General features: G+C 43.7%; 3 protein-coding genes, 1 non-coding gene and 2 pseudogenes across 9 annotated transcripts; 4 read left to right on the plus strand and 2 right to left on the minus strand.

The window, feature by feature from the left end:
• The first annotated feature begins 3,259 nt into the window (after positions 1-3,259).
• On the plus strand, positions 3,260-27,829 carry PPP1R2 (protein phosphatase 1 regulatory inhibitor subunit 2). The gene is made up of 6 exons (XM_027061153.2): positions 3,260-3,706; positions 16,125-16,232; positions 18,356-18,433; positions 19,080-19,174; positions 23,893-24,060; positions 26,263-27,829. Exons 1-6 carry the CDS (start codon positions 3,585-3,587, stop codon positions 26,307-26,309), a joined length of 618 nt encoding a protein of 205 aa, XP_026916954.1. The 5' UTR covers positions 3,260-3,584; the 3' UTR covers positions 26,310-27,829.
• Positions 14,602-15,686, minus strand: LOC106989848 (POU domain, class 5, transcription factor 1-like; annotated as a pseudogene).
• A 6,482-nt stretch (positions 27,830-34,311) lies between the features above and the next one.
• On the minus strand, positions 34,312-34,731 carry LOC106976348 (40S ribosomal protein S20-like; annotated as a pseudogene).
• A 30,850-nt stretch (positions 34,732-65,581) lies between these two features.
• On the plus strand, positions 65,582-214,277 carry ACAP2 (ArfGAP with coiled-coil, ankyrin repeat and PH domains 2). 6 transcript variants are annotated; one of them, XM_027061155.2, is made up of 25 exons: positions 65,582-65,719; positions 121,163-121,220; positions 133,115-133,234; positions 134,032-134,085; positions 155,395-155,453; positions 156,605-156,788; positions 161,049-161,093; positions 164,768-164,863; positions 171,703-171,777; positions 177,164-177,276; positions 181,931-181,951; positions 185,408-185,459; positions 186,761-186,861; positions 187,447-187,552; positions 195,833-196,041; positions 196,377-196,446; positions 198,865-198,956; positions 200,532-200,716; positions 201,107-201,211; positions 201,594-201,686; positions 203,022-203,209; positions 203,824-203,933; positions 205,281-205,391; positions 207,691-207,752; positions 213,609-214,277. In XM_027061155.2, exons 1-25 carry the CDS (start codon positions 65,667-65,669, stop codon positions 213,707-213,709), a joined length of 2,463 nt encoding a protein of 820 aa, XP_026916956.1. In that variant the 5' UTR covers positions 65,582-65,666; the 3' UTR covers positions 213,710-214,277. The 6 variants fall into 6 exon arrangements, with proteins under 6 accessions (XP_026916956.1, XP_053077009.1, XP_026916958.1 ...); XM_053221035.1 differs by lacking the exon at positions 65,582-65,719 and adding an exon at positions 66,258-66,395; XM_053221034.1 differs by lacking the exon at positions 201,107-201,211.
• On the plus strand, positions 172,079-172,240 carry LOC113600044 (U1 spliceosomal RNA). Its single transcript, XR_003421023.1, has one exon. It is a non-coding gene; the product is annotated as a U1 spliceosomal RNA (small nuclear RNA).
• A 9,178-nt stretch (positions 214,278-223,455) lies between the features above and the next one.
• XXYLT1 (xyloside xylosyltransferase 1) lies at positions 223,456-392,766 on the plus strand. Its single transcript, XM_027061162.2, has 4 exons — positions 223,456-224,082; positions 254,401-254,548; positions 318,646-318,778; positions 389,559-392,766. The coding sequence occupies exons 1-4, from the start codon at positions 223,582-223,584 to the stop codon at positions 389,953-389,955; spliced, it is 1,179 nt and encodes a 392-aa protein (XP_026916963.1). The 5' UTR covers positions 223,456-223,581; the 3' UTR covers positions 389,956-392,766.
• The last annotated feature ends 183,950 nt before the right edge of the window (positions 392,767-576,716 follow it).

A 576,716-nucleotide genomic window follows, 5' to 3' on the forward strand; every position in this document is an offset into this window, starting at 1 on the left:
CTCCATAGCTACCTCCAGAAACTGGATCCACGATGGAAGATTCCATACACAATCCATCTCTTGGAAGCCAAACCGTCAACACTCAGGAAATAATACAAATACAGCCAAATTTAGTGTTTGATCTATTTTGTCCAGATGACTTCCTACAAGAGTGGATCTCAGCAAAGCATAGAAGGAGAGTTCTATTTAGGGGCATTTGGAAATCTTCTTTGGGCCACACTGAGGAATCAAGTGGTTCAATTGCTCTAAACTATAAGGAAAAACTGTACTGGTACTCACAATCTTGCAAACTAACATTTGATTCTTTTTTTTAAATATTAAGAAAGTCCTATTCATTTGCATTCACTTTTAGTGGGGTTGGGAGTGGAAGAAATAATACAAAAGGCAAAGTTTTAATTTTGATGAGGGAAACATTTTTTTTCAAGGTTCTTCAGAGAACTCGTCATTATTTCCTGTTCCAAAGTATTTTATTTTATTACCTGTAATAAAACACATTATGTCATACTGTGGTACACGTTTTCATTAGAGGGTCTCAAAGCAAGACAGTGTTTAATTAAGGGCCCAGTCACAGGTTCAGGGAGGTGACTGTGGGCCCAAGCAGGAACAAAGCAAATCTGCCCAATAACTTAGAATATGATGGAAGTTGTGTGTGATGGGAAAGGACTCAGGAAGGAAAGCGGCCATCCTGCTTCCCCCTTAATGAGAACCTTCTCTCTACCCCAGGGGCTGGGCAGGGCTGTTAGCAAGTGAGGTCAGATCCAATCCAAGGTGGAGAGGGAGGAGGGCAGCTGGGGACCTGTGGCTTGGAACAGAGGTAGGGCAAGGAGAGGGAGGTGCCGAGAATGGCTGTGGAGGCCCTGCCTGGGGAAATCCTTGGGGAACACAGGGGACCCTGACTGGCAAAGCTGTTGCCTTTCTGCCCTTCCTGCTCACTTCCCTTCTGTTATCACCATTCAACAGCCATTTTTTTAAATTTTTTAAAATTTTTATTTTTTTTTTTTAACTGAAGCCCTGTTTCATGCCAAGATCTCAGCTAGATGCTGGATTCCAGACAATAAAAGCAGAATAGTTTTCAGGAACCCTGAAGTCATTTCTGAGGAGCAGAGTTCTAGCGACATGAACTGTGTTGCTCCTTAAGGCACAGAGCCTGTATCAAGGAAGGTGAGACTTAGGGCCCAGAGATATGAGGTGAGTGAGATGGCTGCCACTGGGGTAAGATAGACTGCAGCCCTTCCCCCCATCCACAGTCTCTTACCCCACCCCCAACCCCAGTGGACCCACTGGGTAGGGCTGGGAACCAGGTATCCACTCAACCTGAGGAAGAACTTTCTGAGTCAGAAGTGTCCAAAGATAAAATGAGCTGTGTTGGGGGTGGCAAACTGCTGGCCACTGGAGTTATTGGAGAGAAGGCTGGATAGTTACTGGTGGGATTGACAAGATCTCTTCCATACTCACGATCTATTAATCCCCAATGGGCTGGTCTCCTGGAGATGGCAGTTCCGGGTGAACTAGACTGCTCTGCTCTAGTGGGTCATAAGGATGATGAGGTCTGATCAGGAAAGGGTGGTAGGAGAAAGCCTGGTGACGAAGGAGTTGGGAACTGAGGGTAGGAGTGGGAGGGAAGGGAGTATATAGGGCTACCATAACAAAGTACCACAAACTGGGTAGCTCTAAACAACAGAAATTTAGAATTTCACAGTTCTGAAGCTAGAAGTCCAAAACCAAGATGTCAGCAGGGCTGGTTCCTTCTGAGCACTCTAAAGGAGAATCTGTTCCGTGCTTCTCCCAGCTTTGGATACCTTGGCTTATAGATGCATCACTCCAGTCCTCTGCCATCACATGGCATTCTCTGTCTTTATATGGTCATCTTCTTACAGAGATACCAATCATATTAGACTAAAAGCCCATCCAACTCCAGTATGACCTCATATTAATTTAACTAATTAGATCTGCAATTACCCTATTTCCACCTAAGTTTACACTCTGAGGTACTTCAACATATCTTATTTTTAGGGGGACACAATTCAATCCATAACAGGAAGCAACTTGGTTAATCTGAGACTTCTACCTTTGCAATCTGTACAACTCCTGATGCTGACATTGCATGGTGAGAGGCTGGGTAGCGCTGGAGTGGACACCACTCCCACTGTTAGCCCTAGCTTGACTATATACAACACGGTTCTGAGATTGTTACCAGAGCTTCAAAAAATTCTGCCCTTTCATTCCACAGAATCTTCATCTCCTTACAACATCCACAACCTGGACACCCGCATATCCTGTGCATATCCTGACACCTTAGAGTCTCAAGCTGTCTCCTTTTATCAAAGTCCTCTCTGAGATCTTTCCTTCACACTCAGGCATAGAATAACTTGGGGAGGATGTGTGTGTGTGTGTGTGTGTGTGTGTGTGTGTGTGTGTGTGTGTGTGTGAGGGTTTTGTTTGTTTCTCCTTTGGGATTCTTCTTAGAACCACCTAGACAGCACCCAAGATTTCTGGCCAATTTTATGCAGTGTTGGACAACTGGGTATCTTAAATGAATTTCCTAAAATTTGTAGGGAGACACATTATAAACTGCAATTCTAGAAAAATTTCCCTGCAATATTTTTCCATGGGATTACAAACACATAGGGAGAATGTGGTAAAATGGGGGAAGACCAGACCCAGAAACACCAGAGGTCAGAAGTCTCAAGTTCTATGACCGCACACTACAATTGCCATTAGTGGTTGGGTCACTCTTCTCTGTCCTTTAGCTATGCCAATGGTAAAACTAGGTTAGACTATTTCAATGCTGGTATTCTATGATTTCATAGAAGTCAATATTCTGTGATTTCAAAGCAGGTCTCTAAGGAGCATTCTAATGCAAATATTCCATGAATTTATAATAGCTAAAACATTTTATGCGGTTAAATGGAAATAAAGAGGGGACATATATATCATTTTTCTGAAAATCAGATAGTATCTTTGGGGAATGATGTCACCTTGAGCGTCAGTTTTCCTATCTATAAAACAGAAATAACAATATGGACCCTATAAAGTGGTGGAAGTGAGAGAGCTGTAACTCGCTCTCCCTCTCGCTCTCTCTTCCTCCCGAGAGGCAAACCAGAAACCTCTGAACCTTCTCTAAAACAGCTCCTGGGCTCTCTGCGACCGAGCCCGGGTAGGATCGAGAGGACCAAAAGACCAGGAGGGGGCGGGGCGAGAACAAGAGGAGGTAGGCTTTGTTCTCGCCCCGCCCCCGCCCCTCCCTAGATATCGCGAGAGGGCGGGTCCGCTTGGCTTCGGCTTCGGCGTCGGCGTCGCTCCCGCGCTGGGGCAGTAGGCCGGCTTCTCTCCGCTGGCCGCGGTTAGGTGTCGGTGGCGAAGGGCGCGCGAAGGGCCGCCAGCCGCGCGGCGTCGGCCCTGGCGTCTGGGTCGTTGTGTCGTCACAACGACTCCGGTAGTCGTCTCCGCGACAGCAGGTGCGGCCGCTTTAGCCCCAGGCGGGCTCCGCGGCTGCCTGGCGAGTCTGTGCACACGCCCAGCCCTTTCCTTCCTGGACCCAGCGCCAAGCAGCGACGCTGAGCCGACCGCCGGAGCGGCGGGCAATGGCGGCCTCGACGGCCTCGCATCGGCCCATCAAGGGGATCCTGAAGAACAAGAGTTCTACGACTTCCTCTGTGGTGGCCTCGGCCGAACAGCCCGGCCGGAGTGTCGACGAAGAGCTGAGGTGAGAGCCGGGAGCGACGGCCGCGGGTGGGCCTGGGAAGCTCCTCCCCGCTTGGGCGGCCTCGCCTTCCTCCCCGCCGCCGTTACCGGCCCCGACCCCGAGCCTGAGCGCTGACCGGCGACCGGGGCAGCTCTGTGGATGCGGCTCCGGCACCGCTCGGGTGTCCGTCCTCCGGCCAGGGTGCCGGCTAGAGTGATTTAAAGAAGACAGGAGCTATGACGTTTATCATTTTTGTTTTTTGTTTGTTTCTTTTTTAAAAGTATATGCTCAGATGTAATATTTTGTAAAACAAACATCTGATCTTTGAACTTTGGGAAATTAGGAACATTAAAGAATCAAATAGTTTCAGAGCTTCACCTGTTAAGCTTTTATAATTTCTTTAACTTCGTATCTGAGGTATCTAAAATTTTTCAATGATAAGTCTTTTCTTGTTATGTGAACCCTTTAACATCTGGTCTCAAGCCAATAGGAGACCTCTCCATAAAAGAGACCCTTTTCCCCATTTTTCTAATTGAGCTTCCACAGTCATTCCTTTTTAGGTGAAGATCATGCCTCACCCAGTCTGGTATGGTAGATCCTGGTTTGTCATTTTCTCTCCACTAAGGGGAACAAAAATTTTCCAAGTCTTTGGTCTATATTTAATGAAAATATACTTACTGCTAATTGTTTTTGTATCTGCAGCAAGAATTAGGAGTACTTTCTAGTCTTTGTTCCTCTTGGAAGGCATAACTAAACTCAGAACAGTTTAGAGAGTAGCAACTTAAAATGATCTAGTGATGTTTTGGTCTTTCATACTCACACATACACTTGTAAAAAGATGTTGCCCAATAGCATTTTGTTATAGTAAATAATTGGAAACAACCCAAGGTCTGTTAATAAGGACTGGTGAAATATTAATTATGCATTTATATAATGAAACAATACACCAGCCTTTTAAAAAGAATGAGATAGATGTATTTGCACAGAGGAAGATATCCAAGGTGCCATGCTCAATGAAAAAATAAGTAGTACAGTACAGTAGAGTGTAAAACATACCACTGGATTAGAAGTGCTAGGGGGCTTCGGTGTTATTAAGATAACTAAAAGTATAAAGACTCCTCATTCTGGAGAGAAGTTACTGAAATCTGTAAAGTCATAAAGGTAAAATGAGGATGTTTGTAAAAATTTAAAATATTGCAACTAGAGCAAACCTGTTCAAGTATCAATTTAGGTCTATAAAGTGAACTGCTATCAAATTTCCCACCACATAGATTTATGGAAATTTGTGTTACCTTAAAGAAAACACTAAGTAGGATGACAGCATAGAATCATGGCCTTTGGATGCTTGACTTACATTCTCTAACAGGAAATTTTCAAACCTGTCTTTTGGGTAAGCTGCTTCAAGTGGGAATTGGTGGGGAATTGGTTGTAGGTTACTAAATTAAGAAAACAAATCTCACGGGCACATAGCTATAGCAGGAAGACCAAGATAGTTTACAAAACAAACTGCAGAAAGCTCTTATGCAGTTTCAGAGTATTCAACCACAAGAGTATGGTTCTCACTGGCAAGCTTAATTTGAGTTTCTTTTTGTTTGGCTACTTACTGTTTTTCTCTTTCTCTGCTTCCTTATCTTCTACTTATTCTCAACTTTGATCTGCCATAATTTCCTGTGGCCTACTCAGTGGGTTAGCCTCTCTCTGTTATTGGCTGGGGTTTACTTCCAGGTCTTCCTGCCTTGAAAACCACTATCCTAGACTGCTAGCAGGACAGATTCACTTAGAAGGGACCTTTTACAAGGTTCCAGGGTAGATGATTTTGACTGACCTGTCCAGTTGAGAGGGTTAGCACTGAAGTCTTCAGAGCTCTAATTCATTGAGGTTCATGTTTGGTTCCAAGTAGTAAAAGGGGATGGGCTTTTTCATGATCAGTGTTAATGATTACAGTCATGTAGCAAAGAAAATTCTATTGGTAATACACTCCACATTGTTTATGTCATAGCTTATGCAAACAGTATTATTATGAGAGCCTCTTTGAACAGAAATGATAAAAAACAAAAAACAGTTGAACACTCTTTGTAATGTTTTGATTTTAATTTAAATACAACCAGTATTCCCCCTTTCCTGTAAAGAGGACTGAAAATAAATAGCTATCTTAGTTACAATACACTGAAAATTCAGAAACTAATAAGTGTAGTGTAATAGTTTACCTTTTATAAGGCAAAAGAATCTCAGATTACTGTGAAAATGACCAGGGATCTAAGTCAATTCTTGTTACTCTTAGTAGTTCTGTTCTGTATAATAACCACAGACACTGAATTAGTGAGTACTGAACCATTGCTCCAAGGGGAAATACAGAGTTAGGTTCCTGCAAGGTTCCTTCTTGTGCCTAGAGCACTAGACAGCACTTTAGCACTACACTTGGACACACATTCAACAAAAAAGCAAAAAACGTGGTACTAAATGGACTGCAAAAGAGACACTTACTTACAACATGAGTGCTAAAGCAAGAAGATAAAGTATCCCCTTGTTTAACAGCTGGAAAGATGTGCATGGAGCAACTCAAATTTTTCCCTGTTCTGTGCATGTCTGTGAGAGATGGAGAAAACGCCTCAGGTATTGATTTTGGAGTTACAAATTTTATCAAGTAGGCATATTTGCAAATTCAGAATCTGCAAGTAACCATACCTTTTATTGGTGCCTTTATCAAGTTGTAGTTTTCCTTTTTCTGCACATACCACTGCTTCACCCTGGTTTCATTAGTTATGAGGATATTATTTAACATTTTATTTAACACAGAGACATGTTACCAAGGGATTTTTTTTTTCCTAAGGCCAGAAGTTGAGTTGTCTTATTCCAGTGGTCTCTAAACGTTTTGTTGTGTATCTTTTTAGTAGGAAAAAAATATGCTTCAAATATGTTTGTTTATAATTTATCTCATATATTACTATCATTAGATAATATTTCAAGGCTCATTATACACTTAAAGTGAGATTCATATAATGCCATATTTCAAATAGTCCTGGAATATTTTTTATACAGTTCTTGTCAAACTTTTTTTGATGTCTCAGTGCTATTATTTTCTTATTCTTGTTACGGTACTGTTATCGTCAATGAATGGTTTCTTCAGTTACCACTTGTCAGATACCATTTTTTGAGGGTTAGTTCCACTGGACAGAATCTGTAAATCCACATAACCAGTTATAGGTAAATCTCAATTTTATCACATTGTTCAACTAATTAGAACACCACTGTCATCTCCTATGATTTTGGAATTCCCATTCTATCAGGATACCTTGAATATAGTGTACAACTTGTGAAGGTCTAACATAACAGATCTGGTGAGTAGCCATGTGCATTTCATCAGAAATAAGAAATCATGTATTCTAAGATGTACCATGGTTTTATGTACCACCAAGAAAGAAAAAAATACTGTCAATTATAAGATGCCATCCATTTTAAGATACACTGTTTTCAGAGAGGTTGAAATGAGAAACGTGTGCATTTTGAATTGGTGAAAATAATGAAGTTAAATGTTACTAAAGACAGGGCGCCTGGGTGGCTCAGTTGGCTAAGCATTGGACTTGAGCTCAGGTTATGATCTCATGGTCCATGAGTTCCATTAGGCTCTGTGCTGACAGCTCAGAGCCTGGAGCCTGCTTAGGATTGTGTCTCCCTTGCTCTCTGCCCCTCTGCCACTCGCACCTGCGCGCTCGCTCGCTCGCTCGCTCCCTCCCTCCCTCCCTCTCTCTCAAAAATAAACATTAAGAAAAAACTTAGAAATGTTACTAAAGCCTATTTTATGAGAGGTGTTATAGGTTAGTGATTAATCTGGGGCTAGATTGCCTGGGTTTGGATTCTACTAGTTACTAGCTCTGTGACTTCCAGTGAGTTATTCATTATATCCATGCCTAGTTTAATTGTTAAATGAGTTAATAAATGTAAAGCTTTTAACTCAGTACCTCACCCTCAAATGTAAGTCTTCAAGTAGAAATAAATACAGAAGTCTAATTTTTCCCACATCTCAGTAGGTTGTTTTACACAGTATGCTTTGAAGTCTTGAAGTCACTATGTTCCATTCAAATTCTATGGTACTCTCAGGTGATACAGGCAAATTCTGCTTCAAAACATTGTGCTTGAATTAATTGCCTTTAATAAAATTTCATATAAGCATGCTTCAACTTCATCTTTTTCTGCCTGTAAAGGGATATGGACTATAGTCAAAGCCTCACTGAGCAGAGTTTTCCAAAAGTGACTTCTTGATTACTGATTGCTTTTATTGTTAACTCTTACTTTAAAAAGTTCAGTAATCGTGTCAAGCTTCAAAGTATTGTACTTTGTCAACTTATGTAAGTTGAATCTTTATTTAAAGAAAGAACCACTTCTTGAAATGTGCAATTAAGAAGTGTAACACCTTGAAGCAAAATCTTGCTTCCCACTCTAAGCGTGGCTAAAACTTATCAAATGAGCAGGTCACAAGCAACAAGAAGTACGAGTAGGTTTTGAGGTGGCATCATATGAGCTATCAAAGTGAAAGTGAGAAGGGGTGACTTTCTGGACCAGATTTAGGCTGCAGGAAAACCAATCTCCCAAGTGGGAGGAGGAAAATGAAACCAGCAGGTGCTTTCGTGCTCCTAGCAGATCTGCAGTGTAAGTGGTGGTGTCCCTCTTTTTTTCTAGGTAGAGAGAATGAACCGCAGGTCATACAAACAGTTTGGAATTAACCTCAAATCCTGCTTTTTGGATTTTGTTACTCCAAACTAATGTTACTTCTGCCAAAACTTTAGAGATGCTTATTTCCATATTTGGTGTCCTCTGCTGAGAGTTTCTTCTACTTCACTACCTTCTCCCTAAGAATTCCGGTGTGCTTTGTAGCCTGTTGTTTTATGCCCTTATTTAGATTGATGATTTTTCAAGATATTGTTATCTTCTTTGGAGCTGATTAATTCTAAGAATTTCTTTTGTTCTTAGTATTATGTTGAGAAAGTGGAGTAAAGCTTTGAATATATAAAACTTTAGTTCTATTTATAGTGGAGAGTAAATGGCAAACAAAAATTTTGGGCTATATATAATGTAGTGATACATAATGTGGTTTATTATCTTATATATATATTTCTTGGGTTTATATATACACAACATGGTTTAAATCTTTAAATTTGAATGCTTTATATAATTCATCATTGTAAATCTATATAGATGTGAAGAAGTTACTCAGATGTAAAGAACTTAGTCAAACTCAGAAGGTTTCCAGTAGAAAGGCAAAGTATATAAACATAATTCATAAAAGGAAAGTAAGGGGTGCCTGCATGACTCAGTCGGTTAAATGTCCAACTTTTGATTTCCACTCAGGTCGTGATCTCACGATTTGTGAGGTCCAGCCCAGTATCACGCTCTGTGTTGTGCTGACAGCACAGATCCTGCTTGGGATTCTCTCCCTCTCTCCCTCTGTCTCTGCCCCTTCCCACTTGCACTTGCACACTCTCTCAAATAAATAAACTTTTAAAAATAAAAGGAAAGTAAAGTAACAAGCATTTTCCCATATTTATAAGGTAATGAACAAAGAAACCGGCTTTTTTAAATTATTTTTTTAATTTTTAGAGAGAGTGCACATGTGTGAGGGAGAGGGACAGAGAGAGAAAATCTTAAGCAGGCTCCACTGAGCATGGAGCCTGATGAGGGGCTCAATCCCACCACCCTGGGATCATGACCTGAGTCAAAATCAAGAGTTGGTCACTCAACTGACTGAGCCACCCTTTTAAATACTGATTTATACCTGCTCAGGTGGAGAAAACACATGCACAAATACCCAATCTTGGCAAAGTTTGGTGATGATTGGGGACATTACGTATTGTTCTCTCTATTAAAACTTTATGATGGGTACGCCTGGGTGGCTCAGTCGGTTAAGCGTCTGACTTTGGCTCAGGGCATGATCTTGCACTTCACGGGTTCAGGCCGTGCATGGGACCCCTGTGCTGACAGCTCAGAGCCTGGAGCCTGCTTCAGATTCTGTCTCCGTCTCTCTCTGCTGCTCTTCCACTCGTGCTCTGTCTCTCTCTCTCAAAAATGAATAAACATTTAAAAAATAAATAAAAGGTAAAACTTTTACAACATGACACTCCATGTTGTCAATATCAAGAAGTATAAAGCCCTTAATACATTTTAACTTAGATATACCTATCCTAGCAAATTATCCTAAAAATATCATTGAATAGAATGTGCCCAAATATGGTCATTTCTCCTTTATTCTAAAAATTTTTTTTTAAGGTTTATTTATTTTTTTTGGGACAGAGACAGAGCACGAACGGGGGAGGGGCAGAGAGAGAGGGAGACACAGAATCGGAAACAGGCTCCAGGCTCTGAGCCATCCGCCCAGAGCCTGAGGCGGGGCTCGAACTCAGGGACCGCGAGATCCTGACCTGGCTGAAGTCGGACGCTTAACCGACTGCGCCACCCAGGCGCCCCTCTCCTTTATTCTAAATAGGAAAATCTTGGATTTAATATAAATATCTAACATTAGGTGAACAGTTTATTATTGAGTCTTGTGCATTTGTTAAAAAAGACTAGGGGCGCCTGGGTGGCGCAGTCGGTTAAGCGTCCGACTTCAGCTCAGGTCATGATCTCGCGGTCCGTGAGTTCGAGCACCACGTTGGGCTCTGTGCTGACAGCTCAGAGCCTGGGGCCTGCTTCGGATTCTGTGTCTCCCTCTCTCTCTGATCCTCCCTTGTTCATGCTCTGTCTCTCTCTCTCTCAAAAATAAATAAACATTAAAAAAAAAACCTAAAAAAAAAGAGTAGAGGGAAGCCTGGCTGAGTTGGTTGGTGGAGCATGCGACTCTTGATCTCCGGTTGTAAGGTTCAAGCCCCAAGTTGGGTGTAGAGATTACTTAAAATATAAAACCTTAAAAAAAAAAAAGAAAATTAAAGACTAGAAAATGCAATTTTTCTATTTGCTATTTTCAACTTGGCTTATTATGCTAAAATATATATAGTAATAGCTTCCATATTAGTATATTTATTTTATATATTGTATTTATTGTTTTGTATGTGTATGTAGGCTGTGTATGTGTTTTTACATATATACTGATAGCTTATATATTTTTATATAATATATATTATTTCCTATAGTGAAAGAATATGCAGAAATCAAAATTGTTAATGGGTTCAGGTGCTGGTATTGTGATTATTAAATATTATCCTTAATTTTAAGGAAACATTTCTTTAAAAAAAATTTCTTTTTAATGTTTATTTTTGACAGAGAGAGCATGAGTGGGGGAGGGGCAGAGAGAGAGGGAGACACAGAATCTGAAGCAGGCTCCAGGCTCTGAGCTGTCAGCACAGAGCCCAATGCCAGGCTGGAACTCACAGACCATGAGATCCTGACCTTAGCCAAAGCCAGGCACTTAACTGACTGAGCCACCCGGGTGCTCCAAGGAAACATTATTTCTGCTTGTATCCTACAGTTCTTTTTCTCGTATTATCTCACAAAATAGATGTATAGGGTGTTTGGTTTCCCACCCATTAGAAGAACCTCTTAAACTCCAAAGGTCTATCATTCCCCTGTCCTAAGAAGTAATGATGATAAATTGTCATTTTTAATCCAATATTGTTAACATCGTTTAGGAAATAACTTGTTTTCTTTGAAGTTAGGAAGTACCTAACAAGGTCATTAATATGTGTTTATATTTAAGTATTTTGTTGTAACATAATACACGTACGGAAAGGTGTGTTAAATGTAATTTTAAAGTTTAAGAAATTATAAAATTATAGATTATTTATGTTATAAAATTATTATATATTATAAAAACCCCTGTAACCACCATCCTGTTTAAGAAAAAAAAATGTTTCTATTACTTCAGAAATGTCCCCTGCCCTTTCCGGTCACACTCTTTCCTCCCCCCACCCCCAACATAATCACTCTCGTGACTTTTATAGTAATCATATAAGCATACATCCTTACACACTTTAGTTTTGCCAGCTTTCAAACTTTATATATGGATGTGTTAGTTTTCTTTCACAGTATCTTTAATAGGAAGTCTTAATAGAATAGGACTGTCTATTAATACAGGTTTTATGAAACTTTTACCTGTGCTTTTGTTTCTGACTCACGCTTAACTCCAGCTGTCATTTCAGAGACATTTGTTTCTCAGGAGGGAACATTAGCGACGGTATCATAAGTCTTCCTTTTGTTTATTAATTGAATTGCTTTCTTCACAGACTTTAATTCTCTTAAAGCTTGTGTATGTTTGTTTCTTTTGTGACTCTTCTAATCAGAGCTCCTTTATCATGTCTGTTACCTAAATCTTTAGAAATGTATCTCTTCACTGTGAGTTTCCTTATATAGACTATGACCAAGAGCGGACCTAGTCATTTGCTTTCTAAATTCACAGAAACATATAGATAAGAAGTGTTTAGCAAAATGTCTGAAACAGTAGACTTAGTCAAATACAGAACAGGCTGTTTTTTTAGAAAAATTCATTCTGTGGCAGATCTTAAATATTTCAAAATCATTTAAATGTTGAGTCTTACAGGGCAAGATGGACGGTATCCAGTTCAAAAGCAACTTTAAACATCTTTTCAGAATGCCCTTTTCAGCCCATTCTCTTTAGTGCTAAGTGAGATATGATTTCAGGATTTTTAACCCAAAGCTTTAGATTTTAAAATCATAAGGGGCACCTGGGTGGCTCAGTTGGTTGAGCGACTGACTTTGGCTCACGTCATGATTTCACGGTTTGTGAGTTCGAGCCCTGTGCCGGGCTCTGTGCTGACAGCTCAGAGCCTGGAGCCTGCTTTGGATTCTGTCTCCCTCTCTCTCTGCCCCTCCCCCACTCATGCTCTGTCTCCCTGTCTCAGAAATAAACATTAAAAAAAATTTTTTTTTAAATCAAAAAACTCCTTATGTTTTCATGGTACTTGTATAATTTTGTTTTCACAGACAGTATTTCAGTTGATTATCTCAACAACCCTGTATTGTAAGGAAGACTTACTAAAACTCCATTTTATTATAATTTACATGTAGAATAAATATAGCCCAAAGCAGGGTGTTTGTTGGACTTGCCTATAGTCCTAGAACTAGTGAAGAGTAACTAACTGAGACTTGAACCTTAAATATCTGTCTCCCAGTTAAACTGTGTTTTGTTTTTTCTGCCCCAAGACCAGTTATGTATTACTCGATAGATAGCAACTAGACCTCTAAAGAAATCAGTATTATAAAGCAGGGTCTATTTTTCCAGTTTAGTTCAATCAAGTTTTTTTTGTTTTTGTTTTTAAATACTAGTGAGATTTAAATTTGATTAGTTGAAAGTTCAGGTGCATTCCATCCTGAATTTTAAAAAGGAAAAAAGCAACTCTTCAAAGAAGAAATCTTGTTTCTGTTCTTCCAGTGATGGACCCATATGTCTTAATTTTTAACTTTGTAAACAGGCTTTTAAGATTTTACCTGTTTCATGGCAAAGAGACATTAGGTAATTTCTGACTGCTTTTGGGGGAAAAGTGAGAATTGTAGTCTTAGTCACTTGTGGAGTATGTCTGGGCTAACCTTTGCCTCTTGATAAAACAAAGGGTAAGGAACTTGTAGTCAAAAGTACTTAGTCTGTCGTGGAATATTCAGCCTTAAAAAGGAAGGAAATTTTGATACATGCCACAACATAGATAAACCTTGAAGACATTAAGTGAAATAAGCCAGTCACAAAAGAACAAATACTTTATGAGTCTACTTACATGAGGTACCTAGAGTAGTTAAATTCATAGAGACAGAAAATGGAATTGTGGGAGCCTGGGGCTGGGAGAGGGGAGAATGGGGAGTTAGGGTTCAATGGGTAGAGTTTCAGTTTGGGAAGATGAAAAAGTTCTGGAGATTGGGTGGTGGTGGTGGTGGTTTCACAGCAGTGTGAATGTACTTAATGCCACAGAACGACTGTACATTTAAAAATGGTTTAAAATGGTGAATTTTATGTTATGCATATTTTACAATAATAGGAAGAAGAAAAAAGTGTTTAGTCTGAGATAGGGATGCAAGGGGTGCTTTGGAGGAGAAAGCAAGAGAACATAAAAGGCTCACCTGCCATGAGTAGGCACATAAAATTTTGAGGTAACTCAAGGCATGAAGGGCATACGGTGTTAAAGTTTAAATAATGTAATTTTTCAAGAGCATTTCAATCTGGATGTTGGTGGATTTAGGAAAATTAAAAATACCTCACCAATATCTCACTACAAAAACCTCACCAGTGTGGACAAATGCAGAAAAGATTTGAATCTGTGTAAAATCTACATTGATTTTTTTACAGTTTTATTTTCAAGTATATAACCAACGCACAAACTGTGTATGAAAAAAATATTTTTGGGTGGCAGAGAGGTCTTTGATGTCTCTTTTAATGAGATCAGAAGAATTTATAATTAAGTCATCTAATTAGCACGTTAAAAGATGTGTAAATATTTTGTTGAATGGATGTTAACTAATGTTTATAAAACACTTGTTCGTATTTCTCTTTAGTAAATTTATCTCAGGTGCTCTGAATATACCATTTCTTAGCAAACTCTTATTTTTCTAGATTAAAGAAAAACTGAACTGTAATTTTATTTGCAACCTAAATCTTTATTAATGGTATTTAAATTTAGTGAGGTATTCTCTACAGTTTTATGTTCTAATTCTTTTTATTGTTTTGAAAATCTTTGAAAAAATTAGGCCAAGGAAAGTTTTGGTGTTTTTTGTTTTTATTTATTTGTGTGTGTCCAGGCTTCTTTATTTAAGAAAGTTATGAGTGATGTGGGGATTAAAAACAAGAGCATCCTTGAACTTTACCTTCCCTCCATCCAGTTTCCCCCAAACTCCCTGCCCCCACACCCTTTGTGTTCCCAAATCCTTTCTTAGTGAAGAACTTAATCCTAAAGTCCTGGTTTGAACAAACCCCAGGTTTTGTTTCTCTAGCTCTCCCCCTTCCTCTGGCCCCCATTCCTGGGAGGGGCTGGCACCTCACTTTGCATGGGAGAGACCTGAGTGGTGACAGATGGAAGGAAAGGTTTCACTCTTAAGGAGAGGGACTGAAGAGTACAGTGTAGTGAAGTGAGGGCCCCCACTGCCTGGGGTACCAAAATGGAGCCCTGGTGCCAGAGGAAAGGATACTGGTGCCCTTGAGAAAGGGGATGCAGAGCCTCAGAATCCTCTTGTTGCGAACAGTCACTGCTTGTTTGCCCTTCTGCCAACGATTGCAGAACCACACTCATACTACATCCTTCTCAAGCCTGAGCTGCTGGGCATTGTGGCTGATCTGTTGCAGGGTAGGTTTTGGAGCATGTCCTCCAGGTTGCCTCTCATTCAGTTCTTGACACTTGTTTGCTTTCTCTTTTGGGCTTGCCCAAGGGTCTCTGCTTTGCATAGCTCCTGTGGATTTTTGTTGTTGTCACCTTCCTCCACCCACTTCTGCAGGGGCCACACCTTACACATGTTCTTGAAACTGAGCTTCAGAGCCTCAAAACAGCACATGGTCATTTGGCTGAGCAAGAGAACCTCCAGGGTGAGCCCCACATTGGCCTGAGCATATCCCAGGGTGATCCGCTTCTGCTTCAGGAGCTTGGCAAATTGTTCCAGGTCTGCAGAGCTTTGATGTCCTGGGACTCCTTAGGGTTTTGCTCAAGCTTCACAGCCCCAGGTGGGGCACTGCAGAGATTGGGGGAGGCCCCCTCAGAGTTGTTCTCCACCCTGGCTCCCCACTCACCCTCCAGCTGAGAGGTCTCCAGGCTGCCAGGACCTCCAACCTGAGGTCCACAGTATGCCATCTCCCCTCAGAATTCGTACAGCATGCGGGCGTGGGGGAATCCCCCACATCTCAGGGCCTGGCCCAAACCCCCTGTCCCATTCCTGACCCACTGGGAGGGCCTTGGAAGCTCAGCCAGGTCTGAGGGTCAACCCAGCTGGGCTCTGGCCTTCCCTGCCCATCATCTCCATTGCCTATCGCCTCCACTGCCTGGAGGGACAAGAAGGCCAAAGCAGAAACCAGGTATCCCACCATGAGGAACAGAGGCACCCCAAGCTCAGGGCCTGGAAACATCTTGTTGTTTTTTATTGAATGGTTACTAGTAGATGAAAAATCCTCAACTAATATCATGCAGTGTGTAAATTTCAGGTTTTTTGCTGTTGTTAATTCCATAGGTCAGATAAGACTAAGCATGTCATAATGTAATAGTGTCTTGAATGCCTGGTGAAGATTCTAAATAGTGTTTTTAATATGTGGGCACTAAATATTCTATAAAATATTTACTGACATTTATTGTAATTACTTAGGCTTTTACCCTAAGTCACTTTCTATTCCAAGAAAGTATTTGTAAAAATACAAGCTAGCAGTCAAATAGAAGTTGAAATGTGGGATTTGGATGTTTGTGAACTTTAGATGTGCACATTTTTTATCTTTTACTTCACTAAGGAAATTTGTTTTTCTTTTTAATTTTAGTAAAAAATCCCAGAAGTGGGATGAAATGAACATCCTGGCGACATATCATCCAGCAGACAAAGACTATGGTTTAATGAAAATAGATGAACCTAGCACTCCTTACCATAGGTAATGTTTCCCAGACATTCCTTTTTTACTTCCATTTTGCATTCGATTTGAGCTTCTGGATAACAGCTGATTTAAGTTTCTGTATGATTTTATACTTGCTACTGGAGCACTAATCAGTAACTTAACTGAATATTTTTGTATAATAGTATAAGTAATATGTAACTTTAAAATTTGGGGGATCCATTTGTACATCATAATTGTAGTAGTAAATGTTTGTTGTAACTCAGTGGTCCCTAGTAAAAACACTAAAAACAAGAATAAACATGAAGATTGTGACAAAGGTAGAAAGAGATAATGAAATAGGTACAGGTACTGAAACTCAATACTAATAAAGCTTGAGGGAAGAAATAGACATATTATTTATGAAAAGTTAATGCCCTTGTTTTTCTAATTACAAGTATATAATATAAAACATGTCTTAAAGCTTTTATTGTACCAGAAACAAAAATCAGAGCTTTCTTCCTTTTCAATAATTGTAATAGATAGATATCCTTTATTATCTGTGTTGGTTAGAAATAACTATCCAAAAAGAATTAAAATTGTATGTGACTGAAAAAAACAGTCATAGGCATTATTTTTAGACTGTTTATATTTAAAATATAATAAATCTGAATGGTATTTTATTAGGTACTGCTCCCCCCCCCCCCCACCCTTACCTTACCTATATCCTTCCTCTGGGAGTTGTCAAAGTTATTTGGTCCTTAAGTAATTGAGGCTACACACACACACACACACACACACGTGTGCTTTGCTTTTATTGACTTAGTGCTCTTTTAAAAAAAAAATTTCTTTTTTAATGTTTATTATTTTTGAGAGAGACAGAGTGCAAGCAGGGGAGGGGCAAAGAGAGAGGGAGACAAAGAATCCCAAGCAGGCTCCCATGCTCTGTGCTGTCAGCCCAGAGCCCAACATGGGGCTTGAACTCACACTGCGAGATCATGACCTGAGCTGAAGTCGGCTGCTTAACCAGCTGAGCCACCAGGCGCCCCGACTTAGTGCTCAGTTTTACCAATTTCTTTAATGGCCCTTTTTAAAAAGAATTTTATTTAATAGAAGATGCTTTTAATAGATCTAATCATGTTATACTAAAGAATTTCACACTGTTGGAGTGCCTGGGTGGCTCAGTTGGTTAAGTGTCCAACTCTTGATTTCAGGTCATGATCTCACAGCTCATGAATTCGAGCCCCGTTTTGGGCTCAGTGCTGCTCGTGTGTAGCCTGCTTGGGATTCTCTCTCTCTACCCCTCCCCTGTTCTCTCTCTCTCTCAAATAACTAAACTTAAAAAAAAAAATTCACAGTGTACAAAAGTTATGCTTCTATATATATGTACGTATGTGTATATATACACACACAAACACATGATTCGTCTGTAAATTTTATAGCATAACCTAGAGTTGTCTGTAGAAGTTTTGCAAATTGATAGATTATTTTATCCTCCTCCGTTTAATTATATCCAATAATATAAATGAGTTTATTTCAACTTCCCATGGAAAAAAGAGCATTATCTAAACTATAGCACTTATTTCACTTGTCTCCTCAACCAGAAAAGGTATAAATCAGCATTTTTTAAAAATATAGGTGACTTCTGCTTTTTTCCAGCAACTTGAGAATTAAAGATGCCCATGTTTGTAATTAAGTGGGGAGAAAATGTTTTATTAGAGTTAGATTGGGAAAGCTAAATATAAAACTTTCTGAATTAGGTCTTTTAGGATCTAATTCTGGTATTTTACCTAACCTTATGTCTATATAGATCATTTGTTTCTGTCTTCAGGTTGATGTACAAATACATATTCTGAAACCAGACAGTGGTTTTTTTATTGTTTTCCTACATATTTGTTTCCTCCCGCTGGATGGAATAATTGGAGTATTTTTATTTTTTACAAATGATTCGAGTTGTTAATATTTATTTTCATGGCTACAGTAGATCATTTTGAGGATTTTCTTGATTAGTGCTGAATTTTTAAATATCTGCATGAAATAGAAACAAAATTAAGGCTTGAAGATGACAACAGAGCTATAAATATGTTGATACAACTAAATCAATAGAATTACCGTTCTCTACCTTGCTTTTCTGCTTGAAAAATTATAGTTCAGGTATTAATTATAATGTGCTGTCATTCTAGTATGGTAGGTGATGATGAAGATGCATTGAGTGATTCAGAAACCACTGAAGCCTTGACCCCAGATATCTTAGCTAAGAAGTAAGTACTGAAGACTACTATGAAGCATTTTTACTTGTGTTTAATTGTGCAAAGTTAAATGCATTCCACTTGTACAAGTGTGAAAAAGCATGTGCTAAATTTATCTGGATTTTTCATAGCAACTTGTTTCTAGATTAAAATCAAAGTATGCAGGTAGCAGAAAGATTAGAGTACTAGAGGCTGGTACTCAGGTTCCTTTTGTCAATACCCTATGCTTTTTTTTTTTTTTTTTTTAATATCCTGTGTTTTAAAGATCTAAGTAAGATGGAGTATCTGGTTGGCTCAGTCAAAAGCATGGGACTCTTGATCTTGGGGTCATGATTTCGAGCCCCATATTGGGTCTGCATCTAGAGATTTCTTAAAAATAAATAAACTTTAAAAAGGATTGAAGTAAGAAAGGCAAAAATAAGTGGGTTCATAAACAAAAAGCTCTATTCCTTTGCTGTTCATTGATTTCTGTCACCCTCCACTGTTCTTGTTGCTTACTGGTTTCTATACTCATTCCCACTTTATTTTATTTTCCTCATCAGGTTATAGCTAGCATATTAATGATCTTTAAATGTTTTTATGAGACTGAGAAGTTGAATGAGACACTCAGTAAAAGAATATCACAGTGTTGATGTCTTTGTAAATGATTGTTGTGTAGATTAGCTGCTGCTGAAGGCTCAGAGCCAAAGTATCGGGTTCATGAACAAGAAAGCAGTGAAGATGAGGATAGTGACCTCTCACCTGAAGAACAAGGTAGTTGATTTCCTTTACTGCTTTTAGCAGTGTGCTAATAATTTTTGCTAAAATGAATTCATTATTTAATAATAAATGTATTTAATAATCATTATTTGAAGGTTGTCAAGTGGTTTTCCTTTTGAGGAAGTGGATGGTGGAGGGATTAGGGAGCAACATTTTTATAATTCAGATTCTGCTTGTGTGGGTTTATTGGATAACAACTCTCCTCCCCCCCCCCCCAATTGCAGGAATTTGGGAAAATATTACCATCTTTTTGTAAGTGTTATTTTCTTTGTACCTTTTTTTTACTATTTGGTATAGAGTAGATGCTCAGTAAGTATTTAGTAAATTAATGCTTTAGAGTCTTTGAATATTTGGGTGATCCTAAAATGTATAGCAGTGAGAGCTAATTTCCCAATTGCTTGTGCTTTTTCTTTTTTTAAGACAGCAGTGAAACTTACCAAATGAACCAAGATGATTAGATGTAGAGTGAAGATCTTTATTAGGTCCCATTGAACAAAAAGAACAGTAATATCATAGACAAGGAGATAAAGAGCTCTCTCAACAGGGTTGGAAGAGGCTCTTGTAGCCCACAAGTAGATAGACAGTTAAGGCAGTGCTACCTATTCATGGTTTCTGTTTTTACAAATAACACTGGTTATCTGTGGAGGTAAGAAGACAAGATATTTCACTTTGTTACTTTTTAAACTTTTTGACCATGTCAATGTATAGTTTTTTCAAGAATTAAGATTGTTTATATAGTTTGTTTTTAACTATTTTTAAAAGGAAAATCCAAGCCTACCTATATAGGGAAAACGATGCAAGTAAAACACACGTACCCTCACAAAAAGAAAAAGAGAGTAGTAGTGTACTTGAAGCCACAGATGTTAACCTGTACTGTAAAAGAGTTCTGAAATTGTACGGCTAAGATTTTGAATATTTTGCTACTTAATCCTCAAGATCTTTGTCATGTGTAGCTCCTAAGATATAATTTGTTATTCCTGTCTGTCATCTTCAGAATATAGCATATTCAACAAACTATGAGGGTCTGAGCCTAATTGTTATACAAAAGAGCCATATACAGATAGCCTAATCTCAAGTTGTATTATAGGTCTTCTACCCTCAGTGACTTCCTAATTACTTTACAAAAATATACTCCAAAAGACCCTTGAAAACAGTTTCAAATAGAAGTTGTTTCTAGACCTAGATTCCTCATTATTCTCTTGAAAACATGATCTGTTGAGAAAAGGAATTTATCATTAATCTATACTGTCAGTTTTCATTAAGGGATTTTTCCTCAAATTGTAGTTTCATGGATTAGCCAGCAGGGGGAGCAATTTGATTACAATTTCAAAAGTTCAGTTCCTACTGGTAGAGTTACTGACTCATGTAGGTGTTTATTGCTTTTAAACAAATTACATATTTGAAAATCTTTGTTTATTGGTAGAAATTCTTAGAAAAAATTATCTTGTAACTGATAGTATAACAATTAAGACACAGGCTATGGAGTCAGACAAATCTAAATTTGTACTCCAGGTATCTCTTGTCTAATTTGTAATTTCTCTGAAGTTCAGCTTCTTCATTTCAAATTGGGATCTATAAAAATATTTAGAGGTAATGCGAGCATTAAATAAGATAAAGGATTTAAAGCACTTAACATTGATTCATATTGTAAGTGTTCAGTGAATAATAACTTTTAATAATTTAAATAATTGGTATGTTCTGCATTATATTATTTTATAGAATAGTTTTAAATTATATTATTTTATAGAATATTATTATTTTATAGAATTTTATAGAATATTTATATTATATTATTATTATATTACTTTATAGAATAGTTTTTTAAAAGTGTACAAAAGAGACTCACTTGTGAAGTTCACATGGAGAGTTGACTATTGTTAGAGCCAGGGCTGAAATCTTAATGTCCTTGTACTCTTTGCAATGTGTTTCTCTACCATACAAGGATTGTAGATAAAATGGGCATAAATATTCAAAGAAGATTGAGACCAGTAGTATTAGCATTTTTCTATGAAATGAATAGATTGCATATTTTAAATTTATGTCATACATTTTAAATATTGTAAAATTAGGATATATCTGTAACAAGCAAAACCAAATTCAACATCTCTTAGAATTTAAATAATTTTCTTAGACTATCAATAGTGTTCACAAGAAACACGGTAACATCAACTCCTTGGAAGAAGAAACTACAAATTAAAACAGCATCTTAGTACCTTTCTTTCCTTTCAGATCAACAAAGACTAGAATGAATGACAATTTTTCTTTGGCTGTGAATGTGGAGAAATAAGTTACTGATACACTGTTGGTGGGCATGAAAAATGGTTTGGCTTTTCTGGAGGGCAGTATAGCAATATATGAGCCCCAAGCTTTAGAAGAAAATGACACCCTTTGATCTAGCAATTCAGTTTTCCAGAGTCTGTTCCAATGTTTTGTAAACATTTTTTACAAAGTCCTACTCAGTATACATGTATGCATAAATTACAAAAAGAAAAATTTCACAAAACAGTACTCACCTTTACTATATGTAGTGCAATCCAGTTTATTCTGTTTTCATTTTCTAAAAAATGCTGGTTGTGACTCACTAAAGAGTCCTGATGCATGATTTGCAAAAAACACTAGTTCATGTTGAGAAAATAATAGAACCAAAACACAAAAAATGTATGTGTATTACACTATAAAAACTGAAAATACAAAGGTGGGGAATCAGAAGTCTTTCACCCAAGAATAGAGGATTAAATGGTAACTCAGTACTTTACAACCATTTAAAACATATAAATCTGCTATGTACGTGGCAGAATTTTACTATATCTTCATATACCTTATTGTCTAAACTCGGGATCATTTTAGAATGAAAGAAAGGGTCATACTATATTTCATCAGATGGTGCACATAAACTAAACTTGCCTGGACAAACAGGGACATACGGTAATCCTAACTATAGAGTAAGTGAAAAAACAGCATATATAAAAATATATGAGTTATTTTTAGAAAAAAATTTTTAGAAAATGCTCTAAAGTTAATGGTAATTTGAGTGAGGAAATTGTTTTGTTTTGTTTTTAAGTTTCTGCCATAAATGTATGTTGCTTTGTAATGATAAATATTACCTTTTTAGTAAATATATCTGGTATTGGAGGCAATCAGAACCATTTTTAAGAATTTATTATTAAGGTATAATTGATGTTACATTAGTTTCAGACACACAGCATACTGATTCAACAACTCTATACACTACTCAGTGCTCATCATGATAAATATAGTCACAGTCTGTCACTGTAGACAATGATATTATGGTATTACTGACTGTATTCCTTATGCTGTATTTTACATCTCCATGACTTATTTTGTTACTGGAAGTTTGTAAAACCATTTTTTGTATGTTTTTTTATCATTGGTTTTTACATCATCTGAATACTTGAAAGGCATCACTAAAAATTTAGTCATGAGGATTTGGTCTTTTTATTGGCCTCTTTTTTAAATTTTGCTTCCTTCTATCATATCATATTCTCAAACAATAAATCAAATCACAAAAGTAATTTTTAAATAGAGAAGAAGAAAGATGCCTGGCAAGATCTTGGTAGTTTGAAACAAATGTTTATGGAATACTGAGATGGCTGTTAGTCTCAGAACTTGCCTTCTTCCAACCCAAATAGAAGCTGAAAAGTGATTGATCAATACTAACAAGAGCTATAAATGCCTACTTTTGAAACATAAATAAGTGTAAGGCATCTGTAAGTGCAAATGATGGTGAAAACTTAGAGGGAATTAGAGGAGATTGAGAAAGTACTTTGAATAGTCTTATTCTGAGCTTTCTCTGTGCTTTTTGGGCATTGAAATGGTTTAATGAATACTGTAATAAAACTGTTACAAATGAATTTTAATGCTCTTGTTTGACAGAATAAACAGTTGGCAATTTTATGTCACCCCCCCTTTTTTTTATTTACTGGTCTAAGAAGTTTTAAAATCTCAGAACTATTTCTTCGTAAACAGTTAATGTTTAAATGCTATTTACAAAATATCAGTTATATTTATTTGCCACTAACTTTGTATATCTGTGCTGAAGACCATTAATGAAAGAATAGTCTAGGGTCACTTCACTGTGCCTTATAATAGCCTTTTCTTAAAATTACTCTGGGAATGAGGTTATGTGTTTAGCTAGCAGTGTCTTAAGTCACGGCAGTTTTTTAGTGGATAATAGGAATTTTAAAAGGAATTTGTAATTATAAAAATGGAAGACTAAAATTACCCCATAGTTCTTTGACCCAGAATTATAACCACTGTTATTTGTTGAGTTATATTTTCTGTGTGTATGCATACAAATGCGTGCAGGCTTTGTACCTGACATATGTATGGTATTATATACCTTGCTTTTTTTCTCATTCTACTCTTGAGATTTTTCTTGCATCTTTACGTTTTCTTCACAAATGTAACTATTAAGGGCTTTTATTCCTATTCTACCTTTAAGATGTACTTGAACCATCTAAACGAGATCGGGCCAGGTAGTAAATAGTTTAAGTTTTGTGGGCTATATAGTTGCTATTGTACCTAGTCAACCCTGCCATTCTGCCACTGAGTTCAAAAGCAGCCTTAAGCATTACAAAGACAAGCTAGCATGATTGTGTTCCAATAATAGTTTATTGACCAGACAGATGCAGGCTGTAGTTTCCTAGTCCTTGAGCTAAAGACTTCCTAAGCCTACTTTTTGTATATTGTAGAAAAAAAGCGACAATTTGAAATGAAAAGAAAGCTTCACTACAATGAAGGACTGAATATTAAATTAGCTAGACAATTAATTTCAAAAGACCTGCATGATGATGAGGAAGATGAAGAAATGTCAGAGACAGCAGCTGAAGAATGCATGAACGTGGAACAATCAAATCAAGGTTAGAGGTTTCTGAAATCATCACTGATACTCTCATGATTCTTTGTGCCTAAATAATATACTTTGTTTTGCTTTACACATAAGTTTGAAGAACCTCAGAAAAATTTTTTGAAATTCACTTATGCCAAACTTTCTAAAACTAAAATTTCAAGCCCTATGGCTAATTTCAAAATAAAGTTTTTGTGCCCAGGGTTGATTTAAGACCACGCATTAAGTATATGGCTGGGGTTTTTTTGTTTGTTTACTTAGTTTAAGCAGTGATGTTTATCTTTAAATTAAGCTGTGTTTTCTTTTTGATGTTTCAGAGTGTATTTTATCTGTCATACCAATCTAAGGTTTAAACTTTTTAAAAGAAACCTGTTTTTAATATGGAAGACTTATTTAACATCCTTTCAAGTACAAAGTATGTCAGATCTTTCCAGTGTTGATTCTTTTGAGTGTTGGATTGATAAAATATCTGGCTGATTTTTCTATTTGTTTTTAAGTCTCAGACAGTTAGCCCTTGCAACTTACCAGCTCTTGATCCATCATAGTGAATAGATTTTATTTATTTTTAATAAACTGTTATTCTGGTATTTAATGTAGGTGAATCTTCTGTACCGCTAATGCAGATTTTGTGCCCATTTACCTTCTCTTTGTACTTGAAAACTGATGCTTTGTACTTGAAAACTGGAGATCGGGGGCGCCTGGGTGGCGCAGTCGGTTAAGCGGTCCGACTTCAGCCAGGTCACGATCTCGCGGTCCGTGAGTTCGAGCCCCGCGTCAGGCTCTGGGCGGATGGCTCAGAGCCTGGAGCCTGTTTCCAATTCTGTGTCTCCCTCTCTCCCTGCCCCTCCCCCGTTCATGCTCTGTCTCTCTCTCTGTCCCAAAAATAAATAAACGTTGAAAAAAAAATTAAAAAAAAAAAAAAAAGAAAACTGGAGATGTAAGTTACTTTATTTGTTGTGCCTCATAGTTAAATCTCCGGAAAGTAAATAATTATTAGTGTTTTAGTGAGCATATATGAAATATGAGTCTGTGGTGTAGGACCTGATGATTGTGTCTCATTTCATGTCCTAATTGTAATGTTTTTGTTATTCTATATTATGCTTTAGCCTTTCATTTTGTTTCATATAGCGTTTCATTTCCATTTTATTCACCATAGGTTTTTTTTTTTTTTAGTTTATATGTAACTGAACAAACTACATTTTAAGTAATTACTGTTACATGTCTCTCTCTTCCTCTTTTAAAATGTATTATCCATTTTTAATAGGGACATACCCTAATCAGTCTTTGTTTCCCATTTACCTATATATCTCAGTGATGTATTTTTTTATGTATTCAAAGTGAACATTTTTTTGGTTATAACTTTTCATCAATTTCTGCTCAGACTTTCAATATCAATTCTTAGTGACAATGGCAAAGCACTAGGAATACCCCTCATTTGCTGGAAATTTGCACCAGTACCACTGTGCAAATATTAACAGGATTTTTTTTAAGTCATGGCTTTTGACAAATAACTCTGGCCTTTTGTCTGTCATTGCTTTTAAGACTTAGATTTCACACCTTTAGTAATGTAAACACTTTTTTTTTCATTTAAATACAATAGATGATTAAAATTGGTGTTAGCTCAGTGCCTGATTTTTCTTCAGTAGGGATGAAGTACTCCTTACACAGGAATTTATTTTACTTAGCATTATAAAGTCCACAAGGATAGAAAAGACTGTAATAAGGCATAAGGAAGTAAATTCCTTATTTGTCCTCTAATCTTTTTGAGACTTTAAAAAAAAAATCTTAATTGGCTTTTAAAATCTCCAGGTCCTGGGGAGCCTGGGTGGTTCAGTCAGTTGAGCGTCTGACTTCGGCTTAGGTCATGATCGCATAGTCTGTAAGTTTGAGCCCTGCATCAGGCTCTGTGCTGACAGCTCAGAGCCTGGAGCCTGCTTCCTCTTCTGTGTCTCCCTCTCTCTCTGCCCCTCCCCCACTCATGCTCTGTCTCTTTCTCTGTCAAAAATAAATGAACATTAAAAAATTTTTTAAGAATATTTAGGAAATATACACACGATTTTATGTCACACTGATTAGGCTACATCAAATATAACTTGTTTTTTAGGTTTTTATATTTGTTTATCATCCATAACAGTGGAAGGGGACTTTAGCTCAGGTAGTTAAGGTTGGCAGTACACAACAAATTATATTGACTTTTTTTCTTTTTTCTTTGCAGGATCTACTACAAGTGACCAACTGCAAAACAAATCACAGAGTTCATAGAAAAGACTTTTTCAACACTGTAATTGTCAGATATAAACCCTGTTACTATAATACACTGCTTCTTGTTCTCAACAATTCATGACTTAAGTACCAAAATGCATACCAATTATTATATATTGCCAAGAATTAAATAGAGACTAATTAGACTGAAATGCCTACTTGATACATATATTCTTGTGCCTAGTACTTCACCACAAATACAGCATAATGTCATCAGTCCAAAACTGAGGTTTTATAAGAACACTGGTTAATTTGTATAAGATATTATATAGCTTTTTATGCTTTAGAAGTTAAATAATATCTCTTGGGGGGGGTTCTAATTTATTCACTTCTAGATGTGATAGCTCTTATAAAAAGTTTTTTTTTGTTTTTTTTTGTTTTTTTTTTTTTTTTAACTCAAATCCAGTTGGAGCAACCAACCAATTATATAGGCTGATAAAATACTGAGTCTAAGAAGTATTTTAACATGTGTCTTCAACTTGATTTGTCTGTTTAATTGAAAAGGATTATAAGAGTAATTGTTGCATTTTCTGGCCTATTATCTTTAAAATTACCCTTGACTTTCTTTATGTTTACAAGGACAAGATTGAATTTTTTCTCATCAAAACTAGCTTTTTTCACAAATAAATTATCAGGTTAAACTTGCACTAACATCTGCTCTGTTTTTTGTACACTTGATGGGCAGACTTTCAGATCAGTTTTTTAAATAAATGTAATTCTAATACGGTCTCAACATTCCCTTTATATGCCTATTTTGACCTCCTGCTTTTGTTTCTTACTCCTTTCCACATACACATACACAGTCCTTTACCTTAAAAGGTCATAAAGACTGGCATGAAATTAGGAACTCCTCCTTCTCTCACATATTCTATCATTTGCTGCTACAATGAAATTTTTATTTTGAGTATCAATGCCTATTAGCTCTAATACATGGAGAAAATTGAATAGCACTGTACTATAGACAGGAAATACAGTTGAACTGCGGAATTTCTACACCTCTATGATTTACAGCTTGCTAATTAAATTGCTATAATTAGTTTATTGTTTGACTCGATTAGACCTTAGAAAACGACTAACAGGTTTTTTGCATGAGAGAGAATTGTGTGTAACCAGTGATATGATGATAATTGCTGAATGTGCAGACAGAAGTAATCCTGAACAGTTTTTAATTTAAAATTTTTAAATAGTCCCTGCTTTAAAGGGAGTATGATAATGTATACTATGACAAATGTACTTTATTCTTCTAACACAGTAAGATCTGGATTTTTTTCCTGAGCTGAAGTGCAGTTCCTGTGTATCTTAGTTTAGTGGTAGTTTCATTTCTAGTCAATTATTTGTATCTTAATTTTTTGTCAGTACCAAAAGAATTCATTATATGAACAGACTTTTAAAATAGTTTCTGTATATTGTATATATGAAATGGCTTTTATTGAACAGCTTATCTTCCACTTGCAAGTTTATGGAAATACCAATATGTCAGAATAAATAAAAAGTGGGAGAATTCTTTGCTGTTAGAAGAATGTGCTTATTATTTTGAATGGCGTTTTTTTAAATGGGATCCAATCAGAGACTTTTGTTTTTTTTTAATTTTAGAGAGAGCATAAGCAGGGGAAAGGGGCAGAGGGATAGAGACAGAGAAAGAGAATCTTAAGCAGGCTCCATGCTCAGCGTGGGGCCCGACGTGAGGCTCGATCTCATGGCTGCGAGATCATGACCTGAGCCAAAGTTAAGTCTTGGATCCTTAACTGACTGAGCCACCCACACGCCCCCAATCAGAGTGCCTCTAAGCTGTGTAGTATTCTAACAAACTTATTAGCTCATAATACCACTGATTTATAAACAAGATTGTTTTTATCTTTGCTTTCTGAATTTAGAAAGTTGAGGTATTCTTACCAGTTTATATCCGCTTTGGGGGATTTAAGCTTATATACATATGTGTGTACATATGTTCATGTACAAAGACTTCTTGGTTTTCTCATTTTGAGTTCTTAGAAAGTATCCACATGCTCTTTATTTGTGGAAATAACTGTTATATGGTGAGGAAAAGGTAAGACTTTCAACGACCGATTTGCCTTACTCTTTTCTACAGACTGTCTCAAAATGTAAATCACAGGCAAACTCTCATTTCTGTTTTCAGGAAGTAGCTAATTATCTCCGAGGAGTAAGACATGGAAATTGGTATGCTCATTAGGATTTTAGGTAGTTGAATGTAACTGAGTAAAACTGTTTTCATCATGTTATGAGTTCCTCATTGACTTGATATTGGACTATGTAAAAAATGAATCTTTATATAAGTTCAAGTTAGATTTTCCATGGAGAAAGTTATCTGTCAGTATTTAGTTCTAGCCAAGGTAGATTTTATTTTCAACTTTGTAGTCCGTATCATTTCTGCTTAACTCTTTGGGTATCATCTTTTTTATTCACTTTTCAGTCTGACATTCAGCAGTGATGCTCTTTAAAGTCTGAGACATATAATGGTATGAAAGATTGTTAAAATAAGAATAAATTGAATATGGAAGGAAAGTGCGATTTTCCCTTAGACATTCATTTCATTTACATTTTTCCTCTTTTAAGTTAGTATAGTAAACATCGTAATAAACTATAGTAGTATGACCATTTTCTGCCTGTGGATTTTATTTTCTTGCTACCCGGCTATTTTAGGACTATTCTGTTGGTCAAGTGTTCTGGATACCAGGAGGGGATCTTGGACTATATTGTAGCAAATCAGTTGTTTTGTGATGGAAATGGTAACAAGAGCTACCATTTCTTGAGAACATATTGTTTGTTCTTGCCCAGCATTGTGCTAGGTCTTCAATATCCAATCCTTAAAAACAACCACACAAAGCAAGTGTTCTTATTAATACTTTGTAGTGAGGAAAAAGCTGTTGGCCAAGTTATTCAATCTCAGTTTCTCATAAATGATAATGACAGGATCAAATCCAGACCAACTAAATATCATCCTCTTTATCCATGCTTTTTCAGATGTAGAAAATTATCTTAGAAATTGCATCTTACAAATAAACTTTATTTGGATTACTGATACACATTGTGTGCTATAGAAGTAATATTTTTCTAGAGTGTTTAGTTTGGGATTTTATTTCTTGTTTTAATCTTAAAACTTGGGAATAATTTTATTTTGTTTGAGGTTAATATGCCACTTAGAAAAAAAATCTCAAGCACAAATAATCAGTGGCTGTAGATATCTAAATACATGTGATTTGGTTGTGTTTGGCAAGTTTATTCCTAAGCAAGTTGTTCCAAAACTCAGAACATAATTTTTTCATAGAACCAATATTATGAAGTAAGAACTAAACTAGCCTATAAAAACATAACATGTACCTAAACCAGTATTTTCCAGTGTGTTCCGTGAAACCCGCATCTTACAATATGTGAGATATGGAAAGCATTCCGTGAGCAAATAAGCTTTGCACATAGTATGTACTTTATTCCCCTACTCTCCTGGAGATTTAAAATAATGTTGATCATCATATTAAAGAGTCGGAGACATCCTTCATAAACAATCTGTTTAAAACGGTTTACCATTTTCAAATATATTTCACTATAACTTCCTTTCCCTCAAGTAACATACCAAATAGAAGTAGGGGAACATGATGGTTGAACTTCCTCCTAAAAGAGGAAGAGAATGGTTCACCATTGAAAGAGGGAAGGCAAGGTAGCAATAACTAACTGCACAGTAGTTATAGGTTGTATGTAATTTATTAAACATAAGACTTTAATATTTGGTAATTTATAACTGGAAGTTTGTACCTCTTAATCCCCTTCATCTGTTTTTCCCATCCCCTTGCTCCCCTTCTTGCTGGCAGCTACTAGTTCTCCTTATTTATGGGTCAGTTTCTGTTTTGTTTATTCATTTGTTTTGATTTTTAGATTCTACATGTGAAATCATACCATATTTGTCTTTGTCTGACTTATTTCGTTTACTAGCCTAGTACTCTCTAGGCCCATCCTTGTCACGAATGGCAAGATTTGCTTCTTATTGCTGAATACTACTCTCTTGTGTATATATACCACATCTTTATTCATCTATTGATGGACACATGTTGCTTCCATATGTTGGCTATTGTAAATAATGCTGCAGTAAACATAGGAATACGTATATACTTTTGAATTAGTGTTTTCATTTTCTTCAGATAAGTACCCAGAAATGGATTTACTGGGTCATATGGTGTTTAAAATTTTTAAAAATATTGAGGAATCTCCATTGTGTTTTTTAGTCACTGTACCAATATACATTCCCACCAACAGTGCATGAGTGTTCCATTTGTCCACATTACCAACACTCATTGTGGTTTTGATTTATATTTTTCTGATGACTAGTGATGTTGAGAATCTTGTGAGAGTTCTTTATATATTCTGGATATTAACCCCTTATCAGATACACAGTTTGCAAATACTTCTTTTACTCAGTAGATGGCCTTTTCATTTTGTGGATGGTTTCTTTACTGTGTAAAAAAGCCTTTTAGTTTGATGTAGTCCCAGTTGTTTATCTTTGCTTTTGTTGCCCTTGCCAGAGGAGACTATATCTGTATCTGTATTTGTATCTGTATCTATACACATACATACAGCTAAGACCAGGATCTAAGAGTTTACTGCCTATATTTTCTTTCAAGAGTTTTATAGTTTCAGGTCTTAATATTTAGGTCTTGAATCCATTTTGAGTTTATTTTTTTACATGGTGTGAGTCGTGGTCAGTTTCATTGTATAGTCCCCATTGTATATTTTTGCCTCCTTTGACATAGATTAATTAACTGTGTAAGTGTGGATTTCTTTCTGGGCTCTCTGTTCTGTTAGTCTTTTGGATTTTTCTTTTTTGTGTATGTGCCACTATTTTTGTGTGTGTGCCAGTTCCATACTGCTTTGATTACTATAGTAGTAAGAAATCTGAAGTGTGATGCCTCTAGCTTTGTCTTCTTTCTCAAGATTACTTTGGCTATTTGGGGTCTTTTGTGGTTTCATACAAATTTTAGGATTCTTTGTTCTAGTTCTGTGAAAATTGCTACTGATATTTTGATAGGGATTGCATTGAATTTGTAGATTGCTTTGGGTAATATGGACATTTTAATGATACTGATTATTCCAGTCCATGAGCGTGGTATATCTTTCTATTCATTGGTATATCTTCTGTTACAAATAATAGAGCCTTCAGTTTCTTTTATCAGCATCTTACAGTTTTCAGAGTACAGGTCTTTCACCTCCTTGGTTAAATTTATTTCTGTGTATTCTTCTTGATGGAATTGTAAATGGAATTGTTTTCTTAGTTTCTCTTACTGTTGGTTTGTTAATAGTGTATTAAAACACAGCATTTCTGTGTATATTTTGTATTTTGAAACTACTGAATTAATTTATTCTGATATTTTTGTTGTGTGGAGTCTTTAGGGTTTTCTGTGTGTAGTGTCATGTCCTCTACAGTTGTGAGTTTTACTTCTTACTTGCCAACTTGGATACTTTTTATCTTTTTTTTTTTTTGTCTGATTGCTGTGGCTAGGGCTGCTAGTACTGTGTTGAATAAAAGTGGTAGGAGTAGGCATCCTTGTCTTGCTCTTTTAGAGGAAAGGTTTTCAGCTTTTTCTGTTGAGTGTGATGTTAACTGTGGGTTTGTCATATATGGCCTTTATTGAGGTTTGTTCCTTCTCTGTGTATTTTTTTGAGTTTTTATCATAAGTGGATGTTGAATTTTGTCAAATGCTTTTTCTGTATCTGTTGAGATGATCACATGATATATACATTCTTCATTTTGTTAATGTGTTGTATCACATTGATTTGCAGATGTTAAACCATCCTTGCATCCCAGAAATAAATCCCATTTGGTCATGGTGTATGAACCTTCTAATGTATTGTTGAATTTCATTGGGTTGCCTTTTTCATTTTAGTAGTATCTATCTAGTTTTGGTATCAGGGCAATGCTCATGTCATAGAACAAGTTTGAAAGTGTTCCTTCCTCTTCAGTTTTTTAGAATAGTGGGAGAAGGATAGATATTACTAATTCTTTAAATGTTTGTTAGAATTCACCTGTGAAGCCATCTTAGGAGTTCTTTTTTTATTACTGACTAAATTTCATTGCTAATAATCAGTTCATATTTTCTATTCCTTCATGATTCATTCTTGGAAAATTGTATGTTTCTAGAAATTTATCTGTTTCTTCTAGGTTCAATTTATTGATAATGTAATTGTAGTATCAAAAAAAATTTTTTTATGTTTATTTTTGGGAGAGCATGAGAGGGGGAGGGGCAGAGACAGAAGGAGACACAGAATCTGAAGCAGGCTCCAGGCTCTGAGCAGTCGGCACAGAGCCTGATGCAGGGCTTGAACCCACAAACCATGAGATTGTGACCTGAGCTGAAGTCAGATGCTTAACCCAACAAGCCACCCAGCCACTCCTGTAGAAGTCTCTTATAATCTTTTGTATTTCTGTGGTGTTGATTGTAACTTTCATTTTTGACTTTGAGCTCTTTTTCTTGATGAGTCTGGCTAAAGGTTTATCGATTTTATTTGTTGTTTCAGAGAACCAGCTCTTTATTTTCACTGATCTTTTCTATTGCCTTTTAAGTCTCTCTTTCATTTATTTCTTCCCTGTTCTTTATTATTTACTTCCTTCTACTAACTTTGGGCTTTGTTATTTTTCTGGTTCCTTTAGGTATTAGCTTACATTGATTATTTTTCTTATTTCCTGAGGTAGGTCTGTATAGCTATGAACTTCCCTCTTAGAACTGCTTTTGCTACATCCCACAGATTTTGGAATGCTGTGTTTCTATTCTTATTTGTCTCAAGTTATTTTTTTATTTCCTCTTTGATTTCTTCATTGACCCATTGGTTGTTTAATAGCATGTTGTGGGGTGCCTGTGTGGCTCAGTCAGTTAAACGTCCATCTTCATCTCAGGTCATGATCTTGCAGTCTGTGAGTTTGAGCCCCGCATCAGGCTCTGCGCTGGCAGCTTTGAGCCTGGAGCCTGCTTCGGATTCGGTGTCTCCCTGTCTATCTGCCCCTCCCCCACTCATACTCTGTCTCTCTCTCTCAAAAATAAATAAACATTAAAAAAATATATATTTTTAAATAACATGTTGTTTAGTCTCCATGAGTTTTATTTTTCCATTTTTTGTTCCTGCAGTTGATTTCTAGTTTCATACTGTTGTGGTTAGAAGAGATGCTTTATATGATTTACATCTTAAATTTATTGATATTTGTTTTGTGGCCTCATGCGATCTATTCTGGAGAATGTTCCATCTGTACTTGAATGTATATTCTGGGATGGAATGTTCTGTATATTATCTGTTAAGTTCATCTGGTCTAATGTGTCATTCAAGACTACTGTTTCTTTATTGATTTTCTGTCTGTATAATCTATCCACTAATGTAGGTGGGGTGTTAAAGTCCCCCATTATTGTTTACTGTCAGTTTCTTCCTGTAGGTCTGTTAATATTTGCTTTATATATTTAGGTGCTCCTGTGTTGGGTGCACCAATACTTATAATTGTTATATTGTCTCATTGGGTTGATCATTATGTAATGCCCTTCTTTGTCTCTTGTGATGGTCTTTGTTTTAAAGTCTATTTTGTCTGATAAGAGTATTGCTATCCCAGCTTTATTTTTATTTCCATTTGTGTGTAATGTACATCTTTTTCTGTCCCTTCATTTTAAGTCTGTATGTTTCTTTAGGTCTGAAGTGAATCTCTTGTAGACAACATACAGATAGGTCTGTTTTTTTTTTCTTTTTTTTTTTAATGTTTATTTATTTTTGAGAGAGACAGAGCATGGGGAGGGGCAGAGAGAGAGGGAGACACAGAAACCGAAGCAGGCTCCAGGCTCTGAACCTGGAGCAGGGCTCGAACCCACAAACTGTAAGATCATGACCTGAGCCAAAGTTTGGCGCTTAACCCACTAAGCCACCCAGGTGCCCATGGTTTTTTTATTCATTCAGTCACCCTATGTTTTTTATTTTTTATGTTTGTTTATTTATTTAACTGATAATTTATTAAAAGGCTGATTTAAGCATCTGCAGTGGTGACTTCCACCTCAACCCCTGGCTCAGTACTGATGGAAGTAATCTGTTTAATAATCTCAGAAGGACTGTGCAAATCAATGAGTCGTGTGTGGATCTTCGTCTGAAAACGATATTAGAAGTCAACGATCAAGTCTTAGAACGTTCACCACAAGGAGTTTTTCTTGTAGTGATTCTCAGAGTCTTGGTGGGCATCTGAACTGGTCCTTTCACTTTGAGATTCTTTTTCTTGGCGCCTCTGATCAAGTCAGCACATACCTTCTCTAAAGATTTTACTTTGTGGCTGGTTAGAGTAATTCTAGTTTGGTGAATCGCCACCTCCGGTTCCATGGGTGTCTTTCCGGTGTCTTTAAAAGCCATGGCTGTGGCGCGCCTTCCTGACCGACTTGTTCTTGGCGAGAGCAAACCGCGGTGAGTCGGGCAGGAGCGGGGCCTCCAAAGCTCTGCTGTGGCTGCATATCTTCCTCAAAGAGAGCTGTTTTTTATTTTTTTTAATTGATTTTATAGCTACCATTATTCATGAGCTGGCTGGAATTGGGTTCTCTTACTTTCTACCAAAAATGCTAACATCCACTGAGTGTTGGGAAATGGGCCAGCGAGTAGAGAGGCCATTTTCTAGGCGTAGTGCACCACATCACTGACAAAATCACTTGTTGATTTTGTTCCAAGTTGCTGACGTGTTGCACAGAGTTGTTGAACATCAGGTTAAACACCAGAGAAATACATCAGATTGGATGTGTTTTGCCAGTGGAGGAAATGGAGAATAGACTTGAGCTGGCATCTCATGTCCACTTATGTTTAAAGTAATTATCGGGTACCTGGGTGGCTCAGTCTGTTGAGCGTCTGGCTTCGGCTCAGGTAATGATCTCGCGGTTTGTGAGTTCAAGCCCCACATCAGGCTCTGTGCTGACAGCTCAGAGCCTGGAGCCTGTTTCGGATTCTGTGTCTCCCTCTCTCTCTGCTCCTCCCCCACTCGTGCTCTGTCTCTCTCAAAAATAAATAAACATTAAAAACTTAAAGTAATTATCGATAGGTATATACTCTTATTGCCGTTTTTTAAACTGTGCTTTGGTAGCTTTTGTAGTTCTTCCCTCTTCCTCTCTCCTTGCTGTCTTCCCTTATGGCTTGATAACATTCAGTATTATTTTTGGATTCCTTTCTCTTTATTTTGTGTGTATATATTACAGGTTTTTGGTTTGTGGTTACCATGAGGTTCATCTAGAACACCCTGTGTGTGTCGCAGTCTATTTTAGGTTGGTGGTCACTCAAGTTTGAACAGATTCTAAAACACTACATTTTTACTCCTCCCCACTCAGGTCGTATGTATTTGATGTCATATTTTACACGTTTTATCTTGTGTGTTCCTTACCTAATTATTGTGGATATAGTCGATCTTAACTACTTTTGTCTTTTAATATTTATACTAGCTTTATAAGTGGTTGCTCCACTACCTTTTGTTTGCTTTAATGAGTGAAATTTTTTTTTTCTTTCATAATTTCCTTCTAGTTATGACCTTTTCTGTTTAAGTCCCTTCAACATTTCTTGTGAGAGCAATTTGGAGGTGATGAACTTCTTTAACTTTTGTTTGTTGGGGCAACTCCATCTTTTCTTCAATTCTCAATGATAACCTTGCCAAGTATTGTATTCTTGGTTGCAGTGCATATCATGCCATCTCCTCCTGGCCTGCAAAGTTCCTGATGAAAAATCAGATGATGGTCTTACAGGTTTCCCTCATACGTAACTAGTCACTTTTCTCTTGCTGTTTTTAATATTCTTTCTTTAATTTTTGACATTGTAATGAGTTTGTGCCTTTGTGTGGACCTCTAGGTTTATCTTGTTTGGGGCTGTCTGTGTATCCTGGACCAGGATGTCTTTCCTTCCCCCAGGTTATGGGAGTTTTTAGCTATTAATTCTTCAAATAAGTTTTCTGCCCCTTTCTCTTCTTCTGGGACTCCTATAATGGGAATGTTAGTATGATTGATGTTAGCCCAGAGGTCTATACTCATGTTAAAAAAAAATTTTTTTTTTTTATTGTTCAGTTTGGGTGATTTCCAGTATCCTGCCTTCCAGATCACTGATCTTTTCTTCTGCACCTCTAAGCTGCTGTTGATTCCCTCTGGTATATTTTTCATTTCAGTTTTTATATTATTCAGCTCTGATTGGTTCCTTTTTTTTTTTTTTTTAAGTTTATTTATTTTGAGAGAGAGTATGAGTGGAGGAGGGGCAGAGAGAGAGAATCCTAGGCAGGCTCTGTGCTGACAGTGGGGCTCGATTTCCTGAACTGTGAGATCATGACCTGAGCCAAAATCAAGAGTCAGAAGAGTCAGATGCTTAGCTGATCCACCCAGGTGCACCTGATTGGTTCTTTTTTATATTTTCTATCTCTTCTTTGAAGTTCTCACTGTGCTCATCTATTCTTCTCCCCAGTTCGGTGAGCATCTTTGTGAACTTTACTTTTAACTCTTTATCAGATAGATTGCTTATCTCCACTGTAGTTCTTTTTCTGAAGTTTGTCTTATTCTTTTATTTAGGAACATATTCCTCTGTGTTCCTATTTTGCCCACCTTTCTGCATTTGTTTATATGTATTAGGTAAATCAGTGATAGCTCCTGGTTTTCAAGGAGTTGCCTTATGTAGAAGGAGTCCTGTGGGGCCCAGAAGCACAATCACCTGGTAACTAGAATCAAGAGCTCCTAGAATATTCCCTTTGTGAGCTGCATGTGCCCTCCCGTTGTGGCTGGGCCATGACTACTGTGGGTGCACTGTTGGTCAATGCTGGTCCCAACCAAGGCTGCCTACCAGATGTGGCCACAGGGCAGGAGCTGTTTTGTGCTCTGGTTTAGTATTGATGGGACTACTGCTCAAAGACTTGCTGCTCTAAGCAATTTTCTAAAATGCCATTTCTCCCCATCAGCTCTTGTATAACTGGTTGACAAGAACACATCTGCTACACATTAGGAAAATAAAAGAACAGATAGCAATTGTCTCTGGTCTGTGGCTCACACCCCCAAGCCTTGGTTAGCTACCCCAGCAGAAGGTTTTGGGGGGTTTTGGTTGGGGGGGGGGTTGACTCATCTAGTTTTTTATTTGAGGAATTATTTGGGGGAGGTAATGCTGAAAGTAGGTAAGTGAGGGTGGATTTGGCAAGTGTTTAGTCATGATTTTATCTCAACTGCCCAACCTGAAGTGTTTTCCAGTAAGTATGCCAAGTGAGTGTTCAGCATTTCAGTTCTATTACCAATAGGATCATTGGAATGGAAGAGAACTTCTATAAATTTTTGTTCCATTCTTTTTGGATTGTTAATAGAGTGTTTGACTAGAAATAGAAGAGGGTTTTGCAGGCTGATCTTTTTTAATATCATTTGAGTTCACTTTTTAAAAGCAAAAAGGGATTATAAGCAGCTTTGCAGTATGACTTGTTCTAAGAAAATGTCTTACCAGTAATAGAACTAACAAACATAGGAAGAAGAAATATTCTTGTTTAGTTATACTCCCTAGTATCTGAAAGTATCTCTTACATAAGCAATTACTTAAAAGACAGTATACAGTTGACCCTTGAATAACGCAATGGTTAGGGGTATTGACTCACCACACAGTTGAAAATTCATGTATAACTTCTGATTGCCCCCAAACTTAACTACTGGTAGTCTACTGTTGACCTGAAGCCTACCAATAATATAAACAATTGATTAACACATATTTTGTATGTTATGTGCATAATACACTATTTTTACAATAAAGCAGAGAAAAGAAAATGTTTTTAAGAAAATCCTAAGAAAGAGAAAGTACATTTATAATACTATAATGGATTTGTCCAAAAAAATTTGCATGTAAGTGGACCCATGCAGTTCAAACTGTTGTTTAAGGGTCAACTGTATTTTCTTTTTACTTTCTATGTAAAAGAGATACCCAATTGAAAAATAAACAGGCACTTTATTGTATGGCACCATGCCAAGCTAATTGGGAGCTATGGCCATAAGAGTTTCCCTGCCTTTAAAGCTTTTTAAATTTATGTGTACATGCAGAGCAGAAACTACTGCTTTGTGGGGAGATGGAAGGAGTAAGCAATGCACTCACCCTCTCTAGCCATACTGAGGAGGCTTTTCTGGTAGGGAAGGCTGGGCTGATTATAATTAGCAAGACTTTGCTATTTAACAGATTTTTTATTCAGTTTTCCTGAAAACCAAAGTACAGTCTCTTTAGTCACCTACCACAAAATTGTTACTAAGCAAGAGAGATCCCACAGAAACCAGAAATGTCAAGTGATTTTTTTTTTTTTAACAAAGTCTGTTCCAAAATGTTGGATTTCAGAATTTGAACTTGAAGCAGATTATGGGTTGTTGGTAATTAAGCCATTTTAGTAATCCCTAAATCAGTTTATTGGGGGTAGGGGAATGTGGTGAGAAGGTCTGGGTCAAGACCACGGTTATGAGAATCCTACTCTAGCTTGAAACTATCAACAAGTGTGCTCTGATCCTGTGCTAACTTTGAGAAGCAGATTATTCTCCACTAACCTATTGGGAATGTCTTGAATTTTTCATGGTAAATCACAAAGTATAGAATCTAATCTAGGGATTTTACAAATAGCCCTAGGGTCCAAATTGGCCAGATTGCAAAGTGAATTGGGCCCAGAATAGTATACTCTGTTATTCTAAGCTTCAAGCATTGTCTGTAGACCTAGACTAGAGTTATCCAGAATTTTATGGTTTGGATGAGAACACACTGATGAATATAAAGTTGAGGGAGAAAGATGTTTATTTTTGAGAACATTATTAAACATTTATTAAGCACTAATTATATGCCTAGGAATTTGCTGAACAATGTGTATAAAAATAAATAAATAAAAGATGATTCTTAGAAAAAATATATGCAATTGCTGTGACCAAAATCAAAACATAAGCTACAAGAACTAGAACAGAGTTCAGAATGTCTATTGTTTACATAAGATGTTTCCCACATTAAACATTATGTCCAAAATTGAGTTCTTTATGTGTCCTCCAACTATTGTTAATTACACTATTCCCCACTCTAAGCATTCTTATACTATGTCATTTCTCAGTGTTGATTTTGTTAATTCTCTCAAATATATAAAACCAGTCCCTTAAGTAAACATTTTTGACGACTCCATGATGTATCTTAAATCTCTTTCCTTCTCCAATCCCTACTGTGGTATCCTAGTCAAGCTGCATCATCATTTGCCTATACTCAGTGTCAACTTCCTGTTTTCCCCACTTTCATTCTATCCCTTTCCAATCCATTTCCTATAAGAGCAAGCATTGCTGCCCTACTTAAAAAAGCCCTTCAGTGAGTTCTCTACCACTTTCTTTGCATATACTGGTCCCCACTTACCTCTTCAAATCTTCCTGTGCCAGTCTCCTGCACAGTGTTCAGAAACCAAGGACCCCAGAATTAATCTTTACTTATTGACTCCAGTTTGTTTTTATAAGCATTGACTATTTGTATTGTCTGAAAGTCTTGCCCTCAAGGGCCCATTAAAGGGAATTTTCCCAAGTCTGACATGCTGGTCTTTTTCAAAAGTAAAATAATGTGAATTTACCAGCTTCTGGATGTGTGGGCTTTATGACTGTTCTCCCTGATGCCAAGAGGCTTTTCATTTCTAGCTTATTGTCTTTGTTTCTGGCTGTAATTGCCAAAAATTAAACACTAGGGTAAATGGGTTATTACTGTAATATGATACTCCTTGAACTGTGCCCAGCCCTACCTGTTTTAGAAGGTCTTTTCACTTTTGAAAAAATACCAGTTGCTGAGTTCTGTGGTCCAACTAGAACATGAGTTTTAAAAGTTCTATGAATTTTGAGAACCAGACTTTAAATACTTTGGGCACTTAACCTTCTCTTCTGCCCAAACATATATTGATGAGATTCTTCTGAAGACTTAAAGTGGAAGAGCACACTTTACCTTATTCTTTTATTTTTCTTGGTTTCATTCTTTAAATACGAGTAAAAGCGTGATGGCTTTTCAATTATTTTAAATAATGAAAAGATCCATTTGTTCTATTTATATAAGGTGTGGCTACAGCAATAAAAGATACATTTGGAAGAGGTCTTGAACATTTCAGACACTACTGAGTATAGAATTAACTCAGTCCCCAGAGCAAGAGGGCTAACATGACAAAATCGTCATTAGATTAAGAGTCGCCTAGATCCTGGTGATCTTGGTAAGAATTGACTTAATTGGGCTTGTGAAGGTGGCAGGGGGCTGAGGAGTGAGTGGAAGGTGTGGACGCAGAGACTGCATGTGTGGGTAGCTTGTTCCAAGAAGTTTAGTTGTGAAAGGGAAGTTGGAGATAGAACAGTAGACAAGGTAGAATAGAGATTTGTATGTTTATAATTGCATCTTAGAAATTAGTGTAGACTTAAAAGATGGGAAGAGAAGGTATATAGGTGTAAATGTACAAGTTACTAGATAAAGTTTAAAAATTAATCACCAGCAATAACAGTTTGAACAGAGACCTATGAAAATTCCTAATCAGTAACTGCCTTACAGTTCTTTGAAGTAGCTACCTTCTTATCTGTGCATGTTGTAATGCACACATCTCATTGTGGCATCTTCTCAGCCTTTTCTTTTAAAGCAATGCCTGAAGCACACCATTGTTTTCTGTAGTGTAGGTTTATGAAAGTTACATTAATATTTCCTATTATTTTCATATCATTTGTCTTCAAAAGATCATCTATTTGTAGACCATTAATTAGTCTCTAAACAGATGGCACAACAACTAAAAAATATGTTTTCAAAATCAGAGACTTTAGTATAAAGTTAGAACCCCAAACTTTTTGGTTCTTTGTTCACCCATCTTATTAAAATGTATTGCAGCCAGAATTTAGTTATAATAAAAAAATTAAAATATCTACTGAAGGCAGTGGGGGGAATAGGTTATTGAGAAAAACATTTAAAATTGCCACCTATTTTTTTTTAATGGAATTTGGACAGTAAAAGTGGCAGGTCTTAGAGAAAGGGGATATTCTGACTCCCCAAAACAAAGCACTTGAGCACAGAGCCAGACAGCTCAGAGATAATTTTGGAATTCTGCAGTTAATGCAAAATTTTTCAAAAGGGGTATCTGAAAAAAAAAAAAATTTAAGTTTGTATTCTTTCGTTTAAACTCAGTTCATAAAATTTCCCTACTAAACATCATCATAATTGTGGAGCAGTGTTTTCCTGTCACTCATGCTATGCAAAGTCATCTTTGATGCCCTTTGTTGCCCTCATCCTTACATCTTCTAAGTTACTAGGTTCTGTCAATATTCTCTTCAAAGTATTGAAGTATCTCTCCTTTTCTAGCTTCTCTGTAACTTTTCTGTAACTGTTCTCATCCTTTCTTACCCACCTTCCAGCTGATCTCCTGCCTTCAGTCCTCTTCTGTCACTCTTGCTCATCTACATTCTATTCCTGGATGTTAATTTGCTTTTAAAAACGGATGTAATCATACATTAAAACATTCCCAGTTTAGAGACCCTGGGCTCCCTACAGCCTGCAGGGTAAAATTGAAACTCAGTGTCCGTAGGTCCTTTATGCTCTGATCCTGGCCTACCTTCCCAGGTGTGTTTCCCTCTACTCTCTGCATATCTCCTGGATTTGGGTGAGGCTGACAGCTCTTTTTTCTCTAACATAGCTTTCTTTCTTACCTCCTTTTACTTTTCTCTGTCCACCCTATATCATTCTGATCTTTTCTGTCTTTTGGGTCATTTCACCTCTTTCATTAACTTTTTACCATGTGATTCCCCCCCCCTCCTTTGAACTCCTATTACATTATGCTTATTTCTCCCATGATGTTCTTATCTGTGTTACAATTATTTGTGTACCTGTCTTCTGTTTTCTTGAACTAATCACGTCTGTCTTATATCTCCTAACACATAGCAAGGTGCATGACAGATGTTTTATTCTTGAGTCTTGACGTGTATTGACTAGTGAAGCATTAGTATGTGATTGTAATCGCTAATGATAGAGCCTGTGATATAATGACATATAATAAATATATATGTGGTCATTTGACCAAAATATATTTCTCAGACATACTTGGTCTTCATTCACTGTTCTGAAAATGCTTCAGAGACGTAAAGGTGAAATGAGTGTCTTAATAAAGGTGATTTTGGGGCCACACCTGAGTGTGAGCCTAGTTGCCAGGAGGACCAACCATGTAATTAGAGGGTTGGGGCTTTCAGCCATGCCCCCCACACACACCCCCCACAATAGGGGAAGGCAGAGCTGGAAGCTGAATCAGCCAATGGCTAATGACTTCATCAGTCATGCCTATTCAAAGAAGCCTCCATAAAAACCCAAAAGGACTGGGGTTGGAGAGCTTCCATGTTGGTGAACACGTGGCGATGTGGAGGGAGTGGTGCACGTGTAGAGGGCATGGAAGTGCCATGCCTTTTCCCCATGCCTTGCCCCATGTACATTTTCATCTGGCTATTGATTCATATACTTTATCCTATCCTCTTACAAACTGGTAAAGGTAAGTGTTTCCCTGAGTTCTATGAACTGCTCTAGCAAGTTAATCTGGCCTAGGAGGAGGCTGGAACTTCTACAATCTGTAGCTGTTGGTCAGAAGCATGGGTAACTGTGTGGGGCTTGTGACTCGTGTCTGAAGTGGGGTGGGGGGGGGGGTAGGGAGCAATCTTGAAGGACTAACCCTTAACCTATGGTATCTGATACTGTCTCTGGGTAGATAGTGTCAGAATTTAGTTGAATTGTAAGACACTGAGATGATGTCAGGTGCATTGACTGGATACGTGGGGAAGCCTCCCATCTCCACGTGATGGAAGTTGGGTCCGGGAACCTAAAAGAGACCCCTAGTGTCAGTTTATAGATGGATATGGGTGAAGGGACCAAGAAGAAAGATTCCAGTGGCTTGGACCTGTTTCTTTACTGGGTATAAGGAAACATCACAGCTGTGTTGCTCTTCTTTAGATCTGGGCACCAAACAAACTTGCTGGATGCCAAGGTATTATCTGTATGCAGATTCCAACAGATGTGATTTAGGCTACTACAGACACATCCATTCAGTTTAGTTTGATCTGAGTTTATCCACCCTGTCTAAGGCCTTACAATATTCAAAGGAGATAGGAATTAGTGATAACATAGTTCCTCTCTCAGAGGACTAGAGTAGGTTTGGCTTGAACAGCTGCTTCCAAATCCTGGTTAGCAGAAAAACACAATGATATTTTATATTTTTCAGTGACGTGTGGGTCCATGGAGATAAAAATGTTAATTTCAGCAAATGTGTCAATTTTACTTATGGAAAATGTGTCAGAACACTGTACCATTGCCAAAAATAGCTTCTTGAAGGCACTGGGTGCCTGGACTTAGGTTAAAAATAAAAACAAAAACATGTTTACTTTTAAATGGTGGTAAAATATGCTATGCTTTACAGTCAGGACTTTTTCAGTGAGCTTATTTATCAGGATAATTTCCTGCATGACCCAAATGATAAACATCTCTGCCAAGTTTTTATAAACCCCTAGGGATTTTTCACCTGCCTCTTTCTTTTCAAGCAATTCACTAATATGAGAAGACTTGTTTAACAGCATTTTGTCACGCATCTTAATCCAGTTTTGAAGAGAATTTGTTTTTGGCTGCTATCCAATTCCAAGGGAACAAAAATTAAGGTAGGTGACTGAGTAGCTGGTTGGCAGCTGGTTTTAGAACAGCTTTTGTTCTTAATTTGGTTCTTAATTTTGTTCTTAATTTGGTTTGCTTCAATTACACATTACTCTAATTTCTTCCAGTCAAACCACAAAAATAAGGTTTTTCTAAATATTGTGAGAGTAAGGGGAAAATTATAAAAATATAAAATAGGGTGAATTTGTGGGTATGGAATCACATTACACTATCGAAAACAGATGTTGCCTTTGTATTACTACACAAAAATGCAAAAATAGCATCGCCATGGTACTACATGTATTAGTTTTTACTGAGGTTGAAATCACTTTATCTGAAAAGTAACAAGTACAATGAAAGCTTGATATGACACCGCTCATTCTTAAGGTGACTCCAATACTCACATGAGGTCCTCTGTAGATCTGAAAATGTGGGTTACCAACAATACTGACAAAGTTTGTGCCTTGGTTTAATCAGCTAAGCTGACAATTGATTTCTAACTTTCATCCTTATCCATCCTATGACATCTGTATTGAATTTTCAAATTCTTGAAGCATTGTATAAGGAATGTTGTATAGATGCAAGCTATTACAGATTTTAGAAAATCAGAGTGTCTTTCATAGAAAATGTGTATATTGAGAGTTTTTGGTGCAAGTGACAGAAACTATATTCTTAAGCAGAGTGGAAATTTATGGCTCACATAACTTGAGTGCAGAGGTAGATCTGACTTTAGATATGCGTGAATTCTCAGCAGGGCTCTGGCTCCACCTTTTGACTCTGCTTCTCTCTGTGTTGGCTTCCTTCTCTCCACCTGGTGACAGATAGAGTTGGCTACTGGTACCTTGTCGACATCATCAGTAGAGACCTGATATACCAGAGAGAGAGCATCGTTCTCCTGCAGTTTGGCAAAAACCCCAAGGAGGACTCTGATTTGTCCTGGTCTGGGTCTTGTGCCGTTCATTCTTAGAACAGTCGCTAAGAGTGGGTGGGGACAGTGATGGCAGATGGGGACTCTGAGCAGACCTGGATCTTCCCTCCTCACCAGGATTACATGAGCCAAGAAAAATCATGGGAAGAGGGAGGGCTGGTCCCCTAAAGGAAAGAACAATGGGCAGTAAAGCCCTTCAGTGTACTTATTACACCCTTTACATTTAAGCACCTTATATTATTCAGTACTTTGGAGGCGGCTAATTTCATTTATTGCCTGAATTCTACAAGACTTTATATATATATATAATATGTATTTAGTTTTTCTGTTTAAAATGTTTTTTCTTTAGGGGCACTGGAGTGGCTCAGTCGGTTAAGCTTCTGACTTCTGCTCAGGTCATGATCTCACAGTTTGTCAGGAGCCTGCTTCAGGTTCTCTGTCTGTCTCCCTTTCTCTCTGTCCCTTCCCCGTTTGCACACACACACACTCTCTCAAAATAAACAGTTTTGGGGCCCCTGGGTGGCTCAGTGAGTTAACTGTCTGACTTTGGCTCAGGTCATGATCTCCTGCTTTGTGGGTTTGAGCCCCATGTCGGGCTCTGTGCTGACAGCTCAGAGCCTGAAGCCTGCTTCAGATTCTGTGTTTCCCTCTCTCTCTGCCCCTCCTCTACTCACACTCTGTCTCTCAAAAAAAAAAAAAAAAAAAAAAAAATTTTTTAAAGCCACATTTTTAAAAAATGTTTTTTCTTTATGTGTAAGTTTTTTGTTTAAAAAACAAATTATAGGGGCCTCTGGGTGGCTCAGTTGGTTAAGTGTTGTACTCTTGGTTTTGGCTCAGGTCCTGATCTCATGGTTTGTGGGATCGAGCCCCACATCGGGCTCTGTGTTGACAGTGCACGCGGAGCTTACTTGGGATTCTCTGCCTTCCCCTGTTCATTCTCTCTCTTTCAAAATAAACTAAAAAATTGTAGATTCTGAATTAACTCTGCATCAGTGAATTCAATCTGTTGCACAGCTTGATAATTAATAGTAATAATGGCTCACATTTATTGAGCACTTGTGTTCTAGAGATTGTAAGGGTTATATATGTAATATTTAATCTTCAACCCAACTCTAACATGATAGGTATTATTACCACTCCTATTTTCCAAGTGAGGAAATTGAGGCTCTGAGAAATTGTCCAATGCCACACACAGTGGGTGCATCCAAGATTCCACCTCAGGCAGTATCAGAGCTCATGCACTTAACACATGTGTCATGTTGCCGCCTAAGTCCGTGTTACAGCGTCTTTGTCTACCATTTGCATTGCTCTTCCCATATTTTTGCTTCCATTTTCTTCTTACGTGCATAATATAATCCACGCTGCCACCGCCGGCAAGGCTGCATGACAGAACCCCTGCCTACCTCTTCTGCATCATCCACCACTGTTCCTGCTCACTCATTCCTTGCTGTTCCTCAGATGTGAACCCTAAATTCATTCGGACCTCAGGAACTTAACAAATTCTGTTCCCTCTGCCTGGGCTGCCCTTTCCCCAGATTATTGTCTAGCTTGATCTCTTTTTACTCAAGTCTCTGTGCAGTGTTACCTGCTCCCTGGATCACTTTATAAGCCCTGTCTTATATTTTTCTTTTTTTTTTAAATGTTTATTTATTTAGTTATAATGTTTATTTTTGAGAGACAGAGCATGAGAGGGGGAGAGGCAGAGAGCGAGAGAGAGACATAGACTCTGAAGCAGGCTCCAGGTTCTGAGCTGTCGGCACAGAGTCCGATGCGGGGCTCGAACCCACGAACCTGAGCTGAGGTTGGACGCTTAACCAACTGAGCCACCCTAGGCACCCCCTGTTGTGTTTTTCTTGATAGCATTTACCACTCTGGGAATTATCTACTTGTTTGTTCTAGTTTTTACCAGTCTCCCTTTCCACTAGAATGCAAACCCCACGAGGGTGAGGATTTTGTCTGTTTTGTTCACGATGGCCCCCTGGTATCTAGTGTAGTGCCAGGCAAATCTGTATTTATTAAAGGAACACATTTAGTTTCTCCCAAGAATCTGTGAGATAAGGCAGAAAATACGTCCTTTTTATAGTCAAAATCTTTCAGAAAGATGAAATAAATACCGCGAAACACATTGGCTAATAAGTGGTTGGGACTGAAGTGAGATTTACTGAAATCTCTCCCTTCTTACTCTTAGGTCTGGAGCATTTTTCACTGTAGCACCATGGTCTGCCTGACGTCATCTGTTTTTCTGCTCTTTGCCTTCAGAGTAGTTACAAAACAGTTCTGAAATTATTGTCTGCCTCACTCAGCACAGTGACCAAACCACAGCTAAATTGACTTTGAGAATTTGTAAGCTGTGCTAACTTTTGCTGTTTTCTTGACATGGTTTGTCTATGGCTAAAATCAAAATATTTATAAGCCTGTGTTTTGTTTTTTTTCCTCCATCTCCCATTCTGCATGTGGTCAGAAATATTTAGCTAAACCCCAAATTTTGATTAACTTGAATTCATTTATTAATTCAATGTGGTTTTAAATCCCAGCTCCTATGTTTATTTATGTAAGTCATTTAATCTTTCTGGGCCTCAAAAAAAAGTATCTGGGCCTCAGTTTCCTCATTTAGTAAATTATGGTAGTAATAGTATCTACTTCATGAGGCTGTTCCAGTGAATGAATGAGATAATCTAAAGTGCCTGACAGGGGCGCCTGGGTGGCTCAGTCAGTTAAGTGTCCGACTTCGGCTCAGGTCATGATCTCATGGTCCGTGAGTTCGAGCCTTGCGTCGGGCTCTGTGCTGACAGCTCAGAGCCTGGAGCCTGCTTCGGATTCTGTGTCTCCCTCTCTCTGACCCTCCCCTGTTCATGCTCTGTCTCTCCCTGTCTCAAAAATAAATAAAAACGTTAAAGAAAAAATTTAAAGTGCCTGACACATGGTAGTAGCCAATAAACATTCATTATGAACTGTATTGCTATGTTCTGCACACTCACTGATGTGAGAATACGATAACGAGCAACCCAGATTTGCACCCATTTTCCTTAGAACTCAGTCTAAAAGGGACACAGTTAAATAAACACAACCTCTGTCAACTGTAAGCAAGGGAGAGCGTATCAACCTTGGAAATATCCTTCACCTCTCTCACATCCCACATCCAGTCCGTCAGCAATACATGTCAGCTCTACCTTAACATCCATAATTTGACCCCACCTCTCCACCTTTGCTGTTGGCAGTCTGGCCTAGGCCTTGATGAATCTCACCTGTATTACTCTAACAGCTTCCTACTTGGTCTCCCTGCATCCACCCCAGAGTGATCCTGTTAAAACTTAAGTCCGGTCACGTTACTTGTTGTAGGCAGAATAACGCCACCCCCTCCAAAAGATGTTCATGGCCTAATCCCTGGAACCTATCAATATGCTAACAAAGGACTTCGTAGATGTGATTAAGGCCCTCGAGATGCAGAGAATATTCTGGATTATTCAGGTGGGCCCAACCTAAATCACACAAAGCCTTAAAAGTGGCTGTGGTCAGGGGCGCCTGGGTGGCTCGGTTGGTTAAGCATCCGACTTCGGCTCAGGTCATGATCTCACAGTCCGTGAGTTTGAGCCCCGCGTCGGGCTCTGTGCTGACGGCTCAGAGCCTGGAGCCTGTTTCGGATTCTGTGTCTCCCTCTCTCTCTGCCCCTCCCCTGTTCATGCTCTGTCTCTCTCTGTCTCAAAAATAAATAAACGTTAAAAAAAAAAAGAAATCATATAAAAAAAAAAAGTGGCTGTGGTCAGAGGCAGATGTGACTACAGGAGAATGGCCACAGGAATGTATACTGCTGGCTTTGAAGACGGAAAGGGTCTCTGGAAGCTTGAAAACACAAAGAAACATTCTCCCCCGGAGCCTCCAGAAGACACGCAGCCCTGCCAGCACCTCGAATTTATCCCAGTGAGACCTGTGTCTAACTCCTGACCTCAAGAACTGTGAGGCAATCCATTTGTGTTGTTTTAAGCCACTAAATTTATGGTTTGTTACAGCAGGAATAGAAAACATATTACTCTTCTGCTCAGAACCTTCCAGTGGCTCACTCACACTGGGTAACAGACAGTGACCTGCAAGGCCCCAACCCATCTGGCCCCCTACCTCTCCGACTCACTGTCTTCTAACCTCACTCTGTTTCAGCCACACTGGCCTCCTTACTCTTCTTGAACCCTCCACACACTCAGAGCACTTGCACTGGTTGTTCTCTTTCTATGGACTATTCCTCTCCCAGAAAGCCACAGAGCTGTGTCTTACTTTGCTCTCTGCTGAGAGGTGGCCTCTTCAGTGAGCCCTTCCTATTCTCCCGATATAAAATAGGCACATGCCCCTTGCCCTGTGCACTCCCTAGCCACTCTACTCTGCTTTATTTTTCCCATTAACACTATCACCACCTGACATGTTATGCAGTCATCTCTTATCTCCTCCCCTCTCCCCCTTTTGGAAAACATGAGCTTATGAAGGCAAGGACTTGGTCACTTTTGCTACTACATCTCCTTGCATGGAGTAAGTGCTGAGTATTTATCAAATGAATGGATGAACAAGGGGGAGAGCAGGGACGGAGGGAAACCGAGTACTGTGGGAACACAGACGGGACATCTGAGGTAGTGCATAGGAATGAGGAAGGCCTAAAGGGAAGCGCAGATGCAGGAGGTGACTCATTTTAGGCATAGGGAACAGCATGTGAGAGGTCCTATCACTGGTCAGGAGGCCGAACACACAGGGGTAGCATGATGAGGCTTGGAAAGCATTTTAAGCAGTTGGATGCACTGTTATCTGCCAAGGGGAGAGAGGCCCAGTGGCCAAGAGTGCTGACTATGGAACTGGATTGCTGCGCAGGTTCAAATCCTAACCCTGCCTCTGATTAGCTGTGGGTCTTTGTGCTGGTTACTCATCATTGTTGTAAGACGAGTCTGAGAATAACCGACCTTCTAGAGCTATTGTGAAGAAGAAATGAGTGAAACGTGTAAAATGTTTAGAAGAGGGCCTGGGATGTTGTAAGCATGGTTTGAGTGTTAGCTCTTATTATTAGTGGCAACCAGGGGCCACTGAGAAGTTTTATGCAAAGGATTAACACGGTAGAACTTAACATTGTAAAAGCTTTGCTGTGGCGATGTATGCATAAATGGAGAATGATGGGCAGGGAAAATAATTGTTTTCTGAAAAGAGCTTTACATGAAATATAAGATCTTTTGGGGGCACTTGGATGGCTCAGTGTTGAGCGTCCGACACTTGATTTTGGCTCAGGTCATGATCCCAGAGTTGTGGGATCAAGCACTGTGTCAGGCTCCACACTAAGCATGGAGCCAGCTTGAGATTCTCTCTCTTTCTCCCTCTGCCCCTCTCCCCCACTTATGTGCTGTCTCTCTCTCTTAAAAAAAAAAAAATTAAAAAAATAAATCTATATATTTTAAAATTATGAGACCTTTTGAATTAAGAGTAGTGATTAATTTTCAGAAAATTTTACTATATAATTAAAAGTGAGGTAAATGGTTCAGTATGATAGCACAAGGAGTTTTTGCTTATATGTGTGGTACTTTTCAAATTACAGGTTGTGACTCTTTAGTGGGTCTCAGACCAATTTAGTGGGGCAAAAATAGCTTCAACAAAACAGCATAGTATTTGGAAAGGGTACCACTGTATCATGACATTCCTGTTTTAATTACATATGTACATATATTAACCTTCTATATGTAGATGTTACACTCACTGGTTACCAGGTAATGTACTTCTGACCATGGGTCCTGGCTTCAGAAATTTGACACACGTTGCTTTTGGAGGCCTGTTTTAATCTTGTTCTGTAAGCTACCTATGACATCCTGGGGGAGCCCTTTCCAGGATCTTCGTGGTTCTTATGGCTTTGTAAAATTATGAGTCTAGATGTAGGAAATCCTTCTCTTTTGGGTGTGTGGCCAAATATCATGCTGTGACCTAGAGTGAGTTAAAAGGCAAAACCCAACCACTCCTTGAGGACAGTCTCAAGGAAGCAGTTGGCAAAGCATAAGCCGTAGCAGAACAGCTGCGGGAGGCTGATTCCAGATCCCAAAGTACCTTGTGTTTCCAAGTTAGGGAGTGGGAGGAAGCACGGGGAGGTGTGAATTGCCTATCTCCATAGTGCCACCCACCTCTGCTGCCTTCCAGAGTCACTTCCACAAGCTGCTGACAGCTCAGTGACAGTGTCCCTGCCCACCCCTGGCCCCTTTCACTGCCAATTATGGAATCAGCTGAGGGGAACAGTGAAGGTTGGTGTGCCCATCAGGAGATTGGTGGCCCCTGCATGCTGATGGTCACCTCGGTGGAATTTTGCCAGAAGTTACCTGGCGGGTCAGCTGCTTCATGGTGGAGGGGAGGGTTGACCTAGCTAATTATAGGTATGTAGCACTTTACCCAACGCCAGTGGTGCCACACACTGTTTTGTCAGTGACGGCATGGCACTGGCCCTAACCCACCTATTAGTTTAGCTCTAACAAATCTGCTAATTGTCTGAGAGGTAAGAAAGCTGGGAATTGCAACTGTGAGGAGTCGGGTAGTGGTGGCTGGGATCAGAGGATCTGGACAATTTCTTCTCTTTGAACGTAGCTATGTTGTGGCCAATCATGTAGAAATCACAGTACATTGAACAGCATTACACTTTGAGGCACCGAGTCCCCGTGATTGGGGGTGCGGAGTGTTTAATCTCTTGTACTCCTAGACTCTGCCTCTTCTTTAACAGTTTATTCCTTGTTCTGGCGATTTTTTACTAAATTGAAACATCATTTTTCCTCTTGTATTCTCAGATCACACAAATCTGGTGTTTTGAATGTGTAGTTTGGGATTTGTAGCATTTTGGCAAGCATTTGTTTTGGTGCAAAAGGCTATTAGTAATGCCAACATTACAACATTTTAAAAATGAATACTTCAACTATATTCAAATAAAAATATAAAAATGAATACTTCTCTCTGGCGAAACTAAAACTCTTTTTAAAAAGACTTTTTTGGGGCGGCTTGGTGGCTCAGTGGATTGAGCGCTGACTCTTGATTTCTGCTCAGGTCGTGATCTCGCGGTCATGAGATTGAAACCCACAGTGGGCTCTCTACTAAAAGCGCAGATCCTGCTTGGGCTTCTCTCTCTCCTTCCTCTCTCTGCCCCTCCCCTGCTCGTGAGCTCTCACACTCTCTCTCTCAAAATAAATAAACACTTTAAAAATTAAAAAAACAAAACAAAACAAACCTTTCTTGAAGTCATAATTGTAATGTAGATCCGCACCATGATTTAGGATAGTATGTTCAAAGGAACTAACAAATGTAAAATTTGTCCTCTCCCTTTCCAACCCCTCTTTTTTTTTTTTTTTTTTTTAACGACAAGAAGCCACTTTGTCCTTAGAAGAGATTCAGGAATGAGGCATCTATAAACCATGTTTGGCAGATAGTTTGGTATAGGTAGCCTCTTAGCTTCTCTATTAAGGGACCTACTCAGCTCCATTTGTACTACTGATAAAACCTGAAGAAATGTGTTAAATTTCAGCCATGGAGGTCAAGAGCTTGGTTTATCTATCACTACCAGTTTTATCACACGAAGGAAGAAGACATTTATTTCTATTGTCTAAGACTTCCCCTAGCACCTCCACCTAGAATCTAGAGGCAGTTAAAGGGAAAAGAAAAGAAAGATATTTAGAAGAAAAGCAGTTAAAACCTGAAGGTTGTGAGTGGACTTTGGCAATTAAGGAGAGAAGCACTGAAGTCCACGACCTGAGTGTCCCTGGCTTTAGCGGCAGCAGGCGGGAGACCTACTCCTCACTGCATACCCGTATGTACCATGAGCAAGCATTTAAAAGTATTTAAATCATAATAGCAACAAAACTAAAGTCCACTAATACTAGGATTTAGCCTTCATTTTCATGTCTTCTTAAAAAATAATAAAAGCAAATAGGGTATGTGTTTTGATGCCCACCAAAAGGAAGTACCAAAATATCCTGTGATAATACCACATCCTCGTGTGTAAGCACTTCCAAAGCCATAGATTCAGCATTTGAGAGAGGTTTCAGTGGAAATGCACATTAGGTGGCTAACAGGTAATAGGAATATTATCTAATGTATAAATTCCTCTTGGAACTCAGGAAAGTGTCTTTCTTGACATACTGGTTTGAATTCTTTCTTTAGCTAACTAGAACAACATAACGGTGCCTTTCATTTTTAGTCTTGTCAAAACAAAACAAAACAAAAGCCTAGTTTTTCTGGCATAACTTTTTACTCTTTCCCTGTATCGTGTTCATTTTTCTAAACTTTCATTTTAACTGCCTTATTATTTAATATATTTTAAATTCAAGAAACATGCAGGATATCAATAATTTTTAAAAAGTAAATAGATAAAATTTGAAATTCTTCAGGATCCACCGTTCCTGGAGTAATGGGTCTGAAAAAAATTTTTTCTGATTATAAAAGTAACATAAGGGGTACCTGCCTGGCTGGCTCAGTTGGTAGAGTGTGCGACTCTTGATCTTGGGGTTGTGAGTTTGAGCCCCATGTTGAGTGTAGAGATTACTTAAAATCTTTTTTTTTAAATTAATATAAATATCTACAACAAAAGGAGAGACTACATAAAGTAATGAAGCAAAACAAATAATCATTGCTAACACTGGATTTATTTTTCTAAGAATAACTTGCATGGTATTCTACTATATGGATATATTGTGATTTATTTAACCGATATATTAGTAAAAACTTAGGATATATCTTTTTTTCTCTCTAGGGAAAAAAACTGCACTGCAGCAAAGACGCATATGTGTGTATGTCCTGTCCTTTTCAGAGAAGTTGAAAAGTACACCTACTTAGCATTTTGATACATCCTGCCGAACTGTCCAGAAAAGTTCTGTGCTCCTGCTAACAGCTTATGAGAACCTCTGACTTCACAGTCTCCCTGATATTTACTTAATTTTTCCTCCTTACACATGTTTCCTGTTTCCTTTTTGAAAGCAGTTTATCTTCCCATGAGCCAGAGCTTTCAGAACTTGTAGCATCGCTGGCCATGCTTCTTTTGAAGAATAGGCATTTCCTTCTGTGTTGTGGCGGAGGGAGAGCTGTGGGACTAGAATCTGCCTGCCTCCTCCTGCAATAAGGAAAGTGCCTATCTCATAAACGCATGTGGGTGTTAGTCACTTCTTTAATATTGAATACTAATTGAGCTCCAACTATCTGCCAGGCCCTGTGCCACATGATAGAATATAGTGGTGGGCAAAACAGCCTTGGCTCTCAGGCAGTTTACGTTCCAATGGACTGTCTCCTATGGCGTTCTTTTCTATCTTTGCCATCTGAGAGGGGAGGAAAAGTATATTTTTCAAACTTTCACGTGTTTGATTTCTGAATTCAATATTTTTTTGCCCATTTGTATTTCTTCTACTTTTTAATATGACCATTCTTGGTCTCTTCTTTTTCTTTCTGATTAGTCAGGGTTAACTGCATTAATCCTCTGCCATTGTGGCAGATATCAGTGCCCCTCTTTGTCTTTGCTGATTGGGCCCTGACTTAGTTCAGGTACTGGATGACCATGGTTGAGTGGAGCTGGACCTGGTGCCTGGGTGTTTAGGAGACACAGGAAACAGTATGCTGAGCTCCAGCTAGGGCACTGAATCCCAATGTGATCTTTTAAGTACACAGATTACTCGCTTGCTGGGCCTCTGTTTCCTCACCTGTAAAATAAAGGGGCTGGACAAGACAAAGTTTTTAGAATCCTTCTAAGTCATGCAGTCTATGATGTTATGGATTTAAGAGAATGGAAGAAAACCCAACAATATGTATTAAATGTTAATGCAATCAACTATGCTAGACAGTGAATATACATAGAATAAGATAAAGGATCCATGGGCTAGTAAGGGACGTAGATGTGTAAACATACAAAAAATAATCTATTAGCATGGACTTTTCAGTGCATAGCACTGGGAAAATGAGCTATCAATATATATTTTTAAAGGTAGCTATCTTGGGATGCCTGAGTGGCTCAGTTGGTTGAGCATCTGACTTCGGCTCAGGTCATGATCTCTCACAGTTTGAGAGTTCAAGCCCCATATTGGGCTCACTGCTCTTGGTGCAGAGCCTGCTTCGGATCCTCTGTCCCCTTCTCTCTGCCCCACTCCTGCTCATGCTCGCTCTCTCAAAATAGATTTAATAAAATAAAGGTAGCTATCTTGCACCATTCACAAATATTGAGTCCACATGGGATCAAAGATTTATATGAAAGGAACAAAATTTTTGAAGGTCATATAAAATAATGTCTTCTACAAGAAGCACAAATCATAAAAAGATTTAGCTACATTAAAAATAATAACTTCGGGGCACCTGGGTGGCTCAGTCGGGTAAGCATCCGACTTCAGCTGAGGTCACGATCTCTCGGTTTGTGAGTTCGAGCCCCGCGTCGGGCTCTGTGCTGACAGCTCAGAGCCTGGAGCCTGCTTCAGATTCTGCGTCTCCCCATCTCTCGGCCCCTCCCCTGCTCATGCTCTGTCTCTCTCTCTCAATAATAAATAAACATTAAAAGAAAAATTAAAAAAATAATAATAGTAATTTCTATTTATTCAGAGTCACCATAGAAAAAGAAAAGCACCCATAACTGAGAGAAGATAGTTGCAACACATATACTTGACAAAAGATTGATACAAAGATGTTCTGCAAGTAGGGAAAAAAATAACTAATAAGAACTGGGCAAAAGACATGAATAAACATTTTACAGAAGTGGCAACATGACTGACCAATAAGCATGTAAAAAGATGTTCAACCTCATTAATAATCAGGGAAATATATATATATGTAAATTATAAATTCAATGCGATGATTTTTATACCATCAGATGGGCAAGAATGAAAACATTTGACAGCACCAAATATTAGTGATAGGAATAATGGGAGTGTGTACTGGGTGGAGGTAATACAAGGTGGTTTCACACTTGGCAAGGAAGCTGCCTCCATCTTATAAAGTTGAAGATATGTATATTCCATGGCTCAGCAATTCCACTCCTAGGTGTATGCCCTAGAGATACTCTTGTGAGTGTGTACGTATCTGTGTGTGTATTCCTGGTATCCCTTCCTCTTGTTATAAGGACACCAGTCATATTGGACTAGGGCCCCAAACTTATGGACAAGAAGGCTCACAGCAGCATTGTTTCTGAAGACAACTGTAAACAACTTAAATGTTCACAGGAGAATGGATAAACAGTATTTTCATATAGCAGTGAAAATGAGTGACCTAGAATGATCTAGAACTACAGACATCAATATGGGTAAATTTCATAAACATGATTTTGAGCTAAAAAAAGAAAAAGTTACAGGAGAATATATGTATAATTAAAAATTATACAAAAGTAAAAAAATACGTGATTTAGGGATACAAATCAAAACAGAACAAAAAGGGAGTAACAGGTACAAAATTCAAGAAGTTGTGGTCTGGGCCCCTTTAGCCTAAATCCACCTTTTCACCTCAAACCCTTGGCTTGTTAGATGTAAGAAATGTTATGTTCTAAACGTTGAAAACATTATATATTTCAATTTCAATTCAATCTATATTTAGTGAGCCCCTACTGCATTGCTAGTCTCTGTGCCAGATCCTGGAGTTACAAAATGAACAGCAGCGAGCATTTATTGAGATTCAGTTATGAAGGCTGTGCATCAGAATCATCTGTGGGACGTGTGCCCAGCACCCCCTCTGGAAAATATGATTTAGTAAGTAAGGCCCATGGATCTATATTAAAACAAACACACAGAAACTCTCTAGGGGATTCTGTTATACAGCCAGGAGGAAAAATGCTGCGTCAAGCATCATTAGGCACTGTGATGTGTATCTTATAGAATCCTTAAATCACCCCAACAAACAAGGATCATTCTCTGGGGCTCATAATCTGTTGGAGATATACATGTACACAAGTAATCACGGGGGTTTGAAGAAGGAAAAGTCCACTTTGGGAGATAAATACATCAATTTCTTCAACCTTTATCAGATACTTAAGTGCCAGCCATGGGGGTTCTAGAGCTACAAAGAGGAAGATAATGCCGCTATGCAGAAGCTCCAGGTGTGAAGAGAATATGGGTATGAAAATCTCAAATTATACTGAACTCTATTCTAGTAGTTATATACAACAGATGATGAATAGCCAGAGCACAAAGGAGAAGTCCTGTCACTGTGAGGAGGGAGTACCTGAGGAGATTCCAGTTAGCCAAGTTTTAAATAATAGAAGCTCCCCAGGCATGCACCAAGGTGGGGCTGAGAAAGAAGCACACTGAAGTGGCTGAGAGAATTCCTTTGTGGATGGATGAACCATTTGGAGTGGACAGACTGGCAGCAAAGAAAATAGGGAAGTTTGGTAGGTGCTAGATATTGAAGGAAACTTACGTATAAAATAAAGAAATTTGGAATTTATCTTACAGATCTGTGGTTTTCAAATCATATATTTCTCAGTAGAGCTATAAGCACCCCTTGGAGTCTACCAGTGAGTCATCTGGGTGAGGAGTGAAGTCAGGCGGGCAGGGCTCTGCGTCTCCCATCCATTTCAACCACACCAGCTCCACTATTATCCATTAATGGTGAGCACGGGTGAAAGACTTTTTGTTTCTTTCTTTTTTTTAATTAATTTTTATTTTTTAATTTAGAAAGACTTTTTCTTTTAAACAAGTTTCCATGATTAAGGAAACTTTACAAACGAAAGCTTTAGGCAATGATAAACTGGTGAAGGATTACAAGCAGAAGAGTGCTGTGTGTTTCCAAGGTGAAAAGAGTTGTGAACACTGTCAAGTGCTAAAGTGATGTCAGGAAAAACAAGTACTGAAAAGTGTCCTTTGCTTTGTCAGTTGGAAAGTGACCCATTGAAAACAGTTGATGGGGGTGGGCAGGGAGTGGAAAAGAGAATGCAGTGCCTAGCAGAATGGATACGAGGAGAAAATGGGGAGACCGTGCACTTAAGAGTATTAGATAGAAGGCAATGGAGGGGTGTCTGGGTGGCTCAGTTGGTTAAGTGTCCAACTGTTCATTTTGTCTCAGGTCACGATCTCACAGTTCGTGGATTTGAAGCCCGCATCGGGGAGATGCGTGGAACCTGCTTGGGATTCTCTCTCTCCCTCTCTTTCTGCCTTTCCCCTATACTTGTTCTCTCTCTCTCAAAATAAATAAACATTAAAAAAAAAAAAAAAGCAATGGAGGGAGATTTGGCCATAGCTAAAGGGGAATTTGTCCAATTCACATGTCTCCCTTTTTTGCTAACTGATCCCCTACACATGGTCATAGGAGTGGGCTTCTGAAGCCATGTTTGTACATACTGCCCTCTTGCTGTAGTTGATTCGCCCTTGATGGGAGTGCATCATTCAAGCTAGGCCAATATTTCCCCAAGAAATTTATAATTTGGGGGGCGCCTGGGTGGCTCAGTTGGTTAGGCCTCTGACTTTGGCTCAGGTCATGATCTTGCAGTTTGTGAGCTTGAGCCCTACATCGGGCTCTCTACTGTCAGTGTGGAACTTGCTTCAGATCCTCTGTCTCCCTCTCTCTACCTCTCTCTCTCTCTCTCTCTTAAAATATAAACATAAAAAAAAGAAATCTGTAATTTGGGTAATGAGAGAAAACCCTTTCTCTTCAGTTGGTTGATCTTGAGATCTAGGCCCAGACAGTCAGATGAAATAAGCAATCGGTGTACAGAAGAGCAAGCCATGTGTGGAAAGGATGGAAGAGAAAGAGCATCCAGACTTTACAGGTTCTGGTTCCAAATCCCTCTCAAGGTCCATGGAGAGCCTATCATCTGGGCTTGGGGTAAAACCATCCTATCTTATCATGAACTCTATTTTTGCTCTACTCAGATAATCTCTCTCTCTCTCTGTCTCTGTCTCTCTCTCTCTCTCACACACACCCTTCCTGATACAGAGGGTGTATGCTTTTTTCTTCAAAGAGAAAAGAAAGGTCATTTGAGAGAGAGGTTGAGGATGCAGAGGAAAGATAATTGATAGAGCCATTCTCAGAGAAGAATGGAAGGGATAAGTTCGGGAGCACAAGGAAGAAGTGTGCTTTCCTTTGAGGTAGGTGGGTAAGAAGTAACGAAGATGAGAATGTGGGGGAGTACGTGGGTCAGGGCTAGGAAGAGTGTTCCCACCGAATGATTCCTACTTCCTGTGGGAAGAGTCAAAATTATCTACAGTTTATGAGGGGGGTGGGCCACAGCTTGGAAGGCAAGGTTAGGAGTAGCCATTGTGCCAGTGGGCCAGGGACCTGGCCACAGGTAAATAATACAAAAACAGTCGGAAAGCCCAAGTAGGTAGTGTCCAGGTCTTGCATCACTGAATGCAGTAAAGTAGTCTCAGCCCCAAAAGCCTTTCACCTCTTGCCTGCCCAGCCCCCTTTATTATTTTTAAAAATTTTAAATTTATTTATTTAAATTCAAGTTAGTTAATACAGTGTAGTATTGGTTTCATGAGTAGAACCCAGTGATTCTGCCCAACGTCCTTTAAAACACAAATCAGATCACATCACACTCCCTGGCTTACAATTTTTCCAATGGCTCCTATATACATATAATGTATATATGCATATATGTTCATTTATTTTAGAGAGAGAGAGAGAGAGAGCACAAGTGGGGGAGGGCAGAGAGAGGGAGAGAGATCTGAAGCAGGCTCCACACTGACAGCAGAGAGCCTGATGAGGGGCTCAAACTCACGAATGTGAGATCATGACCCGAGCCAAAGGCAGTAGCTTACCTGACTAAGCCACCTAGATGCCCCTGTATACATAGAAAAAGTTTATTAGTTTATTTTGAGATTGAGAGAGCGTGTGCATGAGAGTGGATGTGAGAGCAAGGGAGGGGCAGAGAGAGAGAGAAAGAGAGAGTCCCAAGCAGGCTTCTAGCTGTCAGCACAGAGCCCTATGGCGCAGGGCTTGATCCCACGAATAGTGAGTTCTTCATAACCTGGGCGGAAATCCAGAGTCAGACGCTTAAGCAACTGAATCACCCAGGCACCCTTTTAAAAATTTCCTTCTTCTTTCCTCCTCCTCCTCCTCCTCCTCTTCTTCTTCTTCTTCTTTCCTTCTCCTTCTCCTCCTTCTTCTTTCTCCTTCTTCTTTCCAGTATTGCTCAGCAACTAGGAGGGGGAAACATGAAGGAAATGTTTGGATTGATCCAGTGCTGGGTGTGTGACAGTGTCAGGGAGGACCTGGGAAGAGGTTCAGGGGCACTGTAAATGGAGTTGTTGACGTGGTAGTGGGAAGGCAATACAGGTGAATGCCAACAGCCTAGGAGATAAGAAGCGTCCTGGGGTGGGGTTGGGAGTGTGAAGTGAATGTATGGGAGTGAGACAGCAGGAGACATTTGAGGTCAAGCTTGTGTAAGAAATGTTCTGGGTGAGACAAGGTTTAAGGTGGGAACATTTAAGGACTGTCTTAAGTCACATATTTGGAGGCAAAGAGAGAAACTTTCTTCTGGGAATAGTACCACCTCCCACCAGTCACTCTAACTTGAAATTGGAATCACCCTAAGAATTTAGTATTTTTTTTTCCTCCCTCACATTTAGTTTAGCATCAGATCCTTTTGATTTTGTTTCCTAAACATCTTTTGATTGTAAAGACCTTGGTTGAAAATCTCTGAACTGCTAACAGTGTTTTGGCTCAGTCCTGATAGCCCCGCCCCCTTGACGCACTCTCCTTTAAAATTCAAATTGATTCTCATCACTCCAGGCTTAAATTCTTCCAAAGTTTCCCGTTGCCTTAAGATCAGAATTCCTTGGGGTGGCAGACAAAATCCTTTGTATCGGTCACTGTTTACCTCTGCTTTCCTCACGCAGTTTCCTGTGACTTAAAGGTCCTTGGAAAACCTTACCTTCTCTTGGATCTTACTTTTTTAAGATTCCTTATGTCTGCAAGATAGGAGAACCCTTATTTCCTTTTCTGGGATAAATGACTGTCAGAGTAGGAGTAGCTTTCTGAGCTCTAGAGGGGAAACACTGTTTATTTCACCAGTAAACTTCAGAGCCTGCCAGGGTGTCTGGCCAGCATACGTGCTTAATGGATATTATTTTTAAAGTTTATTTATTTATTGAGAGAGAAAGGGGGGGAGGGAGAAGGAGAGAGAGAGAACATGAACCAGTGGGGGAGGGGCAGAGGGAGAGAGGGACAGAAGATCTAAAGCTAGTTCTGTGTTGACAGCAGAGAGCCAACACGGGGCTTGAACTGATGAACTGTGAGGTCATGACCTGAGCCAAAGTCAGACACTTAACCAACTGAACCACCCAGGCGCCCCTATGGATGTTATTAAATGAAGAAAGAAAGAATGAATGTTGAAATCACCTTAGCTGGTTGCAGACTGAGTCAGAGGCCAAACATGAGAGCTTACTAGCTGTGTTATATGGGACCAAATCACTAATACCTTCGCTTAGGGAGATTGCCTTGTCTACTGGGCAGCTGTCCTGCAGCCACCATCCTGACCCCCATTCCTGTACAAATGATTAAATTGGGTAATCCTACCCTCCTATCTGCCAGCTGGGGACCTGTGTGACTTGTGATGAAAAGATGAGCTGGGTTGATCTGATTTTCTCCTGGGATGTGGGAATTAGGAAACAGATAAAGCGGTAAGCTCCAGGAGCATAGGTTGAAAGGATACATCAAGAATTGTCAAAAAATATGTAGGAGTTGCAGAGTGGCCCTGAAACTTATTTCTGTGACCTGTGCAATGTTTTCTAATATTTTGAAAGTGTTGCCAACATTTGAAAATTGGGGAAGTTTCACATTAAAATCTGGCTATTTGGCTTCTCTTATAAAATCTGAAGGCCTGATATGGCAAAAACAGACTGGAGCTGAGCAGTACACAATGCACTATCTTCCCTCTTCAGCATGGGTGCCATCCCCCTATACTGCTTACACTGGCAAATTTCATTCACTTATATCATGTGCTCAGCCCCTGTAACCATCTGACAACCAACTTGTTGAAGGAATCTGTAGCAATGAGGGATTATATGCAAGCCAGGCCTAGGGAACAGAACTCACGAAGAGAGAACTACTTGGTAGGAGTTGGGCAGCAGGTGAGAAAAGAGAGAGAGGATATAGCCACCAAGAGAGGGAAACCAGTTTCCAGAGATGTCTGGGTTCATGGGCTTCCCAGTTTCAGTACCTGCCCATAGTTACCCTCATCATAACTCCCTGTTCTTAAAATAATCTGCAATGCAATTAGCCAGGAGAAGGCAGGAAGTTAGTGGGAAATCGGTAGAGAACAGCAATGAGGACAGTAAGATAGTGGTGTACCTAGATGACATTAGCCCCAAACAAGAAATTCTGGTATGAATGTGGAATGTAAATTCTAAGTTGTCAAGAGTTAGATCCTTGTTGACTGTGTATCCTGGCCTGGGAGGATTGGGGAAGGTGTAGTGAACAACTTCTGCTCAAGAGGACGTTATAGTTAAAATTATCCTCAGAGGAAATCAAAAGCATTCTGGGAAGGGCTATGGGGATACAGGGTTCCAGAGACTTTGGAAGAAGGAACTGGGAAGTCTGGGGAGAAGAAATTTCTGAGAGATTTAAGGCTCGATCATTAATATTCATTACTAATTTTCACTGCATGTTGAAAAGAGAGGACTGTATTCAGCAAACTGAGAAAACTTCCTGAAAGAGGTGGCATTGGAGCTGCAAATTTTATTGTTATTATTAATTTTTATTTATTTATTTTTGAGGAGAGACAGACAGAGACCTACAGAAACTGAAGCAGGTTCCAGGTTCCCAGCTGTCAGCACAGAGCCCTATGCGAGGGTGGAGGATCCAACCCAGGAATCCTGGCACCGGACCCACTAGGCCACCCAGGCGTCCCCTCCCCTCCCTTCCCCCTTTTTTTAAATTTAAGTAGGCTTCATGCCCAGTGTGGAGCCTGACTTGGGGCTTGAAGTCATGACTCAGATCAAGACCTGAACTGAGGTCAAGAGTTGGACGCCTAACCAACTGTGCTACCCAGGCGCCCCTCCATCTTTAACATGAAATGGATGAAAAGGAAATGTTTCACAGAGCTGCACCTGTAAAGGTCAAATTCTAAAGGGGAGAGCGGGAAGTTCGCAGTTAGTCTGGTGACAGGGGGCCTGTGTTTACCTTGAGTCACCCAGCAAGTTATTTCTATACCTTGGGGCCTTGGTTTTCATTATTTTAAGTTAAGAATCATAGTATTATGTTACTTCTAAGACTTACTTCCCACCCTAACCCACTTTTAATATTTCTTAATTTAGGACATATTCTACAACTGACAACCCCAAATGCTTGCTTTGCCACAGGGCAGAAAAAATTTTTTGACAGTGTTATCACTAACTGGGTATACATAAATTTAGCTGTCTACAGAAGGAAAATGTTAATTTTTGATAATTAGCTTAGTAATTTTCATTGATGGTGCCATGCAGCTGAATTTTAATTTGAATCCCATAGTGTCACTTAGGCCTCTTCCAAAAGGTTACATTGCATTGAAGCATTGAAACAGTAAGTTATTATATATACAGATTAGTTGCCATGCATCAGGAATACAGTTAAATGTAGAAATGGCCACCTCTCTTTCTAAATTTGACACAGAAGTTACAAATCTAGAAGAGGTTGGTTTGACCAACTGAAGTGTCTGAGGACACCGAACATTTAACTGTCATTAGTTTCCAGTTATCAAAAGAAGCTGTGTAGATTCCAGGGATTTGCAATTCAATTTAAAAAAAGAGACCAAGTTACCATATAATTTCACTCATGTGGAATTTGAGAAACAAAACAAACAAGCAAAGGGAAAAAAATAAGAGAGACAAATTAAGAAACAGATTCTTAATTATACAGAACTGATCATGGGGGGGGGGGGGGATGGGTGAAATAGATGGGATTAAGGAATGCACTTGTCCTGATGACCACAGGGTGATGTATAGAAGTTTTGAATTACTGTATTGAATACCTGAAACTAATATAACACTGTATGTTAACTAACTAGAATTAACATAAAAAAATAAAGTAAAAAAGAAACCACGTTTATAAACAAAGAAGAAACATACACAGTGCTTGTATATTATTTCTAAAGGTGCCAAGGAGATCAAGATACAACCATGGGTTATGTAAAACATCATGCCATCACGCTACACTTAGCCAGATGGTCAAAATGGTTATATAAGACTTCAGGCAGTGGAAGTGAGGCTTACATTTAAACTTTGATTAAGGCACCGAAGAAGAAAGTGGTACAATTATGATAATAGCCAACATTTACTGAATGGTTACTATGTGGCACTGGATTTTGTCTTTAGAGTTCTTATTTCAGCTTCAGGGCAACTCTATCAGATCAGTGGTGTTACCTTCATTTGGCAGTATAAGAAGGACAGGAGATAAATCCAGGAAGTTTGCCTCCAGACTCTCGCTCACAGCCACTATGCTGTTACAACATTTATGTTGCATTAAAAAATTTTTTTTAAAATGTTTATTCATTTTTTTGGGGGGGTGGGCAGAGAGATAAGGGGACAGAATCCCAAGCAGGCTCTGTGCTGTCAGCACAGAGCACAAGGTGGAGCTGGAACCCAGGAACCCTGAAATCAATGACCTGAGCCGAAGCTGGACACTCAGCCCACTGAACCACCCAGGTGTCTCTTTTTGTTGCATTTTCATGGATACACTTATACTTTTTAGGTTGGGTTACATTTAAATATAATGTATCCTTTTTTTCCCCAGTCAATGGCATTTTAAAATCAGAAATACCTGCCTGGTTGGATCAGGCGATGCATATCTTGCACGGCTCCAAATCAATCGTGGATCGGTGGGCAGGTGTTGCAAGTTGGAGGAAGTGAGCCTGATTTTCAGAACCCTATCATCTTTGAACTGGTGAAAGCTACTGAGAGAAAAGTGTCAGTAAGGAGAAATGTGTCCAGCGGTTTTGAAAGCTTTTCTCCATACGAAACGACCTACTTCTACCTGTCGGAATCCTTCTGAACCTTTCGATGCTCACCCCAAATGCCAGCTCCTTCAGGAAGTAGTCTCTTAGTTATATGAGAAGATATACGTGGGAGCTATTTCCAAGTTATTACAAGGTGAATTTAGTTAGTGAAAGACGGATTTTATCATTAAAGCTACCCTCGCTCCTCTCCTGACCTCAGTTTCTCTAAACGGAAAGAAAGTGGTGGCTTAGCCTATCTCTTCCTTCGGTTATTCTACTCCCAGCCTCTACAGATTTCTGCCAAAGCTGCCTTGAAAAGCAACTCTCCTTCCTCAGACCTGCAGGCGGCGGCTCCTCCGCGTTGGCAGCTCAGCAGGGCGGGGCTGAGAAGCCGGAGAAGAGGCGGAGGCTCCGAGGGAAGCGCGGCGCGCACCCACGTGACTTCCTTCCCAAGAAGCCTCAGCTGCTGGCCTCCCAGCAACCGGTGCGTCCCGCCTAACGACTCCTGCGCCTCCCGGTTGGCCCTCGGGGACGCTTGTGGCAAGGAGGCACCCACGGTCGCGCTGTTCATTGGCTCGAGCTGCCGTCGCTCAGGTGTGTTGCCGGAGCGCCCGCAGGCGGTGCTTCCGGAAGCCCCTCCCATTGGCCGCCGGCTTCGTGGCTGGCTGGCGGAGGCTGTCACTCCCGGGCGGTTTCCCTGTGGCCGCCGCTCAGCTGGGGGCGGGAGGAAGAGGGGCCGGACTGGGGCCTGACGAGCCGCCGCTGCCGCCACCGTCTTCGCGGCTGCTATGACCAGCGGGCGAGGCGCCCTCCGCAGCTCCGCGCAGCGCTAGTCGCGGCCGTGCGCCAGCCGTAGCTGTCTGTCCCCAGCGCAGCCGCTCCCGCGGCTCCCTCGGCTCTTCTCGCGCCGCCTGCGAGGCGAGGCGGAGGCAGGATGAAGATGACGGTGGATTTCGAAGAGTGTCTGAAGGACTCGCCCCGCTTCAGGTAACTGGCGAGGCCGCCCAGAGGCCGTCACCCCGGAGCTGCCTCCCCCCGGGGTGGGGGCGTGAAAGCAGGCCCGAGGGCCCTGCAGTCCGCGCCTTCCGACGAGGCCAGCGGCCGTTGTCGCAGCTCGGACCCGGCGAGGGCACTGCAGCCCCAACCGACCCTTGCTGAGGGCTGAGGCTGGGCCGGGAGGGGGACGTCGCCCCCTCGTCCCGCTTCCTCACCCTCTGCCCTGGGGAGGAGCGCCCCAGACGCCGGGAGCACCGTCCGCTTCGAGGAACCAGGGTGCAGCCGCGTCCCCGGAGACTCGTGCCCTTTGCGGGCGCGCGCTCTCGTCCCCTTCCTCTTGCTGCTCTTTTCCCCTTCCTTCCGCTCCTTCTTCGTTTCCACTCCCACCCCACCCCCTCGTTGAGGAGCTTGCCCGGCACCCTCTTGCAGTTCACTTAGTTCCTCTTTGCGCTTTTCCGCTCCCCCTTACCCCGGGGAGGAAGGAGTGGGGCGAACTGGGACTGCTGCTGCTTGCGTGTCCCCTGCCAGGGGGGCGCTCCGGGAGGCGCTGGCGGTGGATTTGCACCGGAGTTGGGGGCGGGAGGGCTTTGACCAACCCGCATTCTACGCACCCTGAGGCGAGACGGTCTGCTTTTCTTTCCACTTGAGCTCTCCCCGCTGTCGAGAGGTACTGGGCTGAGGGCTGAGGACTAAGAGAAACAGTGCATTTCTGTTTTGAGAACGGAAGTAGGAGGGCCCTGAAGATTGCATGTGTGTTCCTCTTCCAGCAGCGTCCGTCCGGGAGGGCCCCGGATCACACTCGGATGCTCCCAGTGGATCTGTCACGTAAACCGACGTGGTGGCACTCCGATTCACATGGGCTGGCCTGCTTCCCATGTGAGAGGCGGCAGTCCCGAGGGCGTCCAAAGTACTTGTTCTTGACGTTCCGGGCATCCTAGGACACTCTTAATTGTTTTTGGAGAATAGTTTTGATAGATTGTATTTTATGGCCATTTATAAGGCTGTCCTTAGGCCTTAAAAAAAAAAATGCGGCCATAGACTTGAGTTAGACACTGACATTTCTTGAAAGCGCTCCCTGAGCATTGGTGTGTGTGTGCCCGATGATCTCTAGGCCAAGCCTCATTGTAAATTCTTGTATCCTTCTCCTGGGAACTCACTGTTCGTTCTTATCACTGATTTCCCATTCTCTTTTCAGTGAAAAGCAAAGAAAAAGAATTGTAAAACTAAGGAACTCCTACGTCTAAGAGAAAATTTAAGAACGTGTTTTTGTTTTGACTTTTGCTTTTTTTTTGGCGGGGGAGGAGTGTTAATTTTATTTGGAGCTTAGGGCTAGGGCTGTTGCTTGTAAAAAGCTGCATCTGGTTTGATTGCTATTGTTGGTATTAGTTTTTAAAAGTTTTATGCTCCGTGTGAATAAAGGTCCCGGAGGAGACACACATGGGTTGCTTAGGACAGCTCTGTAGGTTACAGTCCAGACTGTGGCGAATGAAGTAATTTTTGAAGTGTACCTCAGAATACTCTGCTTTTTGTGAATTTTATTTATATGACTCAGCCTTTTTTTTTTTTTTTAAGTTTATTTATTTTGAGAGAGAGCTAGAGAGCATGAGCACACAAGCAGGGGAGGGGAAGGGGGGGGCGGGAGAGAGAATCCCAAGCAGGCTACTTGCTGTCAGTGCAGGCCTCCAAGTGTGGCTGGATCCCTCCAACCACAAGATCATGAGCTGAGCAGAAATCAACAATTGGAAGCTTAGCAGATTGAGACACCCAGGTGCCCCAACTTTTTTTTTTTTTTTTAATGAAGTAACAGGGTTTTCCCTCTGGAGAATGTGGCTGTGTGCTCAATTTATTTCACATTTTAAGTTCGATGTTTTAAAAAAAGTTGAGAGAAGTGATATGGAAATACTTGTAGCCACTGGTTTTGTTCATAGACCATGTGATGTCTCTGTTTTTGAAATCAAAGGATATAAAATAAGAGGGAAAGATACTGATTAAGTTGTATGGAATATTATAGTGAATTTTGTTAAACTTGAATATAATGTCTGTTCAATTTTAATTAAATATTAGAGATTTTTCAAGAGTTGCTTCCAGTATTCCAGTTATTGTTGGCTGCAAATTGGGAAGAGAAATCAAGATTCAAAGAACTCCAATATCTGGTATACATTTTTGGAACTAGATTAGATTTGCAAAAGAGGGAAGTATGCTGAGAAGTAAAAGTCTCATCATTCACATTCCTAATTTTTCCAGTCTTTCTATAACCCCATTAGTATGAAGTTTGTATAGCATTTGAAAAGAATATTTTAGAGTCTTTTACTCATATGCTTTATGTATAAGAGAAACTTGACTTTTAAGAGTATTGTGCATGTTGTGGGTGATATATTGAATCTTTCATACTAGGTTTGTGAGGGCTGGGCTTCTTTTCTTTCATTTTTGTTTTCTCATAGTAAGGCAGCTACACTATTTATTCCTTGTAGTGTCCTGATCTGTTGTGTTGTTTTTTTTAAAACTGATTCTTACTTTTATTTTCCTTCACAAGTGAATCTTAAAAAAATATACATATTTTTTTAATGTTTATTTTTGAGAGAGAGAGCAAGAGCATGAGCTCGGGTGGGGGGCAGAGGATCTGAAGCAGGCTCCGCCCTGACAGCAGAGAGCCTGATGTGGAGCTTGAACCCATGAACTGGGAGATCACAACTGATTTGAAGTTGGATTCTTAACTGACTGAGCCATCCAGGCGCACCTTCACAAACGAACCTTATGGCATTTAAGTCTGGCGTGGAGACATAACTACCTGGGATGCTATAGAATTGATGCAGAAGGCAGATCTTGCTGAAGAAAAATGTCATCAGTGTTCAAGTGTAAACATTAATTTTCTTGCTAAGTTGATAAGGAAAATAGTGGGGGGATTGGTTGAAGTAGGGAGAGGATGTTACTATTGCAACGTTGTCTTTAGTAATTTGAATAGAGCCAAAGCCAATGGTTACTTTTACATTCCAAAGCGCATTTTTTTGGTTTTGTTTTTAGATTGGAGGGCACATTTCATTGTGTAATTTTGTGTAAATAAAAATTCCCTTTTTAGTTTTTTAAAAACCAGTCTAAAGGTCAAAATCTTGTTCATCTAAAACTCTACAAGAAAGTACACGTTTAAGTGTACTTTTTTTTTTAAGTGGGAATTTTCCATCTTGACCAACATATCTTGAAGAAGTTTGAATTTGTTTGGACCCTAAATTTTTGTGTAGTTGCTCTTTAAAATTTTAATAAAAATTGTGCTTTTCCTTTACTTAAACATATTATGGTTCATGCAGGAAGTGAATATTTTGTTTGAAACAAAAAGTTGAATGAATTTGCGCTTTCTGAATTCTGAAGCATTTTTGTTCTAACCAGTGTTCAAATGTAAAAATATTGGCATTAGCAAGTCTTTAAAACTTTAGTCTTTACCTGATACATTTATGTTTTATCCTAGCCGGTGTTTATTGTGCACCATTCTGAAGATTTTCCATTTGTAGTTTCTATTTCAGATGTGATCCTTGTTGGAAGAACTTAGGAAAACCATCTTAAAAAAGATGTTTTGTGGAGAAAGGTTTTAATGGGTGAAAGACATTGACATAAGATGTAATTATATATGTATTAGTTATGTTTTGCTCTTAAACTAGTGCCAATCCTGGCTGCATTGCCACTTTACCTTCCATCTTTGAAACAGATCCACTCTTAACAACTGACACTTTACACACGGCAAATATAGTGGGCGAGGGATGAGGGGAAATGTGTTTTCTTTCAGACACAATAGAATGGAATTAATTATAAAGTAGTTTTATCATGAACCAAAATACAGGAATCCTGCTGTTCCCCATTGCAGGTTGTAATTCATTTGATGTAATACCAACTTAAGTTGAACTAAGGAAGAACAAGCTTCTATAATATGCCAGATTTCATGCTTTTATAGCTATTCTCTCACTGAATGTTAAAATATATTGTGAGGTAGGAATTATCCTCATTTTTAAAATAAAAAAATCCCAAACTCAATCTTTTGAGAAGTTAAATTCACTTTTTAAAAAAATGTTTATTTATTTTGAAAGAGAGAAAGCTCATGCATGCAGGTGCGAGTGGGGGAGGGGTCTGAAGAGAGGGAGAGAGAATTGCAAGCAGGCTCCACACTCTCGTGACCTGAGCTGAGATCGAGAGTTGGACACCTAAACTCCTGAGCCACCCAGGTGCCCGTAAATTCACTTTCTTAAAGGTAGATTTTCAAATGGTGGCCCTGGAAGTGAATTCACTCTTGTGCTCTCTCTCAAGTTACAGGCATTAATTAGCTGCATTAATTAAATTTGCATTAAGTATGTTTATGATGTTTGTTATCATACAGAAATTTAAAAACTGACTTTTGTGTATTGCCTAGAAAAGTCTCCCCTATCCCATTATTATTTATAGGATATTTTCTATCATTTTATAGTAATTTTTAGTTTTATGTAATGCAACTGGATTTTAGTTTTGAGAGATCATCTACTTTTCTTTCCTTCCTAATGGAAGCCACTTGTCCTAACACCTTTTATTGAATAATTTTCTCCCTCTTGATTTAATATTACATACATACATATGTATTTTTCTGTATTCTACTCCTTTTCACTAATGTATTTATCTATTTTTCAAATGTCAATATTTACAATACTTTATAGTCTGTTATGATATCTGGTGGGACAAGTTTACCGTAATTTTTTTTTTTTTCAGAAATTTACTGACTGCTCTTGAATATTTTGTCTTTGCAGTAGTTTCTTCAATTTCAGAAGAGGGTATGCCTTTTTAATGCATTTTGGCCTAATTTCTTTAAAACTTTTTCTTATATAAAATTTCAGTGATGATCCAACTATATCTGTTTACAAGAAACATACTTTAGTTTTTTCTTTAACAACCGTTTATTTTTATTTATTTATTTTTAAGTAATCACACCCAATGTGAGGCTCAAACTCATATAAGAAGCATACTTTAGAGGTGCCTGGGTGGCTCAGTTCGGTTAAGCCCCCAACTCATGATTCGATGATCTCATTGTTCGATGGTTTGAGCCCTGCCTTGGGCTGTGTGCTGACAGCTCAGAGCCTGCAGCCTGCTTTGGATTCTGTGGCTCTGTCTCTCTCTGCCCCTCCCCTGCTCATGCTTTGTCTCTCTCTGTCTCTCAAAAATATATGTTTGAAAAAGTTAGAACAAAAGCATACTTTAGATTCAAAGCTGCAAAAAGATTGGAAGTAAAGGGACAAAAAAGATAACTCATTCAAACAATACTCAAAAGACAGCTGGAATGACTATACTAATGTCAGCTAAAATATATCTTAAGACAAAAATTACTAAAGATAAAGGACCTTTTATAATAATAAAATAGTCGATCCATCAGGAAGACATAACACCTACAAACATGCATTTAGCAGAGCACCAAAATACATAAAGCAAAAATTGACAGAATTGAAGGAACAAATAGAGAGTTGGAGACATAAATATATATTTTTTTAATGTTTATTTTATTTTTGAGAGAGAGAGAGGGAGACAGAATCGCAAGCAGGCTCTATGCTGCCAGTGCAGAGCCCGATGTGGGACTTGAATGCATGAATTGTGAAATTATGACCTAAGCCAAGATCAAGGTTGGACACTTAATGGACTGAGCCACCCAGGCAACTCTAAATACTTTCAATAATGGGTAGAACAACTAAGCAGAAGATCAACAAGGAAATAGAAGATGTGAACAACAGTATAAACAAACAAGATAATAATAGATATATAATAAATGGCTATATAATAGGTATAATTATAATAGATGTAATTAATAGATATTTATAGAACATGTCATGCAACAAAAGCAGAATTCCCATTCTTCTCAAGTACACGTGAAACATTTTCCAGCATAGGCTATATGTTAGGCTATTAAACAAGCTTCAGTAAATTTGAAAGTTTTGAAACCATACAAAATATGTTCTTTGACCACAATGAAATGAAATTGGAAATCAGTAACAGAAGAAAATCTGAAAAATTCACAAATATGTGGAAATTAAGTAACATCCTCCAAAATAACCAATGGATTTGAGAAGAGATCATAAAGGAAATTAGGAAATACTTTAGACAAATGAAAATAAAACCACATACCAAAGCTTATGGGATGCAGCTAAAGCAGTGCCTAGAGGGACATTTATACCTGTAAATACCTGTGATCAAACCATCCATCTCGAGCAAACTGATTTCAAAGCAGATGGAGGAAATAAAGAAGACTAGAGCAGAAATAAATGAAAGTTGAGACTCAAAGAACAATAGAAAAAGTCATGAAACCAAAAGTTAGTTTTTCAAAAAGATCAGTAAAATTGACAAGTCTTTAGTTAGACTGACCAAGAAAAAAGAAGACTCAAACTGCTAGATTCAGGAACGAAAGGGAGGCTATTGCTTTGTCCTACAGAAACAGAAAGGGTTATAAGAGAACACTGTAAATAATTCTAACAAGTTAACAAGTTAAGCTAGATGAAATGGATATATTCCTAGAAAGATGCAATCTACTGAAAGCAACTCAAGAAGAAATAGAAAATCTAAATAGAGTTAGAGAGAGAGAGAGAGAGAGAGAGATTGAATTATTAATCAAAAAGCTTCCCCAAAGGAAAAGCCCAGGCCAAGATGGCCTTACCAAAGATTTCTTCCAAGTGTTTAAAGGTGACTAACAATACTCTTTTACAAACTTTTTAAATGAAATAGAAGAGGAGGTGTCACTCAGACCAAGTAATTCTGTGAGGCTAGTATTACCCTGCTACCAAAGCCAAAGATACCACAAGAAAACAACAGACTGATATCCCTTATAAATAGTTATAAAAGTCCTTAATAAAATATTGGCAAACCCAATATAGCAATATATAAAAAGGATTGTATATCATGACCAAGTAAGATTTATCCAGGAATGCAAAGATCAGTGAATGTAATATACCACATTGGTAGAATAAAGAGCAAAAACTATGTATTTTTTTTTTTTTTTTATTTGAGCGAGAGAGAGTGAGAGTGTGAGTGAGGGAGAGAGGCAGAGGGGGAGAGGGAGAGAGAATCTCAAGCAGGCTCCACATTCACCATGGAGCCTGATATGGGGCTTGAACCCACGAACCTGGGATCTTGACATGAGCCGAAATGGAGTTGACTGCTCACTCAACTGAGCCACCCAGGCACCTCTGTAATCATTTTAATGGGTACAGAAAAAGTATTTGGCAATCCCACACACTTTCCTGGTGAAAATACTTTCATGGTGAAAATAATAAAGCATGAATAGAGTACTTCCTTAACTTGGTAAAGGATATCTATGAAACATTCCTGGCTAACATCATACTTAAGGGTGAAAGACTAAAAGTTTTCCCTTACGGCCATGAACAAAAGTCTGTCCACTTCTGTTCCACAATGTAGTGGGGTTTATAACCAGAGTATTTGGTGGGAAAGAAAAATAAAAGGCATCTATATAAATAAAGAAATAGTGGGACACCTGGGTGGCTCAGTCAGTTAAGCATCCAACTCTTGATTCAGCTCAGGTCGTGATCTCACAATCTTGGGATCGAGCCCTGTCTTGGGCCCTGTGCTGGGCATGGAGCCTGCTTAAAATTCTCTTTCCCTCTCCTGCTGCCCCTACCCCGCTCACACATGCTCTCTCTTAAAAAAAAAAAGGTAGTAAAATTGTCTTTACTCTTAGATTATATATCTTGTATATAGAAAATCTTAAGGAATCTACCAAAATCAGTTGAAACTAGTAAGTTCATTAAGGCTGCAGGATGTAAGGTCAGTGTACAAAAGTCATTTGTATTTCTGTGTACTAGCAAAGAAAATCATTCCATTTGACAGTGGCATCAAAAAAGGATAAAATGCATGAACATAAATTTAACCAACGAAGTATAAGACTAAACACTGAAAACCATATAATAACACTGAAAGACCTAAATAAATGGAAAGATATTCCATGTTCATGGATCAGAAGGCTTAATATTATTAAGATTACAATATCCCAAATTGATCTACAGACTAAACACAACCTCTATCAAAATTTTAGCTAATTTCTGTGAAGATTGGTAAGCTGATCCTAAAATTCATATGGAAATGCAAGTGACCCAGAATAGACAAAACAATCTTGAAAAAGAAGAACAAAATTGGAGGGTTCACTTCCCAGTTTAAAAACATTACAAAGCTAGGGCACCTGGGTGGCTCAGTCAGTTATGTGTCTGACTTTGGCTCAGGTCATGATCTGGTGGTGTGTGAATTTGAGACCCGTGTTGGACTCTGTGCTAACAGCTCGGAGCTGGAGCCTGTTTCAGATTCTGTGTCTCCCTCTCTCTCTGTCCCTCCCTGGCTCATACTCTGTCTGTCTCTCTCATAAATAAATGAATGAATGAATGAATGAATGAATGAATGAATGAAAAAGAAACACTACAAAGCTATTGTAATCAAGACAGTGTGGTATTAGCATTAAAGCAAGATATATATAAATCAATGGAATAGAATTGAGAGTCCAGAGACCCTTACATTTATGGTAAACCAGGTTTTGACACGGGCTCCAGTATAATCAGTGAAGAAAGAATAACTTTTTAAACAAATGGTGCTGGAACAACTGGATACCTACATGTAAAAGAATGAATTTAGACCCCTGTATTGCATCATATGCAAAATAAGGTCAAAATGGATCACAGACCTAAATATAAGAGCTAAAACTATAAAATTCTTAGAAAACATGGAAGTAAATGTTTGTGGCCTTGAATTAAGCAATGGTTTTTTAGATATGATGCCTAAACTACAAGCAACTAAAGAAAAAATTGACAGATTTGATTTCATCAACATTTAAAACTTTCGTGCTTCAAAGGACACATCAAGAATGTGAAAAGACAACCTTCGACCTTTAGAGTGGTAGGAAATATTTGCAAATCATGTAAGGGATTTGTATCCAAAGAATATAAAGAACTCTACAACTCAACAATAAGAGCAAATAACCTAATTAAAAATGGGCAAAAGATTTGGATAAACATAAGATATACATATGGTCGGTAAGCACATGAAAGCTGCTCATGATCATTGTTCAACATATATTCAGTAACTATTTTGGGATTCTGTATTGTGAATCTTCTGGCTTCAAATTGGCTTTACCAGTGCACTTTGAAGACTTAGACTCTGGTCTAAGTGAGTTACTGTTCTTTTTATCTGCCTTTCAGTTGCCAGAATTGTGTTGCTACTGTTGTTATTGCTTCTCTTTTTTGTCTTTGTGGATTAGTGCTTAAAAAATTTTTTTTTCCTGTCATTTTAATTGGACTTTGGAGAAAATGGAGGTAAATGGGTGTGTATCTAACCTGCAGTATTTAACTGGAAGTTTCTGTGCCGTTGATAGGGCAAAGCATAATTTGTACTGAGAACACTTATTTAGGGTAGTGAATATGGATCAAGTATATAAACTCTAAAAGCAGATGATCTGTTTGACTTCTTTTTCACTTATTGGTAGTGAGAACCTTTGGGTAGGTTTCTTAATTTTTCTCAGCCTCCATGAATAAGAATAATACTGTATTTCATAGAAGTAGATAGGGAGGAACCCACTTAATAATGGTAATTCCCTTTCCTCTTTTGTATCCTTGAAAGGAAGTTTGATGATTTAGTTAAAGATGCTGGCTTTCCTATGTGGAAATAAACTATCAGTTGGGAGTGTCTAGAATGCATGAAGAATTAGACATGTTACTTGTATGTATGAAAATCATCTGTGGGGCGCCTGGGTGGTGCAGTCGGTTGAGCGTCTGACTTCAGCCAGGTCACGATCTCGCGGTCCGTGAGTTCGAGCCCCGCGTCGGGCTCTGGGCGGATGGCTCAGAGCCTGGAGCCTGTTTCCGATTCTGTGTCTCCCTCTCTCTCTGCCCCTCCCCCGTTCATGCTCTGTCTCTCTCTGTCCCAAAAATGAATAAACGTTGAAAAAAAAAATTAAAAAAATTTAAAAAAAGAAAATCATCTGTGTTGTGGATAATGAAAGACTATAAATAGATGGGCAAACTTCACTTACCTTTTAAAAGGAGACCAGTAAAGGTGTTAAAAAAGAGCCATTTATAGATTTTATGTTTGTAGTATTTAAGAAGGTAGAGTGAGCAAAAGAAGAGGAGGGAAAAAAAACAAAATGGAAGACACAATGCCTTAAAGATTTACAACTGAAATGCTGTCAGAGCAAAGGATAAGTAAACTGAGAAGTCATGGAAGAAAACTACTGTGAGGAAATATATGTTTATTTGAGATTACCAGAAGTCTATTTCCTTTGAATTATATCTCTGGAAGGATCTGGAAGTTAGATGAGAAGCAATGTGAGTTAAATGACTATATCACTATTCCTATTCCAGAGATGAAGAATTCTCACAGAAAGAGTTGACTAGATTATAATCCTGTAGTAATTTGTATTTTGAATAAGGGGTGCCTGACTGGCTCAGTCAGTGGAGGATGCGACTCTGATCTCAGGGTTGTAAGTTCAAATCCCACATTGGGTAGAGAGATTACTTAAAAAAAAAAAAGTCAGGATTCTTTAATGAAATATAGTTAGTTTTCCCTTTACATTTTTTATATTTTCTGTGATGCCCCAGACATACTCAAATTTAAATATAAAAATTTTCACTGATAAAAAAATGCAGTGCAGTACACGGTAAAACAGTTCAATTGAAAGGCGGTAAGTAGAGAGGGTACTCAGACAATTAGTATACAGGATTTAACTTTATGTATTTTAGAGTCCCTTTTAGACAAGATGTGTGCAAAGTGTGTATACTAATGCAAAATTAAAATCAATGGAGCTAACCATTTAATTTTCGTAGTTCTAGCCAGAATTGTGTTCATTTTTAAATAAACAAAACTTCCTGTTGATCTTTTTTTTTTTTTTTTTTTTAATGGTTAACTTGTTGCTTTATGGTTTTACTTTGATTCCCAGTTTTCTGCTTGTTGGGAATCCACCTCTTTGGATTTTTGAGTCAATGTATTACACTAATAATAATAAAGAGACTAGATTTTATTGGTTATTTTCAGGTAATAGTTTTGTACGGATAAACCAACATACTTCCTAGCACATATATCATTTAATTTGAAGGCATCCTTTGGTATTTCTTTTAGGGTTTATCTGCTGGCTAAGAGTTATCTCAGTTTTTGTCTGAAAGTGACTTTGTTTTTCTTTGATGTTGGAAGGCTATTTCCCAAAGCATGGAATAGTAAGTTGGCTTTTTTTTTTTTTTTTGGAACAATGTCATTTCATTGTCTTTTGTTTGCTTTTTCTGCCTTTATTATTTATGTTACAAGTTTTATTAGTCTTTTTGTTGCTCTTTTGAGGATAATGTGTCTTTTTTTCCTCTGCTGTTTTTAAGATTCTTTTTCTTTGACTGGTTTCAGCAATTTTACTATCATGTATGTAGGTGTAGTTTCTGTTTTATTCATCCTGTTTGAGGCTTGTAGTTTCTTCATTCAGTATACGGTGGGGTTTGCAGGGTATGTCTTTCATCAGTTTGTAAAATTCCTGGCTATTACCTCTTTAAATATTTCCTGCTTCTGCTTTACTTTTTTCTCTCCTTCTGACACTCAGTTACATATATGTTAGAGTCTTTTGTTGTGTCCTTCATGTCTCATTATTTTCTGAAAGGATACACTTCACAGAAAAGTAGAATATTGTCTATTGATCTATATTCCTGTTTTTTAAGCTCATCTTCTACTGTGTATAATCTGCTGTTAAACCTATTTGTATAGTTCTTCAATTGTGTTTTCCACTTGTAGAAATTTCATTTGGTTTTATTTTTTATAGATTCTTCTTTGGTGAAAATTGCCACCTTTTCATCTGTTTCTTGAATATTTTTCTCAGGCTTCATGAATATATTATTGCTACTTTTAGTATCTTATGAAACCAATATTTAGTTCATCTGTGTGTCTATTTCTATTTGTTTTTTATTCTTTCTTTCTTCTTTACTTTTGTTTTAGTGGGCCAGCAATTTGATTTAATGCTGTACATTCTATATAAAAAATTGTAAATGCTCTGGGTGATGTTATCATTCTCTATAGAGCATTCACTCTTTCCTTTGTAGGTAGAGTAGCAGATGATCATCTTAGTTCAATGGTGGAATAAGTGTTATTAGTTTCCTATTGCTGCTCTAACAAATTATCCTAAATGTAGTGGCCTAAAACAACAGAAATTCATTATCTTAACGTTCCTTTCAATACAGGTCTCACTTGGCAAAAGTCAAGGTGTTGGCAGGATTGCATTCCTTTCTAGAAGGTCTAGAAGAGAATTTTTTTTTTTTTTTTTACCTTTCCTAGTATCAACAGGCTGTCCACATTGCTTGGCTCATGACACCCTTCTATTTTGAGAGCCAGCAATTACTGGGGCACTCTCTGTTCTGCCTCCCTCTTTCACTTTATAAAGACCCTTGTGGTAATAATGTTGGGCCTGCTTTGATAATTCCAGGATAATCTCTCCATCCCAAATTACATGATTGTCAATGCTTTTTAAAAAAATTTTTTTTAATTTAATTTATTTTTTAGATTTGCATCCAAGGTAGTTAGCATATAGTGCAACAATGATTTCAGGAGTAGATGCCTTAATGCTTCTTACTGATTTGGCCCATCCTTCTCCCATAATCCCTCCAGTAACCCTTTGTTCTCCATATTTAAGAGTCTCTTATGTTTTGTCCCCCTCCCTGTTTTTTTATTATTTTTGATTCCCTTCCCTTATGTTCATCTGTTTTGTGTCTTAAAATCCTCATATGAATGAAGTCATGTGATATTTGTCTTTCTCTGACTAATTTTCACCTAGCATAATACCCTCCCAGTTCCATCCACGTAGTTGCGAATGGCAAGATTTCATTCTTCTTTTTGATTGCCGAGTAATACTCCATTTGTGTGTGTGTGTGTGTGTGTGTGTGTGTGTGTTTATACACACACATAATATCTTCTTTATCCATAGGTGATTATCAGTGTTAATTCTATGTGCCGCTTTAATTCATCTTTACAGCTTTATTTATTTTCATCTTTATTTATAGGTTTAGGGGATTAGGATGTTGATATCCTTAGCGGACCATTATTACATCTACCATAATTCCTCCCTCTGGCTCTCAAAGATTCACCTCTCACCTACATGCAAAATATATATATATATATATATTTTAAAGTTGTTGTTTTTTTTTTTTACATTTATTTATTTTTGAGAGACAGAGTGAGACAAAGTGAGAGTGGGGGAGGGGCAGAGAGAGAGGGAGACACAGGATTGGAAGCAGGCTCCAGGCTCTGAGCTGTCAGCACAGAGCCCGATGTGGGGCTCGAACCCACAGACCGTGAGATCATGACCTGAGCCGACGTCGGATGCTCAACCAACTGAGCCACCCAGGCACCCCTACATGCAAAATATATTCACCCCATCCTAACATCCCCAAAAGTCTCAACTCTTGCAGTTTGTATTACCTTATAATCATATTGCAAATTTTTGGCAGTTTTGGTATTTTTTTTTTTATTTAGTGCTATGTTGTAAATTTTCAATATTGCTAGAAAGATTTTATGATTAAAATATGGTTGTATCATATGTTTTATCAAGATGTTATAGCGTAACACTTATTGCTTATATCTGTTTTGGATATGTTGGTCCCCCACTTTTCTGGAGTATAGATAATATGGTAGCTAATAATCTCATGTTACTTACTTTTTTGAAGAGTGTAGGCAAATTGTCTTGTAGAATATCCCACATTCTGAATTTTCTGATTGTTTACTCTGGATAGATTCAGTTTGAACATTTTTGACAAGAATATTCATAGGTGGTGATGTAGTGTTTTCATCAGGAAGCCAATGAAGTTTGGTTGTTTTCTACAATAAGAAGACATATGGGTCAATAATTTGGGTCACTGGTGCTAGGGTGGGGGCCAGAGGGCGGGAGAGGACTGTAGATCAGACGCCTTGAGGTGGGAAGGAACTTGATTTTCAAGGAGCAAAAAGAAGGCTAGTGTGGGTTGGAGCAGAGTGAGCAAGGGGAAGAGTGGTAGGAGATAAGTTCAGAGAGATAGCAGGGATCAGATCATGTTAGGCCTTATAATTCATCCATAGAAAGAAGTTTGGATTTTATGAATAGTGGGATAGGAAGCCATTAGAAATCTCTTAGCAGTGGTGAGCAATTATAAGGCTTATATTTTAAAAATATTTTGACTACTGTTTGGGAAGTGAGTTGTAAAGAGGCAGAAGTGACTATAGAGACACCAGTTAGGGAAGTCATTGCAGGAAACTAGTTATTAGGCTAGGCCAGGCAAGAGATAATTTGGTAGAGAGTGGAGATAATTTTTGTGGTAGAATCAATAAGAATTGCTGTTGAATTTTTTGTAGGAAATTAGAAGAATAAATGTGACGTTTTTGGCTTTAGCAACTGTGTGAGTAGGGGTATTGCTTACTGATAAGGGGAAGGCAAGGGAAGAACAGGTTTTGGGTAAAAAATCAAGAATTTAATTTTTGTACTTGTTGAGTTTGAGATAAACACCCAGCTGGAGCCAGTAAGCAGAATTGGCACTTCTGTGCAGCCTTTTGTAATTTTACTTTGCAAACTGATATGGTCACATCTCACACTCCTTTTTAGATTATACATAAACTCTCTGGTAATAGAGGCTTCTGGTGTCTTTGTATTCTTTAACTCAGCACACTTCCTTGAACACAAGTGTTAGGCTACAGACTTTTTGTTTAAATGTATTTATTTTGAGAGAGTGTGTGCACATGACAGGGAAGGGGCAGAGAGAGAAGGAGAGAGAGAATCCCCACTAGGCTCCACAGTCAGCACAGAGCCCATTGGGGGACCCGATCCCATGAACCGTGAGATCATGACCTGAGCCGAAATCAAGAGTCCAGCGCTTAGCCAACTGAGCCACCAAGGAGCCCCTAGGCTACAGACATTTATTGCCAAAATTACTTTCATAAAATAGTCTTATATTCTTCATTTTCACATAACATACTCTAATTTTTATTTTAGAACATTTTTGTTACTGTACTATTGATGAATTGCAAAACTGTAAGTAATATATGAATTGTTTAAATTTTCTTTTCCAATGTAGTAATTAAGTCAAACCAAACTCTTTAGGTCCTCTAAAGGACCTAAAGATTGTCAGGTTTTTAAGGGATTGTCAGAGTTTTTAAGGGACTCTGACTAGTCTCTTTCTAGGTTACCAACATATTTATATGTGGGGGTTTCTAAGGAGATACTATAATTTAGCAAACTGAACTATTTAGAGAATTAAGTCTTGTTGCACATGTATAGAAAATTTAATAAATGTGTCATATCCTGTCACCTTGATAAACTCTTAATTTTTCAGTTGAATGTCTACTTATAAAATCCAAGTCTTTTTGAAACTGTTGTCCCTGGATCACATGAATCAGAATGAGATATTTGAAAAAAAAAAAATGTAACTAAAGCTCCTTAGTAACTATAATTGTTAAGATGTTATAACAGTTGAGAAATCACTGGAATAAGTGTGTTTTTCTAAGGTAACTTTTAAAGTACATACTTATTTGGAGATATATGAGCCTTTTTTTTTCTTAAAGTTTGTTTAAGAAACAACTTAAGTTGGGGGGAGGGACAGAGAGAGAGAATCCCAAGCAGATTCCTTGTTGTCAGTGCAGAACCCGAAATGGGGCTTGATCTCATGAACCATGAGATCATGACCTGAGTGGAAATCAAGAGTCTGACGCTTAACCAACAGAACCACCCAGGTGCCCCTGGAGATATATGATTTAAAAATTTTTGTCAGTGGTTACTTTAAAATCGTGTTCTAGTTTATCTATTGCTATGTAATAAACCAACTTAAAATTTAGTTACTCAAGCCAACCATTTAGGAAAAAAAACAACCATTTTATTTTGCTCATGGTGTATAGGTCAGGTGTTTGGAATGGTTTTGGCTGGATGGTTCATCTGTGATCCATGTTCTGATAGCTGGGTGGCTGAGGCTGTAAGATCCACTTTCATATCTGCTGCCCTGGTTCTTCTTGGTCTTTCTGCTTTCTCTTCACATGGCTCCGGCTTCTCACAGCACGTTTAGTGTTAGGGTAATTGCACTTACATGGCAGCTCATTTTTGTTTGTTTGTTTATTTATTTATTTTAGTAATTTCTGCACCCAATGTGGGGCTCCAACTCATGGCCCTGAGATCAAGAGTTGCACGCTCTTCCTACTGAGCCAACTAGGCACCCTTTGGCAGCTCATTTTTAAGAGACAGGAAGTTGAAGCTACCATGCCAATGAAAGGCTAAGTTTGGAAAACACACATTATTTCTACTATATTCTTTTAGAGCAGTCACAGGGGCCACCCAGATTTAAGGGAGTAGGGAAGTAGACTCCATATCTTGCTGGAGGAATGACAAGATCATGTTGTAGATGCCCATGTGTCGCCATCTTTGGAAAATACCGTCTGCTGAACATTGTGTCCAGAAATATCTAAGAAATCATTAAGATGCAGTAAGATTGCATATTTAAAGCTACAGCAATCAGGCTTTATCTGCCACACTGGCAATTTTAAGAGTTCCCATTGCTGGGGAAAGTTTAGGGAAATAGTCCTCATACTGTTGGAAAGCGTGTAGTTTGGTAGAGCTTTTTCTTTTTGATTTTTTAAAGTTTTATTTATTTAAATAATCTCTATACCCAACATGAGGCTTGAACTAACGACCCCAAGATCAAGGGTCACACGCTTTTCTGACTGAGCCAGCTAGGTATCCCCAGGTGGAGCTTTTTCAAAGGACAAAGTAGTAAAATATCTCAGAACTTAAAAATACATACTTTGCTTCAACGTTTTTATATCAAGGAAATTCTTCTAAGGAATGAAAGAAAAATGTCAAAGTTATATGAACAAGGATATTTATTTGATTATATATAGAAAAAATTGTGCAAGTAGAAGTTCACTAAGAGCACTGTTTAAATGTAATGATAGCTAGCAAAGTACTCTTATATGTACTAGGGCCATCTGAAGTACTTTAATGTTTATTTTTTTTAATTCTTTTTTTTTTTAAGTTTTTTGAAATGTTTATTTTTGAGAGGGGGAAAGGGGCAGAGAGAGAGGGAGACACAGAATCTGAAGCAGGCTCTAGGCTCTGAGCGGTTAGTACAGAGCCTGACACGGGGCTTGAACTCACAAACTGTGAGATCATGACCTGAAGTCGGATGCTCAATCGACTGAGCCACCCAGGTGCCCCTAATGTTTATTTATTTTGAGAGAGAGAGAGACAGTGCGAGCAGGGGAGGGAGGGGCAGAGAGAGAGGGAGACATAGAATCTGAAGCAGGCTTCAGGCTCTGAGCTGACAGCACAGAGCCCAATGCGGGGCTGGAACTCACAAACCATGAAATCATGACCTGAGCTGAAGTCGGACACTTAACTGGCTGAGCCACCCAGGCACCCCTCATCTGAAGTACTTTATATGACCTGTGCAGTGATGGAGGATCCCACTCTTAGAAGGGCCCTGTGGTTTAATACTCTACTGTTACTATTTTGAAATTCTTAATTTTTATTTTTTAATTTCTACATATATATATTTTTTAGAGAGAGAAACTTTTTTTTTAAAGTTTATTTATTTATTTTGAGAGAGAGTGAGGGAGGGAGGGAGGGAGGGAGGGAGGAAGGGCAGAGAGAGAAGGAGAGAGAATCCCAAGTAGTCCCTTTGCTGTTAGCACAGTGCCCCATGTGGGACTTGAACCCACAAACTGTGAGATCATGACCTGAGCCCAAGTCAGATGCTTAATTGACTGAACCATCCAGGTGCCCTAGTTTTTGCATTTTTAAAGTTGAAAAAAAACAAAAGATAATTTCATGACACAGAAAATTAGAAATTTCAGTGTCTATAATTAATGTTTTATTGGAACACAGCCATGCTTATTTCTTTACATGTATATTTTTTAATGTTTATTTATTTTTGAGAGAGAGAGAGAGAGAGAGAGAGAGAGAGAGAGAGCGGGCACGTGCGTGAGCGAGTGAGCGGGGGAGGGGCAGGGAGGGAGGGAGACACAGAATTTGAAGCAGGCTCCAGGCTCTGAGCTGTCAGCACTGAATCCAATGTGGGGCTCGAACCCACAGACCATGAGATCATGACTGAGCCAAAGTCAGACACTTAACCACCTGAGCCACCCAGGTGCCCCTTGGCTTTTTTTTTTTTTTTTAAGTTTTATTTATAATGATCAGTGCTATTGGTAGAGAAAAAAACCCCAAACATATTAGTGAAAAATTGAGGCATTATATTCTTCCCCTTTACCCTGTGCCCCCACAGCTTTCTTTTTAATTTCCTTTCTTTGTTTGTTTTTAGCAAATATTATTTTTGTTAAGTTTTAATTCCAGTATAGTTAACATACATATTAGTTTTAGGTATACAATGTAGTGATTCAGCGATTCTATACATTACTCAGTACTCATTAATTGTTCTCTTTAAGCCCCATCACCTATTTCATCCATTCCCCCCCCCCCACCCCATACTTCCCCTCTAGTCACCATCAGTTTGTTGTCTGTGTAGTTAAGAGACTGTTTTTTGGTTTGTCTGTTTTTTCCCCCTTTTTTCATTTGTTTTGTTTCTTAAATTCCAAATATGAGTGAAATAATATGTTACTTGTCTTTGTTTGGCTAACTTATTACATTTAGCATTATACCCTCTAGGTCCATCCATGTTGTTGCAAATGGCAAGATTTCACTCTTTTTTATGCCTGAATGATATTCCATTGTATATATGCACCACATCTTCTTCAGTAGACACTTGGGCTGCTTTCATAATTTGGCTATTGTAAATAATGCTGCAATAAACATAGGGGTGCATGTATCTTTTCGAATTAGTGTTTTTATATTCTTTGGGTAGTGGAATTACTGGGTCATATGGTAGTTCTATTTTTAATTTTTTAAAACTTTATTTATTCTCAGACAGTGAGGGCATGCAAGCTGGGGAGGGGCAGAAAGAGAGAATTCCAAGCAAGCTCTGCACTGAAAGCACAGAGCCTGATGTGGGACTTGAACTCACAAAGTATGAGGTCATGACCTGAGCTAAAGTTGGACACTTAACTGACTGAGCCTACCCAGGTGCCACATTTTTAATTTTTTGTAGAATCTCCATATTATTTTCCAGAATGGTTGTACCAGTTTGCATTCCCACCAACAGTGCATAAAGGTTCCTTATTCTCTACATCCTCGCCAACACTTGTTTTTTCTTGTGTTTTTGATTTTAGCCCTTCTGACAGGTGTGAGGTGATGTCTCATTGTGGTTTTGATTTGCATTTCTCTGATGATAAGTGATGTTGAACGTCTTTTCATATGTTTGTTGGCTATCTGTATGTCTTCTTCGGAGAAATGTCTGCTCATGTCTTCTATCCATTTTTAATTGGGTTATTTCGGTTCTTTGATGTTGAGTTGTAGAAGTTCTTTATATATTTTGGATACTAACCCTTTATCAGCTTTATCAATTGCAGGTATCTTCTCCCATTCAGTAGGTTGTTTTAGTTTTGTTGGCTGTTTTCCTTTGCTACACAAGCTTTTGATGTTGATATAATCCCAATAGTTTATTTTTGGTTGTGTTTCCCTTGCTTCAGGACACATGTCTAGAAAAGTATTGCTATGGCTGATGTCAAAGAAATTACTGCCGCTGCTCTTGCTGTTCTCCTCTAGGATTTTTATGGTTTCAGGTCTCACATTTAGGTCCTTAATCCATTTTGAGTTTGTTTTTTGTGTATGGTGTAAGAAAGTGGTCTGATTTCATTCTTTTGCATGTAGTTGTCCAGTTTTCCCAACATCATTTGTTGAGGAGACTTTTTTCCCATTGTATCTTCTTGGCTTGTTTGTCAAAGATTAATTGACCATATGATTGTGGGTTACTTCTGGGCTTTCTATTGTGTTCCATTGATCTTTATGTCTGTTTTTGTGCCAGTACCATACTGTTTTCATTACTACAGCTTTGTAGTATAACTTGAAATTTGGGACTGTGAAACCTCCAGTTTTGTTTTTCTTTTTCAAGATTGCTTTGGCTGTTTGAGATCTTTCGTGGTTCCAATGAATTTTAGGATTGTTCTAGTTATGTGAAAAATGCTGTTGGTGTCTTGATAGAAATTACATGAAATCTGTATTGATTTGGGTAATATGGATAGTTTAACAATATTTCTTGTTAATATTTAGGCACATTTGCTTGCTCTGTCTTACACACACACATACATGTATATACACATAGCACATACATAAAAAAAATGATTTGAAAGCTCAGTATGCATCTCCTAAAAATAAGGACATTCTCCCTCATAACTACATTTATAACACTAATAATAGTAATTATATCTTCAGATTTTCCCAACTGTGCAAATAATGCCTTGTATAAGTAAGTTTTTCCCACAGCATCTAATCAAGGTTTATGCAGTGGGTTGCTTTTTTATTACCTGAAGCTGAATGTATATTTTTGATTCTTTTTTTTTTTTTAAGTTTGTTTATTTATTTAGAGAGAGAGAAAGAGCGTGAGCAGAGAGGGGCCAGAGAGAGAGAGGGAGAGAGAGAATCTGAAGCAGGCTCCGTGTCATCAGCGCAGAGCCCGACTCGGGGCTCGATATTACAAACTGTAAGATCGTGACTTGGGCCAAAATCAAGAGTTGGACACTTGACTGACCGAGCCACCAAGGCTGCCCCATTTTTGATTCTTTTAATCCATTATCTCTCACTGGGATGAATTAGCTGTTAAAAAAATACTGGAGCTAGTATTATGGAGCTAGGAGAGGTCTCAGTCATGTCAGAGGCCTTGATTTGGATAAGGGCCAAATTATGCAAGATTTAATGTCATGTTAAAGATTTTGGTGAATCATCATTGAAACAGTGGGTAGCTCTTAAAACAGATGTGATGTGTTCAAATTTGGATAGTTCATATAACATTAACTTTTGAGGCAAGATATTTTAGTATATCACAATTTGGTACAAAATGAGATAGCCTTGAACAAAACTGTAAAAAATAAATTTTTGAGACAATCTGGGAAAATCAAACATGAAAAAAGTATGACATATTTGATGGAATTATTCTTATATATGATAATGATAAAGAGATTCCATTAAAAATTCTTTACTTATTGAAGATCAATAAAATACAACATCTGAGATTTGCTTTAAAGTATATCAACAGGAAACAGTTAGGACTATATGAAATAAGAATGGCCATGTTTCAGTTGTTGAAACTAGATAGTTCATGGGTATGTAGGAGTGCATCATATATTTTGCTCTATTTTTATGTGTTTTGTGTCATAAGAGATTAAAAAGCCATAGCCATTGACACTCATTTTTTTACTTGAAAAATGAACTAGAAGGGTTAATTTACATATGAAAATTGTCTGGTATTCAAAACTTCTATTACTTTACAGAGGAATTCTTTACATATAGTGTCGAGATATATATCAAAAAAACTTATTTCTAAATATTTGATTAGAAAAAAATTCTTAGCGAATATGTTTCTGAATCTCTTGAGAAGAACCCAGTATTTTAGAATATTAAGAAATGGTCTTGTTCTTACAGTATTTATTTAAAAACTGCAATCTTTTAATTATGGAAGAAAGCTAGCTATGACAATAGAAAAATTCTGTACAAATTACAAAACTTTTAATTCAAACAAACCACCACTCAGAGTTGTAGAACGCTGTTGTGGAGATTTCTTGCTTATCAATCAGCTATTGTGTAAATTATGTGTAATCTTCCCTATGAATACAGCATTAATGAATTACTAGTACTGCTTTACTATGATTCCAAGAAATATAAACAATGGCATCCCTTTTGATTTGAATCCAGCAGCTGCATTCTGGCCACAGGTGCTGGTAGTGGTCATTGAAGTAAAAATATGATAATGTTAGAAGGTAGAATTTGATTCTAAGAAAGGAAGTTAACAGATGACTTAGTGTCAAGGCCTTTGTCCTCTATATTAAGAATGTTTTCTTTTTCTTTTAAATGTTTCATTGATTATTTGAAAAGCCATCCACGTGGTCAAATAAGCAATTTTTAGCAGAGGTGCACATCAGAATGATCTGGGGAGCTTTTTCCATAATACCTTTGTTTGGACTCTGATCCAGACCTACTGAATCATAACTTTTGGGGCAGAGATACTTTAAAAGCCTTTTTAGATGGTTGTGATCTGAACCTTTACTCAAGGACTATTGCTCTAGCAGTGTCAGAATTCTTTTTTTAATATATATAAATAGATAGTAATAAAGCACAGTGATTTTCAGTCTTTGTTTTAAAATTTACTTTTAGTTTTATTTTTTTAAGATTTTATTTTTAAGTAATCTCTATACCCAACATGGGGCTTGAACTTACAACTCTGAGATGAAGAGTTGCATGTCCAACTGACTAAGCCAGGCAGGCAGGTGCCCCTCTCTCTCCTTGGTTTTTTAAACCTAATGCTTTTAGGTAAGGCTGTTTTCCACTGGCTGTCTATAACTCCATTCCTTATTCTGTCTCTCTACAACAAGTAAATCATTTACATTTGTAGTGCATAACCATTAAGGTGTTTTTACCAGGCAAGTGATGTGATAACCTTTGTATCTCACTTATTAGTAACAAAATTATTGTCATACCTTAGATCCATCTCAGTAACCCCCATTGTCATTATAGGACTTTGCTAGATAACCTGTTCCTGCCCCACCAAATGCTACGTTTTATTGTTATTGTAGTGTATTGACAATAGTCTTCCTAAGATACTTATTTCATCACTTTTACTTTTATACACAAAAATTCTCTGTCTTTACATTGCCTTTGAGGTACGCTTTGCTAAGGTCTTCTGATTTACTTCCTCTTGTGTCTTCTAATATTTTTTGTGTCGCCTAAACAATGCCATAGTTACCACTTGAACCTTTTACATGCAATGCTCTTTTCTTTCTTCTGTCTTAAAGTTAGGAAGCTTTATTTTTTTTGTACGAGTTTTGGTTTTTTGTACAGTTTATATTAATTGGAAAAATAATACAATACAAACATTTAAAATAAATTCACACTGCTAACAACTTAGTGTTTATGCTTTCAGACATTTTGTTTTGTTTATGCTAACATATATGTTTTTCTTGCATGAATGAGATCAGATTATACTAAGTCTGCTACACCTTGCCTTTTGTCACTTAATGATATTCATATTTCTTTTTCAGTACACAGAGATCTGCCTTACTCTTTAAATGGCTGCATACTCCTTAAATGGCAGTGTATTAATTATTGAATAATACTCTGAATAACCAGTTGCTTGATGGTTTTTTCACTTTTAGGTTTTTTTTTTTTTAGTTTATTATTATTATTTTTTTAATGTTTATTTATTTTTGAGACAGGGAGAGACAGAGCATCATCAGGGGAGGGTCAGAGAGAGGGAGACACAGAATCTGAAGCAGGCTCCAGGCTCCGAGCTGTCAGCACAGAGCCCGACGTGGGGCTAGAACTCACGGACTACAAGATCATGACCTGAGCCGAAGTCGGCTGCTTAACCGATTGAGCCACCCAGGCGCCCCTTAGTTTGTTTTTTTTTTTTTTTAAGAGCTTCCCTTTTTAAAAAAATATTTTAATGTTTATTTATTTTTGAAAGAGAAAGAGCACAAGCAGGGGAGAGGCAGAGAGAGAGAGGGAGACCCAGAATCCAAAGCAGGCTCCAGGCTCTTAGCTGTTAACAAAGAGCCCAATGTAGGGATCCACCCCCAAGAACTGCAAGATCATGACCTGAGCTGAAGTTGGATGCTTAACCGACTGAGCAACCCAGGTGCTCCAAAGAGCTTCCCTTTGTACTTCTGGTATATTTGCTTTGTTGCATCTGTAGCATAAATAATTAAAAAGGATTATAATTGGGTCAAAAAATATACACCTAAAATTTTAGAAAATATTTGGTTCAATAAGAGAAAAATAAGGGAAGACTAGTCCAACCAAACATTAGTGCTTTCTTTTCTTTTTTCTCTTTTTTTGTTTTCTTTTGTTTTCTCTTCTTTTGTTTTCTTTTCCTTTCCTTTCCTTTCCTTTCCTTTCCTTTCCTTTCCTTTCCTTTCCTTTCCTTTCCTTTCCTGTCCTGTCCTGTCCTGTCCTGTCCTGTCCTGTGTGTGTGTATGTATATCATCTTAAAGATTTGCCTATAGTACCTGCTACCAAAGAGTGGCAAGTTAGAAAGGTACTATGTAGAACAAATTCAAGAACAAATTCAACAACTTCAAGAACAATTAAAAAAAAATTTTTTTTTAACATTTTATTTATTTTTGAGACAGGGAGAGACAGAGCATGAACAGGGGAGGGTCAGAGAGAGGGAGACACAGAATCTGAAACAGGCTCCAGGCTCTGAGCTGTCAGCACAGAGCCCGATGCGGGGCTCGAACTCACGGACCACGAGATCATGACCTGAGCTGAAGTTGGTTGCTTAACTGACTGAGCCACCCAGCTGCCCCAAGAACAATTTTTTTATTAAATTTTTTTTTAAATGTTAAGTAACTTTTTATTTCTTAAGTAAATAATTTTAGATAGGAAATGGGTGTTTAATTTTGTTTAATGCCTCTTTATCATTTGAGACTGACTTAGTCAGTTTGGGCTGCCATATCAGAATACTATAGACTGAGTGGCTTAAACAACAAATACTTATTTCTCACAGTTCTGGAGGCTGGAAGTTCAAGATCAGAGTGTCAGCATTGGGTTCTTGATGAAGGCTTTCTTCCTGATGTACAGAGAGAGAGAGAGAGAGCTCTGGTCCCTTCATCTCCTTATAAGGGAACTAATCCTGTCATGGGAGGCCACCTTAATCTAACCTAATCTAACCCTAAATACCTAATCTAACCCTAAATACCTCCCAACGGCCCCACCTCCAAATATGATGACTTTGGAGATGAGAGTTTCAACATATAAAAGTTTGGGCAAATACAACATTCAGTTTATAGCAGAGATTATCATGTTGCTTTTCTTTGGCTTATTATAGTAAATTAAATTAATGGATTTTTAAATATTTAAATATTATTATAGTCCTATAAGTAATCTTCACTTGGTTATTATTTTTTAAAAGCTGGATCTTACTTGTTAATATTTTATTTATAATTTTACATTGATATTCATAAGTTACAATGAGCAGTTGTTCTGTCTTAGGTTTTGGTAATAGTGTTATATTGACTATGTTTTTAAGTTTATTCATTTTTGAGAGAGAAAGAGACAGAATGTGAGTGGGAGAGGGGCAGAGAAACAGGGAAACACAGAATCTGAAGCAGGCTCCAGGCTCTGAGCTATCAGCACAGAGCCTGACACAGGGCTCAAACTCATGAGCTGTGAAATCATTACCTGAGCCGAAGTTGGACGCTTAACTGACTGAGTCAGCCGGGTGCTCTTGTTATATAGACCTTTTTAAAAAGATGTTTATTTTGAGAGAGAGAGCATGGGGGAGGAGCAGAGAGAGAGGGAGAGAGGGAATTTTAAGCAGGCTCTGTGCCGTCAGCGCAGAGTCTGATGTTGGGCTTGATCTCTTGAACCACAAGATCATGACCTGAGCCAAAACCAGGAGTTGGATGCTTCATTGACTAAGCCACTCAGGTGCCACTATATTGACTTTTTAAAACGAAGAAACAGATCTGAAAAACCAAATGCCCACTTCTTCATGCTCCGGTGTAATTTGATTTTGAAATTCTTTGCTCTTGAAGTTGTTATGTAATTCACCTACATAGTACCTTTCTAACTTGCCACTCTTTGGTAGCAGGTACTATAGGCAGATACTTCCAAATAAGGTACATATTTCCAAATAAGGTCATAATAGATGTAATTAAGCTAAGATGAGGTCATACTGGAGTAGGTTGAGCCATTAATCCATTATAACTAGTGTCCTTATAAGAAGACAGAAGACAATGTGAGGATAGACACACCGGGAGAAGACAGCCATGTAGTGACAGAGGCAGAGATTAGGGTGATGTAGCTGCAAGCCAAGAGTTCATGGCCACCACCAGAAGCCAGGAAGAGGCAAGGAAGGATCCTCCCTTACAGGTTTCAGAGGGAGCATGGCCCTACCAACACCTTGTTTTCCGACTCTAGAACTGTGAGAGAATAAATTTGTTGTTTTAAGCCACCTAGTTTGTGGTAATTTATTATGGAAACCCTAGGAAACTAATACATTATGTATTTCATTTGTGCTTTCAAATTTATTTTTGTCTGTTTCATTTTTTATTTTGTAATTGATGCCTTCTTTTTTTCACCTTGTTAATGTGGTATCCCATAATATTTATTTTTTACCTACCTCCCCAAATTAGTTCTTGAGTTGTTCAATTCTGTTTTTTTTTTTTTTTTTAATTTTTAATATTTATTTATTTTTAAGAGAGATAGTGTTTACCAGTAAGAAAAGAAAGCATATGTTCAGGAATGCCTGGGTGGCTCAATCAATTAAGCATCTGACTCTTGATTTCTGCTCAGGTTATGATCTCATCATTCTTGAATTCGAGCCTGACATCAGGCTCTGTGCTGACAGCATGGAGCCTGCTTGGGATTCTTTCTCTCCCTCTCTCTCTGTCCCTCCCCCTCACGTGAGCATCCATGTGCACTCTCTCTCTCTCTCTCTCTCTCTTAAAATAAATAAACTTAGAAAAAAAGAAAGCATTTGTCCACAAAAATACTTGTACATGAATATTTATAGCAGCTTTATTTGTAATAGCTGAAAACTAGAAACAGTCTAAATGTCCATCATTAAGTAAGTAGATAAATAAATTGGTATATCCTTAAAACAGGGGTGCCTGGGTGGCTCTGTGTTAAGCATCCAGCTCTTGATTTTGGCTCAAGTCATGATCTCATGGTCATGATCTCACAGTTGTGAGACTGAGCCCCACGTTGGGCTCTGCACTGAGCATGGAGCCTGCTTTGGATTCTCTCTCTCCCTCTCTCTCTCTACCCCTCCCTCGCTTGCACTCTTTCTCAAAATAAATAAACATTAAAAAAATACTATTCAGTAATGAAAAGGAATGAACTATTCATACATACTACTACATGGATGAATCAAGTATGCTAAGTAGAAGAGCCTAAATCAAAAAGAGTACATATTATATTAATCCATTTATGTAAAATTATTGGAAATTTAAATTATTGTATAGTGACAGGAACTGCTTTGGGAAGGGAGGGGCAGGAGGCAGAGATTATAAAGGGGCAGGAGGAAGTTTTAGTAGTGATGTGTTTATTGACTGTGATGATGGCTTCATGTGTGTATGCATATGTCAAAAGTGATCAAATTGTACAGCTTAAATATGTGCAGTTTATTGTATGTCAGTTATACCTCAATAAAGCTATAAAAAAAAAAAACCCACCCAACTTAGTGTGTGAGGCTCTCACTACTATTATTCCCTAATCTCCATCAGTGAGGATCTCTGACTGCTTTTCTCTTGTCATAGGCAAGTGATTCTTGTTGGTCTGGTTGTTTACAATATTTCTGTCAGTCCCTTGGCATCCAATGGTACTTGCAACCTCTTCCTTTAGAAGTTTCCTCATTCTAGGTTATAAAACAAGCTCAAGACAGCTCTCAAGTGGCTCACATTTTTTACATGGGAAACACTCACCTGGCCAGCTATCAGTGAGTGCAGCTACTTTGTAATCATAGTCTTCTACTCTGCTGTCATGGATCACTTCAGATGCTAGTCTTCAGGTTCCTCAGGTAGAGGTCAGATAACCGGTCCACAGAGTCCCTAATCTCCAAGAGACAGATATTGAGCTTTCAGAGTGGTGTCCTTGAAGTCCACCCTTACTAGGCTAGAGGTAAGGGTAAAGGGGTAAAGCACCAATCCATCCCTCTGATTTGAGAATGGTATTGACAACTCTCTCTAAAGAAATCCCTTCTTTCCAATTTCCATCTCCTCATTACATCTCTCCAAATGCTCTCCACCTCCACTCTTTTTAAAAATAATTGGAGGTGGGTGATGAGCTAAGTATTGTAAAATTGCTTCCCCCCCGCTTCTCCCTCTGTTGCAGATCTTGTCCATGTGGTCTAACGCTTCATTTTGGGTAGTGGGAGTATTAACAATAGTGCCTTGGAGCCCTCAGTTGAGATTGAGACAGAGTTTATGTGGGTATCATGTTATATGCTGTTAGTAGGACTTTCTGGAAGTCTGATTTAATTTAAAAACATGCACTTTGCTTGAGATTAGTAAAATTGTGGGAGCTTCACTTTTCATTTTGTCCTTATTTCATGGTACTGGACATACATTCTTATCTATGGTATGGGATAGTAGCTGTTCCCTAGTTTTATTATTGGTGGAATTTCCTATAATAATTGTTTCTTTTCTTTTATTCATGTTTGTAAACTTCAGGGAAGTAAGTAAACATGCCCTTACTGCTTCTCCTTCCCCTGCCTTCCTATTAAATACTGAAGTCTCCTTTTTAAAATAGTCATGTGATTATTCCAGTCCTCACAGACTTTAGTCTTCCCTAAACTTCTGTAGAATTTATTTCTTAGTAATAACTGGTGTTTATATTTATTGTTTTATTCTTTTGTATTTAATTTGTTTCAAATACTTCAGTGGAATTTGTTTTCTCTATTTTTATTTTTAATTTGTTATGTAAACAATGATTACTTTTGACAGAGAGAGAGAGAGAGAGAGAGAGAGAGAGAGAGAGAGAGAGCGCGCATGCATGTGTGAGCAGGGAGGGCACAGAGAGAGAGGGAGAGAGAATCCCAAACAGGCTTCATGCTGTCAGCACTGAACCCAGTGTAGGGCTCAATCCCGTGAACCTATGAGATCACAGCCTGAGCTGAAATCAAGAGTCAGATGCTTAACTGACTGAGCCACCCAGGCACCCCTGTTCTCTCTGCTTTTAAAATGGAAGAATTAAAATGGATTACCTTTAATATCTGGAGCTCAGATATTTTAGGAATCTCAAAACTCTTTTGGGAGAAGTAGGGTAAGTGATATTATTTGGAATTTCATAAGTAATGAATAAGTCAGATTTCAAGTGGTTGGCCAGTATGACATGGCAGTGTCATGATGGTAAAGTAATGATGGTAAAGGATTAGAACCCAGGATATATCAACTCCATTCTTTTGTCTGACTTCTTAGTTTGCTTTCCACCAAGACATGTCAGCCTCCCTTTCTTTCCCATAGTTGGTTTATTATTACTAATCGGAGTAATAGGTAATTCAGGAATAGGGTTATATTTGTTAAAAGTCTTATTTATTAAAGTTTTTTTGTTTTATATTCTTTTTATATTGCTTTTATTGTTTTATATTCTCTGTATCATGCAGTGGGTGAGTTATCAAAGTAATAAATTGATCAGAAATGAGCACAATACCAGTAAATTTACTTGAGCCCCAAGCTAATTGCCTAATTTTGTGTGTTTCTTTCTGCTCTTTGGTTTTAACTGCGTAGGCTGCAAAAATGTAATTTGAATAATGGAAAAAGGAGTTTTGGGGTAAGTTGCCTGTGTTAAGGAGCATTATCTGTCTCCACAAAAGTTCCTATGACAAAGACATGACTGGAAACTGAGTGAAACATTTAAGGCATATAAAAATGTTGTTAAAACAGGAAGGAAAGCAATGGGAAGTAATGTAGTTCGCTCTGCCTGCGCTAGTGCTAGTCGGCCGATAACACTCTGAATCACAGGGAAACCACCAGCGTGATAAGATTTAGTATGGTGAACATAATTAAGAAGTCATTGATTTTGATCATGAGTCTCTCAAAGACTCTAAAAGAGTTACTCTAAAAGAGTAACCAAATGCCTAAAAGAAGGAAAAGCAATAATCGTGACCCTCTTTGCCCCCAAATTAACAATGTGTAACCCAAAAATCATTCCAGATGGTTCACGACTGAGAAGATTTTCATGATTTTTCTATCATAATTCATTTTAGACTTAGTGAGATTCCTCTTACGGATATATTTTTGTGGCATGACTACATTTTTTTTCTTTGTTTTTCTTGTCAAACAAACATGTTAATTTGTGAGGCAAATTTAGTATTTCAAAGTTAAGTAGTAAGTCACATTTTTGGGTACTGAGTGGAACAGCATTCTTTTTTTTTTTTTTTTTTTTTTTAATATTTCTATCCACGGTCCTCAACTCTTGAGTTTATGCCTGTGTAATTCTTTCGGCTGTTTATTTGGCAATGTCTCTGGTCTTCCTTGAGAAGTTTAGCTTGTTGAATATGGTCACAGGTAAATACATTTTTAAATTGTATTCCTATATGCCATTTTCAGCTTATAATATTAAGGTCTGATTACATGTAAGGCAGATATAATGAAAATTAAATAATAAAAAAAGGGCTTTGAACATGTTTATACATCAAATAAAGCTAGTAACTTTCCTGTATGCCAGTAAGTAGACAGAAATAAAAACATTAGGGGCGCCTGGGTGCTCAGTCTGTTAAGCATCCGACTTAGGCTCAGGTCATGATTTCAAGGTTCATGAGTTCAAGCCCTGCTGTCAGCACAAAACCCACTTCGGATCCTCTGTCCCCCTCTCTCTCTGTCCCTCCCCTGCTCATTCTTTCTCTCTCTCTCTCAAAATAAATAAACTTTAAAAATTACATTAAGGGGTGGAAAATCCCATTTAAATTAGTAACAGATATAAAATAAATAGAAATGAAGTTAACAAAATATATGGGGCTTTATAAAACTTGAGCAAAATGGAAGATATAACTAAGGAATCATATCTGTTGATTGAAGACTCAACATTGTGAAAGTAGAAATTCTTCCTAAATTAATTTATAAATTTAAATGTAATATCATTGTCCTAAAGTCCAGGAAACCTAAGAACAAATGTGTGAGAGTAGCCAACAAAACTTTGAAAAATAACAGCATTGAGTAGTGTCCCTATCAGATTTTAAAATGTATTATGGAATACTGAGATCAAAAGAATGTGGTATTGAGCCCAGAACTGACTGATGAAAGGAACAGAATTTTTTAAAAATCCAAAGAGAGAGACTTCAGATATATGTAAGAGTTTAGAGTATGACAAAAGTGATCTTTCAAATCCATGGGAAACGGATGGTTCCCTGCGAAATAACGAGGGACAGCTGGCTTACTATTTGGCAAAAAACAACGTAGGTAGGATGCCATACACTTCTCCAGAGTAGATTTTTAGGTGGAGTAATGATTTGGATGTTAAAATTGAAGCTATGAATGTACTAATGGAAAACATTTATGAGATATATATAAACTTTGGGATCAGGACAATCTTTCTGAGCATGACAACAAAGACAAAACCTTAAAACAGGTTTGACTGTATAAAAAGATTACTCCCCCTCCCCCAACCAATAAAGAAAGATGGGAAAATATTTGGAATATGTAAAGGAAATTTCAAATCCTATGTATTTAGAGAACTCTTAAAAATGTCTTGCCAGGAACTCCTGGGTTGGTAAACGTGTGGAGATTTGGGGAGAGTGGCATGCGCAGCGCGTGGAAGCTCTGTGCCCTTTCCCACTTACTTGCCCTATACATCTCTTCTCCCTGGCTGTTGTGAGTTAAATACATGTCCCCTAGATAGTGGGTAGTGGGTATGCCCCTGCTAGTATGTATTCTTTTTAGATAAGACCTGAAACAATTGTGTATAACTAGATTCAAGAATGTGTTTGCTTAAAAAGTCCCCTTCTAAAAGTCAGAATCTTAACACTTAGCTCCAATATCTGAAAATGTCCATTATCAACCTCTGAGCTGTAAAAATACACTCTAATATAAAAATTCTTCCCCATCCTGTCATCAAAAGAGGGTACTCTTTGGCTATTTAAATAAATCCAAAATAAATGTACTAGAAAAAAAAAAAGTCTTGCAGTTCCATTATGAAATGTCCAGAATAGATCAATCTGCTGAGACTGAAAGTAGATTAGTGGTTGCCTAGACCTGGGAACAGGGGGAGGGGGAATGGGAAGTGACTGCTCATGGGTATGAGTGTTTTTTTGGGGGTGATGTAAATGTTCTAAAATTAGATTGTGATGATGGGTACATAACTCTGAATATACTAAAAATTATCAAATTTTGTACTTTTTTTTCAAAAAAAGTTTTTTAAATGTTTATTCTTGAGAGAGAGAGAGAGAGAGAGAGAGAGAGAGAGTCAGAGTGCAAGTGGGGGAGGGGCAGAGAGAGAGGGAATCACAATCTGAAGCAGGCTCCAGGCTCCTAGCTCGGAGCTGTCAGCACAGAGCCCCACAGGGGGCTCCAAACCCTGAACTGTGAGATCATGACCTGAGCTCAAGTCAGATGTTTAACCCACTGAGCCACCTGGGTGCCCCTCAAATTCTGCACCTTAAATGAGTATGGTATTTGAATTATATCTCAATAAAACTGGTAAATTTTTTATTGCAAACCTACCTCAATAGAAAATAGGCTAATATCATAAATAGGCATGTGAAAAAAAGAGAAACGTGGATGGCAAATCTAATTTTTTCCCATTTTGTATTAATTAAATGGGAATTTAAATCAACATTGAGATGCCATTATTTTAAATCTTCCAGTTGACAAAGACAAAAGTGCTTAATACACAGAATATAAAGAGATATACTCCTATGTAGCTGGTGCGAGTATAAATTGATTCAGCCTTTGTGGGAGGGGGCTAGGAGGATAGATAACACATACAATATATATACATACATATATATTTTGTTATATATATAATATAATGTTATATATATATATATAAAACAAAAAAAATCCCTTAAAACATTTATAGTCATGAAACATTTGTTTCAACAATTCCATTTTTAGAAATTTACCAAAAGTTTTTTTTCCCACTTAATAGTCTATTGCAAGGGGGGCATCTCACTGGCTCAGTCAGAAGAATGTGTGGCTTTTGATCTTGGGGTCGTGAGTTTGAGCCCCATGTGGGATGTAGAAATTGCTTAAATAAGACTTAAAAAAAAATCTATTGCAAGTATCTCCATCTTATATAATGTTTCAATAATTTGAATTATTCCATACATATACATGATGAAGGGGTAATATTCCCTACAAAACACTTATATAAAATTAATGTTTTTATATGGATTTTTGTTTATCCCTTGATTGCTCAGAAATTATTAAAAACAACAATTTTTAGGGTGGGTTTCAGGCAGACTGAGAAACACCATTGAAGAACAAGTTAATTGCAAATTGCAAGATACTGTAATTTCTTGCTTTTGGAAGAAAGTTCAACCTCTTAATCCTTTACGCTATGTTTTGGAGTTTAATAAAAAAATTTTTTTTAAAATTTATTTATTTTTGAAAGAGAGAGAGAGAGAGACAGAGAGACAGAGTGCAAGCAGGGGAGGGACAGAGAGAGAGGGAGACACAGAATCTGAAGCAGGCTCCATAGGACTTGAACTCACGAGCGGCAAGATCATGACCTGAGCCGAAGTTGGCTGCTTAACCCAACTGAGCCATCCTGCGCACCTCTATGGAGTTGTGGAGTTTTGATGGTAAAGAAGACTCAATCTCTGTTTGGTGGAGTAAATGGACACTTAAATTACAATGAGCTAAGTGATACAATTAAAATTAATCTTAGGAACATGTAAAAGAGTTCTCCGTCTTGCATGGGCAAGTAAGGCTTCCCAAGGTGTGGAATGTTTATGCTGACAGGTGAAGGAAAACTTGGGAATTACCAAGGTGAAGAGGAGTTTAAAAGAAGGTCTTCTGGCACAGAACTGCATGTGCAAAGGCCCAAATGTAGGTGAAAATGTAGAATGTTGAAGATGGGGGCATAAGTTAGGGCCAGATCCTGGGCCTTTTGAGTCACATTAAGGATTTTATCCTGAGGATAGTAAAGAGCCATTGAAAAATGTTAAGTAGGAGGTTAGTGTATCTTGGTCATACTTTTGCTTGTTAAAGAACATGTTGATTGCAGTGTGTTGATGCAATTAACTTTATTGGAACAAGATGGTCCTTTAGAAGGTGGTTTTTGCAATTCAGGTGAGAGGAAATGATGGTCTCTTCTAGGGTAATTAGTGGAGATAGAAATGGGATAGCATCAAGGTATCTAGGAGGTAGAATGCTAGGACATTGTGTTTGCTTGGATATGAGGGATGAGGAAGAACGAGTCCAGGATGATGTCTAGATTTATGTCTTGATCAACTGTGGGAATATTGTTGCTACTCACTGAAATAGAGCAGATTTGGTGGAGAAGATAATGCCCATTTTTTATTTAGTCATGGTCCATTCAGACAGAGATGTTCAATAGGCAGTCTGAAGCTCTGACAGATATGAGCTGGAGATAAAGGTGTGAGATCTTGATATTTATTTCCTTGAGGGAAAATTGGTTTTGTAGTTTGGGACAGTTTCCTTTTGCATTTTATGACATATATGTTAAGCTTATGCTGAGAGAGCTGCTTGCCAAATAACAGGCTTTCTCAAAGTGTTTTTGTTGAATATGTTTTTATGTTCTGCATTATAATTGTGAAATTGTGAGATTCAACCTAATTGATACTTGTTTTTTTAGTTTCTTTTCACAGTTTTCATGGCATTTGGAAATCCATTGTAAGAAAATTCTTTATTGTATTTATCCCTTCTGTGGATAGACATTTAAATTGTTTCCTTTTTTTTTTTTCCCTCAGTGCTACTGTGTTGATATTGTCACTGTGAAATTTCCTGTGCATGTCTCTGCACAAGTGTGAGAGCTAGGGAATAGAACTACCAGGTGGAAGGGGATATGTATCTTCAATTTTATCAGATATTGTCAAATTGCTTTCTATAAAGGGGTTATATTGATGTATACTCTCACCAGCTATGTATGGGGACTGTATGTGTTATATCCTGTCCTATGTTTGGTATTGTCAGACTGTAATACTCGCCCGGTCTGATGGGTGTGAAATGGTATCTTGTGATTTTAAATTTGTTTAATTAATTGCTAATGAAGTTGGGCATCTTTTCATGTTGATTGTTCATTGATGTTTCTTCTATAAGTTACCTATTCATATTTTCCCCCCTTATTTTCTATTGGTTCACTTGTCTTTTTGTGGTTGTTGTTGTTGTTGTAGAATTTTTGTATAAATGAACTAATCCTTTGTCAGTGAAAATCTCTCTGCCCAATATGTAGTTTGTCTTCACTTTATTTTTTTTCATCTTAAAATTTCACCTTATTTTGCACATATATCTTTTACACTTATTTTGCACATATATCTTTTTCTTTAAAGGTTTTTTATTTTTAAGCAACCTTTCCACCTGGTTTGGGGCTTGAACTCACAACCCCAAGATCAAGAGACTCATGCTCTACTGACTGAGTCAGCCATATATATAAAAATTTTTAAAAGTTATTTTTATCTTTCATACATAGAAAAATTTAATCAATCAATGGTACTGAATGATCATACATTTGAAAATATTTTATAGCCATAAATGATGATACACATCAGCAAATGTGTATTTTTTTTTCTGTTTTGAGAGAGCGTGAACACATGCAAGTGGGGAAGGGGCAGAGAGAGAGAGGAAGAGAGAGGGAGAAAGAGGATCCCAAGCAGGCTCTGTGCTGGTAGTGTAGAGCCTGACTCTGGGTTTGAGCTCACGAACTGCGAAATCATGACCTGAGCCGAAATCAAGAGTCTGATGCTTAACTGGCTGAGCCACCCAGGCACCCCTGTATGTATTCTTTTTAATAGACTTTATTTTTCAGAGTAGTTTTGGGTTCACAGCAAACTTGAGCAGAAAGTAGAGAATTCCCATGTTATCTCTGTCCCACATGCTTACAATCTCCTCACTTATCGACATCAGACATCACAGTATGGCACATTTGTTGCAATTGAGGAACCTGAATTGATACATCATTATCACTCAAAGTCCATGGGTTACATTAGGGTTCACTGTTGGTGTTGTTCATTCTGTGGGTTTGGACAAATATATAATGACAGCCACCCACCGTCATACTAACATGCAGAATAGTTTCACTGCCCTCAGAATCCTCTGGGCTCTGCCAATTCATCCCTCCCTTCTTAGCCCTTGATATTCTTAATGTCTGCATAGTTTTGCCAGAATGTCATATAGTTGAAATCATACAACGTATAACCTTTTCATATTGGCTTCTTTCACTTAGTATATACTTAAGTTTCTTCTACATCTTTTCATGGCTTCGTAGCTCATTCCTTTTTAGCTCTTTTGAATAATATCCCACTTTCTAGATATACCAGTTTATCCATTCACCTACTGAAGTATATCTTGGATGCTTGGATGTTTTGTCAGTTAAAAATAAAGCTGCTGTAAATATCCCTGTGTACATTTTTGTGTAGACCTAAGCTTTCAACTCATTTGGGTAAATGTCAATGAGCACAATTGCTGGATTGTATGTGAAGAGTATTTTTAGTTTTTCAGGGCACTTGGGTGGCTTAGTCATTTGAGCATCTGACTCTTGATTTTGGCTCATATTGTGATCCCAGGGTTGTGGGATCCAGCCCCGTGTCAGGCTCTGTGCTGAGCATGGAGCCTGCTTAAGATTCCCTCCCTCTCTCTCTCTCCCTCTCTCTCTCCCTCCTTCGCTTCCCACCCCCCACTCTGCCCCCTCCCTGCTCACGCTTTCTCTCTCAAAGGAAAAAAAAAAGAAACAAAAAGAAAAAGGAAAGAACAGAGTATGTTTAGTTTTATAAGAAAGCCCCAAAATGTCTTCCAGAGTGACCACTTTGCATTCCTACCAGCAATGAATGAGAGTTCCTGTTGCTCCACATTCTTACCAGCACTTGTTGGTATTTTAGATTTTGGCCATTTTAATAGGTATATAGTGATATCACATTGTTTTGATTTGCATTTCCCTAATGATTTGATGATATTCCTTAATGATGTGATGTGGAGCATCTTTTTATATGCTTGTTTGCCATCTGTATATCTTCTGTAGTGAGATATTCAGACCTTAGGTCCATTTTTCAAATCAAATTGTTTGCTTTTTCATTGTTGAGTTTTAAGAATTCTTTGTATATTTTGAATAACAACCCTTTTTTAGATATGTGCTTTGCAAATATTTCCTCCCAGTCTGTGGCTTTTCAACCTCTTAAGCAGCATTTACTTTTACATAAATATCAGGCATTTTTGTTTGTGTACTGTAATTTTCTAATTAATTGATTAGTGTTCTAACATAAGAAATCAAGATTGTGGTATGTCCCACCAAATAAGATAAGCCAGAATCAATAAAATTTTGAACTGAAAAAACATCCCAACCAAAAAATTATAAAAAGAACAAATCTTCTGTGCTTTAATGTCTAAATTTAAATATATATTTAATATATACTAAAAGCAATTTATATATTATATATAAAGCAATTTAATATATATTATATTAAAACTTATGTATAAAACTTTCTTCTATGGAATATAACAAATCACATTTATTATTTTCTTCACTTTATATTGTTCAGGCAATTTCTTTCCATTCCTCAGTATATTTCAAACATATTTTTTTGTTAACTATTAATATTTGAACCCCTTTCATCACTTTGTATCCCCATATTCCACTTTAAAAAAGTGCTTTAGGGGCGCCTGGGTGGCTCAGTCAGTTGAGCATCTGACTTTGGCTTGGGTCATGATCTCGGGGTTTGTGAGTTTGAGCCCCACATCGGGCTCATTGCTGTCAGCACAGAGCCTGTTTTGGATTCTCTGTCCGCCTCTCTCTGTCCCTGTCCCGCACGTGCGCGCGCGCGCGCGCGCGCACACACACACACACACACACACACACACACACAAAATTCTCTCTCTCTCTCTCTCTCTCAAAAATAAACATTGAAAAAAAAGTGCTTTACACCATCTAATACAATATGTATACATATTTTATATCTTTATTGTCTTAACCCCATATAGTTCCATGAAAGCAGAGACTTGTTCATTTTGTTTACTATTATATTCTAAGTCTCTTATACAATGTCTGGCATAAATGTTAAAGAAATATTTGTTGAACGAATAAGAAACATTACTTATTTATACAAACTATTTATAAAATTGTTTCTTGATGTTTATTTTTGAGAGAGAGAGAGAGAGAGAGAGAGCAGAGTGTGAGCTGGGGAGGGGGCAGAGAGAGAGGGAGACACAGAATCTGAAGCAGGTTCCAGGCTCTGAGCTGTCAGCACAGAGCCGGACACTGGGGTCGAACTCAGGGTCTGTGAGATCATGACATGAGATGAAGTCAGACGCTCAACCAACTGAGCCACCCAGGCACCCCTACAAGGTATTTTTAAAAAGCTATTGCTGATTTCAGTGGAGCAGAATAGAGAGCCCAGAAATAAACCCACGATTATATGGTCAATTAAGCTTCGACAAAGAAGGGAAGAATGTACAATGGGAAAAAAATCTCAACTGGGGAGACTGCTGAGAAAACTAGACAATTACGTGCAAAAGAATGAAACTTGGACCACTTTCTTACACCATACACAAAAATAAACAGAGTGGATCAAGGACCTAAATGTGAGAACTGAAACCATAAAAATCCTAGAAGAGAGCACAGGTAGTAATTTCTTTGACATCGACCATAGCACCATTTTTCTAGACATGTGTCCTGAAGCAAGGGAAACACAACCGAAAATAAACTATTGGGATTACGTCAACATCAAAAGCTTCTGCACAGCAAAGGAAACAGCCAATAAAACTAAAAGACAACTTACTGAATGGGAGAAGATATCTGCAATTAACATATCTGATAAAGGGTTAGTATCCAAAATATATAAGGAACTTCTACAAGTCAACATCAAAGAACCCAAATAATCCAATTAAAAATGGATAGAAGACATGAGCAGACATTTCTCCAAAGAAGACATACATATGGCCAACAGACACATGAAAAGGAGCTCAACATCACTTATCAGGGAAATGCAAATCAAAACCACAATGAGATATCACCTCATACCTGTGAGAAGGACTAAAATCAAAAACACAAGAAAAAACAAGTGTTGGAGAGGATGTGGAGAAAAAGGAACCTTTGTGCACTGTCGGCGGGAATATGAACTAGTGCAGCCACTCTGGAGAGAATAGTATGGAGGTTCCTCAAAAATTGAAAATAAATCTACCTGGGGGTGCCTGAGTGGCTCAGTTGGTTAAGTAAGCATCCAACTCTTGATTTCAGCTCAGGTCATGATCTCACAGTTCATGAATTCAAACCCCACATCAGTCTTCATGGTGACAGTGCAGAGCCTGCTTGGGATCTCTCTCTCCCTCTCTCTGCCTCTCGTCTCTCTCTCTCAAAATAAATAAACTTAAAAGTTTTAAAAATTAAAAAAATAGATCTACCATATGATCCATTAATTCTACTGGGTATTTACCTGAATAATATAAAAACACTAATTCAAAAAGATATATGCACTCTTGTCTTTACTGGAGTATTGTTTACAACAGCCAAATTATGCAAGCAGCCCAAGTGTTTGCTGGAAGATGAATGGATAAAGATATGGTATATATATATCACGTATATATACGCATATATATATGCATGTATATATATATACACACACACAATGGAATATTATTTAACCATAAAAAGAATGAAATCTTGTGATTTACAACTACATGGAGGGATCTAGAGGGTATAATGCTAAGCAAAATAAATCAGAGAAAGGTACCATATGATTTCACTCGTGTGTGGAATTTAAGAATCAAAACACAGAAAAAAAGAGACAAACCAAAAAACAGAGTCTTAACTAGAGAAGAAGCTGGTGGTTACCAGAGGGAGTTGGTGGTGGGGGCGTATGGGTGAAATAGGTGGAGGGGATTAAGAGTACACTTATCTTGGTGAGCACTGAGTAATGTATAAAATTGCTGAATCTCTATGTTGTACATCAGACACACTGTATGTTAAGTGTACTGGAATTAAATAATATTATGTGATGTGAAAATTATATAAAATTCAAACTTGTTTCCATAAAGTTATATTGGAACATAAAAAAAAAATTACTGCCGATTTCAAGAGTTGTTACAGTTTTACTTTTGTTATTATCTCCAAGATTGATTTTATAATTACTGCTGATTTCAGACAGTTGTTATGGTCTTAATTTGTTGTTCTCAAGATTAATTTTACAAAGACTTCATATGCTGAAAAGGGCTCAAATCTCTGCTCATTACTAACTGCTATTCAGAATTTCAAATTTTATATTCTGAGCAAGAGTTATGCTACTTAGTAGAGTATGCTGATTTTCATTTTTAAGTTACGCATAGATTCTTAAGTAGTTAACCAGCAGGTTTATGTAGTATATGATATAATCCTTTACCACCAAAACCCAGCTTTAAAACATTTTGACCTCCACTATGAATTTTAATGCAACATAATTATTATGTTAAGCATCTCTAAATCTCTCAATGGTTTGACTCAGAAATTTCTCTGAAATTGCTCAGTATTAGGAATATACCAGTCACAGGCAAAAAACTAAAGATTAGAGATTACCAAGGAAATAGCTAAATAAAGTGTGTATGATGTTTTTTGATGTGAAGAAATCCTTACTTTTATTTTCCATTTTTTATGGTGGTAAAGTATATATAACATAAAATGTACTATTTTTTTAAAATTTTTTTTTTTAACGTTTATTTATTTTTGAGACAGAGAGAGAGCATGAACGGGGGAGGGTCAGAGAGAGGGAGACACAGAATCTGAAACAGGCTCCAGGCTCTGAGCAGTCAGCACAGAGCCCGACGTGGGGCTCGAACCCACGGACTGCGAGATCTTGACCTGAGCTGAAGTCGGCCGCCCAACCGACTGAGCCACCCAGGCGCCTCTAAAATGTACTATTTTTAAGTGCACAGGTCAGTGGTATTGAAGTGCATGTATATTGTACACCTATTATCACTGTCCATCTCCAGAACTCTTTTCATCTTGCAAAAGCGAAACTCCGTACCCGTCAAACAATAGCCATTCCCACCGTATGCCTTTGTTTTTCATTGGACACTGTGGTTTTTGTTCCTAGTCTTGTCCATATGATGGACAAGATGTACGTGCTACTTTAACACTTGCCACTGGGAATGACTTTACCCTTCAGGAATGTGGTTTTATTCCTGCAGCTTTAAATAATATAGCCTATCAGAATATGACACAACTCCATATTCATACAGTAAATACATCTATTTAATGTTAGGCGGTTTCCTTAAGAAACATGCTTTTTTTCTTCAGCAATGTTGGGCACAGTAATAATAGTTTAAAGTAGTCACTAGAATTTTAAAACTAGGTGATTTCTGTTTCCAACTCACTGACATACATATGATTTCTTATGTTAAAATGTTGTGTGTTTTATATAAGAAAAAGTTCACGTTTGTGTGTTACAATGTATTTTTATTTTGACTTTGAGGGTAGTGACCTTCCCTGTGGCTGATTGCATCCTAGAGTCACCCAGGAGCTTATTAAAATTACACATTTCTCAACTGTGAAGATTGAAATTATGTCAGAGTGAGCGGGCCTGGGATCTAGGAGTCTGTGTTTCGACATGCTCATTATTTGGTCAGGTATAGGTGTGGGTACCATTATCCCAGGAGACGTTTTTACTGGCATCTTTAGATATTCTGGACTTTAGTGTATATCATATCCACATATATTTCCATTCCTATGGCATTAAGCTCAAAAAAGACTTGTCAGCAGTTATTTTGAGGCTCCAGTAGGATCCTTTCATAAGACAGGTTGTTAGACACAGATTTAGATATGGTACATGGCCTCACATGAGACAAATAAGATTTAAGCCAGTTCTTAAGTCTGTAAAAGTTTAAGTAGTAGTTTGTGTTTCTTTCCCCTTGAATTGTGTTAAACACAACATATTTTGAACTTGCACAGGTGTTTGAGTTTATACTTACTTGTAAGTGTCACATTTGCAGTTCTCTGAAGGTAAATTCATCCTTATTATACATCTTGGTTTATTTAATTCTCTCAGTTAAGTCACCTAATGTCTTTGAATATTTTCCCGTTATTTAGTTGGGAACATTAGGTATTACCAAGAATGTGCAACTAAGATGTTCTAAGTCCACAGGTGTTTAATGAGGATCCACTGTTTCTGTAGTCCTTTCTTATCCCTTGTAAATCAGTGGATTAGATCTCTTGATGAACCAAGGAGTAGGAATAAATGCTCAGCTTAAATGTACGTATTCCTGAAGTTGTCCAGTCTCTCACTTAAGTCGCAGTCTTTTTCAGAGTGTAAGGACGGTTACATGCAAGAATGGTGACTTGCTGATGGACAATAAAATTTGAAGTATAAAGATTCTTGGCTTCCCAGCAGTATAGTTAATAGGATTGCATTAAGGTTACCATAGCTAGATTATTCACATGAAGATAACCCAGACTTCCACTTTGGTTTACTGCTGAAAAACAGGATTGGTGAATTTGTGGGACAGAATTATAACCCATCCCTAAAGAGTGGATGAAATTAATTTGAAATGGTTAAAGTTTTGTGTATATGTGTTGTTTTTAATTTTGAGAACTTATCAGCAAAGGATAACATTACTGTGGCTATATAAATGAATCATAGAGTTGGAATGAAATCAGTCCTCATTTTATAGAAAGACAAATACAGATTTTGATCTGTGTGTTGTCTCATGAGGAGTTAGAGCTACATTAGCGGTTCTTGAATTTATAGGAGTTAGATTGTGTTTAATATTATGAATGGCAGTAGAACTTTTGCCCCAGACTTCCTGAGAAACAATGTGAAGATTTCTTTTTTGTCTAATTAATAACCTTTATCTTCCAGGAAGAGAGATTGAGAATGGAGAGGGAAAGGGGGAACCTACCTACTTGTCTTCCTTGGTGATTGTTAAAATGTGTTTTCAGTTTCTACTTGGGAATTTTTTTTCTCGTTTTAGTTTCATGTGCCTTATATTCCTAGAAAATTTTCTATACTTCTACTTTAAAATATTAAATTAATCTTTTCTATAGGAGCAGACTCATGGTTTATCAAAGTATCAGGCCAGAAGTGTTTTACAATATTTAATAATTGTTTCCCACCCATTTTGACTTGTCTTTGATCTGTTAGTAGCTTTAAACATAGTTAATCACTTTGTTCTTGTTACATTTTTTCCACTTCCCTTCTATATCACATTCTTTTGGTTCTCCTCTTATCTCCTTAGTTGCTCCTTCTGTTTCTTTTGCTATTTCTTCTTGTTCTTCCTGACCTTTAATACTGAGTGCCCCAGACCTCAGTCCTTAATCATTTTTCCTATCCTCACTTTTTCCGAAAATACCCAGTCTTGTGGCTGTAAATACTATCTGTATGTTCATGATTCCTAAACTTATATCCTCATTGCAGACTCCTAAACTCTAGACTCATTTTTATCCACCTTGATGTTACCACTTGTATATATGATAAATATTTCAGATCAAGTCCAAACCTGAGCTCTCGTTCTTTTCTCCCCAGACCTGTTCTGCCCATAGCCTTCTCCATCTCAGTTGGTTACAACTCTGCCCTTTCCTGCTATTCCAGCTAAAAACTTTGAATCCATCCTTATTTTCATATTTACCTGCTCAGTGGTATACCTGTGCATGTGCTCACACACCACATCCAATTCATGAGGAAATCCTTTTAGCTCTACCTTGCAAATATATCCAGATTAACATTTCTTACCACTGACTGGATTTAGTTTAAACCAGCTTCATCGCTTACCTGGATGATCTCTAGTTTCTTGCCTGGTCTCTTTGCTTCCTTTTTTGTTTCCCTGCAATCTTCTCCATACAGCAGCCAGAGTGATTCCTGAAAAACGAAGTCATATTGTGTCTCTTCCCTGCTTCAGTGGTTCCCCATTTCACTTAAAGGTAGAATTTTTGTCATTCGCCTACTAAGCCATAGGCTGTTAATGGTGATGGGGCTCTCCCTTAATTGTCTCATTTCCTCTCCTGCATCTCTTCCCTTTGTATGTTCTTTTTTTTTTTTTTTTAATTTTTAAAAAATGTTTATTTGTATTTCAGAAAGAGAGGGAGAAATGGTACACAAGTGGTGGGAGGGCAGAGAGACAGGGAGACACAGAATCTGAAGCAGGCTCCAGGCTGTGAACTGTTGGCACAGAGCCCGACACGAGGCTGGAACTCATGAGCTATGAGATCATGACCTGAGTGGGGCTGGAACTCATGAACTATGAGATCATGACCTGAGCCAAAGTCGGACACTTAACTGACTGACCTACCCAGGGGCCCCTCTTTTGCTTGTTCTGTTTCAGCCATACTGGCCTCCTTGGTATTCCCTTAACACACCAGGGCTGTTGCATTGGTGTGATATTATGTCCATAACATCCTTGTCTGTGTGGTTCACTTTTTCAGGCTTTGCTCAAATGTCACTTTCTCAGTGAGGACTATCTTGACCACCTTATTTAAAATTGTAGTTGTCCCTGCCCCCTGCTTTGCCCCCCACGTCTGTTTTACCTTTTGTTTTTTTAATAGCATTTAGCACTTTACAGAATACTATTTAAATGACTTATTTATTATGTTTGTTGTTTATTGACTGTCTTCCTCTTCCAATGTAAGAGCTAGGAGAGCAGGGATCTTTGTTTATTTCATCTGCATATCTCAAGCAATTGATACTTGGTTTTGTTTGTTGTTAGAGAAAAGGAAGGGAAATCTCAAGTTTCTTCATTTGTCTGAATTTTTCTAGTAGTGGTTTTTAAAAAGTTGTTCAAAAAATTCCCCCCAACTTTAGTATAACTATTTTGGTTCTTCTCTTTGGATGTTTAAGGATTCTATTTGATTATAAGTTGAATGTAGTGATGGAATCATTGTAGTATAATTTTGTGGTGGTGTTACAGTGAATTCCTCCTTAGCTCCTTTGAGGTTTCTTTCAAGGCTTGTTTTAGAAATCCTATATTAGTGTATTTTCTAGAGTGTTATATTATAAGAATTTCCCGTTTCTCTCAACTTTAAAAGAAGTCATAGGTCTACAAATGGTTAGATAAGGTGTATAGGCTCATTCTTGTATGTGGAAAGAACTGACTTTTTCAAAACTTCTTTCATTGTAAGTCCAGTTTTGATGTTTAAGCAATTATTTGTGTATTCTTTTTTATTTTCTCTAAAGACTTTTATAGTAACATCTATATGAGGCTGTAGAGGCAGATTGGAATAACTAAAAACTGGAGCAAGAGGGAACTGGAGAGTCACACATAAATACATGTACACCAAGATGCAGGCTTAACCGTCATGAGTGGCCTTGGGCTTCAGATTATGTAATTGTTCTTAATGTTTTGATTGTTTTAATGCTGCATCTATGCATCCAATAAACAAATGTTTACTTGGTAACTAAATAAACTAAATGGACTGTAGTTTCTGCTCAAGGTCTCTTAGTTTGGGTAACAAGACCAATAGTTGGATTTATCATATTGAGTGCCAGGTGCTCTATTTGATGTGAGTATGGGGTGCTTTGTGGAGGTGGTGGTGTTGAGGTGCTCCTTCCACTGAGAAGAAGGTACTTCAGTGTCACAAGTTTACTAGCCTGAAGTTCATGGTATGACCAGTGTCTTTAAAACCCTGAGCCTGTTTATTAGGCTCTCAAATTTGTATTCTTCTGGATCCTGTTTACAGATCTTGTAAAATTGCAGGGTTTTAATGGAGATGAAATACTACTCTAAACACAGCCACTCTACTTTCATTTCATTCATTAACTTTCATTTAACAGTTCTGACATTCAGCAGTTTGCTAAGGTTTCTTCCAATTCAGGATTCTGTGATTCTGGGATTGTAGCTCATTTCCTGTTAGTGTTTTTTTCTCTTTTTTAGTTCATATTACTATTCTGTATTCTTCTCTTAATATAACAAATGCTATATCATACATGCCGGTGCCATGCAAATTATAAAACACAGTGAAAATATATGGTGAAATTATTTTCATTATGGACTAAAGCAGATTTGTTGTTGTTGTTGCTGTTAATGGAGAAGCCTGGAAAAGTTATAGGTGTGATTTGGTTAGCAGCCTAAGACATGTCCCCGATAGAACCCTGAAAGACCCTTTATGTAGTTATTTACCTGCTCTGATTTACAGGATATCCTGTGGCTTAAGTACCATTTCCAGTTCCTGAAAAGAACAGCTATGAAAGGGGGAATATGGTCTCTGATTATACTTTTTGACATTTTTGTCTGGGCCTGGCCCTAGGTGTCCCTACAATCTTGCTCCTTTCTCTCACTGTGAGTCTGCAGATAGGCCCATCTTATCTGAAATACTTGGTCATCCTGACAGTATTATCAGTTACAATGTTCTTTCCTCATAGAGATCTACTCTCCCCCTGTTATGTACCATGAGGTTTACAGTGCTCTCTTCTCCCTAAAGGTATTGACCCTGACATGCCACTGATATGATAAGCATTGCAGTTTAACTGCTCTTGTTGAACATTTGATTTTAATTCTTTAAACAGTGATGGTAACTACTTTATTTTCCTATCATGTCAAAACCTACTACATAGTGATAAGATTCTTGGGAATGGACCGACTTGTAGAAAGTCAATTGAAAAGTCAATTAAAACATTTTTTTTGAGGTATACCTTGCTAAGTTTATTGTGATTTCAAGACAAATACCTTTTTCTTCAGCTTTTATTTTTCTGGGCTCAGTTGAAAGCAACGTTATGTAGTAGTCTCTAAGTTTGTAGTTTTTTCCCTTAACCCTCTGTTTTTTCGGATTAAAGTGACCTTACCCCCTTTAGATGAGTAATACCTTCATTCTAGCTTTACACCCTTGACTGTGAAAACTGGAAGGGACTATTAACCGGTCATCTGTCACTGTTGACGTATGGATCCCAGCACAATAGTAGGACCATGTCTTCTTCCACCACCTTCTTTTATGGCACAGTAGAATGATATTAACTCCCACTGTAATTATAGTGGCATTTCAGCTGCTTGCATATACTAACTGCCTGGACAAGAAATTCAGGCTGTTGCAGGAGGATGAAATGGAAACAGCTTTCTAACATAGTACTGATTTTTTATGAGGAAAAAATAAAGGATTTCCTATCTGGTAAAAATAAAACATTATCAGTATTTCCTCTGAATGTTTGCTATGGGCTGTGATAAAAAAACTTTATTTAGAGTTACTTCTATAGAGATCCATGATACCCCTGTTAAGGAGAGAACCTGGAGCCCTAGGAACAGATGCTTCTGTACTTAGTCCCTTCTCCCATCTACACTTCTCTATGCAGAATGGTGATTTGGATACTATTTTAAGAGTGCTACCCTTTTTTTTAGTGATAGACTTGGACTCATAGGGTTATTGACACTTGAGTAATAACTTGAGTGTATGCTATTCATTCGCCTGAACCATACTGTTTGCATCTCTACCATGGGCTATGGTTTGGTTGCTTCTTTAATTATGCTCCTTTCTGGCCTGAATGGTTTTATTTTGGATATTGTGTTATCGGCAGGAAAGAACATGAGGGGAGAAGGGTACGTGTTCCTTTAACTACTTTTGTTTTTTGTTTGTATGTTTATTTTGGGGGGGAGAGGGGCAGAGAAGGGGACAGAGGATCCGAAGTAGGCTCATTGCTGACAGCAGCGATCCTGAGCCCTATGTGGGACTCAAACTCACGAACTGCGAGATCATGACCTGAACCAAAGTCGGATGCTTAGCCAACTGAGCCACCCAGATGCCACAACTACTTTTTTTTAGATTTACTTTTTTTCATGAGGAAATGGTAGAATAAAGATTACAATCTTTAAAAAAATAAATATAATGGAGTTCACTCAGAAAGATATGTGTGTGGACAAAAGATAAAATAATTTTTTTCCTGGGGTTCCTGGGTGGCCCAGTCAGTAAGACATCTGACTTTTTAAAAAAAATTTTTTTAAGCTTTATTTATTTTTGAGAGAGAGAGAGACAGCGCATGCACATGAGTGGGGGAGGAGCAGAGAAAGGGAGACACAGAATCCAAAGCAGGCTCCAGGCTCCGAGCTGTCAGCACAGAGCCTGATGTGGGGCTCGAACTCACGAACCGTGAGATCATGCCCTGAGCCAAAGTCGGACACCCAACCCACTGAGCCACTCAGGCACCCCAGATATCTGACTCTTGATCTTAGCTCAGGTCTTGATATCAGGGTCATGAGTTAAAGCCATGTGTAAACATTTGCGTTAGGTATGAAGGCTATTTAAAAAACAAATTAAAAAAAATTTTTCCCTAAAATGTTAAGCTGAACAAAAATTTTACAAAAAACCACCGCTATCTTCCCCGATACTTGTGATCTTTTAGAAAGTACGTAGAGGAGATGTTTGAAAAGGATGAATGACTTAATATAAATTTTGGTGAGGGTTTTCATCACTTATAGGTTTTTCTTTTTTTCTCTGTGTTGAAAGCATGAATGAGGACCTGGGGGAAATCTTGCTTGGGAGAAGATAATCAAATCTCGGTTCTAATTTTCCTTTGAATGCTTATTCCAGGATAATTGATTGTTAAGATTCAGAGGTAATAATAAAGATGATCCAGTCTATTCCTTTCTTTGGATGGATGAGAGAACTGTGGTTTGGAGAGATTAAATTATGTTCTCAGGGACTCATATTAGTTGGTAGAGAGTTAGACTAAACTCTTGATTTCCATTTCTAGTCTGTGTTTTTTACAATACTCTTACCCATTACAGGACTGAATTTCTCATGGGTTTTGCCAGGTTTGCTCAGTAGACCAATCTGAGCAAATAGGAGCAGTTATAACGTTTCTAACCTAATATTGGGCAAGAAAGACCTTTTAATTTCATTGAGACTTCTCAAAAATAAAGACTTAGTCATTTTTAAAAGGTGACTTAATATTGATAGGTGATAAACATGCATTCACAGCCTTAATACTTCTTTGTACTGATTGCAGAGTTGGCTCTGTTTGTTCTGAGAAGAATCACACAGAACTGACCTTGACGACCTTGGAAAACCAAGTGGATTTTCAAATAATATCTTACCATGTAGTATAGCACTGTGGCCTAGACTGAAGTAATGAAGTTAGGAAAAGTGTGTTTGACATACAATTTTTGGAAAATGGCAAGAGTATTGAAGTGTTTGCAATTTGGACTTGCTATTTTATTTGCTGTTTTAACTTTTTTGCTTCTTTTTCAAACCACTTCAAATTCATGTGGGAAGTACGTGATTAATCTAATTACCGCTTCCTTCCCTTTTGGGCCCATAAAATGAAAATCAAAAGAGATTGTGTATTTTCTTTAACATACATAATTATAGCTGGTATTTATTCAATATCCAATGAGTGTCCTGCACTGTGCTGAAATTTTTATGTGTATTTTAAAATTTATCATATAGCTCTATGGAAGAGAATGTCGTCTGTATTTTGCAGATGAAATTGATGTACAAAGAACTTGTTTGATGTTACATAGGCAGTAAGTAAAATATTGTATTCAAACACTGGCTCTTTAAAAAAAAAAAAATCCATCCCATTGCCTCTCAACATGAAGGTGTTAAAGAGACCCAATTCTAAAGGACCCAGAATTTACTGAACAAAGGGGTGGCTATTCACATTACAAAATGATTTAGTGAGAGATTTATTTTAAAAAGCAGATTTCCAGGGTGTCTACTCTCTGTCTTCTCTGGTCAAAAATGCAGAGGGAGCCGTCTCATCCTACAGCCATCTCTAGTTTTGGTCATCTAGCTTTGCCACTTATTGAGACAGGACTGCCCTCGGGTCAGTGGACTATCCCTGATCCAGCCATTGTCCTTTCTTTGCAAAGAATAAATAGTGAAGCATTGCCCGCAGTAGGTAAAGCTCTTGAGCTGAAAGAGGAAGTTGGTTAGGGATGGTAGGTGCCATGATGGCATGAGAGGCAACTCCTCTCAGTATCTAAATGGTTATTTAATGTATATGCAACCTTTAAGAATGTATCTATTATATAAAACAAGGAATATAGGTGTTAGTTTCAAACTCTGTACATTATAGTTTATCTTTGTTAATTCTTTAGAAGGTAGTTATTACTCAGAGTCGCAAATCCATCTTTGTTTAAATATTTAATCTTTAATATTTATGTGCCTATTAGTGATCTTGAATATCCTGTTGTTACATTTTAGATTGCGTCATCATGTGACCCAGTCTTAGATTATTAATTCCATTTTGAGGATATTGCCACGGTTCAAGTGGAAGTTAGGGTTTTTTTTTTTTTCGTGTCTGTGTGTGAATGTGTTTAGGATTTCAAATGGATGGCTACAATTCTTCATCACACTTGTTTCTCTCAAATAATTTTCTTTTATAAAGAAAATATAATGCTCATATTAGTCATGCTATTTAGTTATTTTTATGGATCATTTTATAAAAATAGTGGTTTATAAAGGTTATTGCTACATCAGGGGTGTGCAATTATCTGGGTAGGGAGAGTTCTATTTTTGTGCTTCTCATAGAGCTTCATTTAATTCACAGCTGAAAGTGATCACCATGTGATTAGAAATGTCTCAGTGTTAATACTTGCTGCCAGATTTTTTTCCTATTCTAATTTTATGTTTTTAGTTAACTGTTTTCTAAGTTGATCGTAAAACACTGTGATGCAGGAATAGATAAAATAATGAAGGTGTTATTAAAAGTAAAGTGACTTTTTTTTCTAAATTATGGGCTTATTCAGCTTGTTAGGGTAGAGTCAACCAGAACTAAGTCCTAAAAAATTATTTTCTTATGTATATTTTGTATATGAGAAAGGATTTTCATTCTTGTTTTTGTATTTAATATTCATAATAAGGAGTCAGTAAACTTTTCCTCTAAAATGCCAGATAATAGTAAATATTTCGAGGCTTTGTGAGCCATATGGTCTCTCTTCCTAAACTACTCAACTCTTCCATTCCATTATAGCATGGAAGCTGCCATAGACAATATGGCATGAACTTGGCTGTGTTTCCAAAACACTTTCTTTGTAGGTGCTGAATTTTAATTTAATATAATTTTCTTGTGTCATTAAATATTATTCTTTTGTTTTTTCCAATCACTAAATAATATAAAAACCATTTTTAGCTCATGGGCATAAAAACAGGTTATGGGGGTGCCTGGGTAGCTCAATCAGTTAAACTCTGGATTTTGGCTCAGGTCATGATTTCAGCTCATGAGTTCAAGCCCCACATCAGGCTCTGTGCTGACAGTGTGGAGCCTACCTGGGATTCATTTTTTCTCTCTCTCTCTCCGCCTCCCTCCCTCTCCCTCTTGCTCTTTCTCTCCCTCTCCCTCTCTCTAAAATAAATAAACTTTAACAGTTTAAAGAAACAAAACAAAACAAAAACAGGTTATGGTCTAGACTTGCCTGAAAGGCTGTGGTTTGCTGAACTTTGTTCATAATAATCCTGTGAAACTTTGCTGATGGCCTTCTGTTTTTTCCCCTTTCTTTTAACATTATTTTATGTTTTGCTTAATTTGGTACTTAATCATGCTTTTGTTGTTAATATATATGTAACATTTAAGTTTTAACAGTTAAAAAATTTTTAATGATTTTTATTAAGTTTTAAGCTATGGAGGGTATGGTCTATAATATTGGCCTTTTTAACACCTTGCACATTTATAAAATGGCCTTTTTAACACCTTGCACATATATAAAAGTTATATAGGTTCAATAGGTATTTGGGAGAGATGAAAAGGAATAATATCTGTTGTCCAATATTTGAAGGAATGTTGTGTAGATTGTTTCATTTCACTCATTCATTCATTTATTAAACATACATTCCAGGATGGTTCTCTTTCATTACAGAGTATAAGTAATAGGGAGGAAAAACTCACCTCAGAATGTGGGGATAAGAGAAAGGAGAGAAAGAAGCTCTTATCATGTTCTTTGTGTCATGGTATATACTGTGGTCAGTGGTATAGACAGTCCTTCATTTAACCTTTACAAATCATTTAGGTATGTATTTCTTTACTGATTTTGTAGACGAAGAAACTTAGACAAAATATCTTCAGCTTAGAGAAGTGAATGATGGAGTAGGATTTGAACTGAGATGATGATATTTCTGTATACTTTTTATACTAAGGAATATTCGATTAGCTAGTCTGCCTTACACATTAGCTTCTTAGATGTTACAACAAGTTTTTTGTGTGTGTGTGTTTTTTGTTTTTTTTTTGCTATGACTACAACTTTTCACACATATCTTAGATGACCAAGAACAAAGACTTTTTTTTTAAAGAAATGGTGAAATGTTGAAGAACTCTAAGCTAAAGTTTCAGATTCTTTGACTATATGATTACAAAAGGCTTTACTTTTATTTATTCATTAAAAAAATTTTTTTAATGTTCATTTATTTTTGAGAGAGAGAGAGAGAGAGATAGATTGCTTGCACACACGCGATAAAGAGGAACAAAGAGAGAGGGAGACACAGAATCCAAAGTAGGCTCTAGGCTCTGAGCTGTCAGCACAGAGCCCGACGTGGGGTTTGAACCCACAAACCACGAGATCATGACCTGAACCGAAGTCACACACTCAACTGACTGAGCCACCCAGGCGCCCCAGGGCTTTGCTTTTAAATGACATTTCTCTTTTGTGTTTGTACTTCTCTTTAAAAATGTTGTTTTACAAAAGCAATTTAGAATTGTACAATGAAATACGATTGAGGAATATACATAAAGTTTCTGTCAAACTGTATGTTTAGCAGAAATCAGTGATTAAATCAAATTTTGACCTGGTCATTTCAACTAATTTGCTTGAAAGAAATTGAAGATGGGGGCTCTAGGGTGGCTCAGTGGGTCAAGCATCTGGCTTGGGCTCAGGTCATGATCTTGCGGTTCGTAGGTTGAGCCCTGCGTTGGGCTGTGTACTGACAGCTCAGAGCCTGGAGCCTGCTTCAGATCTGTGTCTCCCTCTCTCTCTATCCCTCTCCCCCTTGCGCTCTCTCTCTCAAAAATAAATCAATATTTTAAGAAATTGAAAAACCCAGAAATTGGAGATTGAGTAAAGGTAGGTTAAATAAAGGTAAAAAAGTAAATGAAGAACACTTTTGATAGAGTAAACAATTGTGGGTTTCTTTCTTGACTCAACAAGCATCTTTACTGCTATGGGGAGCTCAGATGAGTAAGAGAAATGGACAGTGATAGAGACATGTATGAGGTGTTGTGGGAGCATAGGAGGGATGTGTAATCAAGCTGGAGTGGATGGAGGAAGAGATTCCCAGAGGCCCCACCTCCTGAGAAGATGTCTGAATTTTTCCTTTTCTCCCTTTATTGGCTTTAAAATAATTGAAATGTGCATAGTTATTGCAAATTCTAAACAGTCCAGAAGTATAAGTGGTAAAAAGAGTAAATCCTATTTACGCTTTCTGCTCTCCAATCCTTATTTTTCAAAGTTATAGTTAAGAGATTGGTAAATATGCTTCCAGATTTTTGCCTATGCATAAACCAAGAGATTTTTTTCCTCCACAAAATTGGGTTCACACTATATATAATTTTGTAAGTTGCTTTTTCCCATATGTAATAGTCTAGCATGTATGTTTCTATCTCAGTAGATAGAGATCAATCAATCTCATTTAAAAACTTGCTGCCTCACACAATGGGATGGATGTACCATCATTTGTTTACATTATTTCCTATTGTTGGACATGTAGGTTTTCAACTTGTTACAAACAATATCTTTGTGCAGTTATGTTTGTTTTCTTTTATGCATTAAATTTTACATGATAAGTAGCATATATAGGCAGGTGAAGGGAGTTAAGGTTAATGTGAGGAGAAAATGTTTTCTAGGAGAAGGGAACAATATATAATGTGAAAACACTGCTGAAGAAAATGACACTTTTAGTTAGGGGAGAAGCATTTCTGTTTCTCTGCTGTGGAAGTACAGTACCTCTTGTTTTCTTGAACTTTAAACTGTTATGCTAGAGTATTTTATTTTGTGGAATAGGCATCTCTTTACTGAATAATTTATAGTTGTATACAATTTTCTTATTTTGGAGATTAAAAACTATTTTCCAGTAAATGTTACCAGATGGAGAAGTAGAATCACAAGCTGATAAAAATGGTTATTTCGGGGGCGGGGGGCATCTGGGTAGCTTAGTCGGTTAAGTGTCCGACTTATTCAGCTCAGGTCATGATCTCACAATTCATGAGTTTGAGCCCTGCTTCGGGCTCTGTGCTGACAGCTCAGACCTGGAGCCTGCTTCGGATTCTGTGTCTTCCTCCCTACCCCTTCTCCACTTGTGCTCTGTCTCTGTCTCTCTCTCTCAAAAATAAATAAATACTAAAAAAAAAAATGATTATTTGGATGTTACACAGAGTTTAAGTGAGTAGTTCTGGAAATAGAACTTTTATCTTAGCTATCTTTTTCTTAGTCCTGGTGTCTAATTGAGAATTTCTTACACAGAGTTCGAAATAACTTTCTGGGTGGTTAGTCCCCCACCGCTGTCCATTTGAAATACATTTAGGTTAATCCATAAAATAACTGCTGGGAAGTTGCTAGTTTTTCAAGTAGGTATGTGACAATGTGATACATGGCTTAAAGTAGATGACTTGTGTTTTGTTATATCTTAACTCTTAAATGTAAATTCTTATTACCCTTCAAAAGTTTTAGTTGCTGTTGTTTTGTTCCAAATTTCCATTTTTGGAAGTTGCTTATAGTGTGTGGTATCAAGTACTAACTAAGTTTTATAGAAATCAGAAGATTTCTTAAAAATACATTGGAAACAAAATTGTTCATTAAACAAGGCTGACATCTTTCTGAACTATTTATAAAAGTAAAAATTTTTCTTTTCTGGTCGTCAGGGATGCTCTGTTGTGGTTAGATGTGTTTTGTTAAATAGAAATCTGAGTCTTCAAAACACTAACCCAGCAATTGCACTACTAGGCATTATCCGAGGGATACAGGTGTGCTGTTTCGAAGGGACACATGTACCCCACGTTTATAGAAGCACTATCAGCAATAGCCAAAGTATGGAAAGAGCCCAAATGTCCATCGATGGATGAATGGATAAAGAAGATGTGGTGTATATATACAATGGAGTATTACTCGGCAATCAAAAAGAACGAAATCTTGCCATTTGCAACTACGTGGATGGAATTGGAGGTTATTGTGTTAAGTGAAATTAGTCAGTCAGAGAAAGACAAAAATCCTATGACTTCACTCATATGAGGACTTTAAGAGACAAAACAAATGACCATAAGGGAAGGGAAACAAAAATAATATAAAAACAGGGAGGGGGACAAAACAGAAGAGACTCATAAATATGGAGAACAAACTGAGGGTTACTGGAGGGGTTGTGGGAGGCGGGGTGGGCTAAATGGGTAAGGGGCACTAAGGAATCTAGTCCTGAAATCATTATTGCACTATATGGTAACTAATTTGGATGTAAATTTAAAAAAATTAAAAATTAAATAAAAAAAAAGAAGTCTAAGTCTTTGTTAAAGCTCAACTTTTAGAATTTCTTCCTCATTAAAAAAAAATCAAAACACATGCTAAATACTTCTAATTAGTGTTATTAATATGAATAATAGTCAGTCAGCCTAATGTTTTCTCTCATTACCTTAAACAATAATTATATTATCTATTCTATGTTTATGAAATGTTTATACTTCATCCTAAGGTAATTATCAATGTGAAGTGTAATTTTTCAGCATTCATATCTTTTGACATTTAGAGTTATTTTTCAGCAATAAAGTATATATTTAAACAAATGATCTTAGGGGGCAGGGGAAACCTGGAAGGTGGTTGTGGGGAAGGACTGGTGGGAGGTGGGGGGCACTTAAAAAATAATGAACACATGATAACTTACTTCATATTTACTTTTTCTAGGGCTGCTTTGGAAGAAGTAGAAGGAGATGTGGCAGAATTGGAACTAAAACTTGATAAGGTGAATTTTACGTAAAATTTTTTTTTAAAGCATTAATCTTGTTTTCTGTAAATAATGATTTGTGCCTTTAATACTAGGTGGTTCATGTTACTTTTATCTCTTTGACGGTAAATGTCATTATTCCAGTTTTACACATGAGGAAATTGAGGCTATAGACATCAAATAGCTTGCTGAAAATCTGAGTGCCAGAGCAAGACTTTGACCAGTAGCTGACTGCAAAGCTAACTAGATATCCTTTATATTGTTGGAACTTTGTTTTCTTCTTTTCCATCAAAAAGATTGCATGTATCTTTTTGATGCTTAATGGTTTTCATACATAGCCTGACCATTCTTGTTTATAAATGTGGGTTTGGATACATTAAACATAAATAAAATTTAAAATATTGATTCCATTTTTAAAGCTAATGCCATAAATATTTAGTGTATATTTAATAATTGATATTAAATGGTTATATTCTATGTAAGGGTAAAATGTATATTGATTTCTATCTTCTGTATTAATTATTGATAATCTTTTTTGTCTCTACCCAAGCAACATTGCTATATAGCAGGCAGCAATATGAGAATGAGTAAGACATGGCATCTGATTTCAAGTAACCATTGTTTAGTGAAATAATCTCTTAAAATTTATAGAGTTAAATCAGATGCACATACTCGAAATACTTTTTCTGAAAATAACTTCCTACTTGTTTGTTATTGTAAATTGTATTACTACATAAAGCAGTGCTTCTCAAACTTCACTGTGCATAGGGATTACCTGGGGATCTTGTAAAAATACAGATCCTGATTCAGTAAGTCTGGGGTATCTGAGATTCTGTGTTTCTAATGAGATTCCAGGTGATGCCAATGCTGTTGTTGTCCCATGGACTGCACTTTTATAGCAAGGATATAAAACACATACTAGTTAAACTAAAGGTTTTCCAATGTTTTGAAATCATGAAATGTATGTATATAATGTAAACAGTGTAGAAACCATATAAAGTAATAGTATTAGTTATGTATTTAAAACCAAAAGTTTAGAAAATGTTTACTAATAGCTTATTTTTGTGTACTACTCTATAGTTTTCAAAACACTTTGATATGCAGTATATTTATTTTTTTTAATGTTTATTTATTTATTTTTGAGAGAGAGAGCACGAGTGGGAGAGGGGCAGAGAGAGAGAGGGGGACACAGAATCCCAAGCAGGCTCCAGGCTCTGAGCTGTCAGCAGAGCCTGACGTAGGGCTTGAACTCATGAACTGTGAGCCCGAGTCTGATGCTTAACCAGAGCCACCCAGGTGCCCCAATATTTTTTTTGATTTTTACAATAATTCTGTGAGTTAGGTAAGACAAGTGCCACTATTCTTATTTTATAGATGAGGATACCAAAGCCCAGAAAGTGAAGGGGACTTGTTTCAAATCAGAGTTAGAAGAGGCAGAACCAGGGTTAGGATTCATATGTTTTTATTCTTAGTTCACTGCTTTTTTTTTTTTCTTTTAAATATTTTTACTTTTTATTTTTTTATTATTTTTTTTTCAACGTTTTTTATTTATTTTTGGGACAGAGAGAGACAGAGCATGAACGGGGGAGGGGCAGAGAGAGAGGGAGACACAGAATCGGAAACAGGCTCCAGGCTCCGAGCCATCAGCCCAGAGCCCGACGCGGGGCTCGAACTCCCGGACCATGAGATCGTGACCTGGCTGAAGTCGGACGCTTAACCGACTGCGCCACCCAGGTGCCCCTACTTTTTAAAATTTACATCCAAATTAGTTAGCATATAGTGCAACAATGATTTCAGGACTAGATTCCTCAGTGCCCCGTACCCATTTAGCTCATGCCCCCTCCCACAACCCTTCCAGTAACCCTCAGTTTGTTCTCCATATTTATGAGTGTCTCTTGTTTTGTCCCCCTCCCTGTTTTTATATCATTTTTGTTTCCCTTCCCTCATGTTCATCTCTTTTGTCTCTTAAAGGCCGGCATTTACACTACTAAGCATTTATCCACGGGCTACAGGTGTGCTGTTTTGAAGGGACACATGCACCCACATGTTTAGTGCTCTTTTTGTTCAGTGCTCTTTTTGTGCACCACTGTACTTCTGGGTCTGTGTTGGGATAGCTCATGCCACTTGGATATTTATTTTAAGGAACACAAGTGTCTAGGCAAGTGTTTTTTTAAAAAATTACTGTTACAATTCTTGGTGAGGATAGTTTCAAAAATTTTATTTTCTCTTTAAAATTATATATATGGGATTATTATTGTTATTTTACCCAGAGGTATTACATGTATTTTAAGCACTCTCTGAAACAAAGTTTCAAACCTTTCGGGTAGGCAACAAAAGATGTAGTCTTGATTTTCTGGTAGATTTATGAAAGAGTATGTAGAAAGGCGAGGCTTTGTAAAGAATCCCAGAGTAGATTATTATGGGTATCTATTCTTTTTGGGTAGAACTGCATGTAAATCATATGAAACATTTGTATGTTTGGGGGTATCCTCAAAATTTAAAGCATCCAAACAGAATCCACTAACAGCATTTTTGTTACTGATTTTGCTTTTATGAGCAGCTCTCTCCTGCCTTTATATCAAATTTGGTTGGGGTTGAGAGACTGGTAGAACCTTAAAACAAAAAGATTCAAATTTAAAACAAGTTATCAAAGTATTGGCAATTAATACTAAGGTGTCTAAGCCCTTTCTAGAGTATTCATTACCCAAAGGGCTAATAAGAGCATCATAGAAATTTTGACATTTTAAAAACTATTATCTTTCACCTGAATAGACGTTCTAGTTACTTTTATATTTCTCTAGCTTAAGATCTTGATTTCTTGTAAAACGTACTTCTCCCGAATTCTTAAGCTATTATCTATCATTTTACTTTAGAATTTTGAGGCGTTAGCATAGAGAAGAGAACCTGAGAGGAGCAAGAAATGGTGTTATTGAAGGTGGTGGCATTGAACGACTTGTGGAGGGGAGGGGTTGCCCAAGATTAGTTCAGTGATTTCATAACTTTGTGCAGGGCAAGTTCCACCTGTAATATCATTGTAAATCATGCCATCAACAGGTTAAACTAGCTTGATGACTTAGCTTATATTTATTTGGTTTGTAATATATGCTACCAATAGTTAATACTCCTTGTGGAAACTAATGCTTCACGAGTGGCATTGTTCTGCTGGGTCCAATTATTTATCCATTTTGCCAGGTATTCTGGCATTGACAGAACTGTGGAGTATCACAGTGGCCATCTAGATGTAATCTCTGTATCTCTTGCATCTTTTTACTGGAATGCTTGCTCCCTTTTTGTTAAGCAGATACTTTTTATTTTTTATTTTATTTAAAAATTTGTTAATGTCTATTTGTTTTTGAGAGAGAGGGAGGGAGGGAGGGAGAGAGAGAGAGACAGAGAGACAGAGAGAGAGAGAGAGAATATGAATGAGCAGGGGAGGGGCAGAGAGAGAGGGAGAAACAGAATCTGAAGCAGCTCCAGGCTCTGAGCTGTCAGCAGAACCTGACGCAGGGCTCAAACCCACAGACCACGAGATCATGACCTGAGCCAAAGTCGGATGCTTAACCGACTGAGCCACCCAGGAACCCCAAGCAGATACTTTTTAAATCACAGTTTAAGTACTACCAAACTTAGTTTCTTTTTCTTGTATTGCATTCTTTCTTTCACACATTTCCATTGAAATTATTATAATATTATCATAGTCTTTGGATTGTAGCATGGTTTAATAGTTAAGAACACAAAGCTTGGAGTAAGGCTGCCTGCGTTTGAATCTGGCTCTACCACTTACTTATGACCTTGGGCAAGTTCCTCAACCTTACTAGGCCTCAGTTTCTTCATCTCCAAAGTGGATAAAATTGGAGTATCTGTCTCATAGAGTTATTAGTAAGGTTATATAGGTAAAATGTTTTAATATATGTTAAATGCTTAATATGGTTCTTAGCACATGGTAAATTCTAAATAAATGTTAATGATGGTATCTCTTCAACAAATCATTAGCTTCTTGAAGACAGATTATCTTTGAAGGATAAAAAAACCCCTCATTTGATGTGCATTTACTGTGTATCAAGTGGTAAATTTTACTTGTATCTCCAACTGTCACAACAATGTTGCACAGTTAGCATTATACCCAATTTGCACATGAAAAAAAATGAGACTTAGGCTGTTACTTACTCCAGGACAGTCAGCAAATAACTTGTTTATATTCTCATCATTTGGAAAAGCACCTATGACATACTTATCACTTAGTGAAATCTTCCCTCTTTGTAGACTTAGATTATTCATTTATACCTGTCATCAGGGTCCTCTGCTAAGTCAAAGTATCAAGTCAGTCCTTCTTCCTCAGTGGGTGCAGTGTAAGTATGGTTCAGCAGTATGACAATTCCATAGTCTCTCCAGCTCCTGTGATAGTGACCTCTATTCTAATTCCGATACCTGTTTTCATGGCCATAGCTATGCCTTACCTTTCAGAGTTCTCATCTCGGAAATCTGGAATGCTGATCTCTTACTTTCTTACTGGAGTCTCCAGTCCTTCCAGTTCTCATTTCACTCCTGCTTCTGTTCTTCAAGCTTAGCCAGCCCTCTCGTCTTTCAGGTTATAAACTTCTGATATTTTAGACCCCTTTTAAACTTACTGCCCTTTCAGTGCATTTGGGGGGGGGTAATTTTTGGAGATAAAATTCACTTAACATAAAATTCATCTTTTAAAGTGTACAATTCAGTGTTCTCAGTGTATTCACAGTATTGTGCTACCCTCACCAGTGTCTAACTCCGGAGCATTTCCATTACCCTAGAGAGAAATCCTGTGCCTGTTAGCAGTCACTCCCAGTTTTCCTCTCCGTACATCCTCTGGAAGCCACTAATCTATATTCTGTCGCTATGGATTTGCGTATTTTGAACATTTCATATAAGTGGAATCATAATTTGGCCTTTTGTGACTGGCATCTTTTCACTTACCATGTGTTTTTAAGGTTCATCTGCCCAGGTTGTAACCTGTTCCAGTATTTCTTTTTTTTTTTTCTTTTAATTTTTTTTTAACGTTTATTCATTTTTGAGAGACAGAACATGAGCGGGGAAGGGGCAGAGAGAGGGAGACACAGAATCTGAAACAGGCTCCAGGCTCCGAGCCGTCAGCACAGAGCCCGATGCGGGGTTCGAACTCGCGGACCGTGAGATCCTGACCTGAGCCAAAGTCGGACACTCAACCGACTGAGCCACCCAGGCACCCTTTTTATGACTGAATACTATGCCTTTGTATGGGTATACCACATTTTGTTTATTCATTCATTATTTGATGGACATTTGGGTTGTTTGCATTTTTTAGCTAATATGAATAATACTGCTATGAACACTTTCAGTCTGTTCTTAATTTTATTCCGTCGTTATTTTTCTTCTGGAGGCGTTCATTATCCTTCCATGACACCTACTCTACAGAATTCTTACTATATTAGTCTAACAATTTATATTCTCTGTGTCATATCTGGGCTATAAAGCCCTACAGGAGAAGTTACACAACTATTTCGTGAAACCAACTGGTGGAGCTACACATTCCTGGAATTCTTGATGCAAAGCAAATTTTCCAAGACTCATTCACGTTATCTTATTATCTTTAACAGCTATTTTACTTCCCTGTTTTCTCAACATTTATCACTGTGTTCTTTCTTAGTAGATGACTTTGACTCTGTCTTCTTTTTGGTGGGAACACATTTATTTCTTGCTCCTAATCTAGAAATTTATTTATTTAAAAAAATTTTTAAAGTCTTCATTCATTTTTGGGAGACAGAGAGAGACACAGTGTGAGCGGGGGAGGGGCAGAGAGAGGGGAATCACAGGATCTGAAGTAGGCTCTAGGCCCTGAGCTGTCAGCACAGAGCCCCAGCAGGGCTCAAACCCATGAAAGATCATGATCTGAGCTGAAGTCAGACACTTAACCGAGTGAGTCACCCAGGTGCCTCTAATCTAGAAATTTAGAATCTGTTCTTCTCTTTTCCCACTTTGCCTCCCATTTGAATGATAAAAGTGTTCCTTTTCCTATGTAATTCCAAACTCTTAATTTCTTAGGAATTTGCTTTAGCCACTTTTGTTTTTCCTCTATCACCTCTTTATTTTAAGTAGAAAGTGTTCAAGTTTCCCTTGAACAAAAACAAAACAAAACAAGACACACAAACCAAAAGCAAACAAGAAAACTCTGACAAGGAAACATAAATGTTTAGTAATTACCATGTGCCAGTAATGTTCTAAGAGCTTTATGTGCACTATTGTGAGAAACAAGCCCACTGACCCATTCAAAGGAGGATGCGGAGACTCGGAGCAAGTGAAGAGAGGCTGTAATCGATGTTCTTGCAAGTGTGTCTGATAGATAGGCACACTTGGGGCAGTTGCAGCAGGCAATTTATCTCCTAGGGTACAAGTCCCTCCCCTGATTGCTCTTTGGCTGAGTACTACAGAGGTTACAGCCTTACCCGGAAGTCACTTATGCCCATGTAAGGCAAAAAGTTGTCTGATTGGAACAAATGCACATTCCTTGAGGTGACTCAGAGACTTCAGTTCTTTGGTGCATGCTCATTGCAAAGCCTGGAAGAACCAGGAAGTGAAGTGTCTCAGGGTTTGGGACTCCATTGTGTGTGGAGTTGGTACATGTTTCCAATAGGTTGTAAACCTATTGTTAACTAGAAGCATAGTTTTTATTTGGTATTTCTTTAAAAAATTTTTTTTAATGTTTATTTTTGAGAGAGAGAGACAGAGCACGAGTAGGGGAGGGGCAGAGAGAGAGGGAGACACAGAATCCAAAGCAGACTCCAGGCTCTGACCTGTCAGCACAGAGCTTGACATGGGGCTCGAACTCACAAACCTTTGAGATCATGACCTGAGCCAAAGTCAGATGCTTAACTGGCTGAACCACCCAGGCGTACCTATTTGGTAATTCTGAAAAAGAATCATTTCAGTTACTTCTCACACCATCTTAACTCTTTTATAGTAACCTGATGTGGTTTGGTACCATTGTGATCATATCAGACAGAAGAAACTTAAGTTTGCAGAGGTTAAGGTCATTCAGGATCATTCAGATGGTTAATGACAGCAATAGAATTTGAACCTAAGCTGACTGAACCCAGAACCCTTGTGTTTTTATCCGTATTGTTATACTACCAACCTCTCTTTCAGTTTTTATAGAACATTTTAATTTAATTATTTTTTAACTATTTAATTTGTTGAATACCACCTGTGTGACACAAAACTCAAAGGTAGAGAAATCAGTGAGAAATTAGTCCTCCTCTAATCTCTTTCCTAGAGAACACTTGTGTGTCCTTCCAGAAGTTTTCTGACCATATAAAAGATTTTAAGTATTTGTGTTTCTCCTCTCCCCACTCCAACAAAAATATTAACACTGTTCTACATTTTACTTTTGGAAAACATATATCTTGGATTTTGGTTTTTGTTATTAATTATAGAGCTGCCTCATTCTTTTTAAAGTGTGAATTGTATTTAATTAATGGATATATCATAATTTATCCAGTTGCCTACTGATGGATACTTAGATTGTTGCCTGTATTTTACTGTGGCTGCAGTGAATGACTTCACATGTGTGTCATGTAGCTTATGTGAAAATGTATGTGTATAATACTTTTCTAAAAGTGAAATTGCTAGGTTAGAGGGTAATTATTTAAAAATTTGATAGCTCTTGCTAAACTGCCTTATGTGGAAATTGTACTAATTTACATCCCCTCCCCCCAAAATGTGTGAGAGTGCCTGTTTCCCCATACCTACCCACTCTACAATAGCAAATTACCAAACTTTTGATCTTTGCTGTTCTGTAAAAAACAGTATTTTGCAATTTTTAAAAAAATTATGAGTGAGATTGATTTTTTTTTTTTATGGGTATAGGATGTATTTGAATTTTCTGGGAATTATCTGTACATATCTGTCGACCTTTTTTCTTTTTTTCTAGTGGCTGGTTTGCTTTTCAAAGATGATTGTATACCCTTTCTTATAGCAGGGAAATTAGTCCCTTGTGATTGTTACTAATATTGTTTTCCCATTTTATTGTTTTTCTTTTGACTAAGTTTATTGTTTTTTTCTTATAAAAATGTTTTGTTTTTGTAGTTGAATTGATGTTTCTGCTATGATTTTTGAGGTTTGCATCTTTCTCAAAAAGACTTCTGTTACTTTGAGATTATAAAAAATATTACCTCCTGTTTTCTCTTAGTTTTCTCATTTAATGTTTCATGCTTAAATCTTTATTCCATCTGAAATTAATTTGAGCATTTGGAATTCAACTTGTTTTTTTGTTTTCTTTGTTCCCCATTAGATGGCTATCTAGGATCCGTATGTCATTTATTGGATCTCTAAGCTCCCCCTCCCCAACCCCCCCCCCCCCCCCCCCCCCCCGGCTGGAAGTACTGCATATTTGTATCTGTTTCTTGACTCTGTTCTATTCCATTGAACAGTTTGTCTATTCACATCCATTACCAGACTTTTAACTGCTGCACTTCTATAATACATTTTAATAATATATAAGGCTGGGGTGCCTGGGTGACTCAGTTGATTAAGTGTCTCACGGGCTCAGGTCATGATCTCCCAGTTTGTGAGTTCAAGCCCCACGTTGGGCTCTATGATGACAGCTCAGAGCCTGGAGCCTGCTTCAGATTCTGTGTCTGCCTCTCTCTCTGCCCTTCTTGTGTTCTCTTTGTCTCTCAAAAAATGAATAAACGTTAAAAAAATTAAAAAAAATATAAGGCTTATGTCCCCATCTCATTATTCTTTTCGATTTTTTTCTGTCTCCTTGCATGTTAATGTTTACTCCATATGAATTTTAGAATTAGTTTTTCTGGTTTTTAAGACATTATTTTTTGTAATTTTCTTTTTTGTGTGTGTTTGAGAGAGAGACCACACGCACATTTGCATGAGCAGAGGGAGGAGCAGAAAGAGAGGATAGAGAGAATCCCAAACTGTCAGTGTGGAGTCTGATGAGGGGCTTAATCTCACAAACTGTGAGATCATGACCTGAGCCCAAATCAAGAGTTGGACACTTAACTGACTGAGCCAGCCAGGCATCTCTATTTTTTTGTAATTTTCTATTTGTTTGTTTGTAATTTTCAAACTGTTTAAAAGACTAATTTCTGCCAGCATTTCTCATAGTGAGTTTTATGAGATGTTTCTATGTTCTATGAGAATGCTTCCTGTGAAGAGAATTCCACATCAAATATTTTTGAGAAATGTTACATATTATACTCTTCTAGGATTCACAGTACGCATGAATATATATCAGAAGCTCTTTAAAGTTCAGCAATAAAGAAATCTGTTTAGCTTTTTAAACCTAGAGTTTGCCAGGGGTGCCTGGGTGGCTTAGTCGGTTGAGCGTCCGACTTCAGCTCAGGTCATGATCTTGCAGTTTGTGGGTTCGAGCCCCGCGTCCGGCTCTGTGCTGACAGCTCGGGCCTGGAGACTGCCTCGGATTCTGTGTCCCCCCTCTCTCTGTCCTTCTCCTGCTCATGATCTGTCTCTCAAAAATAAATAAACGTTAAAAAAAAATTAAAAAAACCCCTAGAGTTTGCCAGATTTGTTTTATCACAGAATCCTTATTTTAGTATAGGATGTTCTTGTGGGTATTCTGTAGAATTTATATGCATATATTGAGCTATCATTTTGTCGTCTTCATCTATAGTTCATAATTTACTGTAACCTGACTAACAGCCCCCCAGTCAGTTTCTCTTAAAACATTCTTGCCGGGGATGCTGGTGACTTTGCCACCAAACTCAATAGACGTTTTTTAAGTCTTTTTAAAACTTGACTTTTATGAGTTTTCGAACCATTCATCATCCATCTTTTGATACATTGTTCTTTTTTCTACTTTGGTGAAATTATTCTCTTGCTTTTTCTCCTACTTTCCCTCTTCCTCTTTAGTCTCCTTTGTGTAATTTTCACTCTGCATCTGTCCTCTGCTCTCTGTCTAGGACATAACACTGTAGCACTGATACTGTATATTTTTTGATGCCTTCTGTATCTATATCTACAGTCTTTTTTGAGTTGCAAACATCTGTGTTCATTTGTGTTTGATCAGCTTTCCACTTGGCTTATCTCACAGGCTCAACACAGTGAAAACAAGTTTTTTGCTGGCCAGTTTAATGTGTGAATTAGTAGTCCATGGCAGGCCAAGCTCAGGCTGAATTTCAGCTCCAACTTTCCCCTTGGTGGGACACAGTCGTCTGCATAAGTGTACCAGAATACTTGACTGTAGTTCTTGAATTTGTCTCCCCTTTTCTCTCCCTGCTTACTGCCTTAATTTAGACGCTCATGGTTTTTGGTCCAATCTCCTTATCTTTATTATTTCTTTCCATGTTTTTATTTTTTCTCCTTTTAGATCATCATTCTAAGATGGAACTCAGGAGAACTCACCAATCATTGTCTTCACTTTTCCTTTCACACAAAATGTGAACATCTTAGCATTGTACACAAGGCTTGTCCTGATCTGGTCCTTGTATATATTTCTAACATCATACTTTTAATGCCACACATTTTCACACTGCACACTGCCTCTGTCCTGCCCACTGAGCTTCTGGGCCTTAGCACATGTTCTTCCTAGAGTAGTGTCTTCCCATTACTTTTGTCTGATTGGCTAATTCCTGTTGGTCTTCAGGGCTTTTCTCAAGTGTTACCTTTTCCAGGAATCCTTCCCTTATTTAAGCCCATAGTTCTGGTTAGATGTTCTTCCTTTGTTCCATCATGCTTGGTTTTGTCATGCATAGCAGTCGTGTTTTTGCTGTAGGGAATGTATCTGCTTGTCTGTTGGTTAGAATTAGAGCTTCTGAGAGAGAGATTATGTTTTTTTAAAAATTTTTTAACTTAATTTATTTTTTAAATTTACATGCAAGTTAGTTAGCATATAGTGCAACAGAGACTTAATGCCCCTTACCCATTTAGCCCATCCCCCCCTCCCACAACCCCTCCACTAACCCTCTGTTCTCCATTTTTAAGAGTCCCTTATGTTTTGTCCTTCTCCCTGTTTTTATATTACTTATGTTTCCCTTCCCTTATGTTCATCTGTTTTGTGAGAGATTATATCTTTAATTTCTGTTCTTCTAGGCCCTAGGGTATAACAGTTTTAAAATATACTCCTGAGATCCTTTAGATGTTTTTTAAAGGTTTTTTTTTTGGGGGGGGGGCTCTTCGTGGTGCCCTCCCACCCCTGCATTACCCCCTCAGTATCCTTTCCTTCTCCACTTTAAAAAGAAGAAAAAAAATATGTATGTATATATATGTATTGACCCAAGATACTGCTTGATTAAAGAAAATGTTCTATGTTTGAATGAAAGGAGAAAAATAAGGAATGGAAAAAAGAAAGGGAGGGAGGAAAGGAATTAAAGAGAAAGAAAGATGAAAGAAAGTCTCAATTTTAACACTAGCACAGTGCCTAGGACAGTAGGCATTGGAGAAATATGGTTGATTAATCAATTCTGACATCTGCTTTGATAGATTGACACTGAAATGCCCAGCATGACTAACTCAACATGTCAGCTTATTCCCCTTTTCTCCAACATACCACAGGTTTTGAGTTTTTTTTTTTTTTTAATTTAAAATATTTTTTAACATACTGGTTGTTCTGCCTCAAGTTCCCTGTTCTTCCTAGACAAATTTTTATAGAATTAATTTATGGGCTTGAATTTGACTTGATAAAATGATTTGTTGTTGTTTCAACACAGCTTCTGGGTCCTAAAAGGTCAACTGTTTTGGTACAACCCTCCTATGAATTTACTTTATAAGTCAGAGGGGAAAAGAGCAATTTTCAATTGGTCTATTTTGGATTTATTGATGAACCATAATTTATCTAAACTAGGCTAACTCATGAAGCTACTACTAACACTTGTTCAACTAAGTAATTTGTATAATTATTTTCAACCTGATGTAATGTTTTTCTTTTTCAGCTTGTGAAACTTTGTATCGCAATGATTGATACCGGAAAGGCCTTTTGTGTTGCAAATAAACAATTCATGAATGGGATTCGAGACCTGGCACAATATTCTAGTAATGATGCTGTAGTTGAGGTTAGTATTATTAAAATTAGTTAATATGTTAAATGCAACAGGATATTAAAGAATTATGCATTCGTTTATTAAACATATTAGTGGCTATAGTGGTAAAATAGTGGAATAGAAAAGCTATCACCTATTGGTCTTATTTTCTATAATTCTGTTCTCTAGCATAGTTGGAAGTTGATGGATGATTTGCATTGTGAATGTAAGCTTACTTCTGGTAGGTGAGCTGAATCCTCTACAAGAGGGCCTGAGCAGGCAGAGGAGGATTATGCTCCCTAGTAGGAGCTTATAGGGGCAAGCAGAGAGCATTAAACCTTAAGAATAGTATTTAACTGTACGTATGGGGCTGTATAGGAAAGTTCTTGTCAGCTCGCTATGCTTGGTTAACTTAGACCCTTGCTGTACTCTGTGGTATTATGTTATTTCTTCCAGGAGGAATAATACCTGGTTAGGTAATGGATGTGCTTTCATGATTATTTGACTCCGGGATGTCTAAATGTGCAGTCTTGATACACTCAATTTTACCTTTAGGTTTATATGTGCCATTACTATTTGTTAGCATACTCCTACTGATATGACAATATTAATTCTTTGACTGTTCTGGGGTTTTATGTCACTCACCACATGTAGACTTGTCCTCTTTGCAGAGAATGCCCATGAGGGAATGCCATAAAATTGCCCTTGCAAGTAAATGTCATTGTTTACAATGTAACTTGATCTTTCTGTCAGAAATGCTGAAGTAACATTTTTGTGACCTATTTTAGTGGCTTTTAAATGACTTGGTTTTCTTTTGGTTTCTTTCATAGACAAGTTTAACCAAGTTTTCTGACAGTCTTCAAGAAATGATAAATTTTCACACAGTAAGTGTCAGCAAGTAGGTGTTACTATGACCATGTTAATATTTAGTATATTCCTTGAGTGGCAGTATTTTACAAAAGTACTTAAGTTGTAATTCAATAACTTTAAATTGTCAGCTTTTTAGTTGGGTGGATCTAACATGTGTATGTGTATGAGACAGAGAGAGATTTTTTTTCTTGTTCTAGTAAGGTGAACTTAATATCACTGAAATATATACCCATAAGAGCTATTTTTTTGTTTAAGTTGTGCCTTTGGGAGTTCTTAAGGAAGTATTTTAAGAATGACGAAGTAAAAGTCATCATTCTAAATTTAGCTATTTCTTTTAAATACTTACAAATATATCCTCTTTGTCTTATCAGTTGCCAGTATTAAAGACTGCTGTATTCTTTGGGCAATTTATATGTGTCTTTAAGATGAGGGCATTTAGCCTTCAAGAATGAGGGATACTTTTAGAATGTCAAGAAATTCCTTTATAAATTTTGTAAAACTTTACTGAAAACATGGTAGCTTATGAGTTATACATTCTTTTTTTAAAATTTTTATTGAGATATAATTGACATTATGTTAGTTTTATGTATACAGAGATTCCAAGTAACGATTCTGTATTTGTATATACTACAAAATGATTACTGCAGTAAGTTCAGTTAACACGTGTACCAGTACATAGTTAAAATTTATTTTTCTTGTGATGAGAATTTTTAAGACTCACTCTCCTACCTACTTTCAAATATGCAGTACAGTATTATTAACTGTAGTCATCATGCTGTTTGTTACCTCCCTACAACATATTCATTGAATATTTTATAGAAATTTACACCCTTTGAACCCTTTCACCCGCTACCCCTGCCTCAGGCAGCCACCAGTCTGTTCTCTATACGCTTGAGCTCATTTTTTGTTGTTGTTGTTATTTTTCAAAGATTTTTTTCTTGTTTCTTTTCTTTTTTTTTAGAGAGAGAGTGGGAGCAGGACAGGGGCAGAGGGAGAGAGAGAAAACCTTAGCAGGCTCTGCACTCAGTGTGGAGCCTGACGTGGGGCTTGATCTCACTACTTGATCATGACCTGAGCTGAAATCAAGAGTCGGATGCTTAAATGACTGAGCCACCCAGACACCCTTATTTTTAAAATTTTACATCTGAGTGCAGACACTATTTTTCTTTTTCTGTCTGACTTATTTTGCTTAGCATAATGCCTGCAAGATCCATCTGTGTTGTTGCAAATGTCAGGAGTTCATTATTTTTTATAGATGAGTAGTATTTCAGTGTGTGTGTGTGTGTGCGCGTGCATGTGTGTATGTGTATTACATCTTTATCCACTCATCCATTGATGGATATTCAGGGTGTTTCCATATCTTGACTATTGTAAATAATGCCGCAGTGAACATGGAGGTGCATATATCTTTTCAAATTAGTGTTTTCACTTTTTTCTGATCATACATAGAAGTGGAATTGCTGGATCATATGGTAGTTCTAATTTTAATTTTTTAAGGAATTTCCATACTGTTTTCCACAGTGGCTGCACCAATTTGCATTGGCACCAACAGTGTATAAGTGTTTCCTTTTCTCTGTGTCCTTGCCAACGTATATTTCTAGTCCTTTTGGGTTTTATTTTTTTTCTTGTCTGTTTGATAATAGCCATTCTAACAGGTATGAGGTGATGTCTCATTGCATTTTGATTTACATTTCCCTGATGATTAGTGGTGTAGAACATCTTTTCATGTATTTGTTCGCCAGTTGTATGTTTTCTTTGGAAACATGTGTGTTCAGACCATATGCCCATTTTTTAATCGGATTTTTTTTCCTATTGAGCTACATGAGGTCCTTCCTTCCTTCCTTCCTTCCTTCCTTCCTGATATTAACCCCTTATCAAATATATGATTTGCAAATATTTTCTGCCATTCAGTAGTTGCTTTTTCACTTTGTTGTTGGTTTCCTTTGCAGTGCAGAGACTTTTTAGTTTGATGTAGTCCCACTTGTTTATTTTTCCTTTTGTTGCCTTTGTTTTGGTATCAAATCGAAAAAATCATTGCCAGGACTGATGTCAAGGAGGTTACTGCCTGTGTTTTCTTCTAGGAGTTTTATTCTAGCACCTGGCAATACAGAGGGTTCTGGTCTTATTTTCAAGTCTTTAATCTATTTTGAGTTAATTTTTGTGTTATGTGCTTCTTAAAAAATTTTTTTGTTTAAAAAAAATTTTTTTTAATGTTTATTTATTTTTGAGACAGAGAGAGACAGAGCATGAACAGGGGAGGGGCAGAGAGAGAGGGAGACACAGAATCCGAAACGGGCTCCAGGCTCTGAGCGGTCAGCACAGAGCCCGACGCAGGGCTCGAACTCACAGACCGTGAGATCATGACCTGAGCCGAAGTCGGACGCTCAACCAACTGAGCCACCCAGGCGCCCCACAAAATTTTAAAAAGCTTAACATATATGACTGTCATATAATTATTTGGTGCTTCAAAATTATCAACACATACTCTTTATAAAAATCTGCCAGTTTTTGGTTCTTAGTTTATTTGATTTTCTTACTTTTTTGGGTTTTTTTGGTCAAATTAAGGGTAAAGTTATCTGGTGATATTTAATTGTACTTCAAATTTTAGCTGTTCTGAAATTAGCATGTACAAGTATTGCTTCATTTCTGGGTTTCAGTTCTTTTGAGTATAGATCCAGGTGTGGAATTACTGGTGCATACGATACTTCTATACTACTTCCTTCTTAAGGAAACACTGAACTGTTTTTCACAGAGCCTGGACCATTTTACACTTCCAGCAGCAATGTGTGAGTGTTCTGGTTTTTCACATCCTTGTCAACGTTTATTATTTTCCATTTTTTTGATCATAGCTGTCCTAGTAGGTGTGAAGTAGTGTCTCACTGTGGTTTTGATCTGCACTTCTCTGATGCTTAATACAGTTGAGCATGTTTTCATGTGTTTATTGGCCATTGTGTATTTTCTGCCATTTTTACCATTGTGGCCATTTGAGTCCTTTGCCTGTTTTTAAATTGGAATTTTAAAAATTGAATTCTTTGTATATTTTGGATATTAATTCTTATCAGATAAATATGTAAATATTTTCTCCCATTCTGTATACGTTGTCTTTTCAGTTTCTTGATAATATCCTCTGATGCACAAAAGTTAATTTTGATGAAATTCAGTTTATTTTTTTTGTGGCTCCTGCTTTTGGGGTCATATCCAAAAATCCATCGCCAAATCCCAGATCATGAAGATTTATCCCTTTGTTTTCTTCTAAGAGGTTTTTTTAGTTTTTTAAAAAGTAATCTCTACACACACCATGGGGCTGAAACTTATAACCCCAAGTTGAAGAGTTGCATGCTCAATTGACTGAGCCAGCCTGGCACCCCTCTTCTTAGCATTTTATGGTTTTATCTCTAATATTTTGCACCAATTTGTTTTCTTAATGTCTTCTTATTCTCTTTCTACCTTCTAGAGGATTTAGATGCCAGTATATAGTATGTTTGATTTGTTTTTAAATCAAGTGATCATTTGGATTTAAACTTCTTAAAAAATGTAATATAGTAAGAACTAATTTTGGGGGGGATAAAAGCTATTGATTGAAATTAACATAAAAAGTTAAATGTTTTCTCCATAATATATTATCTTTTGTAATAGTCTTATTTCTGATATTTTCTTTAAATCAGTAAGTCTTGCATTATTACTTTACATAAGAATACCTTGGCTCTTTGTTATAACTTTAAATGTGAAAATTTATGGTTAAGATAAACACTTGACAAATAAATTGTTCAAATGTGTATTGGTAGATTTCTTGTCAGCAAATCTTCAAAGTATTTTAATAATCACATTCAGTTTTCAGTTTGTTGCTTTATATGAAGGAAATAATAGAATTTGCTATGCCTATATGTAAGTGTTGCGAGGAACAACAATATGTGTAAGTAGACTCTGGAGAGTGACGCTTCTTTCTTTACTATATCAGTTGGCATACGTTCAGGAAAACAAGCCACTTAGGATATTTCTGACAGAAAGATTTTAATACAGTGAATTGGTTACAAAAGTGTTGGAAGGGCTGGAGGAATAAAAAGAGTTAAGGTGGTGCCATCTAGAGATTAGTAAATATGGGAAGTAGCTATTGCCCCTGGGGCTGGAGGAAATGGGAAACTGTTCCCCAGAGCTCCTAAGTATTGCACTGTTGAGAATACAGCCAATGTAACTTGGCCAGGAAGCCAGGAGCTTGCCTTCCTGTGGTTGCTGCAGAGCCAAGGAGCCTGTAGGCCCACTGAAACTGCCCAGATTGGTCATAGATGGCTGCTCAAAGTTGGTGTGGCTCACAGATGCTCACTGATGGCTATGTCAGAACAGAAGCAGAAAAAACCGTGGCTTCCTCTATGGCCTGCTGTCATTGGCTTACATTGGCAGAACCTAACCTCTCTGTTTGCAAGGAGGCCTAGGAAATATACTTTGCAGATTTCTAGCATCTGGCAATACAGAGGAGGAGCCCATGAAAGGGTGATGTGGTGGTGAAAGCCAACAATTAACCAACACATGAGCCGTAAAGCTTATAATTTCAAAATATTTTTGGCAGGCAAATTATTGTGCAGCTTAATGAGTTTTATCCTTAAAGCTTTTTATATGACTTTTCTTTTTTCCATATTCTCCATATCCAACATATTAGCAAAATTACACCCCAAATCCAACTAACAGTAGTTTCTCTGCCACCTCCAAGTCTACAATACTACCACCTCTTGTTTAGGATTATATCATAGCCTTCCAACTTGTGTTTCTGCTTCTCTTCTTGCCCTTCTACAATGAGTTCTGTATACAGGAACCAGAAAGAACTTAAAAATATAAATTAATTTACAGCATTTCCACTATTGTAGCTTCCCGTCACACTCAGGATAAAACCCAAACATGGCATACCCCAGCCCTATGACCAGACAACTGACCTGATAACTCCCTGATCTCATCTCTGTTTTCTGCCTGGCTGTAGCCACATGGACTCTTTGTTGTTCTTTAACATATCAAAGTAATTCTCATCTTAGGGCCCTTGCACTTGCTATCTATTCTGTGCAGAATGTTCTTTGTTCATATCCATGTGTGGCTATTTTCCTTAAAGTATTCTTTCTCTTTCTACACGTCTCCCTCACTTTATTTAGGTCACTACCTCTCAGATAAGTCTTCCTTGACCACCCTGTCATCACTTAGGTTACCTTAATCTGACTTTTACACACACACAGGCACACGCACACACAATATACACATATATCATCTGATTCTTAAATGTATGTATGTACTTAATTTATTGTCTAATTTCCATGACTGCAGGCACTGTGTTATATTCATTTCTGCTACTACCACCTAGAGATTCCTGGTAGAAAGTACTTTTGCAGAGTTAAGGAGACCAAGGTTATGAACTTAAGAAAATTCTTAAGTGTTTTTTTTATAGTCATTAAATGAAAAAAATTTGTTAAATCAGTGACAGCACATACCAAATAGATAATTGAAAGTATTTAATGTTTTAAACATTTTTCTTTTATTGTTTCTGGCACTTGAAAACTTCAGGATCTCTATTTTCACTAAAATTTATGTTGCTTTAAAAAGATGCTTTGCAAACCGATAGGAGATTACTCTTTGCCTGCCTGTCTGCATAGAGGACTTAAGGCTGTAGGTTGGTGAGCTTGTGTGTGTTGATATATATACTATACATGTATCTATAGAGAACTCTTTGTTTTATACTATATCGAGATGTCCAGTGCCTTTCTAATTTTATCCCATATTTTTTTTAGCATCTCAGAAATTTTCCTAATAGATAGAAGTATGGAATTGTAAGACCTTGCTTTACTACCTTTTAATTTCCTTTCCTTTCATAGTTGCTATGTTGTGTGCTTTACCTGGCCTTTTTGTTTCTTGTTAACAAATACTTTAAATTTTTCCCAGTAGGAGTGATTCGTGTGTACTTGAATCAGAATTCTTATATTTGAGGCAAAGATTCTTCCTTCATCATAATACTGCATACTTTGCTTTAGCTAAAATATGACCAGGGATGACAGATCTCTTGTTTACTGTTACATCCCTAGTACTTGCATAATTCTTTTCCTGGGGAGGTCGTTTAATTTTACTAAGCTTTGTGCTCCTCTTTTGTAAAATGAATGGGTTTTACTAAATGACTTTTAGTTGTAAACATTCTATGATTACACAGCATTATTTATTATAAGATTTCAATATGATCTCAGAGCCATTTGTTAAAATGTGGGAAAAGCCTAGTTACATAAAATGCTTTATTTTAGTAGCATTTTCTACAATGAAATTTTAATTACATAGCATTACAGGGCAAAGGAGGCTTTATAGGACAAGACAAACTGCTTTATAAAATGTAATAAACGCGGCAATCTGGTTAAATTCTGTAGCAGATTTTGTAATACTTAGATTTTGGTGTATCTGTTTGTGTCACAGTAAAAAGCTGGATATTCTGCAGATGTCATTTATGAATAACTTAATAAATGGGTTTAAATAAAGGTTTAAAATAATAGAGCCATTTGGGTTTTTAGCCAAGATTAAACATAGATTGGGATTAGTTTATCTGGTCATTTAAAAATTATTTGGATTCTTTTGTGATTTATTTCTTCTGTAAGAATGGATATTATTGTCCCTTATTCCTTATAGAATGAGAATTTCCTAGGGTTGTTCTCTAACCCATGTGTTTTTATAAGGCACCAACTCATGGCTTTTTCAGAGCAGGTCAGGCGTGCTGATTTTTAAAATTTTTAAATGGAATGGTCAGGCGTGCTGCATTCTATTACATACTGGAGTTGGCTTGAACACTGACTTTTCTGGAACATAGAGATTTCTGTAACTTCACTGATGACTCTTTTGGATTCTAATTTGCTGTTGGTGTAAGGAAGTTGGAATTTTTATTTGATTATTATTTTTGCTGAATGAAGCTTTAAGGTTGAATTGCTGCATAAATTCTATAAAATGCGTAACCCTTTTTGTTTTATTTTTTTCTGAGTTTGATTTTCCATATTACAGCTGTCCACTCATTCACTCAGTGGATGGTTTCATGAAAATGTCATGTCCTATCTTGGTGTTGGTGGAAAATTTTTAAAAGTTTAAAATGGAATTATGTTAAAATAATAAGTATTTAATAAATAAATCATTTCTTTTTAATAGAATTATGTTAAAATAAAACATACTGTTGGGGGAGATATTACATATTGAATGAGTACAATACTTCTAAATATCTAAAAAGTATTTTAATGAGAAACTTGAGCTAGTTTCCATGAACATAACTTTTTCTCAAAATAGGTCTTATCATGAAATGATTTCAAGCAATTCCTCGTCAAGATTTTAAAATTGTTGATCTTTTCAAATTCTTGGTCATTGTCATTGATAAGAACGTTGTCTGCATAAGTAGTCATATTAGTGAAAAGCAGGTGAGTATTTATTGCCCTTTCCTCCTGATTGACAGGAGCTTGGTTATTACTCTTTCCTCCTGATTGGCAGGAGCTTCTTTATCCCGTGTAATTAGAATTCAGATAATTCTGTCTCTTTAAGTTGTACTTTAAAGGAGCAGTCATTCATTTTTTATCCTTTTTTTCTTTCATTGACAAAAGTAATTCTTAAATTTTCTGAGATAAACTGAATAGATTTTGAATAAAATAATGATAAACCTTTTCTGCAGGTATACACAGAAGTTGGACTTCCTACTTTTTTCTTTCTTTAATTCACTTCTAATAATTGTCTCTGTGGATCTAGATTATAGCACTGACTCCCTAGTGACTCATTCTCAGCCTCTCCATTCCAATACAGCGAATCCACACAGTTTGTCAGTGTATGTGAATGGTCAGAAATATTAAGCATTGCTTGAAATAAATTAATCAGATAGCAGAATGTTACTTTAGCCATATCTTGAAGTCAATAGCTAGTATTAAATCCATAAGTTGAGATTTATTCCTCCTAAACTTCCTGAATTTAGTTAAAAAAAATTTTTTTTAATGTTTTTCATTTTTGAGAGAGAGAGCACTAGTAGATGAGGGGCAGAGAGGGAGACACAGAATCCAAAGCAGGCTTCAGGCTCCAAGCTGTCATCAGAGAGCCTGATGCAGGGCCCAAACCCACAAACTGTGAAATCATGACCTGAGCCAAAGTTGGACGCTTAACTGACTGAGCCACCCAGGAGCCCCGAGAACTTTTTTTCTTATTTTGTGTTTGCAGAAGTTTAGAGTACAGATCTTTTTCTGTATGAAATTGACATTTCATGTTGAAGTCCTGTATGATTTGCTTCATTTAATAACTTCATAGTTATTTATAGCTTCATTTAATAACTTTGATACAAAAAGATAGGTCAAAGAAGAGAATTTGGACCAGTGTGATTGTATTCTGAATGTAATGATTTTCTGGCAGTATTTAATGAAAAATTTGTCCATTATGGTGGGGAAACAACAATCAGTAGAAAGCAAATGTATTTAAGTATGAAAATGAAACATATGTCTTAAGGTTCAGAAATTGATGTGTGTATAATTTTCTGCATACTTAAAATGTTTTAAAATAAATATTGAAAGATAATAAAATGAAACGTTTCATAAGTAGGAAATACTAATTCGTTGTAGTTAATTCAATAAATGTTACTCTTATGTATGATCACAAAATAAAATTTTCAAAATGTTTTTTGAAATCAGCAAATGCCTACAGTCCCATTTAAATGATTATGTGCATTTATTTATTTATATTGGTTTCAAGTTTTTATTTGTTTTTGAGAGAGAGAAAGAGGATGAAAGTGAGCGAGAGAGAGCGAGAGCGAGAGAGAGATGGGCTCACCCAAAGTGGGGCTTGGGCTCACCTGATGTGGGACTCTAACTCATGAATCATGAGATCATGACCTGAGCTGAAGTCAGATGCTTCACAGCTGAGCCACCCAGGGGCCCTCGAGTTTTTATTTAAATTCCAGTTAGTTAATATATAATGTAATATTAGTTTCAGGAGTAAAATGTAGTGGTTCATCACTTACATGGAACACCCAGTGCTTATCACAATAGATTATGTACATTTAATTTCATCTTCAGAAATAAATGTTTTTTTGTTTTTTATTTATTTTTTTAAGGATAGTCCTTTGAGTCAAATACGTTTATTTTATGGAAGATACACCAAAATATTTTTTAATTTAATTTAATTTTTTAATTTACATCCAAATTAGTTAGCATATAGTGCAACAATGATTTCAGGAGTAGATTCCTTAGTGCCCCTTACCCATTTAGCCCACCCTCCTTTCAGTAACCCTCTGTTTGTTCTCCATATTTATGAGTCTCTTATGTTTTGTCCCCCTCCCTGTTTTTATATTATTATTGTTTCCCTTCCCTTATGTTCATCTGTTTTTTCTCTTAAAGTCCTCATATGAGTGAAGTCATATGATATTTGTCTTTCTCTAACCCATTTCACTTAGCATAATAGCCTCCAGTTCCATCTACATAGTTGGAACTGGCAAAATTTCATTCTTTATGATTGCTGAGTAATACTCCATTGTATATATATATACCACATCTTCTTTATCCATTCATCCATCGATGGACATTTTTGGGCTCTTTCCATTCTTTGGCTATTGTTGATAGTGCTGCTATAAACACTGAGGTGCATGTGTCCCTTTGAAACAGCACACCTGTATCCTGTGGATAAATGCCTAGTAGTGCAATTGCTGGTTGTTGGGTAGTTCTATTTTTAGTTTTTTGAGGAACCTCCATACTGTTTTCCAGAGTGGCTGCACCAGCTTGCATTCCCAGAAATAAATTTTTTAATAATTAAAGATAAAACAGCAAAATTTCATCAAGAATCAGAATTTGGCTAATTAACATCAAAAGCCAATAATAAATAACTACTGAAAAGTGTAAGAATCAAAAAAGAATCAATTGCGTTCTTTTTTTTTTTTTAATGTTTATTTTTGAGAGAGAGAGAGGGAGGACAGAGTGTGAACAGGGGAGGGGCAGCGAAAGAGGGAGACACAGAATTCGAAGCAGGCTCCAGGCTCTGAGCTGTCAGCATAGAGCCCGACGCAGGTCTTGAACTCATGAACCGTGAGATCATGACCTGAGCTGAAGTTGGACGCTTAACTGACTGAGCCACCCAGGTGCCTCCAATTGCATTCTAGTAGGAACACCTCTTAAGAAATGATGATGCTAACAAAACAACCATATGTATCTTATTAGTAGAAGAAATGTGAAAAGAACAAATTAATAGCAAAAATTTGTGAAAGAGCCAAAGAAAGATGAAATATTTGACAACGGGTACTAAGCGAAGAAGTGATGACAAACAAATTGTGACTGCAGTAGTTTTGGGTGATTCAAATGGTAATGCCAGGGGGAACATTATATAGTTTTGTCAAAGCAATAATTACTGCATTTAAATACTTTATAGAGCAAGTCAGACAAATAGTATTAAAATATAATTTTAGCAAAAAAGATTCATTTTAGCAGTTAATTTCTTTTTTAATTAAAATGTTTTAAGTTTATTTATTTATTTTGAGAGAGAGAGAAAGAGAGAGAGTGAGCAGAGCAGAGAGAGAGAGAATCCCAGGCAAGCTCTGCACTGTCAGCTCAGAGCTGGACTTGGGGTTTGAAACCACAAACCACAAGATTATGACCTGGGCCGAAATCAAGAGTCAGAAGATTTGGATGCTTAACCTACTGAGCCACACAGGCACCCCAGCAGTTGTTAATTTCATAATGGCTGTACCAAATAGTTCACAACTTCTTAAATCACTGTAAAAACTTACATAAACACAACACTAATATCTTCTGTATGACTGTTGACATCTTATTTATCTCTGTTTAACCACCACCCCAAAATTTAGTGACTTAAAACAACAACTATCATGTGTTTGGGCAGGGTTTGGGGAGGCCAGCTAGTCTCTAATCCAGTTGGTGTTGGCTGAGTGGCTTGTGTATGGCTGGAGGATCCAATTTGTCTGGTGCTTCAGCTGGGGTGGCTAGAATGGGTGAAGTTGGCCAGGTTTCTCCTGCCCTTTGGAGTCTGTCATTCTCTAGGACTTCACTCTTATAATGTGGTCTCTCTACAGGAGGGTAGTCAGACTTAAAATTTTTTTTTATTTTAGAAGAGAGAGCATGACTAGGAGAGATGGGCAGATGGGGGTGGGGGGAGGGAGGGAGGGAGAGAGAGGGAGAGGGGGGGAGAGAGAGAGAGAGAGAGAGCGAGAGAATCCCAAGGCTCCTCACTCGGCATTTACCCTGATGTGGGCCTGAATCAATGCCACAACCCTGGGATCATGACCTGAGCTGAAATCAAGAGTCTCTCGCTCAACTGACTGAGCCACACAGGTGCCCCAGGTAGTCAGTCTTCTTAATGTGATAGCTGGCTTTCAAGTGAGTGAAATCAGTAGGTGTAAGACTTCTTATGGGCTTGGCCTGGAAGTCACATAGGATCACTTTTGCTACATTCTTTTGATCAAAGCAAGATACAGGGCTATGCGAGATTTAAGGTAAAGGGTAATAAACTCTACCTCTTGGTGGGAGAGTACCATGCACATGGAGTGATGAGGGGAATTATTGGTGGCCCTCTATATAAACCGTCTACTGTATCTTTCAACACACCAATAATGTGTGCCATAAGTGTTAGGAGCCTTTACAGTAGAAAGAGATTTTGATTTATGTCATCTGGAGTATAGCATCAGAATTTTAAAAATTTCTCTAGGTGATTCTGACATGTAGTGAAGTTTGAGAACCACTACTTTAAATCATTGATTCTTGGGGCTCCTGGGTGGCTCAGTTGGTTAAGCATCTGACTCTTGATTTCAGCTCAGCTCATGATCTCGTGGTTTGTGATATTGAACCCTGCATTGGGCTCTGTGTTGATAGCAGGGAGCCTGCTTGGGATTCTCTGTCTCCCTCTCTCTGTCCCTCCCCCACTCATGTGCACGTGAGCCCGCACTCGCTCTCTTTCTTTTTCTCTCAAAAATAAATAAACATTAAAAAAAAAAATAACCCAGCGGTTCTCAAATTGTGGCCCATGGACCAATAGTATCAGCATCACCCCGGGACTTGTTAGAACTTCAGCTTCTCAGAGTTTACCCAGATCTACTGAATCAGCAACTCTGAGGCCAGGAGCCAACATTCTGTGTTTGAACAAAGCCTTCTAGGCAGTTCTAAGGTACTCTAAAGTTTGAGAACCACTGTTCTAGAGCAGGGGTTGGCAGACTTTGGCTTGAAGGACAAATCTAACCCATCCCTCCCCTGCTTTGCATATAAAGTTTCATTGGAACACATATTCATTTGTTTCTGTATTGTCTATGGCTGCTTTTGCACTACAACAACAGAGTAGTTGTGACAGGGACCACATGGCCCACAAACCTAAAATACTGTCTAGTCCTTTACAGAAAAATGCGCTGACCTGTGCACTAAAGGACTACTTTATTTTTGCCCAGTTCCCAGGACTGTATGTGTCGTGACACCCACTGAAGAGAGGCCTCTTTCTGCTTTAGTGAAAGTGATTTAGTGATTTTAGCTACCTTGAATTCTTAGCAGTGGAGTGGTAGTGGATGAACCAAGGCTGTAACCCAGACTAGTTAAAATCAGAGTCTTTGGGAGTAGGCATCAGTAATTTTCAAAGGTCCCCAGGTCATTCCAGAGTTCAGCCCAGTTTGAGAAGCAGTGTATTGCTTCTTCCAAATAAGCTACTTGGAATTCTTAGTAAACGCAGACTCTGATTCTGTAAGTCTGGCCTGGTTTTGGAAATGCTTTTCTAACAAGCACCCAGGTGATACGAATAATTTTGGTTCACACCTGGGGAGCTTAAAATGTGCTGATTCCTGAGTCTCACCAGTGTTTCTAATTATCTCAGCATCAGGGTATTTAAAAGTTCCCCAGGTTATTCTAATGTGCAACCAATGTAAGAACCCCTAGGTTAGAGCAGCCTGTCTCAATCTCTAAGTAATGGAATCACCTAGCAAATGTAATAAAAATACAGAAGGATTTTATCTTTCTTTAACAACCTTGGACCTTGGTAGTTTCTGTTAGCTTTGCAGGTGATTTTCGCACTAAAGCTAGTGAAGAACCACTGCTGTAGAGGACTCAAGAAAGGGAGAAAGAAGAATTTAGAGAAATGGATAGGCTAGGACAGGCAAAGAATATAGAAAAAGAGGAACACATAATAAACAATAATTTGCATATTGGGCTCTGTTCCTGATGATAGCAAAGAAGAGTCCTCTTGATTTGTTATTGACCTATTTATTACAGGCCTAATGAGCTTAACTAAATAAAAGATTCAGGGAGTTCACAACCATAGCCCTGTACTCTTCTATAGATTTTGGAAAGGAGAGGGATGATTATGTCCTATGGAAGGAATCATAGAAGAGAATGCTGTGGTAGCTGAATAATATTTAAATGGGCGACAAAGACTTTAAACTACAAAATTTATGCTTTGAGCCAATGGGGCCTAAATGGTAAGAACTGGAAAATCTTCAGTGCCAACTGTGGATGTGTAGCCTAACTTGTACTAAACTTTGTAGAGTACTGTTTGCCATACGTAAACTGCATCTCAGTTTTCATCGTTTTCTGAAAACAGCTGAGATAGTGTTGCTTTAACTGTGTCCAGACATGAATGGGGGATAACCTGAGTGTAAGCCATTGGTTTAAAACAACCATTATCTGTGCACTTAAGTCAGATCCTTTTGTAATTAGCACATGCATAGGTCAAATGACATATTGTTGATTATTATGTATATGTTGGTAGGAATAATACTGCTAATTTTAGAAATGGAACTGAACCTTAGCTTTTGTGTTGGTACCTCCCCCCCCCACCCCACCCCCACCCCCACCCCCGAGTCTGTCATTGTGGTTTTATTATACCATTCCACGTTTTCTGGTGTAGAAACAGAAGACCTGAGATATACTTAATTCCAAGGGTAAAACAGATTTTTTGGTCTAAAACCTAGGTAAAGTTTTTGGGGGGTCACTGGACACTTTGGATAAGATCTGGATCAGAATCCTCAACTAGTGAAGATAGTAGAACGCAACACAAGGAAAATGGGGAAATCAAATCAAACTTAAGGAAAGCGTCTTGCAGACTTCATTTGGTACCTGGCTTCTAGGTACCAGTGCTACTTGAGATTGGTCCTGACAAGGCTACTTTTACTTTAGTCCCTGTTTCTTTCAAGTCTTCTATAGCTTTTTACTTGCAGCATATGAAAAGAAATGATGTGAATTCTCTCTCAAGCAGAGTATAGATTAGTGACTTAGGAAATGAGACTAAATGAGGCAGTTCTGTGCAGCGGTTCACCACAGAAAAGTGTTAGCGAGCTGTTCTGTGGCTGGATGGCTTGAGATTGGCAAGTAGGAGACAGCTTTTTCCTCAGTTGCTTTTGCATTAACAATATAATTTTCACTGTAATCGAAGTGTTGAAAATGGGTAGCCTCGATTATTGGCAATTTCCTAAAGTACTTCCTATTCTAGTCAAACGTATATAAAATTTAGTTTAGGTAATGTTTTATCTTGGAGGATGTAGATACTACGTAATGTTTGTATAGTTTTAAGACAATGAAACACTACACAGGAAAACATTGTGTTCTTCTCTCTGGAATATACTTATTTTTAAACGTTACTGAGGGATAATTGGTATAAACAGCATATCAAAGCATACAATTTGGTGAGCGTTGACGTATGTAAACCTGAATAAAACTGTCACCTTAATTAATTTAATGAACATAACAGTTACACCCCAAAAGTTTTCCTTTGCTACTTTGTAATTCTATTTGCTGCCTTCTTGTTTCTAGACATTCACCGATCTGCTTTCTGTCATTATTGGTTAGTTTCGATTTTCTATACTTACATGTAAATTGAATCAGTGTAATTATTTTGAGACTCAATTGTGTTGTGTTTAACAATAATTCTTTCCAGGGGCATCTGGGTGGCCCAGTCGGTTGAGCATCTGACTTCGGCTCAGGTCATGATCTCGCAGTTTGTGAGTTTGAGCCCCACTTTGGCTCTCTGCTGTCAGCCTGTCAGCGTGGAGTCCACTTTGAATCCTCTGTCCCTCTCTCTGCCCCTCCCCTACTTATGCTCTCCCCCCAAAAAATAAATATTAAAAAAAGAAAAACAATAATTCATTCCTTTTTTATTGCTTAATAGTATTGCATTGTATGGATATACCATAATTTGTTTATCCATTCACCTGTTGATGGATGTATTAGTTATCTATTACCATAGAGTGGATTACCCCAAAATATAGTGGCTTAAAACAATAAACATTATCTGGTTTCTGGGCCAGGTGTTTTTAGACTTTAGACTTAGCTGGGTGGCTCTGGCTCAGAGTCTTGTATGAGATTGCTATTAAGATATTGGCTGGGCCACAGTCAGTTGAAAGCTTTACTGGGGCTGGAGGATCCAATTCCGAGATAGGAAGTGTGTGTGGCTGTTGGATCCAGGCCTCAGTCCCTCGCCAGGGAGCCTTGTCCCTCGGCTGCTTGAGTGTCCTTAGTACATGGAATCTGGTTACTCCCCAAACAGGGGATCCAAGAGCACAAGAGCAAGGGCAAAGAAAAAGCTGCTACATTGCTTTTCATGACTTAGTCTTAGAAGGCATACATTGTCACGTCCTCCATATTACCATTTGTTAGAAGTAAGTCGCTATGACCAGCCTGCTCTCAAGGTGATCAGGCTCCATTTTTGAAGGGAGGAGTGTCAAAGAATTTGTGGACATATTTTAAAGCCACCACAATGAACATTTGAGTTGTTTCTGGGCTTTGGCTATTACAAATAAAGTTGCTTACAAAAATATTTGTAAAAGTTTGTATATGTATATGCATTTATTTCTCTTGTGTGAATAGCCAGGAGTGGCTAGTTCATACATAAGGTAGGATTATATTTAACTTTTTACAAAACTGTGTGTATAGTGAAGACTATAAAATATTGCAAAGAAAATTAAGGAAAGAAAAAAGGAACTTACTGTTTATAATAATAATAATAATGTTAATATTCATATATTAAATTTCTAAAAATTTTTAAAAATCTTTATTTTCAGATACTCTTAGACTTACAGAATAGTTACAGTACAGAGTACCCATAACCTTTAAATTTCTAAAAATATTTAACTTCTTCAAAGAAATTAAAGAAACCTCCCAAAATTTAGAAATTATTTTCCAAAGTTGACTGTATCATTTTACAGCAGCCATGTACAAGAGTTCTAGATGCTTCACATGATCAACAACACTTGGTATGGCCACTCTTTTTAAATTCATCATTGTTTTAATTTGCATTTTCTGGTTTTTTTTTTTTAAGTTTATTTATTTTGAGAGAGATCCAATTCCAAGATAGGGAGTTTTTTTTAAAGTTTATTTATTTTGAGAGAGTGCGTGCAAGGAAGGGAAGGGCAGAGAGAGAATCCCAAGCAGGCTCTGTGCTCTTAGCACAGAGCACAATGTGGGGCTTGATCTAACAAGCTGTGAGATCATGACTTGAGCCAGAATCAAGAGTTGGAGGCCCAGCTGACTGATCCACCCAGGTACCCCTAATTTGTATTTTCTTAATAGTTAATGATGCTCAGTGTGTTTTTGTGTGTTTTTCTGTCAATGTATCTTCTTTGGTGAAATGTCAGCTCTTTTGCCCATTAAACTTTTTTGGATTGCTTATCTTATTATTACTTAGTTATACGAGTTCTTTCTGTATTCCAGAAATGTCTTTTGCCAGATAAATGTTTTGCAGATACTTTCTCTGAGGCTTTGGCTTGTCTTTTCCATTTTTATGAGTATCTTCTGAAAAGCTATAGCTTTTAATTTTGATTAAATCAGTTTATTGACTTTTTTATTTTATGTTTTCCTTTTGTATTCTACCAAGAAATGTTTGCCTAGTTTATGTTTAGATTTGTGATCCGCTCTGCGTTACTTTTTCTATATGTTTGCATGGTAAGGGTCAAAGTTCCTTTTTATTTTTTTCAGGCTATGGCTCTTCAGTTGTTTGTTGTAACACCATTTGCTCAAAATGGTTTTTCCCTATTGGCACCTTTTTGAAGGCAGCTGTGTTCACCACTATACCACCAGTTGGTACTGCACCGTTGGTACTTTTTGTCTAAAAAAATGTGTGGGTCAGTTTTGGGCTCTGTCTTATTTCATTGATCTTTTTGCCTGTCTTTATTCTAATACCACAATAGCCTTAATTACTGTAGCTTTCATAGTAAGTCTTGAAATCAAGTAGTATAGGTATTCCAGCTTTCTTCCTTTTTTTCAAAATTGGCTATTCTAGGTCTTTTACATTTTCATATAAATTTTAGAATCAAATTTTTAACTTCTACAGAAAGCCTTACTGGGATTTGGAGTGGGATTGTATTGAATGTATAGATCCATTTGGTGAGAATGGACATCTTACTAATAATCAGTCTTTGAATCCATGAACACAGTATATCTCTCTATTTACTTAAGTTTTTCTTAATTTCTCTTGTTAATGTTTTGTAGTCTTCACTGTACAAGTCTTACGTATGTATCCCTAAGCATTTCCTATTAATTTTTTTTTTAATTTGTTTATTTTGAGAGAGAGAGTGAGCATGAGTGGGGTAGAGGCAGAGAGAGAGGGAGAGCACAGAGCCTGATGTGGGGCTTGAACCCACAAACCATGAGATCATGACCTGAGCTGAGATCAAGAGTCCGATGCTTAACTGACTGGGCCACCTGGGTACCCCAGCATTTCCTATTTTTTGATGCTACTGTAAATGATATATTTTTTTGTCGTGTTTATTTTTGAAAGACAGAGTGTATGCAGGGGAGAGGCAGAGAGAGGGGGACAGAGGATCTGAAGCGGGCTCCGTGCTGACAGCAGGGAGCCCAGCGTGGGGCTCGAGCTCAAACCGCAAGATCATGACCTGAGCCAAAGTTGGACACTTAACCGACTGAGCCACCCGCCCAGGCCTTTTTAAAGTTCACTTGCTAAATTGTTGCTGGTATATAGAAATATCACTGATTTTTGTATATTGACTTTGTTCCTGTGGCCTTGCTAAATATGCTTGTTAGTTCTGGTAGACTTTTCTGTAAATTCCATAGTATTATCTCAATCATATCATCTGTAGATAAAGATAGCTTTGTATTCTTCCGTTCTAATATGTCCCCCTTTTTTCATTTTTCTTGCTTGATTGCCTTGCTAGGATCTCTAGTAGAATGTTGAATAGAAGTGATGAGAGCAGATATTCTTGCCTCGTTCTTGAGTGTTGGCATTAAGAAGCCTTTCACCACCGAATATGTTAGCTGTACATTTTTTGTATGTGCTCTTTATTAGTTTGAGGAAGTTCCCTTTTATTCCTGGATTCCTGAGAGTTTTTATCAGGAATGGGTGTTGAATTTTGTCAAATGCTTTTTGGTCTCTATTGAGATGCTCATACAGTTTTTCTGTTTTAGTTTGTTATCAAGGTAAATTGTATTCATTGACTTTTTAATGTTAAATCCATCTTGCATTCCCAGAATAAATCCCAATTGTCATCGTATATTGTTCTTTTTATATGTTGTTATTGTATATCATTGTTACATATTAAGAATTTTTACATATGTGGTCATGAGGGATATTGAGGATTCTCTTGTCTCCACATCCTAACACTTACTCTTTTTTGTCTTTTTGATACTAGCCATTCTGAGTTGTGTGAGGTGATATCTCATTGTGGTTTTGATTTGCATTTCCCTGATGATAAATGATGTTGAGCATCTTTTCATGTGTCTCTTGGCCATTTGTATCTTTTCTTTGGAAAAAAGTCTACCCAAGTCCTCTGCCAATTTTTAAATCAGATTGTTTGGTGTATGAGTTCTTTATATATTTGGGGTATTAACCCTTTATCAAATATATCATTTGCAAGTATCTTCTCCCATTCAGTATATTGCCTTTTTATTTTATTGATGGTTTCTTTCACCGTGCAAAACCTTTTTAGTTTGATGTAGTCCCAATTGTTTATTTTTCTTTTGTTTCCCTTGCCTGGGGAGATAGATTAGGAAAAATACTAAGGCCAATGTCCAAGAATTTACTGCCTATGTATTCTTTTAGGATACATAAGGTTTCAGGTCTCACATTTAGGTCTTTAATCTGTTTTGAGTTTATTTTTGTGTATGGTGCAAGAAAGTGGTCCAGTTTCATTCTTTTGCATGTAGCTGTCCAGTTTTCCCAATCATGTATTAAAGAGACTGTATTTTCCCCATTGTGTGTTCTTGCCTCCTTTGTTGTAGATTAATTGACTATATAAGTGTGAAGTTATTTCTGGGCTCTTTATTCTGTTCCATGATCTAGGTGTCTGTTTCCATGCTAGTACCATACTGTTTTGAGTACTATAGCTTTGTAGTATAGTATGATGCCTCCAGTTTTCTGTTTTTTGTTTGTTTTTGTTTTTGTTTTGCAAGATTACTTTGGCTCTTTGGGGTCTTTTGTGGTTCCATACAATAGGATCATTTGTTCTAGTTCTGGAAGGATACTAACTAATATAGTTAGCTTTATGAATTTTGACACATGCATACAGTTGGATCTCCATACCACAATCTATATGCATGACTGTTCCAATAACCCTAAAAATAGCCTTATGTTATGCCTTTGTAGTACCCTTCCTCCTACCCCTTACCACTAGTAATTACTGATTTGTTCTCCATCCCTATAGTTATATCTTTTCCTGAGTGTCCTGTAAATCAAATCATATAGCTTGTAGCCTTTTGAATATGACTTATTTTACTTAGCAAAATCCATTGAAATTCATCTATGTTGTTGTATGTATTAATAGTTGCTCCTTTTTATTGCTGAGTAGTATTCTGTTGTGTGATGTACCATAGCTTACTTCTTCAAGGACATTTAGATTGTTTCTAGTTTGAGGCACTTAGGAATTGCACTGCTATAAACATTTGCATACAGGTTTTGGTGTAACTCTAAGTTTTCTTTTTTCTTGGGCAAATACCTAGGAATGGGATTGCTAGGTTTTATGTAAATACAGCTGTAACTTTATAGGCTATGGGAGGTTTTTAACTATAGATTCTATTTCTTTGTTTCTGTTTAGGTTATTGATTTCTTATTGAGTGAACTTTGGTAGTTTTGTCTTTCAAAGAATTAACCCATCTCTATTGAATTTATAGGCCTAAAATTGTTCCCCAATTCTCCTGATTATCCTTTTTTAATAGCTGTAGAATCTGTGGTAATGTCATCTTTCTCCTTCTTGACATTTGAAATTTGTGTTTTAAAATTTTTTCTTGATCACTTTGATGGGAGATTTATCAACTTTATAGATCTTCTGAAAGAACTAGCTTTTGCTTTCATTGAGTTTTGGCTGTTGAGTTTCTGTTTTCTATGTAGCTGACTTCCAGTCTTACCTTTATTATTTCCTTTCTTCTGCTTAATTTGGGTTTAATAGTTTAACATAGTACAGAAAATAATTTTTTCTCTCTGGAAGTAAATTGTCAGATTTTTAAACCCTTTAGTACTCAATCCAGGTGTGTGTGTGTGTGTGTGTGTGTGTGTGTGTGTGTGTGTGTGTGTGGTGTTTGGTATTTAGGCAAGAACATGAGACTTTGCTAGTAGCAAGATTTCAGAGAGAGTGAAATTGGTATTGTTTTTAATAAGTAGGAGAACACAGGATTTTCTTTTTGTTTTGAATATTGATTTTTGTGTCTGTTCATCTGACATCTGTTTCCAACTCTGAATGAAGTGTATCTGTTAATTATTGAATGAAATGTATCTGTTAATTATAGAAGTATTTGGAGTTTCCATGACAAGCCCAGTGAAATTGCCCACACATGGAGCTACTAAGAGTTTAATATGTGGTATCATTTAAATGGGGCAAAATATTGTCACGAGGAGTAAAATTTTATTCTTGTCTCTAATCTTAGCAATCATTGAACCCAAAGGACCATATAATGTTTACTTGAATTAAGAATGTAAAACATTGAAATCCCTACATTTTCCCTGTTGAATAACCTCTAACTAAGATGATATGAAGCAGTTCTGGAGTTGTTTTTACTTAGTATGTTTTGATATGTTAAAGTAAGAAATTCCTGTAGTAAATAAAGTACACTTCATATTACTTTTTAGGTTATTTGTCAAAGCTTGAATTAAAATCAAGGAAATAAATCACTCTGTTATTTCAACATTGTATTTAAATGTTAATGCAGATGTGATTTTCTCTGTAAATAAAAATAATTTTATTTTTTAGATGAAACTGGCTTAAAAATCAGTTTCAGTTTCTCTTTTAAATCCTTACTTTTTTAGTTGGTCTTCAATAAGAAATATAGGTGTTACTAGAATTGGAGTAATAGCGGAAAGATGTATTATTTACCAGTCTACGTGAAAATTATTTTTTTGTTTACTTTTCTAATTGTTTAATGTTACATTTTATCTTTTAGATCCTATTTGACCAAACTCAGAGATCAATTAAAGCACAGCTTCAGAACTTTGTTAAAGAGTAAGTCAATTACAGTGAAAAGAAAAGTAACCAGTGAATGATCACATCTGGGAGTTGGTATCTTTTGAGAGGAATTTTATAGACCATGATTTATTGAAAATTTTGGAGTTTTTGTTTGCTTTTTTGCTTTGTGAAATATATATTGCATTTTTTCCTGAGTTACTCTGTAAAGGAATCAGACTTTATGCCTTTCAGTGAATCATTTATATTATGAAATTTATATTCAGGATACATAACTAGGATTGTTAAAGATTAAAAAATAAATGAAATAATTTAATGGCCTTTCAAAATCAAAGCAGACCCCAAAAGTGATTGAAATGCTATTAGTTATTATAGTTGAGACTAAGTTTTCCTTTGTCTCAATATGGTATTTTTTTTGAAGAGAAGATAATGGAATATATGAAAATGAGTCAGGAAAGTGCATGTTTTTTGCCACATGTGAGCCTTTTATGTCACATTCATCCCGTTCTATATGTGAAATAAAATGAAACTAGAAATAAAAGACATCCAAATTTTCTAGATAGGAACATTTTCCTTTCCCACATTAATCAGTTTTTCTCTTTTAATTCCTGACTGAGAATATATAAAATTACAGATAACGTTGGTTACGATATAGTATTCAGGATAAATGGCAGATGTTATAAGCTGCAGATAGTGGCAGCTCTCATGAACATAGTGCACTGCCATTTAGTAGGTTGGAATTTATTGTTTCGTTAGTGACGTCTTGCAGATTTTTTGCAAATAATAGACTAATGTTCAGAATGTCCTTATAGAATGTATACATGAAAATTTATGGCTTCGTAACAAAGAGTTTAAAGCCTTTTTCACATACACTTTATTATCATTTTTAAATTATTTGTCTTCAAGTCATTTTGCCTACTTCTCTGGTAGAAAAAAATGAAGGGATATCATGTATTTATCTAAGATCATTAATCAAGGGCTTTGGATTTTTGGAATACTGAATGGAAACTTACTCTTTACGGGTACACGGTTGTTTTACAAAGGATTGTATCAGTGTGTGTTTTAAGAATATATTCATGCCCTTGACCCAGTAATTTCCTTCAACAAGAAATGAATGATATTTCTTAAAGTGTGGTTTGCAGACCACCCATAATTGGATTTATGAAAGTTTCACTATTTTTATTTTTTAGAGATCTTAGAAAATTCAAAGATGCCAAGAAGCAATTTGAAAAAGTCAGTGAAGAAAAAGAAAATGCATTAGTAAAAAATGCTCAAGTACAAAGAAACAAACAGCACGAAGTTGAGGAAGCCACAAACATTTTGACAGCAACAAGAAAATGTTTTCGACATATAGCCCTCGACTACGTACTTCAGGTATATTTATTATGTGTTTTCAAAAAACACTTACTAAACACGTCCTTACTTTTGAATGATGGCATTGAAAGAACAATTAATAATGTTTCTTTGAGTTTAAAATCAAACCATGATCTTTTGTGAAAACTTTTCACTTGTCTGTATATCTCTGTGCATATATTTATGTGTGTACATGTGTACACCTTTGGTTTGGATTTCTTCACCTTTTCACTTAACATGATACTTCTCTCATTTTTAAATGTTGTAAAAAGCATTTTTAATTGCTATATTTTATTCTGTGGAATTACTGTGTCAATTTAGTTAGTATCTGATGATCAGATATAGTGTTGCCAGTTTTTACTGGAAATAGTGAAAATGTAGCTTTCAATAATTATAAATAATAATAACATCTTTGTATATAAATCTTTTGCCACATTTCTCATTATTTCTTTAGAGTAGACTCCTAGAAGTACTAAGGCTTACTATGTTGCCAAATGAAAAATATTTCTAGAAACACTGTTCTCATATTTACCATAATGTAAATATGAGAAAAAATATGGTGTTTAAAAATTTAAAAAAAAAAAAATTTTTTTTTTTTTTCAACGTTTATTTATTTTTGGGACAGAGAGAGACAGAGCATGAATGGGGGAGGGGCAGAGAGAGAGGGAGACACAGAATCGGAAACAGGCTTCAGGCTCTGGGCCATCAGCTCAGAGCCTGACGCGGGGCTCGAACTCACGGACCGCGAGACTGTGACCTGGCTGAAGTCGGATGCTTAACCGACTGCGCCACCCAGGCGCCCCTAAAAATTTTTTTTAATGGTTATTTATTTTTGAGAGAGACAGAGACAGAATGTGAGTGGGTTAGGGGCAGAGAGAGAGGGAGACAATCTGAAACAGGTTCCAGGCTCCGAGCTGTCAGCACAAAGCCCGACGCGGGGCTCGGACTCACGAGCTGTGAGATCATGACCTGAGCCGAAGTCAGATGCTCAACCGACTGAGCCACCCAGGCACCCCCAAAATGTGGTGTTTTTTAAAACTAGAGATCAGTGTTTGGTAAGTTGCCTGGTGATCTTCTGGTCTTACGTATAATTGAAATCTATTTGGATTTGATAGGTCTCCAAAGGGATTCAAGAGATGTGAAAAGTGAAGGCACATATACATTGTTTCACATGTACTTGATATTTTCCCATGTATCATGAGTTGAAAGCTCTAAAGCTTATTTTGTCTAAATCTCCTTTTACAAAACAGCAATAGAGTCCTCAGAGATTGTTGACTTCATAGTGATCACAGGGCATTTCTTTAAAAAAATACATAAGTAACCATATACAAATTAGTGCCTAAAAACTACTTAGATGGGATGCCTAGGTGGCCCGGTCAGTTGAGTGTCCGACTTCAGCTCAGGTCATGATCTCTCCATTCGTGGTTTCAAGCCTTACATCCAGCTTTCTGATGTCAGCACGGAGCCCGCTTTAGATCATCTGTCCCTCTTTCTCTCTACCCCTCCTCTTCCCCCCCTTGCACTTACACTCTTTCAAAGTAAAACATTAAAAAACCCTCCTTAGATAACTTTGCAAAACAGTAGAAAAAGACTAAGATTTTTTAAAATTTTCTATTCAGTAAGTGGGAAGTTACATTTTAAAAAATGAAGTGAATTCCGTTTATTAATGAAAGTCTCTAGAATGGCATGGTCTGTAATTTCCTATTGCCCATTACCTACCTCACATTCACCCCACTTCTGCAGTAATACGAATACTGTCTTCCTATCCGATTCCACTGAAATGGCTCATGCTAAGGTCTTACTCATTAGATAGAATTTAATTTTTAACCAACTTGACTCTCGCGTTTCACTGAAATAGTAGACCACACTCTTTCTTGAAATATACTTTTGTCTTAATTTATTTCAAGTAACTTTAGGTCATCTTCCCAGCTTCTGTTGCTTTTCAGTTTCCATGTTGAGCTTCTCTCCTTTGCCTACCTTTTCAACCTCTTTTTCAGGTTTACATCTTTGGTTCTGTTCTTTTCTGACCTTTTGATTTTCCTGACAATATCATGCTCTTTGCTTGAATTACCACTAAGTACACATGACAAAATTTATTTTTCTCAGACGCCCCTCTTTCTTTTTGTATTCACAACTGAAAACTGTCTTCTTCCAGGTGGCGTCTTTTTGCCCTTACCTAACTTGAATGGCGACACCCTTTTGCTCAATCCTAGAAGTTCCTGTGGAGAGTTGTTACACCAGATATTCTCATTCTCAGCTGCTATACCTAACAGCCAAAACTGCCTTATAAAGTTCTGTGAATCTCTAAAGTCTGTTCTTTCTGACCCTTGCTGTAGCACTTTATTATTTCTTATCTAGACTATTAAGATGTTCTCATAAAACTGGTCTTGCTTGCATTGCTTTTACGTGCTCCATTACTAGTTTATTCTCTGTTCTGTGGTCAGTTACTCAAACCTGTCCAGGCAAAATGAATCATTCTTGCCTCTGCTTCCACTGTGCTGCCATAATATTGTCATGCACATTGCTGTTAGAGCACTTACTTGCATTTATTGTAATTATTTATTTCTGTGTCTTTTATTCCTAGGTTGTGTTCCTTCCCTCTAGTCCAGTGGTTGGAAAATAAATTTTCCATTTTCTGTGGTGTTCATCCAAATAGTTTCACATTAGGACCCCTGCTTCCTCTATAGCTATTGCATTATTTGATTTTTCTTATGAGAACTGTTGTGTCATTTAATTATATGGCCTAAGTGGCGATTTTAGGGCATAGTAAGTAATAAATATCCAAATTTATAAAGTTTGTCATGCTTTAGCTTCCTTAAATACGTGATTTTACTTTTTTTTCAAGTAAATGCTGTTTTTTGTTGCCAAACAGAAAAAAATACATAGAAGAGAGGCACTTTTGTTTGGTATTTTTCAAAGTTTGAATAATAGGTTATCTGCAGCCCCTGCTTTTATTTAGAGCATTTGAAAGTTAATATTTTAGTTCGCAAAGCTGAATGGGCCTTGAAACACATACAAAGGAAATTAGTGGTTAGTTAAGTGTAGTTATTTGGATTTTTCTTGGTGTGGTTTTGTTTTGCGATCAGTGCTTTAAAATTATCTTGTAAGACAACAGGCAGAAGAACATATTAAAAAGGAAGATATTCTGTAAATCTTTTGACAATAATAGAAAAAAATGAATGATTCTTTTTTTGTATAAACATTTAATTTCATTAAGCTGATATGTAACAGATAAAAATAAAATACTTGTTAAGAATTTTCTAGAGTTGGGAGAGATACTACAAAGGTAACTTTCATAATTTACTGGTCTTTTAGTAAGTTTAGTCTACTTAAAATATTTAAGGTCCATTAATTTATTTAACAAATATTTATTGAGTCCTCACTACGTACTACTTGGGGAATGCAGCTGGGAGTAAGACATAGGTAAATAAGAAAATATAAGGTAGTTATGAATGCTGTGAAGAAAATAAATAGGTTGGTATACTAGAGAGTATACCAACTCTAGTATATAGGGCCTACCTTGGACGTTTTTGAGGAGATAGTATTTAAGCTGGGGCCTGATTAGTAAGAGATATCCTTGTGTCTGGGCAGAAAATCATGACATGAAGACAGAGCAGCTAGTTTGAAGGTGTTGAGATGGAAGTAGTTTTGGATTGTAGTTGGAGCACAGAAAGGGGAAAGTAGTAGAAAGCTAGGTTAGAGAGGCAATCATCACAAAGGGCCACGTAGGTGATAGAAGGAAGTTGGAAGGTTTTACGTTGGACATAGCATAATCTTATCTATATTTTGAAAAGATCACTCTGCTTGCTGTGTGGAGAATGGATTGTAGAGAGTCAAGTATAGAGAGACTAGTTCATAGGCCATTGCAACAGTCTAGAAAAGATAGGATGATGGTTGGTAGTGGTGGTAAAAGTAGTGAGGATTTGTATTGCAGATACATGTTGAAGGGTCTGGATGGACAGTTAGATGAGGAGGACGGGGAAAAGATGGAATTCTGAGAAATTCAAAGGTCTATCAAAGTGATAGTTTTATCATTACAATATTTATGGCTTAAGCATGACCAGTTTTTCTTTGAACTGAAATGGATGACAGTTTCATTGGTATGTTTGTCTTAACTGTTTTTGCAAAACGCAGGTCAAAGGGTAAAAACCTTGAACTTTGTTTTTATTTACTTTTCTGGAAAAGTATTAAACTTCAGAATAAGCAAATTTTACAATATTGCACTGTAGATTAGTTTTTAAAGTAAAAACTGGGTGATTAACCAACTGTATTTTCCCTCAGATTAATGTCCTTCAATCAAAACGAAGATCAGAAATCCTAAAATCAGTAAGATATTTATTGAAATGATATTTTAAATATTTTGGTATGATCTGAATGCACATATGTAAGCATTTAAGCAGCATCATGTTTGTGTGTATATATATGTAAATATATTTATTCCAGGTTCATAATTAATCTTTACAGATCTTTTTGTATTTCTCATATGCCACTTAACCACTTTTTTGTCTCCTTCACGTTATAGTTATTTATGTGTATCTCCTCTATTAACACACTGCAAGCTCCTTAGTATAGATGTTTAAATATTTCAGATTCAGGGCATGCATAAATAGTATCATTTACAGAATTTTTCCTTAGGATTATTGATGATGTATCAGCCTTTTGGTTTGTTCTTTGGAGTGCAGTTGGAAAATAAATGAGATGAAATTTGAGAATAATTTTTTTCCCTGAGCCACTATACCCATAGAGAAAGTGATTTTTTTTTTTATGTGACCATTTTTGGTCTTAAAGTTATCAAGGAAGTGGGCAGGGGGTGGTAGTGGTATGGCATTGAACTTTTTCATATTTCGAGAATCTTAGAAATAATTTTTCCTCTCTTTGTTCACTGAAGTGTTTTATTTTTCTTTTCGCCTGAAAGGGTATACTTAAATTGCTTTGATCCTTGTCCCCACCAAGCTTTTTCCTAAATTCTATATTTATGATAGTGCTTACAGGTAAGTACATTGTACTTGCTCTTTACTTCCACTTCCTTTTCCAGACTGAGAGTAATGTATGTTAATTGTAGAAAATTGAAAACTGAAATGTATGAAGAAAAGAATTAAAATACTTATAAATCTTACTACCAAGGGAGAACCACTGTTATTATCTTGGCATATATCTGTATCTTTTTTCCTCTCTTTCTGTGTGCATGTATGTATGTGAATGTGTATATGTGTATTCTAAAATGGCTTTTAATTAAAAAAATTTTTTTTAAACATTTACTTATTTTTTTTTAATTTTTTTTTTTTTAACGTTTATTTATTTTTGAGACAGAGCATGAACGGGGGAGGGTCAGAGAGAGGGAGACACAGAATCCAAAACAGGCTCCAGGCTCTGAGCTGTCAGCACAGAGCCTGACGCAGGGCTCGAACTCACGGACCGTGAGATCATGACCTGAGCCGAAGTCGGCCGCTTAACCGACTGAGCCACCCAGGCACCCCAACATTTACTTATTTTTGAGAGACAGAGAGAGGCAGAGCATGAGCAGGGGAGTGGGAGAGAGAGAGATATACAGAATCTGAAGCAGACTCCAGGCTCTGAGCTGTTAACATAGATCCTGATGCGGGGCTTGAACTCACGAACTGTGAGACCATGACCTGAGCTGAAGTCGGATGCTCAACTGGCTGAGCCACCTAGGCGTCCCCAAAATGGCTTTTAATTTTTTTTTAAACAAAATAAGAATCATTGCTACATATGTTTTCTAACTTTCTTTTCTCAATAGTAACACTAAAGTCATCAGGTGTCATTAAATATTTTTTATTTAACGATGACTTTTGTGGCGAAATAGAATTCTACCATGTGGATATATTAGGGGTAGGCAACCTTTTTTTGTGAAGGGCCAGGTAGTGACTATGTTAGGTCTTGTGGGCCATGTGGTCTGTGTTGTAATTACTTAACTGTATGCTGTAATGAGAAAGTAACCATAAGGGCGCCAGGGTGGCTCAGTCAGTTGAGTGTTCGACTCTTGATTTTGGCTCAGGTCATGATCCCAGGGTCTTGGGATCGAGCCCTCCATGCTGAGTGTGGAGTCTGCTTAAGATTCTCTCTCTCTCTCTCTCTCTCTCTCTCTCTCTCTCTCTCTCTCTGTCTCCCCCCCTCCCTCCCCCCCCCCCAAACCCTCTCCCCTGCGGTGTGCTCTCTGAAATAGAGAGAGAGAGAGAGAGAGACAAAGCAGCCATAGATAATATGTAAATGAATAGAATGGCTGTGTTTTAATAAAACATTTTTCTTATAGACATGGAAATTTGAATTTCATACAATTTTCACCTGTAATGAATTTCATGCCATCTTTTCATTTTCTTTCAACCATTAATAAATGTAAATACCACATTAGCTCATAGGCCATCCAAGAACATATGATGGGGCTGGATATAGTTTGCAGGTCATAGTTTGCTGATCTTGAATATGCCATAAATTAATTTTATCCATTAATGGATTTTAAAGTAGTTTCCATGTTTTTTACTTTAAAAATATTCTAGTGGTCATTCTGATAAACAATATGACTTATCGTAATTTCCTTAGGATATATTATGACAAGAGATTTGGCTAAGAGTCAAAGGGTTTAAGCATTTATTAAAACTTTTAAAAAATAATGTTAACTTTTAAGACTTACACAACATTTCCACTAGTAGTGTGTGAAAGTGAACTATATTACTAACACTGGGTATTAGTTTCTTCCACTCTACCTATAATTTGGTAGATAGAAAATGTCATGTCATTGTTCAGTTTTGCATTTCTTTACTACAAATGAGTTTGTATTAAATGTGTATGAGTTTGAATTTTTTTCTGTATATTTTTTGGCCTCTTATGTTTTCTCTTTTGTTGTTGTTGTTGTTGGAGTGTTCATCTTTTTCATACTGATTTGTAACATGTCTTATATTTTAAGACTATTTACCCTTTGCCATTGTATTTTTCTAGTTTTATCACTAATCTTTCAGTAGGCTTATGTGTTTTGCTGTGTAGGCATGTTTTATGTAGTTGTAGCTATTAATCTTTCACCCTCTTTTTTATATAATTGTTTTTTATTATATTCATAAAGTTGCACAACTACTGTTACCTAATTCCAGAATAATCTTTTATTGAGCTTTGTCCTTGTGTGTTTGTTTTATTTAATTGACTTTTCTCTTAAAAAAAAAATTCTTTTGAAGCATTCTTGAATGTTAAAGACCTTATGACCTATTTTAGGTTTCAGAAAATTAAATAGATGCTTCATCTTGCTAACATAGAGGGATGCTTGAAGGATTCTTTCAGTATTGTAATTGAATTAAATTTCTTCCCATATAAAAACAATAAATAAAAATAAAGATGATTTTTCTTTCACAAATAGGTAAAATAGGAAAACCTGGAAAAAATCTTAACCCATTAGCAACATATTTGTATATTGGGAATGAATATTCAGAAACCTCCATATTGGCAAAGTCTGTTGACTCCTTTAAGTATCTTGAGAAAAAAAAATTAGCATTCCCTGCTTTGGGTTGTGCTTAGTGATCCTAGCAGGTTATAAAGTGTGATTGTTTTATTTTGAGAGCTTCATATTTCCCATTCTAATCTTTTAATGTTTTACTTGCAATTTAAAGTTTTGCCAGTGAATTTGGTTGAAAGGCACATAGATATTTTATAATGTACCTGGGAAGATGGTGAAAGTATTGAATACTTGATTCTTTAAATTATTACTATATGAATCTTGATCATCTGGATATAATCTAAACAACTAAAATTTGGGGCATTGTTAAATTTTTAAACCACTTGGAGATTTCTTTTAAATAAAATTTATTCTCACTTCACATATATTTCTGAAATACTCTTAAGAAAAATGACCCAATTTCAATTTTAAATAGGTTTGATATTTTGGGCTCTAAAGGAATAATTTTTAAACATTAGATAAGATCAAGATTTTTAAAAAAATTCAGAGTATTTATCTAAGAATTGATTTTAAAATGCTAATCTTTTTTTTCTTTTATTAGATGTTATCTTTTATGTATGCCCATTTGGCCTTCTTCCATCAAGGATATGATCTATTCAGTGAACTTGGGCCCTACATGAAGGATCTTGGTGCACAGGTAATATTGTACTGTATTGATTGATTCTGTATTATACATTGATACTTGTATTTTTAAAAAAATGTTTATTATTTTTGAGAGAGAGACAGAGCATGTGTACATGAGAGTTGGGGAGGGGCAGAGAGAGGAGGACAGAGGATCCAAAGCAGGCTCTGCACTGACAGCAGCAAACCTGACCTGGGGCTCGAGCTCAGGAGGAATAAGATCATGATCTGTGCCGAAGTTGGACGCTCAACTGACTGAGCCACCCAGGCACCCCTGATATCTGTGTGTTTTTTTTTAATTGAGATATAATTGACATACAATATTGCATTAGTTTCAGCTATATAAAATAATTTGAGGTGTGTGTGTGTGTGTGTGTGTGTGTCTATATATACATATACATATACATATACATATACATATAGGTTAAATGACCATCTGAAAAGTCTAGTTAACATCTATAACTCCAGTTAGTTACAATTTTTTTTTTCTTGTGATCAGAACTTTTAGATTACTCTTAAGCAACTTTCAACATACAATACAGTAGTGTTAACTATAGTCACCATGCTGTACATTACATTTCCAGGACTACCTTTTGACCCCATTCACCCATTTTGTCTACTCGGCCCCCTCCCCAACCTCTGCCAGTCTGTTGTATCTTGTGAGTTTTTTTTTTTTTTTTTTTTAGATTCATATATAAGTAGGATCATATAGTATTTATCTTTCTCTGTTGACTTACTTCACTTAGCATAATACCCTCAAGGTCCATCTGTGTTGTTGCAAATGACAGAATTTCCTTTTTTTAAAAAAATGGCTGAATAGTATTCCCTTGTGTATATATACACCACATTTCCCTTATTCTTCTATTGATGGACACTTAGGGGGTTTCCATGTCTTGGCTATTGTAAATAATGCTGTGGCGAACATAGTGATGCAGATATTTTTTCAAATGAGTGTCTTTGTTTACTTTGGGTACATATCCAGAAGAGGCATTGTTTCTTCTACATATGGTAGTTCTGCTTTTAATTTTTTGAGGAACCTCCATACTGTTTTCCATAGTGGCTGCACCAGTTTATATTCCCACCAGCAGTGCACTTTTCTCTTCATCCTTATCAGCACTTTTTATTTCTTGTCTTTTTGATGACAGCCATTTTGACAGGCATGAGGTGCTATCTTATTGTGGTTTTGATTGGCATTTTCATGATGATTAGTGATGTTGAGCACCTTTTCATATACCTTTTGGCCATCTGTATGTCTCCTTTGGAGAAATGTCCCCTCAGATCCTCTGCCCATTTTTAAATCAGAGTGTTTGTCTTTTTGCTATTGTGTTGTATGGATTCTTTATATATCTTGGACATTTATATCAGATATATGATTTGCAAATATATTTTGCCATTCAGTAGGTTGTCTTTTCATTTTGTTGATAGTTTCCTTTGCAGAAGTTTTTTGGTTTGATAAAGTCCCACTTTTTTTTTCTTTTTTCTTTTCTTTTGATGCCTTTGCTCTGAGATCTGTACTTTTAAAGAAATTTAGCATTTTGGGAAATATGACATTTATTTAATAAAGAAGTTTGATGCTACAGATGATTTATGTGTGGGTTAAATGTGTATAACCAAAAATAAGATTAAAGTTAAAACTATGCTATTGGGGCACCTGGGTGGCTCAGTTGGTTAAGCATCTGACTCTTGATTTCGTCTCAGGTCATCTCATGGTTCGCGGGTTCGAACCCCACATTGGGCTCTGCGCTGATAATGTGAAACCTGCTTGGGATTTTTCTCTCCCTCTCTCTCTCTCTGTCCCTCCCTTGCTCTCTCTCTCTCTCTCTTTCTCTCAAAAAAAAGAAACAAAAAAATTTTTAAACAGTGTTACAGATAGTATATGAGGGTGTTGAAAAGAAAATTTAAAAACAAAGTGTTTCATAGTATATGTGGCTCAGTTTATTTTTCATATCTTACATTTGGATAATTAAAAAATCCTACTGATTTTTCATTTGAAGTTAGAGCTCCTTTTTTATTTTGCAAAAAATGTATATTTTGCTATTTTGAATAATAAAATTTTTAGAATCTTAAGATTAAGGAACTCTTGGGAACTTTTTCATTTTATGCATACACACGTGTGAATTGTGTATATGTATACCAGTATTATATAGAAATTTCATTGTATTCAAATTACTTTTGATAACTGAGCAGAACTTTATATTAATTTGTTCTGGGATATTCTTTTTTGTTGATTGGTGAGCTTTCTGGATTCATTAGTACCAACTTTTGGGTGACTCCTCCCCCCCCCCCCCCCCATAGGTTCATATTACCTTTTGAGGACAGGGGGTTAAGGATGAAAAATAGAATTTAGGGAAATGAGGAAAAGGTAAGAGCATAACGAGAATTGCATTCATGGACCAAAAGTAAATACTCTGTGTGTGTGTGTGTGTGTGTGTGTGTGTGTATGTGTGTTGGGATGGTATGCAGAGCATATGCCATGAGTTGCCATACTGTTCCCTAACTCTAAGTAGACTTACGTAGACTTAAGTAGAACTTAATCTATTGGAGGAAACCAACATGTCACCAGACTATTATTACTTTTTGTACTAAGTGCCCTGTCTGGGAATATACATTGAGACTAGGCTTGTTTGCATGTGTTAGAAGCCTGAAAATAATGGTAGCTTCAACAGCATGGAGTATTATTTCTCCTATGTCAAGTCAGAGTCCTGGTATGGTGGTCGCTTGATTTGCAGGGATGCAGGCTTATTATATTTTTTGATCCTATCTCATGGTTCAAAGTGGATGATCAAGCTTTAGTCACCATACCTACATTCTAGCTAACGGGAAAGAGGAGAGGAGAAAGAAAGATGCATTCTCTCTTTTTATGAATATCTCCTGGAAATTGTAGAGGTCACTTCTGTGTACATCCTAATATCACACTAGCTGCAAGGAAAGATGGGGGATACAGATTTAATGCCAGATAATCATGTGACCTACTAGAATTTGGGGGTTGTATTAAGAAAGAAAGAGAGAATGGTTATTGGGAAACAGCTAGCTATCTCTATACATAGCAAAGGATGAAAGAGTTATAGGAACATACAGATGGAACATGTAACCCAGACTTGGGAGGAAGGCAAGAGTTTCCTAGGCTAGGTACTTCCCACATTCTGTCAAATTTTATGTTGCACCCTCATCCTACATGAAATATAATTTATAAAAAAATTAAGTTGGATTGCAGTTGAATAGTTTAAATAATTACATATTTTAGACATTTATTAATTTCAGTTCTGCTGTTTCCCCCTCTCAGTTCTCACATGACTTTCCATGTAGCTTTGGTGTCTATATGGAGTCTAGTGGAAAATATAGCCTGGTTGGAGGTGGTCAGTTAGGATTTTCTTTTTATAATTCAGTTATGAGATGACTGCATCTGGAACTAGGAACATGTAGTAATAGAAATAAATAGACTTGAGGGATATTTAAGATATAGCCAATTTGAAGGTAGAGGGACATGATGAGTTGAGGTTTAAATGTGTTGAATTTTGAGGATAGGACATCTAAGTGAATATATCTGGAGCTCATAAAAACAAAAAAAACAAAAAAACAAAACACCAAAACCTAGAGTAAAGGAGGCAGTAGCATATAATTGCTAATTGTAACCACAATAGTGGGTGAATTGACCCAAGGAGAGTTAATAAGTATCTCAAAATCCTTTTTGTATTTCAAAAGATAGTTTTGAAAAATGTAAGTGCTAGAACAGTATGCTTAAAGATGTTACGGTCAAGGGCTGCTAGTATAGAGTGAAAAGAGAATCTGGCTTCAAACAGGGCCCTAAGAGTGACATATTTATTTTATTTTATTTTTTATGTCTTAATTTATTTTTGAGAGAGATAAAGAGACAGAGTGCAAGCTGGGCAGGGGCAGAGAGAGAGGGAGACATAGAATCTGAAGTAGGCTCCAGGCTCCGAGCTGTCAGCACAGAGCCCGACATGAGGCTCGAACCCACGAACCATGAGATCATGACCTGAGCCAAAGTTGGATGCCTAATTGACTGAGCCACCCAGGTGCCCCAAGAATGGAATATTTTTAAGGGATAGTTAAGTATGAGAGCTCCATGAGAACATAGATGAGAGAGGAGGTGGGAACCCAGGAGACGGTGGTAGCACAGGCCAAGTAAAGAACATCTCTAAAAGGAGGAGGTGGTTGTCAGTACAAATATTGGAAAAAAGGTCCAGTAAACCTAGGGCTATTGCGTCTAGCAGCAAGAAGGTTATTTGTTACCTCTGCGAGAGTAGAGGGTCTGAGTGGCAGAACTAAACTACAGTGGGTAGTAGTTATGAATATGAAATGGACAAGTGAAGAACGGAATATTTTTCCAGAAGTTGTGTTGTGAAGGAAAAGGAGGGAGAAGGTAGTAGCTAGAGGGGACTGTAAGTTGGAGGAAGGTTTTATTTTAAGGTAGTAGGATTTCCACCTATATACAAGCAGATGGAAATGGAAGAAATTGAAAAGTAGAAAGAGAAGTGATGATATCTGATGTGGTAGGAGTAGAAGGGATTCCAGACACAGGATTGGGGGCACCTGGCTAGTAATAGGCATCTGTGAAACTTCTAATGTCCATCACTAATAGAAGCATGGGACACACCTGCTGTGCTCCAAACTCTCTCTTCCTGATACAGTCTGAGCACGTAGGAGACAGGACTGTCAGTCTTCACATCTCCTCAGCTCGTACTTCCTCCAACCCTCCACCATGTGAAAAGATTTTTTTTCCTTTATATTTCTCCTCCAACAGAGAGAGGTGAATTTTTCCCCTTTCTGCTGTAATAGCAGTGGGGTGGGTTGTAGCAGAGGCGTTTACTGCCAGTCCGACAGGCAGAAAACCATCACTTGCATTGCAGTACTATTGTGGAAGTTACACTCACACAAGTTTACAAGTATTAGTTGAATCTTAGGGTCTACTTTGTACCTCACTTCAGTCTGAGTGAATGAATAATATTATATGCCATCAATTAAAGTCTATAAAACCATGGTATAATGGTTATTTTATTCATTCAGTATAAGAAAATGTTGAGGGCATTTGACTAGTGCAACATATACCAGCCTTACGCGTCGAATCAATGTTACATGTCACCAAGGCGTGTATGCATTAGATCCTCAAGTGCAGTAGTATAGTTGCCATCTAAATCAAATATGTATAGTAGTGATAGTTCTGTTTCAGTGTGTTTTCTTTTGGTTTTTATTAATATTCAGTGATAATTAAGATTGTATGAGGGCATCTGAGTGGCTCAGTCAGTCGAGTGTCCAACTCTTGATTTCGGCTCAAGTCATGACCCCACGGTCGTGGGATTGAGGCCCACATTGGGCTTTGTGCAGAGCGTGGAGCCTGTTTAAGATTCTCTCTCTCGGGGCGCCTGGGTGGCTCAGTCGGTTAAGCGTCCGACTTCAGCTCAGGTCACGATCTCGCGGTCCGTGAGTTCGAGCCCCGCGTCGGGCTCTGGGCTGATGGCTCAGAGCCTGGAGCCTGCTTCTGATTCTGTGTCTCCCTCTCTCTCTGCCCCTCCCCCGTTCATGCTCTGTCTCTCTCTGTCTCAAAAATAAATAAAACGTTAAAAAAATTTTTTTTTTTTAAAAGATTCTCTCTCCCTCCTCCTCTCTCCCCTGCTTGTGTGTGCTCTCCCTTTCTCAAATTAAAAAATAAAAAAGATTCTATGGCCAGTTGTACACCTGAAACTAGTATTCCACTGTATGTTAATTGGGATTTAAAGAAAATTTTTTTAATTAAAAAAAATTGTGTGGTCAGAATCATTCTCTGGCAGGAAAATAAAAATCATGTGTAATAGAGACTGAATAAAGAATCAAGTAGTTTTTTTTTTTTTTTTTTTTTACAAAGGCTTTTTTCAATTTTGTTTCTAAAGGATATCAATGAAAACATTTGGACATTTAATACTTTATCTTTCTCCTTATTCCTGTTGATATTTACATTTTTATTTTTTCATTTACCCCACATGAATCAGTTAGAGGTATGGGGGTTTGAAGATGAAATGACATACATCACAGTCTAGGAGAGTAAACTCACATAATATTTTATGACCCAGTTGTTTGTTATTCCAGCAGAGTAGTTCAAGAAGCCAGGGCATTTGTCATGATACTGGAAAATCATCTTTTCTGATGGAGAGGAACAAGAAGGAAATGAGACTTTATGATTTCATAAGTTTTTTGGGCTTTTAGAAAAGAATGTTAAACAATGGTGATTTTATGCCCTGACCATATGAGTGATTACTATTTTATTATTATTACTATTTTTAAAAATTATTAGCTTTCTCTTTTATCTGGTGAGATTTTTGTTTGTTTGTTTTTTAAGCCTTTTAGATTTGATCATAACATTAAGAAGCCAACTTGAAAACATGAAGCGTTTTGAGTGATTGGAAGTATGTGTTCTGTTGAACTTGTGAGAGTTGGCCCACCCTAGCTTAGCTGCTACTCTTTGCTGTTCGGGGAAAACAAATCACCACTGCGTCTTCTTTCTTTCTTTGATTCTGACTACTGCAATTGCTGAGTGGGTCCGCAGGCAACTTCAGCTAGAGTCCTCTTCCTTATTCCGGGAGTTCATATTATCCCTGTTGTGCCCTAGACAAGGCCGCCTGTCACGTTTGCTTAGCACCACAACTGTTCTTAGAAATGTTTTTCCTGGAGGAGTTATAGACCTTCTCAAAAAGGATTTGATACCAGAAAAGAAAGAAATTCCATTTTAAAGTTGCAGCCAAAATGCTTTTTTAAAGAAATTTAAATGGACTTAGAGTATGTTTTTGAAAAATGATCATACTTTTTTTTTTTTTTTTAATTTTTAAGTCTCTATAATTTTCTCTCTTTCCCCCTTTATAGTTGGATCGACTGGTTGTAGATGCAGCAAAGGAGAAAAGAGAGATGGAGCAAAAACATTCCACCATTCAACAAAAGGTACTTGAAGAGAAAAGTTCAAGGAGAGGAATTCCTATTTTGTACAACTGTTCAGTTATTGGTTTCAGCAAGATACTATCATGTTGCAACAAATCTTATGAGTTGCTGTAGTAATTAAATTGGGTAAATTCCTCATTTTTTGGTGAAAAGTAAAAAGTTTTTAGATGGTCAGGCATGTATTTTATTATTCTTTTAAAATATTTGATATTTGATAGTGATATTTTTGTGTGGTAATCTGAAAATAAAAGGAGAGAATTGGAGGTTGAATCTAATAATACAAGTATATGACAAGATGCCTTCTGTACTTACCTGGCAGGGGAGATATCATGATCACAAAGGTGGTTTTTCTAGGGCAAGGCTTTTCCATTGACTCCAGATGTGCTGACCCTTGCTATTTCCCCTAATGTGGGAAACTCTACTGTATAATTTGTGGTGAGGGACACTGTGTTTGTACGTTCCCCTAAAAAAATATGCCTTCTAGCATTGCTTTAAGAAATCTGTTCCTATGATATTAAGTCAAATCAACTTTTGTTATGGTTTCTTTAGAATTTAAAATACCAGTGAACTAGATTTGACATAAAAGATGTCAGTGGAAAAATATTAAAGTGATGTCAGTAATATAAGTAAGGAAAATATTTTGGTGATGGGTTATTAATATTCATTCAAAGAGAAACATTATTTATTAAGGGAAAGATTTTCTACCAAACCATGTTTAACTTAGTTCCTTCCAGTTATACTCAGGTAAGGCTAACTCTGTGTTTTGTTTAAAGTTAGACTCACTTTGGGTTGGGTAACTTGTTTTAATGGTATTACCATGGAAAGATTATTAAAAATTGGAACCAGTTGTATCTAATTAAAATGAGAGGTCATGATACTTCTAGAAACTTGTGACTATTTGGTTAAACTGAATTATTTAATGAATATTACATATCTTTTAATATCTCTCCCTGTGCACATAGCTCAGTGATGTACAAAAGCAATAGATTATTTAATCTAAGATTAATTTGCTTGATTTCAAATAATAGTCAATTGCTGCTTTACTTTGAAGAAAGTAATGCTATTTTTGCTTTTTTCTGCCCTTAAATGCTGACACAAGGCTGCATTACAGGTAAAAAAAGAAAAAAAAGGGAAAAAGATTCAGTCACCTAAAAATTAAGGGAAAAGTGTATCTAATGTAGCTATTTAGATTTTTCAAGAATTGAAATTGATCAATTAAAGAAACAATGATTCTATGCACATTCATGTACATGCCTTTTGGTTATCTGTACATATTCCTGATGGATTTATACCTAGGAGTAGAACTGCTGGTTCAGAGGGTATATATATGTTCAGCATTGGTAGATAATGCTAAATCACTTTTCAAAATGCTGTTACTATTCCTGGCAGGCAGCACTGTTCGAGAGTTCTCAGGGCTCCTTGCCACCCCATGGTATTGTGAGAGTTAATTTTTGCTAATTTTGGTGGGTAGATACTGACATCTCATTGTGGTTTTAATTTATGCTTTAGTCATTAATGAACTCAGGCACCTTCCCCTGTGTCTGTTGGTGTATATCTCCTGTATAACCTAAGTGTTTATAGATTTGCCTTTTATGTTTAGACCTTAAATCCATTTGTAATTGGGTGTTTACGTGTGGTGTGAGTAGAGATCCAGTTTCCTTGTATTCACAATCTGATAGCTAGATAATCGAGAATCAGTTATTAAAAAATTTGTTCTTTTCCTATTACTCTGTTATATCCTCTGTTTTACATTATGTTTGTATACATGTGAGTTCTATTTTGAGCTCTTAATTCTTTTCATTGGCCTTTTTGTCTTATTGTGGCAATACTATGCTGCCTTTAAGTATTGTAGCTTAATGGTATATCTTGATATCTGACAAAGCAAACCTCCTATCTTCTCTGTTTCAAAAGTGAATTAACTAAATTTTGCATTCTTTTACAAATTTCAAGAGCAGACTTTCAGTTTGCTTAACAGTAGCTTTGGAGATTTTGATCGATTGCATTGGGTCTATGAATCAATATGGGGGAGAATTGGTATCTTTATTTTACAGTGTCTTCTAATCTCTGAGCTTGAAATATTAAAAGTGAAGTTTTCTTTAATGTCCTTCATAAAGTTTGATATTTTCTTGTACATCTTTTGTCAAATTTATTCCTAGATACTTATATGGCATATGTTATTGTAAATGCTATCTTTTAAAAATTTCTTTTCTCACTGTTTACTTTTGTTACATACTAGAATAAAATTGACTTTTCTGTATTGATTTTGAAACCAGTTATCTTGTTAAGCTCTCTTTAAATGCTAATTTATCTCTGGATTCTGTTTGATGTTCTGTGTACAGAGTCATCTGCAAATAATGGTAGTTTCTTCCTTTCCAATTCTTTTTATTACCTTGTGGCTAGGACTTCTAACATAATTTTGAGTTGTAGTGACAATGGTCTTTCTTGCTTGCAATTTCAAAAGCAAAAGCTCAGTTAGATTCCCTTTATGGCCAATCTTGGTCTTGCCTTCTCTTCCCCACACCAAAGCTTCAAGTTTTGATGAAGCAAATGCCCTTGAGGTGAAATCTGGCTTCTTTGATCTGCTTACCTCTTCGGCTTCCAATTTTCACTTAATCTTTTGCTTTTGAGTATTCCTTTCTATTTTGACAGTTCATCAATATATTTAAATTATAGTATATAATTTATACAGTGTTATTAGTTGCTTCATTATAAAATTATGATCTGTCACATTTTAACACTATACAGTATTAATTGATTTAATAGTAATTAAATTGAAGACTTACCTCAAGAAATATAGTTGAAAATTAGAAAAATACTTATAATGCTCTATATATCAAGGAGGTCATATTTTAATGTTTTAAGTAGCATCAAGGTTATTAAAAAACTGCCAGCATTACAAATGAAACCTTTAGAATGTTGCCAAACTCAGTTGTATCTATTTCTGACATCCTGCTTGTCTAATTAAATTATAGCCTCAAATATTATTTATTTATAATTTTAAAAAATGTTTATTTACTTTGAGAGAGAGTGAGTGAGTGAGCAAGGGACGTGCAGAGAGAAAGAGAAAGAGAGAATCCTAAGCAGGCTCTGCACCGACAGCACAGAGCCCCATGTGGGGCTTGAACCCATTAACTGTGAGATCGTGACCTGAGCCGAAACTGAGTTGGATGCTTAACTGACTGAGCCACCCAGGCACTCCCACCTCAAATAAATTTTAAATGAGGGCATTAAAGTTTTCCTAAATTTTTTTTCAAAGACAATGTAGGAGAAAGTGTAGCAATTCACTTACAGATTCTGTTTCAATTTTTTTAAGTTTATTTATTTTAGAGACAAAGATTGCATGTGGGAGGGGAGGGCAGAGAGAGAGAGAGAGAATCCCAAGCAGGCTCAGCTCTGTTAGCCCAGAGCCCAACACAGAGCTCAGTCCCACAAACCATGAGATCATGACCTGAGCTGAAATCCAGAGTTGGACACTTAACCTACTGAGCCACCCAGGCGCTCCCAGATTCTGTTTCATTTGATTATTTTGGATTATCATGTCTTTTTAATTTCTTTCTTCCTTCCTTCCTTCCTTCCTTCCTTCCCTCCCTCCTTCTTTCCTTCCTTCTTCCCTTCCTTCCTTCTTCCCTTCCTTCTTTCCTTCCTTCTTCCCTTCCTTCTTCCCTTCCTTCTTCCCTGCCTTCTTTCCTTCCTTCCTTCCTTCCTTCCTTCCTTCCTTCCTTCCTTCCTTCCTTCCTTCCTTCCTTCCATGCCCACTGTGGGGCTTGAACTCACAACCTTGAGATGAAGAGCTGCTTGCTCTACCAACTGAGCCAGCCAGGCACCCGAGATTATCATGTCTTTTTATGGTTAAATTTTGAAAGATGTCAGCAGAGTTTTTGTTTTTAATGAATTTTGTTTTCCTGAATTTAGTCTATTTCCATTTTCCATCTTTGTAGACTCTTAAGTTTGGAAGGCCCCTGGGTAATTCTCCCTCTGCCTCCCCTCCAGTGGAGGACCCTCACATCCCAGCATTTTTGGCAGGTGGTCATCTAGCTTCTGCCAGAATCTTTTTCAAGACAGAAAGTTTACTATTCCCTAAAAGGATAGCACTCTAACTTTGATTATTGGTCCAGCTGTAATTTTGAAAGTTCTGAGACTGATTTTTTAAAGTTTTAAAACGGGTAACAGCAGTCTTGCAGTTTTATACAAATGACTTTGTAAGTTCATCAGGAAATATTTTAAATATAACACTTCTGATTTCAAAACTTCATGAATCCTTAGAGGAAAATTGTAAGTTTGAATTGCATTCAAGTGAAGAGTAGAATGACAGAAGATTATGAGGGATTCCATAATCCTCATGAAAAAGTGAGCTCAGCACTTCAAATTTAAACTGTACTGTACAGCACTTCAAACTGTAGGTCTTCTTTGCAAAACAAAATTTTATTTTACAGAAAAAAGCCTTTATTCTACTTCTGAACTCCCTAATAGTGGAGTTATTACTACTATCAGATTAAAAAATACCGTAATAGTAATATACTTAGAGAATAGAGATAGATTTGAGTGTCCCAATTTAAATATATCTATATTACTTTTTAATTTTTTATCATTTATTTATTTATTTATTTATTCATTCATTCATTCTATTTATTTGTTTCTGAGAGAGGGAGAGCGCACGAGTGGGGAAGGGACAGAGAGAGAGAGGGAGACACAGAATCTGAAGCAGGCTCCAGGCTGTCAGCACGGAGCCTGATGTGGGGCTCAGACTCACAAAGTGTGAGATCATGACCTAAACAGAAGTTGGACGCCCATCTGACTGAGCCACCCAAGAGCCCTTATATTACTTAAAAAAAAAATTGTTACACACATCACAAAACAATGTTAGGATAAAATGAAACAATTTTATTTTTTCTTAATTTTTATTGATTTTTGAGAGAGAGAGAGAGCACAAACAGGGGACAGGCACAGGGAGAGGGAGACAGGAATCCTAAGTAGGCTCCAGGCTCCGAGCTATCAGCACAGAGCTCAACGCGGGGCTTGAACCCTTGAAATAAGAGATTGTGACCTGAGCCAAAGTTGGATGCCCAACCGACTGAGCCACCCATGCACCTCTAAAATGAAAACATTTTAAACAAGACATCACATATAGTATTTAGTTGTCCCTTTTGTCTATTTGTATGCATATTATTTTGTGCCTTTAATCAGTGTATAAATCAAGTTCTATTGTTTTCTCTTTCAGGGTGTATTTTATATAATCATCTGTGTTTTTACATTGTCATTATAATAATTAAGTCTCCTCTTTTGTTATGAATACTGTTAATATACTATCTTAATACAAAACTTTTCTATGATTTGTGCTGTTTCTCTATGATAAATTTGGTAATCGTATGAACTTTTTTATTTTGTTTAGGATTTCTCCAGTGATGATTCTAAGTTAGAATATAATGTAGATGCTGCAAATGGCATTGTTATGGAAGGATATCTGTTCAAACGAGCCAGCAATGCCTTCAAAACTTGGAACAGGTAATATATTTCAAAAACTAGTCTTGATTTCCATAGTCTCAGTTTTCTGACCTTCCCTGTGATTTGGCCAACTCTTTCTTTCCTAATTCTTTAAATTCGCAGTCTACGATAGCATTCTTGAACCCAGTCCATTAAAGATAAGTCTCCCTTCTAAGAAAGGGGACCCTAAGAAGCAAGTGAAAAATGATAGCACTAATGCTAAAATCTAAAATTTAAGCAAAGTTTAAACCAGGAAGCACGAATTGTTTTCTCCTTTGGGTTGCTCTCTGTAAGATGTTTATATACATTTTAATTTAGTGTTTGCTTATGAATTTTTAAGCCAGATGATCCTGAGTTTTTGATCTTTTTAATAACTTTAACCAGGACTTTTAAGAAATGGGCTTGTTTTTAAATGTGAAGTGTGGTGCTTGCTTTGGCAGCACATAATACTTGGTATGGTGTGTGTGGCAGTCGGGGCTCCTGTATTCTAAACTTGACAATGACCAAAAACTTGGCTTTCTTTTTCTTTTTCTGCTAAACTGATTTTTAAAAGATATTAATCCAGCAAATATCTGTTAAATATATATATTAAATATTTAATTATATTTTTCTGTGTATTAATCTAATAAAGTAAAATAATTTCAGACATTAAAGAATAAAAAAAGATTGTGTTGACTCAGGATTATACTTCCAAATAGTAGTGATTAGTCTTTTATTCAAGGATGCCTCCTTTTTGTTTTTGTTTTTGTTTTTGCAAAAAACTCCCCCAAAATAGAACTATTTTGTAATAATTGAGAGTAACATTAGGCTCTGGTGACTTGATTTACTATTATATTATTGGCTGGATGTGTTTATTTTCTTTGCTACTTGAACAAGATGTAAATTCACTTGATGATAGAGAATATTTTCTTTTCTTAAAAAAAAATGGACATTAGCAAAATAATAGAATTTTCTCGGTAAGTTTAATGTAGTATACATTTTTGCTAATTTAAATGGAAAACTATTATTCTTGCATATTTAAAATATTAAAATGGGCTCCCACTTACTTTGATTTCTTGGTGATAAGGTTATGTGGAAAAACATTCAGTGGTATTTTCAAATGTCAGTGATTCGTTGAGCCTTTCCCTAGCATTTGATATTGCCAGATATTTAAATGAATGGGGTGTGTTTTATTTGAAATAATTTTTCTTTATCTGAGAATGAATATAAACTGAAAAGTGATTATATATGATATTAAGCCATTTTGAATTATGTAGAACTTCTAAAATAATGTCTGAACCAGAAGGACCAACTCAGTGGTTTGGTTAGAAATAATATTTTTAACTATTATAAAGTGAAAATAAGAAATTAAAATTCTGTTTTCTAAGGTGTAAAAATTAAGACAATAATCTTTTAAGTTTTTCCTGACAAATTTCCATAGCTAGAATAGGAAATTAAAGTAAAAATTTTTGTAATAAAGAAAGATTTCTCAACCAGTATGGTTTCATGAGGTAATGTTAGAATTGAATTTTAACCTTCAGATTTCAAAACAACCTACTTAAAGTTTAACACAGTGAAAATACAATAAATCCATAGAACCTATACCATTATGTTAAGAAGAAATGAAATGATGTTCCATGGACTACTCCAATGAGAAATGATCTCAGACTTCAAAATGAAGCACAGTAAGTGTTAGTGGAAAATTGTATTGCCATTTAGGGCAATAGGAGAAAATTAATACTGATTTAAGCATGGACCTTTCATTTTTTAAAAAAAAAATCTTAATATTTATTTATTTTTGAGAGAGAGAGAGACAGAGACAGAGACAGAGAGCAAGCAGGGGAGGAGCAGAGAGAGGGAGAGACAGAATCCGAAGCAGGTTCCAGGCTCTGAGCTGTCAGCACAGAGCCCAACGTGGGCTCAAACTCACAAACCATTGAGATCATGACCTGAGCCCAAGTTGGATTCTTAACTGACTGAGCCACCCAGGCATCCCATAAGCATGGACCTTTTGTTTTTAATTTTTTGTTTCATGAATTCTATTAATTGGCATAGATAATAAAATGTAACTAACTAAAATCAAGTAGGGAATAACTATTAAATTCTGAATTGTAGACCTGTTATCTTCCACGTGGAAAGTGAGAGACCATGCCTTTGGAAATGAAGCTGCTTTTTAAAGGAGCTACCATCTAATTGTAGTGGGATGACATTATTGATGAGAATCATGGATCGTATTTCAACACCCTAAGTTTTAGTAAAGAAATGAAGGTGCAGAGAGATGGTTGCTCATTGATACGCAGCTGGTTTGTGAAAGACCGAGGCCCGAAACCTGGCATTTAAAAAAAAAATTTGCTATGGAAATTCCATATAAATTTGTGTTTTGATGAAACAATATGTCAAATATTTTAAAAATAGGTTAAAAACTTTTTAAAAACTTCCTAGTCTATTTACATTATTAGGAAAAATTATGGATAGCAAATTATTTCATTTTCATATGCCTTTGAAAAGATCATTTTCATGAAAATACTAGTAAAAAGGCAGTCTTCTAAGGAATATAGCATATAAACATTATATAAAAGTCTTCACAAAAACAAGAATCTAAATCTTGTAACAGAAGTTTTAGATATTTTCTAGGTTATAGTTCAGTAACTGTGAAAGAGAGAAGAAAGAACTCTATTAAGTGTTAGTGTATTCTAACGCTTTTCATTTAAAAAGCTTGGAATATATCTTAAATTTCTTACATGAAATTTACAAAAAATCTAATTTCAGGAAATATTTGCAAATACTTTCTCTTTACTTATATATGACTTTGGAGTCTGCCCTACTTCTCTAATTAGTGCTCGATCTAGCTTGTTAATATATTCTATTAGACTTGGAATAAAAGACTGCATTTGTAATATTTGTGCCTTAACTTTAAAAATCTAGGATTCCAGCTATTCAAGCATAAAGATTTTTCTACCTACTGTTTAAGTATCTTCTTTACATTGTCTCTGGATTAGTTTTAGGGAACATTTTCTTTGTAGTCATTGTAGGGTACTAATTATATGATGACAAATTTGCCATCATCTATTGTTCATGGAATAGAGGCATGTAATATTTTCAGAGCCAACATTTATTTATTTAGTTAGTTAATAGGTTAGTTTTTATTTAAATTCCAGTTAGTTAACATACGGTGTAGTATTAATTTCAGATGTACAATTTAGTGATTCCACGCTTCATACAACACCCAGTGCTCATCACAAGTGCCCTCCTTAATAATTCCCATCATCTGTTTAAGCTAACTTTTTTTTTCTTTAAACCAACTTTCATTTATTTATTTATTTATTTATTTATTTATTTATTTATTAATTATTTTTTTCTTTAAGCCAACTTTTAAAAAAGACTTCCTTCCTGAGGTAAATGCATTTGATTAGGAATTCCCAGGTAGTTTTAAAACCTGTCCTTGTGCTTCATAAAATCTAAACATCATTCTATAATTTGAAATTTAACTGAAGAAATCATATATTTTGTGTGATGTGATTGAAAGAGTGTAAGCAGTGAGGGGTTTTATGTCTTATGTGAATTGTTGTGTTTGTTTCTGGTTGGTTGGTTTCAGGTTTCTAGTTTGTAGTGTCTCCTAAGATTTTTATATGTCTATAATATATATTTTTCTGAAGACATGTAAGACGTACCAAAATTATCTTTCCATATCAGGCCATCTTCTCAATGTGGCAGCTTCACCTTAGGCTCAAATCAGTGCCAGATGGATTACTCGTACCTATATGTCTGTTGCTTTTTATGATAAATTCTGAAAAGATGAATGAAGTAGGAAAATAATTAAATACTAAGATTATTTAGTAGTAAGCTAGTAAAATGAATAAAGAAGCTGAATAATTATAAACTATGCTCAGTCTTTGTTGAATGAGATAGAAAATATAACTAAAAGTATAAGATATATTATGCAGTGTCTTAAAGTACTCTAGATACTGCAGGCACAGATACATGTTTTATTTTTATTGGCTTTTTGTTACAAAATAAGAAGTGTATGTGTGTATTAAAGATACTCTTAAAAAAATGAAGATACTCATGTGTGGCCTTCAAGTCTCTGCTATCATTGATGAAAAGGGGGAGAACAGGTGGGAGGTAGGTTTAGTTGGCTAATAATATTTTATAATATTTGAAATTCTTAATTAGTGATCCAATTTTCCTTATGAAAAGTTTTCATTTGTTTCAGGTTTATGAAGATATATATATATATATATATATGTATATATATATATATATATATAGTGATTATTTTCCTTAATTTTTTAGTAGCAACTTATTAAGATGAGGAAAAGTACTTGTTTATATTTTATAGCTATCACCATAGAGGCATAAAAATAATAGTAGACATATGCCCAAGTGTACTAAGTCCTACAAGAACTATTTATACCATAATAATTGAAGAAAATTTTTGAATATTTCTGAAATGTTAGCATTTCAGAGTCATAAGAGTTGGAATTACCTGTGTAAATGCATACATGTATGAATTGAGAACAAAATGCAACAGATATTTTTGACTGTTTTGTTAGGTTATGAGCTTAAGCTTGTTTCTTTAATTCTTGCTTTATTTTCATATCATGCTAGTCCTTTGCTTATTTTGCACATTTGCGTTTTCATTCTTTTACCGCCTTTCCTTTATGTTTTAATCCTACCCCATTTTTTCACATGACAGGAAAAAGCCCGATCATATCAGGTACCAAATGGCTTCCTTCCCCTCATTCCTGCCTTACTCCAGTTTCCTCTTTGGCACGAGAAAGCTCATAATTAACCTGCATTTCAGTTGGATTACTTGCAATGGATATAATGTCTCATGTTTTAAATTGGGAAGGAAACATAAACATTATATTTGAGAAGTGGAATTATCCTTTCAATGCCCATCTTCTCAATTTGTTTTAATCTGGAAAAGAACATTTGATATATTTATAGATACCCAATGAAGATAATAGATTAGTAATATGAACGCCTTCATATCTTTTTTTTTTTTAAGGGAAATAAGCTAGTAAATATTTTCCAAATTTTTAAACAATAACTAGGAATTGGCCTTTTTGGTAATAGTCATATTAGTTAGAAAAATATTTTTTTAATGTTTATTTTTGAGAGAGAGACAGACGTAAGTGGGGAAGGGCAGAGAGAGAAGGAGACACAATCTGAAGCAGGCTCTAGGCTCTGAGCTGTCAGCACAGAGCCCAATGCGGACCTCGAACCCAGGAACCATGAGATCATGACCTGAGCTGAAGTTAGATGCTTAACTGGCTGAGCCACCCAGGTGCCCCTCATATTAGTTTTATTGAAAGGAACCATTGTCAGTTTTTAGAGATTTAACATTTTGGTCTTTTTCCTTGGGAAAAATTAGATTGCATTTGAAAGACAGTAACCTTACATGCTCAAGCTTTAAATTTTGTTAAATATTCACCTATTTGACACATATATGAATATGTGCATAAATCTGTCATTTTTATAGTTTTAGTGAGAAAGCTTATACAGATTTAGAAGTTTGACTTTTACATTATATTCCTGGTTTCAAATACAGTTTGAGGACTAGTGATCAAACATGGTAAAAGACACTTGATTTATTTTTTAATATATTTTTTCCTTTACCCCCTGTTTTGTTATCTGGAAGCTCTCATAGATATTTGAAAATCAATAATATCAAATTGTTCATGAATTTAGTACTTTGGTCTAAGATCTTTATTGAGTTAGTTCAATTTGGAATGGATATAAAGTGGTGTATTATTTTTCTTAATGAACCAAGTAAATTTTCCTTTTTCATTGTTTTTTTGTTTGTTTATTTATTTATTGAGAGAGAGAGAGAGAGAGAGAGTGACTATCCCAAGCAGGCTCCATGCTGTCAGCACGGAGCCTGACATGGGGCTCAATCCCACAAAACGTGAGATTACAGCCTGAGTTGAAATTAAGAGTCAGATGCTTAACTGACTGAGCCACCCAGGTGCCCCAAGAAAATTTCCTGTATACAAATAGTTTTTTGGCTTTGTGGTCCGCATTTGAATTTTGTAGAATATAGTGTAAGTGTCAGCACAGTGCTTTCTAAAGTTTGTCTTTTTTATAGTTTGTCTTTTGAGGTGCCTCCCAATTACAGATAGTATGAGCTTGAAATATTAAGTATTTTATTCTATTCACTGGCTATGAACTGTCTCATTTTTCCTTTTATTAGAGATGTTAGTAATAACTAGGATTAATCTATAGGAGCAATTAAAAATTATATTCCACTTTACTTACTTGATTAAAGTTTTGATCAATGTAAATGAGTGTAGTTGGCTCTTTTGTCTTTTTTTTTTAATGGCAAGAGGAGGAGAGACAGTGTCATACGACATACAGATCTTAGTAATTGAATTTTTTTTCTAGTGAGGTACATTATGATTTTGTTCCTTAGGAAATGTCAAAATTAAGATGAATTTATAGTGTCTTCCCTGAGTGTACAAAAAAATGCTGATGTGAGCAAGTCCCCCAGCAAAAGATAGATAGCAGGGGAACTGAGTTTCAGTAATACACATGATCTGAACAGTTAATAACCAGAGGAAGTGGTCTCTGACCAAAAAAGTTTTTATGTGCTGTTTTGTTATTTTTAGAGGTTATTATCCTAAGATACAGCAGTTGAAAAGAAATTCCTTTTTTAAAGACCTCAGAAGCATGAAAAGTTTCAGTGGCTATATGGGTGTTTTTCCATTGTGCAGTAAAATTAGTTTTTTATCAAATTCTATAATATGATCACTATACTATAAACCGTAAGAATTATTATTAGTATAGGTCACCCTACTTCGAATGATTTCTCACAGAACACTTCAGTCACTGTCACAGACTGTTTCCATTGCATGTCATCCCACATGGCAGGGCTGCACCATGTTGTTTATTTACAGGTATTTCCTTTTAACATTTCTAACTAACCTTGTGTCCCAAAGCAAAGAAACCCTGAAGTTCTTCCTTTTCTGGCCTGCCTCTTGATGATTTGCATTTAGAGGCAACTCACTTGGTTTTAACTAGATGCTTATTTAACAGATCTCTATTTTAATGGTAAAGGTGATACCTTTTTTAAGTAGCAAGAAAGAAAACCTAACTATCTGTCTAGCTTAAAAATAGAAAAGCATCTAATCATTTTCTCAGCTTTGGAAAATTAACTTAATTTTTTAAAATAGAAATTCTCAATGTGTCTAAATACAATTTCCAGTGCTTTGCATTAGTATCAATGAAAAGGTAGAATCTCTATCTGCTAATAGATTAATAACTAATGTTTACAATAGAAATCATCTCACATTGAAACTAATTTTAAAACAATGACTCAAATAGTTTTACCTTTCATGCTTGATGAGAATTTTTGCTTCCTTTTATGAATGGCTTTGGCTGTGATTTTTTTTTTTGTAAGTCTTTAGGATCTTTTACTGTTTTAATAAATTAGAATTAGTCAGTATGCCATATATAGCTTAGCTTTTTCTTCTAAAGAAGATTGCAAGTAAATTGTTTGTGTAATAATTTATAAGAATGAGAAGAACAGTATAAATAGGTGAATCATTTTTAGTAATAACTGTGATTATTCTGCTTAGAAATATTTTATATTAAAGTGAGGTCAAGTGAATTGGCGATTATCTCTTGTTGGATATCACTTCTAAATTGATTTAATTTCTTGTTTTGGTTAACAAATCAAATGCTTGCTGAATTAGCTGCAGAAAGGTTGAAAACAAAGCACCATTTATTTCAGTGTTTTACTGTGTACAAATGGATAGTCTTATTTACAACATAAATTTCTTTCTACTTTATAATAGAAGCAGTTCTTTTGGGGGAAAGATTTTAGTTCTTTTTGAGTAACCTCAAACTAAAATTTTACTTTAAAACAATTATTTTTTCGTGATAGCATAAAGGATAACTGCTGTTATTAGGATATAAATTTCTGAGATAAAATGAATCAAAATACAGTAATCTTATTTTCCTAATCTGTGGTTTTAAAATTATTTAAAATTGTTCTTTACTTTCCATAATTATCTCATTGACATCAGTCTATATAAAACAAAACAAAACAATGTACTTCTCAAAACATAATTAACATAAACTGATTTTCTAGTGCTTTCCCAAATATTTTATTTCTAACAACTGACATAAATTATGTTTATGAAAACCTAATCTATTTTTATTTATTTAGACGCTGGTTTTCAATACAGAACAATCAGCTGGTATACCAGAAAAAGTTTAAGGTAGGTGCTTTGTTAATGAAGTGAAAGCCCAGTGAGTCTTCCGTTTTAGTTCTCTGTCTGTTCATCTTGTAAATACTCCTGCATGCAAAATTATCGTTCATTAGTCTTATGTTTAGGTGTGTGTAAGAGGACTCAAAAGTGGAAAGTATCAGTATCTCCTTAACAGCAGAGTGGTTTTGAATGCTGAATTCTTAACTTACAGTTTTGAGATGGGTGTTTCTGTGTCCCAGGATTATTACTTTTGTTTCTTCACGTTTCTTTGACCAGCAGTATGACAGGAGCAATACTGCCATTCCATAGTACTATTTTGATGCCGAAGGAAAAGATGCCTTTTAATAAGTATCACCTTAGGGCCAAAGGTGATAATATGGAAATGTTAAAAAATGACATTAAAATGTTAGCTTGAAGTAATTGAAATAGAAACCTCTAAATTTGTTAATGTTGTTTTTATACATTTCTTTTCTTGAACCTTATTTTAAGGGTAAGGAATTTTTGTTTATCAGAAAGACATACTAAGATTACATGAGACTTGAGAATGTTAAAACTAATTAAGAAAAAAACTCCATTAGTTAATTGATGACCTGAATTTTACCTGTGAGTCTTTGTGAATGAAGTATACAACTGTACATTTTAAATACTCACTTTACTCTAGAGATACACGATCTGACATTTTGTTTGCTCGGTTTTGTGCTTGCAGGCTTATTCCACACAAGCCCTTTGTTCTAACTCATTAGTTCATGGTTTCTTCTGGTCTGATAAACTTGATTTTGAGTTTATATTTTTGTTAAGTACTAGAAAAATGATAGATTCTTTCTCATTTTCTTAGGTATTTAAAGAAGAATGTATATAGGCTTTTTTTTTTTTTTTTAGTTACTTAAGACTTGCCTATTAAAGTCTTCTTTTTTGAGGAAAGTAGCTTTTATTATATGTGAGGGGGGACCAGGAAAGTAATGGATATGAAAGAAAAAGGAAGAAAATTAAAATTTATAGGATGCTAACATTTATTGAGCACCTATTAATTAATTACCAAGTTTTAGATTAAGCTCTTTATATATATTTTCACTTAATCCTTGTACAGCCATTTTATGAAACACATAAAATTATGAACAGGACAGAGTTACCTTTATTAGTTGTATCTCTGTTGATAACTCCTATTTTTAATCTTAAATTTAAGATGAAATATAAATCTTTAAAATTCGACGACCCATTTATTCCAAGTAATATTTTTAAGTATGTTATTATCGGTAGTTGTGTTTAAAAACTAAGTTGATAAACCTGGGAGTTTTATTTCCTTATTGTAGGATAACCCCACCGTGGTAGTGGAAGATCTAAGGCTGTGCACAGTGAAACACTGTGAAGACATAGAACGACGTTTCTGCTTTGAGGTAGTCTCTCCAACAAAGTAAGTGGTTCTAAAGAATGAGAGTTCCTTTTGTGTTTGTATAGTTTGTCTTAAAGAACTTTACTGAGTAGAGAAAGATTTGGGTTTTACTTGCGATGTTATGTGTGCTAAAGAGGAACAAAGTGCTTTAAAGGTAAATTTTCATAATTAGTGATTACAAGTATTACAGTCAGATGTTTATGTAACCTCTACCCAGTATCATTTTCTTTAAATTCCATAAAGATTATTGATGTAGCCATATGAAAATTTTTTAGCTGTCTTGATGATGAACTGAAGTCATATGTCAGATCAATTTCTTTGATAATTATTTCATATTTCCAGCCTTGGTGTTATATTTGGTAAATTTAAAGTTTTTTTTTTTTTAAATGTACAGGAATTTGTCATTTTTTTTAAATAGGCGGTTTATTTTATATTTTATTGGTACCTTGATTTCTTCATGAATATACTCTGTCCTAAAGATAAATGAAATAAAATATTTCAGTGGAATTACTTTTTGTTAGAAGATTATTAAATAGTGAAATAAATCTTATTATTATTTTGGGGGGTTAATTTAGTGTCTGAGAAAACAATGTTATTTCCTTTTAGAAGTTGTATGCTTCAGGCAGATTCTGAAAAACTGCGCCAGGCATGGATTAAGGCTGTTCAGACCAGTATTGCTACTGCTTATAGAGAGAAGGGTGATGAATCAGAGGTTAGTAAACAATACTGCAATACGAAATGATACATTGCCATAAACTTTTAATTTTCATTGCAACATTATATGATTATAACATTCTTTCTTATGGAGGTTGAATTTTATAAGTGAATGGGGTTTTACTATTAAAATCTAGTTTCAATTTCTCTTTGCTTCTCTTCACTTTATCAGTTTATTTCAACATATGTTTAATTCAATATTTGAATATGTGTTCTAGATTGACATAAGGTATTCTAAGATAAGTATTTTTCCCCAAAATATTTTATTATTCTAATTAATAAAAATTAGTAAAAAATAAAAGAATAGTAATTAGTAAAAGTCAAAAAAGGAAAGCTCAGACTGTCTCTGGGTTGAAGTCTCCCTGGAGAAGATAAGCTGAATGTAGTCTTGGGTCCACATAGTCTGGTTTCAGCTTCCCAGTGATTTTATAGATTCTTATGAGCAAGAACACGAGTAAGTCTTGAGAAATGGAATTCACCAATTCCTCTAGTAACTTCTTGAAAATGAGGCATTTGTGAATCCATCCATGTCTGAAAATGTCTTTATTTTATCCTCACATTTGTTTGATAGTTTCGTTGAGTGTGAAATTTTTAGGTTGAAAATAATAATTCAGGGGCGCCTGGGTGGCTGAGTCAGTCAAGCATCCAACTTTGGCTCAGGTCATGATCTCATGGTTCGTGAGTTCGAGCTCCGCATCAGGCTCTGTGCTGATGGCTCGGAGCCTGGAGCCTGCTTCAGATTCTGTGTCTCCCTCTCTCTGTGCCCCTCCCCCACTCACACTCTGGCTTTCTCTCTCTAAAAAATAAATCAACATTTAAAAAAAAATTAAATTTTTTCTTAATAATTTTAACAGCATTGTTTTTCTAGTTTCCAACATTGCTGTTGAAGTCTTTCGTATTACTGACCTCTCCAATTTTCCTGTTTTCTTTTTCTGGAATTTCTGGACTGATCTTATGATTTTCTTATTTTTGTGTGTGTTTTTGCTCTACATTCTGGGAGATTTTCTCAGTTAATCTCCAAAACCTTCTATTGAATATTTTAGTTCAGTCAGCACATATTAACTTTCCAGGAGTTTCTTTTTGTTTGCTGAATGTTTATACATGTAAAGCTGTCTTGTCTTCATTGATGCAGGGTTAGAGCTGTGGTTCTTAAACTTGGCTGCACAGGATGATAACACACGGATTTTTAAAAAATCCCAATACATAGGTCCCACCCCAGAACAATTAAATGGAGTTGGGATCCAGGCATCAATATTTTGAAAAGCTTCCTAAATGATTTCCATGTACAGGCAATGTTGAGAACCATTGTGTCAGAGGTTTTTCTTGGCTATTTGGTAATCCGTTCTGGTTACAAGTGAAGGACTAAAAACCCCTTTGGATGCTCTAAGAATGTAGTTAGGAGTGTGTTGACTATAAGCCTCTCTGAAGTCTGGACCATTTGTTGAAGAACAACCAGCGTTAGGATCTTTGGAATCTTTTCAGCTGGTATGATTTCCCACAAGAGACTCACCAGTCTGCTTCCTAGGAGTCAGGGGTTCCTGGGAGCTAGTTGCTAGGGATCTCAGTATTCAGTGTGTATATGTTCATTTAATCCTCTGCCTTTCACCTTTCAGGTAAATCCCATCTAGAGACTCTTTGCTTTACTTCCTCAGAGAATAAAATAAACTCCTAGTCATTTGTGTTTATGTTAGCTTGAAGTAATTTAAATAGAAACCTCTAAATTTGTTTCCCATAATGGCATAGAGTTGGGGAAAACACCTTGGGATCTGACTATTCCTTAAACAGTCATTTCTCCCTCTTTGATTCCCGTTTGCCTGGTTAACTGGTATAAATCCTTGAGCCCTTTGAGTATCGTGTAATGTAAATTGATGAACTCAGATTTTTTCTTACAACCATCGTAAGATTTGGCCTTGGTCTGCTCAGTTACTGTTCATCCAACTGTCTTCCAGCTTTCAGAATTTTGTTGCTATTATTTGCTTTTCTATTCTCCCTGTTCTTGTGGGCAAATGTCTTTCCCCCGCCCCCCCCTTTTTTTTAACTAAAAACACAATAGCTTTCTAAAGTAGACTACAGTCCTTATTTCATTTCATACCTAGTAGTAATTTCTTAATATCTTCTATTACCCAGTCTATATTCAGATGTCCCCAGTTGTCCTAAAAATGCCTTTTGCAACCTATTTACAAAGTATGATCTTATCTATGACTGGGCATTGCATCTGGTTGTTATGTCCCTAAAGTCTTTCAGTCTAGAACAAGGCCTTTTTTTTCATGACAGTAACTTGCTGAAGAGAGGAGGTTAGTTCCTATAGAATTCCCACTGATACAGTTACATAATAGGTGATGTGTATACTTCACGTTGTAAAAGGAAAGACACAATACTTGGTTATCCAACCATTACTAATGCTAAGATCAGTCTTCTGTGTGAAAATGAAGTGGACACATTGGATTAGAGAGATGACAATATGACTCCTCCACTGTAAAGTTACATTCCCTTTTCCCTAGTCTTTGTTACTTTGTGTAGTAAATCTATTTTGTGTTACGTTGGCCTCATAAGATCTAGTCCCCCATCAACCACTCATGTAATGGTTTTACAGATGAATTTGTGATTTCATTAGGAATTGCAAAATTATAATTTTCTAATTCTGTCATCCCATCTATATTGGTTAACTTGAATTCTTATGTTACATACGGCTTTTATTTATCAGCTGGAGTTATTTAGTTACTGTAATAAAATGCTTGATTTTTTTCTTTTAATTACCACATTTGGTTAGTTTATTAGCTATCTTAGGTGGGACAGATAACTAATTTCTTGGGTATCATAAACTCATGGAAATTTGTAGGTACAATCGGTCCCAATTACAGTAATTACTCTTTTTTTACAAAGTTATTTGGGTATAGTTGACACACAATGTTATATTAGCTTCAGGTATAGAACACAGTAATCGGTACCTCTATCCATTATCCATTAACCATCTTCACTGTACGGCGTTATTCCCACACCATTGACTGTATTACCTGTGCTGTACCCTGCATCCCTGTGACTTACTCTTTCCATAACTGGAAGCCTTTATCTCCCACTCCCCTTACTATTTTGCCCATTCCTCACCCACCATCCTTCTGGCAACCATCAGCTTGTCTATTTATAGGTCTGTTTCTTTACTTGTTTATCCATTTGTTTTGTTTTTTAGATTCTACATATATATGAAATCATATGTATTTTTCTCTGTCTGACCTATTTCACCTAGCATAATACCCTCTAGGTCCATCCATGTAGTTACAAATGGCAGGATCCCATCCCTTTTTATGGCTGCATAATATTCCTGTGTGTGTGTGTGTGTGTGTGTGTGTGTGTGTGTGTGTACACACGTATACATATTTTTATCCATTCATCTATCAGTAGATAGATGGGTTGCTTCCATATCTTGGCTGTTGTAAATAATGCTGTGGTAAATGTAGAGCTGCATATATCTCTTAGAATTAGTGCTTTCATTTTCTTTGGGGTAAATACCCAGTAGTGGGATTATTAGATCATATAGTATTCTATTCTTAATTTTTTGAGGAACTTCCATACTGTTTTCTACAGTGGCTGTACCGTTTACATTCCTACCAACCATGCACAAGGATTCTTTTTTCTCTGTATCCTTACCAACACTTACTATTTCTTGTCTCTTTGATTTTAGCTACTCTGACAGGTGTAAGGTGATAACCTCATTGTGGTTTTGATTTGCATTTCCCTGATGAGGCATCCATATTGGTAAGGAAGAAGTTAAACTGTCACTATTTGCAGATGACATGGTATTATACTTAGAAAACCCTAAAGATTTCACCAAAAAATTATTAGAAGTAATGAATTCAGTAAAGTTTTAGATACAAAGTTAATGTGCAGAAATTTGTTGTGTTTCAATATACTAATAATGAAATGGCAGAAAGAGAAATTAAGGAAACAATTTCATTTACAAATGTATGAAAAAGAATAAAATATCCAGGAATAAACTTTAAAAAAAATGTTAATTCATTTATTTTGAGAGAGAGAGAGGGAGAGATGGAGAGAGGGATAATCCCAAGCAGGCTCCACGCTGTCGGAGCATAGCTTGAAGCAGGGCTCAAACTTATGAACCATGAGATTGTGACCAGAGCCAAAACTGAGAGTTGGACACTCAGCTGACCCACCCAGGCACCACACTCAGGAATAAATTTAACCAAGAAGGTGAAAGACCTGTATTCTGAAAACTATAAAACACTGATAAAATAACTAGAAGAGAAGACAAATGGAACATTTTGACAATATTAATTCTTCCAATTCCATGCTCATGGATTGGAAGAATTAATATTGTCAAAATGTTCATACTACCCAAGGCAAGCTACAGATTCAGTACAGTCCCAACAGTCAAAATACCAACAGCAGTTTTCATGGAACTATAACAAATAATACTAAAATTTGTGTTGAATCGTAAGAAATCCTGAATAACCAAAGCAATCTTGTGAAAGAACAACAAAGGTAGAGGTTATCAATTCCAGATTTCAAGATATACTACAAAGCTGTAGTAATCAAAACAGTATGGTACTGGCAGAAAAATAGACAATGCATCAGTGGAACAGAATAAAGAGCCCAGAGATAAACTTATGCTTCTATGGTCAATTAATCTATGACAAAGGAGACAAGAAAATATACAATGGGGAAAATACAGTCTCCAATAAATTGTGCTGGTAAAACTGGACAGCTACATGCAAAAAAGAATGAAACTGGACCATTTTCTTACACCATACACAAAAATAAACTCAAAATGGGTTAAAGACCTAAATGTGAGACCTGAAATAATAAAACTCCTAAAAGAGAACATAAACAGAAATTTCTTTGACATTGGCCATAGCAACATTTTTCTAGATAGGACATATATCCTAAGGCAAGGAAAAGAAAAGCAGAAGCTAACTGAAACTACATCAAAATTGAAGGAAACCATCACAATTGAACGAAACCATCAGCAAAATAAAAAGGCAACCTACTGAATGGGAAAAGATATTTGTAAATGATATATCCAATCAGGGATTAATGTCTAAAAAATATAAAGAATTTATACAATTTGACACCAACCCCCCCCCAAAAAAAAAAACAAAAACAAAAACAAAACCCCACAAATAATACGATTAAAAATGGGCCGAGGACTTGAATAGACTTTTTTTCCAAAGAAGACATACAGATGGCCAATATCAGTATTTACTCTTCTTAATGTTCGGATTACCACAACTTTGTCCAATAAGGGCTGAGGATAATGCCTTTTATTATCCTTTCTGGCTTTTAGCGAAGTTTTGAGAGGGGACAAAATTACATGTATATCCATATCATCCTGATGAAGAAGCTAGTGGCATTGCTGAAATACCTGTGTTATGAAAAATCATACACTATAAATTCTAAGGATTACAGGAAAAATAGGGCTAGGGCTGCCCTAAAAATCTGTGTAAATTCATAACTAGAATACTTTCAGGAACTTTAGAATCTCAGTAAAAAATATTAGAACAATTAAATTCATAATAAATTAATACTACAGTATAGATAGGAGTTAACTTTAAAAATTAATGAAGATAGGGGCACCTGGGTGGGTCAGTTGGTTAGACGTCCGAGTTTTGATTTTGGCTCAGGTCATGATGTCACGGTATGTTGGACTGAGCTCCGCATCAGGCTCTGTGCTGACAGTGCGGAGCCTGCTTGGGATTCTCTCTCTCCCTCTCTCTCTCTGCCCTTCCCTTGCTCATGCATGTGCTCTCTCTCTCTCTCTCTCAAAATAAATAAACTTAAAAAAATTGATGAAGATAACTTAATGGAAGGGTACAGAAGGGTTGAGACTACTGAGTTTTGGTGACAAAGGCAAAACACATAAAGATCAGAGAGAATGAGTATAATACACACTTTTGAGTCCAAGCACATGGACAAAATGATCCAAGAAGGAGAATAGGGGGATGGGTGTCATGTTTATTCTTGTGTTCCTGGAGGTAGCTGCCCCAGGTTCTGCTGTGCAGTATACTTTGCTCTCAGCTTCTCTAATTTGGTGCAAAAAATTAGCTTATAGAGGAAAATTGGGAATGAGCCAAAAAGGTTTCTGTATTGTATTGACATCTTTTTCCTATGTGATAATTGCTTATGAGATAATTCACATTCTTGAACATGTTCTAATAATGCAGATTTTAAAAAATTTTTGAAATAATTTCAAACTTACAGAGAAGTTCCAAATGTACAATAACTTTACCCCCAAACTATTTCAGAGTGAGTTTCTAACTTGGTGCCCCATCACCCATTATTACTTTAGTGCTATTTCCCACACCCTAGGACATTGTCCTATAAAAACCATGGTACTGCCATCATAATCAGGAAATGAACATTGAAATATGGCTACCATTTAATTCCAGACGTCTTTAACAATTGTCCCAGTAATGTTTTTTTATAGCAGAAAGATTCAGTCCAGAAGCACAGGTAATATTAGTTGTCAGAGCTCTTTAGTTTCCTTCCTTCAGGAATAGTCCCTCAATCTTACTTTGACCTTCTTGACCTTGGTAGTTTTGAAGGTAACAAGCTAGTTATTTTGTAGAATGTCCTTTAATGTGAGTTTATCCGATGCTTGCTCGCAAGATTATGCATCTTTGGAGGTGTATTATATAAATGATGCTGTGTTCTTCTCACTGCATTCTCAGGTGACACATAAGTTTGTCCCATTATTGGTGATGTTAACTTTGATCACTTGATTAAGGTGGTGTCTGCTAGGCTTCTGTACTGTAACATTCGCTTGGTAGGTAAGAAGTATTTGTAAGGGGAGGTTCTTTGAGACTATGTGAATATTTTTTCTTCATTAAACTTTAATTATTTATTTATTTATTTATTTTTTTAAGCTCTTTTTTAAGCTTTAATTTTTTTTAATTTAATTATGTCAGTATAGTTTTTTCAATGTATTATAATCCATTACTATCATTATTTGTTTTATTGTTTGAATTGGCCCAAACTGGGCCAGTGGAACGCTGGCTTCTATATCCTTTTGGTATGTTCTTACCATGTCTTAGTTCAGTCTGAGTTCCTCCTTACTTTCTAGCATGATGAGACGTTCCAGGTTCATCTTGCACTTTCTCTGCACCAGTGCTAATTCTCCAAAGAGTCCTAGTTCCTTTTGGTGGTGAATGGCTTTTAGAAACCAAGATAAAGGAATATATGTATGTATGTACACGTATACACGTTTACATCTGTATTTCTTTATATATCTGTTTATACTGAAAACCATTAGTATGCCTCTTGTTTTCTCCAGTTCTAATCACACACAACAGGCTTTGTTCTAATTCTCTCCCTTTCCATATAAATAACCCTTATTCTGCAGTGAGAAAAATATGGCTCACTTTTATTTTTAACATGTTTACTTATATGATCAGTCCCCCTGTATGTAACCAACATCCTTTCTTTGCTGCCACCTGCCCCTACTCAGGCTCTGGACCCTCACACCAGTGCCTTCTTCTCCCTCCTCAGGCTCTCACTTCCCTTGCTGGGAATATAATTATAATTATGTAATTGATTTGGGAGCACCTGGGTGGCTCAGTCAGTTAAGCGTCTGACTTCAGCTCAAGTCATGATCTTGTGGTTCATGAGTGTGAACCCAGCATTGGGCTGTCTGCTATCCGCACAGAGCCTGCTTCAGATCATCTGTCTCCCTCTTTCTGCCCCTCCCCCACTCACTCTCTCTCAAAAATAAACATTAAAAAAATAATTATTTAATTGATTTGTTCTTTAGTAAAACGACATATGATTTCCAGTTATTCACTGTAGTAATTGAAACAACTTGCTTGCAGTTCATTGAATACCTTGGAAAATTCTGGTATAAAATAATATTAATTTTATTCTTGAGTATTAATAGTTTTGTGTTTATTCCATCCGTCTCTGGTCCTGCATGTTAAATAAGTGTTTCCCTTTCTCTTTGCCCTCATATCTTATACACATGTTCATTTGTCACTTATTTTATATATAATACATATATATGTATATTAAATAGAAAATAAATGTAAATATTTATTTATATAAATATATGTATTATTTCCAATGTTTGTGTTTCTTCTGACAAGACTAAATGCCAATTGATGGAGCTAGCTGTATCTTTTTATCATTAAATCTGTAATGCCTAGATTAGTGCCTGGCTTAGGCTCATAATAAGCCCTCAATTTATTGATTGGAAGGTTTTGTTTGGAGCATGTAATGTGCAGCATAGTATTAATCTTTTTTTTTTTAAACAAATAATTCTTAATTCTTTTAGAAGCTGGATAAGAAATCATCTCCATCCACAGGAAGCCTGGATTCTGGAAATGAGTCGAAAGATAAATCGTTGAAAGGAGAAAGTGCACTGCAGCGAGTCCAGTGTATCCCTGGCAATGCCAGCTGTTGTGACTGTGGTCTGGCGGACCCACGGTGGGCCAGCATCAACCTGGGCATCACCCTGTGTATCGAGTGTTCTGGGATTCACCGGTGGGTAGGCCTACACAGGGTGAGAGACTTCTTTTGGATAAACACATAGTAAATTATTGTGTCCCATTGGTTAGGGGGCCTTTTCCACTTGCCTTAATTTGACTGCCATTTGTATATTTGTACCTTTTGTAGAGTGGATAAAATTCTGGTTTGCGGAGTGCTTTAGAGGATTTTGTTTTACCATTTACCATTTAAGGACTCTCCTTATTTACATACATGTTGAGGGCTGTATTAGCGACTATATCCCATTAAAAGAGAAAAGTAATTTGCATATTATGCAAATAGAGACTTGATGGTTTTGTATATTAATATAGTCTTTTTTTCCCCCTACTTAGGAGTCTTGGAGTTCATTTTTCAAAAGTACGATCTTTAACTTTAGATACCTGGGAGCCTGAACTTTTGAAGGTAAAATAAAATACTTGCTTAAAAATATTTCAGATTTTCACATAAAATGACAGGATTTTAGAATCTTGATTTATGAAATGTATGAGTTTCTAGGGGTGGCTTAGGTGGCTTAGTTGGTTAAGCATCCCTCTCTTGATCTCAGCTCAGGTCATGAGTTCAATTCTGTGTTGGGCTCCACTGGATATGGAGCCTACTCAAAAAATAAATAAAAAGGGGTGCCTGGGTGCTTCAATCAGTTAAGCGTCTGACCCTTGATTTTGGCTTGGGTCACGATCTCATAGTTTGTTAGTTCTTGAGCCCCAGTTTGGGCTCTGTGCTAACTGAGCGGAACCTGTTTGAGATTTTCTCTCCCTGTCTCTGCCCCTTCCTGGCTGGCAGGCGTGTGTGTGCACGCTCTCAAAATAAGTAAATATTTGTTTTAAAAACAAATAAATAAATAAAATGTATGAGTTTCTCCATGCTAACAATAAATTGTATTGGAACGCATCTGAGGCTATTTTAGCAAATCTGGTGTTTTCTTTTGGGTTTTTTTTAAGAATCACTAAGTTTACGTAATGCTCTTAACTGCAAATCACTTCATCTTTTAAGGAAAACACATTCCTATGTTTTTATGTTTTCTCAAAGAATGATCTTCAATTATGTGCCTTAATTTTAATCCTTTATAATTATATAAATTTTTGTTAAAAGTATAAGATGTACTAGTGCACTCCCTAATGGATTGGTATAGCATGTTGTTATCATTGAGCCATTTTAGCATAGGACCTTTTACAAATTTACATTTCTCAAGATAAGTGGTCCAGCTAAGACATCCTTTATCCTTGTGTAAGGACTCATATCTATGGAAATGCCATAAGTAATTTAAATCACAACTGGGTTTCTGGTAAGATTTATAAAACTCATATATTGGTTAATGATATATTCCTTTTAATTCCCATCATTTGGTTTACCATATTGTAGAAAAATATATATTCATTTAGAGATTATGGTATATTCTGCATTTACTTCTGTCTGAAAATTGTGTTCTTTTTTTTAATGTTTGTTTTATTTTTGAGAGAGACAGACAGACACAGTGGGAGCGGGAGAGGGGCAGAGAGAGAGGGAGACACAGAATCTGAAGCAGGCTCCAGGCTCTGAGCTGTATGCACAGAGCCCAATTCGGGCCTGGAACTCACAAACCACGAAATCATGACCTTAGCTGAAGTTGGACACTTAACCGACTGAGCCTCCCAGGCGCCCCGAAAATTGTGTTCTCAATGTACTTGTATTTTTATTTTAATCCATAGATAAACTGGTGATCCTCTCAATTATGTAAAGTACAAAAAAAATCTGCTTTGTGGAATTATTGTGTAAACATCTGGATGAAAGTGATAAATTAGTTGCTAAGGTAGAGCCCTAATTAGATAGATTGTATTAATTGTTATGAATTCAAAGGAGAAGAAAGTGGGGGAATGAGAGGTAGAAATCTAATTTCTGCGTCAGTTTTGTAGATGTGAACTTATTAATAAGTTCAATTTTTAAAATTTGGCTGAAACATAGCTAGCTGTCTGGTACATTAAAAAAATAATTGAGGGGCACCTGAGTGGCTTAGGCAGTTGGGTGTCCGACTTTGGCTCAGGTCATGATCTCATAGTGCGTGAGTTTGAGCCCCGCATCGGGCTCTGTGCTGACAGCTCAGAGCCTGGAGCCTGCCTCGGATTCTGTGTCTCCCTCTCTCTCTGCTCCTCCCCCACTCGTGCTCTGCCTCTCTGTGTCTCAAAAATAAATTTAAAAAAAAACATTAAAAATTTTTAAAAAATAATTGAAAATTTTAAACAAAATATTTTGCAATTCTTTTTTTTTTTTTTTAACTCCATTTATTTATTTTGAGGTGGGGGGGTGGGAGGAGAGAGAGAATCCCAAGCAGGCTCTGTGCTATCAGCACAGAGCCAGACGAGGTGGGGCTTGATCTCACGAATCCTGAGATCATGACCTGAGCCGAGATCAAGTGGCAGATGCTTAACCGACTGAGCCACCTTGGTGCCCCATTTTGCAATTCTTATATATAAAATATAAAGAGAAAATAGTGTACTTCCATTTTGAGGTGTTTAAAACTTAACCTGTTTGGCCTCAATCTTCTTTTTTCATTTAATTTACCAAGCATTGTGAATAATCAGCATTGTGCTAGCCATAGTTGAGGGACGATGAGTGAGGAGAGAACTTTTCCTGTATTAGTGGCAGTCTTCTAGGGGGAGGTATTCTGGTAATAGCAAAATGATGATATTGCTCTTAGTTCCTTGTCTCATTTTGTTTTAACTTCAAACTTTGTGGGATCAGCATTTGCAGAACAGCAAAAGGAATGAGTTAGCTGTATTTGCTTTAAGGACTGTTACAGTATTTTTAGGAATTTGTACCTTATTTTCCTATTTTCCTGCCAAACAGCTTATGTGTGAATTGGGAAATGATGTTATAAACCGAGTTTATGAAGCTAAAGTGGAAAAAATGGGAATAAAGAAACCACAACCAGGACAAAGGTACTAATTTCAATTGTCTCCATGTGTTACCCTTTTATTTTTCGTAAGCAGGAATGTAGCTATGATTTTATTTCACTATAAGTGATACGTAATATTGAGACAGACTGTTTAGAAGAGAGCATTACTGCTTCTGTTAAAATACGGCAATCTTGGGGCACCTGGGTGGCTCAGTTGGGTAAGTGTCCGACTCTTGGTTTCGGCTCAGGTCCTGATCTCATGCTTTGTGAGTTTAAGCCCCATGTTGGGCTCTGCACTGACAGCATGGAGCCTGCTTGGGATTCTCTCTTTCTGCCCCTCCCCTGCTGTCTGTTTGTCTGCCTGTTTCTCTCAACATAAAGTAAAGAATTAAAAAAATTTTTTTAAAAAGATGGCTATCTCTTTCTTGGGTATGTGTTAGATAATTATTTGTTATTGATTAGATAATAAACTATAGTCTCCAGATGACAATCTCAAAAATTAAGTCTCTACATAGACTATAAAAGCTCTTAGCAGTTAAAGTAGACCAATTCTGTTATTGGCAGGGGTTTAAAAAGAGATAATCTGTTCATTAATGTCTCTAAGGATCAAGTTTCTATTACCAACAGTGAATAATTTTACATTGTTTAACTTAGTACAGTAAATATCTGTGAAACACATACTTAATAAATGGCATTATGATGTTAAAGAATTAAAGGTGAAAGGGTAGCTTCTGGTAGGGGAGAGTACTTAGTTGCTATGTTTGAATTATACTTCCAATTCTATATGTGGAGGCTCTTTGAATGAAGTGGCTAAGAGTGCCTTCAAGGTACATAATTAATTTTTATTGTTGATGTTGCTTTTAGTTTTCATGGTTCTTTATTTTTAGCACTAAAATTTTATTTGCCATAATCCTATGTTGGGATTTTATGTTTGACTAAATCTGTATGTATAATCAATACTATTTTAAAGTTATTGTTGTCTGCACTAATATCATTTAAATGAGATTATTTGGTAAAGCATGGCTGAGTTATTTCAGACCTTGAAATATCCTTCTATTTCAGCCAAAGACTTAACCATTTCAAAAGGATATAAGTAAGAAAAGGTATAAAACAGACTTGGTATTTTATGATTGTATCATAAAGTTTAAAATGTGACATATTTGCTTCCTCCTTAGTTAGGAATGCTGTTGTTTTAAAGTAGTTGTCTTAGGAAAAATTATGGCCATCAATAGTGATAGTTCAGTATGTGACATTATCTATTGCAGTAAAATGAAATTAATTTCCATAAATTTTTATAGTTTTCTTGGTAATGGTTTTCATTTTGTAAAAAGCACAAGGGAACATGTATAGAAATGAAGGAGCACAGAAATTAAGAGAATAGAGAGTGCCATGTTTATACTTGTGATTTTTCGTTTAGTCTATTGTTTGTATTTCATTTGAACATGAGATTGTAAGTTATTAAATATTTGGAAGGGAAATATGTTGCATAATGTCACAAATTTAGTTTTAACTTGTAATACATTTAGTGACTTTTTTTGAGATATTCAATATATAATGGCTTCTTTTCAGCCATACTAAGAGATTAAGCAGAACATCATGACATTTTTATGTATACCAGACAGGAGAAAGAGACATATATCAAAGCAAAATATGTGGAGAGGAAATTTGTGGATAAATATTCTATATCATCATCACCTCCTGAGCAGGAAAAAAGGATTGTCTCCAAAAGTTGCGAAGAAAAGAGGCTGAGCATTTCTAAACTTGGGCCAGGTGACCAAGTCAGAGTACCTCCCCCAAGTTCAGGTATTACAGCTTACTTGTTAAACTGAAGTCGCTTTCTTCATCTCTGAATTAGTAGCCACTGTAGATTATTTAAATGCTAAAAGACCTGTTTCCTTCTGCATATTGTAAGGAAAAATTGGATTTCTATGTCTTTAAAATGGTTAAATTTAAATAGCATCTTGGTAACTCACATTTCTAGGTAATGTGTATATTCTAGGGAATAAAACTGTTTAGAGTGCAAGGGGAGATGGGAATTATAAATCTATCATGGCAACAAGCCCTAAATATCTGATTAACTACCTAATATCCTTCCTATTTTTTTCCTCCTAAATTTTTCCCAGTAACGTTTTTTTCCTGCCCTTTTCCCTTCTTATGGCCTGCTTTGTGCTTTGCTAACTTGCATGTCCTCAGTGGTTGCTGTAAATAGCGACGAGGCCAGGCGGGAGTCTCTGTTCTGTCCTGATGAGCTAGATTCACTCTTCTCCTACTTTGATACTTCTTCAAAACTACGTAGTAGTAAGTACTACTCTTGTGGAGCATTCCAAGTCTGTGCCAGTGGTCATTGTGCGGTGTGGCCATTTCTCTAGATGTTACCCATTGTCTCAGAATTACACATTACTTACAGTCATAATGAATTAAGCTCTTCACCACCCCTGACATATGGGGTAATGAGATGTGTTGCGACTCTGAAGATAAGTTTATTTTCAGGCTTTGTGATTGATTCATATTTTGATAAGCTAAGTGTTCAAAAGGATTAAAATTGTGTTAAATGTATTCTGATGGTGGCTGAGTTCATGTTGATGTATTATCAGAACTCATTTTAAAACCTTGTTGTTTGGAGTAGATTGTTTTCTAATGGTGTGAACTTTAATCACTAGCTGATTTTTCTTTAAAACAGTTAAAAGTAATGATAGTGGAATCCAGCAGATTTCTGATGATGGAAGAGAATCTTTACCCTCGACAGTGTCTGCCAATAGTTTATATGAGACTGGTGAGTTTTGGTGAAATTCAGTGTTAATTAGTATTGTTTGCTGAAAAATGCATGTGGTTAGTGCTTAATCTTGATTAAATAGTTTTAAAGGAAGTGGTTAGCCTTTTAGAAGGTATTGTTAAATGAGAAAGTGGATTTGGAAGTTCTCTCCTAGCTGTACATTCTTCTAAGCCTCATGATACGGGCTAAAAGTGCCTACTCAGTTGCTAAGTATACTTTTTAGTCCACATGAACTGTATGTTTTATTTATTTTATGTTTATATTTATATATTTATATTTATTTATCTAATGTGGCTATCTTATCAGGAGAAAGAGATTAACAACTCTCTCCCCATTATATTTTTCTTTGGATCTGTGCTTTCTTCCTATATTTTCTCCTTCATGATTCCCATGATTTTGGTCTTACAGAATATTCAGGGTAGTGAGCATTTTCTGAATTACTTGAATTGCTTGTACTATAACTTATGATGATATTGGACCATCCTAGGCATAAAGTGAGGTTTGGTCTAGTAGTAAAATTCTTCATGGATTTTTACCATCCTTTTTAAATCCAGGCATATAGGAATATACCTAATTTTAATCTAGTACAGTGTAATTAACCTCCCATTGCATATCGGCAGACCACAAAGGCCTAGTATACCAATGGATGTCTTTATAAGAGAAGTTTGACTGTTTGGGGAGTCATCAGGGAATAATATATTTTTGTGAAAACCTCCCATTAGCTCTTTTGTTAAATTAGTGGTTACTTTTACATCTTTTACATTGTGCTACATTGTAGTAAGGGCTCATTTAAAAAAATGTGGTAAATAGAGAAAGACAAATATCATATGACTCCACTCATATGAGGACTTTAAGAGACAAAACAGATGAACATAAGGGAAGGGAAATAAAAATAATATAAAAACAGGGAGGGGGACAAAACATAAGAGACTCTTAAATATGGAGAACAACCAGAGGGTTACTGGAGGGGTTGTGGAAGGAGGGATGGGCTAAATGGGTAAGGGGGATTAAGAAATCTAGTCCTGAAATCATTGTTGCACTATATGCTAACTAATTTGGATGTAAACTAAAAAAAATAAAATTAAAAATAAAAAATTTAAAAACATTTTGCTATGTATGTGGTAAGACATACATAACATGAAATTTACATCTTCACCATTTTTAAACGGACAGCTTCATGGCATTGAATTTCTTAACCCTTGTGCTGCCGTTACCACAATGCAGCCACAGAACTGTCTTCATCTCACAAAACTGAAACCCTGTACCTCTGAAACAATAACTTCCCATTCTCTCCCTTCCTGCCCATTTTTACTGATGTATTTGTTTGCTTTACAGAAGGAGAAAGGCAAGATTCTTCTGTGTTTCTCGACTCTAAACATCTTAATCCGGGACTCCAGCTTTATAGGGCTTCATATGAAAAAAATCTTCCTAAAATGGCTGAGGCTTTGGCTCATGGTGCAGATGTGAACTGGGCTAATTCAGAGGAAAATAAAGCAACACCACTTATTCAGGCTGTATTAGGGGTATGAATTCATACATTGTAAAAAAATCATAATTCATTCTGAACATAGCTTTAGCATTATTTTTTGCTTTAAGAGATGGGTTGGAAAGTAGAAGAAAATGCTAGTAGTGATTTCTGAGTATCACTGTGATTACGTAAGGTCAGGTTTTTTTCTCAGTGGAAGAGAATTTTGGTAATGAAAGTAGTGTCTTTTGCTAGATCACACTGCAAATTGAATCCCTGTTAGAAGTCATTCTTGGCGGGGCACCTGGGTGGTTAACCGACCGACTTCCGCTCAGGTCATGATCTCACAGTTTGTGAGTTCGAGCCCCGTGTCAGGCTCTGTGCTGACAGCTCAGAGCCTGGAGCCTACTTCAGATTCTGTGTCTCCCCCTCTCTCTACCCCTCCAACTGCTCACGCTCTGTGTCTCTCTGTCTCTCAATAATAAATAAATGTTAAAAAAGAAGTCATTCTTCGGAAGAAAATAATTTATCATTTCTCTGCTTTCACTGGGGAGTATTTTCTCTTTTGGGAGAAAATAAAACATAAAGGCTATTAGAGTAAAGACCTGTTTTTAATAGAAATATATTATTGTTTGCTTTTTGTACATTGTTATCTTCTTTTTTTCTCCTAAGGGTTCTTTGGTGACATGTGAGTTTCTTCTACAGAATGGTGCTAATGTGAACCAAAGAGATGTGCAAGGGCGGGGCCCACTGCACCATGCCACTGTCTTGGGGCACACAGGGTAAGCTGTTGAGCTTGCATATTTAACTAGATTTTATTTGAAAAATTATTTTGAAATATCATTTTGCTTTTTCTTAGGCTAAGGTCATTAAGTAGAGTTTGTAAAATGATACCTTCCTGTGACTTATATTGTCATGATGGAATTTCAAATTTTAAAAATCTCCTGCAGAAAAAAGCTACTGTTACTTTTCAGAAAAGAACATTGCAAAGCTTATTTTGAACTTCACTTGCCATTTATGTAGATCAGTTTTAGTATTTAAAACTGTTATTGAAATTATGGTGATTTTTTTGAGACAACTAAGTCTATGTATGTATTTATGCATGTTCACATATTTATATACATAGCATGTGCAGTTGGGGAGAATTTTATAACTTTGGACATTTTAGTTTTCTCACAGGGTACCTAAAGTCAGACTTTAACTTTTAGCTTGTGCTATTGACATGGAGGCTTCTGAAGCAGTATTTAGACTCACAGAACAATAAAGCCTTGAAAATTACTTTTGTTGTTGTTGTTGTTGTTGTTGTTGTTTTTTGAAAATGGACTTTCTAATAGAAGGTACAAATGAAGTCAAAATGTTGACCTTAAATGAAAAATTTGTGTCATAGATGATTGTTTTTAAATAAAATATCTCAGCATATCCAATTCTTATTACCCCAATAAACAAGAAGCTGGGTATTTTTTTTTTTTATGTTTGTTTGAAGCATCTTGTATTTTTTAAAGCATTTTCTATTCTTATCATAGTTTGTTTTCCTTCTGTCAGCAAAGAGATGCTGAGTTCAATGACTTCATCATACAAACTTTTGGATACTTAAAAGTGATTGTATTTGATTCATCTGTGTATTTTCTTCTTAAACAATCATTCTTCCCATTTTACTTCATAGACTCCATTTACTCATTCTGTCATATTTTTTCATTTTTGTCAATTTCTTCAAGTTATCAATATTTGTGGAGGATTACCTTCTTTGCTGTTGAATTATTGTTGGTATAATGTTAACGTTGCCTTGGCTTCCTTCTTTCCCAAATAATGACCTTAAGTGATGCTGTTTTGTTTAAGTTCATGGAAATATATGTACATCTTTTTCTGATATTGTTTGAGGATAGAGACCATAATTTATACATCTCACCATCCTACGTAGCACCAAGTTAAAAGGGGAAAACACCTTGAGATTTGTAAAATGGTGATCATGGTAAATTTTTATTGTTCAATAAATAGTTATAGAATGAGTCAAGAATTTCCTAATGAAATGCTATTTCTTTAAGTGAGATGGTGCTTTTAATTTTTTTATGGTGAATACTAATATTTTTTTCTTATTGGCCATATATTAAAAATACTGTTTCCTTAAACAGGCAGGTATGTTTATTCCTAAAACGAGGTGCCAATCAACATGCCACTGATGAAGAAGGGAAAGACCCTTTGACTATAGCTGTGGAAGCAGCCAATGCTGATATAGTGACCTTGTAAGTGTCTTCTTTTTCCTTGATTATTTTTCAGACAGTTGTAGTACTTAGTTTCAGTGTAGTACTTAGGTTCGAACATAGTTTCATGCATAGGTATGAATTAAAACTTGATTGTTTAATGTGTACCATGTACCTTTTTAAGCACATTTAATGTATTACATATAGGAACTTATTTGGCTCTCACAGCAACCCTATGAGGAACATATTATTAGCTTTATTTTATAACGATACCACGCCACAGATAATTTGAGAAACTGGTAGCTCATGGAGGTGGGATTTGAAACTAAGAATTTTGGCTCTAAAACCCATGTCCTTAGCCACTTTTTAAATCCTGCATGACCAGTAGGAACAGAAAACCCATGTCTTCTCTAAAATGGATTCTTTAATTTTCACTACAGTACTAGGGCAGGGGGTGGATTGGTACAGTAACAGGCAATTATTCTGTTCAAAAATCTGCATTTATTCTACCTTAAGAGTTAGAGGATTATAAGTAGGGAGGACAGCTGCACTGATGTTAGCAACTTTTGCAGTTGCATTGCCTTTGGGCAGTGATGCTTAGGGATCCGTTTGTGCTTATTTTTTTTAAGGAGTTGTTTACATGAATACTCTATCTTAAGATAAAAATACCTGTTTTTTAATGTTTGAATACAATTGAATATGATCTGTTAAAGAAAGACTTTTGAGATCTTAATTTGATTTTCATCTTAGATCAAAGTTGTTTGTTTACACTGGAATCTAAAAAAGTGATTGCCACTTACACTTTATTGTGATGTAGGAAATATGTTGTATGAAGTCACTTACTCGTTCTGTTCTGTGTTGCCTGAAACCCAGAATTACTGATCCCCTGTTATATGAGTATTGATAGTTTCATTCACACTACTGAGTCTCAGTCACCTACAAAGGGAAACTTTCCCAACTGCCTTGAACTCCTGAGCTGCCACTGAGAATTCTTGACTTGTCATATATCACTCCTCCCTGATCCCTGCCAAATTAAAACACAAGGCAAAACAGTAAAACATGCTTTCTCTGCACTCAGTGTCCTTTCCCCACTGGAGAGGTTATTATAATTGTGGAGACTATTGGAGGAAAATTTAGAACTATTAAATTATTACAGATTCACAATTGGAGAAAGAGAAGTTATTAAAGAAAAGATAGGAATAGCATAGAGAAAGGAACCCTGGATGCAGCTTCCCAGGCAGTTCTTATAATAATGGCCCCTTTACCTCAGAAATATCTGTTCCCAAATTGTCTAAATTTTCTCATTTTACTTTGTGTGAAGACTTCAGTTTCATTTAATAATTTTTTAAAGTAATGGTCCTCTCTGAAAAGTCCAAATACCAAAGAGAGACCTAAGGCGCTATTAATTCACACAGTGGTTATGAAAAGAGATGGAAGGGAGTGGTAGTATTTTGGAGAGAGGGAAAGCTCACGTCAGATGCTGCAGTTGCCAGAAGTGCACGTTAGAAGAGGGTGATATAAGTCTCGGTGGGCAGTGCACCCACTGCCTGAAGGTGGGTGGCCTGAAGGACAGACAAATAGTGAAAAGTAGGAAGGGGCACTGAAGGTGACATTTGCCTGTTTCAAAATTGTTTAAAGTTAGTACAAAAATGGAAGGAAATTCTTGTCTTCTTAATCCAGTGCTGTATATCTTCCTGCTGCCAGGATGAATACCCCACAAAAGAGTGTCTAACCGAATGGTAACCTTGGTAAAATCTTAGCAACCTATGGTCATTTAATGCATCAAAATACGTTTCCACTATTTAGACATAACACATGCCATTTACATTTTTGGAACTACCTCACCTCAGGGTGAAGCTGAATAAACTTAAACCATACAGTAGGACATTCCATACTGTAGAAGCAATACTTTGAACAGTTGCTGGAGAAGCCGGGGAGTCTCTGAAGTCAGGAAGTAAGCTCCTGGAGGTGCTCCAAAGGTCCTGCTTAAACAGTGATGAAATGTATTTGTTAGAAATCTTTTATTGTCAGGGCACCCAGCTGGCCAACCCAGCTGGCTCAGTTGGTGGGCAAGCATGCGATTCTTGATCCTGGGGTTGTACATCTGAGCCCCAGTTTTGGTGTAGAGATTACTTAAAAATAGTTAAAAAAAGAAATCTTTATTATATTCTCTCATGAGAATTGTATAAAGGGAAACTAAAACTAAAACCCCATCTATTATAGTGGTAAACACTAGGAAGAGAAAAAAGAGAGAAAAAAGTGTGTTTTATCTGCTTATACATTTCATTGGTTTGTGGTTTCATTACATACTTCATCTAAAAATCCTTTCCTTTGATTTTAGGTTACGTTTAGCAAGAATGAATGAAGAGATGCGGGAATCAGAAGGACTTTATGGACAGCCAGGTCAATATTCTACTAATAACCATACTGAAATGCAGTATAAGAAATGCATTCAGGAATTTATTAGTTTACAATTGGAAGATTCATAGTTCTTTAGCAGACTGGCTTAATATTCTGGAGTTTTTATAACTTACTTGTAAATTGTGAGTTGTTATGTATTGTACTTACTGAATTCTCGGGAGCAGCTAACTCCCGAGCCTTTAGAAGTCCGTAACTATTCCTATTCCAGTACACATTTACTTGCTGTGTTCAACTTTGGCTGCTGACTTCGTTACCTGCTGTACAGATGTCTTCCATATACATTCCAGTGACGCGGATGGAATGGTGACCTATATTTATACCCTCACAGCAGCACAATGGTCATTTTCATTTTGGAATTCTCTTTAGCTGTCAAGTGAATATAACAGAATTGTTTTCTTTTTGTTATTCAGGGAATTTCTATGAATTGCGTTCAGGGAAAAATACAAATCACCATGTGTTTGGCATATAAAAAGTCAGTATGGAAAATGCCTAGAAAAAAGTTTATTGAATTAAGAGTTTTGTACTCTGATCTAAAGATAAGTTTTAGAGTTAAAAATAAAATCTACTAGTAGTTTAAGAAGCCCGGAATGGGAATGGAATTAGTTTAAAAGGTATAGAGAAAAGGTCTCACTTTACCTTGTAGCTTTGCCCCGAGCAATTGTACATTATCTGTTGGGTAAATGTAAGTATTTAGAACAGTATTTCATGAACCTGATGGTAAAGTAAACTTGTTAGAGAAATCTCAACTCAGGATCAGCCCAAGTCTCATTTTGTGTAATTTTCACCTTTGAGTCAGGATGTCAAGAAAAGGAAGAAATGTTGCTAATCAGATTCCTTTCTTTGAGGAACACATCCTAATTAGACATTCTTCACGAAGAAAAGAGTAATCATTGGATCTCCAGTTTCATGAATTTGAATATATGAATTCCTAATTTATCTGTTTTAAATTCATATAAGTATTAGTAAAAGATTTCAGGAATTCATGACTAAAATAATTGTAATGTTAGTTTTTAATAAGTATATTTAACTTTTAAAAATGAATATTAATGTATTATTTTAAAAGTGGCTTGGTAATATCATCTATTCTTCCTGTTTAAATATGTTTTGAGATTTCTGTATTTTATGCTAGCTTCAGCCATTAACCTTTACATAACTGGATTAGTATATAATTAATATGGGGCCATTCTTTTCTCGGAGGACTGTATTTACTACTTCTTGTTGGTCTAGTTTAATAGGGAACAAGTAAGAACTTTGAGAACAGAGACACTTCAGCTAGATACTTCTAATCTAGGGTGTCCCACTTTAATCCTATGGATCAGACAATACTACTGACTCATGATACACCAAGATGTAAGAGTGCTGATTAAGGGTGAAGTCTCAGCATTAATTCTGAATTTCACCCATTTGTTTTAAACTTGAATGTTAGATTTTAAATAAGTTATAATTTTGTAACAGATATACTTAAGTGAGGGTATTACTAGGCCATTTTTAAGGCCTTTGTGTTTAAGCACTTTAAAAATAAAAATTATTCAAAGGATACGACCTGATATTTGTGAGGTAAGAGTGAACTTCAAGATTTTAAGTTAAACAATTCTTTTTCCTGACATTTGAAACTTAAATGTTTGGTCAGCTGTTCTTTCCTTGAGCAGTTTGCTGATGAAGTTACACCCAACTGATTAGTCATAAGGTCAGTGGTCAACTTTCCTTCGGAGTTGGGAAACTTGAAAGGACAGGGCCTCTATGTTCTTGTGACTTCTAGTTCCACCCAGATTGCTTGGGCTTCTTCTGCCACCATTTAGGAGCATTCGAATGTCTCTTTCACTGCCGTTTTATGTATAAGTTTATGGGTATGCATCTTCCATTCCCCAGTAGAAAAATGAATTTTTCCAATTTATTTGACCGAAAAATGTTTTAAAAGCCTCATTTTGGGGTGCCTGGGTGGCTCAGTCGGTTAAGTGTCTGACTTCTGCTCAGGTCACCATCTCACAGTTTGTGGGTTCAAGCCCCATGTCGGGCTCGCTGCTGTCAGCGCAGAGCCCGCTTTGGATCCTCTGTCCCCCCTCTCTCTGCCCCCCAATTCTCATGTGCTGTCTCTCTCAAAAATAAATAAACATTAAAAAAGCCTCAAAAAAAAAAAAAAAACAGGCTTTTCCACCACTCTCAAATTTTAGAGATTAAAAATAGATCAGAATTCTGGAAATGGTGTATCAGAAGAATAAAATGGGATTTTGATCTATTTGGGGATGATCTTGATGATAGATTTTCAACCCATTTAGAAGGTCTCACATGCAAAGCAGAGCAACTTTATACTTAAGGTGACGCGGTGAAATGGCACAGCAGTTGCTCCCTGGCTACTTTTCTTTTCCTTCACAAGTCTTTGGAGAGCAGATATGTTAGCTCAGGCAGTAGGGTCTTTCTTTCCCCTCCACTTGTCACTGTTATTTTTCTCTCATTGATTTTGGTTGATTGTCTTATCTAGATCCTTTTGTTGTTGTTGCCTAGCAATACCTCAGAAATTTGGGTAATTTTAAAATGCAGGTATTTTCAATCTTTTGATAATGAAGAGCCCTATTATTTAAAAGACTCAGATATAATCTTTGGGAATCGTAGATTTATTTCTAAGAAACCACACTTCTGAACCTTCTATATACAACCCTAAGGACCTGAAACTTTCTATTTTTTGCAAGGCGATATAAGAGCACACGTTTCCTGAAGGGAAGATCTATCCCTCTTTATCAGTTCCTACAACTCTTAAGAGGACTGGGTGAGTGAGTGAAATATCACGCCCCGCCCTCAGTCGTTGGAAACCTCTTTGGTGGTTCCCACAGTCTCTGGTTCCATGACTCCCCTTGATTGTTGGCAGAGTTTCTCAGCCAGTTGAAAATCACCACTTTAGTGAGCCACTACTGGTTATGCAAGTATGTCGCTAGCAAAGGTTGGTCCCTGATCTAATTATTTGTATAAAGGAAGCTGTAATCAACCCAGGAAGGGTGGGATCATATACTTGATCACCTAGAGGTGGGGTCTCACATGCTGCTGTCTCTTTGAGGGGAGTGCATTTCGAGAGCAAAATCAACAAGTCTTGGATCATCATCATTGCTGTTACAATGGATATTCTGAATACCAAAAATCAAAAACTATTTTGAACTATCAGTGGACATACAGAAGTCCACATTTTAAAAATTCTGAACTGTCTGGGCACATGGAAAAGTTAACTTTCTGAAGAGAAATAGAATATGATTAAGTAATTTAAAGGATATAACTTAGCATTACAAATATTGGGTGATTAGTTGCTTATCGTTTGTAATAAACTGTTAAATGTGCTTACGTGAGCTTTCCAGGGCAGCGAATTATGGGTTATTGTTTATGTATGCTAGTGTAGACAAGTTATATTGCCTTGGGAAAAATTCTAAATGATTAGAATTATATTTAAATTTCAAGGAATCACATTGAAGCTCAATTTATGTTAACTATATTAAATATCTTAGTCACTATTGTTATTGTAATGTTTGTTTTTTGATAATATATTTTGAGGCCTAAGAAAGGTATTTTATTGATAGTCCATTAATTAATGTTTTGTTAGAAACTGAATGTTAACAGAAAGTTTTGTGTGTGTGGAAGGTGAGACTTCCTTTTGTCTTGTATTAGCTCTAAAATGTATTCGTGAAACCAATGATTAGTGTAGCACCAACACTTTCCTTCAAGGAAGCATTTAATTCAGTGAATAAAAGATCTTATAATTTGTTTTGCATGGTACAATGGTTCTACTAAAATGTACTTGTGTAATAGGTACTAGATGATTTAAGAACAAAAGCTGGAAAACCACAAAAAAGAAAAAACCCTACAGTTTGTTATACAAAATATGCATTGCTAATAGTAGAAGCCATATATTGCCATTGTACTATTGTAATACTTAAGAATGCTCATCTGGTGCTATCTGTAAAGTATTTGGCATTAGCGTCTGCTAGATCCTTCTTCCTATTTCTTCTTGAATGTATAATGTGTGCCTTTTAAGTTACTTCTGGTGTTGAATGGTAAGATCAGTGTGTTATTTTTGTATTATAACCTGCACTTTACACTTCCTTGGAAAGTAAAATTCCAGACTCTCAAGTTTAAATAGTATTTTAAAAATATTTATAATGTTTACAATAAATATTTTCAATATTTTAATTCAACATCTAAGAATATGAATTTTTAAATATTTTGTATGGTTTGTTAATATTTAATGTTGGTCTCTTCTCAGTTTATTTTATATCTTTTAGAATGGCTAAAAATGGGAATAGGTTTGTAGTTTGTCTTTTAACATGGGAGTTTACCTTTTAAAAAATCATGGGTGTAATTGGATTGTCTTAACAGTTGTTCCAGTATATCAAATTTCATTTTTATTGTTTCAATAACAGAATATGAGTTAGATGGTACTCTTAACCAACTATCAAGATTTTCTTCTTACTGTATTTTTTCTTTTTAAAGTAGATTGATTCAGGTCATGAGAAAATTTCCAGGACTAAATGAAAACTATATAGAGATTTTAATAACTTGCTTTTTACATAGACTAAATGTTAAAAGTGACTAAAGGTTAAAAGTATTAACTTTTTTTATTGAAAATCTTGAATTATGCTGTTAGACCTTTATACTAGATCTTTATCCCCCTCCCCCACCTTTTTTCTGATTCTCTGGCTTTTGGTATGACACCTGTTGCCTCAAAAATCTTGCTTTTTAAAAGCTGATAAAATCAACTGCACTATTAACAATTGTAGCAATGAGTTTGTAATAAGATGGATGCAAGATATCTTATGGGAAATAATTATAAAACCATGCTGCAACAATAATCATTTAAAACACTTTTGACGGTTTAAATCTTGAAAACAGAGCTATGCTAAGCTTCTGTGTAAACTTAATGTCTGTCAGAAGTATATATGATGAAAGATTGATCTTGAAAATGAGATTTTACTTTATACAAATCCTTGGTCTGAGGAATTAATCTTTATGTGTGCATATAACTAGTTTGTCATGGCAAGAAAAATAGTATTCAGTTGGCTATAGTATCAGTATCTACAATCTACTTCTCTACGAGCCTATTTGTATGTACGTACATACATGCCTTATGCTAATTTAACCGACATCTTTGGTGTTTATTCCCCTTTGTCATAGCATTCTTGCTCATATGACCTACAGTAAGCAAAACACTTCTGACAAAATAGGAAACTGATCTTACAGTCCTTTTCTAGGCTTTATTATTCTATAAGCTCCGTAAGCAGTGGATTAGGTGTATTACTTTTAGTTAAGTTTGAGTAAAGAATTTCTTGTTCACATGCTATTTAAATTAAAATGCCTTTTAGCTCAAAGATAATTATTAAAATAGGATTTTTTTTTTTTTGCTCACCTGGTTATCAGTTTTGTCTTATTAATAACTTGCATCCATCAGAAGCATTAGTATTTATTATTGGTCTTTTCTTTTGGCCTTGATCAAGGGAAATATTTATTTAAAGAATGCCTTGTTTACTATACCTCATTTAGAATGACTTTTATTTCTATGTAAATAAATGTATTTCTTTATATTGCTCTAAAACACTTGCATCTTTGCTCTTTTCTAACTCTGAGCTTTCCTCTGTGGCTGCCTCTGAGGTGCTTTTCTCAGGTATAGCTGTTTCTTTTCTTTCACTATGTGCTTTTCTAGCATTTATATTTAGTGGGTCTTTTTTTCTCCCCTATATGCTCATCTGAGTAAAATTTGAGTATGGTTAATTATAATATAGTTACTAGCCATAAAATGAATGTTGTTTATTAACACTTTCACTGTATAAATTTTAAAAGTGTCTTTATTTTACTTTCATGCAGGTGATGAAACCTACCAGGATATTTTTCGTGATTTTTCCCAAATGGCATCCAATAATCCAGAGAAACTAAATCGTTTCCAACAAGATTCACAGAAATTCTGAGTTTTTTTTAAAGAAGGGGAAAAGATTAAATTGAATGATCCCCTAATGTACTAATGTGTACGTCTGAAAACTCACAAATTTTTACTGCCTTAAATCTACTTAATTTTAGTAGGTATTGAGTGGTTTGGAAAAAAGGTACCCATTCATTGATATTTTTATAAATGAAAACATAGAGTTCTAGTAGTTGGGAGAAGAACCTAAGGACCGCTTTTATTTAAAAAAAAAAAAAAAAAGCCTGTTTAAAAGGCTATTTTTTTATAGATAAAGTTAAATCTAGACCTAGGCCATCTCTAGGTTACAAGATGCTAAGGTTAGACAAAATTTCTGTTTTTTTCCAATGGTTGGTAGCATTGGTTTTTGTTTTCCATTCATCGTGCCCAGGATCATTCAGTCAAGCATGTCTGCATCAAGTGGGAGCCAACTGTCCTGCCTGCCTGAAGAATATGTCTTGTCTTTAGCCTCCCTGATGATTTTTGGTGGTTCATGTGTGGTTTTGGTAGCCTAGCTGTCATACTCACAATATGTAATTTCATTATCAGAACTAGAGAATATGTTTACCCCGTTTGCTCATTAATGTAGTGATACTCCTTAGACGTCTGGTTATTGTTGTGTACTTTAACATACATGTAATGGCTGTACAAAGTAGACTGAACTCAAGTCCTTTAGAGTTACTCCATTTTTTGGAGGAAAAGAACCCTTAACATATTTTTTTTTTTTAAATCACCAAAAGAATTCTTACTTAAAGAAATTGTAGTCCTTCATTGTTCGGTTGATTTCCTAAAACCTTGACAAATTTATTGATGTAATAAAACTATGTTTCAAAGGTTACTTGAATGTTGCAAAATTATGCTTTCATCAAATTGTAATTTTTAAAGGAAAAGTTGATTTATAAAATAATGTAGAACATTTTTATATTTGAAATTTGTCCTTTTCAAGATAGATTTTTGCTGTTGCACTGAGTGAAAGAAAAATCTCTGAAAAAGAAAAAACTCATGTTTTTCTTAGGTTATACTGAAATATATAATGATAAATTGTTTTTAATTTTTTTCAACATCTATCCTGTGTACTTTTATACACAGTGTATATGATTTTAAATTAATACCGTCTATATATAGATATAGTGGTTGGCTTACATGAAACAGAGAAGCTTGAATTCCGAAACCTTACAGATCTACTAATTTATCATGTAAATGCTATAAATTCGTCTGATTCCATCTTTGATTGACATATCTTGTCAGGAGTATAAAATAAGTAATTTGCCTTATGGTTTCTAATAATTGTCAACAATTAAATTTAATCTTTTACAAGTTACATGTAAGTAATATTATTGATACCCAAATTCTAAATAAGAATTTTAAAAATTTGGGTTATCAAACAAGTAGAAAGATTACATTTAATTTGGCAGATAATAAGTTTTCTAACATTCTTCCCCCCAATAACTAGAGTTTTATAAGTTGATTGAATGTCAAATGAGGATTTGTTTAAATAGGAATTACACTGAAGTAAATTCATGTCACAGCAAAGTTTCCATATTTGTTTCCAAATTGTGTGCATATAATGCTTATTTAGTAATAATCACAGTGTATTAGATAAGGATAAAATATATTTATGAAATATTTCTAAGAAAATACTAACTTCCACAGCCTGTATTTTAATTGCAACAATAACAGTAACATTATGAAATCTTCCCTGTTTCACCTCATAGTCACAGGTCATCTGGCTTTGCAAAAGTCTGGTTTGTAAACCTTTTTGTTAGAGTGTACTTTGAAATTGTCCAAAAAGTTCAAGGATAAGGAAATATGTTTAAAACAAACCAAAAGAAAAAGAGGGCCTCACCTTTCCTTTGTAGTGCCTATTCCTGAATAATAAGTAATAATATGTGAAATTATTCCTAAGCCTGGTAGAATTAGAATATAGACTTCCTGTTTAATCGTAGGGCTTCACTTCTGAAGCTCCTAACCTTTATCTGGGAAGCCTGGACAGTTTGGCTTTTGGATCCAGCCGTTGGGTGCTTCAGATCACCTCCGGGATCTCTCCTTGTGACGGCAGTTCCTTATGACACTCTTAACTCCTGTGGCTTGAATCATGAGTTGTTAATGTGGTAGTAATTAGTGTCTACCTAAATTTAATGGTTAGAGATGTATTTGAAGGGTACTCACTTTAAAGATGATCGTGGTTCTGAATATCTTCAGAGAAAGCTAAATCTTTTAACAGTATACTGAGCCTGGCAATACGAAAATACATTCCTGTGGCTTGATTTCTTGAACATGCCAAGACTCAGTTTGGATGAAATTTGGCAGAAATGATGCAGTCAATATAGCAAGGCTTTAAAGTCAATTACTAGTGTTACATAGTCACAAAGTAGATTGGCTCTTACCAAGGTGAATTTAGCTGTGTCAACTAATAGCTTTTATATAGTATATAACAAATCTGAGTTTTATTATGCTGTGAATTATTCAATGCATTATGAGAAATTATAGTGTAAACAATGTTAATCATACTTTTGGGCTTCATAAGTCAATGTGCTTGCCCTTTGTTTTCTTTCCCTAACTGATCTGCTTATATTAGTTTCTGATTCCTAGTCAGTATTCTATTAGCTCATTATCATTAGCGCAGTAACTTAAAAGCTAGATTAGCATCAAAATAACAATAGCAGTACTAACTACGAAGAGCTCATAGAATGCAGTCTCACACGCTAGAACTAGACTAAAGTAATTGAGTAGTTATTTGCAGTGTTTCCTTGTAACACCTATATGTTTAAGATTTCTAAGGTATTTAAAAATTACCTTTGTTACAATCCTTAGAAATACAGAAATTTCCAGGGATTCACTACATTACAGTGTTTGCCTAATTTATACTGGTCTTCACTATTGATTTTAATGAACTTTGATGTTTACTTTCCAAAACATAATTTAATTTGGAATATGTACTTTGGTTCTTCATGAGTGCATTTTGGAAAAAAAAAATTATACCTTCGCAGGCTGGACAACTTCAGTTTGTGATGTGTTAAGCAGTATTTTAAAAATATAATTCTACACATGTAAAGTATAGACATGACAATAAACCAAATTGTATTTAAGACTAAATTTACTACCCATTTTGGATAATAAGATATTCCCATACCACTCTTATATTGCCATATTAACTTTTCTGTTTGATAGCACTTTTGACCATGGACAGGAGCAGGAAAAAGGATATATTTTTATAGAATTATTATGTCCAGAATGACTTCAGACCTGCATGATACAGTGCAAAGAGCACTGACTAGTAGTTACTCTCCTTTTTGGATTCAGAGCTTCTCACAAATAAAATGAGTGGATGAAACATGGTAAAACTATCACAGCATCCCTTTGTCTTCTCTTCTGCTCGCAGTGTACTTTGATACTACTCTGTCTCACCCGATTCTTACACTAGGACTTGTGAAGAATGCCGTCGTTTCTCTTCTTTGATCCTGGGCTGCTCCTCTTGTTTTACAGAGGGGAGCCATTGATTTTCTCATCGGTGGCACGGCTGACACCAGAACCCCTGTCTGACTACTAGTCAGAGGCACTTTACTTGTATCATGAAATAAATTGAAATCATTATAAAGCTGCAAAATCTGATAATGCCTGCCAGCTTTCCTTGTGTTTTGATAACAAAGACCAAATATTCTGAAGAACCTGGATATAAAATTATCTTGAAGGAATAGATTAGGATTTGAAGCCATTAAATGATAGGAAATATTACATTTTTGTAATGACAAACATTAATAAAAGCAAAACATGGTAAGGTCATTTTAATTCACCATATACTTACCAAAGTCTTGATGTTTCCAAATGAAAAGTAACCTAGGGCTTGGATTCGGTTTGGCTGAATCCTAACATCTATAAATACGATTCTGTGGACATCTTTTTCCATTTACATACGTTTATCTACTTAAATAAGGAGAAGGAAGCAAGGTTTGATTAAATAAACTTTTCTCTGCATTGGTCTTTTCACTGACTTGTGTTCTAGATTTTCTTATTTTTCCTCAACAACCCCCTGCTTTGGGTGTTAATTTTAAACAGGGAAAGCTTGCTACATTATAAATATTGCTGGCAACATTTATTTTACACAAAGGCCTAAAGGTTAACTTTTGGAAATGATGAGCTACCTTTCTATATGTGTTTACTTGTGCTTTGTGATATTTCTGGATCATTCCAGTCATAAAGACTTATTACATGTAATATTTCTTGCTACCTGTGAAAAGGAATATTTTAAAGAATGTATAACCAACACTCCATTTACTTTTTATTAGTATGTAGAGGATTTGTATCTAATTCATGAATGTAGTTTTACTGTAGTTTGTCATTGTAAATGGAACAAAAGTACATTATCTTTATAGTTATTCTAAAATGTACATTATGTAAGAATTGTAAATATTATACTTGATTAAATACTTTGTATGCTGAAGAATTATGATAATAAGTCAATAAAAATCTCACCTCTGGCATAGTTCTTTTATGTTCAGACTTGAACTTTATTATGAACTACAACTGCAGACATATCTGTTAACAACTGTCACGTTTATTTGTTTTTTAAAGCCACTTTTTAATGTTTATTCTTATTTTTGAGAGAGAGAGAGAAAGAAACACAGAATCTGAAGCAGGCTCCAGGCTCTGAGCTGTCAGCACAGAGCCTGATGCGGGGCTCAAACCCACGAACTGTGAGATCATGACCTGAGCCAAAGTCGGATGCCCAACTGACTGAGCCATCCAGGTGCCCCACCAACTGACATGTTTAAAGTCTTCTATTCCTTTCCAACTTTGTCAGATTGATCCAGTTGATTCTATTTGCTGATTGCTTCAATCAGGAAATCCGTTTTGTTTGTTTGTTTGCTTATTTATTTCACAGTGCATGAGAGCAGGGGAAGGGCAGTGGGAAAGGGAGAGAGGGAATCTTGAGAGCACTGACTTGAGCTGAAATCAAGAGTCAGAGGCTTAACTGACTGAGCCACCTGGGTGTCCCCATTTTGATCTTTCAAATATTTTCTTCCTGTTCACAGAGCTGTATGCTCTCAATTCACAGCTAAAAATGACAAAGGCTTGTGTGTGTGTGTGTGTGTGTGTGTGTGTGTGTGTGTGTGTGTGTAGGGTAGCCCTAATTCTAATTATTTTCCATTATGATTGACATCCATTGAAGTTCCCAGTCTAGGCAACACATTTGTACTCATCCTTTTAGTAAACAAAAGCATGTTTTTATATGAATTGACATAGAAGGAAGGGAGGGTTGAAAGAATAGACCTGGAAGTGAATTGCCTACTATTGCCTTAAGTTAATTAAAAGCAGACACATAAAACATTTCAATGTGACTTGCTTTATTCCACTTCATTTCATTTTCAGAATAGTTCTGTGAAGAAGAGAACCTGCACCTATAGTCAATAAAATTTTTAAATGAAAATAAGCAACCTTTTTCCTATTGCACTGTTTTTTCATTGTAGACAAATGTTTAATAATAAGTAAAAAAGATAATCCTCCACAATTCCATCATCTGCCTGTGCTCTCCAATATGGTCTCTACTAGCCACATGTGGCTATTGAAATTAATTAGACAAAATTAAGAGTTCAGTTCATCTGTGGCACTGCTACATTTTAAGAGCTCAGCCGTATGCCTAGTGACTACTGTTTTGAAAAGGACAGATTATAAAACATGCCCATCATTGTAGGAAGTTCTGTTGAATAGTCCTTAGGGGGAAGCTGTTCCTTCCTCGGTATTTATCTTTTCAGAACTTTGGGTGTGTGTATTTATGTTGATATACAATGGGATCATACTATTTTGTTACCTGCTTCTTTCACTTAATAAATGGGGAGCAGATTTCTAAATCCTCAAATGTTCTATATCACTTTGGGAAGGATTAAAACATTTTTTTAGAATGGAAAATTTCAAACATATACAACATAGAATAATTATAATAGCTAGTAACTCAGGGCTAACATTGTTTTATTAATACTCTTACCCATTTTTTCTCTTCCCCAGATTTTATTTTGAATCAAGCCTCACACATTTCACTAACAAGTCATTCAGTATGTATCTCTAAAAGAGAAAAAGGCATCACAACATCACACTTCTTTAACTATAAAACTACAGTCAGTATTCATATTATCCCAAATGTATCAAATATACTTTTTAAAAGTAGACTCTTCAAATCACAACTCATAGAAGTTCCATTCATTGCAGTTGGCTAGTATGTCTCTTGAGTCTCTAAATCTACAAATTTTTCTTCCATTTATTATTAAACATTTCTATTTGCAGTTTGTGAATACATCACTTTTAATGACAGCATCATTTTTGTTTAACTGCTTCATTGATGAACATTTGATTCCAATTTCTTGCCATCATAAATCTAGCTCTGCTTATCCTTATGGCTTTTTGCATACATTCGTAGTTATTTCCTCAGGACAGATTCCTAGAAGTTGGCTGGAGTTGGCTGACTCACAATGGGTGGGTATATTTTTGAGTCAGTATATATCAATGAGTCAGGCACTGTGTTAGGTATTGGGGATATTATGGTGAAAAAAAAAAAAGATGTACTTCCTATTTTCTTGGGATCTTGTCTTCTTGGGATCTTGCCTTTCTCCACCTGCAGTGGAGGAAGATGGGACCGAATAGTTTATAGGTGGCTTTCATGGGATTGTTGGATGATAGTGCCTCACCTGGACACTGAATGGGTTGGTGTTCAGAGACCACTCATCAAGGCAGTGACATGTAAGTCAAGATTGTATGCAGAAAGAGAGTTTGGCTGGGTGAAGATCTAATGCAGTGCTTTCCAAACTTTGGTCTGTAAAAGATTCACTATCGAGGCCTGGGCTCATTGAAAATACATAGGTCCTGAACCTTTGTGTTTTTACTAAGTTTCTCGGGTGCTTCCAGTGCCACACCAAATCAAGAACCACTGTCTCTAAGAGAAACACTCATCTGGGTAGGAGAGAACTGAGAGTCTTCTTAGAGGCCAGAAAGATTTTAGCATTGCCAGAGTGCCCTCCAGAAAAGTCCCCTCCCTCCATCTGCTGTAGAGGACAATGTCTGTTTCTCTGTATCCTTGACAATTTTGGGTACTAGTCAATATGAAAAAAATATGATAATCCAACATTACAGATGAAAAAAACAATTCTAATCTCTGGTGAGAAGTCTGAGAACTTGACCGAAGTTACAGTTAGAACTGAAGAGTTCCTGTGGTTACCAAAGTTCTTTGTGTATATAGCCATGTCATTATATACCCAGCTATGGGCTTCGAAAACAGCCCATGTCACTATCTGACACACTACACGTTCTAATCTCTCTGTTTTCCCCTGCTAGAATATAAGCTCTGTGAGGGCGGAGACTTCTGTTTCTTTTCACTGCTGTATTCTCAGATGCTACTGTGCTTGACATATAGTCGTCACTTGTTATCTCTTGAATAAACGACTGTCTACCTTCATTCAACCAATTGATTTAGTTTCCAGTCAGCAATATATTTCAGGAAGCTGCAATGTTGATTTTTTTTATAGCTAAATAATTGGAATGAAGAAGCTACAACATGGAGATGAGACTAGTCTCGAGTATTTTCCTGTGTTTACAGAATTTGTATGTAAAATTTAAACTGTCTTGTTATTCATTTCTTATCCATGAATTCCGGGAGTAGTGATCTTATAAAGGTCTGAAAAATAAAATATTTGTTGAATAAATTCTAGAATAAGTGGTGGAAGGAAAAGCCGTGTTATTGATGGTGTAGGTGGGGGAAGGGGGGGCTAAAAGGCACCAAGAGGAATTATTTTTCTCTTATTAATGAACAACAATTACGACGTAATAATATAGCTGTAGCACACTGCTGTGGGGGTTCTGTGGAGCATATACTAAAGTCTTTTTTTTTTTAATTTTTTTTCAACGTTTATTTATTTTTTTGGGACAGAGAGAGAGACAGAGCATGAACGGGGGAGGGGCAGAGAGAGACGGAGACACAGAATCGGAAACAGGCTCCAGGCTCCGAGCCATCAGCCCAGAGCCGGACGCGGGGCTCAAACTCACGCACCGCGAGATCGTGACCTGGCTGAAGTCGGACGCTTAACCGACTGCGCCACCCAGGCGCCCCTATACTAAAGTCTTAATGGAGATTTATGGTTTGGTATTTGTAATTACCCTAGTAAAGCTATGGTCACTGAATTGTATTTTGGCACTTGTTGGATATTTAGACTTCTTGTAGAGTTTGGTGTTTCTAGCATAGTTTATATTGTTTGCTAAGTGTCAGGCACAGTTTTAACTACTTCTTGTGTATTTTCTCTCATAACCCTAGGCGGCGTAGGTGCTCATATTAGCCCTGTTTTACGAATGGGTGTAACTGCAGCTCAGATTACGTAATTTGCCTGACGTCTAATAATTTGCATTGCTAGAGCTGGACTTCCAGCTCTCTTAACTTGGAGAGCTTGCTCTTGTAACCACAGTGTCTGCTAAAAGCTGTGGTAAAATACACACAACTCAGAGCTCCAATTATTGCTTTCAGTGCTAATCTTGGCTGAAAACCTGGGCATGAGAAGTAGTTAAGACTTGGGTTGAGATCCGATTCCATTGCTTACTAGCCAACGAGCTTTGGGTAATATACTGCTCTGAATCTCAATTTCCTCAGTTGTAAAGTGCAAATAATACCTCTTCTTAGGGTTGTGTAGATTAAATGAATTCAAGTAAGAGCCTATCATGCAAGTGAGTTAATTCAGGTATCAGGGCTCCGCTCAACACACAAGATGACTAGTATGTATTGAATTTGTTGCTAACCTTGCTTCAGAGCTCCAGTATTTTTTCAGAAAAGTGTTATTCCGATTGAAACGAACAAGAGTTAAAAATGAGATGAATTGTGGTTCTGGGTACCATGCTTTGACCAATAACGGCATGGCACAATAAACTGCTGAGTGATAATTCTCCAGTGCATGTGCATTCGCTTCCACGTCTATCAAGCATGCAGATCATTTGTGCATGTTTAAATGCTATGGTATTATCGTCAGTCCTTAGAAGACTGAAGTTAATGAGTTTTTTATGGGGTAGTTGCCAGTGTCCACCTATCTAAGGTCAAAACCGCCACTCTGTGACCTTGGGCAAGTTACCTCAGTATGCCTCAGTTAAAATTTTGAAAGACTACCTGGTACATCTTAAGGCTCGTTTCAAGTGTTTGTCTGTTAAAAAAAAAAAAAAGACTTCATCTCTGGCGTTACTCGCTTGGAGCTCAGGAGTCTCTCCCGAAGTCGTGGGCAGCGGGGTCCCCCTGCTGGCCACATCCTTCACATAGCCTTCGTTCGGCCTCAGGTGCCCGTGCCCTGGGCAGGCCATTTCCACCCCAAGGAAATTCCTTATTTACTGTGAATGAGGAAGGAGCTGGCGAGTTTAAATTCCCTAGCCCCAGCCAGTCTCCCAGGTGTGAAGGGAGGGAGTCGGGGAGAGGGTTCAAAGCCTGCAAACATTCGGGGCAGAAAGGTATAGAGATAAAATGTTCTCTTTCTGCGTCCAGTTTTGTGGTTTTGCTAACCGAAGGTCCTGCGTTGGGGCGCCTCTATGCCTTTCAAGGCTCAGCTTCGATATCTAGCGTCTGGGGCTAGATATTTAGGACGGCCAGTTTTAACAGACCTTACAGCCGGCTGGCTTTCTCCAAGTCTGAATACTTACCCGCCGGCTCGGTCCTTCCCAGCTCGAATCCCTCTAAATCTAGGACCCAGCGGCTGCCCGGCGGCCCTGGCTCCGCCTCTCCGCGCATCAGCGCCCGAGGATTGGCTCCGGGCAGCGCGGCACCGCCCCCGTTATGGCCGCTGTCCGCCGCCTAGGCTACTAAGTGGCTGCCAGGGTGCTGGTCTCGGCTCTCCCTCCCCGGCTGATCGGTCCGCCGGCCCGTGGCGCATGGGTCGGCGAGGCGGGCCCCCATGCGCTCGGGCCATGGCGCGCCTGGGCGCTGTGCGCTCCCACTACTGCGCGCTTCTGCTGGCCGCAGCGCTGGCCGTCTGTGCCTTCTACTACCTCGGCTCGGGCCGGGAGACCTTCTCCAGCGCCACCAAGAGGCTGAAGGAGGCCCGCGCCGGGGCCCCTGCCGCGCCCACGCCGCCCGCGCCGGAGGTGGCGCGGGGCTCCGTGGCGCCGGCCCCGGGCGCCAAGGCCAAGAGCCTGGAGGGCGGCGTGGCCGGACCGGTGGACTATCACCTGCTGATGATGTTCACCAAGGCGGAACACAATGCCGCGCTGCAGGCCAAGGCCCGCGTCGCGCTCCGCTCCCTGCTGCGCCTCGCTAAGTTCGAGGCGCACGAGGTGCTTAACCTGCACTTCGTGAGCGAGGAGGCCAGCCGCGAGGTGGCCAAGGCCCTGCTTCGAGAGCTGCTGCCGCCCGCCGCCGGCTTCAAGTGCAAGGTGAGCGGGGCCGCGGCTGAGGGCTCCGGGTGGATGCCCACCACCGCCCCCTCCCCCCGCCATTCTTCTCGCTTTGCCCGAAATGGGTGTTTGCTGTACGCCGGGGGCGACGTCCGGGGGGCGTGTCCGGGAGTCCGGTGCACTCGGCTGGTGCTGGAGTGGAGCCGGGGTGTCAACCCACTACCCCTGACCCGGTCTCCCCCCATTAAGTCCCTGTTCCCTCTAGAATTGGCTCGCCCCCCTGTCTGGTAGCCTTGCAGGATTCAGCACTGTCTTCACTTCTTTTTATTCTACTCAGTCTTTGACTTTTTAGGTTGGACCAGGTCATTTGAAGGCACCAGTAGTCATTCTGTGCAGAGTCTGCTGGACAGGTCTTAGGTCGCTTGAATTGCTGAAATCGCAGTGACATTCTCATAGCTCTTATGGTATTTCGGTCAGAACTGTCTAAGCCCAAACCCCAACAGTGTGAACTACCTCATCCCCTCTCTGTCTTCTTCCCTACTCTCGAGGGTCACAAACCCATTTAGAGAAGCCACCGGTTCCTCTCAGGGAGGAAGAGAAAGCCCTAAGAGGTACAGATATGTATGATCTGGGGAGAGCACAACAGAGCTGGCCACCTTGTCCCAGGCGGGACCAAACTGCCTCCGTGGCAGCTCCCACATCTTCCCATCATCTCCCTTGATCTCCTGGCTCTGCTTGTCAGAGATACTGTTCCTGACTTAGTGTTAATTACTTCAGTCAAATTGCTAGCCTCATTTTGACCTAATGGTTGCACAGAGGGGATCCAAATTCTGATTTTTGGGTAGGATTAGTAGGTGATCCTAAAGGATGAAGTCTGATGGTGGGAGAAGGAGCAATGAGGCAAGAGTAATAATGTTCCATGTGTTTGTGCCCAGTGAGCGACAAGGGGAGCTGCTGCCAGGATCCTGTAGGGTTCCGGGGTCTTTGGTAGCTCTTCGTTACCTGCAGAATCAAGCCCCAGCTTCTAGGAGGGCTGTGTTGTGGGCCTAGCCCTCCTCTCCAACCTGGCTTCTTGTCCTCCTGTGTGCACCTTAGATCTTGACTGTGCTGAATGTGCCTTTACACAAGCTCTCTGCCCAGGATGTCCTTCCTTTCCTCCTGGACCCTTGGCCACTCTTTACTTAGCTTTCACCCCCCCCCCCCCCAGGAATGTCCCTAGACTTGGGGACAATCTGTGCCCAGCCCTCCACAGCTTTTTGTTCCTGCTACCGCCCCCCCCCCCCCCCCCCCATAGCATACAAAGCCTATGTCCTGCCCAGAACAAATGAGCCTGTCTGGAGCTCACCGTAATCAGGGAAGGGCACTTGGGCCATGGACTTCATGCTGTAGGAGGCCAAGAATTCAGGTCCTTGGGACCTACTGTCTGATCTGGGGTTTTTCACTCTGGGGGGGGGGGGCATCCCTGTTTACCTAATTGGGATCTCAGGGTGACACCTGGCAACTTGTCCCACGTGATCCCTAGGACTTTAATGCTTGAGAAACTCTGTGTTGGTTCAAGGGAGAAAGCCAAAAGCCTGTGATCAAAAGGCTGGGATTTGACTGTGTCTCCAAACCCCACCCTGAAGGCCAGCATTGTCATCTTTTCACTTTACGGAGTCAGAGGAAGCAGACTTCCAGACCTTTACCTGTCCCCTTATCTCGAGCTCCAGCCACAGCTTCTTGTGCACTCAGGGCTTTCCAGCTTCCAGGCCTTTGCTATGTTGTGCTGCGGTCTGTGCACAGAGGCGCGTTTGGGTGCACAGAGGTAGTTCACACTGTTTGGCCATCTTCAGATGTCATTCCCTCTTTGGAGCCTCCCGAGGAACCTCCATCTGCAAGGCACGTCTTCCTCGCATACCCTGGTGCTATGAATGTATCAGGTCTTATCTCCCATCCCCGTGCATGATGCCTGGTGCATACTTAGCGCCAGAAATATTGGCTTTAGGGCCAGGCTCCCATCGTGGTGTCTGCGTTTCATTCTCCCTCCCTCTGCTGTGCCACAGCCACAGGTCACCAAGGCCTGGAAGCAGCTGCGGATGACCTGAGGGAGTTGATCCCACCTGTGTTGAGGCATCACAAATGAGGGTCGGGGGGCTTTGTAGCCAGATGGCTGTGGTCAGATAAGAGTTTATCAGTGTCAGCGTAAAATTGTTCCTGTTACTTTTGAGTTCACATTTTATGAGTCTGTTTTCTGTTTGTGATAAACAGTGCTCTTTTTTTCTTTAAATGTATGGTCCTAAAAGGTTTGCTTCATTTTATTGGGCATCTTAGTTCTTCCTCAGGTTTGGAATATTCCTGAAAGGAATGCTTCTTCTGGCATCATTTTACATAGGCTTTTCCCTCTGCCTGGAGTACCCCTGCCCCCACCCCCACCCTGACCCCTATCCCTAAATTCTGCTTTCAGGTCTCAGTGTAAATGTTATTTCCTTGGTAAACCTTCCTGAGCACCTGTTACACACTCTCATAGCACCAAGTACTTTTACTTGGTAACATTTATCATTGTCGTAATTATATAATTATTGAATGAATTATTTGTCTACCTTTCAAGACAAAGTAGACAAAGGGCATGGACACTGACTTAAGTGTTGTATCCCCAGCACTGAACATCATGCCTTACATATGGGAGTGCAGTTTTTTTTTTTAATTTTTATTTATTTATTTTTTTATAATTTTTTTTTTTAACGTTTATTTATTTTTGAGACAGAGACAGAGCATGAACAGGGGAGGAGCAGAGAGAGAGGGAGGCACAGAATCTGAAGCAGGCTCCAGGCTCTGAGCTGTCAGCACAGAGCCCGATGCGGGGCTCGAACTCACAGACCTTGAGATCATGACCTGAGCCGAAGTCGGACGCTCAACTGACCAAGCCACCCAGGCGCCCCTTTATTTATTGTTTTGAGAGCGAGAGAGAAAGAGCAAGCAGTGGAGGGGAAGAGAGAGGGAGGCAGAGGATCCAAAGCAGGCTCTGTGCTGACAAAGAGCCCGATGTGGGGCTCGAACTTGTGAACCATGAGATCATGACCGGAGCCAAAGTCATACGCTTAACCGACTGAGCCACCCAGGTGCCCTGGAGTGCTCTTTAAAAAAACATTTATATTGGAGAGAGAGAGTGAGTGCACACATGTGTGTGTGCATGGGAGGAACAGAGAGTGAGGGAGACAGAGAATCCCAAACAGGCCCACACTGTCAGCACAGAGCCCAACTTGGGGCTCAATCTCACAAACTGTGGGATCATGACTGGAGCCGGAATCAATAATCAGACACCCAACTGATTGAGCTACCTAGGTGCCTCTGGGAGTGCATTTTATACTGAGAATTGTCCTTTTGGTATTAATTAAGAAGAAGGAAACTGTAGAAATTCTCACCCTGGCTGCATCAGGCCTGGGACCTTTAAGAGCATATAACGTAATGGGTGAGGAGACTTGCCCAAGGCCACTTGGGTGGTTACTGACCTGGCTAGGACTAGGCCCATGTCCCGGGCCACTGTCTCTCCCTTTGTGCCATGTTTCCTCTTTAAGTAGCACTTTATCTTCTAGCAGGTAAGGTGATAAGGACAGTTCACTCCCAGGGAGAGTTGTCTTGAAGTATGTTAGAACATCTTGGGGACAGGAAGGCAGCTCCTTGCCTACCCAACTATCTGGAGACAGCCTCCACCCTCAGGGTGGGCTCTTGGACTCCACCACGTCTGTAAGATGCAGAGCAGAGCTACAGTGAGCCAGCATGGAAATGTTCTCACACCCGGAGGTCTCTTCTAAGGCCATTTTCAAGTGAAACAGAAACACCTTTTAGCTGAGATGGTTGCAGAAATAGATCACAGAACATTATTAGTGGCCTTATATTTTGGTTAATTAAATATTAGCTAAAAAACCATTCACTTAACCAGAAAAATCTTGTGTCGATGATTATTATTTTATTTTAGAGAGAGCACAAGTTGGGGAGAGGGGCGCGGAGGGGGGGGGGGAGAGAGAGAGAGAGAGAGAGAGAGAGAGAGAATTTTAAGCAGGCTTTACTCAGTGTGGAGCCTGATGTGGGGCTCAATTCCATGATCCTGGGATCATGACCTGAGCCAAAGTCAAGAGTCAGATGCTAAACTGACTGAGCCACCCAGCTGTCCCCTTGTTTCGATTATTACTGAAAGTCTTTCTAAATCTAGTTTGTCCCCTAACAGTATGGAAGTCTGTCATCTGTTCACGTATTTAATAAGCATCCAAACCCACTGTGTTCCAAGGTCAGGTTAGCTGCTGTTTCTGGCCTGTGTAACAGCTCCATGGACTGACTGCATCACAGTCAACCTGGGCATGCTTATTAAAAATTCAGGATCCTGCGGGGGGGGGGGGGGGCCTGGGTGGCTCCGTTGGTTAAGTGTCTTGACTCTTAATTTCTGCTCAGGTCATGATCTCACAGTTTGCGAGTTTGAGCCCTGCGTTGGGCATGGAGCATGCTTAGGACTCTCTCTCTTTCCCTCTCTCTCTCTCTGCCCCTCCCCACTCGTGGTTTCTCTCTCTTTCTCTCAAAATAAATAAGAAAAAGAAAGGTTCAGAAGCCTGGGCCCTGTCCCAGCCTGTGGGTCAGAATCTCCTGGGTGGGGCCTGGGAATCCGAGTTTGTATAGAGCTGCAGAGGCAGGCATGGGAGTCACTGCTGTAAGGGATGGAGGGGCGCCTGGGCCGTCCTGTCCAGCTTTCTTACCCAGGTCAGGTATGTTCTCTACGACGCCTGGCACATAGGCATTCAGGAAACATTTGGCTGAACAGCTCTGTCATCCAGGCTGTCCTAGTTCTGCTGGCCTGGGAAAGACTGCTACATTCATCTTGTGAAAATGCTTTTATGGTGTGACTTCCCCTCAGAACCTCCTGACTCCTGGCGAACTGTCATCTCAGGCTTCTCCAAATTCTAGACCTACTGCAGCTGACTTCGGCTTCCTTGCCCAGCCTTTCCTCCCTAGGCTGGGGGAAAAGCTGTCCCTTCATGTGGGGTTTTGCTCACTCTGCTTCTGAGCCATCTGTTGCCTCATTCTGTTTGTCAGGAGGAATCCTGCTCTTCTAAAACTTAGGTCAAGACTTACCTTTCTCATAAGCCTTCCTTGCCATATTGAGTTTGATAGAATATGCCAGAAACCCCAAATTGTTCCAGCTTCAGCAAGATTGAGCCTTATTTCTCATCTGAATGGAAGTTCAGAGCTAGCCATTCCTGGTGGCGTGGGGGCTTTGTGAAGTCATCAGTGTCCTAGGCTCCTTGCAGCTCCCTGTTTCACTGTCACTGGGAAGTGGCCCTTGTCCTTTTGGGCCAGGATGGCTGCTACCGCTTTAGCCATCACATCTGTATTGTGGTAGCAGGATGGAGGGAGAATCAAAGAGTGCTCGGTTGAAAATAGGGGTCCAGTTAATAGGAAGGAGAGGAGAGCAGGTTTCAGGGTAGATAACCAGCCATCCCTGTCCCACCCCTCAGGAGCCCACCTTGGGCATCACCAAGCACGTGTTATCCATGGGACCCGGGGTTCACAGCTATGGGGACACAGACATGGGTCAGGCACAGCCCCTGCCATCCAGGAACCCACATCGCTTAGTGTCACATTTACATACAGCTTATCTTGCTGTAAAACTCAGCAGGTCGGACAGGAGATGGTCCTGAGGGAGTGAGCTCTGAGTTCCAGCCCCAGCTGGCCAGTTACTAGCTGGGTGACGGTGGGTAATCCCCCGAAGCTTCCTCTGTAAGTGAGGCTCACACACCCACCTCCCATGTAGCAGTGAGGATGAGATGCTGCCATTCTGTAGAGCACTTAGCCCAGTACTGCTTTGTCTCTTGCTACGGGGGCAGTCTCCTAGCACGGTCCCACTCTGCTGACTTCTGGGGAGATCACCACAGTGAGCAGGCCCCAGAGCTCCTGGCATCACTCAGCACCGACAGGACCCATGGTCATCCGCTCCTTTCTCTGTGGGGTGGCCAGGTCCCTGCAGAGGCCTGGCGGTATTGCTCACAGTACTGCTGCTTTGTGGTGTTTCTCCTGTTCTGTCACTGTGTCATCACTCAGATGGTAGCCACCCAGGAAGGCCTTCCCAAAACCCCTTTTCTAACGCAGCCTCACCTGAGCCCTCATTATCTTTCCCGTCACCTGCTTTGTAGCACATCCTCATTTGTTCATTCACTCAACAGATGCTGAGCGCTTATCCTGTGCCTGTGACCAGTGGGAACGGAACAGAGTTTCTGCCCTGGTGGAGCTTACCTTCTGGGGTTGTGGGGGAGGTGTGGGAGAGAGACTTGAAACACAAAATCAAGTACATACAGAGCCAGTCAGTGAGAAGTTTAGAGAAGGTAAAGGGCATGGGGAGTGTACGTATCGGGGGTGGGCAGATGGCTGTTTGGTATAGGTGGTCAGGAAGGGCCCTGCCAATGAGGTGACGTTTGAGCAGGGACTGAGGGAAGTGAGCATGTAGACCTTTGGACATTTAGAAGAGAGAACTCTAGGCAGGGAAAACTGCATGTGGGAGTGTGCTCCTCATGTTTGAGAAAATAACAATCCTCACTGATTCGCAGGCTACCTCTCCCTACTAGAATATAATCTCCAGGAGGGCAGGGACATCACTTACCTTTTTCATTGACGGAGGTTGGCAGGAACCCCGTCAGTGCCACTCCTGCCTGCTTCTGGTCCAAGTTGGAGGTGATAGACTTGGACAGGCAGCCTGCTAACCTGCAACACAAGAATCAGACAAACTTCTGGAGGGACAGGCATCCCTGGACAGCCACTGGCCTCCCTGTGGGGATGGGCAGGCTCTCCGCAGGTAATTCCAGAAGAGGGGAGAGGAAGGGGCCAGGGCAGGCATGCCTTCCAAACTCACCCATCAGATCAGTTTCTTCTCTTGCCTGAAAGGAGGTGTTCGTGTTCACAGTGGAGAGCAAGAGGCCAGGAGTGCAGAAGACACGAAACAGTGGGAGCAGAGGTGCTCCCTCTGTCCCTCGTCACCGTTATCTTCTTAGCACAGCTCCTGGCACATTCAAAGCGCTCAGTAAATATTCACAGTTGATGGACTGATGGCTGTGTTAGTCAAACCCAGGAAATCCTACCAGAGTTCTCCGTGATCTGCCCCTCTCCTGTAAGCCCCGTCTTCTTCAGCATGAGGTTGGGTTGCTCAGTCCCCAGATAACAAGTTAGGAATAAGAAGCCACGTGCTTTCCGCACTTAAAGCACTTGTTGGATTCCAGGAGGAGCGAATGCTGAGGACTAGGGTGGCTGGACAGAGGCTCTTTGCACACATTGGGGCATTTCCAGGGTTTCTGCATGAGCAAAACTGAGTGGCTTTGAAAAGATGAGCACCTCAGCCCCTAGCCGGGGCTGGAAAGAAGCGTTAAGACCTCCATGCTGGCTGTCTTACTGAGGAAGCTGTTGACAAACAGGTGACACTGAAATGCAGCTTCTCCGGCCTGCCAGAGTAGTGGGCACCTTGCATTGGAATGAAACGTGAATAAGTTAGACAGTCTGGGAAGGAGGTGGTTGGAAAAACGCGTCCTGAAATGAGAGGCTCTTTGGAAAGGTAGGATAAGGGGCACCTGGTGGCTCAGTCAGTTAAGTGTCCAATTCTTGATTTTGGCTCAGGTCATGACCTCACAGTTCATGAGTTGGAGCCCCCCGTTGCGCTCTGTGCTGACAGTGCAGAGCCCGCGTGGGATTCTGTCTCTGCCTCTCCCCTGCCCACGTGTGGGTGTGAGCACGAGCACTTTCTCTTTCTCTCAAAATAAACAAGCAAACAAAAAAAGATTGGCTGACATTTTATACTATAGAATTTATTTATTTATTTTTAATTTTTTTTAACGTTTTATTTATTTTTGAGACAGAGACAGAGCATGAACGGGGGAGGGGCAGAGAGAGAGGGAGACACAGAATCGGAAGCAGGCTCCAGGCTCTGAGCCATCAGCCCAGAGCCTGATGCGGGGCTCGAACTCACGGTCTGCGAGATCGTGACCTGAGCTGAAGTCGGACGCTTAACCGACTGAGCCACCCAGGCGCCCCTATACTATAGAATTTAGAGAACAATGTTATCTACCAAACACACTTACTAGTGGAAGTCTTTTAAATTAGAATATGTTCATGAAATAACTAGTATTTTGTGTATCAATGCATGCTTCTCATGAAAAACTTCAGTCATTGATCTGTAAGGAATGTGGTATTATCATACCCTATACAATAGACTCTGATAATTTCACAGATAATAACATTGATAACGTGTTAAAATGAGAGGGCAAAACCCATAACATCGGTCAGGGATCATCCTCTAGATGAATCACACTGATACATGGGTGATTGGTAAATGCTCTGAGGGCCTCAGTGTGCAAATGGAACGTTCAGGCTTTGGACATCAGTAATTCCTCACTGTGTTCTGTTTTCTGTTCCCATAGATCATTTCTCAAAAGACAGATAACCACATTTTTTTTTTTTTGCAATTAAATGGAGATAGAATTTACATGCCATAAACCTCACCCCTTTAAAATAGTTCATTGGTTTTTAATATTCATAAGATTGTTCAGCCATGACCACTAATTCCAGAACATTTTCATCACCCCCAAAAGAAGCCCTGTACCAATTAACAGTCACTCCCCGTTCCCCTTTTTATCTCGCACTGGCAAGCATGAAACCGCTTTCTAGTTCTATAAATTTGCCTGTTCTGAACATTTCATGATAATGGACTCATTCGGTGTGTGACCTTCTGTATCTGGCTTCTTTCACTTAGCATGTATCGGTACACCATCCTTTTTTTATGGTTGAATAATATTCCGTTGTATGGACAGGCCACATTTATCCGTTCATTAATTGAGGGACATTTGGGTGGTTTCCCCTTTTTGGCTATTGTGAATAATTCTGCTGTGAACATTTGTTTATCAGTTTTTATGTGTATGTATGAGTATATACTCAGGCATGGAATGCCTAGGTCATATGTTAACCTTTGAGGAAATGCTAGACTGTTTTCCAAAGCGGCTACACCGTTCTTCATTCCTACCAGCAGGGTATGAGGGTTCCAGTTTCTCCACATCCTCACCAGCACTTGCTGTCGTTTTTTGGTTAATATTTATTTATTTTGAGAGTAGCGTGGGGGTGCATGAGTTGGGAGGGGCAGAGAGAGAGGAGAGAATCCCAAGCAGGCTCCACATTCACAGTGTGGAGCCTGACATGGGGCTCGATCTCACGAACGGGGAGATCATGACCTGAGCCAAAATCAAGAGTCAGAACTCAACCAAATGAGCTACCCAGGTGCCCCTTATCTGTCTTTCTGATCATAGCCATTCTCAATGTTGTTAAGTAGCATCCCGTTTTGGTTTTGATTTGCATTTTCCTAATGACTAATGGTGAGATGATTATATATTGATAAGGACAACTGTGTAAATGTATTTGGTATTTTTCCTATGTGTTTACCAAAATGCATTTTACAAGAAAGACCAGGTGTCTTGACTCTCCCCTCCCCACCTGGAAAGATGTTATAGCATCTCTGGAAACACTTATATTCTGAAGCATACAGTTTAGAAATTTCCAGTGTGTATAGTAATGTTGTCCCTAAAATCAATGAGGTGGTGTTACTCGTATGAAGACTTGATTAGGAGAATAATTGTAACATTTGTTCAGCGCTTTAGCATATATAAAAATGCTTTTACAAACGTCTCACTTGAGCCTTACTGTGACAGGGGAGGAGCCCCCGAGGCTGATAGGTCAGCTGACTTACCTGAGGTCTCAAACAAAGTCTTGGGGCTGGACTGTGTGACATGCTTTAGGGAGGGGTTGATGCCCACAAGAGTGGGAGCTAGTGAGGGCTGGGCCATAGCCCACCTCGAAATCTGTATCGTCCCCCTGCCCGGAGGCCCCAATTACATCAAACTGAACAAAGACCGAGCTTGTAACTCTCCCTTGCTTTCCCAGAACACTGCAGAACCACCAAGTTTTGGAACTGGAAGGAAACTCCGAACCTCTGGGTACAGTGCCCTCCCAGTGAGCTGGCAGACCTGGGGTGGAGCAGGCAATGACTTATTCAGTGCCACACAGAGCTGGGGTTAGAATCAGCCCCGGCCCTTCCGTCTTCTGTTGGGGCATCAGTGTAATCAGCAGCCTCTGCTCCCTTTTGGGAGAGCGGGTTGAGAGCCAGCTCACCCTAACCCCCACCCCCGGCAGAGCTTGCCAGGTGCTGGGCCTGTCTGTGTTCACCCATTCCAAATGGGCCTCCCTGCACTGTGTCCCCACGGATCTTTCTGGCTGGGGAGGGGAGGCCAGAGTCCTGCTGGTTGTTGGGGGCTAGCTTTCCAGCAGCCTTGTACCTGAGAGGGACTAAGGGGTCAGTCCTAGGGGAGCTGTATCCCTGGAGTGAACCCATGTGGTGTGTGCATTGCTTGGGGGTATGTGCTGGATGGAGGGAGCTCTGGCGCTAGAATAAGTGCGTAGGTCTCCAGGCCAGGAGGTCAGGAGGCTGGAGTAGCTACAGGAGTGCAGCCCACACTGGGCCCCCAGCCACCCCTGCCTGTCCTGGCCCTGTTCCTGAGACCCAGTAAGGGGACGGCTGCTCACCTGCCCAGCAGGGTCCCCTCCCAGGCCCGAGGAGCCGCGTGTGGCTCTCCGTGTGGCCACTGGAGGGCGCCCCTGCCTCGTGTTTGCTTGGCTGGGCCCGGTGTCGCGCCGGAGCCGCCCGCCCGCACTGCTCTCCCACCACGGAAGCCTGGGGCGCACGCAGAGCTGTTTTTGTTCTTTCACCACAAGCGTCCCGCCCTCTCCCCCCAGGTTTTAGAAAGGAAGATTGAAATGAAAGGGAGTCTGCCTGGCGATCGTGGGCAGTCATTTCCTTCCTGTGCCCTGTGTAAACTAGCTTTGATGAGGCCGTTTGAAAAAGGTAGATGAAACAGAAGCTGGATGGTTGCATCCGGATGGAGAAGACATCAGTGCTTCCTGGCGTCGCAGTCCGAGGGACCCGTGTGGATGGGGGCGGTGGTGGCCGGGTGTCTGCGCATCACGAGCCTCCTCCGGCCTGCCCTTGTCCCCACCAAGTGACCCTCAGCTGGGCCCTGCCCACAGCCTCTCAGCTTCCCGGGGTGCATCCACCCGGGATCTACATCACACCTAGCATGGATGGGCCCTCTGGGAGAAGGGGGGCGGCCTGCCCCTTAGGGGAAAGAGCAGTCCCTCTTCCCCACCTGGAGCTCCTGAGAGATCCTTGAGCTCTGTCTGTGCCCCAGGTATCCTGCTTGGCCCGTGGTGGAAAGTTGGGGGAGTGGTGAGAGTCTCCAGTCTTGCCACGCAGACTTGGTGGGGTGAGGGGCATGATCCTCCTGGTGGGGCGGTCACTGTGTCCCTATTGCTTGACTGTGTGGAGCAGGGCTTTTCACTGGAGGCAGCGCTGTGTACCCATCCCTGTTTTAGGCGCTTGTTCTGAGCAGCGGAGCCAGGCCCCGTCAGCTGGCACAAAGCCTGCTGTTAACATAATGTGCTTTAAATTGAAGCCATTTATTTTATTTATTGGGGTGATTACTGTTAAGCAGCCTCATGAAGTGATCCTCCTGCTGGTGGGACAGAGGCTGGAGGGAGCCTGGAGGCTGGCCTCTGTTGCCCTGCGCTGGTCCGGCCAGCCTGGGAGCACACTTTCCGCCTCTGGCCTCCTCTTCCTCTCCTCACTGGAGCTCATCACCACTTCTGCCCCCAGCAGAGTCTGTACTGTGCCAGCCAGGGCAGGAGCACATGGCTTGGAGCCCAAGACCTGTGTTCCAACGGAGTCTGTGACATTTGGGAACAGCGGGGCCCCAGATATAATCCCCTGACCTCTTTCCCCTCAGACATGATCTTACAGGTGGCTGTGAGATAAAATGAGGCAGCTGGAGGCCTGGCCTGCAGCAGGTGGCTGGGTAATAAATGGTGATTGCTACTAATGGTTCCTAAGTAGTGTGTTGGGAGGAGGAACTCTTCCCTCATCACTTTAGAAGGCACAATGCTTACTGATTCAGTTGGAGGGCAGTGGAACTGGCTTGCAAAACCGCATTCTGCCCATGTTTATTTCATGATGTCTTAGTCTGTTGGGGCTGCTGTAGCAAAATATTACAGATTGGGTGGCTTAAAAACAAAGGAGATATTTATTTCTCACAGTTTTGGAGGCTGGAAGTCCAAGACCAGGATACCAGCAAGGTGCCAGCAAAGGCCTTCTTCTGGGTTGTAGACTGCCAGCTTCTTGCTGTGCCCTCACATGGGGTCTGTTTTATAAGAGCACTAATCCCATTCGTGAGGGCTCCACCCCCATGACCTAAGCAACTCCCCCAAGGCCCCACCTTCAAACACCATCACACTGGGATTTAGGATTTCAACATAGGAATTTGGAGCAGGGGCATAAACATTCAGACTATAGCACAGGGTGTCCTCATGTTCTTTTGAGTCTTCTTCAGTTTCCCAGACTACAGTTCTCTTCTTCTCTGATCCTCCCCTCCAACCCCCAACTGCTCTTAACAATGCACTGTGTATGCCCCACTGGAAACACTGGATACTTGCCTCATTTGGTGTTCAGCTGTGCCCTTGCTTTCTCTTTTCTGCTGGGAGGATGAGGCCCCAGTCTTCATCTTTCCCTTCCCCAGCGTGCCTAGCACATGCCTGGCTCTGGGCAGAGGCTCAGCAAATGCCAGCTTGATTTGGCCTGTGTTCTGGAGTGGGTGCTGTTGTTTCCTGTTACGATGATGAAGCTGGAGCCTGCCCTTTATAGTCTTTGTGTAGGCAACATGGATGATCCTCCTGTGTCTTTTGAGGGTTGGAGTCTTCTCTGTGAATGTTCCTTTCTAGAAGTTTCTAGAAGGTTCCATCTCAAACTTGTTTATAGTAAACTATAAACAAGCATTATTCAGATTTGTTTATCTCTTTTTAATGGTGTTTGATTTGTTTTCATGGTCTGATTGCACACAGTAATTGTTCATAAAGTTTTTGAGAATTCTGTCAAATAATAAGTGATTTTATTTTATTTTTTTAAAATTTTTTTAACGTTTATTTATTTTTGAGACAGAGAGAGACAGAGCATGAACGGGGGAGGGGCAGAGAGAGAGGGAGACACAGAATCGGAAGCAGGCTCCAGGCTCCGGGCCATCAGCCCAGAGCCCAACGCGGGGCTCGAACTCACGGACCGTGAGATCGTGACCTGAGCTGAAGTTGGACCCTTAACCGACTGAGCCACCCAGGTGCCCCTAAGTGATTTTGAAAAGCCAGGCTACTGGAGAGACCTGCCTATCCCCAGAACTTGCTCATATCCCTTGTTCCCACCCATCCCTCCTAGCAGGGTCTTGGGCCTTACCTTTTGTGGCTCATACTCCATTGAATGTTGTGCGGGGCCCTTGCTCTTGCCAGATCATCATGGTAGTCTGGGATGTAGTTCTGTGAAACCTGCCCAGATGGCCAGGCTCTTTGAGTCCTGGTCAGTGTGGGAGTCTGAGGGGCTTTGTAGGCTTTGGCAGATGGACAAGTGGATTAGTCATTGTTTGAAAAACCTGTGCAGGATTAGGCATAGTGCAAGCTTTGCTCAGGGTGCCCCAGACCACCTGATGTCTGGGGGGCAGGAAGACACAGGGCAGGGGACTCCTGGTGTGCCTGAGACTGGCCTTGTGAGGATATAGGGTCTGTCTGTGGCAGTCAGGGAGCTTTGGGGATGGGCATGCATAGTAAGTTCCCCATCTTACAGAGGGGGAAACTGAGGCAGCTGGGGCAATAGACTGGCCTTGTCTCTTGTACCTGGCAGGAGAGTCATGACCAGAAGGAGAAGGGCCATCTGGCTGAGTGAGTGCTTGGCTTTCTGGCTGGTTGGCGGTGGTCACACATAGCGTGGGCAATCAGGACTCCAGAACAGTCAGAAGGAGCCACAGAGCCTGGCCTGGCCTTCTCTGACAGTGCTCTACCTTACTCAGTTGTCCAGAGTTTTGGTCCACCCTGAGCCGTTCATGCCCCTGAGACTCTGCTCAGTCACTTCCTCTCCTGGAATGCCCACCCCTCCCTTCTTTATCTGCTTAGCTTTTTACTCTTCAAGATTAAGCTCTGGTGGATTCCAGCCGTGTGGGAAGCCAGTCCTGGCCATCTCTATGTTGGCCCTTCTCCTCTGAGCTCCCACTGTGCTGAAATCGGCCCCTCTGCAAGCTCCTGGAGGCCAGGGCTGTGTCTTCCTTCATTCTGTGTTTCCAGGATGTAGTATAGCCCAGGGCTCAGGGTAGAGTGAGGCTGCACAAGTTTGTTGAACTGGAGGAGGTAATTTGCCGGCATACTTGTGCACCGAAGTACAAATGCAGGCTGTGAGGCTGTCTCCTGGGGCCTCTGGGAAGTGAGGAGTGGGCTGCTGGGCGTCCATGTTCCTCTCCAACATCCTGTCAGCACGTGTCTGGCCAACATTTGGAGTCCTTGGCCATCTATGGAAGCCTCTTGATTTAAAGAAGCCTTCCTTGTGCCTTTTATTATAAGTTCTCCAGACAGGAAGTTGTCCAACCTGAGACCAGCTGGGAAGAGCCAGGTGTGTGTTGGAGATTCTTTTTGGGTTTCAGAACTATCTCCCTTGTATTACTAAGAAGAGATACTGATGCTGGTCTAGGGGAGGGGGAAGGGGCTTGGCTTGTGTTTCTGTCCTGGGGTTTTACTTACCTCTTGCACCTTATGCAGGTAGAGAGGGTAGGGCTGCTGTGGCCTCTTGATCTGCCCAGAGCCACCACCTGGTAGGTGGTACCTGGGGCCGACACTTTGAGCTGAGGTGTGGTGGGCAGAGTCCTGCCCAGGTATCATGTTCCTGGGTTCTAGTGCTCTCTCTGACCCTGGATGCCATTGACAAGGCCTTTCAGTGTCTCTGAGCCCCAGTGTCTCATCCGTAAGATGGGGAGGGACGTTTCAGCCTGAATAATATTCCATGGCTCTCTTACTGGCATGTGGAAACTGGGTGCTAGAAATTATAAAGGAACAAGGTCCTTCCTAGACCTTTCCTGAGTGCGAGGGTAAGAGATCGGGGGTGGGTCTTAAAGCCATGGTTCACCTCTTTCTGGGGTAGTTCCTGGAATGGCTCTGACCAGGTCCACCTTGCTGACTCTTCCCTCCCTCTCTGGGAGACACTGATTCATATCTCGGCCTCTACCCCTGGCTTGGAGTGTGGAGTCATGCAAGCTCTCTCAGACATTTACCATTGTCATTGTTGACAGCAGCCGTTCCCACCATTTAAGTGACAGGGGCCGTGCCAAATTCTCCCCTCCCTCTATTTAATCCTCAGAGTGATCAGACCTGTGAGGAGGGAGGTACTCTCCCCTAGGCAGAGGTTTCACAGATCCTGAGCCCAAAGAGGGTTTAGTAGCTTGCTCAGAGCCATACAGCTAAAGGGGCTGAGCAGTCTTTCTGCCTCTTAAGCACTCTGCCTTAGTGCCTGTGATGTCTGTTTATTTTGGGGGTCATTCTATCTCTGAAAGGGAGTGCTCCGTGAGGGCTGGGGATCCCAGGAGGCCTGGTGCCCCGTGCTTGCTGCCCGCTGGGGCCTCTTCCCCTTGTCAGTAGGTCGGGGGCCCGCTGGGTGGCTTGCGAAGGACAGGGGAACCTCAGAGCCTGTGTGGGGCAGATCTCCTCCCTCCTCCAGGTTCTGCCTATAGAACCAGCTGGGAGCCTCTGTGAGCATGTAGGTCTCAGAGGACCATGATGCTTGGAACCCCACCTCCCTGGTTTGGCCGCAAGTCAGTGGAGGTCAGCGCTGGAGAGAACTAGACAGGTTGTGTAGTCCTGTCCCTTCATGTAACCTATGAGGAAACTGGGGCCCAGAGCGGCCAAGCGACTTGCTCAGGGCCGGAACCCAGGTCTCCTGCCCCTGCCTTCCCTTTTTTGTGTTTCTGAAGCCAGTCCTGGATTGTGCTGGTCTCCATATGCCTGTTTGTCTTCTGTTTTTGTTTGTAGCCCGACCGATTTTTCGGGCCTCGCCCACCCTGCCCTGCACATGTCTGTGTGTCGTTTACACAGACTGGCTTTGCTTCACACCCCACTGAGCAGCCGCTCCGCGGTGAAGCTGAGTGGGTCTCCTTGGGTGCAGGCCCCAGAGCCGGGGGGCTGGTGTAAGGAATCCCACTGCTGTCTCCTGCGGGGTCTGCACCCCGTCAACCCCAGTCCTGCTGTGTCTGTCATGAGGATCTCTGGGGGTCAGGGAGCGGGCTCTCCATTACGTAAGCTGATCCGCATGGCACACAGTAGGCGCTCAGGGTACTTCTTTTTCCGCTCTTTTGCTGCCCAGCTTGCCTTTAAGGTGCAGCTCAAGCACCCCAACTGCAGAGCCCATTCTCTCTGAAGGCCTCGTGTGCAGTGCTGGTGAAGCTGCCACATGGGAAGCCTCAAGGGTGCAGTGCATGTCTGCTCCCCCTCCCAATACAGCCTGGTGGGGGGGGGTGGGCGGGCATGCGTTTCTCGAATGAGTACGGTGCTGACTGTGGATGGGTCTGGGTCAGGATTCAGCTCCTCCCTCCAGGAGGCAGTGGGTAGCTGTTTGCCTTCTCTGAACTCCTTCCTTACCTGCACCTGCCTCAAAATGTTGTGGGGATGGAATTAAAGGATCTGTCTGTGCCCAGCACATACTAGGTGTCTTCTGTGGACCTTGGGCATGGCTGCCCTATTCCCCATGAATCCTGTCCAGATCTGTGTCCTGACCTCCAGCAGCCAGACCCTGCCTGGGTCCACCCCTCGAATGCCATCTCATGAGCCTGCACTGCTGGTCTGCACCTGCTCTGCTCAGCCAGTGTCACAGGTCAGATCCCGCTGTAGGTGGCCACGCCCAAGTTGGCTGCATGGATGCTCAGGTTTGTCTCCTAAAAGGGCAAGTTTGGCACAGAGATCCTCTGGCCCACGTACTTTATTGTATCCTGTGTACATGCCAAGTAAGAGCAGGATGGTCACTGAGCCCAGTGGGGTTACACCCTGCGGTCCCCAGTTTCCTCCCAGTGGAAAAGGAACAAGCTTTCTGCTCAAGAGAATGGCTCCTGGAGAGGAGACAGTGATTTGGAAATACCCCAGGAGGGAAGTGGACCAGTGCCCTGTGATTGTTATTTTGGCGGGACTTTGGTCTTGGGTCCCTGGGAATGGAGCGCTGGAGAACTCGCAATCCTTGGGCAGCCACTGCTGACATCTGAGTCGTAGCCAAAATCTCAGGTCCCTGATCACCCACTGGGGTCCAGCTGTGCCTGTGGAAAGGCGAGGGGCAATGGCTGGGCATGTGGGCTGCCCCCTGGCAGCGTGGTCACACAGTGCCCAGCCTCAGGGTCACTGGTCACCCTGCGGTCTACCATGGAGTCTCCTGGTGTGAGCTGATGGCAGGCACCACTGTGAGTTGTCTGAGAGCATCATTTCTAAGTGTGCCGGTTTAAAACTCAACTCAGCTAGTGACTCCCTTCATTAGTGAAGAGCAAACAGCTAAACAGTTAATTGAGGTTAGTGAGCAGTATTTGCGGAGGACAGAAGATGTTTCTGGAGGTTGATTCCGTTTACTTCTTCAGACTCATGGAACAGCTTTTGCTTTGATCAGAAACGTGCACAACTGAAGTTATGAACTAATCTGGCTCGCTCAGAAAGTTGTTAGACTGTGAGAACAAATGCAATATGAAAACATTTCTCTTTACCTAAAGCAAAAGCCGTGTCTCAAGCAGCTGGCTCTGGGAGATGAAATACGATGACCCTGCTGCTTAACCTCTTGGTTTCCGGAGCTGTTGACTCCCGAGCCCTTTTCTGTGACATGTGTAGCATCTGGAATGGATTTATGGAAATCTTTGCGGGGCTTGCTATAGCCTGGAATTATGGAAGGGGATTCTTACCGCCCCACGAGAGCATTCCGTTCGAGGAATCTGCCTGGTCCCTGGGCCGTGGGTTGTGGGGGGAGAGAGTAAACGGGTTAGGGGGAGAGAGTAGGCGGGTTGTGGGGAGAGAGTGGGTGGGTTGGCGGGGAGAGAGTAGGTGGGTTGGGGGGAGAGAGTGGGTGGGTTGGGGGGAGAGAGTGGGTGGGTTGGGGGGACAGAGTGGGTGGGTTGCAGGGGAGAGAGTGGGCGGGTTGGGGGGACAGAGTGGGTGGGTTCGGGGGGACAGAGTGGGTGGGTTGCAGGGGAGAGAGTGGGTGGGTTGCGGGGAGAGAGTGGGTGGGTTGGGGGGAGAGAGTAGGTGGGTTGGGGGGACAGAGTGGGTGGGTTGGGACAGAGTGGGTGAGTTACAGGGGTGAGAGTAGGCGGGTTGGGGGGAGAGAGTAGGTGGGTTGGGGGGAGAGAGTGGGTGGGTTGGGGGGACAGAATGGGTGGGTTGCGGGGGAGAGAGTGGGCGGGTTGGGGGGAGAGAGTGGGTGGGTTGGGGGGAGAGAATAGGTGGGTTGGGGGGACAGAGTGGGTGGGTTGGGGGGAGAGAGTAGGTGGGTTGGGGGGACAGAGTGGGTGAGTTGCAGGGGTGAGAGTGGGTGGGTTGGGGGGACAGAGTGAGTGGGTTGCGGGGGAGAGAGTGGGTGGTTTGGGGGGGCAGAGTGGGTGGGTTCGGGGGAGAGAGTAGGTGGGTTGGGGGGGGCGGAGAGTGGGCAGGTGGGAGCAAGGAGCTGACCCCACTGAGAGCCCTTCATGACCTTGCCTCTGTGAGAGTATAAAACTATGCCTCTAATTCTAATAAACCATCTTTATTCTTCCATGTTGCCTTTGAGCCTTGCCCACCCACAGGCATACTTTTGGTACAGCTGGGACATTTGGTTGTCTGCTCGGTTCACTTACTGTGGGACCCACACGTGATGGTGCAGCTCAAGAATGTTTTCCCATCTTTCTGTCTTATCTCGTGTTTATTGTTTGTCTGGTTGTAGTGCATTATTGTATTTCTCTTGTAAACTGTTTTGGGAGTTTCTGATTTTTCACACTCTAAATATGCCACAGAGAACATCTCTGTGTGTGTGGTGTTTTCCTTCTTTTGAATCGTTCCCTGGAGCTCTTCCTTGACTCTCTGTAAGGAATACCTCATGGCCCAGAGTGGGTCCTGTGCGCACAAGTTCTGTCTGAAAATCAGGACCCAGCAGTAACGTTCCTCAGTTGCCCACTCTGTTGGCTTTCTTTTTTTTTTTTCTTAATTTTTTTTTTAACGTTTATTTATTTTTGAGACAGAGAGAGACAGAGCATGAACAGGGGAGGGGCAGAGAGAGGGAGACACAGAATCTGAAACAGGCTCCAGGCTCTGAGCCAACAGCCCAGAGCCCGACGCGGGGCTCGAACTCACGGACCTCGAGATCATGACCTGAGCTGAAGTTGGACGCTTAACCGACTGAGCCACCCAGGCTTTCTATATTTTAAACAGTTATAAACATACTCTCTATATATCCTTTTGATACTTCTCTTTTTCATTCAGTGTATGGTTTCGGGATTTATCCAAGTTGATACGCATGGGTCTTGTTCATGCACTTTGACTGCCGTGTAGGATTTCCTTATGGGCAGACCCGTTTCTCCATCGTCCTGCTAGAGGTGGCTGGCTTCTTCCCTTTTTGTCACCCCAGACCTCGCCGCAGTGAACGTCAGGTACGTGTCCGCGTGTACAGATGTGCTCGAGTTTCTCTAGGGCCCACGTGTGGACAGGCATCTCCTGGTCAGGAGTCCGCGCGTCTTTCCGAGGTCCGGTAAGCTCCTGCCCTGGGTGGGACTCCCTGCCCGCTCCACGTTCTCCTGAGCATTTGGTGCGCAGACTCCTTTTCCTGGTGTGCGTCCTGCTGTCTTTGTGTCAGGAGGTAGAACCTTGAGGGCCACTTTCGGAATAGGATAGGAGGGACACTTTGAGGGCAAAGTTGAGTGTTCCTTAGCACCACCCTGAGTGTTCTGGTCACGATGAGACTTGGGCCAGTGTTCCCCAGCATCTCCAGAATCCCTGTGGCAGAGCACAGAGAGGAGGGTGCCTCCGGCTAGAGGTGGAGTACCCTTTTCCTGAGTCTCACCTCCACTGCTGCAGTGCTGTCTGAGATGGCACAGGGCCTGGAGGTGGGGCAGTGACCTGCCGTGTAACCTGGGGAGAGCCTCATTCCCCTCCCTGGGCTTCAATTTCCCTGTCTGAAACGTGAGGGTTGCATCAGTGACCCATGTGGCCTCTTGGCTCCACACACGTTGCCCTCCCACTTGTACTTTCGCGATTAGCAAAGTGGTCTCCACTTTCCTAGCCATGGGCCGCTAGGCCTGAGCCTCCGGCAGCTGAGTGGGGTGGAGGGTTCTGAGCGGAGGTTGGGGGCCTGCCGTTGCAGGGTGGCAGTGGCCTGGTGCTCCTTGGTGACCGGTCTTTTCCCTATGGTGTGAATCCATCCCTTCAGTGAAGTGGTCTGTTTTCTCATACAGTTTGAGGGAAGATCCTTGGATCCCAGGGGCTTAGGGCCAAAGCAGATTAATACCAACAGAGGGGAAGCCAAGGGCTGCTGCTGGTCCTTGGGGGACACTCAGGAAAGCCAGAGCAAAGGAACACTGCTTTCATGGTGATGAGCATGTTTAAGTTCCATAATAGCTGCAATGTGGCTGCTCTGTGAAACCTTCACTGAGCCATACTTACTGCGAGTCCGATAGGTGCCAGCAGTGCCCCAGGACATTGAACCATGCTGGGTGTATCAATGAACAGAAGAGGCAGAACAAGTCAAATGTCCTGCCTTTGTGGAACTCACATTCTGGCAGGAAGAGGATTAAATGAGCTAGTAACATTTGTCTACATTGCTGCCTGGACAGAGGCTCAAAAAGGGCTGGGTTTCATTTCATCTGTTTCTTGTTCCATGATAAGCAAATGAGGAAATTGTGCCATGTTCTAGGAGGTGAGTAAGTTACACAGTACATTAGCAGGATGAGAGGCCTCAGGAGTATGGGGCAGTCATAATTTCTAGTTGATAGTCAGGGACACCGTCACTGAGAAGGTGGCATTTGAGCAGAGGCCTGAAGAAGTGGAGCTGGTCACACAGCCATGAGGAAGAGTGTAGGCCAGGGTGGCAGGTCACCTGGTGTGGAGGCGGGGGAGCAGCCTGGGGGCCCTACGGGAGGAACACAGAAGGGCCAGTGAGGATGCTGGCTTTGACTGGTGATGGGAGGGGCTGTGGCTGGGTTTTCAGTGGAGAAGAGCCACTCTGGCCACTGCGTGGAGGACACAACGAAGGGGAGACCCGTTACGAGGCTGGTGTCCTGGCCCAGAGGAGAGAGGACGGTGGCCTGAACAGGCACAAGCAGTGGGGTTGGGGGGAGTGCGGGATTCGGGACCTTCCAGGGAAAGGCTGCTTAGGGGCACGAGGGCCTCTACGCTAGACGTCATTCAGGCACGGCCTTGTGGCTTCCAGAAGGCTGGAAAGTCAGTGGGGCTCTGCCCCCAGTGAGGGAATACAAGAAGAAAGCTGGAGTGAGGGCAGTCCCCCTTGACTGGCAGGTTGCTCGCATTCTAGGATCAAAAAGGCCTGGGCTCAGATCTGGGCCTCAGCCATCCAGCAGGTGGCCTTGAACAGGCGACGTCCCCTTTATGGAGGGCACGGTCACGGCAAGGGTGGGATGAGCTCCTATTTGTCCACGTTGCTGCTGACACACGTTTCGTCTCATTTCCTCGTGGTGCCACGATGTGCAGGTGCCAGCGCCTGGCTGGTGGGTTAGAGGAGTGTGGTGCCCTGATGTGCCTGGGGTGGGGGCGGGGCTCTTGGCTGGAGGTTGCAGGAGGGGTTGGTGGAGGGGCCCTGGAGGAGCCAGGAGATCCACTTCTGACGCCAGCCAGGCCGACCTTGGGGAAGGCAGGCGCTCAGGCTGTGAACGCCTCCGGGCTGTTGGTGCTGTGCTTGGCATTTTAAACACATCATCTCACCCACGAAAAGAGGTGATGCACACGGAGCAGTGTCTCCAGAGTCAGGTCATTGGAACGTTTCCTTCACGGTTTTTGCCCAAATCCCATAACTGCCTGCCGCGTTACCTACTTAATGTGTATTTTAAACCGGCTCCTCCTCTTTACATCTTTTTCCTTTTCCTCTCTTTAGTTGTTATCTGTGAAATCATAGTTCTGAAGTGTTTTCGCTAATTTTCTAGTATTTTACATATCAAAATCAGTCCGTAAGTATTTAAGTGAGTAGTCTGCGTGCCCCTTAGAAGTATCTTTTGTACTCCCCTGCCCCCTTCCCTCCCACCCAAGGGGTTTGCCACATCTAGGGAAGCACTGGGCAAGGGGTTTCATGAAACCTAGGAAAGGTGGCCAATGGTGGAGGCCATCCTGGAGTCTGACTGGTCCGAGCTAGGAGGGTACCATGGATCCCTGCTTGGGCTCCAGCTGTGTCCCCTGCCAGAGAGCCCAGAGGGGAGTGGGGACCTCGTGGGGCAGGCCCCCTGCCTGGGGCCACTTCCTGCCTGTCAGATTGAAGGTGGAACTGGCTAAGTGCGTCCCTTTGGGTGCCACTCTTGGTAAGACTGCGGTGTTCTTTGGGAGGTCAAAAGTCATGGGAGATTACCACACAAACAGAACAGATGAAGGAATCTGGTGAAGAAGACCCACTGGTCTACAGTTAGTGGACTTCTCGGTGAGTAGATAGACCAGACAGCACATCCTAAGACTTCACAGCACAATCCTGATGCTGTAGTTTCCTCTCTCCTATCTCTTCCATCCTTTGGCTGTTTTCCTTCTGTCTCCTACCTTCTCTTATCTTTTGAGGTGGAAAACATTATACTGTGGAAAATTGGCTCATACTGCCAGAAAATTTAGCATTAAATGTGAAAAAAAAACAACAAAACAAAACCTCCTCTTTTGTAAAAGAGGTAAATTAAGAAATGATGATAACCACTATGTAGGGACTGCTTTAAAGAGATCACTAAATGTATTCTTTAGTGAGTGCTGGAAAAAGTGGGGAGTGACTAGGGCATTTGTTTTTGACTGCTAAGTGTTGACAGGAGGGAACTGGGGCCTGGAGGCCGGGTGGCAGGTGACAAGTGGCAAGGTGAAACTGGCTGGATGTATTGTGCTGTAGAAATTACAGATTTCTGGTTATGGAGCCCCTCAGCCGTGTCAAGAATATCTGGAAGGTTGAGAAGCCACGGTCTAATGTGACTATTAGGTGGTCATGAACACAGAGTCCAGAAGATGGCATTGACCTTTTTATTTTTATTTTTTTCATGCTTCCATTTTTCTTTTGGAACCACCTTATGGTTCATTCATAGTCAGCCACGGAGGAGTGTTTGGGCCACTCCTGTCTCTCTTCACTCCTCTCCATGTGTTCGCCTTCCAAGGACGTGGCTCTTTTCCAGTGGTTTGCTCTAGTTCCTTGGGGTCATCCTGGAAATTCCCTGGGAGGGCCCGGGTGTTTGAAGGTCTACAGAGCAGAGCACCTACAAGACACTCCAGTCTTTTCCTTGTTATTGTCAACCTCACAATCTGTGTACATTGCTATGCTATAAGGTCTTTATCTCCTTACCTGCTTGCCAGAGACCCCCTTACCACTGGAGGTGAGGAGGACGTCACAGGGCAAAGGGTAAGACATGTTGGTGCAGCCACACTGGGCACACAGAAGGCACTGTGTCCAGTTCCTTATTCTGGGTTCTTCTCTCCTCCTGTCATGGTGGCCTGCTCTTCCTCGGGGCTGATGCTTGATTCCCTTGTTAGGGGCTCTTGAGTCAACAGAGAATTGAGGTTTGAAAGCAGGTAGGGGTTTACCTTTGACATTTACCCCCTCTCCATTACAGGCAAGAAAATAAAACATGGTGGAAACATGAGTGAGGAGAGATGGAGGAGCTGGAGAGTGACCTGGCACGTGTGTGAGACTGTTTAGTCCTCTCCTCCCTACCCACCGGGGCACATACCCACGGGTCCTCCAGCTGCACCTCAGGTGAAGAGGTTCGGGACCTACCTCTTGCCACCTGGGTCTTCTCCTTTGGACATGCTCTGGGAGTTTGCCCACAGCCTTCCTGCAGTGTGATTTCCAGAGCTGAGCCCAACCAGTACCCTGAGGCCATGTGATTGGCACCGAGTCCAGTGGGGCGCTGCTCACACTGTCTGAGGACCACCTGCAGTACAATCACTTTGGGGCAGTTTCGAAATGATTCCTGAGCTTTCCTGCAAACTGACTCGTGGTGTCTGGGGCGAGGACCCAGGAGTCTGCACACTGGAGTTGGAGAGCCTTGGATCCCCTCCTGATAGTGGGGCTGCCGCTTTCTGGTTGATGTTGTTCGGCCCTGAGTCACCTACTGTCCAGGGGTCTCTTCTGTAGGTGCTGGACCTGTTTCTCTTACAGCGTGTTTCCTCCTTGTCCCTCCTTCCCTAGCTGGATCGAGGTTTTGGGGAAATGGACTCTGCTGAAATGTTGGGAATCTTCTAGGAGTCCAGCACGTTAACTGCAGATCTGGTTATCTGGAAACTTCCGATGGTGCAGTAAGTGTGGGGTGGAGATGAGGGTGGGGAGGGAGCCAGACACAATGTTTTGTAGCAACTGGACACCTTGTCGTGAGGATGGCAGGAGGGGCTGTAGCTTTTGAGCCGGTAGTAAAGTGGGTCATGAGAATGGATGTTGGGGATTCTTTGGTAATTAGATGAGCAGGCTTCTTTTTTCCTCTTCAGCTGTTTGTGCTTCTGCCTGGCAAAATTAAATTACATCTAGGACATCTTGCAGAAGTGATAAAAGTCACATTAGGGAGGGGCTGGAACTGGGCTCCCATAGCACTGGGGTGTAGCTCTTGGGGGGTGAGTTTGCCCACCCACTGCTGGACATCGGTGCTGGTGGTGGCCTGAGTCCAGACGTAGGGGCCGAAGGCTTCCTTCCCAGTGCTCTGGGCAGCCCCTTGGGGCAAGCAGACACCCATTTGCTGTTTCTGTGGGACATGGATTCCGGCCTGTGGCAGGTGCACCAGGAATGTTAGATTTGGGCGGTTTCCCAGAGCTTTGTGTTGTCATTCTTCCCTCCAGCATCTCTTCTGGGGACAGTCTCTGGCTGAGCGCGGGGAGGCAATGTCGCCATCCTGTGGCACCGTGTCTGCGGCTGGAGGAGGTGCTGTTCTTCAGGCAGACCTTGCCTTGGTGTTTCCTGGAAGCCCGGTGTCTGTATGCAGAGCCAGCTGCTGTTACCTCGTTTCTTGGCTCCAGGATCACGGTGTGACGTGACTCCCAGTAGGGCATGCCAAGTGGTAAATGACTTTTCTCCACCAAGTTGCGCTAAGGCGTGGCATTGCTTTATGTCTTCCATGAACGATTAGGGGAGCAGTGACCTGGCTCTTCAGGCCTGTCTATGCCTGCAAGCCCGGGGCCAGGCTGGCAGAGACGTCGACCTCTGCTTGGCACCAGCCATCCTGTTTGCCTTGGTCTCCTCACGTTGGAAATGTCGAGAACATGTTGTGCGTGGTAGATACGAGGCAAGCTTCCCCTCTTCTCGCATCCCCAAATTGCCCTTTTCAAAAGAGTTGGGTGTTTCCAGAGTCTCTTGTATTACACAGTGCTCTCTCAATTACATGCTTTATTTGAACAATAAAGTACAGCTTGAGAACACCTTAGCCTGAAACAACCTCAGTCATTACTGAATTTAAGTGCTTCTAGAAGTCACTTGACAGAATTAATTAAAAATAAAAGGAGGCAAATACATTTAACACAGATTTAGTCATTATTCCTGGGGCTTTGATTTCATAATTACAAGTGTAGAATATTGATACGAGTGAGCCTTTAAGATCACTAATAAAAGGAAGATAGTAAGTGGCTAGAGATAGGTAATTATAGGCTGATAAAAAACCCAACTGCCTTGGTGATATGAACATGGATCCTTGTGGGTTGGGATACCATTTCCAATGACACCATCCCACGTAAAATCACAAGAAGCTGTATTCGACATCTTTTTTTTTTTAACGTTTATTTATTATTGAGAGACACAGATCATGAGCAGGGGAGGGGTAGAGAGAGGGGGAGACACAGAATCTGAAGTAGGCTCCAGGCTCTGAGCTGTCAGCACAGAGCCTGACGCGGGGATCAAACTCATAAACCGTGAGATCATGACCTGAGCGGAAGTTGGTTGCTTAACTGACTGAGCCACCTGGGCGCCCCTGTATTCAACATCTTAAATGGATGACAAGAATGATGTGTTCTGGAAAATGGCTCTGGATGACTCAACTCAGGTTGATAAAGGCACTAATATTGAGGCCCATGAAAAGCTTAAAGAAATCATTTTGTAAGTTGGGTGTGGGAAAAACAGTATTTTATAAGTAATGGGATTTTAATTTTAAGCGTGTATATATAAATAAATCAATAAAAGTTACAAATAGTGGTTGACTTTTTAATCTAATCTTTAAAAAAAATTTTTTTTTTTAACGTTTACTTATTTTTGAGACAGAGAGAGACAGAGCATGAACAGGGGAGGGGCAGAGAGAGAGAGGGAGAAACAGAATCTGAAACAGGCTTCGGGCTCTGAGCGGTCAGCACAGAGCCTGATGCGGGGCTCGAACTCACGGACCATAAGATCATGACCTGAGCCAAAGTCGGATGCTTAACCGACCGAGCCACCCAGGCGCCCCTGACTTTTTAATCTAAATTCCCCGAGACTATCGAGTCAAGTTTGTGCAATCCATTGTTTGAGATCTCATTGGCCAATTGCTTTCAATATAGAAGTCACTTTATATTCCTCCTGGTTTTCTAGGTTGTATGGTGATTCTTCCCGCAGCCCCTGAGTTTGGGGATTTTAAGGAAGAGAGGAAGGGGTGACGTTTTTTCTGCCCCTCTCCCTCGGTTCACCCTTGCCTCACTGCACCCCTCTTGCCTCACTGCACCCCCTCCCCCCTGACTCCTGGTGCCAGGCACCAGACCCGGGGCTGGACTGGGAACTTTAGAGTGTGCCAGACCCTGACCCTGCCCTTGGAAGATCACAGTTTGCAAACTGGTTTTAGACCCTGGTAGGCCTGGGTGTTTTGATTCACACTTGTAGTGTCTGTGGTTTGCTTCTTGCTACGTGTCCATGGAACATATTAATTTGTCTTTAAGTAGATTTATTATATGAAATATTCACTGGAGCGGGCTGCTTCACTGTGCAGCATTTGGAACAATGTGCTGAGTACAGTTTGTCCTCATAAATCTATTAATGCTGATAGGAGGTAATTGTCTCCCGTGAAGCTTTGGGGTGAAGTGGGGGCCCGGGGAGGGGGAAGAAGCTGGCTGCTGAAACCTGTCTCTCCCAGCCTAGCTCTGGCAGGCTCTCCTCTGCGCGTGTATGTGTGTGTGTGTTTGGTTGTATATATCCGTTCTCTGTCTTCCTTTTTAATGAATACAGAGGCTTCCATTTCTGAGAGAGCCCTCTTGTCAGCCTCTAGCTTCTTGTCAAATTCCTCCTTCCAGCCATGGTTTGGAGGTGTAATGAGGCTCCGAGGGAAAAGCTGGCTTATGAGTTAAGACTGATCTGCGAGGAGAGGGGATTCAGGGGACCGAGGATGTGGACAAGGGGCAGAATGCTAATACTTAGGAGTAAGTGCAGTGTAGCAGCCCCTGAGCTAGGTGCTTTATCTACTTGTCCCAGGCAGTCCTAAAAGCCATCCTAGAAGGTAGGTGTTATTATTTCCATATAACAGATATTCTGTTATCCATATTCTGTATCGTCTCGGGTTGGTTTAGCGCCTTCATTACTAAATTAGGAAGTTCATTTAGTTTGACAAACCTCTGTGATGGCCTGTCCGGTGGCTAGGGGCTGGGCACAGGGCACAGAGCAGTCATAGCCTCTGGCCCCAGCCCCTCATCTACCAGACACAGAAGCGGAGACCTGTAGAAGAGTCAGATGGGGAAGTGGAACCCCTCTCTGTGTGATAGAGAGTGCAGAGAAGGGCATGATGAATCGTGGGAGGCTGAGCCAAGGCCAGAGCTGATGTCTGATCAAGGTTGGGAGACTGGGTAAGAGTTTACTGGACACATGGGGGCTGGGAAGAGTTCCAGATATACAAGGTTGCAGACATACAAGGATGTAGGACATGGTGGGGACAGCCTGGTTCAGTTCTGCCCAGTCTCCAGAGGAGGGAGGGTGTCATGGGCATCCAGAATCACCAGTGCAGGATCTCTGATGCCTTGCTGAGGAGTTAGACAGTAACCGATGTCAGTGAGCCACTGGAGGTTTCGAAGCCAAGGAGAGAGGAAAGTGAATTTGGGTGTTTGGAAAGTTGCTCGAGAGGCACAGTAGAGGCTGGTTTCGAGGGGACAAGGCAGGAGGTGGGGAAACCTAGGGTCTGTGGTTGCTCATGCAGCCTGGCAGTCATGGGTGGGGTGAGGGGAGCGCGGGGGTGCTGGTGTAGGAGGTGAAAGGCATCATTTGCCATCTGTGTCGGGGAACAGCAGAACTGGTCAGGATTCCCCATCTCAGGTTGAGAAGTCATGAAAAAGAAAAAGGAGCCAGGAAAAGGATAAAGGAAAATAGCTCATTAGGGGAGAAACGTGAATAATTTTTAAAAGACTTGCAAAGAGATACAGGAATGATGAAGCTAACACAATCTGAAAGTGTTTCTAAGTTTAATGGTGTTCCGAGATTTAAGCAGACTTACAGGCAAAAGCAAACACTTAAGGGAGTTAAGACGAAAACAGGTTTCTGGCCCAGAGCTCAACCTAAAGTAGGGAGAAGGGGACAGGGAGGTTCGCCGACTACCGCAGGGCCGTGAGAGGTGGTTATTGTAGCCATCTGGCACCTGAAGGCTCTGGAGATGCAGGCTGGGCAGGTGACAAACTGAGCCTGGGAGAGCAAAGGGAGGGGCAGAGGTAGTTGACGGGATGGAGCCCACCCACTTGAGGACTTCTGGGGCACCACCCACACCTTTTCTCCTCCTGTCTTTTCTCCTGCTGGCAGAGCTGCTGACCAGGTGAGTGAGCCAGTCGGGGGACTCGCCGGGCCTCTCCTTCAGCTCTTGGTGCCCTGGAGTCGGTATAGGGGTGGCTGAGTGGCAAGTGGCAACCCGGCAGGCTTGTCCTGTCCTATTACCAGGGAAAAGGGGCCTTCAGCAGATCTCTTGTGAGGGCCGAGGAGAGAGGAGGAGGAGCATCCAGGCTTCTGGCCTGGGCCGCATTGAGTGCTACTGGCGTGCGGTGAAGTCTTCTATGGGTTGGGGAACACACGGAGCAACAGGGAGACTGTGCAAGGCCTGTGTGAGCGGAGTGTGTGGTAATTTGGTAGCTTGTGTGAGGCTGGGCTACAGGTGGGACGGATTTATAATCTGGAATGATGTCAAACAAGGAAAAGCCAACTCCTTAGGGCCCCGTCACGCTGATGCCATCACTGTTGAGACAAAGGATGCATTTATAGTGGAAAGATTGTGAAACTTGGTGGAATCTAGAGACCAGATTCAGAGTTCAAGTTCTGCCCTGCCACTTAGTAGCTATGTGACCTTGGGCAGGTGTCCCCTCTCTGAACATCTTCTTTCTCATTTTTAACTACAATAATTTGTAATTATAATAGAGCTATAATAGTGACATCTGCCTCGCTGAAGTTCTGGGTTGTCACAGGCATTGCTGTGTGTGCTCCATAAATTGCAGAGCTCGGTTCAGCAGCTGGTGACCTTTCTAGACCCTAAGAAAGCGGTGCCTGGTTATTCCTTGTACCTCTTACTGCGCCTCCAAAGTGTCGGGGACCCTTAGGAAATGCTGGTCGCATTTATGGATGAGTCTGCTGCAGCACTAGGCATTTCCCGGGGCCGTTTTCCAGTGGCCCTGTCCCCATTCACACTGTGGGACAAGGGAGGTAGAGCATCCAACACCTGTAGCGGCCACCGGTGGCGGCAAAGCCCAGACTCGCTGCGGGTCCGGGATCTCGGGACCGGACGTTTTAACACAGGTTCCAGTTTCAGGCTGGCCCAGCTTGGAGTTCAGAAGCAGAGATCAGACTGGGGACTGCTCCCACTCCTCTACTGCGTGCCCCCCAACATGCATGCCTGCACAACTCTGACATGTGGTGTCCCGATCCTCACAGCTAACTCTTTGCTGACTGGCCGTCATTCCTCTTTTTCTTTCTTTCTTTCTTATTTATTTATTTATTTATTTATTTATTTATTTATTTATTTTTATTTAAAAAAAAATTTTTTTTTTTTTTACGTTTTATTTATTTTTGAGACAGAGAGAGACAGAGCATGAACGAGGGAGGGGCAGAGAGAGAGGGAGACACAGAATCGGAAGCAGGCTCCAGGCTCTGAGCCATCAGCCCAGAGCTCGATGCGGGGCTCGAACTCACGGACCGTAAGATCGTGACCTGAGCCGAAGTCGGCTGCTTAACCGAGTGAGCCACCCAGGCGCCCCTCATTCCTTGTTTTCTTAACTCTCACTTGGGACGCCCTGCTCGTGGCCCCTGGAGGGGAAGCAGCGCGTGCCGGGTGTCTACAGCCAGTTTGCTCACTCCTGTGGTTTCCTCGTGTCCTGCCGCAGGTTGTCTTCCATGATGTCGGCGTGCTGACGGACAAGCTCTTCCCGGTGGTGGAGGCCATGCAGAAGCACTTTAGTGCTGGCTCAGGGACCTACTACAGCGACTCTATCTTCTTCCTCTCGGTCGCCATGCATCAGATTATGCCCAAAGGTAACTTGGACTGCAGGGCAGCAGCCCTGGGTTTTGACTTTTGCGTCTATTCCCCTGGCTCCAGTGCTTCTCCAGTTTCAGAGAGGAGAACTCCGCTGAGACAGGAGGGAGAAGACAAGGGTGCCAGGCACGCCTTTTGTGTGAGAGAGCTTCCTGCCCAGAGGCTCAAGGGCAGGGCCCTGGGTTGCACAGACGCTGGGGCCCATTCACGAGGACAGTGGGAGTTGCGCGGTGTAGTATCCCCAGACTCAGGCAGGACATCTGGGCTCCAGGCCTGACTCTCTCCCTGCACACACACTCTCCTCTGGGACTATGTTTGTTCATCTGTAAAATGGCAGGTTGGACTGGAGAATCCTCCATCCAAATCTGTGATCCTGTTGTCTCTAGTTTTTACTTGTACTTATCTGACTTTAAAATATCCAGTCTTGGGGCGCCTGGGTGGCACAGTCAGTTAAGCGTCCGACTTCAGCCAGGTCACGATCTCTCGGTCCGGGAGTTCGAGCCCCGCGTCAGGCTCTGGGCTGATGGCTCGGAGCCTGGAGCCTGTTTCCGATTCTGTGTCTCCCTCTCTCTCTGCCCCTCCCCCGTTCATGCTCTGTCTCTCTCTGTCCCAAAAAAATAAATAAACGTTGAAAAAAAAAAATCCAGTCTTGGGGCTCAGTCAGTTGGGCGTCCTACTTCAGCTCAGGTCGTTAACTCACGGTTTGTGGGTTGGAACCCTGCGTCAGGCCCTGTGCTGACAGCTCAGAGCCTGGAGCCTGCTTCGGATTCTGTGTCTCCCTCTCTCTCTATTCCTCCCCTGCTTTCACTCTCTCTCTCTGTCTCTTTCTCGAAAATAAACATTTAAAAAAATTAAAAAAAAATCCAATCTAGATGTGAGAGGTGCAAATTATAACTAAGATTTTTCTGAAACTTCGATGCACAATCAAAGGATTTTCTGGGCTTTGGTCCGTCTGGGGCAGAAGAGATTGATTGTCTGGTCTGTGATAGGTTGGGCTTGTGTGGAAATACTGGCAGGTCTGGTCATCCTTGGATTAGAACCCTTGGAGGGTTCTTGTTGGTGGAGTGTCCCAGGCTGCTGGGTTCTCCTCCTCCCAGTGGTTCCTGATTGATTCTGGAGCCCTGAATATTCCCTCCAGTTTCTGGGCTGGTGAACCGTGGCCTGAGGTTTTTGGGATGGGAGAGGAGTTCCTAGTTCTTGGGGTAGCTGCGACCTGATCTGTGACTGGATTGGTTTCCAACAATCAGACCAGACAGAACCTGATCCCCCAGGGGACAGCCAGGCCATTTGGTGGAGGCCCGCTGCTCTGGCCCAGCAAACCAGATGTGAAGGCGGGGTCAGGAGCCACCAGTGTTTGAAGGGGCCTGTTGGCCAGGAGCTCAGGAGTTGCAGGTTGAAGCTGGGTTCCCCTTGGCAGTGTGGTGTCCTTGGACTCCACAGGCAATTCTAGCCCACCCACTGTGACTGTGACTTTGTCTCCACAAGGTAAATCCCTGCACACACAGAGGCCTCTGAGTGTTCTCTTAGCTGGAAGGCAAGGGCTCAGGAAGCGTCACTGAGCAAGAGTCTGATGGAGAGAGGAGGGCGTGGAGGAAGAAGTAACATTTGTAATTCTTCGCAGAAGCCAGTGCAGCTCTGTGAGCCCACCAAGTCCTCCCACCCGCCCTGTGCTGTCATAGCTGGGAGACCGAGGAGTTGACTTGCCCAGGGTTAGACAGCCATTTAAGTGGCAGAGCTGGGATTTGGGCCCCGGTCAGTCTGACTTGGAGGGCTGCTTCTCCAAATAGCAGCTCCTTCTATCGCATCCCTCTGGGCAGGACCAGTGCTGGTGCCGTGGGTGATGCACATGGGAGGAAGGTGTGGTTCCTCCTGTCCTGGATTCTGGGAGGACACAGACATAAGTGCTAGTCCAGCCCTGCCACCAGCCACTTGTGTGCCTTTGCTGAGCCACTTTGCCTCTCTAGGCCTCAGGCTCCCCACCTGCAAACTGAGGGGGCTGATCTGGTGAGCTCTTACGGCTTGCATTCAGAGGAGTCCAGGCTTACAGGCATCCCCCTGTGGGTTTCTGCGGTTCTGGGAGGCTGAGGGCAGAGGGGTTCTACCCTAGCCTACCTCTCTCTTCTACCTCCACAGTCCATCCTGATTGCTGCATAGGTGAAGCTTTGGAGCAGGATCCTGTTTGGTAAAGGATTCCGTGATTAAACTAATTTGAAATGTCTTGGCTAGATGGGCCGTTAGGGCCTGGCCCCAGCCCTTTTGTCCTGCATGTGTGATTGGCTCAGCGAGATGCTGTGGGGGAAGAACTGACAAAGGACAGCAGGAGATCTGGGAGGAGGCCTGCCTGACTTTCCCCTCCCTCCATCCCATCCCCCACACCCCCACTCCCTCAACAGCTGGTAGGTCACTACCCAGCATGTGCTGAACTCTAGGCCAGGTCATGCTGTGGGCCACCCAGAGGTAGGGGAAACACAGCTCCTTGGGGATGGTCAAAGCAACGCTAGATGTGCCTCACAGCGCTAGGCAGGACCAGGGAGATGAGAGTTTGGGAGCCCCAGGCTGCCACCCCTCTGCTCTCTGACTTGGCCCTGCCCTAAAGCCTGGCCTTGCCCAGGGGGGCGATGTCTGCAGGGACAAGGCTGTGGCCAGAGCTTTGCTGTGTCTGCAATAGATCAGATTTCAGTTTCCGTCCAAGTGGGATCACGCCTCTGAGGGGCCGGTGTCAGGTGGGGAAGGAGTTGATGTGCCCAAACAGGGAGTCCCTTCTTTTGGTGGATGGTAGTGTGTTGCCAGAGATTCACTTTTACATCTGCCCAGAGTCCACTTCCTAAGAAGAGAGTTACTGGGAGTTACTAAAATCTGATAGTCGTAGAACGGAACGAGCAGTCTTGGGAGTTCCTGCGGAGTCCGGGCGTCTCTGCTGAGCAGTCTGGCTGCCGCACAGCACTTGGCGGTGTCGCGGAACCCCTGCCGGCCAGATCCTTTGGCACATCCTGCAATTTTTGGAAGGATGCTTTGTTTTCCAGCACCATTAGTGCTGTCTTGAGTTTGTCATGGCTCCTTATTGCTGCCTTTTTGAAATTCGTTTGTTTTTTTTTTTTAATCATAGAAATTACTGCTGTTTTGTGCTTTGTTGTTGGTTTTGTTCTTGTGTAATTAGTGCATTTTGGCTACTTTGGTTATTTTGTTTCTTTCACAGAGTTCTTTTTCTCTGGGATAATGAGAAAGGGAGTGCGGTGGGTCATAAGCACTTGGTCCCACCCAGGAAGGCTGGGTCAGAAAAGCTGTGTTCTTCTGAGTTCTGTCTCAGGAGGTCCTGTCTGGTGCTTGCCCTAGACATGCGGGTTATTTCTCTGTGTTGAAGCCTCTCGTCACCCTCCCCTTCCTGGAGCCCAAGGGTCACCCTTTTGTTCCTGAGCTACCTTTAAAATATGTTTACTTCTTTTTCTAGTTTAAAAGAAACTAGATTCTTTTATTCATATTCTTTTATTCATAAAAGAATACCTGAAAACTACATTAAAATAGAAAAAGTTACCCGTTTACTACATAAACAGACTATCTTCTAATATTTTCCCAACATGTAGCTTTTTATATATTTTTTTAATGTTTATTTATTTTTGAGAGAGAAAGAGACAGAACATGAGTGGGGTAGGGGCAGAGAGAGAGAGGGAGACACAGACTCCAAAACAGGCTCCAGCCTCCAAGCTGTCAGCACAGAGCCCGACCTGGGGCTCAAACTCATGAACTGTGAGATCCAGACCTGAGCTGAAGTTGGATGCTCAACCGACTGAGCCATGTAAGTGCTCCAGCACATAGCTTTTTAAAAACTTAGGCAAAGTGGGAGTTATGCATATATTTCAAACATTCTCAGTCTTTTTGTACATATCAAAATGTGCAATTGAACATTTAAACTGAAAAAATGTAAGAAATGGTACAAGTGTAGCTGTATTGTGACATTTTCAATTACGTCACTCATCACTATTATCTGTGTAATCATAGTCTTTGAAAAAATTTTTGAATGGCTCCATTGAGTAGGTGAAACTTAGTTTACTTTATCATTTCCCTGTTCTCAGCTATCTGACACTTTCTATTTTTTTCTACAATCACAAATTACACTGTGATTAATATACACATACATAAAGATTATTTTCTCTAGTTAGGATTATTTCCTTATGATCACTCCCCATGGGTGGAGTTACTGGGCCAAAGGTGATCCTTACAAAGCCAGCCTGCGTCAACTACCCCCTGCCCCGTGTCATCAGCCTGTACATATGAGGGTCTGCATGGTTTTCTATGCCCATTGATGTCTGCCCTCTCAGAGGGACCTCGGGTAGCTGCATACCAACAGGACGGGAAGCAAGGAACTGAGGTCAGGGCACTGCTCTGAGTTGTAGGGTAAGTTGGGCCTCTTAGCCTGGGTTCTGGTGACCGCCCCATGCTTATTCTCATGGCCAGACCTGAATGTCCAGCCTCTTGCACCCCTGCAACCCCATAAAGCTTACGAAACCTGGTTTCCTCACTGCAGCCTTGTGCAGAGGCCCTGGCTGGGTGGGGTGCATTTAACCCCATGTGTTTTTGCTCTGATTGTCCGCCTTTGGAGCAGTACCCCCCAGACCGTGTCTGCAGAGCGAGGACTGAGGCGCCCTGCTAGCAGAACGTGCTGGCTCTGATTTAGGTCAGAGCTGGTCTCCCTTTCCATTGCCTGTTGGAGGGGTCACGTGTGGCTGGCTGGCCGGTCCTGCCACTGACCTGCAGCCTCCCTCCGCTCCTCAATCACACCCACAGGGCTTTTATCTGTTGGTAGGTTTGTCACCATTGGAAACATCTTTATGTAATGGAAAAGAAAACAGTTTTTACCCAGCTGGAGCTACAGGGAGTGAAGAATAGGTCCTCGGGGACTGCCGGCTTCCCTCCCCTGTGTCACATGGCTCCGAGGAGCTGCTGGCTCCAGCTGAGCAACATGGGCCATAAAAACAGGCGTCACTGAGGCTGAGCCACGATGCCTGGTCCGTGGTTGTGGTGTTCTCCCTGGGCAGGGAGGGCGGGTGCCCAGACAATCAGCAGTGTGTAAGGCTGGCCAGAGGCCCCAGGAGTCTCTCTTGGAAGGCTCTCCTGTCCTGTGCTTAATCCTTTGCCAGTAGATGTTCTTTGCCAAGAGTCTAGTGTGTGCGTGATGCGGTGCTGGCCACTCTGGGTGTCTCGGATATGTTTGCCAGGTTGCCGCTTCATGGGTTCATGGCAGTGGGGTGGGTGGCGTGGTCCGGCAGTTAGGGTGGGATGTGAAGAAAACCACAAGGGAGAGCCACACAGTGCTGAGGGTTTCAGAAAAGGATGAGTCTCAGGCATTTGGCATGAAAGAGGAGAGCTTCGTGGAGGAGGTGATCCTCGAGTTGGACTTTGAAGGGTGGGTAAAGGTTCGTTGTTTGAAATGGGTAGCGAGCAGCTGAGGCAACTGGGAAGTTACGGCGTGTGTTTGGGAAATAGCGCCCTGCCTGTTGTGATGAACATATCAGAGCACATGCTGGAAAGTAGTGGGAGAGAAGATGGGCGAAGAAATGTTGGCATGTGTCATGGAGGTTTGGATGCCAGGCTGAGGGGCTGGCCCTTGTCCATAGGAGACAGGGTCTTTGTGGGCATTTTTGACTTGGAGGTACCTGACCAGACTTGTGCTTTAGGAAGGCTGATGTGTCTGAGATGGGGAGTGGATCACTGGGCGTTATGGATGGGCCGTGAGAGACCCGCGGGTGGACTCCCTGGCCTCAAGCAGCAGCTCATCTAGAGCGTGCCTTTGTATATGTGAGTGTGCACCATGCCTACGTGTACCGAGCATGTACACATATGGAAGGCAAGACCTGGCAGGCATCCCCCACCTGTGCATAGCCCCTCCCCCCTTTCCACGAGAGTCCCAGGGCTACAGAGGTTATTACGGTGGCATTACGCTGGCTACTGTGGGAAGTTATGACCTAACTTGCAGCTTTTAGCAGCTCTGTGGGGCCAGAACAAGAGGATGTAGAATTATGAGAGTAGGCAGAGCAAATAGCCTTCCATTTGGAGCTCCAATTAGGAGTCGTAAACTCCTGCCAAATCATGCAGTTATTCCTGTCATGGAACCACTTGCCTGCCAGTCCTTTTCACTTTAGTGTGAATTAGCCCCATCTGATTGCTTTCCTCTGCACACTGAATTGAGATAGATGCTCCAGGGGAATGAGATGAATAATATATTTGTTGAATATATAAATGAGGTTGACGGAAAGGTGCAAGGGAAGAAGAAAAGGTATTTTGGAGCCTTGTATGCTCCTCAGCCTTTTGGAGGTAGGCTCAGGCTTATGTTGACAAACCCCTGAGTCCAGGCAGAAAGAAGTGGGGAGGAGGGAGACCAACTGTCTCATTCAGACCTTGGTGAGATCTCAGCCCTGTAAAGGTCACAAAACTCTGTTTTTCTCCTAGGCCTCATGTTCTTTCCCCTAGGGGCCCTGGAGCCCAGGCCTGAGCAATAGCGCTCTGCTTTAGCCATGCTGTGCCTCCACTTGGACTCTGTAGACTAGCCTGGGCCCTTGGCCCTTTTTAACCCTGGTTTCTGTTCGAGTAGGGAGTATAAAAAATTCCAGTTGATTGATTTTCTGACGAGCTTTGGACAAAACCAGCTCCATATGACATAGATGGTTTACACATCTTGGGTCCTAGTGGAGCCTGGGGCCACTGCTCCCTTGGGTCTTTGCCCCCTTTCTGCTGGTTTGCCTCCTAGCAGGTTGAGGCATGGAGAACTCTCCTGACTTGGCCTGTGGTGCAGATTGGCATCTTTGGGGTCAGGGTTCCTACAGGCGTTGGCTGTAGTGTCTAGACTTCAGCAGCACTGGTGTCTGGACTTCTCTATGTGCCTGGGAGGAGTCAGGTGGGGTCATCCTTGGGGCATGAGGACCGGCGCTCTGACCGGCTCTGTTTAGGGCACACTGAGGAGGGGGCATCTGAGGTGAGGAAGAGGGTGTCTCTGCCTATCTGTGCACAAAACACCCCTCAGTTGCAACGCCCCCATCTTTATAAAGGGTGTTCATGTCCACCTGAAGGGAATTGAGGCACAGAGAGAGGGAGAGACTTTCCAGGGTCACAGTGGCTACCCGAGCAAGGGCAGGACAGGCTCCCTGACTCCCAGCCAGTGCTGTCTACAGTCCACGGTTCCCACCCCCATGTGCACCGAGGGCATCCCTGCACTTCCCTGGCTCAGGCTAGATGCTGGCCCATCTGTGTTCATGTTTCCAGGCTTCCCATTCAGGCCTGGCCTCTGAGGCATTTGTGGAAGCTTCTCTCTGTTGGCCTGTGGGTCCATCAACCAAAAACCGAGGGCTGGATCTGCCCCTAGCCCTGTGCTGGCACTTTGGGGGGACCTAACCCTGTGCCTGGGGCTTTGGGGTGAGTAGAGAATACTCAGTTTTGCCTCAAGTGAGGCTAAGCTCGATCAAAGCGAGAAGCCAGATGTAAGCCACACAGTTCAGGAGAAATAGCAGAGCTTTTGCCCTCATTGTGAGGAGGGGCTAGTGGGCAGAGTGGAGGCATCAGAGCTCAGCTGCCACACCTTGTACCCCTCTCCCGGCTGGCTTACCTCATCTGTGAAGTGTGGATGCCCTATCAGTGCCCCTAAGGCAGTGATTCCCAGGCTAGGCCATTAGAAACACCTCCAGCTGTCCTGGTCGCCAACGGCTATCTCCCCCACTTGTCGGCAGGAGAAACCCGGTGCCTAGTTAGGTGGAGAGGACTGTGCGGGGTGGGGTGCACCATGCCTACGTGTACCGAGCATATACACATATGGAAGGCAAGACCTGGCAGGCATCCCCCACCTGTGCATAGCCCCTCCCCCCTTTCCACGAGAGTCCCAGGGCTACAGAGGTTATTACGGTGGCATTACGCTGGCTACTGTGGGAAGTTATGACCTAACCCCAGAGGTGGTCCGGCCAGTTGTCATCTCAGAGCTGGAGCGGGACATCACATTGTCCCGTTGCTGTGTGACACACATACCACAGGGGTTATGTCTGCCCCTGGATAATGAATGACACTGGGTTGCAGGGAGCAGGGATTGTTGAACAGTCGAGCAGATCCGTTACCTGTCTAGCCCCCCAACAGTTCCGTGCACGAGCAGGAGTCAAATGTGTGAGTTTTGCAAATGGACAACATGAAGCCCAGAGAGGGGAGGTCATTAGAGCAAAGTCACCTAGTGACTAAGAGATTAGGATGTAGGCTGTCCAACTCCACTTCTCTCCTGGCCTCAGTTTTCCCCAGCTAGTAATGCAGGTATTGGACTCCATCATCTCCTCTGTCCTCCCGAGCCAGGTATCCTGGGGATTGCTGGGGCACATGCTCCTCTGAATACATAACAGGAGCACGCTGGCCCTGTAGGTTGTGTGTGTTTTCTGAAGTTCCAGAGTTTTCAGTTTTGTGTCCACCCTTCTAGATATCTTCATGCGTGTGCGCACATGTGTGTGCTTTTGTGCATATCTTCATCCTGACTTCATAGAGGCCCCTTTGGCCCTTGGCACTTTGGGCCTTTGTATATCCTTTACATCTGTATCACCGTTTTTATCCAAGTGCTGGATTGTTTTCAAAAGTTTTAGATTTATAGAAAAATTATGAAGATAGAACAGAGAGTTGGTATATATTCCATACCCAGTTTCCCCTATTATTAACATAATATCTTAATATGGGACATTGATTGTAGTTAATAAACCAGTATCGATATGTTATTATTAACTAAAGCCCACACTTTATTCAGTTTTCCTTAGATTTAACCTAATGTTCTTTCCTGTTCCGGGATCCCATCCAGGATACCATATCACATTCAGTCGTCACGTCTCCTTAGACTTCCCTTGGCGGTGGAATTTTCTCCCAACTTGCCTCATTGTTTTTGATGACCTTAACAGTTTTGAGGAGTACTGGTCAGATATTTTATAGAGCGTCCCTCAGTTGGGATTTCTCTGATGTTTTTCCCATCATTAGACTGGAGTTACGGGTTTGGGGGAAGAACAACATAGCGGTAAAGTGGCATTTTTTCACCCCATTGTATTAGTGACACATCGCAGCATATCACGGGTACGTGGTTGATTATTGTTGATGTTGGCCTTGATCTCCTGGCTGAGCTAGTGTTGGTTAGATTTCTCCACTGTAAAGTTCCTCTCATTTCCCCCTGCCCATGCTTACAGACTATGAATGGCCACTTTTCAAAGCGTGTGTGTCCATTGTCCAGACCCCATCCTGCACATCCTGCTGGTGACGTCGGCCTCCTCATGATGCTGGCCGTGGTCTGTGGGAGCCCAGAGATTCTGAAAGACTGCTTCACCATTCCCGAGGGTAGGCCCCATTCCACTGTGTTGTCAGGAGATGACCGTGCGAGAACTTTCTCGACTTCCAGTGTCACTGTTTGCAGGGAACACTGAGCCAGGCAGGTCTGAAACAGGCTGAAGGGGAGTTGGCACATCACAGAGAAAAGGAGTGCAGGCTGAGGGTCAGAGCGAGGTGGGTGCAAACTGCTGCTCTGTGACCCACCAGATTCGCTACTGCTTAAAAGAAGCCATATGGTATAGTGGTTAAAAACATGGGCCAGGAGCCACTGTACCTGTGTTCCCAGCAGCCCTGTCACTGGCCTGTTGTGTGATTCTGGCCAAGTTGCCCAACCTGTCTCTGTCTTGGTTTTCTCCTCTATAAAATGGAGGTAACAGTTCACATCTCATGGGGCTGTTATGACAGTTAAGTGAGTTCGTATATGCAACGGGCTGAGAACAGTTAGCTTGCCTTCTCTCTGGGTTTCGGTTTCTGTGTCTGTAAAATGGGGATGATTGCCAAGATGGTACCTGTTAACCCTTCTCACTGCGCCTGGCCCTTGGCGAGTGCCCAGTAGTTGTCGGCTGTTGGAGTGACCATGAAGAGTCATGCCTCCAAACACGGCACCAAGGGTGTGGGGCTGGAGTTACTCTCAGGCTTCTAGACCACACGCTTTTGCCTTCTGGAAAGAGCTTCTGATCTGGGGTATGGATATTTTCTGGATGACCCCGGACAAGTCATGTCACCTCTTGTTGCCCAGGTGAGGACTGCTGTGTCTGACTCGCCTTCCTCTCAGGGTTACTGTGAGCTGGACATTGAGTAATGCAGCTGAAAATGCTTCATCTCCCTCACCTTCTGGAAGACCTTTTCCACTGGTTCCCGGAACCTGGTTACCTGGAATCTGAATGGTCTTAACACATTATTACCACCAGAGCCCCATCCTGTTCATGTTTCCTAAGAAGATCTATGTGTGCAGAAAGACCAGGGAAGTGCAAGATGTTGAAAATTCCCTGAAAAGGTAAGGCTCAGGGCCTGAGCCTCCTCTGCCCCGGAGTCACCTTCATGAAGCCCAGTGACGCTTGCTGTAGCAGAAAAGAATGAAAAAACTGGCGGGTTTTGATTTTTTTTTAATGTTTATTTATTTATTTATTAAAAAATTTTTTCCAATGTTTATTTATTTTTGAGACAGAGACAGAGCATGAACCGGGGAGGGTCAGAGGGAGAGGGAGACACAGAATCTGAAACAGGCTCCAGGCTCTGAGCTGTCAGCACAGACAGAGCCCAACGCGGGTCTCAAACTCATGGACCGCAAGATCATGACCTGAGCCGAAGTTGGACACTCAACTGACTGAGCCACCCAGGCGCCCCTAATGTTTATTTATTTTTGAGAGAGAAGGGGGGAGAGAGAGAGAGAGAGAGGCGCAGAGAGTGAGGGAGACATAGAATCCGAAGGAGGCGCCAAGGTCTGAGCTGTTAGCACAGAGCCTGATGTCGGGCTCGAACTCACAGATCACAAGATAATGACCGGAGCTGAAGTCGACTGAACCATCCAGGTGCCCCAAAGCTGACTGGTTTGGGTTTTGAATCGGGGTTGGCTCAGACCTCCTAACCCCCTTTTTCTGGCATCATGGGTGCCATCGCCCCAAGTGTCCTTATTTCAGCAATCTGTGGCTGGGGCCTTGTCCTAAGGCTGGAGGCAGACAGCTGGACTCTTTTGAGGACAGTGTTGGGTCCACTTTGGGTCAGTGTCACTGGATAGGAAAGGCTGGTGTGGGTCTTGGGTAATTTATGTCCAGGTGCATCTTAGCCCAGGGTAACAGGCCCATGTGAGAAAGAATGGAGGCAGGGCCAAAAAGCCTGTAGGCGGGCCAGAGCCAAAGTGGGGAAATCCAGACTGGCAGCTCTCCATTCATTCATCTATTCATTCATTTTTTCATTCATTCATACTTTGAAACACTGAGGTCAGCATACAAACTTTAGAAGAAAGCCTTTCAAATTCCAGTTTTTTCTCCTTAAGTGAAATTTGACAAATGTGGTAAAAGCCATATTCCGTTTAGGTTTCTTTATTCTGTGCTCTTTGTATTTTTACTTATTACCGTGGGAGGTCTGTAATGTTCTCTACTGTTCTTACATGGCAGTTTTCTAAAATAGAGAAGCCTTTTAAAGGCTGGTTTGTGGACCTTCATACTTTTGTTGAGTTCAAAACCAGATGAGAAATCTATAATCAATGTTTAGTTACCCATCAGTAAGCAGACACGCATCTAACGAGAAGGGTCCTATAGGGACATGAATGTGCATTCTGGACCCTGGGGTGTGGTGGAGGAGTGAGGATTTTGGCCTCTTCTCTACCCCTAACCCCATCAGCCTCAATATCAGGAGAAAGCAGAAACAAGGGGTCCTTAAACTCATTGACACTGTTTTAAATGGTTTTCTAGTCTCTGAAATCCTCAGTGTGGAAGGTACTGGCCAGCATGTGCCTGTACCCACAGTTAGTCCTGTGGCCTCTTTGCTTCAGGGGTAAAGTGGCCTGAGGACAGAGGGGGGATGGTTTAGTGTGGGGTCAGCCACCCTGGGAGTTGTTCTTGCTCTGACCCTTGCTATCCTAGCCGTCAGATGTAGGGGAGAGAGAGACCTGCCCCCTTTCCCTGACTCTTCCCCAAAGGAAGGCAAAATAGAATCTGATTCCAGGACCCTGTTTACTAGTGGACTCAGTCACTGTGTGAAAGGTGACATATACGAGTTTGGCCTTCCTTCCCTCTGGAGTTTTCCTCCCACTCTTGAGGCAGGGCTGCCTCAGCAGGATGGGGTAGGGGAGGCCCCTCACGCTTTCTTAGCCGGAGGAGAGCGAGGTCCTGCTGAGACTTTGGGCCTCGGCCATTTTCTCCAGCCTGGCTTGCCGGAGAGTTCTCCATCACACCCAGCTAACAACAAAGTGGTCTTTGACTTTGCCCACCTGCTGTTTACTCCTGCTGTCTATCCATATCTCAGAAACCTCCTCAGGAGCGGGCATCACCGGACTGTCCCTGAGTTCTCTGGCTCAGAGGCATACCCAGTACAGGTGGTAACTTGTCTGAGCTGCCAAAACTTTGTTTAGAAAATGGGGGGTAATGATTGTGCACACATCGTGGGGTTGTGGCGAAGGTTGGTGGAGACCGCGTGTGAAGGGTCGTAGTGCCTCGTAACTGTTAGATGGTATTAGTGCTTCCCCTCTTGAGGGCCCAAAGTACGCATCAGCAAAATCAAAAGCTCTAAGTACTGAAGTAAAAAAAGTGTAACTTTGTTCAGCCCAGCATTTCTCAAATACAACTTATCACAGAACACCTTTCTGAAGAACACATATTCACGTTCTGAGACAGGGTTGTTTCACAGAACTCACTTTAAGAAGTGCTGTTCTCAATTAAGAGTAATGATTAAAGAACCCTGTGTTCACTGTTGTGCTCCCAGGAATTGCCTAGAAAATGCCAAGCACATAATAGGCATTCAATAAATATTTGTCAATTGAATTAAAGGAGGGAATTTTTAGGCATGTGTCATGAACGAGTCTGTTTCACGAGTACGCCGGAGCCGACCTGCCTGCCTCAGCGCTTTTACCCATTTCACCCCCTCTGGGGATGAACTCCAGCCCCTTCTGATAAACTACACAGAAACTGGATGTTTCTTGTGGATTAGCAGTCACTACCAAGAGCTTGAATTTTCCAGACAACCATTTCTCGGCGGGTCCCCAAAGCCTTGAGGAGACATGGCGGATGCTGATTTCTCGGTCTATCAGATGGTGCCCCACTTGCCAGGGCTCAGTGTGGTGTGACGTGCAGGAGTTCTTGTGTGGAAGAAAGCAAACGGAGAAACAGATATCCAGGAACTTGCCTGAGTGAAAACATCTGAGCAAATACTGAACAAAGGTTATAAACATGTGTCCAGTGATTTTCATAAAAACTATTTTCTGGCAGCTCCATGGAGCAAATTTGAGGCATTTGAGTCCTGCCCACCCCCCCCCCACCCCCACCCTTATTCTGAAGAGGAACAGCTGAGCAAGTTTGTCATAAAATGCTAAAAATAGTAATGTGGTGTAGACCACTTTCTACTGATGCCAGAAGCTCTTTGTAAGCTAATGAAAATAGTTGCCAAACTGATTGAATGGTCTTCCATTTTGGTCCCCTCCATTAGATTCTTTTTTAAACCTTTCCAAGATCCTCTTTGAAATTCCTGGCTACCGGTCAAAGGCACCAGCCAGCATTTAGTGTTGTCAGGAGGTGAAGCAGCCTTTACTTTAGGCATTTCGTCACCTGCAAAGGGTTGGCTGCTCTCCCGCCGCATGCACCACACCGGGGTGGGTGCTGCTGCCTTGCCCTCGGGGAGCTCACCTTCTGGTTTGGGGGAGAGCCCAAGCGAGAGGACGCTCACAGAGCCAGAGGTCCGGGTCTATCGCCCTGGGCCTGGACTTAAGGGAGATCGTGTGGGGTTGTTTGCATGGAGAATGGACCAGATACTGTCAGTTCTGTCAATTCAGAGAGGAAGCTTCATTGAGGAGGATGAGTCCGGTTCATGCCAGCCTTGAAGGCCGAGGAGTTGAGGGTCAGGGAGGAGAAGGGCATCATCTGCTATACCAGGAAATCAGCCTCCTGGGCGAGGGGTTTGCTGGCATCCTGGGTCTCAGCCTGGGCGGAGGCCTCTTCAACGGTGTGAGATCCCCAATCCCTCAGTCCAGTGTGCTCACCAAGCACCTCTGGGGTTGACACGAAGTGTGCATCTTTTCTTTGTCCTGCCTTTGCCCATGGTTCCCTGGTAGGAGAGTACTCTATTTCTCTCCTCAAGCCATGTGTGTACTTAATGAGGACCAGGGCCTATTGGTTAACCACTTGGATTGAGTCTTGGGCCTGCTCTTCCTTTCTTTTCCCCACCCCTTACTGTGGCTCTGGAGACCCTTTGGGGGGATGTTCCTGGCTCTGCCTGCGCCTCCAGAGGGAGAGCTGCAGAGATTGACGCCTTACTCCTCTTGCCTGGCCCGTTTTCCCTCCTTTAGCATCGTTTCTTGCTGCTCTGCACGTCTACCTTGTGCTCCAGCCTAAGTGGCTGCCTTAACTGTTCTCGGTCAAATGCGCACACTCTGCTGTCCTACTTCCCGGGCTTGCTTAGTGCTTCCTTTGGCCTGGAAGGCCTCCCCCCTGCACCTGATCACAGGGCCCCCGGAGGGCAGGCTCTGCAAGCACCAGAGTGTCAGTGGGGTGGCCTCTGCTTGGTCCTTTGGGGGTGTGAAAACCCCATGAGAGTCCTAAGTCAGGCATGTGATCTGATGTGAACCCTAACTTCTTATAAAATCTCAGTGGCTTGGGGGATGGGTGAGGAGGATTCCCATCAGATGTGGATACAAACTCTCAGCAGCCAAGTGATTCCACTAAGTGAATAGACTCAGCCCCGAGGGGGTGGTGTTCTGGTGACAAAATGCTCTTTTAGGAGCTGCTTGTCTCCAGGGGAGCTGTCATGGGCCTCCTTGCTTTCAGCCTCGGCTTTTCGACTTCTCTCCTTCACACCTTCTTGCCTTTGTTCAGGACTGACTCCTTAACCAGGCTTAGCCGGTTCTTACCCTAATCTCACTCATGTCTGAAGCTCTGGGACATAACTGCTCCCTGAGGTGAGTGGGACATGGGGTGTGGTGGGTCACAGTCTTCCTTCTGAGTTGAGTTGGGACAGTCACATACAATGTTGATTTTTTTTTTTTTTTCTAAAGCACCATCTATCACATAATAAAATTTGTCCGTTATAGTCATTAGTCACAGACAGGTGAAGTTTGGGGAACTCATAATGCTGGGGCAGCTGTGAGCTTCTGACTGGGCCAGTCTGGTGGCTGACCTTAAGTGAATTCCTTCTTTTGCAAGCCTCCTGGCCCTGACTTGATGTGACCTCTGGATGCCCTCCTTCCCTGCTTTTCTTCCTCCCCTGTCTCTTCTTTCCCTTCTCTTCCCTTATGAGAAAGTGAGACTCTTTTGAGTCAACACAAGAGAAGGGATTATTATGGAAGGGTTGGGGACAAGAGGCATGAAACCTGGGGCAGCTCTGGGGACCTGTCCGTTTTGGTGATTCTTTCTCCTTCCCTCTCTCTGTTGGTATCTTTGTTTCTGTCTATGCTTCTCCATGTTCTCCTTTCTATAGCTGCTTTTTAAAAACGTGTTTTTTTTTTCTGTTTCTATGGAACTGAAGCTTGCATGGGGCTTTGGTTTGTTATGACTTCCCCATATCAGGCATCATCTCTTAGTATTTTCCATTTCAAATCCTGAAAGAGACTCTTCTGGCCTGTCCATAGGCCATAAATTATTGATTTTGTTGTTGTTGATCCATTCAGCTGGGACCACAGCAGGTGGGACCATGTGGTACCAACCCGGCCACTTGGGCCTGCTTCTTCAGGAGGTGTGTGGGACGTGGACCAGCATGTGATTGTGCTCTCAGGTGCAGTCATCTCCACCTCCCATCCGACAGGAGGGGAAAAAAAGTAGATCTGATGTAGGTGTTGCTCTCATGACTTTCTAGTGGAAGAATTAGAAATTCCTGTCCTACAACTACTCTCCATCATGGAGGGTGTTGTAGACAGCCTCTAAGGTGGCTCAGGGCCATCTTATGGTCCCCACCTTCTGGCGTTCATGCCCTTCGCTTGACTGTGGGCTGGGCTTATTGACTTGCTTGTATTGAACAGAATATGGCAAAGGGGTGGCATTAACAATTCTGAGATTATGTCCTAAGAGACTATGGCTTCCACCTTGGATACCTTTTTTCTCTCTCTGGTCCCATGCTCTGAAGGAAGCCAGCTGCTGGGTTAGGAGCTGCCGTGTGGAGAGGCCTGCCTGGGAAAGAATTGACATCTCTGGCCAGCTGCCAAGAGGACCTGAGGCCTATCAGCTGCCCCATGAATGAACTGTGAGGTGATCGCAGCCTGTGAGCCAGCAGCATCTGGTTAAGCTGTGTCTCCGAAACTGGGAGATAATAAATGTTTGTTGTTTTCAGCTGCTAAGTTTGGGGTTAACTTGTTATGCAGCAACTGATATGGGGGGCATATAAGCACAGAGCTGTGGGAGTACAAAGGAGGGGCACATTTTTGGCTAAGGGACTTGGGGACTGCTTTGAGAAGGATGTGTATTTGGGCAAGGCCTATCTTTTTTCCATAGAGTGGAATAGATTTGGCACTTATTTTGGATGGCCTCTGAGAACCTCCATATCTTCAGTTGAAGAAGGGCAGGATTTGTTATTTGCTCGAGCCTCCTGCTCAGCCTCATGTGTGGTGTCTCTGAGGAAGACTGGGTCTTTTAAGGCCCTGGTGGCCTCTACAACAGGACTGTCACCTGTGTGTGAGGCTGAGCATCCGATATACTGGTTAGAGAATGACAACTCGGGGGTCACAGGCCTGGCCCTGTGTGAAAGTGTGCTGTCTGAAAGTCTGCTGGGCCAGCTTCTCACAAGCTTAATCATGGGCCCTGCCTTCAATGGCCCTTCCAGAAAGAGGTTGCCTCAGCCTCTGACAAATGAGTCTGAAGACCTGGGTTAAAATCCCATTTCTCTTACTGATGTTATGGCCTTAAGCAAGGTACTGAGTATCCTGTATGGGACTTTTTAAAAATTATTCTCCCACCTTTTATTAATTTCAAATATATACACAAGTAGAGAGACTAGTGTAATGAACTCTTGCGTACCCATCACCCAGCATCAATAATTATCAGCTCAAATTTTATCTCTACTCCCACCCACCCCCTTTATCCCTCAACCCTGCGTTTTTCAATGCAATTACCATTTATGATATTATTATTTTATTCGTAAATACTTTGAGAAGTATTTTAGACAGATAAGTACTCTTAACATAAACACAGTATCTTTATTATGTTGAACAAAATTAACAGTAATTCCTTATTGTCATCTAATATCCAAGCAGTGTTCACGTTCTTCAGTTGTCTTAGAAATGTGTTTTGATTGGTTTATTCAAATCAGGATCCAGAGAAGGGCTATATGTCTCTGAAGTCTCTCTCTCTCTCTCTCTCTTTGTAAATTAAACTTTGATGTTGAGATAGATTAACACGTAGTTGTAGGAAATAATATAGAGATTCTTTACCCACTTTATCCCAACTGTACCATCTTGCAAGACTATAATACAACATGGCAACCATGATATTGACATTGATACAGTCAAGGTATGGAACATGTCCATCACAAGGATCTATCATGTGGCCCTTTTATAGCCACACCCCTACCAACTCTTGGCAGCCACTAATCTGTTTTCCACTTCTATACTTTAGTCATTTCAAGAATGTTATATAAATGGAATCATAAAGTATATAATCTTTTGGGATTAGGTTTTTTTCACTCAATATAGTTCTCTGTAGGATCATTCAAGTTGTTGCACGTATCAATAATCTATTCTTTTTTTTATTGCTGAGTAGTATTTTGTGGTCTGGATATACCACAGTTTAATCATTCACCCATTTAAGGACATCTGGGTTGTTTCTGGTTTTTGTTTCTTTTGATTAAAGCTGATATGACATTTGTGTGCCAGTTTTTGTATGAACATAAGTTTTTATTTTTCTGGAGTAAATGCCTGAAAGTACAGTAGCTGGGTCTTAAAGTTCCATGTTCAGTTTTATAAGAAATTGCCGAGGTTTTCTAGAGTGGCTGTACCGTTTTACATGCCCACCAGCGAGGTGTGAGTGTTTCCTGAGTCTCTCTTAAATCCGTGGGTCCCCTCTCCCTTTGCTTCTGTTTCCTGACCTACCAAGTGGGGATAAAAACTTGTGCTCAGATTGTCTTGCACGATTGAGATGATAGACGTGAAGCTCCAAATTGTCCCTAATTGGGACTATCGGGGCTACTCTTTGGCGAGGGTATCTGAAAGTGGCATCATAGCACCTTAGGGAAGTCCTGGAGATGTTTATTGACTGTCTGCCCCTGTGTTTTCTAGCCTGGCTGGGTCACTCAAGGTGGCTGGGTCACCAAGGTAGCCGCAGGTCAGGCTGGCCCAGCTTGGCTTTTAAAAGGGCAGGACTGGGATACTCAGGTGCCTAAGCAACCCGGGAGACCCTAGTCTCTGCCCACCCCCAGGCAGGTTCCCACATGACCACTCTGGCTGCTAGGACCTGCTCGTTCTTCCTTCTCCTGGCCAGCCGGCAGCTCTGACCAGAACAGGGAGAGGCCAGAATGTGTGGTATGAGAGCGTGCATGTGTGTGCTTGGCCGTTTAACCACAGGTCCCTTTCACATTTACTCAAGATGATGACAGTTTTCTAGAGCACTCACTGCGTGCAGCAAATTCCAAGTTCTATTAGAAATAACAATGTGAGGCTTTTTAAAAGCACTTTCCTTGTCTCCTCCCTTGTGCTGTGTCTAACACGACAGTAATTCCCTCAGTTGTCGTCATCCTCCCCTCTCCCTTGCTGAGCTGTTGACTGATGCCCCCGACATTGGTGGCAGCCTGTGTTCCAGGGACTGAAACAGATGTCCCCAGGTTCGTTGGTGACCTCAGACAAGAAGCACAGCAGTTACCTGGCCTCCCAGCCTCATCAGCATTAAGAATGACAGTCCCAGCATACTGCAGAGGGGAGCTGGGGGGATAGGTAATAGACTTAAAGGAAAAAAAACAAAAAAAAACCCAGACGCTATGCAGAGGAATCATGCTGGGGAGACACCAACACAGCAAAGAGAATGGATGTTAGGCTGTTTGCACCTGACTTTAAATGCTGAGTGGTTGCTAGAGCACTGTTCTTCGTGTTACAGAAAATGAGATTTTTATTTTGTTAGATTTACTTCTGTGGGTTTTCTCTAGTGTCAGCATGCTCCCTTTTTGCATTGCTGTCAGTCACAGGCCTGGGGTTGGGATTGTGTCTAATGCTCTTGTGAAGGATATGTGGACCCCAGAAGGGTTTTCAGGGAGGTGCAGGGGTGGATACAAGCCACTCAGTTAATCAGTAACAGGTAGGAGAAGGCTCAGGAGTGGTTGGACCCTGGCATATGTGTTCATGTTAATGCAAGACCTATGCGTGAGCAAGAACTGTGGCCAGAGGTCAGCCAGAGGTATCTTTTGGGCTGTTCTACCTGGAGCCTGCTAGCTGTTTCTGTCTCATTGTCCCCGACATGTCTCTACCCTTTGGGGTGGGGCACTAGTGAATTTCAGGGAGTGAGGCTCTCACTCTGGTGGCAAAATTGGGCCCCTGTAATTGAGCAGTAGCCTTTCTGTGGGCAGTCACTATCAGTGTATGAAGCATGGAGGTTCTGAGGGCCCAGGGGGGCACATTCTTCATCACGCAGTCCCTTTAACTCATTTCTTATATCCTGTGACTCCTTTACTAACACTGGCCATGGACTAGGTCACCTGTGAGAAGTGCTTAGGTGTACCTTCCATGGCTCTGGGCCCTACAGAGCTTACAGGCTCCTTTGGGAGAGACCCCATTCCCAGTTTTTCTCTCTCGCCTGCCCTCCCTCTTTCCATAGCCTCACTGCCATCTCCTTTGGTCATATCCTTATTGTAAAATGTTATTGTGATAGTGCCACGAGTTAGAGAAGACTCACCTTGTGCCAGGCATTTGCTGAGTGCCTTACTGTATGTACTATCTTATCCCCTGTAAGCCCAGAGGGAGGTATAATTCCATACCTTACAGGTGGGGAAAACTGGGCCTAGAGGCATCAGGTAGATTTCCCAAGGCACAGCCCTGACTGAGGAGCTGGACCAGAACTTGGACTGCCTGACTCAGGGCCCGCACTCTCTACCAGGGTAAGGGGGTCAGGTGATTCACAAATCTTGCAGGAACTTAGTTAAATGTTCTCATAAATAACTTTCAAGGACAATGAATGGTTGCGCAACCCAAAATAACGAAGCACAAAGAAAAACGGGGCAGTGAGTGAGAACCAGCAAAAACTGGTTTGGACTTATCAGATACTGATCATAAAAAATGTATGGTGGGCGCCTGGGTGGCTCAGTTGGTTAAACGTCCGACTTCGGCTCAGGTCATGATCTCATGGGTTCGTGAGTTCGAGCCCTGCCTAAGGCCCTGTGCTGACAGCTCAGAGCCTGGAACCTGCTTCAGATTCTGTCTCTGTTTCTCTGCCCCTCCCCTACTTGCTGTCTGTCTCTCAAATATTAAGAAAAAAAAATTTTTTTTTTAAATGTATGGTAACCATGTTTAAAGAAACAAAAGACAAGTCTGAAAATACCTGCAGGAAACTGTAAAAAGTGATCTAGCATATTTGAAAAATGACGAAGTACAACTTTTAGAAATAAGGAACATGGTAATCAAAATAAAAAGTAATGGGTGGTCAATTAGAAAAATCTTAAAAATGCAGATGTGTAATGGTAATCAGTGAACAAATTCCTTCATTCCTTCTTTCCTACCCCAATTCTACTCCCCTCTTCAAGGTTCAGCACTGTAAATAGATTATGTTTCATTTTAGGCCTTTTCCTATGCATTTATGAACAAACATATGCCAGCATACAACAAATTCTTTTATTATAAATGGGATTAAACTCTACAGTTTGACTTGCAACTTGTTTTTTCCTCCCACTTAATAAATGATAGACATTTAGCTCTCGGTACATATAGGTTTACCACATTGATGAAACTCATTAAAATTTATTTATTTTTTTGTCTTATTTGCAACCACCTCCACATGGTACAAAATTTAGAAAACACAAAAGGATATACAGAGGAAATAAGTCTTCTTACCCTCATCCCCTGCGATTAAGTTCTCAACTCGATGGGAAAGTTCTGCACCTTATTTATTTACTTTTCACTTCACAATAAGTCCACTGGTACTTTCAAATCCGTGTGTTTAGGGGTGACTCATTTTTTTTTTTTAAAGCTGCAGAGTATTTAATTTAACTAGTCCCTTGTTGATGTACCTTTAGATTATTTCCAAATTTAGTGCTTAGAAACAATGCTACAATTAACTTTCTTGTCATAAGTGATCTTACACATATGCAGGATTTTGTTGGATGCATTCCTAAATATTTGTTAGAAACGATTAGCTCTCACGGGGTGCCTGGGTGGCTCAGTCGGTTAAGCGTCCGACTTCAGCCAAGTCACGATCTCGCGGTCCGCGAGTTCGAGCCCCGCGTTGGGCTCTGGGCAGATGGCTCGGAGCCTGGAGCCTGCTTCCGATTCTGTGTCTCCCTCTCTCTCTGCCCCTCCCCCGTTCATGCTCTGTCTCTCTCTGTCTCAAAAATAAATAAACGTTAAAAAAAAAAAAAAGAAATGATTAGCTCTCTTGGGGCACCTGGGTGGCTCAGTCGGTTGAGTGTCCGACTTCCGCTCGGGTAATGATCTCACAGTTTGTGAGTTCGAGCCCTGCGTTTGGCTTGCTGCCGTCAGTGTGGCGCCCGCTTCGGATTCTTCCTCTGTCCCGCTCTCTCTCTCTGCTCCTTCTCCGCTTGTTCCCTCTCTCAAAAATAAATAAAAATAAAACATTAAAAAAAAAAAAGAAAGAAACGATAAGTTCTCTCTCCAGGTACATAGAGTTCCAAGGTGGTGATGGGAATCCTGAGCAGGCTGGTAAGGGAACAGATGCTGTGCTTGTTTGATCTGGATTCCTCTTCCCGTGCTGCTGAGGCCTCTTCTGGGGGCCCTGCTCTTCCCATCCCACGCTGCTCCCACCCCAGTAGCAGCCACAGATCCCAGCTCTTCATTCACTTTGCAGATGAATTTCAGTCCCTGGTAATGCAGCTGATCAAAATTTATTTCCAAGCAGCAAGCCCACATCTGTTGATTTTTATCGAGATTTGTTTTTTCCAGTGTGCCTTGCAAAATGCCTGCCAGTATTTACTCATTAACTTGATAATTGGTTTTTGCACTTCCATCTGAGGACTCTGCAGCTTTTGTCCAAATTTCTGTGGTGATCAATGTACTCAGTGGAGATGGAACAGGATATTTTGCTTCCCGTGATGGAAGAGTCACTTCCACGAACTGGCTTTCATGAACTGAGGATGCTGTGCCCTTGCGAACACCATGAAACTTTTCTCTGACGACGGGGGTGTTTGTGCTTCAAGATTTTATTATGTATCGCATAATGATTGAGAGCCCTGGAACAACACTGCCTTGGTTTGAACATCGTTCTGCCACTTAGTAACTGAAAATAATCGTATCTGCTTGTGAGAGTTAATTGAGTTCATATAAGTAATGTGCTCAGATGATACCAGGCACTTGTAACAAGTGTTAAAACTTAAGTGCTTGCTGTCACTGTGCTTGTTAGTGTGGCTTAGGTTGGAGCATCCCTATAACCCAGATCTCCGGACACCCAGGCCCTGGCCCAGTACTTGATAACCTTTTCTTACTGTGGGGTCAACATGGCCTAGAACACCTTCTTCAAGCACTTGGCTTTCCCAGAATGAAGCACCTGGGTGGCTTGCTCCTTATTGACTCGTTTCTAAAACTCCAGGTGGGAACAGAAGTTTCATGTTGGATGATTTCTCTCTTTGAGCCTACTTCCTCCTTCATATTACTCATCCTTTTTGTGAATCACCTTTACCAAATACTGCCTCCTTAGTTTGGGATGTTTTCCTCAACAATTGTGCCACAGTCAGGAAATGCAACTCGTTTCCATAATCCAGGCCAGACACAGTTGGGTGAACCTGACATATATATTGGATATCTCCAAGCCCCTGGTTGAATGTTTATTGGATTACGTGCCATTATGAATTAGTCACACTTTGGTTCGTCTCATTTTACGGACAAGGGAAAGCTGAGGGTGAAGCCTGTGATTAGCACAGGAGCCAAGCACTGCTCAGCTTGGCTTCTCTCTCCAACTTGAGTGGCAGGTAATGGGTGGGTGGGGTTAGTGTAAGCTCCTCCTGAGTCTAGTGCCTGCAGGGCCCTCGGAGGAAGCCTCTGGGTTTGCTTTTCTATAAGCTCCTGGTTAGGAGGGGAGTAAGCCAGGCCAAGTGAGCAGAACATTTCTAGAGAGGGAGAGGAGAGTGATCATCTGGGTCAAATGCTGATGTAGGTTAAGTACAGTGAGGGCTGGATTTAGCAATGTGGAAAGTCATCAGTGACCTTGACGAGTAGCTTCTCTGGAGTGTGAACCTAAGTGTGAACCTGAGTGAAGTTGATATATAATCACTTCCTTTTTTGTAGAACATGTAATTTGTGTAGATTGTTTCAATTTTTGCCATTAAACTTTTTTTTTTAAATGTTTATTTATTTTTGAGAGAGAGAGAGACAGAGTGTGAGCAGGGGAGGAATAGAGAGAGAGGGAGACACAGAATCCCGAATCAGGCTCCAGGCTCCGAGCTGTCAGCACAGAGCCCGATGTGGGGCTCGAACCCACGAACCACAAGATCATGACCTGAGCTGAAGTTGGATGCTTAACCGACTTAACCACCCAGGCGCCCCAAATTTTAGCCATTTTAAGTTACGCTTTTGAACATCTTTAGGTGCATAGTTTTTTCCTTTTGAATACTATTTCCCAGGGATAATCATCATGGTAAGATTACTGGATCAAAGAATTAAAGCATTTAATACTATGCCATTTATATTTGCCTCTCAGTCTGTTCTTTGCAGATTCTCTAAAACAATTTGAAATAGTATCGTGTTTTGTTATGAATAAATATCCCAAGTAAAAATAGAGACTGGCTAGTGTTTTAAGTTAAAAGCTAATTGAGCTGTGAAAACTTGCTGCCAGTTCAGCAGCAAGAGGTGCAGAAAGTAATTGCCTGGATATGTATTGATTTTTTTTTTTTCAATCCAAGGTGGTTATGCTGTGAGATAATTGACCAGCCCTGGCTTTTAAAAGGACATACCAGTCCCAAAGCAAAGGATTTTTCTTCCACTAGCTCCCCTGTCTGTCTTCAAATGAGCTATTTCTTTTAAAAATCTTTCCCATGAAGTAACTATTAGTGACTTGAAACTATAGCCACCTTAGTTTCATCTCCTCAGATATTCCTCGTTACCTTAGTTCCTACAAACGTTTTATGATAATCTCCCTTTACACCTGTCTGATGAGACTCTTAAATTTTGTTTTACGTAATTTGGGCCTGACTCTTACTGTAGTGGTGAACTTATGACCAAATTCGGAGCAGGTTACTTATTCAGACTTAAAAAGACAAAGCAGAGGCTTCTCCCATCCTTCACGTTTGTGTAGATGTTTGCAGGTTCACAGGCCTGGCTCATCTCTGTGGTCTCTCCCTCTGTGTTAATTTTCCATGGGTTGTGTTGCTGAAAGATGGCGGGAGTGGTCCTCAGACCTCTTGTGAGCTCACGTGTTGCCCCAGGGGGAGTATTTGTACACCAGGGGTTGCTGGCAGGGATGCAGAGGGAGTGGGGCCCTTGTGTGCTGTGGGAGAATGGGACTGGGTGAGTGGCATGAGGTTAGGGAGCACCCACCCCAGCTGCCAGCAGCTCCCGAGCTCTGTTGTCTGATACCATATCCAGTGGGTCACATATGGCCATTTAGATTTAAATTAATTAAAAGTAAATACAGTTAAACATTCAATTCCTTGGTCCCAGGAACCATATTTTAAGTGCTCAATAGCCAAATGTGATTAGTAGCTACCACACTGCATTGTAGTAAGTTCTGTTCACACTGCTCTGGAGGGTGTGGCAGCCTCCTGAGTGGCTTGAGAGGCCAGCATTTAGGGTCCTTTTTGGCCAAGCCCCTTTTATAGGGAATGGGGTTCAGCTTCCTGAGGAAGGGAAAGCAGGCTGGAGGGACCAGTAAGTGCCAGGTGAGGAAATTGAGGCATAGCCTCAGCCACACGCTGCTCAGCTCAGTGAGGAGGAAAGAGGACTGTAACTCTGAAGTCATGTCAAGACCCTGACCCACTGAAGTAGCCTAGATACCTTTGAAGACGGAGTCTAGACCCCTGCAGCAGGGGCTGGGGTTGCTGAAATCCTGCCTACCAGAGGGGTTGAGCCTGCTCGGGGGGAGGTTCCATCTGCGGTGCAGGGAAGGCAGGGTTCTCAGCAGAGCACCACCCTGCCCCTCACAGCTGTTCCAGAGAGCCATGTGAGTGGAGATGGTGGGGTGGGAGAAAGGATACTTCAGGAGTTGAGGGACCAGGACCCAAAAGTCTTGTCATTCTTAAACCTCTTTCATTAATAACATACTAGGAGTAGCCTTTCCCCCAGGTATCTGGATGGTTCCAAGAACAAAGGAACAAATAAGACAAAGATGGTCTTTTTCTTTTTTTAAGCGGAAAGAGGCTCTCTCCAGTGGAAGAAGTGCATAGCCACTTTTCAGTGGGGTCCTTTCTAGAAGCAGTTCTGGCTGGCTGAGACCTCTGGGGAAGGAGTCCATAATGGCCACCTCTAGAAGACCCAGGACCACCTTCTCAGGGCACGTCAAGGCCCTGTGACATTAATAATAATAATGACAATAGTTAACATTTATTTATTTTAATGTTTATTTTTGAGAGAGAGCGAGCGAGACAGCATGAGCAGGGGAGGGGCAGAGAGAGAGAGAGAGAGGGAGATGCAGAATCCAAAGCAGGCTCTAGGTTCTGAGTTATTAGCACAGAACCCGACATGGGGCTACAACTCAACGAACCATGAGATCATGACTTGAGCTGAAGTCAGATGCTTAACCAACTGAGCCATCCAGTCACCACCCCTCCTGCCAACATTTATATGTTTACTAAGATATAGACACTATTCTAAGTGATTTATATAAATTCATTTAAGAGAACATTTATGAGAACCGTAGCAAAGTTTATCAATGGAGAGTTCCCAATGGGAAAGGCCCAGGACCACAGCATCAATAACCAATGTGATAGCAGCTGCTACAGTTTATGATTTAAAAATAATTTTTGGGGGCACGTGGGTGGTTAAGCATCCGACTTCAGCTCAGGTCATGATCTTGTAGTGCGTGAGTTTGAGCCCTGCATCAGACTCTGCTCTGACAGCTCAGAGCCTGGAGCCTACTTCAGCTTCTGTGTCTCCCTCTTTCTCTGCCCCTCCCCTGCTCATGCTTTGTCTCTCTTGCTCTCAAAAATAAATAAACATTAAAACAATTTTTTAAAATAATTTTTATATTCATTGTTTTTTTTCCCCCAAACAGCTTTGTTGAGGTACAATTTACATATCATAAAATTTACCCATTACAAATGCACAGTTTCATGGTTTTGGTAAATTAATAGGGTTATGCAACTCTCACCACAATCCAGTTTTGGAACATTTCCCTCACTCTGGAAAGTGATCCTTGTTTGTGCTTGTTTTCAGTTAATCCCTGCTCCGACCCTTAGCCATCGGCAATCATTGATCTGCTTTCTTTCTCCATTAATTTGCCTTTTCTGAAAATTTCATATGAATTGAATCCTATAATATATAATCTTTTCCCTTTGGATTTTTTTTTACTTAGCATCATCTTTTTAAGGTTTGTTCGGATTGTAGCACGTTCATTCCTTTTCATTGTTAAGCAGTATTCCATTGTATGGATATACCACATTTTGTTCATGTCTTCACAAGTTGATGGACATTTTGATTGTTTCCAGTTTGGGGTTATTATGAATAATGCTGTTATGAACATTCATGTGTAGGTTTCTGTGTGAACATATGTTTTCATATGTCTTGGGTGGATTCTCAGGTGCAGTGAACCGAATGTTTGTGTCTGTCCAAAATTCTAACCTCCAAATGTGGTATTTAGAGGTGCCAGTTCTAACACTTGTTCTGTGTGGATTCCTTGGGGTTTTTACCATACAGGTTCATGTAATCTGTGAATAAAGACAGTTTTAATTCTCCCTTTCCAATCTGGATGCCTTTCATTAGATGATGATGACAAATATTTTTTACTGTATTGTCTAGGTCTAAATTCAGTGTTCACTAGCTATAAGTATAATATAGTGTCAAATGGGGGTGGCTGAAGCAGACATCCTTGCCCTGGTTCCCAGTATTAGGAGAATGAAGGTTGGCTACAGGTTTTAAGAAACTGTGATACCCTTATGGTTGAAGAGATTTCTATATTTTCCTAGTTTATTGAGAGTTTTTATCTTGTCTATTGAGATGATCAGTGGTTTTTGTCCTTTATTAATATGGCATTAATTTTGTATGGTATACCAACCCTGCATTCCCGGGCTAAATCCCCACTTGGCTATTTTTTATCAGGCTCTGTGCTGAAAGCTCAGAGCCTGGACCTTATTTTGGATTCTGTGTCTCCCTCTTTCTCTCTCTCTGTCCCTCCCCTGCTTGTTCTCTCTCTCTCTCTCTCTCTCTCTCTCTCTCTCTGTCTCTCAAAAGTAAAAAAAAAAAAAAAAATTTAAGAATTAGAATTTTCTTTTTTCTTTTTTTGTATTATTTTTGGTCTCATACAATGAGTTGTGTAGTGTTCCTTCCTGGTGTTTTCTGAAAGATTTTGTGAAGGATTGATTTTATTTCTCTTTCCTTTAAATATTTGATAAGATTCACCTGTGAGGGGGCACCTGGGTAGCTCAGTTGGTTAAGCATCTGACTCTTGATTTCAGCTTAGGTCATGCTTTCATGGTTGTGAGGTTGGGCTCTGTGCTGGGCGTGGGGCCTGCTTAAGATTCTCTCTCTCCCTCTCCTGCTCCTTTCTCTCTCTCAAAAAAAAAAAAAAATCACCTGTGAAATCATCTGGACCTCTGCTTTTCTTTGTGGGAACATTTTAAATTATGAATTCAGTTTCTTGTTATAGATCTATTCAGATTATCTATTTCTTCTTGGGTCAGTTTTAGTAATTTATGTCTTTCTATACATTTATTTCCATTTTATTTAAGTTGTGTAATTTAGTGACATAAAGTTCTGTAGGATTGGTAATGGTGTCCCTTCTTTCATTCATTATTTTTTAATGTGTGTCTCTTTTGTGTCTCTCTCTCCCTACCTCTCCTCCCCCCCCCCCCCCCCACCACTCTCATCAGTCTAGCTAGATTTGTCAGTTTGGTTGATCTTTTCAAAGAATCAACTTTTTTTTTTTGTTTTGCTTTCTCTAGAGTTTTTCTCTTTTCTCTAATTGATTTCTGTTCTAATCTTTTTTTATTTCCTTCCTTCTGATTGCTTTAGTTGTTTTTGTTTCTAGTTTCTTTTTTTTTTTTTTAATTTTGTAAGTGTATTTATTTATTTTGAGAGCAAGTGAGCAAGGGAGGGGCAGAGAGAGAGGGAGAGAGAGAATCCCAAGTAGGGGCTCAATCTCACAAACTGTGCAGTCATGACCTGAGCTGAGATTGAGAGTTGGACGCTTAAGCAACTGAGCCACCCAGGTGCCCTTCTATTTCTAGTTTCTTAAGTTGAAGATATGCTTATTTTTTGGGAGCCTTCCTTTCTGATATGGGCTTTTAAAGCTATATATTTTCCTCTAAGCATTGCTTGAGCTGTATCCCACTTATTTTGATAGAGAATGTTTGTTTTCATTGAGTTCAAAATATTTTCTAATTTCCCTTCTCATTTCTTTTTGACCAGTGGGTTATTTAGAGGTATGTAGTTTAATTTCTAAATGTTTGGAGATTTCCTAAGTTTCTTTGTATTGTTAATCTCTACTTTGTTTTAAAAGAACATACTGGATATGATTCCAGACTTTCTAAATTTATTGAGGTTTTTTTTGAGATTTGTTTTGTGAACTAGTATGTTGAGGCTCTTTTGTACATGATGAGTTTTTTTTCTTGTTGCCTTCAAGATTTTCTCTTTGTCTTTTGAGAGTTCAATTATGCTTTTTCTAGGTGTAGATCTCTTTGTATTCATCATACTTAGAGTTTGTTGAGCTTGTTGCAAGTGTAGATTTTTCTTTAATCAAATTCAGGGAATTTTTAGTCATTATTTCTACAAATATTTTTTTCCTTCTGTCTTTCCTTGTCCACTTCTTCTGGGACTCTCATTGTACATATGTGGTATGTTTGATATTGTCCTACAGGTCTCTGAGACTCTGCTCATTTTTATGCAATTTTTTTCTGTCTATTCTTCAAATTGGATAGTTTCTATTTTTCTATATACAAGTTCACAGGATTTTTCTTTTGCCATCTTGAATCTTCTGTTAGCTCCTCTGGTAGCTTTTCATTTTCATTATTGAGCTCTTTAACTCTAGAGTTTTCATCTGGTTCTTCTCTTTTTTTATGTTTTATTTATTATTTTTGAGAGAGAGAGAGACAGAGCATGAGCAGGGGAGGGGCAGAGAGAGAGGAAGACACAGAATCTGAAGTAGGCTCCAGGCTCTGAGCTGTCAGCACAGAGTCTGATGCGGGGCTCAAACTCATGAGCTGTGAGATGGTGACCTGAGTCAAAGTCAGATACTTAACCGACTCAGCCACACAGGTACCCCTTTTCATTTGGTTCTTAAAAAATTGTTTTATCCTTATTGAAAATATTTGTTGATTCATTGTTATCATACTTTTAAATTCTTTCTACATGATTTTTTCCTAGTTCTTTGGACATATTTATAATATCTGCTTTGAAGTTTTTGTTTGCCAAATCCAACATCTGGGCGCATTAAAAAATAATTTCTATTAATTGTTAGATTCCCTGAGTATGGGTCACGCTTTCTTTGTATATCTCATAGTTTTTTTTGTTGGAAACTGAACATGTTGATATTGCAGCAACTCTGTTTTTTGTTATTTCTCCCATTATGGTTGTTGTTTATATTTTGTTTATTTCTTTGTTGAGTAAGTTGCCTGGGATAAATCTGTGAAAGGTCTCAACTCCAGCGTGTGGCCACTTTTGTCTTTGGTTAGTATTTTTAATTTAATTTGTTTATTTTTAAGACTGGATTCCCAGAGGTTGCTCCTTTGTCTGTGTAGCTTAACAGACAAGTCACATATGTTCTAGATCTTGGTTTTCTTATGTAAAATGGGAATAACATAGCACACAACTCATAAGGTTTTTGGGAAGCTTCAATTTCCTAATCAACGTAAAGTACTCAGCATGGTGACTGGTATGTAGCAGTGCTTAATGGGTGTGAGGATCATGATTGTTTAGTCTCATTGTGTGAGGGAAGCAAGGCTCAGGGAGAAGTTGTGACTCAAGATCTCCCATCTGAAAGCTAGAACAGAGCTTGGACTCGGGCCAGCCTGATGCAGCCTAGTGCAATGGCACCTCCTGGTTCTGAGATGTCCCTGTCAAGTTAAATCCCAAGATGTTTGAGTAATGCTTGATGCTTACGCAAGCTTGATTGTGGAAGGAAATCAACAATTGGAGTGGGGATTGAATGAGATTTTTCCCCTTCAACCCCAAGATTCAATGATTCTGATAGTACTCAATGGGCAGAAACGACAGCAAGGATTTTTAGCTGTTGAACCTTAAGCTGGATGGGCCCTAGCGCTGCTGATCAGCATTTCAGATTCTTGAGAATCTAAAATGGGGGAGATCATGTGCACCCAGGAGGCACCTTTGGCTCTTGGTCTGGAAAGTACCTGGCATAGCTCATCTCACCAGGGCCTTTACGGGAGTCTGGGTTTCTGGAGAGCTCCCCAGAGCCAGCATACCTTACGTCATGGTCTGCCCAGCTCAGGAAATGAGAGGAAACTACAGAAGACTGTTCACAGATCAGAGATAGCTGTTGGCTGGAATACACAAGCCCTGTCTGTGGTCGCGATTGCTCCACAGCCTACTCCAGCCAGCACAGAGGATTGCTTCAGCCTTGCTTCCTGGATTTCCTTGCCCAAGGAGTAAAGGTCAAGTCATACATGTGTGGTTAGCTGACTAGAGACTATTCCTATTGACCATACCTTTGGGAGGTAAACTAATTTATTCAGTCTCTTAGACTTTTTTCTGTCTAGAAGTGGTATCTCTGGGATCAGACCTTTCCTAGATTCAGATGTTTACTCTTGCATTCAAATTTGGAGCCAAGGGAGCATAAGGCATTAAACTTCTGTCCTTGGGATGCATTTCATATCCTAGTGACTTTCTTTAGTAGAGCCTTTCTCAGAGGGAAAGGATTTGTTTTTGTTTTAAATTGGGGGAAAAGGTTGACAATAAACAAGGACATGTCTTTGATGTATTTAGTAAGAAAGGAAAGTTTTAAATATTTCCTGGCATTCATCTAATTTGCAAGTGCACAACTTTGTTAATCATGTCTAGGCATGTCCTTAGCCCCAAGTCTTCCTATAATATTAAGAGCATGTTCACTGGAATGCAGCCTGCATCATTCACTTCTGGCTGCAAATGAAAAAAGTTTCAATCAACTGGGGCTCTACTTCCATTTGCACGCAAAGCAATTAAAATCAAAGGAGCTTAGAGGAATGGTTTCCAGAGGCAGAATCCCATTTCTTTCTCCTTCTATATGTTGCAGTTCTTGGTTAAGTCATTCCCGTAAATGTTAGAGCGAGATATTAGGGGGAGATTGCCTCTCTGATTGATTGACTATATTCTTATGGTTCCTCATGGCACTACATTTCAATTTCCTGAAAATATTGAATGGAGGTAATGGCTGTGGAGGCAGCTATCTATAGAAGGAACACAGAAGAGAGAGTTGGGGGAGGGGGTCAAGAGCCAAGCTTCAGCCTATATTGCCAGTAAGAGGACTCAGGTAGACGGAGAGTTGTCATCAGCACCTCATTTCCTCATTCATTCAGCAAAGATTTACTGAATTCCACCAGTGAATCAAACCCTGCCCCAAGTGCTAGGGATATGGGGTTGGGAAAGCAGATGTGGTTTTAGTCCTCATGGACTGTATAGTGAAGACAGACATTAATCAGATGATTGAACAAGCAGTTAATTAATAACAGTTGTGATAAGGGCAGCGCCTGGGAACCACAGATGCTGTGTTACTAGGGATTTGGGGCGGGCACGGTGAGGCCGGGCTAGATCAAGGGCTGTGCAGTGGACTAGGGACTTTCTCCTGGGGACAGTGGGATTTGTACCTGCTGATGGAGTTTGAAACAAGGGAGTACATTGGTTTGCATTTTCATCTAGTGATTCAAGTGTTTCTTCCTGCATGCTTTTGTGGGATGGTCCCAAGAGTGTGGCCTGGACTTGAGGGATCCCCACAGAGGGCACCGAAGCCCAGCAAAGAGTTGTGTTTCTGGGGTTGTGGTGGGGGAGCCAGCTCTGGAAGGTTTTGAAGAGGAGATTGACAGTCTGGGAAGCAGCGGTGGTTTTCAACTTAGTATGTACCAGAAGCAGCTGAGGACTCTAGGAGAGAAGTGGTTAGGATTTGTCAGTGAGAGGAGAGGTTGAACACCATGGCAGGTGTGGAGGTAGAGTGGGGAGGCTCTAGCCAAATCTTCAGAGCCAGAGTGCTGAAGGAGGAGAAGGCCTTCACTGGGAAGTCAGGAGGTCACGAGTGGAAGTGGTTGGGAAGAGGTACGGGGAGAAGGGTGGGTCACGGCTTATCGTGGAAGGAGGGGTGGGTGTCCAGGTGTAGGGATGGGTATGAGAAACCCTTTTAGAGGAATAAGAGTTAGGGCTCACTTTCAACAGCCAGGAAGGACCCGAAGGAATAAAGTGAAGCCACATCCCCACTGGGTCCCTCGGCATCCAGAGGGTGGGTTGACTTGTCGCCTTGGCCAGGTCAGTCCAATTCCAGAAACCACAGGACCTCAGAGTAGAGGGCTAATATAATTTGTGCCACAGCTCTAAAGTCAGAAAACTGATTTTATAAATCAGCACAAATTGACCTCATTACCCATGCTCATTCAGGGACTTCAGAAGTCAAAGTGAAAAAACAAACGTGGATCAAAAACCTGTCCAGCCCGCAGTTTTGCTCCAGAAGCAGGACCACAAGATACCAGCAGCTTGTTTTCTGTTTGTCTTTCTGTCTTTGTGGTGTCGGTTCTGGGGCGTGTCCCTTTGGCATTGTTATTCCTCCCCCATTTCACTGCAGATGTGCTCAGCGTTCATGTTCCGCTAATCAGATTATCATGATGGAACGTTCCCCAGCCAAGCTGCTTTTTCCATTCTTTCTTTATTTAAGCTCAAAGACACTGAGCATTCCCAAACCCTGATTGTTCTCTGTTTCACAAAACAGACCTTTCTTCTCAATACTCCAGCGCACCTCATCCTTTCTTCCTTTTTGCCCACCTTTTTTGTTTAACTGGAGGGAAGTCATCTGTGGGGCTGTCACTGCCCTGCAAAAGAGTAGACCTCCAGGATGCCGAGACTTGTGCTGTCTGTAAAGTGACCCGTATAAAATGCCATCACTGGGGGAGATTGAAACTGAAAGGATTAAGACATAGGGATAAACTATAAAAGTCTTCTTTCTCATGTAGCCCATTTTATTGATAGAGATAAGAATGATCTTACATGATGGAGGAACTTCAGATTTTTTCCTTGACTGATTAAATGAAGGCACTTCCTTGAGGGTCAGTAATTTCCCAGAATGTTTTCCCAACCCACAGTGTCTGTGCTAATTTGAATATTGGAAGTTTTACGGGCTGTGTGGGAATGGGGAGGGAGTTGTGTTAATTGTCCAGTGGGACACGAAGAGGGAGTGACCTTGTTTCTGGTTAGGTAGACCTGGATCAGACACACTCTTCAGGTTTCCTGGGGATGGGGCGTAGGAGTTCTTCCGAATCATTTTGAGGATTTTCCTAACCTCCAGAATTAAGAGGGCATTTCTTAAGCTGGTCTGAGGGTACCATGATAGTGAGGAATGTTGGGATTTCTTAAAAATTTTTTTATTTAAAAAAAATTTTTTTTTTAACATTTATTTATTTTTGAGACAGAGAGAGACAGAGCATGAACGGGGGAGGGGCAGAGAGAGAGGGAGACACAGAATCGGAAGCAGGCTCCAGGCTCTGAGCCATCAGCCCAGAGCCTGATGCGGGGCTTGAACTCACGGACCGCGAGATCGTGACCTGAGCTGAAGTCGGACGCTTAACCGACTGAGCCACCCAGGCACCCCAGGAATGTTGGGATTTTAATCATGTTTTAATTTAAAGGCAAAGGCGGGGAAAATGGATACCATTTTGTTAGCCCCTTGCTACGATCCAATGGTGTTTGACAGTTTGAAATCCAGAAAGAAATCAGAAATACGGAGGGCTCCACACATTGTGCTAAGGACCATTCTTCTTCATTCTGCACTTAACGTGTTTTGGAGGGTGTTGTCTGAAAACCTCATGCAGTCTGTCATTGTAAAGGTGAAGCAATGACCATGCTTGTCCATTGCACTGAATTAACTCACTGGGAATGGAAGAACGTAGGCAAAGATCTATACAGGTGGCTTTAGTGCAGGGCTCATCTGCGTATCTTGGTCTGACTGTTGCTGGTGGACCTGATAGGGCAATTAAGGGAATTAAATGAATTCGTATATACCAGGAAACTAGGCACAAACTAGGCCACATGCGTTTTTATTTTTGTTTCTCTCTATTAAAAAAATTTTTTTTTAAAATATTTATTTTAGACACACACACACACGGAGTGTGAATGGGGGAGGGTCAGAGAGAGGGAGACAGAATCGGAAGCAGGCTCCGGGCTCTGAGCTGTCAGCACAGAGCCCAATGCGGGGGCTTGAACCCGCAAACTGCGAGATCGTGATCTGAGCCGAAGTCAGACACTTAACTGAAAGAGCCACCCAGGTGCCCCACTCCTCTTTAGAAGATAACTCAGCCTGTCTTCCAACAGATTTTCATTCTGGAATTTGGGACAGTGTTCCTTTCCCCAAATCAGATGTCTTACAGAGCTCTTTCACCCTGGGAAGTCTCAGGCCTTCAAGATTTTTCTGGCCATTCAACTTTCATGCTAGTTCCCTTTAAGCCTTGAAGTGTTGAGGGATGGGGTTGAAGGTGGTTTCAAATTACCCCTTTCCTGGGGACCAGGGTGAGTAGTAGTTGGGTTCTGGGCCCTGTGGTAATTTCACTTTCTTCTCATTCACAACCATAGCAGAGCCTTGACCCCAGTCTGGAGGGACTTGAGTCCCCTGGATTCCTGGAAATGACTTGACCTTCTTCCAGTGGCTACAACAACAGATGGAAGCCAATTTCTCTGAGAGCCCAGGAGCAGACCAGTCCTAGCCAGAGTCCCAAGAGTTCAGTGGGAATAGTGATGAAGTTGGAATTCCCAAGCCTGAACCTCATCCCAGCCATGGACTGGTTGTGTGAACTTCATTTATTTATCATGCCTGAGCCTCAGTTTCTTGATTTATAAAGTGAGGATAATAGTTTGTACCTCACAGGATTTTATAGAAAATAAAGGAGATGAAGTACATGAGAACATGACAGAAGCTTTAGGAACATAGTTCATTTTGTCTATTCTCTCTCTAGATTTTGAAATTCTTTTGTCTTTGGTACATGCTTTAGCACCAGGCACATTAGAAGGTTCTCAGGAAATCTTTTTGGGTTTCAGGAGTTGCTTTGGTAGCCCCGACCTAAGAGTTTAAATTCTGACCTTTTATAGGGAAGTAGTTGTTGTTATTGTTGGGAGGAAAAAATAAATTTCACATAAAGGGATGAAAAATGCGAGGTCTTTTGGGTTTTTGTTTTTTTTTAAATTTCCTTCCTTCTACCAGTGACTTTTTGTATTAAGATCTTCGCCTCTTGATGGTGAAAGCAGACCTTGGCTTATCACTAGGCTTCCAGGAGGGGGAAGGAGAGTGCAAACCAAGCAGGATGTTTTCTCTGCAGAACTGTTTACAAGCTTTTGGCAGTGGGAGGAACACATCCTGCTCATCCAGTGAGGTGGCCAGGAGAGTAGAGGGCTAATTGATTGATTTGGAGAGTGGTTTGAGATTTAAAACCTTTAGAATGGAGATGAGATGCTACGTTCCAGTCCTTTTTTTTTTTTTATGTTTATTTATCATTGAGAGAGAGAGAGAGAGACAGAGCGTGAGTGGGGGAGGGGCAGAGAGAGAGGGAGACACAGAATCGGAAGCAGGCTCCAGGCTCCTAGCCGTCAGCACAGAGCCCGACGCGGGGCTCAAACGTACAAGCAGTAAGATGGTGACCTGCGCCCAAGTCTGACGCTCAGCCGACTGAGCCACCCAGGAGCCCCTCCAGTCCTTTGCATGGTAGAAGCTATTGTACCTGAACTGCCTCAGTAAACAGGCTGCTTCACTGTCCGGTGACACTAGCCGAGCAGCAGCAATGGCTGACACTAGCCGCACACTTACCAGATGCCGGCCACCACTCTGAGTGCTTTGCGATGCTAACCCCTAATCCACACAGCCACTGCGTAAGGTAGGAAAGTGGGTACCATAGTTTTCCCGTCTTAAGTGTGAAAAAAATCCAGCACAAAGAGGTTAAGTGACTTGCCCATGAGCATACACCTGGTTGAGTCGCTGCATGGTACTTGGAAAGAGGATGATTAGGAATCCGAGGATTTGGATTAATGGGTGAACGTGCCCTTCACAGCGTCTGGCACAAGGTGGGAAGTCTGCCAGTGGCCGTTCTTAGTCATATCGGTCTGGAGTTGGACTGGAGAAGTAGGGTGTCTCTTAGAAAGTGGGTTTGGAATAGCGTGTTTCGCTGGAGAGCTTGGAGGACCAGGGCTACCGAGAAAAACACCGCAACTCATTTGGTGCTAACCTCAGAATTTTGCCAGAGTTTAATCTGTGAGGTAATTAGATAACTCATTCGTCTTTCCCTCCCGTTTCCAAGTACACTGGCACAGGTAAGGGTACGGCCTGTGGAGGAGAGCCACACTGGTTTAAACCCTAGCTCTGCCTGTGGGCACTTACCCACTCCAGGCCCCAAGTTTCCCCCTTTGTGAAGTGAGGATGATAATAAAATCCCTCTCCCCAAGGTTGTTATGACAACCAGATGAGTTTCTATACAGGAGGAGTTTAAAACGGTATCTGGCCCTTGGTAAATATTCAAATGATGTTAGTGTACTATTACTGTTGATATTTATTATTTTTCTGCCTCATTCCTACTTCCTCATAGAATCTGAGGTGTTCATTAAAAACACAAAGTTAGAAAAATAAAAACAAACAGAGGGACGCCTGGGTGGCTCAGTCGGTTAAGCGTCCAACTTCAGCTCAGGTCGTGATCTTGCAGTTTGTGGGTTTGAGCCCTGAATTTGGCTCTGTGCTGGCAGCTCGGAGCCTGGAGCCTCTTCAGATTCTGTGTCTCCCTCTCTCTCTGCCCCTCCCTCACTCATGCCCTGTCTCTCTCTCTCTCTCTCTCTCTCTCTCTCTCTCTTTCTCAAAAATAAATAGTAAAAAACAAACAAACAAACAGAGACTTTGGACCATGGCTAAATATATAGCAAATGAAAGCATAGGCCTCAGAAAAAAAAATGTAAAGACATGCATGGTTGTGGAAGAAGCCCCTCAGCCTGGCAGCCAGCACAGAAAGGGTAGGTGAGCCATCATTTACTTAGCCATCATTACCAGAGAGGGGGAAGCAAAAACAAAGCTTTCTCAAGCATTGCTTTCTGAAATATACTAACACCTTTATTTCTCTTCTGGTGGAGAAAAATAGGCTCTAAGTTCTAAATGGCTGGCTCATAGCCGGACTCTGTTCACTGCCCGTGGCCCACTGGGGAAGCCTCTACCCCAGCTTAACCATGTCTTTCTCTCCCCGCCCCATACTCTCTGCCTCCACATCTTTTGTCCAAACTGAATTCTTTGCAATCAATTGGGCATTTCATATCTTGATTTGTGGTCAACCCTCCTTAGCCAAGCAGGGATGAAGCATGTCACTGACTTTTTTACAGCTACAGGTCTTAGACCACCTCATCTTTGGAAACCTCTTAGGACCAGAGTCCTATGATAGCAATAGGGTTCTCGTAGTTGCTCCTAAAGAGAAATCCTGTATTGCCGTTGTTCCTGGTGAGCAGATGTGCAGTTGTGGGGCGAGGGAGCAGTGGATGCCTTTCCAGTCTGCTCTCAGTGTGGGTGGAGCTGTTGGCGTGTGAGCCCAGTCACGTTTGCCGTGGCGCTTGCTGCTCCGGCCACCGGTCACCACTGCTGCCTGGTCCTGTTGGCCAGACGGGGCCATATCGTGCACTGGGGCCGGGAGGGGCTGCGGGGGCTGGTCCCAGAGGCTGACTCTTATCTGTTTGTTTGCTTATTTCCAAGGACTACAGAGCCAGGAAGAGGAGCAGCCCCCTTAGAAAGAAAAAGGAACAGGAAACTGTTCAAGGGGATGATGAGATGAGAAAAGCAGCAGGAAACAGCTCAGGAATCGGGGGAGGCTGCAGCCAAAGGAAATAAGTCTTGGGGACTGGGCAGGCCAGAGGGATAGACCAGAGGGATAAATCATCTGCAGACCTTTCGGACGCCTTCCTTCTTGGCCCTGACCAGCCAGGTCTGCAGGGTGGAAGTGTCCTAAACGGTTACTGAGGGACTGTCTGTGTCACTCCCATGCCCTGGCTTCAGTGTGCAGGCCTGGGGATCTAGAGTTAGAGGTGAATGTGTGCCCATCAGGCCCAGACCCTCCCAGGTGCTGCATGGCCACCTCTCCTCTCTGCACCTCTTCTGCTGCCCCCTGCCACTGCAAGGTCAAGATTGCTCTCCCAGGGACCCCTGGAGCCCCAGATCACTCTGCGATGCCGCTCAGAGGTCACTGTCCCTCGCCAGTGGCTCTGTCACTCCACCTCACCCAGTCTGGCTCTGTCTGCAGTGTGGAGTCCTGGTCTGTGTGTGAGGGAGACAAAACAGGGGGGAGAGGAGAAGTGGGGTGCAACGTGGGGAGCACAGAGAAGGTATTCTCAGAGGTGCACACTCCAGTCACACAGCACGGAGGTGTAGACACGGGGCTTCCTGGGCAGGAGCCACACTCAGGAAATCATTTGGTAACTGTGGCTTGCTTTTCAATTTGTGCCACATTTTTACTACTCTAAGTGAAATTTGGGAAATCACCTTTAAATGTTTCCCTCACAGGAAGGATGAAATTGAGTCCCCAGTTAGCAACTGCTTTCCTCTGGGTGTGCCAGACTAGTTCGTTTCTGCTTCTTGGGACTGATTACAAATTTGTAACCTAACAGTGCCCCTTCTGGAGTTTGTGTCTCATCACCGTCCCCATACCCCAACTCTCCACACGTGGCCGCACACACAGATCTCTTCAGCTCCCTGGTTCTTTGGCCGGCATTCAGGTTCAGCTTAAATAGAACGTGACTGCGAACCCATCCTTAAACTTCCATATCCTTTTCTGGTCCAACTATTGAACACCACAGTTTTTAGTGGAGATGAGGGAGTTGTTGGAGCTGTTGAATTGGGTCAGAGAATTTCAGGGTTGGGGAAAACTCGAAGGCGCAATCCCTTCGTCTGTTCTCGAATCTCCTCTGTGGCGACCCCGGAGAGGGAGATTATCCAGTGCAACCCACTGGGACTCCTTATGGCAGGGAGCTGCTGCCGCCATGAAGCAGCCTCTTTCGTCTTTGGACATGTTTTGATTCCAGAAACTTCTTTCTTACATTGTCCCAAACCTGCTTTTATCTGTTGATGCTTGTGCCAACTCTTAACCTCAGTGAAGAAGGCTAGTTCCTTCCTTTCAGAAACTCAAAGGCAGCTTTCAGTCAGGGGGAAGAGCCCCAGTTTCCTCATGTGTTCCCCACAGGAAATACTTCTAGACTGCACACGATCCAGATGCCTGTTTTTGGGTGTGCCACTGTCCATCTCTGTTCCCCTTAATGTACGGGGCTCAGATCTGAACACGGTAATACTTCCGAGGTGGGTGTCGTGAGAGGGACAGGTGCAAACTGGAGTGTAGGGTGTATGGCGATATTCTCCCCTCCACGAATGAGGTACCATACCTCTGTTGATGTGGCTGCATGTCAGTTTGTAGTTGATGCCTGCATTCCGGTGGAGATGCTTGCGGTTACAGCAATCCTTGCCCCTGCCCCCCACCTGTGGGTGATAGATCGCATAATGAGACTTCCTGGGGCCAGCAGGGCAAGCTTCCTAAACTGGTCTGGAAATGACTTGTGAGAGTAGGGAAGGGAGACCAGCCTGGGGCTCTTATGGTGATTAGGGGTGGGGTCAGGGTCAGGGTTTGTGTAGGCTGGGGCTCCCTGGCTTGGACTTCCTGCTGGCACCCAAGAGGGGAGCACCTAGGCTTTCTCAGCAGCTTGCCCAGGTTTCAGGACAGAAGGAGAAGAGGGAGGCATGGGGCCTGAAAGCTGTCAGTAGTGAAATGTCGAAAAATGGCATCATGCTGCTGTTCTGTGTCTCTGCTGCATGACCTTGGCAAGCTGGTCAGTGAGTTTCTGCATCTTCTAATGCATCCTCAGTGGAAACAGTTAACAGAACAACTCTGAAGAGAGAGTCCTGGATTCATTCATTTGAGTTCATCTTGCCATTGAGGTCCTTCTTCAGATCCTGTTCCCAGGGCTGGAGATAAAAGAAGGTAAGACCACCGGGCGAGCGGCACAGACAGAGAAACTACTGATGGGATTCTGTTGTGGACACGGTGGAATTATGTAAAAAATAGTGGGAGGGAGTGAGTAATTCTGCATGGGCAGCCAGGAAAGCCTATGAGGATGAGGAGTCTGGCAGGAGGACACCCCCTGCGGCCTGAGGAAGGGACAGAGCTTTCATGAGTGGGACCCAGAGCTGGATGTGCTGACGCGCTGTGCGCGTGCTGCACAGGGACGTTGGCTGTGTCAGCAGGCCTGGGGGATCAGTTCCCACGCAGGGGTTCCGGAGTTCCCTCCCGTTGCTCCTGAGTGGCCGTGTCCTATGCCTCAAATCCCATTTCAGCAGACTCTGTGGGTATGTGTTCTCAGAGGTAGGGAGTGTTGCTATGGGAACAGTGACTTCTGCGTCTTCTGACTGCATTATTATTCACATTGTCGATTCCAGCTGCAAACTTCTGCCTTTCGCCTGTTGAGTCCCTAGGTAAGCATAAGGGAGTCTGTGCACGTAGGCTGTTGTGTGACACAGACTAATGTCATACTCCGCTTCTCCAGCCTCTCCGACATTGGTGTATCTCCAAACGCGAGCAACTGGAGACCCTGAGGGAGCTTGACAGACGTGATGAACTAATCGAATAATCCCACGGTGTCCGAGGTGGTACACATTGATGGTTCCCATGCGTGGATTGTGGTGTTTGAGACTGAGTATCAGAACTGAGATTCATCTTCAAGATCTGCTTCTCCACATTTTGTCCCAGTTACTCTCAGATCAAGGGAGGTGGAAGATTGAGCAGATACCAGAGTTACCTGGAGGAGATTTAAACATCCTGTGTAGCCCCCCTCTAACCAAGATTTTGAAATGCACCCCAGGGTGGGGCAAGAGTGCCTTTCTTCCGTTACGGGTCATTACTGGAGTGTGGTCCCATTGTTATAATGATGTCCTATCTTTCAGGTGTGGGGGTAGATAAAAGATTCTGCATGCTCGCCTTATCTGGGCCTTGACTGAGCTACTACCTATGTGCTGACAGCATCTGCATCAGTAAGGCTAGGCTGGACTGGGCTGCGGTAACAAACACGCCCTGAAATATCAGTGCTTTCGTACCTGTTTTCCCCCCTCTAAGCAAATTTCACTTCGGGTATATGGCGCTCTAGGGTGGCTCCCTTTCAAGCAACATCCCAGGGGTCCAGGCCACTTCCATCCTGTACACCACTTGGGACTCATGGCTCACAGGGGAAGAGGGGATGGGGTTGTGCAGTGGCTTTTTACTGTTACAGTACAGAAGTTGCACCCATCGCAGTCCACTATCCAGGAACTGGCTAGTGGCCACCTGACCACAAGGAGCCAGGAGAACGGGGCATAGGTGAGTACTAGCAGTGTTCTTACCTCCAAGTCGGCCTGACACCTACTTTTTAGAAAGTCTCTTGGGGCGCCTGGGTGGCTCAGTCGATTAAGCGTCCGACTTTGGCTCAGGTCATGATCTCACGGTCCGGGAGTTCGAGCCCCGCATCAGGCTCTGTGCTGACGGCTTGGAGCCTGGAGCCTGCTTCGCGTTCTGTGTCTCCCTCTCTCTCTGCCCCTCCCCTGCTCATGCTCTGTCTCTCTCTGTCTCAAAAATAAATAAAACATTAAAAAAAAAAAAAAAAGAAAAAAGAAAGTCTCTGTTAGGACCGGTCCTAGAAATCTCCATCTGAATGCCCCATAGGTACCTCAAAATCAACGTGCATCAGGAAACCAATTGTCTTCCTCTCCTAAGTTTGCCTTTTCCCTAGCTTGACAAATCATAGGTTGCCTGAGCCAGAAGCAAAGAGCCCACCTTGGACTTCTCTTCCTCCCCGCCTTTCCCCCGGATTGTCAGATAGTCTCACCAGTTCCCACACGTATCTTGATGGCTGTGCCTTCTATTCCTGCCCACAGGGCTGGTGCTCAGTCCATGTGCACTGCGTGGCTACCCTGCTTGTAAAAATTTGAAATGCTGACATTCTGGTTGGTAAGTTGACGCAGCTCCTACCACCCAGCACCACTGGTCTGGCCAGGCCTCCAGGATCCTGCTCCAGCGTTCCAGGCCACTTTTCCCTTTGGTGGGCTTTGCCTTGTGCTCTGTTGACTCGTGGGCCCTCTTTTTACGTATAAGGTCCTGCCACTTGTCTCCTAAGTACTTGGGTTGAAGATTACCTCCTAGGTTTCCTTGCCTCACCCTTCTCTCCAGCAGCGTTTTCTGTCTGTCTCTGTGTCCCTGAGAGCACAGCCCTGATTGCTCTATGAAATAGCTGTTTTTCTAGTTGCCCCCATGAGACACTCAGTTCCTTAACTAGATAGCGTCTTTCCAAGTGAATCTGGTTCTGGGAGAGTCTTGTATTTCCTCCTTTTAAAAACAGTAGTGGTGGGGGGGCACCTGCGTGGCTCATTCAGTTAAGCATCACACTCTTGATTTCAGCTCAGGTCATGATCTCATAGTTCATGGGATCGAGCTCTGAGTTGGGCTCTATACTGACAGCGTGGATCCTTCTTGGGATTGTCTCTCTCCCTCTCTCTCTGCCCCTCCCTCTCTCTCTCTCTCTCAAAATAAATAAATAAACGTTAAAAAAAAAAAAAACCCCACAAAACAATAATACTTGTGGAATGTGCCAGGCCTGGTACTGGGTGCTAACGTTATAAGCCCTCGTAGAGCCTACAGTCTCATAGAGACTGACCATAAGTAAATAAACAAATAAATGTATAATTACAAATTGTGAAAAGTCCTAAGAAGAAAAGAATGGGGTGCCTAGCAAGTCCTTGGACTTAGTCCATAGGGTCCTCATGCCACGATCCCTCTCCTTAGCCCCTTGTGGAGGGAAGTGAAAGGCGCATCTGCTGAGGGTTTGGGGACTTGATACAAAATGGGGTGGAGAGTGTGATGGTTTCTTGATGTCTGATGGCATGGCTGGATTTCCTGGCTGCTGTGAGACTTGGCTTATATGACACTGACATGGGATGATCCATAGTCTTCATTAAAAAAAGATGATTGGGGTGCCTGTGGGGCTCAGTTGGTTGAGTATCTGACTCTTGATTTTGGCTCAGGTCACGATCCCAGGGTTGTGGGACTGAGCTCTGCTTCGGGCTCCTCACTGAGCATGGAGCCTGCTTAAGATTCTCTCTGTCTGTCTGTCTGTCTCTCTCTCTGTCTCTCTCTTGCTCGCTCTCTCCTCTCTCTCCTTTTACCCCTCTCCCCCACTGGTTCTCTCTCTCTCTCTCTCAAAAAAAAGAAAAAATCACCAGAGAAATGTCTGCATGTCCTCGTGACCTCCTTGTGCGGTGGGCTTCCTGTCCAGCCACCAGCTCAGTGCCTATACCCTTGCAGAGTGAGGAAGCCAAAGGCTGTGCCCAAGAGTGCTTCTGCTGACACAGGTTCTGTGGGCTCGTCACCTGTGAGAGGCATCTCAGGAATGACATCTGGTGACTGTCCTCCAGGGAAAGGGGGGTTGTGGCCTCCGATAGAGAACAGGAGTGATCTCTGGCAGGAGCAGGGGCTTGGTGGGGAGCAGGGCAGTGCCGGCTTTGCAAATGCAAGCTCACTTCATCCAAAGAGATTCCTTTAAATTTGATTCCCTAAAGCCCGAATTTTACCCTGTTGCTTGGCTGCCGTGGTGGGGATGGTGGGAGGAAGGAACTTTGGGGAAATAGGAAGCTCTGGCCCTTTGAAAATCGGAAAGGAAAATGAAAGAGCTTTGAAATGATGCTTTTAGTCACTGAGAAAATAGGATTCAGCTAATAAAAATATAGTTTCATGCCAGTTTTTTAGACACATGTCGGGTGTACCCTGGGAAGTGGGTTTTTGTTGTTGTTGTTGTTGTTTGCCAGGTCTTAGAAGACTCACTGTCATTTGGCATTGGGTACCACCAAGGTCAGTGGGCGCCCCCCCGTGTATGTACTGTGTTGGTGGTTGGTTCTGGTTAGAACCGGAAGGGGTCTGAGGGACCCCCAGGCCTGGCCCCTTGTTCCACAGATGAGGAAGTGGACTCAGGGGCCACAGTGAGGCTGACCACGTGTGCCAGGGACCCTGCGAGCCACACCGGCTTCTTGGCCTCACCAGAAATGCTGATGAGGAATTAGGAATGCAGTCTGTGGGGTCACCGGAGTGTGTCCAGTTCCAAAACCTCCGGCAGCTCCTCTTGTTTTCCTGTCCAAGCATGGGCAAAGGAGCTGCCCTTCTGTGGGGCCCGTGGATGGTGGGGCCGGGGGCAGCTTGGGAAGCATTGGTTCTATTCTTTGTTTGGTTTCTCTATCCCAGGAGTCAGAGGGAGCAGGGCAGCCCATGGGGAGGCCGATCAGATGAGGGGCAGTTGACTTGAGTGCACCCAGAGAGAGCCCACACTTTTGACCTGTGGTTACTCCCTTTGGGGCCCCAGCCCTTTGTAGCCACAAGTGACCGTACGTGGCCCCAGCTCCTAGCAGGGCAGTGCCATGCTGTGCTGTGCCCAGACCTCCTCGCCAGGCAGCAGGAGAACATGGGAGTGTTTTTGTCCATGGGACTTGGGCACATTCTTGGTGCCCAGAGCAGCCCTGCGTATGGGGACCTCAGCTTTGTTCCCTGCCACCCAGGCTGGGCTCTGGTCAGCCAGTCCCAGAAAAGCTTGAGCTTCTCTGTCTGAACCATGGCTTTAATTCAGAGCCTCCTCCTCTCTTGTCCCGACTATTACGATTGCCCTTTGTCTCCCTCCTCAGCCTGGCCCCTCCACACAGCTTGGGAGGGCTTCACAGGGCACTCAGCAGCTCCCTGACTCCCTGCCATAATTTGCCCCCAGACCACCTTTCCACCCTCACCCCCTGCCCCCTGAACCCCTTATAAGTCCTTTACGACAGCCAAACTGGCTTGCTGTCTGCTGTCCTAGAGCTTTCTGCTCTCCTAGGCTCACATGGCCCTGTCTTTGCTGATGCCAGGCTCTCCTGTAATTCCATTTCCCACAGAGAAAAAACGCTGGTGTATATCAGGTTTTCAAAGCCTGACATGGACTGAATTGCATATCCCCCCCCCAGGTTCAGATGTGGAAGCCTAACTTCCAAGATGGTGGTCTTTGGAGATGGGCCTTTGGGAGGATCTTAGGGTTAAATGAAGTCATAAAGGTGGGGTCCTCGTCAGATGGGACTGATGCCCTTTATCGAAGAGGGAGAGATGCCAGAGTGCTCTCTCTGAGCGAGCGTAGAGGAAAGGCCTGCGGGACACTGTGAAAAGGCGGCGGTCTACAAGCCAGGAAGAAACCCCTCGGGGGAAAGTGAATTTGTCAGCACCTTGATTGTGGACTTCCAGCCTCTTGAACTGTGGGAAAATCACCCTCTTTTGTGTAAGGTAGCCAGTCTGCGATATTTGGTTATGGTGGCCTGAGCTAACGGAGACAAGGCCCGAGCGAATACCAAGTCTCCTCCAGGTCTGCCTGCTCGCTGCGCCCACAGCACTGCCCCTGCACCCCGGAAATGCACCACGGGCTTCCTCGAGTGGTGGTGGCTTGTATTTAATCTCCATCATTAGTCTGTAAGCACTTTGATTGGCAGAGACCTTGTTTTGCTTCACCTAATCAGAGAGTCAGATATTATATGTTTATTCAACTAATAATTGAATGAAAATTGAATGAATTAACCCCCAGCCCCACCTTCCCACCCTACATCTTTACAGCTGGCCGCGAGGCTGCACAGAGTACTTTTATGGCCACTTTTCTGCTGTCCCTGCACTGGATGATTGTTAACCCGGTTCCTCTTGTGTATTAACATGCGGCTGAGCAGGGGTGCGGGGAGGGGCCCCAGAGTGTTCTTTTTTACCCTTTTATGCCCCGATTGGTGCGGCTTTCCCAGCCCAGCTGGTGGGGGGAAAGGAACTGTTTTGCTGATGGCACAAAGGAGAGCTGAGGCCAGGACCAGAACCGGACCATAATGACAGGGAGATGTTGGGGAAGGAGAGCAGGCCTATGTCCCTATGCCTTCCTGGTATGGTTTTCCTTGAGGAGCAGCAGCCACATCCTCTGTCTTTGGACCCCAGCCTCCCAAAACTTAGGTGACGGAGAGAAGCAGCTCCCTAGATGGGAGCTCTGTTATGTCTCTCAAGTTGAACATCGTCACCACTAAGAGCACAGCCCCAAGAGCCAGGGTGCCTGAGGGGCACATCACATCAGATACCAGAACACCTGGTTGGGGAGAGAGGTGCCGTCTGCGGTGGGGGGAGGTTGCCTAATCAGCTCACCCTCCTGCCCTGCTCAAGTCCTGTGGCAGGTCTGCCCACTGAATGCTCCGGCCATGACTTTTACACCTCCCTCTCCTCTTTCACTCGGCTCAAGGCCAGCTCTGGGTTTTCACCAGTGGCTCCCTTTGCTCTATGTTCCCCTGTATCTTGGCATTTCTCTTTCCCCATTGTTCACGTCTTAGCTCAAATGCTGCTTGTTTAAAAGGTGTTCTCGGTCTTTCCAACTTCACTTGCCCCTCACCATATCCTGTTGCACACCCCCTTGCTCAGCTTGCTTCTTCTCCCCCCCGGCATTTCCTGCTGTGTGAAGTCATCTTGTCCAGACTGTGAGTGACATGGAAGCAGGTCCCTGGGCTGTCTTCCCTGCTCTATCTGCAGTGGTCAGAACACCGGCCACATAGCAGGGGGCTAATAAATACCTGTTGGATGATCAAAAGAATGCACAGCTGTCCGTCATGAACAGGAAAGGTGTCCTGTGTCTCAGAACTGTGCAGTGCGTTGCTGGCTCATGTGTGGTTGCTGTGCCTACCGTGGTGCTGCCCTTGGACTTAGGAGAGAACGCAGGGTTCTGCTCACACTGCCAGCCTCAGGGGGTGTGTCTGCTCCTGAGTGGTTTACTTCCAGCAACATTGACTTTTTTTTTGCTTTTACTATAGCACGTCAAGGCTCTCATTAGATGCAGAAGGCAAATTTGGTGCAGTTCCAGATTTTCCTGTTGGAAAGGGGGCTCCATCTTTGAACAGAAAGTCACAGCTCTGCCTGAGCTAAAGTGTTTTTGGCAGTTTTGGTCTTCAGGAAGACCCTGAGGTTTTAGAGACTGTTTATATCAAAGGAATGGAAGTTACCAGGCATCACAACTGTACTTCAGATGTGAGTGGAGGTGAAAGTGTTTTAAAAAGAAAACAGGGCTCATCCTGGCTTCCACAGAAAAGGAACATTCCTTTTTCTTCTGGTATGTGTTTCTTGTTCCTATGACCACACAGTCACGCCTCACTTTATAATTGAAATCATTTGGCGATCATTTTAAGCTTGTTCAATTCTTCTGTCACTGACAGTTATCAAACTCAGTACCTGGGTGTTTATCACTAATGACTAATAAGGTCACGATTGACTGTTATGTGAATTGCACAGAGACGGCTTTGTCTCTTAATATTGGAGTGGAATATTCATAAACAAATTTGCCCTGACCTAGTATTCCGGTAGCCAGACGATCTACACTGCCATGTGGGAAACTATCTGCCTCAATAGAGGGGAGAACGGGACAGGTCAAGGCCTCTCTGCTGAGCAATGTAGGTTTGGAGAACAGTCGAGACACCAAAACTGTGGACACTATCCTGCCAAGAAAAGGTCCAAATATCATGTTTCCATAGGAATGCTCAAGTTTTTCCCTCATACAGGCACGCAGGAAATTAAACCACAAGAAAGGCCAAGTCAAAATTTCTTAATCCACCCAAACAATGAAATTTGAAATGTGGGTTTATGGTTGGAAAGTGGCTGGGTAAAAATAGTGCTGAGTGACTCAACAAATCAGCCTCTTAGGCTCCCAGAGCTGCTAATGCTTGTGGGCTTGGTAGAGGATCCCAGGGCTTGGCTGGTCAGAACTTGCCTTCCTTTGGGAAGGCTGGGCTGTCAGAACTCAGTCCCACTCCTGACACCTCTTGCCCGTGTTTCCTTCTTTCTCTGTACTGAATTCCAGAAGTTTTCAGTGCACGCTCACCACTGTCTTTTGGTGCTGTGATTCAGACGGAAGCCCCTTGCCTGCTTTTGGAGTTGGGTTCAGATGCCCTCTATGTTTTGGGACAGTGGCAGCTTTATTGCCTTCAGCCACCATTTTCCACAGGGAGGTTCTTACGGTCACTTACCTGACTGGAGGGACTTGCTCTGCCTACCCCCTCAGGCTATCCCCTTTGCTGCAGAAGGTTGACTGTACATCCCAGGTTGTGGTCCTGTGTCTTTGTATATCTCTAAGGCTGGTCTGTCTTTTTTTGGATTCCTCACGCCTGGAGCTGAGAGAAAGACTGAGAGAAAGACTCCTCATAGTAGACTCAAGGGTTTTTTCTCAGCTGCTGAGATCTCCAAAGTGCCTGCATTTGCCTTGAACTTCGAAGAGGTGTTTGGCAAGAGGAGATGTGGAAAATGTAGCACAAGTACACTTACATAAATGACAGGAAAAAACATCAGATGAGAGTAACTCCCAGCTTGTTCTTTCCTTTTTCTTAAAAAAAAAAAAAAAATGCATTTGGAAATCCAGAAAGCTACCTTGTGGTGAAGTAAGAGGGAGGCAGATTTCTCTAGATGGACTTGATTATAGGATACAGATTATAAAAATGGGTAGCTCTAGCCACCTTGAGAAGGAATCCTAAAAAAAACTAAAGGTCATGGCAAATACCTTAAATCTGATATGTGTTGCCATAAAATGGGTATATTCTATCAGGTAGTTAATTAATCCCTTAATGAATGTTTTTAATTGAAAAAATGTTTTTAATTTAAAAGCAATACATGTCCATTTTGAGAAGATGAAAGTACTTTAAAAAATGCACATTTTCTGGGGCGTCTGGGTTGGCTCAGGCCATTAAGCCTCCGACTTGGGCTCAGGTCACGATCTGGCGGTTCATGGGTTCAAGCCCTGCATCAGACTCTGTGCTGACCGCTCAGAGCCTGGAGCCTGCTTTGGATTCTGTGTCTCCCTCTCTGCCCCTCCCCTGGTCGTTCTCTCTCTCTCTCTCAAAAATAAACATTAAAAAAAAAACTTTTTTAATGCACGTTTTCTTCCAGTTCTTCCAGTGCATACACATATAAATACATCAATAATACTTTGTGTATATTTGACATACTGATAATCATGTTATTATTATATTATATGTCTTAGAATATTATATGTCTTAGAATATTATATGTCTTAGAATATTAATTCATTTCAGTGATTACAAAAGAATACATACGTACGTAGAGATGTAGACTACCGTAAAGAAATTTAAATAATCTGTAATGCCACAGTGGGATGAGGCAAAGCAGCCATGCCTCCCAGTAGTCACAGCTTAGTGCAGTTCCCTCCCTTGAATTTGGGCTGGCTCGGTGACCTGTTTTTGACAAATAGGGTATTGTGGAAGTGACGTAGCATGACTTCTGAGGCTCGGTCCCTAGGAGCCGTGCACTGTCAGCCTGGGTCTCTCGGAACACTTGTTCTTGGCAGGCTCCCCTTTGGGAATCCAGCTGCCACGCCGGGCAAAGCCAATACCCTAGGGAGAGCCCACAGGAAAGCGCTTTGGTTGAGAGCCCCGGCTGAGCTCTTTGCCGATAAGCAGTGTGAGTCATGTGGTCATCCAGCCTTTTGGCTGACGCTGCCGCCTCAGCTGCTATTTTACTGTCTCCACAAGGGAGACCCCACGTGAGGACCGTCCAGCCAAGCATAGTTGACCCGCAGATCCATGAGGGATAAGCATACAGTATTTGAAGATGCTAACTCTTGGGGTGGTTTGTTATCAGCAACAGATAAACTGGCATGGGGTATGGGTGGATTTCGAAGCGAACGTGTTTAAAGGGAGCCTGTGGAGGCGAAAGAACTCAGACTCTGGAACCACTTAGGCCTGATGTGCATTCCTGCTTTGTCACTCACCAGCTGAGTGACCTTGGGCAAGTTCTGTGGCTACTATAAACCTGAGTTTTCCACCTTTGTTAAATGGGAACTGGGAGATTTAAAAGTTATCCAGTGTGGGGCGCCCGGGTGGCTCAGTCGGTTGAGCGTCCGACTTCAGCTCAGGTCATGATCTCACAGCTCATGAGTTTAAGCCCTGCATCGGGCTCTGTGCTGACAGCTCGGAGCCTGGAGCCTGCTTCGGATACTGTGTCTCCCTCTCTGTGCCCCTAACCCACTCACATTCTGTCCCTGTCTCTCTCAAAAAGAAATACACATTAAAAAAAATTTTTTTTTGAGTAATCTAGTGTGTGGCACACAGTAGGTACTACATAAATGTTAGTTTCATATGGTAATACTTATCACCGTGAAGAATGCTCGTAAGGAGGATTGGAAGCAGTAGTGGCGGCAGCAGAGAATATATAATGAAAATGCTACTAGATTTGCAGTTTTTGAGGCTAGTAACAATGGCATTCATTTCTGAACCTCCTCCACACTGTCACAGTACATCAGCACGCAGTAGGGACTTTATGGCTTGTTTGGCTTGGCATGGCTGGGGTCAACACAGAGAGGCCTATCTCCTGTGCCTGATAAACGTGCTATTCTGAGAACAGCCGCTGGGTTATGAGTGAGGGAAAAGGGCCACCTCTGTTCAGAATCATGGGTGGCAGGGCCGGGGTGGGGGTCTTGGAGGACGTGTGTCCTAACCCGCTCGTCTTTACAGTCTGGGAGAACTGATGCCCACATGGGAGGTGGCTTGCCCAAGGCTGGACGTAGCGGCAGAGTCAGACCTGTGAGCCAGGCCTCTACCCCAGTGCCCTGTCGACTCACACTTGCCTTAAGTCCTTAAATTCACATTTCATTAAATAAGGTAGAGCCCATGCATTGCTTGTTTTACGAAATAGAGGAAAGCCAGGGTGGGGTGGTGTCGCCTTCTGAAACTATTTGCAATACGCAGTCATGTCCCACTAGTCTCTCTCTTCACTTACTTATTTTTGTAAGAATGCACAAGGGCCCTCTAGCGTGGTACCGCTGGAGGTTTTCCAAGAGGGTCATTTTCCATCCCTCCCGCCCCTCCCACCTCCCACTGGGTTCTTGGAGGATGGATCTGAAGTCACACCGCCAGCAACCCTGATGCTCCCCTGTCCAGTGCCCCTGTGGCGGGCGACCCCGAAGCCTTCCAGTCAGGGAAGAATTTGCCCGGCATGACCTGTTGTAAGCAGGGATGCCAGAAAGTTCTTCTTTACAGTAGAATGGCAGCTAATAAACGTAGAGGGAATGAAGGCGTTGGAAAGTCACCATTTGGTGATAACCATTATAGTAATAATTTATTCAGGTGAGGCGAATCAATGGATACTGAACCAGAGCAGGCAAAAATTTGTTTGGGAATAGGATATTTTCACCGTCTCAAAACGTTTCCCCACATAATGCTGTTGTTACAAAGAACAAACGGTAACTTTACGATTGACATTAACATCATCAGTAATGGGACAAATTGACATGCTGTGCCTCCTGATGTGACAGCAAGAAGAGCACCGCACTGCGTCTGTGGTGTTCTTGACAGAGATGCATAACCTGAATCTAATCACGAGGAAACATTAGACAAATGCACGTTGAGGGAGATTTTACTAAATAATTGGGCTGTACTCCTCAAATCGTCCCTGGTCACACAAGATGAGGAAAGACCGAGGGACTACTTCAGGCTGAAGAGATGTGACAAACTATATTCCATCCTAGACCAGAAGTTTTGTTTTTGTTTTTGGACAATTGACAGATTTTGAATGGGACTATAGATTAAATGGTAGTGATGCATTAATGTTAATTTCCCGGTCCTGATAGTTGTGCTGTCATGAAGTTTCTTAGGAAATACACGCTGAAATATTTAGGCCTAATTTTTTTTTTTTTTTAATTTCATCTGCAATTATGTCAGTTCGGCATTATATTTTACGTCTTTAATTAAAAATTAAAACAAATGACTTAAATTTTAATTATAAAATAGAAAGTAGGTAATTAAATGAAATTAAGATTTAATTAAAACAGAAATGAATTAATTAGTGCTTAGGTACAGTTTGGAAGACAGAATCTTTTTGGTTATAGAGTCTGGGATGGGAACAGGTTAGGAAGGGGGTTTCTCAGACACCCTTGCTCCATAGGAAGGCAGATTTGTGTTTTATTTTTTTTTAATTTTTTAAAAGCTTATTTATTTATTTTGAGAGAGCGAGACAGTGCAGTGGGGGAGGGGCAGAGAGAGGGAGAAAGAGAATCCCAAAGAAGCTCCACTTGTCAGCTTACAGCCTGATGCGGGGCTGGAACTCAGAGTCGGATGTTTAACTGCCTGACCCACCCAGGCGGCCCCAGATTTGTGTTTTAAATGGAAGTTAGAATGGAGTCTTGTGGCTTCCTCAGGTTCTCGGGTAATTCTTAGCAGACTTAGGCTCCTGTGAGGCTCCCCTTAACCTTGGTAAACAGGGGTGAAAGCATTGAAACACCACTGTGTTGGTGGGAGAGTCTATAAAATAGGGACAGTAATCCCTACATGTAAAGATTAAATGAGGTAAAATACATAAAAATGCTTAGCACGGTATGTGGCATTTGGAACCTCATTTTATAGGTGATGATAGATCGTTTTTTTTAACGTAGCATAAGAATCAATAAAATAACATGACATTTTGGCAAGAGGCCTGGCTCAGGAGACAAGAAACCTGAAAAGCTATCTGACCACTGGCCAAGTCAGTTTGCAAACTGTCACGGGCCCACAGGTGTTGCTCCCCCAAAAATTAAAACCATATTTTTTTTCTCCTGCTGCAGAAAGTAAGGGAATGGGTAGTTCTTTGCATATAAGCCTCAAAAAGATATTTCTGGGCTCCTAACACAGAGAAACTGGCTTTTCCCTTTGACCGTTGCCGCGATGTGGATTTCTGGGCACAAGGAATGACGTGGGGCCGCTCTCTCCTCGGCTGCCCCGCGGTCCTGGGAGAACTTGCTCGTGTGCCCGCGGCCGGGCTGCTGCTTCTCCGAGAGGGGCAGCTGGCTCTTCCCCTGATCGCACTTACCCTCCTCGTGCGGCGTCTCAGCCATGGTTGCAGGTCCTTCTGCTGCGTTCGCTGCAGAGGGGGTGGGGGAGACCTGGGTAGCGGTAAGCTGCAGGACCCCACAGAGAGGAGGGTGAGTCCACTGGGTGAAAAGGCCTCAGGACGTTCAGGCCCAGGAAGGAGTAATGGGTTCATCATCCATACCGGGAGGAACTGCCAAAATACAGAAACTGTTTCATTAGTGACGTGGAAGAGATGGCCGCAGTGCTAGGACGCTGACAGCAGGATGGTCTGTGCTCGCGTGGGTGTCGTCACCAGGGACCCTTGGTCAGCCTTCTGGCCCAGCACACAACCAGGCAGTGCGTGTCAAGTGTGCTCTCAGTGCCAGAATGGGCGCCTGAGAGGCCTGCCGCCAGAAACAGGGTGAGGAGGTGGCAGCCACCCCCGCGTGGTGCCCCCCAAGCGAGGTGTCGTGCTCACAGAACTCCCGTGGCGTTCTGGAGACCGTTTGAAGGGCCTGCCCTGCTGTCTGGGGTCTGACTGTCTCTGGCGTGGTTCACCTTCCTCGTGACTGTGTCTGGATTCCGAGAGACACATTGGGACACACGGTGGAGAGCCGGCCTGGATGTGACGAGTGAAGCCAGTGATGGAGGAGCCCTGCCCTGGCGGGCACACTCTCAGGGGTGGCCAGCAAGGAGCCGGTGAGGGCCGATCGGAGGTCTGGAAGGTGGGCAGACGGGAGCGCGGCAGGAGCTCACCAGCGGCGAGAGGGCTTCCTGAACAGGGAAGAGGTGTGTGCACATGGGTCAGAGGACACGGGCTTGGTTCCTGTTTTGCCGTTATTGATGATGTGAGCTTAGCAAAGCCTAATCCTTTGGGCCTGTATTTCTTCACCTGTCAAGTGAGTGGAATTACTGTGTGCCGGCTGTGGAAGTACTGCTAGTTGCTGCTCTGTGTCCATTCTCTTCCTTTTCAGTTATTTGTTTGTTTGTTTATTATTTTTTAATGTTTATTTTTGAGAGAGACAGACAGAGCAAAAGTGGGGGAGGGGCAGAGAGAGAGGGAGACAGAGAATCCGAAGCAGGCTCCAGGCTCCGAGTTGTCAGCACGGAGTCCGACGCGGGGCTCGAACCCACGAACCACGAGATCATGACCTGAGCCAAAATCAGACGCTCAACTGACTGAGCCACTGAGGTGCCCCTTCTTTTTCATTTATAAGCGAATCCCATTTATTTGGGTGCAGCATTATGCCCCGTAAAATAATTTCATAGCTTCCCTTGCAGCTAGGTGTGGCCATGTGACTAAATTAGGGACTTCCAGGAAAGTTGTTCAAAGGGTCTGCCTCATTGCAGGGGGTAAGGGGAGGGAACCTTTCCCTTTCTTCCCCCTTGTTGCCTGGAGCCCCAGTAGCTCTCTGGCACCATGCAGTGACCTTGAGAATGGAAACCAGGTCTAGGATAATAGAACGGAAAGGTAGAAGGAGCCAGGACCTTTGACAGCTTCATGAAGTGGCCCTACCACACCTGGATGACTTAGCTTTAGTCTTCTGTGTGTTCAAACCATTGTTACCTTACATCTTCTGTTCTATACAGCTGGACCCAACCCACATGGATGCCCCTGCCCCCTAGGGTTGTTGTAAGGTTTAAACAAGCTAAAGCATAGCAAAGCGTTTTGTGAGTTGGGAAAGCACTTTGCACGTTGCTATGTGCCATAAAAATACAAGGAATCAGTCCTGTTATTGCCATTGTCATTTGCGTAAACCTAAGGGGCAGGCTGCGGTGACCAGGCCCAGACAAGCTGGCTGGGCCAGGGGCACCAGTGTGTGTCAGAGCTTGGCATGGGGATGGGGGCTGCAGGCAGTGGAATAAAACCTTTGTTACTTTTCCTTTGGGGGAGTGCAAGCGGGGGAGGGGCAGAGAGGGGGACAGAGGATCCAAGGTGGGCTCTGTGCTGACAGGCTGACAGCAGTGAGTCTGATGCGCGACTCAAACTCATGAACCGTGAGATTGTGACCTGAGCAAAAGTCAGACGCTCAGTTGACCGAGCCACCCAGATGCCCCTAGTTTTCCTAATTTTACACTGAATCCATAGGTGTGGCCTGGGCTCAAATGCGAGAAAGAGGGAGAGAGTGGTTGGGGGAGGTAAAGAGTGAGGGCAGATGAGATTAGAAACAGGGGCCCCCACAATTCCGGTGAAGAACCTCAGAGTGAGCAGTTTGGAAAGTTGAGCCGTGAGAGCGTTCGGGTAGACTAGTGGTCAGTGTATCACTATTTTCAGAAAACACCTGTGACTTCTGCCCAAAGAGGACTGTTTTCTCCAGCTGCCATCCCCAGGCCTCTCTGAAAAAAGCCTCCTGGTGAAGAGCAGAGACCTGGCGTCAGTCTCCGTGTTGGTGAACAAAGCCAGAATGTGGTCATGCCCCAAATAGGAAGGAGGGCTTAAGCTTTTGCAGATAAAAAATCAAGTTTCTAGCAGACCCCAGAGAGCTAGAAGCTGTGGAGAGGCCAGCGGGGGCCACGGACATCCATGCCATAGAAAGGAAAGAAAGGCGGATGTTCTGCTTTCCAAATCCAAAATTCAGTTTCCTCTGTAGATTAAAATTCATAAAGATACATGAGCTATAATTTCATATTGGCAATAGAAGTGAGAGGAAAATTGAGACCAGGTGTTATATGTGTTGTCGTATATTATATACGTCCCTAAAGTTTTTCAGCCAAGTTGGAAATAAATTCTGTCCTATCCTAAAGGATATGATTTATATACCTAGTCACCGAAGGCACTAGGGGTGAGGGAGGAGGCTCATGTTACACTGTTGCTAAAGCAAAAACTGTGCCTTTTCATAATAATTTGTTTTGTTTTGTCCACAAAACAGGAGCTGACAGTTATAAAAAATGTGAGCGCGGAGCCATAGCTCACACTCACTTTTCTATGCTTAATTTTGAGAGGGGGTGAGTAGGGCTGGAAGAAAGAATTTGTTGTATAGCTAATGCATAAAACTGACTGTGGCCATTAATTTCAACCTCTTGGCCCCCAAACCTTTTACCAGAGCTGCTAACAGGTTGTATAAATCACTCGCAGGAACTCCATTTCCTCCCTTCGCTCCTCCCCCAGAGGTAGGTGCAGGCTGCTGATGTGGAAAACAGATCAGCCTGGGGAGAGTCAGGGACTTCCTGGCTGAGCAGCGTCTGCAGGGTCCAGCCTGTTGTGTCCTGGCCACCCTGGGGAGGGGGGCGGGGGAGGGGGGGGAGAGGGGTGGGGGGGGTGGTGAAGAGCAAGATGGGCTTTAGAGCCCAGCATTCCCTGGTGAGTCTCAGCCCTGCCACTTTCCAGCTGTGTGATCTTGATTACCATACTTCTTCATGTCCTCATTTGTCAAGCAGAAATCATAATACCAATCTCAGAGCATTTGGATGATTAAATGATTATAATACATTTTCTGCCTGTTGGCTATTGTCACTGAAAACTTCCTCTCAACTTTTGTGGCGTGAAACTCTTTTTTTTTTTTTACCCCCCCCCCCCCCCCGAAGTTTCTCCGTTGGCCTCTGCTCAGTGGAAGGGAACTCCAATAGTTTTTCAGCTCACTGAGGGTAAGGGTCTTGAGGGAGGTGGTTGTGGGAGGTGGGAACCCCTTCTCTGTCCACAGAAGCCCCAGCCACTGTACCGGGGTGCTCTGGAGCTGTCTGATGTTTTCATCCTTGATGTGGCAGCATTTCATACGTTTAAAGATAGGGAGATTTTAAAAGGGCCTCAGGGACGTCTGAAGGCATTTCAGACATCTGTGTGTGAAGGCACACACGGAAACCCGTGTGTGATGGATCAAACGCACTGCTGGGTGAGGAAGTCTGTGATCTCAACTCTGACGCTTCCTCACTAGGTTGCCTTAGACAAGTCGCCCATACTCTCTCTGCCTCTGGTTTCTCATTTGAACACAGGAGGTCCTAATGGCCGCCTGGCCGAAGTGAAGCAGAGGTTCATGAGCTGGCTCAGTAAGTGTAAAGCCCTCATCATGGCCTGGCACACGGATACCATCTCTCTGCTCTTCAGGAGGGACCGTGTGACCAGGCTGGAGGAGCCCCAGGAGTCTGTACCCAAGGCCTTGGACGCTTGGCGTGTCCCACCTTCGTTGGTGGCAGCTCTCCCCATAGTTAGCCTGCCGTCCTGCAGCTGGGCCTTATGCCGCGAAAGGAGTGGAGAGGGGGGCTTTGAGGGACAGGGAAAGGCCCAGCTGGGAAGAGACCCAAGTTCTCTGTTGGTTCTGAGAATCACCACAGCCACTGTCAACTACAGACGCCCTCAGGGGCACCGCTGGGGTCTGTGCATTGTGGTGGCCAGTCTTCCATCACAGCCCGAGACCCTGTGCAGCAGGAGCAGCCAGTCTGGCGTGGCTGGTGCGGCACATCAGGACTGGGCCTGGGCCGTGGGCCTCTTACCTTTGGGGGGGGGGGGTGGTCCCTACCCCTCTCAGTGGCCTTTGGCTCCTGCAGGCCAGATGTGCCTCCGAGGAGCCATTACGAAGCACCAGAGGAGGATAAAACAGGTGGCAAATTGTTGCAGTGTTTCCAAGCAGACAGTGAGAAATCAAGCTTCCTTTCCAGGCAGCTGCTTCCAGATTCCCCACCTCATGACACCTCACAGACTCGGGTTGCCACAGTGTCCCCTTCTCCCTGAACCCTCTCCTGGCTAATGGAAAGCTAGGGGTAGTGTTCTGAGGTGAAAGCCCTCTGATGTGTTATAAATATTTATCTCTGGAAAGCTCTGAAGCTTTTTCAAGACAGAAGGAGAAAGGAGGCACTTGCACAGTCGATCTGCCCCCTCGGAGAAGGCCCGTTCGTTGTGCAGGATGGTAGGCCCAGTGCTTACCCAAGCATGTCTGTCCTTTCATAATTCCCTGATCTATTTTGTCGTGTGTTGTTCTGTGTGTGTTAGGATGCATCTACCAGGAATTACTTCTGGGGCTAGGAGAAGGGAGGGGAGTGGAAAAGAGGCTTCTTTTCCCCTTTTGTTTGTTTTTGGGTATCATTAATTACTCACCCTGGGTTGTAATTCCATCCATGGTCAGATGACATGCCTTGTGACTGGTTTAATTGAAGGCTGATGATGAGCTGTCTCAAGCCTTTCCACGGGGGAATGTTGACTTGGGAAGCGCCCAGCTGGTTCTAAGGCCGCGCATGTTGTCTTCTGCCGTGCACTGGAGCAGAGGAATGGACCCTCTGGCTCAGCCAGGCTGTGCTCGGGGCCTCAGGCGCCAGCAGCCGGGTTGGGCCTCCTGAACCCTGAGTACAGTCACCTGGGCAGTCAGTTACTTCCTCCGTGCTCTCCAGGGCCAGGGTGGTCATGATGGTAACGGTCTAGGTCTTGAAAGCTGCATTTTTAGCCAGCACTTCTAGTCCCGTCTTTCCTTTTCTAACCTGTTAGAAATGAGTGGCACCATTTTGTTAGCCTGCAATGGGAGCATGAGAGAGTGAGGTGAGTGGATGTGGCCCCTTGTGAAGATGATACCACTACTTTACCCCCTTGAAGTTCAAGTGGAAAAAGGTCTCAGACCAAAAATCCCACCTAGATCCTTAGCATCCTTTCCCACTTTGAGTTGACATATACTAGTGGCTCCTGTCTTATTGTCAGATGTTTATCAGTCCTGTGGTTGGGGGTTTCAGCCAGGACCCCTGAACCGCCCTCTATACCCAGGATACAGCAATTCTTCCATTTCCTGAAATGGCCCGGGTCAGCCTGTCTGATCTCTTGCCAACAACCGTCCCCCATGGAAACCAGTGTTCAAAGCCCTGAATGCTGATCCATGAAGGGACACTGCTGGGAGTTCCTCTGCATTCTGTCATCTACTGAGGGGTCTGGCCAGCCTGCCTCAGCCCTGGTGCTCATCTGAGGACCATGTTCCTCAAATCCCTCATGCCACACAGGACTTTTCCTAACACATGGGCAAGCTTCCTTCTATCTGAGAAAATGATGCACTTCAGTTCTTGGTTTTGTGATTAAACACATACATGACAAGATTGGTAAGTTTGAGGGGCTGGTTGGATGGCCCATCTTCCAACTAACTGGATGTCGCAGCAAACATGTTTCCAGGAGTGAACAGGTCCAGCTAGAACAGAAGATGACTGGGTGGTGGACCAGCGGAGGTGGGGGGACAGTGTTTTACTACTGGCTGTTGTAGTTCTCACACTAGGCACTGAGCTTGTGTCTCCATGGGTGACTCCTGGTTGTTAAGTCAGGCTTCTGCCTCCCTTTGAATGTGCGACTCAAGGTGTGTTCTTAGAGAAATTTAAAGATTTGTCGGCTTTGGTTGTTTTCTGACATCCCTGCCTGATGTTAATGTGAGACTATGGAGAGCAGTTTTCCAAAAGCTGGCTATAAAGTATGTGGATCATGGAGGTCTCTTCTTTCTTTAGCTGCGACTATTTATCTTCAGGTTTACGTTTTCATGGTATGATATGCACGTCCTCCATGAGCTGCTTGTATTGGGTGCCTGGCAAGTCTTGCGCACAGCCCTTTGGGCCATATTATTTTGGCCACAGTGTTTTCTGCTCTTGAGTTTATGGCCCAAATTGGGAGTGGGTAGAGGGTGGGGGGCACTAATTGACATGAGAGCATCGGCTAGGCAATCAGAAGACCTGAGTTCTGGGACCAGCTTTGCCACTTAGCTCAACTGTGTGACCCCTGACAAGTCCCGTGTCATCCTTGGTCCTCAGTTTCTCCATCTGTATAATGGGTAGATTTGCTCTTCTTTCAGGTCTGTTATCCTAGATTATTCTGCCTTTTTTTTTTTTTTTTTTTTTTTTAACCATTTTCTCACGGGATTCTGACATGGCAGACATTCACCCAGCCTGGACGCTGGCCATTGTTTTGAGTTTTGTAGATGTCTAGTCCCTTTTCTGAGACGCTTTTTCCCATGCTTTATAGCTTTCATCTCCTTTTTGTTTTGGAGTCAGTTATCTCACCCATTTATTACTTAAATCTCAGTGGTCATAACTGCTGTCATTACAGCCGTCCTCCAGCCAGCATCCCCTCTGGGCCATCACCATTGCTGCCACTGCCATGTATCCATCTTATTTCGTCCTTAGAAGAGCCTTTCAACATTATAGATACCACCTCCCCTGCCCCAGCCATGCAGTTCCCACAGAGAGAGGACGACACCAAGGACCAGAGGCCAGAGGAGCAGGGCCCTTTAAGAGAATCTCACCCCAGTCCATTCCAGCCTTCCTAGTAAGCATCTTCCTCTTTCCAGCAGTGACATTTGCAACTTGGCATCTTATTTCAAAATCACATAAAAGAATAACCGTCTGGATAGATGCCCGCATGACATTGCAGGTTGCTCTGAGGGCTGTCGGCTCTCAGAACAGAAGGGAGTGTCCTCCTGCCTCAGCCCAAAGAGTAGTAACTGGGTCAGTCCTTTCACATCAGTGTGAAGAAGTCCGTTCGTGCTGCCTCTTCCCTTCCTAACCAGTTAACTTATTTGGTGAAGTCCCTCTTGGAAGAAGTATTAGCAACTTATAGTAAAATAAGGTACCTTACAAGTGAGGAGTTATAAAACCATAAAAACATCTCAAATTCCTATGTCTCAGGGCCGCACATGGCCTTTTCCAGCTTTACCCCAGCCAGTCCCTAAAGGGCAGGGAAAGTGCTTAGATTTTTTGATGGGCTTCTTAAGACAAGGCCAGGGCTCTGCCAAAACGAAGGAGCTGGGTCTCTTCAGGAGACATCTGATGCCCCTGAACTCCGCTCTCCCAGCACATTCCCACCTTCAAGGAACACTCACTCTGGCAAAGATGGGGAGGCAGGGACCCAGGTGGCAATGCCCATGACTTTGACCGGGGCCTGTCCAGGCAGGGGAGGGAAGGAGGCATTCGGGCTGCACTTCGCAGAATAGGTTGGATTTAGATGGCCTTGAAAGACCAAGGGGTACACATAGCACGTGGTAGACTCTCAAGGAAGACCAGCTGTCTGAATGGCCTCTCCACCACTGGGAGTTTCTTTAATTATAGCGGAACTATTTGCATGTAGAGGACTTCCCTTACGTTCTACATTTGGCCAGCTTGTTGCTCCGCTTTTTGTCTGTCAAGGTCCTTGGCACTTCGCTGTGCCCCTCTATGGTGGCAGGGGGTGCCAGATCTGCCTCCCTGGAGCTTCTCTCTGATCAGAGGGGAATCAGGGTCAACTGGAAAGAGCGTGCTGGGCTTTCATGTGAAGCTGACCAAAGGTCACACCCCAGCTCCAGCACTTGTTTATTGTGGGACCTTGGGCTGTTTTTTTAACTTTCCTAAGGCTGTTTCTTCATGTGAACATAGGAATAACTCAACACGTTGGGTGGTTATGAGAGATAAGCTAAGTGCCTGTGCAATATTGGGTACTTAAAAACCACTCACAGAAAGGGTGGGTGCTTCCATGTGACTGTCACTGGTGTCATTGGAGGTACACCCTGGAGCCATGAGGATGATGTTTCCCCTTCTTGCATAGCCCTGTCAATACCACACAGAAGTTCCACCATACATCCTTGAGGCCTCCCCATCTTTCGGCCAAACGCCCTTGTTCCCTTCCACCACCTTCCTCGGCAGAACCTGTCGTGATGTGGTTTCTCTCCTCAGAATGATGGTGCCCTCCTGTCCCTGTCTCATTAAGTGCTCTGCTCTACTGTGTGTAAGAACCACCTGAGACCCTGGATGTAGGAGCTTGGGGCACAGGAAGTGGAAAGGAAGGGAGGGAGGGAGGGAGGGAGGGAGGGAGGGAGGGAGGGAGGAAGAAAAGTGGCTGGATGGGGTGTGTGTGCACCCCCTCACCATGACTTCTTGATGGCTACGATTCTCATTCCTAGATGTTCTCTCCTGGGACACAGCGTCCTTCCCTAAGGTCCCCATCAGGTACTGTGTCTTTGTTCCCCAGGGCCACCTCTGAAAGCAACGGGTGCCCTGACGCTCTGCCCTGTGGTCTGTCTCTCTTCTCCACTCCTAGTTTAAGGCAGCTTTCTGGGAGACAGCGACGTCAACACCAGGGCCTCCCGACCGCAGGCCCCGAGTCGTCACCTTTCCTGGTTTCTCTGTTGTTGTTGTTGTTATTGCTGTTTTTAGTGCAGGAGGGAGAGCAGCAGTTTTACTCATTGGCATGTGGGGATGGGCAGTGTGAAGCCAGGCAGGCAGCGGTGTTCCATGGCTGGGCGAGCTCATTTTCCTGCATCCCCTTCCCACAGGGCCACAGAGGCGTGGCTTTGGTGCCCCCTTACTTTCCTCCGGCCTGGGCAGCTGGGGTCTCACCTAGTGTAACTTATTTTTTTCAGAACGCTCACGTCAAACGTCAACTGATGTGTTGTTTGTTTTGTTTTGTCTTTTTTTTTTTTTTCCTGTGCCACAAAGGAAAAGAGAACAAGAACAAATGAATCAGTTTTTCTGGAATCATAAGCTGTGATTTCTTCATAAACTAATTTCGAGAATGGCTATTGAATTCCACAAACATTCCTGAGTGTTTACTGACCACCAAGGCCTGCCCTAGAAAGGGGTGGAGGCCGAGATGCCAAAGATAGGGTCCCTGTCTTCAGAGGGCTTCCTCGGGAAGCCTGTGCTCAGACAGCCGTCATGTCCTGGGGGGAGCCTCATGTTCCGGATGGGTGTTAGTGTGCCTCGGCTGCCCAGGCATGCCCATAGTTCGCAGCCCAGCCCAAGTCTCCCTCCTCCATGAAGTCTCCTTTGACTGCGTCAGGCATCAGTGAGTTCCCTACTCTCCAGACCCTGGATTCCTGCAGTCCTCTGCAGCCTGAATACAAGATGTTTCCCATCTGTCCTCTCCTCTTCCCGGCACCACAGCCTCCCGAGGCCCGTTGTATCACCCCCACATTAACAAATGAGACAGCTAGGATTTAAACAAGTCATTTTCCCAGGGTCACAGAGTTAATCAGCAGCAAAGCTGGAACTTGCACTTCGTGTCCGATTCCCACCTCAGGCCTTCTCCTCAGTGCAGAGCACTTTCTCTCCTCCATCATCTGACCCTGAGCGCCCCCTCTCTGGAGCCCCTGCAGCCCCTCCCATTTCATGTCCGCACTGGTTCCTCCCCTCTTGGTTTCAGTCACCTGCTATCACTCCTGGGGTGGGGGGCAGAGGCCCATCAGCTGGGTCCGGTCCCCTGCTGGCACAGGCGCTGAGTCAGGCTTGGTAGGGGAAGGAGGAGAGAACTTAGCCAGTGCCTCCCTCCTCCCCTCTCGCCCTGAGTCATCTGGAGGCAACAGAAACAAACAGAGCTTATGTGCCAGGTAATTGTGAGACTCAGTTTGTCTAATTATAGTTCACTTTGCCTTTCAGCCAGTGGAATAAAAACAGTATCTGAAGTCTTTCAGCTGTTCCCCTTTGGGTCAGCATCCCAGCCTGACACAGTACGTTTGCAGAACGTGCTAATGAGGGCGGGTTTTCAGCTCTCTCTCCTGTGGGTCGTTTACCAGCTGTGCCCCAAAGAGAAACACCTGTATGCTCCACGCTAGATCCTTTTGAGAATGAAGTGGTGTGCTGTTGACAATGACACCAGGACAGTGGGCCTGAAGTAGGGCACATGGTCACCGAGTTATAAACAAGATGCCTGCCTGCGATTGGAAGGAAAGGTGAAGTGGTTGTTTACGAAGGCTTCTCATGCGGAGTGGGTTGCTGGTGGATGAAGCGCCTCTGTTTCCAGCCATAACTTTGCATCATTCAGTGACTGTAAGAATGATCCACTACCTGTTTCTGCAATTTCCACTCATTTTCTGTCAGTGGCTGAGCCTCCCAGGATGTGTGTCTGTGTCTTATTGTTTTCTTTTTCTTTCCTCCAGAGATCCTGCGGATAATTCAGCTGGACCTAGACCTGAAGTACAAGACCAACATCCGGGAATTGTTTGAGGAGTTTGACAATTTCCTGCCAGGCGCCGTCATTGGCATAGCAAGAGAGATGCAGCCAGTATACAGGTATGTGGCAGCTGTAGGGGACGTGGCCTCCAGGACCCTCTCCACCCCTTGTCCCCTTCCCCTCTCCCGCTACCCACTTCAGACTGGGATTTATCGGTAGACAGTCTTTCTACACTTAATCTCTTAGAGACACATTTGTACTTACTGCCGGTCGTCAACAGTGCGGGCAGGTGGGTCCGCTCCAAAGCCGTAGATGCTGCCTCGTTCTTTTTGGGGAGTGTGTGACATTTTTCTTGTAGAAAGGGGAGCTGTTTTGGTTGTTGGTTGTGGTTAAGCTCAGAATTTTAAAATCTCGGGCTTTGCCTTACAGAGGGAGGTATCAGGATATGGCTTTAACTTGCCGGTCTGATGATGAACTAGGTTTTCTTGGCCTCTCCGTCACCAGTGACCGCTCCTCTGTTGAAGCAGAGTCTCAGTGTCTTGTAAGGAGGCAAAGGCAGCACAGCTCTGGAACACAGGTTGGCGTTCCCCGCTCATGGTGAAGAATGCATTCTGCGTCGTGCACGGCTTCATTGTCAAGCACGCGTCGTAGAGAAACCCCAGCGTCTGCGAACCGGGAGACATGTTCAAGAATATCCATTGCAGCATTGTGTGTGGTAGCCAAAAACTGAGAATGACTTAAATGCCGTAGATAGCAGAATGGATAAATAAAATACCTTCATCTGAGTGGGTCCTACACAAAACCAAAAATGAGCACGTGGTACCTACGCACGCTGCTAGGCAAAACTAAACTGTAATCTTCAGGGATGCGTACCATGTGGCCCAAATTATAAGGAAAACCAAGGAAATGCTGATCCCCAAAGCCAGCACAGCGTTCCCTCTGGAGAGGGTGGGGTGGGGGAGGGGTGGGGAGCAGGACGTGGGCGGAGGTTGCCTCTGGAGTGCCTCAGTGTGGTGTCAGTCCTCTGCCACGGGGGCCGTGCGCGGGGTTGCGCGTCATCCTGTGTGTGTACTATACATCTTACAGTTGAAACAAAGGAGAGGAGAGGCAAAAGCACGTACAAGTTTTCGTTAAAAACTAGACCCATGGTTCTGGATCCAGAGAGTTCCAGGTCACTGACTGATCCTCCTCTGGGCAGAGCCAGAGCACCCCCAGAACCGAGCTGCCTGGAGCGGGGATTTCACCGTCCCCTGGGCTGGCCCGCTCTTTGTTCTCTGCGCATCCCCTCCCGCTGGCTCCCTGTGGACATTCTTGGAGCCATGCCGCCTTTGGAGAGCTGCAGAGCACAGGCGACTGGTGACCCAAGAGCCCGTGCTTCCCCTAAAAGAGAGGGGAAGAGTGACAGCCTGCTTGCTTGTGGTTATTTGCAACACGCAGATCACATAACAGGAAATTCCTGCGAGGCCTCTGAGAGGGCTGATAACCCCTGGGCCTTGTGGGCTGTTCGCCCTGATGTCATCCTCTCCCACGGTGTCCCCCGCCCCCGCCCCATCACAAAGCAGGGCCTGGTACTCGGGGAGGCTTTGGGCAAACACTTGCCACTTCCAGCTCCTAGCAGCCTCCGGGCCTCATTCCCTCACCTTCGCGCAAGGTGTATCTTATGTCAGTGGTTCTCAATTTCACAACTGGAGGCGCTGGAAAGGAGCACTGAACTGAGAGTCCAAAGTCCTGTGTGCTCATCCCTGTGCACAGGGCCTGGGTTCCCCCATCTGAGAACAGGAGCAGTTGTGCTCCTAGACTTCCCGCCCCTGGCTCTGACACTGTGATCCCTCTCTCCTGCCCCTCACCATTTCCTCAGTGTCTTTCCTCAGGCTGCCTGTCTGCTGCGGGGTCGGGGGGGCTCCTCACTGCTCAGTAGGGGCCAGGGTCTCCTGGATACTTGTACCAGGCTCATTTTTAAATGCAGTCAGAGCAGTGATACCTTCAAGGCCTGATCTGGAATCTTCTCATGTAATATACATGGAAACGTGATCACATTTATATCGTTTTGGCCAGAATTTATGTTTTTTGTAGATCTAGGATTTTATTAACCGTGAAACTTGAATCAATTTAATTGTCTGGACTTCTCAAAAGAAATCTCTGAGAGATTTTAGATCCAAAACGAAATTGAATTTTTCTCACCTTCGGAGTCTTTAATTATCTGAGGAAAATCAGACCTCTGTGGCTGGGCTGCTGAAAGAGGCCCAAACTGCCCTGTCCTTAGGGCTCGTGCACTCAAATCAGCAGAAATGAAAACTCCTTTTGGTGCTCCCACCTTCCCCTTCCATTCCTCCCCAGCTGAAATGTTTATAAAGCCTCTAATAATTAAGTCTGCAAACGGCTGTCCTGCACGAATGTGCGCCCTACTGGCTCTGGGTAATTGCCTCTGAATATTTGCAGTCTCGTGCTGGGGCTGGGAATGGCTTGGTGCTGGCTGGGTGTGAGGGGTGGGGGGTGGAGTGTGGATTTTTTTTTTTTTTTTTTTTTTTTTTTTTGCTGTCTTCCACAAGAAAACTGGAGACTCCACTGCCCCCAAAGAGCAAGTGTTAATTGTTTGCGCCTTTGGAGCCTGTGCCTGGGTGTGTGTGCTTGTGGGGAAGGAGTGGGAGAAGAAAGGGGGGAATGGAAGGGCGGCAAGTGAACTGTGTCCACACAAGGACGGATGGAACTGGACCCTTCCCCTGGGCAGGCAGCCTCAGCCCCACTTGTCTGGACTTGGCCGTCACCCACCCCTGTGGGCACTTGCCACTTCCCTAGCCCTCCTCCAGGAACGAGGAGGTGGTGGGAGTTCCCACAACCACGTGGCCTCCCCAAGTGGCGGAGTGTGAGGTGGGCAAGGTTTTTGCCATAAGCAAAATCAGCTAGCGTCTATGAAAAGAAAGGAAAATTTAGAAACGAAACAGCACAAAAGCAAAACTGGACTGATTAACCAAGTATGTTTTTGATCTGGAAATTCACTAAGCAGAAATAAATTTGGATCTCCTCAACTGTGTTATTTTTATAGTCACTTGTCTGACAGTTACTGTACTTCAAAAGGGCACATCTTAAGTCATTTTTATGGTTGTTTCCCCTCTATTGTGTGCCATGAACGTTAGAAGCTTGGAGGAGAGGGGAGGGAAATGTATTTCTCACTATTCATTTGACAAAGAGCTGTTTTGTTTTGTTTTGTTTCTCAGTTCTCCCGCTGCCCCAAATATACATTAACCCCACCATGTGTTCTGGAAAATGATGGATTGTGGGATGCTAGGATGGCGATAGAGGCACCTTTTCCTCCAGGGTCCCCGTCAGGATTCTGTTGAGTCAGATGTTCCATGACCCTTCTCACCTGAAAGTTGGGGAGTCGTGGCCATTTTGGGTGGAACAGTCCTGCCCTGACCCTTTCTCTGCCTCTTTGTCAAGAGAACTAGACTGCCGGACAGGTCCTCATGGGTGATGCATTTAGTTGGGATACATGGCCAAGCTTTCTCTGTCAACAGAATGGTCTCTGTAAATAGACAACTGTATTTTGCAAATATGTGTTAGTCCAGGATGCCATTTTGAATTTGCTTCCTGATGAATGTATTCGAAGAGTAAAGAAAACTGTTGGACCCTCTTTATGGACAGCCCATAAAAATTACAAGTGAGTATCAGCAGGCAGAGCTGCTTGACGTGGAAGAAAAAGCATTCGGGTTATACTCAGAAGCTCTGGATTATAGTCCCTGCCTTTCATGAATTACCCACGTGATGCTTTGCAAGCTACTGGATGCTCTGACCCTCTGTTTTGTTTTCAATCTGTAAGTAGGGATACGTGTATCTCCAGAATTACCAAAAACTCAAATGGAACAACATGCATGAAAGTTTCTGGAGTGAGAGAGGCCCTCAGTCAAGGGCACTTGCTCACCCTCCTCCCTCAGTCCTCACCACGCCTTGGTGTGTTTTCTTTTCAAGGCGATCTCTTCTACGGGATACCCTCGCTCTACCCCACCCCTACCATGCAGGGATACTAGTTAAAACACGCGACACTCGCTTAAGTTGGATTTCAGATAAACAAATAATTGTCTTGTGTACGTATGCCCCACATATTGCATGGGGACACATGTACACAAAACAACTATTTGTTGTTTATATGAAATTTAAATTAACTGGATGCCCTGTTTTTTGTTTGCTTGCTTGTTTGTTTCGCTAAACCTGGCGGCTCTACCCCTACCCAAGAGTGAGAACCTTCTCTTTTTAGCAGAAGGGGGTGATCTGGCTTTTCTACAAAATCCTCGAGTGAGCAGGAACAAAGTGTTACAGGAGTGGGAGCTTGTGAGGAAAACAGGGTAAGTGAGGGATGGAAGAAGGCAGCTCTCAAAGTCTCTGTGAGGCACCAGGCCTGAGGTCACCACTCCACAGGAGTTAGAGGCCTGCTTGTGATTTGGGCCCTTTGGGGAGGTCGCTGGAGCTAGGAGGCCTGGCAGTGGTTTAGCTTCAGGCCACAGGGTTCCTGCTGAGCTTGGAATGAGTGTATGAGAGAGAGAGACACAGAGAATGTGTGTGAGAGAGAATGTGTGTGTGGTGTGAGAGAGAGAGACAAATAATATGTGTGTGAGAGAGAGAATGTGTCTGACAGAATGTGTGTGTGAGAGAGAATGTGTACGACAGAGAGAGAGAGAGAGAGAGAGAGAGAGAGTGTGTGTGTGTGTGTGTGTGTGTGTGTGTGTGTGTGTGTGTAGCTGGGGTCACAGCCCTTGGTTATGGTCTTTCTGTCTTGGAGCTGGCCACCTGAGGAGCTGATGAATGGGAGCTTTGTTGGTGGGGGCCACTGGCTTCCGGTTCATTCTCTGTTGGCTCCACAGGCCAGCTGTGTGCTTGTTTGAGCCCAAACCCACCATCAGATGGAAGCAGCAGGCTAATCCTGTCAGCTGCTGATAAGGCACCACCAGGCAGGAATTTGCTTTTGTGTTAAGTATTTTAATAGTGTCCACTCTTTCACCTTTTTAGGTCACATGGTTTTAATTGATAGCATCTGTGCCAGCCTCGCCTCCTTCCAGATGCTGGAGTGGAAATGTCCAGTTAATCTGCAGGCTGCCTTATCCCATTCCTAGGACTGGTGAAGGGCTCTCAGGGGAGCTGGGGAGGAAGTGAAGATTTAGCACAGAGGTAGCACAGAGGTAGGAGAGGAGGATGTGGAATGGCCCCACCTGTGCCATTCACAGCTGTGTGACCTTGGGCAAGTCTCTTGGTCTCTCTGAGCTTCAGTTTCTGTAGCTGAGAAATGGGGATTATAGCACTGTATAATACTACATATGGTGGAGTTGAATGGCAGATTAAATCAGTCAGTATATTTATAGTGCCTGGCATGGAGTAGCACTCCCTAGTGGTCCTGGGCGTCTTATCCAGTTCTAGCTTAGCCACTTACTAGTTGTGTGACCCAAAGGAAGTCCCTTAACTTCTGAGCTTCAGTATCCTTATGCGTAAAATTGGAGCAGCTGATAACTTAGCATAATTAGTGCTAATATTTTGGCTTCTCAGCATCTAAACTCCCTTCCTGTGTTTGAGGAATTCCCTGCCGTGTAAGCCATCCCCACCTTTCTGGAAGACAAAGGGGCTGATACTTTATTTCCTGGACTCCTAGCTGGGATGTTGGTACTGGCTTCCCCTCCTTCCCTGCCTCCCCTGAGGAAATCAGTCCTATGAATTTAGTATCTGTGCAGGCACGTCTTTATACTTTTGCCGTATACTCTAAACAATACAGGCTATTTGCAAAACAGAACAGTGTTGCAAGAAGTCAACTAGTCCACAACGAAGGAGGGAAGTTTTAGTATGCCTCTGTGGGAATCCGAGAGCTCAGACGGGGAGGTATGCACACAGAAGATGCAGTTGTGGTTGCAGCGGGGAAGCAGGGCAGGTACCCCTGTCCCTGCTTCCCAGTGTGAGCCTGGTGACCTCTTTCCCCTGCCCGGGTATTTCAGTGCCCTGCAGGGGGCAAACTGCTGGCCACACGCCCTGTTTCTGAACTCAGCCCATGCCTCTAGCCCTGAGCGCTAACAAGGTTTGTGTTCCGTTTCTTCTCCTGGAGATATTCATCTTGTTTTTTAACCCTACTACGTCTTTTCCCATGCTGCACTCCTCGAATTAGAAAAAAAATCATTATATAAATATTTTCATTAAAAATTCAAGAAGTATGTGAGGATTATTTTTCCAGAAATTTTCTACAAATTTATCAACATGTATGTGTGTGTGTATCCGTGGACTCATACTTTGTATACCCTTGTGCATCGTTTTTATTTTTTTGTTCACTTACCAGTATATCTTGGCCATCCTTATACCTAACTCAGTATTCCTATATGAAGCGTTGCTAGTCTCCCAGCATATACGCATATATACCTATATATGTACGTATGTATGTATATATGCATATGTATATAGGTATGTATATAGGTATATATATAGGTATATATGTATATGTGTGTGTGTGTGTGTGTGTGTGTATGTGTGTCTGTTTGTGTTTTTGTTTTTTGCTTTTCACTTAGGAAAACTTCCAAAATATACAAAAGTAGACAGAATCATGTAGGATGCTGGGTGCTTCAATGTTACAACATTCAAGGAGCCTCAATAATTATTAGCCCTCAGCCAGTCTTGTTTCATCTCTACTCCCAGCCACCTCTCCACTTCTGCCTTCCTTGCTTTCTCTGTTATTTTGAAACAAATCCCAGACAGCCTGCCATTGCATCTGTAAATGTTATTTTTAATCTTTCTTTTCTTCTTTTTTTTTTTTAAAGCATCCTATCTGCCATTGCTGGGTCTGGAGCTGAGGAGGGTTGTGTGAACTCATAGTGGCATTTTGTCTTCAGGTTCCTCAGTCTGAAATCAATTTGTATGAGGGAGGGAGATGGACAGACCCGTCTCTCACATCTAGCCACCCAGCGTTTTCCATCTCTCTCCAGATTGTTTTGTATCAGGATGTTACTGTACTACTTCTGTCTGGAAGGGTTTACGCTGATATAAATAAATCCAGGTCCTCTGTTCAGTAGGCATCAAGCTCTGCTTTGTAAGAGAGTGCCACCACCACCATCATTGCAGGTAGTAGCCTCTCTTCTTCCCTCAGACACCTGAAAATGAATTTCTTGGTTCTTGTTCTTGTGTGTGTGTGTGTGTGTGTGTGTGTGTGTGTGTGTGTGTGTTTTAAGTAACCAAGATTGAACCTGTTGGTTTCTATTATGGTTCAATCTGAGTAACAGAGAAAAAAAGCTGCCACTTTATACAGCAGTGCCTGATAAAGAAGCTGAGTGTTTCTTCACTCCCTGGGAGTCGGCAGGCTGGACTCTTTGGCATAGCCCATGGGATCTGGAGGCTGTGATGGAGGCCCGGAATTCCTAATAAAAGGGAGGGAGATACCTGCCCTGTGCTAGAGATAAAAATACCTACTCTGAGGCGGTTATTTTTTAATCACACCATTGGGAACATGTGTTTTAAAGGGAAAAAGACGCATGCAGAAGCACTGAAGCGGAATTGTGTTTCCTCTGTGACGGCTGTGCCCTGCTGGGTGAGCTGTGAGTGTCCAATGCCCGCTGAAGGCCGTGGGAGACAGGCTGCCAAAGATGTTGTGTTCAGGCTAAGATGACGTCCTGGTTGAACATGGGAGGGGCTTCCCTTCTCTGAAAGCACACCCGCTTTCTCAGGTTTTTTTTTTTTTTTTTTTTTTTGCATTACCAGAACTTGTTCCTTTTTGCCACATAAACATCTCATTGAGAGATCCTCATTTGCAATCCAGGCAGCAAAAAAGACTGATCTATAAGCATCTTCTTGGGGGGAAAAAAGCAAAATAGCATAGTTGAATCACAGTGGCATATGTAGAAGAGGGACTTTCTGTGACAGGCAGCATGTGGAAAATGTGGAAAGGACTGATGTAGGCATGACTGGCTGTGTGTGAGGGGAATTACAGTATGGCTCCATGGCCACTTTGGGTACACGTGTCAGTTGCATGCCTGCCTTCCTGCAGGTGACCGAAGTGAAATGGATATTCAGCCCCCATTCCCCTGCCTCCGGTTAGCTGCAGAATTAGCCATTACAGAAATGTCAAGTTTTTACTGGATTTGAGTTTGAAATGAACACCTTACCTCCTGCTCCTGCATTGGGTGATTTCTTTAAATGCGTCATTTACTGTTGACCGTAGAGAACCCCTATGATCTTCCGTTTAGAAGTAGCAGAATCGACCCTAGTATCAAGGAGCTGCCCATAGGAACGCTTATGATCCAGGGACCCAGCCTTCCTAAATGTCTCTGTCTTTGAGAATTTTTTATCATTTGTAAAAGAGGAAGCTTTTTAGGAATAGAATTTCTTTTTGTATGATAATTTGCCTTTTGGTTCTGGCTGCTGTAGATGAGCACTCATTATGAAGCTGCTGGTCCTGACGGACTTTCAGAAATATGAAGTCCTCGAGATGCTCATGGGGCCTCATTACTGTCAGTCACGGTGGTGTAAGGTCCTGGTGCACTTGACTACTTCTCTGGTTCCACTTGATTCCCTGTAAGGAAACACTGCCACCCTTAATAAAATGACACCTAGTATCTGCACAGCGTATAAGCAGGGGAAACCCTTCCCCTGACTCTAGGACCATCTTACCTGGTTTGACCCAAGTATCATGAATTTGGAACCGTAAAGAAGGCAATATAATCCTAGCACTCTACGTGGCTTGGCAGCGAATGAGATTTTCATGTTCTTCATGTAACTGTAGTTCCTTGGTTTTCAGCTTTCAGGGAGCCTGGGAAATAGTTTCTAAGCAAGGTAAGGACATAAAGATGAATTGTTTTTTTGTTTTTTTTTTTTAGAAGGAATAACTAGAGCAGAGGAGAGGCATCTCCATTTTTTCTGCTTGTTCCGTCCTGCCAAAATGTCATCAGGGTTTGAGAAGATGACGGTGTGATCATGGTCATTCAGGCCACCTCTCTACTCACTCGTGCCTCACATTCTTTCAGCTGCTGTCAAAGGTTAAAGGCATCCTACAGATGAGCAGGCCATACGCTTTTGTATAAACGGAGTGGAGACAGTCATGGTCTCTGAGTCCCCAGGAGACAGAAATGGCTTGCCAGAACCTGGGAGGGATTTGTGGGTGAAATGCTGTATCTGGATTGCATGTGACCAGCTGCATATACAGGTGCCCCGCCCCCCCATCACCTGCACAGAACAGACCAGAGGAGCCTCAGTCTCCAGTCCACACACCGTATCATATTCAAGACCATATGGAGGTGAACAGTTTTATAAAAAAGTGTAAAATGAGAAGATATCAGGTAGGCTCTCAAAAGGGGATCATCCAGTGAATGCAGTATATTGTCACAGGCACAAGAAGAGGCCATCTGAAACTCAGGATACAGGCTGTAGCAGTTTAATTTCAGGTAAATGCCTCCAGGAGATAATACAAGTATTTGAAGATTTAAAAACGGATTGTGAAAGAAAAGGAAAGAAGTTCACTGAGGCAAAAACTGACCAAATGCTTCTACAAGTTTGGCCTGGACCTTCCAAAGACTTTGGTTACTGGTCCTTGGATGCTGATGGCGAGTTTTGGGTACTTAAACTTTGTTTTTATCAAGGGTTTTCTCCTATCACTTGAATTAGTTAATTTTTATTGGTAATTCAAAATTCCATCAGATGTTTTTCTCTCACTAGCCTCAGACTTACCTAATAGTAAAGTGTCAAGGCCAAGCATAATTCTGGTCCAGAAATATAATTTTGGAAGAAAACAAAAAGATCCCCAGACTTAGCATTTATCAGAACTAGCAACTACTTTTAACTTTACTGTGTATTAGAACATCTTTAAACTACTCTCAGTGTCTGAAGATGCTTTTAGGAGATTGAAGGTCTAGACAGGGTGGAAAGGAGGGAGAGAAACCAAAGGGAAGAGGCAAGGAGACAGGAGAGGCCTGGGAGCCATGTGGCTGCCATACATTCACTGCCTCACCTCACCTTCTGTTTGTTCAGTGCTGCCTCGTGAACGAGCCAGGGGAGGGCTGGACCCACGGAGATACCAACCCCCCACCCTTGCTCCCTGCTCAGGCGTGGTAGTAAGGACATTGCGAATGACGTGCAGAGCGGCCTCTTTGACGGCCCATCTGGAGACCCTTCTCCCTGCTCTGCAAGGCACAAACAGTTGTATTTCTCCTGGATGATTAATGGCGTTTCCTTCTGTACAATGAATTAGATGCCCTTTTCTTCATTTGATTAATAGAAAATTGAGAGCCAAACTTGCGGTATACCTGTGTCAAGCCTGTGGCTCTTTATAGGATGCATTTTGGCATCTTTGCGAGCTAAGAGAAATTCCTTCTGGAAGAAAATTGGGGATGAAATTTAAAGGAAGGAAGAGAAGGAGGGAAGGGAGATGTGTGCAGTCTGAATTAGGCCCTACCACTTAAGATTCCATTTTCTAGATCTGCCTGACTGTGGTAAGTAAAGGTAAACATCATGAGAAGTAGTCCTGGGAGGAAGTACGGGTGGGGTGACCATTTAATTTCACCATCAGGTTATTGTTTAAACGAGAACACTTGGAGTGTAGAAAGGGGATGCTGTTAACAGTCACACTAGGACAAGTGTAAACCAGCAGTGTCCTGGGCCACCCGAGGACATGTCATCACCCTGAGCTGGAGGCACAGAGCAGGGAAGGGTGGAGGGCAGAGGACTGGCAGGGGCTGGGGCAGGGCAAGGCGACTCTGAAAGGCTGAGGTCCCTGGGGCCTGAGATACTGCCGGGTGGGCAGTGTATCTGGGCCTGTCATCTGTTAGAACCAGGAAGGGGGGGCTGTCGAATCATTCTTGGGCTGCCTGGAGCCCAAAGCCTCCAGAGCCTGAAGCTTGCTTCAGATTCTGTGTCTCCCTCTCTCTGTCCCTGCCCCTTCCCTGCTCATGCTCTCTCTCTCAAAAATAAATAAACCTTTAAAAAAAAGGTTTATTGGGCTGCCATCTGGCCTTCGACTGGACTTTCAAGGTGAAGAGTAAAGCACCCCGTGACTATAAATGCATCTTACCACGCCTGCCCCCCACATCTCCTGGTGATCCGTGGTAGCCCATGAGCTGTAATTTGGCCCCGCGTCAAATGGGGAGATTAGGCTTTCTCCTAACACCATGTAGGGACTAATTTGCTACTTTTGAGAGCTCACCAGTGGGATTTGGCCATAATTCCATGCAGAAGGAATCAAGGGAAAGAAGTGGAGGTGAGGCCACTGCCTCTCGGAAGTGTAAATGCTTTGTTTTCACCATTGATTTCTGGCTGGTCTCAGAAATTCCCAAGAGCTGCCTTTAGTGGCCATTAACTGCACGTCAGAGCTTGACCAGGGCTGCACCCCCTCCGCCTGTGACTGGAAAAGGCTGACTCGTGTGCTTTTGTGCGCTCCAGAGGGCCTAAAGCCACCTTCTGCAGGGAGGGCTCTCCTCCCCGGGCAAGGGGGTAGGGCTCCAGAAAATGTTACCTATGCTTACGTCTGGAGCAGAACCTCCAGAAGCTGGCGGGGGGCCTGTCTGGGAGAAATCAGCCTACAGCTGTAGGTGGAGGCAGCCCAGCCCAGCCCAGCCCACCTCTGGGAGGGGAATGGAATTGGAAACTCAGACCCCCATTGAGGATTTGCCCCTGTGGCCTGGCCCTGGAATTGGCAAGATGAAGAAGACAGTTAACATGAGCTGGGCCTCAGTTCGGGGTGTTTTGGGGGAGGTGGCCCTTGTCCCCTTACCTTAGCACATCTGAGCTTATCCAAGCTAACTTGGTGACTAACAGCTCCACTCTTAAGAATTCTACAGGCATTTGTTGAGGGCCCTTCTACTCCATGCCAGTCTCGGTTGGTAAGCCATGGGGTCTGCTCTCAAGAGTCTGGAGAGCTGTCCCCACTGCAGCTGAGGGCCGGAGCACCCTATAGAAGCCCCTATAAAATTGTCTGTGGCTGCACTTCCTTAACTTAGAGGTACCGCCAGACCTTGCTTCCTTTTCATTGCTCAGTCTGACACAGGGGCCCTCCACACTTCACACCATTTTCTGCCTCTCAGAAGCTCCTCATCTTGTCTTCAGACTGTTCACTTGGCTTTGTTTCATTTCGTGTTGGACACAGTCTCAGCAATGTGTTCTTTTAAAAAGAAAAAATACACACACACACACACACACACACACACACACATACATACATAAGTTGTTCTTTTTTTTAAAAGGTTTATTTATTTTTGAGAGAGAGAGCATGAGCAGGGGAGGGGCAGGGACAGAGAGAGGGAGACCCAGAATCTGAAGCAAGCTCCAGGCTCTGAGCTGTCAGCATAGAGCCTGACACAGGGCTAGAACTCATGAACTGTGAGATCAAAGATTGGAACCAAAGTCGGACGCTTAATTGACTGAGCCACCCAGGCGCCCCTCAGCAATGCGTTTTCCACAGTCAAGGCACACCCTACCCTGTCCGCATCCTCAAATTAACTGACAAGACTTCACTCTCTCATACTTTTTTGAGCACTTACTCTGTGCCAGGCATTGTGCCAGTTCTAAAGACCACCTGCTCCTTAGCGCACCACTCAGGGACCTCTGCAATCTGCCCTCCCTCGGCTCCCACCTTTCACCTTCTCTCACCAGCTCCCCTGTACCTTTTGTTTCAGCTGCACCGAACCCCCAGCTGTCTCCCAGACAGGTGCTCATTCACACATGTGGCCTGGGGGTATGCTGTCCTTTCTGCCTAGGGTGCTCTTCCTCCATCCTGCCCTTCTGTTTGCCCTACTCATCCTTTGAGGCCCAGTGAGAGGCCACCATTTCTAGAAAGCCTCTGAGGGCTTCCTTGTTCCTAGCCATAACCCCTGCTCCTCAGCACTGACTGCCCTGAGATCATTCAATAGGTCGTGACTTGGAGGACAGATGCTTCTTATGTGTGTGTTTCTCCCCAGCAGGGTTCTGCATCCTTTGGGGACAGGGCTATTGACAATAAAGACAATAAAAGACAATAAAACATTGTCTTTTCCATCCCAGCCTCACAAGTGAAGCCTGGAGCCTTGAACTGGAGCCCTTCCTCTAGCCGTCACCAAGCTCTAGTTTTCTAAGAACAGCTTAGGATTTTAAGGCATGGTTATTTTTAAATAATGGCATGAAGGATCAAGAGGAAGTAGGGGGAACTGGCCTGTACCCATAGGGATAAAGCCCAGTCATTTAGTTTTCTGGGAATATACATGCCCTTCTTGCACCCTGCAGGTAGACTAGAATGTTGGGAAATTAATCTTGAAATCAAAGGTGGGTTGACTCCTGGTTCCACCACTTACCAGCCATATTATTTTGCATAACATATTTAAACCTTTTAAAGCTTTAGTTTCCTCATCTGTGGAATGGAGGTTGCCTCCAGCATATTGGTTAGAAAGTGACCTCTGCTGCCCCCTTCATGGCATATTCGAGGCACGTAACTCACATGTCACAATGCAGGCAGAAAGGCTGCATTTGCCCGCCTGGTGATTCTGAAGCTGGAGTTTGTGCCTTCTCTCTTTCCCCTGTTTGAGAATCACTGGCCTAAGTCCTTGTGGATCCTCAGTAAATAGCTGGGAATGAAATGCTGTCATATACACATTGCACAACACCAGGTACAGAGGGGCTTCGTGAGAGTTTTCTGCCCTTTCCCCTTCTCCCTGTTCTACACAACCATATCTTCCCCTGGTGCTGGTCAGTTGTGGAAAATATTCCCAGAACACAGAGAGGTTGCCATAGAGCGTTGGTGAGGGGTAGGGTGGGGGGGCAGCTTTAGAAGCCAGAAGGAATTTGTCCTGACTTGGAAAGGGAGTGTGCCGTGCAGGAAGAGGCCGCATCCTGCCTTATATGAAGCTGCCACTGGCTTTCCTCTTCACAGTTTATAGGCCAGTGCATGCCCTTGGCCATGATGAAAAACATGACTTTGCTTTTCTGTTCCGTGGTGCAGAAGACCAATGTGGAAAGCCCAATGGCAAAGGTGTAGAGAGTGGCCAGATAGGAGCTGACTGTGAGTAGTGTTTTACAGATTTTGCAAACTGAAAACAGTTTACAGGGATAGGGCGTCAAGGATTTTTGAAGCACCAGTTTTAAAGAGTTTCAGGCTTCTCCTTGTAATGGGCCTGTCCCTGTGTGTCAGTCCATGGCATGCCACAGAAGTGCTACACCCCTCCATCTGTCTCTGTCCACTTGCTCTTGCCACTTTGGGGCCCCTTCTGTGCCCCACCTTCTCCAAGCTGGTCGATGAGAGCACTTTCTCCGCAGCACATGGGCACCACAGTGTGCGGTAATTGTGCGGGATGATCTGGGGCTGCCGCAACTGAGCCTAAGCTTATGGACGGCCTCATGCGACTTGACCGACTTGAAGTCTAATGACTTGCTCTCTAGGGTCTTTCCTCGTTTTGTGAACCTGTCTTCCGAATCCAGACTCTTGTGATTAAGATCTGCCACTTTGTTCCAGAGGCAAAGAGTAAGTTATTTACTTTCTTGGGCCTCCACTTGGTCTTTCTTGTCCCAGTGTGACGTCTCCACACCCTTTGACAGACGTGTTGATGGCTGATACCTGAGCATCTCAGGTGTGCCTTGCAGGCTGTGGGCCATTATTTCCCATTTAGCGTCTTTGCTCTTGCTAGCGGTTAGAATGGTGCTGCATTCCCTTAGGCTTGAACAGTGCTCAACTGTTTACAAACTTTTACATTTGCTCAACCTACCAATTCAGTAAAGGAGGAAGGCAGGTAGTGTTATCCCCATTTTGCCAAAGAGACTGTACTCGTAGGTTAGATTTGCCCAGGGTCACATGGTCAGGACTAGGACTGGGTCCCTGGCCCTAGTGCCCTGCCTGTCCTCCAAGCACCTGCGATCCTAAGTGGATGGTTCCTAGCCCTTGCCTTTATAGTTCCTGAGTTATGAAACAGTCAGCCCGGAGAGGTTTTGCGGCTTCATGCTCTGCCACCTCACAGCCCAGGTCACTTAGTCCCCCTTTTCTGGGGATTCATAGAATATGCTTGCGTGTTACAGGCAATCCCAGTCTTTCCGTTAAGACATTGAAGAGCACTCGAGTTCCTGCCTTGGGGTTTGACTCCCATGCAAACTGCCCTCCTACCTCACAGTCCACAGTCACATTTGGGAAAGGCTGGATTTCGTCTCCAACGTGTGCAGGTCCCTCCAGCGGAATGGTTTTATCACTTTTCCTCATAGCACAGTGACGTCCCTGGAGGCTGTGATGAGTGTGTAATGAAACAGACTTGTGAGTGTCTGTTCTCAGACTGTTTCTTCAGGTTTTTGATCACTGGGGAACCTTAGTTGTGTAGGTTTTAGTGTGAATTGTGTCCAGCCAGGCTATTCAGGGCTTGTATGCCAGAGGGGGAATGGTTTTAGTTATTAGAGGGCATGGGCTTCCTTTTTTTTTTTTTTTTTTTTCTCATAGGTCTGCAGCCTGACTTGGATTAAAATTTCTCTTATGGTCATAGAAGTGTTAGAGAAATGGTTTCCTTCCTTCCTTCCTTCCTTCCTTCCTTCCTTCCTTCCTTCCTTCCTTCCTTCCCTGCCATCCATCCATCCGTCTGTCCATCCAACATCCCTCTGAGATGATAGAAAACATATACTGTGGATTTCTTTGAATCTGATGAGTTTTGGTATCTACCCCTTAACCTACAGAAATCCTATCTTGCCGTTTATTGCGGAAGCAGCCTATTTTTTTTTTTTTTTTCAACGTTTATTTATTTTTGGGACAGAGAGAGACAGAGCATGAACGGGGGAGGGGCAAAGAGAGAGGGAGACACAGAATCGGAAACAGGCTCCAGGCTCCGAGCCATCAGCCCAGAGCCTGACGCGGGGCTCGAACTCACGGACCGCGAGATCGTGACCTGGCTGAAGTCGGACGCTTAACCGACTGCGCCACCCAGGCGCCCCGGAAGCAGCCTATTTCTACCACAGTGTCTTTCCCATGAGTCTCAGCCTCCTGGTGCTGAGCCTGGGGGCTGGGTTCAGGGCCAGTCTGGGGTCTCCAGGGTTGTATGGAGATGGGCAGTGTGTTATCAGCTCTTGGAAATAGGAACCATCTGCACTTTGCCTCTGTCCTCTTACAGAAATCCTGGACAAGCATTCCTCATCTTTCTGAATAGTTTTGTTCAGTGCGGAGATGGAGAGACAGAGCTGGCTGGCTTCAGTCAAGTCACAATCTCTCTGTCAGCCTTGGTTTCCTTCTTTATAAAATGAGAAGGATGGATTGGAATATCTTTCCTAACCTTAACAGACAGTTACAGATTCTGTGAAAATAATTGCAGAATACCAGAGATAGGAGAGACATCTAGGGGCATCTTTTCTCATTTAAGGGCATCCCTGACTTTCAAGGTCTCAGCTTGATCACCTCTTGCAATGGGGAACTTGTCACTTCCAAAGAAGCCCATTATTTTATTTTTGGACAGGTTCATTGAGATGTTTTTCTGTATATCAAATTTAAACAACCAGGGACACCTGGGGGGTTCAGTCGTTTAAGCGTCCGACTTCAACTCAGGTCATGATCTCACGGTTCATCAGTTTGAGCCCCGCGTCAGGCTCTGTGCTGACAGCTCATAGCCTGGAGCCTGCTTCAGATTGTGTGTCTCCCTCTCTCTCTACCCCTCTCCTGCCGACGCTCTGTCTCTGTCTCTCTCTGTCTCTCTCAAAAATAAACAAACATTTAAAAAATTTTTAAAAATTTGAACAATCAGCTTCTCTGTGGTTTTTATCCATTTCCCCCACATTTGTACTCTGGGGCCACATGGAATATGTGTATGTACTCTTCCCCCACAAAAGTCCTTCAGATACTGAGATTTGCAGAGAGGCTCTCATTTCCTTTGAGTCATCTTTTGTGTGGGCTAATAGCCCTTTCCTCACACACACCCCTTCTCCTTCCCCCAAGGAAGGGCATTCCACTTCTGAACGTCAGCAAGTTGGAAGTCTGGGTGGAAGGCTTCCCTCTCGGTGCAGGCACCAAGAGGCAGGAAGAAGAGGCCTCTATGGAGCAAGGCTGTGCATACACACATTTCTTACCTGGGAAGCCAGGGTCCTAGTTCATAGCTTTCCCTGAGTCCCATCCAGCCTCCCGAGGGCTGACCTTGTCCAGTGCAGACACACAGCGTGTGCAAACTCACAGCAGAACCCAGTCCCCAGCCTTGTCCTGGGCACACAGCTCAGAAGTGAAATGCAGTGATCAGCAGGGGTCATGTTCAGGGTACAGGGACCAACCCAGTCTTCAGGGTGTCTGGGGCTGTGAGAAGAAGAAAGAGACAGAAGAGGAAAGCTTCTGGACAGCCAGTATCTGTAGGAAATGTTGGAGTGTGTTGGGAGCCACCTGGCGAATCCTCGAAGGCAGTGACTGCCCAAGATGTGGCCACACAGACCACATGCTCCTGCTTTCCCTCCTCGTTTGTCTTCTCCCATCTCCATAGGAAGGAAAAACAGGATGTTCTCTGTGGCTCTGTCATTGCTCCTGGCTGATGGGATGGCTTGGCCATCTCAGACCGCAGAACCACTGTAAGATGGGTGTTAGCAGCTTCTAAGAGGGACACAGAAGATGTGTCAGTCTTTTCCAAACCATGGTGCACCGAAGAGCTGCCCTTTCCCTCTTCCCAACAACCCAGGTGGTGGCCTGTACCTTCTGGGTTTCCTGCCAAGTGTAGGCAGTGCATTTTCACATCTGGTGGCTCTAAGGGTCTCTGCTGCCTGGAGCTTCCTGATGGCTGGAGTTCATGACCATGGGGCATCGATCACAGCTTTGGGTGGATTTCTCTACGGCTGCTTTGAGAACATACTGCTTCTATTGTCACCTAAAAAATAAGCTTTTTATTGGAATAAAAATGAATTAAAACCCTAGATGTCTCCAGTGTATACCTAGGGTGATCTCCAGGGGTTTTGAAAATGGAACTTACCGTGGATTTCTGGTGTAGTGCTGTTGTTCTGTGATGGCTTTCAGGGCCCTTAGAGCCTGGCCTGCTGGGAGGTTCTGGGGAGCAGGGGTCCTAGCACTTGCCAAGAGGAAGGGCCCAGCCTCTTGGCCGGGGGAAGCTGGGTCACTTCCTTCCTGTCTCTCCGAACCGGGCTGAGGGTGACTGACGAGGCAGCAGAGTGGCGAGGTTGCGAGCACGAGCTGGAGTCAGACTGCCTGGGTTTGAATGCCTGCTCGGCACTTACTGCCTTCATGACCTTGGGCTGCCTGCTTGATCTTACTGTGTGCTAGCTTTCTCTGTAAAACGGAAACTTCCTCACAAGGTTGGGGGTTGTGAGGATTGAGTAAGTTAGTATTTGTCAAGTGCCTGGCACAGCATCTGGCACGAATGCTGTGTATGAGTATTTGCAAAATACGTAAAACAGTTGTGCCAAAAGGTACAATGCATCCTGGTAACTGTCCACCAAGAATATGCATCTGAGAGCCCTTTAAACACCAGATCATCTGCCTGTGCTTGTTTTTCCTAGCCAAGGTGATTGAAATATGGAACATTATCATGTGAGGCTGAACCTGAATTGGCCTGATGCGGGCACGTTCTTTTAGGGTCCGATAGATGCCGATGCTACTGGGACAACTTTTCCATGTTTACCTACGTTTCCTTCCTAACTCTTGGACACCTGTTGGATGTGCCAGCGTTTTTCCTTCTTCCTACTTCCTACTTTGGGAGAAAAGTCCTACCCTTCTTTTCCTTCCACAGAGCTGGCAAAGCTGTCCACCTGCAGATGTGGCTGCTGTGACACTAGTGTCATTCATGAATTTTGTGCTCCTCATCAGAGCTTTACAGCCTGGCGGCTGCCTGTTTCTCTAGAACTCAAACAGAAGGCTTGGGTTATAGAAAGTGGCTGCTTGTGTCCTTATTGGCTAGAAAATCCCATTCATCAGAGTATCCAGTTTGAGAGAAGCAGAATTATGCATGGAATTAAGCAAACTGAATTAAAATCTTCCTTTAGTTTTTTCAGTGGTAAAATGAGAGTCCCATCGTGTGTCTCAGAGAGACGTTTAAAGATCTGAGTAAACCTTAAAGTGCTGCATACATTTCTAGAAGATCATGTTTATTGCTAGGCTTGAAGCATTCAACTTCATCAGGCTCTCCTGGATGGTGGGAGTCAGCTGCAAATCTCCCAAGTGAACAAATAGTGGGGAGATGTGACGTCATTTCTTGACTCTTCAAGTTCTGACATGGTGCATCAGGAAGGCTCATTTGTCATCTCCCCAGTGAAGGCTGATGTTGTTAGTGCCTCCAAAATTTTGTTTTCCTCTGTTGCAGTTTATTTATTTTTTATTTTTTAAAAAATCTTTCTTTATTTTTGAGAGAGAGAGAGACAGAACGTGAGCAGGGGAGGGGCAGAGAGAGGAGACACGGAATCTGAAGCAGGCTCCAGGCTCTGAGCTGTCAGCACAGAGCCCAACACGGGGCTTGAACTCATGGACCGTGAGATCGTGACCTGAGCTGAAGTCGGACGCTCAACCGACTGAGCCACCCAGGCGCCCCTCCTCTGTTGCAGTTTAAATTAATGAAGAACAGAAATATACTTTGTAATAATAAGAAGAATAATAAGAATTTATACTTAATGACTATATATCATGTGCCAAGCAGTCTTCATAGTGCTTGATGTTTAATTCTGGCCCCATGAAGTTAATACTGTTTCCATGCCCATTTTACAGGTGAGGAAGCAGAGACACAGAAAGGCAAAAACTCATGCCCAGCGTGTCACAGCCTGTAAATGGGGAGCCTGAGTTGAAACCTGGGTTCAAACCCACTCCCGATCACTGTGCTGCCCTGTCCCCTGGCTGTGCGTGTTGGTGCTGACAGGCTCCAGGCTTGTCCTTCTCTGTGACTGTCCAGCCCCTACAGAAGGAACACTCTCCTGACGTGACTTGACATAGTCACCTGTGAGACTCTCAGTCTGTCTCCTGAGGGCTGTGGGGGGGGGGGGGGAGGGGCGCTGAGAGGGGTCAGCATTTCTCAGAGGATAAGGAAGCATTGGGTCTGGTGACATGGGAGCTGTTCAAACACAGGATTGAGGGCACACATTGGCAGCATAGCCCCTGAGAGTCAGCCGCTCGGCATTTTGGGGTGTACAGGCATCCTCTTCACTAACCTATAGGGGATGCCGCCCCATTCCCTGGGGGGCCCCAGTGTTGAGCCACGGCTCAGCCCAGCTGAGGGCTGATGCTCTGACCTGGAATATGTGGTCACATGACGGGTGCCAAGGACCTGTGTGACTCATTTACTATCTCTTCCTTACAGTTGAATTGCTGGTGTGTGTTAGTTAGCAAATCCTGGTGGGGGCCCGCTCTGTTGAGGCACCGCTGGGCATTGGGGATTCAGAAAGAATCAGACACAGACCTGCTGCCCCTTAGGGCTACTGAGGTGAAGACAGTGAAGGACTGGGGCGGGAGAGAACGGGGCATCCTGAAGCTGAGATTGTAGGAAGGCCATTCCGTGCAGAAGGAACAGCTGGAGTGAGGCAGAGGCCAGAGAGGGCTGGGTTTAGGACGGAGAAAGGGGGCAGTTTGGCTGGAGCAGGGCTGCACGAAGTGGGGGTGGGGAGTAAGCCTGGAGAGAGAAGTTGAAGCCAGCTGCTTTTAAAACCTCAGCTCCCCACATCTGCATTCTCCTCTCAGTGTGAGCTGGCCCAGGGGCCTGGTGCATGTTTGGCCCTTTCCAACCTCTCTCTGACCCCCTTCACACCCAGGCCCTACAGACTCAGGGTACAGACATGGCCCCCACAACAGCACCAGGAAGGACCTCAGCCTCTAGCCTCCTGGCCCAACAGCCGGGCTCTGGCCTTGGCCTCCATTCCTGAGTTTCTGCTGCCCTGGCTCCATTGGGTTCCTTAGTTGCTTAAGAGTGAGGCCCTGCCAGGCTTCCCCCAGTCTCACCGGCCGGCTTCCAGCATCTTCCTGATGGCCCTCCCAGATGCTGACCGCCTGCCTGGGCTGCTGCTTTATTGCCACATCCGCTCACTGAGCCCCTTAGGGGAGAGCCGGGAGGGATAGTGTCCCCATTTTACAGAATTTGCCCAAGGTCACAAAACTAGAAAATGGAAGAGCCAGGCCTCAAACATAGTCCAGTATTCTCTTTACTGTGTTGCAGTGTTGTATCCCTTGTGGTGAAAATAGCCTGCGTGTGTTGGGGCCCTTGGTAAACACTTACTGTAGAGTTTTGTCCTCCACATCCTGCTCTGCCACCCGAGCCCTAACCACCTCGTGCTCAGGGAACGGTCTCCTTGGAAGGAGGTTCTCATTTCTCAGTTCAGACCACTGCTGCACCATTGACCTGTGGCCACAGTGGAGGAAAGAGAGTGGGGAAAATGTCTTCTTACAGGTGGAGTAGAGCTTTCTGAAGACGTGTGTTCTTGCTGCAGCAGATTCAAAGCCATTCTTTGTGACTGTTGATGTGTACATTTTGCTGTAGTTGCAAAAATAGCCATGCTGTAGCCAGCCAAGTGCTATACGTCTAAGCTTGCTCTGGGACAGCTAGCTGCAAAGCCAAGGCCTGCTCTTGCCTGCAACATGTTGAGGAAACATGGGACTGGGACTGAAAACTCCACCTGCCTTGCAGACAGTGAGTCAGAGCTCAGGCCCTGCTGACAGTGGCCTGTGTGTCCCTTTCATGGGTAAAGACTGTGTGTTTGGAAATGAATGGGGGTGGGGAAGGAGGGGCAGAAGAGACCTACAGCTGGTTCGGATGCTGCTTGTAGGGTGATTGAGCAGTGTGAGGGTTGGCTCTTTGGTACTTTGGTTGCCCGGGACAGAGAGGCTGCTCCTCTCAGTAGTGGAGAAGGACAGGCTGGTGGGACAGGTCAGCATAAGGAAGAACACTTTCTGTGTCCATTTCTGAGGGTGGGCCACAGGGAAGGGGGCCGGGTGGCATATCTGAAGGGTGGCACCCAAATGTTGCCAGTTGCAGAACTTGCAGGCCTGGCTGTGGTATTGCATTTGCAGGTCCCGAGCTGTGCAGACCCTTGGGGATCCTGCAGCCTTTGAGCCCTGCCCTCCTTCCTTCCTTGTAGCTTGGGAGACAAAGCCACACTTAGTGTGCTGTGAAGGCCCCTTTGATCTGGCTCCAACCCGATCTTTCAGACCCATTTCTCTCCATTCCCCTCCCTCCCCACACCCTGAAACTGTATGCACATTGAACCACGTGTGGACATTGGTGCATTTGCTCAGAGTCTCAAAGGTGCTGGCCTTGAGTTCGGTGCCCCAGATTGCCTCTTGCTTCCACCCCCCTCTTCCTGCCTCCAAAGCTTTGCGCATGCTGATTCCTTAGCTTGGATGCCTTTCCCCAACTCCTGCTGTTTGAAATCCTCCTGTTTTATAAGCTGAGCTCAAGCACAGCTACTTCCAGGAGCCCTTCCCCGATCCTCACTCCACCCCCTAAGCTGGAATCACATCTCCCTTTGCCTTTGTTTGCAGAGCTCCTTGCTTATGCCCCGTTCAAGCATTTATTTACTCTTGCTCTGGTGTCTCCACAGCTTGATTGCAAAGTCCTTGAAGGCAAGCAAGGTCCATCCTCATTCATCTCTGTACCTTTCACACTCCCAGCCCCTCCTCACCTAGCAGTTTCTCGAAGACGACAGGCTGCACAGTCCCTGTCTATTGCATAGAATCATTGTCCCCTCACAGTCAGTTCCAGAATCCTCTCCGAAGGTGCTAGTGGGTGAGTCCTACCTGTTGGTGAGAATGCTGGAGCTGTACCCAGCAGTCCTCATAGAGGGACCCAGAGACCTACCTGGAGCGCCTGGGAATTGAGTGCATTATACTGAGTACTTGCTGGGGCTGGAAGAAAGGCAGGAGAGGTGTACAAATGGCCAAAAAGCACACGAAAAGATGCCCGACCTCCTCCGTCAGCAGGGAAATGCAGCTCACCACCACAGTAAGATGGTACAACCTACTGGCATGGCTGTAACAAGGGACAGGTGGTAACGGTGATGGCGAGGATGTGGAGGAGTGGGAGCCCTCACGCACTGCTGGTGGGAACGTAAAATGGTACGGTCCCTTTGGAAAACAGTCTGGCTGTTCCTCAGAAAGTTAAACACAAGTGACTATACAATGCAGCCATTCTACTCCTAGGTATACACTGAGCAGAACTGAAAATACATGCCCGCCCAAAAACTTGTACGAGAATGTTCATGGTAACGTTAGTCACAATAGCCAACAAGTGGAAACAACCCACGTGTCTACTGACGAATGGATAGATACAATGTGGTATATCCATATAATGGAATATTATTTGGTTATAAAAAGGAGTGAGGTTCTGACACGTGCTACAACCTGGACGAACCTAAAAACGTTATTCTAAGTGAGAGAAGCCAGTCACAAAAGACCACATATTCTATGCTTCCGTTTATATGAAATGTCCAGAACAGGCCCAGATGGTTGCTTAGCACTGGGCAGTTGGGTTTGGGAGGCTCGTGAGGGTGATGGCTAAAAGGCACGGGGTTTCTTTTGAGGTGAGGAAAATGTTCTAAAATTGATTGTGGTGATAGCTGCATAACTCTGAAATACTAAAAACCATTGAATAGGTGAATTGTATGGTAGGTGAGTTATATGTCGATAAAGCTGTTATCCAAAAAAAACAAGGGCAAGAGAAGTTATATTGCTGCGGTGTTAAGTATACACTTCAACGCGTGTGCTAAGGTCTGTTTTTCACGGAAGGAGACATCTTTTAATGCTATCCCTATCTGCCGGTAGCCCGCCACCTTCCCCCTGCATGGTAGTTTTTCCAGAATGGAAGAAGCATAAGTACTGACAGATCTGTATAAAGTCATTTTTTTTAAGGATGAAGAATTTTATTTCATTTTTATGATTTAGTTGCCCTTTTACTTTCCCAGAGAATTAAAATGACTCAGCCTGCATTTGGATTTCTTTGTTGGCCACCGGGACAAGACAGCTCACTAATCTTTTAGTGTTGGTGGTTGCTTTCCTTCCTTCAGTCGGTCAGTCAGTCAGTCATTCTTTCATAGCAAACATGTGTTGTGTACCAGTGTTTTAGGTTCCGAAGAGACAGAAATAAAAGTTTCTCCTGTCAAGGAACTTACAGTGCAGTGGGGAAAACATTCAAGTATGAAGTAATGGCACCGTATTATAATGGGGGCTCGGCTGACCCATTGGAGAGGCCCTGAACTCAAACAGGGGTAATCAGGGAAGGGTTCAGAAAGAGGTGACTTAGCGGAAGACAAGCAGGAGTTGGTCAGGAAGAAAGAACATTTGGTCAGGAGAGCTGCATGGCCAGTATCGGGGTGCTTCGGGGAACTGTGAGAGTTTAATCCAGGGTGCCAAGGGTGGGCAGGGTGCGAATCAGGCACAGAGCGCCTCGTAAGCCACACAGAGCATCTGGACTTATCTTGTAGTGGGTGGGGAGGCTTGGTTTCACTTTCCCTTTTGTAAGGTCAAGTTAGCTGCATGATGGAGATCAGATTGCAGAGGAGTGAAGACATGAATGCCTGGGGTGGGGATGAGGTTTAAGGAGGGGGAAGTGGCAGGAGGATGAGGGCACTATAGGTCAAGGGTGCCACTCAGGGTTCTGGCTTGGAGACCCTAGTGGGCAGGGATGCCTGTTTGTGAGCTAGGAGGCACTGGCAGATACAGGGGTGTTGGTTGGCCCTTTACCTCCCCGGGGGAGCCACAGCGAGCGACCAGTCCTGGACCACGTGCTAGAAAGTGACAGGTGTTCCTGAATCAGCCACCACCCAGCAGCGTGGCCACACGCAGTCTGCCTTCACTGGCCCTGTCACAGTTCACAGGTCCTCGTGGGCCCTGGGCTCCTGCACGCCAGACTGTTTCACTCCTCTGAACTCCAGGTTCACTAACTGTCTGTACGAGGGGCTGGGTTTACTGCTCTTCAAGCTCCCTTCCAGCTCTGATGCTCTAACGTCCTTCATGGTGGGAGATGACACATCTGCATGGCCACCCCTTTCAGTGGTTTACACGCGGTCATTTCAGAGGGGCTTCAGAATTTGTTTCTGGTCATCTGTCCGCCGTTAGAGAATTCCAGGAGCATAGCTTTCAGTTTTGGTGTTGTGGCCGCCTTCCCACAGCCTTTCTTTCGAGCACGAATCTCTGAACATTTGCATTTACTGGGGAGCCATGTTGGAAAAGGCTTTTTCTGAATCAGAGGCTCTTCCAGAAGGTGATGCCCATCCCGGTACTTCACATTTCTCCCCACCTGTACTTCTCAGGCCCTCTTCATTTAATTTTAATTTTAATTTTTTGAGAGAGAGAGAGAGAGCGCAAGTCAGCAAGGGGCAAAGAGAGAGGGAGAATCCCACAAGGGGGAGAGAGAGAGAGAGAGAGAGAGAGAGAGAGAGAGAGAGAGAGAAGTGGGGCTCACCTGGGGCTCATGTTTTACCCAAAGCAGGGCTCGAGCTCACCCGATATGGGACTTGAACTCACGAACTGTGAGGTCGTGACGTGAACCGAAGTCAGATCTTAACAACTGAGCCACCCAGGTGCCATCTTCATTTAATTTCTTAGCCTAGTTCAGAAGATCCACAGGGAGAACTTTCTGTAATGTGGCCCCGATGCTGGCTGTCACACCTGAGTTGCAGAGTGGTGCACAGGAAGCTGAAAGGGCTCTTTCTGCCTCTCTCTCAGGGTTTTCGGCCCTTGAGCTGTAAGGCATGTTCACTGCGTCACATCCAAACAGGAAAATCAAGTCCCCTCCCACCAGATATACAGCGTTTTTTTCCACCGGGCGACCAGGACAGAATGAGGGTTTCTGAGGGGCCGCGGCAGCAGATGGCACGGTGTTGTCGTTGAGCTGTGTTTCTCCAGCGAGGACAGCGTTGGCATCCGACTGAGGGCAGGAGGAGGGATGCTGCAGGGCTGCTGCTTCCCTGTCTCCCCTCCTTCTCAAGCATGGACATTCCGTCCCCACGTGCTTCCTTCCCTGGTACTCGCTCTGTCCTGTGGGGTCTTTGCCAAGGCCATCACAGCACTGAGGAATGTCAGAGTTGGTGGGTCCAGTCCAAACCCATGAGCTCCTTCCTGGAGAGCGGGAATTGTGTCTTTCATCACCTTTATGCCTCCAGCACTCGACACAACGCTTGCCACATGGTCTCTGTGGATGTTCACGGAGTGAACGAAGAGCAGAATGACCCAGCTCGTTTTCCAATGAGGAGATGACCTCTGTCCCGCTTTTAGCAAGGGCACTCAGTTCTCTCCGTGTCTGCATCCACAGGCCAGCCCAGTGCCAAGGGGGTGGGTGGATGGATAAACACCTGACCTCTTTGCTGCCTTGCTAGTGTGGCTTCCTGCGGGCCTTGCCCCGCCTCAGGCTGCACGTCGTGAATTAGGGGTAGAACACGCCTCGCTTGAAAGACAGAAAAGAAAAAGAAAAGCACATAGCCTGCTCAGGGAAGGTGTGTGACAAAGAGGAATTCAAAAATAACCTTATGGAGTGTCTGAGTGTGTGTGTGTGAGTGAGAGATGTGGCTGTCTGTCACTGTCGGGATTTTTCATTTGCTGAGTGGTGATCCCTAGATGTGGTCTTGTGGTGCTCCCCGGTGGCTTTCTCAGTGGTCTCAAGGGTTGTCGTGAACTTGCTTGAATCAAAATTTTAATTCACATGCTTTAGTTGATTCATTTAAATTGTGTTTATTGATTTGTTTGTTTATATTTAAATTGTATGTATTGATTGATTTGTTCATTTGTGTATATATTTATTTTACCTCAGCCCCCATGTACTCGGCAAAGATTTTTAAGGCGGCATCTAACAAAGGAGAGTTAGGCAATGTTAAAAATAAAAAAATAAATGAATAAAAGGTTTAAAAGACGTAGGAAGCGCAAGTAAAAAGGAAGAGATTTTAATTGCTTTGATTGAAGATTTAGCTCAGCAGTTAGCTTCTTTGAGGCCAGGAAAGAGAAAATATATATATATAAATATATATAAATATATAATATAACTATATATATAATATGTATAATATATATGTTATATAATATAAATATATATAAAATATAATATATATAAATACTATATATATAATATATATATTTTATATATATATATATATATATATATATATATATATATATATATATATGTAGTGAAACGTGTGATACGGATTGTGGCAGAAGCCTGTGGTGCCTGAGTCAGAGACCCTCGGGCAGCTCCCATTTCAGCTGCAGTTGGGCTGAGTCCTGTGAAAGCTGCTGACTTGCCCTGGGGACCCCTCCCTACCACCAGCCCAGAAGTGGGAAGGGGTGTTGAACGCAGCCGCCTCCAGGCAGCCCTCACCTGTGGGGCACGGGAACTGGGGGTGAGTGCTCTATCCAACCTTGCATCCGTTTGGTTTGGAGGGCCGTTCCAGGAGGCATCTGCCCATCTGTCTGGGTCCTGGCTGGAGTGAGCGCCCATGCCTTACAGCAGCTCTTGATAACACACTGTTATGTCGCCTTCTCCTTCTTTTTTGTCTCTTTCTCCCTTCCCCTCCTTTTTAGGATCACCTCACAAGCTATCTTTTCTCAGGCTCTGCTCCAAATCATGCCCCCACCCACATCCCATAGTACTTTGGTCAGATACAGGCAGAAACCAAACCACAGAGAACTGTGAATCCAACCCTCCCACGACCACAGGGCTGGCTGGGACCGTGGACGTGCCCCTGCTTAAGAGCACTTTGTTCTAGGAGGGGCCCTTCTCTTCCGGGTCCAGCTAGGGTTCCACTTGGCCAAGAAAGTGTACTCAGTTCTTGAAAACCAAGGTCAAAGTGTCCCTTTGACCTATACACCTGGCCCCCCTCAGGCCTGTTTTCCCCTGGGTCTGTCCCATTCAGGGGTGCTCAGTGTTCGTATGCATAATAAAGGCCACCCTTGGTTTAGCCTAAGGGGCCCCAGTGATTATTTTAAACCTTCAAGGAGCAGGAGCCCCCATATTTCCATTTCTATCTCCAGACATCCTTCCAAGCTGAAGCAAGCAACTCTCCTATATTTGGTATCCCTTCTCAGAAGACACTGTTGTGGTGGGGACTGAAAGAAAAAAACTCAAGGACTGGGCTCTCCCTTTGTCTTGCCCACACCGCCCTCTGCCCACTTTCCCGGTTAGTCACGCTGTCGTCTGACTGGGCGTGTGGACAGAATCTGCTGTGACTCCTGGAACTTTCCTCATGCTGGGGCTTGCCCCCCCCACCCACCCCCCCCCACCCCCCCGCCGCCGCCCCAACGAGATGGGTACCACCAGGGCCTTTTGGTCTGATCCCACTCCCAGCTACAGATTCTGATCATGGACACCTTAGTTTATTTCAGGCGAGATTTCAGCTGCACAGCAGTGTGGTTTCTTCACTTTGTTGGAAAGACTTGCATGGAGAAGCTTGGGGGCCATCTGGCACTACCCAGGGTTTGACTGCTGGGGCCCTGCCTGGGGATCACACCCACCTCAAGAGGTTTGAATCAGGTGGCCGGGAGGATGGTGGTTGCAGTCCTCTGCTTCTCACCCTGAGCTCTGCCCCTCGTCCTCCACCCCACCCCACCCCAGCTTGCATGTCCCCCCCCCCCCCGCCCCCCACCTGCCTTCTGTGGACACTCCTGCTTAAGACGCTCCCATTCCACGGGCTGCTTCCTGACTCACTCCTGAGCCCCCAGAGGAAAGAGTTGGGAATGAAAGGAGCCCAGGTCCATGAGGTCCTCCCCTTCACCTTGTCCCTCACCTTTCTGGGACTGTTCTGGTCAAAGTTTCGGGAGAAATGGAGGCCAAAAGCATCGTTTTTCAGGACCCAAATTTAATACTTGTGCAACTTTCTGTCAAAATCATGCTGCGTATCCTGTTCTTGAGGAAGAGTTGATCCGTATATCTCTGATAACACTGCCTTCCTTGTTATGTGGTTATTTCTCTACCCATCTTTTATCTCACTCTAGGCTATTAGCTTCTTGAAGGCAGGCACCAGGTTTTTCTTTTTTCTTTTAACCCCCCTAGTGAGTAACTACTTAGTAAATGTGTGATAAGTGAATGGATCCCGGGTTGGCCTAAAATAAGCTGAGATACCATTTATTCATACTGCATCTGTTTTTCTCCTCCATACTTCACAGAACTCATGGCTGCCTTGCTCACCCTACATCATTGATAGGAAATGCAGATGTGACTTACATCCAGAAAAAGTGGTTCCAGTGCTGGCTCAGACTCTAGCCTTTCTGGAGTCAGCCCCTTCCATACTTTGGTCAGCTCTAGTATGAGCCGAGACCCCCAGAGCCTGGCTCACCACATCCCCAAGCGACAGGGACGGCCCCACAGTGCCGAGGAATGCTTTGTGTCTGTTTCTCCACGGGGCTCTTGCATCTGGAAACAAGAGGGCTCATTATGAAGGTGTTTTGGATTCCTGGAAGTAGATATTAAGGCATGTGCTTGTTAGTCTATCAGTCAGCAGATAGTTGCCAAGTGCTGTCTGTTTGGCAGGCCCTGTGCCAGGGGCTGGGGACACATTCATGAATAAAACAGATGTGGTCCCTGCACCGTGGAGTTCATAGTCTAGCAGGGGAGAAATAAAAACATTAAGCAAATAATTATCAGGAAAACAAAAGTGTTACTCTGTGCCAAGCCAGAAGGTCTCAGGGCTCTCTCCTGCTGTTATTGCAAACCATTGCCCTCCAGGTGGGTCCTAGGGCCTGGACCCATACCCATTCTTTTCCCAGAAGCATTTCAGTCCCCAGCTATCTTGTCAGTTCCTGGAGAAAGCCTTGGAGTTTGCCCTAAAGCACCTGGAACATTACTGATTAGTATGAAGGACTGTGTGCTCTGTCTCACTATGGGACCACTCTGGCCCTCTGTCTCTTCATCTATAAAACGAGGGCTGTGGTCTAGGGCCATACTTCTTAAGGTGAGTTCCATGGAATACCAATCCCAGGAGATGTCCTGGAGAAAAGGATGTCATGATGAAATAAGTTTGGGGAACTGATTATTTTATATAAATATATAAATTTTATTTTCCTCTTCTAGGTTCCCGGAGCACATTAAAGGTCCTCAGAAGTCCTAAAGTACACAATCTGGCCTAGCCTTGTTGAACCCAGATCCCTTTTTTCACATGGTACCCATTTTCCTGAGGCTCTGAGACCCCATGGAACCAGCTGGGCCAGAGACCTTTTCTAGCCCTCTGTCATCAGGGCTCTGGTGATGCTCTGGGCTGGGAGACAGAAGTTTGTGTGGGGCGGTGGTCTCAGACCCTGCGGCATTCAGCTCTCCTTCCTCTTTTGTGATGATCACACCAGTGTCCAGGGAGACTGCTGACTGCACTTCCTGCAGCAGGTTCTGGAGACATTTTAAGACACTCACTGGTGGTGCCACTGCCTCAGAATCCACAATCATTCTTAATTGGCCTCAGAACGATCAGCTCGCAAAACCATCTGTCATGGGAAACTTGAGCCGTATTCAGAGTCCCATTAATAATTCAGCCGGCGAGCTTCTTCAGACCCTGGCCCTCCAGCCCTTGGGACTCACTTGTCTTCTGCCTCCGGAGATGTCCCAGGGAGAGTTCTCTGATACGTTACAGATGTTAATGACTCAGGCAGTGGTATCTCTGTGCTTTCCCAGAACTCCCAAAGCCTCATCAGTTGGAAGAGGGAAGATTGATACAGGTTAATCCCACTCTAATTCTGTCAGCTCAGAGGCGGTGGGCTTGCCAGCAGCGAGGCTCTAGGGAATGGCTACCGACAGCAGGTTGCTGGCAAGCCCTTTGTGCTGGGGTGACGGAGCTCTCGCCTGTTGTGATAGGTCGGTGGGCCCCCTCCACTCTTTTCTCTCCAAGGCTGCTCTGTATCATCCCGGCCATTCAGAAAAAAATAGAGGATTTTTTTTTTTTTTTTTTGCAAGTTAGAGGTACCTAAAAATATTGGTTGAATTAGTTCTAGCTGATTAGATCTGATTCTCATTCCCATTTAGTAGAATTACAGAATGTCACAGCTGCCCGGGAACATAGAAATCATCTCATCCAACTCCATCATTCTTCAGCGTAGGAAAATGAGACCAGAGAAAAGTGACTCTTTCAAGGTCACCCAGCTGGTTCAAGGCCGAGCTGGCCCAGTACCCAGGCCTCCTGGCTCACAGCCCTATGTCCTTTCCAACCTGTCACGGTGCACTCAGAGCACAGCGAGCACGCGTCCTTCTTGGAGTGCTGCAAACGGTCCCAGGCACCGTGAGGTTCGGACACCAGATGCCTTTTCTGTGGCTCTGTGATGCCAGGGGTAGCACATCTGTCCTGGCTGCTAGACCTGCGGGGCTGTGAGGTGGGTTTGTCGTGTGCCATCGATAAGCTGGAAGTGAAAGGGCCGGGGCCTCCTCCCTCTTTCTCTCAGCCTCTCTGCTGATTTGTGGTGATTAGTGCTGGCTGTCATCTGTTTAGTTCCCTCTCCCCTTGGACCGACTACGCTCCACTGGAACCAGCCCTTCACACCCTGTCGTAGACTCTGCTGGGTCTGGCTATGGGGTGCTCGGACGTAGGGCACTTTCTGGCTAGATACGAGATGGCTTTTCTACCTTCCCCCGGAGCCTGGAGAGAAGGGGCAGGGGCAGGGGTCAGCCCACTTCCCATCTGTGTGGAGTGGGGCGATGGCAGTCTAAGGCCCTGGAGGCTGGGGTTCCTCAGGGAGTCTCAGTGCTACCAGTCCTTTTAGAGATGACTGGGCCCAGCACCCACTATTTATAGATGATGACCTGAAGGCCTGGAGAGGGGGTGGCCCTTGTCCAAGGTCACAGGGCCGGCTGATGGTAGAGCTAGGATGAAGCACAGGCTGCCGGGCACCCCTTCCCCATTTTTCCTGCAGAGCCTTCAGCCGTTCTGGTCCGGGGTGTCATTCTCCAGTGCGGGACCAGTGTGTCTTATAGCTCCAAACCCCAGTGGTTAGAAAAGTATGGAGTAGGTTTAAGGGGCAGAGAACATTCCAGTGTGGCCGATGGAAGTTTTACGGTGAGGTATGTAGGAACAGATAAGATGGGGAAGTGAGTGGAGGCTGTGTAGCCAAGCAGCCTTCAGGGGCTCTTCAGCAGAGGAACTAAAGCCCAGAGCAACTGTGCTGCATGGGGTCTCGGGGGCGTGAGGGCCCAGGGGAGGTAAAGGAGCAGAGACGGGGCAAGGTAGGCAGTCCCAAATGTCGCTTCATCTGTGCTGGACGCAGGGACCCAGGCTTTCTGTGCCTCTTCCCTGCACTAGAGGGAGCCTCTTTTCTCCTAACTTTGTATTTTAAATATCAAGCTGGGGTAGTGCTTGTCCACATTTCCGCCCAGGGTCTTAGGAAGATGCAGCTAGACTGGGCCCAGGCTGGCCTGAGAGGAGGGTTGCCCATTCCCTTAGGTGGAAAGACAGTCCCGTGTTGTCCTGGTGGTCTTAGATCCTCTGGGTGACTCCCAAGGCCTGTATGTAACACTGAGACTTCCAGTAAGTGCAGTGTCTGTAAGGACAGGTGCTAGCTGAGCTAAGAGTGCTTGGTGGCCTGGTGTTCAGGCCACAGGGGAGGGGCGCAAGGGAGGAGGCAGCAGTAGGCCAGCTTCAGCCTTGGTCACCCCCTGGTAAAGCACACAACCCTGCCTGTAAGCCACAAAACAGGGGAGCACTGCCCAGGCCCCATGGGGGACGGGGGTGGCTCTGGGAAGCAAGTTCCGAGGGCCCTGACTCTGGAACACAGGCTGGAGAAAGGACATGGTGTGAGGAGCTGTGCCAGCCCAGGGCTTCACTCCTCCCCCCTTCTCTGCAGCCTTTTAGTACCATGAGCACCCTGAAGGCTGGCAGAGGGTTCACCTTGTCCTCCCCTCCAGGACCCCACCTAGTAGGCACTCACTCACTGAGCCACAGAGAATAGAAATCCTGAAAGAGACCAGAGCGATGAAAGCAGGTGCTAGCTTTGGCTTTAGCAATTACTAAGTGCTTTTCGTGGACCCCGACTCCTCTGAGAACGATGAAGTAACAGTGATGCTCGTGCTAATAGCAATGCGGAGATATCTGAGCCTCTGTCGGTACCAATGGTAACGCCTGTTGGGGTGCATCCTGTGCCAGGCACCCTGCTATGGACTTTGTGTGGAATGTTCTTTAATTGTCACCACAATTCTGTGAAGTCATTATTAGTATCACCCCCATTTTCCAGATGAGAAAACCGCAGCACAGATTGGTTGCACACTCACCCAATACCAGCCTCCAAGCCAGGAAGTGGTGGAACTAGAATTCCACACACAGTGTGAAGCTCTTTCCCAAGCCCGCCCTCCCTGTGGCCCCTGGGGCGGGGGGGGGGCGGGGGGGAGAGGGCATCTGAGCAACAGAGGGGCAGTAGTGGCGTTTGGAGGGAAGACACCCCAGGATGATGGGACAGCTATGGCGTCAGAGCGGGAGGGGTGAGGCCCTGCGCTGTCCATCTGGGCTGTGCCCGTCTTCAATCAGACCATCCCTCCCGGAGGCCTTGGGGTAGGCCTTAGAAGGTAGAAATCTAAGCTCCTCGTTTTTGAAGGGAAAAGAGAGACCACGTGAGCGGTGACTGGAATCTGATCCTGGGGAAATGCAGCAAGTGCCCCAGTCATCCCACAGGAATCCTAGGGGCGCAGTGGGAACTTCCCGTCCCAGGGGGAGCATGGGGACAGAGCCCCTGGCCCCTCTCCCGGCCTTCCCTCCCTCAGCCAGAAACCCTCAGTGTTGTTGCTTCAACTGCACAGAGGAGGTTTATCTGCTATTGTGCTTGGAAGCCTTTCTGTGATCTTAGGACCTTTGAGAAAAGAACAAAACAGCTAGGAAAACACAGGGTGGTTAAAAAATGTTTGTGATCTTTGTGCCGTATGGAACAAAGAGGCATTCGGGAGACTCAGCATTGTTCCGGGGAGCGGGGGAGCTGGCCTCCCCTCCTTTGGGAGCCTCCAGCTGATTGTTGTGGAATGTCTCTGGAGCCTTCTCCCCAGCGTCAGGCTCCCCCTCCTCCTCCGTGTGGGGCGTATTTACACTGGTAATAGCCTTTAGTTCTCACTCGGTTTCTAGGCCAAAACCGTTCTTTTCATCTGGTTGGGAAAAGTGGCTCAGTGGCTATGACCCAGTGCTAGCGAAGTTGCATCCTTGTTATTAGCTACGCAACTCTCTTTCCAGATCCACCTTAAGTTGCCTACCCTCAGGGAGATTAGTGAAGTCCTCTCTGTGCGGCAAGCCATCACGTAGGTAGTAATGTCCCTTATCGGACCTTTATTTCTGTTTCATTATATAGATGTTATCTCCATGCCCTCAGAGACAAAACCCAGGTTCGAAGCAGAGAAATGACCTATCCAGTGTTGCTCAGCTGACAACTGACAGGGCCTCCTTAGAACCCTACTAAGACTCCTTTTTCAAGGCACTAAATTTGAAAGCATACTACCTCAACTTCTTTGGAAATTGTAAAACACTGTGGACCCACTACTGCCTTCGCCCTCAAAAGCTATTTCCAGGACTGGGGCTCTAACACTCCAGGCCCAGGTCTCTCTAATTCTGAATGGGTTCATTCTGAACTGTGCCCCACCACAGCCCATCGCCCTTCAGAGATGTTTGTAGGGGAGCCAAGATGTTCACTTGCCTTCTCGAGGACACACGACTCAGTTGCATCTCCCTCCTGCCACGTCTTTAATCTACACGGCCCTCCTTATGTAAGTCACGGCCAGACAAGTGTCTGGAGCTGGGCGTGGAAGCTGGGCCCTACTCTGTGTCAGAACACCAGTGGCTGCCTTCTTTTCACATCCTTTAGAGCAGGGCTCTTGGGCAAATGGGGAGGGCTTTGGAAGTGCCTTCCTCCCCATGCTGCCCGATTCTCCTTCAGGTTTCTCCTGTTAGAGATGATACAGACTTGTTCCTTCGAAGGGTTTGGACATTTGGGGTCTTTCCCTACGTATCCTCTCAAGATCATCGTGTTGTGCTGAGGAGTAACAACTTGACCTGCCGTCAGGAAATTCCTGAGATGTATGCGCAGCACCAGTCAAAGGAAATGGGGATGTTTAGTCAAGATAAGAAAAAAACATGGGGGAGCAGGGGGCATTATCGCTGTCCTCATGTGAGAGAGGAAATACACTTGTTCCTTGTGGCTCCGGAGGGTAGGACTTACACCTGAGAGTAGACGCTCTAAGGGGCTGAAGTTCAGCACAATGTAAAAAAAGGAACCCAGCAAAAGAAACAGAAAATAGAGTATGTTGTCCTGAGCAGAGTGAATTTCCTCTGCAAAGTTCCATTCCTCTGATGGGCAGGCTGTGACATGGGGTCCAGGGAATGGTAACTCTAGTCCTGAGTGGGGAATGAGATGATCATTTCCCTTTATATTTTTGGCCTGTGATCGCGCCCACCCCCAGTGTCCTTTAGAGACAGCTGCCCCCAGGGAGAAATGAGAATTTCTGAGCCAATCCAGAACGGGGTCCTGGGGAGGCACTCCAAAAGATGAAAGGACCAGGGAAAGAGGAGGCCACTGACCACCCTTGCCATGTGGGACCCATGCTTTTGGTCTCAGCCTTAGTTTCCCTGCGTAGTGATGATGATGGTAGCAAAAAGGGCCCCTCAGTGATTTCTGTAGAGAAGAACTGAGTTTCAGTGCACTTTGGCTGTCATGACTGGTGGCACTTCCGGTGGAGATTCCTGATAGAGGAAATAATGTATGACGTCAAACGTCCAGGTTCATACTTTGTGGGCAATGGGAGCCATTTGCTGAAAACAGCAGACTGGCAGAGTGGTAGTCTTCCCTTCCAGCAGCCTTGTGAGTTGGAAGTCTGGACTGGAGGAGAGTGAGGACTCCCCACACTGTGACCTTCTCATCATTCGTCAGCGCAGGGATGGGGGTGTGTGTTTGCGTGTGCGTGGGGCTGCCTGCGTGGGTTTTGTTTTCTTTGTTTCCCTTGCTTCCTGGCTGAGCACCACGCTAAATAACTCATTGTGATCACTTGGAACCCTTCCATACTTCTGTTTATGCTCTGCAAGAATTATACAGTTCTACCACACACATAAACATTAATATGTGTACATGCTTTTTAAAATAAGACACGGTTTTATAAAAATGGGATGTTAGTCATGCTTACTACATAGTGCTTTTCTTGTTCATCCATACTTCATAGAAAAGTCCCTCCAAGTCAACTCAAATGCCTCTTACTCATTCTCTTTATTCCATGGAAGGGACGGTCCATATTTTATTCACTCATACTGATACGCATTCACTTTGTCTCAGTTTTTTTTACTTGTAGAGAAGGACCTCCATAAGCTTCTATAAACCTCCTTGTGACCTACCACTTTTATTTCCTAGAGACAGATTCCCAAGAGTAAGAGTGCTGTGCTGAAGGGTATGGTATTTTTTAGTTTTGGTAGATGTTTGCAATTCCTGTTAGCTGATGAGAATACCCATTCCCGCATACCCACAGCATTGTTACTCCCTCGTTGGTGCTGGTCAGTCTGATGGGTAGACCGTGATACCTCATTGTTGCTTTGATTTTCGTTTCTCTGACTCCCGTTGAGTCCAGGCATCCTCTTGTATGACTGTCTGCCATTTGCATTGCTCTTCCATGAGTCATCCGTTTATCCCTACCCCAGGATTCCGGGGGATGGGACCAACAGGACCCTTGTTGTTCTCGTCTGCTGGTTCAGCCAGCAAGCAAGGGTGTTTCCATAACAGACTTCACCTGGTCCTGGTGACGGTTGGTTTTCTGTTCCCCTCTCCCCGCCCCTCCCTGCAGCACTGTTTTGAGAGCCCGTGGAAATGAGATATTATGTCATATTCCCCCAGGGATCCCAGGGTAGTGGTGAGGGGAAAGCAGAAAATGAAGCTGTAAGCAGGTGAGAGCTGATAGGCTGGCCTGTGGGTTAGTTGTGACATCTCCCCTGTTGGCCCTGGGCAAGTTACTTCTTACTGATGTGAAGTCTGCATCTGTGTACTAGGGAGCAGACGCTTGGCAAGAGTGGCACTTAGTAACGCATCTGTAAGTAGGTCAGATCTTGACCGATGTTTACGAAGCTTAAAGTCAGGCTACTCATGGCATGGTCTGCCGGATCTTAGACCCCACCCCACACCTACTAAATCAGAAGACCCCCAGGTGATTGGTCTGCACACCGAAGTTTGAGAAGTACTGGCCTAAAGCACTCTGATTAGAGCTGGGAGAGAAAGTATCTAGTAGAACTTGCCTAGAAGTGGCACTGTAGTTGTGAATGTTTTAGGTGTGTCGATAGATCAGTCCGGTGGATCTACTCAGCTCACAGTAGGGTGAGTTCTTGTCCCTTGATCTGGGTCTCTTCGTGCGTGTCACCTAAGAGAATACTGCACCCCCTCCCTGTGATGGGGACACCTCAGTTTAAGAACAGTCAGTATCCCCAGATCCAGCTGGTTCTCCGCAAGCCTTATGGTCCCAGCAGGCCCACAGCAGTGAACGACCTGCTCCATCTACCCCAGTTCCATTTGTGGCTTCATACAAATGCTTCAGCTGCCATGACTCTCAGCTCTCTGCCACTCCCGTGCCCCAGTTCCTTGTCCCTGGTTCTGTCACCTGGCTTCAACCTTTCTCTCTTGAGCCTGGCCACCACCTCAACTTCTCCGGTTTTCCACCACACTTCCCCCATGGGACCTTCTCCCACGCTCTGAGGAAACACTACCAGTCACCCTGTGGGTAACTGCACCCTGGTCCTGGCCCACTTGGATGCACCTTCTGCCATCCCACCTCCACCTCTTCTGCCACTCAGACATGCCCCTCTTGCCACCTCCCCTCTGCTTCAGCTCTAAGTTGACGCATGCAGAACCTTCTTCCAGAGCCTCACTGTGGACTTACCGGTCCCCACTTGACAAAGTGAGTTGTGTGGTGCTCCTTTAAATAGCATTGCTCCTAGGAGCACTTCTACTACAGTTCCTGTGGCATTTGAGCTTCCTTGGTTTATCGGGTAGTTTATGAACCAGAGGTTAGTGCGGGAAACAGAAACCACTCCAGGTATTTTCAGCAGAAGGGGTTGAATGTTGGGATTATAGTATTATTGAAGGAGCTGAAGGGGCAGGTTTTAGGCTGGGCCTTTTGAATGACTCCTAGATCATACAGGAGCAGCTGCTGCTACCTCACAGCTGCTTCTGGAATCTCCAGGAAGCTGAAGGGTGGACACCCTAAGTGGAGGTCCAGGGCTTATAGAGCTGGATGAGATGCTGCTGGCATTGCCTTGCTTTTCTGATACCCAGGAAGCTGCAGCAAGACATCTGGATGCAGAGTGACTGTGACTTCTGAACGGGCAGTGACATTCCCTCTCTCCACCCCAGGTACCTTTGACTGGCAAAATTCAGCGTCCCCTCAGCCCAAGAGAATGACTGCCTGGAGGCCAGACCTCGGTTTCTCTCCAGACTGGGCTTCTGTGCCTTCTGCAGGGAGCAGCCCCTCTCTGGAGTAGGTCCCCCCTCCCAGCAGATGTGGTTGCACCAGGCTAGCAAGGAGACCACGGTGTCCCTTCGTGTCTCCCTGCTTCTCTAAGCACATAAGATACTGCTCCCTTCCTGAATGCTCTGAAAGCTTTTTATTTTTATGTTCACTTAGTTTTACCTGATTCGAGAGTGACAAGCTTGGTAGAGTGCAAGAAATATGACCGTACTAAGTCGTGCTCGCCTCAACCTTGGATGGTATTTATTTTGGGTCATTAGGATTCCTTGTCCAATCTTGGTCTTTGTGGTTAAACATGTTAAAGGGATTTCTCCCAGCACTGTTTTTAGCAAGAACTTTTTCTTGCTCATGACATGGTTGCTTAATAAGACTGTCTGTGGGCGTTGAGGGGGGAATGTGTTTCAGGTGTTAGGGAGATGACAGTGATTTGGGCCTCAAGGGGCCCACGGGAGCAGTCTCAGTTTTGTGGGTGTGGGAGGCTGTTGGTCAGGGTGTGGCGATTAGTTTGTGGCTGCTCACCTGACCAGGCGTTTAGTGCCTGTGAGGTGCGTGTTCTTTTGTAACGGGATGAAATGGAATTCAGGAGTTGTCGCAGGCCCTGGGCCATGCACGTCTTCTGGGTGTCCTGAACAGAGTCCTCTCAGCCTGGCTCAGCAGAGGGGGTACTCAAAACGGTTTACATATTATGTGGAGTGAAATAAGAAGAGATTCAAGGTGGGCAGGAGTTAGGAGACATGATTCTCAGCATCTCCCAGCTCTCCAGGAAGTTGTCAGTCCCTGGACCCTCAGTTTTGGGGAAACCAGTTAGAGCAGCTCCATGTATTCAGGGCTCCATGTGGAGGAGAGAGAAGGTAACCGTCCCCTGCAGCTTTCCTGGAGAGCATTCAGAATGGGGCACCATTTTTGCAGGATGATAAGTTGCCACCATTATGGAGCAGAACGCAGAGATGGTTCTACAACAGATCATCATCCTGATTGCTTAATTGAATCTTGGACTGTATTCTGAATTTCAGTCCCTGGGGCCTGGCACTCAGGGCCCTTGTGACTATCTCAGTGTGCTCTAGCCAATTTGGACGCTCACGGTCCCCTGAGGCTATGCCACGCTTTTACCTTCTTATCTTTGCTTGTGCTGTCTTGGCCACCAGGGGATGTCTCTTCACCCTTCTCCACCTGGAGAGATCCTCTCTGTCTCTCACGGCCAACTCAGTCATGCCTTCCTCATAGCATTCCTTGCCCACCAGCTGCAGGGCTCCCTCTTGCCCTATCTGATTCCCAAAGCCCTTTTCTGTCCCTTTCTCCTTGCTTTTCCTGCTTTCCGCCCATTGGTCCTGTGGGTGCTCTGCAGGTCTCCCTCCCAGCCAAGGTCTGTGTCCCCATGGGTTATCTTCTTTGTCAGAAATGGTCTTGTTGGCTTTTTTTTTTTTTTAATGTTTATTTATTTTTGAGAGAGACAGACAGAATGCAAGTGGGTTAGAGGCAGAGAGAGAAGGAGACACAGAATTGGAAGCAGGCTCCAGGCTCCGAGCAGTCAGCACAGAGCCCGACGTGGGGCTCGAACTCATGAGCTGTGAGATCATGACCTGAGCCGAAGTTGGACACTCAACCGACTGAGCCGCCCAGGCTCCCCTTGTTGGCTTTAAGAATAATTATAACCATCTTTGGGGCACCTGGGTGGCTCAGTCGGTTAAGCATCCGACTTCGGCTCAGGTCATGATCTCACGGTCCGGGAGTTCGAGCCCCGCGTCGGGCTCTGTGCTGACGGCTCGGAGCCTGGAGCCTGCTTCAGATTCTGTGTTTCCTTCTCTCTCTGCCCCTCCTCCACTCACTCTCTCTCTGTCTCTCTCTCTTTCTCTCAAAATAAATAAACATTAAAAATTTAAAAAAAATTTTTTTAAGAATAATTAAAACCATCCTTTTCTCACTTGAGCTGATTTGGTGTGCCAGTTTACTGATTGATATTAGCACCCACATCATTTGCATAACAGCAAATTACGCAGTGACAGTAATGCCAAGTAAACTGTAGAAGAAATGAGTTCCTAAGACATTTACAGCCCATCTTAATGTACATTTTGCATATATAACATACACGCTCTATTTGAAGCAAGCTTCCACCACTGGGGCAAGCAAATGATGTCTTATATTTACATATTTTCCCCTAGGAAGCCTGGAATAAGGACACCTTACCTCTATTTTAAGTCTTTAAGCTGAGTTTATATTAAAAAAAAACAACAACCCTACTCTGTTGTAACAGGTAATATTGCCCCAGGGCTCTCTGAGGATAGCATGTATTAGAAGCCTGTCTCATAGCCTTACCAGCTTGAAGGCAGCCGAATTCTGTTGTATAAATCTGTATGATTTGGGAGTCACTACCAGTGGTGGTGGGTGGGTGGGCAGGCCAGAGTTGGCACCGTGGTATTCAAACTTGGTCACAATTAGCATGTCCCTTACCTACTGCTTACGGATGTTCGCAGTGACAGGTGCCTCTTTATAAGCATCACTGGGCCCCACCCACACCTGGAAAACTGTCCTACCTGGAGGGAGTACATACACCCCATCCAAAAGTAGCCCAGCCTGCCCCCTTCTCTAATCTCTTCCTCCGTTTCCCCTCCCTCTCTCTTTCCCCTTCCTCTCTCCCTACCCTCACTTCTTCTCTCACTCACTATTATGGGTTGAATTATGTCCCCCACAAATTCATGTTTTGAAGTCCTAACCACCAGCACCTCAGAATGTGACCTTACTGAGAAATAGGGTCATTACAGATATAATTAGTTAAGTGAGTTCAGTGGGGTGGACCCTAATCCATTATGACTGGTATCTTTATAAAAAGGGGGAACTTGGACACAGACCCCTGGGGAGAACACCATGAGAAGATGAAGACAGAGCTCAGGCTTTGCTTCTACAGGCTAAGGGGCATCAATGATTGCCAGCAAACTGTCAGAAGCTGGCAAGAGATGTACGACAGATTCTCCTCTGTAGCCCCCGGAAGGAATCTACCCTACCAGCACCTTGCTCTCAGACTCCCAGCCTCCAGAACTGTGAGACAATAAATCTCTGTCATCGAAGCCATCCGGTGTGTTAAAGCAGGTCTAGCTAGCTCCCACTCACCCCCACCCACCCACACCCTTTGGCCGGGGAGAGCCTGGCCTGGTTCCTACCAGCTTTTCACAGCATGCTCCTTGAGGTGCTCAGGTGAATGGGAACTCTTTACGTAGGGAAGGGGGCTGCCCGGGGTTGGCCTCTTGTGTAGAGGCACTACACGCGGGCCTTCCTCTTAAAAATTGTGCTCCTCTTCAAGAGTGGAGATCTGCAAAAAATGAAAAGGATCCGTTGTAATGCAGAGAGCATGAGTTTAGGGGCAGACGAACACGGGTGATTTAAAATCCTGACTGCCATTTTTTAGTTGCTTCACTTCCTTTAGACTTCACTGTCTTGGAAATAATAATAGTACCTTTGGAGTGGTTGTCAGAAGTAAAGAAGATATAGGTAAAGCTCTGAGCACAGTGCTTGGCTCCCAGGGTGGTAGCTGCCTTAACTGTTATTATCAGTCAACACCAGGAAATGACTTGAATAGTAGCACGTTGTAGAGGACAGTCTCCAGTTGGCTTTCCTAAGCTGAAATACCCAACTACCCAAGTTCCAGCTCCGTGTGTGTGAGAGACTGATTAAACTGTATGGAGGTGCTGTTTTTTCTTTATGGTTTGTGTAAAATTTTTCAGCCTTTTCACTTTGAACATGTATTTCGGAATAAGAAATTGATTTTTTTTTTAAAGGGGGAAGTATTTTACTAATCTCAGTTAAGTAAAACAGGAGTTAGAGTCAGCAGTTTGATAACAGTGGAGGGTTCTTGAGAAAGGTTCCGATATACCTAGTTCTTAAGATTCTTTTTATATCTTGCGAGGTGGGTATGCTTTTGTAAATGTAGCGCTTTGCATTTCTAATTAGTGTTTGTATTTGGTTGGTTTTAATATGTGCAGTTATATTTAATGAAGAAAAACAAGAATGGACGGAAGAGCAAAATAATGTGGTTGGCCCTGCCCAGAACTGGGACTGGGGCCCTCTGCAGGCCACCTCCTCCTACAGGGCTGCCCCCACCCCCCACGTGGGGAGCTGGGGGAGGGGCATCTTCACCTCCAGTGCAGCATGACATAGCTCCGCCCCGTGTGAGAGGTGAGTGGTGTTACAGTGGCTTGTGACCTACATAGAATTTGTCTTTGGTGGGCAGCTGGCGGTGGAAGCGGGGGTCCCTCTGTGGTTTCTCTTTGCTCACATTTCCATTTTCCTGTTTCCTGAGGCTGAGAGGGTAACATGCTGCTAGACCTCGATCATTTGCTGGAGGTGGGAGACACCGAGAAGGGGTTAGTGGTGGGGAGGATACTGGTTGCTTTTGTTAGTGCTGCCCCCTGGCACTTTGTGGACCCCCTTTTCCTTTTGAAAGGAGTTTGGAGGCAGCTTTTAGTCTCATTGAATAAAAGTTGTAAATGGAAGGTCGTTCTAGGCAAAACAAAACAAATGCTCTCTGCACAAGGCGGGGGAGGGAGCCTCTGTGCGTTTTGGATTTATTTTTATTTTTTAATCCTGTTAGCAACAGAAAAAGACTCTAAGGAGCCTCTGATTTTATTATCACCAGGAGCAGTTTATCTGTCGTCTGTGGGATCCCTGGCCAGATGTCCAGGGCTCCAAGTGTCTTCTTCCTTCCTCTCTCCCTCCCCTCCCTCTCCTCCCTCCCCTCCCTCCCCTCCCTCCTAGGGGACGCTTTGGGGACTTTAGTTGTGGCCTAGGAGCGCTGATGGTTTATCTCCCCTCTCAGGATGGAGGCTGCCCAGCCCCTCGGTTGCCCATGGATAGTACATTATAACCTGAGGCGGAGGTGGCAGTGGGAAGACAGTGGTGAAATAGTAGAAAGAGGACTTGGCACTTGTTGACTCCTTTGGGTGGCCACCCTCTGAAGTTTTCTGCTGAGAGGATCCTAGACCCCTCTCGTGCTGGCCTACCCTCCTCTCTTCCTGGGTGGGTGCAGTTTCACACCTCGCCAGCAGGGGTCTCACCTGGGTCACATCCAGGGCTTGCATGCAGGTGGGAGAATCTTCTCTGGGCTCCTTCCCCTCAACGTCTTAGAATCACTGAGCTCTGGAACGTTCCACCCGATGAGATTTAGACACCATTTTGAGGATCCGAGAGGGGAAGTGGCTCATCCCTTGAGATAGGGTGTGTTTGAAGCCAAGCTGGGGCCAGACCTTCTTGGGGGGAAGGATGGTGGTGCAGAATACAGCAAGAGCACTTCTCTGCTCTTAACATTAATGAATGATGGAATGAGTGTACATTTCACTTCTACAAGGAGATTTTATTATTTTTCTCACAGTGATAATATAAAGTAATTTTATTGACTGTTTATCACTTTTATTAGTGACAACAAGTTGGACACTTGACAAAGAGAGCCCACATTTAATTTAAAAGTTCCTTTTCTGTAGCCGTCAGCATCTATGGCTTTCGAATAGTCAAATGCTACACATCAGTGAAATGCTGCCTGAAATTAATCAGACATTCTCACACTTACTGAAATGTAATTACTCCAGGAAAAGGTAAGACTTTAAGCTCATTAAGAAGTAATGGTATTAGGTTAAAAGCGTTTTGATTTTAAATGCTGGTGACAGTCGACGATGTCACCAAGGAAGGATAGGATAAGCCCAGCAAGACTGGAATATCTTGGTTTCCTCAAACTTCACCGACGGTGGCAGAATGACCCGCAGGTGCATTCAGGGTCTCTGCGTTCAGAACTCTGAGTGCAGTGTGTACATGGCACTCGCTGATCCTCTGACTCCAGGTGATGGCTGAAACGGGTCCCCCTGTCACTGCTCTGAGGCCTGGGTGTGCACATGGATGCATACACTTGGCTGGAGCTTCCAGGGATGGACTGTGGTTTCCGGAGCTGTCTGAGCTGCCCCTACCACAGAGCAGCACAGAGAGCAAATCCTCCAGCTGTGGCCCTCGCTGCCTTGAGGAGCAGGGCCTTTAGAGCAATTTAAGTGCTTAATATTCTTTGACTACTTCTTTTTATAAAAAATAGAAACAAACCACTCTAGAGCCATTAACCTTTTAAAGCTTTGTGTTAGAGAATGATTTCTTGTTATTATGTCCTATTTTTCTTCCCCACCTAACACATTTATAACACACACTCAATGCCTTTTTTTTTTTTTAAAGAAAAGGAATTTAAATAGAAGTCTGCTGTACCCTTCTTCCTGTGAACTTCATGTGGCATTTTGCCATTGGGCTTGGATCAAATGAAATAATATGGTATCTAGGTATAAGTCTGTGCTTCCCAAGCTTTGGTAAATATCCTGGGGACACTTGTATTTGGGGAGTCCTTGGGACCCTCCAAATCACAAGAATAATGTACTGCATCTCCCTGAAGAGTCCATTTCACTCAAAGATTTAGTAGCAGGGAAATTGGTATGTTAAAACACATATGGCTGTATTATAGAGTAGAATATTAAAGCTTTATAAATCTTTTATTTTTTAAATTTTTTAAATGTTTATTTTTGAGAGACAGAGTGTGAGCAGGGGAGGGGCAGAGAGAGAGGGAGACACAGAATCTGAAGCAGGCTCCAAGCTCTGAGCTGTCAGCACAGAGCCCAATGCAGGGCTCAAACCCATGAATCGTGAGATCATAATCTGAGCTGAAGTTGGATGCTCAACCGACTGAGCCACCCAGGCACCCCTTTATAAATCTTTTAGATAAGACACAATTTTATACACTTGACACCAGCTGTGTCCCAAGACTGTCCATACTGGCCTTTTTTTTTTCCCCAGGGGTAAGTTTTAGATGCCTTGGTTAATACTTTTGTGATATTATCATTTTGGTGTTTTTTTTTTTTTTAAATTTATTTATTTTCAGAAGAGAGAGCATGAGGAGGGGAGGGGCAGAGAGAGAGAGAGAGAGAGAGGGAGAGGGAGAGGGAGAGGGAGAGGGAGAGGGAGAGGGAGAATCCCAAGCAGGCTTCACGCTGTCAGCACAGAGCCCAGCGCTGGGCTCAAACCCACGAATCATGAGAATGTGACCTGAGCCAAAATTAAGAGTCAGTGGATTAACCTGCTGAGTGCCCAGGTGCCCTAGGTGTTACCATTTTATCATTCTTGTAATCTTATTTCATCATTATGAACTAGAAGTAGGAGACAAAAGCCAGTATGGTTAAACTTGTGAATACAAGGAGGTTAGAACTACAAAGTAGCCAGTGGTCCCCAAATGTCTGTGCAGCCACACTGTGACCACCTAGGGCATCTCTCCAAATGCAGATCTACTCCCAGGAGGAGTCAGTTGCTCTAGGATGGGGCCTCCAAATGTGTGTTTTGAACCTAAGTCCAAAGTGATTCTGGCCTGCAGCTAGATTTGGGGACCAAAGAACCAAACAGCTTTTATGACTGTAAAAGACTCTGGAAAAGGGGCTGCAGACTGGCATCCAACAGACCAGGTCTAAGAATGGCTTATTTTTCCTGTAGCACTTTTTGTTTAATGTGTACTAGTTGCTACCATTTAAAACCAGGATACTCCACAGCTTTTCTTTAGAATGCAGAAGTCAGGACAGTGTTAGGCCTGCCTTCTGTCCGAGGCCCACAGCCCGAGCTGAGCAGCCTGTTTTGGCGTTCCGTGCTCCCCGGGTCTGCGTGACCCGGGCCTCCCCCAGCCAGCTTCCCGCGCTCACATCACTGCCAGGCCGCCCAGACACGCGAGGTTTTGATCCTGCTCGGTGAGCACGCGGTTGTGCATTATGTTCTTGAACAGCTGAGTCACAAATGTCCTTTTGCGACGAGCGGTGGGAGCCGGCCACTGTGTCCACACCCCCTCTGCTGGCCTCAAGGGAACAGCTTGCCTTTGTTCCCACCTGAGAAGTGACTCATTTTAGAGAGAAGACTCATCTGGTGAGAAGAAGGGACTTGAGCGAAGGAGCTTTTGGGACAGAACCGTCCCCTCAGCTTAGTACTTCCTTTGTCTTTCAATCACTTCCCTGTGCTTCTGTTTCTGTTTCCAGAGCTCCGGTTTCCTCCCGTGGGGGCTGTCCTCTTGGGATGGGCCCTGAGCACCCCTGCTCTGGCCAGTCAGCTTCACAGGTGTGTGTGCCCCTCTTCCTTTCACTACGGGTCCCCTTCTAAGCCCTAGGTCCATTTGTGTTGAACGTATAAAAGGAAGCTGAGACGGCGTTAGGGGATAGTTACAGGAAAATGTGCTCAGAATTCCAAGCAACAGACTTGGGGCGGTGAGCTGTTCGAGCATCAGACCTCTGTACTCTGTTGGGAGGCCAGTGAGCGCACACGTTTTGGCAGGAACATCAGTGGCTGTCATCCCGTGCGGGCCCTGTTCGACCCCCCTCTGGTTTTCTCCTGAGATATTATGGGGGGCTCTTATTCTGTGAGGTCAGAGGATGCCATTTGGATTGGTCACTTTCTTTTCCCTAGTCGCCCAAGGCCTGAATCACCATTCCCTTGCCTAGCAACTTCCCCTTGATGGATCCCCAAAGTCTCAGAGCATTGCCTCTCCCCCCATTTATCGGGTCTAGGTAAAGGCACAGAGACGGTGAATGTCAGCAGCCTTTAAAAGGCATAGAACATCTTCCCTTTTAAATTCAACTCCCTTCTCGCCTCACCTGGACCGGTTCTTTCTGAGCCCTGAGCAAGTATGACGTAGGCCCACGCAACCTCTAACGATTCCGGAAATGACGCATACTTCCACTGGGGTGGCGCTGTGTGTCTTCACTCCTCTTCTTGGCGACCAAACCATTAGGTGGCCAACATTGAGAAGGGAGGCCCAGCCTCATGGCCCCGAATCCCAGGCTCTGTTCCCTCAAATGCCCATTTCCACATAGGATTCCAGCTACACCTTCCGTCTACTGCCCACGACACTGACGGTGCCTAGCCCCTATCCTCCCCATCAGGTGCTGGCTGTGAGTGGAGCCGTGCCTTTTTCGTTCCTTAGAGATGAAGAACTTAGGCAAAATCACAAAACATTCTTTCTAACCTCACTATTGGGAAATTAGGGACTCAGAGCTGCCAGCCATGTTGTCCGACATATCCCAATTTCATATATTTCATCTTCATAGAGAGCCTGGTGTTCTCATTTTCATTCAGAAAATATGTTAATCAGAGGTACACGTATAACCAGCCACTTTGTTTTGCCCAAATCTCACTGAAATGTATAGCATACAAAAGGAGTGTGCCGGGGGCTAATTAATGTTTTAAAATGTCTACTTAAAGCAGATGGAAGTTGCATACAGATCTGGAAAAATTAGTAAATGGGAAGGGAATGGTTTTGCAGAAGGGTTTTCGTTTTTGTTTTTCCTTTACCCACTTTCACCATGGCCGTGCCCTGAGAATATAAATGCTAACCTTCCAGGGAGGTTCTGTCTTTTCCTAATGTGGTTTGAGTGGCTTTGGTGAAGGCAGCAGTGCGGCTACAGTGTTTATGTCTGTGCTGGAAAGTAATTAAGTAGATTATGTTCAGTCAGGTGGTGCACGTCCCAGCTCTAAAAAGTGGCACAGCACTGGCACGTGGCCTAGGCAGGCTCTGAAGATAACATGGTGTTTATTGGTGGTAGCCTCCCCGCCATGGGCTGCGAGGTGCCTTGGGCTGCCCCACCAAGGCAGGGGCTGCTCCCAGCAACCTTCACAGACACCGGCAAGGGCCTTGGCTGTTTGGCCGAATGTGGAGCCTAGGTGTCTTGGGAAAGGCAGGTTTTATCCTCACTATTTGGTGGTGAGGGTATACCTGTCTAGAATTTACTTTAGTTGATGTGAATTGAGTCCCTGCCTTGTCCCAGGCATTGGGCAGGGCAGCAGGGACTCAGATATGGAAGGACATGTTCCCTGTCCTCCAAGGGCTCATGGCTAATAGCACAGAGGGGCACATGGGATGATTGTAAATATCATAGCCACAATGCAGTTAGACAGGGATAGGGGCCAAATCGCGAGGTGTCTCATGTGTTATGCTGAGGAGTTGGAGTTAATTCAGTAGTCAATGAGGAGCATGGTGTCACCTCAGTGTCAGGGTTGGAGACTCTGGACACCTGCTCGTCCTAGCTGGATCAATCCGTCTTGTCACCTTGGAAGTCAAAATGCCAAGCTGTAACTGACTTCCATCCCATGTAGGTCACACTTCCTGAGACAAGAGCCCATGCTAGTGTGTAGGCAGGAGTTCCAGACATGCATAGGAAACCAGCGCTGTCCACCTGTCCATCAGACATCCGCGGGTTGGTGGGAGAGACAAGGGGACAGACCTGGCTGTCATTGCATGACCTGCACTCATTGCAAGGAGTGATAGCCTATTGTAGGAAGCAGCAGGAACGAAGGCAGTGGGGAGATTCGTTCCAAATGTAAGATCTCAGAAGGCTTTTTGTAGGACTTGTAAATTCCAGATTCCCCAGAATTATTTACTGTACTTTATTTAGTCTGTCTTCTTCTTAAGTATAGACAGAAGACTTTCTCTTCCCTCTTCCATTGGTGTTCAGCGAGAAACAGACCCCCCCCCCCGTATTACCAAAGCTACAACTTAAAAATAGATAAATTTTTCGTAAGAACCCCTACACTGAACAATATTTCAACTACAGTTACTGCATTTAGTTCATCACATGGTTCTATCTTTGCTAAGCTGCACAAGGAAAGGGGCTTATGGACCAGTTTGTTATAAGGAACGGATTTTTATTTCAGCAGCTTGACTGTGTCCAAACGGCCAGTGCAGCCCAGATGGACTGGACGGGGGTTTGCTTCAGTGGTGTGGGCTGAATGTGTCTCTCTCGTCACAAGGCCTGGGGCGACAATGGGGGCAGAGCACGGCCTGTCCAGTTGCCCCAGATGTGAATCCGTGTACCTGCACCAGACTCTGCTTTGTATGTTTGAAGCCGAACAGGTTTCTTTCTTTATCTCTCAGAGTTTTATTACTTCTGTCTCTTGGGAAGGGAGAAGGGGAAAACAGTCCCTCCTAAACAGAAAGCCATGTTGCTTGAGAACCTGACCTCTGTCCCACATGTCTTCGACTCCCTCAGAACATTCCACGTTAATTATACAGTATGCTGCGGCCACGGTTTTTCCTTTGGCATGTACAACTTTGGAAAACAGATAAATTGTGACTGCAGAGTGGTCTGAGCTTGGAAGCCACAGCCCTGTGGGGACTGAAGGCCTCAAGGTGGCTTGGAGACCACCAGCCCAGGAGCAGAGGGGCCCAGGGAGCCTCCCCAGAGCAGGTGGCGTTGGGAATGCAGGCAGAGCGCGAGACTTTCTGTCCATGTGATTCTATCACAAGGCACGAAGGCTCCAACTGTCAGATTCCCTTAAGGAAGAAGGGGCTCACTTCTGTCACCTGAGCTCAGCGGGAGGTCAGGGTCTGGGCCCAGTGGCTTCTCCTCTACTGCTTTTTAAAAAAATTGTGGTAGAATATATATAACATAAAATTTGCCATTTTAACTGTTTTAATTTTTTTTTTTAACATTTATTTATTTTTGAGACAGAGACAGAGCATGAACGGTGGAGGGGCAGAGAGAGAGGGAGACACAGAATCGGAAGCAGGCTCCAGGCTCCGAGCCGTCAGCCTAGAGCCCGACTCGGGGCTCGAACTCACGGACCCTGAGATCGTGACCTGAGCTGAAGTCAGACGCTTAACCGACTGAGCCACCCAGGCGCCCCTAACTGTTTTTAAATGTATGGTCCCTGGTGTTAATTCCATTCACAAAATGCACCCATTACCACTCTCTGTTTCCCAGATATTTTTATCACTCAAACAGAAACTCCGTACCCATCCGCCCCCTAAGCCCCTGCTACCGTCTAGTATACTTTCAGTCCCTGTGCATTTGCCTGTGCTACAGGCATACACGTGTACCCCTCTGCCCGCTTTGCTGCCTCTAGGCCCCAGAGCACGCTCTTCCTCCCCCACTGTGCTTCCCGCAGGGCCTCTGGGGCTCTGCTGGTCCTTTCTTCTCGTTCGTGGTGAGGTTGTACTCTCCATTTGCCCTTCCTGATTGCCTCAGTAGCCCCATCTTCCTCTGTCTGGAGCATTTGGGGTAAAGCGCTCTTTCTGCCCACCTGACCTTTCCGTGTGAGGTTATATGCGAGGGTCTGTTCTCCGTCCGTACCCCCACGGTGATTCAGGAGCAGCAGGAGGGGCTGCAGGACCGCCTGGCAGAGCAGATGCCCTGGGCTGTGTTTGTCTTAGCAGGTGGTGACCGGGTACTCACAGGGGCGGTGGAGGACGATGTTCTAAGAGGAACTCTGGAGCCAGGCTGTCTGCATTTGAACCCAGGCCTCCCCGCTTCCTGGCTGAGCGGCTTTGGCCAAATCCCTTCACCTCCGTATGCCTCGGGTTCCTCGTCTGTAAAATGGGGATAATAACATGTTTCTCTCGCAAGCTTGTGAAGGTGTGTAGTGTGTAGAGCACTTAAAACAGCGCTTACGTGTGCTGGCGTGAGCTGCCTTATAAGCGTTCGCCGTGACTAGTGCTTTTTTGTAACTGCATCAGAGTTGTGAGGATGAAATGAGATAATCCATGTAAATAGTTTTAGAAGTGGCCAGCATGCGCTAAGCATCCAGCAAATGTCTTCAACCAGTATGGATGAATGTGTGTGTGTAAGTATGTGTGTGATGAGTGTGTATGTGTGTGAGTGTATGTGAATAGGTGTATGCATGTTTGTGTATGTGTGTGGGTGTAGGTATGTGTGTAGATATGTGCGAATATATGAGTGTATGCATGTATGTGTGTACGTGTGAGTGCGGATGTGTGTTTATGTGTATATGTATTTATGTTTACATCATGATCAGTTCAGCTCTGAGACTCGTTCCAGGGGCTGTCTCCACCCCGAAGTTACGACAATCCTGCTATAGGAGCCTGGACCTTAGGGGCAGATAAAAACTAACTCACCTGTACTTCCTGTTCTTCTGAAGACAAGAACAGAGAAATAGGAAGACGTTGTTCTCAGGAGCCTGGCGAGGTAAAAATTAGTGCAGCCTCCGAGTTCACAGCACAGTCTTGGCATCTTTACCTGCTTTTTCTTCTTAAGTTTGGAAACAAATTGTGCGAGTTTGAATTCTTTTTAACCTCAGGCAAAAGAGCCTCACATTCCATCTGAATTCGGAACGCTGAGTGGGCTTTACTTGTTTATGTGGGTGCCTGCGGTTTCCATCAAGATTCTCATTTTTTTTTTTAACACAGAGAAGAAAAGCTATCCTCTATGAAAACCAAGCTTGTCTCTGTGCTCTGATTTTAAGTACCGGTTAAAAGAAACCTCAACCCTGCTTGTTAAAATACGCGTGTGAAATGTTACCACGGCGTGGGGAAGGGCTGGAGCTGAAAAGGAAATGGCCTCCTTACAAATTTCTTCCTCTTTCTGAAGGAGGGAGGACTCAGAACTAGCTGGGAAGTGGAACTTCAGTTTCCCAAAGGCAGAGAAGATGTATGCATCTATGTGTGTACGTGTGGTTGTTGGGGATGCTCTCTGGGAACAGAGCAAGGTTTCTGGGGATCACATGTCACCTCTCCCACACAGAGCCCTCCGAGCTCCACATTTGTACCACCATCACATATGGTGCTGCCTCTGTGGCCACATGTGTCCCTCCATGCTGGATGTGGCTTGGGACCATGCCAGAGGGATTCCCCAGTGTCCCCTAGGTGGTCCCAGGCTCAACAGGCATCCCCTACAGTATGTTGAAACACCATAATTTTCTTAGTAAGACCAAAGGGATTTGCTTTTGTATGGGGGTGGGGGTGGGAGGGTGGGGGCGTCAGGATGTAGACCTCCTTGCTAAAGACAGGTTGGTCATTGGTCTCATTTTTTCTCTTGCCTTTGCTTTTAGACCCTAGAAGCAACACTACTAGATATTATGTATTGAGTGGGGTTCCCTAAGTCCCTAGCCTTTCCCTGGAAACAAGCAAGACCCTCTCTGAAGCTGCTTGAGTACCTACAGGCCAGGCAAAGGACTGGGGAGGAAGGGTTTTGCTAAATGGTTCTTTCCCAGTCAGACTGGTTAGTGCAGCTTCTGAAAGCACCTAGCTTTCCTCTCTTGAGCTGCTGGCCTGCCGTGGGAATCATACTCACTGAAGGGCATGCACAGGGCTCGGGGCTGGCTGCCCCCTGCAGGCTCTTGCTCCACTGTGGTTCGTCCCTTGTGTGAGCAGCTGCCCTTGCTCACACACAGACATCCAGATTAACAAAGTCGCCCGAGGAATTGCCCAACAACCCCTTCCCCAGCATCATGCACACAAACACTCAGAACTAGATGTGGAGACCCTTGGCCCAAGAGACAGGATTTCGGGCCCTCCCACCCCCTCCCCCATCATGCGGGCACAGGTTATGCGCCAGACCCAGGACCGGGCACAGAAGGAGAGGAAGAACAGAACTCTCATCATCTGTCACCTGCCATGAGCGACAGTGTTCCTAAGTTACTTCGTGGACTTCTCTAGCAATCTGTCTCTCCTGAGGCACCCCGTTCCCTACGACCACAGGAAGAGAACTGAAGCAGAAGGAAGGGAAAGTGCATTGGTGAACACCTGTGACTCCAGGGACCGCCAGGCACTGCGTGACACTGTGTGCTCCTCACGGCAGTCTTTGGGGCTGTGTTGACTGGTTCCGGTGGAGCTGGTGCCAGGACCCAGTTTGACTGACTCAGAAGTCCTCGCTCTTGCCTCTGCCTTCTCACCACCCAAAATGCGTCCAGCGGACCGTGGCATCAGCATTGCCTGAAGCTCTCCAGAAGCGCAGGGTCCCACTCCCACATCTGTTGAATCCCAGACGTGAGTTGGGTGTGCACAAGAAAGTTCGAGAAGCACTGCCACCCGTGGCACAGTTCCTGTATGAGAGAAGCCCGAGGGGAAGTGGAAAAGAGTGGGGTGGCTGAGAAAACCTTCCTAGAGGCAGGCTGAGCGACACAGGAGCGTCATGGAGGAGAAGCAGCATATTCTAGCCAGAATGGCATCAGCAGACAGACACCTTCCCTGTCTGGATAGAGAGGGGCCCCTGATGATGCAGCCTTGAGGTTCCTGCCCCTGTGGAAAAGCAGACCGCATGAAGATGGGGAGAGTGGACACCTGCACAGGCCTCGGGTCCCTGCACGCCCAGAGACGGGCTGCGGGAGACCCAGTCAACTGAGAGTGTGCTCAGTGAGACATTTGCTTCTGGGATGCCCTTCTGAGGAGGAGGTCATGGAGCTTGCAGAGCTTAGTTTGGTAAGTTTCCCAAGATCCCATGAGGGGTCTGGCTCTGCAGGAAGTGTGGGGGTTGAGCCAGGTAGTCATTTCCTGTGTCAGCAACCCTGCACGTTTGTGTCTAAACAGAGTGAGTGGCAAGGAGACCTGGTTGGGCCACTCCGGGCCTGTGTACATGTGGGCAGGTGTCTGTGTCTGTTAGTCTCGGGCAAGAGGTCGTGAGGGAGGAGGCCTTGACAGGACGGGAGTGCGGAGGACGCCGGCCTGCCTAGGGACATGGATGTGGGTTAAACAGAGTGCTGACAGGCTGGCAGAGCCGGCTGGTGACACAGCTGTCATGCGGCCTGGCCTGGCCTGGCTCTCCTAGGCTGGTTCATTTCTTTTCTTCTGAGCTTCCTTCCTAGGGTGTGTCCACGCTGAAGTTTCTTCTTCCTTTTTCTTAGGCTGGGACCAAGTTGGAAAACTGTAGCCTCCCCATTAAGCCAGCCCTGCAGGTTCCATGTGGAGCAAAGAGTGGAGCAGCTCAGCCCCTCTCTGCTGGTTCCAGGATTTGGGGGACGGGTGCCTCTTCGAGGTGTGGGTGGGTGACGATAAGTGCCTAAGTAGTTTGGATGTGGTTCAGGTCAGGACACAGCTTCCTCAGTCAGTGGTCTGGCACTGCCGTGGGGACAAAGGCAGAAGAGAGGGTGGTTGGGAACCCTCAAGGAGGAGAGGCTACCCCTTGACCAGTCAGAGAATATTCTAGAAGAAGTATGGCTCCAGGAGTAGTGTCTGACAGAACTGCTGTTCTTTTCAGAGGCTCCTAATTACTTTCCTCAGGTAGTGGCTCGGACTAGCATCTAATTTGAATGCCAACTTTTGTCTGGTTTTTACAAATTCCACTCCTCACGTTCATACATATCCAGGTTGGCTGCTCTGGTGAAGCCCAGGCCCCAGTACTCAGAGAAAGCTGAGAAGTCACAGAAGTCCAGGCGGCCCCAGGCATGCCTGCATGGACACCTGAAGAGAGTGCTAAATATGTAGGCTGGTTGTTCTGATTCTTTAATGCCTTTATAAAGAGCACTGCAGACACTGCAGAGATTCTGGCGAACTGTCTGGAAGGCATAGAAAAGAGACTTAAGCAGAAGGGGCCAAAGGAGGGGCTAAGGGGATCACTGTCAGTTTGAAGCGGGGGAGAAATTCTCCCTAGGAAATAAGCGTGATGCAGCAGGGGCAGAGAAGGGCTCACCTGCCCCGGGGTGACGGCGAGGTTGGCTGTTGTCTGGAAAGAGCAAGGGAAAGGCACATTTGCTCCAAGCCATCTAGAAAGAAGTGTGGCTTGTGACAGAGCCACACTGGCCAGCATCTCACAGCTGTCCCCTTCCCCATCCTCCCAGCCTGTCTTCCGTTTGGAGAAATGCGCCAGGGCGAGAGTGAGCTCCATGGTGCTGGTGCTGGGGTGGTTATGGGTGGCATGATGTCAGGAACCAGAGCCACAGCCTCTCTGAGCTGGGAAGGTCTCTCTGTTGTACAGGTGGGAGACGGGAAGTGACTGGCCAGTGTCACCATGCAAAAGTCCGTGATGATGATTAAAGTAGCTGTTGCCATTTATGCCACACCCAGAGTACTCAGGACAGAAACCCAGGCACGGGACTCCCTGCCCTCCTCCATCTCTTGTATCGGTCAGTCCTCCGGTGCAGCCACACACCCGACACTGCCGAACATCTCCTGAATCCTCCCCATCCTTGACACCACCACCTTGCTCCCCTGGGGCCCTGCAGCCGCTCCCGCTTCTTGGTTGCCTCCTCCCAGCTACCCCCACCCCAGCCAGTGACCATCCTCATACACAGACTGCCTTGCTTCAACCCCCTTGTTCCCCTCGGCATCAAGGTCCGTCTCCCTGACCTTCCTCACGGGCCCCTCCTGGTCTGGCCCCTGCCCCGCACCCCCAACCCCCGTCCCTCTCACCCACCCCCCCCCCCCCGCCCCTCTCACCCCCAATAATGCCGGTGTCCTTTCACTACCACCTCTGTCTTCACCTGCCTGCCTCTTCACTTCAAGTCTGTGCTTAGATGCCGGTTTCTCCAGAGAACCTTCTTGAACCCACCAAGACTGGGTAAGGAGTCTCTCTTTTGAGGTCCGTGTTCTTGTGCCATCTCTGGTCCCCTGGAGTCATAATTGCCTATTGGCTGGTGTGCATCTTGCTTCCCCAGCCCCTCCCTGATTGAGCTCATGAGGGTAGGAGTCCGTTTCTTTCCTACTTGGTGCTGTCTCCCAGGGCCTACAGCCATATCTAGCACTGGTAGGTGTTCAGTAAGTACTTCTTGAGTTAATAAATGTGCCAGGCTCTCCCCTGGCACTCTGCATACGTTAACTTGTTAAAGCCTCAACCAATGGGCCCTAGAAAAGATCTCATTCTCTCAGTTTTACAGATGGCCACAGTCGGAGAGCTTAACCGGTTGTAGGCCCCACCTCTAGGAAGGGGCAGTGCTGGGATTGGAGCCCAGGCCTCACTCCCCTGCGCTCACCCGCTGGGCCCTTGCCTGGAATTGCATAGACTGCAGGCCTGTGATCTTGACTGAAACCTGCGGCATGCTGAGAGACCAGGGGGCCCTCAGTTCTAGCAACTGAGGCACGGGGAGCAGCTGAGCCTCCAAGCCACCTTTGAGGCGTTGCTTGTTTTCTGAATCAGACAGTTCTAGATAAATCCCTGGTACTTTTGCTCCATGATCCAGCCCAGCACGATTGTGATCTAAGCTGGCCTGTCAGGAGGACAAATCGTTTTGTAGGTTTCCTTCTTTTTTTCCCCTTCTTTAAAAAAAAAAAAAAAAAAAGTGAAGGCAATGCAGTGGAGTGCCATGCAACGAGGCTTCAGGGCACGAGGTGCCACTAGCTGTGCGCAGGCGCTGGGCAGGCTGGGAGCAAGCTGGATGTTTGGGTGGGCTGGAGGCCAGGCATGTTTTGCTCAGGTGTGCTCTGTTTATACAGATGACCTCTAATACACTGCCCTTGGGTGAGGAGAGGCTTAAAAAGTCAAGAACAGGGGCGCCTGGGTGGCTCAGTCGGTTGAGTGGCCGACTTCAGCTCAGGTCATGATCTCGCGGCCCGTGAATTCGAGCCCCGCGTCGGGCTATGTCCTGACAGCTCAGAGCCTGGAGCCTGTTTCAGATTCTGTATCTCCCTCTCTCTGACCCTCCCCCGTTCATGCTCTGTCTCTCTCTGTCTCAAAAATAAATAAACGTTAAAAAAAAATTTTTTTTAAAAAGTCAAGAACAGTCTTTGTGCATCATGAGCATCATGGAGTCGTAGGGGGTCCAAGTGGCACAGGAGGCAGAGGGTGATGGGGTGCCACCTCAGGGCTCCCTGGGCTAGAGGACACGGCTAGCCCAGCCAGCTCTCAGTGTGCCTCTTTCACAAGCCCCGTGCTCCCAGCGGCTGCATCGTCACCATGGCCAAGGGTGGGTCTCAGAGCAAGAACTAAATGTTGAGCCAGCCTCAAGCAGAGGTCAGAATGTACCCAAGGATCAGAGTGGGCACATTAGTCCCGGACTCTGCCAGGCTGTCAGCATACCCAGATTATGGGGCTTTGTTGACACATGGAAATGGCTTTTAGAAACAAAAGCAGGTAACTAAAAAAAAATCCACTTGTACTCACACACTGGTGCTACATTTAAAGAAAGATTAATTATTGGAGTTTGGTGATCATCCTGGGCATAGAACTATAGGCTTTCAGAATGGAAAAGGACCCTAGGGCTAATTAATCAATTTGACAGATGAAGTGGGGCACCTGGGTAGCTCAGTTCGTTGAGCATCCGACTTCCGCGCAGGTCGTGATCTCACAGTTTGGTTTGTGAGTTCGAGCCCCACATTGGGCTCGCTGCTGTCAGTGCAGAGCCCACTTTGGATGCTCTCTCCCCCTTCCTTATTCATGCTCGCTCTCAACGATAAATAAAACCTTAAAAAAACAAAAAAGCAGATGCAGGAACCGCAGCCTTGGGAAGGGAAGTGACTTGCCCAAGGTCACACTACTGGTTGTTGGCCCCTTGCCTGCCACAGACAAGGTGGGGAAGGCTGGTGTGTGTTCACCGCAGAGAACCACATTGCTTCTCACTGAGTGTGATGTGTGTCCATGGCTTCCATCATCCCGTGTGTTGTCCCATAAAATCCTTCCAGCAACCCTGTTTCTATACAGGAAGCCCGGAGCACAGAGAGCTTTAGTACCTTTTCCGGACTAGTAAGCAGAGGACCAGGATTTGACCCTGGACTGTGTGCTCCCAAAACCTACATTCTTATTAACCCCATGGTGTACCTACAGGTACCATTTTCAAGTCAGTGGAAAATTACTGTATACGTGTTTCCCTGCCCTGCCTCCCCCTCCACTCCAGACTGATTGCTAATCCCTGGGATAGAAGGTGGTGGCAGAACTGGGCCCTCCCTCCTGGCACAGTAAACATGCTACGTCCAGGAAACATTTCCCTAGTGGTTCCTCACCCTCCCTGCACCCTCCCCCTGTGGTAAAGTGAGAAGGTACAGAAAAGTATTAGCATAAAGTTTGTATAAAATCTGTAAGAGGCGATCTGTGTACCTGTTTTATGGCCGTTACAGGATAAAGTGATATCATTGCTACTCTCGTGGTTTTCTTCTCTTTATAAAAATAACAAAGTTACCATTTTTTTCCTTCTGGGTATGATCCTTGGGCCAGCAGCCTCAGCATTACCTGGGAGCTTGTCAGAAATGCAGCCTCTGAATGAGACTCTGCATTTTAACAAGATCCCTGGTGAGTCCCTCACACAATGAGTCTGCGAAGGGCTCTTGCCCTCTGTATCCTTGCTCTCTGCTTGACAAGTGGGAGGTCCCCCATGTTTGTCAATTGCCAACCAGCCAAGCATCGTTTTTACCTTTGACCGAGACCCGTGTCACAAATGTATGGGACAGCAAACAGGGGCAGGCCAAGGTAGAGCTGGCTTAAATGAGATGGAAAGGCACACAGATTTTTTCTGGCTTGAGAAGTAACACATTTTGCTGCAGTTCAGTTGCCTTTGTGCCTGGGTCAGCGATGCGTACGTAGTCTCCCCAACGTCCAGCTCCTGGGTTGGAACGCCCCCCTCTGCGAGGGTGAAGGGCGCTGAGCTGGATTGATTGAGCTTAACTGCGGACACAAGGTTAAATTCTACACATGCTGCTCTCTGTTTTCCTTACTACATTCTGCCTGCATTCTGCTCACTGTCCTGGAAAGCACCCCAGCATGTGTCCTGGGCACTTCTCTCCCGTGTTCCTAGTGCCGTGGGCCTGCTGGGGGCAATGAGCCGATACTGAAGATAACTCTCTGGCTTTGTCTTCATCCTGATGAAAGTCCCTCCCTCTGCCTCAGCTCAGAGGAAGGGCAGGATTGTGGAACTAAGCTGGGGCCTGACCACCCATGCCAGGCCAACTGCTCTTGGGTCCTCAGCAGCCCAGCCTGCTGGCTGCAGACCCTACAGATTCTTGGTTAGGTCTTAGGGCTTCCCGCAGATTTGAGCTTCATCCTAGCAGTGATGTACAGGACCTTATATTTGGAGGCCTGGGGTCTCCAGGGCCAGTACCAGGAAGGGCACTGTCCAGAGGGCTGTGGACAACTTTGGGTCAGGTTACCATCTGGGTCCCTTCATTGATAGTCTTTGTCACACTGGCACCTCATCACAGATACACATTCCTGGGCTCCTGGGGCCAGCATTTCTTTTCTTTTTTTTTTTTTTAATATGAAATTTATTGTCAAATTGGTTTCCATACGACACCCAGTGCTCATTCCAACAGGTGCCCTCCTCAATGCCCATCACCCACCCTCCCCTGCCTCCCACCCCCCATCAACCCTCAGTTTGTTCTCAGTTTTTAAGAGTCTCTTATGTTTTGGCTCTCTCCCTCTCTAACCTTCCTTTCTTTCTTTCTTTCTTTCTTTCTTTCTTTCTTTCTTTCCTTCCTTCCTTCCTTCCTTCCTTCCTTCCTTCCTTCCTTCCTTCCCCTCCTCCATGGTCTTCTGTTAAGTTTCTCAGGATCCACATAAGAGTGAAAACATGGTATCTGTCTTTCTCTCTATGACTTATTTCACTTAGCATCACACTCTCCAGTTCCATCCACGTTGCTACAAAGGGCCATATTTCATTCTTTCTCATTGCCACGTAGTACTCCATTGTGTATATAAACCACAATTTCTTTATCCACTCATCAGTTGATGGAAATTTAGCCTTTTTCCACAATTTGGCTATTGTTGAGAGTGCTGCTACAAACATTGGGGTCCAAGTGCCCCTGTGCATCAGAACTCCTGTATCCCTTGGGTAAATTCCTAGCAGTGCTACTGCTGGGTCATAGGGTAGGTCTATTTTTAATTTTTTGAGGAACCTCCACACTGTTTTCCAGAGCAGCTGCACCAGTTTGCATTCCCACCAGCAGTGCAAGAGGGTTCCCATTTCTCCACATCCTCTCCAGCATCTATAGTCCCCTGATTTGATCGTTTTAGCCACTCTGACTGGTGTGAGGTGGTATCTGAGTGTGGTTTTGATTTGTATTTCCCTGATGAGGAGCGACGTTGAGCATCTTCTCATGTGCCTGTTGGCCATCTGGATGTCTTCTTTAGAGAAGTGTCTATTCATGTTTTCTGCCCATTTCTTCACTGGATTATTTGTTTTTCGGGTGTGGAGTTTGGTGAGCTCTTTATAGATTTTGGATACTAGCCCTTTGTCCCATATGTCATTTGCAAATATCTTTTCCCATTCCTTTGGTTGCCTTTTAGTTTTGTTGATTGTTTCCTTTGCAGTGCAGAAGCTTTTCATCTTCATGAAGTCCCAGTAGTTCATTTTTGCTCGTAATTCCCTTGCCTTTGGGGATGTGTCAAGTAAGAAATTGTTGCAGCTGAGGTCAGAGAGGTTTTTTCCTGCTTTCTCCTCTAGGATTTTGATGGTTTCCTGTCTCACATTGAGGTCCTTTATCCATTCTGAGTTTATTTTTGTGAATGGTGTGAGAAAGTGGTCTAGTTTCAACCTTCTGCATGTTGCTGTCCAGTTCTCCCAGCACCATTTGTTAAAGAGACTGTCTTTTTTCCATTGGATATTCTTTCCTGCTTTGTCAAAGATTAGTTGGCCATACTTTCGTGGGTCTAGTTCTGGGGTTTCTATTCTATTCCACTGGTCTATGTGTCTGTTTTTGTGCCAATACCATGCTGTCTTGATGATGACAGCTTTGTAGTAGAGGCTAAAGTCTGGGATTGTGATGCCTCCTGCTTTGGTCTTCTTCTTCAAAATTACTTTGGCTATTCGGGGCCTTTTGTGCTTGTTCTAGCTTCGAGAAGAATGCTGGTGCAATTTTGATTGGGATTGCATTGAATGTGTAGATAGCTTTGGGTAGTATTGACATTTTGACAATATTTATTCTTCCAACCCATGAGCACGGAATGTTTTTCCATTTCTTTATATCTTCTTCAATTTCCTTCATAAGCTTTCTATAGTTTTCAGCATACAGATCTTTTACATCTTTGGTTAGATTTATTCCTAGGTATTTTATGCTTCTTGGTGGAATGGTGAATGGGATCAGCTTCTTTATTTGTCTTTCTGTTGCTTCATTATTAGTGTATAAGAATGCAACTGATTTCTGTACATTGATTTTGTATCCTGCGACTTTGCTGAATTCATGTATCAGTTCTAGCAGACTTTTGGTGGAGGCTATCGGATTTTCCATGTATAATATCACTTTCTCTGTCTTCCCCTTGAGAGAGATACAAGGGTTCAGAACAAGTCTTCTCCAAATGTGCCACTTTGGTACGTAGACTGTTTTGAGCTGAAGGCAATTGAGACCCTGCAGGCTCAAGAGAAACTTTTGCTCCTCTCTTAACTACCTAGAAGAATCTAAATGGGGAGTCTTTCCCAGAATAAGAGTTATTACTGGACATAAATTTTATCTGAATGATCCATCTGTATGTCAGGGCAAACATCTGATTACCAAACATCTGCTCTTTTTATTGCCCTATGAATTGCCCTCCTCCCCTTTGAAGCCCCAGGCCCCTATCCCATTCCTTAGTTCAGGATGGCATCTATACCTCATTTAACCTTTCTTCCTTTGAGCCTCTCAAGCATGTAGAGTTCCCGTTTGTACAAAATTAATGTTGATTTTCTCCTGTTAATCTGTTTCATGTCGCTTTAATTCTCCTACCAGCTGGAAGAACCTTTGAAGGACAGAGGAAAATTTTTTCCTGCCCAACTGAGACCTGGCTACCCCCACTGAAGACCCCTGTGGCTGTAGCTCACAGGGCCTGGGGCACACTCTCCCCCAGCTGCCTTTCTGAACCATTGTCCCTCCATCTTCACTCACCATTCTCCTCTTTTAAATTTCTGCCATCTGATTTCCTTTGTTCACTCATTCTTTAATCTGTCCATTCATCCATTTGAAACTTAACAGTTCTCAAGGGCCTGCTAGGAACCAAATACCCACACCAGGCCCTAAAGTCATAAAGAAGAATAACACATTCTGGTTGTCAATCCCAGGGTTCCTGACTCTACTTCTACCTTCCATACACAGGCAAATCCCTTATCCAGCTTTTATTGATTCCTCATTGCCCTCGTAAACCATTTCTCTCTCTCAAACCCTTATTTGTACCCAAGGTCCTCTGTCTCCATAGGTGACTTCACCTCCTACCTTCCCAAGATTTAGAGTTTGCCATAACTGAGCTTCTCAGTACCCCCAATTCCTGACTCAAAACCTGCATCTTCTCATTTATGTCCCTTCTCTAGTCTCAGATGTATCCTGGGTTTTCCCACTTCTTGGTAAACTCTTCTGCCTGGCTCCTATGACCATAAGCAAATGTTTCATATCTCCCCACCATATTTTGCTCATCTGTAACATGGAGATCATACTACTTACCTCATTTGTGTGTTATAGACATTAAATGAATCAATGCATTTGAGGACTTAAAATAGGAACTGACACACAGTAAGTACTCCCTATTAGCCATCATCATGATGATCATTCCTCAAAGTACCCACACTGCCACTCCCCCTACATTTCTTCCCTCTTTAGTCTGGCATACACATTCCTTTCCCTCGGCGTATAGACTCCCATCCTGTCCACATTCTCCCCAGTGCTAAGTGTCCAGCTCCTTGGTGTGTATCACCCACCTCTGTCAAAGTCTGTTGCCTCTTATAGCATTTCCAAGTTCTCATCCTCTGCCGCTTTTAATACTGACATATTCTCATATGCAGTGAGAATGACCCCAGTGATGGGGGCAGTTTAGGGTGGGAAGGGAGCCAGGAGGATCCAGGGAAACTAATGATCTAGAGAATAAGGAGAGGTGGGCCCCCAGAAATTCCCAAGGAGCCGGCGAGTTGGTTCTGTGGGGGTACGCGCAGGGTGATGCAGTCAAAGGGGACCTATCCCAGCTTCCCATTGTCACTGGAGCAGAGTGCCTTCTGGTGGCGAGGTTCACGGAGGGAGAACTGAGTAGGTAGCTCAGGTGGGGTTTGAAGAACCATGACACCAAGGTGAGGCCATCATCATGACCATTGAAATTATTGAGGGTGCCCCTAAGGATGGAGCAAGTGGAAGAGGGTTTGGGTGGTGCGCATGGTGACAAGCGAGGGGGCAAGGAGGATTCAGGCTGTGATGGATAGGGGACAACTGCTCTGGAAGTGGGGGGTGGGGTGGGGAGGCAGTGTGCATTGCTCCCAGGAGGCCTGGGAGGAGGCGGCATGATTGGTTTCTGCTTGGGGAGGGGGGGGCTGAGATACTTAGTACTGTTTGAGGTGTCATTCTGTCCAGATCAGTGAATGAGAAGCAGAGAATGGGCAGTTAATGTCAGCAAAAGGGTTTGGAGGGCGGCATCTAGGGAGAGAAGGCCTGGAGACCCACTGGATTGGTTAGGGATGAGGGGGAGGGGGAGGGGGAGCAAGTTTGGGGACAGTCAGACTAGGTCACAAGGCTGGGGACGGGAGGTTGGAATGAGCACAGAGAGCCCACAGGCCCAGCTGGAGGTCTGCATGGCTCCTCGGGGATTCCCACAGCAGATGGATGGCCCATAGCCTGAGTCGGTACAGGATGCTCAGGCCATCAGTGTGGGGCACAGGTAGCTGGGCTACTCCAAGGTTCTACATCTCTCCTGGCTCCTCCTCTTCCATCCCCAAAATGTTGGAACTCCCCAGAATTCTGTCATGCTTGCTTCACACTCTGCTCTTGTGACCTGTATCCAGCCCCAGGTCCAGTGGCATCTGTTCAAGACTGAATGGGTCATTCCCCTTTTATCCTCTTAGCCTTGCCCTGGCTGTTAGTGTCCATCACGCATGAAATAGCCCAGGCATGAAGCCCCTCCGAGCTCCATCTGCCTGCTTGAACCCTCCAGTGCCCCTTCCTCCATTGTCTGTCCCTTGTCCCTCCCCAACCTCCCCCCCCCCCCCCCCTCCCGCCCCATGCAGCCATCCAGGGTCTAAACCAGTTCTGGCACATCGTGCTCTGGAGCTATTTATCAGAGAGAGTGACCATGAATTCCCCAGCCCACCCACCTGTGTTCACAGCTCTGGGGCAGCAGGTGTGGGAAGAAGCCCACGTGGCCGGGATGTCGAGGCAGGCTGGGCCTGGGCAGTGGTGGGTGGGCCCTTGCATGCTCCTTGGCTGTATGAGAGGAGAGACTGGCCCTTCAGAGAAGGGCATCCCACCTTCCTGTGGGCATGGGGGAGTGGGCAGCCTGGGGCTCTGGCTCTGCCCTGCCATGGGAGGCCTCTGGCTGACCAGCAGCCCTTTCAGAGGTCTCCGGGGGGAAGGAGGACTGTGGGCATTTGGAGGGCCACCTTGTGGCAGGTTAGAGGCCTTCCTGGCAGGGATGTCTGCCCTCCATGATTCCACTGCTGTGTCCTGCAGTGAAGACTGGTCATAACTGGTGCAGCTTTGGGAATGAGACAGTGTTAGTCACCTTTATTCTAGACTTCATGAAGCAGGAAGCCATATCACAACAGAAGCCTCCAGATGGTTTCTGGCTGGCGGGGTGGACGAGGGTTGATCTCTAAGGATCATCACACCATGAGAGGAGCCTGGGCAGGGTGGGGTGTCTGCCCTTGTGTGGCAGTCAGGGCCACTTCTCAGGGGCATAGTGCTGGGCATGGTTTGTGCACACATTTGCTCCTAGAGTCCCATTTATAGCCCTGTGGGTCTCACCCCCCACCATCTCCATGCCCTTGCTGAGCAAACCAAAGCCCTGAGAGGCCCAGGGGCCTGCACAGCTTGCCCTTACCCCGGCCTCCTGATTCCAGATGCAGACCCCTTCATCTCACTTCATTTCATGACTGCAGTATTGGTGTATTCACATCAGGGTCTCATCTCCTTAATAGACCACTGGTTTCTTTCTTGCAAGAATGATCTACTGGCTATTGTATCAGGGTCTGTTAGGTGCTCCGTTAATGATCGCTGATTGATTATTCTCTCAACTCAGCGTGTTGTCTGGTGTTCCTGCACGGCTCCCTAAGAACTAGGAGACATTGCGTTGTGGACTTTCAGGCATCTCTCTGCTGGCCAACTGGTGTTACATAAGCTCTTACCCACCCCCCACCACCATACCCACACCCACATTTCTGAATCGCTCTGCTTTTCCCTACAACCTGTGTGTTCAGCTGCAGACATCTACCTCCTCCCTACCTCTCTCACCCTTCTGGACAGACGTGACCCAGCCTGTCATGATGGCCTGTCTCGGCTCACTGGGAGTAGCGGGAGTCAGGGAATTTGCTGAGGGCTTCTCCAGACTGCACAGGTGCCCTCCTCTTCCGGACAGTGAGAACACAGCCGAAGATAAGATGTACTGTTTTCCTTCATCTTCACTGTTGGGGAGTGTATGCCCCCTTTCCCAGTTTATATGCCAAAGTCCTAATTCCCAGTGCCTCAGACTGTGACCTTGTTTGGAAATAGGGTCGTCACAGATGTAATTAAGATGAGGTTACACTGGAGTGGGTAGGCCCCTAACCCAGTATGACTAATATCTTAAAAAGGGAGATTTGGATACAGACACACAAACAGCAAGAATGCTATGTCAAGATGAAGGCAGATATTGGGGCGATGCTTCTAAAGGAAGCCAGAGATTGCCAACACATCACCAGAAGCCTGGGGAGAGGCGTGGAACAGGGTCTTGCTCAACCCTCAGAGGGAACCAGCCCTACTGACGTGTGGATCTCGGATTTCCAGCTTCCAGAACTGGAGAGGATCGGCTGATGTTGTTGAGGCCACCTGGTCTGTGGCACTTCGTTAGGGCAGCCCTAGCAGACCGCAGCAGAGAGCTCAGCCATCTTGTAGTTAAGACTGACGAGCCCGTCGTTCAGGTCATAAGAGTCTGCCCTCTAGAAAATTTGGCTCATGTTATAGCTACCCCAGTGTGCTGTTGTGACCTCCTCCCCCAGCGAAAGGCTCCAGAATGGCATCCGGAACACACAGATGCTGGGGAGGTATGCTCAACAGATAGGAACCCCTGTTGCCCTCCTCTTGTCCCCCAGACCATCCTCTGCTCATCTCACTCCCAGGAACCCTCATTCTCTCAGAGTGGGGCAGACGCTGCAGAAATGCCAGGAGTTTGCAGAGGAGGCTGCGTTCATGCCTCTGGTGCAGGGAAAGGCAAGTGGAAGGCCCCAGTGCCACTGCCTTCTGGAGGAGGGCCCCCAGCAAACCCCTGCCATGTGGCTCTCCTGCCAGGCAGTCTGCTTCTGACACTCCTGGCTCTGCCCAGGTGCCGCCTGCCTCAACCCCTGCCCTGTCTTCCTCTCTCAGTTCTGGGCATATTGTGGTTGGAAACCCAGTTGCTGGCCTACAAACAGGGCTGGTCTTTGAAAGCAAACATACGTTTCTTGTGAGGTCCTGCAAACAAGGGCGAACACATGCCTTCCAGCCTGCTGCCCCAAACAAGGCCCGTCAGTCATTTAAGTGCCCAGCTCCCCTTCCAGGTACAGGCGTGTTGAGCTTGGAAGAGGTAGTCCCTGCCAGGTGGGAAGGCGTGAACTCTGCGCTTCTTGAAAGGCTGGCACTAAGTGGCACTGCCCCACCTGCCCCAGGGCTCATTAGGGCTGGGAAGGAGCAGTTGTCTTTTCTGAGCAGAGGCATTTGTGGAAAAGGAAAATGATTAGCCTGGGATCGTGGGGTTGCCTTTTCAGCGGTGTGACTATGGACAGCGTCATTTCTGAGTTTCAGCATCCTCCTTTGTAAAAAAGGAACACGAGCTAAGAGTCTTTATGTGTCTTCAGGTTCGGGTAGGCTGGTGGTTCCCGGAGGGGTCCCTCTCGTCTCGGTCCTACTGCTAAAAGTCCCTGTGACTTTGGGAACATTTCTGTACAGCAAAGCTAGAGACCTAACTTGCTAGCAAGGGATCCTGATAAGGGTCAGCTGTACTCCTGGCAGTAAGGAATGCCCCAGGAAAATGGCCATTTACAGCTTCATGGTGGGGGTGCCTGAGTGGTTCGGTCGGTTAAGCATCCGACTCTTGATTTGGACTCAGATCACGATCTCTCGCTTTATGAGTTTGAGCCCCACACTAGGTTCCGCACTGTTCTGCCTGCTTGGGATTCTCTCTCTCTCTCTCTCTCTCTCTCTCTCTCTCTCCCCCTGAAGAGTCTGTGCCCATCTCCCAGAACTTCAGCCCAAGATAGGACTGAGAGACATTGTCCTTGCTCTGAAATCATCCCCACATCACCCAGAATTGTCACCTCACAGGACCTGGGGTGGATGGAACCCTGGGCTATCACTGAACATTGCTTTTCACTCCTGGCCTTTCCTCTCAGAGGGCTGGAAAACAGGGCCCCTTCCAAGTCAAACAAAAGCTAATTGGTCCTGGTACACAAGCATGGGCATAAAGGGAGTAGTGTTTCCTGATTCCAGCCTTCACTGATTAGACAGCATCCAGACAGTATGCTTCCTCCGGGAAGGGGCCCAGCCTTGCTTGCTCATTAGTGACTTTGCCCTTGACTCTGATGAACACTCAAGGGGTGAGCCACAGTGAGGAGAGGTGCCATAGACACTGTTGTCCTCACAAATCTCAGAAAATGGAGCCTTCCTTACCTGGGAACCTAGAGCTTGAACTCAGCCTGAGTCAGCAGGGTCTTCTAGAACCTTCCTAGGGAGCTCTATGCAGACTGTCCAGGCTCGTTGTATGTTCCCATCCTTGCTTCTCCCATCTTGAAAGTGAAAGTGGAAAGCTCTGACCCTTAGCTAAGAAAGACCAGCCCAGAGAAAATCATGGAGAGAGAGGCAGGGCAAGAGAGTCTGTGATTTGGGATGGTGGGAGGAGAAAGGGTTATTTGTGACAATGAACGTGTTTCTTTCGCAGGGAATGTGAACTTTAGGTCTCCGGCCAGGCTCTCTTATTGAGAGACTTGCTGGAGTGACTTTGTTAGTGATCAACAGGGAAGGACTTGAGAGAGGAAATGACTTTGTTTTCAAAATGATTTCAAATACTTCTTTCCATCAATATGGGTTTTCTTCATGAAAACTAGTTTACTCATTTTTAATAATGTTTTTTATGATTGTTAGTTAGGACATACTCACTAGAAAAAATTTAGGAAATTCATTGCCCATAACTGGAAGAATGTGCTTCTAGGTTCTTAATTGTCATTTCCCCAACAAGGCTTGTTGATTTCTAGAAAGACTCGGTATTTACAATGGGCCATCTGCACAGGGGTTTGTTTTGCAGTTTGAAGCCGTCCCTGAAGGGAAAGAAATCTTATCCCCTCTAATGTGGGTCTCCAGGTGACAGTGGAGGATGGGAACAAGCCTCCATAGAGGCCCAAGTCCAGATGACGAGTCAGGGCAACATGGCTGGACTATGGGCTTAGAACTTAATCTGAGAAACTTCTGGAAGCTCCAGGACTTGGAACCAGATACCTACATTCATAGAGGTTTCCTGCAGCCTCAGCACATACCACTGGCAGTGGCCTGTGAACATATGCGGCCAGCCCCAGGCCCTGTGAGGAAGGCGAGGGTCTGAGGCACTCTCTGACCCCCCCCTCAGAGAGGCTCTCGGGGCTGACCTCCGGTCAGTGAAGCACCAGCAACCTCTGCATCACCTGTTGGCCTGGTCCCCAGAGCCTGTGGCCTTGGGTATGTCAGCCAAATTCAGAAATGAGATTGAGCTCCAAATGCTGCTCCTGGAAACTCGAGCCTGTGGAATCTGAGGCAAAAGTGAAAGGGGCCTTAGGGATCAGAGGCCTCATATTCGAGTCGGGCCTGCCCCTGACGCCCTGAGAACCTCTCTCCCCTCGCTGTTGGAATGCAGGCAGTAATGTCCCTGTGTCCCTAGGAGCCGAGGTGGGGAGTGTAAGAGGGCTCTGCCGTCCTCATGGTGCTGTGGCAGGTGAGGAATTGGCAATCCCACCCCATTAGGCCGTTTCACACGGGGCAGAGCCCCTCACGTAAGCTTCGTTTGGTAGAAGATTAGCTGGCTTGCTCCTGGACCTGAAGTTAACCATTTGGAAGAAATATGGTAAAATGGACAAAGTTGCTAGACTGCATTCCACTGCCCCCGCGATCCCATCACTGTAGGCTTTTGTGGCTAGAAGGGCTGCAGCATCTCCGTTTGCTCTAGAAGCTTATTTTTGCCAAGGTTGTTATCATCAAGCAGGCGCCAGACCTCTGTTCCACTCATAGTCCAATTATGGCAAAATTCAAACAATAGACCTGTTATTCCACTTGTAAGAATGTCCAAGGGGAGCGCTTTCTCCTCACCAGGATCAAACTCTCGGTGCCCTTTGTGATATGCGAGACCTCAAGGAAGGGCTCTCCATTCCCAGACATGCAGAAATGTGTGGGAACTGGAAAATGGATAGCTGCAGCCACCGTGGGCCGGGACCCTGGTTTTCTTTCCACTGCGCCGTCCGCTTCACCACACAGATCCTGCCCTGTGAGTGGTCGGGGGAGTGACCTCCGGCAGGCCCGGGGGTGGTATTTCCAGGCTGGGGGCAGACTTGGTTTTCCCTGATGCGTTCCCCATCCTGAGGACTCTGAGGGGAAGGAGTGGGGCTGGTAAGAATAGGGGGGATGTAGTCTGATGTGGAATGCTCCCCTGCCCCTTGCCCACGACACAGGGCCTGCCATCTCTCTTCCTTCCTGCCAGCCGTGGGCTCCACTGCTGACTGTGCATCTGGGGACATGGAGCCTGGGCCCTCTCTGCCTCCCCCTTCTGCCCACCCCTGCAGCGCGCACGGGAACTTGCACAGGCACTTCAGGGGGTTGGAGAACAGAGTGGCCAGCACTCTAACCCTGTCACCCACAAGGAGGTGTCTGGATCTGTCTTCCCTTCTCCAAATGGAAGCATTTGGATAGAGGACCTAGAAGGGTCCCTCTGGCTCTAACACCCCATGAACCGTAGGCCTAGATCAGATTTCTGAACCCGCCTTGAGAAAAACGGACACCGAGGTGATGTTCTCTCTAAAATAGCCGTAATTCTACCTGGCCATTCTGTAGCCACTTTTCATCCTAAGCCATGCACTTGTGCCCAGAGCTGTTTCAAGCCTCCAACCCCTGTCCACCCTTTCAGAAGTGCTAGGCTTGGGGCCTCAATAAATGAGGCTTGTTCTAAAGCAGAAAACGATTTCGTTTCAGCCTGCAGTTAGCTTCCTACCTCTTCACCAGATTCAGAAGCACTCCTCCCCACTTCTCTCCTCTCCTTTTCAAGGTCACAGTCAAAGACAAGGGGTTAGAAGGTTCTACCTGGGGCGCCTGGGTGGCTCAGTTGGTTAAGGGTCTGGCTCTTGATTTTGGCTCAGGTCACAATCTCTCAGTTTTGGGAGTTCGAGCCCCACATTAGACTCCATGCTGACAGTGCAGAGCCTGCTTGGCATCCCCCTTTCTCTCTCTCTCTCTGTCTCTGTCTCTCTCTCTCTCTCTGCTCCTCCCCTCATGGAGAGAGACACTCATGTTGTCTCTGTCTCTCTCTCAAAATAAATAAATAAATAAAAAAGGAAAGGAAGGAAGGGAAGAAAGGAAGGAAAGAAAGAAAAGAAAGAAAGAAAGCAAGCAAGCAAGCAAGCAAGCTAGCTCTATCTGGGTCATTTCTGTCTTAAGAAGTGGACTTCAGAGACAGATGCCTGGGTTTATTTAGTCCCTGGTTCTGCAGCGGCTTACTAGCTGTGTGACTTTGGGCAAGCTGTAGAGCTCTCTGTGCATCAGTTTCCTCAGCTGTGAAGTACCATACCACCCCACAGAGCGCCTATGGTGGGGAGTAAATAAGCTGATTTCATGCAGTGCCTGCTGCTTGCTAAGTCCTATACAAACGCTCGTGATGACGTCATCCTGGAGTAGCAGAGGCTGATGGGAAGACCACGAGGCTTGCAGTAAGGAGAGTGCACCGCACGATGCTGATTCTGAACCTCAGACTTGCCCAGTTTTTGTAGCTGTGAAACTGGAGTGAAAATGGCCTCTCCCTCCAGGCTGGTTGTGAAGCCCCAGGAAAATAGGGCCAGCAGACTGTTTCACCCACCCAAACCGGGTTAAATCTGCTCTCTTTCCCCTTCCCAGGCACACGTTCTGGCAGTTCCGCCATGAGAACCCCAAGACCCGGGTTGGGAGCCCGCCCCCCGAGGGGCTCCCCGGCTTCAACAGTGGAGTGATGCTGCTGAACCTGGAGGCCATGCGCCAGTCCCCCCTCTACGGCCGCCTGCTGGAACCCTCGCAGGTGCAGCAGCTGGCTGACAAGTACCACTTCCGCGGCCACCTCGGGGACCAGGACTTCTTCACCATGATCGGCATGGAGCACCCCGAGCTCTTCCATGTGCTGGACTGCACCTGGAACCGGCAGCTTTGCACCTGGTGGAGGGACCACGGCTACAGTGACGTCTTTGAAGCCTACTTCCGGTGTGAGGGCCACGTCAAGATCTACCATGGGAACTGCAACACCCCTATCCCGGAGGCCTAGGTACATTCTCGTCCGCCATGCCCTCGGATCTCTGGATCTCCTGGAAGCAAAGGGGCGCCTCTGTTACAGGCCCCAGGGTGGCGTCTGACTCTCCGTGGGGATGTCCTTTGTGATGACAGCTGCAGCTGTCCCACCCCACAGGTTGTTGTCCTGAGGCCACCCGGTGAGGCCTGGCCTACACATTGCTGGTGCTTGGGCCTTTTCTCTCCAGGGTACCAGGCATCGTGGAGGGCAAACACATAGACATCTTCCGTTGGGCTAGGAAGCGGGCATTTAAAGAGAAGAAAGGAAAGAAAATGGCGCTCTGTGCCCTTAGCCTCCAAAGAATGGAAATGCCTGGCCTTTTTTAGACCAAATATAAATTTATTTTACATTAACAAGCTTCCATTTTGCAGGAAAGAACAAAACAGTATTGCTGTAGATCCCAGGGAGCTCTGAACGAGTGAGCCAGGGTTTTAACAGCCAGCCCAGAGTTTAAGCATCCAAATCAACATCAGCCTTCCACATGTGCACCCTGGGAGGCTGTGTGCTTGTTCCTGTGATGCCCACATTACCTCGTATAGGTTTAAAGGTCACCACCTCTGCGGGGAGAGAGCCTTTATGGCCAGCAGTGGCCCACATGAGAAAACTGGGCTCATTATTTCAGCCTCCACAGCTTTTCTCTCCCAACTACATCACAGAACCTCATTATCCCTTATTCATCCAAGCCGGCTTCAGGTGACCAGACTGTGCTCAGAAATCAGATCCGCCATCAAAGAACAGAGCTTGGCCACCCCCAAGGACATGCAGTAGAGTTGTCTGGACGGGAAAAACTCATTCCAAAGAGGAGCCCAGCAGTGTATGTGCATAAACGTGTGTCCCGGAAGGGGTGCCGCTCATAGGCTGATAAGCATTCAGTCTCTGTTTAAAAAAATCATCCTGTGACTTTCTTATTGTATCATATCAGATCCTGTACCTTAGAAAAAATTAGGCTCTTCTCTGAATGAGTTCCCTTGTAAGATGCAGACATGAAGCCCCTGGTGGTCCATTTTGTCTACTCTAGCAGAGGTCCTCGGGATGGGGGACCTGCTGTTAGATTTTCATCTCCTTTTATTTCAATTTCATTTACTTTTTTATTTCTTTTCACCATGAGTGAGAACAGCTAATAAATCATTTGAGAACACAATGATTATGCTGTTTGTTCTCTGATCACAGCTTACTGCTACCTGAAGGTTCCGAATCAAGAGTGTAATCAGTGTCATTCAGAGCCGCCCGCCCCCCACCCCCCTCCGCCCAAGTCCACATGATTAAGCTAAGCGTGCTCACTGTGGACTGCAGACCACGGACCACGGGGAAGCGTGTCTGAGGCGGGAGCAGGGAGGGTAACGGTGCTGTGTCACTCGAGAACCATTGCATTCTGGGTATAGGCGGGCCTGTCTGCTCCCGGGAGCAAAGGCAGTCCCTTCTCTTCTCACCTTTCCTAGCCCAGACTGCCCGGTTACATCATCCCCTGACGAAGTGGAGCGTGTCCCTCTCCTGACTCTGCTCTGACAGAACTGGTCTGTTCTCTTAGGTACTCGACTTCCTATTTATAGCTACTAGTTATTGAATGCCTGCTGTGTGCATCGTATTGGGGGATTTATGTATGCTCTTGATAATACTCATGAAAACCTCATGAAGGCAATTCAAATTCTAAAATTTATTGTAAGAAAATAGCAAGAGATGTGGACAGAGAGTCATTATTTATCACACTGAGTTTTTTTAATAGAGAACAACCGGGAGCAACCTCCAGTGTTGACTAGGGGAGTGGATAAATAATGTATGCTATATCCAAGGAATAAAATAATGTGGGCATTAAAATCATATCTTTAAAGAATATCTAATGCCTTGGGAAATGCTTACAATGTACTGTTAAGAATGCAAAATATAAGATCATATGTACAGTGTGATCCTCATTTTAATTGTAAGATTACATATGTGTGTGTATGTGTACATGTAAAAAGAGAACCTGTTCTGCTATATTTAATTAAAACACATATGTTTCAAACACCACATTAAAAAAAATTATTTCAATGGGAAAAAGATAAAATGCTAAAGAATTTTAGACTCAGAATAACAAAGGTATTTTTCCTACGTCAATTTCAATAATTCACATGTTTCTGTAGCCATGAGAGTCTTCTGTTATTGCAAAGAAAAAGTAAACTGGTTGATCAAAATGGGCAAAGGCCAAGCTAAATCTCCTCCTTTACTTTTGAGCTCACCTACTCGGGAGCTACCCCTTCCTCTGTCACCAGTGGCCTTGGTGAACAGCAAAATAACACCCAGCGGGAAGTCCAGCCAGCCCAGCAGAGCCAACGGGCATTCCTGTGCTGTACGATGAGCCACTTTTGGACAGATCTTGGAGGGCCGGTTCATCACTGGAATCCTGTTATCATCATTGCAGTACAGACATAACCAATTGTGCTGTGGTTAATTTGTGTGATGAAAACTTTCACTGCAGAGCATATGTATGCCTATAGGAAGGAGTAAAACAGAAGACTGAAAAGAACATTTCTGGGAACTAGGAAGGATTAAGGTGCTTTCTATCTTCATCTTTATTTATTTCTGTATTTCTGAATGTTAATTACTTTTGTAATAAACAATAAATGCTATTAAATTGTAGCCGCTGCCACAGGTAATTACAGGTAAGTGTCGCCCTGGCTATTCTACTCCTGGTTGGCCCTGGTTACCGTTGACCGTAAGAAAACATAATCTCGGCTAAGTAGGCTCTGGGTTTTCAACTTTCCCTATGGATGCCCTAGTTCTCTAAATAAAAGTGACCTAATAATAGCATCTCCAGCCTCTGCTTTCATTTCTGATTCTATTATCTTTTGGCCTTTGGAAAGCTCGTGGGCTTGTGGAAGAGATTTATTCTTACATGTGTGTCAAAGCCTCGCTACAGCATCCCCTTCAATAGCATCTCATCAACCCAAAGAGCAGCGTGCTGGGTCAGTGGGCCCCCAGCCAGAGTGCACCAGGAGTTTGCGGGCTAAGGGAGCAAGTTAGCTGTGCCGCAGCCCCTGCTTTGACTAAAGGCCAAACCCTTGCTCATTCTAAGACTTCCTGGCTCATGTCCACATGCAGGGCCCAGAGGTTTGGCTGAAGGTGGAGTTTGGCAGGGCAAGCAGAAATTTCCAAGCAGGCAGGGTGATACAGTAGAGAGAGCCTCACACCTAAGGCAGAGGCCTGGCTTTGAATCCATGTTGTGTTCTCACCACCTGGGCAGTCTGGGACATCCAAGTTCACCTCTTTCCCCACTTTGAGACACTGGTAACAAGCGCTCCCTCAAAGTAGTGTTGTAGGAGGAAGGTTGATGGTAAGGTCTTGGCAAGCAGATAAATAATACGTAGACGCAAGGGGATTCTTACCACTTAAAATATCCTTTTAAAATAACAAATGACAGCCATTTGGGGCACGTTAAAGTGTTGGTGGCACCTCCCTCAGCCCAGTGGGTGACCAGACTCTTGTTTGTAGGCAGTCTGATATTTTTGTTGGCCATACCACTCTGGAGAGGCCCGTGATCAGGAAGTCAGGGGTCCTTGGATAAACCCTTCCCAACTGGGCTACAAGGGGCTACGGGATTGGACTAGATCTCCAAGCAGCCTCCCTGCCCCCAGCACACATTTGTATGCATCCGTCTCTGTTCACACGTGCATGTGGCAGGGAGTCTAAATCAAACACAAGACCTCCAGATCTCATCATTTGCCAACTTGGAATTTATGACCATTCAAAGGGAGACTCACTCGCAAGGTATAGTTAGTGCAACTTACCCCGGAGTCTGAACAGGCAAAGTGAGGGATGCAAACAAACTATGGGAGGTATTTAAATCCAGAGAAACTCATTGCCATCCACGAGCCCCATGCCTCTGCCTAGAGCGCCCTGGTAGCAATGACAGCTGAAGCCTTGTCTTAGCTTTTGTCTTATTTGTCTCCCAAAGAGCCTCCCAGACAGAACCACTTTGTAGATGGTCCCATGCCCCCACAGGCCTCACCCTGGGCAGTACTGAGTCTGGAGTCCCCAGCCGGGAGGCCTAGTGGAGCTGCCACTCCCTGAGGTACTTGCAAAGGCCAAAAAACCTTCTGGAGTGAAGGCTTCTTTAACTGGGGCTGGCTGTGCTCCCAGAGTGTCTCCAGGTGTACCCCCAGTCTGTTGGAAATGTGTCCGCCCCCTACAGACAGCAACCTCACCGAGTGCCATGCATTCTTAGCTGGAAGGGCCTTTGCACGCCTTCCCTGACAGGTAGGATTTGCTGCGATTGTCCCCTCTCCTGGCCCCACGCCCTGAGCAGGACCACAGGAGCAGGGAGCCGGGGGTGTTTTTGGGCCTGTGCGGAGCCAGTGGCCTCACCTCCCTGACAGGGCCTTACAGACAGCAGAGACCTGGGTGTCTGTGGAAGAAGCAAGATGCTCCCACTCAACCCTCTTCCTTCCTCCTGTTTCACTCTGGGCAGCTTCCAGAACATGCAGAGAAGCCCCAGTCTCAGCTAGAGAGTCTCCACCAGTTTCTGTACTGACTTGTGAGTCCCTTGAGGGCAGGGACTGTGCCATCACCTCTGCCTGTCCCCCAGCACCCACTGAGGTGGGGCATACAGGTCCCCCAGGTGCAGAGAGCCTGGTCTGTCCAGTGTGGATTGTGAGTGAGGCCGGAAGTTCTCAATATGTGCCTTCCACCTGCTCCGCCATGTCCTCCTCACCATCACTTCCCACCTCAGGCATAGACGGTGAGTTCATGACACCCCTCAGCACGTGACCTATTCCCACCACTGCTGCCTACGAGGCCTGTCGTTTCATTTATTCCCATGTATCACCGTCTCCTACCCCCAGCCCCTGATAGACATCCTCATGTGTTTTCTGTGTGTCTTCTGTGTTCGTGCAAAATGGTGTTATTGTTTTGTGTACATGTGTTTTAATTTGGGTAACTTGGGATTCTCTTGCTCTTTCTTTTCCACTGGGCGCTAAGATTCTAAGATCCATCCTCCTTATCATGTACACACGTGAGGGCTGCCTGCGGCCCCACACGTGTTCTCACCAGGTTACCCAACGTCGTCCACACTGACGGGCACCCACATGACCCCCCCCCCCCACCTGCCTCCTCACTCCACCCCAGCCCCACACAAAGGACCCCGCTGTGAGCAACTTTGTCCTATTCCTTGTGGACCTGGTAGGCATTGCCTTGTGTGGTATATCCAGGAATAATGCCGCTGGACCGTAAGGTGCACACATACCCATGTTTCTGCCTGAGTGGGGCCCAGAGCGCCCTCCCCACTCTCACCAGTATGAGGCCTCACTTCGTCTGCAGGACTGTGCTCATGTTCACGTCTCTGTGCATGGACACACACGTGGACCCGTGATCCTATGGGGGTCGTCCAAAACATGTGGCTGAGTTGGGGCTGCTCTCTGTGTGAGTGGTACGACATTGGCCTTGGCCAGTGGGGGGGTGTGTCTGTGAAGTGGAGAGAGGTCAGTCGGCTCTGGGCCTTGTGGCCCCCAGGACAGCTATGAGCAGTAGATGAGATAACCCACAGAGGAAAGCCCTTCCGAGACCCTAGACACCCTCCCTCCCTTGCGTGTTAGCTGGTCCCCAGTCCCATGCTGTGCCATGGGAGGCTTTGTGGCCAGCCTGAGTCCTGCCGTCTGGGATCGCACCCAGGCTTCCCCACGTGTAGAATCCTGTGCTGCTCCATGAAGGCATCTGGCCCTCTCTCTGGAGTCTTCCTCTCCCACACCTCTAACCCTTGTCCAGCCCGGGCCTGGCACTTCCCAATGCACAGGATGGCACAGGGCCAGGGGCTGGGGACGTGCAGAGTCTCTGTGCTCTGGGGGTATGCTGTCGGGATGTACAGGCTCCTCTCCCGTTCATGCAACAGTCTGAGCGAGGGGGTGGCAGAAATACTGACAGTCTTCTAAGGATAAGTGCACACGTGCTATGAAAAGTGCAGGACCTTTTGTACGGTCACAGGCAGGCAGCTTCTTGGCAAACTCGTGTCCTTCTCATCCCATCCCACCTTTCAGGGGAACTAACCTGACCTCTAATCCAGGAAGCCACAACAACCATCCCCTCCGGGCATCCCTTTCTGGTGCCTGCGTGGGCTTCTGCCGTCCCCAGGAGGCAGGCTCCAAGATGGAGATTTATGTGCAGGAGGCTTTCTGGGAGGTGTTCTGTGGGGGAGGAGGGGAGCAGGACCAAGCAAGGAGGAGCCAAGCTGTGAGGCGAGGCGGTCAGGACAAGAGGCTTCAGCCGGCCCCACGCAGAGTCCCAGAGCTGGGGCAGCCTTGCCCAGGAGCCCTGGCTGGAGCCTGGGAGCTGGGCCTTCAACCGGCTCCTGTCTAGTCACTGGGGATGGGCTTCCCTGGGGACAGGGCGCCCTTGGAGGAGGCAGCTCCCTTCAGGCAGGGTAGCTCCTGGGCAGGGCCTCAGCTCTGGGCCTCCCACAGCAGCACTCCGAGGAAAATAAGGTCTGGCCCCTGAAGGGGGTCTGGGCAGCACATCAGAGCATCTGCCATGGAAGGCCAGGGACTTACTGCTGTCCTCTGCATCTTCTTTCCTGGCTTTCCAGGCTTCTCTGAACTACTCTCTGTTCTTTCTCTCAAAGTTCTCCTCTAGGGGCATTTCCTGCATCAGCTCTGCCCTCTTCCAGATTTCCAGGCACCCTTCCCTGAGCAAGAACCCAAGCCAAGGCTCCCTGTGCAGGGTGCTACCTCTCCATGATGACACTGGTGTTGCCACTGGGACTGGCCCTGCATCAGGGAAGGTCATCTGTTTATAGGGGGCCAGGCCTATCTTCTGTCCCTTCCCTCTAGATTCAGATCCCCGCACGAGTCCCGTGGCCGATCTGACTCTGCCCTTTCCAGGATCTGTGCATAAGATCCTGGACATAAGATCCCGGGGCACACTGACAGGCTGTTGGGATGCCACTCAGCAGGAAGGAGCAGGACCTTGGCCACCTGGACAGATAGGTGAGGTGGTCTCCGGAGGTCAAGAGCCCCACCAAATAAGGGGACATCTGCCCTTGCAGAGCTGTGGAGGTTGTGAGTCTCCACGGGGGTTGCCTACTGCCCACTATAGGGGAAAAGATAGGAATTCTGTGCAGAGAGCGTGGGCTTTGGAGGAGGGGCACCTGAGCTGACATCCCAGCTGTGACGCTGTTCATTTGTGCAAGTCACAGATATTTACCCTTGCCTTGGGCTGAATTCTGGGGCCACAGTGGTGAAGAGGGTGGGTGAGTTCCCACCCCGACAGAAGTTCTCACACAGTGAGGTGGTCTCTCACTGCCGTGGGTAAGAACTCTGAGAGGGGCCATGGGTGCATCTAGAGGGGCCACGTTGGAGGTAAGGGATGCCTTCTGGAGGATGCAACAAGAACCCTAAGATATGTGCCCCTGGTGAGAGAGAACGTGGCTGCGTGGCCTTGAGGAACACACTTGCCCTCTCTGAGCCTCCCAGTCACACCCATCTGCTGGCCATCGTGAGGACTAAATGAGATAACATATTCTCTGGTCCCAATTCATGGGCTACAGTCCCAACTCATGAAGGCTATCACAACGATAAATACAGGGAACTACCATTTTCTGGAAATGAGGGGATTCCCCGAGCTCTGGCGGTAAGTGTGAACTACCACTTACTATTCCGTCCAGCATCTGGGTGGGACTCAGATCACTAGGATTTTCACCCTTGCCCTGTCACTGCTGTGTGACCCTGAGCAAGTCACTTTCTGTTTCTTGACCTTACTTGCCTCCTTTGTAGCAGAAAGGAAGCGGGCCAGAGTCTGAAATTCAAGGCCTAGGGAGAAATGAACATTTAAAAAGCCCAGTCAGCATCATCAGGTTCTAGGGAGTCACCAAGGGGAGCGGCAGCCTTCCAGGCGTCGTCTGGGTGAAGCAAGTGGGGTCTGGGTGATTGCCCTTGATCTTCTCAGGCAGGGGAGTCAGAAACTTGTGGTCGAAGCCACTTGGTGTCGAAAGACCAGGAAGTGGGAATTGTATGAAGCACAGAGAGCAGCCGCTTGACTTGAGTCTGTGTGATGGGCTTTCATGAGAAGACCTTCTTCCATCCAGATCCAGTCGTCCTATTCAACAAGCTGTAAGGACGAAGGAGCAACTACTGGGTCCTCGTGTTTTCCCGCAACGAGCGCAGACTCTCGTGCAGCCCCTCGTGCAGCCCTGTCTGGGCCACCCTTCCTGCCACGGCCTCCCCTCTCCTTTCCCACCTCCTGCTCCTCTGGGAAGACTCCCCTGTCGCAGGCCACACTTGTGCATCCCTCTGCAACACGGTGGAGTTTCGTGTGGCAAGCGTTTCTTGTCAGAGAAAGCAGTCACACTGAGCAGGGAGCTCTGTCTCCTGAGCGGCCGGAAGGGTCCAGAGTGTTGGGCTCCTGGGGCCTCTGACTGGGAACATCTGATAACCCCTGGCTTGGCCTTCGAGGGAGGCAGGGGCCCCTTGGCCGGAGGCCGTGAGACTGGATGACAGGGGAGGGGGCAAGGAAAGAGAAGTGCGAGGGCCTGTTTTAAGAAGAGTCGTGAGGGAGGGTCTCCGAGCAGGAAGGGCTGTAATGTACAGGCATGAGGGCATTTTGCAGAGAGCGTAATGTGGCTGGGGCTGTGGATGGGATCACCTTTACTCTTTCAAGTAACACGGATACAGACTGACCTTGCTGTTTTGTGTAGTCGTGACGACCAGGGTATGTTTCATTGGATGCCACAAAGGCTGAGACAGGGTCACGCGAGGCCCCGGGCTTTGTCGCATAGACACCCCTGTAATCCTACTGCCTCTTCCATCATCTGGCTCTGCCTGGAGCCTCTGTACTGCTTGAAGGTGGGTCTCTGGCCTCCTCGTGGTCCCAGCATCCGACACAGTGCCCGACACGTTGTGGGTGCTCGTTGAATCTTTGTTGTTCGACTGCATGAATACATGGAAACGAGGCCACGCCTTCCCAGGGAAGAAAAAATGACACCAGTGGGTTTGGGGAACAAGACAGCAGGGTGGAGACAGGCCCAGCGTTGTCCATCTTACAGAATCTTAGTAAGGGCCAAGGGAGGGGTGGATGGGAGAGCACTGGGCAACAGGGAGGGCTTAGCATTAGGGCAGATTTGGGGGAAATGGGTGGAGGCCCAGAAGTAAACACTCATGGAAGGAAAGCTCCCTCTGTGTCCCCATTTAATGAATATCTGGCGTTCACGTTCTTCCTCTCATCAAGCTTAACGAATTCCAGGGACTTGACGCTTCCTGTGACGATTGGTTTGCATAAAATCTCCAGGGTCTGGTTGGGGGATGCCCTCAAATGTTCTAATGGCCCTGCTGAGTCGGACCTGGGTGGGGGACGCTGAAGCACAGAAGGAGTGGGAAAGAGCTGCTTAGAAAGGTAGTGAGCTGCCCGTCACAGGAGGCGTGCCAGCAGAGGCTGCACAGCTTCTTGGGAGAAGGCTCGAGATGAAAGGAGGTGTGATGGCCTGACCTACGTGTTCCTGAGGTTCTGGATTCCCAAGCCCGTTTCCCTCCCTCTTCTCTACAACTAACCCCACTGGGAACCATCCACTCTCTATACCTGAGCATCTTCAGGTCCCAGTTCTAGAGGATCTGCCCACTTCCAGGAAGGAGACTCGTCTATGAACAACTGTAGGACCAGGATCTTGTGCAAACCCTTCCACAAGCACCCTTCCCCCTGTTGTCCTCCCCTTCCAGCGTTCATCCGAGTGTTCTGTCAGAAGTGCTGCCCGAGGCCGCACTGGGCCTCCCACGGGCAAGCGGAGGTGCCAGGAAGGGAGAGATTCTGGGAAGGGGCACCGGCAGGCCAGCCTCAGAGGTGACATCAAGTGGCTTAGTGGAAACACAGGCTGCGCAGGGACTTGATTCGTGGTCTGGTCCATGTGCTGGTCAGTCCTCAGACGAAGCCACACGTGTGGTTGGGAAGGGAGAGGGACTAATAAAGGGAGCAGATTTCTTTTGGATGGATGGACGGCTGGCTGGCTGGATAATTGGCTGTATGGTTGGAAGCCCCCTCCCTTTCTGACAGTCACTGGAGCCTAAAGACTGTGTTCCTGGTGTATGAACAGCAGAGCAGCATGAGGACGGCCAGACTCGGGGCTGCCAAATGTCTGTTCTTAGCTGAGCAGGATTATCCATCTGCTCGGTCTTGCCTGAGCTGGAAAACGAACAGCTTGCTTTGAGAAGTGGGGCATCTCCACCTAATTATGGCCGGGGCAAGAGAAGCATTCCGTGCAGAGGGAAGAAGATACCTTTCGTTCTTCCGTTCATGCCCCTAAGTGGCCTTCGCGTCAAGCTGTCCCCTGCCCGTTTCTCTGCCACCCCCCACCCCCACCCCCAGCAGTACAGGCTGGTAGCAACTGCTCCTCCCTGATGACTTTTCCTTCTCATGGAAACTTTGCAGGCAGCTGGGCTGAGGGAGGAGCTAGGGACCCAGCTCAGATCATACAGAAGTTGCTGGTGAGAAACTCAGGCAGACACCGGTGCAACAGGTTATGAAGGGACCAGCCTAACCGGGAGCTCTCTAATGAGAGAGCAGTGGGGTATTGTGTGGGCTGGTTGCACCCCAGAAGCACGGCAGGCCGCCTCTTACTTGCTAGCATCCTCCCCCATCGGGCTCAGGCAGCTGGGAGGAAATACCTCCCACCATTTTCTGGACTCCTTGAATTGGTGAGGAACCCAGCTCTATTTCTGTGTGACCTTGAGTATGTTAATTTATCACTCTGGGCCTCAATTTGCCATCTGTAAAGGAATGGAATGAACTTAGATCAGCATCTCTCGGAACATGTTAATAGCTATTTAAAAAGAAGAAGAAGGATTTGTGGTCAGAAGTCAAAAGGTTTCTTGGGCAAATGTTTGGAAAACCCGGTTCCCACACTGAGTCCCTTTCTTGGAGATTCACAGTGCTCCTCAGTGTACTAATGCTCCTGAGAAGTCCTGCAGGAGAGAACCATGCTTTATTTTTATTCTAGGACATCCCAAGTTTATTTCACTACAGATTCCTTTTTAAAGAATTGCTGTTTTGGGGGCGCCTGGGTAGCTCAGTCAGTTGAGCGTCCAACTTCAGCTCAGGTCTTGATGTCACGGTTTGTGGGTTCGAGCCCCGCCTCAGGCTTTTCACTGACAGTGCAGAGCCTGCTTGGAAGATTCTGTCTCCCATTCTCTCTGCCCCTCCCTCTCTCTCTGCTCCTCCCCCGCTCTCTCTCTCTCTCTTTCTCTTTCAAAATAAATAAACATTAAAAAAAAATGCTGTTTTGGAGTATCTTTAAGGATGGGTAAGAACATTGTGCATGGAGGGTCCCTTCCTGATTCTAGGGGTAATTGTCGTCATTTCATGTTAATTTCCAAGCCACTGGCCACAGGGTAAACTGGAACCTGATGACAAACATCATGGGCCTACTCTGTTCCAGGTGCTTTTTACGTATATCATGGTATTTAAACCTAATACAGGGGCGCCTGAGTGGCTCAGTCAGTTAAGCGTCTGACTTTGGCTCAGGTCATCATCTCACGATTCGTGGGTTCAAGTCCTGCATTGCATCAGGCTCTGTGCTGACAGCTCAGAGCCTGGAGCCTGCTTCAGATTCTGTGTCTCTGTCTCACCGCCCTTCCCCGCCCCCTCAAAAGAAATAAATGTTATAAATAAACAAACAAACAAACCTACTGCAAAACCCCGAAAGGAGGATATATTGCACCCATTTAATAGGCACGGAATATGAGGCTTTAGAGATGTTACTCACTCAAAATGACATAGCCAGCGAGTGGTGGAACAGAGATGTGGTCCAGAATATCTGATTCTGAGGCCTCTGCCGTTTCCTCTCCACTGTGCGTCTCCCAGGAGGGTAGGGAGGCCTGGGCATCACTTGCGTTCATTCTCCCTGTTTTGGGTAAGAGCTGCCGCTGTTCCTGCTGCCTTCTGGGCCCGGGCAAGCCCCCCGTACCCATGGAGCTCCCCCACTCAGCCACCTGGCACAGCTGCCCCTGGAGGGCTAGGGGGCTCCGGCCACATGACCAGCTCTGGCTCATGTCTGAGCCGTGGCTGCTCTGTGGGCTGGCTGTGGCCTTCCTCCCTTGCCACCCCACACTCCCGGCTCACCACGTATTTGCTCTTCCCTGGGGTGGGTCTGCTGTCCTCCAAGATATCCCTCCACACCCCCACCGGGTTCTCTGTGCCCCTCCCCTTTCTGGTTCCTGGCACCGATCACAGTTGGCCTTGTATTAGATATTGTTTGTTCTTGGAGAACGGCTGTGGCTCCTGAGCTGGCTGCTGGCTCTGGGGTTACTGTGAGAAGCCTGTGGTTACTGTGAGAAGCTCAGCACTTCCTCGAGTGTCTCAAGGAGTTTCTGGGGCCCTGCTCCTCACCCCTCTTTCTGTCCACCCCCACTTGATCCTACTGATCCTCGTGTGTGTGGGCATCCCTGGGAGACAGGAGGTGAGGTAGATAGAAACTCTGTAGATGGAGAGTGGTACTGGCACCAGGCAGAGCAGCCGGGACCCTCACCTTTGCCTCTCTGAGCCTCACCTGTAAGACAGATCCCAGGGCGGTCTCAGGAACCGAATGGAAGGACGCACCTGGAGTTCTCAGCACTGAGCTCTACACACAGGGAGTGCCAACACACGGCCATCATGATGAAGATGCTGGTGCTGAAGGTGACTCAGAGTCGGGGCCCTTCGAGGCTGCTGTGGGTTGGGCTGTCTGGGAGATGGACCCCGGGATCAGCACGAAGGGCACACACATACTGGGGAGTTCTTGGGACCAACACCTGTGGGAGGGAAAGGAAGGACACAGGATGGCATAAAGGAAGAAGCTGAGGCCTCAGCTGACTCCAGGGGGCACCCTGCAGCATTGTCCTGTGTTGGGGTGAGGAACTAACACTTAAACCCCTAAGTGGATCACTCACTTACTGTGGGATGCCCCTGGAAGGAGGCGAGACCTTCCTCCACACAGTTTTCTTCAGCCCAGGCCAAACCCGTGAGGGCTGAGAGTGGGGAGCTGGCTTCTGGGGTGCTCCCTACAGCAGGGATGGGAAGCAGTCCCTCTCCAAAGGAGGTCTGAGCAACTCATCAAATGTCCTCTGGTGCAGGGGTTTTCAAACTCGTATCACCTGGAGGGTGTGTTCAAACAGATTGCTGGAACTCCAGCCCCTACAGTTTCTGATTCAGTGGTTCCAAGGAGGGGCCTGAGAATCTGCATTTCTAACAAGCTCCCAGGTGCTGCTGTGGTTGCTCCGGCGAGCACATTCTCAGAATGACTCCTCTAGTTTAATGCCCTCACATTCTGCAGATGGGAAAGATGCGGCCTTCTGGAAAAGGACCTGCCCAGGTCACACAGTCAGAAGCCGGGACAGTGCAGAACCCCCATGTGCTGACTGCTAGCTTTGCAATCAGGGCTGAAATGACAAAGTCAGGCTAACCCTGAGCTCCTCCCTGTTGAAGGGGATGGAGGAGGGGGTGGGGGTTGGGCAGAGCAGGTGCACGCTGGGATTGCACCTTGCACCTGAGTGAGTGCAAGTGTTGAAGTCCCCAGCCTTTCTCCTTCCCTGCTTTCTAGGGACAGGGGAACCCAGGAAGACACCTTACCTAAGAAAGATGGGTAGCCACATGGATAAATAAAGACCTAGCTGGTAGAGGGGAAAGATGAGCAGGTGCGGTGTCGGGGTTGTTGGGAGGGGCGCATGGGAGGGGTGTGGGAGAGGTCTGGCGGGCTAAGCTGGGAGGGAGCCTGAGAGACTGGGAGGCACTGGTCCTGCCCCTTAGGAGGCTTGGGAAGTAGGTGGGTGAGAAGGGCCTTTACGTGGTTTTCTAGGTCATGTGTGGTCACCTCCTGACCCACCCAGAAAGTAAAGACCTGCATGACCTGTCAGGGCCTTTGGAGTCGTGTTTCCCTCAGAGGTGCCCAGCCTCCCAGGTGACAGCAAGATGGCTAGCTAGGTTTGAGGTGGTGGGTGGGGGCCTCCCTGCTTGACTTGTTCCCCAAGATCAGAATCAGGGCTGGGGCCAAGGGCGTCAGAAGAAACTGACATAGAATAAAAAACACAATTTAAAACCAGAGAGCGCCGATATAACATCATCTCATATAATAATATATATTACATACATGTAATCATGTATAATCATATAAGTCATATGATATAATTCATAGGATTATATATAATACAGTATATATAATATAGTATATAATAAAAACATAAATATGTAATAAAATACCTAATAAAAATAAACAATATAATATAAATAAAATAAAATAATATTCTCTTCTCTTCTCTTCTCTTCTCTTCTATATATTACCTTACCAGCCCAACCTTCTTGCCTCACCAACAGAGAGAGCAGAGGAGAGAAATGATCCCTTCAGGGTCTGAGACCCAGAAGCAAAGACAGGATTGGACCCCTAGCTCCTGACTCCAAATCCAGTGCCCTCTCTACAGAGCAGGCTGCTGCACCCCCAGAGTATAGTTCAGGCCCTGTGTCTCGATCTCCCCACCCTAGCCAGGAGCCTCCCAGAGAGCCAGCAAGGGAGGCCAGGCTTCTTGGATACTGGTGAAGGCGGCTGCTTGCAAGAGCCTCCATGAGACTCCATTAGACTGGCCTCCTTTCCCCTGCACCTCTGCCCTCAGCCATGACATGGGGTCCTAGCATATCCTCTCCTGCATCAGAAAAAGACTTGTGTCTATCGTGTTTCCATGCAGAGGAATAATCATAAAGTCAGCATAGGAAAGAGACCTAAGAAGACCAAAAGAATGTGAACAAAACCCAAAGCTTGCAAAGGCCCAATGCTGGCAGGCCTGAATGTGAGTGCATCAGATTTTCCTTCCAAATTCCAGACATCAGAATTGTGGGGGGAGAGGACATGGGGCTGGGAACAAAGGGTCACCTTAGAAAGCCTTCTAGGTCCAGTTTCATCTTCCAGGGCTAGCCAGCGGCTGGGGTGAGCAAGTGGGTTGGAGGACACATGTGGAGCTTTCATGTGAGTTGGGTCAGCTGCTCCAGCTGAAGAGGTGCTCAGGGGGCGACCAAGGGCCCATCCAGCAGCCTCAGAGTCCACACCTGTCCCCGAGGGCAGGCAGGCCCCGACCGAACCGACAACCTCAGCACTCACTCTTGGAGGGCTCTAAGACACCCTTTTAGAGGAAGCCAGGGCATGCCGGGAATAACCCTGAGGTCAGCTGAGAGCTGTCTTCTCAGATCTAAACAAAGCTGCCCTGTACCCCCTGGCCCACAGCCCGTGAGGTCTGGTACCCTCGCCAAGACTTCTGCAAGTCCCCAGGGCTTACACGGTCCTGTCCTGGGGGCCCGTGCGAGGCCCTGCTCCTTGAACTCACCACCTCCCTCGCATGCGGCCTCCTGGACCAGCTGTTTTGTAGAGGCCCACAGTCTCGATCCTTCAGATTATATCCATGTGAACACAGCTGGTGATGGGTCCTTACCTTCGTATCACATCTGGAGGCCAGTGATGTGATCTGGTCCCACTCTGGTGGTACTGACTTCAATAACTTGGTTAAGGTGAATCAGCCAAATCTCTAAAGGAAAGGTCTTCTTTCCCTTTGTGAATAATAATTAATGTGTGGGGAGGTCCTTGAGACTGTGCAAATGTCCTGTTCCCCAATAGCCTCTCATCCAGTGGCTGTGGCCTCCATGGACTTGCTGGTGTCACCCATTCTATCACTGGTGGCACAGTGATTGACTACTTCTCTAATTCCTTCTGGACTTGTTAGCTGGCATTCTGCTGAAAGAGGGGCTTTCCCTCTACTCTACCCTGGAGACCAGAGGCTCTAGACCCCGGCTGCATATTCGAATTACCTACCGGCTTAAAAAAAAAAAAAAAGGGGCCTGTGTCCTCCCCGTAAATTCTGATTGATTGGGTCTTTGCGGGGGCTTGAGCTGGGACGTATTGTTAAAGCTCCAGCTGATTCTGGTGTGTGGTGGGGCTGAGAGCCTGCTCCCGGGTGCCCGAGAGCCACGGCAGAGTGTGGTGCGGAGTGAGGGTCCCACCAGAGTTTCAGGAAGTCCCTCTGGTCACAGGGGAGGCACTTCCAAGGGCCTTGGGTAGAGAGAATGCTGTTGCAGTAATCCTGCAGAAACAGCACGGAAGGGAAATCTAAGGAGTAAAGCGTGTTCAAAAGCATTTAGATGCTGTTGTCCTGGGAGCCACTTTTGAGAAAGTTGTGGGCTAAAGACAGTAAGAAATTTCATAGACAACCTCTTTAACCTCGGGGCGTGACCCAGCGTTTCAAGCATTTTCACATCCCTCAAAACTCCTACTGAGAACAGGGAAGCCAGTCTCCTAGGTGACTCCCTGTTAACAGGAGTGTGCCGGAAGAGGGGTCCAGAGTCCCAGGTTATATCTGTGCCTGGAAAGGGGTGCCTGGTGCAAGCAATGGCCCTTCTCCATTGCTAACATGAAGAAGCAACGATAGTCCTGGTCTTTGCACTCGCCTCGCTGTGTGACCTTGGGTAAGTTCCATCCCTTCAGTGGGGCCTCAGTATCCTCACTTTCTACTAGGCCTCTGGGCTGTAGCACATCATGGTCCTGGGGTTATTGGTGGGGCCTTTAGGCTCCTGTTCAGAGGGGCAGAGCTGGCTTGGGCTCAGCCCAGCACGACCCTCTCCCCTCCCCTGAGGCCTGTATTTTGGGTACAGCAGGAGGTAGCAGCAGGGTTTTGCAGGCTGGTGAGCGGAGGAGGTCTACTGCTCCGTCCAGGTTCGTCTACAAGGTCCCTCTGTAGGAGCTGCAGCAGTGGGAGGGATATCTGGCCTCTAGCGTTGGTCACTTCCCCCCCTGGGCTTCCGGTTCCTCATCTGTTGAAAGGTGCAAGGCCTGCCTCCCTCCTCAACGTCTGGTTGGGAGGAGCAGACCTGACGGCCTATGAGCCCAGGGCAGAGCCATTGGTTGGACGTGGAGGATGAGGACAGCTATTTCCATCAGGAGGTAGAATCCCGGGTCCCTCTGTCTGTAGGGTTGTTGCAAATCTGGAGCAGTGGTTTTTCCTCATCACAGGGCAGCAAGGTTTCATTTTACTTCTCCTTCCTCAGCTCTGTCTCCATCAAAAGATGAAATCGCCTGCCACCCGAACTTGGGGGGAATGCTGTGAGGTTGTTAATGAAGTCATACTTGGAAAAAACAGTCTGGCTTTGGAACTGGCTCCTTTCTTTGCCATCCTGGAGCTCTACAAGTCCCTCGCGCCAGGCGGGGAGCTGGGTGGGATCCTCCCCGAGCAGAGGCCCCTCCTCTGACCCTTTGCTCTCCCAGCTGTAGCTGGTGGCACAGGCTCAGCCCCCCAGGGCAGGCTCCTCGGCAGGTAGCCAAGCCCCGGCCATCTGACCTCTGCAGGCCACTGATCCACCCCAAAGGCCCAAGCTCTCTGCTTTCCTTGTCGTTTTCTCCCCCCCTTTCTTGGAGGGTGGCAAACCGAGAAATACTGTTTAGAAGAAATCAATATCATTGGATGGAGGAGAACTTGCTGCATTTACAGCAAATCAATTTCATACAAATTTTCAAAGTGCCTGTTGTGGGTGGGGCCTCCACCCAGGCCTTCTGGGGGAATCAGAGTTGAATCAGCCCCTGCTGGGCCGTGGAGGAGCTCTAGGGCCCGAGGGGAGGGGCGGTGGAGGCAGGTACTAATAATCCCTATTTAAGCTGAAGAGTGTTGCCTAACCAGAAAACCATTTACCCCTCTGAGCCGCCGCCTGTTGTATGCTGGCAATAATACCTCCCTAAGGCTGCAGTACAGAAAACATGAAATGAATAAATTAATGCATGTGAAAGGGCTCTGTGAGCAGCAGTAACCAGTGTTAGGACGGCGGTCCAGGAGAGGGAGAGGTTGGTTCCGACTGCAAAGTTCTGGGCATGTTTCTTGGAGGAGGTTGGATTTGCACCTTGAGAAACAGTGTAATATTTAGTATTAAGTTTGACTGTTACGACCAGGGAAATTCAAGATGGCAAATGGCTTAAGCAAAATAGAAGGCTACTTGTTTTCATAGAAATATCCAGAGGTAGATGGCCTAGGGTCAGCACAGCAGCTTCATGGGGTCAAGGAGCCATGGTGTCTTTCAGTCTTGTTGCTTTTCTATATATATCTTCAATCCCAAGATTACCTCATGGCCCAATAGGGCTGCTCCAGTTCCAGCCATTATATCCACATTCCAGCCACCAAGAAGGAGAAAAAGGGAAGGAAAAAGGCACGTCCATTCCCTTTAAGAAAATATCTTTGAAGGGGCACTTATCTCTGGACTAGATGTTAGTCACATGGCCATATCTGAAACGCTGTGAAATGTAGTCTTTATTCTGAGTGGCCCAGGGAACAGAGGAGGACAGATCCCAGGACCAACAAGCCATGGCCGCCACAGCTGAATACTCTCCGGCTCTCATTCCTTTTTGCTTTTAGGAGACCTCTTTCTGCCCCTCCCATCTGGTATCCAGAAGAATGAACCTGCAGGGGATGGGCTGGCTGCTCTGAATCCTGACTGCCCTGATTTCAAGCTGGACGCTTTCCGCTCCCCCCGCCCCCACCCCAGGAGCTGTAGTGTGCGGTTGTATGCCGGTACCTGTGTCTGAACAAGTGTGGGTCCATTGCTCTGAAGATTTTGCCCGGGACAGGAGGAGTCCTCTCTCTCCGAAGCTCCTCGGAGGCCCCAGGCAGTCTTAGGTGCCGATGCAGACTCCGCCTTCCTTTCCCCAGCAGTGGGGAAGGGGGCTCTCGGTCTCTTGGATCTACCTGGAGACAGGTGTGGCCTCGTCAGGCTCTGGGCTGCTCCACCTGGGGAGGAGCAGCAAAGAGAAGTGCTGGAGGGATTCCACCTGTTTCCATCCCCAAGTGTCCCGGCTGCAGGAACACGGATGTCCTGTGAGCCTCTTGGCATTCATGCGTGGCTCCCGACAGCGGGCTCCTCACACAGCTCAGGCCTTGCCCTGGCCCTGAACCTGCCTTGCCCCTCACCCCCGCCCCCACCATACCTTTGCTTACACTGGTCCTTGTCTTGGAAGACCCTCCCCACCGCTGCCTCTCAGAGTCCAGCCTGTCTCCAAGACCCCCTGTGCCCTCTCTCAGTGTCCTTCTTCCGCCCCAGCCGTCGGCGTGCCACCCCCTACCTTGGGATCCCCTTTAACTGAACACACTCTGCTCGACACACTCAGCCCTGCTTAGGGCATGGCTCGCGTGGGTCATGCACGCTGAGTTCCAAACAGCTTGCTTTCAAATAAACTCAAGGGAACAAGCTGTCTTTGGTGAACACAGGGACTCGCTGCCTTGCCACGCGCCAGCCCAGGAGCTGAAGACTGGCCAAGATGGGAAGAACGGAAACCTTCTGAAGTGGAAAGACGCAGATGTGAAACGGCAGGTCCTGCAGCCCCTCGTCCTTGTCCTTTTAAACTATAAAGGCCTGAGAGCCATCTCCCCGCTCCGCCGCCCTGCCCTGGTGAAACACTAGAAATTCCACTGTCTGGGATTTCAGCTGTCGACTTCACTGTGTCCCAGACACGCGTCTCTGCGCCTTCAAGGTCAGTATCACAGCACTTCCTGGATCAGAAGTGGAACGATCGATTGTTAGATCCAATTAGCCGAGGCCCACCTCTGAGTGCGTGCTGAGGACCTCACCACTCACCCCTTCCCTCTTTAGCCCGCGTCGATGCATAACCAGCCCCGTCTGACTCAGTGTTTGCTCTGCCAGCTGTGTCTGTCCAAGGCCCTGTGGACACCCACCCCGGCCCCCTCCTCATCACCGCTCTGCTCACAGACTTTTATTTTTCCAGCCCTGCTGTTGCTGGCAAGTACCTGTCAAATACTTGCTTCAGGGAGAAAAGTATATCCAGGATGCTTTTTATACCCTCACACCCTCCCATGCTGAAGCCAGAAATTCAGAATTGAAAGTGACCTACCTGAGGACCTTTCCCTGGGACTAAAATCTTGGATTTCGCTCAGCCATTTTTTTCACCATCCCAACTTTTTTTTAATTGACAATATTTTCGATGCCTAAGAACATGTTTGGCGTTTTTAGCTTTTTACGACATAGACTTTACGTACAGAATAGCGTGCTTAAGTATATGGCTTGATGTGCCTTCACAGATGGAACATTACTTGTGTAACCTTTTCAAAGTCCCGATTTATCAGGATAAAATTCCATCCCGAGGGGAAGCCCCACCCGTGGGTACGGGGTCAGACTCCGTGTTAGACTCACCAGGTCTCACAAGAAGCTGGAAAGCAGGCTTTAACTCTCCATTGTGCAGGAGAGGAAATACAGGCTTTGAGAGGTGTGGCCACAGGGCAGGGGCTCAGCTGCCCCCGCATCCCAGCACTGAGTCTGTCCTCTTCCTACTCTCCTTTCCCCCCTGCCCTTCCTCCGGTGCGCCTTGTTGTACTGCATGACCTCTCTGGCCTCCCTGGAGCTGATGTACCCGAAGTGTGGTACCCAAACAGTGGATGGATGAACAGATGGATGGGTGGACAGGGATGGGGGCCACAAGGACTGCATTTTTCCTTCACCTGGAGGTGTAGAGGTCTGTCCAGCTGGGGATCCCATAGACGTGTCTTCTCAAGGTCAGGCAGCATTCACTGCCCACTTCCTTGCTGAGAGCTCCCTGAGTCCACCATGAGACCAGAGCCTACAAACATCAATTCTCACATAACAGCATTTAACCAGGCACCCGCTGCGTCCCCCATCATCTGCACCAGGCTGGCCCATCATTTGGAGATTTAACAACATATACTGACCAGTCAGAAGGTTGGAGCTGGAGCGGAGTCCTGGAGGACCTGCCAGGCTGGGGATCATCCGTTAGCAGCCAGACGGTGGGGAGGGGGCCCTGGAGGAGATGCTGGGAACCTGGGGTGGTGGGGGGCTCTCCGGGGCCCAGACAGCCACTGCACGAAGTATTTCAGTACTTGAACAACTGGCCCGGGCATTCCAGTGCCTTCTGGCTGACCAACAGCCCTGCTTGGAGATCCCATGAAGAAAAGATCTATCGCTCACTCCCAGGGAGCTTGCATCCCAGCTGTGCAGACAGATGAGAGGTTCACAACTGGAGAGAATCAGGTCTCGACTGCTCAGTCCACTTGTGTGTCCAGCCTCATGGGACCACAGGCCAGCTACCTGCCCGGCACTGGAGCATGCGGACAAGACGATCCCTGCCCTTCAGGAGTGCACCGTTTGTAAGAAGAGGGAGGCAGCTAAACAGGTGAGCACGGTGTCATCTTTTGAGTGGAACTACTGAGTCCGAGATCACTCTAGAGCATTTCGTGGGAATTACAAAGCCTCAGAGCCTTACGGAATTCTCTTTTCTAATTACCTATGTTTCAGATGAGGAGCCGGCACACGGTAGGGTTGAGGACATTAGGGTGGAGGAGGAGGGGCAGAACCACACCCCCTTACCTCCTTCCCAGCCCCCTCAGCCACTCAGCCGTGTCCCACATTCTTGCTTCGTCCTGGAAGCGGTGGAGAAATTGCCGTGGGGTGGCATGGTAACAGGTTGACCAGGGGGCAGGTTGCAAAACTATAAAAAGTTAATAGCCACAAGAGCTCTAAAGCACGACCCTCTGTGGGGAGGGGAGGGACACCTGCCCCACCATCCCTAGCAAGCCTGAAGGTGACTGTCACAGCCCAGATCTGGTGGTCCCCGTGGTACCAAGTGATTTGCAATGGCTTTGCTTAAGGACATTAAGCTGAGTGCAGTGTTTTTAGGAAGTTTTACAACCAAACTAGTAAAATACATTATTATTATTTTTAAATGTTTAGTTATTTGTCTTGAGAAAGAGAGAGAGAGTGCAGGGGAGGGGCAGAGAGAGGAGAGAGAGAACCCCAAGCAGGCTCTGCACTGATGTGGGGCTCGAACTCATAAACCGTGAGATCATGACCTGAGCCAAAATTAAGAGTCAGATGCTTAACCAACTGAGCTACTCAGGTGCCCCATATTATTTTTTTAAGTAGGCTCCATGCCCATCGTGGAGCCCAATGCGGGGCTTGAACTCATGACCCTGAGATCAAGACCGAGCTGAGATCAAGAGTCAGATGCTTAACAGACTGAGCCATTTATTTTAGGCGCCCCTAAAATAAATTATTTTTTAAGTTTGAGTTTTGGAATGATTTTCAGTTGCTCAGCACAGGCATTTTTGTGGAAGCCCCTGTTTCCTGGCAGCATCTGATAAGGGATTTTCAGGAACTTTGTAGAATTTCTATGAGAAGTCACATGAGAAACCTTGTAGTCAGTTCTAAAGGTCCAGTTACAACATAGCTAAAGCAGCGGCTTACCCAGTACATGACTGCCTTCCCTTCCTTCAGCCTGGGCACTGTTTTTTTTTTTAATCTTTTTTTTTAATGTTTATTTATTATTGAGAGACAGAGACAGAGAGAGACAAAGCACCAGCATAGGAGGGGCAGAGAAAGGAGGAGATACAGAATCCGAAGTAGGCTCCAGGCTCTGAGCTGTCAGCACTGAGCCCAACTCAGGGCTCGAACTCACAAACTGCGAGATCATGACCTAAGCTGAAGTCGGACACTTAACCAACTGAGCCACCCAGGCACCCCTAGCCTGGGCACCGTTTTGAAGGAAAGTGGATTTGGGTTGTAATTGTCTCCATGATTGTTTCATGTTCCTGCAACATAAGACCCTCAGGCTTCTTGAAATCAGAGATTCAGAAACTGATGGCCAGGTTCCCCAATCAGCTGGAGGCCTCTTCCTGCCCTGAGAGGTGCCCCACTTGCTAAGGGGTCCTGGGATGCTGGCAATCCCCTGCCCTGGGTGCCAGGAGATCCTGCCTTTTTTCTGTCACACTATGTCTACGGGGAAATTCCAGGCTTCTCCGGAGACCATCTTGGCTGCTTGGAATCCTGCCCTTTGACCTGCCCAGGCTGGCTCAGGCTTGGGAGGAAAGGAAAGTAAATAAATATAAATCTGTTTGATCACAGTCAGAACATTTATCTTCCGACAGGAAGCTTCCTGAGGAAGAGCAGCGAAAGGGTTTGGAATGAGACTGTACTATGTAAGCGTCGGCCCGCCCGTGCCTTTACTTGTCATGGTTAGTGCCCGGCGTGCCCTAGACAGAGCCTTGCTAGGAGTGATCTCAGCCATGCCGGCCCCAGCGCTGCCCCTCGCACCCTCCAGGGGCGCCCCTTCCTCTAGACCAGCAAGAGCGGCTGATGGGCCCAGCCCAAGCAAAGGAGGAGCCATTGAGCTGGCCTCCCCCCAGGGGTGGGGTCTTCCTCAGGGCTGAGGAGGCAGTGATAGGGGGAAACCAAACTCAGGCGGTCCCTGTGCGGACGTCTTTTGATCCTTCAGAATCCTGGAAGGGAGAAGGTATGTGTCCTCTTCTGGTTTTGGCTTTGAGAATCACTTGCCTGGGACATCTGAAAATTCCCCTTTACATCTCTGTCCTTGTCTGGCTCTGGCCGGAAACGTTGTGTGGCCTTTAGATTGTGAAAAACAGTACAGGTCCCAGAGCTGCTCTCCTGACGCTCAGGGAAATCCAGTGGTCTGTGGCCAGAAGCCCACTTGCTAATCAGCTGGTAAATCATGGGTCTCTCTCTCAAATCCTACCTCTGCATGTGCCAAGGGCTCCTTATACCCACCGTGTGGAAAACTACCTCCATACTCTTCCCCTTCCCTCTACCCCAGCCTTCCTTCTGTTGGACATCTGAGGACTCAAAGGTATTCCACATCCCCCAATCCGTTTACATTTCAAATCAGAATCCAGGTGAGTTTCTGATGTCCTTTGTGATGAACCTGGTTTCACTTGATTTGGTTAAATTGGTCTCTCTTCATTCATTCATTCATTCGTTCATTCATTCATTCCAGACCCTTCTGAGATGCTGGGCACCGTGCCAGCACTAGAGTCACAGAGGTGAGGAGGATCCAGGCTGTGCCTGCAGGGACAATGGCGTGTACATCTAACACCCACACAAGGGGCAGGAAGAGCATTGTATGCTGGCTAGAGGGCTCCTCACTGGGCTCCATACTTACTTCATGCCCACATCTTGCTCCATTCATCAAAAACCCGGATAGTTGGCAACAGAAAACACAGATCACAAAATAATGGTTACTGGCTACAGAAGAGAATCAGGAGGAGGTGGGAAATGTAATAAAATGAGCTCTGCAGGTGCTATATATTTTTAGAAAATAGAGTTCATTCATTCAGGAAGCTGGATGGATAACCGAGGCAGGTCAGCCAGGAAGAATACAGAAAATGGCAGCCTCCTTCATGGAGTCGGCCACACCCTGTGCTGACGCGTCACACACATCATTACATGTAATCCTCAGGACAGCCCTGTCCAGTAGGTGCTCTGCGCATTCCCATTTTCCAGAAGAAGAAACAGGGTCAGAGGAATTATTTGGCTCACCCCCAGGTCGCAGAGCTAGATCCGGGATTCAAACACAGGTCTGCCTGACTGCAGTGTTTCTGCTAATCATGGCATGGAAGTGATTCCTTGTTTCCACCAGCTTCTTTTTAACCAAGGCCATCTAGGCATTCATGCATTGGCTGATCTAGCCTTTGAGCACAGCGATATATATTTTGCAATTATAAAGCAAGATTAGCTGTTACATGTATTGTTGGTATTCTGGGAACTGACCGTTTGCAATTATCAGCCAGGCTTTATCTCAGGTTACTAGTTGAAATCTCAGCCCATATTTACCTTGCTCGCAAAATGGCTCTGGAAATGGAATGGACTGGAAGTCAGGTGGCTGAAGTTGTAATCTGAGGCTTGCAGGCGATTAGCAATGTGACCTTAGAGAAGTCACTTTTCTCTAGTTTCAACTTCCCCTTTGAAAATGAAGGAATTGCAGCAATTCTGCTTCTAGGGCCAGGAGAGAAGTGCATGTGCGTCAAGAAGCATGGCCAAGGGTGTTCCTGGCAGTGCTGCATGTGACCAGGAAGACTCGAAGACCACCATGGCAACCCATGGTAACCATGCAATTGTCAGCCTTCAAAATGGCCGTCAACGAGACCTGCATCCCGGTATTCCCCCAGGTGTAGTCCCTTCCCACAGTGCACCAGGGTCGGGCCGCACGATCGATAGTTAATAGTGCGTGGCAGAAGTGAAGGCAGGCCACTCTTAAGTTGAGATTATAAAAAAGCAGCGGTTTCCATCTTGAGTTCTCTCTCTCTCGTTCACCACTGGGGAAGCTGCCTTGTAGAAAGCTCCATGTGGAGGAGAACTGAATCCTCTTGCCGACAGCCCTTCAGAGAAGTGTGCCACCTTCTATGCCCATCTTCTAACCCCAGTCAAGTCTTCAGCTGACTACAGCCCTGGCCCCAAGCTCAACCATAACCTCTTGGGAGCCTTGGATCCAGAACCACCAGGATGAGCTGTTTCCAGGTTCTTGACCTTAAAACCTGTATGAGATGATTAGTGTTTGTTGTTAAAGTTTGAGGGGTAATTTGTTACGCAGCAATACATAGCAAATCTATCCCATACTATAGAATATTTTGCAGCAGTTAAAAATGGAGTAGTTCTCTGTGTATGATATGGAAAGATTTCTAAGACATGTTGTTAAGAGAAAATAATAATTATGAAAAAACTCATAGAGCTGTGTCCCTCTTATGTAAAATGCCATCAGTGCCCACTTTATTTTATATGCATGTACAGATGCAGTAAATGGGCCATCATGAAATACCCACCATTAACATCAGTTTATCTCCTAATATGGGGATCAGAGAGGACATAAAAGACTTTTGCTTTTTATTCAGCACATTGTAATTTGTTTTCAGTCTTCACGGGGCGCCTGGGTGGCTCAGTCGCATCTGACTTTGGCTCAGGTCATGATCTCACAGTTTGTGAGTTTGAGCCCCACATTGGACTCTGTGCTGACAGCCTGGAGCCTGGAGCCTGCTTCGGATCCTGTGTGTGTGTCTCTCTCTGCCCCTCCCTGATTTGCGCTCTGTCTCTGTCTCTCTCTCAAATATAAATAAACATTAAAAAAATAATTAACAACAACAATACTTCGATTTTCAAATTTCACCATGATAATGTGTCCGTGTATTATTTATATACCATAAAAAGATTCTTCAAACAAAGGGGTTGGACTTTATGATCACTGAGGTCTCTTTCAACTCCAGTGTTTTATTAAAGTAGTTCTATTTGGTATTTTTTAAAATATTGATATTTATAAAATGGTTTTTTAAAAATAGGTGCTTGAATGCAAATGAAAAGAATGCTACATCACGTACGGCCTCTTTGTTGGCAAACAAAAAAGTTCGGTGAATCTCTAGCACTGGCAAAGGGGATAATCGGCACTCTCGTACCCCGATTCTGGCAGAAGAAGTTGAAAATCGGCTGGCAAAGCTGGTTGGGATGTGACAGTAAGATGATATCCACAGAGACAACACATGCAGACCCCCCCACCGTCTGAGGTCTGGCGCTTCTGCTCCTGGATACCTTTCCTCTTACATAGAGACGTGCAGGAAAGCAGATGGCGCTACGTTTAGGTGCATAGATGCTACCATTTCGGAGCACGCTAACACCTGACGCTCCCACACCTAAGGGCGCTGGTGGTGGCAGAGCCTTGCAAGAGCAAAAGCTTAGAAAGAAATAATATCGGATGAAAACACACATTGCAGACTGTTACATACGTGATGCCATTCGGAATACAAACACACGAGGCCACTTCATTTCCTAATGTTTTCGTGAAAAATCAAAAAGGGTCTGTAGGGGCGCCTGGGTGGCGCAGTCGGTTAAGCGACCGACTTCAGCCAGGTCACGATCTCGCGGTCCGTGAGTTTGAGCCCCGCGTCAGGCTCTGGGCTGATGATCTCGTGGTCCGTGAGTTCGAGCCCCGCGTCAGGCTCTGGGCTGATGGCTCAGAGCCTGGAGCCTGTTTCCAATTCTGTGTCTCCCTCTCTCTCTGCCCCTCCCCCGTTCATACTCTGTCTCTCTCTGTCCCAAATAAGTAAATAAACGTTGAAAAAAAAAAAAAAAAGGGTCTGTAATGTACAAGCCAGTCAAAAGGGCGAGTGTCTCTCTAGAGAAGGCAAGAAAATATAATCAAGGGATAATTAAAAGGGACTTAACCTTTATCTGTAATGTTCTGATTTGATTAAACGGTTATAAGGCACTCGTAAGCACTGTGTAAGAAATGTATTTAAATATTCATAGGTCATTAAACATTTATTTAGAAATAGTCATTTGTCCGTACCAGGAAGGACTTTGGCTGGACGAGTAGGAATTCTGATGTTTTAAGAGCAGTGTACCTCAACCCTGGCTGGCCGAATATCAGAATGACCTGGAGCTTTAGGAAAAACTGATGCTAATTCTGTTTGAACCCAGCAACTCGGATGCGATGGGTGCACAGCTCGGCCTCGGTGCCTTTTAAAGGCTTTCCAGGTGATTCTAGTGGACAGACGGGGCCGAGAAGCCCTGATTTAGATTAGCAGGCACTGACTGTCACAGATGGTAGGACGCCAAGGAGCTATAATGAGGTGGTCTCCTGGCCTGCATGCTGGAATAGAAAAGGGACATTAGTGGAATCCAAATAAAGTCTATAATTTAGTTAACAGTATGTGCCAATATTGAACTCTCAGTTTTGATAAATGTCCCCTAGTCACGTACAGTGCGAACATGAGGGGAGCTGCGTGAAGGGAGTAGGGGAACTCTGTACTATCTCTCCAACTCTTCTGAAGTCTAAAACTGTTCCAACACAAAAAAGCATTACATACCTTGGCTAATTATTCTGGTTATATTTTAATTCTTGCTCAATTAAAAAAGAATCTTTCCGGGGTGCCCGAGTGGCTCAGTCAGTTAAGCGTCTGACTTCGGCTCAGGTCATGATCTCACTGTTCGTGAGTTTGAGCCCCGCGTCCGGCTCTGTGCTGACAGCTCGGAGCCTGGAGCCTGCTTCGGATTCTGTGTCTCCCTCGCTCTCTGCCCCTCCCCCGCTTGCACTCTGTCTCTCTCTCTCTCTCAAAAATAAATACAGATTCAAAAAAAAAAAAATCTTTCAAGTGTTTTGTGTTTTTGAGTTTCTACTTTAAAATGTTGGGGGTGGAGTTTTTGCCAGATCTGTGCTCACAAGGTTTCTGGGTAAGGACGGCGTCCTAGCCAGAATCCCAGAACCTTCCCTTCCAACTGGAACCCAGAACTCATCACACGGGGGAAGGCCCTTGGAGCCACACCCTTTCCTTCAGGGTCACACTTCTGGCAATGAAGAGATGCTAAACAAAGCTCAGATTCTCCAGAGGACATGTCTCCGTGTTCACAGGGTAAGTTTCTCAAGGGTAGGTACTGTCCATGAATCTTGCTGGTTGTTCCAGAATGAGTAGGGGGGAGAGAAAAGGTCCCTCCCACGGAAGGGAGAAATCCCAGCGCTTTGGCGCGGGGGGCATCTCAGGGCTCATGGTTCTGATATGCTCATTGCAGATTGGGAGGAAAAAGCCCGGGAGATGGGGAGGCCCGGCCATACCTTCAGGGAGGGAGGGTAGGGCAGCACTGGCCTTCACATCCGTTCTCTCGACCTGCAGGTCTAGGGCCCTTCCTGTTGTTTCACCTGTGTCCTTGTACTTGACAAGCAGCTGTCTGTGTAAGGGGAACTTCTCTCCGGACTGGATGGAGCCCAGAACTGAAATCATGGCTCCTTTTAACTCCCTCTGTTTCTGTGGAGGAAAATTTCTCATTTTCCTTACTTATAAGACTCTGGGAGAGGACTCCAATCTGCCAGGTGCTAACACTGCACAGAACAAAATGATAAATTCTGGAACTACTTCCACTCGAGCGCTGGGTCCTGTCCCCGCCTGGACCACTTGACTGACGAGAGTTTTCTGCAGCAGGGCCGTGGGCCTCACTCAGCTGGCGTGGGTGTTTGGGAGATGAATGGGCCGTATTGCCATGAAATTTCCCCAGAGTTTGTACCACACCTCCCCCTTAGCCTGCCAGACCACTCAGGGGCCTGAGGATCAGGCTGCCCAACCCCCAACATCCCATCTAGGGCTGGTCTGGGCAAACATGGTCTTGGGAAAATCAAGTTCTTCTAAAATCATTCACAGCAAAGTGCATCTGATTTCCTTTGCTTGAGGAGAGAAATAAATAGTCTTGGCATATGGCTTTGAGCGGGACGGTAATGGGGAGACTGAACAGCGGTTCTCAGACTGGCTGTGCACAAGAATCACCCGGTCCGCACCCCCATTCTGATTTAATTGATTGGAGGGCCCAAACATAGGTATTTTTTTTAGAGTTATTCAAATGTTTTTAATGAACAGCCAGGGTTGAGAACTTCTGAATCGGAAGGAAAGGGAGAGAGAACACTGAGCAATGAATCGTGTTTCATGATGCTTGCTTAGTCTAGACATTTTCTAGAGAGGAGGGGGACTTGCCCAAGCTTTGCATACCGTTGGCAAATTAAAGTCGAGTTTCAGCTGAACAGAGGTCTGTAGGCACCCTAGTCTATGCCGGGTGTGGAAGGAGACCAGGATGTAGGGGGGAGTCTCTCGCAGCCACTCACTGACTGTCACCAGAAGCAGAAGAGGAGAAAGGCCAAGTCCAAACCCATGGCTCTTGTGACAGAAGCTGGGGAAGGTGGCGGCCAGCTCCCACCGTGCCCTCCTCCCCGCCGTCTCCTCCTGCGGGTGACCACAGAGCCACGGTGGTGAGTGACTGTCTCCTTTGGGAGGGAGGATAGCCCGGTAGTTGATCGCATGGGCTCTGGAAGCAAATTGCCCAGTGTAATTCCAGCTCCAGTGCTTCCCCACTGTGTGACCCCGGGTGTATTACACAACCGCTCTGTGCTTCAGTTTCCTCATCTGCCAAATGGGGATACTGAGAGAATACACGGCCCAGAGCTGGGAGGGTTAAATGGGTTAGTGTGTGTGTATGAAGTGCTTCACACAGTGCCTGTCACCAAATACACACTCGTTAAATGTTAGCGGTTGTTAGCGGGCTTGTGGGCTCGACACACGCTCCTCTGGTTTGAAGAGAAGAGAAATTTCTCTGCGAAGTGACTCTGTCCTACTGACGCATAAGCAGCCTTTGTGTCAGGGTGAGATACACAAAGACTGCTTATGCGTCAGTAGGACAGTACTACCTTTAGCTGCCTATCTTCTTCTCCTTTTTAAAAATTTTTTAATGTTTATTTATTTTTGGAGGACAGAGAGGGACAGAGCATGAGTGGGGGAGGGGCAGAAAGAGAGGGAGGCAGAATCTGAAGCAGGCTCCAGGCCCCGAGCTGTCAGCGCAGAGCCCAACGCGGGGCTCGAACCCACGAACTGGGAGATCGTGACCTGAGCCGAACTCAGACGCTCAACTGACTGAGCCACCCCAGCTGCCTCTCTTCTATACCCCCAACCACCTGCTTTCAGAGTACCTGGCCCACCCCTGTCTACACCCGCACCCCCTACCATCTGTGCTCAGCTCTTACCCACACCCGGATTCCCTCTGTGCCTGGCTTGTGTCTGAGCCCCTGTCCTCCTGTGCCCACAGACTCCCCTGCCACCACCTGGAGGTCTGTATTCCAGAAGCATGCTCTTCTCACAAGTCAAGGGCAGGGATGTGTGGAGGGAGTGGACTTTAGCAGGAAGGAGTTGGAGGTCTCACAGATTCCTTGTGCCTGAAGAGGGAGGGCACTGATGAGCTGGGATGGTGATGTGTTTACCCCGTCAAGGGAACTGCAGTGAGCACTTTGTAGTGATGTGGGGAGGGGGGTGGCTCTGAGAGGCAGCAAAGAAAATCCCCACAGAAGCAGGGGAGTGAGAACATTTCCACTCTCGCTGCCTCCTCTCTCTCAGAGAGCCCACCCTGGGGAGATGAGGAGTAGCCGTTAGCAAGGTGGGGAGGAGGCGAAGATGCAGTAAAGACTAGAAAGGGAGAAACTCACCCTGTCTGTTACGGGCTGAATTGTGTCCCCCAAAATCACATGTTGAATCCCCAAACCCCAGTACCTGAGGCTGTGACTATATTTGAGGTAAGACTGTTAAAGAGACGATTAAGTTAAAAGGAGGCCATTAGGTTGGGGCGTCTGGGTGGCTCAGTCGGTTAAGTGTCTGACTTCAGCTCAGGTCATGATCTCACGGTCCGTGAGTTTGAGCCCTGTGTCGGGCTCTGTGCTGACAGCTCAGAGCCTGGAGCCTGCTTCGGATTCTGTGACTCCTTCTCTGCCCCTCTGCTTCTCACGCTCTCTCTCTCTCAAAAATAAATAAACATTAAAAAGAAAAAAAAAGGAGGCCATTAGGGTGAATCCTACTACAGTGTGATTGGTGTCCTTATGCGAAGATGACATTTGGATACACAGAGAGACAGTAGATGTGCACAGAGGACGGCCATGTGAGGACAGTGAGAAGGTGGACCTCAGCAAGCCAAGGAGAGAGGCTTCAGAAGAAACCAAACCTGCAGGCACCTTGACCTTTAAATTCCAGCCTCTAGAACTGTGAGAAAGTAATTTGTTGTTTCAGCTTTCCAGTCTGGGGTATTTTGTGACAGCAGTCCCAGCAAATTAATGCACTTCCCCAGCTGGATGCTTTCTTAGGGTTAATACGCTGCGAGTTCTTTCCATGTTGGCCATTTGCATGTCTCCTTTGGAAAAATTTCTATTCAGATCCTCTGCCCATTTTTAAATCAGATTGTTTGGTTTTTTTATTTGTTATGAAGTTGTATGAGTTCTTTGAATATTTTGGATATTAACCCCTTATCAGATACATGCTTTGCAATGTTTTTTCCCATTCCACAGGTTGCCTTTTTATTTTGTGAGGGTTTCCTTTGCTGTGCAGAAGCTTTTTAGTTTATTGTAGTCCCATTTGTCGATTTTTGCGTTTCTTTCTTTGTTCTTTTGGTGTCATATCCAAAAAAATCATTGCTACAACCAATGTCAGGGAGCCTTCCCCCTGTGTTTTATTCCGAGAGTTTTATGGTTTCAGTTCTTGTATTTAAGCCTTTGATGTATTTGGAGCTCACATTTGTGAGCAGTGTAAGATAGGGGCCCAATTTCATTCTTCTGCGTGTGGTCATTCAGGTTCCCAGCACCATTTATTAAAGAGACTAGCCTTTCCCCATTGAGTATTCATGGATCCTTTGTCAAATATTAGTTGGCTATATATGCAGAGGTTTATTTCTGGTCTATTTTGTTCCACGGATATATGTATCATTTTTATGCAAGTACCATTCTGTTTTATAGCTTTATAGTATAGTTTGAAAGCAGGAGCTGTGATGTCTCCAGCTTTGTTCTTTCTCAGGATTTCTTTTTAAAATTTTTTAATGTTTATTTATTCTTGGGGCGCCTGGGTGGCTCAGTCGGTTAAGCGTCCGACTTCAGCTCAGGTCACGATCTCACGGTCCGTGAGTTCGAGCCCCGCGTGGGGCTCTGGGCTGATGGCTCAGAGCCAGGAGCCTGCTTCCGATTCTGTGTCTTCCTCTCTCTCTGCCCCTCCCCCGTTCAAGCTCTGTCTCTCTCTGTCTCAAAAATAAATAAACGTTAAAAAAAAATGTTTATTTATTCTTGAGAGAGGGAGACAGAGCACAAGTGGGGGAGGGGCAGAGAGAGGAGACAGAATCTGAAGCAGGCTCCAGGCTCTGAGCTGTCAGCACAGAGCTCGACATGGGGCACAAACTCGTGAACTGTGAGATCGCGACCTGAGCCAAAGTCAGAGGCTTAAACTGACTGAGCCATCCAGGTGCCTCCTTTCTCAGGATTTCTTTGGCTGTTTGGAGTCTTTTGCGATTCCATACCAATTTTAAGATTGTGTTTTCTATTTCTGTGAACAATGTCATTGGAATTTTGATGGGGATCGCACTGAGTCTATACATGGCTTTGAGTAATATGGACATTTTAGCAATATTGATTCTTTCGATCCATAAATACAAGAGATCTTTCTATTTGTTCATGTCCTCAATTTCTTTCATCAGAGTCTTGTAGTTTTCAGTGTACAGATCTTTCACCTCCTTGGGTAAATTTATTCCTAAGTATTTTATTGTTTTTGTGACTGGGATAGTTTTCTTTCCTTTTTCAGATGTTTCATTTGGTAGTGTGTAGAAACACAACTGGTTTCTATATGTTGATTTTGGAACCTGAAATTTTACTGCATTCGTTGATCAGTTCTAACAGTGTTTTGGTGGAATCTTTAGGATTTTCTATATTAAAGATCATATCACCCGCTAATGCAGATAATCTTAGTCCTTCCTTTCTGATTTGGATGTCTGTATAAGTATTAGTATTAATATGGATCATATGGTTTGGTTCTGAGTTTTTGGAAACCAGGATAAAAAACCATGGAACATTATAGAAAAGATGTGAATATATTTTCTTAGGAGGGATGGTACTTAGTTGACCCTAAGCTTTAAACTTATCTTTCCCTTAGGATTTACATAAGGAAAATAGGGGCATACGATAGACTAATTTGTCAGTAAAAATTTCATAGTCAATGCACAAAATTAATTCTGGTTGTTTCTTATAGTGACTGTGAACAAAAATCCAGAACAAAACATTAAAGCATAGCCTAGTGAAGCAGATGCTACAGGAGGCTGACTTCCTATGACCCAAGTGGGAAAAGCCAAGATTCTAAGTTTCACCACTGGTCAATGGGAGAGCAAGTATTTTCTGTAGAGAGTGGAGCAGAAGCCGCTTTCAAGGATTAAAGTACAACTAGGAAGCAAGGAAGTGGACTTCGCAGACACTGACTCTGTTTCCAAGGAAAGTTGGTGAAGTTATGGTAAAAACCTTCTAGTGACTTTCTATTTCCATTAATTCTGTCCTTCCTAGCACACAGGAGGAACGTTTCCTATTTCCACAGAGATAGGAGGGGGATTTCTCTTCTCCTGCTGTGGCAAGTGGGGGAGATCTTGTGTTAAGGAGAGGGGGAGACCCAAGATTAAAGCAGCCTGCTTTGTTGGGTCCCTGCTTGGAAGATGGTTGCTCTAGAAAGTCATGATGACCTGTAGTGGACTTGGCCTGAGTGAGGAAAAATAAACCAAATCTTTGTCGTGTTAGCTTTGGAGCTGTTTGTTCCTGCAGCATACCCTAGCCTATCCTAACTAATACAAGAAGGATGAGGCAAGAGAGATGAACGGGGCAGCCAGTGAAGAGAGGCTATTTTTAAGTATAGGAAAAATATGTATAGGCCGAGGAGAATGGTTCGGAAGAGGTGGAGAAGTCAGAGCTATGGGAAAGAGGGCATCTGCCTGGTCGTTCAGATCTAACACAGGACTGTAGGTGTGCGATTTCCAGCAAGTGAGGAAGACTTACTGGTTCTGGTCCAAGATGGTGACTTAGGAGGCTCCCGAACTCACCTTCTCCTATGGACACACCGAATCTACAGCCACACGTGGAGCAATTCCTTCTGAAAAAAATCCAGAAACCAGCTGAGCCACTCTTACATATCGGGCGGATGAGAAAATACCCACAGCACAACAGGTAGAAAAAGGCTGAGACACACTGTCTCCATAAACCCCACCCCCGCACAGGGAGAGGAAGGTTTCCCTTGGGACAAGAAGAGAGATGCTTCTTGCTTGAGCACAGGGAGAAGGAAAAACATAAGCAATGAGAGAGAACTAAAAGGAAGGGGGGCTGATGGTTTTTGTCCAGGGGTCTTGATTTCCTCAGTACAGGTAGAAGTGAGGATGCCTGGCAAGAAGTGGGAAGAAGTGGAAGGATGGGATCTGAGACAAAGGGGACAGGTTTGGGGAGCTCCTGAGAGGTGAATCACAGGGTAGTGAGGGAGCCGAGGAGTCCGCTACACTATAGTGGCTTCGTATGAATTTGTAGAAAACTTGGTTTTTTAGAAAATGGTGACCTTCCCTGAGAAGTCTCTTTCTTCTCACAGCAGGGAAAGGATGGTCCCTTTAGTCTTCCTCAAGGAAGGCAAGCTCCCTATCGCTGCAGCTTTCAAAACAGAGCTTATGTAACCAGTTAGCTGGGATATTATGAAGAGGACCCCTGAACTGGATGAACTAAATAACTTTTTTAAATTTTATTTTTTATTGTTCATTTTTTTTTTAAATTTTTGAGAGAGACAGAGCATGAGCAGGGGAGGGACAGAGAGAGAAAGAGACACAGAATCTGGGGCAGGCTCCAGGCTCCGAGCTGTCAGCACAGAGCCCGACGTGGGGCTTGAACCCATGAACCGTGCGATCATGACCTGAGCTGAAGTTGGAGGCTTAACTGACTGAGCCACCCAGGTACCCCTGGACTAAATAACCTTAAGTTCACTTCCAACCTTGAGATTTTATGATTCTGTAATTCTGTGTTTTGAAAGAAACGTAACAAAATCAAATTACTTCCAGCCTATGCAAATGGCAGTGGCCTGTCTTTCAACTTCCCCAAGGGAATGGAATTAAAAATGCTGCGTACTCAGAATGGCTCACGCTACTCTTGCACTCGCCTTCCAGGTCAGTTCTAAGTATCAGAGAATTATGGTGGAGCAAATGCACCATCGTGCTGACTGAGAAGTATTCATCTCTCTTGAGCAGGCACGATGGAACAGCTGGAAATGCCATCTCATTTTGACACATATTCTTTTTGTTTGTTGGTGACTTTTTGAATTTTCTCTTCCTCAACTCAGCATTTCCCCTGCTGACTCTGGGTTATCAAAGCGTTCTCCTTAGAGAATTTTATTTCGTGTTTCTATCTCAGAAGCAAATTTGCAAAGGGGGCAGCAGGTGAGAGAGGAGATGTCCTGACTGGGTCTAGCTCCAAGGGCATGACCAATCTTGGACGGACGACAGGACGCCCATGTGGGTACTGGTTACTCTATGTGTCCTGGAATAACATCGAAGAAACAAAGACTGTTCCAATGCCACGATGCTCGCTTTGTATTGGGATGGAGCTTTATGTTCCCAGCCTAGATCAAAGGGTAAACTTAAAAAAAAAAAAATGTTTATTTCGTTTTGAGAGAGAGAGAGGGAGAAGCAGAGAGAAAGGGAGACAGAGGATCTGAAGCGGGCTCTGTGCTGACAGCAGAGATCCCAACTTGGGACTAGAACCCACCAACTGCAAGATCATGACCTGAGCCAAAGTCGGAGGCTTAACTGACTGAGCCACCCAGGCGCCACCCAAAGGGTAGCCTTTTGAACAAGGCTTATTATAGAAGACACAAAACCACTGAACGTTTTGCAGTCCTGCTCTAGTTCTATTGGCTCCCGGCCCTCTGCCCCCGCCCCACTTCCATCACCATAACAGCCCATTCAGTGACCAGCAGCAGACACATTTTCGGGACAACTGCAAGGCATGAGCTTGTCAAAAGGACCTCCAGCCCTAATCTGGAGATGTTTGTCCCAGGAGGGCTCCTATCTCCTACTCCGCTTGTAGCATCTTGAAACATAAATCGTTTGCCCCGAGAACTGAAGTATTTCCATAGGGAATGGGGATTTATGCTACTCTTTGGCATAAGAAATATTGCTTGGGCCCCCTCAAGTCCAGTGTCAGTAGATTAGGGAAGTATCAACATTACGTAAATCTTACATGTCAGGGAAGAGGTAGAGGGAAAATATTCTAAGATCAAAGGGAGTGCAGATTATCACCCTGTTTATAGATAATAGGCTGACACTGAAAAATAGCTTCTTAGTGCCCTAATGATAAAGAACAAAAGGGCAGCCATGTTAATAAAAAAAATCCCAATCACTCACTGCTTGTGTGGGGAGTCAGAAACAGCCTTTCACTCCTGGTTAAAGTTTTCCTACATGTGCAGCCTAAAGTAAGTTGGTTAAACTCTCTTAATTTCATGTTCCATCTGAAAATACTGGGATTAAAATGAGAATCTATTGACACCATCCTCGGCCATTTCCAAAATAAGTATTAAATGGTTTTGATTAAAACTCCGTAATCTATATGACTCTCTAACCAGAATAGGAGAACCTTGGCAACAAAATGGAAAGATGAAAGGATTGTGCCAGAATCTTAGACCAAACAGAGATACTGCAATAGCGAGTGGTATTTAGCCCGTGAAGGCCTTAGAATCCATGAGATTCTCCCCTAGCCCCTCATATCACAGTTCAAAGAAGTAGTTGCCTGTGTTTATCAGACAGGTACTGTGGTAGGTGACAGTGTGATAGGCATCTCTGTTAAGGACCAGGGAGAAAATGGACGGTAGGAGAATGATGGATAAACATCCCATCTTCTGCCACAAGCACCTGGATAGAATATAGCAAAAATGATTGTAAATGAATATGCAAGTGTGCCAGCAAGAAAGGAAAATCACCAGGCCCCAGGAGTAAGGAGGGAACGAAGAGCTCCAGTGGGGTGGATGAACACCTGGTGTGGGCTTCTGGAATGGAGGTGGGGGCCGTTGTGGGGAGTGGTAGCTGTCCAGGCAGGCATGGTGGGCACGATGTTGGCAGCTCCAGTCATCCACGTGGGGGCAGGACCCGAGACCTGGGGCCATGCAAGGCAAGGAGTTAGAATGAGACCCCTGTCTGAAGCCGACATTCTTGGAGGGCCACACCCTCAGGGAGAATATAGATCAGGAAAAAAATGTGTCCGCTGGCTCAGCCAGATAACAAGAAATTAGGTCTGTCTCTGCTTGGGTTCAGAGGGAAAAATCCTCCCCCGGGAAATAAAAACTCAGGGCCTGTGTCTCACATAGATTTACGTTTGAGTTTATACTACCCAGAAGTCTAGAGAAATCCCATGCCAGAAACTTTAATAAAAAATGGGTCCTGGGCTGCTGATACTTTTGATTTGCCTGGGAAAGTAAATACAGCAATACTCTGGAGGGGCTAGTCCATAACGAGGTTTGATGGAACACACAAGACCCACTGAGGATGAGGAAAATACTCACCATGCACAAGTGACTGAAGACCTAATGAACAGAATGCCCAGAGTTCCAGGAAAGTGGGATAATGGAAAGTCAGATCAAGAATGCAAGTGGGTCTGAAATTAATAAAGAACTTGCACATGCACAAGATGACCTAGGGGCACAGTTATTTGTGGCAGATGATTTGTAATACCAAAAAAACTGGGAACAATCCGTGTCCTTCTTGAGAGGTTTGGTTAGATAGGCTGTGGTGTGTCTACCCAGAGATTGCAATGCAAGTCAAAAATGAAGATGCTCTCTAGGTACTGCCGTGAAAAGATATCCAGGATATATTGTTAACTCAATAAAGCCAGGAAAAGTCTATATCAGTAGCTACCTTTTATCTAAGGAAGACTGTGATAATAAGAATTAATATCTTTGTCTTCGTGTATTTGCATTGACATGGAAAGAATATGCAAAAAATAACTATTGTAGACCATAGGGATTGGGGTATGGGTGTGTAGAAGGGACGTGGGTGGGGATGAAATATACTTTTATGATATATTTTTTTTACTTTCAAACCACAAGAATGTATTAACTATTAAAATTATTAAGAATAGAGAAGATTTATGTAATATAATTAATAAGCTTGATCAAATGGGATATATGTGAACCGTATACCCAACATTTAGAGACTAGATATCAAATATACACTCTTAAAACATACATGGAGGGGCACCTGGGTGGCTTGGTTAAGCATCGGACTTTGGCTCAGGTCATGATCTCATGGTTCGTGGTTCGGGCCCCGCATCAGGCTCTATGCTGACAGCTCAAGGCCTGGAGCCTGCTTCCGATTCTGTGTTACCTCTCTCTCTGCCCCTTCCCCACTTGCACTCTGTCTCTTTCTCTCTCTCAAAAAGAATAAACATTAAAAAATTAAAAAATAATAAAATATGCATGGAATGTTTGCAAAAATTCAACTCTCTTTAGGTCATAAATAAATCTTCCAAAAATCCAATAAGATTTCATATCTATAGTCCTCATTCTCTGACCATAATATAATAAAACTAAAAATCTCTATATGTAATCAGTACACCAATTTTCTTTGATTGTTTAAGAACTGACTTGTAAATAATCCATGGATCAAGGAAGAAATAAGATTGAAATTATGAAAATATTTAAAATTGGATAATAATTAATACTTTACATATTAAGTGTGTGAGATACACCTAAAGCGATCCTTAGTGGGAAATGGATAACCTTACATAATATATTCAAAAAGTAGCCCCTATAGATCAATGCAATAGAATTGAGGGTCCAGAAGAAGACCCTTACATATACTGTCAGTTGGTTTTCAATGAGAGCTCCAAGACAATTCGATGCAGAAAGAATAGTCTTTAGTGAATGGTGCTGGGATGATAGGTTATCCACATGCAGAAGAATGAGGTTGTACCTTTACCTGACACCACAAACAAAACTCAACTCAAAATCGTTCAAAGACCTAAATGCGAGAGCTAAAGATGTTAATCGTTCAGAAGAAAGCATAGGTATAACTATCATGACCTTGGATTTGGCAATGGTTTCTTAGATATGACACCAAAAGCACAAGCAACAAAAGAAAAATATTGGACATCAACAAAATTAAGTTGTGCTTCAAAGGATACCATTAAGGAAGTACAAAGACAATCCACAGAACGGGAGACATTTTTTGCAAATCTTATATCTGATAAGGGACTTATACAGAGGACATATAAAGAACTATTACAACTCAGTAGTAAAAAGAAAAAAAACCCAACTTAAGAAATGGACACAGGGCTCGAACGGATGTTTCTTCGAAGAAGATACACAGATGGCCTGTAAGCACATGAAACGGTGCATGATGATGGCTCAGCATCATTGACCACTGGGGAAATACAAATCAAAGTCACAATAAGATACCACTTCACACCCACTAGGATGGCTACAATCAAACAGATAATAGCCATGTGGATGACAACGTGGAGACACTGAAGCCCTCACACACCACTGGTGGGAATGTGAAATTGTACAGTCACTTTGGGAAACAGTATGGCAGGTCCTCAAAATGTTTAGCAGTTACCATCTATGACCATGCAATGCCCCGCCTAGGTATACACCCCAAAACAATGAAAACATGTGTCCACATAGAAACTTGTACGTGAATGTTCATAGCAGCGTTCTTTAAAATAGTAAAAAAGTAGAAACCACCTGAATGTCCATTAACTGATGAATAGATAAACACAATGGGTTGCGTCCTTACAACGGAACATTATTGGGTAAGGGAAGGAAATGAAGTATTGATACATGCCATGACATGGATAAACCTCAAAATCATCACCACAAAAGACCACATATTGTATAATTGTATAATTGTATAATTCCATTGATAGAAGATGTACAGACTAGGTAAATCCATAGAGATAGGAGGGAGATTTGCAGTTGCCTGGGGTGGAGGGTGGAGAAGAGAAAGAGTGTTGGGACAATGGATGTATGGTTTCTTTTTGGGGTGATAGAATGTTCCCAAATAGACTGCAAAACCATTGAATTACATACTTTAAGTGGGTGAGTCAACATGATATGTGAATTATATCTTATAATAAAGCTGTTATTTTTTTTTAAAAAAGTAGCCCGGAAATGAATGGGGTAAGCTTATAACTCAAGAAATCAGCAAAAGTACACGAGTATGCTTAAAGAAAATGGGAAGAAAAAATGATAGGGGCACAAATTAATGAAATCGAGTGATCTTTGCAGAAGTTAATAAAATAGACAACCCTATGGCAAGGCTGCAGAAGAAAACCGGAAAGAAGGCTCGAATACCTGTATCAGGAACGGAAAAGGTGCCATCACAGTGGATGCTGCCGACGCTGCAAAGATGATAGGAGGGTGTTGGGAACACACAATACGGCAATAAGTTAGACAACTGAAAAAAAATTCTCCCCAGAATCGTATCTATCATCTGAGAGATAACAGGCCGTTCAGGCTTTTCAACATGGATCGGGTTAACTTACAGAGAGGAGGGTGCTGAAAAGATGGAGACAGAGCGCACCTGGATGAGGGAAGAGGCAGGGACGCCCCGATCCACTGGGCAGGCCAGGGCAGAGTGCCATGGAGGGCACTAATTGGCCCTGCGGGGAACCAAGAGGGTACTGGAGCCTGAGAGAGAGCCCCACGAGGGCAGGTCTGTGGTGGCCACTTTCCCAGGGCCACAGTGTTGCTTCAGGAGGGCCTTCCCCCTCCTCATTCGGTGAGGACACCTCCTCTGCCCTGGGTTTCTGTCCTGCTCCCCTACCACCTTACATGGGTTCTTTCTCCTGCCTGGCTTTACTGTTTCCTTCCCTGGTAAGTGAGAGAGTCCGTCCGGATGATGCCTGTGGTTATTTCCAACGCCAGAATTCTCCGAGTCCCAGTTCTCCTGCTAGTAGCTGCAAGAGCTGTGAGTTAGGAATTGTTTGGCTTTTTTGCTGGTCCCGCAAATCCGAGTTACAGGGTGAGAGCTGGAGGGGTGGTTCTCACACTGTGTTCTGCAGCACCGGGGGATACCCAGAAAGATTCGCAGGGGCCTCTGAGGCGTGAAGGGAAGCTCAGCTGTGGGGCTCAGGCCTCCTGCCAGAGTGTCATTATCAAGCTTGCCGGAGCTGTTTTATATTCTTGTGAAAGCTCATTTACAAAAAAGGCTCAAGTCTAAGCAATGTTGAAAATCCCGCACCATCTTAGCGGCAGTCAGAAAAGAGGCCTCAGGGCCTTGATTGTTGATGCCTGGGGTTCCCTGCCGAGGCTCAGGACCGAGGGGATGTCTGTTATGGGCTTATTGATCCACCACAGGGTGCGTTTGGTTTGCATTTGCTATGAGGCCTTCACAGCACTTGATGTCTTTTGAAGATACTTGCTGATCTCTTCAACATCACTCAAAAAGCCTCAGAAGAGCACGGGCCATCTTTGCTGTGGCTTTTTGGCAGAGGTTTCTGGATTTGCTGGGCATCTGCACCATCCGTGTCTACGGTGTGCTTGATCTTGTATGAGCTTTATGGCGAGAAGGACGTGGGAGCTGGAGATGGGGCGGGAGGGGGGGCACTCAACACAACGGAAGAAAAGCCCAGCTCCTGAAGTCCACTAATAACCTGAGTAACTAGAGAAGAATCAGTGACGTTTTGGGAGTAAGAATTGTGGAGAGAAAAGGAGTCGTGTAGCCAGGGCCCTGGAAGAGTTGTCAGATAGAAGGGTCAGGACGGTCACGTGGCTACCAGACTCGGAGCTATGAGCCGTGAGTGGAAAGGAAATGTTGCAAAGCCAGTCCCGACAGTGAGAGCTGCCTGAGGACTGACCAAGCTCCCTCACAAGGTCTAAGCAGCCCCCTGCCCCCGCAGCTGTTCAGAGTCTGGGCGATTCCTGGCAATATTGAGGAGAGAATGGGTAACGGAGGGTGGGGTGGGCAGGCGAGCTGTGTGGTCCCCGTGGCCCCCTCTAGCCCTCCTAGCTTCTGGTCAGGAGCTACAGTGTTACATGAAGACTTGGGAGCAGTAAAGGTGCAGAGAAAGAAGCCTGCACAGTCTGGACTGGACAAAGGGGGCTTCCTCAGGCCTTCGCAGTCAACCTTGGAAACACCAAGTCTGGCAGCTGGGTTCTGGGGGGCAAGGTGAGGAAAGGACAGTGCATAAGACTGTGGTGATATCACGGGTAACTCTGGGCACCAGATACCATCAGGAGACGAGGCTGGGCACTGAGGCCTGGGGTGCCCAGTAATTGGGGCGATCGATCACAAGGGCCTGGCTGCCTTGGCTATGTACCTTCCAAGCAGCGCTCTGAGTGAAAAGCACATTTATGAAATGCCCCATTCATTTCCTGCTAGAGATCCTATCTTAATCCCGAGTTCTCGCCTCCTGGAGAATTAGCTGTTTCCCATGAAGCCTTCCCTCTTTCTAAAGATGCTGAAGGAGCCTTGGGGAGAGGCACAATGTCCATTTAGCAAAGCAAACTCTGTGTTCTCCCTATATTTTCTTCAGTACGCTTCTTTCCTTGTTTAAATATCTGGTGTCAGATACCGGGCCAATTCAACACCGCATCATTTCCTAGCACATATTGTGGTTGGTCTGAGAGAATACACTTAAAAGCTGTGACAATGATCGGAACCACTGTCAAGGCTGCACCATCAGTGATAGAAAGCAGCTCGATTTTGATATCGCAGATGTAAAGCCGTCTGAGATACTTTTGTCTGCTATGGCTGGGTGCTCCTGCTGAGAGAGATCGGAAAGTCCCAGGAGCACAGAGACAGGGCGTCAAGTCATTTCTTGGCTCCTGTAAGCCCACCAGCCCACAAAAATGGTTGACGGGATTTAGTGCTGCTTTCAACTCTCTGTGCTACAAAGAGAGGAAGGTCGGTGAAATCCACCGTCATTTTGGAATAGGGTCATCGGCATTGTCCTGGGCCCAGACTCAAGGAAATTCTTCACTGTGTAAATCTGGCTGAAATGCTGAGTGTCCTAGGAAGAGAACTAAGGCTTAGAAGTAGGAGCTTTGATCCATGTTCCTGCAGGGCCCCCGAGTTTGGGTGCAATGTGTGATTGCTGGCTTGTCTGCGTGCTTAGCAGCCTTAGACTGGCTGAGCCCCAGCCGGGGGACAGATAGTGTCCCTGCTCCTGCTGCTTCCCCGAGGCTGTAAGAGTGGGGCGGGACCTAGATTTCAGGGCCAGGACGACCACCCCTCAGGACGGCTTGGGAGGCTGGCCGTTGAAGTGGCCTGAGCACAGAGAGAAGATGATGTCGCTGAAATCACAGCACACGTCCTGGGCTGACAGCAGCCTTGCCCCAGAACAAGTTTCTCTGGCCTCAGAGAAGCCAGGCCAGCTTTACTTCTTGGCTGCCTGATTCGTCTCTGTTCTCCTTCCAACCCGAGGTCCCCTTTGCTCCCATCTCACAATGCCCGGAACCCCAGACTCCGTCTGCCCCACAGTGGTCCTTACTCTCAACTTGTATTCTAGGCAAGGGTCCGGAGCTGCCAGGCTGCTGGTGGCTGGAGGGCAGAGACGGATGTGTCCTGCTTGCCTCTGCATCTGGGCCTGGGGTGGGGGAGGGGGGCACGCTGAGTGCCTGACCTCAGGAGTAAGGGCCTGTGTGGCTTCTGTCCTTAGCACCTGGCCGGGGCTCAGTAAGTGTTTGCTAAATAAAGGCCTGGGGTTCCAGAAGGGGAGAACTACCTCATTATTCTCCATCTCTCAAGGCCATTGCAGGCCCTGGCATCCAGTGGGTACTCAGCGTGGCCAACTTCGGGTTGGCCTGGTTTCCCACGGTCCCTCACTTCAGTGGGGACAGGCAGGCTCTGCGACCCCTCTGGGATGGTGGTGTTCATTGCCACTAGGTTCCTGGGTATGCTGGGAGGAGGTGGTCTCCTCGGGCCCGTGAAGCGGGGCTGATTCGCCTTCCTGAGACTGTGGGGAGTCTGGCTCTGCAGCTGCCTGGATTGCTCCCGCGTCACACCCTGTGCCAACACTTCTCTCCAAGACTGACAGAGGGGAGGCTCACGGCCCAGATGGCTGGACCTCGGCCCCCTGATGTTTCCCTCCCCCTGAGCAGAAGTGGAGAGCCAGAGCAGCCTGCCAGTGTCCCAGGGAGGAGGGACTGTCAAGAGTGAGTGCCAGTGAGCCAGGGCCGGGAGCAGGTGTCCAGCTGTGCCACAGGGTGGAGAGCGTCCTCCCTCCAGAGGGGCTGGACGAGGCAGCTGTGGAGCCCACGCTGACCTGGGAAAGAGTGGGGATAGGAGGGGACACTGGGGAGGAAGAGTCCCAGGCCCCCAGCGGGGCGTCCCTTGTCACACTGGAATAGGCCTGTGTTAGTACCCTGGCTATGCTGGGTCTCCTGGGGGGAGGGGGGGGCGGGGGGCGGCCAAGGGGAAGTGAGGCCTCCACTCCCCTCTCTTGCTGCATATCTCCCAAGAGTCAGGGTCCCTCTCCTTCCCAGGTCAGGCCTGCACTGTGGTGAAAAGGGTCTCCACCATCCCTGGTGCTCTCCTCTTTATTGTTCACAGACATTTCCCCAATAAATCTCAACGTATAAACTTGTCTTGGTGTCTGCTTCTTAGAGGACCTGAACACTTGCAGTATGTGCCCCTGTGTCTGGTTCTTTTCCACATCATCTGTCAATGAGAGCCACCCAAGTCACGACGCAGCAAGGCACTGCTTTGGATACAGCTGGTGTCTTCTTCCACATGGTAAGAGACCTGACAGCTGCCAGAACCTTCAGGGGTCATGTCGCACCACATCTCACCTGGGCTGGGAGCCCGTGCAGGTGGTCATCCGGACTCTGCTTGAACATCTCCAGGGGCAAGTCACTGCCTCCTTCCGTGAGTCCGTAAGAAGGCAATAAAAATTTCTAGAAAATTCTTCCTGCCATCGGACAGTCCACAAGATGCCTAGTTCCCTCCTCAGTGGTCTGACGGACACAGATCATTCATTCATTTCTTCTGTTTTAAAAGGACCCGTGGCCTGTCAATGGTGGCCTGTGTGAGACCTCACCTCAGATGGGGCAGGTGATTGAGACAGGCCCAGCCCAGGGCTTTTGCTCTGTGCCGGGGTGGCTTGGCAGAAGTGAGCCTAGATTTGGGGATGGCAGGAGGTAATGAGAGAGGAAGAGGAGTACCTCCACCAAGGTTTCTTTCTTTCTTTCTTTCTTTCTTTCTTTCTTTCTTTAATATAATTTATTGTCAATTGGCTAACATACAGTGTATACAGTGTGCTCTTGGCTTCAGGAGTAGATTCCCATGGTTCATTTACATACAACACCCAGTGCCCATCCCAACAGGTGCCCTCCACAATGCCCATCACCCATTTTCCCCTCTCCCCCACCTCCCCCCCATCAACTCTCAGTTTGTTCTCTGTATTTAAGAGTCTCTTATGGTTTGCCTCTCTCGCTGTTTGAGACTATTTTTCCCCTTCCCTTCCCCCATGGTCTTCTGTTAAGTTTCTCAAATTCCACATTTGAGTGAGAACGTAGGATATCTGTCTTTCTCTGACTTATTTCACTTAGCATAATACCCTCCAGTTCTATCCATGTTGCTGCAAATGGCAAGATTGTGTTCTTTCCCATTACCTAGTAATATTCTGTTGTATGTATAAACCACATCTTCTTTATCCACTCATCAGTTCCATCAAGGTTTCTGTAGCAGGCTCAGTGCCCCAACTGTCTCCTTGGAACTGAAACCTCTCCCTTTCACTAAAGAGAAAAAAGAATCTGTAGGCTCCTGCCACATGGGCCAAGGTTCAAGTCTGGTTCAAGTGTCTAATTCCCAGTTGTTTGATCTTGAAGTATCGCTCAAATTCTCTGGGTCTTCGTCTCCTCTTGTTTGAAACAGGATGATATTAAATACCTCACAGATCTCTTTGGGGATTAGACAACTTGATGTCTGTGAGATGTGCTTTGTGGAACCAACCATGAGTTAAACGCACCCCTGCAGCAGCCCAGCCCACAGCTGTGACCTGTTGGTCTTGGATGTGAGTGCCGGGCTGTATGTGTATAGAGGGTAGAACGGGAACCCCTAAAAAGATACGTTCACGTGCTAATCCCTAGAGCCTGTGGATGTGACCTTATTTGGAAAAAAGGTCTTTACAGATGTAATTAATTTAGGGATCTTGAAATGAGGTCATCCTGGCTTATCTGGGTGGGCTGTACGTCAATAACAAGCGTCCTTACAAAAGACAAGAGTTGTCCCAACCCAGACCTCTGCCAGGTGACAGAAGGAGCTGCAGAGGGTTTTCGACCCCCCTGAACCACGGAGCTTAAGTGTAGATGAGCAATCCTAACAATCCAGTCCTTCCTGCCAGCCCCGTGGCACAAAAGTCCTGTTTGCTGTTGATATTCGTGTCTTAGTAACTGGAAACACCACGTTTTGAAAGTAAAAATAGTTGTAAAATGAATGAAACATTATGTAACATCTTGTATGTGTGAAGAAAAAAGGAGAGCTACATGGACGTTGACAGATGCCTCAGTTTGGAGAAAGGTCCCATTCATGCCCGAAAGATCAAGAAAGCCTGCCCGCCGGCCTTTCCCCTTCTTTTCTTCAAAACATATTTGTTAAGCTTTGAGTTTGTGCCAGTCATTGTATTAAGTGTGAGGGACATAGCTGTGACTAAGAAAGGCCATCTTCCTCCTCCCTGGGCAGGCAGCCTAGGAGGGGAGACGGGCGTTTGACAAAAAGTTAAGGCGCATCATTTTAAGTGATGCTAGCGCCGTTACGAATTGCCTTGGCGCCTTTGCCAAAATTCAGTGACCAAACACATGTGCGTCTATTTCCGGGTTCTCTATTTGGCTACTGATCTGAGTGTCCTCTTTTACCAATTCTACACCGTCCATCTACCTTGGGAAGCCTTGAAGGCGGGACTGTACCTCCTCCAACTTTGCTCTTTTCCCAAAATCGCTTTGGCTTTTCTGGTTCCTCTGTCTTCCTAGCTACATTTTAGAATCGGCTTTTCAGAATCCATTAACCCTGTATCAAGTGATAAAGGAAAAGTCCACGGAGCTAAAGATTTTCCATAAACGAAGTGCTAGCAATCCAGTCCTATGTTAGGCTGTAGACAAATAATGGATGATGTAAAAACTAGTTTCTTTTATTCTTTTCTCGGTTTTGTTTGTTTGTTTGTTTGTTTTGGTTTTTTTACAAGGCACCCTGAGATCCTATGATCCTTTCACAAATGATCGAGATGGCTGATAGTTGGATGTGGGTTAGAACTATTTATAGCTGCCCAAACCATCCTTTGTATATTGTTGCTTCTTGTTACTTGACCTTAATGACAAAGGTGTAAATGAAGCTGGAGACATGACGCTGGCCTCCGCGACAGAATTTTGAGGAGAGTGGATGAGAAAGAAGCCATGTGGGCCGCTGTGGCCTCAGACCATGTGATGGGAACCTGCAGGCTTTAGGCTGAAAGGTTCATAAACCCCGAGCCCCTCCTCTGTGGGCCGATGGCCCAGGCCCAGAGCCGTAATGTCCATGCAGGGATCTAGGGGACAGAGGGCCAGTCATGTGTGGTGGATCCGAGGATGAGAGAAGGTGAAGTGGCCCTAAATCTGGCAAGGCAGGGAGGCTGCGTCTGGCCCCGGGAGCCTTAACGGGCCATGCCATGCTTGGAACTGGCAGAAATCTCCTGTGTGCAGTCAGCAACAGCGTGGCCGCTCTGGGTCTGCCCTGCTTTGTTCAGACTGTGCCCCGCTCCCGCTGGGAGTGCGTGGGTAGTCAGGCAGAGCCCACAGGCTGCAAATCACAGCCCCCTCCGCCACACACACACTGAGCCTTCGCCCTTAGGAGACATGCAGCAAAGGACAGACATGTGGAAGCCCAGGATGTCTGGGGCCTCCCAAGGGAGACAAATGAGGAAGCCGAGGCTAGCATGAAGCTACCACGTTGGCTAGCAGGCTGACCTGGGCAGCCCAGTTCTCCACCCCGAGGGGAGGGGGAGGCAGGAAGGTCCTGAGGCCTGCAGGACAAGGTTCCTGCCCTCCAGAGTGCCTTGCCTTGCTGAGGGAAGGAGAGGGGGCCTTCCCAGATGCCCCCAACACACACAAGGTGGCAGCAAGGGGTGGGGGCCAGGGCACTGGCCTCGGGGTTAAGATGGCCTCTTAGCCTGCCTTACCACTGCCTGGTTCTGTGACCTGAGATGGTCACATGATTTCCCTAAGTCTGTTTCCCGTCGCTGCAAAATGGGATGGTCATTCTGCCAGGCTTTCATGCCAGTAGAAAATCAAGGAAATAGTAGATGGAAGAAGGGGTGGAAGGAAAATCCTAACAGTGGACACTGATGTGGTGCTCACTGTGTACCTGGCATTGGTCTAGGTCCCAAAGCCTGGAATCATATGCATGAAATCACTGAATCCCCATAACACCTCCATAGTGGATGTACTGTTTGTTACGAGCCCATGGTACAGGTGAGGGAAACAAGGTTCAGAAAGGTAATGAACTTGCAGAAGGTCAAATGCTGGGGCTGGGATTTAATTTGGGTCTGTCTGAATCCAGAACCTTTGCTCTTGACCAGGGCACCCATGCTGCTGATGGAAACACTCTGGTACCTGCAGGGTGTTGTATAAAACCAAAAGTTAGGGTATTCGATTAGTTTTACTCCCGCTGTCCTCATCTGTCCGCGTCTGGAAATAAGCTGTGTTGGACTAGACTGTCTGCTAAGAGCCAGCAGCAGGGGAAGGTACAGAAGAGAATGTCCCCATGGGAGTAAACTTGTCAGTGCACTCAGAGGGCTGGGCAAAGCCTCCTCGGGGGCAGGAGAGAGAAGGACACAGACCCACGAAGCGGTCCACCCCTGGAAGTCACTTCAGGAAAGACAGGCTCTTTCCTGAATCCAGTCTCATTCTAGAACCAACCTCCTAGGGGTCAGTAGCCTCGATGCAGAGTCTGGTGAACCAGACGTGGCTCCCTTGGTGACTCAGGAAGCCAACGGGCAGTGTTGTGTGCCTGTCAGAGTTTGTCTGAGCCTCACTCCATGAGGCCCAGGGCTGCCAGATGATAGAGACTTGGATGGGCCTTGATCTGGGAATGCACAGAGTTGGGGAGCAAAGGGGGCTGGGAGAGGTTGGTGAGCAGAGGAACTGGAGGCAGGGTGCAGAGAGACAAGGGGTTGGAAGTAACTGTAGCGCTCTTTCAACCTGGCCCTCCCATCTGAGCCCGAGCCTGGGTTATTTGAGAGGGCCTGGAAGGACCGTCACCCTAATTATCTCCTTCACTGACCCGTCTCACAGGCCTAAGCTCCCACTCTCAGAGCTTCCTTTTTTTTTTTTTCTCCTTAATTTTTAAATGTTTATTTTTGAGAGAGAGACGGAGTGTGAGCACGGGAGGGCCAGAGAGAAGGAGACGCAGAATCCGAAGCAGGCTCCAGGCTCTGAGCTGTCAGCACAGAGCCCAACGTGGGACTCGAACTCATGAACCATGAGATCGTGACCTGAGTCGAAATGGGACAGCCAGCCAACTGAGCCACTCAGGCGCTCCTCTCAGAGCTTCCTGCCTTTGAGTTAAACATTGCCGTCTAACAACTTGTTCAAAATGCAAACTTATCTGGGTCCGTGGAGTCACCAAGACCTTAGTGTGACGGAGTTTGTAGCTGGCGAGGAGCAGGGGGAGGGCTCTGGTCTGGGAGAAAATGCAGGAAAGAGCTTTGACAGTGGAGAATTAGGAAGAAGGAAATTTTGGCAACCTGCTGGCTTTGCCTATAGCTGAACCTCAGAGAGTCAGCCTCCATGGAGACGTGGGCTTACCGGGGGCCTCAGATCTCCGGATTTCTTAGGAGAGCCTTGCTGCTCTAACAGATGACCCTGAAATTTCAGTGGCTTGGACCCCAGACAAATTTATTTCTTACTTATGGCTCAGTCTAACGCAGGGTGGGGCCTCAGCCCCACACGATCCCTCAGGGTGCCAGTGTCCTTCCTTCGCGGGGCTCCTGTCCTCAGGCTGCTCAGGGCCCTCTCCATCAGCCAAAGGATGTGGCACGAGAGTGGATGCTGCAGACGAGACATTTGTGTGTGCCGGGCTAGGAAGTTCTCGTCGCTTCCGCAGGCATTCCATTTGCCAAACTCAGTCACCAGGCCACACCTTATTATGGGGCTGGGCGAGGGGGGAGGGGGGGAAGGACTTCAGCTGTCTGCCTGGAGGAAGGGGCAAACACAGCAGTTTCTGCCCCACTGGAAACCTTCTCCTTCCTTTCAAAAATGGGCCAGAGCCCAGTTTGGGCCACCAGGAAGTCTCCATTGAGGAGGTAGCATTGGCTCTGGGCCCGGAAGGACGGTAGGCTTCTTCCTGAGAAGGGGTGGGTGTTGTGTACAGAGGGACAGACGTGTTCTCTACGTATGGCCCCCATCCCTACCCGCCCCCCCCCCCCCCCACCTCCCAGGGCACAGGGAGAGCCAATCCTACCAGCTGACGCAGGGTGGAGCAGTGTCATTGGGGAGGACCGGGAAGGGTAGCTTACCCCAAATGTCCCGGGCTGCCCAACCGGTACAAATGACCACAAACCTCATTTCTTCTCACAAGGACAAGAGGTGGTCATTTCGTGAGTCAGGAAGGTGCTTTTATAGCTGATAATTACATACTCATTGAGGAAAGGTAATAAAAATCATTCCTCTCTTCATTTACTTGGATGTGATTTTTCTGTCGGCATTATGTAATTACTGGTCTTTTTCAGTAGCGATATTAAGGACAAATGGGCCGCCACATAAATTCAAATGTGAGAAGTGCCTCATTAGGGAGAGTGGGGAGGAGACGGGCCGTTTGCTTGGAGAAGACTCTGGCAGTGCTCAGGGCACGGTTGTCGGGTGGTTGGGAACGAATCGTTCGTTCACAGCTGGCCTTCAGGGTTGGGCTCGCTCTCGGAAGCTTCTTTCCCACCCTTGGACACCAAGTGTCTCAGAGACGGTGTCCCCTGTGCCTGCCTGCAACCTGAAATCCTGGGGCAGGACCCCCCAGGAGGGGACAAACTGAGTCTGTATTTTAGACTTCTCCTGTTGTGTCTTTCCCCCAGCTCTTCCCTCTCTTAGATGGCTGGGATGGAGACCGATACTCTTTTTTCCCAGAGTATCAGTTAAAATGGCAGGGATCGTCTCAAAAGAGCAAGTCTGTGACCACTTTGAACTGTCCGTGTCCAAGTAGTCACCAGGAACATGGCATGAATTGCTGTGGCACTTGGGGACAGGAACACTGCGTACATCCACTCAGGTTCTTCCAGGGGGCTGCTGCTCACACAGGCTACCGTGTGTTCTAGCTGCATGGCTCCAGGCCGGTGGCCCTGCTGCAGAATCCTGGGCACAACCAAGGAGGCAGCCAGGAAGCCCCGGCTGGTGCTGATAGGCTTTCTCTAATCCAGTGGTGCATCCGCGCTCCACACTTGTCAGCTGCCAGCACGGAGGCCATGGCATGTCGGTGTCAGGACCTGGGAGCCACCCAATGAGCAAAGCCCTGCACCCGCTCCTCAGATAAGCTGTCCCACAATCAGAAGAGGCGCGTGGATGGGATAGTCTTCTCCTGAGACAAGGCGGAACCCCTCCCGAGGAATACAAATCTGGGGGTCCCATGAGGAGAAGGGTTTTTGGTGGGCCTAGAGGGCCAATATGGGAACTTCAGCCTCTGATGCCAAGAGCCCAGGCTTAGAGCTTGCAGGTGGAGCTTTGTTCCAAACTCCTAGGTTGGACAGACTTAAGCAAGCTGGTGAGAAGAGTTTATTATTTTACTTCAAATCATTTCACACGCATCGGGCCCTTTCCTTGTGCCAAGTACCATGTCAGTGCACCGTATTATCTCATTAAATCCTCCCAGGGCCCCTCGAGGAAGGTCCTCCTATGACTTCCATTTTAGAGGTGAGGAAACTGACATGTGATCCGGTCGGGCATCACCAGCCTGAGTGTGGGGAGACCTGCGATTTGAACCCAGTCTCTATGGTCCCAGAGGCTCATTTCAACCATCATGATCCTCTGTGTTCAAGGTTAACTGGACAACAGGAGAGTGAGGTTAAAGGAGGTGGGTGTGAAAAGGCTATAGGTTCATCTGTCCCGAACACCCTGATCCAGCCATCTTTCGATTCCTTGACATCCTTCCCTCCCTCCCTTCTTTCCTTTCCACGCTCGTCTCATGTTTCTTCATGCCATCTCCTTCCCTTCCAACCAGGCTAGTCCTTAACCCCCTGCCTCTGAGCAGGGGGCACTATTTCCCAGACCCCTGCTGTTTTCTGTCCATCAACATCAACTCTTCCCTTTCAGATTTGGTGCCAAGTTCACTGCACAGGCTCACTTCACTCACACATCAATTCAGGACCTGCTGAGCACCTATTTTGCATCAGGGGCCATTGCAAGCCCTGAGATTCAAAACTGGATGAACTGTGGTCTTTCCCCTTAAAGAGTTCACTGGTCTCGTTGGGAAGACAGACTAATGAATAGAATAGGATAGACTAGGTGCCCCTAGAACAGGGCTTTCAAACTCAGTGTGCCAGTGAGGCACTTGAGGATCTGGTTAGAATGTCTGGGGAGGGACCTGACCTTCTACCTTTCCAACAAGCTCCGGGCAATGCTACTATTGAGAACCACCCTTTGTGTAGCAAGATCCAGAAGACTTCAGATGCTGTGACCGGAATGTAAGCCTGGTGCTGGGGGAGGTGACTCAAAGAGAGATGGGAGTCTGGGAAGGAGCTGAGGCCTGAGCTAAGTCCTGACCAAAGCTAAGGGGACGGACCAGAGCTCTGTCACCTCTCAGAAATGAAATGCATTTGAGATAGCACCAAGGGGTCAGATTGGTTCTAATCTAGCCTGGAAGAGATATTGTGTCCACTCAGCCCTAGCTTGCTCTGAGCAAGTCGTTGGCTTCTGAGAAGTATGGAGGTTGGGCTAGGAGGTGAGCTAAGGTCCCTTCCAGCTCTGAATTTTTAGTAGTCTAATATTTCCATCACAAACAGCAGAATAATTCCATTTTGTGGAGCAGTCCCTGAGCTTGGCAGGCAGAGGGACCTTAGAAAGGAGACACTCAACTCCTTTGTTTTGCAAATAAGTAAACAGTTCCCAAAATGAGGGAGTTTTCTAAGATCACAGAGTGAGTTGGGCCCACACCCCAGACCCTAGAGGTCACAAGTGCCTGGCCCGGGGCTCCTTCCCTCAGGGCCCCTGCGTCCTCACAGTTTTAGGGGGCTCCATTTCCTCATATTTTATGTAAAAGCCTTCCCCACAGAGTTGTGCCCCAGGGGCCCTGCCTTCCCTGGTCCAGAGCTGCCTTTCAGAATGAGACAAGTAACTAAATAACTCGTCTGGGAGAAGTTAACGGAGCCCTTCTGTGAGGAGCTGGTGACAATCAAAATAAACTATTCCCAGCCTGCTGGGTTGGGCTCTCAGGAGAGAAATTACAGAGTCCTGGTAATGATCATCACGAAGACTTTGGCTGAAACACAGTCTCTTTTTTTAATCTCAAGTGATCCGTGTGAGCAGAACGGCTTCCCTGGTGCTTTAAGAGAAAATGGAACCAGTCCGCCCTCCCAGTGCGTTCGCTGAAGGTGTGCTATCGGGTGCCAGGACCTGTGAGTTGTACACACACGCACGTGCACCTACATGAACAAGCACAGTGGCTCATGCAAACTCACACACGTATATCACGTGGACACCACCGCACATACCTGCACATACACCTCCGCACTTGGGGATGCTCAGGAACCCAGCAGAAGGCCCTGGGCACAGCAGGTGCTCAACAAGTGCCCAGTGGGCACTCTGAAAAGCAAACCAGCACACCCTGTAAGCTGAAACCTTATCCTTTTAAAAAATAGGCCCTACCTCTCCCCCAGAGGGTTAACTGGGCTCACCTCCTCTACTGTTTTAATGAATACAGGGGCACAGCTGGTGGATGGAAGGCTGAAGCTTACATTGCACAAAGGCAGGATTTCAAAAATGTCAACAAGCCTCGATGGCCACTGCGATCAGAATGCTTTGGCTAAATGAACAGATGCAACAAGAAATGCCAGTGAGTGCAGGGCACATCAGGCGCTCATTTGCCGGGAGGCAAGCACCCTGCCTCTCCCACCTTTGGCTACTGTGCAGGCCGGCCCTGCTGTGACAGAGGGATGAGAAGGCTCTGCTCCTCCCCAGCTCACCCAGCTGGCAGTCCCACTGCCTGCTGGCTTCCTCCCCACCCATCAGCCAAGGCACCCGGAAGGTATCCCCTCTCCTGATGCAGCCCCACTATGCCCCTCTCCCCTGTATGTGAGTTCTGCAGATACTTACTGGACTGCTGCTGGGGGGAGGGTGGTGGGGAGGGCTGAGACCCCAGACAGCTGAGACTAGCGAGCTAAGACCTTTGCCCTTAAGAAGCCTCCAGGCAAGCTGGAAAGAGAAGCCTAAACCCCCAGAAAGTCAAATTCGTCTTGTGGGTTGAGGGCTGGCAGGATGCTGCAACAAGAGTTGTGTGGATGAACGTGGTGTTGACCAAGTGTTATGGGAGAGATGGAGGTCACATCTGCTGGAAAAGTAGGGAAGGTTTGGCTTTGGTGGTCCTTGAGCCAAGTCTTGGAAGGTGGGACAAACGTCAAAAGAGAAACTTACTAGGGAGGAGAGAGGCAAAAGGTACGCACACAGAGGTTGGAAAGTGTCATCCCAAAGAAGGTCAACTGACTGGAGTGTTAGGGGCCTGACTTGGGGATGGGGAGGGCAGGAAGTAACTCTGTTGAGGCCACAGGAGAGGGTGGGATGGATCACATAGAGCCTTGAACAGCATGTGGAGGAGTTTGAGCCTTATTCTGCGGGGCAGTTGGGAGCCAAGAAAGGCTGTTTCATCCAAACCAATCCCAACTAGTCTTTGGCCTACCATTGTCCCCAGGTAGCAAGGACAGGAGCCGAAGCAAGGAGGCGTATGTGGGGGGCGGGGACAGATGGAGTGGGGGTTTGCTCAAGGGACACCCACGTCCTATTATGTTTCTACTAGATTGACACTATGGGGCGATGACCTTCGGCCCGTGTGGCCCCTGGGTTATATGCACTTCTTTTCCTCTGCTTCTATTGGAATCCACATGAAAATGATTGAAAAGTGCTGCCTGAAATCAATGTTATTTGTCAAACTCAAGAACAGGCCTGAGAAAACCCACCAGTCAGTGGGCCCTCAGTTGAGAGATACTGGTCTAGCTACCCTGCCGTTGTCGTCTTGGCTCATAAAGACCACCGGAGAACTTCAGATGAGGACTGCAGGGTTTTGATCTGGTTCAAACTGTGCTATGCACAATTCACGAGCCAACACTAGGGGCCCTTATAAGGAAGTTAATGTATTTCCTGAAAAGACATTATTGAACATGACAGAGTAGAAGTTCTTTTTTTCTTTTTTTTTTTGTAGACCTAAGTCAGAAATTTCTCTCAGACCTTAGAACCAGAAAGAGTTGACCTCCTATACAACTGGTTTATCCTCACTGTATGCTTTTAGTCTTGTAACTGATTGTATTTCTCTTCTTGAATTCACTGCTAGGAAGCTCAGAGGCAAATTTCGGCCCACTCCTAACAAGGAATGTAGTGTCCTATTTTACTCTTCTTTCCTTTCCAATTTCCTACGTAAGTTCTTAAAAAAAAATTTGTTTTTTAACCTTTATTTATTTTTGAGAGAGAGAGAGGGAGAGACAGAGTTTGAGCCGGGTCGGTGCAGAGAGAGGGAGACACAAAATCTGAAGCAGGCTCCAGGCTCTGAGCTGTCAGCACAGAGCCTTACGTGGGGCTCAAACTCAAGAAACGTTGAGATCACGACCTGAACTGAAGTCGGACGCTTAACCCACTAAGCCACCCACGCACCCCTCCTCACTTAAGTTCTTAAAATCTTGTGCCAAATTTATTTTTGTAAGCCACCACAAATCATATGAAACATGGGGCACAAAAATTGAAAATATAGTCACGGACATTAAACTGGAAACATTTAAGAGAAGATCTGGTCCTGTTCTCTAAATGATAGAGAATATATTTACAGCTTTGAGGAGAATGGTGTCAGGGTGCCTCAGTAAACTGGTGGGAGAACTCTGCCCAGGCACGCCATCCCAGCCATTCCTCCTTCTGCTGGGGCACTGAACCACCACAGTCCAGAAGAGGATTGTTTCAACCCTTCCCATGCCATCTCACAAAACCATCTTTGAAATAATCAGCCCATCTTACTGCTCTGGCTTCCCCTAAGGGAGTCTCTTGGCATCCCCGCTCAGGGAAACACGCCCAGGCACTCTCCATCCAAGATCAAGGGAAAGTGTAATCTTCTGCACCACAGTGGGGCGGACTGTGGGCATTTCGCAACCAACTTGTTTTAAATAAGGTCGTTCGGGTGTGAACTCTAGACCCTGAAGTGGGCTGGCTGGCTGTGCCGATTAATAATCAGAGCAGTAGATGCTCGCTCCATTTTGCTGTGCAGGGGAACGTGGAGAGCAGAGTCTTTTATAACAATCCTTGAGAGAGAGATGAGGGTGACAGCGTGTCCCCTGCCGAGTCCCAAGCAGGGATGGATCAGCCCCTCCGCCTCCTTTGTAGATTGTAAATTCCTGGGGAAGAGATCTCTAGTCTGAGAAGTCAGCAGTGTTCCCGGAAAGAAATGATGCCTCTCCTTTCTTCACAGCACTTTTAAAACAAATCAGACTGTATCTGACTAGATGGCCAGCTCGCTAACAGCTGATCTCCCATTGGAGTTCTCTGGGGCTCTCTGCCTCCGAGGTCTTCAGTCCCTGAGCTATAGAAGCTTTCACTAGGTTTTTTTTGTCTTTTTTTTTTTAATGTTTATTTATTTTTGAGAGAAAGAGAGAGAGACAGAGTGTGAGCAGGGTAGAGGCAGAGAGAGAGAGGGAGACACAGAATCCGAAGCAGGCTCCAGGCTCTGAGCTGTCAGCACACAGCCTGATGCGGGGCTCGAACCCGTGAACCGTGAGATCATGACCTGAGCCAGAGTCAGGCGCTCAACCAACTGAGCCACCCAGGTGCCCCTGGACTTCACTAGTTTTGATGGTGGCTGGTGAAAGGCTGTCTTTGTCCTCTTGAGGCCTGAGGTGCCTCTCGGGCTAGGATGCCAGGCAGTGGGTGCTCATCCAAGAGGCTGGACAGGGGCCGGGCTTATGTCTGGGGTCCCGGCTCAGGCAGCCCTGCTCTCTTGGCTCTGACTGTATACTCAGAGCTGTACAGGAAAGGCCAGGTGGACTATGGGCTGTGGGGACTCTGTGTGGCCCTGGAAAGCACCCCTCTGCTGCCTCTAGCTGTTTGCTGAGTGATCACATCCTTGGGAAGCCTTCCCTGAGCTCCTGACCAGTCTCATCATGGTATCAACTACTCCTTCTTGGCTCTAATCATTGCAGTTTTAGGTGAATTTGTGTAATTCTTCATTTAATGTCTCTCTTCCAAGGAACTGTGTGCTCCACGAGGGCATGGTAAACTCACCATTGTGCCAAACCCCGTGTCTGACACATCGTTGATGCAATAAACATATTTCGGGGGCGCCTGGGTGGCTCAGTCAGTTGAGCGTCTGACTTCGGCTCAGGTCACGATCTCACAGTTCGTGGGTTCGAGCCCCGTGTCGGGCTCTGTGCTGACAGCTCAGAGCCTGGAGCTTGCTTCAGATTCTGTGTCTCCCTCTCTCTCAGCTCCTCTCCCACCTGTGCTCTCTCTCTAAATAAATAAATATTAAAAAAAACAATACACATATTTCGGTTGAATGAATAAATGATTGAATGAATGGATCTCTGAATTTGTCAAGTTCTTGATCTCTTGAGTTAGGCCTGGTGCCCCATGGGGCTGGCCTGGGGAGAGAAGTTCTCTCTGCTGTTAACTGTTGAACAGGCATTACCAATTCCCAAGATGGGATGGCTGTGGTTATGGGAGGAGATGTGAGCCTCAGCTCAGAAGGTAGCCTTGAGAGAGGTCTGGCACTGAGATCAGAGCCCAGGGTGCAGGGCACTGAGTAGGGATGCGTCTGTACAGCCAGACACGCTGGAGCTTTGGTCCAGGCTTCCATTTCGTAAACATGATGATGAGACAAGTAGGTACAGCTTGAAGTTTGTATGTATCTTTTTAAATCTGGGGCGCCTGGGTGGCGCAGTCGGTTAAGCATCTGACTTCAGCCAGGTCACGATCTCGCGGTCCGTGAGTTCGAGCCCCGCGTCAGGCTCTGGGCTGATGGCTCAGAGCCTGGAGCCTGTTTCCGATTCTGTGTCTCCCTCTCTCTCTGCCCCTCCCCCGTTCATGCTGTGTCTCTCTCTGTCCCAAAAATAAATAAACGTTGAAAAAAAAAATTTAAATCTGTGGTTTTAGATTTTTAAATTAATGAAGGAAGAGAAGAAACCTGAGTGGCCAGTAAGCATTTGAAGACCTCTTTAGTAATCATAGAAATGCAAATTTAAACAACAAAGAGATACCGTTTCTATCCAACAGCTTGGCAAAAAGGAAAGGGCCCAACAGTGCCAATGGTGTTGGTGAAGAGGTGGGAGGAACTTCACAGGACAGGAGGGAGGATGTAAATTGCATTGAGAGCTCTTTGGGGGCATATGGTTGATCCTAAAATGTGCACACCTGAGGACCCAGTGATCCATTTCTAGGTATAAGCTCTAGTCTGGAGCAGTGGTTCTCAAACTTTAGTTTGCATCCAAACCACCTGGAGGGTTTGCTAAAACAGATTGCCTGACGCCAACCCCAGGGTCTGGTTCAGTCTAATGTGGGCCCTGAGAATTCTCATGTCTACTAATTTTTCAGGCAATGCTGATGCTGTTGGTCCTGGGACCACACTCAGAGAAGCACTGTTCCATTCTTGCTTACGTGCACAGGAAAACATGCCTAGTGATGTTCATTGTACCATTTCTTATGGCAAATCTTAGAAACAAACCCAAACTCCATCTGTGGAGGAGAGAAGAAAGATACCGTGGCATATTACACAATCGAATTATTATATGGAAGTTAAGTGAATGAAACAAGTTTATTTCACCATAGATAGTTCTGGAAGGATATAAGTTGTAGCGGGTTACATATAGTATAAAACCATTTTTTTGGTAAGCTTAAAAACAATGTAGACAATCCAGTTCTATGTAATCAATATAATATAAATACTATAACACAGGTTGGATGCGTGTCTAATCTATATAGCTGCTGTTTCTAGATAGGGAGGGAGATACCAGGACCAGGATAAGAGGATACAGGGGCTTCTAGCCGGTCTGTTATTTTATGCTTAAAAAAAGGATCTAGGGGCACCTGGGTGGCTCAGTCGGTTGAGCCTCTGATTTTGGCTCAGGTCAGGTCATGATCTCATGGTTTGTGAGTTCAAGCCCCATGTTGGGCTGTATGTATACGTGACCCGGGTCTGTGCGAGTGTAGGCCTTGGGGACCTGTAAGTTCCTGGAGCCCTGAAAGTCCTGAGCAATGTGTGTAGCTCATAGAGGGGACCTGCAGGGGCCCCCTCCCCCCACCCCCCACAGGCTTTCTTCCAGCATCCCTCTGCTGTGCAGGGCCTGTGTGACCCTGGGGCTGGGACTGAGGCAGTTAGAGACGACGAGGCCTGATCTAGATGGAGATACACGTGCATCCGCAAATATTACAATTTATGGTATAGTGTGGGAGCAAACCCAAGAAAAGGCCACTGGAGTTCTGAGGAAGAGTGGTCAGTTCTGTCCAGGGAAGGCAGCTAGGGAGTTTTCGGGAAAGAGATTACATCGATAGTAGGTAGATTTTCGGTTTTGTCTTTATTATTTTTTTTTGCCATTTTATCTTTTTACCAGCTTTATTGAGGTGTATTTCACACCCCACAAATTTCAACTGTTACAAGTGTATAATTCAATGATTTTTAGTAGCTTTACCGAGTGGCACAAGTATCAACATAAATTGGTTTTAGAACATTTTCAGCCTCCACCAAGATCCCTTGTACCGTGTAGTCAGTCCCCACTCCCACCTCCCTCCCTAGGCAACCACTCACCTCCTCTCTGACTCCAGATTTGCAGGATTATGTTTTGAAGGATGGAAACCGGACCTTAAGTTAATCACAGGGCAAGTACAAGACCTGGGGACATGGGTGGTTCCCTCTTTATAGCAGAAGAGCAGCTCTGTAGACTCTAACTTTGCCATCTGGGGTGAAGTTCTGAACTTGGAAGCCTCGCACCCTTGAGGCTCTCTGCCTGTCCCAGAAGCATGGCTTTGGTCAGGGAACGCCTTTCTTCCTTATACTTTTGGGTGGTTGGCTTCCTGTTCTTCCCACATCCCTAAACTTGCTCGGGGGATGCAGTGCCGCCCTTGACTTTGAAAACACATTTGGCTGTGGATTCTCTGGGCTGGCAGTCACAGAATAGCTGGCTGCGAAGTCCCTGGAGGCCATCCGAAGCTCCGGATGATGCGGAACAGCCATGTGAACAGCACAACGAGGGTCTGTACTTGCCTGCCGTCACCTGCTCTGGTTCCGCTGTGATGAGGGTCCTTGTGGTCTCTGCCCAACTCAGACCCAAACATTTTTCACCCTGAAAATGCAAGAGGTGTTAGCAGATCATCTGTGTTTAGTCTATCTTTTTATGATCAGGTGTGTTTTGACATGCTCTGGGTAGTAGTCTTGAAAATAGCATTTCCCCCTAATTTCAAAGTAATGTAAATTCAATGCAGAAAAATAGCACAGTAAAATAAAAATCAGGTCACCCTTATGGTCTTACCTGAAGATCACCATTGCTGCATTTGGGGCACATGTACCTGCTGTCTTTTTTCCCCACCTGCCTGGCATTTTGTTGGCTTCCATTAAATCCCCAAGGTGGCGGAATAGGTGTTTCAGATGATCCTGTACCAGCCGGGCTCTTACTGGGCGGGGAGGCCCCGGCCCCGGGTTTTCCACTCTGGCTTGGACACCAACTGCTTCTGGCACTTTAAACCAGTTGTTCAATCTTGATCTTAGTTTTACCCTCTGACAATGATCCAAATACTTGGCTCTGGGGAGAGAGTCCCTCTGCCTGAAGCATTATCTGCTGTGTGAAGCAAGAGAATCAACCTGAAGCTGTTAATAGCTCTGAATTCTCTCCAGAGTCGCTGGGCAGCTGAGAGAATTCAATTTTTACGGAAGCTATTTCCATTAATCATTTATTAATGACTCTCCCAACTGACACAATTAAGTAGATCTAGGATTAAAAAAGAGCCCTGTATTCATTTCACATCTATCTAATTACCCTGAAGTTCACGGTCCTGGAAGAATGTGAAAAATGGCCTCCATTCTTTTCCTTTGTACTTTGCATTTCTCTCTAGATTTGGCTTCAGCCCCAAAGGGAGGCAGCCTGGTGCGTGCGTGTGTGTGTGTGAGCGCGTGTGCCTGTGCGTGTGCAGATACAGGATCCCGAGCTTGAGCTGGACAGCAGAGGACAACAGCATGGAATCGATGTTACAGGGCTTCAGGAGAAGTCTCAGTGTTGGGAACTTTAGGTGTGTAGGACTCCCATTTAATCCTCCTCAACCTCTGTGAGTTAGATATTAACATCCACATTTTGGACATGGGAAATCAGGGGCTCAAAGAGCCTGTGTGACTTACTCAAAGTCACACAACTGGTGAGGAGGAGAGTGGAGGCTGGAGTCCAGCTGTCATGACCTCAGTGTCTTGGCACTTCCCCTAATCCACGCTGCCAGTAACTCATGCAGCCCAGCCTGGCACACTCCAAGATTCTGCCATGGAAGTAGAAAGGCCAAACAGTGCGGATTTTCCACTGCTATGGGAATAAAGCACTCCCTTTTTTTCAAGGAATAGAGATGGTCATTAAAGAATTCCCAGATCTAGTGGAGCTGGGAAAGTCTTGCCTACTGTTCCTCCCTAGGGCAGGTAGGTAGGAACTGCCTCCTGCTCTCCAGCAGCGCTGCCCACCAAAACACTTGGGTCCAGGGAGGTTATGTTCAGCCTGTACGACCTTGGACATCAGTCATCTTCCTGCACCAGAGGGCTGGGAGGTGGCCTCAGCCTGGAGCAAAGGACCGAGGCAGAAGGTGAAAAAGCCGAGAGTGTGAGTAAGCCTGAGGCAGCACGAGCGACTGGATCTAGAAACACAGGTGGGGCTGCTCCATGGGGACCAGACTGAGGAGTTTGGATGGTATCCCGTGCTCTAGGGCAGAAGCGTTCAGAGTGAGGGATGCAAACCCCTGCACGTAGCAGATGTGGCCACAGGGTCTCGAGTATCACATGTTTGAAAGGACTTGGCGTCCAGATGCTCAGTTTCCCATGATACTCTCCTAGAGCTGACGTCCCTGGGATGCACCTGGCTTCAGCCTAATCCTCCCTACTGAAGGAAAGCACGAGATGCCCTCACCCTTTGAGGGGTGTGAAACCTCCCAGGTTATAATCAAAGGGGAGAATTAATCAAACCACCCCAAACCATCAGGGCACAAAGCCTTCCAGGTCCTACACACATTTCTGTTAAAGGGTGAAGACTGGCATTAGAATCAGGGAATCAGGGGGCGCCTGGTTGGCTCAGTCAGGTCTCGCGGTTTGTGAGTTTGAGCCCCGCGTCAGGGCTTTGTGCTAACAGCTTGGAGCCTGGAGCCTGCTTCGGATTCTGTGTCTCCTCCTCTCTCTGCCCCTCCCCTGCTCACGCTCTGTCTCTCTCTGTCTCAAAAATAAATAAAACATTAAAAAAAATTTAAAAAATACAGATAAAACTCATATGTGTGTCTTTCAAATTTGTGTTATGAAAGTAGTTCATAACTACCTTATGAATTATATAGTAGTTCATATGTAGTTAAAAGTTACTTTTATCAAATTATATCATAAATTACTTATTTCAGATATAGACAATCTTCTCATTTCATCTTGTAAAATGTTCAGATTTTCTACCTATCATTTCAAATATGCTGACTGTGGGCCAGTTATCTTTCAGTGACATTTATCTTTTCTTTTTCATTGCATACATAGAAAAATTTGATCATGATAACCAAAGAAATTAATGGAATTGTTTCTTTAATTGATTCCCAAAACCAACAGGAGAGGTCAAAAAAGTATGTCTTTTTACCATACTTCTCACGTAGTAGATCAAATAATTATATGGGATCAAAATCATGTACATCTTGGTCTGACTATTTTTACGGCACTGTCTTACATGATTTATTCCAAAATTTATTTTCCAGTAGATTTTATGATATTCCTTGAAATGCACATTACTTTTCTGATAGAAAGGAAGTCTGGTTTGGTTGATAGGTTTCATAGTAAGGCCTCGTATGCCAATTTGGGTGAGAGATATTTTTCAAAGATTGATGAACTAAATTTGCAGTTTCTAGGTATTGTGAGACATATTTAAAGCAGGTGATAAAAAAATTATTTTATTAAAAATATTGTATTGGCAAAAGTGTGATTAAACTGAACCAACCCTATGTGAAAATAATGGGTCAAATTAGGTGCCTCTGAGGGGAAGAGTGACAGGTCTGATTGACAGTCATTTCATAAGTCTTATTAGAATCTTTTTGGTGTGCTTTTCAGAAAACGGCCAAGTGCATAACCTGAAGGACTGGGTAAACAATCCTTTCGGCAAAAGACGTGGTTTCCAGTTTTCTTGTCTCACCTTGACTCCAAGGCAGGTGTTCTGGAATCAGTGGCATTATTTAAAATATCTCTCTCTCTTTATCTACCTGCCCCTACACCCCCCTCCGCCCCCGCCAGTGAATTTGTGGATTCCGTAGGCTACGTGTGTATATGATGCAGCCACATTCCATCTTGAACCTGACAACCAGACAACTATTGCAGAGGACACTTAGAGTTCATTAGTCTGCCTAGAATACACCCTCTCTTCCTCTGACTATGCTTTTTCTTTTCCTCCAAACATGTGTATAGATTGCTAGTGACCACAGACCCTTTGCAGCTCCTCCTATCAAGAAGTGAAGTCTGCCTCCCTACCTCTTAAAACTGGTCTTGCCTGGTGAGTTGCTTTGACCAACAGAATGTGGCAAGAGTGATATAATGTGGGCTCCCAACCCAGGCCTCGAGAAGCCTTGTGGTATCTGTTCTTGCTGCCTCAGAATTCTGCTGTCCCGTAAACAATAACCTGCTGGAGGGGCTGTGTGGCAACCAAGATACCCTGGGTGAGACCATGCTCAGGGCTGAACGTGTATGTGAGGCCATCTGAGACCATCCTGGCCCAGCCGAGCTGTGCAGCTAATTGATGCTGGGTGAGTGAGTCCAGTTGAGACCAGCAGAAAAACCACGGCTGATCCCAGCCCAAATTATTGATGCATAGATTGTGAACCATTGAATGTTGTCTTAAGCCACTAAGTCTGGGGATGATTTGTTAGCTGTTGCAGAGAAGTCTATTCACAAAATCTGTGCTCCTGTTCCAAATCGTGGGCTTCTTAACTGGGAGGTGGCCACTCAGCCAGGGACGACACTCCCCAACTCCCTCTGCACTCAGGTATGGCCATGTAACTGGCTCTCCCTAAAGGAGTGGGTATGGAAATGACAGGAGACGCCTCTGGGCTGAGGCTTTAGAAGTTGGTGGGGCTACTTTGCATCCTCTTTCCCCTTCTGTTGGCTCGTCCTGGGGGATGGTGAAACCACAAAACCCAGTGAGCCTGGGTTCCTGGGCACCATGTGGGAAATTGCCCACCAGTACGGAACACCTGCATTGGAGTATCACAAGTGTGATAGACAAACTTCTGTCGTGTTGTGACTTGGAAAGTTGGGGATATGTTTATTAGAGCAGGCCACTCATGCAAGAGCCCACAATTATAAATTACTCTGTTGGATGCTATTTCAAGGGTTTCACATATATTCGCCCATGTCACCCTCCCTACACCCCACAAGGTAGTACTATTTATTACTCTCGCTTTAACAGAGAAGGAAGCTGGGACTCAAAGGGGTTAGGTGACTCTCCCAAAGGCACATGTCTGGAATCAAGTGGGGCTGCGCTTTGACCTGGAGAACAGTACCCCAAACAGGGTACTCAGGTCTGCCCTGTCACTGACTCACTGTGGGATCTCAGATGAGCCCCTTCTCCTCTCTGGCTCCCCGATTTCTCATCTAGAAGATGGATGGGGAGTGAGGAGGCTAAAACCTGTGAGCTCTCTTCCATAGCTCTGACACACTGGGTGTCTTATGATTTGCAGCTTTGGAAGTGGGACACGGGAAAGGTGAGTCAAGCTAAGAAGGGAATTCACAGCAGAGCGGGAATGAAAACCTCTGCCTCTCAAGCCCAGATCCACTCTGGTCTCCCAACTCTTGTGTGCAGTCATGGGGGTGATTGCCAACGCGGGGCTGACTCGCCAGACCTCGTGTGGCAGTTTCTGTGACTCAGAAGACAGGAGTGCAGGTGTGTGGCACCAGTGAATGCCTGTTTCTCAAGCGAACCCCGGGCCCAGCACGCCCCTCTTCAGCGCTCTGGAAACATCATACCCGGCGATGGGCCTGGTTCCCGTCCTGGGTGGGGAGCGCTGACTGAGGGGCTGGAAGGGTCAAGGCAGTGTCTTAGGATGAGGGAGCTGTGGACAACAGCCCAAGGAAGCAGGAAGGGCAGGAAGTATATTGCCTTTCCCCTCTATGTGGCAGATGCGGAAGCAAAGGCCCAGAGAGGCCAAATGACTCACCCTCAACTGTCCAGTAAGTTGTGGGCCAGACCTAGGGCCCAGCTCTGGCTGCTGGCCCAGGGCTCTTTTCTGTCATCACACTGTCTGCTGGGTCTGGGTTGGGGTTGGCACATTGGTGCCATTGAACTGTGTTTTTGTTTAAGTTTCTAGTGCTGAGAAGAATTTTGCAAACATACCTGGAAGAAGCCCCGACTTTGGGGAAATCTCACAGAAATGGCCACAGCTGGAGAGAATGGCCCTGCAGGCCTGGTGACCCCAGGGTCTTCAGCCGCCCTGTCCCTCCTGTGAGGGTCTTGCAAAAAACCCTGTTGACTGACGTTGAGGGGTGGTGGCTGCAAGGCCCCTGCCTTCTGTGAGTCTCTGTTCAGTCAGACCCCTGACATTCTTCTTCTTCTTCTTTTTTTAATGTTTATTTATTATTGAGAGACAGAGAGAGACAGAGCACGAGCAGGGGAGGGGCAGAGAGAGGAGGAGACACAGAATCTGAAGAGGCTCCAGGCTCCGAGCTGTCAGCACAGAGCCTGACGTGGGGCTCGAACCCACAAACCGCGAGATCGTGACCTGAGCCGAAGTCGGTCCCTTAACCGACTGAGTCACCCAGGTGCCCCATGGACCACTGACATTCTAAGAGAAGATCCGGGTTCTGCTCCTGACCTGGAGAGTCACCAACTACGTGATTCAGTGGGGAGCCTCCTGAGGGGGTGGGGATCAGGGAGTGAGGAATGTAATACTAAGTGGTCCCTAAGGTCCCTGCGGTCCTGTTCCTGCAGGAAGGGGAAAGATATTCTGAACTAGAATTATCTTCATCTCAGCAAACTTTGAAGCCTAACATTTCCAAAAGGAGCCTGACAGGGCAAGAAGGGATGCCGATATGATCCTGTAATTACATAACACATACAGGAGAGACAAAGCTGTCTACGGCAGGATCATGCCCTGGATCCCAGGATGGAAGTTGGGCTATATTCTTGGTTTCTCCCAGATTGTGCTTCTTCAACTTGATCCTGGCTCAGCCATGACTAAATAAGCATCTAGGTGCTTTGCTAGGCACATTAATAAACAGGATCTCAGGTGGCTCCCTTTGTGCTCTGGTTCATGTTGTTCTCCAGAGCGTATTTGCTTCTGTCCAGAGGGACCTGTGAGCTGTGTCCCAGCATCTACAGGCTGCCGTGCGGTGGAGACTCAGCACAGGGGTTGCTGCACCTCCTGAGGAATTTGACTAGATGAGGTGCTGAGTCACCTTGACTCGAGACAGCTCAGATCCAAGGAGAGTTGCCTCAGCCATATTAGTCGGGACTTTCCCGTTGAATGTGACAGAAACCCAACTCACACTTGCTTAAAAACAAAGGGGGACTTCTTGGTTCAGGAAATTGGGAAAGACAGGGTGGAGTGGACTTTGAGCACGACTGGGTGGAGGGCTCAGCCGTGTGGTCAGGTCCTCCCTTGCCAATGCTCAATTGTTTCTCTCCTTGTGATTTGTCTTCATTCTCTCCTACTATGGATAGGGATATTTTGTGTGGGGGTGCAGAGAACACAATCTGATTCACCCCAGTGAACCCACTGGAAGAAGGAGACCTCAATGTATACAGGTCCCAGGGAAGGCTCTAATTGGCTGCCATAAGCCACATGCTCACCTCTGGGAGCAACAGCATATCCAGGCCACCTTAGGGCCACAGGGGTCAAAAAAAAAACAAAAACCCATCATACCCCCATACAAACTTTTCCATTTACCATCTTTATCTTCATACTAAAATCCTTATTTTCCCAAAAACATATCCTTTACCACTTTAACCATTTTCTTTCCCCACAACCCCATACATCCACACCTCAAACTAACCCCCTTCCTTACCCCTCCCTTCTCCCCTCTCTTCAAACCCCTCACTTCCATAACATACAAACCTCATAATCACCCTTAACTTTTTCTAAATCTGCATACCCCTTCCCCCCACCCTCCTCACCCTCCCTTATCAATTCATAATCACCATAATTACTATTCCACAATACAAATCATTTTTCTCTACTTTCCCCATCTCCCCATTATTATTCTCATCCTCTCATCACAAACCACACCTATTTTTCTTTATTACACCCTATCCTTTTCACCATACCACCACTCATTGTAACCTGCCATCAATTATACCTATTAACAATTTCTTTCTTTAATTTTCTCACCAACATTAACCTCCATATAATTACACCACATCCAACATTCATCTTTTTCTTTTACACTCCCTTACCTTATTACTTTCTATCAATAACCATCTAATTGTCACATCACACCCTAAACCTTCATCCCACCCTTCCTCTTATTATTTTTACACACACCTCCTCTCTTATCATATTTTCCCACACCCTCCTTCCTATTCCTCTGTATTCCTCCCTAAACGTCTTATCCCTTCCTTCATTCCCTATTTCCCATTTAATTCTCAATTCAGCACTCTCTTATTTCAGATTATTATGTACATTTACCAACTTACCCCATACTACCAACAGTCAACATTACTTATTTTCCCCCATCACATCATTCTTACACACTCCTTCTTCCTTTTCCACCCATTCTTACCATTCCATCCCATCTACATATATTCTTCCCCCTCTCCATCTCTCACTCCCATTCCTTTTTAACACATCATACCTTCTCCATCTTCTTATCCATCTCCTTCCTATATTTTCACACCCACTCCCAACCTTCCATCCATCATATTACCATAATTCTTCTCTATTTTTATATATATTCACATCCATTATCCATGATATCTTTTTTCTGCTTATACTGACCCATTACCCTTTATCATCCATATTCATTTACAACCCACAACCCCAAAACACCCTAACCACCCACCCCCTACACCCTGCCAGGCCCGGTTGGCGTGAGCGCACCCCTTTCCTCATCCCCGTCCACTTGGCGATAAAGCCAACAGCCGGGTCCCAGCCCCACCCCTTATAAGCCAAGTGTCTTTAGGCACGTTATTGGACCGTTCTGAGGCTCAATTTCCCCAAAATGATGTCCCCTTCAGGTCCTCAGTCTCAGCACCGGGAGACAGGAAGAGACCCCCAGTCCTTTCCATGCCGTGCCCATCCCTCCCCTGCCCCGGCTACAGTTCTACTTGGAAAGGCAGAAGTATTAGCAGGACAGAGATCTGGCTAGCTGAGAAAAGAGAAAGATCCAGGAACCCCCCGCCCCGGGGGGGGGGTGGGGATGGCACAGGGCCTCCTGGTGTGGAGACAGGGAGCAGACAGATAGGGGAGGGGGAGGGAGAAAGGGCTCAGCTCCAGCCTGGAGAAAGAACAGATGAGCACCATCCTCTGGCTCCCGGTGAATTCCAGATCATTCCAGATCAGCTGAGTGTGTGAGCAGGACTTCACAGGTGAAGGCCTGAGCCTCCCAGCCTCCAGCTGCTTCAGGGCAGAACAGCAGGGAGACAGGCCCCGTGGGGGTAAAGGGCCTGCAAAGACTTAATGCGGCCCCATGTTCAGTACCAAGAAAACTCTCCAACAATAAATGGCAGCTCTTAGCTTCGTTCTGGCGCCTATCACATTTCGGCCCGTAGTGAAGGTTTTTGTGCTCGAGTTTATCTCCCTCGTCAATCCTGAGTTCTTTCAAGGTAGCGGCCATGTCTCACTTGTCTCCAGTGGTGCTGTGCCCAGAGAATTTGCGGGGTGTATCTGGAGACCATGGTCAAGGCAGGGTGAGCGTTAGGGGAGCCTGCGGTGGCAGCATGGCCTATGTCATGGGAAAGCAGCTGGCCTGTGAGCTGAGGCAGCAGTGTGAGTGGTGGCAGATGTGACATTTCCCAGTGAGAGGCCCTGGCAGGAGGAGATCAAAGCTCTGGGCCCTCTTTCCCAGCCTGAGAAGATCAACAAAGAGCCCAGTGCCCCAAAGGGAGGCTAACTGGGTCCTGAGGACTGACAGGGCTTCCGGGACCCATTTGGCATCTTCCCAGACGAGGAGCACCTGCTTCCTTAAGAATTTTCTTTTCCCTTGTTGAAGGCAGACCTCAGGTGGGGAATGGTTTGTACCCTTTCTTTCTTTCTTTCTTTCTTTCTTTCTTTCTTTCCTTCCTTCTTTCTTTGTTCCTTCCTTCCTTCCTTCCTTCCTTCCTTCCTTCCTTCCTTCCTTCCTTCCTTCCTTCCTTTTTCTATTCTTATTTGTACTGAGTCAATCTTGCAGGAAGATTCCAGTGCCTGGTGACTTGTAAAAACTAGGTCTGGGATTGGGAATGACAGTCAGCACAGTCAGCAGCTGACAGCCTCTGTCTGTTTGCCCGTCCATCTGCCCGTCCATCCATCTACCCTGACCCTGCTCGGTACTGGCGCAGGGTTTACCTATGAGCCAGTCCCTGGGTTGCCTTTCCTTTGGAACTGGTGTGTAGGAGGCTGGCAGGGGGAGAGGTGTCTGAGTCCAGGCTTCTAACACTTTTTCCTGGGGCCCAGACACACGATGGACATACCTCCTCCCATTCCTTCTGGCTTAATAACCTTCCCTGCTGGGCCACCTGAACTTGAAGTATGGGACATGGTACTTGTAAAGCAGGATGACTGGGGAGTTGCCTGTCTCTGTCTGAATCCTGATTCTATGTCATCCTGGGCAAGTCAGTTAACCTCTTCATGCCTCTGTGAGATAATCAGAGTCGAGAAAACTCTCCAACAATAAATGGACTCTGTAATCAGAGTAACAGGGCCTGGCACATAGTAAGCATAGGGAAAGTGATGCTTTTATGAGGAGGAGGGTGCGCTGGTTTCCTGTGGGTGCTTTAACAAATTACTGTAAATTGTGTGGCATAAAATAACAGAAACTTCTCTCTCACAGTCCTGGAGTACAGAAGTTCAAAATCAAGGTGTCAGCAGGGCCTCATCCCCCCTGGAGGTTCTAGGGGGAGAATCTCTTTCCTTGTCTTTTCCAGCCTCATGTTGCTCCCAGCGTTCTTTGGCCTGTTGCTCCAGTGTTCAAGGCTGGTGTCTTCAGATCTCTCTCCCTGGTCTGCCTTCACCTGGCCTTCTCCTGTGTGTGTGTGTGTGTGTGTGTGTGTGTGTGTGTGTGGTCAAATCTCCCTTGGTCTCCCTCTTATAAAGTTAGATGTGATGCATTTAAAGTCCATCCAGATAATCCAGGGTAGTTTCCCCATCTCGTGACCCTTAATCTAGTCACATCTACCATAGAAAGTGACATTCACAGGTTCCAGGGATTAGGCCGTTGATATCTTGGGGAAGTGCAATTTCAGCCTACGGACGGGTGACCAGCGAGAGGCTTGATGCCTTCGTTTGCTGTCCTAGGACAGGTTCCTCAGTATCAGACCTGGCATGAGGATACAGTGCGTGCTGTGTATTTGGGAGTTCTCCCCGGAAAAACTGGTAAGAGAAGACCAAGTGAGATTTGAAGCCTCAGCTTCAGGCCAGTCTCATGGGAACTTTAAAAGCAAAAATCACTGATGACATTGAACCTCACTTTTATCCTTGCCCAATCCTATTTCTCCCCCTTCTCCCCGAGGAAATTATTGTCATACACACAGCTGTATAGCACGTCTTTGGAGCATGTTGATTAAGTCAAGTCCTTGGCTCTCTTATTCTTCTTTAGAATTGCCTTGGCTTTTGGGGAGGACTCATTGAGGGGGAGCCTGGAAAAAGTGCAGCCATTTTGCTCCCAGGGGGCTCTAGCCTTAGAACACAGTTGGTGCTTTGGACGGGAGGCCAGAGATGGGAAGGTGCTGGGTCCTTGTTGGCAATGGTCCTCAGTAATCCTGCCTTGGGAGTTTCTGTGTATGTGAGCTGATAACTCTATTGTTAACCAATGTGGGTTGATTTTTCAATGACTTGTAGCCAAAGTATCTTTTTTAAAAAAATGCTTATTTATTTATTTTGAGGGAGAGAGAGAGAGAGAGAGAGTCAGAGAGAGAGAGGAAGGGAGAGAATCCCAAGCAGGTTCCACACTCAGTGCAGAGCCCAACATGGGGCTCGATCTCCCGAGCTGTGAGATCATGACCTGAGCCAAAACTAAGACATCATGACCTGAGGGAAAACTTAAGGGTCGGACCTTCAACCGACCGAGTCACCCAGGCGCCACAGTTGTAACCAGAGTTTCTAACCGATACATCTGGTGTATCTTTTTCTAATTATTTTCTGACTGTGTCATTGTGTTTGGCAGGCTTCTTATAAACTGCATCTATCTGGATATTTAAAGCGTAGTCTGAGTTGTTGATCTTTTTAAGGCAAGATTAACCCGTTTATGATTCATGTGATGACTGTGGGTTATCTGGAGTTATATGTATAAACTTATTTTACAGTTTCCACGTATCACTTCTTTGCTTTACCTGGTCACTTTTGGCCATTCCCAGTGAGGCTGATGAGGTTTCCTTCCCCCTTAGGCCTTCTGTTGATTTGGTAGTTGTGCATTCTATTTCTGGTCTTTGTCTTCCTGAAGTTTTTGATATACACACTTCACTTCACTTTTCTAACACAGCTTGAGGTAGATCAGTGTCCTTGTCCTCCTCGTAAATTAAATTAGGAACTGTATTCTCTGTAACTTTATTCCCTTCCCCACTCATGTTCCCAGGCCTACTGCTAAGTATTTTAACTTTTCAGTGTTTCCAAACCTCTTCAGAGGATGATGATGCTTCAATACTTGTTTAGATCTTACTGATTTCTTTGCTTATCCTTAAAATTGTTATAGTCACCCCGTTTTTCTGGGATCATGGTCTTTTCTTCTATTTTTTTTTTTTCCTGAATGAAATTGTTTATTATTTCCAATTCCTTCAGGAGGCAATCTCTGGGTTCAGACTGTTTCCATATATCTTTTTATTTTCAAATGTTTATTTATTTATTTTGAGAGAGAGAGAGAAAGAGAGAGGAAGGGGCAGAGAGAGAAGGAGAGAGAATCCAAAGCAGGCTCTGTGATGTCAGCACAGAGCCTGATGTGGGGCTCAAGCTCATAAACGGTGAGATCCTGACCTGAGCCAAAGGCGAGTGTCAGACGCTTAACTGATTGAGCCACCCAGGCACCCCTGTTTCAGTATATCTTTTTTAAAGTATTTCTTTTGCCTCACTCTTAAATGATAGTTTCATTCGTTCTAGGATCCTAGGAGTAAGTCATAGTCCCAAGGTCATCTGGACTTAGCAAGCCCCATTTCACCACACCCCACCCCTCACAGGAGTGCTTCTCTTCGCTAATTTCCTCAGAGGGCCACGCTGAAATCCACGAGCACAATTTACATTGTACGTCCATACCCGTAAGCCTAAATGTATTAAGAAAGGAGAAGGAAACGTTCCCCACCAGGATCCCCCTGGAAGACATTTTTCCTCAGCACTTGGAAGATATAATTCCATTGTCTTATGGTGTCTCTGTTGATGGAAACTCTGCTGTTTATCTGATAGCTATTCTGTAGATATCTCTATTTTGCTAAGCTTGCTTTTGTAATGTTTTGGCCGCTGTGGATTTGTGTTTATCCTGTTGGGGGCTGAGTGTGCTTGCTCCGTGGAAGGCCTCATGTTTCTCCTAAGTTCTGGAGAAGTCTCGTGGGTTGGGTCCTTGCTGCCACTGGTGAGGGTGGGCTCACCCTAAGATCACTGTGTTGCTGTGGTCGGTGCTGCATTCATCCTGTGCTAACTGCCTAAGCGAATCGCCACGGTTTGACTCAGCATCCACAAAGGCATCAGTCCTGGCATCCACTTCAGGCTCATGCTAGTTGCCCAGTAATTTGGGCAAGTAATGGTGTTCCATTTGGCAAAATTAGAAGCTGTGTCACTGAAAATAACCCAGCTCCAGGAAGTAGCACTTCTGCCTTGATTATACACATCGGCTGATGAAGTAGGCTAAAGTTACTAAAGTCCAAAATGGATTAAGGAATGAAGTGGTTAAGAAGTTACAAATCCTTCTCTATTCCACTGGAGATGAGCTTTCCAAGCCTCCAGCAAAGAGAAATGGAATCATAAAAAAAAAATAATAATAATTAGAACATGTCTAACCAAGCTATTACTTTCTCAAAGATTATAAAAGCATGTTTACAAATTTAGAGTAAAAAGTGTTAAGGTTTTTGTCAAACATACACAGACAGATATGAGAGCAAGGGGGAAAGAGGGAGGAAGGGGAGGAAATTTTCAGAGCAGAAAGAACCCCCTAGAAATCATTCCGTTTTACGGCCCAGGAAAGCGTGGCTCAGAAAGGGAGAGTGATTTATCCAGGGTCACACAGCCACCTAGTAGGTCAGTACAGTAGGTCAGCAGAGCCCAGGTCTCCCAAGTCCTAGGTTAGGACTGGTCTTACTTGGCCTTCCTGCCTTGAGGTGTCAGACCAGCTGTGCAGGTGGGGGTTTTTGAGGGGGTCCAGGGAACAGTGATCCTGGAAGATTCCCTGGGGCTGAGCCTGAGGGAAGGAGGAGGAGCGCCTGGATGCGAGGTGCGGGTGGATGAAGGCACCATGGGCACCACGGTCAGAAGGAGAAAAGGGGGCGTGTGTTCCCCTGGGCCCTGAATGTCTGCTGACACAAAATGACAGGGGTCCCAGGTCACTGCACTCACTAGCGAGGCTGCTTTAACAAAGGACGTGGGGCTGAAGGGGAAATTATCACTCCTGTGCAGCCTGACACATACTTCCATCTCAGCATCTAGAACAGGCCGTGGCCCTTCTTCTGTTTACGGATTCATCTCCTCCACTGGATCGGGAGCTCTTTCAGGTTGGAGAGGTGTGGGTGTAGCGAGGAGAGAGGTCCACCCCAGCTGGGAGCGCATTCTGTCACTGACACTGTGCAGAATTGCCATATATGGTGACAGGAGGAAGCAAATGGACTTTTGGTCATTTCTGCCACTGTCTTAAGATCTCTACAGACAGTGCACCTCCTTCCTTTTGTACCCACGGGGGACTGCTCTTCACTGCCACAGAACCCCCTTGACAGATCTCTGTGTGGTTGTCTCCTGACTGCAGGGCTGGGTCCCGTGGCCACCCCTGGATGAAAGGGTGGCTGGGAAAGCAGGCATTTCTCATTTCCAGGCTCTTCGGTCGATGGTGGCAAGGGAGGGGACTTCCAGGCCACCGTGCCCTTCAGGCCTGTTCTTCCTACGGGTGGGGCCTTGGCCTAGTAGCTGGTAGTCAGGGCCCAGCTGTGGCCCAGCATCTCGGGAGTTTTCTCACAATCAGTGGAGACCCCTGGGCCCTCCCAGAGCTGGCTGTTATTGGACAGCTATTGCCAAGACCCGCCTTGAGACAGTCAAGGGGTGCAGGTGCTGGTGAGGCAGACCACACAGATGTGAGGCGTGAAGTCATGTTTCCGGATGGGCTCTGTAGGCCCTGAATGACTCCCGAGGTGGATCCGTGCAATGCATGGTAATACAAATTTCGATTCAAAAGTATTTGAGGGAGGTCAACATTAGCCAAAAAATCTCATCCAAAATATCAGTAACAACTAAAGAGTTCCAACAGAAAAATTGACGTCTCGTGGGTGCTGTTGAAATGTACTCTTCCATGTCTTATCATAAGTTACTAAAACCTAACTTTCCCATTAGCAATGCCAAATATTCCCGTCGAACATTCCAGTAAGTAAATTAAATAAATTTGGCGAAGGGTTTGCTCAGCAAGTTGAGTTCTGCGAATCAGTTCTCAGTGACTTAGGCTCTCAGCCTGGCATGTGCCCAGTTGACCTAGACTCACCTTGTGGATGGAGGGGTAGGGGCTGGAATTTCTGAGTCAGAGTCGTGGAGGGTGAGAGCGGACACCTCGTCTAGAGGGTGGAGGAGTGACGGAGGCTCAGAATGGGCCTCGCGCTGTTACAGCTGCCAGGATGAGTGTGCACAGCTTGGCTGAGGTGAACTTGCTGTTTACCTTCCAAACGATCTCATTGCAGAAACTCCCAACAGGAGACACTTTGGTGATGCTTGTCCTTGAGGCATAGCCACTTTGAAGGGTTCAGAAGCCCAAGGGCCTTTTCCTTCTCAGGAAGAAAAGGGCTGATGCTTAAGAACCTCAGTGAAGACGAGTTGTAAAGGTGTTGAGGACTCGAGTCCGGGCAAGACATCCAGGTCCTAGAAAAGGCCAGAGCGAGAAGGAGGCAAGGCAGCCACACCCATTGGCTGTGGCTGGTCTTGGGGGGGAAAGATGTGAAGCTCTGGCACCTGCTGTTCTGTTAAATAGATCCGGGAGCAGCTGCAGATGGGTGGCAGGAAAGGGGGTCAGGCAGCCGGCAAGAGCCTACTGTATGCAGCATATCCAGAATTCACTATCACATCCAGTCCTTGTAGAATCCCAACACTGTAGGCAAAGAATTTGTTTGTTTGTTTGCAAATGATCGCAAAGGGTTAGGTGTGTAGGGAGTGGGCCAGCTGGGGTGCAGTGGAGATTGAAGAGGATCCTTTGCCAGTTTTAGAACACGGCTAAACTGGTCCATTTCTAAACACAAAACACTTATTTGTTGATTGACTTGATCGTCGATTACAGTTTTGCCTGTAATTCTGGGCAACTGCCTGAGTACAGCGTAGGACGTGCTTAATGATTGTTGACGTTTTCTAAGTGTAGTGTTGGCAAAGGTTAGAAGCTTTATAAATATTTTTTTGTGGGTAAGAGGATCCTTCAGGCTGGGGATGGGAAGTGGTTTACAGTGTAACGAATCTGAGAACAGGGTTAAGGTGTGCTCTAATGGGCTAAGAAGGATTTTGTTAAGTAGCTGTCTCTTCGGAGTTGGAGCAGATTCAGGGCCCTTGAGATGGACTCGTGGTGTTGTCTGGATGTCTGGGGCCGCTTGCGTCTTGGCCAGGCCCGAGATCCTGACTGGTTAAAGTGGTTCTCACACTTGGCCTTTGCCCTGGCTCCCCGTAGTGTCTTTTCATAGCATCCCTCAGCTCCATCACCAACCGGGAAGCAGCCCACGTACCCTGGCCCCTCCCCCCCAAAAAAGGGAAACCCTCCAGAACATCTCCAGCAACATATGTGGGAAATAGGTCTGATCTTGTTTTAACAATTTCACATTGGGCAGGAAACGCTGGTTCTGTGGAGGAATATACCACACTGGAAAGACGGTGTTCTTAAATATACAGATTGGCTCCAAGAGTGGTTATTGGAGTGGCCCCATTGCCTACCCAGTGGCAGGAGAGGAGGCGTGTGGACTGTCAGTGGGTACATCATCTATCTGCGGCTGCAAAACAAATCGCCCAAACCTTAGAGGCTTAAAACGTCAACATTTAAAACCCCTCATGTTTTCTCTGGGTCAGGAAGCCAGAAGCAGGTTGGTGGGGCAACTCTGGCTCAGGGTGTCTCCTGAGGTTATAGTCAGATGTCAGGTAGGGCTGCAGTCACCTGAAGGCTTGTCTGAGGCTGAAGCCTCTGCTTCCCGTTTGGTGCCTGCAGGGGTTCCTCAGACAACTAGCATATTGCCCTGGGGGTCAGCCAGGGCACAGCATCTGTTTAAACTTCTCGCACTTTGGCCAGTCCCAGGTGCTTGTCATCTCATAACAGTGTTAAGTGTTCTATTGCATGGGAGTTAATGGTAAAGGAGACATCGCTCAGGAAAAGAAACATCATCTTTGGCTCGTCAAGCTTCTTAATTGCAACAGCGCAGAGCGATTCTGCTAGTTTAAACCAAAAAGGAAACTTACGAGCTTGGAAAATAGTCTGGGACAGAGACGACGAGGAGTGCTTAATTTCACAGCCAAAGTGCAGCCCAGAACCAGGCTGGGGAAGAGGATGTTGTCACATCTGCTGGGAAGCATCATGCCAAGTTGGCATCCCTGCCACCCCACTGCCATCACCACCCGCAGGACGTCAGGCACTCCCTGCCGCCGACGCTGCTGCCCCTGCCGCCTTCCTCAGCGCTGGATGTCACAGTCACAGATTCTGCCATTGCTGGAAGGCTTTTTCTGTTGACCCACCTGGTTTTCATCATCAGACCCTGGCTCATGTCTGAGGCAGGTGAATCTGATTGGCTGAGTGCAAACCATGTGCTCCTGTCCTAGCTGGAAGGGAGGCTGGAAAACACAAGTCCGGCCTTCTTGGCTCCACAGTGGGAGGAAGGCTCTGCTTACTATCAAGACACATAAGGTGGCAAATTCACAAGCGTGGGAAGGGATCCAGATGCTGGGCCCTCGGTACAATAACAACAACAACAAACAGACAAACACTCTACATCTCCTGCCTGAAGAATAACATTAAACAACAACAACAAAATCTGGATGGGGCGCCTGGGTGGCTCTGTCGGTTAAGCGTCCGGCTTCAGCTTAGGTCATGATCTCACGGTTTGTGAGTTCGAGCCCCACGTCGGGCTCTGTGCTGACAGCTCAGAGCCTGGAGCCTGCTTTGGATTCTGTGTCTCCCTCTCCCTCTGCCTGTCCCCCACTTGTGCTCTGTCTCTCTCTCTCAAAAAAAAAAAAAGAAAAAAAGAAAAGAAAAGAAATGTAAACAAAAAAATTGTTTAGAAAAATACCTGGAAAGCATGTGAAAAATTGACCTGTGCTGCCTTGTCAAAAGATCAAAGGAATGTCAACAAAAAAAGTCCAATGAAAACTAACATCAAAGCAAGAAGAAATATTTACAACTCAATGATGAAGAGACAATCAGTTCAAAAGTGGGAAAGGACTGGAATAGACATTTCTCCAAAGAAGATCGACATGGCCAACGAGCACATGAGAAGATGTGCCGTGTCATTAGCCATTGGTCATTAATGAAAATCAAAACCACAATGCACTACTAGGATGACTAGAATCAAAAAGATAGATAATGACAAGTCTTGGTGGGGATGTGGAGAAATTGGAGCCCTCACACTTTGCTGGTGAGAATGTAAAATGATGCAGCCATTTTGGAAAACAGTCTGTTCTTTCAAATGGTTGAACACAGAGTTCTCATAAGATGCAGCTCTCCTAGTCCTGGGCAGTACTCAAGAGAAATGGAAACATATGTCCACACGAAAGCTTGTGCATGAGTGTGTACAGCGTCATTATTCCTAATAGCCCAAAGGTAGAAAGAATCCAAATGGCCATTAACTGATGAATGGATGAACAAAATGTGACATACACATACAGTGGAATATTAATCGGTCATGAAAAGAAATGAAGTGCTCATATGTACTACAACATGGATGCACTATTAAATCATTATGCGAAGCTGAAAGAAGCTGGTCACAAAAGACAATGCATTATATAATTCTAGTCCAGAATAGCCAAGAGATAGATTTGTGGTTTCTTCGGGCTGGGAACGGGTTGGGGGCCTGGGGGAGGGTGGTGGTGACAGCTTACGTGTACCGTATTTCTTCTCGATATGATGAAAATGTTCTAAAATTGACTCTGGTAATGGATGCATATATCTATGAATATGCTAAATATCATCAAGTTGTACATTGAAATGAGTAGATTGTATGATATATGCATTATTTCTCAAGAGAAGTGTTGTTAAAGAGAAATACATGCTCATTATAACAAAGGAAAGGAAGGGAAAATGGAACTCTACTCAATGTTATCATTTTGGGGTATTTCCCTTCATCCTTTCTAGACAAAGGTTTTTTGGGTTTTTTTTTAATTATATGTCTCTGAGAATAGTACATATTTAATTTTATCCTGATTTTTGTTTAATGCAAATACTTTCCATGTTTTTTCATTCTTGGTAAACGTCCTTTTAATGATTGCACCGTGTAGATGTTCTGTATGCTCCCTAAACATTTCCTTACTGTTGGATATTCCATTTTCTCATGATCATAAATATGCTTTGACAAATATCTTTGTGAAGTTTATTTGAGGTTTTAAGATTGTTCCTTAGGATAGGTTCAAATGGTGAGATCATCGGGTTAAAGAGTTTGAATACTTTTAAGACTTTTGATGCTTAGCACCAAATTTTTATGCAGAAGAAACATACCAATTTGCCTCTCAAAAGATGTTGTTTTGCAAGAAAAAAAATCTCGTGCCCCATCCCCCGATGTCTTAAACTAGATGCTCTTTTCCTCTGATCCCCTGCTTTATTCTTGGAAATGGATTTTCACTGTAATGGATGTAGTTAACACTAACTTTGTTCCCCATCTGGGTCCCTGAGTTGATTGCTATCTGGGACACATTCAGGACAACGTATTGGATTATTTAAAGGGATAAATGCAGTAAATAGCACAGGAGAGGAGGCTGCAGCAACAAAATCTGGAAGCTGAGAAGCAGCTAGACAAGTGGTAACTTACTCAGCAGATACATGAAAGCTGAGTACTAAGTCAGTAGTGGGGGAAGCTAAGAAACAATCCGATCTGGGGATTCTGTGGGGTACTCAGGACGAGGGACACCCAGTTCTTCTGAATGGTGAGAGCAAAGTAGCACCGAAGAGAGCACGATTCATTGCAAGTTGACTTTTAAATAGATCCCAAGATCACTCCCTCACTCTGTGCAGTCAGACACCTGTCTGTGCACTGACTGAAGACTGTTGTTTATCTCTGGAAAGGATCACACAGAGAGTCTGGGCTGGGAAACCCCAGGCCCAGTGACAGGCAGGGGTGCCATATTGGAAACACTAGGAGTATGGGAAGGTTTAGGTGGAGAACGTGAGACGCTCCAACCTTCTTCCCTCACTTCGCTCCCAGAGCACGGGCAGCCAGCTGAATACACTCCAAGCAGGAGGCCGATGAATCTTCTCCAGGGCCCTACCAGGAGAAAATCCCCGAAGATAATGATGTCAGGCTTATTCCATGAAATGGCCTAGCCAGATCATCCTACAGTGATGCCCACAGCCAACTAGCCACACACACTCGGCACACACACTTTGGGTCAGCATTTTCCTGCTTCACCCTTGGCTATCTATGATCAACAGTCAAGGACTATTTAATCTTCCCATTAAGAAATATGGTCTGTCTCACTGTGTCTCCAGCCCGTTTAGGGCTCTTTGTAAGGTTTTATACTTTATTGATATCTTGCACTTGAGTATTAATTTCTACAATTTGGTCTTATTTTTGTTGTCATACATGAAAGGAAACATTCCTCCACGTATTTCCTAATTGGTTATTGGGTATGTATGTATGAAAGGTATTGCTTTTTGTGGGTTGTTTTTTTTTTGTATTCCACTACTTTATTGAGCTTTCTTATTTATGCCAAACATTTTCAGATGAATCTGGGATTTTGTGAGTTGACAATTACATCATCTGCACATTCTTAGACGTGTCTCCTCTTCCTTTTCTATAACCATACTCCTTAATTATTTTTTTAAAGCCTACTTATTTATTTGAGAGAGAAAGAGAGAGGGGGAGGGGCAGGCAGAGAGGGAGAGAGAGAATCCCAAGCAAGCTCTGTGCTGTCAGTGTAGGGCTCAGTGTGGGGCTTGATCTCATGAACTGTGAAATCATGACCTGAGCCAAAACCAAGAATCAGGTGCTTAACCGACCAAGCCACCCAGGTGCCCTAGCTTATTTCTGATTCATATACATTGGCCCTCAATTTAAAAAGAGTCTTAATTAATAATAGTGGTAGCAGATATTCCTGTCTGTCCTTGACTTTAATAAGGCTGCTTGTAACTGTTTTGTCATTAAGGAATTATGTTTGAAGTTGGTTGAAGAAAGATACTCTTGGGGCGCTCAGTCGGTCAAGCGGCCGACTTCAGCTCAGGTCACGATATGATCTCACGGTTTGTGGGTTCGAGCCCCCGCATCAGGCTCTGTGCTGATAGCTGGGAGCCTGGAGCCTGCTTTGGATTCTGTGTCTCCCTCTCTCCCTGCGCCCCCCACCCTCAAAAATAAACATTAAAAAAAAAGACACTCTTTATCATATAAAGAGAATATCCTTTTTTTTTTTTTCGGAAATGGATATGAATGGTATCAAATGTCTTAACAGCACTTATTGATGTGTGCATGTAGTTTTTCCTTTGGCTTACTATCAGTGATAAATCCTTACTGTGCTACGCTGCATGAATTAAATTGATAACATGCCTTCAGTGACCTCCTGAATGGACCAGTTAGACATAGTGGCAGAATCGTGAGAGGACACAGGCCTTCTGGATGTCCATCCTCAACAGGTATACTTCTTTAGGCTCTCCCACCCTGACTACTTCTGCCTCTTCCAGTAGTCCGCGAAGACCCCCCACAGGATGGAAAGGTCATTCTAATCTCTTCTACTCAAAATGCGGCCCATGGACCAGCAGCTTGAGCATTGCCAGGGAGTTTATTTGAAATGCAGAATCTCAGACCCCACCCCAGACCTACTGAATCAGAAGACCCGCCCCCCCCCCCCACCCCCCAGGGTCTTGTTAAATGTGAAAGTCTTAGAAACATGGCTCTGACACGATGGTGCAATGGCTTCTCCTAGTTTCTCTTTTATTGACAGAGCAGCCTTCTAGTCTCATCCAAGAGCTATTGAAAGAAGTGCTATGGTGTTTTTCTCTGTGTGTAGAGAAGGAGACAGAGCTAGAGACAGAGAGCAGGCCTGGGAACTGAACCCGTGGGCCTGGGCCTTTTCAGCATCCTTGGGCAATTATCACAAGTGATCTGGCACCCGATGTAAGTCAAGCTCTCAGTGTCTGTGCTGGGAAAGAGAGTGCCCTGAGGTAGTACGGGGAGGAGAGCAGAGCAGAGAGTAAAAGAGTTTCCTAAGGAAGGCCACCTGGTGGTTTGCTTCAACCAACTACAGGTGGTGGCTCCTAAAATGCCTAAGTTGTAGAGAAGGGGCCGCAGGCTGGTTAATTATCTCCAGACTTGATGGTTAGCAGCTGTTGGAGGCAGGATTTCCTCTAGTTTTCTTGGGATGCTGAATCTGGTTAAGAAACCTTAGGCATCATGGCTCTGTGTGCGTGTGTGTGCATGTGTGTGTGTGTGTGTGTGTGTCTTCTTTGAAAAATGTCCCAGCTTTGGGGGATCCGGGGTAGTGAAGACAAATTGGGAAGCCCTGGAGAAAGTTCATTGTGAGCTCCATATGAGGAGTTGGTGATGAATCAAAGGTGTCCTCAACATGAATCACAGCTGCAGAATGGCGTCATCATCTCCTGACACAGAATCGATTTCCCATGCTTCTCCAGGGAACTCCAAATGGAACCAGGGAAAACGGAACCAGCAGAGCAAAGAGCACAGCTGTCTTTTCTACTAACACTTACGGTTCCTAAGTGAAAGAGCCATGATGCAGAACATCGTTTTATCTCTGGAATATAGATTGGGTCAACTTCAAAGAAGTTCGCATAGCAAAAGCATTTTGCTGCTAAGTATTACAAGTGAGACCAGAAGCCATCGCTTAAGACAGTGCTATAGAGAGTGACTTGATGGTACAGCTCTGACAGTACCAGAGGGGGAAAAACGAGAGTGTGATTAAACAGCTGCTTTATAGACAGGGAGGAATGGAGGTACCGGAGAAATACGTCTGCTGAAGATTCACAGACCTGGGAAAGGATCTTTGAAGACGTAGATGAGAAACAGAATAACGTTTATTTAGCCTCTGCCACTGGCCAGACACTGTGGTTCTAGAGCCACATTTCTCCAACTTTAGTGCGCTCATGAATTACTCATGAACTAATAAATTGGGCCTCAAGTTCAGATTCGTTGGACTCTGGAGGTCACACCCCAATACACCACGCTGCCTTACGATCTCCCATGAAGCAGTGCTCCTCAAACTTTGATTGCTTACCAATCACTGAGGATCTTGTTTAAACGTAGATTTTGATTCAGAACATGTGGGGTGAGTCCCAAGAGGCTGCGTGTCTAACAAGTTCCCAGGTGCTGCCGATACCGCTGGTTCACGGGCCACAGTTGCAAAAGCAAGACCTTAGAGATAGTCTGTGCTAGTGATTCACAGCCTTCACAAGCTTTATCTGGGGTTCCCAGGCCCAGGTGAGTTTTGGAAGCTCTGTAGTTCGTTCTGCTATTTCACCAAGACTGACAATTGCTGACCTGGTCCTCTGGTTCTCAGTCTGGGTGTGGGAATGGAGATGGTGTGTAGGTGCGGGGGTAGGACATTACTTGTAACAGAACCATCTTTAGAGTTTTTTCAAACTGTGGGGTATGTTTATGTGTCGATATGTGTAATTTCCAAACTACACACGCCCCTCTGTTTTGAGATTCAGTGTCTTTTCTGAATGTACACCCTCTGCTTCCTTCCTCTTGACATTTGAGGGACACTAAAGTCATTCATGATGGCCAGCTAGCCTTGGAAGAATCAGACATAACTCAAGAAATGAGTAAGCATATTTTGAAAAATTGTAATTAGTGTCTTCGGAGAGATCAGGAGGGTGTGAAGAGTAGACTTGATGCCCAGATGTGAAATGCCATCTGAAAATAAGAACAAACATATTTTAGAAATTCAAAGCATGACTGATGAGATTAAAAACCTAGTGGGATAGTTGAATAGTGTAATGGACAAGACTGAGGACAAACTAGGTGATTTGGAAAGGAAATCTCCAGGATATAAAGCAGAAGTACAAAGAGATAAAATATCAGATAAAAGTCAAGAGACAGGGAAGACAGATCAGAATCTGCCCAATAGGAGTTGTTTGTTTGTTTTTTTTTAATTTTTTTTCAACGTTTTTAATTTATTTTTGGGACAGAGAGAGACACAGCATGAACGGGGGAGGGGCAGAGAGAGAGGGAGACACAGAATCGGAAACAGTCTCCAGGCTCTGAGCCATCAGCCCAGAGCCTGACGCGGGGCTCGAACTCCCGGACCGCGAGATCGTGACCTGGCTGAAGTCGGACGCTTAACCGACTGCGCCACCCAGGCGCCCCAGGAGTTTTAACAGAAAATGGATATTTAAAAAAACTAAGGGAGGATTTTCTGAGCTGAAGAAAACAGGAGTCTTCCTACTGAAACAGTCCACAGAATGTCAAGAAGGGTTTATGAACTAAAGGGCAACATTCAGACACATTTTTATGGAATGACAGAACACTAAGGATTACAGAAAAAAAAAAATCGCAAAAGCTTACAAAGCAAGGAAAAATTGCTACCTTGCAAAGTAACAAGAATCTAGACTGACATGAGATTTCTTCTCATCAGCTCTACTGGATGCTAGAAGCCCATGGCGTAGTGTCCTCAAAATTCTGAGGGAAAATGGCTTTCAGTAGAGAAGATAGAATTGTGTACCTCACAAAAGGGGGTACCCAACAAGAGGGGGTACCCAAAATAGTCATTCTCAGTATGGAAGCAATTACGATGTTACTCTATTAGTTTCCTGTGGCCGTAGTAACAAATTACCACAAAGTGGGTGGCTTAAAACAAGAGAAATTTATTCTGTCTCTGTTCTGGAGGACAGAATTTTGAAATCAGTATCACTGGGCTGAAATGAAGATGTTGGCAGGGACTCACTCCCTCTGGAGGCTCTAGGGGAGAAATTGTTCTCGTCTCTTCCAGCCTCTGGCGGTAACTGGCGTTCCTTGGTGTGTGGCTGCAAATCTCTGCCCCATCTTCATATCTCCTGCTCTGCGTCCGTGTGAGAAACGTCCATCTGCTCGGCTCTTACAAGGGCACCTGTGACTGCCTGTAGAGCCCATTGGGATAATCCAGGGCAATTGCCCCACCTCAAAATCCCTAACTTAACCACATCTGCCAAGACCCCTATTGTGATGTATCAGGTAACATTCAGAGGTTCCAGGGGAGTAAGAAAGCTTTACCAGTTACCAGTCATACACACACTAAACGAACACGCCTCTAGCAAAACGAAAAAAGAAGTTAAAAAGAGTGACATGAGACACACAAGAAGGGGCGGGGGGCTGGGGGGAGGGAAGGAAAACAAAGTACAGCTGGAATGGACGCAGAAGTGAGGAGAGCTGAGAGGCAACTCTGAGCCTCCACTAGACTCTACTCCATGGAGGAACCTCCTTGGAGAGTCAGGCATCGCGGCAGTGACTCGCATTTTCCTCTTCCTTGTAGACCCAGTCACATTATGTGACTCTGCAGGGAACGATGTTCATATAATCACAATGCCGTTTATTGGTCTTCAACCTTTAGAATTACTTTATGGACAAAATGTGGAACACTCACTGATGGCTACAGAACAGAGTGCAAATGTTATAGGCCTTGACATTGTGAATATATATATATATATATATATATATAATATTCTAAAATTGAAAGTTCATGAGAGAGAGGTAGAAAAAAAAGAGGTTCATTGCTTTCTTCAGCTTCCACGGTAGGAAGTTAATGAATGAGACAGATTTTTTTTTTAGGTACATTATTTATAGTAATAACAGGAACTGTTAAAAAAACAACAACAACTTTAGAAAGTAATGTAACTAACCACAGCGGGAGGTCAGAGTGTGAGGAGAGGTGACAGGCGGTGTCGGGGGCCTGCCTTCCTACTCCTCCACACCAGGCAGTCGACAGAGGCCGTCTAAAGATGAGCCAACAGATCAAGTTCTGGTGGTGTTTTTAAAAATTGTAATAGAAATTACCACAAGAAATAAAAATAGAAACCGTCAACAGAAGTGTCCTCTGGGGAACTGCACTGGGTTTGGAAGAGAATGAGTGGGGGGAGATTTTACTTTTTGCTTTAGTTTCTCTTCTGTTATTTTGAATATGTTAAGCGAGGTCCATGGGTTACATTTACAGTTTAAAAAAAACAAGTTGGCTTCTTTCTTTCTTTCGAGTAGGCCTGGAGCCCAAAGCAGGGCTTGAACTCACGACCTTGAGATCAAGACCTGAGCTGAGATCAAGAGTAGGATGTTTAACTGACTGAGCTACCTAGGTGCTCCCGAAAAGCAAGTTTAATAATACAAATAAATATAACACTTTAAATGTATTTTTTTTTATTTTTTTTAAACATTTATTTATTTTTGAGACAGAGAGAGAGCATGAACAGGGGAGGGTCAGAGAAAGAGGGAGACACAGAATCTGAAACAGGCTCCAGGCTCTGAGCCGTCAGCACAGAGCCTGACGCGGGGCTCAAACCCACAGACCGCGAGATCATGACCTGAGCCGAAGTCGGCCGCTTAACCGACTGAGCCACCCAGGCGCCCCAATATAACACTTTAAAACAAAGCAAGTTGCCTGAGAGATCCCAGGTCTTCTGCCAGATGGCATGTTCTGGGACTCTTTCTGAAGGGCACAGGACAGCGATGCCCAAGGGCAAGAAAGGAGGGTAGTGGAGCGTGAATTCATGTCCCCTGGGGAAATGGGAGAAGCACTGGAGGCAGGTCAGCCTAGAGACCAGAAGCCCTATGGGGACTGAGAACCTTCATCAGACATTTGGAGGATTTCATGAGGCCAGAGGCCACAGATTTGTTTTTTGAGGCCCCAAAGGTTGGAATTAGGACCAAGTAGGGGGACCTTAAGGAAGACGTTAGCTCTCCGTAAGGAGCACAGAGACAGAATGAGTGTCCTCAGGAGACAGAATGAGTGTCCTCAGGATGTAGTGAGTTCCCCATCACCAGCAGTGTTTTAGACCACTATGTGGAAGGCATGTGTAGAGGGGCAGTAGGAAAGATAGGAAGAACATGAATTTGGCAAGAGATGACCATGGAGTCTAGTCCTTGTCAGTGCTTTGCCGTGGTGGTGTGACATTGAGCAGGGCCAGGGCCTTCACCTCCCTGAGTCCCAGTCTTCCCCATCTGAAAACAGGATTAATAACTGCTAGCTTATCATGTTGTTACAAAGGCTTAGTGGGAAAATCAGCCAGTACAGTGCCTGACATTTACTAAGCGTTGAATAAATGGCAGATGTCATTACGGAGGGCATGGGATGGCACGTGAGAGAATAAACCAGATCACCTATATGTCCCTCTCGCTGGAGATTCATGGCCTTTGGAAGGAGACTGGGCCTGGGCACCGGGTTCAGAGGGCACCGGCTGAGAGCCGGAGCCCTCTGAGCCCTGAGCCCCTCATTCCTCCTCTATTGTGGGGACCACGAGGCCAGGTCTGGGATGGCCTCTTTCCCACCTTGCCAACCAGTGCCTGAGGAAGTTGTAGATATTACTGTGAGCCAGGGATTAAGTAGGAGAAGGGGCTCGTTTGCCAGGTGGGTGACAATGTGATCTGGGGTCCCCCTTCCAAGAAGCGTCAGGAGGCTTGAGAAATGACTGTGACTTAAGACCTCTGAAATTCTTGGGCAATAGCACCTCTGCGGGTGGCAAGCCAGCGTGTGGTGGCATTCCCGAATCTGTGCCCCTGGGATGTGCAGATCTCCAGCCCAGACTGTGTCCCTCTGCCATCCACCCCAGCGGGCAGCGTGGCGGGTACCCAGGATCGTGATGATGCATTCTCAGCCACGGGCGTCATGGCACAGCCCTGATGGATTCTCTAGCCCAGACATTCAGCCAGACGCCTTGCTCTCCCAGGGCCATGACCATGAACCATTTATAAAGGCAGCTTCTACATAATCATGCCACTACCCCTGCAAAGGCACGACCTGCCACACAGCCAGAAACCTACACCCCCCTTCCTCGGCCCCACAGCAAACCTCACACTGGAAGAGAAGATGATGCGATGCTTTGTTTTCCTTCTAAGGCATTTAACTGCGAGTACACCTGTTTCAGCAGGGCCCTTTTCCTCACCCGGGAAAGCGATGCCGTCCTTGTGAAGGCAAGGTCCTTGGTGCCAGGGCCTGAGATGCTCAGCTAGGGCCCAGCCCATTCTCAGAAGCCTTGGCCATGCCTGGCAAGGGCAGGCCTTGGGCTCATCACCACAAGAGGTTTTGGGGAACTCAAGGAGCACGAGTGTCCTCCTCTAACCCAACCAATTCATAAGCAAAGCCTTAAAAAAAAAAACAACAACCCCAGTAACAGAAAATGTCCCCTTACTTGCTGTCACTCCCTGGAGACTGAGGTGGTTCAAGCAGATGTTAGGTGACCCTGACTGCCTTGAGGGAAGGGAGAGAATGTGGATGCCAAGATTGAAGGAAGCTAGGAGGCTTTCTGGTTATTTCTTTTTTGTTATTTTTCTGAAATGCTGTAAATTTACTGAAGGTCAGACACCCCACATTCACGTTTTCACTGTGCATGATTGAGCTAAGGGAACTTGAGGATTTACTCTGTAGGGGTCACCCCTGCATGGCTCCTTCTCATCAAGGACAGTCTGGACAGGGAGTTTGCTTTCTTCATCCTGCTATTGGCCAGCACCCCTCTCCCTGAGTTCATGTCTGAGGGCCTTCCCTAAGTGGTAGTGTGATATGTGTGGGTCTCATGGCCCCCACCAGATGGTGGGGGCTGGGGGTAGTCCTGGAGGGCAGAGATCTATCACTGGGTGCCCTTCCTGCACCCCCACCAAGAACTAACCCAGCAGCTGACACAGTTTATTGAATAAGGGTTAAGAAGTAACAAATGAAGGGGCACCTGGGTGGCACAGTTGGTTAAGCATTGGACTTCAGCTCAGGTCATGATCTCATGGTCCACGAGTTTGAGCCCCGCATCAGGCTCTGTGCTGACAGCTCAGAGCCTGGAGCCTGCTTTGAATTCTGTGTCTGCCTCTCTCTCTGCCCCTCCCCTGCTCACACTCTGTCCCTCTCTCTCAAAAATAAAGAAACATTCAAAAAATTCTTTAATTAAAAAAAGGAGTAACCAATGGACGACATTCCTTTTCCATGGTCTTGTGGAGCACAGGGACAGGGAATCCCACGGGTGGCTGCGGGGCAGACAAATGCCTGGTGCTCTGAGGCCAAGCATAAGAGTAGTGGTGAACTGGGGGCGCCTGGGTGGCTCAGTCGGTTGAGCGGCCGACTTCAGCTCAGGTCATGATCTCACGGTCCGTGGGTTCGAGCCCCGCGTCGGGCTCTGTGCTGACGGCTCGGAGCCTGGAGCCTGTTTCGGATTCTGTGTCTCCCTCTCTCTGACCCTCCCCCATTCATGCTCTGTCTCTCTCTGTCTCAAAAATAAATAAATGTTAAAAAAAAATTAAAAAAAAAAAAAGAGTAGTGGTGAACTGTACAGGGTCTGGACTCAGCCAAGCCTGACTTTAAACCCTGGCTCTACACTCAATGGCCATGTGACCTTGGCCATGATACTGAATGGCCCTGAGCCTTCGTTGCCCCATCTGCAAGGTAGGTCTAGTCATAGCTGAGAGGTGGAGTAGGAAGAGCATGGTGACCAGTGCCACTGGACTGTGTGGTGGGATTTGGACACACACACACACACACACACGGTTTTCAAAGTGCTTCAGTAAAGAAGTTAGGAAAAATAAGTATTACTAAAAGACATTTAACTAATTAACTTGTTGGTGGCATTCAGGCCACCGGCCTCTCAAAAGAGGGGGTGAGGAGCTGAGGGGTGAGTAGCAGCAGCTGTGAATCTTCAAGAGCTGAAGCTTGAATCAGAGCGGACGTTGCCCACTCACCCCTCGCTACTCTCCTTACACACGTGTCTGCCGACACAAGAGCTAAAATGACACAGTCAGGCTGACAGTAAGAGAAGTGAGGGGCCAGTCCACACCCGCACTGTGTACGCTGTGTGGGGCTATCCCCAGGAATGAACCAGCCACCTCAGACCCACTTGAACTTGAGTGGGTGTGGTCTTTGGGGACCACAAAAAGAAGCCTGGGAGTGGCTGGTCAGAGTAGGAGTTGCTAACTACACGCGTGGGGCCTCAGACAAAAGGGTACCTGCTAGCCGGGAGCAGAGCCTGGGAACCAGCATGGGGGGTGTGGTGAAGGGGTTGGGGAACTGGGAGAAGTATCCGATCCTAGCATTGGGGCTGAAAAGCATGGGATTTGGCTATGTTGTCCCATGGTACGTCCTCGACCACAGGGACCACTCTGCCACAACCTTATTTTAGGCCCTCATCTCCTCCCACCTGGATTGACAATACCCTCCTCACTGGTCTCCTTGCCTCCAGACCAGGCCCACAGCTTTCTCTCTCTTGGCAAGCCCTCCAGCTCCCATTCCTGTTCTCATGGACCTGACCTGATCCCTCTCAGACCTTCAGGCCTCAGTGTGCCCCTCTCCTTCAAGGAGACTCAGGAAATGGTCTTGTACACAGAAGTAGGGAGTTTGGACCTCAGATGTTAAGGAGCCAGGAGACCTGTAGGCAGGGAAGGATACAGTCAGAGGTGTTTGAAATCAGGGACTGAAGGTTAGAGGAGGAAGCCCTGAAGTCAGGAGACCTGGGTTCTGATCCTTTACCCTGTGACGGGATTCCAATGACGGCCTCCGCCCTCTTCTCTCTCTGGAGAGAGGTGTTTTGTGAGCTCCTTCCCTGTGCGGCTTTCTGGGCCCTACTGAGAATCAGTGGGGACGTGGGTCGTGAGTGTTGTGACAGCCCAAGCCCAATGATCTACGAGACAGGAACAAAGAGGCTCAAGAAACCCCAACCAACCTGACTCACACACACACATTCCTGCAGAAGTGCTGCGAACCCACTGGCCCCAGTGCGGCCCTTTCTCTGGCACAGCACAGGAAGGCCTCCCACATGCCTGAGCTCAGATCAGCCGGAGTTGCTAATAACAATGTTAAAAGAGGAAGAAGCTGCTTCCTCCTCTTCAGCAAATGCTACAGGAAAACTTGCTTAGAATCTTCTTTCCCGGGGCCCGGATGGAGCTCGGCAGCTAGACTGTCGCCCACGCCCTGGTCAGGCCGTTTTGTTAGGAGAAGACGAGCAAGAAGAGGATGTGGGCAGAGACTGGGTGTCTCATCCGTCCAGGGCCTTTCGCGTCTCCCCCAAATGTCCCTGTGTTGAGGCCTGGTGGGGTAATGGCCTTCGTCTAGTGCCTACAAAGGACGGGCCCCGGGCTGAGAGCCCCCTGCCTAAGACAAACCTCTACTTCATTTGCTGACTACCTATTTCCATATCATTATCATGTGATGTAAGCATGACGGTTTATTCTTCAAGATTTTCAATGACGAACACACATAGCGTGTGTTAAAAACTAGTAATTTAAAGTTCACTGATTGATCACATATACAGTTTATATAAAATCAGCAAACATGATGTACTGAAGTTAAAGCGATGTGTTTGGAATAATAATTGGGCTAGAAATACCAAGTTGCATCACACACATGCTAAATGTCCATTGAATAAAACAGCTCACCAATGTTTTCAAAGTCTTGAATGTTTCCCTGTCTTGAGAGCCCAGGGAGAAGAGGACATTTCCCAGAATGGAGGCTGGGTGGTGTCCATGCAGACGCCACGTGGTGACATTAGCTCTGGGTCAGAAGGACAGTCCTTGATGGGGTCTGAGCAGAAGGAGAGGAACACAGGCAGGAGGGCCCAACAGCCAGGGGGCAGCAGGGCCGCAGACAAGCCCATCGACAGCCGAAGCCTCGGAAGACAAGGCAGAAGACGGGGAGGAAGGAACACTGAACTCAGCAGAAGTTGACGCCGGCTCCCACCTGAGTGTTGGCTCTGCACTAGGCACCTGCTCTTTCCACCTGTTACCTCGTTTCGTGCTCATCCACCTCTGAGGGAGGCGATGCCACTGTCACCATCACTTCTATGTATCCGTGAAACAAAACCTGATGCTCGGAGAGTATCTTCCCCAGGTCACAGGTGGGTAGGCAGAGTTTCCAAACCCGGTGGTCTGACTCCAAGCCCATGTGACCGACCACTGTGCCGCATGCCCTCTGCCGGGTACTGGGCATCGGGACGCTTACTTTCCTTCAGTCTTGCTCCATATCGTGTCCTCCATCAAGTGATTTTTTTTTAAGAAGGCAAACATTGGTAATGTGTGTTTATTTATGTATTTGTGCTAAAATAATAAAGATTTCCGTTCATAGAAAGCATACTTGACTGGAATTGCTTGAGGAAATTGCCCTTGACCTCTGCAGCTAGAACCCTGGGGACATGTCTCAGTTCCAGGCTGAGTATCCAGGAGGGATGGTTCTCCTCTATAGCATCAGCCTTTGAAGCCAAACCAATAAAGCGATAGAAACTTCCCTGAATGCTAGGAATTCATCATTACATATGCATTTAAAACTTTTTAACCATATTTTGGATATTAACCCCTTATTGCCTATATCATTTACAGAAACTTCTCCCATTCAGTAGGTTGCCTTTTTGTTTTGCTGATGGTTTTTTTTTCACTTTTTATTTTGGTGTGGTCCCAGTAGTTTCTCTTTGCTTTTGTTTCCCTTGCCTGAGGAAACGTATCTAGAAAAATGTTCCCACAGCTGCTGTCAAAGAGCTTACTGCCTATGTTTTCTTCTAGGAGTTAAATGGCTTCGGGTCTCACATTAGGTCTTTAATCCATTTTGAGTTTATTTTTGCGTATGTAAGAAAGTGTTCCAGTTTTCCCACCAGCATTCTCAACATCAAAAAAACAAATAATCTAATTAAAATATATGTTTAATTTATTTTCTAAATACACATTTAGAAAAGTGGAATAGACATTTTTCCAAAGAAGAGTTACAGATGGCCAACAGAAGAGATGCCCAACATCACCACTCATCAGATAAATGCAAATCAAAGTGATAATGAGATATCACTTTGTGCCCGTCAGAATGGCTAGAGTCAAAAACACAAGAAACAACAAGTGTTACTGAGGATGTGGAGAAAAAGGAGCCCTCACACACTGTTGGTGGTAATGCAAATTGGTGCAGCCACTATGGAAAGCGGTATGGAGGGTCCTCAAAACATTAAAAATAAAAATACCATATGATCCAGTAATTCCAGGACTGGGTATTTCTCTAAATCAAACAAAACCACTAACTTGACAAGATATCTGCACCCCCCTGTTCATTGCCTCATTATTTACTAGAGCCAAGGTATGGAGACAATCTAAGTGTCCCCCGATGGGTGAATGAATAAAGAAATGTGTAACGTATAATGGAATATTATTCAGCCATAAAAAAGAATGAAGTTTTTCCATTTGCAACAACATAGATGGACCTTGAGGGCATTATGCTAAGTAAAATAAGTCAGAGAAAAACAACTATATGACCTCAGTTATTTGCGGAGTCTAAACAAACAAACAAAAACCCCAAGTTCACAGATACAGAGAACACATCGAAGGTTGCCAGAGTTGGGGAATGGGAGGTGGGCAAAATGGGTGAAGGTAGTCAAATGGTACAAACTTCCAGTGATAAAGTAGATAAAACTTGGGGATGTCACATACAGCATGGTGACTGTAGTTAATAGTATTGTACTGCATATTTGAAAGTTGCTAAGAGAGTAAATCTCAAAAGTTCTCATCACTAGAAGAAAAATCTGTGATTCTGTAAGGTGACAGATGTTAACTAGACTTACTGTGGTGACCATTTTGCAATACACACACATATTAAATCATTATGCTGTACATCGGAAACTAATATAATGCTGTATGTCAATTATACCTCAAAAGAAAAAGAGTTAAAATGAGGCCATTAGAATGGGCCCTAATCCAGTCTGACTGGAGTCCTTATAAAAGGAGGACATTGTTGGGGCTCCTGGGTGGCTCAGTCAGTTGAGCGTCTGACTCTTGATTTCAGTTCATGTCATGATCCCAGGGTCATGGGATTGTACCCTGGGTCGGGCTCCAAGCTGAGTGTGGAGCCTGCTTAAGATTCTCTCTCTCTCTCTCTCTCTCTCTCTCTCTCTCTCTCTTTCTCTCTGCCCCTCTCCTCCATTCATGCTCTCTCTCTCTAAAAGAAAAAAATTAAAAAGTAATAAAAGAAAAGAAGAGGACATTTAGACACACAGACACGAGGGACTCAAATGCACAGAGGACAGCCATGTGAGGACGCAGTGGAAGGTACTATCTCCAAGCCAAGGAGAAAGGCCTCACATGAAACCAGTAGCCCTGCTGACGTCTTGATCTTGGACTTCTAGTTCAAAATTTAGGACCTTCACATGCATCGGAGTAGGCAAAGGTCTTTTGTATCCAGGCCCCCGGCTCCTTTGGAATATGATTCTCTCAAAAACTTAGGAGATTTCTGTTCTGTTTCCTTCTAGTCAATTCCGTGTGCCAATAACTGTACCCTAATTTTCTTTTCCAAGTCACAATTCTCAATCCTGTCTTTTTTTTTTTTTTTTTGCTTACTCATGCCATTATTTTCCAACTTAATGGTGGCTACCTTGTGGCCGTCAGGCTTTGGTAGGATTGATTTTTGTGACTCACTGTGTTTAGCTGAGAAGATTCACCGGGTCTACATTGCTGACGTTTGTTTTTAAATTCAGACACTGGACAGTGTCTGAGAATAAAACCTTCAATGTATTAAACCTTGGAGGTTTGGGGATTGTCTGTCATAGCAGTTAGCAGACACCCACTAATACAGGTTAATTTGATCAGATTAATTTGATCTGGGAGGTAGAAGGACAGATGCCAAAGGGACAGATGGTTTCTTAGAAGAGGAATTTTTATAGCTTGATTGGGGTTATCATTGACAAATAAAATTGTAATGTATTTAAAGTGTGCAACGTGATGGCTCGATCTATGAATGTACTGTGAAAGGAGGCCCCCATCAGGTTAATGGACCTATCCGTCGTGACGAGGTAGCTTTTTCCCACTGCTGCAAGGACCTGAATTTCTGACTGTATTTCATTTCATTTCATCTTGCAAACTGGCCGGTTCTTTCCTGAGCTCATCTTGTTGTGATATCTTGTTGAACGCAGCCAATAACAGCCAATACGCAGCGTTAATATTCTCATTTCCCACCTCTTTTTCTAAAGTGTGTGTTTTTGACTTCCCAGTTATCATAGGCAACAGTTTTTACTAAGGGTTTTGTCTCAGCATAACATGAGTCTCCAGTTACCTAAACTGCTATGTCTCTTTCTTTCTTCCTCAGCCAGGGTGTCTTTAGTTTTTGTTATGGGAGTGATCCCACTTCCAGAAACTTGTCATAGTCAAGAAAACAAACAGCGTCCAGAGCTGGGTGAATGTAGTAACAATTGATATGAAATGTCAATGTTCTTTCTCATGTCCCAGGACAGTGTTGACTGACTGTGGGGTGGGGTGGGAGAAGGGACGCAGCTACGCTCATGTTGCCACTTAGGGACCCAGGATCCTCTTATTGTGTGGCTCAGGTATGTGTTAGGACAATGGGCCACTTCACTGGATTGTGGTGTTGGCAGGTGAGGGAAGCCAATCATGAAAAGCTTGTAGGGAGTTTTGCTTGTTTGTTTGTTTTAAGTTTATTCATTTATTTTGAGAGACAGAAAGAGAGAGAGAGAGAGCAAGGGAGGAGCAGAGAGAGGGAGAGTGAATCCCAAGCAAGCTCCGCACGGAGCAGAACCCGATGCGAGGCTCGATCCCACAAACTGGGAGATCGCAACCTGAGCCGAAACCAAGAGTCAGGCACTTAACCCCCTGAGCCACCCAGGTTCCCTGCTTGTGGGGTGTTTTTCAGGCAAGTCTGCACATGCCTGTCCGTTGAAGAGAACTAGTTACATGGTCCCACTAGATGTAAGAGCTCTTGGAAATTCAGTCTTCTGGTATTCCAGGAAGAAATGGAGACACAGAAGTCAGTGTACCAGAGCATTCTCTTTCCATTTTTTCCCTCCCTCGCGCTCTAGGTGTGATGGACACGGGGTACACACACAAGTCTCTCTTTAAGGAAGCACCTGTGTCCCCAGCTACAGGGCAAGCTACCTGCGGACAGCCTTCAACTCATGGCCTCTTTAAGAGTTGCCTCAGCTGCAAAGAACCACCTCCTCCAAGGTTATGATCTTCTTGAGGTGGCCTGCATTCAGTGAAGGATCGAGGCCGGGGGCGGGGGTATTACGGCCCTGTCCTTTTGACCTCAAACAGCACAGCTCTGACATGGAGTACATGAGCTCCAGTTCCCTTGGGGTTGGCCAGTGCCATCGTTGGGTCTGTTTTGTAGCTGGACTTCTCCCTCTCTCCAACTGAGCTTCCCCCACCCCCTTTCCACGGGTATTAATCCCAAGAGTACTTCCTGATGAACATCCTGCACACTAAAGTCCATCTCAGAGTCGGCTTCCTTGGAGAACCTAACCTGCAACAATATATTATAAGTACTTCTATTGGGGTTCTCTTTTATTACTGTACCATTTTGCTCTTTTCTGCCACGGCCTCAGCGCCTGTAACGGTCATTGATGCACCGTATGCGCTCATTAAAATATATTTTTAAGTGAATGTCTATCTCAATGTATCTGCGTGTTTGTCATTCTCCTGCCAGGCTAGCTCCTCCTCAAGGACAAGGCCGAAGTGGTTACCTTCTCTGTGTCATTAGCCTCTCACTAAGTGCCTGACACTGAACCATTACTCCAAAAAATATGTGCTTTTTCTTTGGTGACTACATAAATATTATGAATGGTTGGAGAATGGAGAGAAAGATCTTCCTAGACCAGGAGCCATCTCAGTATTCCTATGTTGGAAAGACTTGGCTAGAACACTGGTAGTGAGGGGTGTGAATGCCTAGTGATTTGTCTGGAGCTGATAGTTGCTAAGGGGGTTCTTTTTACTTAGCGTATTTTTATTTAAAGTGGACAACGGTGATTTTTAGAGGGTAAAGCCTGCTCGAGCCACCTTGGGCTGTGCCATCGTTGATGCTGAAGGAATTCCTCTGGGCAGTGAAGTCTGGTGGCCTCTGTGAAGGTGAGGGGGGACATCGATCTCTCCACACCTGTTTACCGAGCACCGGCATCTGGAGCCTGGCAGGAGGGGCCGTGAGGGGAGTGGGTCCCAGAGGCTGTGGGACTGCTCCTTAGGACCCTTACAGGGAAATTGAGAGGACCAGACAAATTCGTCACGAAAAATCAAGCACCACTGGGTCAGTGAAACAAGACAGTACAAATAGATAAGACACAGGCCCCATTACAGGTCACCTCAGAGGCCAAGAAGAAAAGTACAGAAGGTCTCTGCTTTGAACTGAAGAAGCAGTTTGTCATCCATTCAGCTTTTAGCACCCCAGACACACAAATAGAGATGGAAGGCAAGAGAGAAAAGGGGATAAAGAAAGGTTTTAGTTGGAGTTAAAATAAACAGAATAGGTGATTGATGAGAGAAAGACTAGGAAGCCAAAAGACACATGAGAAAATAGATGAACGAGACTTTATAGAAAGCGAGGGAGAGAGGAAGGAGGGCGTGACAGAGAGATGCTCTAGCTGGACCTCAGGTTGGGTCCTCTCCAACCTTTCAGACCAGCATTGTTCCTCACACATCTTCCCCAGCCTTGTTTGGGGCTTCCAAAGGTGGAGCATGGGCCCTACCCCAGTCCTCTGTCCCCAAGAGCTCCCCCTCCTCCATGGCCCCAGGCTCCCTCCTATTCCTGCTGGTTCTGCTCCTCGCTGATCTGAGAGGCCAGGGCTGAGGAGGTGCTCCAAGATGCCTACCTTCTCTGTGGCACTTGATCCTTCATTTCTGCCTTTCTCCATGCTCTCCTATCCCACCCACCCAACCCTGTCGTCCTGAAAAGCTCCCTGGGGAATCAAGGAGCCAAAGTGTTCTCTGCCCCTTCTTCAAATGGTGAGCAACATCATGTCCAAGGTTGAAAGCAGGATCTGATAGGCCCAAGGCCTCATGGCTGAACATTTCATGGTGGGATGATAGGGAAAAGTGAATAGGAAAGTTTAAAAAGGCTCCGCAAAGACAAAATAATACTTATTAATGGAGTCGAAGGGTTTTTTTCCTCAATTGCTCTCAAAATAGTAACATTCTCAAATAAGAGTGACATCACATAGTTATGTATTTATTTTTGCAGATAGAATCCAACACACTGGCCTAATGTAAGCTAACCAGAAGCCTCGGGTAACGTGAAAATTTAACGTACTGAGGGTTTGGTTAAATGCCTTTTCTGGTGGGATGGAAAGAGGACTGGAGAAGAGTCAGGAAGACCCCTCCCCATTCCACCAACTTGGGGTAACCTAAATAACCCATTCCCCACTGGTTACAATTTCTCTGCCTCTTGGAAGAAGGGATTGGTCAACAATTTTCAGAGTCCTCCCTGTTTCACTGTGCGAGCCCAGAACAAGAAAGGCGGTAAAAAAGTGATTCCAGCCTGATGAATGTGCAAGGATGATCCCCTCAGGTGGGAATCCACAGGGGCACCTTCTGATCAGCACAGCGTTGCTACCTCCTTGGTGCGGTGCTGGCTGCCCCCAAGCTTAAAGTGGGGGACATAACAGGGTTGGGCAAACAGAAGTGCGGTCGAGATGGAAACGCAGAGAGACCAGAGGAAAAGTGCAGTTAGGCAGAGAATGTGCAGTTTGCCACCAAATTCTTTGCTCTGGAAAGAAACACAGGAATTAGGCTCAGAGGGCAGCGTGTCCAGGGCTAGGGTTCCCCCCAATCTCCAGTCTGAGGCCCTCCCCTTGGGATGGTAGATCGATTTTTCGTATCGGTTTATTGAGACTCTACATACTTATAAAAAGCTACATGGAGCTCTAACACTTTTAAAACTTTTTTTTTTTAACATTTTATTTATTTTTGAGACAGAGAGAGACAGAGCATGAACGGGGGAGGGGCAGAGAGAGACGGAGACACAGAATCGGAAGCAGGCTCCAGGCTCTGAGCCATCAGCCCAGAGCCTGACGCGGGGCTCGAACTCACGGACCACGAGATCGTGACCTGAGCTGAAGTCGGCCGCTTAACCGACTGAGTCACCCAGGCGCCCCTCTAACACTTTTAAGTACATTTTCTTACAATAGCATTTGTGTTCATTTGAAAAAAAAATAGTAGTGCATTTATACCTAGGAAATATTTTTTCAGACTTCAGGTAATGTACATGGATTCGGGAATTCCGAGTTCCCATAATTTCCCTGGTCTCCCAGGGCTGTTGGGAGCTGAAGGTCTAGGCCAGTGTTCTCCAAGTTGGACCCTGGACCAGCAGCTCGTTAGAAATGCACACTCTTAGGCCCAACCCTGGACCTACTGGGTCAGAAACCAAGCGCTTCTGCTGTGAGCAGATCCTCTGACTTCAGACGGGCACGTGCCTCCTCCTGGGTCAGAGACAGAGCACCGACGTCCCAGAGATGCTGGGGAGGCACCAGAGTCGGCTCAGTCCTGCTGGAGAACCCTCCTGATAACCAGACATTTGGATCTGGCAGCTAAGGACATGAGGTCTCACTAATCATATTTCCCTTGAGTGTGGAAGGTTGGAGCCGATCCCTCCTATCCTGGGCCCTTTGGGGATAGCACCAAACACAGCTGTCGGTAATGGCTGTGGAGCTTGGGCCAGATCTGGGGTGGGCATGTCTGTCTTTGTGCTGGAGGGGTGAGGAAAGGTGACGGGGTGGGGGACGGAGTACACAGCCTTGGGCTTACACAAGGATTCCGAGGTCCTGCAGGCCTGCTGTCTCCCACCGATATCAGTGTCACCTGACCAGCACCCAGTAACCCAGTAATCGAGACAAGGGGACGATGGTACTTGAATTTACTGTAATCCAACAGATGGCCTGCACTCTTCCAGTCCAGGACCAGCCCACACTTCCTGCCTCTTGCTATTACCTCCCGGAGAGCCCATGGTTTAGACTGGCATTCAGCACTTGATCTCTGCCACTGACTCACCAAGTCCCTTCAGGCACCTACCTTCCAGCCAAGCTGGACCACGTCCTTCTTCCCCACACATCCCTGCCCCTGTGCTCATGCAACCTAGAGAGGCTTTCCACTCTATCCCAGCACGTCCCAATTCTGCCCTGCCCAAATTCCACTTTCTCTGCAAGACCTTCTGGGCTCTCTACAGTTAGAAGTCATGTGTCCCTCCGCTCGCTACTCAGCTGGTCTGATCAGCCTGGAGGGGTGAAGGGAAGGAAGCCTGCCCCACACCCATTCCACCTTTCCGTTCCACCTCTCAACGCCACATCAGCGCAATGGCTGGGCCGTGCCGATCACCAGTTAATGTTGAGGTGGGCACTGGAGCTCAGCACTGGGAGCCCGGCTGGCCCAGTGAGCCCACCGGCATTCGGGAAGGCTGCAGAAGACAATTACAGAAGTGTCCTGTAGTCTTGAAGTCCTTGTCATTTCCCAGAGGAGGCAGAGACCTTACGTTTAGGAGAGCAGAGCAGGGATGATGCACAATGTTCTCTGGGCTGCCGGCTGTCCCCACTGGCCATGCTTAATCCCTGGAAAGGCTGTGTTTAAGTCGTTTTTCAGAGGAAAATGTATAACCCAGACCAAGGTTGGCTCTTGGCAGAAGTAGCAGCTAGAGACGCCAAGGGCATTTGTTGGGAGGGGAAGCAGCACAGGAAGCCTTTTCACTGCTTCTCCCCGGGGATCGGCAGCTCTAAGCTCCCACCTTCAGCTTCTCTTGCTTTCCTGTCTGCCTTGAAACATCTCCATTCTGGGCAGATGCTGGACCTCAGCCACCCGACTGAAGTCTGACGGGGAGCAGGGAGCGGCCCTGAGGGTCGGGGAGCCTGGGTGATGGGCATCCACGGGATGGTGAAGCAGAGAGCTGGTCTTGTGCGGCACCTCCTTGGGGGCAGAGCTCTTTGCACTTTCCACTTGTGAAGCTACTCTTTTCCCTGCCAGTACCCAGGGCATCTGAGTGACATGGGTGCCCGTGAGAGTAAGAGCTATGACTCCCCAGCGCCTACCGTGCCCAGTCACTGTCCTAAGCTCTGCACATCATTCACTCATTTCAATCCTCTCAGCGATATTGTGAATTGATCTCTGTTTTCATCCCCACTTAATAATTAGGGAATTTGAGGCACAGAGAGATGAAGTAATCTGTCTAAGATCACACAGCTAATATGTAAGATTTGAACCCAGGACTGTCAGTTCCAAGGCAGAATTTATTCTGCTGTTTCTGGCCCGTGTTCAAATGCCAATGATGTCAGCTGGGAACACACTTGTGCCACCCTGGACAAGGCACTTCACCCTCCTGGTCCTCCTTCCTCATCAGTAGGAAGGAGGTGATGTTGGCAAAGCAATTGAAGTAAGAATCCATCAAGAGCATTTTGCAAAGTGCTTGGAGGAGGGTGAGAGTCAAAAGACATCTGCATAGAAGCAGCCTCGGCAGGGGACGGTACCAGGCCCCACAGTCACTGAGATGTTCCCTGAAGGCTTTGTGAATAAAGAAAAACGTGATGGCAGAGCTGATGCCAGAGCTGGGGACTCGGTGCTGGCACTCTGATGAATGAGACCTTGGCTTGTTCCCACTGATGATGTCAATGGGTCTTCCTCCTCATCTCCCAGGACTCAGTGCCCAATTTTTTATGAGAAATTAAGCAATAAAATGAGGAAGTCCAAATTTCATTAGCATTTCCGAGGAGAGGGAATCACTCTCGTGGACAAACTCCTAGACCCCTGTAGCTTTCCCCCCAGCATCTCACCACCTCATTTGGCTTCTCACTACCAAATTGGACTGCTGGCTCTTTCCCAATGTCCCAGGCCTGGCCCAGAATTCCACTCTGGATTCCTGAGTGAGGCAGCTGGGTGCACCAGTGACAGGCAGTGGTTCCTTTGGGAAAGTGTCTGACCCAGTCACCACCTTCCTGCCTGTAAGACTCAGAATTGGTGACCATGGGGGAGGGGAAGGAAAAAGAAAAAAAAAAACAGAGAGAGAGAGAGTTAGAGAGGGAGGCAGCCAAACCACGCTTTTAAACCAAGAGACTCTTAAAAACTGAGAATAAACTGAGGGTTGATGGAGGGTGGGAGGGAGGGGAAAGTGGGTGATAGGTATTGAGGAGGGCACCTGTTGGTATGAGCACTGGGTGTTGTATGGAAACCAACTTGACAATACATTTCATGTAAAAAAAAGACTCAGGTTTGGTTTCGGTCAGTAGAAATGTTTCCTTGGCCTGGATGGACAAATAGGTACGTAACAGACTGACTGACTCATAGCTTTTCTAGGTGACCACGTTTCTAACAGCAAAGCCCAATCCCAGAAGAGTCTAAAGCATGTGACTTCCTATTTTTTGGAATGATGGGAGCTTTGAGTTGGAAGTGATCCCAACCTTCATGTAGTTTGACTCCCCCACTGACATCTGAATCTTTTCTATCCCATTCCCAGCAAGTGGCTGGCCAGCTTCTCCTTGGATGCCATCACTGATAGGGAACTCACTATATCTCCAGGTCAGCTCAGATGGAGAGGGCAAGTCTTTCGTGTTCTCAACACCCTAACTGCTCCAGCAGAAACTCCCTACCATGACAATTAAGGCTAGGGAACTAGGACCATCCCGATTAAGTAATCCCGCCAGGGGCTCAGCAGCAACCCCTCAGATGTCAGGTCTGAGGGGCTCTTGCAGATGCTCTAGGATGGGTGCCTTATTTTATAGAGATAGAAGCAACTCCCCTAGGAGTGATCAGCAACAGTACGGTCTTTCTCTGATTACACGGACAGCGAACACTGGCTGAGCCCTTATTACATTCCAGAAACTTTGTTGATTGCTCGAAGCTGCATGATTTCATTTAATTCAAGTCGTTATTATTAGGCACTTGCAAGATGGATATTACTCATGTAACAAGTGAAGAGACCAAGATTCAAAGAGGTGAAATAATTTGTCCAAAGCCACAGCAACTAACCCATGGCAGAGGCAGGACTTGAACCCAGGCCTGTCTGGTTTCAAAACTCACGTTCTCAGCTATCCTGCTGGTCACTTGGTACTATACCAAGCTTTGTGGAAGTTAAGAGTATTGGACTTTCTTCTGTGGAAGAAATCGACTGGGACTTATTATAGGAATATAAAGATGCATGTCGAGCTCTAGGTTCATGTACAATGTCGAGCTCGGGCCTATGCAAGTCAGAAAATGATGGGAAAATATATCATCGAATAATAGACATCTGATCCAGTCAAAAATGTGCTGCTTGTCTACACATCTAGACAGTTCTTCCCTAGCTGGTTTGTATGTGCAGTTACCCTCTGAAGGCCAGAAAAGTACCTGTTATTCTCGTCAGGAGAGTAATTTGTTTCATTTCCTGACTCATTTGATCTCCAGGTGAGATCATCAGATGTTGGAGATGCCTAATATTTAGTTTACAAGCACAGAGCTCCCAGAAGATTTTGCTTTTTTTTTTTTTTAATTTGGAGCGAGAAATTACTGTTTAGCTGGAAAAGAAGTTAACATGATCTTATTTAAAACAATGGAAAGAACTTTTAGCAATTATTTAAAATTAATTTTCCCTAAGGCTAAAACTTCTGTTAAATCAAAGCTACAACTTGAGAATTTGGCTGTGAGAATTGATCTATTATGGAGAGACCGCCTTTGGGGACTTGGGTTTTTCGGTGCTGCTTTAATTAAGTTTTAAAGCATCCCAAGGCACTTGTCAAACTCTTGTGTCCTCTCCCATGCCTTCCCAGAAAAGGCAGGAGACGAAGATGGCAAAGCTTCTGCATTTCCATTTGGTTTCTCAAACAAAATCTGCTGGGTTGGAAGGTGGGATTTCTTATTAGCTAGAGGCCATTTGACTAATAATTCTTTGCCTTGCCCTGAAGTCACATCACCCCTTGCTATTGACTTTCCTGCTACACCCTGATGGAGCTACCCTTTAGAAAAGAGAATCTCCAGAATGCGGGAAACAGAATCTCTTTTGCCTCCTCCTACCATCTTGGAGAGAGTTTTTCACCAAAGCTCCATGTCCCTTTTCACACAACGCTGGGCTGGAGGTACTTGGAGGTGCTGCTAGGCTGGAGGTACTTGGTCCTGACCAAGTGCTGGAGCCTCCTTTCATTGGCATTCTGGCAATTTGGAAACATATTCAACAGATTGTATGTGCAATATTGTATGTGCAATACCCACAGTACATACATTCATGGATATTTATTTATAGCTATTTCCATGAATCTTTGGACTCTACAGATGTATATTCATTGGTTAACTATGTAAGGGTGAAATTGATAAGTCAGATGGCAGTTTGGTTTTTTTCAAGTTTATTTATTTATTTTGAGAGAGAGAGAGCAGGAAAGGGGCAGAGAGAGGGAGAGAGAGAATTCTAAGCAGGCTCCGTGCTGTCAGTGCAGAACCTGATGGAGGGCTCGATCTCAGGAACCATGAGATCATGACCTGGGCTGAAGTTAAGAGTCAGATACTCAGCCGACTGAATCACCCAGGCACCACAAATGGCAATTTATTTTAATCATTGTGATATAAATCAAATTGCTGTCTCAAAAGACTGCATAAGTTCAAACTCCCACTAAGAGTTTCTTACTCTAGGGTCTATTTCCCCTCTAGCTTTGTCCACACTGGGTAATATCAGACTTTCTCAACTTTGCCAATCAGAAAAGTGAAAAATGGTGTTGGGTTGTTTAAACTTGTACTTCCTTATTTAAGAGTGAGGTTGAAAATACTTTGATGTATTTATTGGTCATCTGTTTTTATTTTTCTGTGAACTTGTACTTGTGTCCTTTGCCCATTTTTTTGGGTATGTTTTTATTGAACTATAAGAACCACTGACCTATGAATTTGATGTGTGAAAATTTAATGTGTTAATATTAATGCCCTCCTTCTGGTTCCTTTCTCCGTGACACATGTGATGTCCACTGACCTGAAATGAAAACAGGCAGAGGAGAACTCTTTAGTGCCCCTTACCCACAAACTGCTCTTGAGTCTTGATTGTCTATAACCAGGAGAATTCAGTGTTCCGGATGGTCTCTGGTTCCAATGGAGACAGACTACTAAAAGATGGAAAGCCTTAAAAGAAGAATGTGAGGTGTTCTGAAACCAAGCCATCCTGGATCCAATCTGTTATGACAAGAATGTGATCCATATCAAAACCCTCTTCCTTTTAGCATCTTAATCCAACTGGGAGAAGTCATTCCTGTTCATAGCTCCTTGGGCTGGCTAGAAAGTGTAACCTCAGAAGCAACCTTGCTTTGTATTGCTCCTGGGGTTTAATATTCAGTATCGCACACTCTGCTATATTCTGAGAAAATCAGACCATAAATATGATGTGTGATCTGCAGCTAGCTGAAGATCTTTGTACTGCTTACTTGAATTTGGATAGTCACCCCACATGTCCAATAATACCAGCATAAGGATCCTTCATTGATTTCTCAATTAATTAAGTGTATTTCTCAATGCATTGTGATTGTCTTATCACCCTCCTCACCCTCTTTCCCAGATGGAAACACATACATCCTTTGATTTAATCATCCGTGTTTTCAGAACAGGAGATTTGAGTACCTGATTGAGAACTGAGATACCTGGATTTCCTACACACACACACACACACACACACACACACACCTGATTCTTGCTGTGCGCTGTGTCAGTGAATGCATTACTGACTGTATCCATGTCTTGTCTGTCAACTTCTCTGTTGTTTGGGAGATAATATTTAATGAATTTATAGCATTTGTAATATAACGCACTGATGAGGAAAAAATTCACTATATTCTTCCTCCCTGCTACTGAAACCAAAGATGAAGAGGAAATATTGAAGGAAGGAAGAAGAAAAGAGACATGAAATACAGAGGAACAAAGATAAGAATTACAGCCAGTCACTCACAGACACTGTGCAGGCTGGAACACAATGGGGGGCATCTTTAACATGCTGAGACCAAACCGTGCATTCAGAATTCTAAACCTAGCGGGAAAAAAATCTTTCAAAAATGAAGGCAAAAAAAAAAAAAAAAAAGACTTTTAAAGACAAACAAAAGCCAAGAGAATTCATGATGAACTGACCTGCATGATAAGACCGGGCAAAGTTAGGTGCTTGGAAAACTCATATTTGCTCTGCTTGAGGTTCTTGCAGATTCATGGATGTGTGGTTAGATATATTTCTTTTTTGGAATTTTTTTGGCTATCTCCTCAAATATTTCTCCTGCCCTATTATTTTTCCCTTCTCCTTCTGAGATTCCAATTACTCATGTAAAAGATCATTTGATATTGCCACACAGCTCTTAGATGCATTCTTCTAATTTTTTCCTTCTTTCTTGTCTGTTTCTGTTTCAGTCTGGGTAATTTCTATTGGCCTCCGTTCGAGTTCACTGATTCTTTCCTTGGCTGTGTTTAGCCTATTGATGAGCTGTCAAAGGCATTCTTATTGTTTATTTATAGTATCTCCAATTGATTCTTTCTTAGATTTCCATCTCTCTGTTGAAATTCTCCACTTTTTATGCAGATTGTTCACTTTTTCCATTAGACTCTCTAACTTATCAGTCGTAGCTATTTTAAATCCCTTGTCTGTTAGGTTCAACATCTGAGTAATTTTGGAATCTGGTTCTGTTGATTACTTTGTTTCTTGACAGTTTGTTGTTTTTGCTTCACAATCTTAAATGCTGGACATCCTGTGCAGGACAAGTAAATATGTAGGTAGATTATATTTATTATCTTTCTTCATGCTCTTGCTCCCTGCCACCGCCCACCCCCCCCCCCCCCCCCGCCCCAGCAGTAGACTGCTGTTGCTTGTTATTTAGTGCCTCTTAGCCCAGATAGGAGGCTGGTGGTAGGAGCAGGGTGTTTTTAGTTTTCTTGATCAAGCCTCAGTCTCAGGCAGGTTCTAAGTGTCCCTTGATTTTGACATTCAAGCTTTCTCAGTAATCTTGCTCCTCTTCTCTGTGGCAGCCAAACTCTATGTATTTTAGGCTGTTCCTGTTCTAAAGAGAGCTTCCTGTTCTCCTCCCATGGGGGCAGAAGACCTCTAATCATCTGGACCCTCAATGGTTTCCTGCCCCTCCTCAGAAGTAGAGGTTTTCATCTTGTACCCTTTCCCCAGTTACAATAGGTTCCCTGGGGTGACAGGATTTGCCCTTCCCCTAGTGGCTTAAGACCACAGGGAAGAAGGTTCTGGACTGGGCTTCATGTTTTTTCCTGCAGCATCGGCTGTTCCTAACTTCATGATTGCACCAGTGAGTGAGCTTTCCCCCTTTGTCCCATCTGCCCCCTCCCCCATCTTTCTTGAGAGCATCTGGTGGAGGTTCTTAGAGAAAAATCTATGAATATGTGTGAACTCCTCTTGTTTCTGTGGTTTCGAATGCATCTGCAACTCCCATGCTTGCCCACACTCAAGCTCCAGTGATTTATTTAAAATTTTAGCTGAATTCTTCTTACACCTGGTATCTCTTCCTCCCATGCTCTGTCACAGACAAACCAGTGCCCATATTGGCTCTTCTCCAAAGACCCTGTGTTTTCTTAGATCTCAGGCTACTTTGTTGCTTCGAAACCTCAGCTCTTTGATGAATTCAAGAAAAGTTATAATTTTGGAGTTTGGCTGGCTTTTTGTTGTTCTTAGGGTAGGAGCAACACTATTTCCAGCTCCTCGGCAAGTGTCAGCAGTACTCAGCCTCTCTAGAACTTCATGCTCATGCCCCCCTCGCATCTGAATGTTCCTTGGGGAGCCATGTCTTAGTTATTGATGTATCCTCAGTACTTGGCATGAAGAGGGTATCACTAAATGTGGAATGAAATGGGCTTTGCAGCTGGCAGCCATGAGGTCAGTGAGGCAGCTAGAATTGCTGGCAAAGGGAGGGTGTTCCAGGAAGGACCAAAAACCATTGCAAAATTGTCGTTGGAAAATTTTGTGCCTCAGATTCCTGTATCTGTGCCCATTTACACTTGCCTTCCCTCACACGCCCTTCTCTAAAGTTAGGATCTAATTTGAGGCTGTGTCTATCAGAGGTGAATGGATGACTCTCACTTAGAGACTCTAGCAAAGTGTTGAGGACCCAGAGAATTTTGATTTACATATGCACCAAGTGTTTACTAAGCTCTGTCTTTGTACCAGGCACTTCTAGGTCCTTGATCCTAAGTCCATTTCGGAGGCTCTAAATGAGTCCAGTTGGGTTTCTCTATGAGTTGGGATAATCTAACTCAATAAACAACCTCAGATTTTCAGTGGCTTAACCCAAACAACATTTATTTCCCATTCATAGCAGAGTCCAATGCAGGCACCTGTGACAGCCTCCCAGGCTCTTTTGATGTTGAGCTCTTCCCTCTGCTAGGGCCTCTCCATGCATCTGGTTGATGATTAAAGAGATCATGGAGAAGACATACCTACTTCTTAACCATAGCAACACAGAAGTGAGACATATTGATTTTATTATCTTACTGGTGGATGTTAGTCACCTAGTCCCCTCCTAGATGAAAGAGAAACTGGTGAATACTGTCCCTAATAGAGAAACTGCTTTGTAGCAGCAAATTTACACCTCAGAAGGAAAACATCGATCTTTGGTGATGTTGGCTGTCTTTGCCACAGCCTTGGAGAGATTGTATGGGCCCATCAATGCTGTTTATCAGTTCGTCCCAGCAAGGATTAGGTCTTAAAAGACTCCATAGAAATACTTCACAATTATCCTGAGCTAGAAGATATTTGGAGGGTGGCCTGGGGAAGTTTGGAGTGTGAGATGGGAGAGACTCAGGGTGGGAGTAGAGAAAGAGAGGTGATGTGTGCATTGGGAGATTGGGGAATATGAGCTAACCATTTCCTATGCTTTGGCTAGGTTGTGTGCCATAGTTTGCCATACCAAATGAAAACTCTTCTGTCTGGCACTTAGGAGCCTTCTTAATCCTGCCCCAACATACTTACCTGGCCTATTCCCACTACACCTCTGCTTGTCCCCTCTGCTTGCATTATATATTTCATCCTCTTTCTTAAAGAGCAGATCATTATTCCTTCATTCCATTCATTCATTGATTAAACATTGTGCCACTCTCCAGAGAGGAACATAAGAACAGATAAGTTAAGTGCCGATCCTCAGAACATTACCTTGCGTATGTGCTCTGACCTTTTCATAATGAGCCTTGGCTGGGAACTCAAAATGCTGATGCCAGAACACTTCCTTCCATGGGGAAATATCCTTTTATTGCCCTACCTTCCCCTGAGTCAATACTTACTATAGATTCTCTGATCTGGTTCTGGCATCAATACAACACAAGTGCCTCTTCTACAGCTTTCCAGAAGAAGCCATCTAGTGTTTGATAGTGGCCGGGGTTTCACTACTTCCTGAGGTGCCGGGTAACGAGAACTAAATCCTGTTTCCCTTTTGGTCTTTCCATGTTCCTCAGGGGACACACTGTACCGATCTGCCCCTTTGCCCAGAAGGGAGGTCTTCAGAGACTGATTGGGTCTTGCCTTCAGAAAGGCCTCTCACCAGACAACCCCTTCGTGATCTGACACCCCACCCATCTCCGGTTTTATTAAGTACATTGTGCGGGTTCTCCAGCTTCCCTGACTCCAAATAACATGCCCGTTGCTAACCTTGGGTGCACCTGTTCACAGACCCCTGTTCGTGTTCTGAGTGAAAACAAAGTTCTATATTAAAGTACAGCCTGGCTTGATCTGATAAGGCCAAAATGAAGTAAGAGAGGACTGCAAAAGATTCGTTGCAGATTTTTCCCTCTTGCTCTTGATAACTTTAACAAAGATTTTACCCACATTTGGGCATATTCAGAAACAGGCCTTGCAAAATATTAAATTGAGTATTTTAGAAGTTTTTTTAATGTTTATTTATTTATTTTGAGAGAGAGACAGAGTGAGAGTGAGCAAGGGAGGACCAGAGAGAGAGGGAGAGAGAGTATCCCAAGCAGGCTCCACACTGTCCGTGCCAATGAAGGGCTCTATCTTACGAACTCTGAGATCATGACTTGAGCCAAAACCAAGAGTCAGATGCTTAACCAACTGAGCCATCCAGGTGCCCCGAGTTTTTTTTAGAAGTTTTAAATTTGCTTTTCTCCCTCTGTTTTATCAGTTTGAGAATTCTCCAAATGATATTCTTTTAGGAAAAAAAGTTGGAAACTTCGTAAAATATACTTTAAGCTGTTGCATATGTTTAATTGATTATAATTCCCATGGGAAATGTGTGTGAGCAGGATTTTAAAAGCTCCTGCTTTGCCTCTGGTTTCTCTTTGTGTCCCCATTTGAGTAATTTCCTCTCACATCCTTCTTTCCCTGCCTAGAAGCCTGGTAAATAAGCAAGCCTCGGAGAGATCTAGAGAGCCAGCAACATCCTGGAAATCTGAGGCCATGAGGTTAAGCACAAAAAATGCTCTCTTTCCAGGAAGGAATGACTGAATCAGACCAATGACCTTGGCTTTTAATTAGTCCTCTTCCAACTTTTCCCACTGTTTTCCTTCTTCCCCCTCACACCCACGTGCCACAGGCTGTGGAGGGGCTGGGACTGCCCCCACGCTGTCCCACACAAGTCTATCCTGCCTTTGGCATGTGCCTCAGGACTTCATACGTCCACAAAGCTGAGCTGAGCCAAGCTTCCTGTCCAGCTCCGAGAAGAATGCCTGTCAGGAAGCTCAATTATTTCGAGAATGTGAAATACAGTATTTTAATGGAGCCATTTTTCACGTCCCTCCAGAAAAAGGATGTAGATTTCGTTGTTGGTATATCTACAAATGAGTCTTGTTCACACTAAAGCACCTTCCTGATTTGGACACAACAACCTCTTGGTGCTTTTCTCTGCCACAAAGAAATTTTGGCTGTGGCATTCATCTCCACAGGTGCGGTCCAGTGAGACAGGCTGTTGAAATGGAAACAATGTTGTTCACAAAGGGCCCTGCCTTTGGACTTCATCCTGTAGTTACAGTGCCAAGCCAAGCTACAGCAAAACATCAAGCAGGGTGTTGAAATTTACTTCTAGATACTTCTAGTGCCTGGCCTTAAAACGAAACCATGATGTTAGCAGCAGGGCGGAAGAAACTCGTGCCTCCTCTGCTTACTTGACTCCCACACGAGTGGATAAAGTATTTGATAACATTTTACTTTTGATTGATATTCTTCTCGTGATAAACACCAAACTGTCCAGTCAGTAGCAACAGAGAGTTCTTGGCAATAGCAACTGTTGCCTGGAGTCAAATTCGGTGATTTTCTCTGTCTAGGATGGACCATTGGATCCTCTTTGTTGAAACAGGTTTATATTTATCACAATAATGATGAATAAAATGAACAATTAAAAAGACTGAACTGAGAGCATAATTCACATCTCCAGGCCACTGAGCTCCAAGTACTTCACTACTTTGGAATTAAAAAAAAAAAAAAAAAAAAACTCATGTAGCAGTTGTTGACTTTTCCAGATAAAATCAGGCTATACAAACATACTTTGAGTATGTGTGATTTCACTTAAAACATGTCTCCTGGCTCAGAGACCTAGTGCCAAACCCAGTCAATTCAGTGAAATGAATAATCCTTACTCTTTGATCATTTTGTGAAAGTAGTTTCAGTTGTATTCAAAGCCAGAAAAGAAATGGTTTTTGGAATCACAGTTTCCTGTGCGATGTTGAGCCTTAGTATTACTTCACTGGGACCTAAAGGCAGGGGCAAGGAACATGGTAGGAAAAGCCAACTGACTGCACCAAAGTTCAAGATTCTTTGAGGCTCACCTTCCCATCTCTTGCACTGGCTCAACGCCAGCTCTTCCGCTTGCCCATCCACCAGTGGGGAGAGAGCGTGGAGGACTGTGTAGACAGGGAGAAGGGAAAGTGAGAATGTGAACACATGTCCTTGAGTCGGGTGTGTTTAGGTGCATGTTTTGCAGATGAGGAAGAGGTTTCTAACATTTCTTTGATATGAAAGTGGCTTTGACCCTTGCTGCACAAAAACTGATTTTATCAGCTTGGAAGATGAATGTGACTACATCTGTTAGTAATGTTCAAACTAATCACTTCAGCCAGCCCACACGCAAATTTACAGGAAGTCCTATCCCTCTCAGGACTTCCCTTCTGGTATGATCTAGGAATTCCCAAGCACCCTCAGCCTGAAGGGCCCTGGTGTAGACTGGAGAGGGGCAGGAAGAACAAACCTGCAGGGTTCTTCCTGAGAAGAACCCTGTTCCTCCTCAGTCTTACAAGCCGATGGCCAACTGAGAGGGTAGATCTACTCACAGTCCTTTCCTGCCAGCTGGCCCCAGACTCAGTCATCTCAGACCAGCTTTCTAATAATGTGGATCTTCAAAGGAAATGGTCAAGTGTTGCTTTGGAGATCTTCCTCCCAAGAGGCTCCTTGACCTCTACAAGTTTACCAGCCCCTTCCCAGAGGAGGGCAGTGGGGTAGAAGAGGGACATGCTTATGCTTGGTTTGGAAAATCTCCAAGTCTGTGAAAAATTCTAAGTTTAATCCTCCCCCATTCCCAAGTAGAATTCCATGTCCATGGTAGGAAGGTCTCACAAGGCACAAGGAGAGATGCGACGTTTCCCTGTGTCATTTACTAGAGAGTTCGAGGCTTGTGGCAAGTGCTATAAGACTCAAAATTTATTCCTAAGAAACTTACCTCCATCTCGGATATCTGCCCCAAAGGGATGAGACACCCAGGAGTGGTAAATTAATTTTAGCTCTGCTCACCTAGGCCTGTGCAACTAACCCAGAGTGTATATAACTTTCTTTTTTTAACAGTATATGTAAGTACTTTTGTTTTTAGTGTATATAACCCACTCTGATTGCTACTTTTTCTTCCAATCATTTTATTTTAAAATTTTCAATCCTGTAGAAAAGGTGCAAGAATACTACAATGCTACAATCCTGTACATGTATGATACTTTTCTGTAATACTCCAAAAAATGAAGACTAGTACAATGAACACCTATATATCCTTCAACTAGATTCACCAATTTTAAAGTTTTACCGTATTTGCTTCGTCTCTCTCTCTCTCTGCACACACACACACACACACATACACACATTTACATATATTAAAATGTGTATATAAATACACATACACACAAACACACTTAATTTTGTCTAACCATTTGGGGGTATGCTGCCGACATCGTGATTCTTCCCCCTTTATACTGTGTGTCTCCAAAGAGAACATCCTCCTGCATGACCAAGATTACTCTGAGGAAACTCAACATTGATACAATAGTGTTTTCAGATGTATAACCCATATGCAAATTTTCCCCATGGCCATTATAGCTGGATTTAAGAAATATCTAGCATAGAACCAAGGATCGCACCTTGCATTTTGCTGCCATGCTCGTCAGTTTCTTTTCATTTAGAATAGCTCCCTTGACGTGGTTCTTAATCCTTCATGATATTGACATTTTTGAGGAGTCTAGGCAAGTTGTTTTGAAGAATCTGAATGTGTCTGATGGTTTCCACATGATTCGTTTGATGTTGAACCTTTTCGACAGGAACAGCGCATAGATGATACTGTTTCCTTCCCTTGCATTGCATGAGAGGAGCAGCGTGAGGTGTCCGTCTGTCCCATTATAGGGGATGGTGACAGGTGATCGTTCGCTTGTGGTGTTGTCAGCCAGGTTTCTCCTCTGTGACTACTATATATGTCATTTGGAAGGAGTATATTGAGAAAATATTCTACATACTAATAACTAAAAAAATTACTGCTAGTTACTGGCTCACATAATGGTCCCCTTTATCTCTTCTGTTCCCGTTAGTTTCCTGACAGGATTCCACAGCCATCCATCCAAAGCACTGCTCTGGCAAGAATGCACTAGTCCATTTATACAGCTGCCCAGCATTGATAACCGTCTGGTTGCTTGTCCACACTGACTCACATTGGATCGAACGGCCCTCATTACCCTCACCGGTTTAAAGATGTTCTCTGATTAAGCTGGGCTGGTCTGCCAGACTCAAGGGAGCCTCTGTGGGCTTTTCCTGTCTCTCTCTGGGTAGGAACGGACGTGTTGCTCCAGCCTCTTTCAAAAGACTCCTGCACATATTTGTTTTCCTCCCCTCCCCTCCCCACCCCCCGCCTTAGAGACTGCTAATGAGTGGTCCAAAAGTTCAACTCCTCTTCCAAGCCGATCTCATAAACACAACATGTTAAAGACACACAAAAAAGACAGAGTTTAAAACAAGGGAGATTATGATGTAGAAGATTGGGCTGGGAATCAGGAGATGTCAGTTCAAGACCCAACTCTTGGATTCATACATGTTATGATTTTAGGCAACTCCGTTCATTTCTCTGAATTTCAGAATTATTATCTCCAGAAATAAAATCCTATTTATGTCTGTCTGTTAGTACATCAAACAAAAGAAACCAGCTCAAGTGCCACTGAAATGGGAGGATCGCTCAGGGCATGTAAGAACATTTGCTCTGGGTGGCCCTGAGGAGCACCTCAAAGAGATAAGCAGTTTGTATCTGTCAGGGTAGTCCTGGTTATGCTTTGGTAACAAATAACTCCCAAACCTCAGAGACTTCATACAACCAAAACTTCTTTCTTTGTTATTTTATATGTTCATAATAGGCTTGCTATGGCCTTGTTTTGCCATATCTTTACATGACTTAGGCTGATAACAAAGCCCTTTTCTGGGACATTGCTGGTCTTGTGGAAGAAGGAACAGAGACGTGGCAAACCACATCCTGGGTGTTAGAGGTTTTCATTGGCCCAAAGAAATCATGTGATCATGCCTGCTGTTACTAGGGAAGGGGAGTACCATCCTTCTGCAGGGGGAGCATTATAGGGAGGGGCCGTGAAATGTTTGGTCACCTGCAGAACTCATCCCCTGAAAACAGCTGAAACAAAGTTTAGTGATAGGCCTTGGGGACCATCTATATGGACATATTTCCTCAGTATGTTAAGTCATCACAAACAAATCAATCAATCAAATACGAGCTCTGACTGTAAATCTGTAGCTCAGCTGCCTCTCACATGGCTAACTCTGTGTAGTGTGCTCCAGGCCAACAGCAGCTGTGAAACACTGATTTAATGATGATTGAAGTTCTCCAGACAACACTGGGGAGACCAGCAAGTCCGGTATGCAGGGAGTGAAGTACCTGTTCTGTGAATTTCACAGGCTTTCTGTGGGGCTTGAGCATGATGGCAAGTGTGACGGCATGGTAGCAAACGACTGGATTGCTGCCAGTAGGAGCTCCTGAGGAGTAAGGAGTAGAATTTACTCACCTTTGAATCCCCAGCGCCTGGCCCAGGTAGCATATAGTAAAATCTGCGTCAATACTGATGGAATGAATGGCTGAATGAGGACACATGTAAGGAAATTTAGCCAGGGTAAGAAAAAAAAGTCCAAGTCCATATTTAAAAATAATATTGGAACTCTTCTTAGGAAGTATGCATCACCTTCGTTGACAAAACTGATCAAGGCAGAAAAGTTACAAATACTTCTCATGAAAATGAATGTAAGAACCTTAAATCAGGAGCTTTATTTATGGTGATGGAGTAGCTTGTTTGGACCAACCCTCCTGAAGCAACAGTTATAAACTCTGAAGAAAATATTAAGGAAAAAGACCACCAACAACGAAACAAAACCAACTAGTAAAAGGCACCTAAGAGCAGACAGAAACTAGAGGGGGATTCACATTTTGAAGGCAGGGATGGCAGAAGGTAAGCCATCCTTTTTTAAAATGGTTTTTTACTACATAAAGAAAGGAAGAGTATTGGGGGGAAAATCAGTGGAGGTAAACTGAAAATTTTAATTTGTCCTATTCTTAATTGATATAAAAGGTAACTATTTGTTTAAGTAGTAAGAATAACAATGTATTAGCTGGACATAGCTAGGGATCAGTGAAACAAATGACAGCAGCATCATAAGGGATGGAAAGAAAAATTAGGAATGCTAATGAGGACCCACAGTACATGTAAAGAGGTATAATGTTACTTAAAGATATATTCAGGTCATTTTAAACATATGTTGCAAACTCTAGGGCAACTGTTAAAAAACTTAATAAAGAAGTATATTTGAGGGGAACCTGAGTGGTTCAGTTGGTGAAGTGTGCAACTCTTGAATTCAGATCAGTTCACGATCTCACATTCGTAAGATTGAGCCCCACATCGGGCTCTTGTGCTGACACCCTGGAGCCTGCTTGGGATTCCCTCTCTCTCTCTCTCTCTCTGGCTCTCTCTGTCTCTCTCTCTCTGCCCTTCCCCTGCTCACGCTCTGTCTTTCAAAATAAACGTTAAAAATAGAAGTATATTTGATATGTTAAGAGATAAAATGAAATCATATGAAATGTTTACTTACAACCAGAAAAACCAGAAAGAGGGAGGGGAAAAAATGCAACAAAGAACAAAATGTAATAACAGAAAAGAGTTACAAATATGATAGATATTAATCCAACTATATCAATAATTGCTTTAAATGTGAATGGCCTAAATATACCAATTAAAAGGTTGTCTGACTGAATAACAAAGAAAACAAAAAACAAAAATCCGCAAGACCCAACTATGTTACCTATAAGAAACCCACTTTAAATGAAGACTCAGCTATATCAAGCACAAAGAGATGGAGAAATTAGCTAATGCTAATCAAAAGAAAGCTGGAATAACTATATAAATTTCAGACAAAGCACACTCCAGAATACAGAAAACCATCAATGATAAAAAGGGTCATTACATAATGGTAAAGCAATCAATTCTCCAAAACATAATAATCCTAAATGTGTAGGCATCTAACAACAGAACTTCAAAATATGCGAGTCAAAAACTGATATAATTCTAAGAGAAAGAGACAAAATCCGCTATTATAGTTGGAGACTTCAACACACCTTTTTCAGGAATTGGTAAATCAAACAGACAGAAAATCAATGAGGATGTAGTTGACCTGAATGGCATTATCAATCAACTTGATTTTATTGACATTTCTAAAATACTCTATCCAAAAACAGCAGAATTTACATTCTTCTCAACCTTACATGGACCATTCATGAAGACATCCTGGGCCATGAAACACACTTTAACAAATGTAAGGGACTAGAAATCATACAGAGTATGTTCTCAGACCACAATGGAATTAAATTAAAAATCAATAACAGAAAGATAGTTGGGAGAATCTCCAAATATTTGTTGATTAAACAATACACTCTGAATAGCATGCGGTTCAAAGAAGAAGTCTCAAAAGAAATATTTTTAACTAAATGAAAATAAGAATACAACCTATCAAAATGTGTGCTTAGAGAGACATGCCTAGCATTGAACGTATAAGAAAAAAAAAAGATTTAAAATAATAAAGCTTCTATTCTAGGACACTGGAAAAAGAACATTTTAATCCTAAAGCAAGCAGAAGAAAAGAAATAAAATTAAAGCATATGTAAATAAAATTGAAAACAGGAAATCGATACAGAAAAGCAATGAAATCAAAAGCTGGTGTTTTGAAAAAAAAAAATCAATAAACTTGATAAATCTCCAGGCAGACTAGCTGAAAAACAAAACAATATTAGAAATAAATAAGGGCTCATCTACTGATCCCACGGACATTAAAGAAAAATAAAGGAGTACTGTGAATTGTGAATAGCTCTATGCCCACAGATTTAATAACTTAGAATAAACGGACTGATTCCTCGAAAGTCACACCAAAACTCACACAGGAAAAACAGACCACACGAATAGGCCTGCTATTAAAGAAACTAAATTAAAAACTAATAAATTTCCAAAAAAAAAAAAAAAAAAGCACTGGTGCCATATAATTTTACTGGTGAATTCTACCAAACATTTAAGGATGAAATTATACCAACTTTTCACCATCTCTCCTAGAAAAGACTAATTCACTAATTTAAACAAATATATAATACCAATGAAAGATGTTAATAATAGGGGTAACTGGGTGTGAGAAATTTTGATAGTACCCCCGAAACATAAGTCACTTAGATTTTTATCTAACAAAATACGTCCAAGACCTATACACTGAAAATTAAAAATTGATGAGGGAAATTAAAGACGTAAATAATTCAAAAGATGTAGCACGGTGAAGAGTTGGAAGACTTGGGGTGGCTGGTGGCTTAGTCGGTTGAGCGTCGACTTCGGTTCAGGTCACGATCTCACGGTTCACAGATTCGGGCCCCGCGTCGGACTCTGTGCTGACAGCTTGGAGTCCAGAGTCCGCTTCAGATTCTGTGTCTCCCTCTCTCTCTGCCTCTCTGCTGCTTGCACTGTGTCTGTCTCTCTCTCTCAAAAATAAATAAAACATTAAAAAAAATTTTTTTTGAAAAGAGTTGGAAGACTCAATGACCATTCTCTCCAAAATGACCTACAGATTTCTTATAATCTCAGTCAAAATTCAAGTGGACTTTTAGAAAGCAAGTTGGCCACTGATTCTAGAAATTATTTGAAAATACAAAGGCCCTAGAAAAAACAATTTTTTTAAAGAACAAAATTGGAGGACTCTCTACACTCTCCAGTTTTAAAACTAACTATAAAATCATAGTGATAGTGGTGCCTGGGTGGCTCAGTCCATTAAGTGTTTGGACTTCAGATCTGGTCATGATCTCATGGTCCTTGTGTTCGAGCCCCACATTGGGCTCTGTGCTGACAGCTTAGAGCCAGGAACCTGCTTCGGATTCTGCGTCTCCCTCTATCTCTGCCCTTCCCCTGCTCATGTTCTGTGTCTCTCTCTCAAAAATAAAATAAACATTAAAAAAATTGTTTTAAATCATAGTGGTAAAGATGGTACCATTCAGTGAAAAGATAGACATGGAAATCAAGGGAAAAAATACAGAATTCAGAAATAGCACCGCACGTTTATGGTCGCTGGGTATCCTGCAAGAGCCAAGGCAGCTCCTTGGGGGAAAGAAAAGTCCTTTTAGCTCAATCAAATGGATACCTCTATGGGAAAAAGTGGACATTTGCCCTCATGTCACATGGTACAGAATAATTAAGACATGGAGCATAGACCTAAATATACAACTTAACATTCTGAGAGTTCTAGAAGAAAAAAGAAGAGAAAATATTTGCAACCTTGGGAGTAGGCAAAGATTTCTTAGAAACAAGAAAGCATTTTATAGGAGAAAAAGATGAATTTGAAGAATTGGATTTTCTCAAAATTACAAACTGTTGTTCTATGAAGGACACATTAAGAAAATAATAAGGTAAGCCACAGATTGGGAGAACTGTGTGCAAGATCACTCCCTACATCCATAGAAAGATCTGGTGTGCTGGAGGAGATCTAAGAAGGCAGGGTAGACTAAAAACCTAGGAATGTGGTGAAAAGAACTCTCTAAAGTATAGAGACAAAATATGAAAGGCACGTATGCAGACGTGTTGGTCAAATCCCAGAATAGACAACGAAGAAAGTCTGTTGAAGGAGACAGACATCTTAAGACAAATATGAACGGCTACTTCCCCGAGGGAGGAGGAAATTGTTTGTTTGTTATTCTGAGAGGTGGCACTTAGGTCAAGAAGGAGTTATGTCTACAAGTGTGTTAAGGAAATCTATGAATGCTTGAGTGTGACCCTTGCCATTCTAAAGTTGATAGCAATTATGCCTGGTCATCTGTGTGCTGGTCTCTCCTCCCCACCATGGCCTTTTATCCTCCTCTTCCCTCCCCACATGCCTTTGCTGTGGTCTAAGCATATGTAGCCAAGAGTCTGGAGGTGGAGTATTGCTAGCAGAGTCTGACTTTGACCCATGTGTCCATCCTTCTTCCAGGTGACCAGCTCCAGAACCCATTCTCGTTGCCAGTGAGTGGCCAGTGGGCACAGGGCCCTTTCCTGACAAGTCCTGAGGGAAAATGCCTGAATGTAATCTCACCTCTCTTCCTACACAGAATAGCTTTGCTATCACTTCATTAAAGTTAAGACTTCAAACTGCAGTTGACTCTTGAACGACATGGGGGTTAGGGACACCAAACCCTACCACAGTAGGAAAATCCGCATATAACGTTGACTCCTCCAAAACTTAACTACTAATGGTCTCGTGGTGACCGGAAGCCTTACGAATAACATAAACAGTCGATTAATACATATTTTGTACGTTATGTGTATTGTGCACGGCATTCTTAACAATAAAGTAAGCTAGACAAAAGAAAACGTTATTGAGAAGATCATAAGGGGAAATACATTTACAGGACTGTACTGTATTGAAGAATATCTCCATGTAAGTGGACCCACACAGTTCAAACCTGTGCTATTCAAGGGCCAACTGTAACTCTCATTCTTCCCTTGGCTTGAAAGGTCCATGCTCCGTTCTCAAGTTGCTGCCATCAGGCAGGAGAAGAAGCAGACGGTTTCCATGGGTTTGATGGGAGAGCCCAGACGGCGTGCTCTGTCTTCTGCACACATCAAAAGACAACAAATCAAACTCTGAACACTTCAGTGAATCCTCTGTCAAGTGACACTTCCCTCCCCCACCATCTTGCGCGCGTAAATAAGCTGAACTCCATTACTGTCTTGTCTCCCACACGATCAGGGTACGTTCTACTCACCTAGGTTTTCAGTCAGGATTATCTAAGTCCCTAACACCGTTCATTATTCTGCTCTTGTTTCCGTATTTTTCCTTTTATCATCATGTCTGAGCCCGTAGCAAGCCCATCATGGAGACGAGTAAGTGGGGAGCAGCGGGGAGAGGTGTTCGGGGATGCAGCTATGTGATGAGGAGGTAGGGTTACTATAACTCCCCTGTGGTGGAGAGAACCAGAAACAGGTTGGCACTAGCATGGCAGTGGTCACAGTATGTCTAGAACCTGTGCGTCGTGACAGACTCTCCCTGGATCCCATCTCCGATCATGAACGCTCTGTCTGCGTGCCCCAAGAGCCAGGGGGAGGTGGCAGAGAGGGTCTTTAGGGATAAGGGATTGCTTCAGAATAAGACCAAAAGATCAGGGGCACCTCCTCTGATTTCAGAGCATTCAAGTCCAAGTAGAAATGGCCTCAAGACCCCGTGGCCGAGATAGTACAGCTTCCTTTTGTTTAGGGAGTCAGTATAATGTACTCAGTTTGGGACTCCTCAACCTTTTCAACTGCTGCTAAATAAAAAGTTAATATGGAATTGTGTGTAGGGGCTCCTGGGTGGCTCAGGCAGGTCAGCTCAGGTCATGAACTTGTTTTTGTAAGTTCAAGCCCCGCGTTGGGCTCTGTGCTGACAGCTCAGAGCCTGCAGCCTGCTTCAGATTCTGTTGTCTCCCTCTCTCTCTGCCCCTCCCCTGCTCGCACTCTCTCTCTCTCTCTCTCTCTCTCAATCTCAAAAGTAAATAAAAATTTAAAAAAAAATTTTTTTAAATGGAATCGTGTGTAGCTGCCCTCCCAGATGAGCGATCTGTATGATACCCTGGCAGCTCTGGGAGGGTCCGATGGGGGGCTATGGAGAACCCTCCAGCCCTTTCCGCCCCCAGCAGAGCAGCTGGCCTCCCCAGGATCTATGGAGAAAGCACCTTTTGGGCTCCCAGACAGGAGAGAGGCCTGCTTCTTCAAATCTCCAGTTCAGGCACAGATGGAAAAGGGAAGCACAAAAGTGTAAAGTCCATGCTCTGAAATTATATCCAAGCAGAAAAGAGCAAAAGACCCAATAGTTGCCACTTAGAGAGAGAGGAAAAAAAAAAAAGAGGAAAGCTACAAAAATAATGACCCTTTTTCACGTGGTCAGCAGCTCTTCTCAAACTGCTGTTGCCTCTGGAACCTCATCTGACCCTCACATCTGGCCATAGCATTGCTCTGGAAGTCAGCAGATGTTGCCCCGCCAAAAGCAGGCTGCGGGGCTCCCACTGGGTTCCCATCTGTAAAGTCTGGGTCACAAGAACTGCTTCACAAAGGCTATTTCACAAAAAATGGCCAGCCAGCCAGCAAATACGTATCCAAGGCCCACCAGGTTGCAGCCAGGGCATGCGAAGAAGATCAGGACAGGACTCCTGCCCTCAAGGAACGCAGGCTCTGGGTAAAGCAGCTCCCCATTCTTAGCTATCAGCACCTTTCCTCTCTCCACCTTCTCGTTTAGGTCCCTCCTTGAACTTACGTGTCACTACCTCCAGGAAGCCTTCCCTAACCCACCCCTCCTCCCCCACAAGCTGGATTCGATCCTCTGTTAAATACTCCTGTTGCACCCTCTATTGCTCTCCCAGAATAATTAGCATACCTGGTATCACCTGTCCAGTGTCTTCCTCACCGGACTGTAAGCATCGAGAGGGCAAGGACTGTCTCATGCATCGCTGTGTCTGTCCTGTTCACTAAACACAGGCCTGGCACAGAGCAGGCACCTGAGGAAGAGTTGTTGAACCAAATTAATGACTGCAAAAGTAAAGTGGGGGAATCCTTACCTTTACAGACCAGGAACCAGATGTCCAAAGAAGAGACGAGGCTTACCAAGGTCACACAGCATGCTGATTAGCAAGACGAGGTCATAGCAGCCTGCCTCCAGTCCAATGCTCTCCTAGGGAAGGGAACTACCTCTGAGTGTCTCCTTCAGTCCCTGAGCAGGAACACCCGGCCTGGAGGGCCAGGGGGAAGTGAGAGGGTGCTGCTCGATTGCCGGGAAGTTTAGAGGGGTCCACCTCTCCCGCTGGTCTCCTTTGTTCTCTCTGCCACCACTTCACGAGGATGTCCTCCCTGACACCACCGGTTTCTTAGCAAAAATCAGAAGTGTTGAAAGGTTGCCACTATCCTGTGCCATAAGCCCCAGGCCCCCTCCTTGCGCCTGTGAGGCCTGGGTGTTTGCCAACGGGCTGCATGAACCACGGACCCGTCAAGGTCTTTGGAGAAGGCACGGGACTCAGTGCATATGAAACCAGTGACCAAAGGATTAACGGGTCTAATCACAGCTGCAGACTAATAAGCGCAGCTGGTACTTTTGATCCAGACCCTTTTCCCCCTTTTTTGTTTGCCTTTAAATTTCCCTGACTCCCCCCTCCCCTCCCTCCCCCGTCCCCCGGCTTTGGAGCGGCGGATTTGAGGCTTGCCCTCCTGTCTTCTCCTCTGGCTGCCTCTCAAATAAACCCTTTCTTTCCTAACTGCACACTGGACATCTCAGTGATGGTCTTTGTTGCACATCGGGCAAACGGACTTAGGTTCAGTTACAAATTTGGGGAGCCAGCCAGGGGCTCTTTGCCCGTGGTTCATCAGCCCCCAGATGGTAACAGGATTCCAATGACAAGTCCCAGCGGCTGCCTAGGCTCTTTGTCCATTCTGCCTGAGCCACGCCAAACTTCGGTGCTTAATTTACCTTTTGTACAAGGAAACGGGTTTTGGTTTCAGTTTGGACAGGCGTCTCTTGGGGAGTACTTCACGTGCAATGGCACATGAGCTTATTTTTCCCTCCCATTTGGTTTGGTTGCCACCAAATTGGCAACCAAATTGGTTTGGGTTCTCTTAGCCTCCTTGTCTTGCTTGATTGGAAAAAAGGCTGACTAGGAAGCCATATGGTGCAATCACTGAAGCTCCAACTTTTAGGGAGGGAGTTCGTCTGGGCTCCATTTGGTTCCTTTGAGGCTGCAGGTCTTGGTGTCTGTGAGTAAAACCAGCCGTGTTCTACTTGGAAAATGGGAAATGACCATTCAATCCCCGCAGGCAGCTCTTTGGGCCGTCTTCTCCAAAATTGGGCAATCTTTTTTTTTTTTTTTTTTTTTTTTGCAGAACTGCTTGGCCACAATATTTATTAGACTTCAGAGAAAAATGACCAATGAACAGACATAAAGTATAATATCATCTCCCTATTTAGAAAAGGCGATATTTGGAAATTGGGCCTTTAAATTTTGTTTGTATCTTGTTTGTGTATTTGTATGTGTGTCCATTTATGTTGTAAATGGGATATATTTTCTCTACCTCTGAATGATATTGCTAAAATTAACTTGTAAAAGAGCTCTGTTTAGTTGGTTTAAAGGCAAGCACTTGTAAGAATGGTGCATTCTAGGGGCGCCCGGGTGGCTTAGTCGGTTAAGCGTCTAACTCTTGATCTTGGCTCAGGTCATGATCTCACAGTTTGTGAGTTCGAGCCCCATGTCGGGCTCTGTGCTGACAGCTCAGAGCCTAGAGCCTCCTTCAGATTCTGTGTCTCCCTCTCTCTCTACCCCTCCCCCACTCTCTCTCTCTCTCTCAAAAATAAACATTAAAAAAAATTTTATTTTAAATAACAAGAAGAATGGTGCATTCTAAAACTCGAAAGTAGAAACTAAACCAAATGCTTTTCATATGAGTTCACAGGAGTTTGGAAAATATTCAGTACTAAAGCTAACTTAAGGTTGTTTTGTTTAAGTTTTTTAAGTTTATTTATTTTGAGAGAGAGAGAGCACAAGCACAGGAGAGGCAGAGAGAAGGAGAGACAGAATCCCAAGCAGGCTCCATGCCATCAGCACAGAACCCGATGCGGGGCTCAAACTCACAAACTGTGAGATCATGACCTGAGCCAAGATCAAGAGTCAGACGCTTAACCGACTCAGCCACCCAGGCACCTAAGGTTGTTGGTTTAATTAAAATGGACATGTCTTTGGAATTATCAGCATTAAATGTAAAACTGATTCTGCCTGTGTTTACTGAAAGTCACATTAGTTCATGTTATCTCCATTGCAAAGTTTTAAGAAAAAAAAACCCTTAGAACTCTGTCTAATGCCTAATGAAGTTTTATGAGTAATCTAAGAACAAACAGATGTGAATAATTTTAATAAATGTAATTAAGACTACTGGAAATAATAAGGAAACAACTCTGTATGCAAGGAAAGGGAGACTGGTTATCTAAAGAAAGAAAATTTAGGACAAAAATCTGAATGTAGAAAAGGAAAGTGGTAGAAGGTTTCTGAGAAGGGAATCTTTGGAAGGGAATTTGTGTGTGGTTGGGAGACTAAGGTTATGAAGTACATAAAGACATTTATTAGGGTCTGACCAACATGTGGGGAAGGGAAGGAAGAGTAAGCAAGCAAGGTTAGGCAGAAGTTGTGCAGTGATCCAACATCAACAGAAGTCTTAGCTGATTCTCTAAGGAGTTCCAAAAGTTGGATTACCCTTCAGAACCAACCTGAACTGGGACAAAAGGGTTGGGCTTTTGTAACAGTCATTGGATATGACCTCCTAGGAAGAGGGCATGCCCTTGGTAAGGCAGCTGTCCACAGTCAAGGTTGTCCCTGAAGGATCTGAGAGTTGAGGACTGTTGGCCACATTCCCTACAGCTGAGAGCCCTTCACCCCTGATGGGGATTCTGGTCAGCACATCACTGCACTCACCACAAGAACTCAGGTCCATGCAGTGTCCTGGATGTCCCAATGAGTATATATATCTCAACATGGGAGATGACAAGAAGGAAAAAGTTGTAACTGCATAGATTACAAACAAACAAACAAACAAACAAACAAAAAAACCTCCTCTTATTGGAATGAGTTGTTTTAATATCAGAAGTGCACCGGTATAAGGTTGGAATTTGGTTTTTCTGTCAAAATGACAGTTTTCTTAGGTTATTTCTCTAAACTGTAAGCAATGGTGTTTATCTCTAATCTGCCTAGAAAAACAAAGTTTCTATGTTTTGTCTTTGTTAGGTCTTTTATTATTTAAAGTTGAATCTTCTCAATATTAAAAGAGCTAAGTTTTGTTAACAACTATGTAACCTGCATTTGCTTTAAGAATCTCATTGCTACCTTGGCTAAATAGATAATTAAGTATCAAGTTTTATGACCTGTAATCCTATTTAAGCATGTGCTTTAAAGCCTTCCGACATTTCGGACAAAATTCCAAAATTGAACTTCTAAATGAAATCTTTTTGACCAATTAGGCTTATTTATATGATACATCAAATTACGTGGGAAACATTGTCAAATAAGCAACGATAAACCTTCTCAGTTTATATGGTATGGGTGAATGCTATAACTGCTCCAGAAATTCCTAAGGTTTTTGATATGTCCTGGCATAATCATTGAAGTGTGTCAGAGAAATAAACAAATTTCCTTGTCAATTGCATTATACTGAACCATGGCCATTTTTGAGTCTTGTCATTTACAGCTATTGTTTTACTTTGGTGTACCTGCAAATGTTTCAGCTTTAAGGAGATTCATAGAAGGGACTCTTGACATCTACAGGTCTCTAATAATTCAAACAGACATGGGACTGAATGAATTGAGGAAGAAGAGCTGTCAAAGCCTCAAATGCTAAAGATTCCTTTTGTACACTGAAGCAAATTCTGTTAGCAATAGCAAAAGACAGAAAACAAGGACTCCCAAGGAAGAGGGTAAGCATGGGGCATTGATGGAGTTCTCACTTCAGGGTCTTTATGCCATCCAAGAGATTCAAGCTAAAGAAAACCTACTTAGACTCATTGTGTATTCACCCTATCATTTTTGGTCATGAATTTGTTAAGGCAGGTGTGGCATTAGCACTCTTTGAAGGAAGCCAAAAATATGCAGACGACACTCCAAATGAGCATCATGACCACTTATACTCTGAACACATGATTGCAATAAGAGCTAGAAAGCCAAGAACTGTTAGTAGTTCCGTGGCAGCTCCTATGAATAGTCAAGATTCGAACCCTTCTGTACTTGAAGTGGTTCCTGAAACCATCATCAGAAAGATTAAAGGTGGTTCCTGGAGAAACAATAGATCTGATTCCCCACCAGCTATTGAGAAAGTATGTTGGTTATGCTAGGGAGGATGTCTACCCAAGGCTATCCACAGAAGCTGCTCAAATTCTTTAAGATTTTTTTAAACTTTTTTTAAATGTTTATTTATTATTGAGAGACAGAGATAGAGCATGAGCAGGGGAAGGGAAGAGAGAGGGGGGAGACACAGAATCCGAAGCAGGCTCCAGGCTCCGAGCTGTCAGCATAGAGCCCGACATGAGGCTCAAACCCACAAGTCGCAAGATTATGACCTGAGCCAAAGTCGGATGCTTAACCGACTGAGCCACCCAGGCACCCCTCTTCAAGATTTTTACCTTGAGCTCCAGAAACAGAGCCAATTGATAAACAGCTCACCAATCACTACTGGGCACCCGGAATCTCATTCACTTAAGAGAGGCACAAGCAAGGTTGGAATGGACAGCGAAAGCAACCAAAGAAAATGCTGAGGATTTCAATTTCATCAACTTTGGCAGATTGCCAACGAGGGAAACATTCAGGTTGCTGATGTAAAAGGAAGATGGGGAAGCGAGGGGGAAGAGAAGGGTTTTAATCATTGAAAATAACCCTTCCCTAATCAACCCCATTAAATGCCTTCTAGGCGGAAGCATCTTCCAAGGATTTTTAATCTCCTACAATATTATCCCAACAACCATTCCACAGATAACTATGCCTTATTATCTGAAATTAACAGCTCTTACTGTGACTTTTATAGGTTTCATCCTGGCATTAGAACTCAATTTCACAACACAAAACTTAAAATTTATCCTTCAATCCTATTTAAATTCTTAACTCTCTTAGGTATTTTCCCACTGTTTTATACCACCTTCCATCATTTCTGAACCTGTCAACAGTCAAAAATCAGCAGGACCACTATTAGACCTAATATGACTAAAAAATATGTGACTAAAATCCATCTCTTATTTTCAGAGAAAAACTCCACCCTAATTTTTAACTAGAAAGGCCTAATTAAGCTACTTGTCCTTTCTGATTATACCAACCTTAAGCTTATTTCTACTTAATTTCTGTGAGTAATCTCCCTAACAACAAAGACACCAGTAAGTAACAGTCAACCAGTGGCAATCGTCAACCAGGTCCGTGAGTACATAATGTGGCAATCCTCACAGCTTCTTCACTAAAAACCCTGAATCCCCCCTAAACCACTCAATCCCCCTATACCATTGAATGTTAACACAATCTCTACCTCATCACCCTGTAAAACAAAACAAAACAAAACAAAACAAAACAAAACAAAAGCTACCATTACCTGTGTTATCAACCCTGAAAGAAATATTCTTAAAACGGTCTTGTTAGGTATTCCAATCTCGGGATACTGTTCAGTAGCCATGGCCATTGGACAACTAAAAACCACAAGCATTCCCCCTAAATAAATCTTAAAAACTGTGAAACCTAAAAAAGAACCTCCCAAATTCAATACAACCCTGTAACCAATACCACCACTCACAATCAGTCCTAACCCATCAGAGAGAGATTTAGAGAAATCAGAGAAAGATTTAGAGAAAAACCTCCAAAAGTGAGCATAAAAAGAATACTTAAAGTAAGCACAATTGGGGCACCTGGGTGGCTCAGTCGGTTAAGGGTCTGGTCCTTGATTTCAACTTAGGTCATGATCTTGCAGTTGGGGAGACTGAGCTACATGCCAGGAAACTTAAAGCAAAATAAGCCCAATATAATGTGATTATTCCCACATGGAATTTAACCATGACTGATGATGTGAGAAATCATCGTTGTATTTCAACTATAAGAATATTAACAACCCACGTCTGAAAAATCCCACCCACTGGCCAAGATCATCAACAACTCACTCATTGACCTTCCAGCCCAATCAAACATCTCAGTGTGATGAGACTTTGGGCTCTGTTTTAGGAGTCTGTTCAGTTCTACAAAGTTTAACAGGCCTCTTCCTAGCTATACATTACACATCAGATACAATAACCACCTTTTCATCAGTAACTCACGTCTGCCAAGATGTAAGCTATGGGCGAATCATTCGACATGCATGCTAACGAATCCTCCATATTTATCTGCTTATTTATATATGTAGGGTGAGGCATGTACTCTGGGTCCTATACAGTCTCAGAAACATGAAACATCGGTATTATCCTATTATTCACAGTAATAGCCACAGCAGTTATAGGCTACATTCTACTTCGAGGACAAATATCTTTCTGAGGAACGATGGCCATCAAAAACCTTTTATCGGCTATCTGCTACATGGATCCTAGCCTAATAGAATGGAGAGTTGCAGGATTCTCAGTTGATAAAGTGACTCTAACCCAATTCTTTGCCTTGCATTTCATCTTCCCATTTGTAGTATTCCATTCACTGTTTCTCCAAACAGGATCTAACAGCTCATCAGGAATATCCTCGGTGTCAGGCAAAATCCCCTTCCACCCATACTATACAAGTAGATATTCTAGGACTCATATTCCTCATTCTAACACTGCTCTAGTACAATTTCCCACCTGACTGCTTAGGGGACCCAGACAATGACACCCCTGCCAACATCCTAAATATCCCTGCATGACACTTTTTATGCAATCCTTCACTTCATCCCTAATAAACTAGAAGTATTAGCCCCAATCTTCTCTATCTTAATTCTAGCACTTATACTTTATATATCAAAACAGCAAAGCATAGTATTCCAACCCCGTAAGTCAATGCTTATTCTGATTGTTACTTATTAGTAGCAGGCTTACTAAGATGAATCGGAGGACAACTAGTTGAACGTCCATTTATCATTATCAGCCAACTGGCATCAATCCTATACTTTTTCATTAACCAAATCCTCACACCCATTACAAGTATCATTGCAAACAACCTCAGAAAATGACAAGTCTTTGTAGTGTATTAATTACATTGGTCTTGTAAACCAGGAAAGGAGGATAACGATTCTCCCTAAGACTCAAGGAAGAAGCAACAGCTCCACCATCACCCAATGCTGAAATTCTGCTTAAGCTATCCCCTGATACTCGCCCTTGAATAGATAAGCACTACTGTTCTGTACCATGCTGGCATGAAAGCCGATAATAGAAATGACCACACTTACGTAATTCATGCATTAGTGCCCTACCACATAACAAGTACATATAGCTACACTTATATGTAATACACGCTATGTACAATCAATCGTACATTAATGATCTGCCCCCTGCATGTGAGCAACTACATCAAACCCTCACTCATGATGGGAGCCGCCACAAGAGCCTCCAGTTCACAGCCTAAGTTCACTGGGTCTCAGGTTCACTCCCATTTTGGGAGTCCAGCCAGCCTCTTCCTGAGGATGTGCTATAGTGACTCATGACCAGCCCTCACAAGAGAATAACCCAGAATCAACCTGCCAAAATTTAACAATAGCAGCCTTTTAATCCTCTCCTAAGAGTGACGGATGTCACTGCCTCCAGGGGAAGAGGAGGTGTTCCACCCAGCTGCATCCTACGCGAGGCCTCCCTTCCTCTCAGGTGGGTGGCAGGGTCGGCGGGATGCGGCAGAGGTGTGGGTGAAAGGTTGTGCCACTTTTTCACAATCAGAGAATTTGAAAGGATGCTGCAGTTTGTGGGATTCTCCTTAGGCCCTTGTGTATAAAATAAGAGGTTGGACTAAATGATCCCTAAATGTCCTTGCAGTTCACAGGTTCTGGGGCTCTGAACATTCCACAGCCTCTGTGCTAAACTTGAGGCTTTTCTGCTTCTGAAGCCTGAGTTGAACCTGGAAATCAAGACAGTGGAGCCCTAAAAGGAGAGATGATTCTTCCAGCTTATTTCCCATCAGCTGTAGGCAAAGCTGCCTTTTGGTCCTGGCCCCAGCCAGCTTAACTTCTTTTATTTGCTAGTCATTTTTCATGACTGGAAACCCAAACCAGGAATTGGAACTTCTGGGAAAAGAAGACACAGCTCAGCCTTTATCTCCCACGGGGCCCTTGTCTGCAGTCTTGGGTTTCTAGAAGAAGTCAGTTATTGAAGATGTGGAATACAAGGATGTTTGGAGAAACCACAGGGACCCCAGGGCACAATGCTATACCAATGGCCTGTCACTTCTTTGAAGATAGATCCCCGAGCAGCATCTCTGATGTCAACCTCTCTTCACAACCCGGCCTGGGTGCTGATGAGTGTCTTACCCCCAAGATGCTCAAAATTGAACTCATTGTCCTACCCCATACAAACCTGCTCTTCCCCCCATACCACCCACTTTAATAAGATCACTGCTGTCTCTCTTTTTTTGGTGGGGGTAGGGGGTTTCTTATCATCTGATCCTTTATCCTGCTTGGACGAAATTCCAATAAATATGAGTTCATGGGGAGCCAGACATTCCCACAAATGTTCCCTAGTGTCTGGGGCATGGGCACACAACTAAGGCATGGCCATTCAGACCATGCAAAAAGGATTCTGGTTCCTAAGAGGGACACAAGTCTAGAGATACAGCAGCAGAGGAGGAGATCAGGTGCAACAAGTCCCATGGTAGGGATCCTTTGGCTGTGACCTGACCAGGCTGCTCTTGCAAGACGACCTGGGTCCCAGCCTTCCTTGGTTTCTGCCTGTTTTCTGAGTTTGGTTCTCCAGTCTTCACATTGATTCGGTGAACTCTAATTAATGTACATCCAATACATTCCATTTCTTCTTAGAGATCCAGAATGAGTTCCTGTTGATTGCAGCTAAGTCCTGGCTGGTAGCCTCACCATTCCCTCAGTCATCAACTCAGGAAGCTGAAAATCCTTTCTAATTGTCCCTGGTCCACTGAGCTCCACTGATCCCACCCCATGATGTCGCCTCTATGACCCCACAGCCACCAAAGCCAGGCCCTCATTATATTTGCCTTTTCCTGCTGTCCTCTGACTTCTGGGATCTTCTTAACCACAAGCACCTACTTCTGGTCAGAATCTAGGATTCAGGTTTTTGGCAGAGGAGGAAATGAGGAAATAGGAGAAAAGAAAGGTCTTCAGCCACTCTGAGTGGAGAGTGAAGTAGGGAGGCAGCACCACAAAGAACAGGTGTCACTCGGTGTCACTGTAATAACGTCAGTCTGCTTGAGGTCCTGAGGCAGCAGAAGCTTCTCGCCTTCATGGGGCTTTTCCTTGTTTTCTAAATTCACATCAATGAAAAGTATTAATTACCCTTAAACGGAAATAAATTAACTTAAGAAGATGTAGCTTTATCTTGCTTTTATCTTGCTTTTATAGTAGCCACGTCCCCTGAGGATGCATTAATTGATTTTAAATCCAAATCAGTCTAATGCACTTGGACACTTTGCTGGGTAATGGAAATTAATGATGACCCCTATAAAGGGAAGGCTTACTGCCAAATCCTGTTCGTGCACATTTTTATCACTGTGGATGAGGTAAGCCCAGTCATGGGTGGAGAAGGCGCAGTAGCACCAAGCTCTTTATTTATTTAGTAAATATTTATTGAGTACCTTCTTTATGCAGGGCCTGTGCAAGGCACTGGGGATCCAATGATGAATGAGACAGGCTTGATCCAGACCTAATGAAGCTTACAGCTGAAGGCATTAAAATGCCTTTTGAGGGCTTCCTACAGTTTCTATGCACAGCATCCCCCTACCTGGGTCTCACTAAAGCTGGCCTCTGTAGGACGTGAGGCCCATGAGGGACCTAGTGGTGGAACATCAGAGAGCCTGGTCTGGAAGTGCCAGGAGACTTGGGAGTGTGGACAACCCCAGAAGGGAGTCAGCTTGGCCGGACTCATGCCTTCTGTCTCCCCAGGCTGTTCCTCCATGAGGACGTAATTTTGTGCACAGAGTTCGTCCTAGAAAGTCTGTGGAGACAGTCTCCAGGACCTTCTCCCTGGCACAACCACCTACGGTTAAATGTAGTAATGAAAAATACAAGACCCTCAGTTAAATTTGAAGCTCAGAAAAACAATGACTATTTGTTTTAGCATACCTATGTCCCATGCAATGTTTAGCATATATTTGTACTTACATGCAACTTAATTGGGTGCCTGGATTTTATCCGACAATCCTACCACCCTTTCTCCCACCCCAGCAAGTTGTCCTGTGCCTCCAGTAGCCCTAATACCTTCTCTGGAAGCAGTGCCTCCCAGTGTAGGAGCACAGAATCAACTGGCTCCCTTTCAAACTATACTCTTCATGGGAGTATTCAAGATGAGTCTGCTCTTAGCTAGCTGTCCCCAGGAAAGAACTTCAATCCAGCCGCCTTGACAGCATTGACTCCAATCAAGGACCCAGCTATTCTAAATGGCAGGGAGGAGTAAGACACAACCCTAAGGAAGCTAGAGTCTGTGGAAGTAGAGAAGTGGAGTAAGCTATGCAAAGAATTGTTGTACAAGGTGGAAAATGAAAAAATGACTTGGGTGCCAAAGGAATGCACGTAGGAAGAGATCACATTTACTTCGGAGAGAGGGAGACTTGAGAGCATATAGAGGAGGTGGCATTTGTAATGGAATGGACCAATGACAAATCCATGAAATCACATCATAGGTTGGATGTGGTCATTACAAAGCTTCCATCTGTGCCCACAAGTCAATCACTTGCCATCCCTGACTTAGAAATATGCCTAGGGGCACCTGGGTGACTCAGTCGGTTAAGTGTCTGACTCTTGGTTTTGGCTCAGGTCACGATCTCATGGTTCACGAGTTCAAGCCCCGCATTGGCCTCTGCACTGGCAGTGCAGAGCCTGCTTGGGATTTTCTCCCTGTCTCTCTGCCCCTCCCCTGCTTTCTCTCTCTCTCTCTCTCTCTCTCTCTCTCAAAAAGTAAATAAACTTTAAAAAAAAATGTGCCTTATGCTACCAAGAGGAGCCTCTGGAAAGGGCACACCAGGTGGAATAATCACTAGACCCAAATCATGAGAAAGGGCTTATGCGTTTGGAAAAATCTCATGTAGCCACATGAGAGAGTCTAGGGTTTCATGTGTGGTGTATAGCTGGAGAGATCATCCCAAAGGTACATCAAAGACAGCATGATTGAAGGTTTAGGATTGCAAGCAGCTGGCACTTCCATTGGAAAGCTGGGGTGGAAGGAGGGGGAACCTGCTCTCTCTTTAGGTGGCCCCCACACCCAATGGCTCACCCGGGCACCATTCCTACATTTAGTGGACACTGGCTGTGCTGAATGAGGGAATGTTAGTCACATTCTCAGTAAATATTTAGACATCTGAGGTTTTTGAGCAGATAACATTTCAGAGCTTGCTCGTATGGGAGCCCTCTAATACGGGAGCAGAAAGGCTTCTCATTCATCACTTCCTGGTTAGCGTGAGTGAGCATTGTCTAGACGGGCAAACATTTACAGCAGCAGTGGCTGAACCCAGCCCTGATACTGCCCTGAAGGTGGCCAGAGAAGAAAGCTGAATGCTCAGAACTGCTTGTTTGCAGAGGAAGTAGCAAAGACAGTGTCCCATAGTGGCTGCGGGCTCTCAGTATTGGAGGGATTCTTGGTCCGTGATCTACCACAGGGATTATTCTGCACACTCAACACACTGTACCCAGACATCCCAGCACTGGGGTCTCTGGAGACAGAAGAGCTGATGGCTCGTTAATGAATTGTCCTTGAGCAAGTCAGACAGGCTCCGGCTGCCCCCTAGCCAGTCTGTTAGTAGGGCTAGGCTCCCTGAGCAGGGCGCAGAGGGGGTCTGCTGGGGAAGGTTTTTGAGAAATTCAAGTGGCATTGCTAAGTGGGTACACGTAACAGGAGGGAGCCAGCCTCCTCCTCTCTCCTCCTGCCTGGCAGCCCCCTCTCTGGGGGAAAAATGTAGGAGAGCCTGTTCGTGTCCCTCCAGAAACTTATTTAAAGCAGGCTGCAAGATGGAGGCAGATTCAGTCCTGGTGGGGACAGGGTCCTTGGCCCCTCCTGGATCTATCACCCTGGTGGACTCTCAGACTCCTCTGGGCCCTGGAAAGAAAGCAGTGGAGGCACCACTGGGGGTGCTGAGGCCAGAGATAGAGGACTCTATCCATGAGCCTCTAGCTGTCCTCCTATTCCTCTGACAGGGTGACCCAGACCTCACTCCCCTTTTTCTGAGCCCACCTGCCCTCAGATCCTGATCTCTCCATGGATGTTCACCTTCCCGGACCTCTATCACTAGGTTTTGGAGGCCTGGACTATGTCCTGACCCTGTTTGCATCAAGCATGAGGTCCCTGCTAAAGGGGCCCAGGTCTGGCTTCTGTTAGATGGGGCCCAACACTGGCATCCTCCCCTCTCCCATCTTCCCCAGCTTCCCTCCCCCTCTCTTCCCTCCTCCCCCACCCTCACTCCTCCTCTGTCCCTCCTCCTGCTCCTGCTCCCTCCCACTGGGCAGGCTGAGCTGGAAACTACAGGAAGGGGTTGGCTTGGCTTGACCATTGAGGCCAAGAGCTGGAGGTAAGGAAATCAGGAAGCCCAGGTTGGATTCCAACATGGATTGGAAAGATCTCCATCAGCCAGGACATAAGATGACTAAGGCACCAAAACCTGTGAATGGCAAAGAACTTTTAAATTCCACGAAACTTTAAAATTTGTGTTTTGAAGTATAGTCCAACCAATGAGAAGCAATATATCCTTTTATTAATTCTATAAATATAATACATGCTCATGGGGAGGAATCAAAATCATATAAAATAGTGTAAAATGAAAAGTAAAGGCCCCCTCGTGCACCCTGATCCCATAGTCCCACTACCAGAAGCAAACTGCTAGCAGTTTATTGGGGCAATTCAGTTTTATTCATTTATTTTTAAATGTTTATTTATCCCCACGAGTGGGGAGGGGCAGAGAGAGAGGGAGACACAGAATCCAAAGCAGGCTCCAGGCTCTGAGCTGTCGGCACAAAGCCCGACGCGGGGCTCGAACTCACAGACCATGAGATCATAACCTGAGCCGAAGCTGGACGCTTAACCGACTGAGCCACCCAGGACCTGGCAATTTGGTTTTAAAGAAGCAAAATTCAGGATGGAAACTGCACGATGCGACTAGACTCTGGGCGGCATTTGGGATGCAAAAGGGGCATGTGTGTGTGCGTGCACGTGTGCGTAAGCATGAGCCATGGTTTACTAGCACAGGCTCTGCTTTCAACTGCCCGGGTTCAGAGCCTAACTCCTAACTGTATGGCAAGTTGGGCACTTGCTTGACTTTTGGGGGAGTCAGTTTTATCAGTTGCAAGTTGAGATCATAGTATCTACCTACACAGTAGTAGAGATTTGCATATTTTTCAGCTCATGAAATGACCATGAACTTGCAAAAGGTGGCATGAATTCTACTCATATGTAACTCTTAGTACCACTTTCTTCAAGCACCAACAATACATACAAGAAGCCCTCCTGTGTATGTACCACTGTATGGTTTACAATCCACATCGTGGAGATCCCTGGGAGGCAGACATGTGAGCCCCTAAAGAGATAAGGAAACCAAGGAGTAGCCTGTTATCTAAGGTCCAGAGCAGCGCGCCTGAGTGACTCAGGAGGTTAAGCATCTGACTTGCACTCAGGTCACGATCTCACAGTTTGTGAGTTCGAGCCCCATGTCGGGCTCTGTGCTGACAGCTCGGAGCCTGGAGCCTGCTTCAGATTCTGTGTCTCCCTCCCTCTCTGCCCCTCCCCGGCTCTCACTCTGTCTGTCTGTCTCTCTCAAAAGTAAATACACATTAAATTTTTTTTAAAAAACTAAAACTAAAAATAAGATCCAGAGCTATGTCTAAAACCCACATGGCATGCTTTTCCAGGGCCCCCATGGGACTGCCTGCAGCGGGCACAGGAGCGAATGACAGCTGGGCAGTGTGTGTCCGTTCCCAGTGTGTCCTGCCATCTCCCCATCCTGGGAGTCCCGGCCTTATGACCCCGGTGTGGCTACAGGGACGACAATCAGGACTCTTTCCCAGGGCTCAAGCCACGGGTCCCAGGGGCAGAAATGTCTTCAATTCGGAGTCTCCCTTCTTCCCTCCCTTCCTCCTTATTAAGCGTTTATAGATTTAATCAGTCTAACTGCTTCTCATTTTATACTTCAAAAAATGTAGTTCTTTTTCTTAACACAAAAGTGATACCTGTATGGGATAGCAAATTTAGATGAGCAAACAGAAAGCAAAAATAAATATCACAATAGAAGTGGTTTCTGCCTTCCTAGAGTGTCTTCTTGGGCCCCCCAACTGGACCAGGGGTGCTCACCCATAGCACAAAATCTTTACCTGGAGATCCCAGTCACGCCCCCGTCCCAGCTTCAGCCAATAAGCTGATATCACATGAAACATTCCAAGATTCACAGGATTATTGATGATGCTGATTTTGAGCTGCAAATGCTAATGTGAGTGGATAATAGCATGACAGCGCTTTTTTAAAGCTGTTTCTTAATTTAACCATGAAGTTCGCGTGAGATTTGATGACGTTCTCAGAAAAATCAATTTGGGTCGTGGACTTGAAAATGCCTTATGGCATCTGTTTTAACTCTTGTTGATGTACTATCAGTGGATTGTTTGATCAGGGAAATAAACTTGTAGAGTTTTGACGAGCTGTTACTGGGTGTCACAGAACTCAAAGACCAGTAGGCAGAGAGAGATACATAACCTGCAGTTACAATGGTGGCCATTGAGCGTCACGATAAAGATGTGTACCAAGCGTTCTGGGAACACCCAGAACTTTGCCCGCAGAGGAGAGAAGGTCTGGTAAAACTTTCCTGAGGAAGCAGACATCCAGCTGGACCTTGAATGAGCATTGGATGAATGTTACAAGCTGGTTAGGCAGAGAAAAGACAGCAGAGAAAGAGGTTTGGCAAGAAGACAGGTCTAGCCAGCGCATAGGAGTGGGAGAGGAGAGCAGGCTAGGCCATGAGACAGGGTGAGGAGGGGTCCACACAATCAAGAGAAGAGACTGAGGGGTGAGCTGGACCCCTGTTTACAAAGGGCCTCTTGTGCGATACTGGAGAGTTTGGTCTGCGTGGGTCTGGGCCCTACCCTAGTTCTGTTGGCAAATTCCTGGGTATGTCGCAGGTGGGATGGAGGTAGAAGGGCTCAGGCTTGGAAACTTCCAGGAGAAAGGTTTTGGGCCTAAAGAGGAGAAAAGGGAACAGGGTCAGCTTTGGGAGGAGGGGGAGACGGAACCCCTCTTGCTGGTAACTTTACCAGTCCCGTTCAGGGTTGCTCTGGAAAGTTCTTCTGTTTCTCTTACCAAGCGTCTATTAAGCCAAGTTGCTTACAACTACTCTCTCTCTCTCTCTCTCTCTCTCTTTCACACACACACACACACACACACACACACACACACACACAGCAAAAGGAGGCAATTAGTTTCCTGGCTTTTTCCAAGAATTTTAATCTGAAAACCTGGGACAGTAGGAAAATACCACTAGGAGACAGGAAAAATAAAAGGGGGGCAGAGAATAAACAGGCAAAACAAGGAAGTAAAACTGAATCTCTTCAAAGGCATGTATTAACTTTTGGTTTTAGAAGATTTTCTGCTGCTTTTCCACTTGGGAGCAACAGAAGCAGAGAGGCAAGTGCTGGCTCTATCTATCACTAGCTCCTTGATTTTCCTTGGGTGGATTTTGGCCAACTGGGTTCTGTCAAGGTAGGACATTTTTCCAGCAGCTGTGGAAGCCCTGCCTTCCTTGAGTTCGTACGGGAGCTGGAGGGGGAGAGCTGAGTTAGGCCTCTCCCCACTCAGCCCCTTGCCTGCCTGTGCCCCTCCCCCCACCTGTCACACCTCACTAGTCAGGAAGGAACCAGAAAGTCATGGAAACAGATGGTCCTGGTGGCTGTGGTGGCCCCAGACCAGCCAGCCCCTGCTCTCTGAGCTGCCGAACCCATCTGGGCCGCAGTGGGGACCGTGAGATTAAGGCTCTACACTGGGAAGGGGCTTGCAGCTTGCAGCGAGAGCCAGGGTCCTGGGAAGGCCAGCTCCCTTGTCCTGGCCCCTGGCACCATGGCTGGACACTGAGCTCTGCAAGTGACTCATTGGAGCTGGCTTCCCCAGGGAGGTGGTATGGTGATGCGTGAGGGAGGGGGCGACGGAAGGGCACTGGGATGCCGCCTCTCATGGGAGTGAGAGGCCAAGCACCAGGACAGGCCCACTTGCCTCTGCTTATCCTTAGGTCCTTCTTGCAACTGCCTTTATTCTAGAATATTTAAAAAGAGATGCAGATAGGAGGAAGGAAACAGGTGCTGATGGTGTGACTGGATGCCTCCCGTGTACCAGGCCCTGGGGATTCAACGAAGGAGAAGACCCATCTCTCTCAGAGCTCTGTGAACTTTACTAGCCGCTCAATGACCCCCGGGAAGCAGAGGGGAAGCTGTTCGGCACCCCGTCATTCGGGCATATCCCATCTGTGCTCCTCCCTGGACAGCCTCAACCTGAGGATTTCCCATTTCACTAGAGCCCGGGACTAGGGCGGAATTAGGAGCTCAGTATGATGGTCAGATTGCCACACCCCACTTTGCTACCAAAACCACAGCAGCTCTACAGAAAGATGTAAGATACAAAACACTGTATTCACATATCATCTTCCTGTGCCTTCTGTAGGCCTTCCTGGGAGCCACCTGCATGGTGAGTAGATTTGTCATTGCTATGCTAGCGAGCATTTTCTCTGAACAAGAACTGTGTGGAGTTCAGCCCTGGGTCATGGTGCCCATGCACTTGGTGGGAGGGAATAAATCCTGAGCTTAACATCCTTGGGTCCAACCTGTTTATTGCCACATTTCTGAGGCTAACCCTTGGGAGAACGGTTAGAGGTGTTCTTTGTGGTCCCAGGCATTAAAACTCAGGTCTAGGAGGAGGTGACAGGGAAATGGATTTCAGCCTCTGGGGTTTGAATTCGATCACTACTGTGTTCTTTCTGCCCCAAATAGCCATGTGATCCTCAGGCTTCAGGTCAATGGGTCCAGTATCCTCTGGCATTTTCCTGCTCAGGGTCCTGAGTCCGGGTGGAGGAGTTTCATTGTGTCCAAGAGCATGTTTTGAGCCTGTGTTCTGGGGTCCCTTGCCACAGCCTTGCATGTAAGACGTAAGTCACAAGGAAAAGGGAACTGGGGGAGAAATTAAGAGGAGCTGTGCATCCCAAGCCTGGGGCCCCCACTGTTCATTTTGGGACCCCCAACAGGGCTCATGTTCCTCATCTGTAAAATGGATCTAATGATTCCTGTTTTGCCTCAGAGTGACGCCCTAAGGAGGGTCAGCCCCTGGAGGTTAAAGTGCTTTAGGAAGCACTCTATGGACCCAGTTAAGGTTCACCTCCCAGCCTCTCCAGGTTTTCCTCTCTCCCCATCATGCTGACCGGTCTTAATCCAGAAATACCAGATTCTAGGCGGAGGTGCCGCTGTGGATGTTGGACAAGAGCTTCACATTCATTTTAGATCCTTCATCTCAAGCTGTTGGGTCTGTAATGAAACTACAGGCGCTGCCTCAAGGAATCCACATCAGCGATGATAGGTCCAGGGCCAGAGTTCCCTGTCGGAAGACAATTCCGGGGCCTTCCTCTGAAAAGGACAGTGTGACCCTCGAGGCCTGATGAATCTGTCCTTAGTAACACTTTCTCTCAGCCACCGTGTGCACCTGCAACTTTTGCAGCTTTTAAGGGAAGATTATCCAGACGGTCTTTCGAAACTCGGTGGTAAAACAGGGTCTAGATCTTTCCAGCTCTTCAGAACCAAATGATCTTTCCAAGCTAAGGAAAGTGGAAGCAGAGCCTGGCCCAGTGCTGCCCCACTGAGAATCAGGAGGAGAGCTGATCTTCTCCAGAGACAGGAGCCCAGTGAGAGCTAGAGAATGTTTTCTTCACTGAACGAAGTGCAGGCATACCTCATTTTATTGCACATCAGAGATATTAGGGTTTTGACAGATTGAAGGCTGAGGCAGGCTGAGGCAGGCTGAGTCAAGCAAATCTGTCACACCATTTCCCCAACAGCATTTGCTCACTCTATGTCTCTGTGTCGCACTTTGGTAATTCTCACAATATTTCAAACTTTATTATTATTATTATTATTATTATTATTATTATTATATTTATTATGGTGATCTGTGACCAGTGATTACAACTCGCTAAAAGCTCAAATGCTGGTTAGCAGTTCTTAGCCATAAAATATTTTTACATTAATCTATGTACTTTGTTTTTTTAGCCATAATGCTATTGCACACTTAATAGACTACAGTATCGTGTAAATGTAGCTTTTATATGCACTGGGAAACCAAAAAGTTTATTTGACTTGCTTTATTGTGATATTTGCTTTACTGCGGTAGTCTGGAACCAAACCTGAAATATCTCTGAGGTATGCCTATGAAACCAGGCCCCAAACTTTGTTAAGCTGAGGAGATTATTCAGAGAAATAAAAATCCGTACCACAATGAGATACCACCTCACACCTGTCAGAATGGTTAGAATTAACAACTCAGGCAACAATAAGTGCTGGCAAGGATGCAGAGAAAGGGGAACACTTTTGCATTACTGGTGGGAATGCAAACTGGTACAGCCACTCTGGAAAACAGTATGGAGGTTCGTCAAAAAATTAAAAATAGAACTACCCTATGACCCAACTGCATTACTAGGTATTTATCCAAAGGATGCAAAAATGCTGATTCAAAGAGACACAGGCACCCCCATGTTTATAGAAGCACTATCAACAATAACCACAATATGGGAAGAGCCCAATGTCCATCGATGGATGAATGATAAAGAAGATGTGGAATGGAATGTGGAATGGAATATTACTTGGCAATCAAAAAGAATGAAATCTTGCCATTTGCAACGATGTGGATGGAACTGGAGGGTCTTATGCTGAGTGAAACTAGTCAGAGAAAAATAAATATCATATGATTTCACTCATATGTGGAATTTAAAAAACAAAACAGGTGAACATAGGGGAAAGGAAGGAAAAAATAAGATAATAAGAGAGAGGGAGGCAAACCATTAGAGACTCTTAACAACAGAGAACATACTGAGGGTTGCTGGAGGGGTGTGGGGTGGGGGGGCTGGGCTAAATGGATTATGGGCACTAAGAAGGGCACTTGTTGGGATGAGCACTGGATGTTATATGCTCATTACTTCTAATGAATCACTAAATTCTACTCCTAAACCATTATTATACTATATGTTAACTGACGTGGGAAACAAAAGCAGAAGGAAATGGCAGATAAAATTAAATTTCCTTGTAACCTGCAACCCATCCACAAATAGTTGAGGCGGGCAGAGTAAAACCTTTCTCCAGGAACTCCCTACTATCTCAATGCCAATGTTTTGGAAAAACAACTTTAGCTTGACAATAGCTAAGCCTCCAGTGTCTGGTGAGTCTTCTTTAGCATATGGAAATCTCACTGGAAACTTCCCCTGGACTTTACCTCCCCCCACTCCATAGTATATAGCCAGTCTCTCCTCATGGTCCCGGGGCAGCTCTTCCTGCCCACGGATCCTGTCCCCATGCTTTAATAAAATCACCTTTTTGCACCAAAGACGTCTTCAAGAATTCTTCCTTGGCCATCAGCTCCGGACCCCATGGACCCCACTATTACCCCCCAAAACCTCATCATTAACTGACTTGGATTTAAATAAAATTTTAAAAAATAAAAAATAAAAACAATAAAAAATAAACCAAAAAAATTGAGATTATTTTCCACAAAGACATGGCCTCACATGCCATTAGAAGTCACTCTCTCCACAAGAGTCTGCTTCACGTGTCCACTTTTATCCATACCTGGTGAACCAAAGAACACATCTTAAAGCTCAGTGTATGTAAGCATTCTATAATATGGGGTATGGTTTTTGAGAAATAATGAAATAGATGCAGAGTTTTTAGAGTCTAAATTGGCTTTCTAAATTTGTGACTTTGAGCCCGATGCAGGGCTCGAACTCACAAACCGCGAGATCATGACCTGAGCTCGGTTGCTCAACCAACTGAGCCACCCAGGCGCCCCTTGGCATAGGTGAATCTTATCCATAGGCAAGTAGGCATCATTGAAAATATCTTGAGGTGAGGACACCTGGGTGGCTCAGTTGGTTAAGCATCCAACTTCAGCTCAGGTTGTGATCTCACTGTTCATGAGTTCAAGCCCCAGACTGGGATGTCTGCTGTCAGCACAGAGGGGCTTCAGATCCTCTGCCCCCGCCCCTCTCTGTCCCTCCCCTGCTCGTGTGCACTCTTTCTCTGTCAGAATAAAATAAACTTAAAAAAAGCATTTTGAGGCCATCACCTATTATTGAGTGACATTGGACAAGGTAATTAATGTCTCGGAGCCTCAGTTTCAACATCTGCAAACTGGAGATCATAATGGTACCTGCCTTCTAGGGGAGTAAGGAGTCAATGTAACACTATGAGTAAAAGATGGAGTCTTGCACCAAGTACATGCTCAATAAAACATTGACTGAGCCACTGCTGAGATTTATTTCTCTGACCCCAGTTACTTCCCCACCAGTTCATCAGCAAAACCCATTGGAGGTTCCATACATGATGTTACTAAGGAATTAGCTCCTTATTAAATTATAATATACTCATAGTCCTTTGTTTGGCTTATCAACGTTTAACAGAAAACTAAACCATATGAGAAGAGAGCTCAGAGGGACTGTTTTCTTACCTGCAAAATGGGGCCCCACAGTCTGTTTTGGGGATCAAATGAAATCTCAGATGTGGATGTTAAAGGTACCAGGCTGAGCAGATTTGCAGCCTGCTGCCGGTTCCTTTCTCTGGGCGGGGAGTGCCCACCGTCCCCGTCCACCCAGCTTCCCTTTTACTCCTCAAAGCCTCCAGCAGAAGCAGCAGGGGGGGCATCTACACTCAGAGTCCATGTCAAGGGCATGTGGGGCCAGAATTATTAGGGAAAACATTCCTGGTTATCTTTTCTTCCTCTGTCCAAGTCACCATCACCCAGAGCAGACCCAGGGCAGTCATGGCACCCCAACATTGAAAGGGGACCCCACTCTGGAGTCCTCATTCTCTCGGGCATGTTCTTCCCTTTCCCTCCCTTCCTGAAACATCTGCTCAGGTCTTGTCACCTTGCTTGTGGCCTCCTGTGTCCTCACGTACCCTGTCTATTCCCTTCACCTCCCCACTTATTGCTTGTCAAGCTCTGGATGGGGATGTAGATCACAGAGTGCTGGTCTGGACGACCAAAGGCCTGTGTTCTCACCCTGATGCACCCATTCCTCCTTGCCTGCCTGCCTGACTCAGCCTACCTCACGGACACCCATGGGTTCTGGGGACAAGAGGTGTCATGGATAGGCATGGTCCCCAGTCCCCACACACAGTTCAACCAACCCATTCAAGGACTCACCCAAGGTGAGTTGCCCTGGCTCTGTTGCCTTCCTTCCATGCCTTTCTCTGACACCCAGGCGCTCTGTCCCATGACTTCCTGTGGTTGAGCTGTTGGTCGAGGCTGAAAGCCACAGAGGTGAGACTGTGCAATTTTAGCTGCAGCCCAAAGGGGATCAGACCTGATGCCAAGTCCTCCTATAACTATAAAATACCATTTCCCCAAGCCGAATTTATTCATTTTCTCTGTTTAAAGCCATAACCAAAAGCAGCCCTAATGGCCATGCCGTCCACTGGCCAAAGCCCCAAACCAGCCACCGGCCAGTAATAGAACCAGCTCCCCCTACTATGGAAACCAGCCTTGCAGTGGAGCCTAACGAACTCCCTGCCCCACTCAAAGCTGGGACAGTGGGATGGGATGACTCAGAGTTTCTCCCAGGGCAGTGTCCTCAGCAGGACCCATGCGGAAGCTCATCTTGGCAGAGTGAGGCTGTTTTCTGGAGATGATGTTCTCCGGCAGGATCAGGGCTTGCCTCGGTGGTGTGCCTCCTGGGGGCCAGGACAAATTCGTGGTCACTCAAGGAGGTCTCTCTGGAGTAGCTGAGGCGTGGGAAGGGAGTCTTCCAGGCTGGTCTTGAACCTACATCTGCACAGCAAACACTCTGCTTTTATTTCTATTTTATATCATAAATCAATAAAAATGTAAAACCCTATAAAAATGCATGCATTGACACTTCAACCAAGAATGAGGAAACAAATTGTCCTTACAAAAGATTATTGTCTTAACATTTTGTTGGGTGACCTGGGGGTTGGAGACTTGGGTGGATGATTCCATCATCCCGGATGAGCCACCCTAGAAGCAGCACCTGGAGAGCCCCAGTGTGTGGGGAGGCCCGAGGGAGTAGTGCCGCCTCGGGCAAGGCCATTACCCCTCGGGGCCTCAATTTCCCATCTGTAAAGCTGAGATCAAAGATGCTGCCCCCTTAGGACTCTTGAGAATAAAATAAAAAAAAAGATAACAGGTGTAAAAGCCTTCTGTGAGGAAGAAGTTCTGTGTAAAAGGAGGATAGTGTCACTGTTTTTATTGCAACCCTGCCACTGGAAGGGAACCTGTTTCAGCCCCCTGACTCACGGTGGAACAGGTTCCCCACAAATTCCCATCCGAAACTCTTTCCCCTGTTCTCCCATCCTCCCACTGGCCCGGCAGCACCTGTGGGTTGACTCAGCAACATGCTTTCGCTTGGTTCATGACCTCCAATGTCTTAGAATCTGTCATGCCAAATCCAGTTTATTCTGACTCCTCTTTTGACAAGAATGTGAGTTTGCACGTGTCCTGTGAATTAGGTGACAAAGAGGGCTGGACAGGACCAGGTTTGCTTATTATAACTCCAAGCTGTGATTTGCCCAGAGTTCAAGCCTCACTAAAGGCCAGGTCTGCCTGCCCCTCCTCCTGGCCCCTAACTTCAGAAACCTTCACCAATGGCTTAGTGTTCTGGGGGCGTCTGCAGTGACAGTCACAGATACTCCCTTACTTGAGGCAACATGAAACACACAGGTCTTGGCCTCCTCAGTCCTGTTCCTGCGGCCTGACATACCTACTTGAGAAGGTTCCAGGAGCATCTAAGGAAACCCAGCGTGTCAGGGCTGGAGGAGGTTTCAGAGTGCCTCCAGTGCCCCCCTTTCATTTTTCAGATGGGAATCAGATGCCTGGGGAGAAAAGCAACTGAAGCCGGGTCAGAAATAAGTGTTCCCTTGTGAGAATCTGACCTGCCAGGCCATCCTGAGTGGAATAGTGTCTCCCCAGATTCACATCCACCCGGTACCTGGAAATGTGACCCTATTTGAAAGTAGGGGCTTTGCAGATGCAGTCAGTTCAGACGAGGTCACACTGGATGAGGGTGGGTCCCAAATCCAAGGACTGCTGTCCTTACAAGGAGGCCATGTGAAGACACAGCCCCACAGAGAGAAGAGCTCGTATGACATTTGGGGGCGGGGTGCAGCTGTGAGCCAAGGAGCATGGACGCAGCAACCTCAGGAGGTGACGGAGACAAGGGAGCCTTCTCCTCTACAGCCTTTGGGGCAGCGTGGGGCTGCCGACACCTTGCTCTCAGACTTCTGGCCTCCGCGGCCAGGAGAGAATACGTTTCTGTTGCTTTAAGCCACCCAGTTTGTGGTGCTCCGTTAGGGCAGCGCTGGGACCCCAACATGCAGGCCGAGGCTCTTTCTGCTGTTTGCCTCTGCAGCAGGGACGTGTACAACCAACCCTCACCAAGCCCAGGCCGAGGGCCAGTTAAGCGGTTTCTGGGCTCGGGCTTTCAATCCTCATCACGAACACGTCAGGAATGTATGTGATGCTCACAGAAACTCTAGAAAACAGAATACTTTTCTTTCTTTTTAATTGTAATTTTGAATAGTAATATAGTCACGTGACACAAAAAGCTGCTAAAAAGTTCAATACACGGTGAAGTCTCCTTCCTAGCCCACGGACTTCCTGCCACCCAGCTCTCTCCCCCTGCTGGTTCTGCAAGAACCTTCCAGAGCTATTATTCTATAGGTTAACCTGCAAACCAACTAAAATATTCTCCCCTGCCACCACACCCTTTCTGAAACACAAACTGCAATATACTTTATAGATGGGTCCATATCTTGCTTGTCACTTATCAATACATCCTGGCATTTTCGTCCTCTCTCAGCAACACTAGCCTCCCAACTTCCTGAAACATCCCCTCTCTGTGACCCCTCCTTCTCCTGGCCTTCCTTTGGCCTTACTGGCCATCCTTGGTAGGGTCCTTTGCTGGCCCCCCTTTGTCTTCCCTACTCTAAGTGTTGGTGACCTTCTAACCATTGCTGAGCCCTCTTCTCACCCACCCCCACCAAAGCCATCACCCCTCCTAAAGCACTGTATGCATAAATTCATATGTTGAAACCCTAGTGCCCAATGTGGTATCAGAAGGTGGGGCCTTTGGGAGGTGATGAGGTCACGAGGGTGGGGCCCTCATGAATGAGATTAGTGCCCTTATAACAGGGACCCCGGAGTGCTCCCTCACCCCTTCCATCATGTGAGGTCCCAGTGAGGACAGGGCCGTCTCTGAACCAGGGTTCAGTGGGTCCTCACTGGACACAAATCTGCCAGAGCCTTTGTCTGAGACTTCCAGTCTCCAGAACTGTGAGAAATAAATGTTTGTTGTGTAAGGACCCAGTCTATGGCATTTTAATTACAACATCAGTCTAAGACAGAAAGTAAGCTCCCCCTTACTTGTAAGTCATTGGCTTCCACATACACATCTCCAGATTAGACCTCTTGTACCCACAAGTCTGCTATAGTCATTGTACCCTTCTTTGGCTATCTCAGGACCTACACAGTCAGAAATCTTGATCCCCCCAAACCGTCCTCTTTACCTCTCCTTCCCCATATCAGTAAGTGGCATCCACTCGCTCCGACTGGCTCAAGCAGACCCCCCACCAACACACACACATACCTATCCCATCCTCAATCTATTAGCAAGTCCCAGGGACTCTACCCCCCATGAGAACACTTGACTCTGTCCTCTTCTGCCCACCTCCACTGGCATCACCGTGTCTCTCAGGGCTTGCGACAGACCCCTGACTGGTTTCCTCACTTCCATTCTCAACCACCACAGTACCCCCATCCAATCTCCATACCACAGCCAACGTGACCATCTTAACACTCCAATGGTGGCCTATTGCCTTAGAATACAATCCACATTCCTTCTTTGACTACCATGCCCTGCAGGATAGGACTCCTGCCTGTCTTGCCAGCCTTGCCATAGGTCATCCTCCCCTTGCCCAGCCTCACCGGTCTTCCTTCAGTTTCTTGGCAGCAGCAAGCTCTTTCTGACTCCAGGACATTTGCATATGTGCTCTTCACCTGGCAAGCCCTTGCCCGGTTAGCTCCTCTTCCTCTGAGGTTCAGCTGAAGTGTTATTTCTCAGTGAGACTCACCTTGAGTCCCCTGTCGTTCCCTGTCAGCTCATGGTTTGTTTTCTTCATAACACCCATGGCCATGATTGTGATTATGTTGACACCTCCCTACATGCAAACGCCATGATGGCAAGGGCTGTGTTTATCTCATTTGCCAGTGTATCCCTCGAGTCTAGCACCCTGTCTGACACCTATTGGTTTTTTAAGAAAGGTCTGTTGAATGAATAAGCAAATTCAGTTTCTTTTGTAACAGATGGAGAGACTGAGGGTTGTAGAGGTTGACTAACCTGCCCAAGGCCACACAACAAATAAGTAACAAAGCCACAATTTAACACCAGGCAGTCTGAATCTAGAGATGGTGTTTATAGGTGAGAATTTGTGATACGGGGTGAACTGCCTCTGTGTACATTCAGGTCTTACCTACCGACAGAAAAGGAAGACATTCCCACACTCTTTTTCTTCTCTTGGGGGCACCGCGAAAAGTTCCAAATTTTAGTACTGAGTGGGGGCAAGGATATGGGGTGGGGTTGACAGTGAGGCTTAAGGACCTGAGGTTTGTCGGGCCCAGAGACAGGGCAGGGGACACATTTTCCCTCAGACTTCCCACAGCCTCCTTGCGGTGGGAACCAGACCTCTCCAAAGGCTCAGGTCTTCCTGTTGGTGTATCTGTTACAGAAGGTCAGGGAACCAGGGATGTTGTTCTACGGTAATTTATGGTCTGCTTTTAACTGCGGCCTCTACTGTAAGAGAGACCATTGCAGATTGGTTTTGTAGGAATCTTGAGCCTTCTACCTCTTCAGCTCCTTCCTTCTCCTTGAAAGAAGTTCAACCTTTATTTAGCAACTTGACTCTAATAGGGAACCACTGAAGGCAAGGAGCAGAGGCTGGGAAAACCCTGGCAGTACGAGCCTTCCAGCTGCATTTACAGGAAGTGTTGGATTGTTGCTGCCACTTCCCTGGCAGAGGTGGCAGACCAGGGAGACATTGCTCCCGAGGCCCAGCAGACAGGAAGTGCATTGTGTGCTAGGACGCGCATGTTCTTCCTTCCTTTCTGCCCTGAACTCCTGTAGAAAAATTTCATAAGCATATCCCTTCTCCATTAAGGGCCGGGGCCAGTGGGAAGGGGTGAAGACAGGGAAACACAGCTGTTCCTACATCTTTTTGTTTGTTTCCTTTAAAATTTTTTTTGAAATATCAAATACAGAAAACTGCACCTTTCGTAAATATCCTGAATTATTGTTCTCCAAATATTTCCTCCTCTCACTGGCCTCCACGAGAGGAAAATATTTCCCCACCCCACTGATGTTGGGCTTGGCTGTGCAGCTTGCTTTAACCAATGGAATATGAGCAGCAGAGGATACTAGTTCCTAGTCTAGAGCCTAAAGATATGTGTATTTCCTTCTACCTGTCTTGGGTTCCTGCCTTTCACCGTAAGAGAGCATGCCTCGTATAGCTGCCAGTTAGAGGGGGATGACAGCCATGTGGAATAGCCCTGCACTCATCCTAAAGCATACAGCCAAGGCCAGTTGAGTTCCACCTAAAATTCTACCCATAAACCAGTCAACAGGAAATGAATGCTGACTGCCTGCCCTTGGATTTGAGGGTGGTTTGTTATGGCAACTGGTATCATAAGTGAACAGCTCAAGGTATTTTCACAAACTAAACACACCACTGCAGCCAGTAAATAGATCAGTAAGCAAAACATCCCCATACCTGAGAAGACCAACCTCCCTGGTCCCCCATTCCAATTAGTATACCCTTCTCTAGGTAACTGCTAACGTGACTTCTAATAGCACGGAAGAATCTTGCCTGTTTTCTTACTTTAAATAAAGGAAACATGCAGAATATATTCATTTGTATGTAATTTTTTTCACTCAGCATCACATGTGTATGGTTGATCCATATGCTGTCGCATGCGGTTGCAGTTCATATATTCCCCTTGTTATTTTATGATTTTCCCATTCTATTGTTATGGGCATTTGGGTTGGTTTTGGTTTTCAAGTGTCGTGAAGAGCATTGCTATGAATATTCTTGTACATGTCTTTTGGTGAACATGTATCTATCTACTCATTACTGTTGGAGCTATATTAGAAGTGAAATTATACAATAAGATATGTGTATATATTCAGCTTTAGTATGTAACACAAGTTTCCCAAAGTTATTGTATCAGCTTAACGACTCATAGCTTCTGAGAATTCTGGTTGCTCAATATCCTCACCAATACAGGGTATTTCCCATCTTTTGAAATTTGGTCATTCTGTTGGGTGTGCAGTCAGATTGCATATTGGTTTTAATTTACATTTGCCTGATGATTAATAACTTAAGACCTTTTTCATATGTTCACTGATCATTTGGATATTCTCTTTTGTAAAGTGTCTATTCAAATCTTTTTTTCATTTTTCTAATGGGATTTCTGCCTTTTGCTTACTGATTTGCAAAAGTTCTTTACATATTCCGGATATCAATCCTATATGTATTACAACTATCTGCTTCCATTCTGGGGATTGCCTTTTTACTTTCCCAATAGTGTCTTCTGATGTGCAGAAGTTCCTAATTTTAATATGCTCCAATTTATCAATTTTATTATTTATCAGTAGTGATTTTTTTGCCCTATGTAGGGAATTGTTACATATTCCAAGGTCGTGAAGATGTTCTTCTATGTTTTGTTCTAGAAGCTTTATTGATCTATAACTCAATTGGGGTTGATTTAGAGGTAGGGATTAAACTACTTTTTTCGCTATATGAATATCCAGTTGACCCAGAACCATTCAATTGAAAAGGCCATCATTTCCCCCCACTGCACTGCAGTGTCACTATTTGCCTTTTATTTGGCTACTGAGGTTTTTATTTGGTTTAGAGAATATGCTCTCAGGCTAGACAAATTAGATTCATATTCCAGCTTTCATATCCTAGCTACAAAGTTGAGGTAAGTTACTTCCTATCTCTGACTCTCAGTTTCCTTACCTGTATTTGAAAGTAATGAAGCTTTTTGTATCAGAGTCTAACAGACATCAAAGAAGAAAACGCATGAAAAGTACTTAGTACATTGCCTGGGAGCAAGTGCTCAATAAATATCTGCTGTTACCATTTCCATGACGACTGCCATATTCCTGATGTTAGCAGAACCAAGTCAAATGGGGTTTTTCTGATCTGGGAAACAAATCTGTTGCCTGTGTTCAGTTCTGATTCCAAGTATCTGTGAGACCTGATACAGACCAGTGGACCACTCCAAGTTGATTTTGTATTCCTCTCTGTGTTCCCTAACCATCTTCAGGCATTCTCCATGCAAGGACTCTTCCTATTTTCAGCCTTTACTTTCCTGGACTCTCTATGAAATTAGCAACCTCCCCACAATATTTACTACCTTTTTCCCAACTCACTGCTGCTCTCTCTTTGAAGTCATGGACCCAGCTTCCCAAGTGAGCTAGCATCGCTGGACATACTTTTCTGATTTGTTTGTGACACTCGGCCAGCTGTTGGCCCATCCAACAGAGAACCAAAAGACTTTTTTTAGGACAACATCCTATCTTTGTGAAATTGCCTTGTAGAGAAACATCTGTGAAAGGAGGCTGCTTGGCCCATGTCTTTGGCAGTGAAGTTTTAACTCAATGCAAAGCATAGATAAAATAAACATCAGACATTTCACGTCAACCTGGTTAGAGTCATGTGATCTTGTTTATTAAAGATGTCTTTTTTTTTAGCACTTCACATCAGCAAGTGGATTTAATTCTCCTGCCGAAGCCAGAGTCATTAGATTGGAAATAAGTTCACTGGGGTTTGGCTTCTGTCTATGGAAATGTCAACAGTTTATTCACGTTTTAAGAAGTCTGCAAATGTCACCGTTTGTGATTTTCAAGTTTGGGTTAAATGTGTCAGGGGAGATGTAACTAAAATGGTCTTCTCTTCTACAATCTGCATGGAAGAAATCGTTCAAGCCAGGGTATGCGCCTCGCTGCCATATCGTTGGTGTATTCGGTCCACTCACATATATGAAGTACCATTGAGTACAAGTGCTTTGCTGTGGGCATGGGATGAAAAGACAAATATTCTACCTTTCAAAATCCTTTCACTTAGACCAGAACACTTAATTCACAATATTTTATACTATGGGCAGATATTTCCAGAACAAACGTTGGTGTGGTTTTTGAACATTTTAATGTCATACCTGTTCTTGTACTCCAACTTACCAACACATTTGCCTCAGCCTGTCACCTTTGGGGCTACTCTCCCTGGGTGACAATTGTGTATCAGCTCCCTGCTGAGTAGAGACTCTCGACTTGACTCAATCCTTGATATTTTCTAGGGTGATTCTCACTAGGGAGCACCTAGTTGGTCCCTACATTTATTTTAAGCTACCTCAAGTATACGTAAGTTGGTGTCCAAAGTCTGTTTCGTGTAGTTACCTGAAAATCTTCAACAGATCATGAACATCCTTTAGCCTGACCTTGAAGATGTATCTCTTAGAAATGTATCTCTTTCAATCAAGTGAGCATTTATTGGGAGCTCTCATCAGATGTCAAAGCCAGTCCATTCTACTTTCTTCATTTCAGAAAAATTACATGTATGTTCCAAATTGTAAAGATTTTCCTGCCATATATTCGTGACACGTCTGTGACATTGAATCAGTTAATTCATGAAACAGAATTTTGTGTTTTCCAAAATGTTTCTGCCAAATCTCATTCTTCATGTCACAAGATGTCTGTGTCCAACTGCTCTCAAGACTAGTACTTTCTAAGCATTCTCCTCTGCAATCTGTGGGGAAGGGGATGGGAGGCATTTATCTTACTCTAAGCCAAGGGAAGGAACTTCAAGAGAACCACTCAAAAAGATGAGGAATGTCTTCAAGAAAGGGAGATAGGAAACCCACTCTCTTGCCTAAGGCTTGCTGAGCTCCTGAGAGTAGCCCTATCATAGGAGAGCGTGTGAGAGAAGTTTCTTGAGAGAAACTGAAGCATTTCCTGAGATGAGGTTATTGGCTGGAGTTCACCATGCACCCAGACAAGTGTGAAGGTGGAGACTAGGGGGACTGCCTGTGAGGGGGACTGCAGGACAAGGAGAGAGGCAGAGGTGGGAGCAAACCCAATTGACATAGACTGGCTGAGCATGCATCCCCAGAGGACTCTCAGATAGGAGGCATCTGGAGGAATATCTCTCAAGAGGGTGGTTTATGGAGCTGATGAGATTCCAATGATAAAAACTGGAGATTTATAGGAGCTAAGAAGGGGGTTTTGCAAGAGGTCATTCAGAGAGCACATTGCTACTGACAGGGAGAGTGAGTGCAGGGTGTGGGGGCAGAGGAGGGGGAGGGATATTTCCAGACAAACGCATCCCATGAAACAGACAGGATTTTGTGGATGGGTAGCTGAACAAAAGACACCAATAGCCAGATGAAAATAGCTAAGTAATCATGCAAGACCTTGCCCCTTTTCCTCTGATGCCCCTTCCCCCTGCCCCCAGCCTGGAGGAGCTGGCAAGAGGAGGGAAACACAAGGAGGAAGACTGAAAGAATAGCCCTCTCTCCCCCATCTCCTACAGCGGGTCCTCAAGCCATGAGTTAGGCCTGAAACAGGGGAGAGAAAGATTATTTAACTGGATGTGAGTTTAAAGTTTTGATTTAGACTGGCCTGGGGTGGAATTGGTTCAGACAGCTGAAAGTGACTGAAAAGCTGAGGTTTCTGTCCAAAATGTGATGGATAATGGGGAAAGGAGAGCCAACAAAGGCGTTCTGGAAGGCAGCAGAGGGAGGAAAATGAAGCTGTTTCCTGCTTGTATCCTACTGAGATTAGTCCACTTGATTAACTACATCAGAAAACCTGGAATTCCTTCCTTCCTTCCCTCCTTCCCTCCTTCCCTCCTTCCTTCCCTCCTTCCTTCCCTCCTCCCTCCCTCCCTCCCTCTCTCTCTTCCTTCCTTACTTTCTTCCTTTTTTCCTTCATTCCTTCCTTCCCTCCTCCCTCCCTTCCTTCCTTCCTCCCTCCCTCCTTCCTTCCTTCCCTCCTTCTTTCCTCCCTCCCTCCCTCCTTCCTTCCTTCTTCCTTCCTCCCTCCCTTCCTCCCTCCCTTCCTTCCTTCCTTCCTTCTTCCTTCCTCCCTTCCTTCCTTCCTTCCTTCCTTCCTTTTTCCCTTCCTTCCTTCCTCCCTTCCTTCCTCCCTCCCTCCCTTCCCTCCCTCCTTCCTTCCTTCCTTCCTTCCTCCCTCCTCCCTCCCTCCCTCCCTTCCTTCCTCCTTCCCTCCTTCCTTCCTCCCTTCCTTCCTGCTTCCTTCCTTCCTTCTTCCTTCCTCCCTTCCCTCCTTCCTTCCTTCTTCCTTCCTTTTTCCCTTCCTTCTTTTTCCCTTCCTTCCTTTCTCCTTCCTTCCTCCCTCCCTCCCTTCCTTCCTCCTTCCCTCCTTCCTTCCTTCCTTCCTTCCTGCTTCCTTACTTCCTTCTTCCTTCCTTTTTCCCTTCCTTCTTTTTCCCTTCCTTCCTTTCTCCTTCCTCCCTCCCTCCCTCCTTCCTTCCTTCCTTCCTTCCTCCTTCCCTCCTTCCTCCCTTCCTTCCTCCTTCCTTCCTCCTTTCCTCCCTTCCTTCCCTCTTCCTTCCTTTTTCCCTTCCTTCCTTTTCCCTTCCTTGCTTTCTCCTTCCTTCCTTCCTTCCTCCCTCCCTTCTTCCTTCCTTCTTCCTTCTTCCTTCCTTCCTTCCTTCCTTCCTTCCTTCCTTCCTTCCTTATTCTGGTAAAACATAAATGCAAACTTTATTAGGGCACGAGGAGATATTAGGACTTCTGTTTGCAAGTGTTCAGTAAATGCACTATTGTCTACTTCTAACCCACCTAGACCGATGGCCCACTCATTCATCCAACATATGTTTCCTGCCTGGTCCCAAGTGTCAGGCTCTGTGCTTGGCTCTGGAACCTCAAACAGACCAGACGACTGCCCTTGAGAAGCTTACAATCTAAACACACTATAAACACATAAACATATATTCACGTGTTGTGGGTAGTGCTATTGTGGTGGCAGTAAAAATAACAACAACAAGAAGCCCCAGAGTGCAGTAATAAAGAATTGTGCGTGTGTGTGCGTGTGTGTGTGTGTGTGTGTGTGCACATGCACACGAACATTGATAGGGGGCAATCCACTGTCAAATCCCTACTTAACCACACTAGCAGCTGAAAATTACCAAAAGGAAAACCAGAAATTATTATGCATTAACTTGGGCATTTTTATTTTGGAAGAGGGTACTCCTGGAAGGGAAATGAGGATGAAGAGTGTATGTGTGTTTCTGTATTCACTTAAAAGATAATTTCACCTAACGAACATTTGCTGAGAATCTACACAGAGTAAGGAAACATGCTAGACAGTACTGTGAAGAGAGATCTACCAGTTAACTCTGGGCCAGAAGTCTATGGATATTTAGGACTATCTGGGTATCTCTGACCCATTTATAACAGCTGAGCAGTAAGTATGGCTGTGGCCACCTGGCTCTGACGTGTCTGGGCTGGGAGCAGACCTGGTGGAGAAGAAGGAAAGTGCCACAAAAGATGTCACAAAGAATAATTTAGATTTCTCTTTGAGACAAGCAACCACTTGACCCAAAGATTCAGCTGTAGACCACTGTCTTCCTGGTCCTTTTGCTTCCCAACTGTTGGTCTAAGGCATGAATAATAACATCGCATCCCCACTATGTGCTAAGAAACTCCCCAGATGACTTTATACACCATGTAAGTCTCACCACTACCACATGATGTGACCATTAATATCTTCATTTTACAGATGAAGAAGCTGGGACTCAAGCTAGTCAAGCCCTTTGCCCACATTCCATGCAGAACCAAGTTTCTGATGCATGTTTGTCCTAGTGCAATCCTGTGTTTTTCCCCCACCCCCCAATGCCTCCAACCAGATCCTAGACTTTGGTCATTTTGAGGACTGAGACCATGTCTCGTTCATTCCTATGGACTCCAGATCCCAGAATTGTAAAGAATATAGTCATTTGTTCATTTATCCATCCAAAAATATATTTACTGAGCACTAATAAAGGGCCAGGACGTGCGTCCTATGGTCGTTAACTATTTGAGATATGAAAGAGGAGAGGGAGAGTTAGAAGGGGGAAACATATCAAAGGGCGGCAGCTGGATGCACAAGGGGGCTGAGCAGGGGAGGGTGGGGAAGAGCCTCCAACAGGAATCGCTCCCTGGCTCTGGCACTGCTGTGCTGTGTATCATTGCCTCCCTGGACTTCAGTTTTTACACAACTTTCAACGCGCCTCAGGTAATTTTTCAACAGGTAATTTTGAAAGCTTTGTAAACTAGGCAAACCATGCACCTGATCATTCCTTTCATTCACGTGACATTTCCACGATTTGAGTGAGTCCCTACGAGGAATGACTTTTTTCCTGAGGAGTAATTTGCAAAGGTTAATATGTGAAGCTTGCTTTTCAGATGTCTGGATTTGAGTACTTGCTGTGTGTAAGGCACTAACGTCAAATGTTGACTGGTTGATTGGTACACGTACTGGTAAGAAATCTGAAGTCAAATTAAAAACCCTCAGGTTCTGGATCTCATTAATCAATAATTTGCTGTGTGACTGAGCAAGTCATTCTCTTCTCTGGGCCTTAGATTGATAATTAAAACAGATCTATCAAGGGCTGGAAGGGTACAAGGGCTGCTTCTCTCGGTGATTCAGATCCTGGCGGCCAGGATCCAGAACCACTTGTTTACATGGTTTTTCTTCCCGTTTAACTACTGAAATCAGGTGACCATGCTCCAAAGTTCTTTGTACAAGCATCTGACCCACAGAAAATATGAGAAATGTTGTTACTGTGGTTGTTTTCAATGAAGTAATTATGAAGGCAAACAGAAAGTAAATGGCAAATATAGAAGAAGGAGAAACAGTAGCGATCCGTGTTGAATATTTCAACATCAAGGCATGATTATTATCTCCATCTAATCTCCCTGGATCTCTGTTTCCCACCTGTAAGAAATGGAGAATCTATAATTCCTGGTAAACTCACTCAGCCTCACCTTGCTTTGTTGTTTTTGCCAATTTCTCCCATGTAATTACTCCCATCATGGCCGAAAATTCCTGGATATTTAACAATGGCTGTCCCAAGCCTGTCCCAGCCAGCTCCAGCAGAACACAGTTGGGTGATGAAGGAGAAACACACAAGATGTGCTTGGGACAGTGGCTGTCTCATAGAAAACACTGACAAATATCAGCTATTATCGTTATGAGTATTAACATTGTTAACTTCCTTAATCTTATTTTGCTAGCAGTTTTTTGTTTTGTTTTGTTTTGTTTTGTTTTGTTTTTCTCTACCAGGACTCAGTTGCTCGAAGGATAGGATTTTTTTCAGTGTTTTAAGTGGTAGCCTGTCAGCCCTTGACCCCTACGCAGCTTTCTAATGCAATCTGCTTTGTAATCAGGAGGTCATTTATGCCTGAGTGGCTCCGTCAGTTAAGCGTCCAACTTCGGCTCAGGTCATGATCTCATGGTTCATGGGTTTGAGACCCGCGTCGGGCTCTGTGCTGACAGTTTGGACCCTGGAACCTGCTTCAGATTCTGTGTTTCCCTCTCTCTCTTTCTCTGCTCCTCCCCTACTCATGCTCTGTCTCTGACTCTCTCAAAAAATAAATAAACATTGAAACATTTTTTAACAGAAATAAATAACATTTTGGGGCGCCTGGGTGGCGCAGTCGATTAAGCGTCCGACTTCAGCCAGGTCACGATCTCGCGGTCCAGGAGTTCGAGCCCCACGTCGGGCTCTGGGCTGATGGCTCGGAGCCTGGAGCCTGTTTCCGATTCTGTGTCTCCCTCTCTCTCTGCCCCTCCCCCGTTCATGCTCTGTCTCTCTCTGTCCCCAAAATAAATTAAAAACGTTGAAAAAAATTAAAAAAAAAGAAAGAAATAACATTTTATGAGAGCTCACAGTGTTTGAAGCACTTGGATGGCTTTTTCACCTCTTTTGATACCAGTGGGATGTCTTTTGACAACTCAGTGGGATGGGTAGGACTCTCCATTTTGCAGATGACACATTGAGGTTCAGAGAAATTGTGACTTACCAGGGTCACACAGGGTGGCACAGTGATGTCAATGGTGGAGTTGGCTCTCAAAAAGTCCAGTGCTCTTGCCCCTCTGGTGATTGCCTCTTGATTTCCAGGAAGCACTTATGTGGGACACTAGGTTTCCCGACCTGTCCTGGGAGAGAGGGAGGAAAGGAAGGAAGACAGATGATCTCATCTATTCTAAATGGAAGCCCACAGCACTCACAGGAGGTGGGAGCTTAATATGAACCCAGTTAATTCAGTATAGATACCTTCAGTAGCATTTTTGAGGAAGGCATCTCCAAAGGGGAAGATTACTAATTCATGATAAGGATAAAGTGGACCCATCTCTCGCTTTTAATGTGAGCTTGAGTTACTGTGATAATTAAGTTTGGCAGGGAGAGTATTAAACTGTGTAGTGTGAGAAGCCCTGTTATCTGTACAACACCAAACACAGTTTAATGGAATGGGTATGCGTGAGCACATCATAAGGACAGGCTGGGGAGGACTCCTGCGTAATTATAGAGATTGGTGCCTGCTAAGTGGGGCAGCTACTGGGGCTTCCCAAATACCTTTCTTGAGCTAAGAGCCTCTCCTTACTGAAGAGTCAGTGACTAAGTCTCTAGGGAATGGACTGTACTCCAAATTCTGGGGATTTGCAAGAAGTGGTGGTATCGGGAGAAGGAAGGCACACATGATGTTTTACATTTGTCACTTGTCCCTCAATGTGTCACATGCTTAGCGTGGGCTCACCAGGGTGGAGGGTGGATTGGGGGGTGATTCGCCTACATTTTCTTCCCTGGTCTTCTGGTGACTTGGGTGCTTGCAAGGAATCTTAGAGGACAAGTGGGTTCTCTGTGGCCCCACAAAGAGTAGGGCAAAGGGTCCATGTGGAGGCTGGGTGTCCTGTGAAGCTAACCACTGGAGAGCTGGCCCCAGATTTTTATGTTCCAAGGGAAAACCCCAAAACACATCAACGTACATGAAGTGCGTGTTTGTTGAACAACACGAGGAGAGGCCTTCCAGCTGGAGTGTCAATTTTCAATTTTTTGGATTAATAGAGTTTTACTAATGTTATTAAATCAGTAATCACAATGATTTTCTTCCAGATCATAGTTATTTTGTCTAGCATTGCCCAGAAAGGGCTATGCTGGTACCCAAGTGTAAACTGGGTTCTCAGAAGCCTTTGTGTCCCAGGTAGCTTTGGAAGGAGCTGTGGATTCTGGGGCCCTGGAGGACCCCGTTTCATGGCTCTGGTGCTGCGGGCTCCAAACACTCTCCAGGCTGAACCTCTCCAGGCAAAGCTCCCTTTTTTCAGCCTGATGCCCTCATTTGAACATGTGCCACCTGGGCGAGTCCAGATGTGAGGAGACCAGCAGTTCCTAAGTGCCAGATGCCATGCTGAGTGCTTTCTCTATGTTACCTCACTTTGTCACTATAGCCACCAATATGGGGTCCCTACCATCGTCTACTTTTTCTAGGAGAAGCAAGATGCCCAGGGTGGTCAGCCCAAAAGGCAACAGAAGAAGGTAGATCGGAACTTCACGTAGCTTGCCTGGCTCCTCCGAGTCCTGTGTTCCAGGAATAGTACTTGTTCCTTCCTTGCTCCAGACAGAATACCTCTGTATGTAGAGGTAAATTAATTCCGGCATATCACATTATTGACCCAGAATGAGGAGGACTAAAATGAAATACTATGTGCCAAGCCCTCTATCAGGCCCAGTGAGAGGCAGGAATCACTCTGTGACTCTGGCACTACTTTGCTGCGTGATAAAAATTTTATCTTTGCATGATAAAATGGACAGAGCTCCAGCTTTGAAAAAAGGATTTGGATTCCAATTCTACTTGTTTGTTGTGCAATTTCGGCAACTTAGCCTTTCTGAATCTCAGTTTTTGCATCCACTCAATGGGGATGATAATAATAGTACAAACTCTTCTTCATAGAGGTGCTGTGAAAATTAAATGAGACAATTGATGTGAGAGCATAGCAAGTCTTCAATAAATGTTAGCATTCTCACGTATTCTCCATTAACCTATGCTAAATGCCCGTAACCCACCCTTTTAACAATACAGTCTAGAACTTTGTCCAGAATGGACTTCACGCTTTTATATCAATATATTTCAGAGTACATCTCACCTTCTGTTTGAAATAGGATGGCATTTGCCATTTCTGTATGTCAGCTCCTTTACATAATTCCCCCCAAATAATCTCCAGTGCTTTAGTGAGCATATTAAGTCATTGAGTCATCTAGGAATGCATTCCATCCTTGCTCATGGGAAGTAATAAAGGTTCTGGGAATAGCAGGGAGGAGAAATCTTTCATTTACCACTTGTCCTACATCGTTTAGCACCGCTTTGTAGCACATCATGTATCCTCTGGCACCTCCTATGCGAGGCACAAAGGAAGATCCAGATGTGAAAGGCACCATCTCTGTTCCCATGGAGCACACATTTTAGGAAATAACCAGACAACAAGGCACAGAGCATTACGTGCCTGAGAAGCGGTACCTCCAAGGAAACATGGTGCCCAAGGGAAGGAGAAACGTCTTCCAGTTTGGGCACCACAGAGGAAAACGAATTTGAACGACTTCCTTAACTTTTCTGGAATGTGGACAACTTTTTCAACCTTTGCACCAGGTGTTGAAGAGTGCATATGGTTTAGAAGAAGATCCAAGAAAGGAGGGGGCAATTAGGGACTCATGGGGAAATCCACAGGACATGACATGTAGTCCTGTCTGGTTGGAGCTTACCAGTTATGTGAAAGGACAAGAGATAATTAGGTGGGTGCCAGAGTGGAGGAATCTTAAACATCAGACTATGTTTACCTTCAGTAAGTAGCCACTGATCCAGGATTTTCAAAGAGGAATGATATGATCCCAGCCTAGAGGTGTTCCATTAATCAAACAGGAAGGAAATGGAGATGGGAGTAAGGCATACTAATACAGATATCACTGACCAGGCGAGAGAGAAGAGGGTGACAATTAAGAGTGGTGGCAGTGAAGGGGCGCCTGGGTCGCTCAGTCGGTTGAGTGTCGACTTCAACTCACAGTTCCTGACTTCAAATCCCAAATCAGGCTTGCTGTTGTCAGCACAAACCCGCTTCAGATCCTCTCTCCCTCTCTCTCTGTCCGTCCCCCATGTGTTTTCTCTCTCTCCGTCTCAAAAATGAATAAACATTTATTTAAAAAAAAAAAAGTGGTGGCAGTGGCAATGAAGGTGAGAAAGGCTGCAAGAGCAATGTCCAGGACAAGCAGCTTACAGAGTCCTCCGTGTTGCCGTGTAAGGCCTCCTAGCCTTACGCGGTGGAGACTTGCTTAACCTCTCTGGGCCTCAGCTCCCGTGGCTGGGAGTAGAGACCTTAGGCCAGAAGATTTCTAAATGTCCTTCCAGCTCCAGCCTCCTCTGACTCACTGCCTGACATTTCTGCCATTGCTCTTTGAGCTTACTGGCCAACTGCCACTGGTTGGGGAGAGACCCCCAGTCACATGGCCAACAGCTGCTGATTTTTCTTTTGTAAAACCTTACAAAGGCTCCCAGCTAATCAAGTCGGTTCTGTTTGCTTTGATTTTACAAATCTTCCCAAGCCAAATGATGCTAAAATAAAAAACAGATCAATGGAGCAAAAAAATAAAATCAAGAATACATAAGAAATGTTGTTTCATTCCAAAGGTGACATTTCAAATCGGGAAAGGTAGGATAAATTCACCAAGCAGGCCTGGAGCAAATGGCTATTTAAGAAAAAAAGAAATACCATTCCATCCCTACCTCGCTCTTTGGACCAATATTAATTCCAAATGGTTTCAAGAGAGAAATAAAAAATTACTAGAAAAAACAAAACTGCTAATGTAATCTGGAGACAGAGAAAGTCTCTCTTAGTGTGACACCAGAGCAGTTACGATTAAAGAAAAGATCGATAGATTTGACCATATAAATGTTTTTAAGTTCTACATCCCAAAGACCCCAGAGCCACTCTGAAGTGTGTTATCAGCCCATCTGGGGAGGGTAGGAAGGCCGAACTAATTATCTCAACATGTCATGGTGGAACCCATTACTGAAGGAAGTGAAGACAAGAAGCTTCAGGGAAAACTTTAGAAGGGAGGGAAGCCTGCACCATAGGATGGGATGGGGGCTCTCAGTGAGGGGACACGGAGAGCAGTTGCCCAGAGGACCATGGGATGCCCTAGGGAGGAGCCTGAAGGCCCTGCTTGTCTCCCCTGCCCTGGCCCCCCACCCCACCCTCAACCACCAATCCCACTGTCATGCAGGGGTGAAGTGACTGTGTGGGATGTAAACAAAGCCTCTGCCAGGTTTGCTTGGCCTTTTTTGAGACTTAGAGCTCATGACTGCCTGTCTGACGAGAATGAAGAGATTTACCTCCCTCCAGATGGTATCTTTGGACCTCCCCTCCTAGGAGCTGCAGAAGCTTGTCTTTCTTGTTCTGTCTTCACCTGGGTATCCTAAGAGAGGGATTTGGTGTCACGCTGCCTTCACAGCCCATGGCTCTTTGCCAGGCCTCAGTGCCCACAAGAAACACAATTCCACCTGTTCTAGGGAACGCCTGGGCCACATGCCTCACAGACTCACTGATAAGTGGCTGGAAAGCTTAGGGATAGAGCACTGCTGTCAGAGCCAACAGATTCCTTCCTTGCCGACTAGATCCCAGGGAGGCTAAGGGGGAGTCCCAGCACTCCCTGCAAAGAGAGCTCCCCTTCAGGGCTCCTCCCCATCCGCAGGCTGCTGGCCTTCAGTGAGCAGTGGCCTGGGGTGAGCTGCTTGGACACTGCACTGTCCTCAGCAGCAAATTGGGTCCCAGCCCAAAAAGGAGAATTTTATAAATGGCAGGTGATGTGGGAGCTAACAGGGCTCCTGGGAAAGGTTTCCAGGTTATATTCACAGGTGGAGTTTACACATACTTGGTTCCACCTGGCAAAGCGAGGGGTGGTAGCCCAAGGAGAGGATAAGAGCAGGGGGAGCTAAGGAGGCCCTGGAGAAAACATCCATCCTAAGGGAAGAAGGAGCCAGGCATGCCAACCTTGAACGAGTGGCAAAGCCTTCTTGTTGGAGCAGTATCTGGGATTCTGATTTGGCCCCATATTAGATTCATGTTTGAGCTCTATGGAGAGCTAAGCCCTACATAAATCTTGACTCTAAACTTGCTCGAGGACATACAAAGAATGTATCAATCAGGATTCTTCCTTGTGGGCAACAAAAACTGATTCTGGCTGATTAAAGCCAGGAGGGAAGGTTGTGAAAGAATATCACATAGCTCACACGCAGCCAGCCAGAGTGATTGGCAAGTGAAGAGAAACAAAGCTTACTATGCAGCCAGGACTACCACTGGAACCACACTACCTCCATCACCACGATCACCTCCATCATTATCACCTCCATCACCACGATCACCTCCATCATTACCACCTCCATCACCACGATCACCTCCATCATTATCACCTCCATCACCATCATCACCTCCATCATTACCACCTCCATCACCATGATCACCTCCATCATTATCACCTTCATCACCATCATCACCTCCATCATTACCACCTCCATCACCACGATCACCTCCATCATTATCACCTCCATCACCATCATCACCTCCATCATTACCACCTCCGTCACCACAACCACTATCACCACCACCATAACAATCATCACTAACACCACCACCACCACCACCACCTCCATCACCACCACCACTGCAAGAAAGAATTTTCCCCTGTCCCTGCTTTACTGTAGTCACTGACTCCTGATTCAAAGTCTGAGATGAGTGGGGCAGTTTGTCCCACACTCTATTGTCAAGGAAGACTGGGGAAGGGAGTATCTGTCCTCTTTGGTGTCCAGATTTATACATTAGGGAATTCTGTCAACATATGTGGTTGAGGAAGGGGATAGTGAGAACTGGCATCCCAGAAGAAGGAGAAAGAGAAGAAGAAATGAGAAACAAACACTACAGCTTGAAGCAGATACTGAAGAAGTAACTTATATTCCTTGGGCTGCAGCCTCCTCTTCCATGAGGAGGGTCCAAGTTGCCTTATGTCATGGAGGCAATAAATGTGACACTCCATTATCGACTACAGTGTGGACAGATCACCACTGTCATTGTCATCATCATTACCATCATTATCTTAAACACTCTCCTCCAAGTGGAACCTGGGTCTTCAGACTCCCAGCACACTGCAGATTGAGGGAACTGGCAGAGAGATTTCTGTCTCCACCACAGAGTCTTTTCTTTCCCCCTAATTCAGGGTTTCTCAACCTCGGTCTCACTAACATTTTGGACCAGATAACACTTTGTTGTCTTGGCTGTCCTATGCATTGTAGGATGTTTAGCAGCATGCTTGGCCTCCACCCAGCAGATTCCAGTAACACCACCTCCCCAGTTGTGACAACCAAAAGTGTCTCTAGACATTGCTAAACATGCCCTAGGGTGAAGAATTGCCCCTAGTTAAGAACAACTGTTCTAATCTCATCCTCAACTTTTTCCCATCCTACTGCCACCATATTGTCCTAGAGACGTACTCACAGGGTCAGGTCTACAATTGCCTCAGCCCTCCTGCTGGCCATACTGAAAAAAAACCCTAGACTTCTCCTCTGGAGAGAGACTTTCCCTCTGGGTTTGTGCCAGGAACACAAAGAACACAAGGGGCCCGTCTTTGATCCTGCAGATGGAGGCTGGGAGGAGGGAATGAGCAATTCTCTGTAGCCTGATATTTATTCTTCATTGCCCTATATGTCTTCACCTCCAAGCCTTAGCATACTCCTCCTCACCCCATCCACTCTCCATTTGTCCAAATCAGACCACCCCTTTCTCCCTGGGACAACATTTCTCCCTCCCAGAATGCTCAGTACCCTAATATAATACCACATTCTACTCTGGGCTTCACCCTGAGGTATGGAGTTGTAGTGGGGGCAGGGCTGGGGTAGGGATGGGGCAAGAAACAGCCTGCACTGAGATGTAGCCTGACCAGTCTCCCTATGAGAATCCTCATCAGAGAGATGGGTGAGGCCATTTCTCATTTCATCACTCAGTGCGGTCTTAATTAAGACCCTCAGGACAGATGCCTGAATCACTCCCAAGCAACTGGTCAGTTTCTATTGGATGGGTAGCACAAACTAGATCATTGACCAGATTTGCCTTTCCCATTAACTATTAGAAAGCTTGCAGTTAAATTTGTGGTTCACCCATAGCATATGTATTTTTATTTCTGGTTCTTCTAGTTTAGTCTCATTCCTGGCCCCATTTTGTGTCTTTACTGTTATTTTTTTCTTTCATTCCTTCTTTTAAATTATGTCCCCTTGTTATATTTTATATATTAATACTTTCTTATAGAAGGCAAGATATACACAAGAAGATAGATGAATAAAGACAAGACAAAGATATGTAAAGTACTTCTTTCTCTTTTATATGAAAGCTATGTATTTTCATGCCTTGTCCTCCCCCAAATTAATGTGAACTTCCTGAAAGGAGTGACTGTATCAGATTCATTTCCTCGCTCACCTTCCCAACTTGTTCGTTCTCTGACCCAGGATTCAGCTGAATGCCTGTTACACAGGGACACACAGCAAGCATTTGTTGTTTGTTGATGGTTGGTTCTCTTAAGCGCAAAAAGTATTCTTTCCTCCTTTCTTCTCCTGAAAGATACAGGCATAAAAGAGGAAACATGTACATTTCGGGAAAAATTCTCCATTAGGCCCTTCAGGGTATCCCCATTTTAAGCTTATGCTTATTTCCCTTCTAACAGATAGCACAAGTCTATAGAGCACAGGCTGTGAGCAGCTATAGCCAGGAGAAGGGGAAATCGGAAGCTTTGACCCCTGGGCTGAATCCCAAGACCCCACCGGTAATGTTGGTCTTGTTTGGGGAGGCTGCACCCCATCCTTGCCAGCTCCCTGTCTTCCCTCTGAAATCATCTTGTCTTTTCATCTGGATCCAGCTCTCCTCACACTGTGCCTTTTCCTGCTGCATCACATTACACAGAGAAAGTAAAAGACTGTGCTCAATGAATATTTGTTGAATGAGTGAATCCCATTTGAATTTCCCCAGGCTGCCGTGAGCTAGACAGCAGCTATAATTATCATTACTGCCCTAATAGATGGAGAAGTTGAGGCTTAGAGACATGATCATCAGTAGAGCCAGGACCAGAACTCATTATAAAGGCTGGGAATCTGCTGGGGGTGCAGAGCAGGTCTCCATTAAGCATGCATCACCTTGAATGTCTGGCCCTGCAGACATACCAAAGTCCCCATCACTGCGGTAGTCTTTAGATAACCATTCATTTGTTCATCCATTCATGTATTCATGGGCAACTCTCATTTATTGAACATGGGACTGTGCTAAGCACAGCGAGAGATAAAAGGATGAATGCTACCATTCTTGAGCAACTCGAAGTCTAGCTAAAAAACCAGACTTCCATAAACTCATGATGTATGTGATCAGCATTCATGCTGACTTTCCTTCTCCAAAGTTCCATAACCACGTATGTGACTCCATTGGATCAGTTTTCATACTGGATCGTAGTTGTTTCTTGTCAGTTTTGCTGCTCACTGTGATCTTCTCGAGGGAAAGGATGGCTTTTATTTCAACCTTCGCCTCCATAACATTTCGGTATGAGTCTCCACTCAGTCAATAGTTGTTGGAGGAGCCCTTGCGTGGGGCTTTGGGAGTGTAGAGAAATGGGCAGCTCTACAGGAGCCATGGAAGGCATCACAGAGGCGGGGATTTTTTTCATGGAGTCTAAAAACTAAGGAAGAGCTTGCTGGTAGAGAGATGGGACAGGGAGCAGCATCCCAGGCCAGCGGGATGCCGTAACCATAACAAGCCTTAGGTAAGCACTTCCTGCAAGCTCAGAAGATACGCTGCGCAGGGCTTTAGGTGTATTGGTTTGTTATGTTTCTCAAATTCACTTGTTTATGACTTAAGTGAAGTTGTTTTGATCTAAGGGTGAATTTGTTTACGCTGAGGAAGCTGTATCAGGATGTTGTCATCAACATCTGTTGCTGTCGACAAGCACTCGGCAGCTCAACTGTTAATGGACGTCACTGGGGCTTTGTCGATAAAAACACAAGGAGGAGCAGTTATGGCAGGAGGGGTATTTAAACTTTAAATATCAGGAATTTGTGAGAATTTACCTAGAGTGTTCGGTCTGGGCAGGGTTACTCTTTGCTGATCTCAATAGCTCTCTGAAGTTCTTGGGACCCGTGCTCCTGCCGTAGCCAGGCCACCCTTGGTCAACAGTGGTGTTAAACCACGTAGCAGTCTCAGGAAGAGAGCAGTCATCTGTTCCCGCCTCGGCCAGGCTGCTCCTCAAAGGTACAAGCCATGTGATGGTCCCTGGGGTAATAACCTTCACAGCTGTGCACCTGCCTGCCAGCACCTGGGCCATCAGCCACCGGCTACATGTCCCAGCAGCGAGGGACATAGCCTAGTGGGTGATACGCAGCTTTTACTCGGAAGGACTGACTCTACCAAGAGCCAACTCGCAGAAAAGTACACCTCCGTTAAATTTGAACTTTATTTCTTTCGTCTTCCCTTTGCCTGGAACAAAAGTGTAATTAATCTATCATTGTTTTGGAGTATGTTGTTTCTTTATGGGCTTATTAAGAGACGTTATCCTGTATGCTATTGGCTTATGAAATATTATTATTATAAATTATAATTCCCACAGTGAACTCGTATTAAATAAATTATTGGCACAATCAATCTCAGCCTGCGCATTATTTGCCTCAAATAAAACAACCATCGCTACTCCTCACCATACTCCCAGGAGGTTGCTGGCATCATTAACACAATCAATCTTATGATGGAGGGAATGAAGTCACAGAGAGATTGAGTACCTTGCCCAGGGCCACACAGCTATCATGTGGCAGCAGCGAGACTGGAACGCAGGACTGCTGCCTCCGAAGCATGTGTGCTATCAACCATTCTGTCATCTAACCATGGCCCATGCAGGAGGCGAGAGGCAACGACCTCCTCCCTCTACTTCCTTCTCAGAATTCTGGAAAGGTTGTAGCTCCCTGAGTCATTGAAATCCCTGGGGTTCTGGGATCAACCGGATCTCGGTCATTTGTAGTGAACACGCAGCAATGTAGGGGAGCCAGGCCTGAACATTCCATGTAATGGGGCCATCCTCCTTTCCACTCATTCAACAAATAGCTCTGCGGTGCCCCAGGTTCCCCTACTCACTGGCTGGGGAGCCGAAGTGGATGGGGGCTGCTTGGGCACATGTTCCCCACACAGCCGCTCCTGGCCCCGCCACCTTAGTCCAGAGAAGCCCTGCCTTTGCTCTCCAGGCATCTGCAATCTGTAGGGGAAAGGGCTTGGAAAGGAAGAAGCCCAGTTGGCCCAACAGCAGTGGAAAATGCCAGCCACTCACTCCTGATGCAGGATTCTGGTTTTCATCGCGTTCCTGGAACTTAGCAGTACAGGCAGAGTGAGCCCTGTGGCTGTGGAGTTGCTTCTGATACAGGCACTCATAGTGCCTCTACTGGGGTCAGTGTGCTTTGTTATCCAGCTGTCCTCACATTAGACCTCACCCTTAACTAGCCCTCTCACAGTGTCACATGAAAATGGGACATCGTGCGGGGCATCTGGGTGGCTCAGTCGGTTGGGCATCCGAATTCGGCTCAGGTCATGATCTCGCAGTTGGTGTGTCTGAGCCCCATGTCCGGCTCTGTGCTGACAGCTCAGAGCCTGAAGCCTGCTTCAAATTCTGTGTCTCCTCCTCTCTCTGCCCCTCCCATGCTCATGTTCTGTCTCGCTCTCTCAATAGTAAATAAACGTTAAAAAAGAAAAGAAAAACAAAAGAAAATGGGACATTGTGCATAACCCTGTTAGTGAGCAATAATCTATACATTTAATTGCTGTGTCTCCCTAGGCACTTGCCATGATGGAGGTGAGTTTACAATATGATCATATGAGACTTGCTGTGGACCAGGCCCTGAGCTGGTGTGAGAAGTAAGTGAGATGATTCATTTTCAGAAATACCAAATGAAAGCTTTAACTTCTAGTTAACAAGAAGTTTACAACCGATTGGAAATATGTACAAACGCTGGCCCCCACAATGGAGTCCTAAACCCTTAGACACATCACTTCCTGGTTCTTCTTCCCCTCTCCATTTCACAGGTTTATTTTTCATGGGCTTTGCAATGAGCATGTGCCAAAGAACTTAAGTCTCTGCATCACCTGAAGAAATACACATTTGTTCCAATCAGACAACTTTTTGCCTTACATGGGCATAGGCGACTTCCGGGTAAGGCTGTAACTCTGTAGTACTCAGCCAATGAGGAATCAGGGGAGGGACTTGTACCCTAGGAGATAAATTGCCTGCTGTAACTGCCCCAAGTGTGCCTATCTATCAGACAAACTTGCAAGAATAACACCCTTAAATTGAATATCACCGTCCCAGGTAAACAGAGTCTCCAAGAAGTTAAGGGTATATCCCCAGGGCACACAATTTGTAAATGTCATAGCTAGTGTTCAAACCCAGGACGTTCTGGCTCCAAATCCCATTCACTTTCCACTGCATGTGTGCATCTTGTGGGGAAAGAAAATAATTTTACCTCTATTCTAGGTTCTTGGCTGAGATAGCCCCTGAGATAGCAGATACACAGGAGAAAAGCAAAGTAACAACACCTATATCTCCTATATACATGGGAGATACCCAGGAAGACTAAGAAACGCTCCAAAATGACCCAAGCCACCCCCTTAAATAATATCTCCAGCTAAAGACAAGATGTTAGGGGTGCAGAGTCTGTTGTGGGAGGTTACCAGGAAAAGCACAGGTAACAGGGTTGAGGTTGTTGTGCAGATTAAAGTCCTTGGGTTCTCCATTGATAAGAGCTTCTAGAAATTTAGAGTCATCCTTCTCTTCCTGGTACAGAGATACACTCTTGTAAATTTCCCTAATCACTGTAAATGTCTCCCGCAAAAGGGTAACTTCTTAGTTTTCATAGCTTTTCTTATACCTACTGTTTCTTAAAAATAATCATGCTGAAATAATCCTTATGCTAAAAAGACATATTTTAGTGTGGTATATTCTGCTCTCTTTTAATCTCGACCTGGGCCATGTACATAATACTCACCATCACCTTTGTCGTCATCATCCACACCATCATCATCTTGCACTGTCAGTCAGTGCAAGAAGCCACAGAAATAAATATGGACTGTTTTTTGGAGGTAAAATTCATTGGGTGATTTATAGACATTAGTTTTCTATTAAAATCAATACTAACATATTAGGGAAGAGAGGGCAAGATTAGCAAAATTGTTTAGGGTGAGAACACTACTCCCACACATGTGCAGCCTGTCTGAGGCTCTGCCCTGGGTTTATGGGCTTGAGGGGTGTCAGAATATGCCACCGCAGGGGACCAAAATATGCCACCCAAAAATATGTCTCTTTGGCAGGATTATTGAAGGCTGATTTTTTAAAGTTTATTTATTATTTTGAGAGAGAGCCAGCACGAGCCGGGAGGGGCAGAGAAAGAGGCAGAGTGAGAGGGGGAGAAAGAGAATCCCAAACAGGCTCCACACTGTCAGATCATGACCTGAGCCGAAATCATGAGTGGGACACTTAACCTTAACTGACAGAGCCACGCAGGTGCCCCTAGGCTGATTATTTTTAAGAAATAAGAAGCCTCCGGAAAAACCTGTGATCTTCCCCTGACTGCCCAGAAAAATTAGATAGAGGACCCGCTCCAGGAAAGGAGCTATCACCTTAGATAAATAAGGCATGGAATCGGGGTGCAGGGGTCGGGTGAAACAAGAAAGGAATTTATTTCAGTGAGGCCAACGCTGGAAGACAGCTGACTAATGTCTGAAAGACTGTCTCCAAAGTGCCAAAAATAGTTCCAGGTTTATATAAGGAAAAGTTGGGACAAAGGTTGGTGGGTAGTGCAGGAGGGCAGTGAAGGTCAGGTCAATGGATCCTTATCATGGGGTCAGTCACACAGGGTCCTGCTGGCTCAGGGCAGTCTTTGTTGCCTGAGGGGGTAGTTTCCCTTCCCATCAAGGGATGCTTTGCCCACAGGGTCTTTTGCTGGAGTTAAGAGATAAACCAGAAAGAACTTAATCTGTTAGAAAGTACAGACTAAGGTCAAAATGGAGGTAAAGTCCTCTTTCAGGTATGGTAGACACGAATTGAGCAAAATCTGTTTGTTAAAATTCCTCCCTACGTCCCAGTGTTTCCGAATGACGCAGCAAACATTTGTTTACCAAACATTTACTCTTTTTCATCTTCCTGTAAATTGCTCTCCTTCCCTTTAAAGTCGCAGAACTACAGCCCTTCTACCCAGCTCAGAATAACATTTAGATCTCGTTTTGCCTCTCTTTGGAATCTCTCAGATTTATGTGGATTCCCCCTATGTAACATAACCTAAATTTGATTTTCTCCTGCTAATCTGTCTCATGTCAATTTAATTCGTAGACCAGCCAAAGAACTCTGAAAGGTAGAACAAAACGTTGACTCCCGACACCACCCCAAAATATGCCTTTTTGGCCCATAGATTACTTGAGCCAAGAGCCACTGAGAATCAGCAGAGGCAGGAAAAGCTCTAAACACATGGCACAGGTTTTCCTTTTGTAAAGAAATTTATATTTATAAAGGATTTTCCCATTTGTAAAGATGCCTCCCTCTCCTGTACCAGGAAGGGGAAGACTCTTAACTACCTAAATATGCATAACAAACCTTACTTAAAAAACCTGTTCACCATACATTTCCTCATCGCCTTTCCACAACTTCCCTCCTCTTGCCCAGAAGGCTCAAACCCCTTTTCTTTTGTTGGTATTTAAAGTCGAGTTCTAACCACGCCTTTACTCATCACTCAGTGCTCCCATGTGTACGTGCGTGATACGCATGTTAATAAACTTCTGTTGGTTTTCCTCATTAATCTGTCTTTGGCCAGTCTAATTTATGGGTTCTGGCAGGAGAGAACCTAAGACAATTATAAAGATAGCAGGATATTCCACCCCGAAATACGCCTCTTTGGCGTAAGGATTATTTGGAGTGGATTATTTTGAGAAACAGACACAGGAGAAGCTCTGAAAACAGAAATACAAGACTAGATGTTATCCTTTTGTAAAGGACATTTCCATTTATAGAGGAAATCTCCATTTGTAAAAGTGTCTCCCTCTCCTACCAGAAGAGCAGGACGACTCTATCACAAAAGACCCTAGTCAAGGAGAAGGCACCTTCTTAAATCTGCAAATTATACCTTACACTTGTTTACCCTGCTTTTTCTGGTAACCTCCCATAACTGGCCTCCTCCTCCCCTATCTTTCTTCCATCCTTAGCTAAAGACGGTATTTAAACTGGTGGTTTAGGCCACCTCTGAGTTACTCAGTTTCCGCTGGATATCTCCCAGCGTACCTGAGGTATACACGTTAATAAACTCGTTTGTTTTTCTCTTATTATTCTGTCTTTTATTACCAGGAGTCTCAGGCAAGAATTCAGAAAGGTAGAGGGAAAATTATTTTTCTTCCCTTATAGGTAGAGAAAGGGGTTATGACTCTGTCATGGGATTTTTCTTTTCTTTCTTTCTTTCTTTCTTTCTTTCTTTCTTTCTTTCTTTCTTTCTTTCTTCCTTCCTTCCTTCTTTCTTTCTTCCTTCCTTCTTTCTCTCTCTCTCTCTTAATATTTATTTACTTTTGAGAAAGAGAGAGAGAGACAGAGTGTGAGCAAGGGAGGGGCAGAGAGAGGGAGACACAGAATCCGAAGCAGGCTCCAGGCTCTGAGCTGTCAGAGCAGAGCTGACACGGGGCTCAAACCCACAAGCTGTGAGATCGTGACCTGATCCTGACACTCAACCAACTGAGCCACCCAGGCGCCTCTGGGATTTTCCTTTTCTTCTGCCATTAGAGACGCTTGGTGGAAAGTGCTGAAAAGCCCTAGGCTCACTTGAGAAGGGTGAGCAGGCAACAGTGGTAAGGGTGGCAAGAGTATCCTGGGGATCGCCTCTAGATTGGGATAGATGGGAATTGATCTGAGACAGTTTGTTCCCATGTATTTAGGCAAGCTCGGGGCAGAGGAATGAACTGTGGGACCCTTCAAATCTCCTCTAACCTCAGGTAACTCTGCTAAAGTTTCTATCCTCTTGTTCCTTAGGAAATTCATCATAAAATAACACTTTCATGTAGTCAGAGGACTGAAATACACCTTTCTCGGCCTCAATGCACCTCTCCCAAGAGGTGTAGGATGTTGATTCAGTAAGCACATTTCCTCTCCTTCAATGCTTCTTAAACTTTTCTGTTCTCTGGGATCACCTGGAGAGTCTTAACAAAGGCTGATGCGGGGGCTCCATCCACAAAGGCCCTGATGTGTTTGGTTGGGGGGTATGGCCTGGCCTTGCAGGTGTTAAAAACCCCAAGGCAATCTAGTGTGCAGAAGGCATAAAAACCACTCTGTCCGGCTTGAGGCCAAGGACCAGGATCTCTGGCTCTTTGAAGGAGCAATTTTGAATAGACTCTAACTGCAGAATTGCCCTCACCTTACCCCCGTGAATAAGAAATTTCAGAGCAAAATCTCCCTGCTAAAAGCTCAGGGTGATAGGGTTCACTTTTAATGGACGGACTTACAACAAAAAGGATTTGATTTGCTTGTAAAGTCTGGCTTAGGGGTGGGTTTTTTCTTGCCACTATGAGAGCTCTAAAGCCAGCTGAAATGAATTGGATCCCAGCAGCAGAGGTTGATGAAATGATGAAATGGGAAGAACCGTTTCAATTGAAAACCAGAAAGCCCATTGCTGGCCTCTCTTTTGAGCACTTTCTGGTTTTCACAGACATTTTTGCAATGGTCTTGCATCCACCTACCCTCACTATTCTGTCACTGCGCTAGTCCAGGCCTCGAATCTTCCTGCTGTGGCACAACAGTCTCCTGTCTGCCTGACACCAGCCTTTCGCTTCTCCAACCACTGCATCATGCCCAAGAGATCTTTCTAGAACACGTATTTGAGCACGTCCTCCTGCTTAACAATCCTGCAGCATTTGCTTCCCTACTGCATTTGAAATAATGTCTGAAGTCGTTAGTACAACTCATAAAGCCATTCGTGATCTAGCACATGCCTACCTCCCCAGCTTCACCTCTCAATTTCTCCATAATCTCCCCACCCTCCATGCATTCCAGGCCACAGCAATACAGAATGACTCAGAGCTTCCTAAACATGTTGTGCTCTTTCATATGCCCAGGCTATTGCTCAGAGGGGTCTCTCTTTCTGGAACATTCCCTTCACTGGTTTTTCAAGAAGCTTTCTTGAAGCCCATGGCTCAAGTTAAGCAGCCCTCCTCTTTACACCCACAGCACCCAGGCATAGACCTCAGTTACCACTCTCCTTATACTGTGTTATGATCACCTGTTTACTTGTCTACACTAGACAGTGATCTCTTCAACGTAAGCCCAGCAGCCAGCCCGCAGCCTGACAGATTATTGATGCTTCTTATTGATGTTTCTCAATAAAAGGGTCAAAAGAATTCCCCAAATGTGTTCATTTCTGCCCTCTGCCTTACAGCAAAATGGACAACTACGGTAGTTAGTCTGCAAGGACGCTAAGAAAACACATCTTTGTCCTAAGTAGCACCTAATTATTCCCTTATGTGTTAATAAAATCTCTTTGAAAAGTATCAAGCAATTGCTGAATGATCAGCGCTATGGAGGATAAACAAAAAACAAAACATGATAGGCTCTGCTCAGGCAAATGCCCTTCCTTCCCCCTTTGCTGACACTGCGTTAGGTATTCCTTGGATGAATCCCCTCATTCTCTCCAGAACTGGCATGAGTCTTTGAAGCCACCACACTCAAAGCATTTGGAGGACAAGAATCATGTTCCGTGATCCCTCCATGACCACCTGGTCTGGGACAGGTGTTCAGGAAATGTCCAATGCTGCATTATGACGAGCTGAGGATATGGGGACACATGCTGAAATGTTTGCTTTGGGGCCCCCAATTAAAACTTTCACCTCTGATGGAAATGTTTCCAATCCTTTCTGGAACGAGGCCAGCTATAAATAGATGAATGCAGGAGAGTGAAAATACATGTAAAAACGAATAAGTAAGGAAATGAAAAAAACACTTGGTGAAAATCATGATCTCGAACCCATTCGTTTGTTCATACATTTATTCACCAACCCATCCTTCCATCCAACCAACCATCCTCCCTTTAACAAATATGGATGTGCAGAGGCTGTGCCAGGGACTGTGATGAATAAGACGGAGACAGTCTTTGCACTCACGCACGGGCTGACATGCTAACAGGGAGGCAGACATTTAATAATTGCAAGTGTCACCAGGAGAAGGAAAAATATGGTATAGAGGGGCACCCTAGACAGAGTGTGGCATGTATGTATTCATTCATCCACACCCTCACTCCCTAATTCACTCAGTCATTCCCAGGTCCTTCCCAGGGGACCTCAAGGAGCACCACTAAAGGTTTACTGAATGAATAGATGAGGGTTGCTCCCTGTGCAGTGTGCAATTAGCAAACAAGCGTTTCTCTCAAAGTTTTACTTGGGAGTCCCAAATTTAAATTCACATGTCTTTTAGTGGGGCGCCTGGGAGGCTCAGTCGGTTGAGCATCTGACTTCGGCTCAGGTTATGATCCCCAGGTCTGTGAGTTCGAGCCCTGCGTCGGGCTCTGTGCTGACAGCTCAGAGCCTGGAGCCTGCTTCGGATTCTGTGTCTCCCTCTCTCTGCCCCTCCCCCACTCACGCTCTGTCTCTGTCTCCCAATAATAAATAAACATTAAAAAAAATTTAAATTTACATGTCTTTAAAAAACTTCTGCTTTCCTCAGATCTCTGGAGTAAGAAGGAACCCAAGCATGTAGAATATCAGAATTAGGACCTGATGACTGGACAGTCATGCCCTGCTATAAAAGAGCACCCTTGGCCAGAGGTGCAAGTGTTCCATAACACAGTCCCCTCTGCTTAGCCAAAGGAAGCTCAACTTTCAAGGACAAAGAAATGACATTTCTACCACCTGCCCCCCTGAGGGAGAAGAAAGAAAAAACAAATCACGGTGCTACAATTTTAACAGTCAATAAGATCCAGCTGGAACTGAAAATACACAGCCACTCCCTCTTCACCTGCCTGTGTCTATTCAGTTGGCAAGCCTTGTACAGCGAAGCCTCTCCTACCCCAACCCCGGGGAGTCCCAGGGCATCCAGCCAGAGCCAAGAGAGCCCCAAGGCAGCCCCAATCCTGCCTGTAGGATTTCACAAATGGAGGGGCTTTGTGTTTTCTAGCTAAACAGGAGATGGGGAGAAACAGCAGGGGCGGGGTGGAGGTGGCATTATGACCTTGGCTGGGGTTCATTCTGGTGCCCAGATGAGTCACTTGAAAGACAGAGCCTCGGTCAGTTATGAACTGGGTGTTAATGATACTTGACACAATTTGAATTCTGTAGCAGGTCTGATGAGTTGTCACTCTGCATTCCTACTTGAGCTGAGATCTGCAGAAGCATTGGCAGGTCCAGAAAGCTAAGACTGGTTCTGTGCACTTCTGTTTTCCAGCTTAAGAACCGTCAGGGGGTTCAGGTGCTGAAAAAGAAAATGGATCCAGGGCACAAGTTGAGAGACCTGGTTCTAGTTCCTGATCTGCCACCAACTCCTTGTGGACAAGTCCCTTGGACAAGTCGCTTCTTCCTTTCCCTCTGGGCTTCGTTTTCCCTAGCCTACCAGAGGTTCTCAAAGATAGTCTGTATCTGGGATTTCGAACGCCTGATGGAAATTTATGTTTCCCAGCAAAGCGCTGTCTTGACTGAAGAACCAAATTCTATTGCGTTGACCAGCATTGCATACATTCCATATATTGGGACTCTCGTGCTATTTGGAGACTCCTTGCCGCGGTCAAATATGTCTTTAATAAGTAATGGGGAAATACAGTAATTTTAACTTAACATATTTAGTTTGTTTAGTATGCAAAGCCTCTCTAAATGTGAGTTGAGGTTGGAGGATATCTTTGAAAACTTTGAAAGTGTTTTTGCCAGTAAGTATTTTTGCTTCGGAGCCCATGGAACCCAGTGATCCTTCAGCTCAGAGATTCTAAGATGGGCCAAGGAGCCCGGGCTCTCCCCCTTTTGTCTACTCCCTCGTCCACAGTGAACACTGGCCATCTGCCCCTAGTACCAGGCCACAAGCTCCCTTCAGTCAAGAGCAGGAGCCCACCTGCAGGCTTAGAAAAAGCTGGAGAACGTGGTTATCCAGGATTCTGACCCTGCTTGTTCAGAGAATCTCTCAAAAACCACTGGCAATTCACTTTTGTCATTGCCTCTGTTTCCTTTCTCTACAAAATAACGTCCATTCTATCTGTCCTGGAGGAATCTTTCTCCTATTGGATACGGCATAGGGAGAGGCAAGGGCTGGAACCAGAATTCCAATTCACTGACGTGTCCTCACCATGCGTGTGCACCTGCACACACATGCGCACACACGCACAATCATAATCTACAATGTACATCCCTGACCCACTTAGCTCTTTCCTCGTGTCCTTTCTTTCTGGCTCGAGTAAAAGCAGGCAGCTGGGGTGTCACAAGATTCTGTTCAGTGTAGAGCCTGAGATGTGGGAAAGGCTTTGAACATCATCCACCTCCCCTGCTTCCAGGGGACTCCAGGGACAGCGTGACCTGAGAGTGGGTGCTGATGCTCTGGCTCCCTGATGTTCAAGGGAGCACATCCAGGAGAGGCTCTGGACTTGGCAGGGGGAGAAGGATGCTCTGAGACAATCCACCCAAACTCCTTTGCACAGAACTAAAAATGATTCTTCAGAGCCTGGGTGAGAACCCAGGGATGGGTAAGATGAATGCAGTTAGGCCATTAAAATCAAGAGTTTGTCTCGTGGCATGATATTTATAGGAGCTGTGCATAAAAAGTAGCTCAGCCACCATTATCGTCATTGCCATCATCACCATTATACCGAGAGAGAAGCATCTGCTCGATGCCCCAGGATGCACAAAAGCAGCTTTCACATCCATTATCTTATTTGAGGTTCGTAATCACCCTGTAAAGTGGGCGCTGCAGGGATCATTTCCTGCTTCCCATACCTTTTAAGTATAAGAAACATGCAACGCTAGGAGACACGACTTGTCCAGGGCTGCCCAGCAGTTAGGAGCAGAGACGGGACTAGAACCCAGGCTTCCTGACTCCAAATGCAGAGTTCTTTCCCCTGCAAACTGCTGCCTTCCCCAAAGCACCTTAGGAAATGCTGGGAAATGGGAAGGAGCCCGCCTGCATGGGCTAGGCCTTAGTTCATGCTGATGACAGAGGAGCAGAGACCCTGTGCCCAGATGGAGCCCTGCACACTCTGGCTTCTTTGGGGTCGCTCATGGTCTTTGTTGTTCCAAGGGAAGCAAGCAATTTTCTGGTTGGTTCACTTTGTTGATTGCACTTGAGCTGAATCTTCAAATTGAGTTTGTCAGAAAAATTGGTACAAATTAAAGATGAGCCTTTTGCTTTCCACGGCTGGTTGGAGTGGAGGGGCCTCAGGGAGGCCAACAGGAGGCGTCTCTCCCTGTGAGGTCCAGCCAGCCCTCATCCTCTGGCTCCTGGGGCTCCTTCTCTATAATCTGAGAGGTGACCCCTCACTGTGAGCATCCTTGGTTCTCCTTAGCAAAACCGCTCTGTGTATTTTCTCTTCCTGCGGCCTCTCTTTCGCTCCTTCCTATCTATCTCCTTTAAATCAGCCCAGTCTAGTCTCAGAAATGTGCTAAAAGCACCCGGAAGTCCCACTGCAAATATGAAGCTCCTGCTCTCGAAGGAACCCAGGCCGTCAGCTGACCTCTCATCCCCCTGCTTCTCCGTCCTCCACCTGTGATGGAAAAGGGGTCCTCCAGGCTGGGGATCAGACCAGACACCCTAGCTTCTCAGACACTTGGGAGGGAGTTAACACACTGCCCTAAGAAGTCTACCTTGACTCCCCTCCCCCGCCTTTCCCTCAGACTCTCAGGCTGGGATTTATGCTTCTGACCTATAGTAAGTTGCTCAGATGAATCATGTTTATCTCAAGCTTTAATCAGGTGGCAAAATGGACTTCCTCTTTCAGGGGATGTAAAAGAGTGTAGGATGAAGCTGGGAAAGGTTCCACTGTTATGATGTTTAGGATGGAGAGGAGACATTCTCTTTTCAAAACCTTCAAGGCTTTTCAAAAGTCTTCCAGGTTGGCATGATCTGAACGTATGTTCTCATCTTCTCCATGTCCCTGGGCTTAGAAGCAAGCACAAATGAAGATGTTTGTCATTAGATCACTATTGCCTTTGCAGAGGTTATCTCTGATTGGATCCAAGGTGATGTAATTAAGACCCTTAGACCTTAAAACTTCTTTTGCTTAGTCTTTTCATTAAAAATATGATTAAGGATTATATCTATATCGTATGTCTACATAAAATTCACCTTTAGGAAGGATTCTGTACCAATGTAAGGAATTAACAGAAGGGAATCACCGTGGAGGTACAGAGTGAAATTAATCTAATGCTGTGACATTTAATTTGATTGCAGGTTAGACCTCATTACTGCAGGTTCAGCTTTGGTGCAAGCTCTTTATCACAAGATGCCGGACTCTAAATACTAGTCCCTTCACGCGAAGCAATGAATGACCAACACAATCAAAGCATGGGACCACAAAAGCGTTGAGGCATTTGTTACCTCCACGACATTTTGGAATAAGGTGAAGAGGGAAAAAAAGTAAAGAAGAAGGGAAGGAAGGAGGGAAGCAAGGAGGAAAGAAGGGTTCTAGTCTTTTACAATTCATGGTTAAGAGATCCGGCCTATTGAACACTTGCTAGTGTTCTCTGAGGGGAGGATTCTGGGAAATGAGACTAACGATTACTTCATGAAAACAAAGCCTCTTCAGGAATCCTTCAGGAATTTTCCACCATCAGTTTCCCCTTTTTGCTGTTGAGCAAAAGGGGGGCCACATTCTGGTCCTATAGACCTTGCCCCAAAGTTCTCAAGGGACGGTTTTCAATTGAGTTCTTGGTGCTCAGTCTCCTTGCTTTATGCTTGTCTACATTTAAAGAAAAAGAAAAAAAAGGACTAAAAAAGAAAAAAGGAAAAAAAAAAAGGACTGAACTGAGGTCTAGCCTTCTGTTTTCTACAAAACCAGAACCATGCACCTTGTTCAAAGTCTCACAGTCTCCTGTTGGCATGAGTTGAGCGAGTGTGTGCACAAATGCGACACTTGCCAATTATTTCTGCACCACTGGAGAGACGTGAAAGTATTTATCTTTGTTGAAGTACAGCAAGGGTCAGGTCAGCACCAACATGACTATTCATTTCTATTTCACCTTGAGGAGAGTGTTTGTTCAAGAGCAGTTAAAAACAATGGCTCTGTTGGGACAACTAAAAACAGTGTAAGAGCTGGGAATTGTTTAGTCTGGAGAAAGAAGACTCACAAAGGCAAGAGAGCTGTCCCCAAACATCTGCTGGGCTGCTCCAGGGGTGAGGGAGCAGATCTGTTCTGTGCAGCCCCAGTGGGTAGAATGGGACTCAGAGGGTAGATGTGCATCTAAGGAAAGCATCCCCCAGGCTGAGCTGGCCAAGGACAGAGGTGCTCACTCTCCATCAAGCGGCACTGTTTGAGCCAAGCCTGGATGCGTACTTAGTGGGCACACTGTGGAAGGGACAGCAGCCTTGGGTGACAGCCCTCCTCCAGCTTTACACATCTGGGATTTTACAGCCGTCTTGCCCAAGTCTATCTTCTTAAGTATGAGAAGCCTCCTCAGGAGCTATATGATGAGTTGGGGAAAGTTGTGGCAGGGCCACCAGAGGACAGGGAGAGTCAGCTGGGTTCTTGCCAAGAACCCAGGAGGCAAAGTCCCAGGCCAGGTTCTCACCAGCTTCTCAGGCTCAGAGCTCAGACAGTGGCTTCTTGGGAAGTTAAAACGAAATCCATCAAAGTCAAGTTATGCCTCTGACCATACTTCCTGTTATCTGATGCGACTCAATTTACCCAGCTTACCTCTGGGTAAGGGGGGCCACATTCTGGTCCTATAGACCTTGCCCCAAAGTTCTCAGGCTCAGAGCTCAGACAGTGGCTTCTTGGGAAGTTAAAACGAAATCCATCAAAGTCAAGTTATGCCCCTGACCATACTTCCTGACCATACTTCCAGGCTCTGGGGGTGGCAGTGGGGCTGGGGTGAGGTGGGGCAGAGATGAATGAGACCCCCCTACCCACCAGGACCTGCAGTCTGGTCATGAGTAACTTGTGAGTGCAGTAGCCAAGGCACAATGTGTGGGGGCCTTGGGACAGAGATTATAACTGGCTGGGGATCAGATGTGCCTCATGGAGTCGTGGTGTTTGAGATGTGTGTGGAGTAATGGGGAGGATTTTTGAGTGGAGGAGAAGGGGTCGATTTTAAGTATTATAATTAGGAAAAAAAAAAAAAGTTCTCTCCTGGGTGGGTGGATAGGATTATAGGGGTTTTAGTAGGTTTTGTTTCTTTCCGGTATCCAGGAGGTACCCTGGATGAGGAGGTGAGGAGGTACCCACTCCTCACCCCAAAAGATGTATGTGTTTGTGGCTGTCCCCTTTAAGTTCAGAACCAATTCATCTACCAATGGCCTCTGCAGACAGGGACTAGCAGAGGGGCGAATGGAGATGAGCTTGAAAGGTTAGAGCTTCGGGACAGGCCAAGGACATTAAGAGGAACGAGCCTGCAAAGAACTTAAATGTGACTCACGTGACAAGTACTGATGTCACCCATATGATGCTAGCAAAAGGCAACAACACAGTACTGGGAACAGGGTATCCTAAGATGAGGCACAGCGTGTCTACCTCAGGGACCCCGCATACTGAGGGGCTGTGTAGGCAATAGTGGTGGTCCAAGCAGATGAATGTGGCAGGCAAGAAAGGTCACGAAGGCCACTGGGCCCAGGGTGACTCCAAGGAGGGGTAATGCACTCTGTCACTTGGGACATGTGGAGGGTAAGGACAGCAAGTCACCCACTTGGAACTGGAAATGGTAGTATAGACGTGAAACCACTGAGCTGGAGCCCAGCACTCAGACTCCTCGAGTTGGATCTTTTTGGCCGTGTAAAGGGTCCAGCCTCCTCCCTTAGACAAGAACTTTCCCCACAACTTCCCAGTCTCATGCTCTCACAGCCTCTGTTGCCACTTTTGTCACCGGGTGGCTCTGATGGGCAGAGGTACTTATTCATTTTAGAGGCCAAGCTGAGCCTTCTGGCTTTCCCACCTGCTGGTGGGCTATGGACCTGACCTTCAGAAATACTCAATAGCTGAGTGAGATCCACTCACCTCAGCAAACACAGTCATGCGGACCTTTGACCTCTAAGCAAGGGAAACACATCAGCTCATGGGGTAAACCCATGATGAGCAGATCCCCCATTAATCACACACTGTCTCTGACTTCTTTTAGTAGATTCTCCAGCTTCTTAATCCATTGACCACACTCCTACTACAGACTGATCATGTCCCCCCAAATTCATGTGTTAAAATCCTAACCCCCCGGTGGATAGTATCAGAGGTGGGACTTCAGGAGGTGACTAGGTCATGAGGGATGGGCCCTCATGAATGGGATTTGCATCCTTATCAAAGAGGTCCAGAGAGCTCCCTCACCCCTTCCACCACAGTGAGAAGAGGGCCATCTGTGAACCAGGAAGCAAGCCCTTTCAGGACACCACATCTTGGACTTCCAGCCTCCAGGACGTGAGAAAAAAAAAATGCCTGATGTTTATAAATCAGTCTATTGCGTTCTGTTATAGCAGCCTGAACAGACTAAGACAACCCCTCATTCGTATTTCTCTGTGTGGGACTGTAGGTGATATAGCTCTTTTCCAGAGTTCACTGCAATACTCAGTGAAGTTGTTTTTAGGAGACAGGATAAGACGGTTTTATACCAGGCTGTCCTTCTTCACTTCACCTCTGTGGGTCTCTCTAGGGTTCGTAGAAACCACTCTGCTACTTATATGCAGCCATTTTTAACACTGTGTTTTGGGGGCAGCCTCTTCTCTTCCTTGTTGTTTTTCTTTTCATTTGCACCCTCTCCTCTTTTTTCAGAGGGAGAGTAGATGCTTTCAGTGTGTGTATTTATCACAGTTCCAGGTAACTTGGAAAGAGAAATTTGGAATTAGGTATTTATTCTTATCCTTATATGACCATAGTTAAAATCTCTTCGTGGAAAAAAAAAACCTGTAAATATTATATAATAACACAACAATTACCATGCACAGCTTCAAAAACATCATTTAAATTTCATTTCCTTCAACAAGAACAGATTTCAGGCAAAAGAACCAAACAGTATTTTAAAGGGGTATTTTCTTACTGCTCATATGCATGGAATGAGAGTTGATGCCACTCTCATGAACCACAGATGCCACTGTGAGTCAAGCAGAAAAGGAAGAAATCAGAGGGGAATACGGTGTCACCACCACATTGCCCACTTGCCATTTCAGCCTTTAACTATCAGGCTGAGTGAAGCTTAAAACCTAAAGGCTGAAACAGGAGGATGTTGTAATAGCTGTACTGAGATGGCCTGTGGATACCAGAATCATTGGTTCTGACTGAAGGTCAGAAAAGCCTTTTGGAGGAATTGTCATGGTACCTCAATGAGCAAGCCATTTGGAGAAACTAAGAAATGGCAGCAGGAGAGGGAAGAGAAGCATGGAGAGGCCAGGACCACACTGGCCTGAATCCCCTTGGAAGTCGCCAGTCCCCTTGCAAGCTGGACTTACACGCTGCAGAGTCAATGCCTCCCCCATCCCTTGAGCCCCACCACCAGTGACTGATGGGAGCTAGTGAATAAACACTCCAGTTCCCCCTACTCTCAGGTGGCTACAACTCCAATGCGGGTCATATGCCATCTCCAAGTTCCCCAGTAGAAATAAACCTTGGTTGCATAAGAGACTGTTAAAAACTGAGAACAAACTGAGGGTTGATGGTGGGTGGGAGGGAGGGGAGGGTGGGTGATGGGTATTGAGGAGGGCACCTTTTGGGATGAGCACTGGGTGTTGTATGGAAACCAATTTGACAATAAATTTCATAGATTAAAAAAAAAGAAAAGAAAAGAAATAAACCTTGGTTGCCCACAATGGGAATCTGCCCAACAACATTCCCTTTGATTGATTTCCTTCTTTCCCCGCTATCCAACTTGTATTTTCTTGATCATCTCCCCCTTCTTCCCTCCCCAAAATAGCTGCACTTGAATCCATGTTTCAGGGTCTGAGAGTCCATCCTAAGACAAAGTATGTTTCAGTAGCTGGAACAAAGAGCTGTAGGGGCATGAGCTGGGCATATGTGGGGAGCACAAATGCCCCAAGATGGCTGGTGGTTTAGAGGTCCAGCAGAAGAGACTAAAATAATTGGGGTTAGGATGTGAACATCTGAATTCTGGGTAAACAGATCTAACTTTCCTGTAGGCAATGGGAAACCATGGGGTGGGGGGCGGGGTGGGGTGGTGACTAGGACTTCAAGAACCTGCCTCTCTGGCTCAGGGTCTAGTGGCTACATGCTTTTCTTTCAGCCCATTCATTCTGAATCACCTGCTTGTTAGGGATTCTTCAGGATGCACCTAAGATCCACTGAGCTGATGCTTGCTTTTGAGGAAAACATGGACTTTTCTCTTGAGCTTCTTGAGCTTCTGTGTGAACAGGGCTGGGATTGGGGGGAAGGGCCAAGTTCTTGGAACAGTATAGGCTGTTCCGGCATTAACTGAATTCTTCTTTATAGGCAGGAGAGGGTGAGTGGTTTCAGCCAGTAATTCCAGTTTTTATAACCTCAGAAGGAATATTTGATATGAAAGAGCACTGTCTACCCTCAAATAGCCCGAAAAAAGGCTCAGCTCACAGGGTTTATTTAGCACACCTTGTGGACAATAGGAAGAAGCTTCCTTCTAGTACTGGGGGAATCAGATGGTAGTATCTGGGGACACTGATGGTATCAGAGGTCTTCACAGGGCTTTGCAGATGCGAGGATATCCATCAAATACCATTCTATGCACTGAGGGCCTCCTGGGCTTTAGAGAACGCCCTCAGTCCTGGTGAGTAACTGATACAGTGGTGAGTGGCCAGGAGATTTCCCAACAAAAAGGCCCAAGGGACTGTTCATTCCTGCTCATCCAAAAGAAACAGAAAGAAGAGAGGGAAAAGTATGTCTGCCTATCGGAAAGGCATTGGAGCTGGCTGGCCAAAAAGAAAGCTAGATGGTCTTGTCATGCAGATGGCAGAAGGCAAAGGAATATCATTAATCTAACTTGTGTTTGTCAAGTGCTGCTTTTGAGCCAAGTCCTGGACTGGGCATTGAGGGGAAAGTGGGGAAGAGAGAACAATGTGAGCCTAAGGCATTCATGGACAGGGATCCTCAACAAGGTATATATACACATCTAACCAAAATTCCAGAAACAGTCTGACCAGACCATGACAAAGTGCCAAGTTCCTACAAGGGCACAAATTCATGTTTGGGTTAGAGTAGGGATGATTTACGGGAAGACAAGAGGAGAAGGTGGCCTCTGATATGGCTCTTGTAGGATGTGGAGGGTTTTGACATATTGATAAGGGGGTTGGTGGTGATGGGAGTTTTATTACCAGAGACATTATTGGGACGGGTCAGAAGAATCACTCCAGGCACAGCTCCTGGCGGTGGGGGGGGGGGGGGGGAGTGTCCTCTGCTCACTGTCTGCCTGAAGGCAGTAGTGTCACCTGGGAGCTGCCCTCCACTGGTGTGAGTTCCCCTTCCCTTCTGTCACCCTTGGCACTCACACCCATAAGCAGGAGACCTGGCTATAGTTCTGGCACATTCTGGCATTTAAGGAGGCCATGTCCCCTCTCTGGAACACTGTTCCTCCACCACTTAGAATCCAGGAGAGTTGGGTTGGCCAAGAGTGTCAGCGTTACGGAAAGGAGGGCCCCCAGAAGCTGTCTCAGTTCCTCTTATAACTGCCCAGGGAGAAGCTCAGCCCTGGGCTGAGCTACTGGTTTCTGACCGGAGGGAGGATGACCCATCCCTCAGGTGTGTTCAGGTGTGTGTATGTGTGTGTGTGTGTAATAGGAAATTCACTGGATCAGGCCTCCCTAACATTTTAGAATTCCTTCAGACTGACACTTGGCCCGGTCATCTGCCTTCCCCTCCCACACCTTCTATCCCCGATCTAACCACATGCCAGTTTGCCCACAGTACATGATGTGCTGGTGCCCAGCCGACTCTCAGGAAGTTGGCTGGCTGCCACGGTCAGCACAGGCTTGCCTCCTGAGGAGAGCTGCTGGCTCCTGAAAGCCCTTTTACTTGTGAGCCTGTGAATGCACATTCCTGTGTGCCAAGGTACAACATGAGTCTAATGAAGGAGTTATTAAGGTGAAAAACTTAAATGCAAATGGACTGAGGCCCCCACAAAAAACACTCTCTCAGATACTAACCAGAAGACTGATGTATTGCTTGTGAGGGGTGTGTCACCCTTTTCTTCACAACCCATTCTGGACTGTTTTCTTAGAGGAAATTCTCCCTTGGATAGAACTGGGAACTATCTCCTCATGACTTTGACCTCTGGTTCCAGGTATGTCTTCTGGCAAGACTAGAGCCTTCTCATTCAGTATCCCAACTCCTGTGTTTCTGGGTCTTTCTCTGCTGATCTGGTAGCTACTCCTTAGAAGCACAGGCCTCCTGGCTGGGTCCTCTCTGACAGGGGTTTCTTGGCTCTATTGCACTTCTGCGGCCTTTAGATTGTTTAGCACTGACCTCCTCAGGTCAAGAGGACTTATAGTCTATGCTGGGTACTGTGGGGGACATAAGGGCACAGCACTCTGGTGGCTCAGTCCAAGAAAGGAAATATCAGCCACCTGCAAATAAGTGCTTAAAAAGAGGCACAGAGAGGGCTCTAGAAACTGTGGGCAGGAATTCAGAGTAACCTCCAGCTTGGTGATGGTGGTGGTAGTGAGTGTGTGTGATAGGGGAAGCAGATGGGGATGAGAACCCAGAAAGATCCCAGGAGAAGGTGGTTGTGAATTGATTTAAGACTGATGTGGAGGATTTGGTCAGGTAAAGATGGGAGGATAATCCAGAGAACAGTGAGCAGGAAGATGGAAAAGCCAGGGCAGGACATGAAGCTGTGAAGAACCCAGTTTGGCAGGGATGTGGGTATGGTTGAGGATCAATGGAAACGATGTTGGAGAGAGAGGTGGACCCTTTCTCAAGAGACTTGAATACTGGGTTAACAAATTTAGACCTGTGAGCTGTATTTTCTCTATTTATCTCTCCAGATTTAAATTTTTTTTTAATGTTTACTTATTTTTGAGGGGGAGGGCAGAGACAGAGGGAGAC

This window comes from Acinonyx jubatus, chromosome C2 (assembly GCF_027475565.1).
Source record: "Acinonyx jubatus isolate Ajub_Pintada_27869175 chromosome C2, VMU_Ajub_asm_v1.0, whole genome shotgun sequence".
NCBI classification, from domain to species: Eukaryota; Metazoa; Chordata; class Mammalia; order Carnivora; family Felidae; genus Acinonyx; species Acinonyx jubatus.

Coding starts and splice junctions, on each gene's coding strand:
- XXYLT1 (XM_027061162.2), top strand. CDS start 223,582: ATGGGTCGGCGAGGCGGGCCCCCATGCGCTCGGGCCATGGCGCGCCTG. Junction 224,083..254,400: donor CCGCCGGCTTCAAGTGCAAG/GTGAGCGGGGCC, acceptor GTCCTGCCGCAG/GTTGTCTTCCATGATGTCGG. Junction 318,779..389,558: donor GAGATGCAGCCAGTATACAG/GTATGTGGCAGC, acceptor TCCCCTTCCCAG/GCACACGTTCTGGCAGTTCC.
- PPP1R2 (XM_027061153.2), top strand. CDS start 3,585: ATGGCGGCCTCGACGGCCTCGCATCGGCCCATCAAGGGGATCCTGAAG. Junction 3,707..16,124: donor AGTGTCGACGAAGAGCTGAG/GTGAGAGCCGGG, acceptor TTTTAATTTTAG/TAAAAAATCCCAGAAGTGGG. Junction 18,434..19,079: donor CCAGATATCTTAGCTAAGAA/GTAAGTACTGAA, acceptor ATTGTTGTGTAG/ATTAGCTGCTGCTGAAGGCT.
- ACAP2 (XM_027061155.2), top strand. CDS start 65,667: ATGAAGATGACGGTGGATTTCGAAGAGTGTCTGAAGGACTCGCCCCGC. Junction 134,086..155,394: donor AAATGATAAATTTTCACACA/GTAAGTGTCAGC, acceptor TTTATCTTTTAG/ATCCTATTTGACCAAACTCA. Junction 201,212..201,593: donor TTCTTCAAAACTACGTAGTA/GTAAGTACTACT, acceptor TCTTTAAAACAG/TTAAAAGTAATGATAGTGGA.